Source organism: Schistocerca nitens, chromosome 6, assembly GCF_023898315.1.
Source record: "Schistocerca nitens isolate TAMUIC-IGC-003100 chromosome 6, iqSchNite1.1, whole genome shotgun sequence".
In the NCBI taxonomy this organism is placed as follows: domain Eukaryota; kingdom Metazoa; phylum Arthropoda; class Insecta; order Orthoptera; family Acrididae; genus Schistocerca; species Schistocerca nitens.
The window spans coordinates 577,183,984-577,760,699 of NC_064619.1; the positions used below are offsets into that span (position 1 = coordinate 577,183,984).

A 576,716-nucleotide genomic window follows, 5' to 3' on the forward strand; every position below is an offset into this window, starting at 1 on the left:
CGCCCCAACATCGTGCAGCCCGCCTCCAGTGGTGTCGCGACAGGCGTGAATGGAGGGGCGAATGGAGACGTGTCGTCTTCAGCGATGAGAGTCGCTTCTGCCTTGGTGCCAATGATGGTCGTATGCGTGTTTGGCGCCGTGCAGGTGAGCGCCACAATCAGGACTGCATACGACCGAGGCACACAGGGCCAACACCCGGCATCATGGTGTGGGGAGCGATCTCCTACACTGGCCGTACACCACTGGTGATCGTCGAGGGGACACTGAATAGTGCACGGTACATCCAAACCGTCATCGAACCCATCGTTCTACCATTCCTAGACCGGCAAGGGAACTTGCTGTTCCAACAGGACAATGCACGTCCGCATGTATCCCGTGCCACCCAACGTGCTCTAGAAGGTGTAAGTCAACTACCCTGGCCAGCAAGATCTCCGGATCTGTCCCCCATTGAGCATGTTTGGGACTGGATGAAGCGTCGTCTCACGCGGTCTGCACGTCCAGCACGAACGCTGGTCCAACTGAGGCGCCAGGTGGAAATGGCATGGCAAGCCGTTCCACAGGACTACATCCAGCATCTCTACGATCGTCTCCATGGGAGAATAGCAGCCTGCATTGCTGCGAAAGGTGGATATACACTGTACTAGTGCCGACATTGTGCATGCTCTGTTGCCTGTGTCTATGTGCCTGTGGTTCTGTCAGTGTGATCATGTGATGTATCTGACCCCAGGAATGTGTCAATAAAGTTTCCCCTTCCTGGGACAATGAATTCACGGTGTTCTTATTTCAATTTCCAGGAGTGTAGTATACAGGTAAATACAAATGATTTATTAGTGTCGTTTTTTTAGTATTTACATATATTTCACAAGCAGTAAAGTAATAAATACAACAAAATAAACAGTCTTCCTCTCTCAGCTTATTTACATAAATATTTATAAATTACATAATACTGTTTCGATTCGGTTAAGCTGAATTGGGCTACGTCCTGTTACTGAGTCGAAGTTGTATGCCACTAATGGGCATCATGACAAAGGAGAAAGGATTGAACTCCATGGGCACCACAGTTTGGTCACAGCGCTGGACCTCATACTTCGACATCAGGTAGGCCAGCCCGATCTTGGTCTGCAGTAAGCCCAGCCGCATGCCTGAAACACCCAACCAACAGTTCTGTTTATGAAAGTCAGTGCAGCACTGTTGTGAGTGTAAAGCGTGCTTGATCGGACTTCATTCGTAAATATCCATGGCACAAGTACCTGAGGTCGTTTCATAGGGCACGACCAGGCAGAGTTTCAAATGACGACGAATAATTGTGCAGGCAACATCGTATTATTAATGTGTTAACTTGTAGACATTATATGGAGAATGGAAATGCGTTTAAATATAAGGGGGTGGTGTTGATTGATTTGGGGAAGGGGACCAAACAGCAAAGTCATCGGTCCCATAAGATTATGGAAAGAGGGGGAAGGAAGTCGACCGAGCCCTTACAAAGGAACCATCCCGAAATTTGTCTGAAGTGATTTAGGGAAATCACGAAAAACTAATTCAAGATGGCCGGACGTGGGTTTGAACTGTCGTCCTCCAGAATGCGAGTTCAGTGTGAAACTCTTTATTATTCAAAAAGAAATCGCCGTAAACAGTTAATATATTTTGTCCACTGCAAAACAAGACGGTCTGCGCCTTCAGGGAAAAATTTTTCCAGTTGCCTACGGAGCCATGATTGTACCCAAGTATGCACCTCTTCATCAGAAGCAAAATGTCGGCCCCGAACTTCTTTCTTCTTCAGGCCTCGTGATGACTGGGTGTTATGTGATGTCATTAGGTTAGTTAGGTTTAAGTAGTTCTAAGTTCTAGGGGACTGATGACCATAGATGTTAAGTCCCATAGTGCTCAGAGCCATTTGAACCATTTCTTCTTCAGGGCCACTTGTGCCAAGATTGTTTCGACTGCGCTGCAGATGTTTGACTGGGAAGTCCTTACAAATCCTCCATACAGTTACGATCTCTTGCTACTCGATTTTCGTCCTTCTGGAGCCCTGAAGAAAGACATTCGTGGCCGTCGGTTTGCTTCGGAGGAAGAGGTGCACGTGTTGGGTATTATCTTGTTTCCGAAGGCCACCACAAACATTCTTCCATGAAGACGTTGACAGCCCTGCCTCACAGTGGGATGAATGTACGTATTAATAGTTATGACGAAAGCTTTCGAAATAATAAACAGCTTACTTGCTTTTCTTCCATCTCTCCCGTGTTCACTTGACTGTCCCTTATACGAATAGTACCACGGAGGATTAGTTCCTGGTGAAAAACCAGAGAAAGAAAAGCTATAAACAGTTTTAATATCAAGTCCCAACTTCGCAACCATTCACATGGAAATGAGGGACATGTGTTACTTCTTTGCCTTAATAATACTCTCCGAGATAAAATTTATTGAGTTACTCTAGCAGAAAAAAAGGTCACGGCCCAAATGTAATACTATATTTTTCTATCTCGACAAAGTGCATCACTTTGATACGATAACAAAGAATTTCCGAACTATGGCTTCTCTTCTTTGTAGCTACAGAGTACTCCCTTCTATTTGCAGGTAGATAGTGTTTGGCCCTTACTGCGTGATTAGATTCCTACTGCAAGAACATGATGAAATGGAAATATTCTTCACCCAGGTTCTAGAATACCACTAGTAAAGACGGTCATAAAGAGTACACTGAGGTGACAAAAGTCATGGGATATCTTCTAATTGCCCGGCGTAGTGCAGCAACTCGACGCGGGACGGACTCAACAAGTCGTTGGAAGTTTCCCACAAAAATATTGAGCCATGCTGCCTCTATAGCTGCCCATAACTGCGAAAATGCTGCCGGTGCAGGATTTTCGGAACGGACTGACCTCTCCCATAAATGTTCTGTGGGATTCATGTCGGGAGATGTGTGTGGCCAAATCAGTTGCTCGAACTATCAAGAATATTCTTCAGACCAATCGGAAGCAGTTGTGGCCCGGTTCATTGTCACACATAAAAATTCCTTCACTGTTTCGGAACGAAGCAAATGTAGCCGAAAATCCAGAGAACCGATTCCATTCTTTGTCAACACAGTCCACACCATTATGAAGCCACCACGAGCTTGCACGGTGCCTTGTCGATAACTTAGATCCGTGGCTTCGTGGGGTCAGTGCTGCACTCGAACCCTACCATCAGCTCTTTCCAACTGAAATCGGGACTCATCTGACCAGGCCTCGGGTTTCCAGTCGTCTAGGGTCCAGCCGATGTGGATACGAGCCCAAGAGAGGCCGCTGCAGGCGATGTCGTGCTGTTAGCGAAGGCACTCGCGTCGTCTGTCTGCTGCCATAGCCCATTAACACCACATTTCGCTGCACTCTCCTAACGGAAACGTTCGTCGTACGTTCAGCATCGATCTCTGCGGTTGTTTCAGGCACTCTTGCTTGTATCTTAGGAGTGACAACTCTACTCAAAACTCCGCTGATCTCGTTAAGTGAAGGCCGTCGGCCATTGCGTTCCCCATTGTGACAGGTAATGCCTTAATTGGTATTGTCGGTACAGTCATGAAACTGTGAATCGCCGAATATTGAATTGCTTAACGATTTACGAAACGGAATGTCCCATGCCTCTAGCAGCAATTACCATTCCACGTTCAAAGTATGTTAGTTCCCGGCGTGCGCCAAACCTTTTCACATGAATCTCTTGAGCACAAATGACAGCTCCACCAATGCACTGCCCTTTTATATCTTGTGTACGCAATATTACAGCCATCTGAATCTCGTGACTTCTGTCAACTCAGTGTATATACCGATACGACAGTGTTCCGACTTACCTATGCAGTTTCGTGGTCCTTCTCCGAAAGGAAGGTATACGTAGGGATGCCTCTCCGCCTTCTCTTCCTCTGAGAACCTCTCAGGACTGAAACGTTGGGGTTCTGGGAAATACTGGGGATCGTTGTGAAGACCGTAGACTGGGACGAAAACAGTCGCTCCCTCTTCAAGCTCAGGCCCGCCATCGGGGAACTTGTAGCGACGCGTGCACTTCCGTGCCAGAATCGCTCCCGGTGGATACATTCTCAGCGTTTCTGCAAGATAAGAGACGTGTAACTAATTAGTAATCATATTTTGACTCATTATGCCACCTGCAGGTAACAGTCGACTAATGCCCACGGGAGACTCTAGTAATGTGCAAAAAACTTAATATTGACTACTAATGATATCAGCAACGCACCGGACGCGTGGTCATGGCATTAGGTATGAAATTTGAAATCGAGTTATGTGTCAAATATGTTACAGTAGTTAGTGACTGAGTGTGGTACCACTGCTTCGGTTAGGAGTTGGGAAGGGGAAATTGCAATGAAAGTGGTTTCGACTCTAGAAACGTTCCAGTACAAGCATCATATGAACTCCGATTGGAATTAGTACATCCACTCTAACACATTGTTATGATTCTTAATTTTTTACTCAAGGAAGGCACATGTTCCTATATATTACGTAGGACGATGGCAGTGTACATAGACAAGAGTGTCAAATTATACTTTAGACAATGAACACTGCAGAACGAAAACAGAAGCATATATTACGTTAGTACGAATATATGAAATCCAAAGAAAGACCAATCACAGAAAACTGCGTTAGTCCTACACAAAATGTAGAAGAACTATAAAAAATAGTACGTAAGGTATACCAGTAGGAGGAAGAGTACAACACACACAATATCAATTTTCTTTAAATTAGCCGTGGGACAAAGTGTCTCATTACAACATCGCACATGAGTTCCCTTCCAGTATATCTGAGACAAATCTCTCTCGAGTACGTAATTATTCAAAAACTTTTCGTGGGCTAAAACACGCAACCCGAAACGAATAGAATTTCAGAGCCTCACCTGATACTACTTTGTCGAGGTACGACATCTCGGAAATGGCCTCGTACGTCAGCTGTCCGTTGTTCTTCAGCAACGTGGCGTCCACCTCCTCCTGTAGTCTCTTCTGCACGTCCGGGTTGAGGGCCAGCTCGTATAGCGCGAAGCTCATCGTCGTCGACGACGTCTCGAAGCCCGCCAGGAAGAACACGAACGCCTGGGCGGCCACCTCGTCTATCGACAACTCTGTAAGCGAGAGAAAGTGCCCTGTTAGGAAAGTGTCATGCAACCAAAGCAAGTTTGTCGATCATACTCCGAATGCAGCAGAAAATTAACTTTTCTTTTCCCTTTAGTGCGCTAGAAATCACTCCCCTCTGTACTGAGCAAGTAAAAGTTTGTGATTCTACATGTCAATCGCCTGAATTTCTTTAACAGTATGTTAGACAACGGGTGGAGAACATCAGCGATTACAGCACGTACGTAATTGTGGAAATAATCAACAACAACAAGAGCAGAAGCCTATGTAGATGGAAAGGAATGATTACCTGGGGAAAATGATTGAAACAGCAACTTAACTGTCACCAGTCACACTTTATCACATTTTAATTTCGCTTCTAAGGGATTTAAACCTCCACCATCAGGTGGATTCATGTAAATTAATGCTACAATTACGTGTTGGGTTAACAACTCTGGAGTAAATTGTGGCAGTCTCCAGTGGTCAAAGACTCCTCTTCCTCTCGTGTACGTGATACTGCATGCGATGCAGCACGACAAAAACAACAGGCTGTGACAACTGGAGACAGTAACACAAGTTACCCCAAAGTCGTAAACACAACACATTCGCGTCGTATAAGGGGCGATCAATAAGTTTCAGTTCGAAGACCGTACAATCCAGAATCGGAATGATAGTGAGGCAAAATCGCCGTGAGTACTGAGGCAATCATCCCAGCTACACATCAGCTTGAAGATATCCGTTTGGTAAGACACCAAGTCCTGCTGCGGGAAGAAGTACGTAACTGCCTGTTGCACGTCCTCGTCCCACATGAGTCGTCAACTCTTCAAGACTATTTTTAAGGAACCGAAGGCGTGATAATCGTGGTTCAGTATTCTGGAGGAGTGGTAACCTGGGTATCTTCATTTCGGGTCTTTCTTTGTTAGGTAAGGTCAATGTTTGGCTCATTACTTCTATCCGGCTAAGGCAAGTATTCTGTCTCTGACGACTTCGGAGACACCTAAATTTCAGGTGTTAACTTCTTCTCCATCCTACCGAAGTACGAAAAGAGTCACCATCGGAGTACTATATATCCTAGTTACAGCTTTTCTTGAATGGAATATTGAAGTAAATGTCCTAAACGATACTGACTGAAACTGGCGAAATTGCCAAGCAAACTTTAGAAACAGCCCAATCGTAGTCGACATTATATCTGATAAAAACATGGAAGAGAACAGTGACTTGGGCCTAAAAGAAAAAAAAAGAAAGTTACCTAACTGAAGTATACTGCTTCTGCGCCATCGAAAAAAATGCCTGCCTGAGACATGTAAAAGATGAAGTCATGATTTCGTACATTTAACCCAGCAGCACAAGTGAATAGAATTTGGAAGACATTAAGTATGTTCGTTAACTCTGCAAGTAGGACAGAAGGGCTTTCAGTATCGTAACCAAACATACTGTAATAATGTGACAAGTAATTGCATGTCGAATGAAAATGTTTACAGTGTTAATTATACAGTCTGGCTGAGTAGACGTAATAAATATTCCATCTTGTTTCAAATATTCCAATGGCGTGGTCTGATTACACTCATCATAGTTGAGGAATTTGTTCATTAATGAGAATGAGAAAAATGATTTACTGCAAACACAATCCTTAAACGAAAACTTTGTTTACAAGATAAAACAAGGAAACAAGAAAACAAAGGAAGTAGGTTACAGTACGCTTGTTCATCCACTGCTTGAATACTGCTCAGCAGTGTGGAATCCGTACCAGATAGGGTTGATAGAAGAGATACAGAAGACCCAACGGAGAGCAGCGCGCTTCGTTACAGGAACATTTAGTAATCGCGAAAGTGTTACGGAGATGATAGATAAATTCCAGTGGAAGACTCTGCAGGAGACACGCTCAGTAGCTCGGTACGGGCTTTTGTTGAAGTTTCGAGAATATACCTTCACCGAGGAGTCAAGCAGTATATTGCTCCCTCCTACGTATATCTCGCGAAGAGACCATGAGGATAAATTCAGAGAGATTAGAGCCCACACAGAGGCATATCGACAATCCTTCTTTCCACGAACAATACGAGACTGGAATAGAAGGGAGAACCGATAGAGGTACTCAAAGTACCCTCCGCCGCACACCGTCAGGTGGCTTGCGGAGTATGGATGTAGATGTAGATGTAGAAAATGTACTTTCTCCCGTAACAATCTACACGGGTAAACTGAGTAGTCAAGGATTTATCAACAATTACTTCTGAAATATGTTCCCTGATTAGTTACTGTCCTTCTTCGGTGTCACACCATACGTCAGTTACATTAAGGTACCATAACTTACTCCAGTTGTCGATGTCCTTGGCGCTGTCCTTGATTGCCTTCGCCTTTTCGTCATCGATGAAGCCCTTGTTCTTCAGCTGTACCAGCAGGTGCATGAAGTCGTTTCGCGTTACGTTGTACTTCTCTCGGTACTCCACTGTCTCTTTCACCATGTTTCGGAAGAATGCGGATACTTCTTCAGTTCCGGCACCAACTCTGTGGGAAATACAAGTTCACTGTAACTGAGAGCTACACAGTCGAAACACAGAATGTGCTATGGAGCAATGGTGGACAGAATGGAGAGATGCTTTACCTGAGTGCCCTGGCGACAGTCGGAACGAAGGAGTGCATGAACTGGGCGATCCTGAATTTGAGCGAAGGTTCGAACGCCTTGCGCCCCCACTGTCGGAACTCGGCCTCCGGATTCCTCTGGCAGTTGCACTCCACGCCGAAAGCGACGGATGCGATGATGTCCGTGGCATACCTGGCGGACACCTCCCGCATCTCCACTACCTCTCCACGGCTCGCTGGATCTCTCAACACCTCCACCATCTCACGGCCGCAGTCTTGCATCGTCTAGAGAGATAATCACATATCAATAAGGTGAGTTTTAAAGAAACGAAGTCCTGGTGCAAATTGCAGTTTTCCCCATTTAATTTTCTGTTCCACCAAATGAGTGATAGCGTGTAAACATCTACATATACGTGATTACTCTGATATTCACAATAAAGTGCCTGGCAGAGGGTTCAATGAACCACCTTCATGCTGTCTCTCTACCGTTCCACTCTTGAACAGTATGCGGGAAAAACGAGCACTTAAATTTTTCTGTGCGAGCCTTGATTTCTCTTATTTTACCGTGACGATCATTTCTCCCTATGTAGGTGTTGTGTACATAGTTCTGCGTAGTCAGCGTGTACACAACTTCCCCACTAGAGCGCGCCCCGCTAAGCACAACAGTGCAGGCGCAGGGCTCGTTCGTCTCCGCACTACGAGATGGCGCTGCCATAGAGACGGACCAAATTCTGCTTACGTCGATCCGCGTATTAATATGTAACGCAGCCAATGAGATTGCTGCTAACGTAGAAACTTTTCTCCTCACGGATCACACTCGCGTAGTGATACATGAATGCGCGATGTATTATAATGAGTGTACAGACCTCCGATTAGTCAGCCTGCATTTGTCTGCACCAGTCTGTACCAGTCTACATTTGTCTGTACCAGTCTATAGTCAAGTTTCAATCTGCGCCTAATAAGATTACCATATTCCTGTACATAGCCATGAAGATAAATGTATAGACACTTTTGTCAAGTATCAGAGATATATGTGCGAATAAGATTAACGTACCAATACCAAAGGAACTTCAGATTGTCAATTGTAAATAGTATCCAGAACCAAATTAAGTAATTTTTATACTTGTTATTATTTTAATAAATGTGTGTGAAAATTAATCAAGTTCTGTTTAAAGTTGGTCACCGTCAATCTACTACTCTTAAGTGTGCAAGTGGCATTTCTATCGTCTGACCTAACGGCAGAAGATAAACACGCCACGAAAAGACCACAAGACATATTGCTGACACTCGCCTACTTCGTTAGAGCGACAAGTCAAATAATCTGATGGTGTGTGTACTGAAGGTCTTACAGTACGCACACCACAGTAGGTGGGTGCCAACAGAATGTTTTCGAAATCGGCGGAGAAAACTGGTGATTGAAATTTCATGAGAAGACCTCGTCGCAATTGAAAACGCCTTTGTTTTAATAATTGCCACTCCAATTCACGTATCGTGTCTGTGACACTATCTCGCATATTTCGCGATCATACAAAACGAGCTGCCCTTCTTTGTACTTTTTCGATGTCATCCGTCAGTCCCACCTGATGCGGATCCCACACCGCACAGCAATACTCCAGAATAGGGCGGACAAGCGTGGTGTAAGCAGTCTCTTTGGTAGACCTGTTGCACCTTCTATGTTTTCTGCCAAAGAATCGCAGTCTTTGGTTTGCTCTACCCACAATATTATCTATGTGATCGTCCCAATTTAGGTTATTTGTAATTGTAATCCCTAAGTATTTAGTTGAATTTACAGCCCTCAGATTTGTGTGACTTATCACGTAATCGAAATTTAGCTGATTTCTTTTAGTACTCATGTAAATAACTTCACACTTTTCTTTATTCAGATATTTTATCTAAATCATTTTGCAAATCGTTTTGATCATCTGATGACTTTACAAGACGGTAAATATCATCATCTGCAAACAGTCTAAGACGGATACTCAGATTGTCTCCTATGTCGTTAATATAGATCAGGAGCAATAGAGGGCCTATAACACTTCCTTGGGCATCGCCGCATATTACTTCTGTTTTACCTGATGACTTTCCGTCAGTTACTACGAACTGTGACCGTTCTGACAGGAAATCACGAATCCAGTCCCGGTTCATAATGTGTAGAAACAAGGAATCGGAGTGAGATCTTTTCAAGTATTCGGGTACTTCATTTTCCTACACTCGAAATGCACCCGATAGTACTCCCAAGGTTCCAGTCACTGATGTTTGCGAATATTGCGGCATAAAACCGCAATTGCTATTACTGTGTTTACAGCCACTTCAAGTAGCTCGGTCTTCTGGCACTTATTCGATAATCAGGATATGCAGATGTTACAGTATCTTAGTTGCAACATTTGCAGTCTAACTGTCCAATTCATAATCTGTGCTTGATACTCCGATATTTATCGCTGTCTACAGAATCTCCCCATGCATTTGGTGAGTGGCTAACACCATTTCTGATATGTAGCATTTGTGTTTCCAGATCGTCAAGGAGTAGTTCTTTGCTGCGGATGTTGAAAATCACAGGAAACACGAGGTCGCTCACGGCAAGAAACTGCCATCTGACATTCGGTGGATGCTATATACAGCATATAAAACGAATGTATAATCATTAGTGACCCTTTCTTCTGGAGCCAGAGTCTTTCACTACAATTAATTCGTACCACCAATTGCACTTACTTGACTCATAAGAAGGTAAATTACACTACTGGCTCTTTGCTGTAATTCTACCAATGTCTCTCAATGTTGACTAGTATCAGGTTTTAAATCTTTAGGTGATGCATTAAATGCGTGCCTGTCAGTTTTGTGTGAACTTTTCGCGATACTAACGCAAGGAATGACTACTAATTGTTATTGGTAATAGGTGTAAGGTGTACGTTATACATATTGCTCAGCAGCTACTGACCTGGCACATCATTTTCAGCTTTCCCGACGTAAACGTGGGCGTCATCTTGGTCCGCATCCGCTTCCATTTGGCGCCATTCATGAAGAACAGGTTGTGATTCAGCGGCTCTTGTTCGTTGTGAGGGACTCCTCTGTCGCGGAACGAATCGAAGTCCTTGACCAGCAGCAGCCGGATGAAGTCCGGATCCCTCAGGACCAGTGTTGGCACACCGAATTGGTACATTCCGACGTACCTCTCACCTGAAGTAAAGGGAAAACAGGTCAGTTAATGTCCCAGCTACAGAAACAGGCAGTCTGTGCCTACGATACATGTGTAATGTAAAGAAGGGATTAAAAAGGTACCGCGCAGAATACTGATCTGAAAATTTCAAGCTGTTCTAACAGATCCGACATTATCTCTGACCACCTCCGCAACTCTGTCAGTGGAGGCAATGTTCCACCTGTATATGCTACTGCGGCTCTGTCACTGCAATTGAAAATGACGGGGCAACCATCATCACTTCCAAATGAAAAGAAACAGAGCCTGTAAATTTCACCTCAGTTTATGATTATCAGCGAGATTATATTATATTAGATATACTTTTAGTTCCAACAGATACACAGTGACGAGAAAATCCAGAAAGCAAAATGTGTCAGGAAACAAGAACACTCAATGAATATCTACAACGAAAAGAGATACACTAATATCCCTTTTAGATATCCCTAGTTAAATGATCCTTATGGATGTGAAATAAGTCAAAAAATCCTAAATATAATTTCATTTAAAAGGTAATAACGAACTTGTCACAAAACATGTAAATGTATATGATAAATCTTAGGCTGTTGGGATTTGTATCAACGAACAGAAAAGTCATTTTATAACACTTATTTATAGTGATTGCATTACTGCACTGAAGTTGTACGGAAGATAGATTGTACGCAGTACTCGCATTATTTGATATTGTTAGTAACGTACACACATCGTTCGGCTCTGCTAAAAAATTCATCAGTGGACTAAAAGGAGTTGGACACCAGCAAATCTCTTAGGCTCCTGTTAAACTGAGCTTTATCAGCAATTAAACTTTTTATGGCTACCGACAAGTTATTAAAATGTGTGATTCTGAATAATAGACACCTTTCTGGACCAAAGTAAGAGATTGTAACCCTATGTAGAGATTATTCTTATTTACTGTAGCAGAAGTTAGTAACCCAAGTTACATAAAAGGGCTTCATCAGTACTTTGTTGAATTCACAGCACAATAATTATTATTACACGTTTTTTTGGTGTTGTAAAGGTTTAGCTTGACTTGATGAGTTATCGGAAAAATAACTCGGCAGGACGTTACAGAGAATAAGTAAACAAAAGTGTGCTAGCTTTTTTACTTTTATTCATTTACGTCTGACAACGTTCGCATTGCAAATGGAGATTTGTTTAGGTGTTTAAGCCGTTGTGTAACATTCTCCTCCAGCTGAAATTATCATCGATCTGCAATCCCAAGAATTGAAGACTGGTTTAATATTTTAGGCATATACGGGCGGGAAACATCTTACAAGTTCTCAATTGCTTGCAGTGTCTTTTCAAAGTATAATGACAAATAACTTTGTAGTAACCAATTATTAATGTCCCTGAAAATTTCATTAACCAGTACTTCTAAGACTATACTTGAATGTCTACGAATCACAACATTACTGATGAAACGTCATTGATATACACAAGAAAAAGAATGGTTCGTAATGTAGAAGCTTCTGGGATGTCACAGGTGAATGACAGCTTAATATAGGCCACGTCCCTACTGACACCCTTTGTGTGTTGTCAAAGATGCAGGGTTTGAAGCACTTACAGCGTTTTCTGTTGCACAGTAATATTCTAATTTACTTAGGAGGATAAAGCGTTTTAAACAAATAACTTTTACAAACTAAAAAAATACCAGTAGCCTGTTTGGTATTTCGAAGGCCGCTCTGATTTATCCCGTATCGTGAGCGACTGCATGTCAAAAGCACGTGGTTGTTTCAATTGTGTGGAGCTATAACATTTGTCATTATTTTCGACCCCCGAAAATTTAGCATGTTGACCAAGCTGTGTACTGCAATCGTCCTCCACTATGAGTGTGGATAAGACTTCCACCTCGCCAATATTGACCAGCTTACTATCATCACCATTATTTATTTACTTATTTATTTAACCTGATCAGATTAGGGCCATCACGCCCTCTCTTACATCGGACCAGTGTTCCACACATGCATCATTTCACACATCAGAGTTACATCATGACAATAGTTTAAATAAGAAAATTAGATTATTCTAGTGTCAATATCAATAAAGAATAATGACTAAGACCTAATAAAGTAAATACTGGCAGTATTTTGTACAACAGGTGCTATACATACAAATTATGATAAAAGCAATAATAATAACAGTAAAATAAAAAAATCAAATAATAATGATAAACATGAGAAAAATTGGCAATGGTAATGAAGATTTGAGCAGATGTACATTAATACCTTGGTGTGTAAAGTAGATGTTTACTAGTATAGCGAGTTTTGGGGAAGGGCGATTTAAGGAGGGGGAAAGAGGGAAGTAATGAGGTGAAGTGCTTTCATGTACAGAGGAAGGCATTACTGTTGCTTAAGTACATACGTCATTGACTGTGTTTTGAAACCGGACATGTTTTTAAGTTTTCTAACATAACGGAGGGGGGGGGGGGGGGGGTATTCCAGAGTCCGGTTCCCGCTGCTGTAAAGGACGTGGAGAAGGTGACTGAGCGATGCAGTGGAACAGAGAGGATTTTATTATGATGGGAACGTGTGTTTCTGTCATGTTGTTCCGACATAAGCGTTAAGGACGAGGAGAGATATGAGGGACAGTGTACATTTATAAGGCAGTAGATGAGACAGAGTGTATGGAAATCTCTGCGTTTGTCTGCACGCAGCCAGGACAATTTTGCATATGCTGGAGAAATGTGATCAAAAAGTCGAACGTCACAGATATATCGGACGCAGGCATTCATGACCAGTTCCAGACGTCGCGAATTTTCCTGAGAGAGGCCTTGTAGGATAATATCGCTGTAGTCAATGATTGGGAGTATAAGCGTTTGTACTAATTTCTTTTTCAGATCGAAAGGGAAGAGTCTTTTATATTTTTGTAGGACATGAACGGATGCTGATGCTTTTTTGCTCACTGCAGTTACGTGCTCTGTCCAATTTAGATTTTCATCTATTATTACTCCCAAACTCTTTGCTGAGGGACAGAAGTTAATATTTGTTCCATTTAGGATAAGAGATGGTACGGCTCTGAGCACTATGGGACTCAACTGCTGAGGTCATTAGTCCCCTAGAACTTAGAACTAGTTAAACCTAACTAACCTAAGGACATCACAAACATCCATGCCCGAGGCAGGATTCGAACCTGCGACCGTAGCGGTCTTGCGGTTCCAGACTGCAGCGCCTTTAAAGATGGTACGGATTCACCATGTTTTGGCCTACTGAGCTTAGATTGACCAACAAGTACCGGTTGGGTTTTAGATGGGTTTAGTTTTAGTCCTATGTCCTGTGCCCATTTTGATAGTGCATCGGTGGTTTCGCACTTAGATACAAACTGAAGGTCATCAGCATACATATGATACACTCCTGGAAATGGAAAAAAGAACACATTGACACCGGTGTGTCAGACCCACCATACTTGCTCCGGACACTGCGAGAGGGCTGTACAAGCAATGATCACACGCACGGCACAGCGGACACACCAGGAACCGCGGTGTTGGCCGTCGAATGGCGCTAGCTGCGCAGCATTTGTGCACCGCCGCCGTCAGTGTCAGCCAGTTTGCCGTGGCATACGGAGCTCCATCGCAGTCTTTAACACTGGTAGCATGCCGCGACAGCGTGGACGTGAACCGTATGTGCAGTTGACGGACTTTGAGCGAGGGCGTATAGTGGGCATGCGGGAGGCCGGGTGGACGAACCGCCGAATTGCTCAACACGTGGGGCGTGAGGTCTCCACAGTACATCGATGTTGTCGCCAGTGGTCGGCGGAAGGTGCACGTGCCCGTCGACCTGGGACCGGACCGCAGCGACGCACGGATGCACGCCAAGACCGTAGGATCCTACGCAGTGCCGTAGGGGACCGCACCGCCACTTCCCAGCAAATTAGGGACACTGTTGCTCCTGGGGTATCGGCGAGGACCATTCGCAACCGTCTCCATGAAGCTGCGCTACGGTCCCGCACTCCGTTAGGCCGTCTTCCGCTCACGCCCCAACATCGTGCAGCCCGCCTCCAGTGGTGTCGCGACAGGCGTGAATGGAGGGACGAATGGAGACGTGTCGTCTTCAGCGATGAGAGTCGCTTCTGCCTTGGTGCCAATGATGGTCGTATGCGTGTTTGGCGCCGTGCAGGTGAGCGCCACAATCAGGACTGCATACGACCGAGGCACACAGGGCCAACACCCGGCATCATGGTGTGGGGAGCGACCTCCTACACTGGCCGTACACCACTGGTGATCGTCGAGGGGACACTGAATAGTGCACGGTACATCCAAACCGTCATCGAACCCATCGTTCTACCATTCCTAGACCGGCAAGGGAACTTGCTGTTCCAACAGGACAATGCACGTCCGCATGTATCCCGTGCCACCCAACGTGCTCTAGAAGGTGTAAGTCAACTACCCTGGCCAGCAAGATCTCCGGATCTGTCCCCCATTGAGCATGTTTGGGACTGGATGAAGTGTCGTCTCGCGCGGTCTGCACGTCCAGCACGAACGCTGGTCCAACTGAGGCGCCAGGTGGAAATGGCATGGCAAGCCGTTCCATAGGACTACATCCAGCATCTCTACGATCGTCTCCATGGGAGAATAGCAGCCTGCATTGCTGCGAAAGGTGGATATACACTGTACTAGTGCCGACATTGTGCATGCTCTGTTGCCTGTGTCTATGTGCCTGTGGTTCTGTCAGTGTGATCATGTGATGTATCTGACCCCAGGAATGTGTCAATAAAGTTTCCCCTTCCTGGGACAATGAATTCACGGTGTTCTTATTTCAATTTCAAGGAGTGTATTTACAATAGTTCAGTGAGCCGTGGCGGCTCATATCGATAGTGCCACTCTGGTGGTTTATCTTTCCTGCCACGGTCAGGGTGGTAAGCAGCGCCCTCTGGGGACTACGCTAGGAGTAACGAGGCGTGGTCCTGGTGGGGGGGGGGGGGGGGTTCTCCGGGACGTGGTGGACGCGCAGCGAGTGTGGGACCGGACCTGTCGCATGGAGATATACAAGTTGGCTCTGAACGGTAGGCGCCGTAGCAAGCAGGAGCGGGCGTCCTGTAATTTGTGTGAAGGAGTAACGATTTTTGCATTGGATGTCCCAGTGGTTCCCGAGAGTTGCGGTGGCTGGTGGCTGTTTTCGGAGAAGAGAATTGGTAAGAGCTTGTGTCTACGCTCTTTTCCGTGCGATGTGATTGATCTCACTTGTACTGTGCTAATTTAGAGGCGAAAACTGTGGTGGTTTCATTAGGTCTGGTTCTTTGCTGTGCAACTAAGGGAGTCAGTTATCTGGGGTAACTGAGGGAGCACCATTATGTTGATCTAAGTGATACGTTCTCCACGTTTTGTTTATGGCTTTGCGAATCGAAATCGTGGGGGGGGGGGGGGTTTACACGTGTGAGTAATTTGCTATTGTATTGCTGGTTATGTTGTAAAGATGGTTCTCTGGTGTGTTAAATCACGCTCTGATTTGTAGCCAATCTAAGCAGAAGTTACCATTGCTACTTGCCTATGTGCTACTGTCCTTATGATTGGCGTGGTTTCTCTTTTGATTGTGGGTGTGCTCACGTTTAAAAAAAATTACGGCTACTATTCATAAGGGTTGTCTAGTAAGGAAATTGCTTAAGCTTTTATCATATGCTGGTCTGTTTCCCCATCATGACATTGGCTTTCTATGCAGTAACTGAAGGAATGTGTTTGGAGGTTCAAGACTGTAGGCTGACTAGTATTTGAACTGGTGTTGAGGTTAAGGGCGAGATCAGCATCCCGCAAACCCGCACGCTGCGCGTGGTTAAATGTTCCGCTATTGGGGAGCCGGCTCTCTGTTCTTGGATTTTGTAAGGATACGTGATGAGTGCATCGCGTGCTAAATTGCGGGGTGTCGGTGCCGTCCAAGGGCTAGACTTGTGATGTATGTTATGTTGAAAGGGAATTAACTGTACCAAATTTAAGAGAGATTTTAGTTTGTTTTAGGTCTGTACATGGAATGATGTTGATATTTTGTCGATTGCGGCCATAACTGCCTCTGTGGGGAGATCCACTGAGGGACTTGTATTATACTGTTGCAGTGCAGTCCATCTGAAACGTCCTGCTTAAAATTTGGGACTGCAGCTCTCTGATGTTATATATTACTGTTTAATCTTAAATGTCTTGGGTGTAATATGGTTGTTGAGGATTATGTAATTAATTTTGATCGCTGGTTTCTTAAAGGAAGTATTTCGTTTTAAAATATGTGCTTATTTAAATATGATTTTAACTCATCATTCAAATTTTCTAGTCTTGCTTTCTTAAAAGGCTTTCAGTTAAATGATTGCTATTTGCCTGTTTAAATGTTTGAGTGACTTAAAGGAAAAGAATATTATTTTGTAATTTGTACTGATTGTTCCTTTTAGGTAATACCTGACTTATGTGTCCAATAAATGAGTGTCTAGTCAATGGTGATGCACTGTTCTATTGCTAGCCTACCCCTTCCACTCCACAGCCTATTGAGCTGCCTTGTGTCGAAATTGTGTTCAGAACAACCCTCTGACCTGACACCTCAGTCAGAACCGATGACACATGATTGACGTACAGAGAGAAGAGTATAGGACCTAATACTGAGCCTTGGGGAACGCCTGACACTACCTGCCGCCATTGTGATTTTATATTCCCGGACAGGACGCGTTGCTGATGAGACGTCATGTATGAGCGAAACCATTGCACTGCCCTTGGTGAGAGGAATCGTGGTGTGTGAAGCTAACGTACAGTATGTTTAGACACAAGTAACCCCTTACTTTGTACGTGTGGTGAGTGTAGAGCGGGCCTCACCTTTGAACTGGTTGTAGATGTCCTGAACTACGAACTCGAGGCGGGTCTGCCCCAGGAAGCTCCGCCTGAGGTTCCCGAACGGGATCTGCGGCTCCGCCTGCGGCACGCCCCGCCTGCTCCAGTAGGTGAAGCGGCGCGAAAACCAGGCGTAGGCGGCGGCCACTCCCACCAGCAACACGGCCAGCAGGTCGTTCAGCCAACAGCCTAGCAGCGGCTCCATGCTGACGGCGATGCACAGTAGCCAATCCACCTGCTAGGTCTCACTGGAAGCGGCCAACGTGCTACAACAAAAGGGATTCGCAATGAAGGTAGCTGAGAAAGGATAATTATGGACAAAGAGCAGCATTTTACTGTCCTGCGCACTGTCAAAACTTGTGAGAAAATATGATCCGAAATAAATATGGATAAACAGTTAATTTTATGTACTCTTCTCTGAATACATCCTGGATGTGCACATGCTTTTCGTATTCTCTAGAAAAGCACTTAACATTATTATTAGAAACTGTTAGATGGTTCCAGATTTCCGATGGGATCGATTGAGGCTGCTGGGAGCAGAGGAGCGTGCGTGTGTGAAGGAAGGCACATGCACAGACTTCCGCTAGTTCGAAGGAGGAAGAAGGCACGCCACGGTAGCCATCTTGTGTAGAATGATGGTATGTCGCTTTTGGAACTTTTGAAACTTTTGGTCATTGGAAACAAGGGGACTGGTTTCGGTTTGACCCGATGAAGTTGTCCTAGAACCTCGTAACACTGTGTTGTGAAGCTGATCTAAGATAGGGAGAAGTATGGACAGTGCCGGTAACGAATAAGTTAATATGGTTTGGTGGAAATAAGGCACGATCTGTAACCTGCTGTATTGATAGAGGAGGACTTCTTGTTCTGACAGTGAGGCCTGAGAAGTTTGGTACAATTATTACAAAGACACGACCGGTTCCAGGGGTGAGTAGATGTTAAGTAATTTTAAGGACGGTTAGTCTGTACGTGCTACTTTGAAAAAAGTTATCTTTTCTGTTATTGTAACATCTCACTGTGCACGGTTATATAGTATTCTGGAATTTTTCTTGTTTGAGGACTGTGTATATTGGCAAACTGTATTAATTATCGGAAAAAGTGGAGAGCTCAGGTTAATATGTTGATAACTGTTCCTGGTAAACTGGATGTTATAAACTGCATTTCCTTTGGTTGACTAACTGCAAATGATCGCGTGAGAACTTAAGCTCATCATTTTCTGTCTGAGCATTGGTTAAGTTATTTATTAACCACTCTCAGAGAATCCGTATGAAATCCGATGGGACTTAACTGTTAAGGTTACCAGTCCCTAAGCTTACACACTACTTAACCTAAATTATTCTAAGGACAAACACACACACCCATGCTCGAGGGAGGACTCGAACCTCCGCCGGGACCAGCCGCACAGTCCATGACTGCAGCGCCCCAGGCCGCTCGGCTAATCCCGCGCGGCGACCACTCTCATAAATGCTTCTGGCAGACTGATTTTACTCGTGGAAATTTAATGGCAGGTGTCATCTGGAATTGTTAATTTATAGATTATTGTAAAAGAACTGTCTTCTAGTATTGTCTGAGCTTTTTTTCATTTCAGCTTAAGGGACTGAAAAACAACTCTGTTCAGTGGAGGTTGTTTTAGCAAATTGTATTAATATTGTTGTATAAATTTTTTGGGGTATTTTCTTTGCATAAGGACTTGTAAGTGAATGTTAGAAAACAAAACAGAAGGATTTCAGTGCTAGATGAAACTGATTAACTAATGATTGTTGGATCTTAACTAAAGGAAAAGACTAAACCTTGCATTTAGCAAAAAAAAAAAAAATGAAATGGTGGGGAACGGTGTTGACTGTGCAGCCAATATATAGAAAAGGCTGTTGAGTTACTGAAAATTACTTCCCCACTAAATCTGTGTCTTTGCTAATCACTGACACTGAAACAATTTAAAATACCAGAAAAATGAATGCAGCTTCTGAAAACGTACACAGAAATCCCTGATTTTAGAGTCATGGTATAAAAAAGTCTGTTACAAATGTTCTTCGCTATTTCTGGTGTGAAACTGGGAGATGCTACTCCCTCTTCGCTTTTCAGCGTTACAGAACACATTATCAGGAAAATAAATTCGACGCCCCTTCGAAGGAAACTAGGGAACAGCTTTAACATACTGTTGTTTGCAGATGACATAGTAATCTTAGTTGAAAATGGCCACAGAAATATTTCACACAGTGCAATATTGTACAACAGCTTACTTGCTAGAAGACTGCAAATTAATAAAGATAAAACCAAGTACTTTGACATTTCATGACAAACTAATGCTATGCGTATCTTGAAAATACGTATGCAAAAAGATGAAAAAGCAAAACATTTTACTTAGCTTGCAACCATGATAAATACAGAAAACAATAACGAATAAGGGATGAAAAATAAGAATACATAAAGCAATAATGTGTTGACTTCCAGTGTTAGACATAATAAAAAGCAATCTTAACACAAACGAATTTAGGGATACACAGACAGGGTGACTGATTTTATGCAACCCACACTACGTCTGTGTCAGGAACAGTACGCAGAAAGGCGACAGCCACGTACTCGATATAAGTTTCCACTCTGAACTTTGGGCTATTGTTAGAAAACGGAATCGTACAGTAAAAATTACAAGTGAGGATTGACCGTGAGTTAGGAGATAGTTGTTTGGTTGGTTTAAAGAGGAAGGGTGGGGGGGGGGGTGAATGGACCAGACTGCTTGGTCATCTGTCCCTCGTTCCTGTGAAAAAACTCCACGAGAGAAAAAATAAAACAAATAAAACTTACCTTACAAAACCTGAAGAAAAGAAAAACCACAAGGACTACAGAAATGCAACAAACACTACAATTGACGAGATACGACAAGAGAACCACAGAGAGTCGCAAGAAACAGGTAGAAGGGATTAAAACAAGAGAGCAGATGACCGTAAAAAAGGATAAAGCAGCCACTCTGCAACACATTAAAACGTCCAGGCTGAAAGCACTAGAGTAGAGAACAGAGACTGACAAACGACTTAGCTGGAATGATAAAACCCCCTTCCCGTACAAAACGTAAAACGAAATCAGTCGAGGCGTTGTCAGCTAAAAATAAGGATATCGAGTCCGGTAGCTGAAAATTCCGTCACAGGTCTGCTAAAGTGGGATAGTGCAACAGAATGTGGGCCACGATATTTTTAGACCAAAATATACCTCACACCTGTCATATTTATGCAAGTTTCCCCAATTTTTCTTCGTGTTATTAGCGCTGTAGTCACAAAGGTTTTGTATGTCTCTGTAAGTTTATTCCACGGTTCAGACGTTATATAGCGGAAAGTTGTTACTTACACATTTCTCATTTTGACATCTTCTGTTTATGTCGTTGTTTCCAATGGTAGAACACACTTCATAAGCCAGCGTTTGTGAATGAATTACTCAAAATTAGGTACTGTGTAGGGAATATGCATACAGAGACATTCAAAACCTGTATGACTGCACAGCTTATTACACAAAGAAAGAATGGAGATACTTGGACAAGTATTCTAGCACTTGGTCCAAAAATAGGGTGCAACTCATGGCCAGTCCTCACTGGTATTTTTACAGGATGATTCCGTTTGATAACAGTCGCCCAAAGTCCTAGAAGTAAACTTATACCGGTTATGTGCTTATTGCTTATGTGGCCATTGTTACTGATATAGGGATAAAACGAATCAGTAGGGGCAGCTGAATCACCATTCATATAGAACTCTTATCATAGCAGTGCCGTCGTGCACTTGTGATATTTGGGCATTAACAAAATCAGAATTGGTGGAATCAAAAATCTTAGAAAGGAATATCTTGAGAAATGTACCAGGCTTGGAGCTTTAATAGCGGCAACTATTTATTTACAGCTCGTACAAAATAGACACGTCTCTCAAAGTTTTACTGACCTTCAAAGCATTGTGTATAGCCTGCTGCCAGCGATGAGGAAGTCGTAGGATACGCTTAGCAGTACCAGTTGTATTGCCCGACGAATTTACATCAGTTCTGAAGTGAATGCCGTGAAGTGTTCCTTCAATTTAGAAATCGAGTTGAACTCACGAGGGCTTAAAATACGGGAGTGTAGTAGGTGGTATAGCACTTATCAGCCCCATCAGTCAAACAAATCAGTAATAGCTTACATTGTACGTGCTTGAGCATTGTCCTGCAAAATGATGGTCAGGTCCTGCAGCAAGTGTCATCACTTCTGTCTCTAAGCTGGTCGTAGGTTGTGTTCCAAAAATAAACAGCGTAGAGAGAGAAGTGATGACACTTTCTGCAGGATCTGACCATCATTTTGCGTGACAATGCTCAAGCACGTACAGTGCAAGCTGTTACTGATTTGTTTGACCGATGGGGCTGCCAAGTGCTATACCACTTACTGCACTCCCCTGATTTAAGCCCTCGTGAGTTCAATTAAATTTCTAAACTGAAGGAAACACTTCACGGCATTTGCTTCAGAACTGCTACAAATTCGTCGGGCAATAGACGGCGCCGCTCGAACTGTTAACACAACTAGCACTGCTAAGAGTATCCTACGACTTCCACATCGCTGGCAACGGGTTGTACACAATGCTTTGAAGGTCAGTAAAACTTTCAAACAAGTACCTATTTTGTATGAGCTGTAAATAAATAGTTGCCACTATTAAAGTTGTAACCCTCGTATTTGGATGAATCAATGATAAAATACAGCATAATGGAGAAGCTACCAGACATAGAAATCTATGGTTTAAATGAAAGCTAAACATCTAAAATTAAAACTATGACACGTTGTCGGCTTGACACGCACTTTGCCGTCCGGAAAAAACGAAAATTCGCCATGTGTGTTCAGAACATATTCTAGAGCGAAGACCCATCTAAAAAACTAGAGTATGTCTCTTTGATGTCAGAGTGAGTATCAAAAATCCTATTAGTGAGGAACAGGGAAATTAAAAGCCAATGAGGAACTACCATGCAAACCAGTGTGAAATCAAGAGCCATGGTTTGTGAAGTTTTTTGCTAACAATAATAATATCCTTATTTCGGACTGGCCCTACTAACTCTTATCAGTTCGCAATGCCACTCATGTCCCATCTAACACGGAAACGCCTAATATTTCACAAACACTTCAAGATACGATTACAAGACTTTCCACAACAGATACTCGTAGTATGGGCAAGGGTGGGCCTTACCTGGTACGACCCACACTTTTAACGTATCAATAAATATACTGAAAATTTATAATTTTTCTTCAAATGATACAGCGCACTGCAAAAATTACGGAAGGATGTGTACAATAATATAACTGCAGATACAGTTGCAGAATAAGCTTCCTTTAATTTACGTCTATGGTCACAAACTTTTTGTTAACACATTACCGGTTTCGGTCTTCAATGACAATCATCAGATCTGTTTCATGAAAACAAAATCCTAATGAAACAGATCTGATGATGGTCATTAAAGACCGAAACCCGTAATCTGTTAACAAAAAGTTTGTGACTATAGACGTAAATTAAAGGAAACTTATTACATATACGGGTCACTGTTTTTTCGCGACGATGTCGCAGCTTGTGAAAGATAGTTGCAGAAAATGCTCCGCTTTATTTAAAGTCATCAGTATTTAGGATAGTTTCATGCCGTCCTCGATATCTTCCTATCTTCTGCGTAAAACATATCGAGGAAATATTCTAAATGCGATGGCTATTACTCCACTTTGACCCATGTTATCTGATTTTTGGCCAGCAACAAGCATCAAAGCGCGCAAAGCGCAATAATAAGGTTTGTTTATCGGGTTTCTGAAAGTAGCTGTTTTCTTTGAGAGTAAATAAAACCATTCACTTATATTAACAATACATTAAATAACACGCTTAATCACAACCACATGTCAAAAACATTCTGACATTTAGCGCAGTTAATAATATTGGAAAATCTTCTGTCCTGTGGGGATATCTCTATAGCACTTAACACAACATGTCCAGCTTTTCTTTTCAGCGTATAATAAACTTATGCCGCGACATAAAAACACCTAGCCATGTTCTCATATTGTTTGAACAATGATATAACAGTTTTAGCCATTAAACAAAAAATCAATAATACAAATACAAAAACATACACAAATATGGACGATAACAAAAGAAGGAGATAAAGTTTACGACGGTATCGGTACGGCGCATTGTCCCACTTACTTTGCACTCGCAAGTTTTCTCGGCTACACCGTCCTGAAATGCCAGTCAACAGAGCGGTCCTGCTTGCTGTCAGTGTTTCAAGTCGTCGTCCAGTGACTGCTGAGAACGGGCAGCACGGCCGGCTGTTTTATAGCGGATGAAGGTCACACAGAGCCGGTACCACCGTGAGTCGGCGTTTTGCGCCGATTCTCCCAGCTCCAAACCAGCGGCGGACTTTAACCGCAGCATTACCACTGGTGTGACTCAGTGGTCTTATTTTGCGTCGACTCTGTACGTATCGCGTGAATCCTGAAGTACCTATATCTTGATGAAACTCGAGACGCAGCGGTTATCATAGAGATGAGTCATACTGCGTCAAACACAAGTGGGATTGCAAATATCATCGCAGACAGCTGATGCAACGTATTTGGAACTGTTAAGAGTACTGTGAAAATATGGTTGTGGTTTTCCTCTTGTAGCGTCCTTTTACCCATAGGTATTAATGATACTTTTTGCAAGTGAAATAAGACGTACAAAAACTATGAGAAAAGCTTGTGTGACTATCAAATGCACTGAAATAGTGTTTTATGCTAACAATTACAAAAATGAAAGTTTAAAGAACAAAGACAATAATGATGTATTTGAAAAATGAAAGATATTATTGTACTGATAAGTGTTCATCTGCGGTTTTCAACCGATTTATACAGTTCTCTCTCTCTCTCTCTCTCTCTGTCTCTCTCTCTCTCTCTATGGAGGAGCGCGCGCGCTCTTTCTGTCTGGTGGTCTTCTGAAGCGTAATTACGTACACTACTTACCCAGGTCTGCAATGCAATGTAATTGTCTGAGCTGTGTAAAATAGATAATAAATTAAAGTGCGAGTTGACTTTTGTTTTATATAAATGTTAGACCTGTATCAATTAATCCCAGTTTTCAGAATTATAACGCTGTTTGCAGCGGAGAGGAAAAAGCATCGCTGAAGCGCTGCAGTCCGCCCCCATTACGCGGTACATTTAAAACTGACATTATTGTTTCACAGACGCGTTAGTAACAGCGCAGATTATTTAATAAAGCAAAGCTGGGGCTCTGGACCAGGAAGTTTAATGACAAATATGCCCGTTATTTTAAGGTATTGTGTAGCACTAGGCCCTGGCCTGTACTACATTTAAAGGAGGACGACATTCATTACAAAAAGTGAGCATTATATTTGACCTAGCACGTTGGAAAGCTATAGCTAAATGAATATTTATTTTCAAGAATAATTATCAAGCTGCATTTGGTTATGTTCTAAGGTGTTTGTAAGATGTAGTTCGTATGTGGCTTACAATTCGCAAAGCGTTGTTACACTGTTTTCATTGTTTCATCAACTGTAGTAATATTGGGCCACAAACAGACAATTTCACTGCAATAATAACAGTAGTCTTTAATTGACATTAAAATACCAAACTAAAATATTAACATGGTTTTCAATAATACGTAATACATAAGGTAATCAGAGTACTGGCACATTAAACTCTGTAGTGTTTATACCTAAATAGGAAACGTAGTGTACTTCTGTACATCTGGGGATCGCCATTTGTATTGGTAGATGCTACGAAATTTGTTAGTAAATTAAGTTAACCTTTGGTAAGCGCCATTACTCTCATAGTTAAGTTATTGTTAAATAAAATGAAATACTTTACTTACAAATTCTTAATCTGTGGAAAAGTTTCATTCAATAGCAACATAGTGAGTATTATTATAGGATATAGTGCTGGCTGAAAACACGTACTTGTTGAGATATGTGCCAATCTGTTCTATGGTAATCGTTCGTTTGTACTACAGGAAGCGCTCAGTTTGCTTCCCACTCATCTTTTTAGTTCTACTTCTCAAAGAAGAAGATATAATGCAGCATTGAAGATGTTATTTGGCGTTCATTGCACTTTTCCATTGATTGGCTGTGTAGGCTAAACTACAGCAGAATACTGTGTCTGCCATTTCCCTCATGGAATTACTGGACATCATTACGCTGTTTCCGTTGCTCACATTCCATTGTACTGTTTCCAACCTTCACATCTCACGGAAATACAAATCTCGTTCCGAACCAGCACAACTTCAGATATATGTGTGCAACTGAACATGTAAACGCTAAGTCTAACAACAGCGTGACAGCCACAGGACTAAGTACTCACGTCAGACAAATACAACGAATAAGAAAGCAGCAGAGAGCGACAACAGGAAGATGCCATACGCACTGAGTGATGACCATACTGGATACAATTCACATGATCGACACCTCAACAACTATTTGATTTCAGACGTATGTTAATAGGACATGTAATAATAGTTTAAACTAGTCTTCTGTAAGAATATGGGACACTATTCTCAAAAAGGCCCTTCTGCATATGAATTTTTAGCTAGTGGAATACTGTCTAAGTGTAGGCCTATGTCATGAGCGTTGGTGTGTAGAGCGTGAGGTAGCGAGGACACATGCTCCGATCATCCAATAGTACTCTGCTATAATTTTGTGGCTTGTCTCCTGATGAAAAAATGTATGAGGATATCTCTCAAGATTGCTGTTACAGAGGTAAATCAGTTGGTTATAGGATACAACAAAAAATATCCTGGGTTGTTCCTGACTGCAACTAATGTATGGACGAACGATGAGTAACGCTCTGCATTCACATGCAGTGTTTTCACGGCAGTAGATGGATATTGGATGAACAATCAGAAACTTTGTTCAAACGATGGCTCAACATCCAGAGGATGGGAATCCTGAGGAATCTATTATTACGTGAATGTGATGTGACATTGTTTAGTTTCATTAAGCCTTATGGTGTGACATCATTTGTCCGTTACTCAGTTGTGTCCCTAGACTTCATACAAGACTCCAAGTTTTACGACTATATCGCATTTTATGAAAAAGGAATGCACGTAATCCCAAACACATATTTCTACAGATGCAATGTCCTATAATGGCAATAAGAGTCTGCTGGGTGAACAAAGCTATTACAGTACCATGACTCAAGCAAAATATAGTATTCCATTTTTATAGAATATAAAAAAAGAGCAAAAATTTATGGAGATATCTGGAAACAGTTCAAATGGTTCAAATGGCTCTGAGCACTATGGGACTCAACTGCTGTGGTCATAAGTCCCCTAGAACTTAGAACTACTTAAACCTAACTAACCTAAGGACATCACACACATCCATGCCCGAGGCAGGATTCGAACCTGCGACCGTAGCGGTCGTGCGGTTCCAGACTGTAGCGCCTTTAACCGCTCGGCCACTCCGGCCGGCTCTGGAAACAGTCTCCCCATGGAATTCCACCTTACAGTGTGGGGAGGTTTTGCGTTTCAGTGATACACTGAACTATGCTGTCAGAAGTATTGCTGCTGGTAGGGTCAATTGGTGAGATTCCGGACAAGGCGTAGTTCTCCACATTCCTTGGCCAGCTCTTGTTTCTTTCGACTCCAACAGTATTAGGTTTCGACACCGTAGAGTGTCTTTCATCTTCTTTTTCTACATCTCCAAGATTCAAATTTCGGCAAAGGGTCCAGAAGTCTTTGTAGGCTGCCGATACCTGTACAGAATCAAAGCTCTGTGAAATGTCCTCTGAAATTAGTGAATGAATCAGACTTTAAAGAATTCCAGGCAGCTTTGCCAATGAACACTATTCCCACCTCCAAGAAGACTGGATGAAAGTCGAATTTTCCGACGCCTTTAAATAAACAGAACGCAATGGCTAAAGGACATAATGCCGAAAGAAAATCCTGGTCGTGCCAGAAAGGAGGTCTAGCAGAAAGCTATTGACCAATTCATGGAAAACACACAGTACTACTAGTATCCCAAGGAGCATTGGAAAGAGAATGGTCTCAAAGATTAATGACAAAGCTATGAAAAAGGGCAAATAAAAATGGATCAGCGGATATATCAAAGTCGCAGCCTGGAATGTTAGAGAAATTTCTCATAAAGACATGGAATTAGAATTGTGCTGAAATACCTGAATATCGATGCTGTAGCAATCACAGAAACAAAACGGAAAATGGGCGGTAATAAATATGTAGGACATTACATTACGCGGTATAGTGGAGCTGATCAAAATAAAAGGGCAAGCAACTCCGTAGCATTATTCCTGTATAACAATTGGGAAAATGAGATCAAAGATTGGGCGTACATAAGCGAAAGAATACATGCAGTTAGACAAGCTGAGAAGAAGCAATGCTACCATTACGAACGTATACACACCGGAAAAAAGAAAAAAAAAGTAATGAGCCTAGAACTTTCTACGAATAACTACAGAAGAGTCTGAATAAATACAGTGCTATTGATCAGATTATTATCATGCGCAATTTCAATGTCAAAACACGAAATATCCCAGTAACTAATAATATAGGGCCTTTTCGAAAACCAGTATGTAATGAAAATGGAAAAATTTTAATAGATTTTTCGACTTAACAATAATCTCAAAATATCAAACTCACTTTTCAAGAAAAGAGATGTACGTATAATAAGTGCACTTCGGTCAGCAGAGGTCTTAGATCAATAATTCCCTACATTTTGGTAAATGATAACCAGTTGAGTCAAGTAACGGATACAAGAATAAATTTAGACGACAATATTTAAGATCAGATCATTTCTTCGTGATCTCCATGATAGATCTTTTTGCGGAACGGAAGAAAATGACAAAACGAGTACGTAATCGACAAGATCAAGGGGTTTATAATGTACACTTGCTTCAAGACAGATGTATCAAACATCTTTACCAAAGCAGATTAAATAAAGAGCTAGCAACTTACAAATTAAAGATAATATAGAAGGAGAATGACAAAATCTACATAACGTGGTATATACAGTAGCAGAAGAAGCTCTTGATGAAAAAAATAAGGAAAAGAAAAGGCGCAAAAATTTGGAATGAGGATGTAACGAAAGTTGACAAGGAAAAACGTGATGCATATATAAAATACGAGGCAAGATCGGAAAGTAAAGCATAATAAGTTAATTACCAAAGAGTTTAATCGTTAACAAAACAATAAAAATCACAAATGAACTTACATCTTTTCTCTACTATTCTACATAGTAACCAACATCCTGAACACATTTTTTCCATCGTGGTACCAGTTCAGATTTCGATTTACATAACCGAGTAGTGTTTTGTGAATGGGCACGTCAACAAATGCTCGTTATTTGCCGAGGTGCTACTTTCCAATGAATCTACATTCACAAACCATGGTAGCGCTAAGTAGCATAACGTGCAGTACTGGAATGTACACAACCCCAACTGGTTACGGAAAGTTGACCGTCAATGTCTTTGGTTGGTTAACGCATTGGGTGGCATCGTGGAGAACAAACTCATTGGCCCGTGTTTTATCGAGAGTACGTTGTTTTTGGAACAGGAACTACTGGTATTACTGCAGGATGCTGGCCTGGACTTTCGACAACATATGTGGTTTCAGTGTGATGGCTGCCCAGTGCATTACGCAACTGAAGCAGAGGAAGTATTAGACCGTATTTGCACTGGTCGATGGATTCTCAGAAATGGCCGTATTAATTGACCCACTAGGCCTCCGGATTTGACGTCGCGATATTTCTTTCTGTGAGGATATTTAAAAGATAAGGTATACCAGCAAGTGCAAACAGGCCGTGAGGACGTGTTCGACCGCATCAGAAACGCCTGTGCTGTCATTCCTGCAGATATGCTTCTGTCCTGTGTACGGTCATTTGAAATGCGGATCACTACGTGTATTGAAGTTGGCGGTGCTACCTGTGAGCACTTACTCTAATTGGAAAGTAGAGTAGCATTCGCCTCGAGCCACGGCTACGGTGGTGCGTCGAGTAGCCCCTGTCCGATATGTCGGAAGAACATAACATTGCAAATGGGGTTCCCACTTAGAAGTTATGATATACCGGCCCATCTTACCCTCGCAGCATGGAGGTGGAATCCCACGTGCCATTGGATATTCAAGGGCAATTTAGTAGCATGTCGTAAATTACGATTGTGCATCAATTTCTATTCCTCCAATTACGGGGCCATCTCTGGCGAAGCGAAGAAAATGCGTCAAACAAAACGTATGCAGCTTTTGAGGTAGAATGGTAATCTGCAATAAAAAAGGGGATGCCCACTGAAGATTTCAAAGTTTCCCCCACCACCCACGCACTGGGCTGGTGAGGGGTCAAGCGCGGTATCATTGGATGTCCCCCTCCGAGGCAAACACATTGGAATTATAATTCTTTTTGATCCGATGAGCAGTTTTCGAGACATTTCAATATCTGCAGTTAAAATGGACACCCTATATGTCTTGAGTGCTGAAACGCAACGAATGTCATTTGAGTTCCGTTGACATTATAAACCACCGTCGTCTCCACAGATAAAAAGTAAATTGGCTGATCACTTACGTGTTTCTCTCATCCGGCAGAAACAGTGCGCTGAGTCACCGTGAAACTGCAGCACTGATAATGTAGCGGAGATTTATAGCTGTGTCAGAATGAGGTATAACATTTTCGAAGTAAGTTCTCTTGTTTTCTGTAGTAAACAAGTTCAAGGTTTTGTAGGACGCCATTACTAGTCACATTAGTGTGACATCAATCAGATATTACGCCGTTCTGAGCTACTACCTTAAACAAATCTTACAAATCTGAAGAGTTGAAGAATTTTTGCTTTGCTGCGCCTAAAACACGTTGCAGACAACCTCGACCGTTCATTTTGTCATTACGTAATATAACTTTACACACAATCGCAAACATGTTGTTTACTGTTGTTTATGGAATTATATGCACTGTGTATTCTCCGTTTCGATCATTACCTCATGATTACTTGCAACTGCGTTTAATAGATAACAATTCACGGCTGAGCCAATGTTATGACCACCGGCTTAACAGCGTGTCTGTCCCCCTTTGGGACGCAATACAGCAGAGATCCCGCTTTGCATGAAAGTACTAACTAGATTTCCAGAGGTTTTTGGCTCCCGATGATACATCGGTTAATAGACTGTACCATCGATCATCCTCCGCCACAGAATACAAGCACGTTAAGTAGTAAGTTTCATAACATTAATGAAAAAGGAAAGATTTTGTATTGTGATGTAATATTGTAAAAAATGTTGGGCATAGCAGTGATGGAAGGAACAGTCTTCCTGGCATGACGCAGCTATCATCTCTCGTCTACACTGGTGTTGACTGGAAGGCCGTTTTCCAAAGGATACATCCTGAAACAATTCGCCTGAACCTACTTTAATAATAATGACATAAGAAACAGTGTGCTTTCAATAGTAATGGATCAAAATGTGTATTCAGTACTCGTTCAGATACGACCACGATCAGCTGCGGTCCGTTAACATAAGTCGTTAATTTTTAATACGTTGCTTTGTTAACAATATTTGTAATACATATGAAATAAAGTTTTAATGAGTGAATGTAAATAAATCTGAAGATTTTGCAATTCTATTGGAAAAAGTATTTTATGAATCATTGATCTGGAAAACAGAATAAGTGAAGTATTTTTGGAAGTGAAGTGTCATTTAAAGTGTTTCATTGTGTTTCATTGTGAATATAATATTCAGATCGAGTTGAATTTATTTGTGATAGTTTAGTAAAAGTGATTTTTCTAAATCCAAACGAACTTTATATCACTTCTGGAACGAAGAAATATAAATTTAATAAAGAAATAAACATAATCTTTGCGAATGAAGCGATGCTTAAGCACATACAGGTAAAAATAAGGGACGTTATTATGACGTCAAAGACTTGAAGCTGACGACGGTTATCTTACAGGGTAACTGTCTAATCCGTCATGTATAAACCTGTCCTGAATTTTTTTATACAAGAAGTATACACTGAAAGAAACACAATGCGAAAATGTTAGCTTGTAAGATTCACTGGAAAATGTTTTTAAAAATGTTGAAAATTGCCAAGTACTTACATCGTCTGGTGGCTGAAGGAATGTACAACCCTTCCATAGATGAGGTAGACAGCGCATGCGCAAGATGGCGGATGCACAGCCTTTATTGATGGCAGTCCATGAAGAAATAACACGGGACATGGAGATTGTAATTTGCAAAGTAAGTTTCCGTTTCCATTGACAGTTTCTGTGACACGATTTTTCGCATTTAGTATTCACTTGAATCTGCAAATCTTTGAGTACCCACAATAATTAGCAGTTGCCTTTGCTTTATCGCTAAGTGTTAACAATGCAGAGCAAACTGAATTGATTTTGTTGGTGTTTTTCGGCATATGGTTTGCTAATAGCATCTGTATTTTTGCAGGTTACAGAGTTTCACAGTAATGTGAATCCAATTAATGCTTTCAATCCTCCAAAGATGAAATAAAAAGGAAGTCGTATGGGATCGAAAAGCTTACTTCTCCTGAAGAGGTACATGTGTGTTATTTATTAGTTAATTTTTGCTACTTTTCGTTAGAAATTTTGGTAACATTAGAATATGCAAGAAATAACTCTGGGAATTCCGTGAATTATGGTTTGAACAATGATTGTTGTGTTAATTAAAATCCAGATCAAAAACACAGTACTTTCTTTCCTGAAGAAAACAAGTACGGTAATAGCTTTCGGTGTCAAAGAAAAGACTATAATTTTTGATTAAACTAAGGAAAGAAAATTTTTAAAGTTAAGCAGTGTGCAAAGCTGGTTCCGTTTTGTAAAATCTTTATGTCGATTATATAGAAGTAACAACGTTTAGTATGAAGCACGAAATACATGGCAAAATGAACTTGCGCAAGTGTGAAAGAAAAACTGTTCGAAAGGGCTACAACTGCTTATGAGAGTCAGTGTACCATTACCAAAGTAGACCTGTGAGACTGAGAGCTCTGAATTGCATGTTTCTTCAACCTCACTAACACATTAACGAAATTAAACAGAAAAGATACTTTGAAAATTACGTCCTTCATAGACCGGTAAGTCAACTGGCAAATTTTTTGCTGTATAAAGCTTCGCATATACCCATTAGTTACCTTAAATTACCAGCAACAATTTCGCTACTGTACTGAAACTACATATTTACAAACTGTCATGTTTAGATGTTAGATGTCGCCTTTGTGTCAACAAATCACATCGAAGTTCATCTCCTCAGCTAGGTCCCTGATTTCACTTGTAGCTGGTGTGTGGCATGACATTGATCAGTGTTATGTGCATCCTATTTAACTGATTTAATACGTTCAACACGTTTCCTGTGGACGTAGTGCTCTGCCAATTATTTCTGTTTAATTCTACTACAAGGAGCTGTATATTGGCTGTAAGTGATTCCATTGTCGAAAGATTTATGTCTGTTACCAAATACCTGAAAAACTAGATCAATTAACTAATCTTTCCTGGTAAGGAAATTTCCAACTTTCGGCTGAATTTTGGTCACAGTTTCCAGAGAAGGAAAAGTGATTTCGACTTTACTGTAATGTTCAGTTCGTATTAGGCAGCGAAATGACGTTGTTAATGCTACGACCCTTTCGAAGCTCGTGTGCTGAAGAGTCCTCTCGAAACTCTCTTAAATTTCTTTATCGTTGATTTCTCTATGTTGTCTGGAAAAAGTCAAGAACGCTTGTATGAGGACTAAAATTTGATGCGTTATGACATTAGCGGATCAGTTGTGTATTTAGCTGTAGGGTGATGAGAACCGCTTCTCAGCCTCTGTTAGCCATTTTTAATATATCTGCCGGGCATAAATACTCTTCATCTGGTTTCTCAGGACGTATTCCAGTAGGGACTTCTTGATTTCAAAAACACTGTGACTGGACTGTGTCACTTCCACAACATCAGCTGAACTTTCAGATCCTGATGTCTGTACGGTCTGAACAGTCACATTGCATGCAATGTTACTATGGCACCGAATCAGCAGTTTTGTGAGCCTCATTCAATTACGTACCTGTTTCGCACGGGATGTTTGTTTCCTCTTTCTGCAAGAGATTTCCAAAGCTATGCTACAGGGCGTATTACCAGTCATAGTTAGTGCTCTACATCTGCGTTTGCACTTGAAGCTTATACCTACCACATTTAGCCCTGAGTATAGCACTTCTTCACCCAATGTTTAACTGTTTTCCATACAAGCCCGTAGTTTCTGTTTCAGTGCTTTCATTTTACACTTTTTTGTAGGGACAGGTGTTATAAGTAGAGGATAGTGCACCTAGGAATACAAAATGTCTTTTTGTCTTTGCTTTAATCTAGTGGCTGATAATAGAACCACGTGAAGGAATGCACACTAAAAACGGCCATAGGCAGTTTTCTACTGTTTTTGATGTTGCTAGACATGAGGTTGTTTTTTATCCACTGTTTGTATTTATTTAGAGTTCTATACATTTAAGTGTCATATGATATATTAAAGGTATTTGGAATATATTGTTAATTCTACAGTTACAGAATTTTATGGCAAGTAAAATCACACATATTTTTAAAATCATTTATACAATTTGTGGACGGTTAAGCCATTTTCGCCCGTCGTACACCATTTTGCGCCTTCAAATTGTGCATGGAACATGTGATACTTGCAAATTAACTGACTTTTGTTAAAGTCTTAACAGTTCTATCTGTCTTGAAACCGGAATTTTGCATTCTTTTTCAATGGCTTCAGTTTCAAAAGACATTTAGCTTTTAATAGGCTTTTGTTACTACTGCTTATTTGATCTCAGTTACTGATTAGCGGTGTCTAGTAGTACAATAAAGTATCAGATAGACAATTAATTAATCAAATTTTTCTCCATGCAGAACTTTTTTATTTCAATAGAATATTTGTTCCTAGGTACATGAGCCTGTTGCACTTTGAAACATGTTTTCAAATTTGGTGAAACTTTAATTCTGTAGGCTCATTTCTAAAAAACGCTGAGCCACATAAAACATGAATGCAGCTACTTGAAAATGGAATAAGGAAGTATTAAAGGGTTCAGTTGAAGAAGCAGGAGAATTTATTAAAACTATTGTCCCAGAAAACTGTAAGCAACTAGTAGTAGCTCCAACACACTTCACTGAAATTAATAGAATTCTAAAAACTCAGAAAAATAAGAGCTCGTGTGGTGTTGATGGACAGAATTCTGAAAAGTTGTTCCAACTTAGTAATATATGCAATGCGTTACTGACACAGTGAATATTTGGAGACAGTTTAAAATAAGTTATTGTTGTACCTCTTCTTAAGAAAGATGGTTAGACAGACTTAAACAATTATCATCAATTTTCTTTGCTTACATGAGAGTGCCGGGTTTCTCAGCGAATCTTGATGATAAAACCTTCTCGGGTTGACAGCAGTGTCAATGTGTTGTTCTCCGGAAATGTTTCTGCAAGTTTCTTACTTGCCATCTTTGCCTGAAGATGGCAACTAAGAAACTTGCTGAAATGTTGCAGGAGAACAACGCATTGACTCGGCTGTCAAGCTGAGAAGATTTTATCATCTTTAATCATCTTTACTTACATCTTTTTTCAAGATATTCGAAATACTAATGTGTACAATACTAGTCTCAGAATTAAGTGGAAACAATTTATTTAGCATATTGTGGTTTCGATTCTGGAAAGATTGCTCAACTTAGAATGCTCTTTATTCACCCACTCATCTAATAGCTCTAGCCTCAAATAATAAAATATTGCCAATCTGTATTTTTTGTGATCTTTGCAAGGCGTTTGATCGCGTAAATGAAGCTGTCCTCTTAGAAAAAAAATTCAAGTTATATGGTCTTGATGGCTTTATGCACAGCTTGTTTGAGCCTACTTAGCAAACACACTGCAGACTGCTGATTTCAAATAATGTCAGAAAGGAAGTAAAATTGTAATATATGGAGAGAAAATACAAAGGAAGTCGCACATTGTTCAATTTTTTCCCTCCTTCCCTCCCCCCATCTCTCTCTCTCTCTCTCTCTCTCTCTCTCTCTCTCTCTCTCTCCCTCACACACACACACACACACACACACACACACACACACACACACACTGCAACCTACGTCCTGAGTTATTTGCTGGATGTATTGAAATCTTGTGATCCTCTACGGTTTTCACCCTCTACATCTACCTTTAGTATCATGGAAGTTATTCCATGATGTCTTGAAAAATGTCTTATCATCCCGTCCCCTCTTTTCCAAGTGAACCTCCTCATACCTTACCTGATCAGACCACCTAATTTTCAACTTTCGTCTGTAGCAGCACATCTCAAATGCTTCGATTATCACCTTTCCGGTTTTCCCACACTCCATGTTCCAATAGCATACAATGCTGTGCTCCAAACGTATATTCTCAGAACTTTCTTCCTCGAATTAGGACCTTTATTTGATACTAGTATACTTCTCTTGGCCAGAAATGCCCTTTTTGCCAGTGCAAGTCTGCTTTTGATGTCTTCCTTTCCCCGTCCGTCACGGTTATTTTACTGCTAGGTAGCAGAATTCCGCAACTTCATCTACTTCATAGTTCCCAATTCTGACGTTAAGTTTCTTACTGTTCTAGTTTCTCCTACTTCTAATTACTTTAGTCTTTCTTTGATTTACTCTCAATCCATATCCTGTACTCATTAGACTGTTCGTCCCTTTCAGATCATGTAATTTTTCTTCACTTTCACTTAGAATAGCAATGTCATCAGCGAATCTTCTCACTGATATCCTTTCACCTTGAATTTTAATCCCACTCCTGAACCTTTTTTTTATTTCCGTCATTGCTTCTTCGATGTATAGATTGAACAGGAGAGACGAAAGGCATCCAGTCTTGCACTCTTTTTGATCCAAGCACATCGTTCTTCGTCTTCCACTCTTATCATTCCCTCTTAGTTCTTTTACATGTTGTATATTACCTGTCTCTCTCTTTTTAACTTACCCCTACTTTTCTCATAATTTTCAACGTCTTCTACCATTTGACATTGCGGAAGGCTTTTTCCAGGTCGCCAAATCCGATGAACGTGTCTTGACTTTTCTTTAGTCTTGCTTCCAATATCAACCGCAACGTAAGAACTGCCTCCCAGGTATCTTCACCTTTCCTGAATCCAAACTGATCGTCATCTAAAACATCCTCAATTTTATTTTCCATTCTGTATATTATACTTGTCTGCAACTTGGATGCGTGAGCTGTCAAGCTGATTGTGTGGTAGATCTCGCACTTGTTAGCTGATGCAGTCTTTGGAATAGTGTGGATGATATATTTCTGGAAGTTAGATGGTATATCGCCAAAGTCATTTATTTTACACACCAACATGAATAGTCGTTTTTTGCCACATCCCCCAATGATTTTAGAAATTCTGATGGAATGTTGTCTACCTCATCTGCCTTATTTGATCTTAAGTCTTCGAACGCTCTTTTAAATTTTGGTTTTAGTACTGGTTCCCCTATCTCTTCCATACCGACTTCTGCTTCTTCTTCTATCACATCAGACAGATCTTCCCCCTCATAGAGGCCTTCGGTGTACTCTTTCCTCCTATCCGCTCTCTCTTCGGCATTTAACAGTGGAGTTCCCATTATACAGTATATGTTACCATCCTTATCTTTATACAGTATATGTTACCATCCTTATCTTTAATTTTGAATTTTCTATTCGCTCAGTCAGTCTTTCCGATAATTATTTCTTTTTCTGTACCTTCCCAATTTTCATACTGCTTCCATCTTAGCTTCCTGCACTTCCTGTTTATTTCATTCCTAAGTGAGCTGTGTTTTTGTGTCCTGTATTTCCCTGAATATTTCTATGCTTCCTCCTTTCATAGGTCAACTGAAGTATTTCTTCTGTTACCCATGATTTCCTCGCAGTTGCCTTCTTCTTACTTATGTTTTTCTATCAAAGTCCTATGACTAACCGTTTTAGAGGTGTCCATTCCTCTTCAACTGAACTACTTACTGATCTATTCCTTACTGCATTATCTACATCCATAGAGAACTGCAAGTGTATCTCTTTATTCCTTAGTATTTCCGTATCCCACTTCTTTGCGTATTGATTCTTCCTGACTAATCTCTTATACTTCAGCCTACTCTTCATCACTACTAAATTGTGATCTGAGTCTGTATCTGCTCCTCGATGCGCCTTACAATCCAGTATCTGATATGGGGGATCTCTGTCTGACCATGATGTAATCTAACTGAAATCTTCCTGTATCTCCAGCCTTTTCCAAGTATGACTCTTCCTCTTGTGATTCTCGAACAGAGTATTACTTGCTGAGATTTATTGCAGAACTCAGTTAATCTTTCTCCTATCTCACTCCTAGTACCAAGCTCATGGTCTCCTTTAACCATCTTTACATACTGAGTTACCTGTTCAATATGCTCATACACTCTCTCTGTCTCTTCATCTTCAGCTCCGACGTCGGCATGTACACTTCTCGGTGTTGGTTTGCTGTCGATTCTGATGAGAAAAACCTTGTCACACCCTCTCCCCTACCTTCCCATTCATAACGAATCCTACTCCCAGTACACTTTTTTCTAGTGCTGTTGATGTTACCCTGTACTAATTTGACCAGAAATACTTGTCTTCTTCCCATCTCACTTCACGACGCTTGCCATGTCTAGATTGAGCTTTAATATCTTCCTTTTCAGATTTTATGGCTTCCTTCCACGTTCAAACCTCTGACATTCCACGCCCCGACTCGTAGAACGTTATGCTTTTGTTGGTTATTTAATATTTTTCTCATAGTCAGCTCCCATTTGTCACTCACTTTCCAGGTATCCGAATGTCGCACTATTTCGGAATCTTTTGCCAGTTTTTCAATTACAGGCCGCATGTCCTGTAGACACACAATATGTGTCCTTGATGCAGTGGTTACTATTGCCTTATGCATCCTCATGCTGTTGGTCGTTGCTGAAGCTTCCAAATTTTGGACGAGTTTCCCACCCCATGGGCAAGAAAGTTCCCTGAAGCTCTGTCCGCTCCTCCACCCTCTTTGACAAACCCATTGGCAGAATGAGGGTGACTTCTTATGCTGTAAGTCTTCGGCCCTTAATGCTGATAGATTTTGTTCCAAATTTAAGCGGTGCTGGGGTTCGAATCCAGCACCAAAGACGTTTTGAATACTAATCAAAGAAGCTACTCCATTTAGTTTTCTTTCAGAGGAATCTTTCTGGTGCCAAAAGAGATGTTTGGGGGCAAAGTGAGCAGGGTTCGCAACCTGAGGCCTGGTCAACATGTTCTACTCCCTCTCCATGAGGAACAAAGGAAATAGTAGAGAAGGTGGTGCAGAGGTACAAAGAACATCACTGATCTATTTATTTATTTATTTATGTCTCTTTCTTTTTTAATTATTACACTCCTGGAAATGGAAAAAAGAACACATTGACACCGGTGTGTCAGACCCACCATACTTGCTCCGGACACTGCGAGAGGGCTGTACAAGCAATGATCACACGCACGGCACAGCGGACACACCAGGAACCGCGGTGTTGGCCGTCGAATGGCGCTAGCTGCGCAGCATTTGTGCACCGCCGCCGTCAGTGTCAGCCAGTTTGCCGTGGCATACGGAGCTCCATCGCAGTCTTTAACACTGGTAGCATGCCGCGACAGTGTGGACGTGAACCGTATGTGCAGTTGACGGACTTTGAGCGAGGGCGTATAGTGGGCATGCGGGAGGCCGGGTGGACGTACCGCCGAATTGCTCAACACGTGGGGCGTGAGGTCTCCACAGTACATCGATGTTGTCGCCAGTGGTCGGCGGAAGGTGCACGTGCCCGTCGACCTGGGACCGGACCGCAGCGACGCACGGATGCACGCCAAGACCGTAGGATCCTACGCAGTGCCGTAGGGGACCGCACCGCCACTTCCCAGCAAATTAGGGACACTGTTGCTCCTGGGGTATCGGCGAGGACCATTCGCAACCGTCTCCATGAAGCTGGGCTACGGTCCCGCACACCGTTAGGCCGTCTTCCGCTCACGCCCCAACATCGTGCAGCCCGCCTCCAGTGGTGTCGCGACAGGCGTGAATGGAGGGACGAATGGAGACGTGTCGTCTTCAGCGATGAGAGTCGCTTCTGCCTTGGTGCCAATGATGGTCGTATGCGTGTTTGGCGCCGTGCAGGTGAGCGCCACAATCAGGACTGCATACGACCGAGGCACACAGGGCCAACACCCGGCATCATGGTGTGGGGAGCGATCCCCTACACTGGTCGTACACCACTGGTGATCGTCGAGGGGACACTGAATAGTGCACGGTACATCCAAACCGTCATCGAACCCATCGTTCTACCATTCCTAGACCGGCAAGGGAACTTGCTGTTCCAACAGGACAATGCACGTCCGCATGTATCCCGTGCCACCCAACGTGCTCTAGAAGGTGTAAGTCAACTACCCTGGCCAGCAAGATCTCCGGATCTGTCCCCCATTGAGCATGTTTGGGACTGGATGTAGCGTCGTCTCACGCGGTCTGCACGTCCAGCACGAACGCTGGTCCAACTGAGGCGCCAGGTGGAAATGGCATGGCAAGCCGTTCCACAGGACTACATCCAGCATCTCTACGATCGTCTCCATGGGAGAATAGCAGCCTGCATTGCTGCGAAAGGTGGATATACACTGTACTAGTGCCGACATTGTGCATGCTCTGTTGCCTGTGTCTATGTGCCTGTGGTTCTGTCAGTGTGATCATGTGATGTATCTGACCCCAGGAATGTGTCAATAAAGTTTCCCCTTCCTGGGACAATGAATTCACGGTGTTCTTATTTCAATTTCCAGGAGTGTATTAATACCAGCGAGAACAGGAGGAAACTCATGTTGCAAGGGAGGAGACATCGGTGAGTAGCCAGACTCAGTGAGACAGTGGATGCACAGTTTTACAGAGAACAACATTCCGATAGCCAGAGAATAACTGGTTGTAAGAGTAGAAAAGATGTCGAACAACTTGTCATTGCAGTAACAAACTCAAAGCTGGGGAGCGTTAAGATAGACTTTACAAAGGAAACTGGAGACAAATTGTCTGTACTCGTATTTGGCATTTGTTAAGGAAATGCCAAAAATCAAGGACATCTTTTTCGCCGAAAGCTAACAAGTAGGGAGCTTGAGAGATTGCAGGGCACTCTCACTTCTAATTCGGTGTTATGCCGCTTCGTGTTCTTAGGGAATATGATCTTTATTGCGATTTAGACTTCATATATCATGGTGAAATGGTGGGCAGTAATTAATGCTTTTGCTTGCTTGCTCTAAGGAAGGAATAAGGATACGCTTTATCTGCGTTCAAAGGAATAGGGTACCGATTTAAATGACTGCAGTAAAAGAGCACGGCGACGATGGTCCGAGGGATGCACGTTTTTTCTGTGGAAACTGGGTGGAAACATTTATGGGTTCACGAGTTCCATGGTCTCATTGTGCAGGCACATTGGTTGGCGCCATTCTGGAGGCACCCGCGTCCAGGTAGACTAGCACCGAGAAGTCGCCGCTGCAATGGCCAGCATATTGTAGACCGGCAATAAAGCAGAACCGACAAAAGAACTGAGAATGAGAAAGGTAGAGTTTGAATGAATAGATTGCCAATCCAAAAAAGCAAATTTATATACATTTGCACACAAATAATTTATCTAAAAATAGACGGTTGCTTAACACTAGAGATAATTTCAAATGTGCAGTTATGTTGTTGAACAACTCAAAGGCTAAGGAAGTTAAAAAATATTACAATGAACTAGGTGTAAGACAATCACTTACACCTTGTAATATACAACCAAATACTATTTTCATTATAGATGTTCAGTAACAAATTTTTTTTTGCAAAACTAATAAAAATTATTTCGAATAAGTGGCAGCTGTTGCAACTACATCTAATTCAGTTGTCGCTAATTATGAATCAGCTATGTTGAATATATTTGATTTTATTCAGGAAAAGAATTATCAATTAATTTTTTTTTGTAGTTGGTTCAAAGATATATGGATTCCTTTGTTCAACCAAGAAGATATTTTGATTACAAACAACATTTTATGCTTTATTTATTATTGAATTTCAAAGGATCTGAGCAGATCCTATGACGATATTAAAACTATTAAAAACAACTTGGTTGAATCTTTAAAAAATTACAATCTAGAATATACTGAAATAAAACATTAAAGCCCATTGGCATTAAAATACGAATATATTCAAAATGAAATAAAATCTTTAACAGCTTATAAATTAAGTTAAAAAGAACATGGATTTCATTACATATTAAAAACTTTAAGAATTTTGTAACAAGTTTAAGAACTAAAGTATCTATAGAAATTAGGGATTATTACATCACTCTTGAGGAAATATTTCTTGAGTATTTAAAACAGGCAAAGGAATATGAAAAAAATCAAGCTCAACAACTAGCAATTGAATTTTAACAACAAAATAAACACCTAAGACAACAAATTGATGAGAAAGATAAATTAATTCGAGAAATACGTCCACATGTAGTTACTACAACTGAAAATACTAATTTAAGACATATATTTGTTCTTTTAAAGCTATTCAATGATGAATGTGAATATGATTATTGTGTCATCAGAATAAAAAGAAGAAAGTTACAAAGACAGTTATGTGGAATTGTAGACAGTGAAGTAGAGCTCTCGGGTTCGTCACTGCCACGCAGCAACCTCTGTTCTGTAACTGATCATGGCCTTGTGGAGCACAGGCTTTGTGAATACGTCCTACCATGACAAGGCAGACTGAATGCATTACGACGTTGACGACAAGTTAACCACATGGTCCCCATGAGATGCCAGCAGCTGGATGAGGTAAGATGCATTGTGTTCAGTTTCTATGGTCCACGGACGCGCTACACCATTTGGTAGCAGAGACTGATGACACAGCTTTATGCATCATGGTTAGAGCACATATTGGGCCACACTTCAGCAGCCTGCACTCCACCAACAGCATCGTGGGGGATAGATGACTGGAAGAGTGGCTAGTGAAATGCATAAACCCCAGATGAACAACATAAGGATGCTCCCAGGAGTCCACAAAGTTGAGGTTCTCGAGAATTGCCTCTAGTTCCACGCTTGGAGAGTGACGTGGTAGCTGGTCTCTCTTTTGGCGCCTGGGTGGAATTTAAGTCGCCTCCCATGATCAGTGGATACTGCTGACCCAGGAAGATAGGCATGACTGCCTCTGAGAAGAATGCAGATCGTTCATGGTGGCTGCCCGAACAAGATGACGCATACACATTGATGATCCAGACGCTACTAAACTTGAGAGACATACCTGTGGCATAAGGGAGATAAGCAACTCTATCAGCGAGGATACAGTCATGTAAGAGGATCGCCACCTCACTACTAGTAGGGCAAGCATAGGAGACGTGCTGTTTGAAAAGCTACCATCGTCAGGACGATGGGCGATGCTAACACAGAGGAAGCACAGGAAGCTCACTGTTAAATTCCCGTGGAAGAGCACATCACTGTGATAAGGAAGGGACCGCCCCATCATGGGGTTCCTTTGCTCTGTACATCTCCAGAACGTCCATCCTCAGTATCGACGTCGTTTACTGAGGAGACAGACGACTCACTGGGCCAGTCCAATGGAAGAGTATCTGAGGTGCTCCCACAAGTAGCGTCAGAGTCAGAAACTAATGGAAGGCAAGCGCATCAGAGGTAGGCAGGGGAAGTCGCTGTCCATAGATGGATGCTGACTGCAGACGGTCCAGGGGAGACGTCGCGTCGTCCAGTGTCAGGACGTCAGAGGACAGTGTGTCATCGGTTGGAGGGTCATCATCCTGTGCACACATCCGATAGAAGCAGTCACGGGAAGGGGTACAGCATTATCTTTTCCGTTTCCTCGGCTACCGTCGCTTCCTAAGATGTTGTTCCGTGTCAGATTGTGGGCAGCTGTCATCCGATCTGTGGCCAGAGGGCAGAATACATACAGCTCCATGATCAACAATCATGGGCATAGGACCGACTGGTTTCGTCTGCTGAAGGCCATCGTCCTTTGGTACTGCCTCCAGAGGCACTGTAGGAGATACAGTCAAAACGTCCATCGCATCGTCGAGAGGAGTCGATGATTCAGAGTGGGCGCTCAGCGGTCAGCCCCACCGCGGTCGCGTAAGCTAGTGCTAACACAGTGGGCGCCGCAGGGAGAGTGACATCTCCGATCGGTGTCTGCATCAGTCTACATAAGAGACATTCAGAACGGACATGCCCTTCCTAGCCACAACCTGAACAAGCGCACGACTGGTCATCGTACACGAGGACAGCCCTGCAGCTGGCAATGACCAAGTAAGAAGGCACGTCTTTCCACAGTTCAGTTTTATCTGATGGATACCATTAAGGACACGGTATGTTTAGAAAGTCTTTCACGTTTCAGCAGGGTGGACGACGTTGCAGTAAGGTTTAAAGGCGGCCACCACAACGTCCAACGGCATCTCAAACGGGAGTTCGAAAAGCCTCAACATTAGAAGGCCAAAAGCAATTGATCAACCACTGCACTACCTATAAGGCCGTCAGAGTATCTGAACTTGAGATCATTATCGTGGAGCCGCACAACACTGGCAAACAGCTCTCCATTCGCCAGCTTTATGTATACAGTAGTACTGATGATAGAAAAATAAATTCTGAGAACATCTTGTGGTAGGAGATGCAGTTCGTTCCGTATAAACCGATCTACTTCATACGCCTTCAGTCGTTCACGATCCAAAGGAAACGTTAGTTTAATTGTGGCTTGGCAGTAGGAAAACACCGTGATGGTCGATGAAGTCGCACTCTAAGAAAAGCCATTACGCGGAAGTAAATAAATATATGCTCAGAATGAGATTTTCACTCTGCAGCGGAGTGTGCACTGATATGAAACTTCCTGGCAGATTAAAACTGGGTGTCGGACCGACACTCGAACTCGGGAACTTCGCCTTTCGCGGTCAAGTGCTCTACCATCTGAGCTATCCAAGCTTGACTCACGCCCCGTCCTCACAGCCTTACTTCCGCCAGTACCTTGTCTCCCACTTTGCAAACTTCACAGAAGCTCTCCTACGAACCTAGCAGAACTAGCACTCCTGGAAGATAGGATATTGCGCAGACATAGCTTAGCCACAGCCTGGGGAATGTTTACAGAATGAGATTTGCACTCGGCAGCGGGGTGTGTGCTGATATGGAACTTCGGTCTGGCACACAGTTTTAATCTGCCAGGAAGTTTCATATCAGCGCACGCTACGCGGCAGAGTGAAAATCTCATTCTGGAAACATCACCCAGGCTGTGGCTAAGCCATGTCTCCGCAATATACAGGGTGATTCAAAAAGAATACCACAACTTTAGGAATTTAAAACTCTGCAACGACAAAAGGCAGAGCTAAGCACTATCTGTCGGCGAATTAAGGGAGCTATAAAGTTTGATTTAGTTGTACATTTGTTCGCTTGAGGCGCTGTTGACTAGGCGTCAGCGTCAGTTGATGCTAAGATGGCGACCGCTCAACAGAAAGCTTTTTGTGTTATTGAGTACGGCAGAAGTTAATCGACGACAGTTGTTCAGCGTGCATTTCGAACGAAGTATGGTGTTAAACCTCCTGATAGGTGGTGTATTAAACGTTGGTATAAATAGTTTACAGAGAATGGGTGTTTGTGCAAAGGGAAAAGTTCTGGACGGCCGAGAACGAGTGATGAAAATGTAGCACGCATCCAGCAAGCATTTGTTCGCAGCCCAGGAAAATCGACTCGCAGAGCTAGCAGAGAGCTGCAAATTCCACAATCAACTGTATGGAGAGTCCTACGAAAAAGGTTAGTTATGAAACCTGAACGTCAACTACCCGAGGCGATGGATCGGCCGCCAGGCAGCCCGTGACAGAGCACTTCATCACTGGCCTCCAAGAAGCCCTGATCTTACCCCCTGCGATTTTTTCTTATGGGGGTATGTTAAGGATATGGTGTTTCGGCCACCTCTCCCAGCCACCATTGGTGATTTGAAACGAGAAATAACAGCAGCTATCCAAACTGTTACGCCTGATATGCTACAGAGAGTGTGGAACGAGTTGGAGTATCGGGTTGATATTGCTCGTGTGTCTGGAGGGGGCCATATTGAACATCTCTGAACTTGTTTTTGAGTGAAAAAAAACCTTTTTAAATACTCTTTGTAATGATGCATAACAGAAGGTTATCTTATGTTTCTTTCATTAAATACACATTTTTAAAGTTGTGGTATTCTTTTTGAATCACCCTGTACTTTTATCCAGTAGTGCTAGTTCTGCTAGGTTCGCAGGAGAGCTTCTGTGAAGTTTGAAAGTAAGAGACGAGGTACTGGCGGAAGTAAAGCTGTGAGGACGGGGCGTGAGTCATGCTTGGGTAGCTCAGATGGTAGAGCACTTGCCCCGAGTTGGAGTTTCGGTCCGGCACACAATTTTAATCTGCCAGGAGGTTTGCAATACCTACTCGCTCGCAAGCGGGCAGCAGGCGAGACGCAAACAAGGCGGCTCGCCTCACCATTGCTGAAGGCAGACTGAAAATATTTCCTTACACCACGGGTTCTGCTCCTGTTAATTATATACATGTGAATGACGTACGATCATAATAAATCACATCGGTGAGAAAGGAACAAGAGAAAGGAAAAATTATATTTTCCAAAGAACTATGAAGTGGTTCTCAGAAAATAGGTTCTACCTACGTTTTGAAGAAACACGGTATCCTCAGTTCTGTACAAGAAATAGTGTGACACCAACAACTAACGCATAATATGATTAACAATCAGTAAATAAGGTAGAACTCTCCAAATTCATGGGTTCGCATCTGGATGAAAACTTGTTCTCGAAGAAACATATTACTGAGCTTCTCACACACATAAATTCAGCTTCTTTTGCTCTTCATAGTACTGCTGACCTTGGAAAAAAACTAATCAACCTCCAGACATTTTTTCATATTTTCTCTCGGGAATGTCTTATGGAATGTTTTATGGGTAGTTAATCACTTAGAAAGAAAGTATTGACTGCATAAAAGCGAGTAATAAGAATAATATGTCGTGTTCACCCACTGACGTCATGTAGGTACCTCTTCAAGGAAGTAGGCGTTTTAATTGCCCCTCACAATAAATATATTCCCTAATGAAATTCGTCATAAATAATCCACCACAATTTAAGAAGAACAGTGATGCCCACAGCTACAACACTAGAGGAAAAAATGAGCTTCGTAGCTCATTATTAAAGCTCTCACTGGCTCAGAAAGCAATTCAGTAAAATAATAATGCATTGCAGTAAAATATCAATGTATTCATTAACGTTAACACTAACGACGTATGTACATCCTGTAAATTTATTCGTTCTGCATCATTTCGATAAAAGAATCATTCAGATGATGTATGTAACATGTAACTAACAATTCTCCTGTACTATTGCCAACTTGGGTATCGTTTCCTGCAGTTTTTCATTTAGATTATGATTGCGTTATTACAAGTCGCCAGATCGTTGTTCACATACATTAATAATTGGCCGACGTGTTGGCGGAGCTCGTCACCCTCTTTCAGTGGTGTCTATGAGGAATTATCCTCTTTACCCACCTCCGTGAAGTCCGGATGAGTCCAGACTCTTAACTACTGGCACACAGCGCTAGGCAACGTGAAGCTCATAGCTGCCTTTAAAGTTAAACGTAACTCTATCGCCAGGTGTGGCACTTGAGATCAAGAGATACTAGCACGTTGTCGGCAGCTCAATGCAGGAGTGGTTTGTCTGGTGTTGCAGTTAGCTCTTCTGTCCTCCTCCAGCTGAGGTAGAGCTTTGTCTCTAACGGCTTCACCATAAACGAGACAGTGAACTGTAAACTTTCTTACTTTCATGAACATGGAGACTACGGAGACGTTCTTTTGGCCAGTCATTATTGCCAGGACCTAACACGTCCGAGGATCTGTAATTACGGGGGTGAGTCAAATGAAAACCTTAAACTTGTAATAACAATCGAAATTTCACACTGTTATCCTGTAAGTTGGTAAGCGTGTTACAAACAGCGTGCGGAATGGCCTGTAGGTGGCAGCATAGTGCAGATGCACACATACCATCGCAGTATCAGTATAAAGATGGCCGCCCCACTTGCGACTTGCACCAGGGGAGAACAGTGTTCTGTCACTCGGTTTTTTCGTAGTGAAGGTGTGAAACCTTCATCGACGAATGAAGGTTCAGTACGGTGATGCATGTTTGTCACAGCAACAAGTTTACGAATGGAGTAGGAAGTTCGCAAATGGTGTGACTTCAGTGGAAGATACTCCTCGTCCAGTTAGGCACAACGAGTTGTGACTCCACAGAACATTGCAGCAGTTGAAGCCATAGTGAAGGAAAACCGCCGAGTGACACTGAATGACATTGCAGCATGTTTACAGATTAGTCATGGGTCAGCACACCACATTGTGCATGATGTGCTCCAGTTTCACAAAGTGTCTGCAAGACGGGTGCCACAGCAGCTGACTCCTGAAATGAGAGAACGACGTGTTGATGCTTGTGAAGAACTTCTTCGGCGCATTGAACGAGAAGGTGATGGCTTCCTTGCAAGAATCGTTACTGAGGACGAAACCTGGGTTCACTTCCACCAACCGGAAACGAAGAGAGCGAGCAAGGAATGGCGCCATTCCTCGTCACAAAAACCAAAGAAGTTTCGAACAGAACCATCAGCAGGGACGGTTATGCTGACTCTCTTTTGCGATGAAAAAGGCGTCATTTTGGAGCATTACATGCCTAGGGGGACCACTGTCACCAGTGCATCATACACAGATCTCCAAAAAAATCATCTGCGGCCTGCAATTGAATCAAAGCGACGTGGATTGCTGTCACCAGGTGTCCTTTCGTAACATGACAATGCAAGGCCCCACATGCCCGTACAACAGTTGCAACAATCACAGACCTGCATTTTGAGTGTCTCCCTCATCAACCATACCCATCAGACCTTGCCCCAAGTGATTTCCATATGTTTGGACCACTCAAAGACGCAATGGGAGGAAAGAAGTTCCGTTCTGATGAAGAGGTACGCCATCCGGTGCATGAGTGGTAGCGCAGACTACCAAAAAATTTTTTTTCTAAAGGAATTTATGCACTTTGTAAGAGCTGGAGGACTTGAATTGAGCGTGATGGTGATTATGTTGAAAAGTGATACAGATTTGTACCACTTCTGCACAATAAATAATATTTCAAAAAATATTTAAGCTTTTCATTTGACTCACCCTCGTACATAAGACTGTACTTACCAGTTACAACCTTACAAATACCGGTACCTTATTCCATGCAAAGATGTTTTGCTCTGTTATAACATTATTTTCATACATCTTCACTGTAACAAGAACGAAATTAGACAAATATCATAGGTCTCCTCAAAATAATACGTTTTTCCTACCCCTTTTTTTAACCTTTCAAATACCATTACAATATTCATGATCCTTTCGTCAATCGAGTGAGGTTAATAGAAGGGGAAAGATAAGAATGGATTTACCTATGGGAAAGACTGCTTAGGACTGTGGTCAAATTTGCCTGAATAGCTAAGAGGCATTGACGGAATTGAGGGAATAATTTACAAAAGAAATGAAAGTGGAATATGAATAGTCACTCGCAGTAACGTCAATAGATTGTTGTACCCTTTAGGCTAAACACGTGAATTGTAATAATACCGTACCAAGAGCCGCTATTTTGATATTGTTTCATTTGACAATCAGTTTCGATTTTCCAACCGCGACATTTTCAGGCCTGTCGCACGAATGACACCAAGTACCACTCTTGAATGTATGAAACGAGGCACTAATATTCGTATCTGGTTTCGTAGATAGCCTAACTTCATCAGCATGTGTGATCTTCAGACATATGACAGCAAAGGTCCAGTCTGGCAGGCAGTCTGTAATGCAGAGAAAAGGTTTGTGGAAGTGTCTTGTTGGACCTTACAACTCTAGGGAAATGATATATAGACTACAGGGAAACTAAAGAAGAAATTAAGAACATTGTAAATGTAGTTGTATACAGGGGTATTAGATATAAAATGGACAGATAAAATACAATATGAACAGATAACAGATATACTAAAAATGCATAAGCAATTAGCGTTATTGTATTATCGAAGAAGAAGCTGATTGTACATACTAATATGTACGTAGCTACTTAACTAAGCTACGGAAGGTGTGAGAAAAGTGACAAATTGTGAAGTACAGCAAAAAGTGAACTGTAGCTCAAACAGGTATTGCTCATAAAACAAATAGAAAACAGAGGGAAGTGAGTTGAACAACTTATCATAGAGAGACAGCTACCATCTCTTTCATTCCCTCTTCCCATAACTGTCGATCCTCATTTCGAAATGAGGTTTCCCTCACGCACAAATGTGCATATGTGACTCTTCCTCTCTCTCTCTCTCTCTCTCTCTCTCTCTCTCTCTCTCTCTCTCTCTCTCCCGTGTGTGTGTGTGTGTGTGTGTATGTGTGAATGTGTGTGTGAGTGTGTGTGTGAGTGTGTGTGTGAGTGTGTGTGGGTGTTTTTTAGTATCATATCCTAATTTCTCAACTATTCACACGGGAACAAGTGACATGTGTTCTACATTTCTTCTTTGCATTAATAATATTCTTTGTGTCAGTCTCGTAGAAAACAATTTTGTCTTTTATGATTAGGTAAATGAAGAACTGTTGAAAAATCAAATAATGGTGTACAGAGCAAATACAAATAATTTTTTACTGTCATTTTCTCGGCATTTACAGTAAAGTAATAAATATAAATAATAAACAGTCTTCCTCTCTCAGCTTATTTACATAAATATTTATAAGTTACATAATACTGTTGCAATTCGATTAAGCTGAATTAGGCTACGTCCTGTTACTGAGTCGAAGTTGTATGCCACTAATGGGCATCATGACGAAGGAGAAAGGATTGAACTCCATGGGCACCACAGTTTGGTCACAGCGCTGGACCTCATACTTGTACATCAGGTAGGCCAGTCCGATCTTGGTCTGCAGCAAACCCAGCCGCATGCCTGAAACACCCAACCACCAGTTCAGTTTATGAAAGTCAGTGAAGCACTGTTGTGACTGTAAAGTGTGCTTGATAGAACTTCATTCATAAATATCCATGGCGCAAGTGCCTGAGGTCGTTTCATAGGGCACAATCAGGCAGAGTTTCAAACGACTACAAATAATTGTGCAGGCAACACCGTATTATTAATGTGTTCACTTGTTGACATTATATGGAGAATGAAAATGGGTTTAAATATAAGGGGTGGTCAAATGAAAACACGACAGATGGAAAAAACTAAGTAAATTCTTTATTGGTCGGTTGATTTGGGGCAGGGGACCAAACGGCGAGGTCATCGGTCCCATAGGATTATGGAAGGGGGGGGAAGGTCGTCGGTCGTGTCCTTTCAAAGGAACCGTCCCGAAATTTGCCTGAAGCGATTTAGGAAAATCACGAAAACCTAATTCAGGATGGCTGGACGCGGATTTGAACCGTCGTCCTCCCGAATGTGAGTCCAATGTGAAACTCTTTATTGTTTAAAAAGTAACTGCCGTAAACACTTAATACATTTTATACACTACAAAAAAAGACGGTTCGCGCCTTCATGGAAAAATATATCCGGTTACGTACGGAGCCATGATTGTACCCAGGGATGCACCTCTTCAGCAGAAGAAAATTGTCGTCCATGAACGTCTTTCTTCTTCATGGCCACATATGCCAAGACTGATTCGACTGCGCTGCAGAAGTTTCGCTGGGATATCCGTGCACATCCTCCATGCAGTCCCGACTCTTCCTACGGGATTTTCGTACTTCTCTGAAGAAAGATAGTCCAGGCCGTCGGTTTGCTTCGGAGGAAGGGGTGCTCTTCTGGGTATTATCGTGTTTCCGAAGGCCACAACATACATTTTTCCATGAAGGCGTTGATAGCCCTGTCTCACAGTGGGATAAATGTAGGTATTAACAGTTACGGCGATTGCTTTCGAAATAATAAACAGCTTACTTTTTTTTCTTCAATCCATCCCGTAGTCATTTGACAGTCCCTTATACGAATAGTACCACGGAGGCTTAGCTCCTGGTGAAAAACGTGAATAACTGTGCTGAAAGAAAAACTATAAATTGTTTTAGTATCAATCCCAATTTCATAACTATTCACATGGAAATGAGGGACATATGCTCTACATTTGTTCTTTGCATTAATAATATTCTCCATGTCAGAATTTATTCAGTTACTCTAGCGGAAAGAAGGTCACGGGCAAAATTCCAAATCTAATGTAATACAATCACTTTGATACAATAAGTAAGAATTTCACAACTACGATTTTTTGTAGCTTCACAATACTGCCTTCTATTTGCAGGTGGATGGTTTTTGGCTATTAATGCTTGATTACATACCTACAGTATGGACGTAATGAAATGGTGATATGCTTCACCCAGGTTCTAGAATACCACTTGTAAACATAGTCAGAAAGAATACACTGAGATGACAAAAGTCATGGTACACCTCTTAATTTCATGTCGGACCTCCTTTTGCCCGACGCTGTGCAGAAGCTCGACGTTGCATGGACTCAACAAGTCGTTGCAAGTCCCCTGCAGAAATACTGAGCCATGCTGCCCCTATAGCCGTCCATAATTGCAAAAGTGCCGCTGGTGCAGGATTTATCGGACGAACTGACCTCCAGATTACTCCAATAAATTTTCGGTGGGATTCGTGTCGGGTGCTATGTGTGGCCAAATCGTTTGCTGCAACTGTCCTGAATATTCTTGAAACCAGTCGCGAATAATTGTGACCCGGTGGCATGGCAGACTGCCACCCACAAAAATTACGTCGATGTTTGAGAATATGACGTCCATGAAATGATGCAGATGGTCTCCAAGTAGCGGAAGATCCAGAGGACCCAGTCCACTCCACATCAACACAGCCCTCACAATTATGGAGACATCATCAGCCTACCTTACTGCCAACTTAGATCCATGGCTTCGTGGGGTCTGTGCTTCACTCGAACCTTAAACTGAAGCTGAAATCTGGACTCATCTGACAAGGCCACGGTTTTGCAGTCGTCTAGGGTCTATGCCATTTGGGTACGAGCCCAGAAGAGGCGCTGCAGGCGATGTCGTGCCGTTAGCATAACCATTCGTGTCGGTCGTCTGCTCCCAAAGACCATTAACGGCAAATTTCTGTATTGTCTTAACGGACACTTTCTGTGTACGCCCAACATTCATTTCTGCTATTATTTCAAGCACTGTTGCTTTTCTGTTAGCACTGACAACGACGCTGCTCTCGATCGTTAAGTGAAGGCCGTCGACCACTGCGTTGTCCGTGGTGAGAGGTACTGCCTGAAATTTGATACTCTCAGTACATTCTTGACACTATGAATCGCGGAATACTGAATCCCTTAAAAATTTCCGTAATGGAATGTGCACTGCATCTAGCTGCAACTACCATTCCGCGTTCAAAATCTGTTAATTCCCGACGCGCGGCCATAGTCACGCCAGAAACCTTTTCACGTGAATCTCCTGAATAAAACTGACAACTCCGCCACATGCACTGCCCTTTTATTGTGCAACGGATGTTACAGCCATCTGCATATCTCCATATCGCTGACGTTTGTTACCTCAGTATATATGGTGATACGACAGTGTTCCGACTTACCTATGCAGTTTCGTGGCCCTTCTCCAAAAGGAAGGTATACGTAGGGATGCCTCTCTGCCTTCTCTTCCTCAGAGAACCTCTCAGGATTGAAGCGTTGGGGTTCTGGGAAATACTGGGGATCGTTGTGAAGACCGTAGACCGGGACGAAAACAGTCGCTCCCTCTTCAAGCTCAGGCCCGCCATCGGGGAACTTGTAGCGCCGCGTGCACTTCCGTGCCAGAATCGCTCCCGGTGGATACAATCTCAGCGTTTCTGTAAGATAAAAGGCGTGTAACTGGTTAACAACCATGTTTTGTTTCGGCGGCACGAGTGGCTGGCATTGTCAAAGCTTCACCCTCCATTGCCGGTGGTGAATGTCAGTAAAATCATTAGATGAATGTCGGCCGAAGAACCCGCGACAGAAGCCAATAGGCAGTTTGTCAACAAGTGGCCACGAAAGCTTTAACAGTTTTGAATCATGTTTTGATTTATTATGCTACCTGCAGGTAATAAGTGACTAGCGCCCAAGAGAAACTCTAGTATGCATGAAACTTAACATTGACTACTAACTACATCAGCAACGCACAGGACATATGGTCATGACATTAGGTACCAAATTTCAAATCGAGTTATGTGTCAAATATGTTACAGTATGGAAGTGGAACGTGGACGATAAATGGTTTGGACAAAAAGAGAATAGAAGCTTTCGAAATGTGGTGCTACAGAAGAATGCTGAAGATTAGATGGGCAGATCACATAACTAATGAGGAGGTATTGACTAGAATTGGGGAGAAGAGAAGTTTGTGGCACAACTTGACTAGAAGAAGCAATCAGTTGGTTGGACATATTCTGAGGCACCAAGGGGTCACCAGTTTTATACTGGAGGGCAGCGCGGAGGGTAAAAATCGTAGAGGGAGACCAAGAGATGAATACACTAAACAGATTCAGAAGGATGTAGGTTGCAGTAGGTACGGGGAGATGATGAAGCTTGCACAGGATAGAGTAGCATGGAGAGCTGCATCAAACCAGTCTCTGGACTGAAGACCACAACAACAATATGTTACAGTAGTTAGTGACTTAGTGTAGTACTACTGAATGGGTGAGGAGTTGAGAATGGGTAAATTGCAATGAAAATATTTAGCCTCTACCAGACATACCAGCACAAAAATCAGATGTGCTCTGATTGCAATTAGCACGTCCGAACTACCACGGAGTTATGATTCTTAACTTTTCACTCAAGGAAGGCACATGTTCCTATATATTATGTAGGACGATCATAAGCTGATGACTATGTAAATAGACAGGAGTGTCAAATTTCAGTTCACGCAATGAACAGTACAGAACGAATACAGAACCATAGATTACGTTAGTAAGACTGCATGAAACTACGAACAAAGACTAATGGCAGCATAATGGATTAGTCCTACACAGATTGTATAGGAGCTACAAGAAATGGTGTGCTAAGTATAGGCATACGTCTAGGAGGAAGAGCACGGTAGACACAATACCAAACTTTCTTTAAATCAGGGGTGTGACAAAGTGACTCGTTGCAACATCGCACATGAGTTTCTTTCCATTATATCTCAGACAAAGCTCTCTCGTGGAAGTAACGATTCAAAAATTTTTTCGTGAGCCAAAATACACAACATGGAATTAATAGAATTTCAGAGCCTCACCTGATACTACTTTGTCGAGGTACGACATCTCGGAAATGGCCTCGTACGTCAGCTGTCCGTTGTTCTTCAGCAACGTGGCGTCCACCTCCTCCTGTAGTCTCTTCTGCACGTCCGGGTTGAGGGCCAGCTCGTACAGCGCGAAGCTCATCGTCGTCGATGACGTCTCGAAGCCCGCCAGGAAGAACACGAACGCCTGGGTGGCCACCTCGTCTATCGACAACTCTGTAAGCGAGAGAAAGTGCCCTGTTAACACAGTCCCATGTAACCGAAATTAGTCTGCTAGTCATACTACAAATTCTGCAGGACATTATGTTTGCTTTTCCCGTTACTAGGTCAGAACTCACTCCCCTCTGTACTGAGCAAGTGAAGGATTGTGATTCTGCATGTGAAACGAGTGAAGTTCTTTAAGAGTATGTTAGACAACGGGAAGAGAACATCAAAGATTAGGGCACATACGTAATTGTGGAAAGAATCAACAACAACAAGGGCAGAAACTTACGTAGACGGAAAATAATGTGTACTTGGGAGTAATGATTGAAACGAGAACTTAGCTTTCACCAGTCAGACTTTATTACATTTTCCGTTCGCGTTTAAGAGGTTTAAGCCTCCACCATCAAGTGAATTCATCTGAATTAATGCTGCAATTATGTGTTGTGTTTACAACTTCGGAGGAACTTGTGGCAGTCTCCAGTGGTCACAGACTCGTTTTCCTCTCTTGTATGTGATACTGCATGTGATGCAGCACGACGAAAACAGCAGGTTGTAACCACTGGAAACAGTAACACAAGTTACCCGAACGTCATATACACAACATATTCGCTTCGTATAAGCGGCACTCAAAAAGGTTTCTTGCGAAGGTCGTACAATCCAGAATCGGCATGATGGTTAGGCAAAATCGCGGTGAGTACTTAGGCAATGATCCCAGCTATATATTAGGTTTTTTTTCCTTTATTGAATTTCGATTCAATGCTTAGTACGCTGCTCTTCAGCCTACAGAATTTTTAAAACATAAGTAGATAAGAAACAATAAAAGCAGGCGATCAAACGGTGACTTAAATTGTAAAACGGCGGAAAATTGTGGAAAGTTAAAACATAAGACAAAGGGTGGGCGATGCTAATAAAGTACACAGGAAGCAGACAGATAAAACAGTGGACAGAAAATTAAAAACACACGGCGACAGTCTGGTTTCTGTTCGCGAGAGACAGCCAGAGCGAGAGCACTGCAGCAGCGAGTACTGTTTGTATAAAGCGTTTATTTTGCATTTTGTTTACGACCTTCCACTAAGGAAGGGATTCTATTAGTGTTTATCTGCTCTGCATAGTAACTAACAGTTCTTGATAAAACTTTACGTAGTTTTCGTGTTAGATTACTTAGTGTTTTCTTGATCGTTTAGAACAGAAAGCGCCCTAAAACCGTCTTTTGTTTGTTTCGCGGCCGTTAGCCACTAGTCACTTGAATCAGCAGTTGTCTTGCGACAGCCAGAGCGAGAGCACTGCAGCAGCGAGTACTGTTTGTATAAAGCGTTTATTTTGCATTTTGTTTACGACCTTCCACTAAGGAAGGGATTCTATTAGTGTTTATCTGCTCTGCATAGTAACTAACAGTTCTTGATAAAACTTTACGTAGTTTTCGTGTTAGATTACTTAGTGTTTTCTTGATCGTTTAGAACAGAAAGCGCCCTAAAACCGTCTTTTGTTTGTTTCGCGGCCGTTAGCCACTAGTCACTTGAATCAGCAGTTGTCTTGTGACAGCCAGAGCGAGAGCACTGCAGCAGCGAGTACTGTTTGTATAAAGCGTTTTTGTACTTATTTGCTGCGCTTAGCTTTTAAATAGTTTTTCTGGGAAAACCTAGCGTAGTTTTCGCGTCTCGTATTTCAGTGAGTGTTTCTTGATTATCAGAGTAGCTCATCAGAAGATTATCTTGGGAATTTGTCACCGTATAGAGTAGGGTAAACATAGTCATGTGTAGGGACTGTGGTTGTTGTGAGCGGACGCAAGGAGAATTGGCCACTCTCCGGGGACAGGTGGAGGCTTTGTCTGTTAGGCTCATCGAGCTCGAGGCGCAGGCGTCGGCTCGTAGTGGCGTTGGGGCAACTGTGGTGAGACCTATGCCTACTTCGGTGGCCTTGGAATCACATGGAACCCCTGATGTCGCTGCGTCTTCCGGCAGTGAGCATCTTACCGGTCAGCCATCACTCCAGGGTGAATGGCGGACAGTGGTGGGCTCGCGCGTGCCTGGCCGAAAGGCGAAGGTGGGATCTGGCCGCGTGGCAGCTGCCTTACCCCTTTCCAACAGGTACGGGGTGCTTCCTAGTGGTGATGTCATCGTTTCCGAGCCACCACAGGATGCCTCGCCTGTTGGGCCAGTGGCCGATTCTCCGGCAAGGTCCCGACAGTCACAGAGGGCGGGCCTATTAGTTATAGGGAGCTCCAACGTTAGGCGGGTTATGGAGCCCCTCAGGAAAATAGCGGGTAGGTCGGGGAAGAATGCCAGTGTGCACTCGGTGTGCTTGCCGGGGGGTCTCGTCCGTAATGTGGAGGAGGCCCTTCCGGCAGCTATTGAACGCACTGGGTGTGACCGGCTGCAGATAGTAGCACATGTCGGAACGAATGACGCCTGCCGCTTGGGTTCTGAGGCCATCCTTGGTTCCTTCCGGCGGCTGGCTGATTTGGTGAAGACAACCAGCATCGCACGCGGAGTGCAAGCTGAGCTTAATATCTGCAGCATAGTGCCCAGAGTCGATCGCGGTCCTCTGGTTTGGAGCCGTGTGGAGGGTCTAAACCAGAGGCTCAGACGACTCTGCGACTATAATGGTTGCAAATTCATCGACCTCCGTTATTGGGTGGAGAACTGTAGGGCCCCCCTAGACAGGTCAGGCGTGCACTACACACCGGAAGCAGCTACTAGGGTAGCAGAGTACGTGTGGCGTGCACACGGGGGTTTTTTAGGTTAGAGGGACCCCCCCTTGGGCGAAACGATAAAATACCTGACGGCTTACCAGAGAGAACATTATCATCGTTGATAAAGAACGTCCGTCCTCAGAGACCAAAAACAGGAAAAGTTAACGTAATATTGGTAAACTGCAGGAGTATCCAGGGCAAGGTTCCTGAATTAGTATCTCTTATTGAAGGAAATAGTGCGCATATAGTATTAGGAACGGAAAGTTGGTTAAAACCGGAAGTGAACAGTAACGAAATCCTAGACACAGAATGGAATATATACCGCAAGGATAGGATAAACGCCAATGGTGGAGGAGTATTTATAACAGTAAAGAATTCAATAATATCCAGTGAAGTTATTAGCGAATGCGAATGTGAAATAATCTGGGTTAAGTTAAGTATCAAAGGTGGGTCAGATATGATAGTCGGATGCTTCTATAGACCACCTGCATCAGCAACCGTAGTAGTTGAGCGCCTCAGAGAGAACCTGCAGAACGTCGTGAAGAAGTTTCGTGATCATACTATTGTAATAGGGGGAGACTTCAATCTACCAGGTATAGAATGGGATAGTCACACAATCAGAACTGGAGCCAGGGACAGAGACTCTTGTGACATTATCCTGACTGCCTTGTCCGAGAATTACTTCGAGCAGATAGTTAGAGAACCAACTCGTGAAGCTAACGTTTTAGACCTCATAGCAACAAATAGACCGGAACTTTTCGACTCCGTGAATGTAGAAGAGGGTATCAGTGATCATAAGTCAGTGGTTGCATCAATGACTACAAGTGTAATAAGAAATGCCAAGAAAGGAAGGAAAATATATTTGCTTAACAAGAGTGATAGGGCACAAATCGCAGAATATCTGAGTGACCACCATCAAACGTTCATTTCTGAGGAAGAGGATGTGGAACAAAAATGGAAAAAATTCAGAAACATCGTCCAGTACGCCTTAGATAAGTTCGTACCGACTAAGGTCCAAAGCGAGGGGAAAGATCCACCGTGGTATAACAATCATGTACGAAAGGTACTACGGAAACAAAGAAAGCTTCACCATAGGTTTAAGAGTAGTCGAATCATAGCTGATAAGGAAAAGCTGAACGAAGCGAAAAAGAGCGTAAAGAGAGCAATGAGAGAAGCATTCAACGAATTCGAACATAAAACATTGGCAAACAATCTAAACAAGAACCCTAAAAAGTTTTGGTCATATGTGAAATCGGTAAGCGGATCTAAATCCCCTATTCAGTCACTCGTTGACCACGATGGCACCGAAACAGAGGACGACCGAAGAAAGGCAGAAATACTGAATTCAGTGTTCCGAAACTGTTTCACTGCGGAAAATCGTAACACGGTCCCTGACTTCAGCCGTCGCACGGACGCCAAAATGGAAAATATTGAAATAAACGATATCGGAATTGAAAAACAACTGCTATCACTTAGTAGCGGAAAAGCATCCGGACCAGACGAGATACCCTTAAGATTTTACAGTGATTATGCTAAAGAACTTGCCCCCTTTCTATCAGCAATTTATCGTAGATCTCTGGAAGAACGTAAAGTACCTAGCGACTGGAAGAAAGCGCAGGTCGTTCCCATTTTCAAGAAGGGTCATAAATCAGATGCGAATAATTATAGGCCTATTTCACTTACGTCAATCTGTTGTAGAATAATGGAACATGTTTTGTGTTCTCGTATTATGACGTTCTTAGATAATACAAATCTCCTTCATCATAACCAACATGGATTCCGCAAACAGAGATCATGTGAAACTCAGCTCGCCCTATTTGCCCAAGAAATTCACAGTGCCGTAGACACTGGCGAGCAGATTGATGCCGTATTCCTGGACTTCAGGAAGGCATTTGATACGGTTCCGCACTTACGTTTAGTGAAAAAAATACGTGCTTACGGAATATCGGACCAGGTTTGTGATTGGATTCAGGATTTCCTAGAAGAAAGAACACAACATGTCATTCTTAACGGTTCAAAATCTGCAGATGTAGAGGTAATTTCGGGAGTACCGCAAGGAAGCGTGATAGGACCTTTATTGTTTACAATATACATTAATGACTTAGTTGACAACATCGGTAGCTCCGTGAGGCTATTTGCAGATGACACGGTTGTCTACAAGAAAGTAGCAACATCAGAAGACTCGTACGTACTCCAGGAAGACCTGCAGAGGATTAATGAATGGTGCGACAGCTGGCAGCTTTCCCTAAACGTAGATAAATGTAATATAATGCGCATACATAGGGGCAGAAATCCATTCCAGTACGATTATGCCATAGGTGGTAAATCATTGGAAGCGGTAACGACCGTAAAATACTTAGGAGTTACTATCCGGAGCGATCTGAAGTGGAATGATCACATAAAACAAATAGTGGGAAAAGCAGGCGCCAGGTTGAGATTCATAGGAAGAATTCTAAGAAAATGTGACTCATCGACGAAAGAAGTAGCTTACAAAACGCTTGTTCGTCCGATTCTTGAGTATTGCTCATCAGTATGGGACCCTTACCAGGTTGGATTAATAGAAGAGATAGACATGATCCAGCGAAAAGCAGCGCGATTCGTCATGGGGACATTTAGTCAGCGCGAGAGCGTTACGGAGATGCTGAACAAGCTCCAGTGGCGGACACTTCAAGAAAGGCGTTACGCAATACGGAGAGGTTTATTATCGAAATTACGAGAGAGCACATTCCGGGAAGAGATGGGCAACATATTACTACCGCCCACATATATCTCGCGTAATGATCACAACGAAAAGATCCGAGAAATTAGAGCAAATACGGAGACTTACAAGCAGTCGTTCTTCCCACGCACAATTCGTGAATGGAACAGGGAAGGGGGGATCAGATAGTGGTACAATAAGTACCCTCCGCCACACACCGTAAGGTGGCTCGCGGAGTATAGATGTAGATGTAGATAAAAATCACACCCAGCGACAGTATGATGTCCGTTCGCATCATTTCGGAAAAGACACGCAACACTTAATCACTGGAAACACTGCACTAAAAAGTCGGCACGAAGATGACACACCACAGCCAAGGGCAGATGGGGGGTGACCCGGACAGATGAGGGGAAAAAAGAGGGGAGGAAAGGAAAAACGAAAGGGGAGGACTCATAAGGGGGGGGGGGCGCAGGGCAGACGCGAGAGGGAATGGGGAAAGGCAGAGGAGGGAAATGCAAAAGGACTCGGGGGTGAGAAGGGAAGCAGAGAGAGGCTAGGCAGGGAAAAAACAGAGTGGAAGGGGGGGAGAGGGAGCACAGAAAAACGACAGAGGATGGGAGGGAGAAGTGAGGATCAGAGTTGATAGGAGGGATAAATGAAGGGAGAGATGGTATCATCCGGGAGGGGGAGTTGATGGAAGCCACCTTGGGAAAGGAGATGAAGGATGTAGAGATGGAGGGTCAGGGGACACAACAGTGAAGGCATGGCAGAGGGCAGGGGTTGGAGAGGAGAGGAGCAACCAGGGGATGAGGGGTATCAAGGCAGTGGGAGGTGTAGAGTGCGTGGATATATTCGAGGAATAGGAGCAGATGAGTGAAAGGAATCAGGTCGTAGAGGATCTCAGTGGGGGACAGGAGGCGTATACGGAAGGTGAGGTGGGGTACATGGTGCTCAAGGGGGGGGGGATGGATATCCAGGCAGAACTGGCATAACAGAGGATGGGATGGATTAAGGATTTGTAGGTGTGGAGGATGGTAGAGGTGTTCAACCCCCATGCCTGGCCAGAGAGGAGTTTGAAGAGTCGGAGGTGGTTATGGGCTTTGGATTGGATAGAACGGAGATGAGGGATCCAGGTGAGGTGATGATCAATGGTGAGGCCAAGGTAGGTGACGGTGGGGGAACGCATCAGGTTGCAGATTGCCGATTTATGTTTGGTAAGACACTATGTCCTGCTACAGGAAGAAGTAGGAAAGTGCCTGTAGCAGATCTTCGTCCCACAATAATCGTCGACCCTTCATGGTTCTTTTTAAGGCACTGAAGGTTGATAATCACATTGGGATAGATCAGGACTAGGGGCGGTTGCTCTAGTGTCTCCCACTTGTCCGTAACAGATGAGACCGACCTCCCAGAATGACTTCTGTCATGTGGCGAACTGCGACCAGCACGGATCTTGGCGCACCATTCCACATCGGCGGTTTTCGAAAGACATGCTGCCCCACACACATTTTTCTTTCTTCGATGCATGTGTACCGATGTTTTTACTTCAGCAGCCAAGAAAGGAATAACAGCATGTTGGTTCTATTTGGAAGCATTTGGTAATAAAGTTGCCATAGTTTAAATTCCCGCATTTATCGCATGCATGTGGGAAAGACAAAAGTCTCCACACTAATCCCTTGCCTACATGTCGGCGCTTTTACACCCACACTGGAGTCGCGCCACGTTGCATACCCTGCAGCAACCCCCCGAAACGGTTGGTTGGTTGACTTGGGAGAAGGGACCAAACAGCGAAGTCATCGATCCACTTGTATTAGCGAAGGATAGTAAAGGGACTCGGCCGTGCCCTTGCAAAGGAACCATCCCGGTATTTGCCTGAGGCGATATAGAGGAATCACAGAAAACCTAAATGCGGGTGGCCGGACGCGGGTTTGAAACGTCGTCCTTCCGAATGCGACTCCAGTGTGATAACCACTGCGCCACCTCATTTTGATCGCCTTTTATGTTATCCACACATATCCATGTGATGATGGAGAATTAATCCCCGGAAACTAGTAGTATAAATAAAATAAAAGGCGACTGCTAAGAGTAAACCTGTTATTTCAGTCCTTATGTATATCAGTCACGGTAAAACCAAACCTGAATTGTACCCATTTAAAGCTAATCTGCAGGTAAATTATTCAGTTTTCTTCGAGCAATATGGTGCAGCGAGGGCAGGTAGTTCACTTTTCTGGAGGAATCGTAACCGGTTTTCTTCATTTCAGATCTTACTATGTTAGGTAAGGTCAATGTTTGGTTGGTTACTTATATCCGGCTATGCAAGTGCCCTGTCTCTGGCTGCTTCTGCGGCACATGAACGTCGAGTGTTAACAACCTATCCTTTCTTCTGAAGGACGAAATGAGTCACCATCGGAGAACTATATACCCTAGTTATAAGTTCTCTTGAATGGAACATTAAAGTTAGTGTCCTAAAATATATCCACTGAAACTGGAGAAATCGCCAAGCAAACTTTAGAAACAACCGAATCATAGTCGACATTACATCTGATAAAAAGAAACATGGAATAGAACAGAGACTTTGGTTTAAAATTAAAAAAAAAAACATTTACCTAACGGGAAAGTACTGCTTTAGCGCCACCGAAAAAAAGGATGCCTGAGACGTGTAAAAGATGAAGCCCGAGGTTCGTCCATTTCGCCCAGTACCACATGTGAATAGAGATTAGAAGACATTAGATATATTGGTTAACTCTGAAAACAGGGCCGGCCGGAGTGGCCGTGCGGTTCTAGGCGCTACAGTCTGGAACCGAGCGACCGCTACGGTCGCAGGTTCGAATCCTGCGTCGGGCATGGATGTGTGTGATGTCCTTAGGTTAGTTAGGTTTAATTAGTTGTAAGTTCTAGGCGACTGATGACCTCAGAAGTTAAGTCGCATAGTGCTCAGAGCCATTCTGAAAATAGGGCAGAAGAGCGTTGAGTATCGTAACAAAACATAATAATGTGACAAGCAATTGAATGTCAAATTAAAATGATTACAGTGTTGACGATCTGGCTGAGTAGACGTAATAAATATTCCCTCTCGTTCCAAACTTCCGATAGCGTGGTCTAATTACAATCATCATAGTTGAGGAATTTGTTCACCAATGAGAATGAGAAAAATGGTGTACAGCAGACGCAACCCTTAAACGGAAACTTTGCTACAAGATAAAACGTACTTTCTCACGTAATAATCTACACAGGTAAACCAAGAAGTCAAGGATTTGTCAACAGTTACTTCAGAAATATGTTTCCTGGTTAGTTATTGCCCTTGTTCAGTGTCACACCGTGCGTCAGTTACGTTGAGGTGCCCTGACTTACTCCAGTTGTCGACGTCCTTGGCGCCGTCCTTGATTGCCTTCGCCTTTTCGTCATCGATGAAGCCCTTGTTCTTCAGCTGTACCAGCAGGTGCATGAAGTCGTTTCGCGTTACGTTGTACTTCTCTCTGTACTCCACTGTCTCTCTGACCATGTTTCGGAAGAATGCGGATACTTCTTCGGTTCCGGCTCCAACTCTGTGGGCAAACTGAGAGTTACACAGACGAAATATAGAATTTGCTGTGGAGTAACGGCTGACAGAATGGGAAGATCCTTCACCTGAGTGCCCTGGCGACAGTCGGAACGAAGGCGTGCATGAACCGGGCGATCCTGAACTTGAGCGAGGGCTCGAACGCCTTACGCCCCCACTGTCGGAACTCGGCCTCCGGATTCCTCTGGCAGTTGCACTCCACGCCGAAAGCGACGGATGCAATGATGTCCGTGGCGTACCTGGCGGACACCTCCCGCATCTCCACCACCTCTCCACGGCTCGCTGGATCTCCTAGCACCTCCACCATCTCGCGACCACAGTCCTGCATCGTCTAGAGAGATAATCACAGAATCAACAAGCTGAGTATTAAAGATCAGGAGCAAAGTATAGTTCCGCGCAATAAGGAATAACAGCGTGTGAAATATATAATGAAACAAAGGCAAGTGTAAATAATGGTGCAACTGTACGAAACTATACGACATTAGCATGTTGTTGGGACGGCAGAGAATACTTTGCCACATAAACTGCACCAGCGTTAACTCAAGAGACAGGAGAGATTTAGGAACATCATTGTTGTTGTTGTGGTCTTTAGTCCAGAGACTGGTTTGATGCAGCTCTCCATGCTACTCTATCCTGTGCGAGCTTCTTCATCTCCCAGTACTTACTGCAACCTACATCCTTCTGAATCTGTTTAGTGTATTCACCCCTAGCCGGCCGGAGTGGCCGTGCGGTTCTAGGCGCTACAGTCTGGAACCGCGAGACCGCTACGGTAGCAGGTTCGAATCCTGCCTCAGGCACGGATGTTTGTGATGTCCTTAGGTTAGTTAGGTTTAAGTAGTTCTAAGTTATAGGGGACTGATGACCTCAGAAGCCATTTGAGCTCAGAGCCATTTGAACCATTTATTCACCCCTTGGTCTCCCTCTACGATTTTTACCCTCCACGCTGCCCTCCAATACTAAATTGGTGATCCCTTGATGTCTGAGAATATGCCCTACAAACCGATCCCTTCTTCTAGTCAAGTTGTGCCACAAATTTCTCTTCTCTCCAATTCTATTCAGCACTTCCTCATTAGTTACGTGATCTACCCATCTAATCTTCAGCATTCTTCTATAGCACCACATTTCGAAAGCTTCTATTCTCTCCTTGTCTAAACTATTTATTGTCCACGTTTCACTTCCATATATTGCTACATTCCATACAAATACTTTCAGAAACGACTTCCTGACACTTAAATCTATATTCGATGTTAACAACTTTCTCTTCTTCAGAAACGCTTTCCTTGCTATTGCCAGTCTACATTTTATATCTTCTCTACTTCGACCATCATCAGTTATTTTGCTCCCCAAATAGCAAAACTCCTTTACTACTTTAAGTCTCTCATTTCCTAATCTAATTCCCTCAGCATCACCCGATTTAATTCGACTACATTCCATTATCCTATATCCTCTTCGAGCAAAACTCATTTACTGAACCATTCGAGCAGTCACAGAATGGGATCGTATGCAATAGTGTTAATAGATGATGATATTGATTATGATGACTATTTCAGGAAAGTTTTTGTTAAAAGGCCGATACTGTCTTTTAGACGAGAACAGTCTTCCCTGCTTTAGCCAGACTTTCGATCTCTACTGAATGTTCCGATGCAAGTGAAAGAAGTGGTCTTTAGGCTCCAGCTGATAGGACGAATGAAGAGCTGAAGTCTTATTCAGTCGTATCCTGGGTACAGTATTAATCTTTCATTTCGTTGCCTTCTATGGTAATCTGTATTTGCAGCTTCCGTTTAGTATTCCAAGATATTTCTCCCTCAGTTCACCACCTGTAGAAATAATAATAATACAGGAAGCGGAGTGTGATCTTTTCGTACACTCGAAATGCGCTAGATTACACCCCCAAAAGGTTCCTGTCACTGATGTTTGCCAATATTGCCGTATAAAACCGAATATAGCAATTCCTATTACTGTATTTTCTGCCATTTCAAGTAACTTGCTCTTCTAGCCGAATTCAATGATCAGGATATGCACATGATATAGTATCTTAGTTGAAACATTTACAGACTTACCGTCCAAGTCATAATCTGCGCTGGATACTCCGATATTTATCGCTCTCTACAAAATCTCGTCATGCATTCAGTGAGTGGCTGATACCACTTCTTATACGTAGCGTTTGTGTTTCCAGATCGTCAGAGAGTACATCTTTGCTGCGATGTCGAAGACGACAAGAAACGCCAGATCCCTTATGGCAACGAAGTGCCATCTGACGTCCAGTGGTATGGTGTGTACCGTATAGAAAACGAAAGTGTTATCATTAGTGAGCCTTTCTTCTGGATCCAGAGTTTTTCACTACAATTAATTCGCACCACCATTTGCAGTGATTTTACTCACAAGAAGGTACATTACACCACTGGATCTTTGCTGCAATTCTACCAATGTCTCTTGACGTTGACTAGTATCAGGTTTTATAAGGTTAGATGACGCAACAAGACGTGTGCATGTCAGTTTTGTGTGAACTTTTCGTGATACTAACGCAAGAAATGGCTACTAATTGTTATTGGGAATAGGTGTAAGGTGTACGTTATATACAGTGACCAGCAACTACTGACCTGACACATCATTTTCAGCTTTCCCGATGTGAACGTGGGCGTCATCTTGGCCCGCATCCTCTTCCATTTGGCGCCATTCATGAAGAACAGGTTGTGATTCAGCGGTTCTTGCTCGTTGTGAGGGACGCCTAAGTCGCGGAACGAATCAAAATCCTTGACCAGCAGCAGCCGGATAAAGTCCGGATCTCTCAGGACCAGTGTTGGTACACCGAACTGGTACATTCCCACGTACCTCTCATCTGCAGTACAGGAAAGAGAGCAATCAGCAATTACGATATACATGGAACGTAAGAAAGTGATAAAAAGTGACCGCGCAGAATAATGATTGGAAAATTTCAAACTGTTCTGATAAATCCGACATTATCCCTGAAAAACCTCAGAAACTTTGTCGATGGAGCCTAAATTCACCCTGCACGTGCTACTGCGTCTCTGAAACTGCAATTGAAACTGACTGGGTAACCATCATCACTTTCAATTGGAAAGGAACAGAGCCTGTAAATCTCATCGTCGTTTATGTTCCCCCCGATCAGCGAAATTATATTATAGTAGATATACTTTTTGCTCCTATAGATGCACGCTGAGAAGAAATTCCAGAATGTAGAACATGCCAGGAAACACAAACAGCTAATAAATATTTACAGCGAAAAACATTCACTAATATCCCTAGTGAAATTCTCCTTATGGAGTTGAAATAAGTCAAAAAATCCTAAATATTATTTCACTTAAAATATAATAACGAACTTTGAAACGTCCCCTTTTAAAATTTATACACGACTGTGCTTAAACTGACACACAATATTTTTTAGCGCAACGCAATCTGACTTTCAAAAATCCATACAAAAGAATGGCCCTGACTAACATTAACCTGTACTTTTCACAAATCACTTACCTCACAAAAATCTTGGTTACTCCCACTACTCAAATACAGCAAGCGCCACTACTGCCAGCTAAATAAAAGATTCAAACTATGGAAGGCACTAACTACTGATAGGGATAGTTAGCAAATGAAAGATATTAATAGAGAACAAACAATGTATTTACCTTGATATCATATATATATATATATATATATATATATATATATATATATATATATATATATATATATATAGAGCAGTTCATGACAAATTTCAAAACTCCGCCATGTCTCTCCCCACATCCACCACTGCTGGCGGCTCACCTCCAACTGCCCAACGCTACGCGCTGTTCACAGCCAGCTGCCTAACACTACAATGGCGAGTATTACAACAATGAAAAGCAGCCACAGACTGCACACAGCACAGCCAGTGATTTTCATACAGAGGTGGCGTTACCAATAAAAAAACCTAAACAGCCTACTTACATAGCCCCCATGCTCCCCACAAAAAATTTTACAAATTGGTTTGGGCAGTGGCCAATACAGATTTGAAAATATTTTTCATAATTACAATAACAAAGAAATCAAATGCACACACTTATTGATACAATGTTGGTCAAAAGCTAAAATTTTCTCACAGTCCATAAAGACAGTCCTGATCATTCATCACATTGCAGTGTTTTTCTCAAAGTCTGAGCAGTAAAAGAAAATGCACACGGAAGTAGTGGATTTCTATGCAGTCTTGAAGAAGTAGCGTTGTCCTTCCAATGGAAAGACAGTGCTGACTCTTGACATGCTGACAGGTAATGGGCCACAACAGAGCAAACCCACAGCGGAGTCAGTCGAAGTTTTGAAGAGTATTGGTGGGTAGGTCATCACAGAGCAGACCCACTGTAGTCCTGGTAGAGATTACAGTATTGGTGGGCCACCAGAGGTGCAGACCCACTGCAGTCCTTGTAGAAATAATGGTATTGATGGATCATCAAAGATGCAGACCCACTGTAGTCCTTGTAGAGATGGCCAGCAGCCATCCGTTGTGACTGTGCAGGTGCACAATCACCATTGAAGAGTCTTGCGGATAATATAGCAAGTCCAAAACCACCACTTGTGCACTCACAAAGTTTTTGGAATTGTCCTCAGAACCAGCAATGCTGTTATCCAGTCCCTTGCTGAATTATTAACACACGTGCAAACACTAACAGTCCCTACTTCTCACATATTATCCATATACTATGACCAACAGAAACGTGTGCAGTGAAATGTAACTTACAAGTTAATAATATGATGAACTGGTGTCAATTACAATTTTATAACATAAGAATACAATTACAAAGGTACAAAATACATCATTAAAGAACATAACAGTACAGATAACATTTGTAGTAATATGGGCTTTACAAAAGAATCGAAATAACATATACGTCAGTGTTACAAAAATAATGACATAAGTACATACATAAAGATCAGAATAACTTTTGAAATATCAACTTTACACATGAGCATTAAAACAAAACAGAACAAATAATGTTTAAACATCTTTACAAAGTAAGTAACTTATTATTAATGCAAATTATATTTGAGGATAACAGTATTCCTCATCATAGTGAATGTAGCTTAGTATTAGAAAAATTCTACAACATAAGTCTTATCAGATAAACATATAAATACAGGAAAAACATAAATACCCAAGGGTACACAAACACATAGTGGGATAGCACAAGGAAAGGACAGGGTTTATTTTACTGCAGTATTTTGCAAACAAAACTTTCTTTACTTCTCGGAGATCTCCCATTGTTCTTCATTATTTCCAAAAGTCCTATCTATAACTGCTTTCTGTACTTTTCTCGTATAGCTTCTCAATGCATTTTTTCCAATTAATCGCTACTCATTCTCTTATAGGCTACCCCCTCTTAAGCTAACTTAAATCTACTGAGCTCAGATGCTAAACTAAGGGACGAGGCAATGCAGCAGCACATAAAACAATTAACGCAAACAGCAATGATCAAAAATACAAATGGCGAAGCAAGCAGCATAAATTACAACTAACATAAGGCCGGCCGCGGTGGTCTAGCGGTTCTGGCGCTGCAGTCCGGAACCGCGGGACTGCTACGGTCGCAGGTTCGAATCCTGCCTCGGGCATGGGTGTGTGTGATGTCCTTAGGTTAGTTAGGTTTAAGTAGTTCTAAGTTCTAGGGGACTTATGACCTAAGATGTTGAGTCCCATAGTGCTCAGAGCCAACTAACATAAGGCAATGAGCAGCAAACAAGAAAAATAAATCAGTAGTAAAACTGGCTTAACAGAGTAACACAAATTAAAATTCAGTAGCACTATGCCTGGCAAACAGCAGCAAAAAAAAAATGAAATAAGGTATGCCTAAACATGACAAAGTTCAAGCAGAAAAAATATTACACTAAAAATAGCCATGTCTAATACCTATGTCACATCTTAACACTAGAGTGATGCATCACGATAATTTACTCTACCAAAAAAATTACCAAGTAGTTGAAAAGAAAATTATGTATACAGTTCCTGTTACTAGTCCCTTCTTATTGTTCTTTCCATTCCAAGAGCTCCTTTTTCGAAGTTCGAAATTTATACATGACTGTGCTTAAACTGACACACAATATTTTTTAGCGCAACGCAATCTGACTTTCAAAAATCCATACAAAAGAATGGCCCTGACTAACATTAACCTGTACTTTTCACAAATCACTTACCTCACAAAAATCTTGGTTACTCCCACTACTCCAATACAGCAAGCGCCACTACTGCCAGCTAAATAAAAGATTCAAACTATGGAAGGCACTAACTACTGATAGGGATAGTTAGCAAATGAAAGATATTAACAGAGAACAAACAATGTATTTACCTTGATATCATCATATATATATATATATATATATATATATATATATATATATATATATATATATAGAGAGAGAGAGAGAGAGAGAGAGAGAGAGAGAGAGAGAGAGAGCAGTTCATGACAAATTTCAAAACTCCGCCATCTCTCTCCCCACATCCACCACTGCTGGCGGCTCACCTCCAACTGCCCAACGCTACGCGCTGTTCACAGCCAGCTGCCTAACACTGCAATGGCGAGTATTACAACAATGAAAAGCAGCCACAGACTGCACACAGCACAGCCAGTGATTTTCATACAGAGGTGGCGTTACCAATAAAAAAACCTAAACAGCCTACTTACAACTTGTCACAAAACATGTAAATGTATATGATAATTCTTAGGCTATTGGGATTTGTATCAACGAACAGAAAAATAATTTTGTAACACTTATTTACAATGGTCGTTTACTGCACTGAATTTGTACGGAAGTTAGATTCTACGTAGTACTCGACTTATTTGATATTATTAGTAACATATACACGTCATTCGGTTCTGCTAAAAAGTTCATCATTGGACTAGAAGGAGTTGGTCACCAGTAAATCCTGTAGGCTCCTGTTAAACTGAACTTTATCAACAATTAAACTTCTTATGGCTACTCGTAAGTTATTGAAAATGTGTGATTCTGAATAACGGGCACCTTTCTGGACCAAATTAACAGACTGTAACTCTTTGTAGAGATTGTTCTTATTTACTGTAGCGGAAGTTAGTACCCCAGTTTCCCTAAACAGGCCCCCGCAATACTATGTTGAGTTCACAGCACAAAAATTCTTATCACACGTTTTTTGTGTTGTAAAGCTTTAGTATGACTTGATGAGTTACCGCAAAAAATAACCACGCATGACATCATAGAGTGACAGTAAGCAAAGTATGCTAGCTTTTTTATTTTTATTCACTTACGCCTGACAATGTTCAAACTGAAAATAGAGATTTGTTTAGGCGTTTCCGCGGTTGTGTAATATTCTCCTCCAGTTGAAATTATTATCGAGCTGTAATCCCAAGAATTTAACACTGTTGCAATATTTTGGGCATATACCGCCCGGAAACATCTTAAAAGTTCTGAATTGCATGTGATGTGCCGGCCTGAGTGTCCGAGCGGTTCTAGGTGCTACAGTCTGGAAACGCGCGACCGCAACAGTCGGAGGTTCGAATCCTGCCTCGGGCATGGATGTGTGTGTGTTGTCCTTAGGTTAGTTAAGTTTAAGTAGTTCTAAGTTCCAGGGACTGATGACCTCAGCAGTTAAGTCCCATAGTGCTCAGAGCCATTTGAACCATGCGGTGTCTTTTCGAAGTTTAATGACAAATAACCGGCTAGAAAAAATTATTTAAGTCCGTGAAAATTTCATTAACCAATATTTCTAAGACTATACTTGATTTTCTGCATATCACAATGTTTGTACTCGTATCATTCCCAAATGAAACAAACTTCGTATTTCATAAGGTTAGTGATCAAACGTCATTGATATACACAACATAAAGTAAGGGCCCTAATATAGAAGCTTCTGGGATGCCGCACGTCACTAGTTCCCAGGTGAATGATAGCTTAATACAGGTCTCTTTCCAATTGACACCCTTTAGCTGTAGTCAAAGATGTAGACTTTGAAGCACTTAGCAGCATTTTCTGTTGCACCGTAATATTCTAATTTACTTAGGAGGATAAAGTGACTTATACAGTCAAATAACTTTTTCAAATCAAAAAGCATGACAGTACCAGGTTCGGTATACGACAGCCAATCTGATTTATTTCGTATTGGTGGACGGCTGCCTGTCAAAAACACGTGGTTGTTTAGATTCTGTGGAGCTATCACGTTTGTCGTTATTTTCGACCCCTGAAAATTTAGTAAGTTGACCAAGCTGTGTACACCACTCGTCCTCCACTATGAGTGTCGACAAGGCGTTCGATCTCTACAATACAATCACAATTAAGCTGGTAGAATCGTGGTGAGTGAAGCTTACCTACAGCGTGTTCAGTGAGACACAAGTAACCTCTTACTTTGTAATTGTCGCGAGTGTAGAGCGGGGCTCACCTTTGAACTGGTTGTAGATGTCCTGTACTACGAATTCGAGGCGGGTCTGCCCCAGGAAGCTCCGCCTGAGGTTCCCGAACGGGATCTGCGGCTCCGCCTGCGGCACGCCCCTCCTGCTACAGTAGGTGAAGCGGCGCGAAAACCAGGCATAGGCAGCGGCCGCTCCCACCAGCAGCACGGCCAGCAGGTCGTTCAGCCAACAGCCCAGCATCAGCTCCATGGTGACGGCGATGCACAGTAGCCAATCCACCTGCTAGCTCTCACTGGAAGCGGCCAACGTGATGCAACAAAAGGCACCCGCAGTGAAGGTAGCTGAGAAAGGATAATTATGGGCAAAGAGCTGCATTTTACTGTCCTGCGCAGTGTCAAAACTTGTCAGAAAATATAATCCGAAATAAATATAGATAAACAGATAATTTTATGGATCCATCTTTGAATACGTCCTGGATGTGCACATGCTTCTCGTATTGTCTAGAAAAGCATATAACACTACCCTACTGGCCATTAAAATTGTTACACCAAGAAGAAATGCAGATGATAAACGGGTATTCATTGGACAAATATATTATACTAGAACTGACATATGATTACATTTTCACGCAATTTGGGTGCTTAGATCCTGAGAAAACAGTACCCAGAACAACCACCACTGGCCATAATAACGGCCTTCATACGCCTGGATACTGAGTCAAACAGAGCTTGGATGGTGTGTACAGGTACAGCTGCCCATGCAGCTTCAACACGATGCCATAGTTCATCAAGAGTAGTAACTGGCGTATTGTGACGAGCCAGTTGCTCGGCCACCATTGACCAGACGTTTTCAATTGGTGAGAGATCTGGAGAATGTGCTGGCCAGGGCAGCAGTCGAACATTTTCTGTATCCAGAATGGCCCGTACAGGACCTGCAACATGCGGTCGTGCATTATCCTGCTGAAATGTAGGGTTTCACAGGAATCGAATGAAGGGTAGAGCCACGGGTCGTAACACAAATGAAATGTAACGTCCACTGTTCAAAGTGCCGTCAATGCGAACAAGAGGTGACCGAGACGTGTAACCAATGGCACCCCATACCATCACGCCGGGTGATACGCCGGGCGATGACGAATACACGCTTCCAATATGCGTTCACCGCGATGTCGCCAAACACGGATGCGACCCTCTTGATGCTGTAAACAGAACTTGGATTCATCAGAAAAAATGACGTTCTGCCATTCGTGCACCCAGGTTCGTCGCTGAGTACACCATCGCAGGCGCTCCTGTCCGTGATGCAGCGTCAAGGGTAACCGCAGCCATGGTCTCCGAGCTGACACTCCATGCTGCTGCAAACGTCGTCGAACTGTTCGTGCAGATGGTTGTAGTCTTGCAAACGTCCCCATCTATTGACTCAGGGATCGAGACGTGGCTGCACGATCCGTTACAGCCATGCGGATAAGATGCCTGTCATCTCGACTGCTAGTGATACGAGGCCGTTGGGATCCACCACGGCGTTCCGTATTACCCTGCTGAACCCACCGATTCCATATTCTGCTATCAGTCATTGGATCTCGACCAACGCGAGAAACAATGTCGCGATACTATAAACCGCAATCGCGATAGACTACAATCCGACCTTTATCAAAGTCGGAAACGTGATGGTACGCATTTCTCCTCCTTACACGAGGCATCACAACGTTTCACCAGGCAACGCCGGTCAACAGCTGTTTGCGTATGAGAAGTCGGTTGGAAACTCCCCACATGTCAGCACATTGTAGTTGTCACCGCCGGCGCCAACCTTGTGTGAATGCTCTGAAAAGCTAATGATTTGCATATCACGGCATCTTCTTCCGTGTCGGTTAAATTTCGGGTCTGTAGCACGTCATGTTCGCGGTGTAGCAATTTTAATGGCCAGTTGTGAATTATCATAAACTGCCATGGCTGACTGAATCATGTACGATGATTCGAGGTTACCGCTGGGATCAGTTGACTGGTTTGTCTTCCTAGAATGTCTTTGGTGGTATGGAGGAAACATGAGAGGTCATTGAGAGAGTGAACACTCGTGGGCAAGCAACTCTGCGTGCGCAGGAGGAGTTTGCGAGCGTAACGGCTATCGAGAGGACGTGCTTAGCTGAGGCTGCTGGGAGCAAAGGACCGTGCATGTATGAAGGAAGGCACATGCACAGACTTTCGCTAGTTCGGGGGGGGGGGGGGGGGGGAGACGGCACGCCATGGTAGCCATCTTGTAAAGAATGATGATGGAGTCTCGCTTTTGGAACTTTTGGTCATTGAAAACGAGATGACTGATGATTTGATGTTGTCTAGAACCTTGATGAACTGTGTTGTGAATGTGATCTTCTAAGAGATGGAGAAACACGGACAACGCCATTAGCGATTAGATTTAGTTTGGTGGAAATAAGGCGCGAAGGACTTGTTCTGGTAGTGAGGTCTGAGAAGTGTGGTACGAGTATTACAAAGACACGACCGGTCAAAGGGGTGGGTAAATGCTAAGTAATTTTAAGGAAGGTTAGTCTGTACATGCTACTTTCAGAAAATGTTCTATTTTCTGGTATTGTAACATCTCACTGTGTACGGCTGTATAGTATACTGGAATTTTTCTTATTTAGGACGGTATGTTTTGGCACAGTGCAGTAATTACCAGAAATAGTGGACAGCTCTCAGGTTATTGTGTCAGTAACTGTTCTTGGTAAATTGAATTTTGTGAGTTGCATTTCCTTTGGTTAACTAACTGTGAGTAATCTACCGAGAACTTAAACTGGTCATTTTCTGTGCGAGCTTTGGTTAAATTATTTATCAATCACTCTCATAAATGCTTTTGGCAGACTAATTTAACTAGTGGAAATTTAATGGCAATTGTCATCTGGAATTGTTAGTTTATAGATTATTGTAAAAGAACTGTCTTCTCGTATTGTCAAAAAAAGGTTCGAATGTGTGTGAAAACTTATGAGACTTAACTGCTAAGGTCATCAGTCCCTAAGCTTACACACTACTTAACCTAAATTATCCTAAGGACAAACACACACAACCATGCCCGAGGGAGGACTCGAACCTCCGCCGGGACCAGTCCCACAGTCCATGACTGCAGCGCCTGAGACCGCTCGGCTAATCCCGCACGGCTTGGTATTGTCTGACCTTTTTTTAATTTGAACTTAAGGGATTGAAATACTATTTTGTTCAATGGAAGTTCCTTCAGAATATTGTTTTAATATTGTCGTTTAAATTTTTTTTTTGGGTATTTTCTTTGCATAAGCTTTTGTAAGTGAATGTTGGAAAACCAAACAAAAAGGTTTCACTGCTAGATGAAACTGATAAACTAATGATTGTTGGATCTTAACTAAAGGAAGAGACTAACAACTGCCTTCAGCAAAGTAAATTAAGTGGTAGGGCATGGTGTTGACTGTTCAGCCAATGTGTAAAAAAGGTTGTTGGGCTACTGAAAATCAGTAAACCTCTGTAGTAAGGACAGTTTGACCTTCAGTGTACAACCAGTCCACTCTACTTCCCCACTAAATCTGAGTCTTTGTATATCCCAGAAAAAATATTGCAGCTTGTGATAACGTCCACAGGAAATCCTGATTTTAGAGTCGTGGAATAAAAAAGTATATTACAAATGTTCTTTGCTATTTCTGGATTCAGACAGGGAGATGCTACTCCATCTTCGCTTTTCAACTTTGCAGAACACATCAACGCCTCTGGGAAAGAAACTGGAGCACAGCTTAAAAATATTGTCATTTGCAGATGAAACTGTAATCTTAGTAAAAATGTCTAACGAAACATTTCATCCAATGCAATGTTGTACAATAGTTTACTTTCTAGACGATTGCAAACTAATACAGATAAAACCAAGTACTTTGCCATCACATGGCAAACTAACGCAACACATGCCTAAAACTGCCTTCACAAAAGGACGAAAAACTAAAACACTTTACTTACAAAAAAAAAATGGTTCAAATGGCTCTGAGCACTATGGGACTCAACTGCTGAGGTCATTAGTCCCCTAGAACTTAGAACTAGTTAAACCTAACTAACCTAAGGACATCACAAACATCCATGCCCGACGCAGGATTCGAACCTGCGACCGTAGCGGTCTTGTGGTTCCAGACTGCAGCGCCTTTAACCGCACGGCCACTTCGGCCGGCACACTTTACTTACCTTGTAACCATGATAACTACCGGCAGTAGTATCAAATAAGACATATACATCTGAATACAGAAAGCAATTATGTGTTTCTTTCCAGTGTTGTTCATAATAAAAAGCAGTCTTACCAAAAACAAATTTAGAGATACACATTCAACGTGATTCAGCTGCCCCTTCCGATTCATTTTATGTAACCTCCATTATGTCTGTTGTCAGGAACAGTATCCACACAGACGACAGCCATGTCATCGATATAAGTGTCCTCACAGAGCTTTGGCCGAGTGTTAGCATACGGAATTGTAATGTAAAAAATATAAGTGACGATTGGCCATGGATTACACGATATTTTTGGACCAAGATATATCTTACATCTGCCGTACTTATCCAGGTGTCTTCAATCTTTCTTCGTGTAATTATCGATGTAGTCATAAAGGCTTTGGATATCTCTGTAAGCTTATTCCACGCATCGGACATTATACGGGGTGGTCCATTGATCGTGACCGACCCAAATATCTCACGAAATAAGCGTCAAACGAAAAAACTACAAAGAACGGAACTTGTCTAGCTTGAAGGGGGAAACCAGATGGCGCTATTGTTGGCCCGCTAGATGGCGCTGCCATAGGTCAAACGTATATCAACTGAATTCTTTTTAAAAATAGGAACCCCCATTTTTTTATTCGTGTAGTACGTAAAGAAATATGAATGTTTTAGTTGGACCACTTTTTTTCGCTTTGTGAAAGATGGCGCTGTAATGGTCACAAACATATGGCTCACAATTTTAGACGAACAGTTGGTAACAGGTAGGTTTTTTAAATTAAAATACAGAACGTAGGTACGTTTGAACATTCTATTTCGGTTGCTCCAATGTTATACATGTACCTTTGTGAACTTATCATTTCTGAGAACGCATGCTGTTACAGCGCGATTACCTGTAATTACCACATTAATGCAATAAATGCTCAAAATGATGTCCGTCAACCTCAATGCATTTAGCAATACGTGTAACAACATTCCTGTCAACAACGAGTAGTTCGCCTTCCGTAATGTTCACACATGCATTGACAATGCGCTGACGCATGTTGTCAGCCGTTGTCGGTGGATCAGGTAGCAAATATCCTTCAACTTTCCCCACAGAAAGAAATCCGGGGACGTCAGATCCGGTGAACGTGTGTGCCATGGTATGGTGCTTCGACTACAAATCCACCTTTCATGAAATATGCTATTCAATACCGCTTCAACCGCACGCGATCTATGTGCCGGACATGCATCATGTTGGAAGTACATCGCCATTCTGTCATGCAGTGAAACATCTTGTAGTAACATCGGTGGAACATTACGTAGGAAATCAGCATACATTGCACCATTTAGATTGCCATCGATAAAATGGGGGCCAATTATCCTCCCTCCCATAATGCCGCACCATACATTAACCCGCCAAGGTCACTGATCTACCGAGAACTTAAACTGGTCATTTTCTGTGCGAGCTTTGGTTAAATTATTTATCAATCACTCTCATAAATGCTTTTGGCAGACTAATTTAACTAGTGGAAATTTAATGGCAATTGTCATCTGGAATTGTTAGTTTATAGATTATTGTAAAAGAACTGTCTTCTCGTATTGTCAAAAAAAGGTTCGAATGTGTGTGAAAACTTATGAGACTTAACTGCTAAGGTCATCAGTCCCTAAGCTTACACACTACTTAACCTAAATTATCCTAAGGACAAACACACACAACCATGCCCGAGGGAGGACTCGAACCTCCGCCGGGACCAGTCCCACAGTCCATGACTGCAGCGCCTGAGACCGCTCGGCTAATCCCGCACGGCTTGGTATTGTCTGACCTTTTTTTAATTTGAACTTAAGGGATTGAAATACTATTTTGTTCAATGGAAGTTCCTTCAGAATATTGTTTTAATATTGTCGTTTAAATTTTTTTTTTGGGTATTTTCTTTGCATAAGCTTTTGTAAGTGAATGTTGGAAAACCAAACAAAAAGGTTTCACTGCTAGATGAAACTGATAAACTAATGATTGTTGGATCTTAACTAAAGGAAGAGACTAACAACTGCCTTCAGCAAAGTAAATTAAGTGGTAGGGCATGGTGTTGACTGTTCAGCCAATGTGTAAAAAAGGTTGTTGGGCTACTGAAAATCAGTAAACCTCTGTAGTAAGGACAGTTTGACCTTCAGTGTACAACCAGTCCACTCTACTTCCCCACTAAATCTGAGTCTTTGTATATCCCAGAAAAAATATTGCAGCTTGTGATAACGTCCACAGGAAATCCTGATTTTAGAGTCGTGGAATAAAAAAGTATATTACAAATGTTCTTTGCTATTTCTGGATTCAGACAGGGAGATGCTACTCCATCTTCGCTTTTCAACTTTGCAGAACACATCAACGCCTCTGGGAAAGAAACTGGAGCACAGCTTAAAAATATTGTCATTTGCAGATGAAACTGTAATCTTAGTAAAAATGTCTAACGAAACATTTCATCCAATGCAATGTTGTACAATAGTTTACTTTCTAGACGATTGCAAACTAATACAGATAAAACCAAGTACTTTGCCATCACATGGCAAACTAACGCAACACATGCCTAAAACTGCCTTCACAAAAGGACGAAAAACTAAAACACTTTACTTACAAAAAAAAAATGGTTCAAATGGCTCTGAGCACTATGGGACTCAACTGCTGAGGTCATTAGTCCCCTAGAACTTAGAACTAGTTAAACCTAACTAACCTAAGGACATCACAAACATCCATGCCCGACGCAGGATTCGAACCTGCGACCGTAGCGGTCTTGTGGTTCCAGACTGCAGCGCCTTTAACCGCACGGCCACTTCGGCCGGCACACTTTACTTACCTTGTAACCATGATAACTACCGGCAGTAGTATCAAATAAGACATATACATCTGAATACAGAAAGCAATTATGTGTTTCTTTCCAGTGTTGTTCATAATAAAAAGCAGTCTTACCAAAAACAAATTTAGAGATACACATTCAACGTGATTCAGCTGCCCCTTCCGATTCATTTTATGTAACCTCCATTATGTCTGTTGTCAGGAACAGTATCCACACAGACGACAGCCATGTCATCGATATAAGTGTCCTCACAGAGCTTTGGCCGAGTGTTAGCATACGGAATTGTAATGTAAAAAATATAAGTGACGATTGGCCATGGATTACACGATATTTTTGGACCAAGATATATCTTACATCTGCCGTACTTATCCAGGTGTCTTCAATCTTTCTTCGTGTAATTATCGATGTAGTCATAAAGGCTTTGGATATCTCTGTAAGCTTATTCCACGCATCGGACATTATACGGGGTGGTCCATTGATCGTGACCGACCCAAATATCTCACGAAATAAGCGTCAAACGAAAAAACTACAAAGAACGGAACTTGTCTAGCTTGAAGGGGGAAACCAGATGGCGCTATTGTTGGCCCGCTAGATGGCGCTGCCATAGGTCAAACGTATATCAACTGAATTCTTTTTAAAAATAGGAACCCCCATTTTTTTATTCGTGTAGTACGTAAAGAAATATGAATGTTTTAGTTGGACCACTTTTTTTCGCTTTGTGAAAGATGGCGCTGTAATGGTCACAAACATATGGCTCACAATTTTAGACGAACAGTTGGTAACAGGTAGGTTTTTTAAATTAAAATACAGAACGTAGGTACGTTTGAACATTCTATTTCGGTTGCTCCAATGTTATACATGTACCTTTGTGAACTTATCATTTCTGAGAACGCATGCTGTTACAGCGCGATTACCTGTAAATACCACATTAATGCAATAAATGCTCAAAATGATGTCCGTCAACCTCAATGCATTTAGCAATACGTGTAACAACATTCCTGTCAACAACGAGTAGTTCGCCTTCCGTAATGTTCACACATGCATTGACAATGCGCTGACGCATGTTGTCAGCCGTTGTCGGTGGATCAGGTAGCAAATATCCTTCAACTTTCCCCACAGAAAGAAATCCGGGGACGTCAGATCCGGTGAACGTGTGTGCCATGGTATGGTGCTTCGACTACAAATCCACCTTTCATGAAATATGCTATTCAATACCGCTTCAACCGCACGCGATCTATGTGCCGGACATGCATCATGTTGGAAGTACATCGCCATTCTGTCATGCAGTGAAACATCTTGTAGTAACATCGGTGGAACATTACGTAGGAAATCAGCATACATTGCACCATTTAGATTGCCATCGATAAAATGGGGGCCAATTATCCTCCCTCCCATAATGCCGCACCATACATTAACCCGCCAAGGTCACTGATGTTCCACTTGTCGCAGCCATCGTGGATTTTCCGTTGCCCAATAGTGCATATTATGCCGGTTTACGTTACCGCGCCGGCCGGTGTGGCCGTGCGGTTCTAGGCGCTTCAGTCTGGAACCGCGTGATCGCTACGGTCGCAGGTTCGAATCCTGCCTCGGGCATGGATGTGTGTGATGTCCTTAGGTTAGTTAGGTTTAATTAGTTCTAAGTTCTAGGCGACTGATGACTTCAGAAGTTAAGTCGCATAGTGCTCAGAGCCATACGTTACCGCTGTTGGTGAATGACGCTTCGTCGCTAAATAGAACGCGGGAAAACAGTGTATCATCGACCCGTAATTTTTCTTGTGCCCAGTGGCAGGACTGTACACGACGTTCAAAGTCGTTGCCATGCAATTCTAGGTGCATAGAAATATGGTACGGGTGCAATCAATGTTGATGTAGCATTCTCAACACCGGAGTTCTTGAGATTCCCGATTCTCGCGCAATTTGTCTGGTGCGGATTAGCCGCGGCAGCAGCTAAAACACCTACTTGGGCATCACCATTTGTTGCGGGTCGTGGTTGACGTTTCACAAGTGGCTGAACACTTCCTGTTTCCTTAAATAAAGTAACTATCCGGCGAACGGTCCGGACACTTGGATGATGTCGTGCAGGATACCGAGCAGCATACACAGCACACGTCCGTTGCGCATTTTGATCACAATAGCCATACATCAACACGATATCGACCTTTTCCGCAATTGGTAAACGGTCCATTTTAACACGGGTAATGTATCATGAAGCAAATACCGCCCGCACTGGCGGAATGTTACGTGATACCACGTACTTATACGTTTGTGACTATTGCAGCGTCATCTATCACAAAGCGAAAAAAGTGGTCCAACTAAAACATTCGTATTTCTTTACGTACTACACGAATATGTAATAAAAAATGGGGGTTCTTATTTTAAAAAACGTAGTTGATATCCGTTTGACTTTCGGCAGCGCCATCTAGCGGACCAACCATAGCGCCATCTGGTTACCCCCTTCAAGCTAGACAAGTTTCGTTCTTTGTAGTTTTTCCGTTTGACGCTTACTTCGTGACATATTTGGCCCGGTCACTAAGAATGCACCACCCTGTATAGCGGAAAACTGTTACTTCCACACTTCCCCATTTTGGCTTCTCCTATTTATGTCGTTATTTGCAATGGTGAAACACACGTTATAAGGCAATGTTTCTGAACGACTTACGAAACGTTAAGGACTGTAAACGGAATAAACTTACAGAGACACCCAAAATCTGTATGAATATACCGCAAATTATACAATGAAAGAATGGAGACACTTAAATAAGTATCATAGCAGTAAGGTATGTCTTAGTCCAAAAATAATGTTAACTTGTAGCCAGTCCTCACTTGTATTTTTAAAAGATAATTCCATTCTATAACAGTCGCTCAGAGTTCTAGGAGGGAGGGAACATCGATTACGTGGCTGTCGCCTATATGGACACCACCCCTGATACAGACGTAGTGCAGCGTGCCCAAAACGAATGGCAAAGGCAGCTAAATCTCCCTGTGTATAAAACTCTTATCGTAGTTGTATTATCGTTCACGTGTGGTATTTGGGCATTAACAAATCAGCATTGGTTGAATTAAAAATCTTAGAAAGAAAAATCTTAGAAATGTATGTGGAATAATCAGTGATAAAATACAGCAGAATGGAGAAAACTAACAGGCACAGAAATCTATGGTTTAATTGAAAGCCAAACATCTGACATTGAAACTGCGGCATGTTTTTGTCTTGGACATTCACCTCGCAGTCAGGGAAAAAAAATCGTCCATGTGCGTACAGAACATATTCTAGAACGAAGACCCATCGAAAGACCTAGACCATCTCTCTTTGATATCAGGGAAAGTATGAAAATGCTGTTTGTGAGGAACAGGAAATTAAATGTTAATTAAGTAGGGCCTACTACTGTCAAACTACTGTGAAATCAAGAACCATGGTTTGTGAAGTTTGTTGCAAACAATAACAAGATCTTTATTTGAGATTCCCTTTCTTTTATTAGCTCGTAATGCCACTCATGTTACATCTAATATGGAATCGCCTAATATTTCACAAACACTTCAGAATACGATTGCTTGATTTTCCAGAAGAGATACTCGCAGTATGCATGAGGGTGGGCCTTACCTTCTAACTTATTTTATAAATAAATAAAGAGGAAAAATTATTATTTTTCTTCAAATGTTACATAGCATTGAAAAAAATTATGGAAAGATGTGTAAAATAGTGTAACTGTAGTTATTGTTGCAGAAAATCCTTCGTTAAAACATTTTCTGCTATTGTTTTAACAATGAAATTTCAGTTTTAGCTCTGAAACGTCTAGATCAACAATACAAATACAAAAACATACACAAATACGGTCGATAACGAAAGAAGGAGATAAAGATTACGACGGTATCGGTACGGGGCTTCGATCCACTTAAATTTGCACGCAGTGAGTTTTCTCGGCGATATTGTCCTGAAATGCCAGTCAACAGAACGGTCCTGCTTGCTGCCTGTGTTTTCAGTCGTCGTCCAGTGAATACTGAGAACCGGCAGCGCGGGCGGCTGTTATACAGCGGATGTAGGTCACACAAAGCCGGTACCACCGTGAGTCGGCGTTTTGCGCCGATTCCCTGTTCCAAGCCTGTGGCGGACTTTAACCTCAGAGTTACCACAGCTGTGAGTCACTGGTGTCATTTTGCGTGGACTCTGCAACTATTGCGTGAATCCTGAAGCACCTATATCTTGATTGGACTAGAGACACAGCGGTTATCACACAGATGAATCACATTCAAACACAAGTGAGATTGTAAATATCATTGCAGACAGTTGATGCACATGTTTCGAACTCTTAGAGCAGAGTAAATTATGGTTAATGTTTTCCTCTTATAGCGTCCCTTTACCAATATGTAATGCAATAATATTTTTTGCAAGTGAAATGAGACGCAGAAAAACTGTGAGAAAAACTCGTGTGAGCATCAAATGCATAAAGACTTTATGCTAAAAATTACAAACATAATAGTTTAAAAAACAAAGACAATAATGATGTATTTGAAAAATGAAAGCTATCTTTGTACTGATAAGTGTTCATCTGCGGTCTTCAATCGATTTATGTGTGTAAAGGTTCTCTCTCCCTCTCTCTCTCTCTCTCTCTCTCTCTCTCTCTAGGTACTTTGGAGTTTTATTGTGGATAAGCCATGTGGTCTCGAATTTTATTCTGAGCTCCCTCTTAGCCGCTTTATTGTTTAGGTGAAAACATGATACTTCTGTTTTGTTGGCGTTAGGTTGCAGGTGCCATTTTCGGAAATATTCTCCCATCTTCTCCAAGTCAGCTGTTAGGGTCTCCTCTGCCCCTTCAAATGACTGACTTCTCGTTGCAAGGACCCAGTCATCGGCGTAGCCAAACTTCTTTGATCTTGTTTCCGGTATGTCTGCAATGTAGAGATTGAAGAGGAGTGGTGCAAGCACCGATCCTTGAGGTAGGCCATTTTTTAATTTCCTCGGTGAACTAATATCTGAACCCAAGAACACTCTCTTTCAAAGATCACCTAATGAAAACAGCAGAGAAACTAAAAACAAGGAATAACATTATACAGAAGCTCTGTGGAACGACATGGGGAGCGGCAGCTACTACGTTACGGACATCAGCCTTAAGTCTCGTCTTCTCAGCTGCCGAATATTGTGCGCCGGTATGGCTAAACAGCCCCCACACCCATAGAATCGATGCACAGCTCAATAACACAATGAGAATGATCGCTGGTGTAATAAAGACTACACCCGTGGAATGGCTCCCAGTACTAAGCCACATACCACCCCCTAACCTACGCCGCACAAACGCTCTTATAAGAGAGTACAAAAAGATAATGAGCAATCGGAATCTACCCATCCATGAGAATATTGAAGATGCCACCCAAAGCCGCCTCCGCTCCAGAAGGTCACCCATCAGAACCGCAATAGCCACATCTGCAACAGAGGAAGAATTCAACATAACCAGCGCCTGGCACCAAGAATGGTCCTTAAAGAACATCAGCAAACTTCCATGTATCTCCCAGAAGCCTTCAGGTTTTGACTTACCACGCAAAACCTGGGCAACTTTAAACAGAATTAGAACTAAACATGGCAGATGCGCCTATTCCCTCTACCAGTGGGGCATGACAGAATCGCCGCTATGTCAATGTGGAGAAAATCAAACTATCCAGCACATAATAGAAGACTGCCCCAGGACAGCCTATGATGGGACCCCAGAAGATTTCCTGATGGCGATTCCAGAATCAATAGCATATATTAACTCATTAGATGTTTGTTTGTAATTACTTCCAAACTACTATAACTTTGTATAACTACTGTAACATGTGTATTATGTGTAATTTTGTATAATTTTGTATAATTCTGTATAACTATTGTAATAACTGTAAGAATATCTAATGCCAAATTATTACAATTTTGCATATTGATTGTAATAACAATTGTGTCTAAATGCCATACGCTAAATAAATAAATCTCTCTCTCTCTCTCTCTCTCTCTCTCTGTGTGTGTGTGTGTGTGTGTGTGTGTGTGTGTGAGTGTGTGTGTATGTGAGTGTGTGGCTGTCTCCTGAAGCGTTATTACGTACGCTGCTTATTCACGTCTGTAGTGTAATTTAATATAATTTACTGAGCTGATGTCTTATATGTAGTGACTTGGCAAGACAGCCAAGCCACTCGGAGGTAGCCGAAAGGCACGCGTTAAGCTCACGCAGACTGGCGTGAGGTCTGGAACAGGTCAGAGAAATAAGACTAGCAAAACAGGAGGTACTGGTAGAATACTTAACTTTAATCCACAATCGGTGTACATAATTTCCATTTCAATATACACTGGTAATGGCGCCTTGCTAGGTCGTAGCAAATGACGTAGCTGAAGGCTATGTTATCGTCTCGGCAAATGAGAATGTATGTAGTCAGTGAACCATCGCTAGCAAAGTCGGTTGTAGAACTGGGGCGAGTGCTAGGAAGTCTCACTAGACCTGCCGTGTGGTGGCGCTCGGTCTGCAATCGCTGACAGTGGCGACACGCGGGTCCGACGTATACTACCGGACCGCGGCCGATTTAAAAGCTACCACCTAGCAAGTGTGGTGTCTGGCGGTGACACCACAATATAGATAATAAATTAAAGTGTGAGCTGAGTGTTATTTGTAGAAGTGTTAAACCTGAGTCGAATAATCCCAATTTCCAGAATTATGGCATTGTCTGCAGTGGAATGCTGCAGTCAGCAGCCATTACGTGGCACATTTAAAATTCACATTATTGTTTTGCAGGCGCGTTACTGTCAGCGCAGATTATTTAATAATTTTTCTTCTAGGAAAGATGGATTCCTGGACCGGGCAGTTCAATAATGAATTTGCTAGTCATTTTAAGGTATTGTGTGGAATTAGGCTGTGTTCTGTACTAAGTTTAAAGGAGAACGACTTTCATTACAAAAAGTGATCGTTATACTTAACCCAGCAATTTGAAAAGCTGCAGCTAAAGGGCCATCTAAAAGCATATTTATTTTCACAAATAATTTATCAAGGTGCATTTGGTTGTGTTTTAATATGTTTTCAAGATATCGATCGTATGTGGCTTAGAATTCGCATAGCGTTGTTACATCGTTTTTACTGCTTTCGCTATTACGCCACATATAGACAATTTCACTGCAATAACAAACAAAGTTTTAATTAACAAAAAATAACAAACTGAAATATTAACACATTTTCCAAGAATGAATAAGTTAATCAGAGTACAGGCGCATTAAACTCTATAATGTTCATACCTGAATAAGAAGCATAGTGTACTTCTGTACGTTTAGGGTTCGTCATTTGTACTGCTAGATGCTACGAAAGTTATTAGAGTTGGCTGCTCTCGCTATCAACATATAAGTTTACCGTTGTAAGCACCATTACTATCGTAGTTAAGTTATTGCTAAATAAAATGAATTACTCTTGTTAGAAATTCTTGATCTGCGGTAACTTTTAATTAAATAACGACAGAATGGGTATTATTATGGGACACAGCGCTGGGCTGTTCGTTTGTTTTCCACTTTTCTTCTTAGCTCTTCTTTTCAATGAATAATATGCACTGCGATATTGAAAATGTTATTTGGGCTTCATTATGCGTTTCTGTTGATTTACTCTGTAGCCTAAATCATAGCAGAATACCGCACCTGCCATGTCCCTCATGGAATCATTGGACTTCATTGCTCTGTTTATGTTGTACGCATTCCACTGTACTATCTGCAACGTTCACATTTCACGGAAATGCAAATCTCGTTCTGAGCCAGCACAACTTCAAAATTATACGTGTGGAACTGCACAAGTAAATGCTATGTCTAACAACATCATTACAGTCAGAGTACTAGGTACTCACGTCAAACAGATGCAACCAATAAGAAATGAGCAGAGAACGTCAACAGCTAGATAGCATATGCCACTGAGTGATCACCATACTGGACATAGCTCACATGAGGCATACATCAACAACTATTTAATTTCGGACATACAGGGTGTTTCAAAACTGACCGGTATATTTGAAACGGCAATAAAAACTAAACGAGCAGCGATAGAAATACACCGTTTGTTGCAATATGCTTGGGACAACAGTACATTTTCAGGCGGACAAACTTTCGAAATTACAGTAGTCACAATTTTCAACAACAGATGGCGCTGCAAGTGATGTGAAAGATATAGAAGACAACGCAGTCTGTGGGTGCGCTATTCTGTACGTCGTCTTTCTGCTGTATGCGTGTGCTGTTCACAACGTGCAAGTGTGCTGTAGACAACATGGTTTATTCCTTAGAACAGAGGATTTTTCTGGTGTTGGAATTCCACCGCCTAGAACACAGTGTTGTTGCAACAAGATGAAGTTTTCAACGGAGGTTTAATGTAACCAAAGGACCGAAAAGCGATACAATAAAGGATCTGTTTGACAAATTTCAACGGACTGGGAACGTGACGGATGAACGTGCTGGAAAGGTAGGGCGACCGCGTACGGCAACCACAGGGGGCAACGCGCAGCTAGTGCAGCAGGTGATCCAACAGCGGCCTCGGGTTTCCGTTCGCCGTGTTGCAGCTGCGGTCCAAATTACGCCAACGTCCACGTATCGTCTCATGCGCCAGAGTTTACACCTCTATCCATACAAAATTCAAACGCGGCAACCCCTCAGCGCCGCTACCATTGCTGCACGAGAGACATTCGCTAACGATATAGTGCACAGGATTGATGACGGCGATATGCATGTGGGCAGCATTTGGTTTACTGACGAAGCTTATTTTTACCTGGACGGCTTCGTCAATAAACAGAACTGGCGCATATGGGGAACCGAAAAGCCCCATGTTGCAGTCCCATCGTCCCTGCATCCTCAAAAAGTACTGGTCTGGGCCGCCATTTCTTCCAAAGGAATCATTGGCCCATTTTTCAGATCCGAAACGATTACTGCATCACGCTATCTGGACATTCTTCGTGAATTTGTGGCGGTACAAACTGCCTTAGACGACACTGCGAACACCTCGTGGTTTATGCAAGATGGTGCCCGGCCACATCGCACGGCCGACGTCTTTAATTTCCTGAATGAATATTTCGATGATCGTGTGATTGCTTTGGGCTATCCGAAACATACAGGAGGTGGCGTGGATTGGCCTCCCTATTCGCCAGACATGAACCCCTGTGACTTCTTTCTGTGGGGACACTTGAAAGACCAGGTGTACCGCCATACCGCCAGAATCCAGAAACAATTGAACAGCTGAAGCAGTACATCTCATCTGCATGTGAAGCCATTCCGCCAGACACGTTGTCAAAGGTTTCGGGTAATTTCATTCAGAGACTACGCCATATTATTGCTACGCATGGTGGATATGTGGAAAATATCGTACTATAGAGTTTCCCAGACCGCAGCGCCATCTGTTGTTGACAATTGTAACTACTGTAATTTCGAAAGTTTGTCTGCCTGAAAATGTACTGTTGTCCCAAGCATATTGCAACAAACGGTGTATTTCTATCGCTGCTCGTTTAGTTTTTATTGCCGTTTCAAATATACCGGTCATTTTTGAAACACCCTGTATATTAGTAGGTTCAAATGGCTCTAAGCACAATGGACGTAACATCTGAGGCCATCAGTCCCCTAGACTTAGAACTACTGAAACCTAACTAACCTAAGGACAACACACACATCCATGGCCGAGGCAGGATTCGAACCTGCGACCGTAGCAGCAGCGCTGCTGCGGACTGAAGCGCCTAGAACTGCTCGGCGACAACAGCCAGGCTATATTAGTCGGAAATGTAATTCTAGTTTTAACTAGTCTTCTGTAAGAATATGGTACACTGCTCTCAATAAAGCCCTTCTACATGTGTATGTTTATTTAGCGGAATATGGTATAATGCAGACCTGTGCCATGACTGTTCCTATACAGTGTGTGACGTGGCGAGGATACATGCAACGATCACCGAATAGTACTCGCCGACAATGTTGTGGTTTGTCGCTTTATGAAAAAATGTATGAAGATATTTCTGATTGGTTATAGGCTACAGCAAAATAATTTCCTGAGGTATTCCTGACTGCAACTAATGTATGGAAGAACGACGAGCAATCCTCTGGATGTAGTATTTTCGCAGCAGTACGTGGATGTTGGTTGAACAATCAAAGACTTTGTTGAATAGATTCCTCGTCATCCTGAGGAGAGGAATACTGATGATACAATGGTTAAGTGAATCTCGTGTGAGACTGTTCAGTCTCCTGCGAAATTATTTGTCCGTTATTCAGCTGTGTTGCTAGACTTCATATAATATTTCAAGTTACCCGAATTTACCGCATTGCATGAACGAGGACTGGGCATAATCTCAAGCGCATTGTTCTAGAGATACAATGTCCTATAACGTGAACAGGAAACTGACGGCTCGACAGAGCCATTACAATATCATGATCCACGCATCTTATAGTATCCCATTTTTAAAGTACATACAAAAAGACCAAACATTAATGGAGGTAACTGGAAGCGATCTCTAAAAGTGTGGAGAGGATTTGCGTTCCAATGATACACTGAGTTGTGCTGGCCGGACCAATTCTGCTGGTAAGGTCACTTCGTGAGATTCCAGACTGGGTGTAGCCCCAGCAGGGAGCTCCCTTCTTGCTAGTATGTGGTTGACAACCACATGGGACCTTATTTTCAACTAACATTACTTTCATTTATTTGTGTAAGATTTCTTCTGACTTTTTTTTCTGTCTGCGTCCCTTGGCTAGCCCTGTTTTCTCGGCCCCAACTATATTAGGTTTCGAGACCCTAGGGTGTCTTTCATTTACCTTTTTTATATATCCAACAGCCAAAATTTGGCAAAGGAATCAGGAGTCTTTTAGGCTGCCGCTGCCTGTTCAGAATCAAAACTCTCAAAACTCTGAGAAACGTCCGCTGAAATTTGAGAAGTGAATCATGAAGGAATTCAAGGCAGCTTTCCCAACAAACCAACGTTCAAGAAGACACGCGTCGCGTGACTGCTGGACAGTTAATGGCGTACACTGGCTGCACGTTTGGTAGGCAAAGAGAGAGGACGAAACTAGAATTTTCCGATGCTTTTAAATAAACAGAACTCACTGGCTAAGAGAGATAACCCTGAAAGAAAGGAGATTGAGCAGAAAGCTGGTAACCAGTTCACGGAAAACACACGCTACTACTAGTATCCCAAGGAGCATCGGAAACAGAATGGTTTCAAAGGTAAATGACAAAAACTTTGTGTTCTGCCTTACGGCAAGTCTTAGGATGCGGGAAGCCTCGTCAGAGAGGTCCACCGCATGAGCGTCTAGGGAAATGATTCCAGTGGTGGTTTCCCGTTGCCTTCCACTGATAATGATCAAATGATAATGAGGACAACACAACACCCACTCCCTGAGCTGAGAAAATCTCCCATCCAGCCGAGAATAGAACCCGGGCCCCTTGACGTGACAGATCGCCGCGCTGACCACTCAGCTATAGGGGCCTTCGGCAAACAACAATGCTATAAAGAAAAGGGCAAATAAAAATGGCTCAACGGATACTTCAAAGTTGCAACCTGTAATGTTAGAACAATGTCTCACAAAGATATGGAACTAGAAATGTACTGAAATACCTTAATGTCGATGCTCTAGCAATAACAGGAACAAAAATGAAACCGAGCGTTAGTAAATCCGTGGGAAATTGCATTACGCTTCGTAGTGGAGCTGAACAAAATAAAAGAGCAAGCAAAGGCCTAGCATTACACCTGCATAGAAATTTGGGAAACGAGATCAAAGATTGGACATACATACGCGAGAGAGTACTTATAGGTAGAGTGAAACTGGGAAGAGGGAATATTTCCACTACGAGCTTATAAGCACCAGAAAAATGAAAAAAGGATAAGCCTAGAACCTGCTACGAGTACCTACGGAAGAGTCTCAATAAATACAGTGCTACTGATCAGATTATTATTATGTGCGATTTCAACGTCAGAATATGAAATATCGCAGTAACCAATAATACAGGGCCATATGGAGAATTATTATGTAATGAAAATGGAAAAATAATTATAGATCTTTCCACATACAATAATCTAAAAATATCAAATTCACTTTGCAAGCAAAGAGATACACTTAAATGTACTTGGGCCAGCAAAGGTCTTAGATCAATAACTGACTACATTTTCGTAAATGATAAGCTGGTGGGTCAAGTAACGGATACAAGAATTAATTTAGCGGACAAGTTTTAGGATCAAATTATTTCTATAGAGTAGATCTTTTTGCGAAATGAAAGCAAATTACAAAATAAATACACTATGTGATCAAAAGTATTCGGACACCCCCGAAAATATACGTTTTTCATATTAGATGCATTGTGCTATCACCTACTACCAGGTACTCCATATCAGCGACATCAGTAGTCATTAGACATCGAGAGAGGGCAGAATTGGGCGCTCCGCGGAACTCAAGGACTTCGAACCTGGTCAGATGATCGGGTGTCGCTTGTGTCATACGTCTGTACGCTATATTTTCACACTCCTAAGCATCCCTAGGTCCACTGTTTCCGATGTGATAGTGAAGTGGAAACGTGAAGGGGCACGTGCAGCACAAAAGCGTACAGGCCGACCTCGTCTCTTGACTGACAGAGACCGCCGACAGTTGAAGAGGGTCGTAATGTGCAATAGGCAGACATATATCTACACCATCACACAGGAATTCCAAACTGCATCAGGATCCATTGCAAGTACTATGAGAGTTAGGCGGGAGGTGAGAAAACTTGGATTTCAAGGTAGAGCGGCGGCTCATAAGCCACGCATCACACCGATAAATGCCCAACGACGCCTCGCTTGGTGTAAGGAACGTAAACATTGGTCGATTGAACAGTGGAAAAACGTTGTGTGGAGTGACGAATCAAGGTACATTGTAAGTAGGCTGTTTAGGTTTTTTTATTGGTAACGCCACCTCTGTATGAAAATCACTGGCTGTGCGGTGTGCAGTCTGTGGCTGCTTTGCATTGTTGTAATACTCGCCATTGTAGTGTTGGGCAGCTGGGCTGTTAGCAGCGCGTAGCGTGCGCAGTTGGAGGTGAGCCGCCAGCAGTGGTGGATGTGGGGAGAGAGATGGCGGAGTTTTGAAATTTGTCATGAAGTGCTATATATATTATGACTATTGAGGTAAATACATTGGTTGTTCTCTATCAAAATCTTTCATTTGCTAACCATGCCTATCAGTAGTTAGTGCCTTCAGTACTTTGAATCTTTTATTTAGCTGGCAGTAGTGGCGCTCGCTGTATTGCAGTAGCTTGAGTAGCGAAGATTTTTGTGAGGTAAGTGATTTGTGAAAGGTATAGTTTAATGTTAGTCAGGGCCCATTCTTTTGTAGGGATTTTTGAAAGTCAGATTGCGTTGCGCTAACAAAATATTGTGTGTCAGTTTAAGCACAGTCATGTATAATTGTTCAAAAATGGTTCAAATGGCTCTGAGCACTATGGGACTCAACTTCTGAGGTCATTAGTCCCCTAGAACTTAGAACTAGTTAAACCTAACTAACCTAAGGACATCACAAACATCCACGCCCGAGGCAGGATTCGAACCTGCGACCGTAGCGGTCTTGCGGTTCCAGACTGCAGCGCCTTTAACCGCACGGCCACTTCGGCCGGCGTTCAAAAGGGGACGTTTCATAACATAATGCGGCGATCGGATGATAGGGTGTGGGTATAGCGAATGCCCGGTGAACGTCATCTGCCAGCGTGTGTAGTGCCAACAGTAAAATTCGGAGGCGGTGGTGTTATGGTGTGGTCGTGTTTTTCATGGAGGGGCTTGCACCCCTTGTTGTTTTGCGTGGCACCATCCCAGCCCAGTTCTACATTGATGTTTTATGCACTTTCTTGCTTCCCACTGTTGAAGAGGAATTCTGGGATGACGACTACATCTTGCAACACGATCGAGCACCTGTTCATAATGCACGGCGTGTGGCGGAGTGGTTACACGACAATAACATCCCTTTAATGGACTGGCCTGTACAGAATCCTAACCTGAATCCTATAGAACATCTTTGGGATGTTTTGGAACGCCGACTTCATGCCAAACCTCACCGACCGACATCGATACCTCTTCTCAGTGTAGCACTCGATGAAGAATGGGCTGCCATTCCTCAAGAAACCTTCCAGCATCTGACTGAACATTTGCCTGCGAGATTGGAAGCTGTCATCAAGGCAAAGTGTGGGCCAAAACCATATTGAATTCCAGAATTACCGATGGAGGGCGCTACGAAGTTGTAAGTCATTTTAGCTAGGTGTCCGGATCCTTTTGATCACATAGTGTACGTAACCGAGAAAAACGAGGTGTTTATAGTGTACACCTGTTTGAATACTGCTGCATCGAACATCTTTAATAAAAGCAGATTAAAGAAAGAGCAAACTTACAAACTAAACATAATACAGAAGGAGAATGACAAAATCTATGGAATGTGGTATTTGTATACGGGGTGTTACAAAAAGGTACGGCCAAACTTTCAGCAAACATTCCTCACACACAAAGAAAGAAAATATGTTATGTGGACATGTGTCCGGAAACGCTTACTTTCCATGTTAGAGCTCATTTTATTACTTCTCTTCAAATCACATTAATCATGGAATGGAAACACACAGCAACAGAACGTACCAGCGTGACGTCAAACACTTTGTTACAGGAAAAGTTCAAAATGTCCTCCGTTAGCGAGGATACATGCATCCACCCTCCGTCGCATGGAATCCCTGATGCGCTGATGCGTCCTTGGAGAATGGCGTATTGTATCAGAGCACGAATACACAATACGAGCACGAAGATTCTCTACATTTGGTACCGGGACTGCGTAGACAAGAGCTTTCAAATGCCCCCATAAATGAAAGTCAAGAGGGTTGAGGTCAGGAGAGCGTGGAGGCCATTGAACTGGTCCGCCTCTACCAATCCATCGGTCACCGAATCTGTTGTGGAGAAGCGTACGAATACTTCGACTGAAATGTGCAGGAGCTCCATCGTCCATGAACCACATGTTGTGTCGTACTTGTAAAGGCACATGTTCTAGCAGCACAGGTAGAGTATCCCGTATGAAATCGGGCCCAATCAAGACATCACCAACAATGCCTGCCCAAACGTTCACAGAAAATCTGTGTTGATGACGTGATTGCACAATTGCGTGCGGATTCTCGTCAGCCCACACATGTTGATTGTGAAAATTTACAATTTGATCACGTTGGAATGAAGCCTCATCCGTAAAGAGAACATTTGCACTGAAGTGAGGATTGACACATTGTTGGATGAACCATTCGCAGAAGTGTACCCGTGGAGGCCAATCAGCTGCTGATAGTGTCTGCACACGCTGTACATGGTACGGAAACAACTGGTTCTCCCGTAGCACTCTCCATTCAGTGACGTGGTCAACGTTACCTTGTGCAGCAGCAATTTCTCTGACGCTGACATTAGGGTTATCGTCAACTGCACGAAGAATTGCCTCGTCCATTGCAGGTGTCCTCGTCGTTCTAGGCCTTCCCCACTCGCGAGTCATAGGCTGGAATGTTCCGTGCTCCCTAACACGTCGAATCAATTGCTTCGAACGTCTTCCTGTCGGGACACCTTCGTTCTGGAAATCTGTCTCGATACAAACGTACCGCGCCACGGCTATTGCCCCGTGCTAATCCATACATCAAATGGGCATCTGCCAACTCCGCATTTGTAAACATTGCACTGACTGCAAAACCACGTTCATGATGAACACTAACCTGTTGATGCTACGTACTGATGTGCTTGAAGCTAGTACTGTGGAACAATGAGTCGCATGTCAACACAAGCACCGAAGTCAACATTACCTTCCTTCAAATGGGCCAACTGGCGGTGAATCGAGGAAGTACAGTACATACTGACGAAACTAAAATGAGCTCTAACATGGAAATTAAGCGTTTCCGGACACATGTCCACATAACATCTTTTCTTTATTTGTGTGTGAGGAATGTTTCCTGGAAGTTTGGCCGTACCTTTTTGTAGCACCCTGTATACAACAGCAGAAGAGGCTTTCGGTAGAAAGAAAAACAAAGGAAAATAAAGGCGAAAAAATTTGGAATGAGGATATAGTGAATGCTATTTAGGAAAAACAGGATGCATATATAAAATACGAGGAGAGGTTGGAAAGGAAAGTATAATAATTTTATTACCAAAAAGTATAATAGGTAACAACACAATAAAACTCAGAAATAAACTTACATCTTGTACCTACTTTTCTATATAGTCAGCAATATGCTCAACGCATTTCTCCCAAACCTGGTGTCAGTTTCAATGCGCCCTGTTCGTAGAAGTCCGTTTGGTTTGAGTATAGCCGTCTACGGACAGCTGATTTCACTTCCCCGTCTGTCGCAAAGCCTTGGCTGGCTAGAAGTTTCTTCATGGGACCAAATAGATGAAAGTCCAGTGGTGCAAGATCCGAACTGTACAGCGGATTCTGGAATACCCTCCAACCAAATTTGACGATTTCCTCACGAACAGGAGCTGCGACATGGTGGCAACCATTGTCATGAATAAGGTTGACACCGTCAGCATTAACGTTCTGCCGTTTGTCACGAAGGACGCTGCGCTATTTAACAAAAGATTTAATGTAAGCTACAGCATTCGCAATGGTCCTGTGTTTACCAAAGTCCACCAATAGCACATCACGCATATCCCAGAATACTGTCAAAGACATTTTCCTGGCTAGTCTTAATTTTTTCGTACTGGGAAACCAGTATGTTTCCACTCCGTAGAGGCCTGCTCGGTTTCGTCCGTGTAGTGATACGCCCACAACTCGTCGCCAGCAACGATGCCTTTCAGAAAGTCATGACGTTCTCCGGCGTAACGCGTAAAGTGATTCAAGCTTGTCATCGTTCGCTGGGCTTGTCGTTGCCTGTCAGGTTCTTAGACACCCAGCAAGCACTAATGTTACAATATTTCAACGTGTCATGAACAAAGTCGTACACCACACCATAGGAAATGCTGAACTGCTGATACGGTTAGCAGTTACACACGCCAGTTGTTCAAAATTGCTGCCCAATGGTTCCGGTATTTGTGTTGCAGCTGTTACCGGCCGCTCGGATGGTGGGAAATCACTGAGGTTCACGCTGCTATCATGGAAGAATGCACACCACCTGGGAACATTGCTACGGGCCATACACGCCACGCATATACCTGCGAATAACCAATTCACAAAATCAATATTCCAACACATCCAAAAATCACATACAATGAATTTGATGGCGTAACTTGAAATTTTTGTAGGGTACACCACAAAAAGCAAGCAGAAAAAATTCTCGGCGATAAACTAGATAGCGAATAAGTATACCTTTTCAGATGTTTCTCCTCCGTGTTATGAGTACTGCAATTTTCACAAATATGTACATTTCCTCATAAATAAAAAATGTAATCAATAATACAGCAGTCAACAGTGTCAAAATTAAATTTTATAATTGACAACTTTACATATGTAACGTAATCCAGAAACACTATAAAACCTCTGTGTGCAATCTCTTTGTGAAACCATAGTGTTGTAATATCTTTGTAGCATGTTTTGGTTACAAAAACAAACAGTGTAAGAGATGGTTTTGGTGTGAGTGACTTCCTGTGTAATGGAGCAGACACAATACATGTAAGTATACATACAAAAATGCCATTTCCAACATTTGCGCATTTTGTCCGATTTTCGTATTGCAGTATAACCTCGAAAAGGTATCTACAATGCAAGAGAGGCAGAAAACCACACATTCAGACATCATCAAAAACATTCATGTAAACAAATGCACTTGAAAATCAGAATAAATTCACGAAACTCGTTGTGATAAGCATTAAAAAATAAATAACTTCTGCTGTTTTCCTTTATTTAAATAATATAAACTCGTTGTGTTTCACGGGGTGAAGCGTAAGGAACTCCAGGGACGACATAATCCTTCCATCTTTGTGCCCAGGTGACAGTGATTGCCGAACTCAGCGGGAAAGTTCCCCCCACTGCAGGCTATGCGGGATGGTGGAATGAGAACTGCCTACTGAGGTGCACAACTGCCAACCAATGTCTGCGATAGTTGCATTACATTACATTAATACTTGTTCCATAGGTCATGAATACGACATTTCGTAATGGTGAGGAGCCTGTCAGCTTAACATAATTTTCTTTACACAATATATTTTTTCCTCCTTCATACCTAATTTTTTTTTTTTTTTTTTTTTTTGCAATGACTACCTCATGTCTAGAAACTCGTCTATTGACTAGAAGAAGTTGTTATTCATAAATTCTTTTTCTTTTAAATGCTGGTTGGTTATCTGTCAGACTTAACATGCTATTTGATAGATGACAAAATATTTTTATGGGAGAATACTTCACCCTTTTCTGTGCCAAAATCATATTTAACCCAGGATAGTGAAGATCATCATTTCTTCTGGTATTGCAGCTGTGCACCTCACAATTGCTTTTGTATTGGGATGCGTTATTAATAACAAATTTCATAGGTGAATATATGTACTGCGAAGGGACTGTTCCTTAAATACATGTCTGCAAGGTGATCTTGGGTGGGCTCCTGCTATTATTCTGATCACACAATTTTGTGCAATAAATACGTTTTCTCTTAATGATGAATTACCCCCAACATACCACGCCATATGAGAGCAGTAAGAGAAAATAGGCACAGTAGGCTTATTTACTGATTTGTTTATCACGAAAATTTGCAATAACTCTAACAGCATAAGTAGCAGGACCTAAACGCTTCGGCATATCATCAATGTGTTTCTATCAATTCATTTTCTCATCAAAGCACAAACACAGAAATTTTGAACATTCTGCCTTAGCAATAGACTTCTTTTCGAAGTCTATATTTATCGTTGGCGTTACGCCGTTTACAGTACAGAACTGCATATGCTGTGTTTTCTCAAAATTTAGTGAAAGTCCATTTGTAGAGATCCACTAAATATTTTTCTAAAATACATTATTTACCATTTCCTCAGCTATTTCTTGTTTGTTGGGTGTGATTACTATACTTTTATCACGATCAAAAAGAACTAGCTTTCCATCTTCATGAATACAGAGTGGCAAGCCACTAATATATTAAGACCAATACGGGAAACATGACTGAACCCTGTGGGACGTCATTCTTGATACCTCCCCAGTTAGAGGACTCTGCTTATTTTTGCAGACTACCTCTATTGTTAATTTCAACCATCTGCATTATTTCACTTAAATATGAATTAAACCATTTATGTACTGTCTACAGGAGTTTCATGTTTCACGCAGTCAAAAGCCTTTGAGAGATCACAAACCACCCCAATGGTTGATATTCGGCTATTCCGGGTATTTAATATTTGATCAGTGAAAGCACATACAGCATTTTCAGTTGAAAAGCCTTTCTGAAAACCAAACTGATATTTTGTTAGTATTTAATTTTTACAAACAGCAGCACCCATGTCTGTGTGGCCCTGGTCAAATTGTTGGCACCGTTTCACTACGGTTGAATGCGACATTGCGTTTGGTCCATATACTGGCAGAATTTCACGATGCGTCTGTGTCCTGTTGTGAAGTTTTGCCCACAATAATCATACTACCTGGCGTACTTCAACAGTGGAATACAACTGCAGTTGCCGCACACACAGTGATTTACTTGTCATCCGTACGGCAACAGAACTGTCTCTGCAGAAGCCGGAAACATGTAAGCTCTTTGAGAATGTGCCGTTCTTCTTGTCCTGAGGTCTGAACGTGGAACGACAGGTGTAGTTGGTTCTGAAGTTCCTAACTATCATACATTCGAAAATGGCCGCATAGGCGAAACAATGCAGAAGTGGTTAATCCACATATTTCGCAAACAGTATCCATATATCCCGCTGAATGTATCTACACAGATACAATATACACTATGTGATCAAAAGTAAAAAGTATCCGCACACCTGGCTGAAAGTTCGTGGTGCCCTCCATCGGTAATGCTGGAATTCAGTATGGTGTTCGCCCACCCTTAGCCTCGATGACAGCTTCCACTCTCACAGGCATACGTTCAATCAGGTGCTGGAAGGTTTCTTGTGGAATGGCACCCCATTCTTCACGGAGTGCTGCACAGAGGAGAGGTATCGATGTCGGTCGGTGAGGCCTGGCACGAAGTCGGCGTTCCAAAACATCCCAAAGGTGTTCTATAGGATTCAGGTCAGGACTCTGTGCAGGCCAGTTCATTACAGGGATGTTATTGTCGTGTGACCACTCCGCCACAGGCCGTACATTATGAACAGGTGCTCAATGGTATTGAAAGATGCAGTCGTCATCCCCGAATTGCTCTTCAACAATAGGAGCCAAGAAAGTGCATAAAACATCAATGTAGACCTGTGATGTGATAGTGCCACGCAAAACAACAAGGGGTGCAAATCTCCTCCATGAAAAACACAACACCGTAACACCAGCGCCTCCGAGTTTTACTGTTGCCACTGCATACGCTGGCAGATGAAGTCCACCGGGCATTCGCCATACCCACACCCTGCCATAGGATCGCCACATCGTGCACTGTGATTCGTCACTCAACACAACATTTTTCCACGGTTCAATCGTCCAATGTTTACGTTCCTTGCACCAAGCGAAGCGTCGTTCGTCATTTACCGGCATGGCGTGCAACTTTCGAGCAGCCGCTCGACCATGAAATCCAAGTTTTCTCACCTCCCGCCAAGCTGTCATAGTACTTGCAACGGATCCTGATGCAGTTTGGAATTCATGTCTGATGGTCTGGATAGATGTCTGCCTATCGCACGTTGCGACCCTCTTCAGCAGTCGGCGGTCTCTGTCTCTTTTATGCTGTAAGTGTCCCTTCACATTTCCACTGCACTATCATATCGGAAACAGTGGTCCTAGGGATGTTTAGGAGTATGGAAATCTCACGTACAGACGTATGACACAAGTGACACCCGATCACCTGACCACGTTCGAAGTCCGTGAGTTCCGCGGAGCGCCCCATTCTGCTCTCTCACGGTGTCCAATGACTACTGAGTCGCTGATATGGAGTACCTGGCAGTAGGTGGCAACACAATGCTCCTAATATGAAAAACGTATGTTTTTGGAGGTGTACGGATACTTTGAATCACATAGTGTATGATTGCACTAAAAATAGTTCAAGAGATACGATGTCACAAACACATTGATGTATGAAAATATGCCGCATAAAACATGAAATTTTAATACGTTCGTTATTTACCGCGCAGACACTCCTACAGTCCAGTCAACTTACGGAAACCCATAACACGCGGCAGTACTTTTGACAGCTTTCAACTGCAAAGCGCAAACGGCTATAAGCGACAACGATAGCCGTCTATAGGACTATGAAGCGGTGTTACCATAGAGACGTTTACAAAATTGCGTTATAGATACGCGAAGAAGCTGAATCCCAAGTACAGTAATACGATGTTTCTTAATTTGGATACTACATTTATACATTTGTACATTACACATATTTCTTGATACGACTAATTTAAAAGTTTCATCACGAATACATGGAAATAAATTTGTTTGGTATTACGCATATACACAGTTTTTAATAGAAAATTGGCAGAATGAGTAACGGACATTGGTCGAGAATGAGATTTTCACACTGCAGCGGAGTGTGCGCTGATATGAAACTTCCTGGCAGATTAAAACCGTGTGCCGGACCGAGACTCGAACTCGGGACCTTTGCCTTTCGCGGGCAAGTGCTCTGCCAACTGAACCACCCAAGCACGACTCACGCTCCGTCCTCTCAGCTTTACTTCTGCCAGTAACTCGTCTCCTACCTTCCAAACTTAACAGAAGCTCTCCTGCGAACCTTGCAGAAATACCACTCCTGAAAGAAAGGATATTGTGGAGACATGGCTTAGCCATAGCTTGGGGGATGTTTCCAGAATGAGATTTTCACTCTGCAGCGGAGTGTGCGCTGATATGAAACTTCCTGGCAGATTAAAACTGAAGTAAAGCTGTGAGGACGTGCCGTGAGTCGTGTTTGGGTAGCTCAGTTGGCAGAGCACTTGCCCGCGAAAGGCAAAGGTCCCGAGTTCGAGTGTCGGTCCGGCACACAGTTTTAATCTACCAGGAAGTTTCATATCAGCGCACACTCCGCTGCAGAGTGAGAATCTCATTCTGGAAACATCCCCCAAGCTGTGACTAAGCCATGTCTCCACAATATCCTTTCTTTCAGGAATGCTATTTCTGCAAGGTTCGCAGGAGAGCTTCTGTTAAGTTTGGAAGGTAGGAGACGAGGTACTGGCAGAAGTAAAGCTGTGAGGACGGGGCGTGAGTCGTGCTTCGGTAGCTCAGTTGGCAGAGCACTTGCCCGCGAAAGGCGAAGGTCCCGAGTTCGAGTCTCGGTCCGGCACACAGTTTTAATCTGCCAGGAAGTTTCATAAGACACCTCGGTGAGGTTTGGAACTGAATCTAGGATATGTCGTGTAAAGACATGTGATTAAAGACTGGACTCCACCACCACCTCTTCCGTCCCCTCTACAGCAAAGGGGAAAATGTCAACAGCACGCCGCATATCCATACGGTCACCCATAGAAGTACTGGCCGCGCCAGACAGGGCAAACGGTACAGTCGGGTCGCCACGGCCATTGACAGAATTACTCAGAAATTTTTATCGATGCGCCTTTGACAGTGATGACGATGCAATGGAGTTCACTATGTCGCGCTCACTCATTCCCCCTTTCATTCTGTTCCATTTTTCTCATCAAGAAGAAGTGTCTACGGGGACGTGGAATGAGTCACTCCGGTTGGCGTAAGTATAGAACACTGCCGCAACCGTACATCTTCGTCTCTAAGATTTCGAGTGACAGCGACAGTGAGATCGATTAAGTCATTCATATCCCATCTAGAGAGATTTCCGATAGAGATAAGAGTTACCTTCAGAAAGACGTTCAAAGTCTGTTCGCTTAGAGGCTTTTGTTACGGTGCATCTCAGTTTCACCAAGTACTGACTGGAGATTTGTTTTATCCTTTCCTATCGTGTACATCTCATCGCTCTGATTTATCACTATAGGCCAGAGTTCGGCCAGCCGCGGCCAGCGCCCTTCTCCTTGCGACGCACATTTGCTTTATAAACAAAGCTGCTATCATTAAGAATTATTTTAATTTCGTACTAAAACTGAAATCCGAGTAACAATGGCGACCGCCACGAGTGCCGGCCGATGTAGCTGAACGCATTATTATGCAACCACGGCGCAAGACGAAAATAACAATTGTTCTGTGCTGAATTTTGATAAGCCTGACAGATTTTTTTTTATTTCACACCCTTGACTTCACAAAACGATATAGCGTGTAAGCAACACTATAATATTTCTGTTGTTACAGAGTTTACTCCGTGTTGCGAGCTTAATAGCTTTCATTGATAGCGTCAAAGAAAGGAAGGCACAGAAAGAAAATAGTGTAACGATGCATCAACAGATTTATACTTTTTTTACCGATTATAAAGAAAAGCCTCTGCGCTTAGCATGGCAAAAAACTATTGCATTCAAAAATAATTTAATCTCAAACGCCATTACGGTAGCGAGCGTAAGGCAAAACTTGAATCTCTTGTGGGGGATTTACGGAAAAATAAAAGTAACGCACTGGAATCGTTAGTAAAGAACCAATAAAACCTTTTTAAAAATCCGGATCAAAATAACGATTCGAGTTTATATCCGATTTTAAGGGTAGCTTGCGGATTCTGCCCGACCGTTTACTGTCAGCGAACTACTAAAACAAAGTGCTTTAGTTACGACTGAGGAGGTGCGACAAAGAAAACTGAAGATATTTTCCTATCTAAAAGAACTCGCCCTCGGCATACCGCAGATTTGGGCAACACTTCATACGAGGTGCTTCAGGAAAAGGAATAATTATCTAGATGGTACTCTTTAGCTGTCATTGAAAGTGGTGACGCTTCAGATACTGCACAACTACTGGTATTTGTTCGCAGAATTCTTTATTGTTTTTGAGGAGCTTTTACAGTTATGCCGATGAAAAAGCATGTCTACAAGATGGGATTTGTTTCGTCACTTAGAACAAGAGTTAGTACCAGTGCAACTATCGAGGCTAAAATTGTTAAGCGTTGCAACTAATAGAGTTAGAAACATGAGTGGACGAAACAAATATCTGATGGGTAGAATTAAAACTAAAGTAACAGCGGTAGACTGCAAAATCTCATTATTTCCTGATTATCCACCAAGAAGCGTTATGCTGAAAAATTCTTGGATGAAAAGAAATAATAGACTTCGTGATATTCACTTTCAGCTTCACCGGGAGAAATAGGTTGATACATCGCCAGTTTCAACAGTTTCTGTTAGATAAGGAAACACATCACTGAAGTTTCCTGCATTATTCTAAAGTGAGGTACAATACTGAAAATAGTTGTAAGGTGGTCATGTCATTTTCGAATTTTGTATGTCATCTATGTGCAATTCGGAGAGAGAGAGAGGCAGAGAGCAAGTTATGTTACTGTTAAACAATCTTTAGTCTTGTCGTGGAACACTCTTTGTCTCTAAGCAGTCTAATAAAGTCTTAATTAAATCGTGGCAGGTGGTGGACGTGTTTAGTAATGCTGTGTGGATTTGTGATTGTACCTGTTAGATGAAGAAAGGACAGTAAGGATGAATATCAAGTACACAGTGAAAGATGAAAGAAATACAAAGTTTGAATAATGTTATCTTTTTTTTTTTAAGAGAAGAAGTTTGAGGTAAGACTGCAGCACTACCGGCCGGTGTGGCCAAGCGGTTCTAGGCGCTTCAGTCTGGAACCGCGCGACCGCTACAGTCGCAGGTTCGAATCCTGCCTCGGACATGGATGTGTGTGATGTCGTTAGGTTTAAGTAGTTCTAAGTTAGGGTGACCAAATTATTTCCGCTGAAAACCGCGACACATTCACCCGGGTGCCAATGGACACCTCATTCCACATGTACCCAGGTTTCTTAATTTTAAATATTAATGTTTTGTTGATACATTTTGTTAACCCGATTATTATAACTAATAAGAAGATACAAAAGATTGATACAATCTAGATTATCTGTATAATTAATGACATTTAATAAACGTATACAGTAATAAAGAAATGTATTACGATTTTACAACATTTTACAGCTATTCAACTTTTAATCAATTAATATTAACATCACTGACCACTTGTAGATGGAATTGACTGTCCTTGGAGAAAAGGGTATTTTTCACTGCCTCCAGCCTTCTTGATCATGTCTTTGTTCTTTGAGACACGGTGATAAAACTCGGCACAATCCATTTTGTAGTTTTACAGGATCTGCAGGATTGCTTCAAGAGAGTCCACCTCCATTCTGTTTCTTTCATCGGTCCACTGGATATTCATGAGCGAAAATATTCTTTCCAGATTGGCATTACGGGCTGGGATTACAAATAAATACCTTGCAATTATTACCAACTCAGAGTAATGCTGAAGACAGTCACAGCTTTTAAAAAAACTCACCCACTTCTCATGACATTCCAATGGTGTTCTTTTTTTCATCATTCCACTTGTGAAGACTTTCTTCAACAAAATTTGTCAGTATGCCGAACTGATCAAAGAGAATGGAATCATCGGTTTCAATCTCTTTACTCTTCAAATGAGAAACTGTCTCTTCAACACATTCCCATTTTGGCACTCTCTTCAGTAACATCCAATCAAACACCGGCGATGAGGGTAAATACACTCCTGGAAATGGAAAAAAGAACACATTGACACCGGTGTGTCAGACCCACCATACTTGCTCCGGACACTGCGAGAGGGCTGTACAAGCAATGATCACACGCACGGCACAGCGGACACACCAGGAACCGCGGTGTTGGCCGTCGAATGGCGCTAGCTGCGCAGCATTTGTGCACCGCCGCCGTCAGTGTCAGCCAGTTTGCCGTGGCATACGGAGCTCCATCGCAGTCTTTAACACTGGTAGCATGCCGCGACAGCGTGGACGTGAACCGTATGTGCAGTTGACGGACTTTGAGCGAGGGCGTATAGTGGGCATGCGGGAGGCCGGGTGGACGTACCGCCGAATTGCTCAACACGTGGGGCGTGAGGTCTCCACAGTACATCGATGTTGTCGCCAGTGGTCGGCGGAAGGTGCACGTGCCCGTCGACCTGGGACCGGACCGCAGCGACGCACGGATGCACGCCAAGACCGTAGGATCCTACGCAGTGCCGTAGGGGACCGCACCGTCACTTCCCAGCAAATTAGGGACACTGTTGCTCCTGGGGTATCGGCGAGGACCATTCGCAACCGTCTCCATGAAGCTGGGCTACGGTCCCGCACACCGTTAGGCCGTCTTCCGCTCACGCCCCAACATCGTGCAGCCCGCCTCCAGTGGTGTCGCGACAGGCGTGAATGGAGGGACGAATGGAGACGTGTCGTCTTCAGCGATGAGAGTCGCTTCTGCCTTGGTGCCAATGATGGTCGTATGCGTGTTTGGCGCCGTGCAGGTGAGCGCCACAATCAGGACTGCATACGACCGAGGCACACAGGGCCAACACCCGGCATCATGGTGTGGGGAGCGATCTCCTACACTGGCCGTACACCACTGGTGATCGTCGAGGGGACACTGAATAGTGCACGGTACATCCAAACCGTCATCGAACCCATCGTTCTACCATTCCTATACCGGCAAGGGACCTTGCTGTTCCAACAGGACAATGCACGTCCGCATGTATCCCGTGCCACCCAACGTGCTCTAGAAGGTGTAAGTCAACTACCCTGGCCAGCAAGATCTCCGGATCTGTCCCCCATTGAGCATGTTTGGGACTGGATGAAGCGTCGTCTCACGCGGTCTGCACGTCCAGCCCGAACGCTGGTCCAACTGAGGCGCCAGGTGGAAATGGCATGGCAAGCCGTTCCACAGGACTACATCCAGCATCTCTACGATCGTCTCCATGGGAGAATAGCAGCCTGCATTGCTGCGAAAGGTGGATATACACTGTACTAGTGCCGACATTGTGCATGCTCTGTTGCCTGTGTCTATGTGCCTGTGGTTCTGTCAGTGTGATCATGTGATGTATCTGACCCCAGGAATGTGTCAATAAAGTTTCCCCTTCCTGGGACAATGAATTCACGGTGTTCTTATTTCAATTTCCAGGAGTGTAGATAGTTGTACGTTCCTTCGAAGACCATACTTACTTTTACTGGCCACGAAAACCGCTGCCAGTACTTGGCCTCACTCAGTCCAGCCTTCACACTTTCCTGTCATCTGCATCTTCGTCTCCCAGACCCAGTATCTGGTTGTCTCCCACGGTATTATCCTCCCATCTCATTCTCGGCCGTCCCAGTGCTCTCTTCCCTTCAGATTCTCCATTTATTACAGCCTTTATTATCATGTTCTCGATTCTCCTCCTCACATGTCCATACCATCTTAGTCTCTTAATTTTCACACTCGCTACGACATCAGTTAGTTCTCTGTTTTTCCTTATTCTCCTTCACTGGTTCATATATTTTTCTCAGTACTTTACTTTCAAAAGTGAGGAGTTTTTTCTCTACTTTCTTTGTCAGGGTCCATGTCTCACTTCCACAGCATACTGTTGGCTTGACAGTGGTCTGATATATTCTTATTTTTGCCTACCTAAATTGTAACTTCGATCTTATGATGTTGTGCATAGCTCCTAGACATCTTCCCTCGCCTTGAATTCTTGTTACTATCTCTTGTTCTATAAGGTTTTGTTGGTTGATGTTGACACCGAGGTACGTGAATGTGTCTGTCTTCTGTGTTGTTAGATTTCCGATTTTTAACTGATTTGGTCCTAAATGAGCTCTTCTTCCTACTGCCACGGACTTTGTTTTAATTTAATTTATACTTTGACCTACTTTCTTAGCTTTTTTCGTTAGCATTTTCTCCAGGTCTTCCATGTTCTTTCCTATCAGCACGATATCATCCACAAAATCCAGGATATTTATCTTTTTCCCATGTTACTCTCCTCAGGGTGTTGTTGAAGGCCAAATTGAGCAGGGTCGGCGCTATAATATCTCCATGCCTCACTCCTGTTTTTACTTCAAATGCTTCTGAGAACTTCCCCTGTACTTTCACCCTACACTTTCAGTCCATCACACACATTTTAGTTAGCTTTATCCGCTTTTCAGGTATCCCATACTCTGCCATTATCCTCCACATTTCCTCTCTTACTATGCTGTCATATGCTTTGTTGAAATCTATAAACTGGCAAAAGGTATCATGATTGTGCTCCCAGTTCTTATCTAATATTTGTCGCAGTGTGAATATTTGGTCGATTGTTGATTTACCTTTTCTGAAACCTGCTTGTGCTGTGTCTAATGTTTCCTCAGTGTATGGGTTGAGCCTGTTCAGTATAATTCTTGATATTCTTTATAGCATGTACGTAGGAGAGACATCCCTCTGTAGTTTTGTGTCAGCATTTTGTCTCCTTTCTTGTATATGGGACACACAGCAGCAGTTTTCCATTCCCCTGGCATTACTTCCATTCTCCATACCTCTTTTATCAGTTTGGCTAACCATTCATGTACCTTCTTTTCCCCTTTTTGATGAGATCTGCTGATATCATGTCTATGCCAGGGGCCTTAACATTTTTTAGTCTTTTTATTGCCTCCCTCACCTCCATCGAAGTTGGTCCATCGACTAATGGTTGTACTTTGTTTTCTGCCTTGTTTTCATTGTTGGAGGTATCTACCGGATGCTTCAGCAATTCTTTGAAGTGTTTCTTACACTTCTCTAAATTTCCTTCATTCTTAGTGATCAGTTTTCCATTCTCGTCCTTCCTTATCACAGGCTTAGCTCTGTACTCTTTTCTATAGCTATTCATTGTCCTGTAAAACTGTTTACAATTGTTCTGGTTATAGTCCTCCTCAGCCTTCTCTATCTGTTTGTATATGAAGGCTCTTTCCTCTCGCCTTACAATACTCTTCATTTCTCTCGTGATTGTTATTGTTCAACATTGCCTGTCTGGCTCTCTACCTGTCCTGCACTGCTTTTCTACGTGTCTCACTAACCATGACTTGCGCTTTATATTGCTATCATTATTATCTCCTAGTAGATCATGCGCTGTCTATCATGAGATATTTCTGTATTTTCCTTTGATTCTGATGTAGCATATCCTTTCATTGACATTTTATAGTGTCATCATATTGGTCATTATTTTATTATGAAACGCAAATCCCAAATATATAATGACCATGCTAGTTTCCGCTGTATATGATCGTGTAGTTTTTCTCTCTTTGCATACCTTATCTAGGCCATCTCATCTCCTGCAGAGCTGTAATATCCATTTTTTACTCTGTTAGTTCTTCATCAAGTATATTTGTCTGTCCTGCAGCGTACAGTGTTTTTACGTTCCATGTACCTATTCATAGTCCTTTATTCATAAGCTTGGGTCGTTTTCCGTTAGATCCATTCCAATCCGAGGCTCGGTGTAAGTGTATGAGAACCCATCAGTTTTTTTTTTTTTTACAATGTTGGATGGTTAGCCCAACGATTAACCCTCGCACTTTATCCGGGCTTAGGACCGGCTGGAAGGCTAGTTCTCTTCCAGGCGTGGTTCGAACACCATCTGTCTTCAAATTAATAAAATTTGGAGTAAATATATTTGTGCTAGGGCATGAAAACACCTACCCATATTCTGTTCTTTTGACTACGAGATTCACTTTTAATCATGACGCGGTAAGATGGTGAATATAAATACAAAAACAACTCAAATATGGTCAAAAGGTAAGAAGTAGGTGAAGACTGCAACAGTATCGTTATGAGTCTCCCGTCTATTTATCTTGTTCAATATATTGCTATTTTATTGTACTTTATAGTTTTATATACGAGATTAATATGTATTATTGGTTTTCAAATGATGTATTGAAATGTCCATTGAAACTAAACTCGCCTTGTGTGTGTTTTGTCGTATGGTAATACGTTGCTAAAGAGCTGAGGCAGATTTCTTGTTGCTTGCCCTTGAGTGTATATTCGCAGGTTCGTGCGCCAATCTGCCCAGCGTCTCTCCAGCTCCACGTCGACGTTGTGTAGCTGCAAATTCCTGTAGGAATTAGAATAACTAGAAAGAATAATATTTACGTTCGAGTCTCACCTAACTATTCATCACAGATAAGCACACCGTTATTTCTTCCTTGAATACAACTTTCACTCCGACTTAAGTTCTAGTAAATAATATTCACAATGATGAGTTCCCTTCGTCTTTATTACAGTAAGAACACAATCGAAGTCGTTAACATTACATTCAATAACACAGATAATAACAATCAGAGATAATGCAAAGATAATGTTCGATTTTCTTACGCAAGGAGTAACGTCTTTGGTTCCTACCATAGAGTAAATATCTCTGGAGTGAGCATTGTGTTCTGCGCATGTTGTCAACATTAAACCAGGACTGTCACGTGTTTTCGGGACTTCGCTGTGCGTGTGTGCTTTCTGCAGCGTTTGAAGTTTAAAATATCAAGAGTTTTTGTTCTGTTACACCGTTTGTTGATAGTGTAATAGCGATGGTGAATTACTGTTGTTGCTACGGATGCAAACATAAATATGTGAATGGAGGGATAGTAACTTTTCATGGGTACATACCATGCACCTCTAATTATAGTTATCATATTAGTAAGAGACACTGTATACGTTTAAAAATTTCGAGAAGCATTATAATTAAGGCTTGATTCTGTAGACCTATTTTTCTACGATTTTATGATTATATAGTAGATGTTACGGCTCGTACAAAAGCTTACGAACAATCGCTTCCTCTCGTAAATTTGCTAGTGGAACAGGAAAGGGAATGGTTAGTTGCTTCAGCAAATACTATCCTCCATGCATTTATCAGTGACTTGTCGATTATGTATACAGATTACTCAGTTTTTATTTAACAAACTGGGAGCAAGTACGTAAAATACGTTAAATAAATACTTCAAAGTGTCACCAGTAAGAAAAATTGTGCTTTAGGTCGCAAAAACGAGAAAATGAATACGCAGAAATAGCAGAAAAATGACGAATTAGCAGGGATATAATCGCTAATGTGTGGAAAATTCGGTGTTTTTCGGACACTTGCGAAAGTACTAGCGTACTGTCAAGTCGTTTTGCAAGACTATCACTGCAAAAATGTACGTCAGGATCTGTAATACTATAAAGTGCCGTATCGCACCAAATACTACCAAAAATCGAGTGCATCTGAATTGTGACAACCATCGCAAAGAAGCAGGATGTAATATCACTTGCCCTTAAAAGTTACGTAGCTGGTTTATTCCCGGTATCAAATGGATACTGTTAAAATGTCTGCGCAACATTTATAAATAATCCACGACACGTACGAAAAGAATCCGTCTATACTAGGTATGTAGTGACATGCTAAGTATACAGGGCGCTTTACGGACAAACACACGACGTCCCGAGATCACGTGACCAGGCCGGTACTGTATGTTGACAACACAAAATCTGTTCTTCGCATGTGAATGCTCACTCCAGAGATATTTACTCTATGGTTCCTACACACAGCATAGTGATGGCCGTTATTTCCGAAAATAAAATGTGATATTAGAACACGATGAGCTTTCTCCCAGAGGTTGTCCTGAAATTCCAGTCAATTGGGCGGACGCGCTTGCTGTCCATCTGTGTTTGCAGTCATCTTACTGGAGTACGACAACTGGCAGCGCGAACGGCTGTTTTATAACGGATGAAGGTGACGCAGGGCTGGTACCTCCGAGAGTCGGTGTTTTGCGCGGGCACCCAGCCCCAGACCAGCGACGGACTTCAACCTCTGCGCTACCACAGCCATGACTCAGTTGTCTGATTTTTCATGGACTCTGTACCTTTCGCGTAACTGAATAATCCACTCTTAAATAGCATCGTAAGTTACCTGTATCATGCTTGACACTCGAGATACAGCGGTCCCGAAAGGGATGAATCAGACTATATCAAACACAAGTGAGAATGCAAAATCTCATCACAAACAGGTGATGTAACACATTTCGCACTCTGAACAGTATTGTGGAAATGTGGTTACTGTTCTACTCTGTGCTGGTCGTACTCGAATTTGAAACATTGCGTATTCCTGTATATTAAGGGATCGTCATTTATATTGCTAGAAGCTATGAGAGATGATTAGATTGATTGCTCTCCCTATCAGAAAGTAAGTCACCCGTCGGTGACTGTTATTACTCTCAATTGTCTTTAATTTATTGTTAAGTTAAATGAATCACTGATGATCTAAAAATTTCATCTGTTTTAAATTTTTATTAAGTAACGCCGTAGAGAGTATCACATATTTTGAGTGGATATCGTGCTGGAGAAAACTGGGAAAAAATATATTTAAACCAATATTTGTTGAGAAATGGGCTTTCTTGCCCTATATTAGCGGCTTTTTGATACTGCTGGAAGTGCTCAGTGTAGTTTCCAGTCATTCTGACACATTATTTAAAATATGGTTCAAATGGCTCGAAGCACTATGGGACTTAAAATCTGACGTCATCAGACCCCTAGACTTAGATCTACTTAAACCTGACTAACCTAAGGACGTCACACACATCCATGCCCGAGGCAGGATTCGAGCCTGCGACCGTAGCAGCAGCGCGCTTCCGGACTGAAGCGCCTAGAACCGTTCGGCTACAGCGGCCGGCACACATTCTTTACCTCCCTTTCTCAATGAATCGGAAATTCGTGGGAGAACTTTTGGTCACATCTTAGTCAGTCATCCAAGGTTCAGGCGAACAGGTAGTTCACATCACTGGACTTCTTCGATCAATCCATCGCATGCTATATCATAATAATGAATGCCCACTTTGTGACTGAAAAACAATGTGTGTGAAATCTTATGGGACTTAACTGCTAAGGTCATCAGTCCCTGAGCTTACACACTACTTAACCTAAATTATCCTAAGGACAAACACACACACCCCTGCCCGAGGGAGGACTCGAACCTCCGCCGGGACCAGCCACACAGTCCATGACTGCAGCGCCCTAGACCGCTCAGCTATTCCCGCGCGGCTTTGTGACTGAATGTCTGCTCTTGAAAACAACTGGGGGAGGGAGGCGGGGAGGACGTTCTTGAGTCCAATATGGTGGCTTTGCCGTGTGACAATTTCTTCCTCCCATCTGCAGCCCATCACACCACAGTACTAAAATGAAGCAAGCAATTACAATATGGGTGCAAGCCTCTGTCTTTAAGTTCAAAGACACGCATTATTTCCGAAAGCTTCTCCGGGTCGGACATATAATGCAGTCGGTAGCGTAATAGAATGTAAACCAAATGCGATTATTCGAGCATTGGTTCAAATCTCCCCGGTATCATTTTTTTTTTCTCGTTTAATCTGAAATACCTACATCTCGTAATTATAAAACTCGTTATCATTTTTTGTGAATAATGCAATTATTCTTCTTTCTAATTACATATTGGACGCTAAATTCCTGTTTCCATTTCAAATACAAATTCCTAATCACCGATATTTTGTGAACTACTGTTCATAAAAGTTGATTAAATTAAGAAAACATAAAAATTTAATTTTTAAGGCAAAAATGAAAAACCAAATCGTCTTCATTTGGACTACGTCCGTCGTTTTATACCACAGAGGTAGGTAAATATCGTAGAACCGAAAAACAATCATTTTCACAGCATCGAGCACATCATACAATTGCTGCATTTTTATGAGGGTTGTAACTTAAATAGTGGTAACTATTTATTCACAACCGATACAAAAGAGTTACATGTTTGTACCTGTTACTATCTTTCAAAGTATTCACCAGCGTTGTGTAGAACCCGTTACCAGCGATGTGGAAGGCGTAGTATACCGTTAGCAGAGCCTGTTCGGTTGATGGTGCGAATGGAGCGGTCTAAAATTATGGTGATTCTCGTGTACGACTGTGATGGTGTTATGCTAACGCATTATCTTCCTCCATGGAGACCGTCAGTGCACAGTATTACTGTTCGTTTTTTGAGCATCACCTGCGACCAGCTTTGCGAAAGAAGCGGCGACACTTTCTGCGCAACCCACCCATTATTTTGCACGACAATGCGCGGGCGCATACAGCGCAAGGTGTGGCTGCTCTGTTCGGTCGATGGGACTGGGAAGTCCTGTACCATCCACCATACTCCCCGAACTTAAGTCCTTGTGACTGATCTGATTTCGAATATGAAGGAACCACTTCGTGGCATTCGCTTCAGAACTGTTCCAGAGATTCGACAGGCAGTAGTCCGCTCCATTCGCACCATCAACAGAACAGGCTCTGCTAACGGTATACTACGCCTTCCACATCGCTGGCAACGGGTCCTACACAACGCTGGTGACTACTTTGAAGGACAAAAAAATGGGTCAAATGGCTCTGAGCACTATGGGACTTAACATCTATGGTCATCAGTCCCCTAGAACTTAGAACTACTTAAACCTAACTAACCTAGGGACAGCACACAACACCCAGTCATCACGAGGCAGAGAAAATCCCTCACTCCGCCGGGAATCGAACCCGGGAACCCGGGCGTGGGAATTTGAAGGGCAGTAACATGTACAAACATGTAACTCTTTTGTATCGGTTGTGAATAAATAGTTGCCACTATTTAAGTTCCAACCCTTGTACATTTGCTACTCAACTATTACAATATGAACCCAACAGAACAGATCTGGAGCCAATCTGCGGGATTTGGCCCGAGAAGTAACAAGACTGTTAAGGTGCCAGACGTAATGGAACTAACGCACGCAGATTTTTCACACGTCACTGCCGAACGCTGGCGGGATATAGAACGGCTCGCCATAAAAGAAGAAGAGAAAATGCTGTGCCTGGTTTGCTTCGTGGATGCTGTTGTTGATAGATTCGTTACCAACGTAGCAGGTGACACTTCAGGACCTGAAATGTATTTCTCGGATTCGGATAAGGAAGGAGCTAAGAGATTACCAGACGACTGACTGCAAGTAATACCTTCAGTGGGTTCAATGTTTAACTATACGGTGAAATCCTTCAATACTCTCTTACGTTGCCGGCCAGAGTGGCCGAGCGGTTCTAGGTGTTATAGTCTGGAACCGCGCGACCGCTACTGTCGCAGGTGCGAATACTGCCTCGGGCATGGATGTGTGTGATGTCCTTAGGTTAGTTAGGTTTAAGTAGTTCTAAGTTCTAGGGGACTGATGACCTCAGATGTTAAGTCTCATTGTGCTCAGAGCCATCTGAACCATTTTTCTTCTCTTACGATACACACAGCTTGTTGTTGTTGTTGTGGTCTTCAGTCCTGAGACTGGTTTGATGCAGCTCTCCATGCTACTCTATCCTGTGCAAGCTTCTTCATCTCCCAGTACCTACTGCAACCTACATCCTTCTGAATCTGCTTAGTGTATTCATCTCTTGGTCTCCCTCTACGATTTTTACCCTCCACGCTGCCCTCCAATGCTAAATTTGTGATCCCTTGATGCCTCAAAACATGTCCTACCAACCGATCCCTTCTTCTAGTCAAGTTGTGCCACAAACTTCTCTTCTTCCCAATCCTATTCAATACCTCCTCATTAGTTACGTGATCTACCCACCTTATCTTCAGCATTCTTCTGTAACACCACATTTCGAAAGCTTCTATTCTCTTCTTGTCCAAACTGGTTATCGTCCATGTTTCACTTCCATACATGGCTACACTCCATACAAATACTTTCAGAAACGACTTCCTGACACTTAAATCTATACTCGATGTTAACAAATTTCTCTTCTTCAGAAACGATTTCCTTGCCATTGCCAGTCTACATTTTATATCCTCTCTACTTCGACCATCATCAGTTATTTTACTCCCTAAATAGCAAAACTCATCTACTACTTTAAGTCTCTCATTTCCTAATCTAATCCCCTCAGCATCACCCGATTTAATTTGACTACATTCCATTATCCTCGTTTTGCTTTTGTTGATGTTCATCTTATATCCTCCTTTCAAGACACTGTCCATTCCGTTCAACTGCTCTTCCAAGTCCTTTGCTGTCTCTGACAGAATTACAATGTCATCGGCGAACCTCAAAGTTTTTACTTCTTCTGCATGAATTTTAATACCTACTCCGAATTTTTCTTTTGTTTCCTTTACTGCTTGCTCAATATACAGATTGAATAACATCGGGGAGAGGCTACAACCCTGTTTCACTCCTTTCCCAACCACTGCTTCCCTTTCATGCCCCTCGACTCTTATAACTGCCATCTGGTTTCTGTACAAATTGTAAATAGCCTTTCGCTCCCTGTATTTTACCCCTGCCACGTTTAGAATTTGAAAGAGAGTATTCCAGTTAACGTTGTCAAAAGCTTTCTCTAAGTCTGCAAATGCTAGAAACGTAGGTTTGCCTTTCCTTAATCCTTCTTCTAAGATAAGTCGTAAGGTTAGTATTGCCTCACGTGTTCCAACATTTCTATGGAATCCAAACTGATCTTCCCCGAGGTCCGCTTCTACCAGTTTATGCAGCTTATGCAGAAAAATTGCCCTGTGGTTAAGTCAGGAATTTTCATCATTCTTGTTTTTAATTACAATAGTACGTTAGCTAAAAACGATAGCGTGTTCAAAAAATGGTTCAAATGGCTCTGAGCACTATGCGACTTAACTTCTTAGGTTTACAGTCGCCTAGAACTTAGAACTAATTAAACCTAACTAACCTAAGGACATCACAGACATCCATGCCCAAGGCAGGATTCGAACCTGCGACCGGAGCGGTCGCCCGGTTCCAGACTGTAGCGCCTAGAACCGCACGGCCTCTCCGGCCGTCCGATAGCGTGTTTCGGTTTTCGTCTAGTCGTCTAAGGACCGTATTGTGGGAGATTTGCAGTGTATATTTCATTCTGCTTAAAAATTAAATGACATTCGAAGCTGTATTGCTCCTCTACTCGTCTCTTTTTACGTGTCAACTGCAGCTGGCCACACCACTGCAAGGTAGCTGTGCCAGGTGACCGGCCACTGCTGTCCAAGTTAAATGGGCTGTAAAGCTGTAGTCCGTATTATCGTCAAGTCGATGTGCGCGTAACGCACAGCACAAAACCTACCCTTATTATCGTATTTGACAGTACTCGAGATAGCTTGGCTGCAGTCCCGTCAAACGGATATCCAATGAGGTTCCAGCAAACGCGGAGGAATACATAGTGCAATGTTTACATCAGGTTTATTCTTATGATGAACGGATTGTAGTCGTCCATTCTGAGCCGTGTCTCGTAGCGACGGAATTTGAATTAGGCGTCATGTCGTAACATATTGTTACTCCAAGCTCCACTGCTGTTACTGCTACAACGGTCAACGGGACACCTACTGCGACTCATAAATTATGTACGAAACAGATGGTGACCCGCCGTACATAGCGAATGTAGCTACTGCTAGATACAGCGTGTCGTAACAGTCTGCCGCTCCTTTTGACACTGAGTTCCCACAGAGAACTTTGGTGCCTTATCTGTTTAACATCTGAAGCCGCACCTGTCGCCGTTATCACTGCGATATTTTACGAGTTACTGCAGTTCCAGTAACCGCTGTTTTGTTACAGGAACTGCTGTTTCATCGCTACAGTAGCAGTTTTCTCCAAAAGGAAGAATCGCTCTTAGTATTCCATGAGTCAGTCGAATTCCACTTAGCACTGATTTGTATTTCTTGTCGCGTAGTACGAATTGCTGTTTCATAGTTTCCGTGCCATTTATCTTCTAAGTTGATCCTCAGGTATTAGGCAACTTTCTGCACAGCAAATAACAAAAGAAACTACCTCTTGAAATCTACATGAAACGATTGGATCACTGCATACGTCTACACCTCCATCTGCATCTGCGTGACTCCTCTGCAATACACACGTAGGTGCCTGGCAAAGTGTTCTTCAAAGCACCATGAGGCTATTTCTCTACCGTTCCGCTCTCTAACAGCACATGGGAAAAGTGAACATCTTTCTGTTCGAGCTCTACTTTATGTTATTTTAAATGACGATAATTTCTTCCTTTGTAGATCGGCGAAAATAAAATATTTTCACATTCAGAGAAGAAAGTTGCTGACAGGAATTTCGTGATAGCATCTCGCCGCAACGGAAAACGCTTTCGTTTTAATGATTGACATACCAACTGGCTTATCATATCCGTTCACTCTCTCCCCCGTTTCCCGATAGCGCAAAACGAGCTGATGATTTTAGTAGGCGGTACATGAAAGCATCATCTCCAAACAATCTTAGAGAGCTGCTCAGATCGCCTCCTGAATCGTTTATTTGGATCAGGGACAGCAGAGGGCCTATAACAATTCCCTGGGAACGCCGAATATTACTTCTGTTTTACCCCATGATTTTCCATCTATTACTACGAACCTGTGACCTCTCTGACAGGAAATCACGGACCAGTCGCACAACTGAAGCGATACTCCATGGACATGCAACTTGTTTACAAGCGTATTGTTAGGGAAAAAAAAATGGTTCAAATGGCTCTGAGCACTAGGGGACTTAACATCTGAGGTCATCAGTCCCCTAGAACTTAGAACTACTTAAACCTAACTAACCTAAGGACATCACACACATCCATGCCCGAGGCAGATTCGAACCTGCGACCGTAGCAGTCGCGTGGTTTCAGACTGAAGCGCCTAGAACCGCTCGGCCACCAAGACCGGCTATTGTTAGGAACCGTGTCAAAAGCCTTCTGTAAGTCTAGAAATAGGAGATCAATTTGAGATCCCGTACCGATAGCACTGATCACTTCGTGCGAATAACGAGCTAGTTGTGTTTCAAAAGAACGATATTTTCCGAATCTGTGTTACTGTGTGTCAATAGACCGTTTACTTCGAGGTAATTCATAATGTTCTAACACAGTGTACGTTCCAAAATCCTGCTGCGTATCGACGTTAATGGTAGGGGAATGTAATTTAGTGGATTACTACTATTGCATCTCTTGAGTGTAGGTGTGATATGTGCAACTTTCCAGTCTTTTGATACGTATCTTTCGTCGAGAGAACGGTTGCATATGATTACTAAGTATGGGACTATTGCATCAGCCTTTTCTGAAAGGAACCTTATTGGTATGCTATGTGGAAAGGAAGACTTGCCGTTATTAAGTGCTTCAAATTGCTTCGCTACCCAGAGGATGTCTACTTCTAAGGTGCTCATGTTGGTTGCTGTTCTCGATTCGAATTCTGGAATATTTACTTTGACTTCTCTGGTGGAGAAATTTCTGAAAACTGTGTTTAGTAACTCGTACTTAGTGGCGATGTCAATGGTAATACTACTCTTTTAGTCATGCAGTGAAGACACTGACTGTGTCTTGCAGCTGATGTACTTTACATACGAACAGAATCACTGAATTTTCATTTAGAGACGTGAGAAAGAAGTACTTTACTGGTCAGTACCAAGAAAGTTTCTATATATTAAATTACAGTGGCGACGAACAGCTGACATCGACAAATAATCTTAGGAGAAGTGTTCAGCTACTATCGAACCTTTTGTTAGCAAACATATGTTTATTGATTTCGTGGTACGGAACGCTATTCGCCTTCAAAGTAGTGTCTTTGGTAACGCATACTTTTCTCCCGTCATTGTTAGAAGCACTTCTGAAATGTGTCTTCTGGGATTGTAACTGGCTAGGCCGTCCAGTCCACATGATATCTTCCCTTGATTCGAATAGTGTTCCTTTCACAGGTATTTTCAGGTCGGCAACCAGCCAAAAGCCACACGGAACCATGTCGTGGGAGTAGGGAGCCCGACTAAACAGAGAAATGATTCATTTGGCGAGGAAAGTCTGGATCAGATGAGCAGAATGGGGGGCTCCATTATCATTATGGACCTACCGGGTTTTCTTGCTTGCAGCATCACGAAGGCGACGGAGGACAGCCATTGTGATGGTTTGGCCTTATGGTGTGTACTCATGATGCACTACCCTATAGGAATAGAAGGATAGTCAACATGATCTTGCAGACCGATCGTGCTATTTTTGGCCTCGGGGATGTCGGATGTTCCCAACGTGACGACTGCATCTTGGTTTCTGAGTCATACCCATAAACTCACGTCACTCTGTCTGCGTTCAGAACTTTGGGGTTGCTGTCTGCATTGTCCAGTATGTCCTGTGCGATTTCCGGCGACGTTGCTTCGGGTGCATTGTCAGCAGTTTCGATCTGAATTTCGAGGAATCTCTCTTCACGCGCAAATCGACGGTAAAAACTGAATGTACAGATCCAGTGCTTACCCCTATCTCGTTCACAATTTCTCCTGCTACTGATGCGTCCGTCAGGGCTAGAAATACACAGTTTTTGCGTAGACAGTGTAATAGGGATAGCGTGGACACTGATGACAGTAATTATTTTATTGTTTTGAAACATAACATTTAAATGGGCAACAAACGTAATTCCAAATGATTTTGAGAGATATTATTGCGATTTGATGAATTTTGCACATTTTGTAATGCGAGACAGTTTGCATCTGAGGTTACATCACGGGATACAACGGCATTTGCATTGTGTTGTCATAAGCTATGACCAAAGACAGCAATTGCTGAGTAACATTGTCATTTAGCCTTGTTGAGTATCTGCCTGAATGCAGTCCACTGTCCACTGATGTGAGTCCATCTTTGGATTGGACGCACCAGTCCTTTACCGCAAGTTGCAGTAAAATCCTGTTGAATCTTGCGAATGGTGTCAACTTAGGTAACTTTAGGCTTTTGGTGCAATTGACGCAATTTTGATGCTTCGTTTGTTCCGTCATTTTACGACTTTCTAGAACCAAGTGGGCACACGTCCTTACTCAGAGGGCAACTGCCTGTGACTGACCCTTTCTGGTAGCTGGAAAAATTCACGACTGCGCATAAATATAACCCACATCTCAACAGCAGAAAGTCTCTCACGCTTCATTGGTTTATGCGAAATCGAAGAAGGTTACGTACTTTTTCGATGCACTACATATTGCTACAGATTATTATCTGACATTAATTTACCGCAATTTGTTATGTCTCAAGTGTTAACCAATGGCCTGAGCTGTTCGAAAGTCAGTCCTACCAATCGGATGCCGCTCCTAATAAATATTTGTTAATGACGACCACAAATGAAAAATTTTTACGAGCTATCCAGCCACGTATTGCAGTGATTAAGAGAAGCACTCGTATTTAGTAATATAATGGTTTAAATCTCTGTCTAGCCATGTATATTTACATTCTTCGTGGTTTTGGTAAATTGTTTAAAGGAAATTCTTGAATGATTCCTTTTTAAAGGACTCGGTTCTTTTGCTTCCCAGGTCTCCCACCAGTCCAAGTTTGTGCACCCTCCCTAGTGCCGCGACGTCGTTGAGACGGTAAACCTTCCTCTTGCTTGCTTACTTCCTTCCTTCTTAATCACTTGTGTCAATATCATAATAACATTAATACGTGAACATCGAAAATCGAAGTACCGATTTTTAATATTAATTATTCAAGGAGGCCAATGAAACTTATATATTTTGCCATCAATGTTGTTGTTGTGGTCTTCAGTCCAGAGTCTGGTTTGATACAGCTCTCCATGCTACTCTATCCTGTGCAAGCTTCTTCATTTCCAAGTAACTACTGCACCCTACATCCTTCTGAATATACTTAGTGATTTCATCCCTTGGTCTTCCTCTACGATTTTTACCCTCCACACCTCCCTCCAATACTAAATTGGTGATCCCTTGAAGCCTCAGAACATGTCCTACCAACCGATCCCTTCCTCTAGACAAGTTGTGCCACAAACTCTTCTCCCTAATGCTATTCAGTACCTCCTCATTAGTCACGTGATCAACCCATCTGATGCTCACCATTCTTCTGCAGCACCACATTTCGAAAGCTTATATTCTCTTCTTGTATAAACTATTTATCGTCCGTACTTCACTTCCGTACAGGGCTATACTCCATACAAATACTTTCAGAAAAGACTGCCTGGCACTTAAATCTACACTCGATGTTAACAAATTTCTCTTCTTCAGAAACGCTTTCCTTGCCATTGCCAGTCTACATTTTACATCCTCTCCACTTCGACCAACGTCAGTTGTTTTGCTCCCCAAATAGCAAAACTCATCTACTACTTTAAGTCTCTCATTTCCTGATCTAATTCCCTCAGCATCATCTGATTTAATTCGTCTACATTCCATTATCCTCGTTTTGCTTTTGTTGACGTTCATCTTATATCCTCCTTTCAAGACAGTGTCCATTCCGTTCATCTGCTCTCCCAGGTCCTTTGCTGTCTCTGACAGAACTAAAATGGCATCGGCAAACCTCAAAGTTTTTATTTCTTCTCCATGAATTTTAATTCCTACCCCAAATTTTCCTTTTGTTTCCTTACTTGCTTGCTCAGTGTATAGATTGAATAACATCAGGGATAGGCTACAACCCTGTCTCACTCCCTTCCCAACCACTGATTCCCTTTCCTGCCCCTCGACTCTTATAACTGCCATCTGGTTTCTGTACAAATTGTAAACAGCCTTTCGCTCACTGTATTTGACCCCTGCCACCTTCAGAATTTGAGAGAGAGTATTCCAGTCAACATTGTCAAAAGCTTTCTCTAAGTCTACAAATGCTAGAAACTTTACATCGATATGAAAAAAAATCATGTGTGTACGTATTTGTTATCAGAATTAAAAGAAAATAGACATAGACACACTAAAGAAGTTTTTTCTCTACGTCCCACACTGCTACTAACTCCTGCACTGTGTACAAACCAGGTGCTATGGTAAAAATGGCAAGCGAAAGTGTCCGCGTTTAGTGGAATCGCGTTCTGGAGACGTTAATGATTAATTGCTGCAAATATTTCAGTTTCAGTAACATACATATGCCGGACAGCTACAATACCACAACTGCAAGGTCATTGGTCTTGCCAGCAGGGGAAAACAAATCAGCGTAGTAACGAAGCCTTCGGGGACAACACATACTGCAAATGCCGTTGTTTATTGACTTCGTTTTATCGCTTATTTTTGGCCAAGAGTAAACGGAACTGTGCTCATTTGCCACTGTTACCACAACATCTGAAGAAATTGATGACAGTAATTCTTTTTTTGTTTTGAAACATAACATTTAAATGTGCAGAAAACGTAATTCCAAATGATTTTGAGAGATATAACTGCGATTTGATGAATTTTGCACGTTCTGTAATGCGAGACAGTTTGCATCTGAGGTTACATCACGGGATACAACGGCATTCGCATTGTGTTGTCATAAGCGAAAAGCTAATTTGCCACCGTTAACACAAAACTTGTTTTTCACCGCACTGTATAAGGGACTCACTTCAGATGATCGAACAACTCAAGAAAAATAAACTATAGTGGTGGCTAAAATACAGAATTTGCTAAAAATCTGCGTAGTGTTCAGCCAAGAACTAAGAATCTGCCTTCGAAGGAATTACAGTTAATTATAAAAAAAATTTGACTTTACTTCATAAACAGAAACCACCGCCAAGCCTCTACGTCAGCGGCAGCTAGGGACAGCAGAGGTAGGTGTGTTTCCTTCACTGAGGATTCACTTGTCGTGTACTGGAACTGCCTGCCACCACCACCCGCCTGAGTACAGCTGTACTCTACAGAGTGGTGTCCGAACGGTCATCACCAATCTTCAATCGAGTCAGTTGTACGTGATGGCATGTGTCCCCGATGTGATAATGGTGCGATGTGTCAATCACTTCTCACTATTTGTGTGAGTGCCTAGCCACCAGTTTCATCTTCCATGTTCTGAGGTTTTTATGTGATGCCCAGGGTGACTTAACTCCTTCCTCCTTCTTCTCCACTTCTGCCCCAACCCTTCTGGTATACTGTGGCCCAGAGACCGATTTGGTGTTATTGTATTTGCATTCGGTGACTATTGTGCGTGATACTAGAAGTGAATAGAAAGGGAAATGAATAAGTCGCAATGTGACGATAGGCATCGGAATGAATGCAAGCATATGACGCAAAGTCTGAAAACTGAGTAGATAATTGGTTGAAATGGCTCTTGAAACCGACGCTAGAGAGCCTTCAGCAAATAAGTATGAAAAATCACATCTTCTTATACATCTTTAACTCCTCCTCTCACTTATCGATCCCTCATTGCCCACTTCGTTCTACAGGGAACTGAATTTCTTGTTGTATCGTCGTAGTCATTAGCAGGCTCAACTTGCAGCGTCAGCCAATGAACGATAAACACCACATAAACATACCTCCCAATCTTTGCACAGTGTGTCTTGCAGCATCTGGCGTTTAACCTGGGAACTCCCACGTCATTCTCATTTTGGCAAGTGTTATATTACCTCTCAGCATTAGTTTCTGGCTCCCTAGAGGATTGTGCTCCACTAGGAGTTACTTTTAAGTATTTTTCTGCATTGCTGAGTTATCAAGAAGGCAACAACTAAACAACAAGCCCATTTGTTTGTAATGCGAATGCCTCTGCTTGGCTCAAGTGTCCTCAGGCATTTGAGACACTGTGGCGTCCCTCTACTGTCATTCAGACTTTAAATGGGGCAATCCTTTTAGGGGGAAGGTAATAATTCACTTAAAATGCACCTGTCTGGCCTTTGGGAACGTCTCACATACAAGTGCGGCTTAAGTGGATCCCTCTTACTGTGAGCACCTGGTTGAGAAGTACTGCAATTAATAGACAATAAATGCGATTCATCGTTTTAACTGGATCACTAACTATAAGTTTGAATTCAACAATCCATATTATACTGTAGAATTAATGGTAATGTGGTGATCATTGTTTAAATGAATATCGTATAAACAGTTTGAATGACTTATTGGTTCATTAGAAAACTAAAACAGAACAGAACACAGTTAATGTTTATCGAGTTCTGCTAGTTTTCAGGTACTAAATGTCTAACTGACTTACGTTTTGCTGTCGTCTTCTATCAAGAGTCATTAGATAAGCTGGCATCACAATTACCTTCACATCACAGGACTGTAAATACAGGGTGATTCAAAAAGAATACCACAACTTTAGGAATTTAAAACTCTGCAACGACAAAAGGCAGAGCTAAGCACTATCTGTCGGCGAATTAAGGGAGCTATAAAGTTTCATTTAGTTGTACATTTGTTCGCTTGAGGCGCTGTTGACTAGGCGTCAGCGTCAGTTGATGCTAAGATGGCGACCGCTCAACAGAAAGCTTTTTGTGTTATTGAGTACGGCAGAAGTGAATCGACGACAGTTGTTCAGCGTGCATTTCGAACGAAGTATGGTGTTAAACCTCCTGATAGGTGGTGTATTAAACGTTGGTATAAACAGTTTACAGAGAATGGGTGTTTGTGCAAAGGGAAAAGTTCTGGACGGCCGAGAACGAGTGATGAAAATGTAGCACGCATCCAGCAAGCATTTGTTTGCAGCCCAGGAAAATCGACTCGCAGAGCTAGCAGAGAGCTGCAAATTCCACAATCAACTGTATGGAGAGTCCTACGAAAAAGGTTAGTTATGAAACCTTATCGTCTGAAATTGGTTCAAGCACTGTCTGCAGCTGATAAGATTAAAAGAATCGATTTCTGTGATTTTATCCTTGCTCAAATGGAAACAGATGAATCTTTCGTTTCAAAAATTGTGTTTAGTGATGAAGCAACTTTCCACACTAACGGGAAAGTCAACCGTCACAATGTCTGTACATGGGGCACTGAGAATCCGCGGGAAACAACTCAGTATGAACGTGACTCGCCTAAGGTGAATCTTTTCTGTGCCATTTCAGCCAATAAGGTTTTTGGTCCCTTTTTCTTCGAAGGTGCTACTGTAACTGGACTACAGTATCTGGAGATGTTAGAGAATTGGCTGTTCCCTCAGCTCGAACAAGAAGCACAACAATTCATATTTCAGCAGGATGGAGCGCCACCACATTGGCACTTATATGTCCGTAACTACCTGAACGTTAACCACCCGAGGCGATGGATCGACCGCCTGGCAGCCCGTGACAGAGCACTTCATCACTGGCCTCCAAGAAGCCCTGATCTTACCCCCTGCGATTTTTTCTTATGGGGGTATGTTAAGGATATGGTGTTTCGGCCACCTCTCCCAGCCACCATTGATGATTTGAAACGAGAAATAACAGCATCTATCCAAACTGTTACGCCTGATATGCTACAGAGAGTGTGGAACGAGTTGGAGTATCGGGTTGATATTGCTCGAGTGTCTGGAGGGGGCCATATTGAACATCTCTGAACTTGTTTTTGAGTGAAAAAAAACCTTTTTAAATACTCTTTGTAATGATGTATAACAGAAGGTTATATTATGTTTCTTTCATTAAATACACATTTTTAAAGTTGTGGTATTCTTTTTGAATCGCCCTGTATTTTCGTTGCCTATCCAGCAAAATGTAGTCAGTTATTTTCTGTACCGTCTCGACTTTTTCCTTCTTCATGAACATCTAAGCGCAATATACGAGGGCTACTCGGGAAGTAAGGTCCGATCATGCGCGAAATGTAAACCACAGTGAAACTCGAATGAAGCTTTGCACAGATGTGTTGGGTAGTGTCTCTAATATGCCCATCGAGCGCGTCACGTCGCTCTTTTCTATTCTGAGCTCACAGTGAGCACGTAAAGAGTCATAGGTAAACAGTGTCACCTGCTAAGTTTGAGAGCCTGGTAAGGGTGTTCGCCTGATGTCATGCAACCACATAACATAACTGCCATGCGCTTCTTTTTTCATGACAATTCTCGGCCGCACTCTACAAGGGCAATGAAGATCCTCTTGCAGCGTTTTCGATGGGAAGTGATCACCCTCCACACAGCCCTTAATTGTCTCTCCCTGAGTTTCAGCTCTATTCACATGAACCACTGGCTATGAAGACAATATTTTGACACAGACAAAGAGCTTCAGACTAGCGTACAAAATTGGCGGAAAGCACAAGCGGCTGCCTTTTATGACGACGGCACTGGAAAGCTGGTACAACGCTACGACAGAGGTCTAAGTCGGAACTGCAACTGTGGAAAAGTAGCTGGAAGATGCAGCTACCTGTTGCAAACAAATATTTTTGATTTTTCACAGTGGTTTCCGAGTAGCTTTCATATATTATATTACCACTCTTTATTTATCTGTTACTTTAAAGCTGTGGCTTGTTATTTGACTAACTTATTGCGTAGTATGACAGAGAGACAGTGAATGCTGTGTTTATACAAGCTGGACTTACATCTGACACACAGGAAGCATATAGAGCATTCTGGTAGAAACACTATTTAAAGACGACAACGGCTTTTCTGACAGCCGCTAATTTACTATTCTGTTATCCAAGAACAGAATAATTGAGTAGGTTTATATCAGTTACAATAACAAACTAGATAGTATAGCAAGTACATTCACAGACGATATGTAATGTCTGTGCTGCAGTCCCTTTTTATACCGCACCATAGTATTATGCACAAATATGATCAAGATGTTCACCACATATCTTGTAATGGGATTCTATGGGGTTCTTTCTCTTTATTATTGGCATTACCTTGAATTTATCCACTTTTGTCTGGTATGAAGCGGAGACCTGAACAGCTAATTAGAGACATATAAACAAGCTGAAACTGTTAAAGATGAATTTCTGGAGAGGATCAGCAATAATTTCCTGGAAAGACCATGTAAGAAACATGGTAGTGATAAAGAAGTGGAACAAGAAATATGTGATACGATAGATCGCAGAAATTATAGTAGTATTGACAAGTTTGAAGGTGACAAGAACACAAAAGTCTGATACTGGGATGAGAAGTTGTTAGAAGAACAAGAAGCCGACGCCTGATGACTACGTGGCCCCAAAATGAGCAGAGGAAATGAGAACATTTGAAGTGGAAGAAGAAAATTTGTGGTAAGATCTTATAGGACCAATATGCTGAGGTCATCTGTCCTTAAACTTACTCATTACTTAATCTAACTTAAACTAAGTTACACTAGGGACAACACAGCCATGCCCGAGGGAGACTCGAACCTCCAACGGGAGGAGCCGCGCGAACCGTGGCAGGACGCCCCAGACCACGTGGCTACCCCGCCCGGTGAAGAAGAGAATACACAAGTTCTGAATGCCTAGGGGAACATCTTGAAGTGAAAGTGTAGAATACTTGTGTAATACTGTTTGTAATGAGTTCCGAGTATACTGTTATTTTGGAATGACAGCTCGGTATTAAGGAAAGATTCAGTATAATTAATATAAAAAGAGAGCTGCCATTTATTACATCAAAATGAAATTTTGTCCAGATCTTTTGTCCAGGTCTTTCTGCATTTTCCTATGATCGCAGTACAGTTGTACTTCCCCAGCGACCACAACATAGTAAACCATCTTATAATGCTGCTGTTCCTATTTGACTAATTGTTTATGTAGTCTGAGAGTATCAGAAGTAATATTACACATTCTTGAAGCACGTTCGATTTTTCTTTCTTTTCTGTTGGGGACTTGTCTTCCACTATAGAGTACTGCATACTAATTCTCAAACATTCATAAAGTCAGTGACAATATTAGTCGACGATGTTGTACAGACCCGAACGCCTCAGAGAATTCCAGGAAGTTGGAATTACATGTTCAGTTTCACCTACGGTTTGCAAGATCTCATGTGTGGATAAAGCAATCAGTGTTTCACTCGAATGTTTTTTGCTCAATACGTCTGTCATTTTTGTCACATCAGTACCAAACTTATTGGAAGTGCCACGATATCATAATTATTTATGAACTCATTTACTTTTCATACATACTGTTGTTTACTTACGATAATAATAGTGTTACCTTCATCGGCTCTTATAACTATGGAAAGCTTTTTTCATCATTTAACATTAACATTGTTTCTTTGTGTTCTTATGCATCTTTGTCTGCACCCACACAAGCAATATTTCGACGTGAATTGCTTTCACTCTTCATTTTTCGGGTGACTCGAATGAGAAACATGAAGTTTCTATTATGTTTTTAATATCAGTAAAAAGCTCTTACAGAGGTCTCTCTTACATCTAGTGTATTATTATTACTGGTCTATAATAATAATTTTTCTTTGATGGTTTTTGGATGCAGTACTGACCGAGGTTATGATAGGAGTGGAGAGAGAACAATGTTTTGCTGGTAGAGTTTACGGTATGAATAGGATTTCCCGTCAGAAGATCAACTGTACCTCTATAGCATAGCAAATAACTCTGCACTCCTGATTTTTTCTCCATTTTCTCAAGCTATCAAGACACTAAGATCCATGTTTGCTCTCCACCCACACTTTACGGCCAACCTACAATTTATAAAGAAGGTCTATCGTTATGGCCAATAATAAGCAATATTGCTGTGCATACATATTATTGAAGTAAACATCTTGCTTCCTTATTGAGACCAATTCTAGTAAAATGTTCATACCACATTCAAAACTCTGTGGATTTCTTAAGTGGACCTGGTGTGCTTCGTGTAAGTAACTCAGGTAGCCGTGGTTTCATTCTTTTATAATGGTTCTAGTCATACAGTTCCTAGCACTGATTGGCTATAAATGGCGGAGAGGGGGGAGGGGAGGAGCATCTCAGAACTGATTTGACATTCTTCTTCCTCAACTACTTTATATTTAGGGTAAGGTTGCCATCAAAGGACCAGTTAACTTTAGTCTCGAATTGAAATGTTTAAAATTTGAAACTGAAGTCAAGTAACCTTCATTCCAGTGTATAGTGTTTATTTCTGAAGTACCGCCAGCAAGAAATTCTGAATTACTTTCGGTAAAGATCCGTTCATGGATACCCATTTACATCAATTGAACAGTTAAATTCCATGAATGGGCCATTAGATGCAAATCCGAAATTTCGTGATTAAATACCTCTTATTCTAGTATACAACGTCTGGATGGATCTGAATACGTCCACACAGCATGATTAAGAAAATAGAAGGATGCTTAAATGAAAATTAATTTTGATATGAACGAAGAATGTTGAACGTAAATTGAACTTAATTAGACCAATACTGAAGTGCAGTAAAATCTAAAATGACATTATTATGAAATTAAGTGAACTTTAGACAACTTTATAATATAATTGAATTGCCATTGCATCCGTAACGCAGGGGTACAGTCTGTCTGCAATTAAATCAAAAGTATGTTTTAGTATTCTTCCTAAATCCAGTCGAATTTTCATGAACCCCACATCCTACGTGTCATGCACTGACTCGTATCTTGCACTGATCGAATTTAACATAGTTCACAAAAGCAGTCATTGGTGTCTGCGCTTTTCACTTGTTTCGTTTGACTCGCTATTGGCAGACCTGGAATAATCGACGTTAATACCACACACTATTCAATCTGAACCTGACGCTGCATCAAATAACGCAGTTTCCTTCATTCATGTACATCAGGTCTTCACTGTAAACTACTACTATCGAACTAAGATGGTGGCGGGTTCCTCAACTGGAAAGTCGGTTTAGCATAGCTAGATGACAGTAACTATCATGCAAACAGAAATATAGCGATGGTCCATCCATGGAACCGGTCGGTTGATAACAACCTTAACCCTAACAAGGATTTTTTTTAACACGCTGCGAAGTACTCTTCCTTCCTTGATCGGCATTTCTGTGAAGGATTTTGTGAAGAGAGCTCTGGAATCAGCTGTCGCAAAACTAATTGGCCCTTAGAAGAGGACAAACCGAAGACGTTTTGGCATCATCTCAACTCCATTCATACGTACGTTTACCATGGAAACAGATAAATACGTTTTTTTGCTGTTTTTCGATGTTCTGTGCGATATTGACGTCACCTTCGTTGATCACACCCAGCGCCCCACGGGCCACTCACAGCTACGTGGGAGATTGCACTTTTAAATCTCCCGACAGCATGGCGACAAAATACTGGACAAACATGTCACACAAGATCAGAGCCACAACGTGCATTTGATCTCCTGCAAAGAGAACACATACTCAGAATACCTATGGCGAGCAGAACGTTCTACCTAGGCCAAATCCTACCGGTCTCAAATCACCTAGCAAATAGTTCAAATGGCTCTGAGCACAATAGGACTTAACATCTGAGGTCATCAGTCCCCTAGATTTAGAATTACTTAAACCTAACTAACCTAAGGACATCACACACATACATGCCCGAGGCACAATTCGAACCTGCGACCGTAGCAGCAGCGCGGTTCCAGACTGAAGCGCCTAGAACCGTTCGACCACAGCGGCCGGCTCACCTAGCAGACAGCATACAGAAAGCGTTCTGTTGGTACGTCCTCAGAGGCCACATTTTCAAAGTAAGCTTTCCAAGATTGACCTCGCCAACCTCACGAGAAACGATTGGTCTCATCACTGACAGCCATAACTGTCGCACCTTACTAATTAACCGTACGCATAATCTATAACAATAACACACCGAGCTTAATTAAGAATTAATGCTAAATTGGAAGCCATGCAGTATTATGCCATCCATTAACGGAGCATTGATACCAATAACCTTTCGCCATATTAGACTCTACTACTGCGAGTTCAATTACATACGATAAGCTGACAACATCCAATCACATTATACGAACGCGAAAATCTATAGTAATCTCACACCAGATGGTAGATAAAACACAGTCATTGAAAATTACCGGAAAGCAAAGTGGAATACCACTGGTGAAATATCCATAGCTCTGTATTTCCGTCACGCGTCCGGTATAGGTGGTATCTAAGCATCAACGACACAGTTCCAACCAATGAGAAACTCCACAAAATCCACCTGAGCAGCACACCCACCGGTCCGAGATGTGGTAGCGTGAACACCTTAAAGCGTAGGTTAACAAGTGGTGCAGGTGGATTGATCAGGACACACATGCGAAGCACACTAGCCATAACTGACAGCACGGTTCGGCACGACGTCGACATCATGGAATTAACCAGATCAGTAAAAATACGATACCCTCGTAGGAAGCAATATGCCACCATTTCGATTTTCGGTCGCACCACTGCACGGAACACTTGAAGAATACTGTGCATATATGGAAAATGAACGTGCAAAAATAAGAGGGCAAAGAGATTACGATGACACGTATGTTAACATGTTGAAAATTCTGGTGCAGATGTAAATCAATCTATTTAAGTGCATATTTAGCACAAAACAACGTATCACAAGAACATGGAAAAAGCAGTAAAACTTACAGAACTATCTTATTTCAATATAATTATTATTTCTTATTTTTCCTTATTTGGCAAGAAGCCAATTTTAGTTTGTACAAGAAGATATTTTAAATTATCAGAAGATTACCTGTCACGTACCTGAAGACAGATATCACTTGTCATACAAACGTGGCATTATTCTTTTAGTTACGGAAACGGCTGACAAAAATACAGTAAGACAAAAAAGAAAATTTCTGTTTCACAACTATCCAGGAGAAGACTATTTTCTGAACAATGGTAGGGTATTGCTTGAAATTTAACAGCTCCAGTCTCTACCACTACAGATACCAACATCCTATATTTACAGCAAGACTAATACAACTTTCAAGAAGAATATTTCGAGATCTGAAAAGTAACATGCCCATTGAGGTTTAGTGCATCGTTATGATGAATATTAAAGATTCTAAAAGGCTAATTCTTAAGATCCATGTGTTTCCATCTGTATACAAGTGATTAGTTTATCCTGTGGTTCATTGAGGGAAATGGAATAGTTTACTACAAGAACACTTGGCTATGGTGCAAAAATAATTTTGGTGAATATGGCTTTGACACCGATGATCCGCCTCTTATTGGACGATGTCGACCATCAGATACCATTACTCGATCAGCATTTCGGCTTGGGGATGACGCATGACGACTTGGTACTCACTCGTCAATCTGTCGTTACTGGTCTGCCTGGTTAGTACAGTCCATGGCGTCATTTGGCAGCTCGTAACTTCCGCGTATCTCCCATCCAGAACAACAAAAATGGGCTGGATGTTTATCTACACTACTGGCCAATTAAAATTGCTACACCACGAAGATGACGTGCTACAGACGCGAAATTTAACCGGCAGGAAGAAGATACTGTGATATACTAATGATTAACTTTTCAGATCATTCACGCAAGATTGGCGCCGGTGGCGACACCTACAACGTGCTGATATGAGGAAAGTTTCCAACCGATTTCTCATACACAAACAGCTGTTGACTGGCGTTTCCTGGTGAAACTTTGTTGTGATGCCTCGTGTAAGGAGGAGAAATGTGTACCATCACGTTTCCGACTTTGATAAAGGTCGGATTGTAGCCTATCGCGATTGCGGTTTATCGTGTCGCGACATTGCTGCTCGCATTGGTCGAGATCCAATGACTGTTAGCAGAATATGGGATCGGTGGGTTCAGGAGGGTAATACGGAACGCCGTGCTGGATCCCAACGGCCTCGTATCACTAGCAGTCGAGATGACAGGCATCTTATCCGCATGGCTGTAACGGATCGTGCAGCCACGTCTCGAGTCCTGAGTCAACAGATGGGGACGTTTGCAAGACAACAACTGTTGTGGCGTAACAAGCTAGCTACGCCACACTGAGAAGTAGCCGAAAGGGCACGCGTAAACTCACGCCGTCTTGCGTTAAGTCTGAAACAGGATACTTTATGAATGCTACAAAGAAAAGAACGGAGCTTCTCGTATACTTAACTTTAATTAATTATGGTACATTTCTCTTGATAATACAAGTGAGACTCTCTCCAGATATGGTTAATGGCGCCTTGCTAGGTCGTAGCCATGGACTTAGCTGAAGGCTATTCCAACTGTCTCTCGGCAAATGAGAGAAAGGCTTCGTACGTGTAGTCGCTAGCAATGTCGTCCGTACAACTGGGGCGAGTGCTAGTCAGTCTCTCGAGACCTGCCGTGTGGTGGCGCTCGGTCTGCGATCACTGCCAGTGGCGACACGCGGGTCCGACATGTACTAATGGACCGCGGCCGATTTAAGCTACCACCTAGCAAGTGTGGTGTCTGGCGGTGACACCACAACAACCATCTGCACGAACAGTTCGACGACGTTTGCAGCAGCATAGACTATCAGCTCGGAGACCCTTGACGCTGTATCGCAGATAGGAGCGCCGGCGATGGTGTACTCTGTTTACAGCATCATGCCCAGTGGTACGGACAGCTGAATCTCACTGTGTAACTAAGCATCTTATGAAGACCTACAGCATTTCAGTTTTATGTACACTACTGGCCATTAAATTGCTACACCAAGAAGAAATGCAGATGATAAACGGGTATTCATTGGACAAATATATTATACTAGAACTGACAGGTGATTACATTTTCACGCAATTTGGGTGCATAGATCCTGAGAAATCAGTACCCAGAACAACCACCTCTGGCCGTAATAACGGCCTTGATACCACTGGGCATTGAGTCAAACAGAGCTTGGATGGCGTGTAGAGGTACAGCTGCCCATGCAGCTTCAACACGATACCACAGTTCATCAAGAGTAGTGATTGGCGTATTGTGACGAGCCAGTTGCTCGGCCACCAGTGACCAGACCTTTTCAATTGGTGAGAGATCTGGAGAATGTGCTGGCCGGGGCAGCTGTCGAACATTTTCTGTATCCAGAAAGGCCCGTACAAGACCTGCAACATGCGATCGTGCATTATCCTGCTGAAATGTTGGGTTTCGCACGGATCGAATGAAGGGTAGAGCCACGGGTCGTAACACATATGATATGTAACGTCCACTGTTCAAAGTGCCGTCAATGCGAACAAGAGGTGACCGAGAAGTGTAACCAATGGCACCCCATACCATCACGCCGGGCGATACGCCAGTATGGCGATGACGAATACACGCTTCCAATGTGCGTTCACCACGATGTAGCCAAACACGAATGCGACCATCATGATGCTGTAAACAGAACCTGGATTCATCCGAAAAAAGAACGTTTTGCCATTCGTGCTCCCAGGGTCGTCGTCTGTCTGTGATGCAGCGTCAAGGATAACCGCAGCCATGGTCTCCGAGCTGATAGCCCATGCTGCTGCAAACGTCGTCGAACTGTTCGTGCAGATGGTTGTTGTCTTGCAAACGTCCCCATCTGTTGACTCAGGAATCGAGACGTGGCTGCACGATCCGTTACAGCCATGCGGATAAGATGCCTGTCATCTCGACTGCTAGTGATACGAGGCCGTTGGGATCCAGCACGGCGTTCCGTATTACCCTCCTGAACCCACCGATCCCATATTCTGCTAACAGTCATTGGATCTCGACCAATGCGAGCAGAAGTGTCGCGACACGATAAACCGCAATCGCTATAGGCTACAATCCGACCATTATCAAAGTCGGAAACGTGATGTTACGCATTTCTCGTCCTTACACCACGCATCACAACAACGGTTCACCAGGCAATGCTGATCAACTGCTGTTTGTGTATGAAAAATCGGTTGGAATCTTTCCTCATATCAGCATGTTGTAGGTGTCGCCACCGGCGCCAACGTTGTGTGAATGCTCTGAGAAGCTAATCATTTGCATATCTCAGCGTCTTCTTCCTGTCGGTTAAATTTCGCGTCTGTAGCACGTCATCTTCGTGATGTAGCAATTTTAATGGCCAGTAATGTACTTCTCAATTGATAAGGGTAAATATTGTAAATAAACTTATTAATGTGTTACCTTTTTGTAGATGTATGGTTGTCTTTCTTGGGCACCTCAGCCACACATCAGATAACCAGCGGCGACGAGTCTGATGGGTAACTGTGACACTTGTAGGAAATCTGTGAAGCGTTTCATAATTTTTTGTGAGTATATATTACATTGTCTTTAAGTGGGAACTTCTGAAGAACAATCACTCACTGCACTGGTTAAGTCTGAGAGCCAGCAAATTATCTCACTGCTCACTGCTGTCAACAGTTCGATGGACGCACAACAAACCCAGAAATCAACAACAACTGAAGCATAAAAATGCAATCGGCGAGGTGTCTCCTCGTCCCTTCCGTTCTTTTGACGCAAAACAAGCGGAATGGAGTGAGTACTGACTACAGGTCAAGCTGAATCTTCAAGCACACAAATATCAGGTGAATTAAGACGTTCATTTTTTAATGTGGGTAAGAGTACGTGTTTTTAGGCTGTATAGGAAGTTGTTCGCTTAGTTAGAGCCCAGAACGCTACCCTATGACTATTTTTATAGATACCATCGATTCCCTTCCAATTTTTGATCTCTCTCTTCTCTTGTGTATAGCTACAACGCTGCATACCTGTGACGGTATGTACACTCCTGGAAATTGAAATAAGAACACCGTGAATTCATTGTCCCAGGAAGGGGAAACTTTATTGACACATTCCTGGGGTCAGATACATCACATGATCACACTGACAGAACCACAAGCACATAGACACAGGCAACAGAGCATGCACAATGTCGGCACTAGTACAGTGTATATCCACCTTTCGCAGCAATGCAGGCTGCTATTCTCCCATGGAGACGATCGTAGAGATGCTGGATGTAGTCCTGTGGAACGGCTTGCCATGCCATTTCCACCTGGCGCCTCAGTTGGACCAGCGTTCGTGCTGGACGTGCAGACCGCGTGAGACGACGCTTCATCCAGTCCCAAACATGCTCAATGGGGGACAGATCCGGAGATCTTGCTGGCCAGGGTAGTTGACTTACACCTTCTAGAGCACGTTGGGTGGCACGGGATACATGCGGACGTGCATTGTACTGTTGGAACAGCAAGTTCCCTTGCCGGTCTAGGAATGGTAGAACGATGGGTTCGATGACGGTTTGGATGTACCGTGCACTATTCAGTGTCCCCTCGACGATCACCAGTGGTGTACGGCCAGTGTAGGAGATCGCTCCCCACACCATGATGCCGGGTGTTGGCCCTGTGTGCCTCGGTCGTATGCAGTCCTGATTGTGGCGCTCACCTGCACGGCGCCAAACACGCATACGACAATCATTGGCACCAAGGCAGAAGCGACTCTCATCGCTGAAGACGACACGTCTCCATTCGTCCCTCCATTCACGCCTGTCGCGACACCACTGGAGGCGGGCTGCACGATGTTGGGGCGTGAGCGGAAGACGGCCTAACGGTGTGCGGGACCGTAGCCCAGATTCATGGAGACGGTTGCGAATGGTCTTCGCCGATACCCCAGGAGCAACAGTGTCCCTAATTTGCTGGGAAGTGGCGGTGCGGTCCCCTACGGCACTGCGTAGGATCCTACGGTCTTGGCGTGCATCCGTGCGTCGCTGCGGTCCGGTCCCAGGTCGACGGGCACGTGCACCTTCCGCCGACCACTGGCGACAACATCGATGTACTGTGGAGACCTCACGCCCCACGTGTTGAGCAATTCGGCGGTACGTCCACCCGGCCTCCCGCATGCCCACTATACGCCCTCGCTCAAAGTCCGTCAACTGCACATACGGTTCACGTCCACGCTGTCGCGGCATGCTACCAGTGTTAAAGACTGCGATGGAGCTCCGTATGCCACGGCAAACTGGCTGACACTGACGGCGGCGGTGCACAAATGCTGCGCAGCTAGCGCCATTCGACGGCCAACACCGCGGTTCCTGGTGTGTCCGCTGTGCCGTGCGTGTGATCATTTCTTGTACAGCCCTCTCGCAGTGTCCGGAGCAAGTATGGTGGGTCTGACACACCGGTGTCAATGTGTTCTTTTTTCCATTTCCAGGAGTGTATAACAGCGAGTGAAGGTATCATACACGGTAGTGAGAAACAATGTGAAAAACTTGTAAGTGTGGTCCAGGGTAGTTTGTAATGAGAAGTAATAGTTAGGAAAAAAAGTTCGATACATTGCGCCTTTTCCGAGTTGATTAGCCTTGAAGTTAGCCAACCAGAAGTTTGCGCTCGTTATTCAAGCCGTTCGCCAGAGACGGTGTCGCCAAACGCGTTCTTCGTTTCGTTTCCTAAAATCCAACAAGGGAGCGCTACGTAAACTGTACATGAGACGGCAGTAAAGATTGAACCAGAGACAAAGACTCAGCAGCATCTTGCGTCATCATCTATGCTGTGAGAACAACTGCCACAAATTTTGTCTGGCTGTCCACTTGAATTCGTGCACACAACGACCTGATTGGCTGACTTCAATGCTACCGTAATTACATCGGAAAAGGCGCAAATTACAGAATTTTTTGCTTAGCGATTATTCCTCGGCACAACCCACCCTGCAAGTTTCTAACAAGCTTTTGAGACTGTTTCTGACAACCCTGTATACGCTTACGTGTATGTTGGTGTGTGTGTGTGTGTGTGTGTGTGTGTGTGTGTGTGTGTGTGTTTTTGTATGTGTGTGTGTGTGTGTGTGTGTGTGTGTGTTTCTGTGTATCCTTTGCTGTAATTTTATGTTAAATGCCTACGTACGTTGCTTCTTCTATCCAGTATTCTGACCAGTAGTTCATCTCACTCGGGTGATAAATTACCTGGACTACTGGAATGAGGCAACATACGCTTTCCTTCATCTGCTGATGATACGATATACGGTCATGTATACACCTGACTCAGTCCTGCAAATAAACAGAGCCAGCTTTTTGGTGTTGCTTCGCAGTGCATTAATGTAATTTAATTTTTCAAGTCAGACTACTATCAATAAAACTTTATGAAATTTCTGGTGCTACTCATACACGAAGGGGGTGGAAGTGACAATCCTCATCGAACTTAACACAAAACGACAATACAAATAAATATTTCGTAATAAATAATAACAAATAGTTTATTAAGTAAGCATTAGGATACATACAAATATTTAAATGCAGCAGAGATGGCACAGATCAACAGAAGAGCTGTATATTTCGATTGCATTTTCTGATGACAATTGTTACACTTTTCTCACACATTACAGCTAAGGCCTGCAGCATCTATTTCCTCATAGCCAAACGCAATTGCACCCCACTGACGGGCATTATGACCTGAGACACAGTGCTGAACTTCATTGGCACTATGGTTTGCTCACAGCGTTGCACCTCAAACTTGGACATGAGGTACGCCAGTCCGATCTTGGTCTGCAACAGACCGAGCCGCATTCCTGAAAAATATACACCCATTTAGTTCAAAAACTCTCACTTTAAAATTTTACCACCAATGTCAGTTACAAATTAAAAGTCTGAGACCTCTCTGCGTAAAGAAATAGTTCTATGTGCCTAACTCATAATGCTTGGTTAAAATTGATTCAATAGATTTCCAAAGATTTATTGTCAGGTGTCCAGAATAGTGTCAGCGACCGTGCGCCTTCGACGCCTAAGATAGGATGCTAAACTGAACTCCGTCAGAACAGGTCTCGGAAGACCGTAGCGGTACTAACCGACCGCCGTGTCTTCCTGACCCTATAGGCGTCACTGGATGCGAGTATGGAGGAGCACGTGGTTAGTACACCGGTCTCCCGGCCGGTGTCAGTTTTCGTGAGCGGGGTTGCTACTTCTCAGTCGAGTAGCTCCTCAATTTGCCTCACAAGGGCTGAGTGCACTCCGTTGGCCAGGCGGTCACCCATCCAAATGCTAGCCAAGTCCGACAATGCTTAGCTTCGGCGATCTGATGGGGAACCGGTGCTGGCGAGGATTTGGTAGTAAGATAGTATACAGACAAGAAATTTATTATCTCGAGCTTGGAATGTCTTTTCCTCGTGCTTCTTTAGCAGCACAAACATGTGAAACAATGGAGCCATGGAGCCACGTATACACGGCAGTGAAGCTGCGAGAACGCCGTTAGGACACGGGGGGAAAATTTTGTTCGCCCATCCATTGTTGCCTCGCAGTGATCTGAATTGGGCAGCGCGAGTGTGTTCTCAACCCTAGCATCCGCTGCAGTAGACTCGCTATCGATGCAACCGGTTCGGGTTTGCAACTGTTCACTGAAGAGGTGAAGACATCTCGTTAGGAGTACTGTGATAAAATTAAGAAGAAAGCCGCACGGTTTCAAGTGCATGAAAATATTTGCGAGAGCTTTACTGCGAAATTTTACTGTCACCTTCCCTCAGATCTAAAAACACAATCAGAATATTCCTTTCAGCATTCGTGAACTGAGCAGTGGGTGAGGCCAAAATTTTCTGTTGCATTTATTAACTCCAGATGACTAAAACGACGTAAAACGTACAATTGCAGCTGGCACCAATTCGCGATTCCCGCCAATCTGGTAGTGTCAGTATAGTGTGTAAAACAGGGACATTTTGTACTTATTTTGTGTGAGACGTACCATTGGAGGACTTGTAATTGTAATGAAATTGTCCATAAAGTATACATTATGATTTCTTTTGTATAAACTATGGAGTAGTAAAATTTACGACTATTTGATAACAATGTAAACATGTTCCTCTCTTTAGTGTTCTAGGGTTAATGGATTGATAAACGAGATTATCAAATACTGTACTGCTTTCCTCTCATAAACGTAAACTCCGTCCACAGACGTTGCCGTGGCCATCGGTACCGACACACCGCCGCCTCATCCTCCCACCATGAAGTCACTGGGTGTGGAATGGAGAGGCGTCGGGATGAGACACAGCTCTTCTGGACGTCATCAGTTTACGTGAACAGGAGCCGTTACTACTCGTTGAAGTAGCTTCTCACTTCGTTTCCTGTCCTATAGCAAGGAAAAGAAATCGCTGGCAGTACTGGGAATCGAAGCCAGCTCCTCTGCAAAGCAGAGCTACAAACGCGGCCCTGATTTTCGTTACCTACGTCATCATTCGTTGCCTTCAAATTTCGTACTGCTGTGTGATTATCGCTGCAACGCCGTCGTCATCGTCATCGTGTGTTTGTGTGTGAGTGCTGAAATGATTTTTGTCACTGCGAGTCTCTACTTTTACTCACTCATGTGCATCGACCGTCAAGGCCGACTGATACTCGACGTCAACGGAACATAAGGGAACATCACGCTAAATGCACCGCTTCCTGGACTCGGGTATGCGCTCCGGTCCCGGATTTTCCGCCAGGCGGATTAATTACGATGGCCGGTGTGCCGGCCAGCCTGGATTTGTTTTTAGGCGGTTTTCCACATCCCACTAGGTGAATACCGGGCTGGTTCCCACGCCCCGCCTCAGTTACACGTCTCGCAGACATCTGAACACATTCACACTTTTCCATGGATTACACAAGTCGCAGACAGTTGGGATACACTCATTCTGTCCCAGAGGGTACGGGGTGGGGGCAGGAGGGGCATCCGTCCACCCCTTAAACTAACCAATGCAAATCCGATTAACCATGCCGACCCTGCGTAATCGTGGGACAAGGCAGAAGCGATAGACATTGAAATGGCGCAGTGTTTACTCTAGATGGGGCGTCAACATAACGACGCGTCACTTAGTCCAGTATTGAATGGTGAAAGTGACTTTCTGAGGTATCACCCTCCTACAAACAGTCAGAATGTACAGAACTAGGAAAATGATGAGGAACGTAACGGAGATTACCAAGGAACTAGCAGTCAACGCGGAGTCTATTAAAGGCCAAATTCACAACGTGTTCCTGACAGAAAGGTTTTATAATAAATTTTCCACAGTGCTGTAAACTGAAAAAATAGGGAAACTGTCGCCCAAACGTTTCAAAACATCAACACATACGAGGTGACTTCACAAAGTAAGTTACACATTCTTATAGCAGATCAAGTAACTTACGAGGGTGAGTCAAATGAAAACCTTAAATTTGTAATAAAAAATAGAAATTTCGCGCCTATATCCTGTAAGTTGGTAAGCGTGCTACAAACAGTGTGTAGAATGACCTGTAGGTGGCAGCATAGTGCAGATGCACACATACCGTCGCAGTATAAGTATAAAGATGGTCGCCCCACTTGTGACTTGCACCAGGGAAGAACAGCGTTCTGTTATTCGGTTTTTGCGTAGTGAAGGCGTGAAACCTATTGAAATTCATTGGCGAATGAAGGTTCAGTACGGTGTTGCATGTCTGTCACAGCAGCAAGTCTACGAATGGAGTAGGAAGTTCGCAAATGATGTGACTTCAGTGGAAGATGCTCCTCGTCCAGGTCAGGCACAACGAGTTGTGACTACACAGAGCACTGCAGCAGTTGAAACCATAGTGAAGGAAAACTGCCCACTGACACTGAAAGACATTGCAACATGTTTACAGATTAGTCATGGGTCAGCACACCACATTTTGCATGATGTGCTCCAGTTTCACAAAGTGTCTGCAAGATTGGTGCCATGGCAGCTGACTCCTGAAATGAGAGAGCGACGTGTTGATGCTTGTGAAGAACTTCGACGCTTTGAACGATAAGGTGATGGCTTCCTTGCAGGAATCGTTATTGGGGACGAAACCTGGGTTCACTTCCACCGATCGGAAACGAAGAGAGCGAGCAAGGGATGGCGCCATTACTCATCACCAAAACCAAAGAAGTTTCGAACAGAACCATCAGCAGGGAAGGTTATGCTGACTCTTTTTTGGGACGAAAAAGGCGTCATTTTGGAGCATTACATGCCTAGAGGGACCACTGTCACCAGTGCATCATACACAGATCTCCTAAAAGTCATCTGCGGCCTGCAATCAAATCAAAGTGACGTGGATTGCTGTCAGCAGGTGTCCTTTTGCAACATGACAATGCAAGGCCCCACACTGCCCGTACAACAGTTGCAACAGACTTTCATTTTGAGTGTCTTCCTCATCCACCGTATTCACCAGACCTTGCCCCAGGTGATTTACATATGTTTGGACCACTCAAAGACGCAATGGGAGGAAACAAGTTCCGTCCTGATGAAGAGGTACGCCGCGCGGTACATGAGTGGTTGCGCGGACTACCAAAATATTTTTTTTCTAAAGGAATTTATGCACTTTGTAAGCGCTGGAGGACTTGCATTGAGCGTGGGGGAGATTATGTTGAAAAGTGATACAGCTCTGTACCACTTCTGCACAATAAATAATATTTAAAAAAATATTGACTGCTGCACTACACAACAAAGTGACACAGACAAACTCTACTATTATCCATCATAGTCACAAAATCTCTGTAAACAACGGTTCGAATGTTCTACCAGTCTTTCAACTGCTGGATGACAGAAGTCCGCTTCTTGGTCACGGAGATATTCGAGACCCACTCTGTGAACGTCCCCATCTTTTGAAAATCTCTCTCCTGCCAGACGTTATTTCCCCTTGGCGAAATGATTGAAATAGTATAGTGCAACGTCTGGGTTTCCCGATCAGCATCGGTAACATCGGTGCAGCCTTGATCAAATATATAGCACCGTTTCACAACAGCTGGATGCGACATTGCATTTGGTCGATATACTACCAGAATTTCGCGATTAATCTGCGTACAATTTAACCGTTTCGCCCGACAATAATCTTACCGTCCCACGAACTTTGTCTTTGGAGTACGTTTCCAGTTACTACCCCATGTCGGTCGCCTGCGTGATGCACTTGACATTCGTACCGCAGCAGAGAAGTGTCTGAGGGAAACCAGGAGCGCGTACTCTCTTATGACAATGCGCCACTCCTGTAGTGGAATAACTTTAACGTGGGACGACATGCAACTCACTTTCCACAGCCCCTACGTATTTGCTCAAGAAAATATGTAACTACAAAGACATCACTTAATATTCAGAGAGCAATGCATAGCGCCTTTTTCCTTTATACATTTTTTTTTTCCTTCCAAGTACAAATAATGTCAAAAACTACTTTTCTGGTGACATTTTAATGAAAATTATTTCATTTATTTAAGTTTTCAAATATTTGGCCCAATCTGCGAATGAACAATCATAGAACAAATTTCAAAGTCCTCATGCAACTATCGAAATATGTTTCGAGAACAAAGAAACTAATAAATATTAAGATTAAGAAGACACAAAAGCACAAAATCCACTACTATTAGACAAATGATCTCTGTGACGTTAACATTCTGTGTTACCAGACGGCACCACTGTCCCATCCCACTCGTTACTCATTCATCCCCCACTAATGTCAACTTCAAACCCTCTTCCCAATATTCTTTAACGTTGACGTTTTGTCCCGTCCCGTTCCATTGACAGCTGTGCAAATGCCGGCATTTGGAATGCGTATTTCGATGTTCTGTTCACTCTAGTGACACCTTGTTTGAATTTTCTTCAAAAACACCTTGCAACAACACTATAGTTCTATGTGTCAAAACAAACTGTAAAATACGAGTCGGTCATTTACACAGTTGAGAAAACCAGCATAGACTGAAGTTCTACTGTGTTATGATTTTGGATTTTTGCTTTTTTACTGGGTTTGACTGTGCTCGGTTGCTGGTTACCTTAGTCCATTCCACAACGATGAGTCAAAAATAACTGCTTTGTGATTTCATTTCAGAAGTTGTATTAATACTGAGCTGCACACACTGCCTATATAAGTAACTCGACGAAAAGGCTCAGCGCCGCGAATGGGTGCTTCGACACTGTTGTGCCGGAGATTTGGCAACATCATGTTGAGACAACCACGCACAAAAAAGTCCCTCGTTAGTGGCTACATTGGAAGCAACGATTTAGTTTGAAAATTGCGCCTAAAAACTAAAACAAAGATTGACACTCAAATTTAATAAACACCCTGTTTTAACCTGTTGCCGGTTGCTGTTATTTTCAGAGACCTTTGAATTTTTGTTACGTCTTATGCAGGGTGTAACGGGTAAAAGAACAGATATTTTTGTATGTTGTACCTTAATTTTTACATACATCAGTGTGTTGTTTGTTTTTTCTCTGTGTCGAACAGTCTTTCCAGAAACACGTCACAAACTTTAGGACCTGATGTTTTCTGCGTTGGCGCACTGCACCACTGAAAAGACTACGCCTGTCAGTATAGATTGACTGTTTTGCGTCTACACGTCCTCACTTCAACACCTGACCTGGTGCCCCGGGGGTTAAGCATTAATGGCTTGCTTTTGCCTCATGTACTTAGAGGTACTAACCATCCTAAAAACACAAGACTTGTAATGGCTATAATTATTCGTCAGCATATGAAGTAAATATTGATGTAATGTTATTCAGAACACAGTCCTACAGAAAAATCTCCACTTACGTCGGTAACACCCTGAATATACGGCTTATTTGCCCAAAACAAACAACGGGCAATTCTAGGCAAATTTTCACAGGATGTTTCTTATCTAAGGTATGATTTTGTCAGGTATTACTATAATTACGTTCTTATTGCAGTCCTTACTCACGTTTCTACACATGCAAAGAGAGTGGAAACTGATTTCTCCAGTCCAAGATTTAGCAGTGAATGACAAAGTAAACACGCATTCATGTCCACTTAGTGACCTTAACATGAACTTACCTATGCAGTTGCGCGGTCCTTCACCAAACGGCAGATACACGTAAGGGTGCCTCGTGGCTTTCTTCTCCTCCGAGAAGTGCTCGGGGTTGAAGCGTTCTGGCTCCGGAAAGTATTTTGGATCCATGTGAAGTGCGTAAACTGGGATGAAAACAATTGTACCCTCTTCGAGCTTTGGCCCATCCGGAATCTGGTAACGCCGGGTAGTTTTCCGTTGAAGAACTGCGCCTGGAGGGTACATTCTCAGCGTTTCTGGAAAAAAAATGAGCAACGAAGTCACAGTCATGGTGGTAGTCATAAAATCAGTTCATGAATTGTGCTGTTAATGGCAGTAGAAAACAATATATAGGCAGCAACAGAAATGAAGAGCAGAGAAAACACAAGTTTGAGTGCTTTAGCTAAGCTCGTTAATATTCTTTCGTTACTATCTCTTCTAGGAAAGTTTGAATCCAGATACAATGTTGATCCGATATTTCGTAAGCTCGTATCCTGTTCACTACGGGACGATGCGATCGTGTAAGCCTTCCATAAATCAAGGGATGGGGCATCGAACTATCATTGCGAGTATGGTTATGTTGGGTTCAGTGGATCCTATTTACAAATAGAGCTGTATAAGCTGTACAAAATGTTGCGAAACAATGTTGATTTTTCTGATTGAGATTCTTGTTCTCCAACAATCTCATACGTGAGCGTAAAAAATGTTTCACAATTCTGCGACAAATCGTCTGGAGCGGATGAGGCCTTTGGGGCTCTGCCCGATGCATGGAGACATAATAAGGTTAGATGATGTCACACTTACGTTTTGAAGCCGCCGATACCATTTTAGATGCCCAAGAAGATTAGCAGACAGAAGCTGTGTAAAACAGAAAATGTTACAGTGCATTCGTGAATAATACAGCGTCAGGAAGGCGTTTTCAGATTTTTTTCTAATCTTTTAATTCATATTTGAACCAGTAATACGACGCATGTCCTTTGTGTTACACATTTCGAATAACCAAGAAGACAACAACAAAAAATGGTTCAAATGGCTCTGAGCACTATGGGACTCAACATCTTAGGTCATAAGTCCCCTAGAACTTAGAACTACTTAAACCTAACTAACCTAAGGACATCACACACACCCATGCCCGAGGCAGGATTCGAACCTGCGACCGTAGCGAAGACAGCAACAGGTATATGACATGAAAAGGCTGATTTCGTAATCCAGCACTTTCGGTAAAGTGGAATGACGAAGCTGATGCCTGTCTGTATCAACATTCCGAAAATTATGAGAAAATTTTTTGCTACGTTAGGCCAGTTTTCAATTTTTCCGGCTCCTATCGTTCAGCCAGAGAGAACTGATTGGTAATCTAAGGTCAAATGACGGAAGTAAAATCTTCACTGAGGTGACAAAAGTCGTGGGATAGCGATACGCATATGTACAGATGGGGTAGCATCGCACACACTAGTTATAAAACAGCAGTGCATTTGCGAAGCTATCATTTGTACTCAGGTTAGTCATATTAAAGGGTTTTCCGACGTGATTATGGCCACCCGAATGGGAATTAACAGACTTTGAACGTCGAATGGTAGTTGGAGCTAGACGCATAGGACATCCTATTTGGAAAATCGTCAGGAAATTCAATAGTCTCAGATCCACAGTGTCAAGGGTGTATATGAATATCACGTTTCAGACATTATCCCTTATCACAGAAAATAATGTGGCCGATGGCCTTCACTTAACGACCGAGAGCGGCGATGATTGTGTACGGTCGTCAGTGCTAACAAACAAGCACCACTGGATGAAATAACCGCAGAAATCAATATGGGACGTACGACGAACGTATCCGTTATGAGAGTGCGGCGAAATCTGGCGTTAATGAGCAATGGTAGAAGTCGAGCAACACGACTGCCTTTTCTAACAGCACGACGTCGCCAGCAGCGCCTCTCCTTGGGTCGTGGCCATATCGGTTGGACCCCAGACGACTGGAAAACCGCGACCTGGTTCTGGTCGTATGTCCCCCGATAATATCTGATGGTAGGGCTCGGGTGTGGCGGAGACCCCACGGAGTCATGAACCCAAGTTGTCAGGAAGGCCCTGTGCAAGTTGGTGGTGGCTCCATAATGCAATGCACTGTGTTTACACGGAATGAACTGAGTCCTCTGGTCCAACTGAACCGATCATTGGTTGGAAATGGTTCTGTTCTGCTACTTGGTGATCATTTGCTCCCAGAAAACGATGGATTTTTTTTTATGGATGATAATGCGCCATTTTCCGGACCACAATATTTCGCGATTAGCTTGAAGAGTATTCTGGATAATTCCAGCCAATCATTTGGCCACCCAGATCTCCCGACATGTATTCCATAGAAAATTTATGGGGCATAGTCGAGAGGTCAATTCGTCTACAAAATTCTGCACCGGCAGCACTTTCACCATTGTGGACTCAATATTTCTGCAGGGAACTTGAGTCCATGCCACGTCGAGATGCTGCACTATGCAGGGCAAAAGGCGAGCCGATATGATAGTAGGAGGTATCCTACGGCTTTTGTCATCTCAGGGCATAGTAAAAGTATATAGCTCTACTAAAATTCATGTGCATAAAGAAAAATCTCACTTAAGGCATCTTACGAATCAAATGTGATACCTTTACACTTTAGACAATGATCAAAATGATTATTACACCACCGGCCGGAGTGGCCGAGCGGTTCTAGGCGCTACAGTCTGAAACCGCGCGACCGCTACAGTGGCAGGTTCGAATCCTGCCTCGGGCATGGATGTGTGTGATGTCCTTAGGTTAGTTAGGTTTAAGTAGTTCTAAGTTCTAGGGGACTGATGACCTCAGAAGTTAAGTCCCATAGTGCTCAGAGCCATTTGAACCATTTGATTATTACACCCGTAAGTAACGCAAACCGGTGCTTCTGATCAAAACACTTCCACCAGAAGCTAATGTTTAGGGCAATTACCATGGAGGACGTCAGCTTCAAGTTTGTGACGTCATGACAGCTACCCTTACCATTCGTCAATCACTTGGAATCCTTCGCTGCTATAGGGAAATACGATAAACAGCTACTAAAAAAGATAGCAATTTGTTAAGCGTAGTTAGCATAGAATCAAAACCTTGTAATGTGTTACGTAGGTTGAATAGAGATGGCGAAGTGGTTACCGTAAAGCCTTGCCAAAACAAATAAACTAAATGGGTGGCGCACCTGAAACGACTTTGTCGAGGTACGGCATCTCGGCAATGGCCTCGTACGTCAGCTGTCCGTTGTTCTTCTGCATCGTGGCGTCAACCTCCTCCTGTAGTCTCTTCTGCACGTCCGGGTTGAGGGCCAGCTCGTACAGCGCGAAGCTCATCGTCGTCGACGACGTCTCGAAGCCCGCCAGGAAGAACACGAACGCCTGCGCGGCAACCTCATCCAGGGACAACTCTGGACGGAACAGAAACAGAGGGCGCCGTCAGATTCTCTGCGAAAACTTACACACGGGTAAACAGTGAAATTTCTCCGACCTGGCACACAAAGACTATTGAAAACACACGAGTTGTGGTTTGATAAATTGTTCCGTGTAGTGTAGTGTCTTCTACTCAAAGATATAAACTGATTTAAGATCATAAAATTTTCTGCTTTTTGACGATTTATCGCAGTCGTAGATTCATCCAGAGATGGTAAATCCATCTATTAGTTAAGCAATTATCGGCTGAATGCAAAGCGGTCGAACTTCACTTAAAAATCGGCAATTACGGTAGAAAAATAAACAAATAAAATTTTTAAAAAAACCGTCAAAGGTTTTGTTTAATAATTTCTCTGAAAATAAGAAATAAAATAGACAAGAGAAACTTTGACATGACTCTGAATGATACTCGAATTCATGCACGACAGAGTTACATCATGCAGTTCTCTAATCGTTTTTATTTCTTACTTTTACATAAATCATTTCACAAAAGATTTCACAGATTTCTTTTTAAATTTTTTATTTTCATATTTTGTTAAGAAAGCAGGAAATTTAATACACTTTAAGAGAAAAGAATGTCGCAACACGAACGAATTATGCGAATGGGACGGAAATCGGTAGATATGTTGAACACGTATACAGAAAAACAAATGATCACAATTTCAGAAAAATTCGATGATTTATTCAAGAGAATGAATGTCACAAATTAAGCAACTCAATAACGCCTTGGTCCACCTCTGGCCCTTATAAAAGAAGTTATTCACCTTGGCATTGATTGATAGAGTTTTTGGATGTTCTCCTGAGAGATATCTCGTCAGATTCTGTCCACTTGCATCCTTATAATTATCTATTTTGGGTATTTCACCTTTTTTTATTAATAACGATTGTCATATGTGCTGCTGCATATTATGCAATCAGTCAACATGATTCTGTCAGGTTCCATTATCTTATAATGAGTGGTATCGCCGAACAAAATCATCAGATGTACTACTTACGTAATTTTCTGGCTACACGTTACGTCAACTATATGAGAATAAAATATAAAAAACCATTGTAACTCAAAAAACCGAAACTACTGTAAAACCGATACGCCTTCAGAAAACAATAACAACGAAAATAAAATGTTGAGATGGTGTAAATGTTAGTGTCAGTGAAGAACATTTATGTGAAAACGCATAAGGAAATAATTCTTTGCGGCTAGTGTAGAATGTATTAAGGTTGCAGAACCCGCGTTCACTAATTTTTAACGACGCAACACCAACAATTCTTTTTTTGCTGCTAATTCCGTTACACGGCTTTCTTCCTGTCTTATAACACCTTCATACGTCTGCACTTACTCCAGTTGTCGATGTTTTCTCCCTTGACGTCGCCTATCTTCTCTCCGTCGATGAAACCTTTGTTCTTCAGCTGTACGAGTAGGTTCATGAAATCGTTTCGCGTTACGTTGTGCTTCTCTCGGTACTCCACTGTCTGTCTGACCATGTTTCGGAAGAATGCGGACACCTCTTGCGTTCCAGAATCAACTCTGTAAACAAGGGAAAGGGATATTTTAGTTACAATAGAATCCACAGTCACCACAATTTTTTTGAATTATATAAACTTACCACAGACGCTGCTATTGTTAGGATTAAACCCTCATTTTATTTTATATTGTTTTGACCACTGCTACGTAGTTTCCGCTCTCTATCCATTTTCAAGTGTAGAGAATAACCCATTGAACGTTGATAATCAGCGTACTTGTCCACGTCTTCTGAAATTGTGCGACTCGAGGAAGTACGCTGAGAGTATTAATTTTCTTTCAGCAACTATTTCTTAGCAGCAACACAAAGGAACTGTAAACTGTAAATGAAAATCAAGGTGGTTTCCCCAGCCATGATTTCAATCTAAAGAAGATTAAACACAGATCGCACAGCTCAACGTAACCAACGCTCTCACGTATTATACTGTGCAATCACTTATCACACTGATAAGATAGGGATCGAGCTGACGACAAATACAGCGGAGATGGGAGTTTCATTGAAGCATTTGCTACATTAAGTTCTGTGTCACCAGCTTTTATTCTGCGGCGGTCCATGAGCATGGAGAACAAAAATAGTAACTGTTTTACCTTCACCTCATTTAGTATGTCAGTGTACTGATACGTCGCTTAGGATGTGTTTGCGGCCGAATTTAGACTTACAGTCTCCACCGCATCTGTTTCCACGATTAACATATTGGATCTTTTCAGGTGATTCACTTTACAGACTTATTTCTAAATACCGTGGAGTCATATTTTGGAGATACTCATTTGATATACAATCTTTTATACATCTTTTTCCTATGACTTTCATTAGAGCAATACATAGTTTTCAGCCCTGAAGCCGCGCGGGATTAGCCGAGCGGTCTAGGGCGCTGCAGTCAAGGCCTGTGCGGCTGATCCCGGCGGAGTTTCGAGTCCTCCCTCGGGCATGAGTGTGTGTGTTTGTCCTTAGGATAATTTAGGTTAAGTAGTGTGTAAGCTTAGTGACTGATGACCTTAGCAGTTAAGTCCCATAAGATTTCACACATTTTCAACCCTGAACCAACGTAGGCTATTATTTAAGAATCTGTAGTCCTTATCTCGACATGACAGTACATCTACACAGTTATGAGATTTGTGTTGACAGTATTAATCTGTTTAAGAGGAACAGCGGCAATCATTCACTCAGCGAAAGGCAAACAATCTGTGTGTTGGACATTTGCCACACTCTGCCGTTCCGAAAAGTGTGCTTTATTGATCAACATACTTTCGCAGCAAATTAAGGCGATCTGTGTCTTTTTTCACGGCAGGTTACAGGCTTACCTCTTGGAATGCTTATTTTTTTGGTTCGTGCAATTAAGATCCAGGTAAGAGTAATTATTGCTATTGTGAAATACTTAAACCTACCTACTTACGAAGTATTACTGCTGTACTGTCTCTGGACAGTTAAATGATACAACTATACTGATTTGGCTTTTTCAACATTTTCTCAAACATTCCCAGGTGAAAACATTGATGGTTGCTATCAATACGCTATATCATGCTCATTTGGAATTTGAACTAAACATTACATAGGCCGATTATTATATTAATACAAAACATAGGCCTTGCGATGCTGCGCCTCGGTGATACATGTAGCCATCACAGGGGTTTCCCCTCAGTGCAGATACACTGCAAACTCGAACTCTTATAGCAGTCGCTAAGTGGTGGTGGTGGTGGTTAGTGTTTAACGTCCCGTCGACAACGAGGTCATTAGAGACGGAGCGCAAGCTCGGGTTAGGGAAGGGTTGGGAAGGAAATCGGCCGTGCCCTTTCAAAGGAACCATCCCGGCATTTGCCTGAAACGATTTAGGCAAATCACGGAAAACCTAAATCAGGATGGCTGGAGACGGGATTGAACCGTCGTCCTCCCGAATGCGAGTCCAGTGTGCTAACCACTGCGCCACCTCGCTCGGTAGTCGCTAAGTAGCAGCGAGTAATGAAACTAATGAGAAGCGGCACTACATCAGTAGTGTGTCGTATAATTTGAGAATTTGGGCCAAGCAGGTGGCGTGGTAGGGGACATAAATCAGTCTTATGACTGGTTTGATTGCGACCCGCCGGTGCCAACCTCTTCATCTCAGAGTAGCACTTGCAGCCTATGTCCTCAATTACACTACTGGCCATTAAAATTGTTACACCACGAAGATGACGTGCTACAGACGCGAAATTTAACCGACAGGAAGAAGATGCTGTGATACACAAATGATTAGCTTTTCAGAGCATTCACACAAGGTTGGCACCGGTGGTGATACATACAACAGGCTACCACGAGGAAAGTTTCCAACCGATTTCTCATACACAAACAGCAGTTGACCGGCATTGCCTGGTGAAACGTTGTTGTGATGCCTCGTGTAAGGAGGAGAAATGCGTACCATCACGTTTCCGACTTTGATAAAGGTCGGATTGTACCCTATCGCGATTGCGGTTTATTGTATCACGACATTGCTGCTCGCATTGGTCGAGATCCAATGACTTATCAGAATATAGAATCGGTGGGTTCAGGAGGGTAATACGGAACGCCGTGCTGGATGCCTACGGCCTCGTATCACTAGCAGTCGAGATGACAGGCATCTTATCATCATGGCTGTAACGGATCGTGCAGCCACGTCTCCTTTGCAAGACAACAACCATCTGCAGGAGCAGTTCGACGACGTTTGCAGCAGCATGGACTATCAGCCCGGAGACCATGGCTGCGGTTACCCTTGACGCTGCATCACAGACAGGAGCGCCTGCGATGGTGTACTCAACACGAACCTGGGTGCACGACTGGCAAAACGTAATTTTTTCGGATGAATCCAGGTTCTGTTTACAGCATCATGATGGTCGCATCCGTGTTTTGGCGACATCACAGTGAACGCACATTGGAAGCGTGTATTCGTCATCGCCATACTGGCGTATCACCCGGCGTGATGGTATGGGGTGCCATTGGTTACACGTCTCGGCCACCTCTTGTTCGCATTGACGGCACTTTGAACAGTGGACGTTACATTTCAGATGTGTTACGACCCATGGATCTACCCTTCATTCGATCACTTCGAAACCCTACATTTCAGCAGGATAATGCACGATCGCATGTTGCAGGTCCTGTACGGGCCTTTCTGGATACAGAAAATGTTTGACTGCTGCCCTGGTCAGGACATTCTCCAGGTCTCTCACCAACTGAAAACGTCTGGTCAATGGTGGCCGAGCAACTGGCTCGTCACAATACGCCAGTCACTACTCTTCATTAACTGTTGTATCGTGTTGAAGCTGCATGGGCAGCTGTACCTGTACATACCACCCAAGCTCTGTTTTACTGAATGCCCAGTCGTATCGAGGTCGTTATTACGGCGAGAGGTGGTTGTTCTGGGTACTGATTTCTCAGGATCTATGCACCTTAATTGAGTGCAAATGTAATCGCATGTCAGTTCTAGTATAATATATTTGTCCAATGAATACCCGTTTATCATCTGCATTTCTTCTTGGTGCAGCAATTTTAATGGCCAGTAGTGTATTTGCTTGATGTATTGCAACCTCTGTCCTCCTCTAGAGTTTTTCCCACAGCCCATGTTTCACTACCACACAGTGTTGTGCTCCAAACAAATGTTCTCAGAATTTTTTTCCTCGTATTAAAGCCTATGCTTGATACTATTAGGCTCCTCCTGGCCAAAAATGCCCTTCTTGACAGTGCTGGTCTACTTTTGATGTCCTCCTTCCTCTGTCCGTCATTGGTTATTTTGCTGCCTAGGTAGACTTATCTTAGAAGAAAGATTAAGGAAAGGCAAACCTACGTTTCTAGCATTTGTAGACTTAGAGAAAGCTTTTGACAATGTTGACTGGAATACTCTCTTTCAAATTCTAAAGGTGGCAGGGGTAAAATACAGGGAGCAAAAGGCTATTTACAATTTGTACAGAAACCAGATGGCAGTTATAAGAGTCGAGGGACACGAAAGGGAAGCAGTGGTTGGGAAGGGAGTAAGACAGGGTTGTAGCCTCTCCCCGATGTTATTCAATCTGTATATTGAGCAAGCAGTGAAGGAAACAAAAGAAAAATTCGGAGTAGGTATTAAAATCCATGGAGAAGAAATAAAAACTTTGAGGTTCGCCGATGACATTGTAATTCTGTCAGAGACAGCAAAGGACTTGGAAGAGCAGTTGAACGGAATGGATGGGGTCTTGAAGGGAGGATATAAGATGAACATCAACAAAAGCAAAAGTATTTGTATGTAGCCATGTATGGAAGTGAAACATGGACGATAAATAGTTTGGACAAGAAGAGAATAGAAGCTTTCGAAATGTGGTGCTACAGAAGAATGCTGAAGATTAGATGGGTAGATCACATAACTAATGAGGAGGTACTGAATCGGATTGGGGAGAAGAGGAGTTTGTGGCACAACTTGACCAGAAGAAGGGATCGGTTGGTAGGACATATTCTGAGGCATCAAGGGATCACCAATTTAGTATTGGAGGGCAGCGTGGAGGGTAAAAATCGTAGGGGGAGACCAAGAGATGCATACACTAAGCAGATTCAGAAGGATGTAGGTTGCAGTAGGTACTGGGAGATGAAGAAGCTTGCACAGGATAGAGTAGCATGGAGAGCTGCATCAAACCAGTCTCAGGACTGAAGACCACAACAACAACAACAACAGGTAGACGAATTCCTTAACAACATCTACTTCCTGGCCATCAATCCTAATATGAAGTTTCTCGCTGTTCCCATTTCTGCTGCTTCTCATTACTTTCCTCTTTCTTCGATTTAGTCTCAATATGTATTCTGTACTCTGCAGACTCTTCATTCTATTTAGTAGCTCATGTAATTCTCCACTTTCACTCAGAATAGCAATGTCATCGACGAATCGTATCATTGTTATCCTCTCACTTTGAGTTTTAATTCCACTCCTGAAACTTTCTTTTACTTCCATCATTGCTTATTCGTTGTACAGATTGGACAGTAGTGGTGAAAGGCTTCATCCCTGTATTACACCCTGTTTAGTCCCAGCATTTCGTTCTTGGTCGTTCAGTCTCACTTTTCCCTCATGGCTCTTGTACATATTGTATATTATCCTTCTCTCCCTATAGCTCACCGCTATTCTTCTCAGGACTTCGAACATCTTGCATCATTTGCGTTGTCTAACGCCTTTCCCGCGTCTACAAATCCTATAAACATGTCTTGATTTTTCTTTAGTCTTGCTTCCATTATCAACCGCAAGGCCAGAATTTCCTCTCTGGCGCCTTTACCTTTCCTAAAGCCAAACCGATCGTCATCTAACACATCCTCAATTTTTAGATTCCATTCTTCTGTGTATTATTCTTGTCAGCAATTTGGATGCATGAGTTGTTAAGCTGATTGTGCGATAATTCTCGCACTTGCAGACAAATCTTCCCCGTCATAGAGGCCTTCGATGTACTCTTTCCTCCTATCTGCTCTTTCCTCTGCATTTAACAATGGAATTCTCGTTGCACTCTGAATGTTACCACTCTTGCTTTTAATTTCACTGAAGGCTGTTTTGACTCTCCTATACGCCGAGTCACTCCTTCCGACAATCATTTATTTTTCGATTTCGTTACATTTTTCATGCAGCCATTTCGTCTTAGCTTTCCGGAACTTCCTATTTAATTAATTCCTCAGCCACGTGTATTTCTGTACTCCTGAATTTCCCTGAACATTTTTGAGCTTCCTTCTTCTAGCCAACAACTGAACTATTTCTTCTGTTACCCATGGTTTCTTCGCAGTTACCTCCTTTGTCCCTATGTTTTTCGTACCAACTGTTATTGGGCTATTCCTTATTTTTGTATCTATACCCTTAGAAAAATTCAAGCGTGTCTCGTCATTCCTTAGTGCTTCCGTATCCCAAGTCTTTGCACGCTGATTCTTCCTGATTAATCTCTTAAACTTCAGCCTACCCTTTATTACCACTACATTGTGGTCTGATTCTATATCTGCTCCTGCGTACGCCTCACAAACCAGTATTTGATTTCGGAATCTCTGTCTACTATGTGTAATCTAAATGAAATTTTCCCGTACCCCCCCCCCCCCCCCCGGCCTTTCCCAAATACATCTCCTGCTCTTGTGATTATTGAACAGAGTATTCACTATTGCTAGCTGAAACCTACTGCAAAACTCAATTAGTCTTTCTCCTCTTTCATTTCTAGTACCAACCGCACATTCTCACGTAATCCTTTCTTCTACTCCTTCCCCTACAACCGCATTCCAATTCCCCATGACTATTAGATGCTCATCACCCCTTACGTACTGAATTATCCGTCCTATGTCCTCATATATTTTTTCTCTCTTCATCATCTGCTCGCGGTGGCGTCATATACGAGGTGTGTTTTTTAGTAAGTACCGTTTTGAAATTAAAAAAAGACGTGCTAAGATATCTCAATAATTTTTACATGAAAGCCTGTATCTTAATCTACTTTTCTACATAATTTCCGTCAATATTGAGACACTTGTCATAACGTTGTACCAGTTTTTGAATACCCTCCTCACAGAAGTCTGCCGCCTGACTTGTTAACCACTGCATCACCACTGTTTTGACTTCGTCATCGTCTTGAAGACGCTGACCGCCCAGGTGTTTCTTCAAGTGCAGGAACAGATGGTATTCACTGGGCGCAAGATCGGGGCTGTACGGAGGATGATCTAGAGTTTCCCACCGGAAAGATGTGATGAGATCTTTGGTCTGATTCGCCAGATGCGGACGGGTATTGTCTGGCAGCAAAACGATGCCCTTGCTCAACTTCCATGGACTGTTGCTTTGATTCTGGTGTGACGTAGGCCACCCATGTTTCATCAAGTGGTTCAAATGGTTCTGAGCACTATGGGACTCAACATCTGAGGTCATCAGTCCCCTAGACTTAGAACTACTTAAACCTAAGGACATCACACACAGGCAAGATTCGAACCTGTGACCGTAGCAGCAGCGCGGGTCCGGACTGGAGGGCCTAGAACCGCTCGGCTACCACCATGTTTCATCGCCCGTAACAATTTGGCTTAAGAATTCGTCACCGTCGTGGTGGTACCGCTCAAGGAAGTCAATCCACTGTCGAAACGTTTCGTTTTGTGCACATCCGTCAACATTTTCGGCACCCAACGAGCGCACAATTTTCGGTAATTCAAGTGCACGGTCACAATGCCATAGAAAACACTACGAGAAACATTAGGAAAGTCATCCCGCTAGGAGGAAATCGTAAAGCGTCTGTTTTCCCTCACCTTATTGTCCTCTTCCTGCACCAAACTTTCAATAACGACCTAAGGACGCCCTCTCCGTTGTTCATCATGCACATTTGTGCCGCCATCTTTAAATGCTCTCACCCAATTTCTCACCATTCCATCACTCAATATTTTCTCCGTAAACTGCACAGATCTCACCGTGAATATCGATCGATTTTAGGCCTTTAGCACTAAGAAATCTTATAACAGCCCGTACTTCACACTTGGCGGGACTCACGATTATCGGAGGCATCTTAAACACCCAGTACACAACGTAAACAAGGAAAATCAGTCTGTAATGGCGTCAGTGCGTAGATTAAGGTACAGGCTTTCATGTAAAAATAAAATTATTGAGATATCTTAGCACGTCTTTTTTTTAATTTTTTTTTTTAATTTCCAAACGGTACTTACTTAAAAAGCACGCCTCGTATATCTGAACAATCGTTGTCGGTGTTGGTTTACTATCGTTTCTGCTATAAAACAACCCTCTCACTGAACTGTTCACAGTAACACACTCTCTGTCCTACCTTCCTATTCATAATGAATCCTACTCCCGTTGTACCGTTCTCTGTTGCTGTTGATATTACCCTGTACTCATATGAGCAGAAATCCTTGTCTTCTTTCCATTTCACTTCACTGTCCCCTATTATATGTAGACTGAGCCTTTGTATTTCCCTATTCAGATTTTCTAGCTTCCCTACCACTCCCCGACTCGAAGGACTTTATTTTTTCGTTGGTTATTTAATTTTTCTCTCATGGTCACCTCCCCCTTGGCAGTACCCTCCCCGAGATCCGAATGGGGAACTATTCCGGAATCTTATGCCAATGGAGAGATCATCGTGACACTTCTTCAGTTACAGGCCACATGTCCTGTGGATACACGTTACGTGTCTTTAATGCAGTGGTTTCCATTGCCTGCTGCATTCTCATACCGTTGATTATTGCTGATTCTTCCCCTTTAGGGGCAGATTCCCACCGCAAGGACAAGAGAGTGTCCCGAACTTCTGTTGTTCCTCCGCCCTACTTCACAAGACCTATGACATAGTCAGGGTGACTTCTTATGCCGGAAGTCTTCGGCCGCCAATGTTGATTATTACTCAAAATTTAAGCGGTGGCAAGTTTCTTTCTTTTATCGATTTTGTTCGTTATTGTTTGTTGCATTTGTTCGGGGTAGACGTCCCATGACACCCGCTCATGTCCATCATTGAACTATTTACTCAGTTGTTTTATTACAAAAGGCTGCTAACCCTCCGACTGATAAGAATTCGGGACCGAGGAAGTTCTGATTACTAATGAAAGACGATACCCCTAGACCATAGGTGGGGTGGCAAATAATGTCTCTAATTCCTTTGTGACTTGAGACTAATGTATGGTTCAGAAGAGGCGTTTCAACCTGTTCGAAAGTGACTTAAGCAACAGTCTGTTGACTGACGGAACTATCCTTGCAACATTAACCATCAGAGATCTGCTATGTTGATGGTGCAGCAGAACTCAAAGCAAAGGAAAACTGTCCCCGTTATATTTCCCGAGGGCACGCAGCGGCACTGTATGTTAAATGACTACGGAGTCTTCTTGGATAAAATATTTCAGAGGTTAATTAGACCCCCACTCGGATATCAGAGATTTAGAGATCAGTTATGAAACTGAAAACATTTCCACACGTACACGCGGAGTCTGACCACAGTTTATTAGTTATTAAATGTAGGTTAAATCTGGAGAAACTTCAGAAAAGTATGAAACTGAGGAGATGGAACATGGATAACGTGAAATAACAAGAGGTTGTAATGAATTTCGAAGAAAGCATTAACCAACGACTGACTGAAATACGCTAAAGAAACACGATGGAAGGTGGATGAGTATCTTTGAGTTAGAGTAGAGAAGGCAGCCGGGGAATAACTAGGCAAAAAGATAATGCCCAGTAGAAGTACATGGACAACACACGAGATATAAAATTTAATTGCTGAACAATGAAATGATGAAGCAAGGAAAAAGGGAATACAGACCTCTAAAATTGAATTTGGCAGACAGTGCAAAAGGACAAAGCAGGAATGGCAAGAGAACATATGCAAAGCTGCAGAAGCGTAGGGGACTGTAGGAAAGATAGATACCACCTATAGGAAAATTAAAGAAACCTTTGGAAAAAAAGAAGCAGCTGTGTGGACAGACTTATGCCATTTGTATTTTTTGAATTGACTTCTGATAATGTTGTCTGGAATAAACTCTTTGAAATTTTACAATTAGGTTTCAGTAATAACATACGATGGATATGAAAGGACCGCAGTAATAACAAAGTGTTTCACAGGTTTGTAGCAAGGAGACCAAGAAGAAATTTTGAAAGAGGGTTAAAGTCCAGGAGGAAGAGCTAAAATGTTTAAGGTCTGCCGATATTTTTGTCAGAGACAGCAAAGGATTTGGAAGATCGGTTGAATGGAATATGCACTGAGATGAGAAAAGCCATGGGATAGCAACATGCACGTGTACAAATGGCATAGGGTCGCGTAAACATGGCGTAAGAGGGCAGTGCATTGGTGGAGCTGTCATCTGTACTCGGATGATTCATGTGAAAATGTTTCCGAAATGATTATTGCCGCACGACGGGAACTAACAGACTTTGAACGCGTAATGGTATTTGGAGCTAGAATTGTGGGACATTCCATTTCGTAAATTTATGGAATTCAGTATTCCGAGATCCATGGCTCTGAGCACTATGGGACTTAACATCTATGGTCATCAGTCCCCTAGAACTTAGAACTACTTAAACCTAACTAACCTATGGACAGCACACAACACCCAGCCATCACGAGGCAGAGAAAATCCCTGACCCCGCCGGGAATCGAACCCGGGAACCCGGGCGTGGGAAGCGAGAACGCTACCGCACGACCACGAGATGCGCCGAGATCCATAACGTCGAGAGAGTGTCGAGAACACCAAATTTCAGGTATTACCTCTCACCAGGGACAGCTCAGTGACCAATGGCCTTCACTTAACGACCGAGAGCAGCGGCGTTTACCTGAGTTAGTGCTAACAGAAAGGCAATACTGCGTGGAATAACCGCAGAAATCAGTCTGGGATGTACGACTAACGTGTCCGTTAGGACAGTGCGGTGAAATCTGGCGTTAATGGGCTACGGCAGCAGACGACTGAGTACCTTTGCTGACAGAACGACTCGCCTGAAGTGCCTCTCCTGGGCCCGTCACCATATAGGTTGGAGCCTAGATGACAGGAAAAGCGTGGCCGGTCAGATGAGTACAGATTTCAGTTGGTAAGATCTGATGGTGGGATTCGAGTGTGACGCAGATCCCACAGAGCCATACCCCAAGTTGTCAACAAGGCACTGTGCAAGATGGGAGGCTCCATAATGGTGCTGGGGTGTGTTTACATGGAATGGAGTGGGTCCACTGGAAGTTCAGCTGCTTTCGAGACCATTTGCATCCATTCGCGGACGTCAAGTTCCCAAACAACGATGGAATTTTGATGGGCCACAACTGTTCGAGACTGGTTTGTAGAACATTGGGACAGTTCTAGCGAATGGTTTGGCCACCCAGATCGCTCAACATGAATCCCATCGAACATATGTGGGACTTATCATGACTCAGTATTTCTCCAGGGTACTTCCAGCGACTTGATGAGTCCAGGCCACGTCGAGTTGCTGCACTACACAGGGCAAAAGGAGAAACGATACGACATTGTTAAGTATCCAATAACCTCAGTCTATAGGTATCCAATAACCTCAGTCTACAGTATTTTCAAAAAAAGCCGTAAGTTAAATAAAAGTGAAACGGTGATTATAGAATGTAGCTGAATTCAATAAGTTAATGTTGAGCGACTCTGATTTGGAAATGAGGCGCTAAAAGTAGCAGATGATTTTTCTTATTCACAGAGCAAAATCACTGATCAGCGTCGATGAAAGAGGATATAAAATGCTGATTGACAACATCAAGAAAAGAGTTTCTGAAAAGAAAAAAAATTTAATGTTGATTGTGAATTTAACCTTATTATTAAAAGCAAAATGGTCGAAGTAGAGAGGATATAAAATGTAGACTGGCAATGGCAAGGAAAGCGTTTCTGAAGAAGAGAAATTTGTTAACATCAAGTATAGATTTAAGCGTCAGGAAGTCGTTTCTGAAAGTATTTCTATGGAGCGTAGTCATGTATGGAGGTGAAACATGGACGATAACTACTTTGGACAAGAAGAGAATAGAAGCTTTCGAAATGTGGTGCTACAGAAGAATGCTGAATATTAGATGGGTAGATCATATAACTAATGACGAGGTATTGAATAGGATTGGGGAGAAGTTTGTGGCACAACTTGACTAGAAAAAGGGATCGGTTGGTAGGACATGTTCTGAGGCATCGAGGGATCACCAATTTAGTATTGGAGGGCAGCGTGGGGGGTAAAAATCGTAGAGGGAGACCAAGAGATGAATACAATAAACAGATTCAGAAGGATGTAGGTTGCAGTAGGTACTGGGAGATGAAGAAGCTTGCACAGGATAGAGTAGCATGGAGAGCTGCATCAAACCAGTCTCAGGACGGAAGACCACAACAACAACAAGTAAAAGCACTGTGTCTGAAAAAGACAAATTTTCTAAAATCGAATATGCATCTACATCTACGTGATTACTCTGCTATTCACAATAAAGTGCCTGGCAGAGGGTTAAATGAACCACCTTCATGCTGTCTCTCTACCGTTCCACTCTCGAACGGCACGCGGGAGAAACGAGCAGTGATTTCTCTTATTTTATAGTGATGATCATTTCTCCCTATGTAGGTGGGTGCCAACAGAATGTTTTCGCAATCGGAGGAGGAAACTGGTGATTGAAATTTCATGAGAAGATCCCGTCGGAACGAAAAACGCCTTTGTTTTAATGATTGCCACTCCAATTCACGTATCATCTCTGTGACACTATCTCCCCTATTTCGCGATAATACAAAACGAGCTGCCCTTCTTCGTACTTTTTCGATGTCATCCGTCAGTCCCACCTGATGCGGATCCCACACCGCACAGCAGTACTCCAGAATAAGGTGGACAAGAGTAATGTAAGCAGTCTCTTTAGTAGACCTGTTGCACCTTCTAAGTGCTCTGCCAATGAATCGCAGTCTTTGGTTTGCTCTTCCCACAATATTATCTATGTGATCGTTCCAGTTTAGGTTATTTGTAATTGTAATCCCCAAGTATTTAGTTGAATTTACAGCCCTCAGATTTGAGTGACTTATAGCGTAGTCGAAATTTAGCTGATTTCTTTTAGTATTCATGTGAATAAGTTCGCACTTTTCTTTATTCAGGGTCAATTGCGACTTTTCGCACCATACAGATGTCTTATCTAAATCATTTTGCAAGTCGTTTTGATCATCTGATGACTTTACAAGACGGTAAATGACAACATCATCTGCAAACAATCTAAGACGGCTACTCAGATTGTCTCCTATGCCGTTAATATATCCTTGGGTAACGCCGGATATTACTTCCGTTTTACTCGACGACTTTCCGTCTATTACTACGAACTGTGACCTTTCTGACAGGAAATCACGAATCCAGTCGCACGCAGTTTGATTAGAAGACGCTTGTGAGGAACGGTGTCGAAAGCCTTATGGAAAGCTAAAAATATGAAATCAATTTGACATCCCCTGTCGATAGCACTTATTACTTCATGAGTATAAAGAGCTAGTTGTGTTTCACAAGAATCCGTGCTAACTATATGTCAATAAATCGTTTTCTTCGATGTACTTCATAATGTTCGAATATAGAATATGTTCTAAAACCCTACTTCAAATCGACGTTATGGATATAGGCCCGTAATTCAGCGGATTACTCCTACTTCCCCTTTTGGGTATTGGTGTGACTTGAGCAATTTTCCAGTCTTTAGGTACGTATCTTTCTGTGAGCGAGTGGTTGTATATAATTACTAAATATGGAGCTATTTTATCAGCATACTCTGGGAGGAACCTGACTGGTATACAATCTGGACCGGAGGCCTTGCCTTTATTAAGTGATTTAAGCTGCTTTGTTACACCGATGATATCTACTTCTATGTTTCTCATCTTGGCAGTTGTTCCTGATTGGAATTCAGTGTCTTCGTCTTCTTTGGTGAAGGAGTTTCGGAAAACCGTGTTTAATAACTCTGCTTTAGTGGCACTGTTATCTGTGACTTCACCGTTGTTATCGCGCAGTGAAGGTATTGATTGTGTCTTGCCACTGGTGTGCTTTATGTACAACCAGAATGTCTTTAGGTTTTCTGCCAGATTTCGAGACAGAATTTCGTTGTGGAAATTATTAAAAGCATTCGCATTGAAGTATGCGCCATATTTCGAACTTCTGTAAAACTTTGCCAATCTTGGGGATTTTGAGTTCTTTTAAATTTGCCATGCTTTTTTCGTTGCTTCTGCAACAACGATCTAACCCATTTTGTGTACCATGGGGATCAGTACCATCACATATTAATTGATGTGGTATATACCTCTCAATTGCTGTTGATACTATCTCTTTGAAAGCATTCCAGAACTTTTCTACAGTTACATGTTCAGATCGGAAGAAGTGAAGACTGTCTCTTAAAAAGGCGTTAGGAGCATTTTTATCAGCTTTTTTAAATAGATATACTTTGCGTTTCTTTTTGATGGTTGTAGCTGTTACGATATTCAGCCTAGCAGCAATTGCCTTGTAGTCGCTCATCCCTGTATTCGTCACAACACTCACTATTTGTCCAGGATTATTTGTTGCTAAAAGGTCAAGTATGCTTTCGCAGCCATTTACGCTTCGAGTGTGCTCATGAACTAATTGTTCAAAATAATTTTCTGAGAAAGCATTCAGTACAATTTCGGATGATGTTTTATGCCTGCCGCCGGCTTTAAACGTATAATTTTTCCAGTATATCGAGGGTAGATTGAAGTCACCATCGCCGGCCGAAGTGGCCGTGTGGTTAAAGGCGCTACAGTCTGGAACCGCAAGACCGCTACGGTCGCCGGTTCGAATCCTGCCTCGGGCATGGATGTTTGTGATGTCCTTAGGTTAGTTAGGTTTAACTAGTTCTAAGTTCTAGGGGACTAATGACCTCAGCAGTTGAGTCCCATAGTGCTCAGAGCCATTTGAACCATTTTTTTGAAGTCACCATCGACTAAAATTGTATGAGCGGGGTACTTATTTGAAATGAGACTCAAGTTTTCTTTGAACTGTTCAGCAGCTATGTCTTCTGAGTCGGGGGTCGGTAAAACGATCCAATTAATAGTTTAGTCCGATATTCAGGTATAACCTCAACCCATACTATTTCACACGAACTCTCTACTTCAATTTCGCTACAAGACAAAATTCAAATGGCTCTGAGCACTATGGGACTCAACTGCTGTGGTCATAAGTCCCCTAGAACTTAGAACTACTTAAACCTAACTAACCTAAGGACAGCACACAACACCCAGCCATCACGAGGCAGAGAAAATCCCTGACCCCGCCGGGAATCGAACCCGGCGCTACAAGACAAACTACCTCTGACAGCAATAAATACTCCACCACCAACTGTATTTAATCTATCCTTTCTGAACACTGTTAGATCGTTTGAAAAAATTTCGGCTGAGCTTATTTCCGGCTTTAGCCAGATCTCTGTACCTACAACTATTTGAGCTTCAGTGCTTTCTATTAGGGCTTGAAGCTCTGGTCCTTTAAGAATCAGGTAGTCTCCTGCGAAAGTATTTATGTGTAGTGCAGTCTTATATGGATTTGAAACGTGAACGGTAGACAGTACAGAGAGAGAAATAAAAGCATTTGAAATGTTGGGGTATAGTAGAATGTTGAAGAGCAGATGGGCAGATCGAGTAGTGACTGAACAGGTTCTGTATCGAATTGTGGAGAAAAGAGCTTTGTGGTAAGACATGATTAAAACAAGGGATAAACTTTGAAAAGGTATCTGGAATCTAATAAGACGGCAGTTTAAAAGTATTTGGGGCAGCTCTTGTGTGCTATTTTCACTGACGTCTGCTTGGTTGCCATTCTACGTCGTTCTGATTTTCTCTGTGAATATTTTGTCTGTCTGCTGTTATTACTACCGCATGTCCTTGAGATTAAATTTTTTAGCAGAAAAGGTAAGTAATTATTTTCAGTTAATCAGTTAGTGATAAGTGCGGTCTTTGAATAAGTAAGGATGTCAAGGTTGTGGGCACCTAGTAACATTTCCTAGGTGACAAAGCTGGATCCAAATGAGGTGCAGAGGAAGCGACACGAGAGTGGGATGTGGGATACTTTTCGCGAAGGCTGAAGAAACAGGTTGTTGGTGTTAGGGCAGAAGTAGATTACGCCCTAGCAGTTAGGAAGCGAAACCGTTGCCTTTTGTAATGAAAGAGGCAGGGTGGTCTATAGTTGAGAGGGTGGTTAGATGAGTGGGAGTAAGAATGATGAGTGGGAGTAATGGCAGTCGACCAGGTCCTCAAGGATGAGGGGTACACTGGGATGTTGCGAGACGGTTTTGTGATAGACGTAGGACTGGCGAAGACATTTCAGGTGTTTGGGAAGATGCGGTAGAGGGTAAATGGATATCGAAAGCGAGCCGGTGTTCACGGCCTTCAAGGAGGAGGTGAGCGAAATTGTCAGCAGGTCTTACCTTAGTAACCTGGCGATGAGCGGAAAGAACTCGTACATGAGCACAGCAACCTTGTTCTTGAGCGATGGTTCGAACACCTTGCGTCCCCACTGTCGGAATTCGGCCTCTGGGTTGCGCTGGCAATTGACCTCCACACCGAAGGCGACAGATGCGATGATGTCCGTGGCGTACCTGGCGGACACTTCCCTCATTTCCAGCACCTCGCCACGGCGCGCTGAGTCCTCCAGGACCTCGACCATCTCACGACCGCAGTCCTGCATCGTCTGCGGAGGAGAAGCGACTATCAAATAGTATTTAAAACATCATGTAGGCAATGGTGTTTTCCTTGTGCCACAGTGCCATGTATGTCTTGCGAGCACCACACTATGTAGAAAACCGCGCCCGCCAAAAACAGATCCAATGGGCAACATTGTATTGCTGATCACTTTGGAGTAACGAGAAGTGTAACAGCTCACAGACCACAATACATCACATGACCATCCAGATCAGTGCTGGGCAGCAACTAGTGATCAGCTACAACACCCAGAACCTTCTTCCCACTGTGGGGTACAGAATACCGCAGCCCAAGCATATAGGGCGATGTGAATCAGCGGTAAAACACGAGAGGGGCATTCGGGAGGACGGCGGTTCGAATCCCCTTACGGATATCTATACTTAGGTTTTCCATGTTTTCCCTAAACCTCTGATACGGAGTCTTCAAGGAGGACATGACCGCTTTCACCTGTCTTCCCAAATCAGAGCTACTTTAAGTAGTCGAGAGAACATTAAAGACGAATCTTCCTTCCTTCTTCCTTTGCTTCACTTACGTATCTCTATTCACAGTGCATCACAAGGCACAAACATTAGTACAGACGTGGATAGACCGTCCTTCGCCGCTAGAATCACGGATAGGCTTCCCTGGTAAGATAACGTGCAGATACATGTCTTGGAATGGATTTGCTAATGGTGGCGCCCAGTCCCAGGTGGAACTGACAGATCAGTAAAAAAAATGGCCAGGTACGCATAGGGATCGCGATCCGAGAGTTTCGTACAAACTTATTTATATAGTACATAGACAGTTCATTCATCCCTGGAATCGAGAATCCCGACGATTTTGTCTGTTATGTATACTGAATTACAAGACTTTCATTAATGTTTTAATTTTAATTTCAAAGTCGGACAACAAATGAAAAAAGAAATTTTTTGTGTGCTTAAACACAAATTAACAATTTACGGATTTTTTCCTTTATTTCTACTGTGAACCCTTGCACTTCCGCACTATTAAGACAAAAAAGAAAAGGAAGAAAAACGACATGCCAGAAAAAAATTCAGAATGGTTCAAATGGATCGAAGCACTATGGGACTTAACATCTTAGGTCATCAGTCCCCTAGACTTAGAACTACTTAAACCTAACTAACCTAAGGACAACAGACACGTCTATGCCCGAGGTAGGATTCGAACCTGCGACCGTAGCAGCAGCGCGGTTCCGGACTGAAGCTACGACAAGTAGTTCTACTAATTTCTTCTACTGTAGCCCTCATTACAGACCGAATTCTCCTCGAAATACTTGGTTTTCTGGTACTACTGTTCACCTCTTGTATCTTCCAGTTGCCTGGTGGCAGTATACCATCCAGATTACTCCTTAACGTAATTGTCCATTGTCTAAGTGGTTTGTCTTGTACAACAGATGCATCTCGAGGCATCTCTGCATTCACAACAGCTTTCTGTCGCTGAAGGTTAACTTTGGCACGATGTTCAGTCAGAACACTTACTTTCAGGTTCACGTTACATCCTTCACTAATTTCATACTCGTCGCATACATCAGACTTTGGCTGCCTGTAAACAGCTCATCCAGCACGTCAGATGCTTGTCCTGCGAGTCTGTGACCCAGTACTTGCGTTCGCGCTGCATTCTGAACCACTGGCGTACACTCGACAACAGATTCGGCTCTGTCGACTTGATCATCCACTCTATCAACTCGTCTCCTCTTAATTTCTCCCGTTCGCCGTGCATCTGAGGAAATGTGTATGCATCTACCGTTTCAGCCACAACATCTGCAACACAGTTACCAGCAACCTCGTCTGCATTCCCTGTAGTATATAAAAAACAACAAACTAATCCGTAGTTCCACTCTGCACGATGCGAAAATCACCAGCAAATGCACTTTCTTGCGCATCCGACCCATGCTCTCCAGCCTCAATATAACGCTCATTATCACCCAACGGGGCAGATACTACCGCCCTTAAATCACCCACGTTCCTATCCACACACTGTATCACTTCGGTACAGCCCACACTCATTCCCGCTACCACAGACTCCACAATTCCACTGGATATCAGAGCTGGTACCCCTATATTACTCTCCTTCACTTCAACAACTCTGGCTTCGCTCAAATTCCCAGAACTGGTATTATGACAACATCTACACCTAATTTAATCTTCCCGCTAAAAATCCATTTGCGACATTCTGTCCTACTCTTCACAGGATCGACAGCGTTGACTATATCATTGGTAGTTGGCTGTCCCCCAGGAACATGTAAACTATCCACAAGCCCGTTCCACTCCGTTTCAGCTTCTTCCTTTTCCCTCCTCTCTGCTTCCTCTCCTTTCCTCCTTTCCCTCATCTCCATAATCAACATATTCCTCACATTCCGAGGCCCGTTTTCCATTATCTATTCCTCTGGCACTCTTTGCAAATTTTCCCTATACTCCGGAGATCTGTAATAAGTCATTTCCTTAAACTCAGTATCATATGCTTCTAATCTCTCATCCCACTCCATTTTTGCTACTTGCAACTTATTAACTTAGTCTCTCAAAATTCTCAATACCTTCTCTCAACTAGCTCCTTGCGGCATTAACAGCCGTGCTACCTGCGATCTGACCGCAACATGATTAGTTCCTAATGAGCACACAAATGAAAAAAAAAAAGACTTAACCATAGCACAACCCTAACTTTCCCACCACTTTACATGGTTCAACTCCGAGCCATATTCCTTGTTCTGCACGAAATAAATACAAATCATGAGAACATCTAACTGTAATACTACCATATTATTTCTTACTATAACTTACTTACTCTCGACGCAGTGGCTACTGATGATTACTACTGTAAATCGTAACAGTGACTAAGCTTGCCCCTCTAAATCACTACTCATGATTCATAGCTTATACACTACGTAACACTCGCCGAAACCCGAAAACTCAAATAAGAATGTCATGATAATTTAAAGTAGGGAACAGTGTTATCCTGACAGGTACGACGACTTTCACAATAATATAACACCTTAAAGTTTTGATGAACACCAATTTCAATAATTATTGAGTATGTCATGATATAAAGGTAGAAAGAAAGAAAGAAAGGTTATTTTTAATTAGCTATTAAACATCTCAGTAATAACTGCAAATCAGTACGACGAAAGTTAAGTCCAAAGTAATATGTCGGTCAGAGATAACATTTATTGTGAAGGAGAGTTTTAAACGCGGCGAAAAGGAAATTCAATGCGTCTACAATGCTCGATCATGGAAATGTTAGTCACTTGCTAGCTTGTTTGCTATCAAGTCGTGAGAGAGCACCGTTTGTTATAGTACTACAAACGGAACGCTACGAGATTGTTTCTATTTAAAAAGGTACTATTGCGTGACAGAGATGCGCGGACTTTGTTCTCAGTTATTCTGACTTGAGAACTTGAACTGAAGTGATATTCTGATAGTATACGACGAGTTAATGAACTTTAATTATTGGATATATTATTGTTGGACTCAACCTTCAGCAAAGTGAACAGTTACAACGAAGAATGGACATAGTATCGAAGACTGCAATACCTGATTAGCCTTGAGTAGGAAACATTAATACGATCACACGAAGATAATACAAATACGCCGACTGTAAAAGTTGTCGTAATTGTCACGATCACCGAAGTGAAAAGAATCTTAATTGATCTGATCCATCGGTGTGCGTGTGGAGTGATGATTATAAACTAACTGCTAAGAAGGAACAATAAAAATTGTTCGTCAGTAATGGAAATCTCACGTGTTAGCTCCGTCATAAATTAAACTGTGTGATAGTTGATGATCAAAATTAATTAACTGTGAACATTTTAATTGAAAGAGTGACTTTATGAACACTGAGCATTGAAAGGAGTGTTTTGCCGAAATAATATTACGACGCACGAAATCAAGATAGCATTATAGATTATCTCTGGATTTGCGTCGTGCCGTAGTCAACAATTCTGCCTAGCAACGTAACAACAACTACTGATACTGAACCGCAAAGGAATTTTCCCTCGCTTCAGTGGTGTGAAACGACGCCGGTGACGAATGGTTCACTCAATACTGCAATAACTAACTAACCGGGCATATCAAAGCATCATAAAACCATAACAGACAATTAAAATCAGCAGTTCGTATCGCTGAGAAGACTGTGCGGACTCGCAAACGGACTTTCATACATTACGCGAGGAACAATTTTGTTTACAGATTTTCAGGTGCTCTTCGACGTTATCCGACGGGGACAGCCATCACTGCGCATTCGCGTCTCCATTCCACCGACGGAGCTGTAGCAGTAGCGGCTCAACATCAACACCGACAACAAAAGGGGAGAGGGGACGTCACAACTACTAGTTTATACACTAACAGACAATAAGCCACACCTCTTGCTTCTGACACCTATATTGCCAATAACAAGCAGGTGAAAATTAACTCTCGCATTTACGCCTCCTTCAATTATTGTCTGCATTTACTTATCAGCAGCTGAACTGACAAGTGTTAAACTCTGAAAAAACTCACTGCATTGGTATGAGACTCGCAGTCAAACAAAAAGCCTATATTCGCCCCACAATGAAGATAATGTAGGTGTTGTTACTTCTTCTGTTGTCACCAAACGGCCTTGAAGATCCAACTTCTGACACTAATCTGAAGAGCGCTTGTTGGTGACGACCACTCAGACACCATCATGGAGATAGTAGTTGCACTCAGGGAATTGAGAAGGCGGTGGTGACAGGCCAGCAGGACCAGTGGAAACACTAATGACAGTAAAGAATGCCTTTACTCTATTCCAATACATGATGTGTCATGGCTCAAAGAGGCAAACGTGAATCACTCCGTTGTCCCTGTCCAGCGCTGACGTATGGACAACAGCTTCCACCCTGGATGCTGACTAGGCGCCCTGCGGTGCTGCGGTCGCAGGTTCGAATCCTGCCTCGGGCATGGATGTGTGTGATGTCCTTAGGTTAGTTAGGTTTAAGTAGTTCTAAGTTCTAGGGGACTGATAACCACAGCAGTTGAGTCCCATAGTGCTCAGAGCCATTTTTAGCCTGCGGTGCTGACACTAGGCCCGTCGCAGGCCTACTTCCTTCAGTGGCGTGGAGGTCTTTCGGCCACTTGGCTCAACATGTACCTTCCGTGACGGCGTGTTGAGACAGCTGTCCATGGAATTCGACTTAACCACCTGCCGGCAGTAGTTGGACAGCGAGTGGTGCTGAGAACACGAAGTCCCAGTAGGAACTCAGTGCTGGTGGCAGCAGGCACAGACAGTAGGTTGGTGTGGCTGTGGCACCGGGTTCCATGAGAAACTTACTGGTGGTGGCAACAGCCACAGCACGGTTTCGAACTCATGGCTGCTGCTGGCAATGCCCGGTCGTCTCGCTGGCTGGCGTGGCTCCTGACGTCGTGGTGATGCTGCTCGACTCCGACAATGAGCAAATGCAAGAACAAGAGTACTTCTTCCTCAAAATTCAGCCATATTTATACCACTTCAATGCACATTCGTTTCACTGAATGCTGGTCCCTTCTCATGTCGCCCATAACAAGGGACTTGCCCTGGTTTTGTGTCACTGACCAGCCCCCTATGGTCATTGTGACATTTCGCGAGGTCCTTAGGTGCACACCATTCTCACCAACATGTCGCCACACTTGTGGCTACCAGCCTGCAGCTGCTTTCTCACTACTTCTTGTCAATTTTGATGAAAGCCATATTACTTTTGCTAAACGTCTGGGTAGGGACGCTACACAACCGTGTGGTGAGATGGAATGATTCATACCCCCCCCCCCCCCCTCTGTACCCAATAATTGAGTCATGCCTACAACCAGTAAAATCGACTGTGAGAACATTTTTGTACACTACTGGCCGTTAAAATTGCTACACCACAAAGATGACGTGCTACAGACGCGAAATTTAAACGATAGGAAGAAGATGCTGTGATATGAAAAAGATTAGCTTTTCAGAGCATTCACACAAGGTTGGTGCCGGTGGCGACACCTACAACGTACTGACATGAGGAAAGTTTCCAACCGATTTCTCATACACAAACAGCAGTTGACCGGCGTTGCCTGGTGAAACGTTGTTGTGATGCCTCGTGTAAGGAGGAAAAATGCGTACCATCACGTTTCCAACTTTGATAAAGGTCGGAATGTAGTCTATCGCGATTGCGGTTTATCGTATCGCGACATTGTTGCTCGCGTTGATCGAGAGCCAATGACTGTTAGCAGAATACGGAATCGGTGGGTTCAGGAGGGTAATACGGAACGCCGTGCTGGATCCCAACGGCCTCGCATCACTATCAGTCAAGATGACAGGCATCTTATCCACATGGCTGTAACGGATCGTGCAGCCACGTCTCGATCCCTGAGTCAACATATGGGGACGTTTGCAAGACAACAACCATCTGCACGAGCAGTTCGACGACGTTTTCAGCAGCATGGACTATCAGCTCCGAGACCATGGCTGCGGTTACCCCTGACGCTACATCACAGACAGGAGCGCCTGCGATGGTGTACTCAACTACGAACGTGGGTGCACGAATGGCAAAACGTCATTTTTTCGGATGAATCCAGGTTCTGTTTACAGCATCATGATGGTCGCATCCGTGTTTGGCGACATCGCGGTGAACGCACATTAGAAGCGTGTATTCGTCATCGCCATACTGGCGTATCACCCGGCGTGATGGTATGGGGTGCCATTGGTTACACGTCTCGGTCACCTCTTCTTCGCATTGAAGCACTTTCAACAGGGGACGTTACATTTCAGATGTGTTACGACCCGTGGCTCTACCCTTCATTCGATTCCTGCGAAACCCTACATTTCAGCAGGATAATGGACGAACGCATGTTGTAGGTCTTGTACGGGCCTTTCTGGATACAGAAAATGTTCGACTGATGCCCTGGCCAGTACATTCTCCAGATCTCTCACCAATTGAAAACGCCTGGTCAACGGTGGCCGAGCAACTGGCTCGTCACAGTACGCCAGTCTCTACTCTTGATGAACTGTGGTATCGTGTTGAAGCTGCATGGGCAGCTGTACCTGTACACGCCATCCAAGCTCTGTTTGACTCAGTGCCCAGTCGTATCAAGGCCGTTATTATGGCCAGAGGTGGTTGTTCTGGGTACTGATTTCTCAGGAACTATGCACCCAAATTGTGTGAAAATGTAATCACATATCAGTTCCAGTATAATATATTTGTCCAATGAATAGCCGTTTATCATCTGCATTTCTTCTTCGTGTAGCAATTTCAGTGGCCAGTTGTGTATTATTGTTCTAATTGTGCTGGCGTACTCTGGCGCCAGCAGCTCATGTGACATAGATGTTACAAGAGTATAGATAGAGGCGAATGACAAGACTTGCTGGAAACGCGCCGCCAACGCTCTCTCAGCCGCGAGTATTTAGGATCGCCACTGTGGACTGGAGGGCTAGTTTAGTCGGTTAGTTTGGACAGTCCGTTTGAGTTAGCAAGGCAGTTATTCAGTTAGTTCGAGTCTGCACGCCGTGTAGTTCCAGCGCGTCACCGTGACTGAGCAGTAGACTTAGCCTCTAGCACAGAGACAGGCAGCATATAGGAACCTTACAGTAAACATAGCGGACTTGTACTTCAACAGCATTGTGGCTACTTGGACTATACAGAAGAGAGCTTGTACCACTGCACATGGAAACTTAAATGAAGTAGCTCTTTGTTTATGAATAAGGAACCCAGTTATTAATAACAAGGATACCGGCCACCAACCAACCCTCCTCGCCTAGCTTCCCAATGTACAGCTTTACAGAGACAACGAGATGACAAAAGGGGCTAAAGAGAATACAGTACCAACAACAAACATAAATGTTTCCATGTATTAATATTTCAATCAATTTGTCTTTACTGTGATCTGATTTGCATGCAATAATTTAGTGACTCGATTCCAATTCATTACATGTTGATGCCCAGTTTGGAGCTATTTTCACATTAAATTTTACTATGTATTTTGGTACCCAGCATGGCATAACCTTATTTGACATTTCTCATTACAGTTCACTATAGTTTGGCATCCAAAGTGGGACGACATCAATTTCAATTAATCAGAACAATTTCAGTTTATTACATAAGATGAAAAATTATTTCTTAAGATCATGTGATAGTCAGATGTAACAGACGGATTGCTAATTCCTGATTTTCTTTCGATTTTCATCTTTTCTGTCGTATTTTAGCTTTCATTTAATAAATTACTGATGTAGGCTGCTTTGGAAAGTAGGAAATTAGGTAAGAAACTGTGGCACTTTCCCTTGGCGTTTGAATAGGCAATCTTTTTGCCCTATATGATTAGCGTATTACACTATGCCATTCAGCTATTGTCAAAAATAGTGAATTTTTTATTTGTACTTTACTATCTATAGCCCTGAAAACCAGAAAAGCATTAGCATCTAAAGTGTCTTTTTCAATATGATTAATGTTCTTTGCCATAGAAATGTTGACTGTTGTTCTCAGATGAATCTACATCATAACTTACAGAATTCTCGCTTGACTGAAACCCGGATCATTTTGCTATACTTTTGCATAATAAGGCATGTACGAACTGTATCATTGTAGCAAAGCGACGCAACTAAAAACGTGTTTATAGCACGTCATTGCACTTAATGTATACTCACCTGGGACATCATTTTGAGCTTTCCTGACGTGAAAGTAGGAGTCATCTTCGTTCGCATTCGCTTCCATTTCGGCCCATCCATGAAGAATAGGTTGTGATTCAATGGCTCTTGTTCGTTGTACTTGATTCCTCTGTCGCGGAACGTGTCAAAATCCTTGACCAGTACCAGACGGATGAGATCTGGATCATTCAGCATGAGGAATGGTCTGTTGAACGCATACATTCCCACAAATCTCTCACCTGCCGTACGGAGAAAGAACAGTAAAATTGCGACAGTTACTGATAAAATAATGGGGAATCTATATGATATCAAAATGAATACAGCAACAAATCGAATGATACACTTTGGATTAACTTACATATTTCAAAACCTAGCCATGTCACGAGCTTTCTGAGCTCTTGATTTGAGGATGGACAAAAAATGAAAAGATGATTCCAGAGGCAGAGTGTGACACATCATACAGAATTAAAAGTCTGCTTCGCTTATGACGCTAATAAAGTAAAGTCGTATAACGCCTTTTCATCAAAAAGTGTGAGTTCTGGGGCTTAAGTGTATCTGTGCAGGATAGGTGGTTTCACGAGTGCGAGTAGAGTTCAGTGCCCTGTTTATGTTATCGATATCAGGAAGGGCGTGAAGGACAAGGTGAAACACAGCGGCGGCACATAAGCTGCTGTAACCGAAAGTGCCAAGTCGGCCTTTGAGACCTGGTAATTAAGGAAGGCAGGATTGGGTTACGATTGTAGACGGGGCCCGAATGAATTACTATTGGTTTGCTTTGCAGTTTCACTCATTTATTTTAGTAAATAATTTTTGAAATAAGCCAATGAGGTTGCAATCAGGCTTTTAAGGCACGTAATCACAGTCACGGCTGAAGGCCTTTAACGCGAAAAACGGCAATTATTTAAAATTTAACAAATACAGACAGCCAATAATTTTGAAGACAAGCAAATGTGGTCGCAGTCAGTATTTTAAGTCAAGTAGCCACAATCACGGCTGAAGGCCTTTAACTCCCAAAATGGCAATTATTAAAAAAATTTAGCAAACGTACATAAAACACAGACAGCAAATAATTTTTGAAAACAACCCAATGTGGTCCCAATCAGAATTTTAAAGCAAGTAACCACAATCATGGTGGAAGGCCTTTAACGCCCAAAACGGCAATTATTAAAAATATTTAACAATTATACATAAAATACAGACAGCAAATAATTTTTGAAAACAATCCAATGTGTTCGCAATCAGAATTTTAAGGCAAGTAACCACAATCATGGCTGAAGGCCTTTAACGACCAAACTGGACATTATTAAAAAAATTTAACAAACATACATGAAATACAGGCAGTAAATAATTTTTTGAAAACAACCCAAAGTGATCCCAATCAGAATTTTAAAGCAAGTAACCACAATCACCGCTGAAGGCCTTTAACACCAAAATGGAAATTATAAAAAATTTAACAAAAATACTTTCAAACGGCGAAGGGCATCGCAAAAGTTAGTTAAAAAAACAACAGATCACCAAACAGGTGAGACAAATGATGGTAACTTAATAATACAATAAGAAAATAAAACACAAGGACGAGTGACAGACGGTGCTCCAGGAATCGACCTCTGAGTAGGTCACACCAAAAACTCTTTCGCGAGCGAAGAGAAAGGAAGCCAAGAGTTGCATTCAGATCACAAGATGGTAACTGGGGCTAGTGGCTGTCTAACGAGCGACTAATTATAATCTTGGTGAGGCTACCTGACAACCAACAAACCAAAAGCAATATGTAAAATTACGCCAAAGCCGGAACCGGCGGTCTGGGCTCCGCCCGCAGAATACTGTGCTTAGTGTGCCCGGAACAAGAAGGAATGACTCCCACTTAGGTAGAAGAACGCCACCCAACCTACAATCAAGAAGCTGTCAAATTTACACGCCTCACCGGACAGCGGCGGCAAGGTGAGGGAATTTACACTGCCGTTACATACACTAACCCCCAGGGCAAGTAACTGGGGCGTTAGCGGCCACAACACAGAAAAATACCGCTGGTTGAACTTAACAATTTAAGAAGCTGAAAATAGTAAATAGAAGCTCAGGAAGGCTAATCAGATCCGCCTTCCCCAGGTACTCCACTCGCTGCTTCTCGCCTCGGTGACACTACGAGCAGCAGCGCAAACCCAAGCCACTGGAGAATAGCGAGATTTCACAAGGGTTGAGGTTTCTCTACGCAAATTGCAATGTACTCAACTTAAACACGCAGGATCCGGTTTCGACGAGGTCGTGCACCCTCGTGACCACTGCCTTTCGATCCAGCAGTCCATACACGCCGCCAGCGGTCCCGGCGTGTTGCCGCTCTGCGCGGACCTCGCTGTTCCTGCATCTCCAATCGGAATCCACACTCATACCAAAGATAGGGCAGCAGAACTACATATCGATAAGCGCCGCTGCTGCCACTAGCGGACAGGCAACGCTTACGAAACCGAGTGGTGCCAGTGAACACGAGAAGACGAAAAACAACGCAACCATGCCAACTAAACATTACGGTCTGGCAGAAACCTACACACGGCACCAACACGAGCCGCAGCACGGCTCAGCCATTAAGCTTCTACATCTACAACTTCATCTATATCTACATCTACATCTACATCTACATGATTACTCTGCAATTCACATTTAAGTGCTTGGCAGAGGGTTCATCGAACCACAATCATACTATCTCTCTACCATTCCACTCCCGAACAGCGCGCGGGAAAAACGAACACCTAAACCTTTCTGTTCGAGCTCTGATTTCTCTTACTTTATTTTGATGATCATTCCTACCTATGTAGGTTGGGCTCAACAAAATATTTTCGCATTCGGAAGAGAAAGTTGGTGACTGAAATTTCGTAAATAGATCTCGCCGCGACGAAAAACGTCTTTGCTGTAATGACTTCCATCCCAACTCGCGTATCATATCTGCCACACTCTCTCCCCTATTACGTGATAATACAAAACGAGCTGCCCTTTTTTGCACGCTTTCGATGTCCTCCGTCAATCCCACCTGGTAAGGATCCCACACCGCGCAGCAATATTCTAACAGAGGACGAACGAGTGTAGTGTAAGCTGTCTCTTTAGTGGACTTGTTGTATCTTCTAAGTGTCCTGCCAACGAAACGCAACCTTTGGCTCGCCTTCCCCACAATATTATCTATGTGGTCTTTCCAACTGAAGTTGTTCGTAATTTTAACGCCCAGGTACTTAGTTGAATTGACAGCCTCGAGAATTGTACTATTTATCGAGTAATCGAATTCCAACGGATTTCTTTTGGAACTCATGTGGACTACCTCACACTTTTCGTTATTTAGCGTCAACCGCCACCTGGCACGCCATACAGCAATCTTTTCTAAATCGCTTTGCAACTGATACTGGTCTTCGGATGACCTTATTGGCCGGTAAATTACAGCATCATCTGCGAACAACCTAAGAGAACTGCTCAGATTTTCACCCAGGTCATTTATATAGATCAGGAAGAGCAGAGGTCCCAGGACGCTTCCCTGGGGAACACCTGATATCACTTCAGTTTTACTCGATGATTTGCCGTCTATTACTACGAACTGCGACCTTCCTGACAGGAAATCACGAATCCAGTCGCACAACTGAGACGATACCCCGTAGGCCCGCAGCTTGATTAGAAGTCGCTTGTGAGGAACGGTGTCAAAAGCTTTCCGGAAATCTAGAAATACGGAATCAACTTGAGATCCATTACTTCGTGGCCATAGCGCCCATTACTTCGTGCGAATAAAGAGCTAGCTGCGTTGCACAAGAACGATGTTTTCTGAAACCATGCTGATTACGTATCAACATACAAATTCCGCAAGCCACAGTATGTTGTGTGGTTGAGAGTACTCTGTACCACTACTAGTCGTTTTCTTTCCTCTAAGTCTGCAGGCTTTCCTGGACGTTATCACTGAAGCTACGATTTTAACATCAGTTTCCCTTTCTGTTCCACTCGCAAATAGAACTAGGAAAAGCGACTGTCTATATGCCTCCGTATTAGCCTTAACTCCTCTTACGTTGTCTTCGCGGTCCTTATGCCAAATGAACGTTGGCAGCAGGAGAATCATTCTGCTGTCAGCTTCAAGTGCTGGTTCTCTAAATTTTCTCAATAATGTTACTCGAAAAAACGTCGCCTTCCCTTAGGAGATTCCCGTTAGAGTTGCTGAAGTATCTCCGTAACACTTTCGTATAGTTCTAACCTACCAGTAACAAATCTAGCAGCCTGTCTTTGAGTTGTTTTAATGTCTTGCTTTAATGCGAGCTGGTGCGACTACCAAACACTCGATCAGTACTCAAGAATAGGTTGGACTAGCGTCTTATATGCGATCTCCTTTACAGACGAACCACACTACCTTAAAATTCTCCCAGTAAAGCGAAGTCGACCAGTTTCCTTCCTGACCACAATCCTCGCATACTCCTTCCATTTCATATTGCTTTGCAGCGTTACGCTCAGATACTTAAAAAACTTGATTGTGTCAAGCAGGGCATTACCAATGCGCTATCTGAACATTAAGCATTTGTTTTTTCCTTGTCATCCGCATTAACTTCCTTTTGTTTCTACCTTCATCACACTAACTAGAAATTTTGTCTAAGTCATCATTTATCCTCCTATAGTACCTCAACTTCGATAACATCCCGTACAGAACAGCATCATCAGCAAATAACCGTACACTGCTGTGCACCTTGCCCGCCAGATCATTTAAGTACACAGATAATAACAGCGGTCCTACCACCCTACTTTGGGGCATTCCTGACGATACCCTTGTCTCTGATGAACATTCGCCGTCGAGGACAACATACTGGGTTCTATTTCTCAAGAAGTCTTCCAGCCACACACATATCTGGGAACCTATTCCACACACTCGTACCTTCGTTAACAGTCTGCAGTGGGACACCGTGTCAAATAATTTCCGGAAATCTAGAGATATGAAATCCAACTATTGCCCTTCTTCCATAGTTCGCAGTACATCATGTGAGAAAAGGGCAATCTAAGTTTCACACGAGTAATGCTTTCTAAAACAGTGCTGATTCGTGAACTAAGCTTCTCGGTCTCAAGAAAATTTAATATATTCGAACTCAGGGTATGTCAAATTATCCTGCAGCAAACCGATGTTAGATATTGGTCTGTAATTTTGGGAGTCCGTTCTTCTTACCTCACCAAAGCTTAACGCCTACCACTACTACATGAGGTCCTACGTAGAGGTTTGGAATATAACACAGGACATTGGTCCAAAATCCGGTGAACCACAACATTACGCATTCCCGTTGCTCCCCCACCCCTTCTTGTTTTCTTTTTTTATAATCATCATGAGTCACTGGTTTGATGCAACCTGCCACGTCTTCCTTTCTTGCGCCAACCTCAGAGCAGTACTTGCACACATCGGCTTCCATTATTGTATATAGAATAAAAACCAAACAACAGCCGTATTTAACTCAGTTTTTATTTATTTTTCTTTAAGCCACCAGGTTCGTCCCTTCACTGGTGCTATCCTCAGGCCCCTGTACATTAGGATATCAACAAGTATATTACTGTATGGTGTGTAGCACAAGATAATAATACAGATACACTATGTGACAGAAAGTATCTGGACACCTGGCTCAGAATGACTTACAAGTTCGTGGCGCACTCCATTGGTAATGCTGGAATTCAATATGGTGTTCGCACACTGTTAGCCTTGATGACAGCTTCCACTCTGGCAGGCATTCGTTCAATCAAGTGCTGGAAGGTTTCTTGGGGATTGGCAGCCCATTCTTCACGGAGTGCTGCACTGAGGAGAGGTATCGGTGTCGGTCGGTGAGGCTGCATGACGTCGGCGTTCCAAAACATCCCAAAGGTGTTCTATAGGACTCAGGTCAGGACTCTGTGCAGGCCAGTCCATTACAGGGATGTTATTGTCGTGTAACCACTCAGCCACAGGCCGTGCATTATGAACAGGTGCTCGATCATGTTGAAAGACGCAATCGCCAACGTCGAATTGCTCTTCAACAGTGGGAAGCAAGAAGTTGCTTAAAATGTCAATGTAGGCCTTGCTGTGATAGTGCCACGCAAAACAACAAGGCGTGAAAGCCCCCTCCATGAAAAATACGACCACACCACTACACTACCGCCTCCGAATTTTACCGTTGGCACTGCACATGCTGGCACATGACGTAAACCGTGCATTCGCCATACCCACACTCTGTCATTGGATTGCCACATTGTGTACCGTGATTCGTCACTCCAAACAGATGAGTCACGTTTCAAATCGTATCAAGCGGATGGACGTGTGCGTATATGGAGACAATCTCATGAATCCATGGACCCTGCATGTCAGCAGCGGACTGTTCTAGCTGGAGGAGGAGGAGACTAGGGTTTAACGTCCCGTCGAGAACGAGGTCATTAGCGACGGAGCACGAGCTCGGCTTAGGGAAGGATGGAGAAGGAAATCGGCTGTGCCCTCCGAAAGGAACCATCCCGGCATGTTAAAGCTGGTGGAGGCTCTGTAATAGTGTGGGGCGTGTGCAGTTAGAATGATCTTGGCCCTGTGATGCGTCTATATACGGCTCTGACCGGTGACACGTACGTAAGCATCCTGTCTGATCACCTGCATCCATTCATGTCCGTTGTGCATTGCGACGGACTTGGGCAATTCTAGAACTGGTTCACAGTGGCTCCAGGAACACTCTTCTGAGATCAAACACTTCCCGCTGGCCACCAACTCCTCAGACATAAGCATTATGGAGTGTATCTGGCATACCTTGCAACCTGCTGTTCAGAAGAGATCTCCACCTCCTTGTAATCTTGCGGATTTATGGACAGCCCTGCAGGATTCATGGTGTCAGTTCCCTCCAGCAGTACTTCAGACATTAGTCGAGTCCATTCCACGACGTATTGCGGAACTTCTGCATGCTCGTGGTGGCCCTACACGATATTAGGCAGGTGTACCAGTTTCTTTCGCTCTTCAGTCTATCGCCCTTTGAATTATGTGCCATTCATGAAAATAACTGAAATAGCAGCCATACTAACAAAGAAAGCGTACTCAGCGACAAACATAATAGTCCCCTTGTTGTTATGCGACGGACGGTATATGATGAACTAGCTTGGAGCCACTCGTAAAACTGAACGCCATATAACTTTGTACCAGACGAACAGTGATACGCTACGCATACTTTTAACATCGAGCAATCTGAACGAACCGGAAAACATATATTAAGGCCTTCCTAACGGGAAGCTTCAGACATCATACCAGCCAGAGAGAAAAATTACTTAAAACACATTGTTACAGTGTTGTAAGATGATTTCTCTTGGCAAATACAAAATGACATACAAGTTACATGGTTTGTAGAAACAAAGATGAAAATGAATCCAGGCAGAAACTTCATCTACGAAATTTACACTTGAAAGAACGGAGGTTTGGGGAAGGAAAAGGATAAAGGAACATGGGGTGGGGGATGGGTAGATAAGAACCAATGAAAGTATACGAAGCATATACATACCGTTACAGAGCCATGATGGTACAAAAAGGAACGAAGTCTGTGAGTATAAAAGGGCAAATTAGTGAATGCGAAAAAATGCTTTGTCAGAGTAAATACTAAATCTGAACAAGCGAGAGCTATTTTTTACATAAACAGACCCAGGTGGTGAAGCAAGATCAAATAAAAAAGAAGCGTCATACAGCATGAAACCTAACCTAAAAATCATAGGATCTTCTGAATAATAAAAGGGATAAAGCAAGTGGATTAAGAGCAAAGGTTAGGAATGAAGAAGCACTGGACTGTATATGCCACGTGTCTCTGTTATCAAGTAACACTACCTAACAGTTCTCTCTATAAAAATAACCACAGAAAACTTCCTGACCATCATCAATTTAAACCTCTATAAGTCATAACACTAGCAATATGGTAAGTATAAGCCTTCCACATTGTGTATGGAGAGATAAAAATCATCCATCCACGAAATATACCGTATATGGAAATTAAATCTATACAGACATCATAAACCTGCATTTGATTGCTCACGTCTCAGCTCATTTTTTTTGTAGTTGTCATCATTATATGTCTTTTATGTGTAATGTGTTAGTTTATTGATGTCAACCAGTATGTGAACGTGTTCTGTTACAGTGTGGTTTGTGTTCGCAATTAACTTTTTATATTCCTTTATGTTACAATTTGTATGGTGTAGCGACCTTTGCCTGCCTTGATTGGTATCTGTGTTATTATCTTGTATCATACACCAGATACAAACTACACTGTATACTTGTTAATTTTCTAATGTACAGGGGCCTGAAGATGGCCCTAGCGAAATGCCGAACCTGATAACCTAAGGAAATATAAATAATAACTGACTGAAATAAGGCTGTTGTTTTGTTTTTGTTCTACAAAGTGTCTGATCAGCCGTTGTCCCAGATCCATGGTGCATCCAAGGAGATCTTTAATTATTTATTGGTTATATCCGAATCTTTGACTTCTCCCACAGTTTTAACCCTGTACAGTTCCTTTCACTGTAATGTACTATTCGAAAACAAGAGAACATCCTTCTCCAGTCGGTTTTCTCACTGATTTCCTCATATTTCTTTCCTTGACGATTCAGAGAGAACATCCTCTTTCCGTATGAGTCCACCTGATTTTCAACCTCCTTCTGTAGTATCATTTCTCGAACACTTCGCTTCTCTTATTTCCGCTTTTCCCACAGTCCATAACAATTTCATAAAACGCTTCGCTCCAAATGTACGTTCTCAGCAATTTCTTCGCGAAACTAAAGCTGATGTTTGATACTAGTAGACTATTTTTGACCGTGAGAGTCCTATTTGCATGTGCTAGTCTTATTTTTATGTCCTCCTTGGGCCGTCCGTCATGAGTTATTTTGCCCTCTTAACTTCGTCTACTTTGTGGTCCCCAACTTCCATGTTAAGTTTATCGCTAATCTAATTCCATCGCTCCTCATTACTTTCGTCTTACTTAGATTTACTCTTCCGAAGCTCTGCCAAAGTCTGACGCTGACGTTGGATTCATTATTTTTTCGAAATCGTCTCTCATTTCTACATTTATCACTTCAGCAGAATGTTTTTTCCTCCTCGTCTTCCGTTTTCGTCTTCGATGTACTCGTTCCCCCTAACTGCCTTCTCTTCTGCGTGTAACAGTTTTATATCTTTTGCAGTCTTAATGTTCATGCCTTTGCTTTTATTTGTAATTTCAACAAACGTTTTGACTACATGCTAAACCTGTCATACCGCAACAATTTCCTTCTCGATTTACACACCTTTTAAATTGTTCACGAGGTATAATTTGATGAGATGGCGGTAGGTAGTGTGGGACAAGATTAACTAGAAACACCCGCCAGCTAGCTCGTTACGTGCACATATAACAGAAGGCAGTTTATTGGTGGATTATCAATTACACTCCTACTAAAAGCAATATGTGCAAGTAATGCAGCCAAACGATTTCGATTAGTATTTCATTCTGAAAGACATAATTTAGAACGAGTGCCTTTCCACGTTCATCTCAAAACCACTTGCTTTTTTACAGACTTTCAGTTACGCTTTGCTCTTTCTGCTAGCACAAGATATCGTTCAGGACTCTCTTAAGGCCCCCATGTATAATCAAACTTCGTCAAGCTTTACTATGTTTGTCAAATTTTTGACGGTGTACGGTGTTGTTTGGCGTGTTGGACGTGTCTGGGAGATGTCATGACTGACGGCGGATTTGCCAAGTGGCGGACGCTGTTTGTGTTGATATTTCGCAGCGCTTGTTTAGCGAAAATGAGTTTCATTACAGTTTATTTCACTGCATTGTGAGATTCCGGAAGTGAGGAAACTATGAAATGGGTTAGAAACAAAACAGCACTAGCAGTTACCGAAATGGTAGAGGTAGTGCGTCTTTCCCTGTCATATATTGCTCATGAAGAGGTTATTGTATGTATTGTATTGTATGTTAACCGGGGACCTAGAAACGACGGAGAGGCTGCGTTAGACCGCTCGGCCAACCGGGTGGGCTATGAAGAGGTTAAGAAGAAAATCAATGCTCTACGCTCGACAACATACAAGCGTGAGCGCAACAAAACAAAACAAAAAATCTAAACTTAGGTGTTCTGCGACGGACGATGTATATTTTACCACGTTGCGGTATTTTAATGAACTCTCATTAGAGGACCAAATAGAAAATAAATTTTCACATACTTGCGTATTCTTTTTGAATGTGACTAAATAACTCAGTTATAAAGTCTGACTGTCAATTCGGAGGTTCTGAGTGTAATATTTACATGGGCTTATTTCTCTTTCAATTTCAACGATTCCCTTGACTGGTGTCTTGTTTTCCTTTTCTTCCTTATACACAATGTTAAATCAATGCTTTGTCTGCATTGGTAGCTATTCCCATGGTGTCCTCGTACTTTGCGCCACGAATAGCGTCTGCTTCAAAAGTGCGGTTAAATTAACAGACTTTGTGTACAAACATGAGTGACAAACCCATGGATAGAGAAGGGCGAATTTGACAAACAAGATTCATTGTTTACCGAGACATTTTGGGCGAAATAAGGGATTTGACAGGTTTTTAGCAAATGCGATGGAACGCAGCAAAATACGTTTCCGTCTCCATCATATTTCGCTGAACAAGTTTGCTTGTTCTTCTCCATCGTGCGTGTTCGTCAACCGGGATAGATGCTCCTCCGTAGCGTCCGTCGCGCTGAGCTGGATGACACCCCAAGTGGTATTGCAGTAATGTTGACTTGGGAGAGAGTGGGAGTATTTGACCACAATCACTCGCACACTGGAAGATTGCAGTATTTAGATAGGCCTTGCATTCGCGTTCATTTAATTGGCAACCAAAATATGTCGCACCGCGTTCCTGAGCTATTATGTGAAAATCTCATATACAGAATGTCATGAGATTATCAAAATTCTGTTTTATTCAGAACACATGGTGTTCTGTCATCATATTAGACATCTGAAAATTCAGATGACATACGAGTAACATTTCGTACTCATTTCCAAGTCTTTAGAAGAGTTAGAATATTATTGCTTTGCAGAACTGAGATGTTGTAACGGAGGGAGTGTTAACTGTGCTTACTCGATATTCATCCATCGCCATTCTGGCAAAAACGTATAACTTTCCCAATGGTAAATTATTATTCCTTCCTTGCATTTAAATCTCGTGAATCATCAACTTGTTCCTGAAATCATCCATTTCAACCACGTGTTTCTGCGTCCATGTCGGAACTTATACATACAATCATATTCACAAAAAAAACACCTCGAACGACCAGAGATAATACGTTCATGTTCACAGGTCATGTAAATTAGTATGTTCTGCAGAAATTTCAACTCGGTTCAGCATGTATCCTGTTGCCTAGAAGGCACAGGTTCCGCAATGGATCCTGATAACTTTTTGCATGTGTGAAGGCATCGACATGTATAAGGCACAAACGGCGTCCTGCGGTATAGCCATCCATACTGCATTCACCTGGGTTCAAAGTTCATCTGTGGTGGTTCGCATTGCGTGACAGCGCTGCAAGTGTGGTTTCACCATATCTCACACATTTTCGATTGGCGACAAGTCTGGTGATCTGGCGGGACAGGGCGAAAGGCTGACATCCTCTGACAACAAGAAGGCACGTGTTCTTGCTGCAACATACGGGTGTGCGTTGTCTTGCTGAAGAATGGCACCTGGGGTGTCGTGCAGGAAGGGTTTGGCTACGGGTCGCAGGTCAGATTGGTCATAGTGCCCTGGATATGCACCAGCTGTGATTTGTGGCTGCACCCAATAACACTCCACACCATAAGGCCTCGAGTTGGTGTTGTATGTCTTCTGCGATTGCAGTCACTGTGATGCCGCTCCCCCTGTATGCGGCGAACCACATTGCAGCCATCATTTTCAAAGAATCAGAATCTGGATTCGTCTGAAAACGCTATCTGATGCCATGCCTGCCCCCCCCCCCCCCCCCCAAGCGACGTCCTTCCATACACCATTGCCGTGTAACATGTTTCTGCACATTCGTCAAAGTTAGGCGGAGAAATGGACGACGCGCACATAACATATGCCGTAATAAGCAGCGACAGATTGTCGCCCCTTATCCCATTCGGATGAGGCGTCTGTGGTGTCACCGCCAGACACCACACTTGCTAGGTGGTAGCCTTTAAATCGGCCGCGGTCCGTTAGTATACGTCGGACCCGCGTGTCGCCACTGTCAGTGATTGCAGACCGAGCGCCACCACACGGCAGGTCTAGAGAAACGTTCTAGCACTCGCCCCAGTTGTACAGCCGACTTAGACAGAGATGGATCACTGACAACTACGCTCTCATTTGCCGAGACGATAGTTAGCATAGCCTTCAGCTACGTCATTTGCTACGACCTAGCAAGGCGCCATAGCATTTGATATTGAGCTTATAACATGTACCGTCAAGAGCGATGTACACCAATTGTGGATTAAAGTTAGGTATTATATCAACTACGTACTTTATTTGCTACTATTAATTCCCTTAACTGTTTCAGACCTCGCGCCAGCCTGCGTGAGCTTAAGCGCGTGCTTTTCGGCTTTCTCTCATTGTGACTTGGCTGTCTTGCCAAGTCACAACAGCGTCAGTTCTACCGATGGTGGTCTGGGTGCTGCGTCCTGACCCATCTCTTCGTGTTCTACGGCCTTCTGTGAGCCATTCTGCACACACCGATTGCACTGCCGAAACACTTCGACCCACGCGAGCAGCATTTTCCCGGACGGATGCATCACATTCTCTCATGCCAATAAATCGCCATCTTTCAAGCTCATTGATTTGACGGTACCGTTTGCGCATACGTCTGCGAGGCATCCTGCACGTCCGCTCAAGTCACACTGATCCATTTACCTTCGGTTCATAGCGACAACGAGAGCCGCTGGCATACTTTACCGATAGGTGGCGTTGCTCCGCGATATCGATGTTGACCTTGAAGCCGTGGGCCGACATGAATCAAATGCTAATCGTTTTTGCAGAACATAGTAATTTACATGTCCTATGAATATGAACGTCCTATTTCTGGTCTTTCAAGGTTTTTTTTATTTTTTGTGAACATGAATGTACTTTCAAGGAATGGTGTGATTCTTACTTTTGCTTGTATTCATTGTTACACTGCACATGCATTCTCTACTTTTCTTTTATGTTATAAAAAACTTTCAGCAGAAAAAGGTGAGTCATAGCATATGCTGGTACCACGAGCTCTTCGAATGCTGAAACTACCTGACTGCTGACTATTGCATTCTCCATGCAGGCTAAAGGTTATACGTTATAAGTGTAGTAAGTAACAGCTGGCAAAGACATTTTCCCATGCAGTAATCGTACCTATAACGAGCGATTCAAATACTTGTGGGATGTTTCGTAGGTTATTGTGTCTTCCTCGCTGCTTCCGAGTAACCTCCCACTTCTTGTTGGTCCTTGCATGGAATCTCTTCCGTCTATCGTTAATTTAAAGATCAGATCGTTTTTTCCATGGGTCAGGTTCACTTTCTGGGGGTGAAGTTTAGGTCATATAATGTGTTCAACACTTTGCACGAACAGCTGCAATTTTGAAGATAAGTGAGCGCGCCCTTCAAGTTCTATCAGTGTATTACCCACCTCAGTATGGGGTGACGAACATCCTGTTGTTAGTACCAGCAAACTACCGATTCTTTAAAGAATCGAACTCACTTGTGTAAAACAGCTTCAAACGACCAAGTACTTTATAAATGAGCTAATGTGTTAAATAGTTCCCAATAAACATATAAGTCAAAAAGCTTAGAAGAGGCTCGAAATTATGCTTAAAGGTTATTGGGAGTCGCTAAGTGCTCTCATTATGAAACACTGGATGAATATAGTCTGAGTAATTTGCGCCCCATTTTCAGCAAGATCAAATTTTCTCAATCATGTTTCAGTCATGTTTATGACGTCGTACCTCCTGAACTGTCTCTTGTATAACGATAAAAAGTTGCGAGCACATTCAGTGATAGTGCCTATATGTTATAACTGCCAATTCTGCCAAGTTACGGGGTGACTCCCGATTTTGCGCTTTTTCTCCTGCCTCCACGTTATTCCATTATTTCTCTCGATTTTAAGCTAATTATCGTCAATCCTAATACATTCGTTGTGAAAAATCGCCGATTTTTTCCCCTAATTTTCAAATGGTTCAAATGCCTCTGAGCACTATGGGACTTAACATCTGAGGTCATCAGTCGCCTAGAACTTAGAACTACTTTAACCTAAACTAACTTAAGGACATCACAAACATCCATGCCCGTGGCAGGATTCGAATCTGCGACCGTAGCGGTCGCTCGGTTCCAGACTGTAGCGCCTAGAACCGTACGGCCACCCCGGTCAGCCCCCTAATGTTCGAAAGTCTTTCGCTCATTGGTCGATTTTTAATCGATATACGTGTCTGTAAGAAAATCGCCTGCGATGATTGTTTTTCCTCAATCCCGTGTATTTTGTATAATGTATACTCGTATCGTTCAGCATTGAGCTCTGTGTGGCCTAGAGTTTGTTTGTTGTCATTAAACTTAAGTGAAGTGGCTTACTGATCAATGCTTTTATAATCGGTATAAATCTTTAGAATGGATAGGTCAATGTTATTTTGTTACGAGAATCCCTGAAAGGCTTTTGTGTATGGGCTTATTTCACGTGTATCTTAATCGTCATATTCATAGTATACGTAATATTAAAAAAGTTGAAAGTAAGAAGATTAAAACTTTTGGTCGATCTCTTATTAGGTAAGTAAATGGTAGGTTAACTGTCTTCTATTGCGTGTTTGTGTGCATCACACTTCAGTCCGCTATATGTAAGTGGTTGGCTTTCCCTTAGTTTATGACTCGACGTTTTGGGTAGTTCTGGTATCTCCATTTACGATTTTATAGCCGTTAATACAGGCTTGCGACGTCGTAGGGAAAGACACGCATCAGCTGTCTCGAGATTCCTTGATTTTTTAAAAATGAATCTCCCGATTTTTTGTTTTTGAAAGTTGGCAGGTATTGAGATACGGTCTGCAAAGTGTGTTGCGCAATACAGTTGGTAGTAAAGAAGTAAGAAATGAAAATGCTACACCTGAAGTTTTACTGCCCCCCTTTTTAAGCAGAAGCTGGTTTTTCACATATCTAAATGTCTCTGACGCCATGGCTCCTGAACTATATGTCTATAACGACATAATTTTGCAGATACATTCGGCGGTATATGTGGGTATGTCTGATGTAGAAGTTTTACTGCATGAACAGCGAAAATGTAGTAAGCGATAAACTTTTTTGCTCAAGTGCGGATATTTGCACGCAGTCCGTTACTCTGCCTCGATGAAAACACACCGTTTCTTAACAGTAATACTTTTTCATTATGTATACTTTTAGTTTAAGATTATACCTCTTACTGAGTGGTTTATGACAGCATTTTAAATTTTTAAATTTGCTCAATAATTACGCGAGATATTGAAAATCAGATTTCTGTTGCCCCGAAAGCCGTTAGATGGGTTCCCTGCAACTGGAATTGGGTATTGTGGCAGTCACTTAGTACTTAATTCACACTGTTCAAGGACGAAGCCCCTTTTTCCAGTCGTGATGGTCTTTACAATTGCTGCAAAAGTAATAATGAGGCAATTCCACTTTCCATGCTCATCACAGATCACCAGTAAAGATGTTCCATCGTGTGGGCTATAATTGTACAAGGTCATGAAGTAGCACCTTATTTGTCGCCAATCCGTTTGAATGGTGCCAGTTACTTGGTATTAAATTAGGATATAGTGCCACAGCCGCTGGAGACGGAATCGCTTGTTCTCGGCGAGCGGACACGGTTTCGACACGGTGGTGAAACACCTTGCTTCTGTATTGATGTCCGTGAACAGCTGAGCGACACAAACCAACATCGTTAGTTTGGAAAGGGTGTCTTGTCCCTTGGCCAGCAAGACCGCCCCATCTGACACGTATGGATTGTTTTTCCGTCAAGTTGGTGCATGAAACATTAGTAGAAACTGAGGAGAACTGCCTGTCTCTTGTACGTCTAGACTCATCAGAGAGGGTGGTGCTGTGGCAGGATAGTTCTTCCGGCCTCTGTTGGAACAGCGACTTTACCCATAAATGTGAGTGAAAGCCGGCGCTCAATGCTAAATGAATTAACCAACACCCTAACGGAAGCAACATCGCTATTAATGTTTACCCATCACAAACTTCTATTCAATCTCTGGTAGCATACGTACTAGTTGGTTGGTTGGTTGTTTTGGGGAAGGTGACCAGACAGCGAGGTCATCGGTCTCATCGGATTAGGGAAGGACGGGGAAGGAAGTCGGCCGTGCCCTTTGAAAGGAACCATCCCGGCATTTGCCTGGAGAGATTTAGGGAAATCACGGAAAACCTAAATCAGGATGGCCGGACGCGGGATTGAACCGTCGTCCTCCCGAATGCGAGTCCAGTGTCTAACCACTGCGCCACCTCGCTCGGTTCAAAAATGGCTCTGAGCACTATGGGACTTAACATCTTAGGTCATCAGTCCCCTAGAACTTAGAACTACTTAAACCTAACTAACCTAAGCACATCACACACATCCATGCCCGAGGCAGGATTCGAACCTGCGACCGTAGCAGTCGCGCGGTTCCGGACTGAGCGCCTAGAACCGCGAGACCACCGCGGCCGGCACCTCGCTCGGTCATACGTACTACGGACGTTCAGTAAGTAATGAGTAATGCAAATCATTTTTTTTTCTGAATTCGGAGTGGTTTTATTCAGGATTCCAATAGACAGTGCTATTTGCCATTCTTTTGGCTACAAAACCCTATTTTTCAACAATCTCTTTCCGTTAGGACGTTCAAACTGCACGGTTGGCAGCGGAGCATGAAGGAAATTAGTATGCGCATTGTGTTTGGTTTAGCGACGAAGTCAATTTTCATTTGGATGGGTTCAAATGGTTGAACAATGGATCTGAGCACAATGGGACTTAACTTCTGAGGTCATCAGTCCCCTAGAACTTAGAACTACTTAAACCTAACTAACCTAAGGACATCACACACGTCCATGGCCGAGGTAGGCTTCGAACCTGCGACCGTATCGGTCACGCAGTTCCAGACTGTAGCGCCTAGAACCGCTCGGTCACCCCAGCCGGCTGGATGGGTTCGTCAATAAGCAAAATTAGCGTATTTTGGGTATTGCGAATCCGCATTTCACGGTGGAGAAGTCTCTTCACCCGGGTAAATGTGAGGTTTGGAATGTCCAGTCACGGAATAGTTGGTCCGATATTCCTTGCTGGCGCGGTGGCTACCGAACGGTACGAGACGGTTTTGAGGATGATTTTATCCACATTATTCAAAGCTACCCTGCTTTCGACAAGATGTGGTTCATGCAAGACGGAGCTCGACCCCATCGAAGTAGGAGAGTGTTCGATGTCCTGGAGCAGCACTTTGGAGACGGCATTCTGGCTCTGCGATATCCAGAGGCCACTGGCATGGGCCTCGAATGGCCGCCATTTTCTTCGGATATGGACACATGCGACTCCTTTTTGTGGGCCTATATTAAAGGCAAGATGTACAGCAATAATCCCAAAACCATTGTTGTGCTGGAAACAGCCATTCAGGAGATCATCGACAGCATCAGTGTTCCGACACTTCAGCGGGTCATGCAGAATTTCGCTATTCGTCTGCGCCACGTCATCGCCACCGATGGCAGGCATATTGAACATGCCATAACCGTAGTGACGTTTGCATGTTGAACAAAATGGGTGCACGCCGTAGTTTGTAACTAATTTAAGTTTTTTTCATATTGTACAATAATTGTCCGCATGGTACCACTCTAGTGGACGATGTCGGAGCCAACGTCTTGCTGCATCAATAACCCCCACATCATCCATGTACTGCTTCACGTGGAGTTCACCCTTCATGCTAGTCGTAAGGTGCGAGGCCCGGACTGTAGAGTAGACGAGGACGAACAGTCCAATCAACATTTGTGATCTCCTCACGGGTGCGCAGACACGTGTGAGGGCCGGCTGGTGTGGCCGTGCGGTTCTAGGCGCGTCAGTCTGGAACCGCGAGACCGCTACGGTCGCAGGTTCGAATCCTGCCTCGGGCATGGATGTGTGTGATGTCCTTAGGTTAGTTAGGTTTAAGTAGTTCTAAGTTCTAGGGGATTGATGACCTCAGATGTTAAGTCCCATAGTGCTTAGAGCCATTAAGAAAAACAAAAAGAGTTTATCGTTGCGCCATGAGGGAGGTCATGAAATAGAGTAACCCCTACAGAGTCCCAGAGACCGTCACCCTGACTTTATCGGCTGAGGGGCAGCTTTGAACTTTTTCTTCGGAGGAGAGGTCGTGTTGCTCCACTCCATCGATTGTAATTTTGCTTCCGCTTCGAAGTCATGAACCGATGTTTCATCACCTGTGATGATGTTCGACAAAAAATTGTTACGATCAGGCTCGAACCTGGCAAGCAATTGCGCACAGATGATTCTGTGTCGCTCTTTATGTCCTCACATTAGGTAGTGAGGAACCTAGCGGTCACACACCTTTGAGTATCCCAACTGGTAGGCGAGTGCGTCAGCACATCCTGTTGTGCAGCGAGGTGTTTCATTGTGATTCATCGATCACCTCGAATGAGTGTGTCAACACGTTCTATCATTGCACGACTCACAGGTGTGTGCGGCCGGCCAGCACGCGGGAGATTGACAGATTTGAGCGACTTTGTTGCGATAATGACAGACGCCTCGTCCAGAGGTTTCCCGTGCTTTTGTTCACTGACAATTTTCCGTAGTTATCATTCTAGCGCCTATGAATATCTGCTATGCTGTGGTTTTCCGCTTAAAGAAACACAGTGACAGCTCTCTCTGCCGCTACGTCCCATAACATACTCCGCATTTTTTTACCGAAATGGGCCGAGAAAAAATGTGTTACATTACGAATCCTGTCAGTTAACCAAAGTCTTTTGAAGAAACCAGGGTATCACGTTCTCTCGTAGTCCCGTTTTGTATGGTTTTGATACCTGATTTGAAGTAAGTTCTCACTTCATGTTCTATCACAAATTTACAAAAATATTGGTTTATCTTACTTAATTGAGTTGAAAGGGCGGTTAATGGCTCTGAGCACTATGGGACTTAACATCTATGGTCATCAGTCCCCTAGAACTTACAACTACTTAAACCTAACTAACCTAAGGACATCACACAACACCCAGCCATCACGAGGAAAGGGCGGTTACTTAGCAAATATTACCACGTCGAGTAATGCTTCCGCGGAGGGTGTCTCCAGGAATGGCGTATAGGCGGCCACAATGGTCAGCCAGGGGCCAATACAACCGCCGAGAACTAAAAGTTATCTGTTCCACTTTTACTGTTATTCATGCCAACAAATATTGAACGTAACTATAACAAACGACGATTCATTGTAATCAATAATAATATTCCTAATTAACAATAAAGGTAATAATTACCCAACATTAATAAATAATAATTTTTATTAAGTAACAGAACAGTTAATTTTTCCACACATCAATGGTGTACACATATAAGGGCAAAGAGGCAGTCGGTCATATGTTCCCTGTGACATGGAGAGACCAACACAGTCAGCGAAGAACGACATACACTCCTGGAAATGGAAAAAAGAACACATTGACACCGGTGTGTCAGACCCACCATACTTGCTCCGGACACTGCGAGAGGGCTGTACAAGCAATGATCACACGCACGGCACAGCGGACACACCAGGAACCGCGGTGTTGGCTGTCGAATGGCGCTAGCTGCGCAGCATTTGTGCACCGCCGCCGTCAGTGTCAGCCAGTTTGCCGTGGCATACGGAGCTCCATCGCAGACTTTAACACTGGTAGCATGCCGTGACAGCGTGGACGTGAACCGTATGTGCAGTTGACGGACTTTGAGCGAGGGCGTATAGTGGGCATGCGGGAGGCCGGGTGGACGTACCCCCGAATTGCTCAACACGTGGGGCGTGAGGTCTCCACAGTACATCGATGTTGTCGCCAGTGGTCGGCGGAAGGTGCACGTGCCTGTCGACCTGGGACCGGACCGCAGCGACGCACGGATGCACGCCAAGACCGTAGGATACTACGCAGTGCCGTAGGGGACCGCACCGCCACTTCCCAGCAAATTAGGGACACTGTTGCTCCTGGGGTATCGGCGAGGACCATTCGCAACCGTCTCCATGAAGCTGGGCTACGGTCCCGCACACCGTTAGGCCGTCTTCCGCTCACGCCCCAACATCGTGCAGCCCGCCTCCAGTGGTGTCGCGACAGGCGTGAATGGAGGGACGAATGGAGACGTGTCGTCTTCAGCGATGAGAGTCGCTTCTGCCTTGGTGCCAATGATGGTCGTATGCGTGTTTGGCGCCGTGCAGGTGAGCGCCACAATCAGGACTGCATACGACCGAGGCACACAGGGCCAACACCCGGCATCATGGTGTGGGGAGCGATCTCCTACACTGGCCGTACACCACTGGTGATCGTCGAGGGGACACTGAATAGTGCACGGTACATCCAAACCGTCATCGAACCCATCGTTCTACCATTCCTAGACCGGCAAGGGAACTTGCTGTTCCAACAGGACAATGCACGTCCGCATGTATCCCGTGCCACCCAACGTGCTCTAGAAGGTCAACTACCCTGGCCAGCAAGATCTCCGGATCTGTCCCCCATTGAGCATGTTTGGGACTGGATGAAGCGTCGTCTCACGCGGTCTGCACGTCCAGCACGAACGCTGGTCCAACTGAGGCGCCAGGTGGAAATGGCATGGCAAGCCGTTCCACAGGACTACATCCAGCATCTCTACGATCGTCTCCATGGGAGAATAGCAGCCTGCATTGCTGCGAAAGGTGGATATACACTGTACTAGTGCCGACATTGTGCATGCTCTGTTGCCTGTGTCTATGTGCCTGTGGTTCTGTCAGTGTGATCATGTGATGTATCTGACCCCAGGAATGTGTCAATAAAGTTTCCCCTTCCTGGGACAATGAATTCACGGTGTTCTTATTTCAATTGCCAGGAGTGTAGCTTTCAAAACTGCTGCGACCTCCTATCGACTTCTAAGGTATAGATTGAGGAGATGACTTTAGAAGGAAAATCCACGTGATGCTGACAACAAGAAGGTATTTGGAGTTTTTCAGTGTGTGTGTTTACCTCAAAAAGAGAGAAGGGAATTTATGACCGTCTCCTGTTGTTGGAGAGAAGATTTATCGGCATGACTGTTAACGAACTATGATGCGCAGCATTTGAACTGGCCGAGAGAAATAATCTTTCGCTTAATTTCAATAAGGAGAGTAGAATGGCTGGGAAGCGATGGACTGGTGGTTTGCGGAAAAAGTTTCCAAGACTGAGGTTGAGGTCTACTGACTAGGATGTGCAATGTGGTTCCACAAACAATATGTGGCTATTGATGAGAACGAAGACGATTATTTGTGAGATAACTCTGCTAAAAAAATTTCGAATCACTTTACTTTTTATCGGTAGTAATAATGAATTTGTTCTTGAAAACATCATTATTTTGTGTAATTTTTTTCCTCTCAACACGTAATTTGCGCTGTAATACTATCTTTTGCTCTCAGTGCGGTGTTTCAAAGCTGAAAATGGTTTTCTCAATTCATTTAGCCTTTCTTACTTGTGGTCAATGTGTTTGTCCCGTGGGGCAAACTGGCCTTTTACGTATTTTTTGGGTTATTGATTATTTAGGAACTTTCGTTCTTCCAACGAGAATGAAAAAAAATCGAGCAGATGGGAGAATAGTTTGATTGTACACCCCGAGATTTTAGTGGTCTTAGATCGACTGCATCTTGCTAAAAAAGGAAAAAGACGCACCAAACGTAGGATCACCGTCATGTGCGCTCTTTCCCTGCCTAAGATAACACCTGAATATAATGACAGAGGATGTCGATGAAAATTCAGTTTACGTACAAATCTGATACAAGGAATCCGCAAACATTTATCCACGAATTTCACTGGGGAAAACTGTGTTTCCTCCTCTACCCTTTGTTTAACTGGGACCCTAAACCTTTTGGACACCCTGCATACATTAAGTTTAATGACGATATCACGATAAGGAGCACTGAAAGACCTAAGTCGAAACAAGGCCCCGACAGTAGACATTCCATTAGAACTACTGATAGCCTTGGGAGAGCCAGCCCTGACAAAACACTACAATCTGGTGAGCAAGATGTATGAGACTGGCGAAATACCCTCAGACTTCAAGAAGAATATAATAATTACAAACCCAAAGAAAGCAGGTGCTGACAGATGTGAAAATTACCGAACTAATAGTTTAAGAAGCCACGGCTGCAAAATACTAACACGAATTCTTTACAGACGAATGGAAAAATTGGTAGAAGTAGACCTCTGGGAAGATCAGTTAGGATTCCGTAGAAATGTTGGAACACGTGAGGCAATACTGACCCTACGACTTATCTTAGAGAATAGATTAAGGAAAGGGAAGCCTGCGTTTCTAGCATTTGTAGACGTAGAGAAAGCTTTTGACAATGTTGACTGTAATACTCTGTTTCAAATTCTGAAGGTTGCAGGGGTAAAATACAGGAAGAGAAAGGCTATTTACAATTTGTACAGAAACCACATGGCAGTTATAAGAGTCGAGGGACATGAAAGGGAAGCAGTGGTTGGGAAGGGAGTGAGGCAGGGTTGTAGCCTCTCCCCGATGCTATTCAATCTGTATATTGAACACGCAGTAAAGGAAACAAAAGAAAAATTTGGAGTAGGAATTAAAATCCATGGACAAGAAATAAAAATTTTGAGGTTCGCCGATGACACTGTAATTCTGTCAGAGACATCAAAGGACATGGAAGAGGAACTGAACGGAATGGACAGTGTCTTGAAAGGAGGATATAGGATGAACACCAACAAAAGTAAAAGGAGGATAATGGAATGTAGTCGAATTAAGTCGGGTGATGCTGAGGGAATTAGATTAGGAAATGAGACACTTAAAGTAGTAAACGAGTTTTGCTATTTGGGGATCAAAATAACTGATGATGGTCGAAGTAGAGAGTATATAAACTGTAGAATGGCAATGGCAAGGAAAGCGTTTCTGAAGAAGAGAAATTTGCTAACATCGAGTATAGATTTAAGTGTCAGGAAGTCGTTTCTGAAAGTATTTGTATGGAGTGTAGCCATGTATGGAAGTGAAACATGGACGATAAATAGTTTGGACAAGAAGAGAATAGAAGCTTCCTGGCAAATTAAAACTGTGTGCCGGACCGAGACTCGAACTCGGGACCTTTGCCTTTCACGGGCAAGTGCTCTACCAACTGAGCTACCCAAGCACGACTCACGACCCGTCCCCACAGCTTTACTTCTACCAGTACCTCGTCTCCTACCTTCCAAACTTAACAGAAGCTCTCTTGCGAACCTTGCAGAACTAGAACTCCTGAAAGAAAGGATATTGCGGAGAGATGGCTTAGCCACAGCCTGGGGGAAGGTAGGAGACAAGGTACTGGTAGAAGTAAAGCTGTGAGGACGGGTCGTGAGTCGTACTTGGGTAGCTCAGTTGGTACAGCATTTGCCCGCGAAAGGCAAAGGTCCCGAGTTCGAGTCTAGGTCCGGCATACAGTTTTAATCATCCAGGAAGTTTCATATCAGCGCACACTCCGCTGCAGAGTGAAAATCTCATTCTGGAAACATCCCCCAGGTTGTGGCTAAGCCATGTCTCCGCAATATCATTTCTTTCAGGAGTTCTAGTTCTGCAAGGTTCGCAAGAGAGCTTCTGTTAAGTTTGGAAGGTAGGAGACGAGGTACTGGTAGAAGTAAAGCTGTGAGGACGGGTCGTGAGTCGTGCTTGGGTAGCTCAGTTGGTAGAGCACTTGCCCGCGAAAGGCAAAGGTCCCGAGTTCGAGTCTCGGTCCGGCACACAGTTTTAATCATCCAGGAAGTTTCTATGAGAGCACACTCAGCTGCAGAGTGAAAATCTCATTCAAGAGAATAGAAGCTTTCGAAATGTGGTGCTACAGTAGAATGCTGAAGATTAGATGGGTAGATCACATAACTAATGAAGAGGTATTGAACAGAATTGGGGAGAAGAGGAGTTTGTGGCACAACTTGATCAGAAGAAGGGACTGGTTGGTAGGACATGTTCTGAGGCATCAAGGGATCACAAATTTAGCATTGGAGGGCAGCGTGGAGGGTAAAAATTGTAGAGGGAGACCAAGAGATGAATACACTAAACAGATTCAGAAGGATGTAGGTTGCAGTAGGTACTGGGAGACGAAGAAGCTTGCACAGGATAGAGTAGCATGGAGAGCTGCATCAAACCAGTCTCTGGACTGAAGATAACAACATCAACAATCACGATGAGGCCATCACAATGCGACTGGTCTACACGTATAAAATTATGGGTTACGCAATGAAAGTGAAATGTAAAGACAATGTAGCCGCTGTAATGGAATACAGTACCTTTGTGTAGATCGTAGACTTCCTTCATTGTCAGCTCCAGACGACTTTGGGCCAGGAAGGTCCTTCGAATGTTCCCGAAAGGGAACTGGGGCTCTTCCTGGAAGACGCCCTTGCGGGTCCAGTACTTGAACCTGTTGGCGAACCACAGGTAGGTAGCCGTGAGCGCCACCAGCGCCACAGCCACCAGCTCGGCCAACCACGACTCCAGGAAGACGGCCATTGCGGCGCTACCCACCCGCTGCCAGCAGTACTGAAACACACAATGCGTGCAACGTACAGACTCTATCGGTTTTCATAACGCATGTAAACAAAGCAAATTGCGGAACAAGATTTTTTTATCAATACATAGTATTGCAAACACGATGTTTGTTAGTTATTTACACGTCCCTTAGAGCATGTTGCTGTTGTGGTCTTCCATCCGAAGACTAGTTTGATGCAGCTCTGCGTTCTACTCTATCCTGTGCAAGCCTCTAGATCCCCGAACAACTAATGCAACTTACATCCTTCTGAATCTGCTAACTTCTCTCCAGTATTAACTTGGTGACCCTTTGGTGTCTCAGAGTGTGTCCTATCAACTGAAACCTTCTTCAAATCTGGATGCGTCACGAATTTATTTCCTCCTGTTGTGTACGTAGTTCCGTGTAGTCAGCGCGTACACAACTTTCCCACTAGAGCACGCCCCGCTAAGCACAACAGCGCAGGCGCAGCACTCGTCCGTCTCCGCACTATGAGATGGCGCTGTGTTAGAGGCGGACCAAATTCTGCTTCTGCCGATCCGCGTATTAATATGTAATGCAGCCAATGAGATTGCTGCTAACGTATAACCTTTTCTCCTCGCGGATCACACTCGCGCAGTGATACCTGAACGCGCAAGGTATTATAATGAGTGTACAGACCTCCGATTAGTCAGTCTGCATTAGTCTGCACCAGTCTGTACCAGTCTTCATTAGTCTGCATTAGTCTATAGTCAGGTTTCAGTCTGCGCCTAATAAGATTATCATATTCCAGTACATAGCCATGAAGATAAATGAATAGACACTTTGTCAAGTATCAGAGATATGTGAGAATAAGATTAACGAATCAAGACCGAAGGAACTTCAGATTGTCAATTGTAAATAGCATCCAGAACCAAGTTATTTTTATGCTTGTTATTATTTTAATAAATGTGTGTGAAAATTAATCAAGTTCTGTTTAAAGTTGGTCACCGTCAATCTGCTACTCTAAGCGTGCAAGTAGCATTTCTATCGTCTGACCTAACGGCAGAAGATAAACACGCCACGATATGACCACGAGACACATTGCTGACACTCGCCTACTTCGTTAGAGCGACAAGTCAAATAATCTGATGGTGTGTGTACCGAAGTACGCACACCACACCTCCCCAGTTCTGTTCAGTACCTCCTCGTTAGTTACGTGATCTATCTATCTAACCTTCAACATTCTTCTGTAGCACCACATTTCAAAAGCCTCTATTTTCTTCTTTCCTAAAATGTTTCACTTTTATACATGGGCTGGCCGCGGTGGTCTCGCGTTTCTAGGCGCTCAGTCCGGAACCGCGGGACTGCTACGGTCGCAGGTTCGAATCCTGCCTCGGGCATGGATGTGTGTGATGTCCTTAGGTTAGTTAGGTTTAAGTAGTTCTAAGTTCTAGTTCTAAGTTCTAGGGGACTTATAACACTCCTGTCCGCTGTTACTACTGCACCCTAACCTCAATGCCAGAAACAGGTTGTAACATAAAACTATTTTGTAAAAGCAATTATGGTACAAAGCAGCAGAGCAGTGTTACCCTCTGGGAGGAATTTTGTTAAGTTGACCGTGTTGTACCTAACGAAAGTGGCTTATCGGAAATGAAAGTCAGGATTACGTAAATATCTGAACAGTACCAAACAAAATTTTGCCTACCTGCACTGTTCAACGGATAAAGACAACGGCCGCCAGCCTAACTAGGCAAGAGAATGATTAACATTCTCGTTTAAGAAAGTAGGTATAAGTAAATATAACGGACAAACGCAACCTAGACTTGGCCACACGCGAGTGCAATGAACTCTGACACACATATGTTTTAAGATTGAAGCTAACAACTGGACAGCACAACTATTTGCAAAATTATAAGAGATACCGAAACACCCTATTACTTTCAGGCTTACATAAAGTGAATGGTCTTTATAATATTACTATTAACTTGCACTTCTAATATACAAGATACACAAACACATAGCAAACATGAATATATAAAGTTTCACAACTGCAGCTTTCTCACTTTTACTACAGCGAAACACAATAATGACCAAATTGCAAGAAACTGACTCACCTTTTTAGGATTTATTCCAGACAATAATGTGATTATTTGCCTTATAAGCCTCAGTCTTAAGAACTTTTAATATTGAAGTTAGCAACAGCACTTTAAATAGCAGTTTTAATAGGAAAGTTATTTTGAGCAAATAATATTTACTTTAACTGCACTATATTGCCACATTAACTTTAACTTTACTTTGTCCAATAGGCATTAACTAGCAAACTGAGTTTTAACGTACTTTCAGTAAGGATACTCGGTAATCACTTTAGTTCAAACGGAAAGGACCCTGATAGGTGTTATGATGAGGAGAAAAGTCAAGGTAGCTACATAAATTCAGATATGAATTTACCTTATATTTCAGCACAATAACACATCCATTACGCTGATCCTTCACTGTACATCATTATAGTGTTATGTTGCAATGATTGCGCAATGTGGTGGCCACAGCATGTTAGTAGGTGGAATTGCAGGCAGAATTGCTGGACTCTGTCATTTCTTGGTGGCGAAGATAGATACAAATTCCAGAATAGCCCAGCTATTTATCCATCCATCCGAGGCATTGGGAAATAACAGAAAAGCCTCTCTCGAAACCAGCACTATGCAACTTTTACACAGCAGTGCACGGACTCGTAGCTCATCTCTGACTGCTGGCTCGTCCCCGACTGACTACCAGTTCCACCTTTTCCACCTAGGCCAACCACAATTTGCGCGCGCTACACAGTTCCGTTCCCGAGGGGAACCACTTCACCGTTTACATACAGAATAACTAAGAGCCCTAAGTGAGGATCAGCAGTTTACATAACAGCAAACAAACACATTAAATAAAACAGAACATTTGCACATATTAACATGTCTACAAAAAATTATTCACACAAAATAACAATTATATATATTAAGTTTTGTTCCCTCCAAATGGGACAAAGAATATACATGACAGTTATGCTACACAGCATACAATCAAAACATGACATCAAATTTTGTACAAAGAAAGGAGTATACAATTTTATGTTATCGATTCAAACAAATACATTTACAGAAGCTCAATGATGAAACATTAAATGAAACAGAGACAAAAATAGATCAGTAGAGCATTAGAGCCATGGTGTTACAGACTGATGACCACAGATGTTAAGTCCCATAGTGCTCAGAGCTATTTGAACCATTTTTTTATACATGGCTACACTCCATACAAATACTTCCAAAAAAGATTTACCAACACTTGAATCTATAATCTATGTTAACAAATTTCTCTTTCTCAGAAACTCTTTTCTTGCCATTGTCATTTGCATTTTATATTCCCTTTATTTCGGCTGTTATCAGTTATTGCATGCCCAAGGAGCAAAACTCATCTACTTCTTTGTCTCATTTCCTAATCTAATTCCCTCCGCATCACCTAACTTAATTCGACTACATTTATTTATCCTTTTTTTGCTTTTGTTGATGATCGTCACATATTCATCTTTCAACACACTGTCCACTCCATCCAACTGCTCCAGCAAGTCCTTAGCTGCCTCCGACAGAATTATGTCATCAGCAAACCTCAAAGTTTTTATTTCTTCTCCCTTTAATGCATTCTTCAAATTTTGCTTTCATTCCCTTTACTTCTTGCTCAATGTACAGACTGATTAACATCGGGGGAAGGTTACAATCCTGTATCACTTCCTTCTCAACCACTGCTTCCTTTTCGTGCCCCTCGCCTCGTATCACTACTATCTGTTTTCCGTATCGGTTGTAAATAGTATTTCGCTCCTTGTATGTTACCCTTGCTACCTTCACTATTTTTAAGAATGTATTCCACTAAACGTCATCAAGAATCTTCTGTAAGTCTACAAATGCAATAAACGTAGGCTTGCCTTTTCTTAACCAATCTTCCAAAAGAAGTCGCAGGGTCAGTACTGCCTCCTGTGTGCCTTCATTGCTCTGGAATCCAACCAGAGCTAGGCTTCTACGACTTTTCCATTTTTCTGTAAAGAATCCGTGTCAGTATTTTGCAACAATGACTTATTAAACTGATAGTTCGGTAACATTCACACTTATCAGCACCTACGGTTCTTTGCTGTTAAATCGTTATATTCTTATTGAATTCTAAGGGTATATCAACAGTCTCTTATATCTTGCACTCTAGACGGAAGAGTGTTGTCATGCCTGGCTCTCCCATAGCTATCAGTAGTTCTGGCGGAGTGCCATCTACTCCTGGGGTCGTATTTCGACCTAGGTCTATGCTCCGTCAAATTCTTCTCGCAGTATCATATCTCCCATCTCATCTTCATCTATTCCATTTTTATGGTATTGCCTTCCGAGTTCATCTCCCTTGTTAGGACGTATAAACGATTTTTTCATTGAAATTATGTGAAACTGTCAGTTTATAGGATATGCATACATGATTCATAACATTAATGAAAACATCATTTTTTTAGTCGTACTCGTGCTAATACACTTAAAAACTAAGCTTTTTATTCTTTTTTACATACTTTATTTTATTTTATTTTTACAGGCTACCAGTTTTTAAATAGAAATTCTTCCTTGGAACTGAAGGAGTTGTCCAGGAGAAATGATTTTATGTTAAATTTAAAACTTGCCTTGCTGCCTGTCAGAAATTATATGTTATTGGGCAAATGGTGAAAATTTTTGTTGCTGTATATTGAACTCCTTTCTGTGCCACTGACAGCATTAGTAATGGGTAATGAAGAACATTTTTTTCCTCTAGTGTTGTAGATACAGATGTCACTGCTCTTCTCAACTTGTGGTGTATTATTTACGACAGTGCATTTTAAAATGTCTGAACTCTTTAAAGAGATATCTAAATGACGCCCGCGGATGAACAACACATATTAGTCTTTCTGCTTGCTTTTGCGCAATTAATACTTTCTTTTTAAGTAGTGAGTTAACTCAGTGAATGATTCCATGAGACATTATTGAGTAGAAACACGCAAAATACGTCACGAGGTTGATTCGTTTGTTTCCAAGACTAGCAATTATACCAAGAGCAAAAGTAGCTGAATTTAACTGCCTGAGAAGCTCAGTAACACGCTTCTTCAAATTCAAGCGTCCATAAACATGTAAATCCAAAATTTCGAAACGTTCTATCCTATTTTCTGACGTCTATTCATATGCTACACCAGTTGTTGGTATGGCTCTATTTTCTGTGCAGAACTGAATATAGAGCGTTTTCTCAAAATTTAGGGAGGTATATTTTCAGAGAATCACTCAATAATTCTTTTTAAATGTGACTGATAATCTCTTCTCTGGGTCTATCCCTAATGTAATTTATTGTAACACTAGTAACATCTCCAAAAGGTACCAATTCTGTGTCTTGAAGACAAATAAAATATAAAGAAAGAAACAATTTAGCAGAAGGAATAACGAGCAATCAATGAACGAATAAATACAATAAAATTTTTGGAAATTAAATATTAATGATCGCAAGATATAAGGTAAGGACAACATTACTAATTTTTCTTTACGATGCAATCATATTTGTCGACAGTCGAATTAATCGATCACAGCCCATTTTGTTCCAAATTTTCTTATTTTAAATTTTTGGCAATGCTCTGTAATTATTACGAAATGGAGTTGCATAAAGTGGGTGGTTTTGTGTTGCATGTGCGCAGAATAATGCAGTCCACAGCGGGCAGTATTAACTAGCGCGGCCTCGGGCGCGAATATGTCTCTTTTCTTAGCTCACCATGGAGCCTTTCGATACGACCGTAATCAGCCGGTGTTAGGATGTCAGACACAGTGATGATGGGTGCGCGTAGCGTTCGTGTTTTATAATCAGCTTTGTTAATAAAACTGTTTAAACTCACTTCTCGTGTTCGTGTATTGCGGTACCTCAAGGACCCACTGCTAACAAATCCTGACAAAATATTCGTGTAATCATCATCCGGGTGACAACACAAACAACCCCCCTATAGCTGTTACTTATTTACGAGTAGAAATGTCTGCAGTGTGAAAGTTCTTTTAAGCACTGACGTACACGTATTTGAACTAGAAAATTTAGAATGTTAATGCAACAGATGCTAGTAAGTCTCGATTCATAACATTTTATGTCTGAGGAACAGGAGCATATTCCCTACACAGATAATTCTCACCTCTTTGGAATGACCTACTTGGGTATCTGTAAATAAACTAATATCCTTTATGGGATTTGTTAGACTCAATGGAGCATATTTAAAATACCCACTGGTTGCTTGTGTGCCGAACTCGTCAAAGAGCTTCTTCATGTAAACTGTGGACGGTGGAAGCGGTTTGTTTATACAACAAGCTACCATTAGTAAGTCAGTAGGGTTCGCTTGCGAAATCTGAAGTGCCTCAAGGAACACACGGTGTCAATGCAGGTTTTGCACTATTACTAATGTGCAAAGCCGCTTCTAACTTCATACGTCCATGCTGAATGTGGCCACCAACACGTCACACAAGCTGCTGAAAGTGATTGTGCCTGTCGTGGATAATTGAAAAACGGAAATCTTCTGTCACATACGTTATGCCGTTGCGATGCTGCAATGATAAACACTCGAAGTTTCGCTATTGCACTGAACAACAGCTCATTGCGTACCGTGTTAGATTATTTCTAATTTCTATCAGGAATAGCAATTGTAATATAATTTGCCAAACAAAATGAAAGAGGTGACTAAAGTACATTTATTGGAAAAGGTTGTTGTACACTGGTGTCCAAACCTCAAAGAGGATAGTCGCTTTCGCATGATGTCACTGCCAAACAACATAGATCGAAGAAACTTTAACTACTCAGGATAGTCCATTGATAGTGACTGGGCCAAATATCTCACGAAATAAGCATCAAACGAAAAAACTACAAAGAATGAAACTCGTCTAGCTTGAAGGAGGAAACCAGATGTCGCTATGGTTGGCCCGCTAGATGGCGCTGCCACAGGTCAAACGGATATCAACTGCGTTTTTTTTATATAGGAACCCCCATTTTTATTACATATTCGTGTAGTACGTAAAGAGATATGAATGTTTTAGTTGGCCCACTTTTTTCGCTTTGTGATAGATGGCGCTGTAATAGTCACAAACGTATAAGTACATGGTATCACGTAACATTCCGCCTGTGCGGACGGTATTTGCTTCGTGATACATTACCCGTGTTAAAATGGACCGTTTACCAATTGCGGAGGAGGTCGATATCGTCATGATGTATGGCTATTGTGATCAAAATGCCCAACGGGCGTGTGCTGTGTATGCTGCTCGGTATCCTGGACGACATCATCCAAGTGTCCGGACCGTTCGCCGGATAGTTACGTTATTTAAGGAAACAGGAAGTGTTCAGCCACATGTGAAACTTCAACCACGACCTGCAACAAATGATGATGCCCAAGTAGGTGTTTTAGCTGCTGTCGCGGCTAATCCGTACATCAGCAGCAGACGAATTGCGTGCGAATCGGGAATCTCAAAAACGTCGGTGTTGAGAATACTACATCATCATCGATTGCACCCGTACCATATTTCTATGCACCAGGAATTGCATGGCGACGACTTTGAATGTCGTGTACAGTTCTGCCACTGGGCACAAGAGAGATTATCGGACGATGACAGATTTTTTGCATGCGTTCTATTTAGCGACGAAGCGTCATTCACCAACGGCGGTAACGTAAACCGGCATAATATGCACTATTGGGCAACGGAAAATCCACGATGGCTGTGACAAGTGGAACATTAGCGACCTTGGCGGGTTAATGTATGGTGCGGCATTATGGGAGGAAGGATAATTGGCCCCCATTTTATCGATGGCAATCTAAATAGTGCAAAAAATGGCTCTGAGCACTATGGGACTTAACGTCTGAGGTCATCAGTCCCCTAGAACTTAGAACTACTTAAACCTAACTAACCTAAGGACATCACACACATCCATGCCCGAGGCAGGATTCGAACCTGCGACCGTAGCGGTCTCGCGGCTCCAGACTGTAGCGCCTAGAACCGCACGGCCACTCTGGCCGGCTCTAAATAGTGCAATGTATGTTGTTTTCCTACGTAATGTTTTGCCGATATTACTAGAAGATGTTTCACTGCATGACAGAATGACGATGTACTTCCGACATGATGGATGTCCGGCACATAGCTCGCGTGCGGTTGAAGCGGTATTGAATAGCATGGCCCGCACGTTCACCGGATCTGACGTCCCCGGATTTCTTTCTGTGGTGAAATTTGAAGGATATTTGCTATCGTGATCCACCGACAACCCCTGACAACATGCGTCAGCGCGTTGTCAATGCATTTGCGAACATTACGAAAGGCGAACTACTCGCTGTTGACAGGAATATCGTTACACGTATTGCCAAATGCATTGAGGTTGACGGACATCATTTTGAGCATTTATTTCATTAATGTGGTATTTACAGATAATCACGCTGTAACAGCATGCGGTCTCAGAAATGATAAGTTCACAAAGGTACATCTATCACATTGGAACAACCGAAATAAAATGTTCAAAGGTACCTACGTTCTGTATTTTAATTTTAAAAATCTACCGGTTACCATGTTTGTCTAAAATTGTGAGCCATATGTTTGTGACTATTACAGCGCCATCTATTGCAAAGCAAAAAAAGTGCTCCAACAAAATCATTCATATTTCTTTACGTACTAAACAAATATGCAAAAAAATGGGGGTTTCTATTTAAAAGAAAACGCAGTTGATATCCGTTTGACCTATGGCAGCGCCATCTAGCGAGCCAAACATAGCGCCATCTGGTTTCCCCCTTCAAGCTAGACAAGTTTCGTTCTTTGTAGTTTCTTCGTTTGATTCTTATTTCGTGAGATATTTGGCCCCTGTCGTGATCAATGGACCACCCTGTATATAAAAACATCTGCTACACTATAGCATAGAAGATAACTGAAAGAAATATGTAGTGAGACGAACAGAAATGAGAATTTTATTCGCCGACAATAACTGTACTGAAGACATTGCCTAATTTGACGGTCCCCTGGACTTTACAAAAGATTGAATGTGGTTCTTCATAAAGTGCGTGACCACCACTGACGGAAATGCATGCTCGGCGACATGTCACATGCTGGCCACAAGACTGGTAACGAGTTGTTCTGGCACGGCGCCCCATTCCTCCACCAGGAATATTGACAACTACTGGATGGTCGTTGGCGCGTGTGGACCTGCTGCAACACGCCTCTCCAACGCACTCCAAACGTTCCCGATGGGATTTAAGTCGGAGGGGACGGGCAGAGTAATCTATTCGCCGAATACCCTCCCGTTCCAAGAGGTCCTCCACCTGCGCAATATGACGTTGACTGGTGAGTGTATCGTGGTCAAAGATTTGGACGTTCGTACGCCCAGACAACATAATGCCTCGCACAACATAAGACGTGGAGCACCGAAACGATCATTTTCGACAATGTTGACATTCATGCGGCGAGAGTACACTCACATGGCGAATGGTGGGAGCACGTAAGGCACCCAGAAACGTTGTTGAACATGATCGTTTTGGTGTTCCAGGTGTTATGACGTGCGGAGGCATAATGTGGTATAGGTACACGGACCAAATCTTTCAACACGATATACTCACCAGGCAATGTTATTGCGGTCCTGCCCCATGTGCGATCCTTCAAGTGTGCATTCGGCCCTACGCGAATGTAGTGCAGGTGGAGGAACTCCTGGAACGAGAGGATATTCGGCGAATGGACTGGCTTCCCCATTCTCCCAACTTATATCCCATCCGCCACGTTTGGGGTGACTTGGGGAAACGTATTGCAGTGTGTCCACATGCACCATCCAGCAGTGTTCAACCGCACAGGTGGAGGAATGAAGCGCCATGCCACAAGAACTCGTTATGAACCTTGTGGCTAGCGCAGGAGCTCGCTGCAGGGCACGCATTGTCGTCCGTGCTGATCACACACTGTACTGACAAGGGAACCTCCCCATCGCACCCCCCTCAGATTTAGTTATAAGTTGGCACAGTGGATAGGCCTTGATAAACTGAACACAGATCAAATGAGAAAACAGGAAGAAGTTGTGTGGAACTGTGAAAAAGGAAGCAAAATATACAAACTGAGTAGTCCATGGGTCACATAAGCCACATAATGGACAAAGTGAGCGTAGGAGCGCCGTGGTCCCGTGGTAGCGTGAGCAGCTGCTGAATGAAAGGTCCTTGGTTCAAGTCTACCCTCGATTGAAAATTTTACTTTCTTTATTCTTGCATAGTTATTATCTGTCCGTTCGTTCATTGACGTCTCTGTTCACTGTAATAAGTTTAGTGTCTGTGTTTTGCGACCGCATCGCAAAACCGTGCGATTAGTAGACGAAAGGACGTGCCTCTCCAATGGGAACAGAAAACCTTTGTTCGCAAGGTCATAGGTCAACCGATTCCTCCACAGGAAAACACATCTGATATATTCTATACGACACTGGTGACGGCATGTGCGTCACATGACAGGAATATGTTGTCGACCCACCTAACTTGTACACTTGGCGAATGGGTAAAAAGATTCTTCTACCTTGCCCGATTTCGGTTTTCTTGTGGATGTGATAATCACTCCCAAAAAAGTGATGAAAACATAAGAGTTTGTCACATAAACTGAATGTAAAAAATTAAACTTTTCACTCAATGGAAGATTTGAACCAAGGACCTTCCGTTCCGCAGCTACTCACGTTACCACGAGACCACGGCGCTCCTGCGTTCCCATTGTCCTTCATGTTGCTTATCTTTCCTTGAACTACTCAGTTTGTATATTTTGCTTATTTTTTCACAGTTATACACAACTTCTTCCTGTTTTCTCAATTGATCTGTGTTCAGTTTTTCAAGGCCTATCCACTGTGCCAACTTATAACTAAATCTCAGGGGGGGTGCGATGGGGAGGTTCCCTTGTGAGAACCACGTCCCATCTTTCGTAATGTCCTGGGGACCATCTTGTATCGCGATCACACCAGTATAATTATTGTCTTTGAATGAAAGTGTCATTTCTGTTCATCTCACTGTGCATTTATATCAGATACGTTTTGTACTGTACTGTAGGAGTTCTTTCTACGTATGGTTCAAGCTCATCGAGCTATGTTACTTGGCAATGGCACATCACACTTTCGTATGGGGATCCCCGCCAGTTTAGTGCACATCGGATCGTGTCCACGGCTTTACCCTCGTGACAACCAGATCCAAGATATGTAAGTTTCGTGTATTGTTGTATTTATGTTGGGTGATTTATTAATCTGGTCTCTTGCATTATTGCTATTATAAACCGGGTCTCCTTCTGTCTGATATGTTCCTTCTCGATTCTCACTAGTTTGTTATTGGTGAGTGTCTAAAATAAGACTTATAACCTTGTAAAGCTTTCTAGAACCTTTCGTCCTTCATCTGTCTTCATGCATGAACATGGATGCACACTTAGACCGAACAGCTTAATCATCTTCTCGCTTACCGATTTTTAATCTTGCATAACTCTTTGCTTCTGGGGCTTTCACCTTTGTAGTAATGGGGCTAGTTTATGGGTAACGTTTCCCAGCTAGACGTTCTACTGATGGAACCTTATTTTATACTTCTTCTATTAGATTTTAGCCACATTTATTACGCTACCTACTGTTCTTTTTGACATAGTGCCTCAAGCCATGCATTGCCCTCTACATGGGGTTGGATTCTGTGACTATGAACGATGATGCCGTCTCCGTCTGCTAATCTGTGTGACACAACGTATATTGGATATCCTTAACTTCTTCCTTTCCACAGTATTTAGTATCACCTAATGATCCTGCTGTAATGGAACGAAACCGGTCGTGAGAATAAATCGTGAATTAACATCAGTTTGAGATTTATTTTTTTATTACCATTTCGTCCTTAAGATTTGTACACCTGTGTAGTGTACCATGTAAATAAGGCATACTAGATTATTAAAAACTACTTAGAGAACTGCATGGGAGTAAATTATAATAATGATAATAATAACATGGCAGATGAGGGGATGCTGACTTAGTTTTTGAGAGAGATGGAACTGTAATGTGTATGGCATGTGCAATATGTATACAGTAAATAAACAGTATGTTATTATTTTTAGTTAACCTATCCTTTGTATGTACAGATATAAGAGAATTGAGCTTTAGGTACAACCAAATAGGGTGGTGCACTTGTTAAGAGATTGGTGCCAGATTCCGAAAGATGGAGACTCGCACTCTGTCCAGCCATTCTGATTGAGGTTTTCCGTGGTTTTCGTAACTCATTTCTGTCAAATGCTGGAATGGTTCCTCTAAGAAGGCCACCTCCTCCCCTTATCAAAACATCTGTGTATACTGATATGTCTGCCTCTATGACTCGCATTTTCCTTATAACAAGCTAACACATCGTACATAATTGTAAAATTTTCCATGGACGAATAAGTAACTACTACAACTAAATAATGTCTGGATTACAACTTTTTGCTAACGATTATCGGTTTCAGCCTGCAGTATATAACATATTTAGGTTTCTGGGCGCAAAGTTCAGTTTATTTACAAATCGGTAATCAGTAATAACAAGTTGTGATCCAAACTATGTTGTTTATTTGTTGTAATAATAGAGATCACGTTTCCTAAGGCGTGGCGTTAGTTACGCACTACTACTACTAGAACAACCACCACTACACTTAGTATAGCGCCAGATGTTGATGTCTTAACTCACCAAGAATATGACTGTAGTACACAACAGCAGACGTAATTTAAAGAAAAACATGTGGATTCACTATTAAATTTTTTCTGCCGAAAGTAACGCAAATAATTTCATAATACCTTACATAACCGTCGCCCTGTAGTTTTTAATTATTGAAAGAGCCAGATTTCCCTAAAATATTGTGACGTCTGCTATGTACAGCATCCTAAAATCCTAAAGAGTACATCAGCCACAAATATTCCATTGTGTTTGCGACTGATTGCTGTACTCTTTACTTTTTCAAATAAATACAGTTCTTGGGCACATCTGCTTCCACATGAAATCAAACCTAATATATAAACAGTTACATACAGTGACCTTGGTCGGTACTTATGGAAAGTTTCGTAGTAGCTGGTATTTATCATAACGTGAATATAAATTACGTATACGAAAAAGTATCTGACAATAAAGTCATAATACGGGTGGAATTGTTATGTTTGTTTAAACGAAACGGTTTTCTCGTGGATTTTCTAATAGGTTATTGGATGTCATAGACATAAACCCTTAAACCAGAATGGAGGAAATCAAGCTGTAATTTTCACGCGATAAGAACAAAATCACAAGCATCACTTCCGCATCCATTCATAATAAACAAACAACATTGATACGAAGCACAGAGCAGATGGAGATGTGACTCACCTCAGTCGCCAGACGCCAACCGGTTTAGCACGAGAGCTCCCGTGTTTGCAGGCAGGAGTCCGCTGGCAATGAATCGCACGCTGAGGTAAGTGCCAGTTATATAGCAGCGGAGATAACTGCGTTCGAGACTGACTCATCTGTTTTCTCGTGTAATTATCTGTAAAGGAAGTGGAAAGAGGGGGAGGGAGGTGGTAGAGGGGACAATGACTGCTCCGTCCCGTACTTCACCTGTGGCGGACATGCTGCTGGACCGAAAGCTCGACAGCCTAACATCGGGTCTGGAAACCTCTCTTGGTAAGCATATCCAGCATTACTGTCAGAGCCGCGTATTTCGTACGTGAGGCGTATTATATGGTTCCGTACAGTTCTGCACCAATTTAATTCATGTCATGGATACGCAAAAGTCTCATCTGCATACTAATATAGCTGGAAAAAGAAAGTATAAAATGAAATAAGTCATGCATCAAAAGGCGAGTTTACACTAAGTTTGACACAAAAGAGGTGTCCCAAGTGTCGCTAGAGATCAAAGGATCATTGTTTCTGGTCTGCTACCACTAAACGCCGTTATAGAGCGCTAGTATTTATGCTTTGTCTTACTTCGTGTGGCGTTCCGTGTTGACTTGCAGTGCGTTGTGCGTTACTTTTCGAAAATGGAGTGGAGAACACATGAGATGTACGAACTTGTTACCGTCTGTGAGACAGAAGAGTACCTCTGGAAAATTCAGAGAGACAGTTCTAAAATGAAGCAGGTATTTCTAAAAAGATAAAAAGAGAAAGAGGGGGAAAAACTGACATCTGTCATGGCTCAGTTCAACCATGAGAAAACAGAGATTAAGGAGTGCAAAAAATGTACTCACATCACATACGAAACTCAGCTGATTTTATCAATAGATTGGGGGGCTCTTCGTCTTAGCAGTGTAGACCTACTAGTAAGTTTTGATTTGGTCTCACTTTTTAGAAAAAATCCTCTTGCAGGTTCTTTGACACTGATTGGTAACATGTTTCCTGTTGATATCACTGCTTTGTTCAGGCACGCTCTTTCCTCAACTATTTTGAACAGACTGACGGTGTCGCCGTGGGTAGCCCCCTGTCTTCTATGTTGGCCGACCTTTTTATGGAGAATTTTGAGGAGAGAGCGCTTGAATCAGCTGCCCTGAAACCAACAGTTTTTTGGAGGTGTGTGGATGACACTTTCATAGTGTGGCCCCATGGAGAAGATTAATTAATGGAGTTTCTACATCACCTCAAGTCCATTCATAGCAACATTCGGTTCACCATGGAAATAGAGAAAGATGGTTGTTTGCCTTTCTTGGATGTCCTGGTTCGAAGGAAGAATGATGGTTCTCTAGGGCATTCAGTTTACCGGAAACGCACTCATACTGATTTGTACCTGCAAGCATCGAGTTGCCATCACTCATCGCAAACCATGAGTTTGCTTAAAACACTTATTCATAGAGTTCATACTGTCTCATATCTAGATAGCTTACCTCAAGAACTCGCCCATCTAAAGACAGTGTTCAGCGAAAATGGGTATTCCATCCGGCAGATTAACAGGGCACTAACAGTTAAAACTAAGAAGCAGGAAGTGAATAAAGAGGAGAACATGACGGAACAATCTTTAGCTTTTCTTCCTTTCGTTGGCAACGCTTCGTTTAAAATAGCAATAATCCTCCGAAAATTTCAGGTAAAAGTTGTTTTCCGCCCACCATAGAAGATTGCGGACCTTGTGGGATCAGTTAAGGACAATCTGTTACTACGAAAGGCCTGAATTTACAAGATACCGTGCCAATGTGGTATGGCCTACATAGGTCAAACCACACGCACCGTGAAAGAACGCTGCACTGAACATCAACGTTACACCCGCCTTTTGCAGCCAAGCAAGTCCGTGTGGTGTCACTGCCAGACATCACACTTGCTAGGTGGTAGCTTAAATCGGCCGCGGTCCATTAGTACATGTCGGACCCGCGTGTCGCCACTGTGTGATCGTAGACCGAGCGCCACCACACGGCAGGTCTCGAGAGACGTACGAGAACTCGCCCCAGTTGTACGACGACGTTGCTAGCGACTATACGGACGAAGCCATTTCTCTCATTTGCCGAGAGACAGTTAGAATAGCCTTCAGCTAAGTTAATGGCTACGACTTAGCAAGGCGCCAATTGTATCAGTGCATGTATCTTACGAGTCTCATTTGTATAGTCAAGAGAGATGTACCAAAGGAAGCATTAAAAGTTAAGTATATACCAAAGCTACGTATTGTCTTTATAGCAGTCATAACTTATCCTGTTCCAGACTTGACGCCAGTCGGCGTGTGTGTACGCGTGCCTTTTGGCTTCCTCCTAAGTGTGGCGTGACTAGCTTGTTACGCCACAACAGATTGACGACGAGGATTAAAGGATTGTGTTCTTTCTACTTGCTTTGCTCTGAATTATTTGTGTCATGGCTTCGCCACATTCTCCAGATGTACTGTCCGAATTTTATCGCTTGCAGAATCAGCAGACGCAGGCGTTATTGGATGCCCTTGGACAGCTTGTCCAGGGTCAACGTGCGCTGCAAAACGATGCGGCCGCCGCCGCTTCATCGCTACCGCAGCCACGACCCGCCGTTGCACCTCCGTTTCGTAGCTTCGACGCAGCCCACGAGTCTTGGACTGAGTGGTCCCGACAATTCGGCTTCCATCTAGCCGCCTACAGAATTCAAGGTAATGAGCGGCAGCCGTTTTTGCTTTCTTGTGTCGGTGTGTCCACCTACCGTGTGATAGTGAAATTGTTTCCCCGACGCGACGTAGCAACTCTGTCCTATGAAGAAATTTTGTCTGCTTTAGATGCCTATTTCAAAGAAACAGTTAATGTAGTTGCAAAAAGGTATACGTTCTTTCGTACAAAACGTACAGCCGGTCAGACTAATAGGGAGTGGGTTGCAAAATTGCAAGGACTTACAAGGGATTGTGATTTTGCATGTGAATGTGGACTTCCGTATTCAGATACTATGGTGCGTGATGCAATTGCACAGAACGTTTCTGATGTTCGCATACGGGAACAGATTTTGAAACTAGTAAATCCCTCCCTTCAACAAGTGATAGACATTTTAGATAGGCAAGACACACTTGACTTTGCTCAGGAATCATTTGAAACTTCGCCAGCAGTGTGTCACATTAACCGGCCCGCCGGGCGCGCAGCACGGGACGTTAAACGGCCCTCGCGCACGTCCGAGCAGCTGCAGCCTAGCTCGCAAACACGTGTGCCACGTAAGCAGGGCAATGCCGTGCTCAAATCATGCCCGCGGTGTGCAACTAGACATTCGCGTGACAATTGCCCGTCACGCCAAGCTATTTGCTTTTACTGTCATAAGAAAGGGCATGTTCAAAGTGTTTGCCAGAAAAAGCTAAGATCAGACAATCAAAACCATTCCAGGCCCTTTGCTTCGCGCCGGAATCGAACCAGGGACAATCAGGCTCGTGGACCTTCGCCCATGGACATTCATGTCGTTAATTCCACCCCGTCCAGTGCCACTTTATCTCACAGTGACTGTGTTCGTCCCGCAAAAAGTGTGCGTCGACGTCGCCAGAACTCCCGTAAAGTCGCAAGTGCTTCTGTACCTGTATCAGTTCGACTTGCACGTGACAGTCGCTCTTGTCGTCAGCAGGACAATAAACTTTTTGTAGACTTAGACTTTAGAGGCAAAGTGATACCATTCCAGCTCGATACCGGAGCTGCAGTTTCATTGCTCAATCAAGACACGTACAAACAGCTGGGCAAGCCTCCATTGCGTGCCGTGCATGTTCAGCTCAATAGTTATTTAGGACAGCAGATACCTGTGTTAGGACAGTGCAGCCTTCTTGCCACATACAAGGGACAAACAAAACTTGTGTCATTTTACGTTCTTCGTTCTTCTAATGCAGTGAACTTGTTTGGTTTAGATTTATTTCAGTTGTTTAACATGTCTATAGTAAATCAGGTCCTATCAGTGAATCAGACTGTGCCTTCCGCCAGTGTTTCTCGTCTTTGTGAAGAATTTGCAGACATTTTTGCACCGGGCCTTGGTTGCGCTAAGAACTATGAAGCGCATTTGAAACTGAAAGTGAACGCGCAACCGAAATTTTTCAGAGGTCGCAAGAACATTACACGGTTTAGAATCTCAAGGTGTAATTGAACGTGTGCAGGCTTCTCTCTGGGCCTCACCCTTAGTAATTTTGCCAAAACCTTCCGGAAAATTGAGACTTTGTGTGGACTTCAAGGCAACTGTGAATCCACAACTTGTGACTGCAACTTTTCCTTTGCCCCGCCTGGAAGATCTTTTTGATACACTGTGCCCGGGTACATACTTTTCGAAAAAGGGACCTAGCAGATGCGTACTTGCAAATACCGGTGGACGAAGAATCCCAGCGCGTATTGGTGGTTAACACGCATCTTGGATTGTACCGATTCAAAAGACAGCCATTCGGGTGTGCCTCCGCCCCTGCATTGTTTCAGCGATATTTACAAACTGTTTGTGCGTCGGTCCCTACTGCTGCGAACTATCTGGACGATATTGTGATCTCCGGAAAGACAGAAGCCGAACATTTAGCCAACCTACGAACATTATTTCAGGTCTTGCGACAAAATGGTCTTCGCTTGAGGAAGGACAAATGTGTGTTTTTTGCTCGTGACTTACCATATCTGGGCCATGTCATAAATGCCCAAGGCATACATCCGAGTCCAGAGCACCTCCGTGCCATACAGGAGTTGCCTTCGCCACAGAACTTGAAACAGCTACAGAGTGTGTTGGGAAAAATTAACTACTATGCCAGGTTTGTGCCGCGCGCTTCTTCCATTTCAGCTCCGCTTCATCGCTTACGCCATAAAGGTGTTCCGTTCGTCTGGACGACGGAATACGAACGCGCCTTTCGCCGGTTGAAATCGGCGCTGCTTTCAAATACTTGCCTTACGCCATTCGATCCCCGGAAACCCCTTTTGTTGATGGTCGATGCATCGGAATTCGGGATCGGTGCTGTGCTTGCGCACAAAGATGGATCGCATGATCGTCCTATTGCCTTTGCTTCAAAATTGCTCTCGTCTGCGCAACGCAATTATTCCCAGATAGAAAAAGAAGCTTTAGCTCTCGTGTTTGGTGTTACTAAGTTCCCTGATTTCTTGTATGGTCGTCACTTTACCATCATCACAGACCACAAACCTTTGACATCGCTTTTTCATCCGAACAAGCCTGTACCTCCACGTACAGCGCAGCAATTCATTCACTGGTCTCTTTTCCTCTCGCAGTACCGCTACGATCTCTTGTATCGGTCCACTGCTAAGCATGGAAATGCTGATGCGTTGTCCCGTTTGCCTGTTGCTGAGGATAAAGCATTCGATTCTTCTGAACTTGCTTGCATGTTCATTGATTCGGAAACCGATGATGTGGTCGAATCGTTTCCGATTGATTTTCGTCGTGTAGCTACAGCCACAGCTGCTGACCCTGTCCTTGCTACTGTTTTGCGTTTTGTTGCTACGCAATGGCCCTTGTCAAAGTCGCGGATCGAGGATCCGTTGGTTCGCCGATTTTTTGCTCACAAGGAGAGACTTTTTGTCCGACGTGGTGTTTTGTTGTTGCGTTCGGATAATGATCAATCCAGAGTCGTGGTCCCACGTTCGTTGCAGTCCTCTGTCTTACGGCTTCTTCACCAAGGACATTGGGGTATAGTGCGTACGAAACAACTTGCTCGTCAGCACTGTACTTGGTTCGGAATCGATGCTGCGATTGCGAATATGTGCTCCTCTTGCGTGGCGTGTGCCGAACAACAATCCGCCCCGCCGCGGAAATTCTTTGCATGGCCGACAGCCACTTCCCCTTGGCAACGCTTGCACATCGATTTTGCTGGTCCATTCTGGAATGCTCGATGGTTGGTTGTGGTGGATTCCTTCAGTAATTTTCCTTTTGTTGTCCGGATGTCTTCCACGACGTCATCTGCCACCGTCCAAGCGTTGTCCGCTATTTTTTGCATTGAAGGTCTTCCCCAGACTATTGTTTCCGACAATGGCCCACAATTCATGTCCACAGAATTTCAGTCATTCTGCAGGGCCAATGATATTCAACATCTGACATCCGCGCCGTTTTCGCCTCAGTCAAACGGTGCTGCTGAACGGTTGGTCCGGACTTTCAAGTCACAGATGTTGAAGTTGAAAGAGTCGCATTCTAGGGAGGACGCATTGTTGCTCTTTTTGTCTTCGTATCGCTCTCAGCCCCGCGATGGTCGCTCGCCGGCTGAGTTGCTCCATGGTCGTCCTCATCGAACCTTGATGTCTTTGCTGCATCCGCCGCATCAGGTTCCAGTGCAGCGGCAGACTACTGCTTTTGCTCCTGGCGACGTTGTTTTCTATCGCAACTATCGCAGTTCACGGCGTTGGCTCGCAGGGCGCATTCTTCGCTGCCTCGGCCGCGCGATGTATTTGGTTTTGGGGGCCTCTGGTGAGGTGCGTCGGCATCTCAATCAGCTGCGCCTCTGTCGTCGCCTGGGTTCTGCCGCTCCCCGTCTGCTTTCAGCGACGGTGCCGTCCGGTCAGCGCCCTGGGGCCCCATCTACTGGCTCGCCTCATCCCCAGGTGTTACCGACGCTGCCTTCCATTTTGCCTCATGGCGACGCGCCGCCGCCGCCACCTGTTCTCCCGCCGGCGCCGCCCGCAGTGGACGCGTCGCTGCAACCGCGTGGCGCCTCCCTGGGTCACGCGCCGCCGATCGCTTCCCGTGACCAGATGTCCTCCGTCATGGAACTCTTGCCCGCTCCGGACCAGATGTCGTCTTCGCCTGTCGGGTGCCCCGACCATATGGAGGTCGACCCTTCGGCCCCTCCTGTCTCATTACGGGCGCATACACCGCATGTTGACGTGCACCCTGGACTAGGTTTTCAGGCGTTTCCTAGCTCCCCTCGGACCGAATGGCCGGGTGCGGGTGGCACAGCCTCGCCTGTTGTTAGGCTCCCCAGCTCATCGCATACGTCAACGTGGGGTCCTCCCCACGGCGGGCGGAAGCCTTATAACACGACCGTTCGCCGATTTGCGGGGGAGGAATGTGGTGTCACTGCCAGACACCACACTTGCTAGGTGGTAGCTTAAATCGGCCGCGGTCCATTAGTACATGTCGGACCCGCGTGTCGCCACTGTGTGATCGTAGACCGAGCGCCACCACACGGCAGGTCTCGAGAGACGTACGAGAACTCGCCCCAGTTGTACGACGACGTTGCTAGCGACTATACGGACGAAGCCATTTCTCTCATTTGCCGAGAGACAGTTAGAATAGCCTTCAGCTAAGTTAATGGCTACGACTTAGCAAGGCGCCAATTGTATCAGTGCATGTATCTTACGAGTCTCATTTGTATAGTCAAGAGAGATGTACCAAAGGAAGCATTAAAAGTTAAGTATATACCAAAGCTACGTATTGTCTTTATAGCAGTCATAACTTATCCTGTTCCAGACTTGACACCAGTCGGCGTGTGTGTACGCGTGCCTTTTGGCTTCCTCCTCAGTGTGGCGTGACTAGCTTGTTACGCCACAACAGTCCGCTAATGCTGAACATTGTATTTCTACTGGACATTTAATGGAGTATGTGAAAACAATGATTTTGTCCACAGCAAAGTCTTTCTGGGACTCCATTATTAAAGAATCCGTAGAAATACGGCTGACGGAAAATCCGTTAAACCGTGACAGCGACTACCAGCTGGACAGTGCATGGAATCCCATCATCTCCACGATTTGCTCAAATCGAAGACGACAGAGTGCGTCGACGGCCGCGGCAAACAGCAACGCAGCGGCCGACTGAGTTCTGCTATTCCACCAGTGAGGGCGCTGCCGGAGGGCAGTGTGGTTCATCTATCAAGTTTTCGACGCATGCGCAGAATAGTTACAGTACGCTATATATTGTGGAACAGAGGACGTTTTCGCTCCCCCTCACCCCCTGGTGTCTCCCTTCCTCTCCACTCCCAACCAGTTGCTGCGCCTTTACCGTTGTGTCCCTCCCTCTCTCCATCTCCACACCCTCCATCTCCTTTCCCAACACAACTTCCACCATCTACCCCTCCCGGATGATGAGCTTCGCCCTGACATCTACCCTTCCTACCAACTCTAACCCCCTCTTCCTGCCTCCTCCTCAGGGCTCCCTCTCCTCCCCCTCCCTCCTCCTGAGCGGCTTTCCCCTCCTACTCCCCCTCCATCTCTTGTGCCTCCTTTCAGTGTCTCTGCGCTCCCTCCTGCCCTGTCTTCCCTTTTCCTCTCCCGCCCCACGTGTCTCCTGCCTCTTCGTGAACCCACAGTTGCCCCGTCCTCTCTTCATCCCGCCGCTTCCTCAGCTGCCCCATGCTCTCCCCTCCTTTTCCATCCTGTCTGACCTTTCCCTCGGCAGGTCCCACCTGGTAGTTTTACTCTTCGTCGTGTGTGCTCGAAGTGGGTTTTAAGTGTGTTGTTTCGGAGTGTTTTTAATACTGTGACCAACTTTTCACCTGTGCATTCGCATTCAGTGTCTTCTCTGTGTTTCAAGAATCGCCACTGTGTTTTTTAACTTTCTGGTGACTTTTTTTTAACTGTCCCCCATGAACGTCTACATGTCCATGTCTTTTTACCTCCATTTTCTCCCCTTCTTCTGTTTTATGTTCCCCTCTTTATCTCCTTATGTATGTATCATTTTATTCTTGTTTTAGTTGTCGTGTCTCTCGGCTGAAGAGCGGCGGATTGTGCCGCTGACAGCCCTCCCCTGCCCAAATGGGGCAGGGGAATGAAATCACAATAAAGAAAAAAAAACGTTTTCGCCAGTCTGCGACGGCTTTCCTGATTGGTTGGTTGGTTGGTTGGTTTGTTGGGGGAAGGAGACCAGACAGCGAGGTCATCGGTCTCATCAGATTAGGGAAGGATGGGGAAGGAAGTCGGCCGTGCCCTTTGAAAGGAACCATCCCGGCATTTGCCTGGAGCGATTTAGGGAAATCACGGAAAACCTAAATCAGGATGGCCGGACGCGGGATTGAACCGTCGTCCTCCCGAATGCGAGTCCAGTGTCTAACCACTGCGCCACCTCGCTCGGTTGGCTTTCCTGAAGATGACTGGCAGGTGCCCAGTTGAATTATCGTGCGAAGTATTGAACGACGACCAGCTGCAAGCCCGAAATTTGTTTGAACAGTCAATTCGTCGGGAAAATTTTAATATTCACATTGTGGAAGTAGTATAAAATCTTTGTATAAACCAAAGGCGTTTGGTTTCATTTGTTTCCTGTTCCTGCATGATATTCAGGAACCAACAAGAGACGCAATCGAAACAGGTATATAAGGTTATGATTGCTTATGTTTGCCAACGGCCTCCCCGCAGTGGTAACGCGGTTCCCGTCATATTACCGACGTTAAGCGCTGTCGGGCTGTGGTAGCACTTGGATGAGTGACCAGCGCTGTTGGCAAGTGGGGTGCACTCAGCCCTTGTGGGGCAAACTGAGGCTACTTGATTGAGAAGTAGCGGCTCAGGTCTGGTAAACTGACATGCAGCAGGGAGAGCGGTGTACTGACCACATGCCCCTCCCCCCCCCCCCCCCCCATATCCGCATCCAGTGACGCCTGTGGGTTGAGGATGATACGGCGGCCGGTCGGTACCGGTGGGCCTTCCAAGGCCTGCTCAGACGGAGTGTTGCTTATGTTTGTTAGTATTTTGTACTGAACAACAATTCACTATCGACACCGCCCTTCTACGCAGATCCACCTCTGCCTCAAAGAGTGTCAATTTTTTGCCATGATACAGCTCGTTCTGTGCTTGAAAATAATTGCATATTCATCACAAATTTTTTTGCGTTCTCTGTGGTATATTTGGGAGTGCAGATATCACGATGCATCAGCACCTCGTCTCTGTGCCCCTGAGATCACTTCACCCGTGTGTGGACAATCAGAATCGGAGTTTCCTTGTGGTTTGTAACAGCTCACTGACTCCACATTTCCCCTTAAGAAATTATGGAACATCAGGGTTGTCATAGTGACAGTTCGTGACTTCTCAGGTTTGCAGCAATATCGGTTTTATCACAGCCAGGCTGTGGCTAAGCCATGTCTCCGCTATATCCTTTCTTTCAGGAGTGCTAGTTCTGCAAGGTTCGCAGGAGAGCTTCTGTAAAGTTTGGAAGGTAGGAGACGAGGTACTGGCAGAAGTAAAGCTGTGAGTAGCGGGCGTGAGTCGTGCTTTGGTAGCTCAGATGGTAGAGCACTTGCCCGCAAAAGGCAAAGGTCCCGAGTTCGAGTCTCGGTCGGGCACACAATTTTAATCGACCAGGAAGTTTCGGGTTCCATATGATTTACATCAAGCGAATTTTGTCACCGAGACATTAACGTGAGTTCACTATAGTAGCACGGCAAATCTCATTCTGAGATAGTTTGTTAGTATTGGTTCCACTCATTCAGGGTCAAGCTTAAATGTAAGTGCAAACTTAATTGATTTATGACCTTAACTTATTGTTCAGTTAAGTGGTTTCTGACCCCCTGAGGATTTATTTACGACGACCTAGGGATAATCCACCCCTCTAAAGATCTCCCCCTCCCTTCCCGCTCCCTGACCCTCTGGGAAATCTCCAAATCCTCTGCCTTCTCCCTAGCTGATACTAGCACATGTTTAATATCAAATTAATTGACTATTTAATTAAATCTATCAATTAATTAACCTCCCTCTGGGAAACCCTCCAGTTCTCCTCTCCTATCCCCCACTACCCCTCCACTTTCCAATCGGGAAATTGGTGGGAAAAGACTTAGTCTGTGCTGGAGAGAAAGGATTTCATGATACTAAATAGAAGCCAGTGTCAGCTACATAGCAGAGTATACACTATTTATATATAAAACTGACTTTCAGGGATTGACTCTCTTTATATGGCGGGAAAGCTCATGTACAGCAACTATATGTCCTAATTACATAATTGTACTGCTGTAAATAGGAGGTGTTGTCTTATTGGAAAAATGTTGTGTGTATGCTCACCTTGATATGCAAGGATTGTGTGAGTTAGTACACAATGTCACCACCAGAGGACTTCCCACCCCCACCCATCACCTCCTCCCTCCCTGCCTCACCCAGAAAAAAGTGGTGGCAAAACGACTCAACTCTGTGCTGGAGAGGGACGATCTGACAATACGAAATTCAAATGAATGTCGATAACATATTTATGCATAGTTTTTATTTAATAAGATTGCAGAAGGCAATGCTCCCCCACATCTGTAGAGTTCAAGTCTGCACCCAACATCCCCAATTCACATGATGTAAGAGCTGTAAGCACTGAGGAACGATCTGCAGTATAGTAGTCATTGTTTGGGGCCTCCTGAGCATGAGTCTGTCGTCCGTGCAACACCATGAAGGTCAAAAACCACCCAATGTCCTAATTACAGATCACGATACTAAATAGCACTGACCACGGATAGAATGTCAACCTCCTTTGATCTCACGACCTCAAACAAAGCATCAGATGGCGACAACTTTTCGGTGCTGATACCTGGGAAATTCCGCTCGAAACACATGCTCTCTGTCTCTCTCTCTCTCTCTCTCTCTCTCTCTCTCTCCCTCCCTCCCTCGTGGCTGCTTCTGGCCCAGCAGGTATCTGTCGTGTGCCACACGAACCATTATTTGGTCCTGTACAAAGCAGTGGATACCTTACAAATCACAGTTGCAAATGTCTTGGAAATATTCCCCCTCTCTATCAGATTTATTGACTAATTAGTTGTATCAATACCCTCTGTGTGGGATGGTTTTTAGTTGCATACTATTGATGGATAGTAGAACTGAAATATTTGTTGGGAACACGTCCTGCAATTGCCTATTTTCCAAACCCTTCTGGATTTTTTCCCCTTGCTCCCTATTGGTGGACACTGGCATAGTTACATCGTTTGGTGGGAAGTCCATTATGTTGGTGGTAGGTGATAATTTCAAATTTCAGCTCAGTTCCTGTCTATGACCTTAAACAATCTGCAGAGGGATTGGATTGATGTATGTGTTCAAAGTACCTGTATCGGAAACAATAAATTTATCAGTCGGCGATTTGACAGCGTAACTAAAAGTGGTGTTGTATAAAATGATAGTTGGAATTTCAAATTTCAGCGTGAATTTATACCATACAGTTATTGGAATTCTGAACCACTACAGGTCTGATAAGATTATTTTGTAAAGCACTATAGAATTCGTAACTTAAATATATGGAATTATAACAGCCACCAATTATGGAAGGTAGTAGTCAAAATCTCCTAAGATTTGATGTTATTCCACATATTACATTTGCACAGTTGCTGCTAACAGCAATGCTTAAGATCTAAAATTCCTAAGTTTCTCAGCTACACAAGAACAAAGATGGAGGTGGTAAGGAACTTCCATGTGAAAGGATAGTAACAACATCAAATACCACTACAAGACAGAATGCATCTGCAATGCATGGAGCAGCACTAAACCACGATGCTAGTAGTTGTTATGGCTACATGCCTGAGACTGCTCAAAACTCTCATACATACAGCCCATCCACTTTGTGGATTCACATGTCTGCCAGAGTGCATCAACATGGACGGCACCCAGGAACGATTGGAATGGTAGGAAATTGGATGTTGTCAATACCTCCAGAGCAAACAGTTGGCAGTGATCGATATTGAATATCTCTAATTTCTATGGAGAATACATGCATATGCAATACACATGATCGTGGAGACATCCTAATGCATGCTGAGTATTAGCTGTGTGGGCCGCCACTGGGACTTGTCCTTGCAGCTGTGGGCAAGAACCGACTAATCGGCTGGCCGGCGCTTTGTACCTGCCACTTGCGACAGCCTTATCAGGAAATGTCAATCCGTTCTGGACACCGGCCACTTCCATCATGTACCCGGATGGCCGAAAAAGTCGTTCTAGGAAACCAGCCGCATATTAATCAATGTAATTACAAATAAATATTACGACTGCAGCCCCAATCTGGTGACATTCGACAATGAGCAAAGTATCGGAAATACGTCCTTCTGATGGTTGTGGCTGTGGGAAGAATCTCATGTTAAAATATTAATATCCATATTCTCCTTATGACTGGACATAATTTTCCGTGTAAACTCTTTTATCCCCCATATGGTTGTAAACGCTTTGAAATCACAGTCAAATCCACACCTCTCTTATGACCAGACATATACATTTTCTTTGTACACGTCCAACACTGACAACAGAACTTTACACGTCAATGCATATTTTAAAAGCCTGTTGATCACAGCGAATCTATCACACATCCCCTACTAAGTATAATACTTCGTCAATAACTGATGCTGGTGGTACCAAACAATACTGAGTGAAAGTCTACAATGCATGAACATTCTCCATTTGTTTTCCTTGCGAGTGGTACCAGTCTCTTAGGAAGAGACACACAATTGTCCCATAAGCGACCAGCTATCAAAAATATGATCGCAACGACTATGTTATTGTCACCCTGCATAAAAAGCGGTCTTGGTTCTACAGGTACAGACAAGTATCGCTAACGATGTCCATGCTAAAAACAATATATGCCTTATAAATCGAGATATGGTATTTCTTCCAAGTGAAGTGGTCTTCCGCACTAATACCACAGTGTTGATCAAGTGAATGTGTATTAACAGACTGAAAGCGGAGGTACACATGCTCAGCGGTGTAAGCTCGTTATAAAATCACCTTCCTCGCCGAATTTAGAAAGTGATTCATCTAAGATATGTGGTATTAAGCCAATATTTCCAACTCCCTCATGCCACTGCTAGATAGTTCCCACTCCAACAGACAGTATTTGTAACGCATTCTATCTCAATTCCATGTAGACAGTGTTACAGAAGTTCTGTGTCCAGTGGAGAGACAGGATGAGCTGGGTTAATGTGACAAGACCATGTTTAGACCATTCAGTGGAAATGGGAACATGTTGTCACAGCTCCACCAGCTATGAACAATGTGTAAGGGCTGCGCCAAATGAAGCTTTCTCCTGCAACACGAGATAGTAGAAAAGACGGTATGAACAGTTACAGTGCTTCCAGAATCAGATTTCAGTTACAGTGCTGTTTCTTATCAAGAAAATTAGGAAGACTTCACATCACACTGGAACTGGAAGAATTATGAGAATTTTGCTAGTGCACCGCGGTGCATTACCAAACTACAAACAGGTACAGCAGCTCAAAAAACCTCCCTAATGTCACCTGGTGGAGAACTCGGTATGATATTGCTTCATCCCTGTCTTCTTAATCAAAACCAAAAATCGTCTGCATGTTGACAACGAGCATATGTGGTGATCCTATTAAATATACAGGTATTGTTCCACTGGGGCAGGTGTGCAGTGATCAAAGTCGCTTGCACAGACCAGTATCCAGTTTCATCGCCTGTACTGTAGGAGGACCATATGTCACAGACTGTCAACCACAATAGAGGGTTTCTGTGTTGTTTGTTTCATAATCAGTTTGATACATTGTCTTTCTGCAGTAGCAACATCCAAGCAGTGTATGACTACAGCCTTGTCCACTGCCAAACATTTTGTTTTTCCACCACGAATTAGAGGTCTGTGTCAGGTGCTAAACTGACATTAACACATTTTGATCCATTGGCTTTCACAGAAAGCTGGACGTGTTGTAAATGATGCTGCTCCCACAACTAAAAGACAGAGGTAGTGTTTCTTATTGACAAAAAAGTGGAGGACATCGAAACATCTGGAAACTGGAAGAGTTCGCAGCATTGTGGAGCATTTCCGAACAGCTCTCCAAAGGTGATGATCTCTACATTATTCTCATCTTCCACAGTGATGGGGTAGCAGATTTCTTTCTGTTTCATTTTTCGAAGAGACCCTGAACATTGATTCCTCATAGTCGTGCTGCATATTTCACCCAGATATGATCGCTGTTTCGGTGTCCTAGATGGTAGTCATCCTGTCCTCCAAATCTTTGGACACTGTGTCTTTCAGTTTTATGACTTACAGTGCATAATCACACGTAGAAGAAGGGGATATTCTGCAGGCCTTAAACACCTAGATCAAATATAGTATGCATCATCGGTTGTCAATGCCACTGGTAGGAGAATGGAATGATTTTCCATACATGAAGGTGAAGTACCTCCTCATCTCACCACATCTTTTGCCACATTTTCATCAATTTTACGTATTTGCCACCAATTCTCTTAATTTTTCCATGTTTTCTGTAATTTCAATCCATTTTTGTCAATTATTCGATGTCCAAACCACCACACTCAATGAGTTGTCACATCAACGAAATGTATATTGCGTCGATCTCGAGAGCTATCAGCCAGTTACATTGCAGTATGGTTCTAAGTTTCTGTATCATCGCTAAATCATTCCCTCAGTTACTTTGGGAGGATCATTTACATGTGGACATATCGCAAATCCTGTTACACAGCCTACATCAAATGGCACAAATACTGTATCTTAGTGTAGGAAATAGCCAACAGCAGAGAGGAGGTGAAAAACTATGTTCCTTAGCCGAAACACTTTATAAATTCAGTAAGATTTTATTACGAACTGCCATGTCCCCCATTTGGGTGGAGTCACAAAGTATCTAAGCATTCGTAGCATAAAGTCAGAGATTCAAAATTCTAGCACTGGGCTCCCCTACTTCGAAACGAGCTACCCCTTCGTTGACCTACAGACTAAGGACTCTGAGCAAACCTCTATCCAGCCTCTCTCTCGCCTCTCGTAACTCATCCTCTGTCTTTAAGCATCTCCCCCTGCAGCACTGCCTCCTATTTAATTTGAAACTAACCAGAAGTGGGAGGGTGCTATACTCTCTGCATTCAGTTCTCGTGAAGGATCGGAACAAGCTGAGCTTCATGTAATCAATATTCTTCGATATTTTGCTTTATCAAAGAGTATAACACCTGTTAAAATGTTATACAGACCGGCGCTAGTGATATAGAGTGGTTTTCTCATTCCAATACTGTATCTGCTGTTCTGCGAAGAGTTTTCCATGTCCCAATCTTTCTCATGTCTCCATCCAATTTCACACAACATGTCTAGATTCTTGCATGCTGAGGAGTTTAGCATTCATTGGTGTATGGCAGATACGAGCCTGATACATTTGCGAGCGTTGCGGTGATGTAGCAGACGATCAAGAAGAAGAAGAAGGAGAAGAAATGTTTTAGTTATGCGTGATGGAGCTCCAGACAGAAGGAGTTTGAAACATTTTACATAAATCATTTGTGCTGTCAATTCTGTAGTATTCTTGTAGTGTCTGGATTCCATGCCAAGAAGATGCTGGGACGAAAGAAGTGACTGTAGAACACAAACACAAATGCGTAGCAGCAGTGTTTGATGTGTGAAATTACACACCATGCTGCACTAACTCCGTGAACAGAACACACTCTCTTCCACACACACACACACACACACACACACACACACACACACACACACACACACACACACACACACGATATTTATCAAACAAACGTATGCACAGGGATTGCAGCACCTCAAAAACTCCTGTCACTAACTTAGAACCACTGCAGTTATGGAACTGAAGACTCGATTTATGGCCAAGATGTGGCAGAGAAATGGAGTACTTCGCAAACCTCTTCTTCACCTAGAGGATGGTGCTGAAATAAGTTTTCCATTGATGGATATGATTCATCACATATGCATTGGAAGTCCTGTGTTGTAGTATGGAGAGATTTGTTGTTAACGACTGCAGGTAGACGGCACTCTAAGTCACACACAGAACACGTAGTTGTACACAAGTCAACTGCAAGTTGTATCACACAACCGATACGACCCGAGAGAAAAACGAACAAAATGGTTAAATGCATCAAAAATGACCTTCCACAATATGTCCCTCTCTCTTGAATGCATCATCCATCTACCGTTAAATCATACTTCGTTCCATTCCCTCTCAACCGATCACACAATTTGCTGTCTATCATAATTTAACGCAGATCAATATCGGCTTAGAGTCAGATGGTTCTCTTTTCCAGGAAGGCATCAAAAACAGCAGTCAACGTGCATGTATTCCTATTACCCAATAGACATACAGCAGAATGTTGTTAAAAACAATGCAGCAACTATTCTGTAAAGTATTTGTCATCTGATACCGCATGGTAGTGATTGGTAGAGAGTACAGGGAGCACACTGTAATTACTGTTTGTCAGGGTTTAAAACTCCTAAACAGTCTTGCGCAGGGCCAAATACGCGATCCATTCAGTAGTTGAATATTTCAGTCCCCCAGCAGGTAATCCAGTGTTCTTTAGCTAAGGACACTTAATAAAAATCTATAAACAGATTGCCAATAATGTTGGGGTCATACCTGGGATTGTGATCCGACATATATAAATTTATCACTCCACATTTGGTCGTCATCCACGTTAGGACATCTATTCCAGCTGTCTTACCGTTCTCCACGAAACATAATCGTTCCCTTGTTACTAGTGCATCCATGTCAACGTTTTCTCGTATTCCTCCTACTGTCACGTGCTCGTTCCCATGTACAAGAATTTTCTGTTGGCTCTCAGCACTATGGAACTTAACATCTGAGGTCATCACTCCCCAATAATTTTCCTGCACCAAGCAGAAGACATGCAAGTACCCCCTCATTCCAACTCAACTTCGCATCATTTTGGCGTGTTTTCGCTCATTTTTACATATTTTCTGTCGATTTTTGTAACTTTTTCGATTTCATATCATTTCTGCCCATGTGATCATGACATCACTTCTCGCCATGTATTCTAAAATTTCTTGTAAATGTAGTACAGTTGTCAGTACCTAGCGCCACTGTGCTGTTTTTCTGATGTGTGTGTGTCTGTATTGGTTTCACTTGGGAGCCCCCAGACCACACACCAAACCTACTGCTGGTAAATCCATCTTCAGACACAGCCCTGCACATACAGCAAGTAGATTCATCTTGGGACCCTATCCCAGCTCCAACGTGTGTAGATACACCTCCGAACCGCATCCTAGTCATAATGCCTGGTGGATCCGCTTTTGAACCATATACCAGGCATAAAGGGAATTTATAAAGTGTTTCAGCTAACGAACATACTTTTTCCACCTCCTCTCTGTTGATGGCTATTTCCTACACTAAGAATCAGTATTTGTGTCATGTGATGTAGGCTGTGTAACAGGGTTCACGATATGTCCACATGTGTATAATCCTCGCAAAGTAACGGAGCTAGTGGCTTAGCAACGATACAGAAACTAAGAACCACGCTGCAATGTCATTGGCTGATTGTATTACAAGATCACCGCGATCAGATGTTTTGTTGACATGACAACTCGTCGAGGGTGGTGGTTTGGACCTCGAGTAATTAAATGCGTTGAAATCAAGCAAAACCTGGTAAAATTACGAAAATTGATATAAAATACGTGAAATTGATGAAAATATGACAAAAATTGCGGAGGGATGAAGGTATTGTGTTGTAATGAATTGGGGACCTAGAAATGATGGAGAGGCATAGTCCCCACTGTAGCCCTCAGTGGTTCACAACCCCACAACAGTCTACAGCAGTCCACTCACCCCACCACCGCACCACACCGAACCCAGGGTTATTGTGCAGTTCAGCCCACAGTGGACATCCCCCCCCCCCCCTCCCACGAACATCTCACAGCAGACTAGTGTAGTCCCAATGTTCGCGTGGTAGAGTAATTATGGCGTACGCGTATGTGGAGAAAGTGTTTGGCCAGCAATCGCCGACATAGTGTAACAGGCGGAATAACGGGAACCAGCCCGCATTTGCCGACGCAGATGCAAAACTGCCTTCAAAACCATCCATAGACTGGCTGGCACACTGGACCTCAACACTAATCCACAGGGCAGATTCTTTCTGAGGACTGGCATGCCTTCCCGCCCGAGAAAGCAGTGAGTTAGACTGAACGGCTAACTGGGCGGGCAGGGATGAAGGTACTTACATGATCGCATGGGTGTATGAATATCATTCCATTCCTCCACTGGCGACATTGACAACTGATGGTTTATACTAACTGTACTCTCTGGGTCATGCACCATTAGCTTATTTGGTCGTAAGGGTGGTGTGGATTTGACTTGGAAAACTGCGATTTCAACTCATCATTAGCTGTAAGGGGGCTGAAAGATTTCACATGGAAAATTATTTCCAGTCATAAGGAGGATATAGCAATTGGTATTTTAACGTGAGATTCGTCCTGGAGCCACAGCCGTCGGGAGGAGGTATTTCCGATACTTCACTCAATGTCGAATGTCACCAAATTGGGGCTGTAATCGCAATATTTAATTGTAATTACTATGATAAATACGTGGCTGATTTTCTAGGATGACCCTACCGGCCATCCGGATGCGTGGCGGAGGTAGCCAGTGACCGGAGCGAAGTAACGTTTTATGCTTAAGGCTGTCGCATGTGGCGAGTACTAAGAAAAGTTCCAGCTAGCCCAGCTGGTCGGTTTTTGCCCACAGCCGCTGGGACAAGCCCTGGCGGTGGTCCACGCGGTGCTCTATGGATAGCTGAATAGTGAACTAATACTCAGGATGTATTGGAATGTCTCTACGGAAAATTAAGTGATTCAATATCAATGTCGGTAAAGTGTTGGCCCAAGACATATTGATAACATCCCATTTTCAACCACTCCAACCATTCCCAAATGTCCTCCATGGACAGGGTGGTGCACTCTGGCAGACACATGCATCCACGACTGCAGCTGCAGTCATGGTGGCAGTTTTCTCCAGCCTCTGAGCATTGGCACTGATGGTGTACAAGAAGACAGGTGTGCTACGTGTGGACATCTGGGATGTAAGTGGACTGTATGTATGAATGTTTTCAGTGATATTAGGCATCTAGCAGTGACAGATACTATGATTGTGGGTTAGTGCATTTGAAAACACTGCAGTGCACTCTGTCTTGTAGTGATATTTGTTGTTCTTACTATCATATCATGTGGTAGACCCTTTCCTCCACACTCTTTGTCCTGGTATAGCTGAGAGGACAAACTTAGGAATTCTGCAGTGCTTTATAAAATACACTTAGCAGTCCTGCAGTGGTCGGGAATTCCACAACTGTGATGGTATAATTTCACGCCAAAATTTAAAATTGCAACAAATTTAAAATTGCAACTATTATCTCATCGAGATGTAAAATCCTTGGTTGGTCAATTTATTGTTTCAAATAGTGGTACTGCGAGCACATACATCATTCCAACCCCTCTGTAGATTGTTTAAGGGCATTAACATGAAACTGAGGAGAAATTTGAAATTCTCAACCACCTAGAATATTTTGGACTCCCCACCAAACGATGAAATTGTGCCAATATCCACCAATAGCAGGCAATGGGAAAAAATCAAGAAGGGTTTGGAAAATGGGCAGTTGCAGGGACTTTATCACACCAAATATACCAGTCCTAGTATCCACCAATAGCATGCAAGGAAAAACCGTCGCACACAGAGGGTATTGATTTAATTAATTAGTCAGTCAATCTGATAGAGTGAGGGATATTTCCAAGACATCGAAAGCTGGCGAATTATCAGGTATCCACTACTTTGTACGCAACAAAATACGGGTTTATGTGGCACACAAGATACGCTTGCTTAGTAGGAAGTAGCCACTTGAGGGAGAGAAAGTGAGAGGGGGAGAGAGAGAGAGAGAGAGAGAGAGAGAGAGAGAGAGAGAGAGAGACAGAGAGAGAGAGCATGTGTTTTGATAGGAAATTCTCAGGTATTAATATCAGAGATACCGTTACCTGATGCTTTGTTTAAGATTGAAGATGACAAACTGGTGCACATGAGATGCTGAATGGCGGTTACTATACCACACTTTATCCCATTTCTCAGTACTTACAGTTATTACATCATGGGAAGCAGCGGCGGTGTTGCATATGTGAGCTCTACCCAAGTGGGGGAACCCTGTCTCCCACAAATCGATTAAATAAAGAATATGCGCCAACACATTATTGTCATTGATTTGAAGATCATATCGTCAGTGCCTTCCTTTCACCACAGAGTGAGTCCTTTCCCTGCCAATTTTTTCTGGGTGGGAGGAGGAAGAAGGGGCGACAGGTGGGGTGGGACATCGTCTGGTGGTGGCACTATGCAGTATCACAATCGATCCTTGCATGCCAAGGCGAACACACAAACGAAAATTTTCCAACAAGAAAACACTTCCAGTCTGCAGAAGTGTAGTTACATAAGTAGAACATATGGTCAGTGGATGTGAGCTTTTCCCACCAAATAAAGAGATGAATTTTATAAATAAACAGTATATCCTCTGGTAAATAATTGACATTGGCTTTAATATCATACCATAAGACCCTTCTTCTCCAGCGCACTTTCCCTGCCAATTCCCGAATAGGGGAGGGGAGGAGCATTGAAAGAAGGGAGGGGAGGGCTGGGGGATTTCGCAGAGGGGGGTTAATTAATTAATCGATATTATTAATTAGTCAGTTAATTAGATATCAAAAGTGTCCTTGTATCAGTGAGGGGGAGGGCAGAGGGGTTAGAGATTTCCCAGAGGCTGGGGAGGGGGAGGTGTGGAGGGTTGCTGTGAAAGACAGGTTATAAAGAGGTGGTTATAAATCAACCCTCATAGAGTCATAAAAAACTTAGCTGAACAATAGGTTAAGGTCATAAATCAATCAAATTTGCACCTGAATGCATGCTTGCCCCTGAATGTATGTAACCCATACTAACAAACTGTCTTAGAAACGGTTTCACCCTGCTACTCATTAAATGCTTCTCAAACCATTGTAGCAAGGTTCTGGCTCTGAGATAGAGACATTTATACTGCTGAAAGATGACATCCCTGTTGGGGAAGACATGAAGCACGAAGGATGCAAAGGGTTTGCAGCTGTCTCCATGTCTTGAATTACTAGCACAGGTCCTATGGAAGCACAGGAGAATGTCTCCCATAGCATAATGCTGCTCCCATCAGCCTATGTCCTTGGGACACTGCACATTTAGACCCACTGTTCACCTCGATGACGGCGTTTGTGAAGACTCCATCCACCTAGTGCAGCAAAAACGTGAATCACAACAAAATCTGACACGTTTCCGTTGATCGACGGTCGAAATTCTATGGTCCTGTGCCTGCTGTGGTCATAATGGACGATGTCGTTATACCAATATGTGAACACGTAGGGGTAGTCTGTTGCAGAGCTCCACGTTCAACAATCTGCTCCGAAACACTTGTGCATGCTCTTTCAGTGGAGATACCACAGATCACCATCAATGCTACTTTACAGAGCAGGTAAGTCTCTGAACCCCACATTCTCTGAAGAGTCGTGGATGTCCAACCATTTAGCCCATAGTGATAGTTTCACTGTTCTACCTCTTTCTGTGGATGCTCACTGTTCTGGCGTAACCACAAGTGCCAAAACGAAGATGAAGAACGCAAGAGAAGAGAAGGCGGTGACACGACGTCGGCCAATGGTGCGCTGATTAGGACTGCACCACGACAGAAGCGACACCTGCAAGAGGAGAATATAAGCGACGCACCTGCCAGCCTCGGCCGCTCAGTATCGGCTCACTATTGGGACAGTATTAGCACTGCCTAGCAGAAAGTGCAACGATAGCAGTTATTAGTGATCCACAAACTGTGTGTCAAACTTGCATCAACATTATATATAGCAAAGGACACGGACTTATGTTGCATGTCGCCCATCGCTTGCGACATTATTGTTATTTAAAAGTTAAGTATTGTCAGTTTGCTTTACTAAAATAAAACTACTGATGTTGCTTGAATTGTTGTTTAGCATTCCGAGAACGCAGCATTCCTTAGGCACCCTAAACGAGACGAGTGGGCAAGACCCCACACTCACGACAGCTGCACGTGAACATTCGACCAGCTTCGCCGTTTTCAAGATACTCGTTCACAGGCTCTGTGAAATATAAACTGTCCTTTGTCAAAGTCAGTTATCTCATTGGATTTCCCCATTTGAAGCCCATATCTTCGCCGTGGTGTTCCCACGTCCGTGGCTGGTTCGCTTACATGCTTTTGTTACCACGTCACGTGCCCGCAACGCCACCAGACTGTATCCAACGTCGTGGCGGGCAGTGGTTTTGGCTGATCGTTGTGGCTTTCGAACTATGACACCGATATTGTAATTAAACTGTATACTTTTTACGTAGTGTTGGAGCGCCTTCAACAGCGAAACATATGTGAAAGTTGACGCAGTTGTAACAAATTAAAATCAATGTAAATCACTGTCACACCGACAGGGCACACACTAAATATGGCTGCATATCGTATAACGTCCAACTACTTCAACAAAACATGTACCTCGTGTACGAATCGTGTGCTTACTATTATGTCCGTCAAATCAAGTGGATAAGAAGTTGATCTTCAGCGCTGATATACGTCATAAGGTGATTCCGGAAAAACAATACTACACGTTGAGTTTCGTCTAGATCTGTATTGCAGAAAAAATCCATGGCATATGGCATTTCTTGTCCTCGGGAGTCGTCAGTATTATCATGTTATCCACCTGTTTTAATTTTCCCCAGAGGAAAAAGCCCAGCGACGTTATACCTGGTGAGCACGCAGGCCATTTTGAGTGTACAAGCTACCGGCAAATTTAAGAATGTAGAATTTCTGGTAGCTACTGTACTTCAGTAGCCAGTTGCAATAATGACTGTGTGGATGATGTGGCCTATTCTACACCTTATTTTAGATCTATGTGACGATGCTGTGCTGATTATATTTATATGTTTTGCCAATGCCAATATGGCCTTATCACTTTAGGACATGGTGTAGAAAATGGTACGTTTTGCCGTATTTTATCTGCACATTTCCCTGGTTGTATGATAGTATATTGTGATACGTATTGCTGAATTGTGTTGAAAGACACACTTCTCACTAGGTGTATACAGGGTATTACAAAAAGGTACGGCCAAACTTTCAGGAAACATTCCTCACACACAAAGAAAGAAAAGATGTTATGTGGACATGTGTCCGGAAACGCTTACTTTCCATGTTAGAGCTCATTTTATTACTTCTCTTCAAATCACATTAATCATGGAATGGAAACACACAGCAACAGAACGTACCAGCGTGACTTCAAACACTTTGTTACAGGAAATGTTCAAAATGTCCTCCGTTAGCAAGGATACATGCATCCACCCTCCGTCGCATGGAATCCCTGATGCGCTGATGCAGCACTGGAGAATGGCGTATTCTATCACAGCCGTCCACAATACGAGCACGAAGAGTCTCTACATTTGGTACCGGGGTTGCGTAGACAAGAGCTTTCAAATGCCCCCATAAATGAAAGTCAAGAGGATTGAGGTCAGGAGAGCGTGAAGGCCATGGAATTGGTCCGCCTCTACCAATCCATCGGTCACCGAATCTATTGTTGAGAAGCGTACGAACACTTCGACTGAAATGTGCAGGAGCTCCATCGTGCATGAACCACATGTTGTGTCGTTCTTGTAAAGGCACATGTTCTAGCAGCACAGGTAGAGTATCCCGTATGAAATCATGATAACGTGCTCCATTGAGCGTAGGTGGAAGAACGGGGCCCAATCAAGACATCACCAACAATGCCTGCCCAAATGTTCACAGAAAATCTGTGTTGATGACTTGATTGCACAATTGCGTGCGGATTCTCGTCAGCCCACACATGTTGATTGTGAAAATTTACAATTTGAACACGTTGGAATGAAGCCTCATCGTTCTGGAAATCTGTCTTGATAGAAACGTACCGCGCCATGGCTATTGCCCCATGCTAATCCATACATCAAATGGGCGTCTGCCAACTCCGCATTTGTAAACATTGCACTGACTGCAAAACCACGTTCGTGATGAACACTAACCTGTTGATGCTACGTACTGATGTGCTTGATGCTAGTACTGTAAAGCAATGAGTCGCATGTCAACACAAGCACCGAAGTCAACATTACCTTCCTTCAATTGGGCCAACTGGCGGTGAATCGAGGAAGTACAGTACATACTGACGAAACTGAAATGAGCTCTAACATGGAAATTAACCGTTTCCGGACACTTGTCCACATAACATCATTTCTTAATTTGTGTGTGAGGAATGTTTCCTGAAAGTTTGGCCGTGCCTTTTTGTAACACCCTGTATATTGTATATTGTAGATGTGAGGATGGTCATTACGGACTGAAACCGATTGTCGTCAAAAGAATTGATGTTGTGAGCAAATACTGGAATAAAAAACATTTGATGTCTGTAAAAGTCTGAGCAGAATGGGCGGGACATTTCACATGTTGGCCCAAATGGACGGTCCAGAGCAGTGGTCCTCAAACTTTTTAGCTTAAGAGCCAATACTGACGTTACAAGACGGCTCTTCGGGCCGCTTAGGAAGGGTGTCGAGGGATGGAAGTAAAGTGGCCGTTGAGAGAGAAATTCAGTTTTCAGCAAACCATGGTGACTGATAGAAACTTACCACTTACGCACTATGAATTTTCTTATTATAAGGTATCATACCAATTATTTCAACTGAAAAAGAAAATAATCTGCTGGAACTGCTTGCATGTTTCTGGAGGCTTACATTGTTACCAATTATCCGTACCTAAGCAGGTACCGTGGCCACTGGCATCGCAACGGGACTCTGTGTTTGTTTTTCTGATTTCAGGGCACTTTTTTTAGGTGTCTCCACTCCCTACTATCTGAAAGAATACCAAGCGGTTGCAGCAGACTGCTTTCAGTCGGACTAGGCCAAATATAACAACACAGAGAATGGATTACGTAATACTACTTAATTAATTCAAAATTGTCATAAAGGGATAGAACGATGGATGATAGTTTTGTACATAAAAAGGTTTAGAAGTCAATTTTATCTGTTGTATCATGCGAGTTTTTTCTGTAAGCAACTAACTCTTACTGGGGTGAACAGTTTTACCCGACGACTAGCGTGGGCACTTTTCTCGTTCCGACACCATATCTGTATTAGTGATCCACACAAGAAACTATCAGAGTGAAATAAGAAACAAGGAACTGCATTTGCAGGCCAAAAGACGTTTTTAGATATTGATATTGTAAAAACTTATTGCTCTCCATACACGTGAAGTAACAAATACAATATAAATGACTTACCTTATGCCATATCACTAAAAAACGATTTTACTAAAAAATAACGGAGAAAGCTTACTTTATTAATTTCACTGACGACAATGGCGATGTGTATTACAACTAGTCTGACCACTTATCGGCAGGCAGCAGCGATGTTCTGGGCAAAAAAATATGCAGTGACTGCTTTTCTTGTCCTGCTCTCTTTACCACAACTTCCCTAATTGATCTTGTTATTAACTGGTACCCTACATAAATTACTTATTTATATTCATTAATAACAATAATTAATATGTGTGACATGATCACAAATGTTTAACAAATTTTTTGAATATCATTTTTCTTTCACTCATTACATTGTACTACAACAGCCTTAATCTGAATTCATACTGCTTACTACAAACATCTACCATATTTGAAGACAACAGCCCTATAATGCGCATTCCACAAATCTTTGTTAGTTCCGTTTGGCATCAGTACCACAGGCGGTGATCGTTGCTAGTTTCGCACGGTCGTGAATCGTCAAAATGGCCGAGAAGCAATAAAACATCCCCACTTTCACTTCTATAAATCCCGCAGTGGCAGCGCTACGTATCTTTCTGCCTTTGACGTAAGCGGCAAATTTTACTTTGCTCACAGCCGAATTCAACAAAGTCAGATAAAATTAAGCGCATCTTAAAATGTTGCTGTCTCTGTAATTACATTCATGTGTCTCTGTAATTACATTCATAAGAATTTCCCAATATTAGCTGATGTTTTCGGATTCTGCTGTTAGTTGCTAAAAGCATATTATTATAAAATACGGCTGAGACGCGCGGGCCGCATGAACACTTGGTTCGGACCACAGTTTGACGGCCACTTGCCCAGAGAGATGTCTTTCGATAACTATGGTAGCAAATCTATTAGGAACTGTAGAGACTTCTATTTACAGTCCCTTCGATGAAACATACACCATTAATGTGAGTCTTGAATAGCCTGCGCCACACGTTGACATAGGGAGGTCATTGTAATCCACTTCTCTCAAGTAACATGGGTTTTCTACTGACTAGAATTGCTTACTTCGAAGATTTATTTGTCCACGGTTTGTAAACGCTGCATCATCTGTAAACAAAATCTGGCACAAAAATGTCTCATCACTTTGCAATTTCGTAGACACCATTGCGAAACGGCCGGCCGAAGTGGCCGTGCGGTTAAAGGCGCTGCAGTCTGGAACCGCAAGACCGCTACGGTCGCACGTTCGAATCCTGCCTCGGGCATGGATGTTTGTGATGTCCTTAGGTTAGTTAGGTTTAACTAGTTCTAAGTTCTAGGGGACTAATGACCTCAGAAGTTGAGTCCCATAGTGCTCAGAGCCATTGCGAAACCTTGTAACCAAACCGCTCATTGCAACTTTCACTAATATCCTACGTGAACTCGTGTCTGAAGGGTTATAAATTAAAATCCACGGAGGTGCCGAACACTATATATTTTCTATTATTCTAATTTGCGTTATAGTACAAAAAAAGTAGCTTATGTTCCTGTGCGCTTATTGCCAAATTCATTGATGGGATTGTACTAGGTTAAAAATTTTTCTCTTCCTTGGAGGAAGTTAATAAAATCTACACCGATATACTGAAAACTTTGCCACCGCGCCTGGCTGTTTTTGCTACTGAGGCTACACGTTCAGCTACATTTCGCCATTAAATTGCGTCTCTACGTATTTCCACACTTAACAAAACGAAATTTTGTGTGCTTCTTGTGTTAGAAATTATTTAGTGAACTTTTGAGTAGTGTTCCTAATGCACACAGAGGTGACAAAAGTCGTGGGATAGCAAGATGGACATATACAGATAGTGGTAGTATCTCGTACACAAGGTGTAAAAGGGTAGTCTATCGGCAGAGTTATCCCTTCCACAGAGGTAATTCGTGTGAAAAGGACTCCGACGTGATCATGGCCGCACGACGCGAATTAACGACTTTGAACGCGGAATGGTAGTTGGAACTAGACGCATGGAACATTCCATTTCGAAAATCGTTAGCGAATTCAGTATTCCGATATCCACAGTGTCAGAGAGGTGCTGAGAGTACCTAATTTCAGGCATTCCCTATCACTATGGACAACGCAGTGCTCGACGGCCATCACTTAAAGACCGACAGAAGCGGCGTTTGCGTAGAGTTGTCAGTGCTGACAGATGGTTCAAATGGCTCTGAGCATTATGGGACTTAACATCTGTGGTCATCAGTCCCCTAGAACTTAGAACTACTTAAACCTAACTAACCTAAGGACATCACACACATCCACGCCCGAGGCAGGATTCGAACCTGCGACCGTAGCAGTCGCGCGGTTCCGGACTGAGCGCCTAGAACCGCTAGACCACCGCGGCCGGCGTCAGTGCTGACAGACAAGCAGCACTGCGTGAAATAACCGTAAAAATCAATGTGGGACCCACGACGAATGTTTCCGTTACGACAGTGCGTTGATGGACCGTGGTAGCTGACGACCAACGCGACTGCCTTTGCTGACAGCACGACATCGCTTGCAACGCCTTTCCTGGGCTCGAGAGCATATACACTACTGGCCATTAAAATTGTTACACCACGAAGATGACGTGCTACAGACGCGAAATTTAGCCGAGAAGAAGAAGATGCTCTGATATGCAAATGATTAGCTTTTCAGAGCATTCACACAAGGTTGGCGCCGGTGGTGACACCTACAACGTGCTGACATGACGAAAGTTTCCAACCGATTTCTCATACACAAACAGCAGTTGACCGGCGTTGCCTGGTGAAACGTTTTTGCGATGCCTCGTGTAAGGAAGAGAAATGCGCACCATCACGTTCCCGACTTTGATAAAGGTCGGATTGTAGCCTATCACGATTGCGGTTTATCTTATCGCGACATTGCTGCTCGCGTTGGTCGAGATCCAATGACTGTTAGCAGAATATGGAATCGGTGGGTTCAGCAGGGTAATACGGGACGCCGTGCTGGATCCCAACGGCCTCGTATAACTAGCAGTCGAGATGACAGGTACCTTATCCGCATGGCTGTAACGGATCGTGCAGCCACTTCTCGATCCCTGAGTCAACAGATGGGGACGTTTGCAAGACAACAACCATCTGCACGAACAGTTCGACGACGTTTGCAGCAGCATGGACTATCAGCTCGGAGACCATGGCTGCGTTTACCCTTGACGCTGCATCAGAGACAGGAGCGCCTGCGATGGTGTACTCAACGACGGACCTGGGTGCACGAATGGCAAAACGTCATTTTTTCGGATGAATCTAGTTTCTGTTTACAGCATCATGATGGTCGCATCCGTGTTTGGTGACATCGCGGTGAACGCACATTGGAAGCGTGTATTTCGTCATCGCCATACTGGCCTATCACCCGGCGTGATGGTATGGGGTGCCATTGGTTACACGTCGCTGTCACCTCTTGTTCGCATTGTCGGCACTTTGAACAGTGGACGTTACATTTCAGATGCGTTACGACTTGTGGCTCTACCCTTCATTCGATCCGTGCGAAACCCAACATTTCAGCAGGATAATGCACGACCGCATGTTGCAGATCCTGTACGGGCCTTTCTGGATACAGAAAATGTTTGACTGCTGCCCTGGCCAGCACATTTTCCAGATCTCTCACCAACGGAAAACATCTGGTCAATGGTGGCCGAGCAACTGGCTCGTCACAATACGCCAGTAACTAGTCTTGATGAACTGTGGTATCGTGTTGAAGCTGCATGGGCAGCTGTACCTGTACACGCCATCCAAACTCTGTTTGACTCAATGCCCAGGTGTATCAAGGCCGTTATTACGGCCAGAGGTGGTTGTTCTGGGTACTGATTTCTCAGGATCTATGCACCCAAATTGCGTGAAAATGTAATCACATGTCAGTTCTAGTATAATATATTTGTCCAATGAATACCCGTTTATCATCTGCATTTCTTCTTGGTGTAGCAGTTTTAATGGCCAGTAGTGTAAGTTGGACCCTAGACGACTGTAAAGCCGTGGCCTGGTCACATGAGTTCCGACTTCACTTGGTAAGAGCTCATGGTAGATTTAGAGTGTGGCGCAGACCCCACGAAACCATTGACCCAAGTTCACAACAAGACACTGTGCAACCTCGTTGTAGCCCAATAATGGTCCTCTGATCCCACTGAACGGATCATTGACTGGAAATGTTTGTGTTCGGCTGCTTGGAGATCATTTTCAGCAATTCATGTTCCCAAACAACGATGGAATTTTTATGGATGACAGTGTGCAATGACACCGATATGTTCGCAGTTGCTTTGAACAACATTACGAATTGTTCGAACGAATGATTTCGTTTGCCAGAACACCCAGCATGAATCCCATCGAACATGTATGGGATGTAATAGAGAGGTCAGTACGTGCACAACATCCTGCGCCGGCAACACTTTCGTAATTGCGGACGGCTATAGAGACTACTTGGCTTAGTATTTCTGCAGCGACTTCCAACGACTTGTTAAGTCCATACCAGGTCGAGTTGCTGTACTACGCCAGGCAAAAGAAGGTCCGACACGATATTAGGAGGTATCTCACGACTTTTGTCACCTCAGCACACGTTCGAGCATGCATTCATCACGGTGTTCCCAGATTTTTGTTCAACCCTTGCATGTCTGTCGTTGGACGGATACTCAAATTGCGTATCGCACCTGTACCTTGCTCGCTAAACCATCCGATGTTAAGCATATAGAAAATGTCTGGGCTTATGAGCAACAACGGGTGAAACGTGGCAACGAACATCGCCCCAGTTTAGTGACTCTGCGGGATTCAAATCATCAGCGAGTGGCCTTAGCCGGATGAGATGTATCTGAAACAGTTGTGGACTCTCTTCCTTGTCTAATAATCGAGGCTAGAGGTTCTGTTACTCTACATTAGATAAAATCCCTGACCCCGTCGGGAATCGAACCTGGGAACCCGGGCGTGGGAAGCGAGACCACGAGCTGCGGACCGAAGCAATTTCACTCGTATAAATCTACGACCGCCAGTGACTGATGTCGAACACAATGAAATACTTACAGCGTCATCTTGGCAAATATTTAAAACACTAAATTAACCGAAATTTAGGCAGTGCTGCAGCCGACTTCTTCAGTGTCAATTTTGTTGTTTGTCTCTACAGCAGTCATAATATACTCAAGAGCCAAAGAAACTGCTACACCTGCCTAATATGGTGTAGGGCCCCCGAGAGCACACGGAAGTGCCGCAACACGAAGTGGCAGGGACTCGACTAATGTCTAAAGTAACGTTGGAGGTAAGGCTGTACATAAATCCGTAAGAGTACGAGGCGTTGGAGTCTTCTGAACAGCACGTTGCAAGGCATCCCACATATGCTCAATAATGTTCTTATCGGGGGAGTTTGGTGGCTAGTGAAAGTCTTTAAACTCAGAAGAGTGTTCCTGGAGCCACTCTGTAGAAATCCTGGAGGTGTGCGGTGTCGCATTGTCCTGCTCGAAGTCCATCGGAATGCACAATGGACATGAATGGATGCAAGTGTGATCAGATAGGACGCTTTCGTGCGTGTTACCTGTCAGAGTCGTACTAGACGAATCAGGGGTCCCATATCACTCCAACTGCACACGTCCCATACCATTACAGAGCTCCACCAGTTTGAATAATCTCCTGCTGTGATGCAGGGTCCATGGATTCCTGAGGCTCTCTCCATACCCGAGCACCTCCACCCGCCCAATACAACTTGAAACGCAACATATTTCCAGTCATTAACAGTTCAATGCCCAGGCACGGCCTAAAACTTTGTCTCGTGCAGTCCTCAAGGGCTTCCGTTGAATCGTTCGCACACTGACACTTGTTGATGGCCCAGCATTGAAATCTGCAGCAATTTGCGGAAGGGTTGCGCTTCTGTCACGTTAAATATTCTCTTCAGTCGTCGTCGGGCCGTTCTATCAGGATTCTTTCCGGCTGCACCGATGTCGGAGATTTGATGTTTTACCGGATTCCTGATATTCACGGTACACTCGTGAATTGGTCGTACGGGTAAATCCCCACTTCATCGCTACTTCGGAGATGCTGTGTCCCATCGTTCGTGCGCCGACTATAGCACCACGTTCAGACTCACTTACATCTTGACAACCCTCCATTTTAGCAGCAGTAACCGATCTAACAACTGTTTCAGAGACTTGTTGCCTTATATAGACGCTGCCGACCGTAGCACCGTATTCTGCCTGTTTACATATCTCTGTATATGAATATGCATGCATATACCGGTTTCTTTGGCGCTTCAGTGTAAGATGGCTGCGTAGATTGCCTTCTAAATAGTTCATATAGCCTACATTATAAACAGTAAAATCCCTTTAACACTTCCATGGGGAACGCCAGATATCCTTTTAGTTTTACTGGATCTGCTTACCTTAGTTACTACAAACTGTGACCTTTCTAAAAGGAAACTACGAATCGAGTCCCACAACTGAGACGATATTGATGTTACAGTAACGGCGACCATGAATACCTCGAGAAAATTAAGCAGCGTAACGATGAAAATGGTGAGGACGGCCACAGCGTCTCGACATCCCAGTTGCCAGCATCCACAGAACAGCGAGCCTCTAATGATCCCTTCCTACTGATGTCATCAGAATTTGCCAAGACAGTGTGTTCAGAGTGCACGGGTGGAAATGACGTCGTTTCCTCGTAACTACCAGCAGAATAAAAATTCATCCACCAGCTTCTCACCATTTTACAGTGGTCTATCAATTACCAGCAAGCCTTGCAGTCCAATTGTCCGTCCTGCGTAACACTCTCTCTGTTGTACAGCAGACCAGTGGTTATTTGGGCCCAATAAAAACTAACGAATTTAACGTCGGCAATACACTGAAGCGCCAAAGAAACTAGTATAGGCATGAGTATTGAAATACAGAGATAGGCAGAATACGGCGCTGCGGTTGGCAACTCCTCTATAAGACAACAAGTGTCTGGTGCAGTTGTTAGATCGGCTACCACTGCTACAATGGCAGGTTATCAAGATTTAAGTGAGTTTGAATGTGGAGTTATAATTTGCTATTATTTGTCTGTTGTATGATATACTCAAATCAGACGGGAAAAGCCGATAAATCAAAGACTGAAGCAAAAAGTCGATTATTTTAATATTTTAAGTATTTTGTATGATGACGTGGCAGCACAACCATAAGAGCTGTAATAACTAAGTTGGGTCCGATGACCGTATCAGTCTGGTCCACAAACCAACCAACCAATAACGAAGTTACCTGATGTCTTGGAGCAATTCAGTTACACGATTACCTATCATTACAGAATGAAATTGTGATAAGCAATCTGACTGATTTTCACAACTGTTTGATAGAAAAATAACTCCAATGTGCGTCACGTCTAAATATGATTCATATAAATATAACGTCCACACCTCTGGAGCACAAGGAACGTGGCCGCTGCTTTGAGTGATGGACAGAGACCGTTGACACTTCCCATTAGCGCATCATCATCATCATCGTCGTCATCATCATCATCTCTCGACTATTTCGCGATAATACAAAACGAGCTGCCGATCTTTGAACTTTTACGACGTCCTCCGTCACCCTCTCTGTTGCGGGTCACACACCGCACAAAAGTACTCCAGAAGATGGCGGGCTAGGGTAGTGTAAGCAGTCTCTGTAGTAGACCTGGTGCATTTTCTAAATGTTCAGCCAAACAAATCGCATTCTTTGGTTTGCTTTCCCCATACTGTTTTTAAGGGATCGTCCCAATTTAAGTTATTCGTAATGCCTAAGTATTTAACAGAATTTCCAGCCTTAAATTTGTGTGTTTTATCCTGTAACTGAAATTTGGCCGATTCCTTTTAGTATTCATGTGGATGACTTCACACTTGTCATTATTTAGTCAAATGCCACTTTTCTCACCATACAGGTATCTTTTCTAAATCATTTTGCTATTTCTTTGGATCATCTGATGACTTTACAAGGCGGTAAATAACGGCAACGTCTGCAAACAATCCAAGTGGGCAGCTCAGTTTGTCTCCTAAATCGTTTATGTAGGTCAGCAAACGGTCTATAACACTTTCTTCGTGAACTCCAGATATTACTACTGTTTTACTCGATGACTTTCCGTCAGTTACTAGAAACTGCAACCTTTCTGACAGCAAACCACGAATCCAGTCGCACAACTGAGACGATACTCCAAAGGCACAAATTTTATTGGAAGTCGCTCGTGAGGAAGTATCAAAATCCTTCTGGAAATCTAAAAATATGCAATCAGTTTGACATCCTCAGTCGACAGCACTCATTACCTCGTGAGAATAAAGAGCTACTTGAGTTGAGCTGAAACAAACAAGTAACATACTGACAGACAGAAGCAGACACTGCAGGTTACTTCTGCGCAGTATAATAAACAGAATATATGAGTAGTGCTTTTTCATTAACTCTGATAATTAAGGGTATAACTTCTGAAACGACACGAGTGCAGTGATTGTGGGCATGAGATCGGCTGTAGTGCTGACACGAAGAATGATATTTGCATTTATTTTATAAAATATTCACCATGTATGCATTTTTTTTCCAACGGTACGACACTCTTGTAGGAGTATAAGCAATGAGCAATGGAGGGGTAGAGGGGGATGGGGGGGGGGGTTGCTCCATATGATAGTGTTGTTGAATTTCTAAACATTCTGGACGATTGGCTAGTTTAGCAGGTCAGAGACGAAAAGAGAGCAAATTGACATTAATGGTTAAGGCACTCGTCAAACTCAACGACTTTAGAACCTGAAATCGCTAGAAGAAGATGTAATTGTACGAAACAGCTAACTCGACAAATATTAAAGTGCATACCATTCGTAATTTTGTACGCGTTTTTGTTATAAAATACGTATTACGATCTGAAACAACAACTAAATAACGAAAATGCTTACTGACCGAAGTGAGTAGCGCTCATCTGAAGGTTCAAGTCCTAAATGATGAGCAGAGACTACCTTTTGCAGCTTTCTTACGCCATACGAAGTTCACACACCAACGACGAAAAACCTTTATTTCATGCTGTTGCCTTATTTTCTATTTTTACTATACTGATCCTAATCTGTTCATTCTCCATTTATTTTTTCCAATTAACAATCAACATTTAAGAAATACACTTTTAACTATTTTAATTAAATATATTTCAGGTACTATTTCAATTCAAATAATATGAGGTTGAAATTCACTGGCAGTCAATTCATCGGAGAAATGACTGTAATATAGGCATTAAGGGGAAGAGAGAAATAAGATACTTTGTGTAAGCTAATGAACAAATAATTCCTGTGTAACAAAGAGGTTCATACTGCAATAAAACTTTCGTTCATATTGAAGTAATAAATCACTTTTCATTGTGAATACAAGTACTTTGCTAATTTTCTACTTCTGGCAAGTCCGACCTCGGGATGGACAACTTTGGGTTCCGGAGAAAGGTAGGAAAACAGGAGGCAGTACCGACTCTACGACATATATTAGAAGATTAAAAAAAGACAAACCTGCATTTGTAACTTTTTAGATCTAGTGAAAGCTTTTGAATTGGTTGACTGGACTACACACTCTGAAATGCTGAAGGCACCAGAGGTAAAATTCAGAAAGCGACACATTACCTACAGCTTGTACAGCAGCTATACTACACTTGAATGTGTTCCACGTAATGAAATTGTTTGGTTGAGAAGGGAGTGAGACACCTTTGTGGCCGATGCCATGTTATTGAGCCTTATTTCAGTAGTGGTACAAGTCCATTACCTCCACTTTTCTGTCCATAATGCTTCTGAAATTGATGGTCGAAACAAACAGAAAGAAAGGTTTGAAACGTCCCCTTTTTGAACAATTATACACGTGACTGGGCTTAAACTGACACACAATATTTTGTTAGCGCAACGCAATCTGACTTTCAATAATCCCTACAAAAGAATGGGCACTGACTAACATTAAACTATACCTTTCACAAATCACTTACCTCACAAAAATCTTCGCTACTCAAGCTACTGTAATACAGCAAGCGCCACTACTGCCAGCTAAATAAAAGATTCAAACTATGGAAGGCACTAACTACTGATAGGGATAGTTAGCAAATGAAAGATATTAATAGAGAACAAATACTGTATTTACCTTAATAGTCATAATATATATAGCAGTTCATGACATATTACAAAACTCCGCCATCTCTCTCCCCACATCCACCACTGCTGGCGGCTCACCTCCAACTGCCCAACGCTACGCGCTGTTCACAGCCAGCTGCCTAACACTACAATGGCGAGTATTACAACAATGCAAAGCAGCCACAGACTGCACACAGCACAGCCAGTGATTTTTATACAGAGGTGGCATTACCAATAAAAAAACCTAAACAGCCCCACAAAAAATTTTACAAATTGTTTTGGGCACTGGGCAATACATATTTGTTAAAATTTTTCATAATCGTAATTACAATAACAAAGAAATCAAATGCACACACTTATTGATACAATGTTGGTCAAAAGCTAAAATTTTCTCACAGTCCATAAAGATAGTCCTGATCATTCATCATAATAGTAATTACAGTTTTTTTCACACAGTCTCATTAGTAAAAGAAATTGCACATAGAAGTAGTGGATTTCCATGCAGTCTTGAAGAAGTAGTGTTGTCCTTCCAATGGAAAGACAGTGCTGACTCTTGACATGCTGACAGGTAATGGGCCACAACAGAGCAAACCCACAGCGGAGTCAATCGAAGTTTTGAAGAATATGGTTTGGTAGGTCATCACAGAGCAGACCCACTGTAGTCCTGGTAGAGATTACGGTACTGGTGGGCCACCAGATGTGCAGACCCACTGCAGTCCTTGTAGAGATGGCCAGCAGCCATCTGTTGTGACTGTGCAGGTGCACAATCACCATTGAAGAGTCTTGCGGATAATATAGCAAGTCCATAACCACCACTTGTGCACTCACAAAGTTTTTGGAATTGTCCTTAGAACCAGCAATGCTGTTATCCAGTCCCTTGCTGAATTATTAACACATGTGCAAACACTAACAGTCCCTACTTCTCACATATTGTCCATATACTATGACCAACATAAATGTGTGCAGTGAAATGTAACTTACAAGTTAATAATATGATGAACTGGTGTCAATTATAATTTTATAACATGAGAATACAATTACAAAGATACAGAAAACATCATTAAAGAACATAACAATACAGATAACATTTGTAGTAAAACAGGCTTTACAAAAGAATAGAAATAACATATACATCAGTGTTACAGGAATTATGAGATAAGTAAATACATAAAAGATCAGAGTAATTATTGAAACATCAACTTCACACATGAGCATTAAAACAAAACAGAATAAATAATGTCTAAACATCTTTCCAAATTAAATAACATATTATATTTGAGGATAACAGTATTCCTCATCATAGTGAATGTAGCTTAGTATTAGAAGAAGAAAAAGTTCTATGAAACTACACAGAGACAGGAAGAAAACAAATACACAAGGGTACACAAACATATAGTGGGATAACACAAAAGGAAAGGACAGGGTTTGTTTTACTGCAGTATTTTGCAAACAAAACTTTCTTTACTTCTTGGAGATCTCCCTTCAGTCATCATTATTCCCAAAAAGTCCTATCTATACCTGCTGTATGTATTCTATTCATATTTCTTTCAAAATAATGATTTCTTAGTGCACAATACTCATTTTTGCCAAATCTGTTTCTTATAGCTTCTCAATGCATTTCTTCCAATTCATCATAGTTAGTTTCTTATATAGTCTACCCCCTCTTAAGCTAACTTAAATCTACTGAGCTCAGATATATATACCAAGGGACGAGGCAATGCAGCAGCACATAAAACAATTAATACAAACATCAATGACAAAAAAAATACAAATTGGCAAAGTAAGCAACAATATTACAACTAATATAAGGCAATGAGCAGCAAACAAGAAAAATAAATCAGTAGTAAACTGGCTTAGCAGAGTAACACAAAGTCAAATTCAGTAACACTATGCCTGGCAAACAGCAGCTTATATGTAAACATGACAAAGCTCAAGCAAAAAAAAAAAATATATTACACTAAAGATGGCCATGTCTAATACCTATGTCACATCTTAACACTAGAGTGATGCATCACGAGAACTTACACTAGCAGATAAGTTACCAAATCGTAAAGAAATTATATATGCAATTCCTGTGAAGGGAAGTGTCTATTCACATCTTAATGTCTACGTAATTAAAGTGGTGCACCACAAAAACTAATTCTACAAAAAATTACCAAGTACTTGAAAAGAAAATTATATATGCAGTTATTGTTATCAGTCCCTTCTTATTGTTCTTTCCATTCCAAGAGCTCCTTTTTCGAAGAATGTGGATCATAAAATAATTTAATAGATCTGTTGACAGAAAGTGTTCACATTAGCAAATGCATTTTATTTTATAAAAGCAATGCTGCAGCACAGCTGGAAACTAGATATCAAATGAAATAAGCAACTATGAAAAACAAAGCATAAAAATATCATTCAATAGTCATGTGACATTTCATAAGTTAGTAGAAATTCTCTCAACTCACGTAGAACGACACTTGTCCTAATCAGGTGTGCAGTTGTACGAATATTTCCCATCAATTCATAAGCATTTCAGTAAGTAGCACAAAATACGAGTAATCATATGTTTCCAAGTAATGAGCGTGTCGTATTTGCGATGCTTTCTACAAAGGAATGTCAATAGCGAGGTTAATGGCCTCTTTTTTTTTCACCTAATGGCTGTTTCTCCAGGTGGCTGGCACAGGTGGCCGCTCAAGACGCATTACGTCAAGGTCACTTACCTTTCTTACCGAAATATTTACGACAACAGTTTCCGCTACAGTGGCAGTCTTGTATAAAAATATTTCACAGGTCAAGAATTTGCGTTACCAATCTGTAGAAACAAAATCCTATTGATATAACAGTGTCCAAAAAGTTTTCGTCGGCATTGTAATACATTCACGCATCTACATACATTTCATAACTCTTAAAGTACGATTCTTGGTTTCCAACATCCTTTTTCACAAGTCAGAGTCCCTAACCACTACTCATTATTCCTTACCTTATTATACATATACATATTCGTCGACACTTCTTCAATATTTCATCATAAGAAATACGTAGCATAATCAAATTCCTCATATACGGTAGCATCATCTTATTGATCATAAACATACCTCAATAGCATAATACACATCGTCGTCATAATAATAACATCATAACACCTCAGTCAAATCTTGAAAACGTCGTAGCTTTCTGCAATAATTTCAAAACCTAAAAAATTCTCTGCTCATTTCAATAGTGTCATCTACCTCAAACATACTTTAAAAATCATGCTCCCTTACCAAATACATCATTCAAAGCTCTCATAGTATCACAATGGTACCGAAAAAAAAATATGAACAGTTCACACAGTACAAACAACATACAATTTCGTAAGTGTGAAGTTATCCAACGGTGTAATTACGTAAACGTCTGTCACTGATGTAGTAAAATAAATGTTTGTCTCTCTCAGGTAAATAATCAGATACCTGTGTATTTTGTGTTGGAGAAATATGGTACCGATGTGTAAAGTTGTATAAGCAAATACCATATTGGCTAGGTCCCCTTTTTGAACAATTATACACGTGACTGGGCTTAAACTGACACACAATATTTTGTTAGCGCAACGCAATCTGACTTTCAATAATCCCTACAAAAGAATGGGCACTGACTAACATTAAACTATACCTTTCACAAATCACTTACCTCACAAAAATCTTCGCTACTCAAGCTACTGTAATACAGCAAGCGCCACTACTGCCAGCTAAATAAAAGATTCAAACTATGGAAGGCACTAACTACTGATAGGGATAGTTAGCAAATGAAAGATATTAATAGAGAACAAATACTGTATTTACCTTAATAGTCATAATATATATAGCAGTTCATGACATATTACAAAACTCCGCCATCTCTCTCCCCACATCCACCACTGCTGGCGGCTCACCTCCAACTGCCCAACGCTACGCGCTGTTCACAGCCAGCTGCCTAACACTACAATGGCGAGTATTACAACAATGCAAAGCAGCCACAGACTGCACACAGCACAGCCAGTGATTTTAATACAGAGGTGGCGTTACCAATAAAAAAACCTAAACAGCCTACTTACAGGTTCATCTCTAGCTAGAAGCCATATGCTTGAATATTTCTGGTATATTTTTCAGCGCTCATTTAACATTAGCACTCTGTATCTCAGAATGAACAAAAATGGACTTTTTCCACTATTGAAATAAGCCCTTCAATTCTAATTTTGTCAGCGACGGCGAAGGACATACCAATATTCAAGAAAGGTAGTACGATTAATCCACTAAATGACAGGATCATATCATTAACGTCGATATGCAGCAGGATTTTGGAACATATATTGTGTTCGAACAATATGAATTACATGGAAGAAAACGGTCTATTGACACACAGTCAACACGGATTCACAAAACATCGTCCTTGTGAAACACAACTAGCTCTTTATTCGCATAAAGTGTTGAGTGCTATCGACAAGGGATTTCAAATCGACCCCGTATTTCTGAATTTACGGAAGGCTTTTGACACTGTACCACACAAGCGGCTTGTAGTGAAATTGCATGCCCATGACATATCGTTTCAGTTATGTGACTGGATTCGTGATTTCCTGTCAGAGAGGTCACAGTTCGTAGTGATCGATGTAAAGTCATCGAGTGAAACAGAAGTCATTTCTGGCGTTCCCCAGGTAGCGTTATAGGCTCTTTGCTTTTCCTTACCTATAAAAACGATTTGGGAGACAATTTGAGCAGCTGTCTTAGGCTTTTTGCAGATGATGCTGTCGTTTATCGACTAGTAAAGTCATCAGAAGATTAAAACAAATTGTAAAACGATTTAGAAAGGATATATGTATGGTACGAAAATTGGCAATTGACCCTAAATAACGAAAAGTGTGAGGTCATCAACATGAGTGCTAAAAGGAAACTGTTAAACTTCGGTTAAACGATAAATCAATCAAACCCAACGAAATACCAAGGAATTACAGTTACGAACAACTTAAATTGGAAGGAACACATACAAAATGTTATGGGGAAGGCTAGCCAAAGACTGACTTTTTTTGCCAGGACACTAAGGAGACTGCCTAAACTATGCCTGTCCGTCCTCTTTTAGAATACTGCTGCATGGTATGGGATCCTTACCAGATAGGATTGACAAAGTGCACCGAAAAAGTTCAAAGGAGGCCAGCACGTTTTATATTATCGCAAAATAGAGAGAGAGTGTCACTGAAATGATACAGGATTTGGGGTGGACATCTTTAAATGAAAGGCGTTTTTCGTTGTGGAGAAACTTTCTCACGAAATTTCCATCACCAAATTTCTCCTCCGAATGCGAAAATATTTTGTTGACGATGGCCTACATAGGAAGAAGAGATCAACATGATAAAATAAGGGAAATCAGAGCTCGTACGGAAAGACATAGGTGTTCGTTCTTTCCGCGTGCTATACGAGATTGGAATAAGAGAAAATTGTGAAGGTGGTTCGATGAACCCTCTGCCAGGCACTTAAATGTGATTTACAGGGTATTGATATACATGTAGATGTAGATCCGTTCAACAGAATGGATTTGCGTAGAAATTAGACTTGAAGATGGACAGTGGCAAATGTAATGTAGTCGTACCAAATCAGGCGATGCAGACGGAAGTAGATTAGGAAATGAGACGCTAAAAGTAGTTTATCAGTGCACCTAAATAACAGAAGATGGCCGGAGTAGAAAGGATGTAAAATCCAGCAAAAAAAAAATTATGCCTGAAAAATAGAAATTTGCTAACATACAACATCAGTTTATGAGTTGAGAAATCTGTTATGAATGTTTGTGCCTGAAGCGTTGCCTTGTACAGAAGTAAAACGTGAACGATAAACAGTTCTGCCAAGAAGAGAAAAGTATTCAAAGGTTTTAAATGAAGTTAGCCGCATTTGGCCAATGAAAGGAGTCAAAGGTGAAAGGTGTAAATTTGTGGTGGAGCGGAACACGAACCCGCATCTCTACTTTATGTAAGCGATATATATATATATATATATATATATATATATATATATATATATATTATTATTATTATTATTGGTGTTTTGCCCTTAAAGAGCGCATTTGGACTAAACTACATGGCCAGTTCCTTTTGCTGCCTTCCTTGCTGCCCAAACTTCCCTCATTCGCTCGCTGTGTTTCTGTTTCCGGTCCTCTGTCCATGCTTCTTGTCGGCTTTGTGTCTTCGGCTTCATCTTGATTGCCTTTTTGGTTGCCCATATTTCTTTCATCTTCTGGCTGTGATCTTGCTTGCGTTCTTCGGTCCATTTTATGCCTGTTCGTTTGTCGCATTGTATCCCATGTAGTTTACTTTTCTTAATGATGTTTCTGAACTTTATTCTGTCGTTTATTGTGTCTGCTGTTATGTTGAGCTGGTTCAGGTCGTTTTCTACCTCTGCCACCCATTTGTTGTTTCTAGTGGTTACCCAGTCAAAGATCTGTTTGGTCAGCCTGTGTGATGGCATTCTGTATAGGTGTCCATAGAATTGTAGTCTGCGTTTTCTAATCTTTTCTGTGATTGTCTCCGTATGTTTGTACAGTTCCTTTGTAGGTTTCTTGATCCATATTCCATTGTTGTTAGTTGCGCCAAATATTTTCCTAAGTATTTTCCGTTCTACTTTTTCTAATTGTCTGATACGTGTATGCCCTAGGATTAGTGTGGTCTCTGCTGCATATAGTGCCTCGGGGAGCACCACCGTGTCGTAATGGCGTAATTTGGCTTTTTGTGAGATAGACTTCTTGTTGTAATGATTCCACACTACTTTGTATGCCTTGTCCAGTTTAGTCTTTCTTTCTTCGTTTGAGTCTCTGTTATGTCCACTCATTTGTAGTGTTTCACCGAGGTATTTGAAGTTTGCCGTTTTGTAAATCGTGCCATACTTTGTGTTCAGAGATGAGAGTTTCTTTGTGCTCATAAACTGTGTCTTTTCGTAAGAGATCTGTAGTCCAGTTTTGGCAGCGATTTCGTGCAGTTTTTCAATAGCGTCTTTTGTTTCCTTTATACCTTTCGTGACAATCGCCAAATCGTCTGCAAAAGCCAGGCATTTAATCTGTAGGTTTCCTAAGGTTATCCCCTGTTGTGATGTTTCCCATTCTTTTATGACCTTATCTAACACCAGATTGAAAAGGAGAGGTGAGAGGCCATCGCCTTGTCGGACACCTGTGCGAATTTCAAAGGGCTCTGATAGTTCCCCACAGAACTTTACTTTGGAGGTCGTGTTGGTTAAAGTTTGCTCTATGATAGCCCGTGTTTTGTTGTCTACTTTGTATTCTGCTAGAATTTTGAAGAGAGTTTTCCGGTCGATAGAGTCGTACGCCTTTTTGAAGTCAACAAAGGTAATGATCAGGTTCTGTTTGTGTTGTAAAATCATTTTCAGGTTCCAAATTTGTTCCGCACAAGACCGCCCTTTACGGAAGCCTGCTTGATATTCCCCAATCAAGTGGTCGGTTTGGCATTCTAGTCTGTTCAGTAAAGCTTTAGAGAGGATCTTGTATGTGACCGGTAATAGGGATATTCCTCTGTAATTGTTCGGGTTAGTCTTGTCACCTTTTTTGTGTAGTGGGTGTATCAGGGCAGTTTTCCAGTCGTCAGGAATTTTCATGGTCTTCCAGATGTCTTCCAAGATCCTGTGGATGTCTTTGGTGAGTTCTGGGTCTTGTAACTTCCAGATTTCCGCGATGATGCCATCTTCTCCTGGTGCTCTACGATTCTTGAGTGACTTTATTATTTCTTTAACTTCTTCTAGAGTTGGAGGTTCACTATCTGGATTGTATGTGCTCGTTTCTGTCATTATTTCTTCCATGGGGGGGTCCGTGTTGAGCAGTTTTTCAAAGTACTTTGCCAGAATGTCACAATTGTTTTTGGTATTGGTTTCTAGGGTTCCATCCGGTCTTCTGAAGCACAAGTTGGGTGGTTGATATCCAGTCATATTTTCTCTGAACGTTCTGTAGAAGTTTCTTGTATTGTTCTTCATGAAGTCCGATTCGATCTCTGTCAGTCGCCGTTTGTCATACTGTCGTTTTTCACTGCGAATGATTTTGCTTGATTGCTTCTGTGTTTTCAAGAAGTTCATCCAATTCTCTTGGGATTTATGGCAACTAAATTTTTTCCATGCACTGATTCGTTGGTCAATAGCTTGGTCACATGTGTGGTTCCACCAACGGTGTTTCCGTGTTCGTGGTGCTTGTGCTAGTTTCATGGCCTCTCGGATTCTTCGTGAAAGTTGTGTCCAGTCTGTCGTTTTCTCCATTTTAATTTTGTGTAATATTTGTGTCTGGTTTAAAGTAACGTATTCTGGATCTGGTCGAACAATTTTGTTCTTCTGGAGCTTTTTCTTGGGCAAAAGACGAATCCTGATCTGTAGTAGGTGGTGGTCTGAGTCGAAGTAGCCTTTACGGGTGTCTATGTTCAAAATTTCTTTTTGTGAGTCTTTCTGCACTATTACGTGGTCGATTTGTAGTTCTTGCTGTCCGCTGGGGAATTTCCATGTGGTAAGTTTTCGTGTTGGTTTCTTGAATTTTGTTGACATAATGGCGAGGTCGTGGCTTTTGCAGAAGTCTATCAGATGTTTTCCGTTTTTGTTGGTGTCCTTGTGTGGAGTATGTTTTCCTGTGATATGTCTGTATATCTTTTCTTTTCCGAGTTTGGCGTTCAAGTCTCCCAGTATTATTTTGACTCTATGTGCAGGAATTTTTCTGATAGTTTCTTCCATTGTCGTCCAGAAGTCATCAATTTCGTCCGGATTTTTCCTGTTGTAGTCATTAGTCGGTGCATGTGCGTTGATTATTGTGTAGGATTTATTGGCTGATTTCACTGTGATGGTGCTGATTCTTTCGTTTGGTGACGAAAAGTCGATTATGCTGTCCGTGATGGAACTGTGTACTGCAAATCCTGTGCCAAAAAGCCTTAGGTTTTTCAGTTGTCTCGATGGTTTTCCTTTGTATATTCTGAAATTCTCCGTGTTGAAATGGTCTTCGTCTGTGAATCGTGTTTCTTGCAGTGCACATATTTTGATTTGAAATTTTTCGAGAGTGTCTGTCAGTTGTTTCATCTTTCCTGTCTTCATCAGTGTGTTCACGTTGAGTGTGCCGATGTAGTGTTTGCGTTTGGTCTTGAGGGAGTTTGAGAAGCTCCGATTCTTCTCATGATGTCCGTGAGCCCCCGGAATCCGATGCTCACGACGATCCCAGTCTATTGACTGGGGCCCGGGGTAGTGAGATTTTTCTCGTTGTACCATCATGATGTTTAGTAGTTGGATGTATGGCATGCTGCCGACTACAACCTGACTTTCCAGATCAGGAGGTTGGTTGAGGCCGCCACTGACATGTGGAGCAGACGCCTTTTGTAGCCGCCCACTGTGGGAACAGACGCTACTAGTAGTTTTGGTCCGCCCCGAGTATTTCATTTCCTCGGTACCACCTATATCTAGGAGGCATTCCCCTATCCGCCACCTGGGGAGGCGCTCGGTTGCGGGTCTACTAACCGCCCCGAGATATATATATATATATATATATATATATATATATATATATATATATATATATATATATACGGATAAAAAATTAGCAACAGCAAAAAATAATTTAGAGTAATGAAATTTCAGGAATGCATTTGGCTAGGTAACATATTTAAGTGAACAACGTTGCAAGATCACAGATTAAGCCATTGTAAATTTGAAATGATGTTACGTTAATAATATGTGTAACCGCCAGAATGTTGAATGCAAGCACGCAAACGTATATGCATTGTGTTGTATAGTTACCGGAAGCCAGGGTTGGGCTGGAGTTCCATGCCTGTTGTACTTCGTCGGTCAATACAGGGATGGTTAATGCTGTTTGTGGACGACTATCGAGCTGTCATTCGATGATGTTCAATGTGATCGATTGGAGACTGAGCTGGTGATCGAGCAGGCGAAGCAACATGTCGACACTCCGTTGAGCATGTCAGCTTACAACAGCGGTATGAGGGCGAGCGTTATCCTGTTGGGAAACACCCCGTGGAATGATGTTCATGAATGGCAGCACATCAAGTCGGATCACCAGATTAATGTGCTAACTTGCAGTCATGTAGCGTGCGATAACCACGGCTGTCATAAATCGTAGCCCAAGCCATAACTCCAGGTAGACCCAGTTTGTCTAGAACGCAGACAGGTTGGTTGCAGACCCTCAACTGACCGTCTTCAAACCAACACACGTGCATCACTGGCACCAGAACAGAAGCAGCTTTCGTCTGAAAACACAACAGACCTCTAACATGCGCTCCAATGAGCTCTCGCATGACACCAATCAAATCGCAAATAGCGGTGGTTTGGGGTCAGCGGAACGCACGCTACAGGACGTTCTCGAAGTAACCGATTCGTAACGGTTCATTGTGTCACTATTTGTGCCATCTGCTGCTCAAATTCCTGCTGCAGATGCAGTACGATGGGCCAGATTCATACCCCAACCACAATGGTTCCCTCTCTCAGTAGTGCTACGTGGCCGTCTGGAGCACTGTCTTCTTGCCACTGTACATTCCTCTGACCACCACTGTCAGGAATCATCTACAGTGGCTACATTCCTGCCCAGTCTTTCTGAAATGTCGCAGAAAGAACACCCAGCTTGTCGTTTCCCAATTATACGACTTCATTCAACCACAGTAAATTGCTGTCAGCGGTGGTCACAGGAATGTACGGTCGCAAGAAGACCGGTCCCAGACGGCCACGTAGCACTACCGAGAAGAGAGACTATCGTGTTCGGCGTATGTCTGTGGCGCGTCACACTGCATCTGCAGCAGCAATTTGAGCAGCAGTTGGCACCATCAGTGACACAACGAACTGTTACAAATCGGTTACTTCCAGGATAGCTCCGAGTCAGACGCCGTATAGCGTGCATGCAACTGACACCAAACCTCCATCAATTGCGACTTCAGTCTTGTCAAGCGAGAGCTGATTGCAGAACAGGGTGGAAGCCAGATGTGTTTTCTGACGAAGGCTACTTTTGTTTCGGTGCAAGTGATGACCGTGTGTTGGTTGGAAGCCAGTTGAGGATGTGAAACCAAACTGGCCCCGTGCTAGACACATTGGATCTACACCTTGAGTTATGTTCAGAGGCGCCATTTCGTATGACAGCAGGAACACTCTCGTGGTTATCCCACGCACCCTGATTACAAATTTGTACGTCAATCTGGTGATTCGACTTGTTGTGCTGCATCCATGAACCGCATTCCAGGAGGTGTTTTCCAACAGCATAACGCAGCCCACATAGCGCTGTTGTAACCCAACATTACCTGTAATAATCGACATATCGCCTTGGCCCAGTTGATCATCAGATCTGCCTCCAATCAGGCACATATGGGATATCATCGGACAACAACTCCAGCGTCATTCACAAACAGCATTAACCGTTCCTGTATTGACCGACCAACTGTACAGGCACAGAACTCAATCCTACAAACTGACATCCGGCACCTGTTCAACACGACGTACATACATTTGTTTCCTTGCATTCAACATTTTGGTGGCTACACTTGTTATTAATGTATCATCATTTCACATTTGCAGTGGCTTATCTCGCGCTTGCATTAACCTGTGATCTTTCAATGTTGATCACTTAAATACACACTAGTGGCCATTAATATTACTAAACCAAGAAGAAATGAAGATGATAAACGGGTATTCATTGGACAAATATATTATACTAGAACTGACATGAGATTACATTTTCACGCAGTTTGGGCGCATGGATCCTGAGAAATCAGTACCCAGAACAACCACCTCTGGCCGTAATAACGACCTTGATACGCCTGGGCATTGAGCCAAACAGAGCTTGGATGGCGTGTACTGGCACAGCTGCCCATGCAGCTTCAGCACGATACAACAGTTCATCAAGAGTAGTGACTGGCGCATTGTAACGAGCCAGTTGCTCGGCCACCGTTGACCAGACGTTTTCAATTGGTGACAGATCTGGAGAATGTGCAAGCCAGGGCAGCAGTCTAACATTTCTGTATCCAGAAAGGCCCGTACAGGACCTGCAACATGCGGTCGCGCATTATCCTGCTGAAATGTAAGGTTTCGCAGGGATCGAATGAAAGGGTACGGTCACGGGTCGTAACATATCTGAAATGTAACGTCTACTGTTCAAAGTGCCGTCAATGCGAACAAGAGATGACCGTGACGTGTAACCAATGGCACCTCATACCATCACGCCAGGTGATACGCCAATATGGCGATGACGAATACACACTTCCAATGTGCGTTCACCGCGATGTCGCCAAACACGGATGCGACCATCATGACGCTGTAAACAGAAACTAGATTCATCCGAAAAAATGACGTTTTGCCATTCGTGCACCCAGGTCGTCGTTCAGAACACCGTCGCAGGAGCACCTGTCTGTGATGCAGCGTGAAGGCCCAATGGTAACCGCAGCCATGGTCTCCGAGCTGACAGTCCATGCTGCTGCAAACGTCATCGAACTGTTCGTGCAGATGGTTCTAGTCTTGCAAACATCCCCATCTGTTGACTCAAGGATCGAGACGTGGCTGCACGACCCGTTACAGCCATGCGGACAAGGTGCCTGTCATCTCGACTGCTAGTGATACGAGGCCGTTGGGATCCAGTATGGCGCTCCGTATTACCCTCCTGAACCCACCGAATCCATATCCTGCTAACAGTCATTGGATCTCGACAAACGCGAGCAGCAATGTCGCGATACGATAAACCGCAATCGCGATACGCTACAATCCGACCTTTATCAAAGTCGGAAACGTGATGGTACGCATTTCTCCTTCTTACACGAGGCATCACAACAACCTTTCACCAGGCAACGCCGGTCAACTGCTGTTTGTACATGAGAAATCGGTTGCAAACTTTCCTCATGTCAGCACGTTGTAGGTGTTGCCAACGGCGCCAACCTTGTGTGAATGCTCTGAAAAGCTAATCATTTGCATATCATAGCATCTTCTTCTTGTCGGTTTAATTTCGCGTCTGTAGCACGTCATCTTCGTGGTGTAGCAATTTTAATGGCCAGTAATGTATTATTGAGAGAAATGTATTCCCGAAATTTCATTACTGTACATTAATTATCTTTTGCTCCTGCGAATTTTTTTCCACTAATGTATAAGAGAAGAGTATAGCTTTTGAAATGTTGCGCTACACAAGGTCGCTAAAGACTAGGTGGGTAGTTCTGGTAACCAATGAAGAGCAAATGAATTGAGTTGGGCAGAAAACAAATTTATGGTACAACGTGACTAAAAGAAGGGGATCTTGATAGGACACGTCCTGCGGGATCAAGGAATCGACTATTTGTTAATGAATGGAAGAATGTGCTGTAAACATTGTCGAGTGAGACAAAGGCTTGCACACAGGAAGTAGATGCAAATTGACGTAGAGTGCAACAGTTATGTAGAAACGAAGAGGTTTGCATGGGATAGTTGGGCACAGAGAACTGCATCGAACCATCTTCTGTCCAATAACAACAATAAAACATGGCTGAAGATGTGTTTATATATTGCAAAGTTATATGCGCAGTTACTGTGATCAAATTCTCAGTTAGAAATTTCACTCGATATTTGAGAAATAAATTTTAACAAGTGCCATTTGTTTTTCATTTCTCGCCAGACAACGATCACAGTAGAGCAAGCTAAGCATGAGCTGTTAACTTTGGTTGACTTGCGTCACTGCCTTTACATTTTATCAGAATTTGTTGAGTGGATTCGCGATCAGTGAGTCACATCAGATCAGATTACAGATAGGTGGGTAATAATACGTCAGTGACAAAGACTCATTAAACGATGTTAGGGAACAGCACAGAAAGCGCCGACTCATATCCGGATTAAATGAAGTTGGACTGAACATTTAGATTATTAGCACCCACTTACTGCATATCGCAATGTTCCATCTTTCTCCCATTACTAATCTAAACGTAGAATCATTTTCTGTGCTAACTTCACCACTTTCCAATCTAGACTGGTAGTTTTCAAGCAACTCGTCAATTTTTCGTTCCATTCTACTGTGCATTGCTACACTCGACTGCGCAAATCACGCGAAGTCAAACTCGTTGTATGACAAGTCCCATTAATTTTCTTTTTTTCTCAGGAGAATCAGAATACTGTTCTTTTTCTGGAAACGCGGCAATGCATCTCACAGACACCAGTGTTTTGTACTGCTGCCCCCTACTGTTAGTCTTCAACAATTCATTCAGTGATAAAACGTATTGTTATCAGTCTGGCAAAACTCCGAAACGAATATATTACTTAGGAGCTTCATATTTCTTATTAATCAAAGATTCACATGGTTTTGTACAGTCGAACAAAATATTCAACCTGAAAATTAATTGATCAAGGAAAAATGTAGTACCTTTCTGAATACAGAAAAAATTTAAATAGTGTGCTTCATATTTTCTCTATTGCTTAAAACCTTCAAAAATTATTTTGTAACAACAGTAACCATTCCTGAAGATCTTACTTTGGTTATTGTATAGGAACATGCTCATTAATACTTAAATAAACAGACATTTTGGTTATTAAATGTTTATAATGTACTAATCTACTCTTGTGATTATTATTAGTTACTGTGAATAACTCTTTTATTTGTCAAATTTTCATTTGAAACTATGTTTAATTTTTTGTTGTTTCTTAAAATATTTCAACCTGCTTTATTTATAATTATCAAGCCACGCTCCTTAAGGTTATATTATAAAATATACAAACTCATTTACTAACATGAGCACTGTCACCATTGTGTTCTGGATGGCTATCCAAATATTCAGCTTCAAAATTTATTTATTTTTTAAAAAAACAAATGTCTTCGTCAGATAATATCTGTTACAAAAAGAAGACTTATGCTAGATTCATTACAAATAGGTTTCATTGTCCTAAACTTTTACCAAATTCCTCGATACTATTTTATTCTTTATATTTTGTGTGAGAATTACAGTCCCAGTAGCAAAAACATAATTGAATCTTTAAACATTATGGTATTGTTTAACTCTTTCATTATTATACTTCTTGCCATAAGTCTTTATTTTCTCCAAATTTTATTACAGTGCTCTCCATTCACGTGCCTATACAAACCGCAATTTTTGACCGTCTTAGTCCATACAGGAAAAAATGTTTAATCCATGAATCTGAACATTGTTTAACTTCATACGGCGAAAAATGAAAGTATCATACGTACTAGGCATAATGCTTAAAGGAAAAACAGTGACAATCTTGAAACTTTCGTGGTAGATTAAAACTGTGTGCCGGACCGAGACTCGAACTCGGAACCTTTCCTTTCCGCGGGCAAATGCTCTACCAGCTGAGCTACCCAAGTACGACTCACGGCCCGTCCTCACAGCTTCACTTCCGCCAGTACCTCATCCCCTACTTTCCAAACTTCACAGAAGCTCTTCTGTTGGTAGAGCACTTGCCCGCGAAAGGCAAAGGTTCCGAGTCTCGGTCCAGCACACAGTTTTAATCTGCCAGGAAAGTTTCATAACAGCGCACACTCCGCTGCAGAGTGAAAATCTCATTCTAGTGACAATCTTGTAAATAACATTTTTTATTGCAATTTTTCCAGCCTCAGGCCACATAAATAGCAGCAGGGTTGGTTTTAACGCGACTGCCTTTCCAGTTGGAGTCTGTAACCTTCGGGTAAGTGAGGAGGAAGCTGTCACTGCATTTCTCGACCAGAAGCTGAAAGTGGTCGAGGTGAGATGACTGAAGGCTCTGGCCTGCACTAAAGCGAGTTTGGTTGCCACATGACTAGACTCACTGCCTACTGCCGAGGTGGGAACATACATTCAGGTGACAAAAGTCGTGGGGTATCTCCTAATACCGTGTCGGGCCTCATTTTTCCCGGTGTAGTACAGCAACTCGACGTGACATGGACTCAACAAGTTGGAAGATTTCTGCTGAAATATTCAGCCATGCTGTCTCTATAGCGGTCCATAATTGCGAAAATGTTGCCGGTGTCGGATTTTGTGCACGAACTGGCCTCTTGATTATGTACCATAAACTTTCAATAAGGTTCATGTCGGGCGAACTGGTTACCTGAATCATTCGTTCGAATTGCCCAGAACGTTCTTCGAACCAATCGCAAAAAATTGTGGCCTGGTGAGATGGCGCATTGTCATCCATAAGAGTTGCATCGTTGTCTAGGAATCGTTGTTTGAGAACATGAAGGCCATGAATGGCAGAAATGGTGTCGATTGGTACAGCTCGACCAGATGACCGAGCCGAGCCGAGACTTTGGCAACACCACTTTGGAGTCACCACCAAATTGCTCTGTACTTTGTTGACGACAAGTCCGTGGCTTGGTGCGGTTGCGCCACACTCGAACCCTACCATTAGCTCTTACTAACTGAAATCCGGACTCATCTAACCTTGGACGGTTTTTCGGTCGTCTAGAGTCCAACCGACATGGTCACAAGCCCAGGAGAGGCGCTGCAGGCGATGTCGTGCTGTTAACAAAGGCACTGTTCTAACATTGCCCATTAACAAATGGTTCAAATGGCTCTGGGCACTATGGGACTTAACATCTGAGGTCGTCAGTCCCCTAGAACTTAGAACTACTTAAACCTTACTAATCTAAGGACATCAGGCACAACCATGCTCGTGGCAGGAATCGAACCTGCGACCGTAGAGGTCGCGCTGTTCCAGACTGAAACACCTAGAACCGCTCGGCCACACCGTCCGGCAGCCCATTAACATCATATTTCTCCGCACTGTCCTAAAGGATACGCTATTCGTACGTCCCACATATCTGCAGTTATTTCATGCAGTGTTGCTTGTCTGTTAGCACTGACAACTCTACGTAAACGCCGCTACTTCCGTCATTAAGTGAAGGCCATTAGCCACTGCGTTGTCCGTGGTGAGAGGTAATATCTGAAATTTGGTATTTTAGGCTTCCTCTTGACACTGTCGATCTCGGAATATTGAATTCCCTAACGAGTTTCGAAATGGAATGGCCCGTGCATCTAGTTCCAATTACCATTTCCGCGTTCAAAGTCTGTTAATTCCTGTCGTGAGGCCACAGTCACGTTGGTAGCCTGCCATTGTATACCTGTGAAGCTGTACTATCGCCATCTGTGTAAGTGCACATCGTTATCCCATTACTTAAGCGACCTCACTGTAATCGAGACGTCATAGTAGGAGGACGAAATGGTGATCTAGATTACATAATGTCCGAGCCTAGCACTCTGCTGCTTCGGTGGTCTACACGATAGCACATGATGTCCCGTCGAAAAACGTAATGTCAAGCGATCACAAATACTGTCCGCTCTAGTAATGCAGTTTGTGTTATTGTCCGCAGCGAGCTCTGAGAAGCACTCCACGCCAGTCGTCTACGTGGCGTGGGCCATCCTGCCCGACTACTGCAGGACGCTGCATCCGCCATCTGCATATATGTGGGTTGTGCCTAATCCTAATGCCTCTGGGAGCTGAACACATGCATTCGAGGTCGGGACCGAATGCTGGCTGACTTCAGGCCACCTACCTGGGGGTACTTGGTTCCAAGCCATGCCCAGATGCCACCCACAGTCTTTGGGTCCTTCCTACACTGGCCACACCCCAAGTACACTCATGCTCATAAATTAAGGACAATTGCAGAATGTGGTGCCACACAGTGTGGCACTACATAAAACTGGCGCTGATAGCATAGGCACATAGGGAACACACACGACACTGATCTGTAAGTCCATGGTATTGGTGATACGTTGAGAAAACCGTCCCGAAACACATGTGCTACAAAACGCCACTGTTTCCTGTGCATGTACACCGACATCAGCATGGGATATGGTCACCATGCACATGTACACAGGCCGCACAACGGGTTGGCATACTCTGGATCAGGTGGTCGAGCAGCTGCTGGGGTACAGCCTCTCATTCTTGCACCAGTGCCTATCGGAGCTCCTGAAGTGTCGTAGGGGTTCGAAGACGTGCTGCGATATGTCGACCGAGAGCATCCCAGACGTGCTCGATGGGGTTTAGGTCCGGAGGACAGGCAGGCCACTCCATTCGCCTGATATCTTCTGTTTCAAGGTACTCCTCCACGATGGCAGTTCGGTGGGGCCGTGCGTTATCATCCATCAGGAGGAAGGTGGGACCCACTGCACCCCTGAAAAGGTGGACATATTGGTGCAAAATGACGTCCCCATACACCTGACCTATTACAGTTCCTCAATCAAACACATGCAGGGGTGTACGTGCACCAATCAAAATCGCACCCCACACTATCAAACCACGACTTCCATACAAGTCCCTTTCAAGGACATTAAGGGGTTGTTATCTGGTTCACGCCAGATGAAAACCAGGCGAGATCACTGTTCAGACTATACCTGGACACGTCCATGAACATAACTTGGGACCACTGTTCCAATGACGATGTACTGTGTTCTTGACATCAGGTTTTACAGGCTCTCCTGTGACCAGGGGTCAGTTGAATGCACCTTGCAGGTCTCCGGGCGAATAAACCATGTCTGTTCAGTTGTCTGTAGAGTGTGTGTCTGGAGACAACTGTTCCAGTGGCTGCGGTAAGGTAACGAACAAGGCTACCTGCAGTACTCCGTGGCCTTCTCCGGGCACAGATGGTAAGATATCGGTCTTCTTGTGGTGTTGTACACTGTGGACGTCCCGTACTGTAGCGCCTGGACACGTTTCCTGTCTGCTGGACTCATTGCCATAATCTTGAGATCACACTTTGTGGCACACGGTGGGCCCGTGCTACAACCTGCTGTGTTTGACCAGCTTCCAGTCACACTAGAATTCTACCCTTCATAACGTCATCAATATGTGTTCTATGAGCCATTTTCAACACACAGTCACAATTAGCACGTCTGAAAAGGTCTGCACACTTACCCGCTGCACCGTACTCTGACATGCAGCAACACACCTCTGCGTATGTAGGGTGCTGCCAGCGCCACCGTGCGACGACCGCAGGTCAAATGCACCGCAGCGGGAGCGTTGTTTCACCGTGTATCAGCATTATCGTTAATTTATGAGCATGAGTGTAGATAGCTGCTTGCGCATTTGCTTTAAGGGGCTCCGGAACGCCCTATACTTGCAACGTTAAAATAACGCTTATAAATTACATCTTTCCTCACAAAGTATTTGAGGTAGGAAGTTGAACTTTTTACAGATTATTTATTGGAATATGGGCTACAACTTAACACAGGGATTTTACAAAATTTTAGTTCAGTTATTAAAGATGATTTTTTTTCAATTGTAATGAAAATTCACAAAATTTTTTTGCAATTTTATATTTATATATTCAAAAATATAAAATTTTTTGGAAAAAGGCTGTGTTAAATTATGCAGAAGGTAATGTATAACATTTACTGAAAGTGTGAAACAAATATGTTTGGAAGATCCTTAGAAAACATGTAATTAGTATGAGAAAATAAAAGTTTTGGGAATCGAGCGACAAAGATTGGATTAACTTTTTAGTGCATTCCAGGTCCATAGGATGGATTATCTTCATCCTCTGCAAACTCCTCCTCAAGCTTCCTCTTGTTCCTCCTCCTGTTTACTCTTGCTAGTATTTCTAGACTCTTTACAGCCCTGTCTGCAGCCCGAAGGCGTTCCTTGTCTAAAGCAAGCATCGCTCGTACCATGTTAGGACCTATCTTCATTCCCATATTTCTAAATACCTTTGGCTTTCCAACATTTCTCCTTTTCTTAAAAGCCTTCAGAGGATTTCTAATAACTTTACTTTTACTCATTATTATACTTCAACAAAACAGAGACTCAAGAAACAGAATTAATTACGAATATTTTCGAGATAACGACAGAGTAAATAAACATGAAACAATCGACAATCACACCAGCGATATATATTGAACCATCACAGGTTAGCCACAACACATACTTTATCTCACATCACTAAAATGTACCTGATGAACACGGACGTTAATAATAACACCATTTGACAGCAGTTTAACAGCGCCACAGTGGGTCACGCCCATGTAGAACACATTTCAAAAAAATTTAAAAATAGTTGTAGTCTTCGGAATTGAATAAATTATATATCTATTAAAAGGTAATAGTCTGCAGATTCAGAAAACGCAAAAAAGTAAAAATTGAACTTTTCATGATACTGAGCCTTTCCGGAGCCCCTTAAACGGTGCGACCCGCTTACGTCGGAGTTTGCTGCCAAGCCGTGCCAGCCGGCACCCAGGTATGACGCTGCCCTACCCTCGCCGAGGTGGTGACGTCTTTTCATTATAGCAATATTGCTGCCCGAGGCAAATCTCCGCACGCTGAGCATAAACCGCAAAAGACAACGCTTTTGTTTGCTGTATTTATTGTGACAAATTTATCTAATACTCCTCTCGCACAACTTCTATGAGTGTGTGATGGGCGACCACCTGGTCCTACATGCGTGCTGCACCAATTTACGTACTCGAGCCTATTTCTGAACACACCAAAAAATAATCAGTGTAGAGTATTGAAATTTCGAGAATACATTTGCCTAGTTAACATAAATAAGTGATTAACATCACAGGCTAATGCAAATGCGAGATAAGCTATTGCAGATGTGAAATGCTGTGACATTAATAAGTGGTGTTACAACCAGAATGTTGTATGTAAGCATGAAAATGTGCATGCATTGTGTAGTACAGGTACCAGAAGCCTGTTTGTGGGATACCTGTTGCACTTACTCGGTGAATAGAGGAACGGTTAATGATGGTGTGGTGTCACCGCCAGACACCACACTTGCTAGGTGGTAGCTTAAATCGGCCGCGGTCCATTAGTACATGTCGGACCCGCGTGTCGCCACTGTGTGATCGCAGACCGAGCGCCACCACACGGCAGGTCTCGAGAGACGGACTAGCACTCGCCCCAGTTGTACGACGACTTTGCTAGCGACTACACTGACGAAGCCTTTCTCTCATTTGCCGAGAGACAGTTAGAATAGCCTTCAGCTAAGTCCATGGCTACGACCTAGCAAGGCGCCATTTGTACCATTGCATGTATCTCAAGATAGTCTCACTTGTATAATCAAGAATGCTGTATACCAAAGGACGATATAAAAGTTAAGTGTTCTAGTAGCTACGTTCTTTTCTTATCACATTCATTACGAATCCTGTTCCAGACTTTGCGCCTGTCGGCGTGTGTGTACGTGTGCCCTTTCGGCTACTTCACTGTGGACTGGCTGCCTTAACAGTCCACAACAGATGGTTGTGGATGACGCCCGATGACGTCTCATTTGTGCTCGATTGGAGACAGATTTGGTGGTCGACTAGGCCAAGGCAAAACGTCGATCCCTGTATAGCATGTTGAATTACAACAGAGGTATGAGGGCGAGTGTTATGCTGTTGGAAACCCCCCCCCCCCCCACCCATTTGCGTAGCATTCATGAATGACAAGACTGACGTACACAATGGTCTTTCCTCTCGGTAGTGCTACGTAGACATATCTAAAAAGCGCAGTCACAGAAGTTGGAAAGAAAACCGTAGGCACAAAGAGGGCAACTGCGAAGAAACCATGGATAACAGAAGAAATACTTCAGACGATCGATGAAAGAAGGAAGTACAAAAATGTTTATGGAAATTCAGGAATACAGAACTATAAGTCACTTAGGAATGAAATAAATCGGAAGTGCAGGCAAGATAAGGCAAAATGGCTGAATGAAAAATGTGGAGAAATCTAAGAACAAAAATTGTCGGAAGAACTGATTCAGCATATAGAAATGTCAAAACAACCTACGGTGATATCAAAAGCAAGGGTGGCAACATTAAGACTGTAATGGGAATTCCACTTTCAAATGCAGAGGAGAGGGCAGATAGGCGGAAAGAGTACATTGAAGATTTCTATGAAGGGGGAGACTTGTCTGATGTGATAGGAGAAAAAGAGGAGTCGGTATAGAAGAGATAGGGGATCTAGTATTACAATTAGAATTTAAAAGAGTTTTTGAAGACTTAAGGCAGAAGGGATAGATAACATTCGATTAGATTTCTAAAATCGTTAGGGGAGTGGCAGCAAAACGACTATTAAAGTTGGTGTGTGGAACATATCAGACTGGCGATATGCCGTTTAAAAACATTAATTATAAATTCCGAAGACTGTAAGAGCTGACAAGTGCGACAGTTATTGCACTTGACAGTTCATGCATCCAGGTTGCTAAGAAGGATAAGACACAGATGAATGGAAAAGAAAATTAAGGATTTGTTAGACGACTATTAGTTTCGCTTTAGGAAAAGTAAATCAGGATAAGATTGAAGAAAAATTGGTTGGTTCGCTGGACTGGAGGGAAAGGGACCTAACTACAAGGTCGTCAGTCCCCTGAAGATAAATAAGACACGTTCATAGGATTTGACTACCTGAAAAAAAGGCATCAATGCAGAATGATGCAAAATGTCTGGAATTCTAGAAAAATATGGATGATCTATAGGGAAAGACGGGTAATACACAGTATGTACAAGAAATAAGAGAGAATAATAAGACTGGGAAACATTATACGAAGAGTTCAGATTAAAAAGTTTGTAAAAAAGGGACATGGCCTTTCGCCTCTACAGTTCAATTTATACATCGAAGAAGCAATGACAGAAATTTTAAAAAAATGGTTTAAAAATGGGATTAAAATTCATGGTGAAAGGATGTCAATGATAAGATTCGTTAATGACATGACTGTTTACAGTGAAAATGAAGAAGAATTACAGGATCTATCGAATGGAACGGACAGGCTAATCAATACAGCATACGGACTGATAGTAAATCGAAGAAAGACGAAAGTAATGAGAAGCAGCATAAATGAGAAAGGCAAGAAACTTAACTTCAGAATTGAGGATCATCAAGCAGACGAAGCTAAGGAATTCTACTACCTAGGCAGCCAGCAAAATAACATATGAGGGACAAGCAAGGAGGACACAAAAAGCAGACTGGCACAGGAAAGTAGGGTTTTCCTGGCCAAGGGAAATAGAACTAGCGCCTCAATTTGAGGAAGGAATATCTGAGAATGTACGTTTTGAGAAAGCATTATATGGTAGTGAAACATGGTCTGTGGAAAACCGGAACAAATGAGAATCGAAGCGTTTGAGATGTGGTACTACGGAAAAATGCAATGATTAGGTCCAGTGATAAGAGAAGAAATAAAAAGGTTCGCAGAATTCACAAGGAAAGGAATACACTTCTAGCCATTAAAATTGCTACACCACGAAGATGACGTGCTACAGACGCGAAATTTAACCGACAGCAAGGAGATGCAGTGATATGCAAATGATTAGCTTTTCAGAGCATTCACACGAAGTTGGCGCCGTTGGCGACACCTACAACGTGCTGACATGAGGAACGTTTCCAACCGATTTCTCATACACAAACAGCAGTTGACCGGCGTTGCTGGTGAAACGTTGTTGTGATGCCACGTGTAAGGAGGAGAAATGCGTACCATGACGTTTCCGACTTTGATAAAGGTCGGATTGTAGCGTATCGCGATTGCGGTTTATCGCATCGCGACATTGCTGCTCGCGTTGGTCGAGATCCAATGACTGTTAGCAGAATATGGAATCGGTGAGTTCAGGAGCGTAATACGAAACGCCGCGCTGGATCCCAACGGCCTCGTATCACTAGCAGTCGAGATGACAGGCATCTTATCCGCATGGCTGTAACGGATCGTGCAGCCACGTCTCGATCCCTGAGTCAACAGATGGGGACGTTTGCAAGACAACAACCATGTGCACGAACAGTTCGACGGCGTTTGCAGCAGCATTGAGTATCAGCTCGGAGATCATGGCTGCAGTTACCCTTAACGCTGCATCACAGACAGGATCACCTGCGATGGTGTCCTCAACGATGAACCTGGGTGCACCAATGGCAATACGTCATTTTTTCGGATGAATCCAGGTTCTGTTTACAACATCATGATGGTCGCATCCGTGTTTGGCGACATCGCGGTGAACGCACATTGGAAGCGTGTATTCGTCATCGCAATACTGGCGTATCACCCGGCGTGATGGTATGGGGTGTCACTGGTTACACGTCTCTGTCACCTCTTGTTCGCACTGACGGCACTTTGAACAGTGGACGTTACATTTTAAATGTATTACGACCCGTGGCTCTACCCTTCATTCGATGCCTGCGAAACCCTACGTTTCAGCAGGATAATGCACGACTGCATGTTGCAGGTCCTGTACGGGTCTTTCTGGATACAGAAAATGTTCGATTGCTGCCCTGGCCAGCACATTCTCCAGATCTCTCACCAATTGAAAACGTCTGGTTAATGGTGGCCGAGCAACTGGCTCGTCACAATACGCCAGTCACTACTCTTGATGAACTGTGGTATCGTGTTGAAGCTGCATGGGCAGCTGTACCTGTACACGCCATCCAAGCTCTGTTTGACTCAATGCTCAGGCGTATCAAGGCTGTTATTACGGCCAGAGGTGGTTGCTCTGGGTACTGATTTCTCAGGATCTATGCACCCAAATTGCGTGAAAATGTAGTCACGTGTCAGTTCTAGTATAATATATTTGTCCAATGGACACCGTTTATCTTCTGCATTTCTTCTTGGTGTAGCAATTTTAATGGCCAATAGTGTACATCTACTGTCCCAGTGGTGAAAAACAGTCAATAGCGTCAATGCGCGGTAGCGATGGAAATGTTACCGATAACGATTCCACTAAAGCGGAGTTACTAAATAAAGTTTTCCGTAATTCATTCACCGAAGAAGACGAAGTAAATATTCCAGAATTCGAAACCAGGACAGCTGTTAGCATGAGTGACATGAAAGTAGATATCTTAGGTGTTGCGAAACAACTCAAATCACTTAAGAAAGACAAATCTTCCGATCAAGATGGTATACCAATCAGGTTCCTTTCAGAGTATGCAGACGCAATAGTGCCTTTCTTAGCAGTCATACACAACCGCTCACTTGACGAAAGTTCTGTTCCTAAAGACTGGAAAGTAGCACAGGTCACACAAATATTCATGAAAGGAAATAGGAGTGACCCTTTGAATTACAGACCCTTATCACTGACTTCATACTGCAGTGCGATTTTGGAGCATATACTGCACTCGAGCATTATGAATCACCTCGAAGAAAATAACTTACATAACGAACACGGATTCAGAAAATATCGTTCTTGTGCAACGCAGATAGCTCTTTATTACCATGAAGTAATGAGTGCTGTCGACAAGGGATCGCATATCGATTCCACATTCGTAGATTTCCAGAAGGCTTTTCATACCGTTCCTCACAAGCGACTATTAATGAAATTGCGTGCATATGGAGTATCGTCTCAGTTGTGTGACTGGATTCGTGATTTCCCCTCAGAGAGGTCATAGTTCGTAGTGATAGATGGTAAGCCATCGAGTAATACAGAAGTGATATCCGTCGTTCCAGAAGGTAGTGTCATAGGCCCACTACTGCCCTGATTTACATAAATGATCAAGTGGTAATCTGAGCAGCCCCCTTAGATTTTCTGCAGATGACGCTGTAATTTACCGTCTAGTAAAATCATCAGATGATCAATTCCAATTACAAAATGATCTAGAGAGAATTTCTGTATGGTGCGATAAGTGGCAATTGGCACTAAAAGAAAAGTGCGAGGTCATCGACGTGGGTAATAAACGAAAACCGATAAATTTTGGGTATACGATAAATCGCACAAATCTAAGGGCTGTCAGTTCGACTAAATACCTAGGAATTACAATTACTAGCAACTTAAATTGGAAAGACCACATAGACAATATTGTGGGGTAGGCGAAACAAAGACTGCGCTTTGTTGGCAGAACACTTAGAAGATGCGACACACCCACTAAAGAGACAGCCTAAATTGCACTTGTCCGTCCTCTGGTAGAATACTACTGGGCGGTATGGGATCCTTACCATGTAGGATTGACAGAGGAGATCGAAAAAGAGCAACGAAGGGCAGCCCGTTTCGTGTTATCGCACAATAGGGGTGAGAGTGTTACTGATATGATACGCGAGTTGGGGTGGCAGTCACTGAAACAAAGTCAGTCTTCTATGCGACGAGATCTATTTTCGAAATTTCAATCACCAACTTTCTCTTCTGAATGCGAAAATATTTTGTTTGACACCCACTAACGTAGGGAGAAATGATCATCATAATAAAATAAGAGAAATCAGAGGTCTAACGGAAAGATTTAGGTGTTCCTTTTTCCCACGCGCCATTCGAGAGTGCAATGGTAGAGAAGTAGTATGAAAATGGTTCGATGAGCCTTCTGCCAGGCACTTAAGTTTTGAATTACGGAGTAACCATGTAGACCTATATGTAGATGTAGATACCCCTGGTGGCATATGCTGTTATCGGATCGAAATCGACGTCGTCTTTCCAGATGCACTAAATTTTTCCAGCAGTATATTTAGATGACGCCGTTGTATCCAGATAAACACCGGAACAGCAAGTCAAAATCTTGGAATCTGTTTTTCAAATTTCAACTGACACAGGACTCAGGTGTAATTTTCTAAAACGTTCATTTATCAACACTGAATCTGAATGTCTTTGATGCTCACCGCTCTCGTTCCCCGACTAAGTATTTCGAGGCTGTACCGAAACTGACTTCTCCTACAAATGTACGACAACTCAAATCTGTTCTTGACAAACTCTCATACTACACAAGATTCATTCCGAGCTCAGTGCAAATAGACACTCCATTGTATCGTTCCAGGTAGTAACATGTTCCTTTTAAATGTACTGGAGAATGGGAACAAACCTTTCAGAAACGAATCAGGCGTTACTTAGTTACCCATGTGTTATGCAGTGCTATCCGCAAAAACCAGTACTGTATATAATTGAAGCATCATCATAGAGAAAATCGATAGTTCTTTCTCACGAAGTTATCACTACATAACTCCCAGTTGCATTCGCGTCTAAGACGTTTGAACAACGCCCATGTCGACTGCAGTCACCTGGAAAAGGAATCTTTTGTCATAATCTACGGTGTCACAGAATTTATTCATTATCTACTTCGATAGAAAACTTTTCTTGTCACGAGTCATGTTGTCAGTAGTACTACTGTTTAAAACAACATGCATAAAAATGCAGTAAATGAAGCAGGCAAAACGGAATACAAACGTCTCAAAAATAAAACTGACAGGAAGTGGAAAATGGCTAAGCAGGGATGGCTAGAGGACAAATGTAAGGATGTAGAGGCTTATCTCACTAGGGGTAAGATAGATACTGCCTGCAGGAAAATTAAAGAGACCTTTGGAGAAAGGAGAACCACTTGCATGAATATCAAGAGCTTTGATGGAAACCCAGTTCTAAGCAAAGAGCCGGCCGCTTGTGGCCGAGCGGTTCTGGCGCTACAGTCTGGAACCGCGCGACCGCTACGGCCGCAGGATCGAATCCTGCCTCGGGCATGGATGTGTGTGATGTCCTTAGGTTAGTTAGGTTTAAGTAGTTCTAAGTTCTAGGGGACTTATGACCTCAGAAGTTAAGTCCCATAGTGCTCAGAGCCATTTGAACCTGCGCTAAGGTGACACGAAGTGCACATCGATGCCGGAGCAGGATTCGAACCTGCGACCGTAGCAGCAGTGCGTACTGGACTGAAGCGCCTAGAACCGCTCGGCCACATTGGCCGGCTCCTGTCATTTCATTCGGACATAGCAACCGTACTGTAGCAGAACTGTATCTGCAGCAAACCCAGAAAATGTACTCTTCTGACAAAAAGCGACTCTTGCTGTGCAAAAGTTTTAGCGTGGGACACCATGTGTAACTTACCCTCTGAATCCGCCGCAGCACTAGTAGAAGATGCAGAACCGCTAGTGTTAAACCTATTGATTCTTATTCAGAACTTAAGTTCATATTGCCACGAAATACACTCAGTTCCCCTTTCGATCACTTAATTATTTTAACACCATTTTATTGCTATTTATCATACACTGAGATGACAAAAGTCATGGGATACGTTCCAATATCGCTTCAGACCTCCTTTTGCCCGGCCTAATGTTGCAACTCGACGTGGTATGAAGTCGATGGAAGTCCCCTGCAGAAATCTTGAGCCATGCTGTCTCTGTAGCCGTCCACATTTGCGAAAGTGTTGCCGGTGCATGATTTTGGGCATGAAATGACTTCTCGATCATGTCCCATAAGTGTTTGATGGGATGCACGTCGGGCGGTCTGGGTGGCCAGATGATTCGCCCGATGTGTCCAGAATGTTCTTCAAACCAAATAATGAACATAGCGCATTGTCATCCATAACAATTCAATCGTTAATGTGAATGTATGCTTTCCCGGCGTATACAGCTGGCGAAGAGTTCTCGGGCTTCCAGCCGGGTGGCGGTGTCTTCAAACTGCGACGTTTCGACGAGTGACATACTCATCATCTTCTGGCGAAGTGCCGAGACTTTGCGGATGCCGGTCCCTTTATACCTGCGGTGTGCCCCCCACCACCTGGCCGCGGGAGGCTGGGTCCAGAGGAGCCGGTGGGCGGGGTGGAGGGGGAAGCGGGTGCGCCGTTCGTGTCTCCGTCAGAGCATTCTGATTGCGTCTCGTGAGCTGGACGGTTCTTGTTGCGTTCCTGGCGTATTGCGGCTAATGCTGGATTCCAGGCCGCGCTCAGTTGATAGCCTTCGTCCCTGTTCACGAGATTCTCGTGGACCCGTATATGGAACACTTTGAGGAGGTGGCACTACAAACCGCTCACGGTAAACCCAGGCACTTCTTCCGCTATGTGGATGACACTTTCGTGATTTGGCAGCATGGCAGGCAGGCACTGGAGGAGTTTATGGACCACCTAAATGGCATACATGAGAATATCACCTTCACGATGGAAGTAGAAAATGGCTGTATTCCATTCCTGGACATACTGATCAGGAAGAAAGCGGATGGCACGCTGGGCCATTCAGTATATAGAAAAAAGACGCACACAGACCAGTACCTCCATGCAACCAGCTGCCACCATCCGGCGCAACGCCAGTCAGTACTGACCACCTTGGTACACAGGGCGCACGTCATTTGTGACAAAGAAAGCCTCTCAGACGAATTACATCATCTAAGAGAGGTATTTCGGAAAAACGGGTACAGTGAAACACAGATTGGCAGGGCCTTCAAGAGGAGACAGGCTGACAAATTTCAGGAAGAGGAAGACGAAGTTAACAAGAGACTCGCCTTTCTTCCATATTTCGGGCCCACATCAGCCAAAATCGGGAGGCTATTAAGAAAATCAAACATAAATACCGTCTTCCGACCACCGCCGAAGACGAAAGAGCTGCTGGGCTCAGCTAAAGACCCACTCAAACTAAACACACCTGGTATATACAACATTGCCTGCGAATGTGGTGTGCAGTACATTGGTCAAACGCAGCGCTGCATCTCTAAAAGGTGCGAGGAACACATCAGGCATGTTCGACTTAGACAGATAGAGAAATCTGCTATAGCTGAACATAGCATCAAAGAAAACCACACCTTTGATTTCGAAAACACCAGGGTGCTGTGCCGAGCCGAGAGTTATTGGGATAGCGTCATTAAAGAATCAATAGAAATACGGGTCCACGAGAATCTTGTGAACAGGGACGAAGGCTATCAACTGAGCGCGGCCTGGAATCCAGCATTAGCCGCAATACGCCAGGAACGCAACAAGAACCGTCCAGCTCACGAGACGCAATCAGAATGCTCTGACGGAGACACGAACGGCGCACCCGCTTCCCCCTCCACCCCGCCCGCCGGCTCCTCTGGACCCAGCCTCCCGCGGCCAGGTGGTGGGGGGCACACCGGAGGTATAAAGGGACCGGCATCCGCAAAGTCTCAGCACTTCGCCAGAAGATGATGAGTATGTCACTCGTCGAAACGTCGCAGTTTGAAGACACCAACACCCGGCTGGAAGCCCGAGAACTCTTCGCCAATTGCATCGTTGTTTGGGAACATGGAATCGATACATGGCTGCAAATGGTCTCCAAGTAACGAAACATAACCATTCTCGTCAATGATCGGTTCATTTGGTCCAGAGGACCCAGTCAATTCCATGCAAATTCCATTATCGAGTCATCACCAGTTCGCACAGTGACTAGCTGACACCTTGGATCCATGACTTCGTGGGATCTGCGCCACATTCTAACTCTACTACCGGCTCTTACCAACAGAAATCGGGACTCATCGGTCCAGCCACCGGTTTTCCAGTCGTATAGCGTCCACCCTACATGGTCACGATACCAACACAGCACTATCGTGCTGTCAGCAGAGCCACTTGCATCAGTCGTCAGCTGTATAACCAACTAACGTCAAATTTTGCCGCATTGCCTTAACGGATAAGTTCGTCGTACGTCGCAGATTGATTTCTGCAGCTATTTCAGACTTTGTTGTTTGTCTGTTAGCACTCACAACTCTATGCAAATACTGCTGCTCTCGGTCGTTAAGTGAATGCCATCGGCCACTCTGCTGTCCGTGGTGAGAGGTAATGCTTGAAATTCGGTATTTTCGGCACACTATTGACACTGTGCATCTCGGAATACTGAATTCCCTAACGATTTCCGAAATGGAATGTCCAATGCGTCTAGCTTACGTCTGTACTGGGCACTACACATTGAAGTTTGAATAGTTTGGCTCGAGCCCCCACGTGCTATATATATATATTACACTCAGCTTAATTGAGTGGCCCAGAGATGGGGCTGGTCTCAATGTCGGGCTACGTTTTTCGTCATAGCGTGCCGGCTCACACTTGCCATAAACTCAGTTTTTAACCTGAAATAAAACATAACGAAACATTACAGGCACGTATTGCGGTGACATTTAAAATATTGAGTCACTCACGTTGATTTATAATTTGAACAAGTAGTTTATTTTTCTTCAATATATTCACTAACCACTTAAAATGCAGTCTGAGGGGCTCTTACGTAAGAGCGGCCGCTAACAACCGATGTTACAACACTTCGCTATAAAATTCAAATGTCGCGATCACGGCACTCGACAGTCTGTTCACAATTCACAAAATACAGTCTTGTCCGCTGTCCTGAACCACTACATTGCGCTACATTTGATCGCTATCGAACGTCGCTACATACATACTTCTCCCCGAACATGGTTACTAACCCACTTCCACCCCAGATGAGCAGCACGTCCGGCTCTTAGCGTCGCTCAGCACCAACTGCCCTCAAAGATGGCCGCCCTATCCACCCTCGAAACGACTGCGTGACTCAAAACAATGTTTGACAAAAATTAAGAATATTCTGAAACTAAACACAAAAACATATATGATATATTGAAAAATATGGAAATTTTCCAGGCAATAACAATTTAAAAAATGGCTCCAAGCACAATGGGACTTAACAGTTGAGGTCTGATCAGAATGAATCTGAACAAATCAATAAGCCGCCACGGTAGCTCAGCCTGTTCGGTCAGAGGGTTAGCTGCCCTCTGTAATAAAATGAGTGAATAGATCAATAACGAACTTCAACGGGCGTCAGGGGACGTCCGCCACGAACAATTGCAACGAACTATAACGAAAAAATGAGGCCGACACGGTAACTCAGCGTGTTCGGTTAGAGGGTTAGCAGCCCTCTGTAATAAACAAACAAACAAAAAAAAAAAAAAAACTGAGTTAATGGATCAACGCCGAACTGAAACGGGTGTCTTGCGACGTCCGCCCCGAGCAGATACAAATAACGAAGACGAACAAAATGAGATTTTAAAAAAAAACGGTTCTAGGCGCTTCAGTGTAGAACAGCGCGACCGCTACGGTCCCAGGTTCGAATCCTGCCTAGGGCATGGATGTAAGTTAGGTTTAAGTAGTTTTAAGTTCTAGGGGACTTTATGACCTCAGATGTCAAGTCCCATAGTGCTCAGAGCCATTTGAACCATTTTTAGTTATGGAAAAACCTACTTATCACAGGGAAAAGGCTCATAATTTTCAGGTCAGGGTAATTAAGTTTTAAAAGCGTTTCACATTTTATTGCAATACCCTAACAACATCCTGGGTGATAGCAACTCGGAACGTTACTGAAAAAAGTTCGCTTACGGCACCTACTAAGCAAAAATCACAAACAACAGCCGGCTTTTATAAATTACATGACATACCGTATTGGATGGCCCTCACGTTATCAGTGGAACTAGCTTCACTGATGTATACTGGACGATCGATTTCTCTACGATGGTTTCCCATTGCCTTTGTGACTTTCCCCGCCTTCTCACTGATTAAGGAAGCCACAATTTAGAAGAATAAATGTAATTTTCTTGAGAAATCTCGACGTCCCAATACGTTTTTACCACTTAAACAGAGATCACATGGTAAGAGGTTCTGGCTAGTCTGAACACTTTTAACGATACGTCGCACCAAAAACTTTTTCCTCGTGGTAAATTTCTGAGATATATTTCCCTCGTAACTGTTTCGTTTACGAATCATTCTTACTTATTTCTCCTCTTAAAATTGAACAATAATACAAAATAAAGTTGCTCAGTTATACACATATTTTTCTACTCATTTTTTCACGTCAAATTCCATATTTTACAATCAAAAATTTACCTTATAGACATACTAAGAAGCCTTCACATTCTGAATTAACATGTTCTCTCCTCTGATTGTTCGATCGTACGCAATCTGTTGGCTAACTAGTTGACTACCAGCTTCTATATCTCTCCGCCAAATGACATACGCGTGCCAAGTCTAAACGGCCCTCTTCGTGCCGGCAGTCTGTGTCAGGGTGAATCTTTGTGCATTCTAGTCAGTTTACCCATTGTTCCGCGTACTTCACCTGTGGAGTACATTTCCGGTTACCCTGTCATTTCATTCGCACTTTTTTTTTTCCCCAAGAGGGAGAAACAATGAAGTCACTTCTTACTAAGTTCAAGGAACATTTATACATCGCCACAAGGAACTTCATTCAGAGGCCCTAAATAATAATTGATGTAAAATTAATCTTATTTATTTTCTCCATAGTACCTACTGTTGGAGCCATGGCTGATTTACATTCGTAATTTGCAGAGGAGAAAACATCAATGTTCAGTTACAAACATGACTTGTGAATGAAGCATAAGTCTTCAACTATGCCCATGTCATAATAGAAGCAGTAAGTTTCTGGAATTGCTTATTTTGGTCACGTCTACTTCGTCATCCGACTAAATTATATTTATTTCATAGCGGCTGTGAGAAATATCGTGTAAAAGGAATAACCAAATTATGTCAAGCATCTGAAGATGGGTCTTCAGTTAGTTATTTTTTCGTGCAGACTAAAATAAATTTGTGTAACAGGACTGGTTGGTGCTTCCAAGTAAATAAAATAATAATGTAATTTTGAGCACCTGATAATGAGTCTTCTTGTGTCAAAATCCATCGTGCATTAAATGGAAAACAAGTCTGTGACTCATGTCCTCTCCATTAATTATTCTTCCAAGTAGGCTACGCGCTCTGAGATGCACAGGAAAATGTTTTAATGTCTTTATTTGAATAAAAGTGGAAATTAATTACGTATTTTTTGGTTAAGTGGCTTGGGTTACCTATTAGCCACTGTTTCTTAGTGTGAATTGTAGCCGGCCGGTATGGCCGTGCGGTTCTGGGCGCTACAGTCTGAAACCGCGAGACCGCTACGGTCGCAGGTTCGAATCCTGCCTCGGGCATGGATGTGTGTGATGTCCTTAGGTTAGTTAGGTTTAAGTAGTTCTAAGTTCTAGGGGACTGATGACCTCAGCAGTTGAGTCCCATAATGCTCAGAACCATTTGAACCTTTTTTCGTGAATTGTATGCAACTACTTAAATTTGATCATCAAAGGTCAACCTTCTCTCATCTGATACACGATCATTGACAAAAACTGCTCACTGAACAGGAGAACTTCTATCCAATTGTCTCTTAGTGTAGAGCTAAGAATAAGTAATAGTACAGTATTGTGTATTTTACTGTATTGTACGGTAACGGCGATGTTGCATTCGTCCTTGTTTATAAGTTTTCGTTATCCGTTCATGTCAATTTCGTATTGATCCGCTACAATGAAAACTCAACGGGAATGAAGCGGCAAAGGGGCATATAACTATGTTGTCAACAGCAACAACGCCGAATCAATGGAAACATTTTTCTTTGCAACCATGGAGTACATTCCGCTTTACATGCGGTTACGCTAGTACACACATTAAAAAAACGTTTTGCATCAACCCGGTTCCCAAAACTCCTGAACATCGATGTTGACTGTGGATATTCTATCACAGACATAGTTCCTTTGACTGTTCAGAGACGTCACTAAACCCGCCCAAAGATGTAAATATGCATAAGCAGCGCCTATTAGACTGATGGGGGTCCGATGGGGTACTGGTGTGTACACCAGGAAGTAGGTACACGGCTCGTGATGACTGTAGTTCAACCATGCCTAGGTGGGTCAATACTGCGGTTAGATCGCGTGCGCATTGTTACTTTGTGCCAGGAAGGGCTCTGAACAAGGGAAGTGTCCAGGCGTCTCGGAGTGAACCAAAGCGACGTTGTTTGGACATGGAGGAAATACAGAGAGACAGTAACTGTCGATGACATGCCTCGCCCAGGCCGCCCAAGGGCTACTTCTGCAGTGGATGACCGCTAACTACGGATTATGGCTCGGAGGAACCCTGACAGTAACGCCACCATGTTGGATAATGCTTTTTGTGCAGCCACAGTACGTCGTGTTACGACTCAAACTGTGCGCAATAGGCTGCATGATGCGCAACATCACTCCCGACGTCCATGGCGAGGTCCATCTTTGCATCCACGACACCACGCAGCGCGGTACAGATGAGCCCAAAGACATGCCGAATTGACCGCTCAGGATTGGCATCACGTTCTCTTCACCGATTACACCGATGAGTGTCGCACATGCCTTCAAGCATGAACGCCTTAGACACACTGTCCAGCGGGTGCAGCAAGGTGGAGGTTCACTGCTGTTTTGGGGTGGCATTATGTGGGGCCGGCGTACAAGGCTCTTGGTCATGGAAGGCGCTGTAACGGCTGTACGATACGTGAATGCCATCCTCCGATCGATAGTGTAACCATATCGGCAGCATATTGGCGAGGCATTCGCCTTCATGGACGACAATTCGCACCCCTATCGCGCACATATTGTGAATGACTTCTTTCACGATAACGACATCGCTCGACTAGAGTGGTCAGCATGTTCTCCAGACCTGTACCCTATTGAATATGCCTGGGATACATGAAAATGGCTGTTTATGGACGACGTGACCCACCAACCACTCTGAGGGATCTATGTCGAATCGCCGTTGAGGAGTGGGTCAACCTGCACCAACAGTGCATTGTTGAACTTGTGGGTAGTATGCCACAACCGATACAGGTATGCATCAATGCAAAATGACGTGCTACTGGGTATTAGAGGTACTGGTGTGTACAGCAATCCGGACTACCATCTCTGCAGGTTTCGTTGCTGGTACAACATCCAATGTGTGGTTTTCATGAGCAGTACGAAGGGTGGATATGATGTTTATATTGATCCTTATTCCAATTTTCTGTACAGGTTGCGGAACTCTCAAAACCGAGGTGATGCAAAACTTTTTTGATGTATGTATTTAAATCGTCTTAGCGCAACATAGCCATAAAGGAGCGTATTACTCTGTAGCGAGTCGCTGTTGTGAAGGGTTTTTGAAACAAAAGACGCATCAGTCGTCTTTGTTCAACCTCTAACAAGCTGTCGGCAGACCTCTGACTCGCTCTGTAAAGCAGAGCAGTTGCCACAATCGAAACCCTGTGATAGACGTTGTTGTTGTTGTGGTATTCAGTCCAGAGACTGGTTTGATGCAGCTCTCCATGCTACTCTATCCTGTGCAAGCTTCTTCAACTCCCAATACCTACTGCAGCTTACATCCTTCTGAATCTGCATGGTTTATTCATCCCTTGGTCTCCCTCTACGATTTTTACCCTCCACGCTGCCCTACAATACTAAATTTGTGATCCCTTGATACCTCGGATCATGTCCTACCAACTGATCCCTTCTTCTAGTCAAGTTGTTGCCACAAACTCCTCTTCTCCCCAATTCTGTAGCACAACATCTCGAAAGATTCTATTCTCTTCTTGTCCAAACCATTTATCGTCCATGTTTCACTTCCATACATGGCTACACTCCATACAAATACTTTCAGAAACGACTTCCTGACACTAAAATCTATACTCGATGTTAACAAATTTCTCTTCTTCAGAAACGCTTTCCTTGCCATTGCCAGTCTACATTTTATATCCTCTCTACTTCGACCATCATCAGTTATTTTGCTCCCCAAATAGCAAAACACCTTTACTACTTTAAGTGTCTCATTTCCTAATCTAATTCCCTCAGCACCACCCGACTTAATTCGACTACATTCCATTATCCTTGCTTTGCTTTTCTTGATGTTCATCTTATATCCTCCTTTCAAGGCACTGTCCATTCCGTTCAACTGCTCTTCCAAGTCCTTTGCTGTCTCTGACAGAATTACAATGTCATCGGCTAACCTCAAAGTTTTTATTTCTTCTCCATGGATTTTAATACCTACTCCGAATTTTTCTTTTGTTTCCTTCACTGCTTGCTCAATATACAGATTGAATAACATTGGGGAGAGGCTACAACCCTGTCTCACTCCTTTCCCAACCACTGCTTCCCTTTCATGCCCCTCAATTCTTATAACTGCCATTTGGTTTTTATACAAATTGTAAATAGCCTTTCGCTCCCTACATTTTACCCCTGCCATCTTCAGAATTTGAAAGAGAGTATTCCAGTCAACATTGTCAAAAGCTTTCTCTCAGTCTACAAATGCTAGAAACGTAGGTTTGCCTTTCCTTAATCTAGCTTCTAAGATAAGTCGTAGGGTCAGTCAGTATTGCCTCACGTGTTCCTATATTTCCACGAAATCCAAACTGATCTTCCCCTAGGTCGGCTTCTACTAGTTTTTCCATTCGTCTGTAAAGACTTCGCGTTAGTATTTTGCAGCCGTGACTTATTAAGCTGATAGTTCGGTAATTATCACATCTGTCAACACCTGCTTTCTTTGGGATTGGAATTATTATATTCTTCTTGAAGTCTGTGGGTATTTCGCCTGTCTCATACATCTTGCTCACCAGATGGTAGAGTTTTGTCAGGACTGGCTCTCCCAAGGCCGTCAGTAGTTCTAATGGAATGTTGTCTACTCCCGGGGCCTTGTTTCGACTCAGGTCTTTCAGTGCTCAGTCAAACTCTTCACGCAGTATCCTACCTCCCATTTCATCTTCATCTACATCCTCTTCCATTTCCATAATATTGTCCTCAAGTACATCGCCCTTGTATAGACCCTCTATATACTCCTTCCACCTTTCTGCTTTCCCTTATTTGTTTAGAACTGGGTCTCCATCTGAGCTCTTAATATTCATACAAGTGGTTCTCTTTTCTCCAAAGGTCTCTTTAATTTTCCTGTAGGCAGTATCTATCTTACCCCTAGTGAGATAAACCTCTACATCCTTACATTTATCCTCTAGCCATTCCTGATTAGCCATTTTGCACTTCCTGTCAATCTCATTTTTGAGACGTTTGTATTCCTTTTTGCCTGCTTCATTTACTGCATTTTTATATTTTCTCCTTTCATCAATTAAATTTAATATTTCTTCTGTTACCCAAGGATTTCTACTAGCCCTCGTCGTTTTACCTACTTGATCCTCTGCTGCTTTCACTACTTCATCCCTCAAAGCTAATCATTCTTCTTCTACTGTATTTCTTCCCCCCATTCCTGCCATTTGTTCCCTTACGCTCTCCCTGAAACTCTGTACAACCTCTGCATTAGTCAGTTTATCCAGGTCCCATCTCCTTAAATTCCCACCTTTTTCCAATTTCTTCAGTTTTAATCTACAGTTCATAACCAATAGATTGTGGTCAGAGTCCACATTTGCCCCTGGAAATGTCCTACAATTTAAAACCTGGTTCCTAAATCTCTGTCTTACCATTACATAATCTATCTGATACCTTTTAGTATCTCCAGGATTCTTCCATGTATACAATCTTCTTTTATGATTCTTGAACCAAGTGTTAGCTATGATCGAGTTGTGCTCTGTGCAAAATTCTACCAGGCGGCTTCCTCTGTCATTTCTTACGCCCAATCCATATTCACCTACTACGTTTCCTTCTCTCCCTTTTCCTACTACTGAATTCCAGTCACCCATGACTGTTAAATTTTCTTCTCCCCTCACTATCTGAATAATTTCGTTTATTTCGTCATACATTTCTTCAATTTCTTCGTCATCTGCAGAGCTAGTTGGCATATAAACTTGTACTACTGTAGTAGGCGTGGGCTTCGTGTCTATCTTGGCCACAATAATGCGTTCACTATGCTGTTTGTAGTAGCTTACCCGCATTCCTATTTTTTTATTCATTATTAAACCTACTCCTGCATTACGCCTATTTGACTTTGCATTTATAACACTGTAATCACCTGACCAAAAGTCTTGTTCCTCCTGCCACCGAACTTCACTAATTCCCACTATATCTAACTTTAACCTATCCATTTCCCTTTTGAAATTTTCTAACCTACCTGCCCGATTAAGGGATCTGACATTCCACGCTCCGATCCGTAGAATGCCAGTTTACTTTCTCCTGATAACGACGTCCTCGGAGATCCGAATGGGGGAATATTTTACCTCCGGAATATTTTACCCAAGTGGACGCCATAATCATTTAATCATACAGTAAAGCTGCATGTCCTCGGGAAAATTTACAGCTGTAGTTTCCCCTTGCTTTCAGCCGTTCGCAGTACCAGCACAGCAAGGCCGTTTTGGATAATGTTACAAGGCCAGATCAGTCAATCATCCAGACTGTTGCCCCTGCAACTACTTAAACGGCTGCTGCCCCTCTTCAGGAACCACATGTTTGTCTGGCCTCTCAACAGACACCCCTCCGTTGTGGTTGCACCTACGGTACGGCCATCTGTATCGCTGAGGCACGCAAGCCTCCCCACCAACGGAAAGGTCCATTGTTCATGGGGCGATTCCTCATATAACATCAGCTTATTGATCATAAACATACCTCAACAGCATAATACACATCGTCGTCGTAAAAATAACATCATAACACCTCAGTCAAATCTCAAAAACGTCGTAGCTTACTCCAATAATTTCAAAACCTAAAAAAATTCTCTGCTCATTCAATAGTGTCATCTAACTCAAACGTACTTTAAAATCATGCTCCCTTACCAAATACATCATTCAACGCTCTCATAGTATCACAATGGTTCCGAAAAAATATGAACAGCTCACAAAGTACAGACAAAATACAATTTCATAAGTGTGAAGTTATCCAACTGTGTAATTGTGTAAACATGTGTCACTGATGTAGTAAAAAAAGTTTATCTCTCAGTTACATGATCAGATAGCTGTGTAATTTATGTGTTAGAGGAATATGGTACCTATGTGTAAAGTTGTATAAGCAAATACCATATTAGCTAGGGCTCCTTGTGCTTGCCAAACACATAGTACACGATGTAGGCGTGTACCTCCTGAGGATTAATGAATAATACCCTCAGGTGTTACAGATTACAGCAATGGAATGAAATGTATCACAGAAAACCTTTGTATCAGTTTACTTCAAATATCTTTAAAAATAAAAGTTTTAAGTGCAAAATTAATCAAACAAATACGTGTACTGTAGCGCTAAACTGTGCGTCTTGTTGTAAGATAATCTTTGTGGAAGTGTCGTAGTTATCGTCCTCTGAAAGCTAAGTTCTGCAGAAGTCAATGTACTTACCTCATGATAAACAAAAGTGAAATGCTTTGCGTATAGATATCTTAGTTATTACGCTTATTGCCATGATGAAGAAAGTACTGTGCTGTAACGTATTGTTGTGCTATGGAAAAGGCAGTCTCATTGTAGCTATACCACAAAAGTTACTACTAAAACATGTTTTGCTTTCCAGAATAACTCAGAAAAACTGTGCAGATATAAAACAGATACAGCGCAAAAGCAATAATATAAATTGTGTCACTCATTAGTAGCGTCGTGATATAATAGTGTAGCTGTCAAATAAACTAACCACTGTGTCATCTGGTATCTCACAGAAAGTACTTTAAATCCAGAATGTATTTTCAAGTAAACCAAAATGTTGCATTAAAATCTCATTAGCAGTACTGGTAAATGTTCTAAGTATGTGAACCTTATAGTCGTTACGTAATCGTGCAACTAACAAGCAAGAATGTACACACACAATAACACTGTGTCGTCTGTTCACAATAAGAATGCATTCGTAATTTCTGTTTAAATAAGTTCTCTTGGTTCTTGACTGGATATTTAACTTCAAACATTGTTGCATGTTAACTGATTCTAAGTCTGACAAAGAATACTAGTAATGTAAAGTGAAAAGTTATATGGCAAAGACAAAGTTAAAAAGCAGATTATCTTTCAATAAACGGTTTTACATGTGAAATGTGGTTTAAAACTTTACTCTTCCTAGTACGCAGAATTTCAACCTGAACGCAATTATCATGCAGTATACGTCGATAAAGAATACTGGAATTTTTTTCAAGGTTACCGTCTATGTTATTTTTCTCTGAGCCAACCGGCGCACGCGACTGCCTGCGGTGCGAGTCATTGTCTGTCTCTTGTTGGCGCACATCGTTATTAGGATTTGGAGACCTAGCTTCTACAAATTCACCTTGTCGAGAGGGCCCTGCTCTGTTTGAATCCCGCCAGTTCTGATGCAATTCAGCTCTGTCGTTACGATAATATCGTCTGTCGTCTTGTCGGTAGATTCCATAGTTTCTTTCTTGTCGGTCACGTGGTGGAGAATTTCTCCCTGAATCGTAACTGCGCGCTGGACCGTTGCGTGTAAAGTTATTCTGTCTCCCTTGATAATAATTATTTTGGCTCCTAAATTGTCTGTTTCTATGGTAATCTCTGTCATATTCATTACTGCGGAAATGCGATCTTTCTCTGTAACTACACTCCTGGAAATGGAAAAAAGAACACATTGACACCGGTGTGTCAGACCCACCATACTTGCTCCGGACACTGCGAGAGGGCTGTACAAGCAATGATCACACGTACGGCACAGCGGACACACCAGGAACCGCGGTGTTGGCCGTCGAATGGCGCTAGCTGCGCAGCATTTGTGCACCGCCGCCGTCAGTGTCAGCCAGTTTGCCGTGGCATACGGAGCTCCATCGCAGTCTTTAACACTGGTAGCATGCCGCGACAGCGTGGACGTGAACCGTATGTGCAGTTGACGGACTTTGAGCGAGGGCGTATAGTGGGCATGCGGGAGGCCGGGTGGACGTACCGCCGAATTGCTCAACACGTGGGGCGGGAGGTCTCCACAGTACATCGATGTTGTCGCCAGTGGTCGGCGGAAGGTGCACGTGCCCGTCGACCTGGGACCGGACCGCAGCGACGCACGGATGCACGCCAAGACCGTAGGATCCTACGCAGTGCCGTAGGGGACCGCACCGCCACTTCCCAGCAAATTAGGGACACTGTTGCTCCTGGGGTATCGGCGAGGACCATTCGCAACCGTCTCCATGAAGTTGGGCTACGGTCCCGCACACCGTTAGGCCGTCTTCCGCTCACGCCCCAACATCGTGCAGCCCGCCTCCAGTGGTGTCGCGACAGGCGTGAATGGAGGGACGAATGGAGACGTGTCGTCTTCAGCGATGAGAGTCGCTTCTGCCTTGGTGCCAATGATGGTCGTATGCGTGTTTGGCGCCGTGCAGGTGAGCGCCACAATCAGGACTGCATACGAACGAGGCACACAGGGCCAACACCCGGCATCATGGTGTGGGGAGCGATCTCCTACACTGGCCGTACACCACTGGTGATCGTCGAGGGGACACTGAATAGTGCACGGTACATCCAAACCGTCATCGGACCCATCGTTCTACCATTCCTAGACCGGCAAGGGAACTTGCTGTTCCAACAGGACAATGCACGTCCGCATGTATCCCGTGCCACCCAACGTGCTCTAGAAGGTGTAAGTCAACTACCCTGGCCAGCAAGTTCTCCGGATCTGTCCCCCATCAAGCATGTTTGGGACTGGATGAAGCGTCGTCTCACGCGGTCTGCACGTCCAGCACGAACGCTGGTCCAACTGAGGCGCCAGGTGGAAATGGCATGGCAAGCCGTTCCACAGGACTACATCCAGCATCTCTACGATCGTCTCCATGGGAGAATAGCAGCCTGCATTGCTGCGAAAGGTGGATATACACTGTACTAGTGCCGACATTGTGCATGCTCTGTTGCCTGTGTCTATGTGCCTGTGGTTCTGTCAGTGTGATCATGTGATGTATCTGACCCCAGGAATGTGTCAATAAAGTTTCCCCTTCCTGGGACAATGAATTCACGGTGTTCTTATTTCAATTTCCAGGAGTGTATTATTACTCTGCCAGTGGTTGTCATATGGGTGGTGTCTGTTGTGGTCACGATTTGCGTTGTAAGAATAGACTTGTGTCCAGTTATTGTTTCTGTTGTCACGGAATTGTGACGGATGTGACCTATAGTGATTGTTTTCCTGTTTTCGCATCCCGCGACTGTCTGTGTCAATTTCTAATTCTTGTAAGAGTCCCTGAAAAGCTTCGATGTCGTCTTTGCAACGTCCTGCCAAAATAATATGTCATAAATGTTCAGGTAATTTGATTAAGCAAATGCGGATGAGTTCTGAGGGGCTGTATGGGTTTGAAAGATACTGATTCTTATGCAACATGTCTTCAAAGTATTTCATAAGACTGGAAAATTCAGATTGTTCGAAGCGTTTCATCATTATGATGCTATGTTTTACTCGGTCTTGTGTAGCTTGAGACCAATACGCTGAGAGGAAGGCATGATAAAATTCTCCTTCACTGTGACAATCGTGAATAACCGATCGCATTCTTACAGCTGGTTCATTCTCTAAGTAGCCACACATAAATTCTAATCTGTGCTGCAATGAACAGTTGGGAGGAAAACCATGAGAGAATTGATGAAGCCATGATTGTGGATGAATGTCGTTGTCAGAATTCTTAAATGTTTTGAATTTACGTGTAGTAATGAACAGCTTATAGTCAAAATCATTGTGTCAGCGAGTCGCACATCGCTCATTGTTACTTCGTTTCGGCGGTTCCATCTCAAAATCCAATGCGCCTTGCCAATTTCTTTCATAATTTCCGAAGTGTCCTGTGTTATTATTTTGTGGTTGTTCCGTATTTCTATGTCCCTCTTCCCGTACTGGAGCGCGAGTGTCCTCTGAAATATGTAATTCTTGTATTACCTGTGTCAACTGATCTTGTACTTCCCGGATTTCTCTTTTGTACTGTGTATTGATTTGATTTTGATTTTGTTTGAATTTTCTTATTTGTTCATACTCTTCTGTGTCATTGAAGGCTACGAGTCTTGTGTCATTCAGATCGTCATCTACCTTTGTAGATCAGTTAGTGAACTGATCCGAAAGTTCGGCTACTTTCTCTGATAGTGAACACATTCCCTCAGTGTGTTTTTCTGAACCAAGTTTCAGAGTGTCCATTTGTGTTGAAATCGAATCTACTGTGTCCTTTAAGTTTTCCTGAGTTTTTGCAAGTTGCGTAACCGAATCGGTAAATGCAACTGAGTCAATTTTAGCCCACAAGGTCTGATGAGTTGCATGAACAATGGTTTGCAGTTCTTTTATGGTTGCTTCGTGATTCTGTAATGCATTTTCATACGCGAAAAAATAGGTTGAAAATGCTCACAAATTTGTGTTTTTACGTCATTACAGACTTTTTGACATTTCGATTCAATGTTATGTAACTCAGTAGTTAAATCTTCACGTGTTTGTTCAAGTGTGGTGTCTAACTTCCGAAGATTTCGTTCCATTGCGTCTAACTTTTGAAGCTTTTGCTGTTTGTCTCTGATTTTGTTCCATCGTGTCTAACTTTTGAAGATTTTGTTCCATTGTATCTAACTTTTCAAGATTTTGTCCCATTTGTTTCTGATTTTGTTCAAGCATTGTGTCTAACTTTTGTAGCCTTCGTCCCATTTGGTGCATTAACTGTAATAACAGTGCACTGGTGTCCGAAACATGTTGCTCAGTGCTATTGGGCAGTGCATTTGAACCGGCAATATTCGCATTTTGAAAAGCAGAAAATGTGTCTTGATTTATTTGAGAAAACGGTGAGGACGCAAAACCTGAATCTACAGTATTTGCAAGATTGTGTCCTGTCATTTCGGAATCCTGAGGCGAGCTGTTGCCGACCGATCGATTGATAATGCTTCCCTGTTCACTAATTGTTTCACTGTCTACGCCATTGTTTGCCGCCCGCTCCAATTCCCTATGCACAATTACCAAATTACTATGTTGAACATTAGTTAATTCATTACATGGTGGCGCTAACACACTGCTTTCGTCTTCACTGTCATTTCTCAGTTTACTTTGGAGCCTAGTATTACGCTTTTCACACGCCATAATTGTCACAATATTTCACACGATAACACAGAAAAGCACAATTTGAAGAGCAAAAATAAGAAAACACATTAACATAGCACTGAAAATAATATCTAGTTAATCGCAAGCGCAGCTGCGAAATACTTGGTGCAAATCTACATGCATACCACAACTGTTTTACTGTACAACAATGAAAGACTGCAACTACGAAGGAGATTGTCTCTACAATTACACGCTAGCAATAAACAAAATCTACACTAATTACACAAACTACAAAAAAAAATCAGAAGATTCCAGTGAGGTATCCTGGCAGGGTCGCCATATGAAACGTCCCCTTAGAAAAATTATGCATGACTGTGCTTAAACTGACACACAATACTTTTAGCGCAACGCAATCTGACTTTCAAAAATCCCTACAAAAGAATGGCCCTGACTAACATTAAACTATACCTTTCACAAATCACTTACCTCACCAAAAATCTTCGTTACTCGAACTACTGCAATACAGCGAGTGCCACTACTGCCAGCTAAATAAAAGATTCAAACTACTGAAGGCACTAACTACTGATAGGTATAGTTAGCAAATGAAAGATTTTGATAGAGAACAAACAATGTATTTACCTTAATAGTGTTGAAAAGTCATAATATACATAGCAGTTCATGACATCCAGTCTTACAAATTTCAAAACTCCGCCATCTCTCTCCCCACATCCACCACTGCTGGCGGCTCACCTCCAACTGCGCAACGCTACAATGGCAGACAACAATGCAAATTAACCACAGACTGCACACAGCACAGCCATTGATTTTCATTCAGAGCGCTACAAGGCGTTACCAATATAAAAATCTAAACAGCCTACTCACAGTGTTAAACAAATACTTTTGAAAAATGTGACAGTGTCAAACCTTAGTTCCTTCTGTCAGATTTAGTAAATCTGTTTTGGTGCCTAGGCGAATGAAATACGTACAACCTTTGGTAAAAAACAGAAAGATTAGGGATTAACTTCACGTCAACGATCATTGGAGACGGAGCATAAGCTCAGATTGGCGAAGAGCAGGGAAAGAAAGAGGACGTTCTCTTTCAAAGGAACCATCCCGGCATTCTCGATTTAGAAAATCACGAAGACATAAATCTGGATGTCTGGATCATTCTCCCGAATCGGAGTCTAATGTCTTACCAATGAGCACCATCATTAGGTCAGAGTGCTCTGCACTCACATGGTGCACCGAAGGACTGCCCATGATCATATGCATTGACATCTAGCTTACTGTACATAATTATCCCGCAGATGGGCAGTATACGATCTGATGATATATGGATATAGTGATACTCTATTAAGTTCAACTGTCCCATTTGGAAAGGCAGAAGGAATGTCATCTCTCCATTGCGACCGCTACCGAAAGAAAAACTGGAAGATAAGGATTTAACATCCCGTCGACGACGATGTCGTTAGGATTTTAGCACAAGCTGGAAATGACTTACTTGTCCGGTTCTCCATTGTTGCCTCTTCTGCTCCCATTCGGCGATCTGCTGTTGGTGGCCCAAGACCAGACGGTTCAGCCTCACTGGGATCCTCTCGAGTCGTTGCCGCCGTTCAGTCAAGTCTCGATCTCAAAAATTATGTTACACATGTGATCGAGAGACGACACAATGGTATTTTCATCCATCTTATTAATTCGTTTGAAATATTATTAAGGATGAAATCTGTCGCATAGATCATCCATGACCGATGAATTTTAGTAATAGCTCAAAAGAGCGGATTTTTTTATTTTGTTCATTTAATTCCCCGACATTGGAGTGGAATGAGTGTGCAGTAGCAACAGCCATATTCTTGATACTTATTAAAAAGTCATATAGTTGTATAAAATTGTTAAGGCTTTTACTGCCACTTGTTGACAAATTTCCTGCTGACTTCTGTCTCGTGTTCTTCAGCTATCGTCTCTTTGGTAATTTTTCTGACTTTTCGCTAGCACGAGTGGCTGGCATTGTCGAAGCTTCACCCTCCATTGGTGGTGGTGGATTGGAGTCGAGCTCGTGACCGCAGATTATATGTACAATCATGCTCAAAAGTATCCGAACGCCCTGAATTGCATTTCGCCTGATTCGCGTACAACCCTCATAACGCAGGTGTCTAGCAGGTCCTCTAACCGCTCCTCTGTACAGTCGTTTGACTACTGAAAATGGTTCCAACAAATCACCACTAGAAAACACTGCTCTGTATCGCAATAACTCAAGATGTAAAGTAATACCAAGGTACTGCAAATATCAGGGAACATCTTATCACAGATAAGACGGTTCTTCAGGCTTGTTAGCTCACATTTATTGAAATAAATGACATACATGAAATGTTACCACTCACATTATTATGTCAGATAGGTAATTCACGTAGTACGTTCGTCGTATTCATGATTTTCTCTTCAAAATAACATACCGTACTTATTATTTAACACAAAATGACATTAAAAATTTAAGTTATTCACGAGCAGCTACTTGAGAATATGTATGAACTTCAAATGACACGACGAACCGTCTCGTTCTGCATATGGATTCAAACCCAGGTCATGCAGTCTAAGCAAAGACTTCGTGACTGACGGAAACTAACAGTTATTCCTGACTAGGCATACAGAGAGTGATATACCTCGATTTTAGACAGTATCAGTTAGCAAATATCAGCTTTAAAATACATAACGTAAACATTGTTGACGGACGCGAATTCCTACCCAGCATCAACTGTCCTTGTTAACGAACTACGAGAGATGTTAAATATTGCTTCTTCACAAGTAACTTACTGGAAATGACGTGAGGTAAAGCTCTGTGTTGGACAGGGATTCGAACCCAGAACCTAATTGGATTGTCGTCGAAGCACAATCAACTGTGACATATCGGATTTTCTCAGCAGTAGCTAGATGTTTTAACTGAAATGACGAGACGAAACATTAACTTTTTTTTTTCCAGGACTCCAACCTGGCACCTATCGCTGTTATATTCAAGAGAAAATGAACGTTAAAAATGGGTTTGCTACACCAGCAGCGACATGTGAGAATGTTTGAACTAGAAATAATATGACGAAGAGTTCAGTGCTGACTGTAAATCAAGCCCCACACATATCGTTGTTGACTGCACACAAAGAGACGTCAGCTACCGAATTTTTCTCCACCAGCAGCTCGGCATAACATCCTTGAATTTACAATGATTTCGCAAACAGTTCTGTGTCTCACTAGGACTCAAAAACGTCAGATACCGTTAGTGTTGACAACGAATTAAAATACATTAAAAATCAAAATTATTACCAACCAGCAGATAGGTGTTCTCATGCTAGAGCTTGATAATACATAATGAAAACTTTAGTGCCAGGCCAGGATTCAAACCCATTCACGTGCAATATGTGGAGATGTTGAGGAATTTGCAGTTCTGAACAAATAACAAATTTTACTCGAGCTGTATTGTCACGAAGGGATCAAATTCCGTGTTAAGGGTGGTCTGAGTTGCATTTCCAGTTCAGAACCAATTTTATCGACATACAGAAGCTCAAATAAAAGGTGGAATAAGCGTCCTCTGACCCAACATAGCGTTTGTTTCGTCACTAGAAATAAATAACTAGTATAAGAAAGGTTACTGTTGACAGAGTTTCTACATGTCGCGACTCCTGACTTTATTGTGGTTCAACCTAATGTCTACTTGGTAGAGAAGGAATATCATGTTTAATATGAATGTCAGACCATAATGCCATTATGCCTTCTTCACTTGGCGTAGCCAGAAGAGAACAGAATCTGTCTCCCCTTATCAAAAACCATCAGCAGAAGTTGCAATCGAACCCAGACCATAAGTATATGAACCTGGCATCAATCCAAGAGACCACTAACTTCTCTATCACTCATTTTTCTATCGTAACAATGTTGCGCCACACTGAATGAGAATTCTGACACACAGACTCACTGTAGTGGTTTGTAGCATGTTCAGTACATTCATTTACTTGGTTGACCGAATCGCCATTAACTAGCTGCCTCGGCTTTCCCGTGCATACATTCGACTCTATTTTGTAATTACCGAAATAAAATCACGTAACTGACACCGACACAGAACTGCCAACAGTGTAGGATGCAGAAATTTAAACAGGAAGTGTTCCTTTCGGCTTGATCTACTCTATTGCGCTATCTGTTTGTTAAAAACGCCGTGCAGTGCAAAAGAAAAGCTGTAACTGTCTGTCTCTCAGAAGTCTAGATCCGGCCATATGCATTATCTCACAGCACTGTGCAATGCGCAAGTTCTGGAGGAATTGTTGTTGAGTTCTGGAGGTGTTGTAGCTATGTGTCAGCTAGTAGCGTAACGGTAAGCGTCACGCACTGTTGATATGACGTCGCGAGTTTGAGTACATTCACTGCTACATTTTTTAAAACGTCATACTGCTGTCTGCTGAAGTTATCGATCTAATGGAACTTTGAACATAATTCCCTTCACTTCTCAACCCAAAATAGTCGCATGTGGAAAAGGGGCTAACTTCAGCGACATTTTGTTCTTTTCAGGTTTAATACACTCCTGGAAATGGAAAAAAGAACACATTGACACCGGTGTGTCAGACCCACCATACTTGCTCCGGACACTGCGAGAGGGCTGTACAAGCAATGATCACACGCACGGCACAGCGGACACACCAGGAACCGCGGTGTTGGCCGTCGAATGGCGCTAGCTGCGCAGCATTTGTGCACCGCCGCCGTCAGTGTCAGCCAGTTTGCCGTGGCATACGGAGCTCCATCGCAGTCTTTAACACTGGTAGCATGCCGCGACAGCGTGGACGTGAACCGTATGTGCAGTTGACGGACTTTGAGCGAGGGCGAATAGTGGGCACGCGGGAGGCCGGGTGGACGTACCGCCGAATTGCTCAACACGTGGGGCGTGAGGTCTCCACAGTACATCGATGTTGTCGCCAGTGGTCGGCGGAAGGTGCACGTGCCCGTCGACCTGGGACCGGACCGCAGCGACGCACGGATGCACGCCAAGACCGTAGGATCCTACGCAGTGCCGTAGGGGACCGCACCGCCACTTCCCAGCAAATTAGGGACACTGTTGCTCCTGGGGTATCGGCGAGGACCATTCGCAACCGTCTCCATGAAGCTGGGCTACGGTCCCGCACACCGTTAGGCCGTCTTCCGCTCACGCCCCAACATCGTGCAGCCCGCCTCCAGTGGTGTCGCGACAGGCGCGAATGGAGGGACGAATGGAGACGTGTCGTCTTCAGCGATGAGAGTCGCTTCTGCCTTTGTGCCAATGATGGTCGTATGCGTGTTTGGCGCCGTGCAGGTGAGCGCCACAATCAGGACTGCATACGACCGAGGCACACAGGGCCAACACCCGGCATCATGGTGTGGGGAGCGATCTCCTACATTGGCCGTACACCACTGGTGATCGTCGAGGGGACACTGAATAGTGCACGGTACATCCAAACCGTCATCGAACCCATCGTTCTACCATTCCTAGACCGGCAAGGGAACTTGCTGTTCCAACAGGACAATGCACGTCCGCATGTATCCCGTGCCACCCAACGTGCTCTAGAAGGTGTAAGTCAACTACCCTGGCCCGAAAGATCTCCGGATCTGTCCCCCATTGAGCATGTTTGGGACTGGATGAAGCGTCGTCTCACGCGGTCTGCACGTCCAGCACGAACGCTGGTCCAACTGAGGCGCCAGGTGGAAATGGCATGGCAAGCCGTTCCACAGGACTACATCCAGCATCTCTACGATCGTCTCCATGGGAGAATAGCAGCCTGCATTGCTGCGAAAGGTGGATATACACTGTACTAGTGCCGACATTGTGCATGCTCTGTTGCCTGTGTCTATGTGCCTGTGGTTCTGTCAGTGTGATCATGTGATGTATCTGACCCCAGGAATGTGTCAATAAAGTTTCCCCTTCCTGGGACAGTGAATTCACGGTGTTCTTATTTCAATTTCCAGGAGTGTAGATGGCCAGGCTGCAGATGCATCTCGAAACTTTTGTATTATGTATGGGGAGAGCGCATCGTGCCAAAATGCGCCAGAAAAGTATTTTCTACATTATCTGTCGTGTGGCAGTGGCATTTTATTCTTCATAAAACCTTGTTTGACATCTTTAACTCAGAACAAGTTTTCTACATGCATGTAATCAATAAACTGCATGTGCATTGTTAGACTGTTATAGATAACATCAGAGAATTCGCATATATTGTTGATGATTAATTTCTCTCTCATGTTAACTAATGTTTTAATAACACTAAAAGATACCGTACGAAAATTGTGCACTGTATTATAAGAAATGAAATATAACTTCCCACGATAATGTTACGACGAAAGTCTGTTTCAATAAAACTGAGTATCTGTACACAAGCGTGCCTCTATCGGCACGAATTCGTATAATACTAATCACTTAGATTTCGATTGGGTCTGTGTTTGATTGGTATGCTGTGTCATACTCAAGTAGTATGCAAATGTGGCATTTCATAAATAGAGTTATGTATTCCTAGAAAACCAAAATTTGTTTGTCAGCAGCGGAACGAGGCGTTACCCGTTGTGCAGCATTGTAAGTTTTTCACCATTGCACTATGAGCCGAAAGTATTTTCTTGCGATTTTCTTATCGATGTGTGATCTGACTGCTTGTAGCCCTTTCACAGAAGGGATAAAACTGTTACAGTCAGCAAGACTGGAACCGCAAACCACAGACGCTTTCTCTCAGGTTAGCACGTTTCCATAGAGCTAGGGAAGAGGCATGCGTCTAGGTCTGCTCTTACGAGAGCAGTAGTGGCTAGAACTCGTAAACCGCTATTTAAACGACGAGATTAGATGCGATTTTCACGTGCAACGACTTTCCTGGGCTGAGAACCGTAAATTTACAATCTTTTGTCACAGCTCAAGCGTTAATAATAACCGAGATTATTATTCAATGGAAATGACAGGAAAAATCAAGTGAACTTTGAGGCTTAATTCCGTGCACGCCAGGAAGTAACTCGTCCATCACAGAGTTGCCAAATATACCTTGCCTTGTTGCCAAATCTCAGTTACATTACCAGCAGGAAGAAGACGAACCGATGTGATCCCACAGTGGGCTGGGAAGTGACCATATCTGACGTCTCAAAGACGCGGCTGCTACGGCCTGGAATACGTAACCCGACTGATACACATTTCTGTAACTGGGTTTGGGGACTGGAGCGTAGTTACTAATAATACTCAGAACTGACTGCAAACTAAACTTCATAAATCAGTAACTCTCATAGTTGTTTTTATATATCTTTCGTAAGTGTACTCAAAACTAAGAAAATCATTGACGAACGTTTTCGTGCCTCGCCGATAGTCGAGCACAACAAACAAACAAAAAAATAAAAAAGACTGTGTGCGTGTGTGTGTGTGTGAGAGAGAGAGAGAGACAGAGAGAGAGAGAAAAGAGAGAGAGAGTGAGGGAGAGAGATAAAAATAAAAAAGAATGAGAGAGAAAGAGAGTAAAAAATTGTTGCAAAGAAACTGAATCATGGTATGTAAAGAAATCTTTCATTAAAATGACACGTTCTCCATCATTACGAAATGTCGTATTCGTGATGTATGGAACAAGTATTAATCTAATCTAATCTAGTCATTTTGCTGACTAGTCATGAAGAGGCACGAATTACAGAAATTTTCGCCAATATCAGTAACCAAATCTAAACTTTTATTTTAAAAAAAGACGACAGTCATTGTAATAAACCGGGACTCCTTTAAAGACTCTTTCGTCCCTGTTAACTAACCACGAAAGACGTGTGTTATACCTCCATTCAGAAGGAACAAAGTGTTCATGCATTTAAAGATGAAGCGCATGATGCGAAGTTCTGTGATGGAGATACGAACCCAGCACGCAATCGGATTGTTAACTAAGTAAAATCATATGTTACGTATCGGATTTTCTTACCAGCTGCTAGATGTTTGAATCTAAAATAAGGATACAAATTTTTGTGCCTGAGTGACAGTCGAACCGCACACCTACCGTCCTTCTTTATCATCTACGAACATAGCTTCTTTTTTTTTTGTCATCAGTCTACTGACTGGTTTGATGCGGACCGCCACAAATTCCTTTCCTGTGCTAACCTCTTCATCTCAGAGTAGCACTTGCAACCTACGTCCTCAATTACTTGCTTGACGTATTCCAATCTCTGTCTTCCTCTACAGTTTTTGCCCTCTACAGCTCCCTCTAGTACCATGGAAGTCATTCCCTCATGTCTTAGCAGATGTCCTATCCTCCTGTCCCTTATCCTTATCAGTGTTTTCCACATATTCCTTTCCTCTCCAATTCTGCGTAGAACCTCCTCATTCCTTACCTTATCAGTCCACCTAATTTTCAACATTCGTCTATAGCACCACATCTCAAATGCTCCGATTCTCTTCTGTTCCGGTTTTCCCACAGTCCATGTTTCACTATCATACAATGCTGTACTCCAGACGTACATCCTCAGAAATTTCTTCCTCAAATTAAGGCCGGTATTTGATATTAGTAGACTTCTCTTGGCCAGAAATGCCTTTTTTGCCATAGCGAGTCTGCTTTTGATGTCCTCCTTGCTCCGTCCGTCATTGGTTATATTACTGCCTAGGTAGCAGAATTCCTTAACTTCATTGACTTCGTGACCATCAATCCTGATGTTAAGTTTCTCGCTGTTCTCATTTCTACTACTTCTCATTACCTTTGTCTTTCTCCGATTTACTCTCAAATCATACTGTGCACTCATTAGACTGTTCATTCCGTTCAGCAGATCATTTAATTCTTCTTCACTTTCACTCAGGATAGCAATGTCATCAGCGAATCGTATCATTGATATCCTTTCACCTTGTATTTTAATTCCACTCCTGAACCTTTCTTTTATTTCCATCATTGCTTCCTCGATGTACAGATTGAAGAGTAGGGGCGAAAGGGTACAGCCTTGTATTACACCCTTCTTAATACGAGCACTTCGTTCTTGATCGTCCACTCTTATTATTCCCTCTTGGTTGTTGTACATATTGTATATGACCCGTCTCTCCCTATAGTTTACCCCTACTTTTTTCAGAATCTCGAACAGCTTGCACCATTTTATATTGTCGAACCCTTTTTCCAGGTCGACAAATCCTATGAAAGTGTCTTGATTTTTCTATAGCCTTGCTTCCATTAGTAGCCGTAACGTCAGAATTGCCTCTCTCGTCCCTTTACTTTTCCTAAAGCCAAACTGATCGTCACCTAGCGCATTCTCAATTTTCTTTTCCATCCTTCTGTATATTATTCTTGTAAGCAGCTTCGATGCATGAACTGTTAAGCTGATTGTGCGATAATTCTCGCACTTGTCAGCTCTTGCCGTCTTCGGAATTGTGTGGATGATGCTTTTCCGAAAGTCAGATGTTATATCGCCAGACTAGTCTTTTTGTTGCCACTTCCCCCAATGATTTTAGAAATTCTGATGGAATGTTATCTATCCCTTTTGCCTTATTTGACCGTAAGTCCTCCAAAGCTCTTTTAAATTCCGATTCTAATACTGGATCCCCTATCTCTTCTAAATCGACTCCTGTTTCTTCTTCTATCACATCAGACAAATCTCCCCCCCCCCCCCCCACTTATAGAGGCTTTCAATGTAATCTTTCCACCTATCTGCTCTCTCCTCTGCATTTAACCGTGGAATTCCCATTGCACTCTTAATGTTACCACCATTGCTTTTAATGTCACCAAAGGTTGTTTTGACTTTCCTGTATGATGAGTCTGTCCTTCCGACAATCATATCTTTTTCGATGTCTTCACATTTTTCCTGCAGCCATTTCTTCTTAGCTTCCCTACACTTCCAATTTATTTCATTCCTCAGCGACTTGTATTTCTGTATTCCTGATTTTCCCAGAACATGTTTGTACTTCCTCCTTTCATCAATCAACTGAAGTATTTCTGCTGTTACCCATGGTTTCTTCGCAGCTACCTTCTTTGTACCTATGTTTTCCTTCCCAACTTCTGCGATGGCCCTTTTTAGAGATGTCCATTCCTCTTCAACTGTACTGCCTACTGCGCTATTCCTTATTGCTGTATCTATAGCATTAGAGAACTTCAAACGTATCTCGTCATTCCTTAGTACTTGCCGGCCGAAGTGGCCGTGCGGTTAAAGGCGCTGCAGTCTGGAACCGCAAGACCGCTACGGTCACAGGTTCGAATCCTGCCTCGGGCATGGATGTTTGTGATGTCCTTAGGTTAGTTAGGTTTAACTAGTTCTAAGTTCTAGGGGACTAATGACCTCAGCAGTTGAGTCCCATAGTGCTCAGAGCCATTTGAGCCCTTAGTACTTCCGTATCCCACTTCTTTGCGTATTGATTCTTCCTGACTAATGTCTTGAACTTCAGACTACTCTTCATCACTACTATATTGTGATCTGAGTCTATATCTGCTCCTGGGTACGCCTTACAATCCAGTATCTGATTTCGGAATCTCTGTCTGACCATGATGTAATCTAATTGAAATCTTCCCGTATCTCCCGGCCTTTTCCAAGTATACCTCCTCCTCTTGTGATTCTTGAACAGGGTATTCGCTATTACTAGCTGAAACTTGTTACAGAACTCAATTAGTTTTTCTCCTCTTTCATTCCTTGTCCCAAGCCCATATTCTCCTGTAACCTTTTCTTCTACTCCTTCCCCTACAACTGCATTCCAGTCGCCCATGGTTCAAATGGCTCTGAGCACTATGGGACTTAACATCTATGGTCATCAGTCCCCTAGAACTTAGAACTACTTAAACCTAACTAACCTAAGGACATCACACAACACCCAGCCATCACGAGGCAGAGAAAATCCCTGACCCCGCCGGGAATCGAACCCGGGAACCCGGGCGTGGGAAGCGAGAACGCTACCGCACGACCACGAGATGCGGGCCCAGTCGCCCATGACTATTAGATTTTCGTCCCCCTTTATATACTGCATTACCCTTTCAATATCCTCATACACTTTCTCTATCCGTTCATCTTCAGCTTGCGACGTCGGCATGTATACCCGAACTATCGTTGTCGATGTTGGTCTGCTGTCGATTCTGATTAGAACAACCCGGTCACTGAACTGTTCACAGTAACACACCCTCTGCCCTACCTTCCTATTCATAACGAATCCTACACCTGTTATACCATTTTCTGATGCTGTTGATATTACCCGATACTCATCTGACCAGAAATCCTTGTCTTCCTTCCACTTCACTTCACTGACCTCTACTATATCTAGCTTAAGTAACACGTGCTTACTCACCAACAGTAAGATGTGTGCGTGTTTGACCAGAAATAACGACACCTATTGCGATTGTTGGCAACACATGAACAGACATTAAAAACGCACGTTAATTTTCACTAGCGGACTGGTACGCGCGTAATAGGGCTTGAAATGAAAGTATGAATATTTTTGTACTGGATCAGGATTCGGACCCACATACTTACCTTTGGAAGAGACCTAGAGAAGATTGCAGACTTGGGAAAAGGAACGAAATGATTGAACTATACTGTTCCGAGAGATTCACATCCTCGAAAGATGAGATACGAATCCGAATCACAGTCCAGCACCAAATTTTTTCAACGTCTCTAGTTCAATCAAGCACAAGAAAAATAAGAGCCCTGTTCCTTTAAATGGCTATCGTTTCATCAAATAAAATAAAATTTTCTAATGTAAGTAAGTTTACTGGAGACAGTATTTCTGTTTACCATGACTTCCGTCTATGTCATTTCCCAACGTAGACCGGCTCTGCCCAATTGGTAATGAAGGAACGTGATGTTTAATGCGGATTCTCGATTATAACGTCTTTCCCTTGAGGTTACCAGAGGTAAAGTAAATCTTATTGTGCCTCTTAAAAGCAAATGCCTGAACCCAAGCGTTGCACCTGTGATAGTTTGTTCCACCAGATCATTGTGGCCACATTTCCCAGCCCCAGGAGTGTGCTGTAACGGATGATGTGCTTAGCTTACAAAATGAGTCACCGTGGAAAAAATGCGAGTATATTAAATGGTTAAGTAGAAGCAATCTTCTGACGTGGAGATTATGCTATTCTCATGTCAGCAGGATGTAAAGACCCTTCTAGGCATCATAGCCACGATGTAAAGCCATTTTGAAATATTCACTAATTCAGCAACTTTCTTAGTTCGAGAAAATCCACTGTGAAGTGTGAAGTTACCGGATAATTCGATTATTACCGTCATTGTTACTATCATTTTCTTCATACCGTTGCTGGAACACACGTGCTTGAAGATCATTTAATGCTTTTTGGTCATTATAGAAGTAGTTGCCCAAGAAGAGGTTCTTTCCCTGTCTACGGAGTCCTTTTCATGTTAATATCAAACATCAGCAATTACTCGCAGTTTACATTAAAACTAAAGTAATTGATGAAGACGTTACTTGATAACAAAAACGCGCTACCTCTCTTAATTTACTTGCGCCTACAAATGGCTGTCGAACACTGCCAAACCAAAAGCCAGGGATCTTACTGCCATCCGTTATACGTCGCTGTCAGTTCTTCCACAAGATTTGGTCGACGTGACCTGTTTCAAGTTATGTATGGCAGAGAATGTTTTAGAAAATCAATTGTTTTCCTTTGCAACAAACAGAAAGATTTTCATTGTAAGCTATACAAGTTCAAAATTTTCGCATTATTAGTTCAGATTTAATATTCACTTCTATAATGTAGGAAAGTATTTCACAGTTGCAAAACCCGCATCCGACTCATTGACCTTATACTTAGTCACTGACCAAAAATTCTAGCTCAGACACCAGTTTAAGTAACCTAATGTAGCGAAGACTGTTTTCCAGTGCTCTTTTTCACCGGAAAATTTGCAATTCACTCATTGTGCTCCAATAGTACACTGTAACAGTAATTTCTGTGTGTATGCAATGCAGGGGGATTGTGGAATTTAGTGGTGCTCTCTCTTCCACTTCTGTATACAATATGCCTGACCTAAATGGGCCGCCCGGGTTCCCGGGTTCGATTCCCGGCGGGGTCAGGGATTTTCTCTGCCTCGTGATGGCTGGGTGTTGTGTGCTGTCCTTAGGTTAGTTAGGTTTAAGTAGTTCTAAGTTCTAGGGGACTTATGACCACAGCAGTTGAGTCCCATAGTGCTCAGAGCCATTTGAACCAACCTAAATGGGCCCTTTATCATTACAGGCCCTGGGCAGTGCAACATCATTCTGACAACAGTAATGTGCTTATACTGACAGCCTCACTGTTCGTTTTAGCTGATTTTGTAATCATTTAAGTAAAACAACATGACCTTCCTGTGGGAGACATTTCGTCCCACTTTTCCTTGTGTGAAATTTGTCAGTAAGCTTTTTGCCTTCCAACCAGCGAAATGCGGCAGAGTACAGCCAGTAAACGATTCACATAACACGGTTCAGTGCCGTTAAGACGATTTCTTTAAACATTGTCGTAGCTGAAGGAATTTAGTTTCTTCTTACATCGTCTTATGCGGCAACTTTCACAGATATCTCAGATAGGAAAAGCTCTTTATCCAGGTACGAAAGTTGCAAAACAAACTTCCCACAGTTTGAGTCAGGTCGATCTTTTCGTCTTATAGCACTGCATAAGTATTTTGTCTAAGAGGTATCACAAGTAGTGCTCCTGTAGCTGTGGGAATCATTGGTTGAAAACGAGTTTAACGCCAATGGGTACAGTACTGCCAAATATTCAAAACTATTATCAACCTGTCTGAGTTCATCCACAAACTGAGGCGTAGCTAGACTGTGTATCCTTGTCTTCCTTGAGTGGGCATTACACACACGTATACAATACTATGAATACTTCTAACGCTGTAGCTAACGTTGCTCTCATAAAATAATTTTGTTTTGTTAATTTTTCTGGTTGTTCAGCGTGCAATATATGTTGTAAATACAGTCTTAAACAAAAAAATTGTCCGTACGGTGGACAATACAATCGTGCTGTCATCAGAATTCTATGTCCGGCAATATGCTCGATCTGACTACATTGTAGACTGCGTCACTTCCTGGAGGAAGTTTTGAGTGCAGTCTGTGTTCATCATTTTCCACTGCGACTGTAGTCTTGAGGTAAAACGCAGGACTAGCTATTACGACATCTGGCAACCGAGAGCACACGTCGACTTAATGTATGTCACCCCTTTCCTCTCGGTGCTGAAGCTATGAGTGTATTTCAAACGAATCTACAAAGTATTTCGCTTTCTTTCACATAGTTAATAACAGTTTGGTTCAACAATATTTTAGCGAGAGATTTCTTGGCCGACCATCTGCCTCTGAACACCGCATGCGTCTGAATTCTCTGCGACCCGTTTGCTGCCTACCAGCGGGGGCAGAGGCACTGCGCTGCCTTCTGCCGGCAACGTCTGCTCCACTCCTTACTCTCTACGATGTGAAATGCTTTAATGTTGTTGATGGTGACCCATAAAATCTGGCTACAATTTGTGTTTCACACTCTATTGCAACGGAGGCACAAAACCGTTTTTATTTGGTGAGTATTTTATTACACTAGTATGCAATACATCAATGTGGCACAGATTTAATTTCATTGTGCTCCAGTGCGCTATAATTAAAGTGTCATATCCTGTTCTTTTTCCTTTCACAGGAGATTCTTCAAATAATTTATTTTTTTCATGGCTTCATATGTGTTAGTCAAGGCACAGAGAGTAAATGCAGTGTAATGTGTTTGGTTCCTTTCTTTGATTCCCTATGGTAAATGGATGCAAAACATTGTGTCAATACCTTTCAAACCTGCTACATAGCTACTCAGGCATATTGCTTGTTTTGAGATCTATACATTAATTAATGGAGAAGTGAACGCTGTTCAGAAGTGATATTTAAAATATTCAATTGGATTTAAGGCGACAAAATTACCCATATTTGAAGCTACCTAGAGAAAAAGTAAGTCGCTAGAGCCGCTGTTAGTAAATGTCTGCAGAGACTTCCTAGCTGCTAATGTGGAAATTTAGCATAGAGGCCCTACAGTAATCAAGAGGTTCATTCCCTTCATACTTATCACCCTGGCATGTGAGTCTTATGTGAAGAACAAGATTCAAATTCGTATCGTTGACGGTCGATTCGATTGTCTTCAGAGACGCTTGTATTGTGAAGCAGCTTGACAGTCAGAAAGCCAAGATTTATGACCATTAACACAACTTACTGGGTCGAGCTACCAAGAGGACTCGAAGTGTAAAGGTTTTTCTTCCGATTTCGTTACAGAATTTTTTCTGGAAATACGTAGCTCCATAAAATAAATCAGAAAAAAAAGCTCGCACACGCTGGCTCCTACCACGGTTAGAACTGACGATTCATTGAGCCGTTGCGACACGAGACACGGGCTGTACCACGGGGCTACGGACACACTGCTGCGAGCGCTCCACTCTCATCATGGTATTGGTCGCTCAGCCTCATAACACATCGTGAAAGATAATAAAAGTTGTCACTTATGTGAAGAACAGCATTTCTTTAGCCAAAAAATTGAATTTTCAGTCTCAGTGCCTTAGTTTACATGAGGGTTATATAGAACGAGTCATTCAAATGGAAAGGGAATTTCAAGCGAATTTAGCGAGTCAGTTCAGTACCATACGTGGAAGTGGCTACGAAGTCTTTCGCGACGTATTTCTTGAGTAAAAATCTCTCGGTGTACATGCCGCGTCAATTCAGGATAAAACTCCAAGCTTTCGACCACTACCTCCATGGTCATCGTCAGGGCAAAAACTGACTATCGTGAACTAGCGAGGTTCCCACTTTTATATGCAAAGGACGGCTTCTGATTGGCTGGAATACGTCAGCGATATGGCGCGTAGTGAAGTGGTGCCCTCTACTTCCATAGATGTAGTTGCTATCTAACGTTGCTTGCAGCGCCATCCCTTGAATCAGGAGGTAAGGTGCGAGAAGTTTTTCTCTGCGATTTTTCTTTATCCAGAAAAATCCAGAAAAATCGCAGAGAAAAACTTCTCGCACCTTACCTCCTGATTCAAGGGATCGCGCTGCAAGCAATGTGGGATAGCAACTACATCTATGGAAGTAGAGGGCACCACTTCACTACGCGCCATATCGCTGACGTATTCCAGCCAAACAGAAGCCGTCCTTTGCATATAAAAGTGGGAACCTCGCTAGTTCACGATAGTCAGTTTTAGCCCTGACGACGACCATGGAGGTAGTGGTCGAAAGCTTGGAGTTTTATCCTGAATTGACGCGATACGTGGAAGTGATTGCACTGTAACAGTGTTGCCAAATGTTTGTGACGGTGTTGCCAATTCTCAGCTGTGCTAGGAACAGCTCTGTAGCGGTATGTGAGGAGAATCCCATGCTCATGTCATAGCAGGATACGGAGAGGAGGCGTGTGGTTTGGTTAATATGCAGCGTTTTCTCATAACAGTTGTGTCAAACATTCAGGTTTATAATCTTCTATAACGATTACAGTTTCCCAAAAAATATGTACAAATAAAACACTTACCTTGTTACTTTGTGACAAAAGATTACTTTAGTAGAATAAAAAGTTTTTGGAAATAAATTTTGCCCACCTGTCACAAAAAGTAAGGTAACAAAGACTATGCAGCTCGAAATCGATTGCATCTATATGCAGTCTTGTGATCATACAGGTAGAATTTCATGAATTGAACGAGAATGTAGAAAAATGTTGGTGCGAATGGAAGCTGTAAGAAACACAGTTAACTAATTATTCTGTGCCATGTAATAATCAATTCATTTGAAAATTCAGAAGAGAAGAAACTAAAAATCATGCCCATTAAGACAGGAAGTAAAGTGCAGATCTGCGCTTTTTCATCTTCCGATCTAAACGTATAATGTGTACTAATCAGCGTATTCATTGCTTTCGTAATGTTTCCCTCTTGTTTAGTCTTCTAATGATGAACTGGATCCACACCCATGAGTCTGATTGTTTCTTTGTATCCTTCCATCTACTATCTTTGTGTGTTACTGCTCGGTGTTCAAAAAGCAAAATATTATGCCCGCTCCCACGAGGTATTAGAACGAGGTCACAAGAAGGCTAACGAATTATTGTATACATTATTTGTATGGATCGGAAGAAGAAAAAGCGCAGATCTGCAAAGTGCCAGCATCTGCCCTTTGGTTTCTGTCTACACCCATGGGTCTGATTGTTTCTTTGTATCCTCCGATCTACTAAAATTAGATTTGAGAGCAACGATAGCTACAGCGTTCGAAGTATTCATAGTATTGTATACGTGTGTGTAAATGTCTTCCAATGCCCACTCAAAGAAGACAAGGATACACAGTCTAGCTACAGTATTATAAATACGCCTCAGTTTGTGGATGAACTCAGACTTAGGTTGATAATCATTTTGAATACTTGGCAGTACTGTACCCACTGGTGTTAAACTCGTTTTCAACCAATGATTCCCACAGCTACAGACCGTGTCAGAAACATTCGAGCACTAACGCGACTCTTATGAATCTGTCATTATTGGTGGGAAAGGAATGGGCAGCTGGAAGCAGTGGTATCTGCATGGCTGGGGGACATAGCACGACCATATCGTCGATTATGACTATGATGATGATGATGTTTGGTTTGTGGGCCGTTCAACTATGCGGTCATCAGCACCCGTACAAAGTCCCAATTTTTACACAGTCCAATTATTTATAAACTCTAGCCACTGTCACGAATGACGATTATGAAATGATGAGGCCAACCCAAACACCCAGTTCCCGGGCAGGGAAAAAAATCCCCAATCCGGTCGGGAATCTAACCCGAGACTCCGTGATCCAGAGGCAGCAACGCTAACCACTAGACCACGAGCTGTGGACTCCATATCGTCGAGGAGCTACTGTCGGTGGTCTTAAGCATATAACGTTATCAGTTCCACATTGAATACAGGGAAAAAATATTACATAAAATATGGCGCTTCAATCTTCGATCGCTATTCTTCTAGTCAAGTAGTGGCGCAAAGTTCTCGTCTCCCCAATTCTATTCAATACCTCCACATTAGTTATGTGATCCACCCATCTAATTTTCAACATTCTTCGGTAGCACCACATTTCAAAAGCTTATAGTCTCTTCTTGTCCAAACTATTTATTGTCCATGTTTCACTTCCATACATGGCTACACTTCATACAAATACTTTCAGAAACGACTTCCTGACACTTAAATCTATACTCGATCTTAACAAATTTCTCTTCTTCAGAAACGCTTTCCTTGCCATTACCAGTCTACATATTATATCAAGACCTCAGATGGAAACCCAGTTTTAAGCAAAGAAGGGAAAGCAGAAAGGTGGAAGGAGTATATAGAGGGTCTATACAAGGGCGATGTACTTGAGGACAATATTATAGAAATGGAAGAGGATGTAGATGAAGATGAAATGGGAGATACGATACTGCGTGAAGAGTTTGACAGAGCGCTGAAAGACCTGAGTCGAAACAAGGCCCCGGGAGTAGACAACATTCCATTAGAACTACTGTAACCTCCCCACAGAAATTTAAATGACAATATTTATTAGAAATGGAGCCAAGTGTAGCCTTCCCGTAAAAATATTAAAGACAAAGACAATTAAATGAAAATAGCAATCTGACCCAACTATAAGTTCCCATTAAATAATGAAAGATAATCCCATGACAATGAAACTGTAGTGATAATCAAAACTCAATTAAACCGAAATGTCGGTCTTTGGCCCTGTGCAAAATCAGAATTAATTTCTTACCTTAGTATAACTGCATGTGAAATATCTGCTCTTATTCTGCGCCACAGCTTGGAGGAAGTGCATCGCAATAATTATTTTTTTTTTTTTGTAATTTAACTGACAATTTTCTTTAAGGAAAAGCAAGGGAATCAAATGTTTTTTTTTTGTTTGTTAAAAAAATTGCTTTGAAATCAAAATTATTATTGTGGCGATTCTTGAAAGTTAATTACAATGAATATACATTAGATTATCTGTTGAGCGCAATGCTGCATGAATACTTATCTAATAAAAATATACCTCATCCTGTATCTTGACCAGTGGCATGTTGACGCCCGCCGACCGCTCACACACAACTGCACTCTCTCGTAACTAAACCGCGACTACGTCATCTCCGACGCGCTACTCGCAACCGCTAGCTCGCAACTGCTAGCTCGCAACTGTACTCGGTTACTACTGTCGACAGACTGACTGCTCGCTACTGCGAGTGGAGCGCAACTGCACCAACTACATGCTCTCTGGTCAGAGATTCTACAATGCCTCGCCATCGCCGCCGCACAACATACGTGTTTCATAACCCTCCACTGGGGGGGCAAAAATTTGGCAGCGATGGTGAGTCATTTGGACTTGCCAATCGCGGCAAAATTTTTCTGTAATTAATTAACTTTTACATTTTACAAAAAAAAATTCAGATGTAGTACATGAATTAAATGTTGTGCACATGCACCTAGTACAAAACACTTCAGACAAGACAAAATATAAGTACAAAACATATTAGTAAATCAGAAAAATGTATATACAAATTATTTGACAGATAACAAAGTGCACACGCACTGTAAGATTCTGTAGCATTTTTTTTTAACAAAATCATGTTGATAAAGGACATGAGTGCACATGCACTGCAGTGGAGAATATATCAGCAAAAGACGAAATGTATATACAATGAGGAACAAATGACATAAATCATAAAAGGTATGCAGAATGAACACAAATCATATTGAAAATTGAGAAGAGTGCACAGGCACTGGAGTTCAGTAGAAAACATATTCACATAAGTGCACATGCACTGAAAACTTTTGAACAGTTTTATAACAAATAAACGCAAGGGTAGAAAAATCATCAAATCACAAAAAGTATATACAATATAAATGACAAGAGTGCACACATACTGCACTTCAGAACAAATCGAAAAATGTCTTTAGTATTTTCACAATAAATAAACAATGGCAGAAAATCATGTCGACAAGTGACACAAGTGTACTCGCACTGGAGTTCAACAAATCGAGAAAAATGTATAGGCCATTAACATAAATGATGTTAGTTAAAATGATTTTCACTATTAGGATAGGAAAGGAAAGGATTGCAGCATGGTTGTAGCACTTTAGTTTGCACACAGCTGCACTGAAAGTCCATATCTTTCCACAGAATCACAACACTAAGTGATACAATCTGCAGTTCCGTTCCCAGAAGTATTTATCAGCGTATCAAGACACTGAAACGTCGTAGTAATATTCCATGCTATCATTTGGCAGTATACCAGGTACTCCAAACAGTGGGACCATAATAACGTCTTCATCGCTTACGGTGGTGGACAGCATGTTGTGTCAACACCACACTCTTAAGAGGCACACCAACGTAGAATTAGTGCAAAAACCAAATATAGTGCTCCATGATAATGAGGATGGACAAGACAAATGGATGTTACAATATTTTCAGGTAGTTAGGTCAGAAGGTGAAGGACATTAACTAACACACAAGTCTTGAGTAGTGATTACATAAGTAGTTTGCGGCATCCATACTCTAGTTATTGAACATTTCTGTACCAAGTATTTTAGTATTACAGAATAATGTTCATAAAATTAAATTATTGCCATCATGGGTATTCGTATTACAATAAACAGCGGCAATCTTTGTTCAGTTACACAATTACAATCATAGCATTAATAATCATGGGCATAATAAGTAGTCTCATTACAATAGACAGTGGCAATTACTAGCCAGTTATAAAATTACAATCATAGCATTAATAATCATGGGCATAATAAGTAGTCTCATTACAATAAACAGTGGCAGTTATTAGCCAGTTACAAAATTACAATCAGAGCATTAATAATCATGGGCATTATAAGTAATCTCATTACAATAGACAGTGGTAATTCTTAGCCAGTTACACAATTACAATCATAGCATTAATAATCATGGGCATAATAAGTAGTCTCATTACAATAAACAGTGGCAGTTATTAGCCAGTTACAAAATTACAATCAGAGCATTAATAATCATGGGCATTATAAGTAGTCTCATTACAATAAACAGTGGCAGTTATTAACCGGTTACAAAGCATTATTATTCAGATAATTAAGAAGTCATTATTAAAGTGACATACTATTCAGAGCTGATCAGTATTAATCAGAATTATCATAAACTAGTGACATTATATGAGACTGGTAATACATTTTGTTTTTTTTTTGTGCTAGCAATGCATTGCTTTGGGTAATTATAAGGGAAAGCAAGAAGAAATAAGAGAAAAAATTGCTTCTAGGTTGTTCCTATAAATGAAAAATGTGTAACGTCATTCGTCATGAGTCAGCTGTAGCAAGGTTATCACTTTATAAATGATAGACACAAATGGGTAAAAAAAATGCAAGTACTAGAACAGGTATAATAAGTAACAAGTTTAGTAAGTATCATGAAAAGCTTCTCCTGGAAAAAATACAAAATGGATTATTGAGCTGAAAGAAGAAACGCAGACTATGCTGAAAAGTAGTGAACTTCGAATTAACAGGTGGTGAAATGTGTATAAAAAATGTGTTCCATAGCTGTCCTTTCCAAAACTTTCAGTCATCCTACTATGCAATATAACACCTGCTGTCAAAGCAAACTGCAACAAATACTTAAATAACTACATAGCATAAATACATAACTTCAACATTATCCTCATCTGTAAAGAAAAAAACTTCATTATCCATATTATCATAACTTCATTATCATCATCACCTGTAAAGAAAAAACTTCATTATTCATAGTAGCATATTCTTCATCATTACTCTTCATCAGCATTAATTATCATCTGCAAAAATCACTTCATTATTCATCACACAACTATTCCTTATCTCTAGCATATTTCATCACTTAAAACTAAGATGTGTAGTTCTGTCTGACAGCTTGCATCAATCGCTTCGTATTCTGAAAGAAAAAATTAGTTAAGACTACTATTCTGCGATGTGTATAGTATATTCTTGTTAATGCTTGTTAATCCTAATCCATTTACTCTTCTTCATAAAGTTATTGCATCTTCTTTCGTTTATTCCGTAGGTGAAATTCCCATTTCTGTTTAATTTATTTCCTTTACGCATCATTCCTTTCTGAAATTGATGAACAAAGATTAATGTCTTGCATTTAAATCATATACCCTTTAAATAATGACTGGTTAATGGTGACACAATTAAGCATACAGCATAACATGACAGCAAACGTAATATGTCAAAAGCATAGACAGTGTTCAAAGGCAAAAATGTACAGAAAATATTACAATGCAGCCGCAAAAAAAAGGAAAATGTAAAACAGTCACGATGTTGAGATATCATAGGGCAAAAAATGTCAAAGTGAACTGGTGTGTGTTATACCTTAACTAGTTTCATAATGTATACAAACAAAACAGGAAAACAATTATACACACAAGAAAGACAAAATGTGTAGTTAATAGAGGCGATAATTAAAGACTTCAATGGAGAGAGAATTTGATAAAATTAATGCGTCACTACAGAGAATTGCATAATTATTCATAAAATGCGTAAGTTCATCTGGAAAATATGCACGGTCTAATGTGTAACGACAAGAAGAGCGACCTGCTAACCTTACCTTGCCGGGCACTTGCCAGGAAAAAATACGATAATCATCAATAAGGAGTCATATGAATATAATTGCAGAAATGTTCATAAAAATTAGCAAATAGCATTACGGCGTGATAAATCATAAAGTATGTTCACTCAATAAAGGGTTTTATGTTTGACCAATGGTGGTTGCCTTTCGATTTCCTGGTTCTCAGAGTTTCGACGTGTACAACATTGGGGTAAGGAATGCTGCGAATCCGATATGGACCTGCGTACAGAAGTTCAAATTTACTGCACTTACCTTTTAATTTGCTGGATAAATAGTGTGTACGTACTAATATCTTCTGTCCAACGTGAAAGTCTCGGCGTCTACAAACCTGTTTTTGCTGTCTTCTCCGGCGGTCTGCGGCACGTTTGATGTTGTTCAGCGCAATGTCAATTATTTCGTGGTGTCGTAATCGACGAGATGTAGGAAATGTTACTAATTCTTTAATTTTGTTTAGTGGTTCAACGTTTTTCAGTATTACAGACGGAGATAGCATAGTGGATTCATTTGGAATGGAATTAATTACATCTTGGAATGAGTGTATGTGTGTGTCCCAATTAACATGTCTTTTGTGGCAGTATATTCTACACAGTTTACCAATTTCTTTCATTAATCGTTCACAAGGGTTCGAAGAAGCGTGGTACTTGGATATATAAATCGGAGAAATGTTTCTAGCTCGTAACATGCGTGTCCATATAGCAGAACGAAATTGTGATCCATTGTCAGAAATTACTTTCATCACATGCCCTACATGAAATAGAAAATGTTTTACAAATGCTTTCGAAACAGTTTTAGCAGTAGCTTTGCGTAACGGAGTGAAAGTAACAAATTTTGAAGTGAGTTCAACAGCGACAAAGATGTAGCAAAAACCTCTATTAGTTCTCGGAATTGGACCAAAAAGTCTACTGCGGCCATATGTCTTAATTTAACTGGTATAATGGGATATAATGGAGGAATGTGTGAAGTCGTGTCTGACTTAGCTTTCTGGCAAATTTTACATGACGCTAAAACTCGTCGTATACGTTTTTCCATGTTTGTAAAATAACAGTTCTGTCTCAGTATAAGAAAACATTTTCTGGCTCCGTAATGTGCGTAGCTTAAATGAGTGTACCAGATTAATTTGTTAACAAGTTCGTCAGGAATGCATAATAATCAATTGTTGCTGTCTGGATGAGAGCGGCGAAACAGAATGTCATTGCGTACAGTGTAGTGGTTCCTAACCGTAACATTATTCTTATCTTGCCAAAGGTGTTTAATTTCTTTCCACACATTGTCTTTACTTTGCTCTTTTGCTATATCCTGTAATGACGATGAAATAAAATTTTCAAATGCTACTTGCTGAATGTACATAACGCTAAAATTTGCTTTGCAGAAGTTGGTTGCGACGTCTTGCTGATTGTTGCTGAGAGAACGAGAAAGTGCGTCTGCTATAACATTTTGTGTGCCGGGAATGTGAACAATCGTAAAATTAAATTCCTGCAAATAAAGTTTCCATCTACTTAACCTGTCGTGAGTGAATTTAGCCGAAAGTAAGAATTGAATAGCTCTGTGATCTGTGTAAACGGTCGTGTGTCTGCCATAAAGAAAGTGCCGAAATCTCGTAAAAGCCCATACAACACATAATGTTTCTAGTTCAGTAACGGAATAATTTCGTTCAGCAGGTGACAAAATGCGGCTTGCAAATGCGATGTTTTTAATTACTGTTGAGCCATCTTCTTCAATTTCCTGAAAAATGTGTACGCCTAAAGCTGTGTTAGAACTGTCGGTGGCAATAGAAAAATTTCGAGTAAGATCTGGGTGCGATAAAAGTGGAGCATTCAACAAAGCATGTTTCAGGTTCACGAATTCAGAATGTGCTTGCTTATCCCATGACCAAATAGTATTTTTACCTGTTAATTGGCATAATCTAGGTGTGTCTAAAGCAGAGTGATGAATAAATTTGCGAAAAAAGTTAATTAAGCCCAAAAAACTGCGTAATTGTTTCTTTGTCGTAGGAACAGTAATGTCACGTAGAGCTTGAAGTTTTTCTGGATCAGGCGCAATGCCTTCTGCTGAAATTACGTGTCCAAGAAATTTTATAGAAGTTTTGCCAAAGTGCGATTTACTAAGATTAACTGTAAGTCCTTGTGCATGGAAAGTTTGCAACAGTCGTTCTAAAATCATATTGTGTTCAGACCAGTTAGCTTCTGCGATAAGAATGTCATCTACGTACGTCGTAATTCTGTCTTTAAGTTCTGTCGGAAGTATTGTGTTCAAACCGCGAATAAAAGCTGCAGAGGAAATTGTTAAGCCGAACGGTAATTTGCAAAATTGATAACAGTCGCCAAAACAGAGAAAAGCTGTATACTTTCTGCAATTCGGATGAAGTTGAATTTGCCAAAATCCCGATTTCAGATCTAATGTGGAATAAATAGCAGTACCGTGAAATTTCTGTAGAAGTTCCTCTAAAGTCTGTGGTCGATCTGTTTCATTAATAATAATGTCATTAATGTGACGTGAATCAAGTACAAGGCGAAGTGAGCCATCTTTTTTCTTAACAATATGTAGCGGGTTTATGTACGGACTAACCGCCGGTTCTATAATTCCTTGGTCGAGCATATCCTGCAACTCTTTTTTAACTTGTTCTCTGTGGATATATGGAATGGGATAATGCTTTGCTTTAAATGTGTCGTGCTGTTTGACTTGAAATTCATACATAAAGCCGGACATAGTACCAGGAATGTTGTCAAAAACTGGAGCTTGTTGTAAAAGAATTTTGTGTAATTGCGTTCGCTCGTCGTCTGTATTTGCACAGCTCTCTTTAACCTTATCAGTAATCATCTGCATTACGTCGTAGTCATCTTCGTCTGGAGTATTATAGTTATGTACGTACGTGTCTGTGAACAATGCGGGCTTACAGTCTATGTTACGTGTTGCGGAAATGACCTCTGTGCAGTTAATTGTTTGTTCTTCCGCAGATAATGAATGCTGAAACTCTAAAGCCAATTGCACATTTTCATCTTTTAACATTAAATAGGAATTCTGAAAATCAACCACTGCATCGTGTTGTACGAGAAAATTAGTACCTAAAATTACGTCTGTTGTCAATAAGGGAACAATCCAAAAATTTGAATGAAAAGTATGGCCTCCAATACAAAATGATAAATGCGTCTGTAATTTTACATCCACTCCTTTACTCGATACTGCTCCTTTTACTTTCGTTTTGCCTAATGGTAATGTGGGATAGGTGTTCTCTTTGTTACACTCGTTAAAAGTTTCCTCATTTATTACTGACATAGGTGATCCGGAATCGATTACTGCTGAAAATTTCGATGAACCAATTTTAATTTCGATGACAGGATGTGAAATGGTTTTCTGAACAACTGGTCTTTCCTGTAAAAGAGTGTCTCGAATGTCGTCGAAAGTAATAACATTTTCGTGAACAACATTTTGCGTGTCAAAAGTAGTGCTTGTGTTATTGGAAGATGCGTCCTGTACAGTATCTAGTCAGATTCTATCTGACGTGTTATTATTATCAGGAGGATGTTGTGGCATTTGTACAATTTGAACAGTTCTATTACTTCTTCCAGACGCATTACGCTCTGGATGATACCTACTGTCGGGTTCATTCATGAGAATAGGTTCTTGTGGACAATTTTGCTGTTGGTATGACCGACTGTTATTAAACGTATGCTGATAATTGTGCTCATCATTTTTACGTCTGTCGTGATACTCATTCCTATACGGTGCATTGCGATAGGAATTGAAATACTGTCTTCTCTGTACGTAGTTATTTCCTTGCTGCCGTGCGTTACTATTTGTTGTATCAGGGACTACACGTGCACGCGGCGAAACATTAAAGCCTGGTTGACCTTGTGCATTCCATTGTTGGTTAGGTATGCTAACCGGCTGACTTTCATGTTGTTGTGGCGGAAAACGTCTATTGTTACCAAAGGGTGGTTCCTGTTGCTCATAATTTTGACGATACCGATAATTAAAATTTTGTCTGTTACCAAAGTTCTGGTGGTTGTCAGTCCTAAAGCGTCTATCACTTCTACCATTGAAATTACGTGTCTGATCATAATTGCTGTACGTTTGTTGGCCTTGGTTGTTATACAAAAAATTTTTGTTTACAAAGGAATAATCAGATTGCTGCACTTCTAAATGCTGCAACAGATCCCTGAATGCCGAAATATTTTCTTTTTGTTGACCTGTTAAAAGTGACACTCTTAATGACCGCGGTAATTTAGAGATACATAATTGTATAAGTGCAGATTCACTGTACGGTTCACTTAAATACTGATTTTGCTGGACCATGTGCTCAAAAAATTGCGTCACACTGGGAAAATTTGTGTTTTCATAATTTGGCAAACTAATTAGCTGATCTTTAACTCCGCGCTGTGTCGTCTTCGACCAGTACGCTGACAGAAAAGCATTCTGAAATTCCTCTACTGAATAACATTGTCTCGCGATCGGCCTCATACGAGTTGCCGGTTCGCCTTCCAAAAAGCTGCAAATAAATTCCAGTTTGTGCGTTACAGGCCAAGTCGGTGGAAAAGCAAAGCTAAATTGTTGGATCCAATCTAGCGGGTGAATCTGTGTTTTGTCGTTTTTAAACACTTTAAACTTTCTCACTGACAGAAAATGTTTGTAATCGAAATTATCGTCTCTGTGTGATGGAACAGGTTCAGGATTGTAAGAGAATCTATTGAACTGTGGTTGTTCGGACTCTTAAGTCCCGTACTCTCTGTAGATTACCCAAATTATACGCGCTGCGCGAGTCTGACAAGTGTTCGCAAAGTGGCGCCTGCTGTGATGTGTTATTAACTGAAATGCTTTTCATCTCTGTTACTTCTTGTTGTAAACTTGACAACTTTCTACGCAACGTGTTATTAGACGAATCGATCTCATTAATTGTCTGCTGTAAATTTTGAAATTCAGGTGTTTGATTAAATGAAACCGGTGAAGTATCGTCTGATTTGCTATCATTATTAGTTTCAATAACGTCAATACGACTGGCCAATTCAACACAATTTTCAGTCAGTATTTTTACCTGATCATCGGTTTTAGTGTCAGTGGCATTAATCTGGTTTTGCAATTTACGTGTAGTTTCGTTCAGTTTTCTAACGTCAGCTTTGACGACATCGGAATCCTGTGTTAGTTCTAATTGTTCGAATCTGTCTGTCACTGTCTGAATATCTGCTGTGTGTGTATCAGTTTTTGATTTAAGGTCAGAAATCTCATCACGTAATTCCGCGTTCAACTGTTCAATGGTATTAATTTTGTCCGATACTGTAGCAATATTGTTGTCCACGTATGTTTTTGCTTTCGCAAACATCTTACGTTTGTCTTCTTGTCTCTGTGCGGTGATTGTTTCCATGACTTGACGTTTGACTTTATTTTGATCCTCAATAAATTTGCGGAAACGCGTATCACTGTTTTGTATGTGAAGACTAAGACGTTCGTTAATCTGTGTGTTCTGTTGGTCGAATTTCGCATCTATCTTAGCATCCATTGTCCGCGAAAGTTCTGCAGTCATTGCTTTAAACTCGTCGCGCAATTGTGTAGCCTTTTCAGAGCATTGTTTAGCGACTCCGCTAATTTCGTCTGTGAGTGTTTCTGTTGCAGCTGTTTGCAATTCTCTTAATTCCTGAGCAACAGACTTAATTTCTTCGCTACTTTTTCTTGAACAAGCCTCTATTGCCTCGCGTAACTGTTCCTTAGTGTCATGACACTGCGTGGCAACGGCTCTAATCTGTTCACTAAGCTGCCTGGAATTGTTGTCTAATTTTTCATTTAGCTTGTCTTGTTTTTCGTTCTGTTGTTTGACCTGTTCACTAAGTTGTTTGAGATTTACATCATTGTTGTCTAATTTTTCACTAAGTTTGTCTTGTTTTTCACTCTGTTGTTTGGAAATTACGCTAAATTCATTCTCAAACTGTAGCATTACTGCCATGAATTGCTCCAAACCAAAAGTAGCTGCTGCATTCTCAGTGCTCTGTGATGGGGTACATGCAATTGTCACGTTCTGTGTGACCATTTGGTCATTCTGTACTTTACAAAAAGGTTTATCAGTCGGATGTACACTGTCAGACATTATTTCGGAATTAAATAAATCCGTCGTACTTTGTGTATCTTGCTCATTTTCATTAGAGAAATTTGTCTGTACGTTATTTGAATTTTCCAAACCGGGTGTGTTAAGCTGGGCAGCGCTCATTCCAACACAACGCCCCGCGTCATCAATTGTCGTCAAATTAACAGAGGAGACAATTGAGTTCTCTTGTTCATCATTAAGGTAAAAGTCGTCATTCGCGGTTGGAACGCACTGACTGTTAGTGAACACAGCATTGTCATCACTACTCTGCGCGTCACAATTGCTATCGGTCATGTTGTTTAAGTCGGAAATTTCATTCAAAATACCTCGCGATACACTATTCACAGTCTTTCGCGGCATTTTGCTACAGTCACAATTATTCACAAAAGAAATAAGCACAATGCAAAAGCAACAAACAAAATACAACAGAGCAACGAATTGCCGATGATCTAAGGAAAGAAAGTCACAAGATTAGTAAAAGCGTTGCGCCAAACCCTAATTATATTAAATAAATAAGAGCAGATATCTGACTGTTTTTCAAAAGATTCTCACGAAATACGATCCTGGACTGGGTGTCGCCAAGTGTAACCTCCCCACAGAAATTTAAATGACAATATTTATTAGAAATGGAGCCAAGTGTAGCCTTCCCGTAAAAAATATTAAAGACAAAGGCAATTAAATGAAAATAGCAATCTGACCCAACTATAAGTTCCCATTAAATAATGAAAGATAATCCCATGACAATGAAACTGTAGTGATAATCAAAACTCAATTAAACCGAAATGTCGGTCTTTGGCCCTGTGCAAAATCAGAATTAATTTCTTACCTTAGTATAACTGCATGTGAAATATCTGCTCTTATTCTGCGCCACAGCTTGGAGGAAGTGCATCGCAATAATTATTTTTTTTTGTAATTTAACTGACAATTTTCTTTAAGGAAAAGCAAGGGAATCAAATGATTTTTTTTTGTTTGTTAAAAAAATTGCTTTGAAATCAAAATTATTATTGTGGCGATTCTTGAAAGTTAATTACAATGAATATACATTAGATTATCTGTTGAGCGCAATGCTGCATGAATACTTATTTAATAAAAATATACCTCATCCTGTATCTTGACCAGTGGCATGTTGACGCCCGCCGACCGCTCACACACAACTGCACTCTCTCGTAACTAAACCGCGACTACGTCATCTCCGACGCGCTACTCGCAACTGCTAGCTCGCAACTGTACTCGGCTACTACTGTCGACAGACTGACTGCTCGCTACTGCGAGTGGAGCGCAACTGCACCAACTACATGCTCTCTGGTCAGAGATTCTACAATGCCTCGCCATCGCCGCCGCACAACATACGTGTTTCACTACTGACGGCCTTGGGAGAGCCAGCCCTAACAAAACTCTACCATCTGGTGAGCAAGATGTAAGAGACAGGCGAGATACCCTCTGACTTCAAGAAGAATATAATAATTCCAATCCCAAAGAAAGCAGGTGTTGACAGATGCGAAAATTACCGAACTATCAGTTTAATAAGTCTCAGCTGCAAAATACTAACGCGACATCTTTACAGAAGAATGGAAAAATTGGTAGAAGCCGTCGTCGGGGAAGATCAGTTTGGATTGCGCAGAAGTGTTGGAACACGTGAGGCAATACTGACCTTACGACTTATCTTAGAAGAAAGATTAAGGAGAGGCAAACCTACGTTTCTAGCATTTGTAGACTTAGAGAAAGCTTTTGACAATGTTGACTGGAATACTCTCTTTCACATTCTAAAGGTGGCAGGGGTAAAATACAGGGAGCGAAAGGCTATTTACAATTTGTACAGAAACCAGATGGCAGTTATAAGAGTCGAGGGGCATGAAAGGGAAGCAGTGGTTGGGAAGGGAGTGAGACAGGTCTTTAGCCTCTCCCCGATGTTATTCAATCTGTATATTGAGCGAGCAGTAAAGGAAACAAAAGAAAAGTTCGGAGTATGCATTAAAATGCGTGGAGAAGAAATAAAAACTTTGAGCTTCGCCGATGACATTGTAATTCTGTCAGACACACCAAAGGACTTGGAAGAGCAGTTGAACGGAATGGACAGTGTCTTGAAAGGAGGATATAAGATGAACATCAACAAAATCAAAACGAGGAAAATGGAATGTAGTCTAATTAAATCAGGTGATGCTGAGGGAATTAGATTAGGAAATGAGACAAAGTGTCTATATATATATATATATATATTATGTTAACATTTCCTTTATTAAGTGTAGTAGGGAGCCTGTGTTGATGTGTGTTTGTTCATTTATCACATGTTTGTTTTCTGCTATGGCTTTCTGGATGTGGAAGTTTTCTTGCATTTGTATAAGATGTTTGTCACGGTTGCTTATTCTCATTATTTTCATTTCTTGTTCCATGTTTGTAGGATGATGGTTGTAGTGTTTTAAATGCTCTGCAAATGTGGAATGGTTTGTTTCATACTTCCAACATCTGATATGTTCTTTGTATCTTGTTTCAAAATTCCTGCATGTCATGCCTATGTATACTGCATCACAACTTTGACATTCAAGTTTATATATTCCTGATTGTTGGAATTTGTCCCTTTTGGTAGCTGGCTGGCTTAGGTGTGATTGAAGGGTTTGCCCAGGCTTATATGCTATTTTGAAGCCCTGTCTCTTTAGGATGTTTGCAACTCTGTGTGTTAGTTTATGTGTGTAGGTCATGGTGTACCATCTACCATCTAGACGGTCCATAAGTGAAAATTATCAATATACCGTATAAAACGCACAGGTTTATCAATAAAGAAATTAGTAGATTGATCAGTCCTCGTGGAAGTCAACGATTGATTTATCATAAAGTTGCAATAAGCGATTACATCCCGAGGTGGAAAGTTCTCCAGACTGGTTGAAAGTCATCGTAAAGCTGAATCAATACGAACAATGGCGACGGTTAGCCGTGCTTGGCCGACTTCGACAGCGACGTCAATAAGTGGGAAATCTGCACGTCCCCCACGGAAGGCTGCCGAACCTTGGAGAAATCGATTGTTTTGGCTGGATCAACATTCATACTATAATCAGTCTTAAGGTCGATAGTAGTTTTTTAGATCGTAGTACGCCATCGATAAACACGATGCGTGGACGGCGTGGCATCTTGCCGACTGACTGAGGTCGTACCGGAATCATCAGTTATATAGCGGTACGCAAACAGGATGACATCAGAGCATGATAATGAACTTAGAGAATTCTTGCGGTAGCCGTGAGACCTTATCCCGTACGCTTAATCGACGCACAACCTTTCGCGCTCACTGCTTAAACGACTACAGTGTGCGTACGGGATAAGCAACTTTCGATGAAAATCAAAGTCATCAAAACGAAAAACTGAGACCGGCGTGTCCCCACGGCATCACACGAATAACACATATACCAAATATGAACACTATATGATCAACCATGTGGTCAATAATAGCACTGGCCTACATTCACTTGAGACGTCATGATGTACGCCTGGATTACATCGAGAACCGGGGACTCAAGGATCAACAGCATGATTAAGCAAGAAAGAACACGCCTGGTCAACATTATTCCATGACTACTAACAACATAAAATTTAGGGCGGGGGGGGGGGGGGGGGGCGCGGGGTGGTCCCCTAACAAGGAGACTTTCCGCTAGACCAATTCCTTCTCTTATTGAAATGTCAAACGCTAGCGATGACGGTATAAAGAGATAAATCTGTATGCACCGGCACTTCAAATTGATGAAAGGTAGAGAGTAACGTCGACGGCACTCTACGAATTAACAGTACTGGAGTATGGTGAATATTTGTAGCACTTCACAAGCATGCAACCATGTTCTATACTGAGGACTTTCTGCTTGTGATTCATTTGTCACTTATCACACCATTGCCACAGAAATCACAAAGGATTTTAAAAATCTCTCACCAGCGTCCTACTTGAGATGCTCTGGCAGAATTAAAATAGGAAGTAATTAAGGATGTAGGGACATTCGACTTTAAGGATCTATTTCGTGATCTAGTTTTGTATAGGGGACTTTGTGAGCGAGGTGGAGCAGCGGTTAGTACACTGGACTCGCATTCCGGAGCATGAGAGTTCAAACCTGCGTCCGACCATAATTATTTAGGTTCTCCTGATTTCCTCAAATAGCTCAAATGGCTCTGAGCACTATGGGACTTAATATCTGAGGTCATCAGTCCCCTAGAACTTAGAACTACTTAAACCTAACTAACCTAAGGACATCACACACATCAGTGCGGGAGACAGGATTCGAACCTGCGACCGTAGCGGTTGCGCGGTTCCAGACTGAAGCGCGTAGAACCGCTCGGCCACCCCGGCCGGCTCCTGATTTCTCTAAATCGCTCCAGGCATATGGCAGAACGGTCCCTTTGAAGGGACACGGCCGATTTCCCCCCCTGTCCTTGAAGAAATCGTAGCTTGTGCTCCGTCTCTAATGACCTCGACGTCTACGGGACGATAAACCATAATCTTCCTTTACATGAACGCTTGGTGTCTGCTCTTTTGGACACCACGCATTAATACAATTGGTCCGCCTCGATGGGCAATGAATCCACCACTTTCAGCGTGGATGCAGTGTTACGTCAGATCTCCTGTGGGAACCTCAAAGTAGCGACCATGGAGGATACTGTCTGGGACTGCGAATGGGTGGCGCTGGATGGGAATGTGGGTCGGCCGACATGCGTGCCGATATAGTCCGCGCAGTTATGCTGAACACTGTGTCCGAGTGGCGCAGTGGTTAATGCATTAGCTTGCTAAGCAGGAGATTCCGGGTTCTAATCCCGCTCTGTAACACATTTTCACCTGACGCCGCTGATTCGGCATAAAGTCTCGATGCAGCCGACATCAATAGTCCCTTTTCCTTCCTTCCTCCCCCCCCCCCTACCTTCACCATCAATTTACACAACATACCCTTCCTTCCTGCTATACGCTGCTTAATAAACTAATACCTATTTCTTAAGAGCCAATATATTTCAGTCGCTAAGATTTGTCAATTAATAATTATCTTAGGGTTGCTGTGGATGAAATTGAGAGAAGTGGAACACTGAGGGTGGAGTATTATTAGAGAGCATTAGTGTAGTTCAGTACCATGCAACAATGGGTTAATCGACAGCTTTTTGGGAAGTAAAGCATTTAGGCTGCCTATGTGAGAAGGCAGCGTAAGAACGTGGGAGGTGTTGCACCCATACAGACTGCAGCCAGACGAGGCACCAAACAGCTGTGTCTGTCTGATAGGCACAGTATACATTAGCGACCACACTCTTAAGCGACGTTGCAGCAGTAGTGTCACACATTCCAAGTGTATTTAGGTCTCCATTGTCCCATGGCGTTCTCCAAGTGTTCCTGTTGGGTGCTTCTTGCTTTTCATCAGCCAGTTCTTTTTTTTTTTTTTTCATCATACTGAAGCTTATGTAATTACACACCTCAAAAAAAGTTTTGTATCAACTCGGTTCCGAGAGTCCCGGAACCTGTACAGAAAATTGGAATAGAGATCAACATAAACATCATTTCCGCCCTTTTTATTGCTCATGAAAACCACACATTGCATGTTGTACCACCATACAGAGAGACTTTCAGATTGCTGTACACCCCGGTACCTTCAATACCCAGTAGCACGTCCTCTTGCATTGATTCATGCCTGTATTCGTCGTGGTCTACTATCCACAAGTTCATCAAGGCACTGTTGGTCCAGATTGTCCCACTCATCAACTGCGATTCGGTGTAGATGCCTCAGAGTGGTTGGTGGCTCACGTCGTCGATAAAGAGCCCTTTTCAGTATATCGCAGCCATGTTCGATAGGGGTTCATTGCTTGAGAACATGCTGGCCACTGTAGTCGAGCGATGTCGTTATCCTGAAGGAAATCATTCACAAGATGTGCACGATGGGGATACGAATTGTCGTCCACGAAGACGAATGTCTCGCCAATATGCTGCCAATACGGTTGCACTATCGGTCAGAGGATGGCATTCACATAACGTACAGCCGTTACGGCGCCTTCCATGACCACCAGAGGCGTACGTCGGTCCAGCACAATGTCATCCCAAAACAGTATGGAACCTCCACCTTGCTGCACTCGCTGGACAGTGTGTCTAAGGCATTCAGCCTGACCGGATTGCCTCCAAACACGTCTCCGATTGTCTGGTTGAAGGCATATGTGACACTCATCGGTGAAGAGAATGTGATGCCAATCGTGAGCGGTCCATTCGGCATGTTGTTGGGCTCATCTGTACCGCGCTGCATGGTGTTGTGGTTGCAAAGATGGACCTCGTCATGGACGTCGGGAGTCAAGTTGGGTATCACGCAGCCTATTGCGCACAGTTTTAGACGTAACAAGACGTCCTGTGGCTGCACGAAAAGCATTATTCAACATGGTGGCGTTGCTGTCAGGTTTCCTCCGATCCATAATCCGTAGGTAGCGGTAATCCACTGCAGTAGTAGCCCTTGGACGGCCTGAGCAAGGCATGTCATCGACAGTTCCTGTCTCTCTGTATCTCCTCCATTTCGGAACAACATCGCTTTGGTACACTACGAGACGCCTGGACACTTCCCTTGTTGAGAACCCTTCCTACCACAAAGTAACAATACGGACACAATCGAACCGCAGTATTGACCGTCTAGGCATGGTTGAACTACAGACAACACGAGCCGTGTACCTCCTTCCTGATTCATTGACTGGAAACGATCAGCTCTTGGACTCCCTCCGTCTAATAGGCGCTGCTCATGCATGGTTGTTTACATCTTTGGGCGGGTTTAGTGACATCTCTGAACAGTCAAAGGGACTGTGTCTGTGATACAATATCCACAGTCAACGTCTATCTTCAGGAGTTCTGGGAAAGGGGTGATGCAAAACTTTTTTTTGATGTTGTTGTTGTGGTCTTCAGTCCTGAGACTGGTTTGATGCAGCTGTCCATGATACTCTATCCTGTGCAAGCTTCTTCATCTACCAGTACCTACTGCAACCTACATCCTTCTGAATCTGCTTAGTGTATTCATCTCTTGGTCTCCCTCTACGATTTTTATCCTCCACGCTGCCCTCCAATGCTAGATTTGTGATCCCTTGATGCCTCAAAACATGTCCTACCAACCGATCCCTTCTTCTAGTCAAGTTGTGCCACAAACTTCTCTTCTCCCCAATCCTATTCAATACCTCCTCATTAGTTACGTGATCTACCCACCTTATCTTCAGCATTCTTCTGTAGCACCACATTTCGAAATCTTCTATTCTCTTCTTGTCCAAACTAGTTATCGTCCATGTTTCACTTCGATACATGGCTACACTCCATACAAATACTTTCAGAAACGACTTCCTGACACTTAAATCTATACTCGATGTTAACAAATTTCTCTTCTTCAGAAACGCTTTCCTTGCCATTGCCAGTCTACATTTTATATCTTCTCTACTTCGACCATCATCAGTTATTTTACTCCCTAAATAGCAAAACTCCTTTACTACTTTAAGTGTCTCATTTCCTAATCTAATTCCCTCAGCATCACCCGATTTAATTTGACTACATTCCATTTTCCTCGTTTTGCTTTTCTTGATGTTCATCTTATATCCTCCTTTCAAGACACTGTCCATTCCGTTCAACTGCACTTGCAAGCCGTTTGCTGTGTCTGACAGAATTACAATGTGATCGGCGAACCTCAAAGTTTTTACTTCTTCTCCATGAATTTTAATACCTACTCCGAATTTTTCTTTTGTTTCCTTTACTGCTTGCTCAATATACAGATTGAATAACATCGGGGAGAGGCTACAACCCTGTCTCACTCCCTTCCCAACCACTGCTTCCCTTTCATGCCCCTCGACTCTTATAAGTGCCATCTGGTTCCTGTACAAATTGTAAGTAGCCTTTCGCTCCCTGTATTTTACCCCTGCCACCTTTAGAATGTGAAAGAGAGTATTCCAGTCAACATTGTCAAAAGCTTTCTCTAAGTCTACAAATGCTAGAAACGTAGGTTTGCCTTTTCTTAATCTTTCTTCTAAGATAAGTCGTAAGGTTAGTATTGCCTCACGTGTTCCAACATTTCTACGGAATCCAAACTGATCTTCCCCGAGGTCGGCTTCTACCAGTTTTTCCATTCGTCTGTAAAGAATTCGCGTTAGTATTTTGCAGCTGTGACTTATTAAACTGATAGTTCGGTAATTTTCACATCTGTCAACACCTGCTCTCTTTGGGATTGGAATTATTATATTCTTCTTGAAGTCTGAGGGTATTTCACCTGTCTCATACATCTTGCTCACCAGATGGTAGAGTTTTGTCAGGACTGGCTCTCCCAAGGCCGTCAGTAGTTCTAATGGAATGTTGTCTACTCCCGGGGCCTCGTTTCGACTCAGGTCTTTCAGTGCTCTGTCAAACTCTTCACGCAGTATCGTATCTCCCATTTCATCTTGATCTACATTCTCTTCCATTTCCATAATATTGTCCTCAAGTACATCGCCCTTGTATAAACCCTCTATATACTCCTTCCACCTTTCTGCCTTCCCTTCTGTGCTTAGAACTGGGTTTTTGATGTATGTAATTTAAAAGTGTAATAGCAACAGTCTCCAATTACTGTGACAACGTCACAATTTACATGTTATACAATCATAGTATTTCTCCTAGAACCATGACTGTGAACACAGGTCCGCAATCTGTGACTTTGCGAACGTGCAAATTCTGGTAAGAGAGAGGGCGGGAGTGGGGCGGGAAGAATACTGTTTCCTTCGATTGTTTCGGTGCACTTCCGGACAAGGTCAGTGCGTCTGTTATTTTCCTCTCAGAAGGGAGTTTTTCCAATTCTGTCGCGCCTCTCTCATCTTGCTCTACTTTGCCAGTTCTGCCAATGGGCTCACGAATCTTGTCTCGTTTGTTGTTGGCAGTAGGTACACTCAGGCTCCGAGCGAGTAACTTGACTTGGTTGGTCAGGCCTCTAGCGCATCAGGCGGGTTAACCCTAAGGAAAACTTTTCAAAGCTATCCTTTTTGAAAGCTAGCTTGTAACTTTCTTTCCTGCCAATTCAGAGACGTTAGTTTTGATACTCTGTCTTTTTTGAAAGCTTGATAAAAAATTTGGCACTTTGACACATCTATATACGGTCAGTACGCGATTCCTACTCCGCCCAAGGCCCATCATCCATGTATCATTTCCTTTATTGTCTTCTGTCACTTCTCCAATAAAACATGGTGTTTGTGATTCAGTTTTCCGGATGTTTTTTGCTTTTACATTTCCACTACAGTTTTAGGAGCAGACAATACAACTCAGTCCATCAGAGCGCTACATGATGGAGTCTAGCCAGATAGCGCTATATTGAACCGTTTAGTCACAAACGTCCAGCAATTAAGAATCCTTCCTACTATTAATTTCAAACTACGTTACTACTTCGTCAATACGCGTATTTTCATACTGCTGCTGACGATGTTCGACTCTTCACTGTACGTTTCATGTTGCGATAACGATTCTGTCCCTGTGTACAAAGCATCAAAAACATCTTCCCTGTGTTAATAAATGAGAAAAAAATAAATATGGCTCATATGGCTTTTGCTAAATGGTTTACCACAACAGATTTATTTTCCAACTAAACGAATCCGTACACACCTGGACCACAGTATCAACCCAACTTTCCATTTTATTGTTCTCGATAGACAATACCCAACCAGAAGGCGCAGTAATAAGGTACCAAACTCACCCTCGGGAATCCCCGGAACTATGATTTATCTTTCTCGTGATTTCCCAGATAACGAAAGATAAACAGTGGGATTCTCTCCACGAAAGCACGTAGCTAGTTTCCTTCCCCCATCGGCTTGTGCTCTGTCTTCAATAACATCATGTCGAAGGGAGATTAAAGACTTCTCTTCCTTTATTACTTCCATATTTAAAATATGTTTTTATCCTTCTAAACGCTGACGCTGTCAGCAGTCTCAATCCAGAAACATCTGATGACTCTCTGGATTTGTAGAAAGAACTTTTTGCTCTCCGTTCCCTCTAATTCTACATGTTGAGTTAGAAAATAAATATCTCTCTATTATTTGGTGGCATGACTGAAGACGAAGACTATTTCGACCAAAGAGTTTTGAGTTCGGTTGCTGAGCAGGAAACATAGCTGTCCAATTATCTTCAATGTATGTTTAATGTTGGGCTACAATCAAACTCTACACAAGTAATTTACAAAGCTGAACTCTGATAGTCACTAGGTGAAGAAAAGACAGTCTATTCATTTCAAAACCGGTTCATATCCAAGAGTCCTCAAGACCGCAATCACCAGACAGAGACTGTGAGCGCAGTCCGAGAAGCGTGTTTGCGTCCGACATCGTAACCGCAGCCCGGCAGATGTCGTAGGTAGGGAGCTTGGAGGCGTAGTACCACAGGACTGGCAATACCGTGGTGTCCTCTTTTATACGTGGTGCGAGGCGACTGATAGCATCCATGTGAAGGGTCGTATACTGTGAAATCTTCATCTTGTTCCGCTGTGCCAGCATTTTGCCTCTTGGTTAGCGACAGCCTCCAACCGTGGTGTAGTATCGACGAACAAAGGAAAATTTCGAAATTAGACACGTGATCACCAGAATGGAAATCCATGGTTTCCACCACCTTATTTGCAATAACACGTCATATCATGTATCCAACGCAATGTGTGAGTGTAAATTGTGTCATTAGATATGCAAACGCTACCATATAGAACTCTGTACCAATAAGTGGCTACGCAAACCACAATACGTAAAATTTCTAATTTCGTATATTATTATCATTGTACTTTGAACTTGTGTGGCTATTTGACTGCAATAAAATTATTATTAAAACTCAACACACCACTCCGGGGGTGACACTTCCAAACCACTGAGAAGGCTTCTGATGCAGTGACCCGAGTAGTCAGACGGATCAACAAAACTGGCGGCTCAAAGAGAATATAAGACTTGCCGAAACACTTGGCTGTTGTTACTGACATGGGAACCTCCCCATCGCACCCCCCTCAGATTTAGTTATAAGTTGGCACAATGGATAGGCCTTGAAAAACTGAACACAGATCAATCGAGAAAACAGGAAGAAGTTGCGTGAAACTATGAAAAAAATAAGCAAAATATACAAACTGAGTAGTCCATGCGTCAGATAGGGACCATCAAGGAGAGTCAGCGCTGAGGAGCGCCGTGGTCCCGTGTTTAGCATGAGCAGTTACGGAGCAAGAGGTCCTTGGTTCAAATCTTCCGTTGGTTGAAAAGTTTAATTTTTTATTTTCAACCAATTATCAAAGTTCAGGCACTCACACATAATCAACTTCGCTCTCCAAAATTCCAGGACATGTTCAGAGTTGCTTGGATATATGCAGGATTTAACGGTCTACACACGGAAAAATTTGAAAACGTTAAAAGGGAAAACTGTGCGACTGTGAAACTGTTGCATTCATTTGTTGCAGTTTATGTGACAAACTCTTATGTTTTCATCACTTTGTTGGGAGTGATTATCACATCCACAAGGAAACCTAAATCGGGCAAGGTAGAAGAATCTTTCTACCCATTCGCCAAGTGTACATGTTAGGTGGGTCGACAACATATTCGCCGGCCGCGGTGGCTAAGCGGTTCTAGGTACTGCAGTCCGGAACCGCGCTGCTGCTACGGTCGCAGGTTCGAATCCTACCTCGGGCATGGATGTGGGTGATGTCCTTAGGTTTAAGTAGTTCTAAGTCTAGGGGACTGATGACCTAAGATGTTGAGTCCCATAGTGCTCAGAGCCATTTGAACCATTTTTGACAACATATTCCTGTCATGTGACGCACATGCCGTCACCAGTGTCGTATAGAATATATCAGACGTGTTTTCCTGTGGAGGAATCGGTTGACCTATGACCTTGCGATCAAATGTTTTCGGTTCCCATTGGAGAAGCACGTCCTTTCGTCTACTAATCGCACGGTTTTGCGGTGCGGTCGCAAAACACAGACACTAAACTTATTACAGTGAACAGAGACGTCAATGAACGGACGGACAGATCACAACTTTGCGAAAATAAAGAAAGTAAACTCTTCACTCGAGGGAAGACTTGAACCAAGGACCTCTCACTCCGCAGCTGCCCACGCTAACCACGGGACCACGACACTCCTGAGCTCAATGTCTCCATGATGTTGCATATCTTGCGCATGGACTACTCTGTTTGTATATTTTGCTTATTTTTTTGCTAGTTCCACACAACGTCTTCCTGTTTTCTCGATTGATCTGTTTTCAGTTTTTCAAGGCCTATTCACTGTGACAACTTATAACTAAATCTGAGGGGGTTGCGATGGGGAGGTTCACTTGTGAGAAGAATGGACATTACGTTGAAGACCTGTAAAGTCATCTTGTGAAATAAAAAAAAAAATTAACCGTAATTTTGCTGTGAGCAGAATTTTTTGAATGACCCTCCTAGTGCAGGGTGGACTAAAGAAAACTGTCCCAGAAATTATTCACAATAACACTGACGCGATGTTGCCCCTTGTTAATGAACATCACGGGAGACGCTGGAAATGGTCACCGTTGACGTTGATGAAGCATTGTGCACTATTTATCAAACTGTGAAACACACGTAATAGCTCTGTACAAGTGATAAGAGCAAATAATGTTTTAGACGTTCTGCTGTAGCTCTTTCAGTGCGCTAGGATTATTTGAGCACAACACAACCCTCAATGCCGGCCGGAGTGGCCGTGCGGTTCTAGGCGCTACAGTCTGGAACCGAGCGACCGCTACGGTCGCAGGTTCGAATCCTGCCTCGGGCATGGATGTGTGTGAAGTCCTTACGTTAGTTAGGTTTAAGTAGTTCTAAGTCTATGGGATTGATGACCTCATATGTTAAGTCCCATAGTGCTCAGAGCCATTTGAACCATTTGAATCGCAAAGGTGCGAGCTGGTACGACTTATAATGAGCTCTTAGAAGTGAACACACAGTTGTAAATTTGATTTGCTGTGTACTGTGAATTTCACCTACGATTATTTGCACTTAGCCATTGAGAGCCTTTTTTGTGTTCTATTACAACCAGTGTTGCAGACTTCATTATTCGACAAGTCACGAAGATAAGTAAACCTGTTTAACCCATTTGTGTGACTTTGTTCCCAATTTGTTGGAGTGTTGTGGAACCTTCGTTCTCCTCTTCTGTTACCTGACCCTGGGGCACAGTTGTGTAAAAGTGGCAGAGAGAAATTGTCTTAGCGGTGTACTGCACCCGAAGCTTTTTTACGAATTCACAAACTCGGCCTACCGTAACAGCAGTAGCAATTCAGCCTCCACAGTAGTAGCGACGAGGCCTTTACAAAACCGATGACAAGGGTTTACAAAAGTCGTCGCTTGGGGCTCCAAGCTGAGAGATGCGCCCAAATGCAAGATTTGTATTCACTGTATATCACAATTAATAGCGAAAACTGGCACAGGTGAAATGAAAATGTAAGAGGGAAAAGGGGGAGAGGGGATGACAAGTGGGCCGGCCGCGGTGGTCTAACGGTTCTAGGCGCGCAGTACGGAACTGCGCGACTGCTACGGTCGCAGGTTCGAATCCTGCCTCGGGCATGGATGTGTGTGATGTCCTTAGGTTAGTTAGGTTTAAGTAGTTCTAAGTTCTAGGGGACTGATGACCACAGTAGTTAAGTCCCATAGTGCTCAGAGCCATTTGAACCATTTGATGACAAGTGGCTTATGAAGAGAAATGTTCGTGAACCGGCCCTGGCAAATACAATGCCTCTTCATATCTTCCGCAACGCATCGAACACGTCATGCACTCATAACACGGTTATCAAGCGCGCTGAAATGGTGTTACTCCGTCTTGCTGAAAATAGCAATATAGTCTTTACCTTCTGTGAGTTGATCCACGTATGGATTAAATAGTTTGTGGACATAAGGGTTAGCTTTAATAGTTTGATGAAGGAATCGTGGTATGATGCAGACACCAGACATTGCGCACCGAACACCAATCTCGAGATTATGCAACGGCTATTCAAAGTTCTGATGGAGATATTCTGATGCATAATTGCCCATGTTCCAAGCTCAAACACATTGATAGGCTGAATCAAGCCTTATCCGAAGAAATGAAAAAGCGAGGATCGAAAAGACCTGATACCACTTCTCTCGAAAACCACTGGTAGAACTCAACACGCAAAAGATCATCTGGGCACTGTAACTCATGCGCGACAGTAAATTTGTAAAGACACAGGTGCCGGTCCTTTCGTAACAATACAGAGTAATACTTCAGTCAGAGCATACAGTAGACGTGCACAATAATATTTCTGGCTTTGCAGTAACCAAATTCAGCTACAAAAAGGTTTTCTTAGAGCAGTTGAGAAGGCAGCTGTGCGAAGATGACGTAATGTGTTTTGAGGTACAGATAACAGATGGTTTGTTAGGTACGAATAGGGTGAGAAAGATCGCCTATATTGTGGTCCTCCTCCGCTATTGGTTGCTGTGTTCGGAAGTAGCGAGTGAAAATGATAAACTTCTGTTATTAATATTAGGAAAACTAAAGACTGAATTTACTTGCATTTCATATTAAAGCATCTCTCAATAGCAGGCTATCATACCATTATTTCGAAGGCGTTAATAATCATCAGAATAATAAACAACCGCTAAGCAAAAAGGCAGACGAAGCATTTCGGAGGTCTTCGGGTCACACCTAGCTTGAATGGTGGACGAAGTGGCTCGATTGTAAGATCAGAGGTGGTTCGGCAGTCTCGGAGGACAGACATGTTGTCTGCCTTGATGAGTATCGGTTAAGAATTTAATTAGCAATCATTGGTTATTTGGACATGTAATTGAAAGTAATTTGATAGTAATTATGCTAATATCCAGTTCATTATTTTGTTATGTTCTATGAAAGTGTGAAGAATAGAAATTATTTGTGATTCATAAAGTGGACTACAATTGTGTAGTTTCTCGTATTCTGCTAAAAAAATAAACGCGAGGGACTTAAAGAAACCAGTTCAAAATTTAATTATTTATACAATACCAGTTCCTCAATAACAGTTTATTACAGCCTCAGGATAACGCACTCACCACCTACTGGCTGTTTACTGCGCAGGGGACAACAGCTGTAGCAGACTACTAGTTGATTAACATTATTCAGAACGCATGCACTCTACTCGGCGCAGTGGAGGCAACTAGGCACCTTGTGTGTACTACAATCTTAGTACAAATCAGATCAGTGACACATCGTCTGTGGTAACACAGAGGACGTATGAAGGGAGGAACTTTTCGAAGGAAGGGGTTTATCGTACACACGTAAATCCTTCTCGCTGCCTACATCTCTCTTACATGAATGTGTGATGTCTGTTCTTTCGGACAAAAGAACAGGAAAAGGGATAGGATACCCTATTCAGACGAAAGAGTCCACGAACTCACTTAACGCCAAGACACAAAATCAGAAACTTGCAGAAAATGACATAACCTACAGAATCAAGAAAACAATATGCAGATTATCCTACAAGTACAACCGACAAGAAAATCAAGCATGGTGAAATTTACCATAAATAAACCACATAGTTATATCCCTACATCTGTATTGAAAGTTCACTCATTTTAGAACACCAGTTCATGACACACATGATGACATATTATCAGCACATATCATAAGAAACAATTTATATAACTTAGATAACTAATATTTACAGATCAAATAGTTACACAAATCATGACATACATAAAAAATACACAGAATTATTTATAGAACATTTTTAAATCCTTATGAGAGGACACACCTTTATTTTCAATGTCTTTGGACATGCCAACAGATATGCATCTGGATGTGGCAGTTTTATAATAACGTATGGTCCATGGTATGTACATTCTTTGCCATTTCTTGGTCCTCTTCTCCAGGAGTGAAGATCTTAAATGAGATCTCAATAGTACCAAATCTCCAACCTTATGATATTGTCTTCTCTTTAATCTCTCGTCATGGCAGCAAAATAACTGATGATGGCCGAAGTAGGGAGGATATAAAATGTAGAATGGCAATGACAAGAAAAACATTTCTCAAGGAAAGGAATTTGTTAACATCTAATATAAAGTGTCAGGAAGTCTTTTCTGGAGTGTAGCCTAGTCTGAAAGTGAAACATCGACGACAAACAGTTCAGACAAGAAGGGAATAGAAATTACTGTGTTTCATGCTAACTAATGATTGTTCTGGACAGTAATAATTGTGCGAAATCGCCTTCAGCGATATAAAGACAGTGAACTTTATTCTTGTGAGTTGTTTTAGGCCTGTGTCCTGTCTGACAATAAACTTCAATGGAAGTGTGGTAGATTGACAGCGATGTTTTTGTTGTGTTAGACAGACTAGTGTTACTATGCCAAGATCGAGATCCATTCTGCTCAATAACGAGTATGCATGTGACTGTTTCCATCCTGCTCAATCACGAGTACGCATGTGACTGTTTGCACCAATCTTCTCTGAAGATTTCTAGTGTCAATTTTGATGTAACTGTGGATACTCTGGACATCGTACCTGGTGTTGCGAAGATATCTCAGTGTACATTGTTTTCACCGTGCTGTGACTCTTTTTTATTGCTGGTCGCTCTGAGTGCAAGAACAAACACGAATCGTAGTGAACTGAGTGGAAGGAGCGAGTTGAGTACAGTTGAACGCTAACCCGTTTTATTTCAGATATGCGCTGTAGTTCGCCTCTTTGTCCTTACTCATTCTTTTGTACCTTGTTGCACATCGCGAGAACTTCTATCTTGGCGCTGTGAGGCCTTAGCAGTTCCATCCCAGCCTCCAGCCCTACATTGACAGCTTCGCATCTAACCACCTGACTAGTCATCACCACCGACCACCACTCCATCCCGATGTCTTGCACCTTCTCACCATCCTGCTGTACCATCGACATCGCACCGTCGACATCGTACCATTATCACCACATCGTCGACGTAAATCTAGTGTTACATGAATAACTCTGTTTTCAAAGATTCTTAAACAGTTCGGTGTACATTTAAACGATTTTCTATATTTTCTTATTCCAAACTGAGTAACATTTTTTTCAATATTCATGCTGAAAACCAACATTTTTGATTAAAAATTCCGCTGTTTTGCTAAATATGATAATTACAACCAGTCTGGCGATGCCCATTGGGGAGCTTTGCCTGGCGGGTTTCCACCGCCAACCGCGCCCGAAGGGGTGGGCCTCATTTCCATTGTAAAATACGTTCCCGAGAATGTTAGTATGATTATTGATCTCGGGTTTCCTCCCGCAACCGCGCCAGAATGGGTGGGCCTCATTTCCACTGTAAAGCGCATTCCCAGTGCCAGTACGTTCGCATGATTGCGTTCCTGCCCTTTTAGTTTCTAAAGGTCCGGTGGGCTTTTCCAGATGCCTTCTGTGTAAGGTAGGGGAAAATACATTCCCAAGAATGTTTATATCATTATGTATGAGACAGGCGAAATACCCTCAGACTTCAAGAACAACATAATAATTCCAATCCCAAAGAAAGCAGGTGTTGACAGATGTGAAAATAACCGAATTATCAGTTTAATAAGTCACAGCTGCAAAATACTAACGCGAATTCTTTACAAACGAATGGAAAAACTGGTAGAAGCCGACCTCGGGGAAGATCAGTTTGGATTCCGCAGAAATGTGGCAACACGTGAGGCAATACTGACCTTACGACTTATCTTAGAAGAAAGATTAATGAAAGGCAAACCTACGTTTCTAGCATTTGTAGACTTAGAGAAAGCTTTTGACAGTGTTGACTGGAATACTCTCTTTCAAATTCTAAAGGTGGCAGCGGTAAAATACAGGGAGCGAAAGGCTATTTACAATTTGTACAGAAACCAGATGGCAGTTATAAGAGTCGAGGGGCATGAAAGGGAAGCAGTGGTTGGGAAGGGAGTGAGACAGGGTTGTAGCCTCTCCCCGATGTTATTCAATTTGTATATTGAGCAAGCAGTAAAGAAAACAAAAGAAAAATTTGGTGTAGGTATTAAAATCCATGGAGAAGAAATAAAAACTTTGAGGTTTGCTGATGACATCGTAATTCTGTCAGAGACAGCAAAGGACTTGGAAGAGCAGTTGAACGGAATGGACAGTGTCTTGAAAGGAGGATATAAGATGAACATCAAGAAAAGCAAAACGAGGAAAATGGAATGTAGTTGTATTAAGTCGGGTGAGGGAATTAGCTTAGGAAATGAGACACTTAAAGTAGTAAAGGAATTTTGCTATTTGGGGAGCAAAATAACTGATGATGGTCGAAGTTGAGAGGATATAAAATGTAGACTGGCAATGGCAAGGAAAGCGTTTCTGAAGAAGAGAAATTTGTTAACATCGAGTACAGATTAAGTGTCAGGAAGTCGTTTCTGAAAGTATTTGTATGGAGTGTAACCATGTATGGAAGTGAAACATGGACGATAAATAGTTTGGACAAGAAGAGAATAGAATCTTTCGAGATGTTGTGCTACAGAAGAATGCTGAAGATTAGATGGGTGCATCACATAACTAATGAGGAGGTATTGAATAGATTTGGGGAGAAGAGGAGTTTGTGGCACAACTTGACAATAAGAGGGGCCGGTTGGCAGGATATGTTCTGAGGCATCAGGGGATCACAAATTTAGCATTGGAGGGCTGTGTGGAGGGTAAAAATCGTAGAGGGAGACCAAGCGATGAATACACTAACCAGATTCAGAAGGATGTGGGCTGCAGTAAGTACTTCCTAATTTAATATTTCGTAGTTACGTAAATCGACTTTGTAATGTCCATACCTAATGAAATATGATTGTAATATTCCGGCTGCGAGTGCCAGCGATGATGCGCTACGGTAATTTGAGATGACATCGCTCTTTGCTGTGACGACAAAGCTCTTTGCTGTGAAAAAAAAAACGAGGATAATCTATGCTGTTGGAAATAAGTAATGTCGATTGGAAATTGCGTGGTGTTTTTTTTATGTCAGATAAGTTTTCATATAGAAGTAATTTGAAGTGCAGAAGTCAACTTGTAATCGCAGATATCAAGAATGAAAAATTTAATTTGTGAAAAAGAAGGTAAATATCATTTACGAACTTTTTTTCGGTGTTGGATCCCCAGACCTTCATAAAACTATTAGTGTGCTTAGCAATACAGTGCATAGTGATTTCTTCGCGAATTTACAATACTGGGCGAATCTGCTAGTATCATGGTCCAACGACGCGCAATATTTCGCCGTCAGCTTGTATGTTCAAGACGTTCCCTAAGCGAGCAATTTGTTAGTTAGAAGGTATCATAACGCCACTGTTGTTCAACACTCTCATTCTGAAAGTGTTTTCCAGAAAATCTTACAGCGTCTGTGAGTACTTTTGTGGCCTAGACAGATAAAAATTTTTTAGAATGTATGCCTCTTGGAAAAAGAATCAAAAGAGAGTTTAAATCCAGTACCTGTCTTACCTGTGTCAAAGTCAAAGGTCAAAGTTAGCTAATTAATTAATGTTTCTTTATGAGTAGCAGTTCATTTTACACTATTGCTACAAATGCGATAGTAATCTCATCGGTCATTTGCGTGGCAACGCTCTACATATTAGAGTAAACAATCCTGTTTGATTCCCTCCTGTTTCCATTAATAAAATTCAATAACTTCGCGATCAGCCCTGGAAACCCAGCACTTCACGAGTTGTAGCAGTTTTCTCCGACTTTGCCTGATGTTCTCTGTGAACCGGAGAAGTGGAAACCTCCGAACGCCAACTAGTCCTGTACCTTACCCGTTCTCTCCTTACAGCAGCCACAAAGAAAACATATTCATCAACAGTCAAATTTTCACAGACTTTTATCCTAGACAGATAAAAAATTTTTAGAATGTATGCCTCTTGGAAAAAGAATCAAAAGAGAGTTTAAATCCAGTACCTGTCTTACCTGTGTCAAAGTCAAAGGTCAAAGTTAGCTAATTAATTAATGTTTCTTTATGAGTAGCAGTTCATTTTACACTATTGCTACAAATGCGATAGTAATCTCATCGGTCATTTGCGTGGCAACGCTCTACATATTAGAGTAAACAATCCTGTTTGATTCCCTCCTGTTTCCATTAATAAAATTCAATAACTTCGCGATCAGCCCTGGAAACCCAGCACTACTTGTTAGCCGCCAAGTTATCCACTGCCTGTGGCGCCATTGGATGCGGTATGTTGGGGTACTGTACATGATCAGGCCACCGCTCCCCCAGCTGATGCTAGCTTTCCAATCTCGGTGCCAGTAGCCTCTCAAATGGCTTCATGAGCCTAAGTGCATCTCTCCACTATCGGGAATCGAACCGAGGGTGTCCAGAAGGTTGAACACTCGGCTACCGAGACGTACGTCCATACCAATAGGTTTGCCCTTTGTTTCACTATTGTCTTCAGCGGAAAAATTTTTCCTGTGGGTTGCGTCTGCTGTCATGAACTCCATCCATTTGCTACAAGTACCCCCAAGAAAACATGCGACTGTTTGCAAGGATTCACGAAACAAACAGGCTCCGATGTATTGGCTCAGTTTGGTGATCTATAAGGCCTGACGTACAAGTACAACGTCGTAACGATCACGAATGTGATTGTGGTACGAGGGGAAAAATAAGACAATGCCAGTGAAGTGCCCAATCCTTACACCTAGCAGCAAAATGATTCCGGTTTCGCTATTTATCGCTTCACCTGTTCATTTGAACACCTGTTGTTGTTGTTGTTGTTGTCTGCAGTCCTGAGACTGGTTTGATGCAGCTCTCCACACTACTCTATCCTGTGCAAGCTTCTTCATCTCCCAGTACTTACTGCAACATACATCCTTCTGAATCAAGCTATCCATTTCCCTTTTTAAATTTTCTAACCTACCTGCCCGATTAATGGATCTGACATTCCACGCTCCGATCCGTAGAACCCTAGTTTTCTTTCTCCTGATAACGACGTCCTCTTGAGTAGTCCCCGCCCGGAGATCCGAATGGGGGACTATTTTACCTCCGGAATATTTTACCCAAGAGGACGCCATCATCATTTAACCACACAGTAAAGCTGCATGCCCTCGGGAAAAATTACGGCTGTAGTTTCCCCTTGCTTTCAGCCGTTCGCAGTACCAGCACAGCAAGGCCGTTTTGGTTATAAGAGTGGACATTATTTTCATGAGTCACTCCCACTATGTGAGCCGTGATGTTGTCAGGTAGCGCTGTACTCTGTAAATCTTATTGTCTCTCGTCCCTGTCGTAACTGCTCGCCAACGATTCACATCCTTCCAAGCATATCAATGGTCACAAACAACTAGATACAACAATTGAAAGCCGCGCGCAGTGGCCGCGTGGTTTGAGGTGCCATGTCACGGATTGCGCGGCACCTCCCGCCAGAGGTTCGAGTCCTCCCTCGGGCAAGGGTGTGTGTGTTGTTCTTAGCACAAGTTAGTTTAAGTAGTGTGTAAGTCTAGGGACCGATGACATCAACAGTTTAGTCCGTTAAGAATTCACACACATTTGAACATTTTTGAACAATTGAAAGATGAAGTATAAGCATTTAAAAATAATTTATTAAGATGTTTTAAATAAAAACAATCATTATGACAGAAATATGTGCAGTCTTAAGCTCTAAGATCAATGATATGTAGTATTTACAATGCAAATAATACTGCAGGTGTAGCAGGGTCAGGTCCGTAAGTAGTTACGTCCTTTTGGCTAGCCGTAGCTGAATACCAGTGGTGGGCATCGGAATGAAGGAGACTGCATTAAACTCGATCGGCACCTTCGTCTGCTCACAGCGATGAACTGCGAACTTGGACATGAGGTACGCCAGCCCAATCTTGGTCTGCAGGAGGCCTAGCCGCATACCTGAAAAACAAATGTTTGTTCAGTTGCACCGGTGTCGTATCGTCGCCACTGCTTGGTGTGACTAGCTGCCAGCAGCATTGGTACTAATGTTGTTATCTAATTGCTAACACACAGGTGAAAATGTGATAAGCTGATAACAGGCATGAGAATTCGAAGGAAAAAATACTTCTGTGTGATTGTGCGGTGTTGTGATATTACCGGTCACACTAGACACAATGAGCAATCAGACATCAAGTACTATAGACATTTCCATCTTGACTCGACGAACGACAAACTCCCATGTCCGATAAGGATTTAGAAAATATTTTGATGTTCCGCATTCTGGTAAACTGCCTTCGTTCTATAACATGTAGAAGAGACCGAGAATCTTGAAATGAACTTCACGGTCCTTGTTTACGACAACCTTGAAGGGTTGTTACAGTATGTGAAGTGACAGTTTTGTATGTGGCATTGGCCACAGAAAACAATTTTCCTGATTACGTGAATAAAGGGTACCACCGTCTGGATGCCGAAGTTTATTTTGCTGTCAAGTAGTCAGTGCACGTAAGAGTGCATAGTCCCGCGGCATTTCGCCTATTTCCGTAAGAGTTCGAGTGTGCTCTCCAAGCACACTGAGGTTATCAATTCCTCACCATAATTCGGACATGTCCGAAAGAACAGACTCCACTTACACGATTTCCATAGTCCGAGCAGTTGCGATGACCACTGTGTCCGGATGGCGGCCGGCCGCTGTGACCGAGCGCTTCAGTCCGGAATCGCGCTGCTGCTACGGTCGCAGGTTCGAATCCTGCATCGGGTATAGCTGTTTGTGCTGTCGTTAGTTAGATTTAAGTAGTTTCTAAGTCTAGGGGACTGATGGCCTCAGATATTAAGTCCCATAGTGCTCAGAGCCATTTGAACCATCCGGATGGCGAAATGGTCAGCGCATCTACCTAGTACAATACAGAGACCACATATATAACCTTTAAGTAGTCCTAGGTGTCTGGAGTCATACAACCCGTTGTAAGCAGGTTGTTTAAGTTTTTGTGTCGGTAATGCCACGTAGCGCTCTGTATGAAAATCACGGACTGTGCAGTCTGTGGCTGGTTTGCATTGTTGGAATATTTGCTATTGTAGAGTTGGGCACAGTTGGGTGTGAACAGCGCGTAGCGTTGTGCAGTTGGAGGTGAGCCGCCAGCAGTGGATGATGTGGGGAGAGAGACGGCAGAATTTTGAGAGCGGACGATCTGGACGTGTGTCCATCAGAAAAAGGAAATTTGCCATACTGGATGTCACAAATTATATATATAGATATATATTATGACTTTTGAACACTGCTAAGGTAAATACATTGTTTGTTCTTTATCAAAATCTGTCATTTGCTAACTATATGCCTATCAGTAGTTAGTGCCTTCAGTAGTTTGAATCTTTTATTTAGCTGGCAGTAGTGGCACTCGCTGTATTGCAGTAGTTCGAGTAACGAAGATTTTTGTGAGGTAAGTGATTCATGAAAAGTATAGGTTATTGTTAGTCAGGGCCATTCTTTTGTAGGGGTTATTGAAGTCAGATTGCGTTGCACTAAAAATATTGTGTGTCAGTTTAGTGTTGATCAGAATAAGCAAAGAGAGAGACATGTCTGAGTACGTTCAGTTCTGCTCAGCTGTTTGAAAATCAAATAACGTAAGAAGTTTAACAGCACAGCAATACATAATTTTTCTAAGGGGATGTTTCACCGTTTATACACCTCCGACTCCAGGTGGCTGTCTGCAGACTTCCAGGACTATTTCGCACGTTGTCTCTGCAATCCATGTTTAATATTATCAATAAATATGGGCGGGTGCCGCCGAGGGTCTTGCCGAACTGGTGGGCCTTACAGGGACCTTTTGGCGTTTTATTCACGCATGTGTCAACGTTGCATCCCCCTATTATCACGCCATAGGAGGGGGCGAAAGGGGAGGGATGAAAATGCCTAAGCCTGCTTTGCTGGTTCGGATAGCGTTCAGATACCGTCTAATGGCTTTCAAAGCTACCTAGTGGTTACAATCCGTACACGAAAGCATTTATTGCGGTCGCGCTGCTCTCCAAAGGGATGCGATCACGTTCACAGTGGATGCAGCGCCACACTGTCCTTAGACAAGCACAGAAACATCTGGTGGTGTCATACTGTTGCTCACCGCACTCGAAACTGTCGCTTTCAGCCGAGAAATGTGTGGGAATCAACGCCCCAAGGAAAGGGATGGTAAGGATGATTGATCATTTTATATCACATAATTTCCTATCAAATGTACAGTTCTGCTTCAGAAGTCGTTTAACGACTGAAAATGCTATAACCTCTTTATTCTGTGAGGTACTGGATGGGTTAGAGTAAAGGTTTCGAACGCTAGGCATATTTTATGATTTAACTAAGGCATTTGATTGTGTTGATCACAAAATATTGCTCCTGCAGTTGGACCATTACGGAATACGGGGAGTAGCTCACAATTGGTTCACCTCTTACTTTAGCAACAGACAGCAAAAGGTTATTATTCAGTGTTGAGAATGGCTGTGATATGGGGTCTGAGTGGGGTACGGTCAAGTCTGGGGTGACCCAGGGATGAGTGTTGGGGCCATTCCTGTTCCTTATTTATATAAATGATATGCCCTCTAGTATTATAGGTAACTCTAAAATATTTCTGTTTGCTGATGACGCTAGCTTGGTAGTAAACGATGTTGTGTGCAGCATTGGCTCGGTTTCAAACAGTGCAGTTCATGACATAAGTTCATGGCTTATAGAAAATAAACTAACGCTAAATCACAGTAAGACTCAGTTTTTACAGTTTCTAACATACAATTCAATGAAACCTGACGTTTTAATTTCACAGAATGGGCACATGATAAGTGAAGCTGAACAGTTCAAATTCCTAGGTGTTCTGATAGACAGTAAACTGTCGTGGAAAGCCCACGTTTAGAATCTTGTTCAAAGACTTAATGTTGCCATTTTTACTATTCGAACGCTATGTGAAATAAGCGATCGTTCGACACGAAAATTAGCCTACTTTGCTTATTTTAATTCGCTTGCGTCGTATCATATTATATTTTGAGGTAACTCCTCCCATTCTAAAAGGATATTTTCGGCTCAGAAACGGGCGTTTCGGGCAATAAGTGGTGTCAGCTTATTCTCAAGAATAAGCTTCTTTGCTGAAGCTTCTACACGTGATGGCAGGTAAGGTTCTCCAGGCATTCGTCACACTCAAAGCCCGTCCATCGCATTACCGCAGTATATAGCGTCATTCATCACATCAAAGCACCCGTTTCCAGTCATCCACTATCCAGTGGATGTCGCCCTTTACAGAACTCCTAGCGTCGTTTACCGTGGCTTATGAAGAATGCTGGACAATTGCATACCATTCTTTCTAACTCCCAGTGTACAGCAATTGTGTTACCTGGACTGCTGATAGCACTTTGGATGTCAGGGCTGTTTTCTTCCATTGATTTCGTGCGATTTTATACAACCACCCTCTATAAGCTCGGCGATTCCTGTCCGTCAGTAGAAGTGGTCTCCGCGGTTTAGCTTTCGCTGTGATTGTTTCTTCGCGTTTCCTTTCACAAACACATCTCCAACAGGCGACTAGGGAAGCTTTAGAAGGCTTCAAATGTCCCTGTTTAATTTTTTACTCGGGTAATACCCAAAGTATTCTACGTTCCAAGTCAATTATCTCTCCTAACTGATCCACTCTGCTGTTACAGTTTCTCTACTGACACCACAATACTCCCCCCCCCCCCCCTACCTCATTTACAGTGGCGATTTTCAACCTCTCGTGACAGGTAATGGTCAATTTCGCATTACATAGGCTTTATTCGCAAAAATCCACAATTATTGCAGACTCAATTAGGTAATTATTTCCTTTACTTATAAACAGAGGAGCCGATATGGCCGCAAAATGGATGCAAGGGAAATACTAGCATAAGTGTTTCTAATTAATGTGAATGATTCTACAAAGAACATTGACCTGCAGTAACCAAAATTTAATTTCTTAAAAAGCTAAAAATCGCATCCAGCTAGAACAACTGAACGACTAGAAAAAGAATCGACAGGGAAGTGACTTACCTATGCAGTTGCGCGGTCCTTCACCGAATGGCAGATACACATATGGGTTTCTCCCTGCTTTGTTTTGCTCCGAGAACCTTTCGGGGTCGAAACGTTCAGGCTGTGGGAAGTACTCCGCGTCGTGATGCAGGGCATAGACTGGAACGAAGATTGGCGTCCCTTCTTCCACGGTGACTTCATTGTTAGGGAACTGGTAGCGGCTTGTGCACTTGCGACCAAGCAGTGCGCCTGGTGGAAACATCCTTAGCGTTTCTGCAAAGAAAAAACATGTTTTCCAGATGCTTACTCTAGACGGGCTGTAGTATAGAAACAGTGGTCATACTTTCTTGCATCAGATGTTCTTCACATTTTTCATCCTATTATACGTATCTAGTGACTCGTCTATGGCTGATATCGTGAGCAGTTGGTCGTTTAAAACTCAGTTATGGTCTCAATACTGATATCCATTACAACTTACTGATATAAAGGTTCCATGTTCTATAATAATATTGGAGTTGCAGTTTTAAATGGCTCTGAGCACTATGGGACTCAACTGCTGTGGTCATTAGTCCCCTAGAACTTAGAACTACTTAAACCTAACTAACCTAAGGACATCACACACATCCATGCCGGAGGCAGGATTCGAACCTGCGACCGTAGCAGTCGCACGGTTCCGGACTGCGCGCCTAGAACCGCGAGACCACCGCGGCCGGCAGTAGCAGTTTTACACCAGTGTATTATGTTAGATCTAGATAGTACCTAGATGAGATGAGAGATGTGACACTGAGAGGAGAATCTGACAGAGCACTGAAAGACGTACATCTAAACAAAGCACCTGGAGTAGACGAAATTCCCTCAACTTTATTTTGCTCCTTGGGAAAGCCAGCGACAGCGAAACTATTCCACATGGTATGCTGTATATACCGGGCATATATCCTAAGATTCGCCAGGCGCAGTCTCTGGTGTTTCGGCAGATATTCGCAGTTTCGTTTTTGCTGTACGCAGCTGCGGTCAGCCAAAGAAATACTGCTCATCACGTTTTTCATGCAACGACCCAATGTCGACGGAAAGTGTAGTTTCCTTCCCGTTACGAACCAAATTATATTTAAACAGAAATTTTACGTGTCTTTCGATAGAACAGTCCCATATTCGTCTAGTGTGATATTTCTGTCATTGATATTTATTAACAGGGACAGTAAAACAAGAAGAGTAATCAGTACTCCAGCCACTGCCCTTGTCAGTAGATATCGATAAACATATCGATAAAACAAGTATTGCACTACACGAATCTGGGACCGCTCAATCGAATGAACACGTAAAATTCCGTTTCAAAATCGCTTTGTTTGTAACGGAAAACAAATCGACGCTTTCCGCCGAAACTGGGCGTCGATGAAAGGCGTGATGAGTAGTATTTGGTTGGACTGACTCCAGCTACTCACAGAAAAAAACAAATTGCAAATATCTGCCGAAACACCAGAGAAAATGCGCCTAATGGTCCTTAAGATTCCGCGAGGGTTAGCCGCGCGGTCTCGGGCGCCTTGCCACGAATCGCGCGGCTCTCCCCGTCGGAGGTTCGAGTCCTCCCTCGGGCATGGTTGTGTGTGTTGTCCTTAGCGTAAGTTAGTTTAAGTTAGATTACGTAGTGTGTAAGCCTAGGGACCGATGACCTCAGCAGTTTGGTCCTGTAGGAACTTACCACAAATTTCCAATTTACCCTTAGGAGGGACCCCCTGTACATACAGGGTGTAATGGATATAAATGCAGATGTTTTTGTGTGTGTTAACTACCCTCTACCATTTTGCGTCCATACGTCCACACTTGACCCTCCGCCCAGGGGAAAATAATCATCTTGTCACACGTGTTTGGAGATACTACACAACTTAAAACTATAAGACTCGTAACAGCTATAATTACTAGCCTGGAAATGACGTAAATACTGATGTAAGGCCGTTCAATAGACCGTTCTTAATCGCCAATAGAAATATCTGCACTTACACCGTTTCATCGCATATATGAGACAGGCAAAATACGCTCGGATTTCAAAAAGAGCTTAATAATGCCAGTTCCAAAAAAGACTGGTGCTCACACATGTGAATGCTAGCGAACTATCAGTTTACTAAGTCATTGTTGCAAAATACTAACAAGAAATACAGAAAAATGGAAAGCATGTTAAAGCCAATCTCAGATAATATCAGTCTGGGTTCTGGAGAAATCTAGGAACGCAAGGGGCAATACTGACCCAATGGTTTATCGTAGAAGATAGACTGAAGAAAAATAAACTTACTTTTATATCGCTGGCACAATCAGAGAAAGCTTTTTCACAATTTTGACCAGAATACAATATTTGAAATTCTCATGATAGCAGGGGTACAGAGAGCGAGGGACTATCTTCAACTTTTACAGAAACCAGATTGCAGTTATAATAACGAAGAACATAAAAGCCAGCAGTAACTGAGAAGGGCGTGAGGTAGGGCTGTATTCTATCCTTCATGTTATTCAATATGTAAAATGATCAAGCAATAAATGGAACTTTTCGCTGGCTCTACTATTTTCTTTGTTTTATTGTTACTCGCGTACAACTAACATATGAGATAAAATATGTTGCTACGGAAAGACCACAAAGATAGGATAAGAGAGATTAGGGCTCGTACAGAGGCATATAGGCAGCCATTTTTCCATCGTTCTGTTTGGGAGTGGAACAGGAAGAGAAGATGCTAGTTGTGGTACGAGGCACCCTCCGCCACGCACCGTATGGTGGATTGCGGAGTATGTATGTAGATGTAGATGTAGCAAGAGCACCGAAATACCTTTTAGTGATGCTGTGCTGTGACTTTCTTTGGATCATTAATTTTCAACAAAACAAAATATATTATGTTCTTATTCTTCTGGATCTGGCTTTCTATTAAAGGAACATTTTTTCGTTACTGTAACTCGCCATAAAGTTCAACATATCTTCCTTACTTTACAGTTATTGAAAAGGTTAATGAAAATTATTTCGTTATCAATACTGATGTCACAGTACGCAATGATTGTTTAACATCAAAATTTTGCAGTGGATTTTTGTTAACAGTAAGACACCAATAAGTACCACGACTAACACGAGAACATGAGACTATTGTCATAGAAAAAGATGTTTTTACTATAAGGTTTGCCAGACCAAAACTACGCACAGCAAGATTTCTTTTATGTTATGACGGTAAATTATCTTTTTGCACTGTTAATAATATATTATCAGCAGCCCGCGTCAACCTGTAAAACATCATAAAATCTACTGCTCTGCTCCGCAGTTCCGAAAGCTGAAAGAAATAATTTTAGTTCACTATTACCTGTCCGCTTCTTTGCGGTATGACTGGTTTCATTTAATGCAGTTTGAATGCGCCGCGTCAGCGGCTCGTTCGTTCGTAGCGCAGCTCTGCACCACGAATAATATTTAAATAACTGAAAATGTCTTAAAGGGATGAGATAAAATACCAGGCAAGCTTATTACAAATCATAATGCAAGTTTTCACTAAGTAACTCTATTCAGAACATTTAAACAGATTAAGTTATTACACACCTTTACAAATCAATGTCTAATGGCGTCCCTCTCTCAATCTTGACAGAAGAATGCTACGCAAGCGTACAATATAACGTCACAGACTCTTCCTACTCACGTAACTCCAAGAAGACGACAGAGAAATTAATGTTCGGTTTTTACTATTTATACTAGTCACATATTCTCATCTTTGTTTGATATTTAACAAGTATCGTCTGTGGCGGTTTCAGTACTCGACGACACAGATATTATCTTTAAAAAAATCAGTACATAATTCTATACAAGAACAAAACATGACACATAATGCTTTCACTTTATTACATAAAATTCACACAACCGTTGTCCACGCAATTACAATCATCCAGTTCAATTATTCTTTCCTCCTTTTCTTTTTTAACACGTATGTCTTTTGCTAAGAGACGTTACAAACTAAAGATAAATTTGGAAATAGTAGTAAAATTAATGGCGAAAAATGAAAACTACAAGGTTAATTGTAAGTCTGACAGAGACTACAACGACTTTAAGATCAGTTTAACGGAATGGGTAGTGTCGTGAAATGAGGTTACAAGATGAACATCTACAAAAGAAAAAAAGGGTAATTGAGTGTGGTAAAATTATGGGAGATAATGTTGAGGGAACTGAGAAATCAGACATTAAAAGTAGTACACTAGTTTTGCTATTTAGGTGGCAAGATAAGTGATGACTGTCGAAGTAAAGAACAAAAGAAAACGTAGACTGGCAATAGCTAGAAAAGCGATTCTGAGAAAGAGAAATATTTTAATAGAGAGTATAAATTTAAGTGTTAATCTCTAATGAAAGTATTTGTTTGGATTGTGCCCTTGAATGGAAATGAAACGCAGGCAGCATATATATGAAGAGAATAGAAACTTTAGTAACGTGATGCTACGGATGAAGACAGAATATTATGGGTAAATCTAACAATTAATCAAGAGGGAACCAGGGAGAAAAGATCATTATGGTACAACTTGAGTAAAAGAAGGAATCGTTCGATGAGACACATCCCGAGACATCAAGCGATTGTTATTTGCGCTATTGTGGTAACAACTGTACGGGACCAGGACTTGACTATAGAAACGAACCTAGTGGATTTGAGTTGCAGGTGTTGTGCAGAGGTGAAGAGATTTCTACAGGACAGACTAGCGCGGAGAGCAAATTCAAACGAGTCTTCGTACTGAACATAAGAACAACTATTATTCTATACTGCACTTTATTACATCAAAGGTAGGTTAAGTCTGTATTAAGTAACTGTTATCTTACTATTTCATCCTGCAAGGGGTTACTGAATTCTATAATCAGGGTGTATACGACCCGGGACAACCGGGAGATCCGGGAAAAAACCGGGATTTTTTTCATCCAGGAGAAAACCCGGAAAAACCCGGGATATTTTCAGAATTCCGGGAATTTTTCATTGTTTGAGTTTTCTGTTAAATTTTTGTAATTTTGACTGGTAAGAACAGATACTCTAACAAAGGATGTTACTGTATCTCGCTACTGCAGAATAATACCTAACAACAAAACATAAACGAGAGAAAAAGACGAAAATAACTTAAATTGCAAAGGAAATGCGCCATATACAACAACGACACAGTGCTCATGCAAGCGTCTGCCAATTTAAAATGTGTCAAAGGCTTTAGGAAGACTATGCAGTGCTTTATAACAACAAATTGCCTCCAATGAGCGTGAAGTCGCAATTGTTTACATTCGATTTGTTTTAGCAGGTACGCGCGGGCTCATGCGCATGCGCAGTTGAGTCACGTTTGAGTAGTTGGCTACAGGAATGTGGCTGTTGGCTGTGCAAGCAGTCGCAGCAAGCAGCTAGATGCTACCGGGAAAAGGGGGCGCCAAATTCATATTCTTGAGGAAAAAAAACTTGTTTCGCAAAGCGCCTAGCATCCATCGCACGTTTATCTATCGATTATTCATGTGATTTTGAAACTCTTCCCAGTTGGTTTTTGAACATTTTTGAACACATTTTAAGTTGATTTCTGAATGAATCGTAAGTTGACTTTTGAATGCATGCGTAGTGTACGTGATGTCTCTGTCAGGAGAGTCCTCGTCGCATCTAGAAATAAACTTTCCGCAGACAAAAGGAGACGGGGCTATAGGAGCTGAGGGAGTAAAGCCGAACGGATGAATGCGAATCGCTGTCTGATTATGTGATTGATTGGGTATGCGAATGATCAGCATTGTTTTAATTACTAGCGAAATCCATAGATTCAGACTACCAGAATGGAAATAAGCGACTAACAGGAATAACAGGTGAGAAAGATTAAGTATTATCTTCTCAGTGTATCCAAGAAAATGAAATTTTGACAGAAAATTTTTGGCCAGATCGCTACACTAGTAAGGACCAGTTGTACAGTCCTTGGCTAGCAGACGCGTAAGTTCTATTCTGGAAGTTAACTCGGAAAACGTGTTGTTCGAACACGTAATAACGCCTAACCGGAAAATAATCGCGTGATAACTAAACCTGTGATTCTTACAGGGTTAGTGAAGTTAATCGGCGAACAAATTTTGACAATTGCAGCAATAGCTACAAAATTGGTGATGACAAGATTGTTTGTTAGAACGAGGAAGGAGAAGAAACGGGGACATCACACAAATTATGGAAGAATAAGACGATTCCAAATTTATATAAAAATTTCGTAATACTACTTTTTGATCTCATGCTTGGGAAGCTGGTGCGTGTGAATGAAATTTGAAACTAAATTTTTTGCTCGTAGTATGCCTAATAGGCATTTGATATTGGTAATTCGTAGATTATATTCTGTCGTGTTGTAAAAATGGCCATTTGTGCCAAAACTGTCTCGTTTATTTGGTGTGTTACAAAATTGCTGCCATATTAGAAAGGCCTATTTTGTTTTATCTAGCAGACAGTGACAAAATAGACGAAATCCGATCGAGAAACCACACCAGTGTTAGGTATTTGTATTAACAGATTTTCAGTATTAGATAACGACATTCCGGTTTTTCATGTAGCAAAACGTTTGACGAACTTTGATGAGGTAATAGATACTTTCACAGAAAGGAAAGCACGCCATGTAAATCTGTAGCAAGGTTAGAGAAAAAAATGCTAGGAGCTAAGGTTTGAAGAAATGTGCAATTTCTTGCTTATCTCTTGTCAGTATTGGTTTTATATATCCTATATTTAATTTTATGTCACACAAAACAGCAAGTCAATAGCTAATAGGCAATAAAGAGTTCAGATTTTCTGAAGAGTTCTTGTTCTCTCGATTACAAATAATCCCATCCTCTATTAACTGCGAGATTTTTTTAAAGAGGGCAGGCTGTCAAACCGGCCGGCTGGGAGCAGGAGAGGCACCACAGGACATTTCAATTTCCACTCGCCTGAATATAGTTTGGATGTGCGGTAGAAAAATGCTTTATGAAGAGGCGTGGCACTGCACTTTGGCATACTTAAGACCAAATAATATGTCTTACATTTCCTTGAATACGTATGTTTTGTGTCAGACTTTTCAGAAAGATGTGCGCTACTAGATGAACATATTTTGAAAATTCGATATTTTTGGTATTGACTCGGTTCGCAAATATCGTAGATCCGGGGCTGACGCGCAGAGCATTCTGAGTTATAGTGGGTAGTCTCCACATGACCCGTGTTTACATTTAGTTATTTTGCTGTTTTCCCTTCGTTTACTCTCACGTCAAATGAAAACAAAACGGATATCTGTGGCCGGGAGCTATCAAGTGAATTAGAACACATTCACATAATTACGAAAGGCTAAAATATGTCATTAGTTTCAGATTTTATTTTATTTCCACCTTTCTGACAGTCAAGCATTAATCGCCTTGCTCAACAGTGAAGTTATTTTTGTCTGTTTGCTAAAGAAATTTGACTTTTGTTAACCTTTTCCGCAGAGGCAGTCAATGTATTTGAAACGAAATGTTTAATTCCACAGTATCGGCTAGTTCCAACTGTTCGCTACATTTGAGGTGCACGTTTTCATTTTCTAGCACCTATGGCATTATGTCATAATAAAGAACCAAACATGATATAATACAGTACTGGTGCTTCCAGAACATTTACATCCCGAAAACCATACTGAAAAGCTTAATATCAGGTCGAGGTCTACTTCATTGGGAATCCGGACGTACGAATGAGCACTTTAAGTATGGACTTTAAATGTGCACATTTTAATATTGTTTACAAAATTCCGATACTCTTGCAGTATCATCTGATGTCTTGTTTCTTTTATGACATAATGTATGATCTTTCAATGTTTTACACGTACGTACATACGGGCTTCCTACGTCATGATAGCTACCCAGTCGTGATGTCGCCTGTTATCTGCGCTTTCTGGCAACTGCTGAAACGAACCTATTTCTAATAGGTCGCGGGAAAATATTGCGAATAGTGGTTTGAAAAGCGTTACTTTAAAAGTAAATATCCTTTTACATATGTTGAACTATGCGCAAGAATGTACCATGAATTTATTAAATCACAGAGCGTTTGACTCACATTTAAAAATCAACTCTTTGATGACGCGCCATTTAGAAGAATTTCGAACCCTGAAGATCAGACATTTATGTCATTATCACAAATTTTACTGGCACATTTGTGTGATATATCTTAAAGTGTAACACGCGCAAAAAATATCAACAGTATATGCGAAAGCATTGCTTCTCTTGCAGCTTGAGAGCAATATTATAAGTGAAAACTTTGCTTTTCTTGCAGCAACACTATGTATATTAATTTAAACTATTAACTTTCCTTGTTTGTATGTTCGTGCTACTTAACAGTGATGTTGCTGTTGGCTGACTACATCACGTGTCCTATGCTCTGAATATCCGCTGTCACCGGCTGGCGAGATCACGTGACATCAGCTACGACGGCCTACAAAAGCGCATCGAAATCTCGATTTGAATGATTCTGAAAGTAACATGCGGTGTTTGGTGGAATTCCAGTGTCTACTTTCGTAATACGAAATTACGCCGTACATGTTGCTGTACATCAAAGATGTTTCCAAAACGTGTCTTTTTCTCTGAGTTTCGTTTTCTAAAGTGCCGGGAAATTGTACGCCCGTGTATAAAACCATAACCATTGAAAGGATTGATAAGGGAAAATATACTGTCACCCGGGAGAAAGTGTATTTTTAACCGGGAAATCCGGGAAACATCCGGGAATTTTTTTCCTTGTCCACGTATACACCCTGATAATACACTTTGCGGATTTGTAGTGACAACTGCGTATTACTTTCAACAGGACCTCAAGTCCGAAAACAATGTTTCATGCCAATGGAACAGATAAGTAACGCATTGCTTGAAAACTGCGACGGAACAGAGACATTGTTGGACAGAAATAATCACAGCTAATGACGAACGACATTGAAAACAGAAAATACGTAATAGAGGTGGAGTGGTATGTTTATAACTAAAAGTGGTAGAGATTTCACCACATGGAAAAGCAGCATAACAGGCATAAATAACGTTCATGTCTGATACAGACCAGGTTCCGAAGATAAAGGTCGACATTGGATTCCGAATAAGGAATAATCACCCCTCTTGCACTAATTCACATTTTGCACCTGTTATTCAAGCTGGCTAGCAAACTGTTGAGAGCTTTTAGGGGATATTATCCCATTCCTGTATCAAGGCGGTTTTCAATTCTTCCATGGTTCGGGGAGGGGGTGTTCGTTGAGAAATATCTCTGCCAAAAGCATCCCAGGAGTGCTCTATATGTCCGGTGAATACACAGGCCATTCCAAACGTTCATTATCTTCGCTTTCCAGTGAGTCCAACACCTTACCTGTCTTGTGTGGCCGGGCAGTGTCGTGCATGAACACGAATCCAGGACCTTCCGCACTCCTAAACTGACGGACGTGAACCAGAATAGTCTCCATGTAATACCGCTGTGCTGAAACGGTACCTCGCAAAAAGATATGCAGTGGAGTTCGGCCACTGTGCATAATGCCTGTCCACACAACAACGCCTAGGCCATACCGATAACGTTCATGAACATTCTGTGGTGTGTAACGTGTTCCCCTCTCTCTCCACACTAACTGGTGGCTATAATCATTTGCCACAGTGAAGCGAAGTAGCAAACAACTTTAAAAAAGCGCAGTTGACTCCCATATAAAAGAAGGATACAAGAACGGAGAGGCAAAAACACAGACCAATATCCGTAAAATAAGTTTGCTGCAGAATTCTTGAGCATATCCTAAATTCCGCTGCAGTCCGGAACCGCGGGACTGTTACGCTCGCAGGTTCGAATCCTGCCTTGGGCATGGATGTGTGTGATGTCCTTAGGTTAGTTAGGTTTAAGTAGTTCTAAGTTCTAGGGGACTGATGACCAAAGATGTTTTAAGTCTCATAGTGCTCAGAGCCAGCCATATCCTAAATTCGGATATAATAAATTTCCTTGAGAAAGAAAGACTTCTGTCCGCAAATCAGTACGAATTTATAAAGTATAGCTTGTGTGAAATTCAGCTTGCCCTTTTCTCTCACTATTTCATGCGAACCATGGATGGACGACAACACGCAGCTTTCATATCCCTAGTTTTCCGGAAGGCGTTTGACACGGTCCCACTTCAGACTGTTCAGAAATGTACGAGTATACATGAATGGCTAGAAGACTTTTTAAGAAACAGAACACAGGAAGTTGTCCCTCACGACGGGTGTTCATCAGACATAATGGCATCTTCAGGAGTGCCCCATGGAAGTGTCATAGGACAGCTCTTCCCCTATATATGTGTAAAACGATCTGACGGATGGAGTAAGCAACAATCTGTGACCATCTGCCGATAACGCTGTATTGTAAGGAAAAGTTGCAAACCTGAAAGAAATTTAACGAGCACGTAACATCGGCAGCAGGGAAACGAATTATCGACCTCGGTTTGTTGCGTGAATTTTAAGAAATGGTGGCTCATTTAAAAAGGAGAACACGTACAGAACACTAGTATGACTCGTTCTTCAGTACTGCTAGAGTGTTTGGGATCCCACCTGGTCGGAATGAAGGAAGACATCGAAGGAATTCAAAGTCTTGCTGCTAGGTTTGTTACTGGTAGGTTCGAACAACACGCATGTGTTACGAAGATGTTTCGTGAACTCAAATGGGAATCTCTGGAGGGAAGGCAAAGTTTTTTCCGCGAACCACTAATTAGAAAATTTAGGTGATCGGAATTTGTGGCCAAGTGCAGAATGATTATGCTGCATTCATTGTACATTTCGTGTAAGGGCCGCGAAGACGAGATAAAACTTGGACACTTACGGAGGCATTTAGACAGTCGTTTTGCTATCACTGCATCTGCGAGTGGAACAGCACGGGGAATCATTAGTAGTGGTACAGGGCACCCTCCGCCATGCACCATATAGTGGCTTGCGGAGTATATATGCAGATGTACATTTATTGCAAATGATGGAGTGTGAAACAGTAGCTCGTGGCTTATAGAGAAAAGATTGTTGCTCAGCTGCTACGAATCAGTGCACGCACTGCTCACGCGGAACTAGGACGTAAAATGGTTCAAATGGCTCTGAGCACTATGATACTTAACATCTATGGTCATCAGTCCCCTAGAACTTAGAACTACTTAAACCTAACTAACCTAAGGACATCACACGACACCCAGTCATCACGAGGCAGAGAAAATCCCTGACCCCGCCGGGAATCGAACCCGGGAACTAGGACGTAACACCCACTTTGTTTTGTGAATGGTTCCAGATGATCAGACGAGGTTTTCCGCAATTGATAATACGCTAAGGCACACGTAATTTTTTGTACCCGTAATGCTCGCTAAGTCTGGTATGTTGAAACAAGTGTTTCTTTTCATGGAACCGTATACTTTCATTGCTACATTGGAAGAACAATTGCAGTTGTACAGTGCTTGTTAATATTAGCGTTGAAATCTTTCTCAAAAATATCCAAGAAATGTACCAAACTAGGAAAGCAATGCGGCCAGAGTAGGTTGTTGCGGTGTGCACATCGCCATCGCCAAGCAGAGCTCCTATGCCAGGCTCCGTCGTTATATACATCAAGACAGACCTACGCTACTAATTGTATTGTATTAAATCGGGGACCTAGAAACGACGGAGAGGCTTCGTCCCGCCGTAGCCCTCAGTGGTTCACAACCCCACAATAGGGCACAGCAGTCCACCCACCCCATACATAAAAGCATATGTAAAAAATATAACCAAGGTATGGGAAGAAGTTTTATATACTACCCTTGAAGAAATGTGACACATCGTTCTAATATATGACAGGAATCGACTAATTTTCACAGAAGTCATACAATCGAAATAGTGTGTTTTTTAAGGCAAGTTGATCATTCAACAAATCTTTTGAATTTAGGTGAGAATGTTTATGTATTTGAAATAGTTCTAAAAGGTTCATTTTGTAGTCCTTTTCAACTATATAATTTCCGTTCTAAACAAGGATGCAGGAGAATGAGTGATTTTCTGTGTTTTGCAAAAACTGACTTATATGACTTCTCGCCATCTTTCTTGAGCAAGTGTTCACGTGAGCGAGTTTTAAATGCCCTCGCTGTCTGTCCAATATAAAAACTCTGACATATACTACACTGTATTTTATGTACTCCAAATTTGAGCAGTTTCTCAGTTGGAGGTTCCTCATTATGTGTGAAGAGCAACTTGGGGGGGGGGGGGGCATTATTGGTGGCAGAGCGCACAGTGATCTCATATTTTTTAAATAAATTGGCTATACGACGCGAAATGTTCTTAGAAATGGGATTGTTGTGTATTTCTTACCTTGTTGTTGTTGTTGTGGTCTTCAGTCCTAAGACTGGTTTGATGCAGCTCTCCATGCTACCCTATCCTGTGCGAGCTTCTTCATCTCCCAGTACCTACTGCAACCTACGTCCTTCTGAATCTGTTTAGTGTATTCATCTCTTGGTCTCCCTCTACGATTTTCACCCTCCACGCTGCCCTCCAGTACTAAATTGGTGATCCCTTGATGTCTCAGAACATGTCCTACCAACCGATCCCTTCTTCTAGTCAAGTTGTGCCACAAACTTCTCCCCTATCCTATTCAGTACCTCCTCATTTCTTACCTATGAGTCCATTTTGTTAAGTGTAGGGGACTTTATATTCTTGTTGGTTTTATTGTTACAAACTTTTTATACAGAGTTTCCTTCATATCCGTTTTTGACCGATATATACTACAAGTTATTAAGTTTTGTAGCAGTAGCAGAAGGGGTTAAGGGCACGGTCGATCATGGCATGAAAGAATGCCAATTTGTGCTTAAAGGGTGGACAGGAAGGGGCATAAATGATTTTATCTGTTGTGGTATGTTTCCTGTAAATATCGAAGTTAATTTTACCATATACTAAACATAGTTTCAGGTCCAGAAGACATTTCATTGTGTTGATTTTGTATTTATTAGGTAAATTTAATTTTACGATGGAAACAGGCACTGACTCTCCAAGTGATTTGACGTCCCTCACATCTGCTTTTAATAGAATGGTGGTATCATCGACATACCGTCTGCAAAGGTAACATTTCACGTCGTATAGGCAATTTATTTAAAAAATGACATCATAGTGTCCTCTACCATCAATAATGCCACCACGTTGCTCTGCATACATAATGAGAAACCTCCGACTGACCAATTTCTCAGATGGAGTAAATAAAATACGCTGTAATATATGTCAGAGTTTTTATACAGGACAGACGGGTAGGGCATTTAAGACCAAGTTTCGTGAGCACGGCCCAACAAACTCGGTGATGATTCCTGTAAGTCATTTTTTGCAGAGAATTCAAAACAGAGAAACACACACGTCCTCCTCCATCCTTGCGCAGCATGGAAATTTTAGACACAGCTGACAAGGACTACAAAATGAACCTCTTAGAAGGATTTGTAATATACATTCTCAGCAAAATACAAAAGATTTGTTGAATGATCAGCTTGCAGTAAAGAACAGACACTATTTTGGTTGTATGACTTACATGAAAATTAGCCCATTCCTATAATATATTAGAACTATACGTCATGTTTTTCTTCAAGGGCAGTATAAACAACTTCTTCACATACCTTTGTTGTTGTTGTTGTTGTGATCTTCAATCCTGAGACTGGTTTGATGCAGCTCTCCATGCTACTCTATCCTGTGCAAGCTTCTTCATCTCCCAGTACCTACTGCAACCTACATCCTTCTGAATCTGCTTAGTGTATTCATTTCTTGGTCTCCCTCTACGATTTTTACCCTCCACGCTGCCCTCCACTGCTAAATTTGTGATCCATTGATGCCTCAAAACATGTCCTACCAACCGATCCCTTCTTGTAGTCAAGTTGTGCCACAAACTTCTCTTCTCCCCAATCCTATTCAGTACCTCCTCATTAGTTATGTGATCTACCCATCTAATCTTCAGCATTCTTTTGTAGCACCACATTTCGAAAGCTTCTATTCTCTTCTTGTCTAAACTATTTATCATCCATGTTTCACATCCCTACATGGCTACACTCCATACAAATCCTTTCAGAAACGAATTCCTGACATTTAAATATATACTCGATGTTAACAAATTTCTCTTCTTCAGAAACGCTTTCCTTGCCATCGCCAGTCTACATTTTATATCCTCCCTACTTCGACCATCATCAGTTATTTTACTCCCTAAATAGCAAAACTCCTTTACTACTTTAAGTGTCTCATTTCCTAATCTAATCCCCTCAGCATCACCCGATTTAATTTGACTACATTCCATTATCCTCGTTTTGCTTTTGTTGATGTTCATCTTATATCCTCCTTTCAAGACACTATCCATTCCGTTCAACTGCTCTTCCAAGTCCTTTGCTGTCTCTGACAGAATTACAATGTCATCGGCGAACCTCAAAGTTTTTACTTCTTCTCCATGAATTTTAATACCTACTCCGAATTTTTCTTTTGTTTCCTTTACTGCTTGCTCAATATACAGATTGAGTAACATCGGGGAGAGGCTACAACCCTGTCTCACTCCTTTCCCAACCACTGCTTCCCTTTCATGCCCCTCGACTCTTATGATGGCCATCTGGTTTATGTACAAATTGTAAATAGCCTTTCACGCCCTGTATTTTACCCCTGCCACCATCAGAATTTGAAAGAGAGTATTCCAGTTAACGTTGTCAAAAGCTTTCTCTAAGTCTACAAATGCTAGAAACGTAGGTTTGCCTTTTCTTAATCTTTCTTCTAAGATAAGTCGTAAGGTTAGTATTGCCTCACGTGTTCCAACATTTCTACGGAATCCAAACTGATCTTCCCCGAGGTCCGCTTCTACCAGTTTTTCCATTCGTCCGTAAAGAATTCGCGTTAGTATTTTGCAGCTGTGACTTATTAAACTGATAGTTCGGTAATTTTCACATCTGTCAACACCTGCTTTCTTTGGGATTGGAATTATTACATTCTTCTTGAAGTCTGTGGGTATTTCGCATGTCTCATACATCTTGCTCATCAGATGGTAGAGTTTTGTCAAGACTGGCTCTCCCAAGGCCATCAGTAGTTCTAATGGAATGTTGTCTACTCCCGGGGCCTTGTTTCGACTCAGGTCTTTCAGTGCTCTGTCAAACTCTTCATGCATATCTTATCTCCCATTTCATCTTCATCTACATCCTCTTCCATTTCCATAATATTGTCCTCAAGTACATCGCCCTTGTATAAACCCTCTATATACTCCTTCCACCTTTCTGCCTTCCCTTCTTTGCTTAGAACTGGGTTGCCATCTGAGCTCTTGATATTCATACAAGTGGTTCTCTTCTCTCCAAAGGTCTCTTTAATTTTCCTGTGGGCAATATCTATCTTACCCCTAGTCCTCTAGCCATCCCTGTTTAGCCATTTTGCACTTCCTGTCGATCTCATTTTTGAGACGTTTGTATTCCTTTTTGCCTGCTTCATTTACTGCATTTTTATATTTTCTCCTTTCATCAATTAAATTCAATATTTCTTCTGTTACCCAAGGATTTCTATTAGCCCTCGTCTTTTTACCTACTTGATCCTCTGCTGCCTTCACTACTTCATCCCTCAGAGCTACCCATTCTTCTTCTACTGTATTTCTTTCCCCCATTCCTGTCAATTGTTCCCTTATGCTCTCCCTGAAACTCTCTACAACCTCTGGTTCTTTCAGTTTATCCAGGTCCCATCTCCTTAAATTCCCACCTTTTTGCAGTTTCTTCAGTTTCAATCTGCAGTTCATAACCAATAGATTGTGGTCAGAATCCACATCTGCCCCTGGAAATGTCTTACAATTTAAAACCTGGTTCCTAAATCTCTGTCTTACCATTATATAATCTATCTGATACCTTTTAGTATCTCCAGGATTCTTCCAGGTATACAACCTTCTTTTATGATTCTTGAACCAAGTGTTAGCTATGATTAAGTTGTGCTCTGTGCAAAATTCTACAAGGCGGCTTCCTCTTTCATTTCTTCCCCCCAATCCATATTCACCTACTATGTTTCCTTCTCTCCCTTTTCCTACTGACGAATTCCAGTCACCCATGACTATTAAATTTTCGTCTCCCTTCACTACCTGAATAATTTCTTTTATCTCGTCATACATTTCATCAATTTCTTCATCATCTGCAGAGCTAGTTGGCATATAAACTTGTACTACTGTAGTAGGCATGGGTTTTGTGTCTATCTTGGCCACAATAATGCGTTCACTATGCTGTTTGTAGTAGCTAAACCGCACTCCTATTTTTTTATTCATTATTAAACCTACTCCTGCATTACCCCTATTTGATTTTGTATTTATAACCCTGTAATCACCTGACCAAAAGTCTTGTTCCTCCTGCCACCGAACTTCACTAATTCCCACTATATCTAACTTTAACCTATCCATTTCCCTTTTTAAATTCTCTAACCTACCTGCCCGATTAAGGGGTCTGACATTCCACGCTCCGATCCGTAGAATGCCAGTTTTCTTTCTCCTGATAACGACGTCCTCTTGAGTAGTCCCCGCCCGGAGATCCGAATGGGGGACTATTTTACCTCCGGAATATTTTACCCAAGAGGACGCCATCATCATTTAATCATACAGTAAAGCTGCATGTCCTCGTGAAAAATTACGGCTGTAGTTTCCCCTTGCTTTCAGCCGTTCGCAGTACCAGCACAGCAAGGCAGTTTTGGTTAATGTTACAAGGCCAGATCAGTCAATCATCCAGACTGTTGCCCCTGCAACTACTGAAAAGGCTGCTGCCCCTCTTCAGGAACCACATGTTTGTCTGGCCTCTCAACAGATACCCCTCCGTTATGGTTGCACCTACGGTACGGCCATCTGTATCGCTGAGGCACGCAAGCCTCCCCACCAACGGCAAGGTCCATGGTTCATGGGGGGGGGGGGGATACCTTTGTTATATTTTTTATTTATGGTTTTATATATGTTCCTCGCTGGTAGCAAAACAGATACATATATGTCATTCCGTTACTGTAAATTGTCACTCAGTGTTTGAAACAATCACTTACAATATGTACGTACCATGACATTATGCTCCTACAAAGAAGACACTGATGTTTGCTAAACCAATACTAAGTAAGTTTGTGTACTGTAGTTTTCATATTTCACATAAATGAACAGCCAGGGTCAAAAGATTTATAATATCGCTAATTTTGTAGGCTTCCGAAGATGATGAATTAATTTGTCGAAACCAGCAAAGCATAATAAAATTTATTTGCAGCTGTGACTGAATTTTATCCTGGAAAAATAATACCACAGTTACTGAAAATGTCCCTCTCCGGTAGCTGAGTGGTCAGCGCGGCAGAATGTCAATCCTAAGGGCCTGAGTTCGATTGCCGGCTGGGTCGGAGATTTTCTCCTCTCACGGTCTGGGTGTTGTGCTGTCCTAATCATCATCATTTCATCCCTATCGACGCGCAAGTCGCCGAAGTGGCGTCAAATTGAAAGACTTGCACCGGCGTACGGTCTACCCGACGGGGGCCCTAGTCACACGACATTTACATTTAGTTACTGAGGATTACAGCCATGAATAAAATAAGAAAGGGTGTTATTAATACTTACAATGATAAACAGCGCTATTCAATGAAAATGAGAAACTGCTGTATTAACTTCCTTAGATCTGAAAAAAGTATAATACTTGTCTTTGGCTGGAGATGCTTGAATGCTTCTTAAAGTTAAAGCAATCGGACAAATGTGTCAATAGACATATAGATAGTACTCGAAACTGTAATTAGATGGAATATCCTTTAAGGGGAGCCGGAGGTGGTCAAATCCAAAAAATTACGATTTTTTTTTTTGCTACCGAAAATTAATTGGAACATTCCTCTTTAATGTAAACTTTGAATTATTGTTCTACTCGCCCTAGAAGTGGAGTTATTACCATTTTCCCCCACGCCTGCAGAGAAGATGGGCGGCCGCTGAATGCATCTAACATCCACTCGTGACTTCCTGGCGAACTGCTTGGGATTTTCTCGGCCTGTTACGCATACAGCGCCTTATGTTACGCATACAGCGAGTGTGCGAGGGTTGGCTACATTGTTTTCTGTGACAAATGAAGCGCTAAGAGGGCGGAACATCGTCTCTTTGCTGTTTACCGTTTCTTATTAGTTCAGTGTTGCGCCTGTTGTTGGTAGTATTATACTTCTTGTGTAAAGCGTTGTTCTGGTTACGATGCCACGTTTTAGTAACCGTGTATATAAGAAGAGGAAGAACGTAGGGAAAAGAAAATTAACACTAATACCAAGTTGCGATACTACAATTACTGAAACAGTGCGTTCTTCTGCTAAGCAACACATGGCTGGCCATAGCCCTGTGACATCTTCTAGCAAATACTACCTTGTGGATGGTGACTCCAAAGGTTTCAAGACTATAGAGGAACTGAAACCATATGGAAATGAATTTGTAGTTGAAAAGTTGGAATGCATTGGGCATGTGCAAAAGCGTATGGGTGCACGGCTTCGAAGGCTCAAACAAACTTTGGGTTCAAGTAAGCTCAGTGATGGAAAGACAATAGGAGGGAGAGGCAGGCTTACTGATGAGGTGATTGAACGTCTACAGAGATACTATGGGTATGCTATAAGGCAAAATACTAGTAATGTTAGTGACATGCGAAAAGCAGTGTGGGCATTGTTCCTTCATACTGCCTCTTCCAATGAATACCCTCAACACAGCCTGTGCCCAAAAGATTCCTGGTGCAAATATAATGCAAAAAAAGGACTATGATCACAAATATGGTTTGCCAGCAGCTGTGATAAATGCAATAAAACCAATTTTTCATGACTTAGCACAGCCAGAATTGTTACACAAATGTCTACACGGAAAGACGCAGAATCCTAATGAGAGCGTAAACAATTTGATTTGGAAAGTGATTCCTAAAAGGGTGTTTGTAAGCATAAAAACACTGCACTTTGGCATTTATGATGCAATAGCAACCTACAACCAAGGGAACAGTGTGAAGTGTGAAGTTCTGAAGGCATTAGGATTTACAGCTGGGGTGAACACTGTACGAGCACTAAGAAATATTGACAGAGAAAGGATAAGGGGAGCAGAAAGAAGAGAAAGGCATATGAAGTATGATGGAACAACAGGCCAGAAAAGAAGACAGAAGAGGAAGCTTTTGGAGGATGAAGAAGACCCTGATAATCCATACTATAGTGCAGGAATGTATTGAGAAACTTTGATAGCCATTTCCCGTAAATTAGAATTTTTCGAGTATAAGGAACATTTTCTCAAAATCCACTCAAGCTACAGAGGTGAAATTTTTATACAGCACTCCTAGTGGTCAAACTTACATTGTAACACAGCCATTTGGCAATATGTTCAGTAGTTTCATTTCAGTTTAATTATAAAGCAATTATTTGTAAAAAAATTTAGGTCATTAATAAAAAAAATAATTGGAAGGAAACTAGAAAAGATACTCCAAAACCTCTCTGCCATAACTGCAATACTAAACCACTCTATATGTAAAAAAAAAAATTCAAATTTTTCTATTTGGTAGTTTATTCATAAATGTTCCTCAAACTTAGTGATTTTAACATGGGCAGCATAGGCACCTCCGGCTCCCCTTAAATAAACCAACCACTTTATTCAGAATGATTGACGACATGTCACCTACAAAATAAATACTTATCTCTACGAAACTTCGTTGTACACTTACTTTAGCATGTGCTTCACTGTTTACCATCGACTGCAAGGGATATTTGCAACCGTCTTTCGAGAGACAGATGATACGCCATTGCATTCTGTAGCGATTCGACGGCGCATTGTCTGGCATCGTTGGGACTCCATGATAGACTACATCTTTCATTGCTCCCCTTAGAAAGAAGTCAAAGGAATCATGGGACCTGGCTGGCCGTAGTACTACAGCAATCTGTCCTATCCAGTAATCAGGAAACTTTTCGTTCAGTGTTTGCGTTGCAACACGGGGAGAGTGAGCTGGGCAGCTGTCGTGTTGGGACCACACAAGCTGCCGCTCACTCAGTGGTACCTCGTCTAGAAGAACGGGTAGGAATTTCGGAAAAAAATGCTTGCATACGTATATCTATTTAACACCCCTGCGATGAAGTAATATTCTGCAATGGGATTTCCCATGATGCCGTACCATACGTTTACGCTCCACGGTCGTTGGTGTTGTAACTGACGAAGCCAGCGCGTATTCTCAGCTGCCCAGTAGTGCATGTTACGTAAATTTATAATACCGTGGTTCGTAAACGTTGCTCCATCAGTAAAGAGCACACGCTGGGAAAACGTAGTGTCGTCTCCCAGGCGCTGTAGAGCGAACCGACAAAATTCAATACGACGTTGTAAATCACGTTCTCAGAGTGCCTGATGTAGTGACAGATGATAAGGATGGGGTTTACGTCGATGGAAGATGCGAATGACACTCGTCTGGCTGATCCCAGATGCCCTGGCGATACGTCTCGTACCGCCGTGCCGATTGATAAACACTGTAGCCAGAACAGCTTTTTCATGTGCTCTGTCAGCCGCAGTCTTCGTCCTCGTCCTCCGTTTGACGTTGAAGATGCCTGTTCGCACTAGTGATCTAATAATTCCTGCAAGCGCCTGGCGCGACGGACAGCGACGATTAGGATACACCTCCATTTACAGCAGTACCGTTTCGACGGCATTTCTTTGACATTCGCTGTAGGTGATTAGCACGTCTAACTTCTCATCATACGTGTACCTCTCCGCAGGGAAGCAATGCTGAAGCAAAAAATAACCTGCCTGTAGACGCAATTCCTGCTGATTCTGCAGTGCAGAGCAGTAAACTGCTGAAAGGCTTGACGCAGCGAGGTAGCCTGGCCGAGCATGTTTACAAAGCAACAACCGATTCCGGGCGACCTGCCTTCAAATTTTAGAATATTTTTCGGATTCTTTTGCGAAGAGTGTCGACGTCAAAATTAACGAGCGTTATATCACTGTACTCGTCTTCTCGTGTGCTTTCAGCTGCCGTCAAAAGAAGGAATCACTATATTTTTAAAAGATCACACTTGCTACAATATCTTGATCGATATAAGAGTGAAGACTCTGTAGCACATAACAAGACTACATGCCCCTTAGCGTACTATCATTTGCCGAAAACCTCAATTACATATCTGAAACTCTTTACGAAATGAAGGATGTGTTACTAATTCACATTGTAGAATTATTAGTACAGGATGAAAAGAATGATCGGTGAAGACGGACATTGACAATTGTTACAACTGAAGATAGATGCTATTTTGAAAGTATTACATTCAGGATCGCGTGCAGAATCTGACTGCTGCTATCTTCGGTATAATAACGGTCTCCAGAATCTCTAGCAATGAAACTTTTTCATTTTCATTCCATTATTTGCTATGGTATCATATTTTGTATAGCTCTGGGCATTCACAGTTCACTTTTTAATCGAAAAATGGCGATCAGTAGGCTCTGTCTAGTCGTATCGCGAAGGTTGTGCATGTCATTGATTGGCTGATTGGGAGTTACGGTGCTAAACAGCGAGGTCATTAGTGCCGCATGGGACAGTCCGTCTGGATTTACTGACAGCTATAAATCTGACAGGTTGTTTTTCAAGCGTCTCGGAATTCTAGCGCTCCCATTTCCACTTGCACATATACAGGAGATAGGCAAAATAATGTGAATAGTGGTAGCAATGGGATGGTTGTGTTTGATGGTCAGCAATGCAGATAAGGCACGTGTCGCGCTGAACTGTGCGTGTTTAGTACGGACTAGACATCAGTGCAGGTTGTTTACGAGTAGTGCACACTTCGTATTTGCATTCAGAGACCGAGGTAGACGTGCAATGAAAGAACTAACAGAGTTCCAAAGACGGCAGACTGTGGAGCTCAGATTAGCTGGAGCATCAGTAACAAAGACAGCCAACTTACTGAATGTTTCAAGAGCAACTGTTTCAACAGTCATGACAGCCTACACAAAATATGGAAAGACATCATCGTGTAAACGTAATAGTGGGCGCAAATCAAAACTAAATGACAGAGATCGTCGTACGCTAACACGAATTGTGTCGAAACAACACAAAACTACGGCGGCTAAAGTGACTGTAGAGCTCGATCGCCATCTTGGAGACCCCGTATCTATCGACACTGTCCGCCGAGAACTCAATAAAGCGAATACTCAACGACGACCTTCTATACCGAAACCATTAGCGATGACAACCAACGCAAAGAAGTGTAAAACATGGTGTCAGGAGCATAAATCCTAGATGGCTGACAGTGGAAACATGTCATATGGTCCGACGAGTCAACTTTTTCGTTATTTCCACATCGGGCCGGATTTACGTCTGGAGAACGCCAAAATAAGCCTACAATCCTGATTGCTTGATTCCAACTGTTAAGCATGAAGGTGGAAGTGTGATGGTGTGGGCAGCCATATCATGGTTGTCCGCTGGTCCCATCATTACTCTCAAAAGCCGTGTCACAGCCTACTGACCATTTTAGGTGATCAGGTGCACCCCATGATTCAGAAGTTGTTCCCCAACGATAATGTACCCATTCACACAGCCAGGATAGTGCAATGACGGTTTGAGGAACATGCAACTGAACTGCAGCGTCTTCCCTGGCCAGCACGGTCCCCTTATTTGAACATTATCGAATCCTTGTGGGCAGTATTGGGGCGCAGACTCCGGAGCAGATTTCCGCCTCCCTCGTCACTGCAGGAGCTAGAAGAGGTTCTGATCGAAGAGTACCGTAACAATCCACTGGAGACTATGCAATCATTATACGCCAGTATTCCAAGAAGAATCGCAGCTTTATTACGGGCAAATGGGGGTCCGATCCCTTATTAATAAACCATTCCCAAGTAATCATACAATGTAGGCTTTCACGGCCGGTGTTGTCTTCAGTTAAAACTTCCGGGCTGAGAGGCCGTGGTCGATGTATAAAATTTCCACCTGACGTTTCGTCTCCATCTGCGGGAGACATCTTCTGAGGTCGTCCGGGTACTGCCACTGAGGCTGCTGGTACTCTCGCATTTATAGAGCGCATAGATGGCACCACCATTCGTCACGTGATGCCGACGGTATGCCTATCTTTGGAAGGCGTCATCATTCTCGATTAAGAGTAATCGATTGTCATTCTGCTGGCGCAACGTCGACATCCATATTTTGTCCAAATTTTATACATCGACCACGGCCTCTCAGCCCGGAAGTTTTAACTGAAGACATTCCCAAGTAAGTACAGGTGTTCACATTATTTTGCTTATCCCCTGTACCTCTTCATGGGATTTGTGACTAATAGTGTTGTGTCGTTCAAGAGAAACTGTAGCATTCACTGAGCCAACGTTAGACTGACAACATCGTGGGTAAACATTTGTTTAAAGATTGCTCATTTCTTTGCAGTGTGCTGCAGTACTTTAGAGACTTTTGCTGAAAGTGTGTCTTTTATGTGGGTATAGTGTTGCAAATCTTTTATTTTTATGTTTTTAGGGTTCCGTACCTCAGTCGGTAAAAGAGGAATCCATATAGGAACACTTCGCTGTCCGGCTGGCTGTCACATACTAAGGTCTGCAGTTCCTTGGTGGTATGCAACATATAAGCTTCTAAGTCAGTACTGTCAAAATATGCGGCCATTCATGTCACATATTTTGATACTTGCTAACTCACTCATCAAAACCAAGGGCACTTCCCGCTGACGTAGAATCATAAAACTTGCCAAGAAGCAAGGTTTCACAGTACAAGTAAAAAAATCCGAAAATTGTTAATTTGCAATTACATCTCATAAAAATATTTTTTGACATTTGTTGTTCGTCTGTCCGTCTGTTAAACCCCTGATTCTCAGGAACGTGTATAGCTATCAAGTTGAAATTTGTGTCTAATATTAATATCTATGGTCTCCCGGCAGAGTAAAACATTTTAAGCTTTTAAGTCAATGCAGTTAAATGTATGCAGTTAAATGTATGTCCCATATTATCATACTCGTACACTCCGTCATCAAAAGATATAGCTGGACTATGTATATACATAATGGGCGTGATGGTGTATCGGTAAATCGCCTGCAAACGGAGAAGTCATGAGAGTCTTGGTCGGACCACGGATTGTTTTCAGTCTTCGTTGTAACCTAGCTATCACCACTCATCGATGTGATAAATCGCCAACAACAGCACGTGGTTCGGATTCCATGTTAAATTGTAGGTTGCCTTTTCAAAAAATGGTTCAAATGGTTCTGAGCACTATGGGACTCAACTGCTGAGGTCATTAGTCCCCTAGAACTTAGAACTAGTTAAACCTAACTAACCTAAGGACATCACAAACATCCATGCCCGAGGCAGGATTCGAACCTGCGACCGTAGCGGTCTTGCGGTTCCAGACTGCAGCGCCTTTAACCGCACGGCCACTTCGGTCGGCGTATGTTGCCTTTTCCCGATTGGATAACTGGCGTAGGTTAAACACACGCAAGTCCCCGAAGTGGCATCCAACAGTTGACTTGCGCACTAAGCCACAAGAAATTATTATTTCCTGCATACATAATTAAGTTTGTACGGAACTCTCAGGCTGCGACATGTACTCGCGCTTTTTCGTATTTTTTAAATATTTTATCAGCTATTTGTGCTTAATCTGGAGCCTCGATTCATGATGGAATAGCTTTGGCTCAAGTCGTTCCCTGGAAACAGAGAGTAATAATAATATATCATTAGGCTGTCCTTCTGAAATCAGATGAATCGTTCGGAAAAAGATCGTATTTTATAGAAAATTGGGAACTGAACTCGATGGGCGTGTCGTAACTTTAATTATGTGGTAAACATATTAGGTAGTCATATAACTGGCGCAACAAAAATTAATAACTACTGATGTATCAGGCAAGTCAGTGTCTTTCTCAAGCAGAATTTACGGATTAATACCCGCACTGATGTGCTCCTACATTTCCTTCCTAGCACGAAAATAACGGCTAATAGTAAACAGTTACCAAACTCTTTACGTGGTTGAATGTACCTGGTTTCGGAATCTCACCTGAAACTACTTTGTCGAGGTACGGCATCTCCGAGATGGCCTCGTATGTCAGCTGCCCATCGTTCTTCTTCATCGTGGCGTCCACCTCCTCTTGTAGACGTTTCTGCACGTCTGGGTTGAGGGCCAGCTCGTACAGCGCGAAGCTCATCGTGGTCGACGATGTCTCGAAGCCCGCCAGGAAGAACACGAACGCTTGGGCTGCCACGTCATCCATCGACAACTCTGGGGGGAAAGAAAAGAAAATGGTTCGTCAGTCAGAACACAACAGTTGTTCAGCAGCGCGAGGGCAGCTAAAGGGGGTGAACCGCATTTCCACCGATAAAATATATGAGGTTGTCCTGGTATATTTTTTAAGTGTTTTGGTGTTGTCCGTTGTTTCATTAGAATGTAGCTGCATTTCGTTTAATTATTACCCCCCCCCCCCACACACACACACACACCACCTATTTATTTTTGCAAGTAATAGGTGCCTGTAAAGTAACAAGTTATTATATAAGGGCTGTAGAAGTTATCGATGGAATCGTAATGGAAATAGTGTTTACATATAGGTCTGGATTTCTGTAGTCACGGCACGGGTACGCGCCAGCTGGCACCAAGGTCATATTGCCATACTTGCAAAAATACAGCTGCAGACAACTGGCTGTAATGCCTGACTTGCGCTCCACGCTCGGCATTTGTTCCATTTACCTCGCTCCCTTGTCTTCCACTTCTTCCCTTCGGCGAACGCCTGTTTCTTACATTTTCTGCAGTAGAAACGGTTGCCGCAAAAGGAGCTGCACACAGCAACTGAAAAGCTGGCGGATCGTCTGGCTGTTCAACAGCGAGCACGGATCTGCACGCTATGAAGTGTAGAATACTATCGTCCTGGTGCACAGATGGTGACGTACTGTGAGCGCAGATTGATTGCCACAGTTCGTTTACAGACAATAAACAATTGTCACATTAATAGACAATGAAGAATTGCCACAGAAAGTTAATGACCACAAGCTCGATGAAAGGTACAAGAGAAACTGGTCGTCCATCATCGTCTCGACCTGATGATAAAGTGGCGTCTGTGCAGGAAATGTATGTTAGCAGCCCTTCGAAATCAACACATCTGGCAGCACGTGAAAGTAGACTGACAAGGCACGTGGTGTGTGAGACATTGCATAAAAACTGAATTATCGGACGTGGAAACCTCATAACATTCTGCAGCTAACACCGGATGAGTGATCGCAGAAGGGACTATGGGGAGTGAATGTTGGGTTGAGTGATTAGGCCGTATTTATATCGGAGAGTTTCTCAATCAACACAAATGCCATTAGTGGGCGAAACAGCCTTGAGTTGTTACGGCGGAGAAGATGCAGTCTACCGGAAAGTGTGGAATGTACGCCACAAATCTTATTGGGTCATTATCTTGTGCGGTACAGTTACCGCAGAATGCCACCTGAAGATGATTGGAAATTATGCTTGGCCCATAATAGCTGCGTGAGATAACATGGAAGACACAGACAGTAAGACGCACTACCGCACTTTGTAAATGTAGTGTGTGCGTGGTTGGATGAGAAGTTTCCAGAACGTTGGCTGAGAAGACGCGGAAATCATGAGTGAACTGCACTAAGTCCATACTTACACCATGTGACTTCTTTTTATGGGGCTGCGCAAAATGTGAGGTGTACCGGACGAACCTCGCGCACAATAAGAACTGAAACCATGGATTCTGGATGCTCTCAGCAACACCTCACGCGACTTCCACAAAAGGAATGTGGATCCCATGCCCAACCGCTTGAGATGATTGGTCTACGTCACAGCCGCCTACATTGAATTTTAAAGTGTGCATCTACATTCTTAACAATGTAGGCATGATATTAATTTCAATAAATTAGCTAGTTAGTTAGTTACATGTCCCATAGATCACTTCAGCCATTGTGCTGTCGGAATGACGTGGAACGAGTCAGTTTACAGGATGTGTGCACATGATTGGTCTTAAAACTGATAAATACATTATTGTATTTTAGTCTTGCTCATGCAATTACACTTAATATTTTTTTACTGTTTACTAGTTTTTAATTATAAATTCATCAATGGAATATATAGAGGGACTTGTCCAGAAGAAATGATTTTAAATTAAGTTCGGAACTTGCTTCGCTAACTGTCAGACATTTCTCAAATTGTGATGGATTATTTATGACGAATTTCATTGACGAATATACAGGGTGGTCCATTGATAGTGATCGGGCCAAATATCTCATGAAATAAGCATCAAACGAAAAAATTACAAAGAACGAAACTCGTCTAGCTTGAAGTGGGAACCAGATGGCGCTATGGTCGGCCCGCTAGATGGCGCTGCCATAGGCCAGACGGATATCAACTACGTTTTTGTAAATAGGAACCCCCATTTTTATTACATATTCGTGTAGTACGTAAAGAAATATGAATGTTTTAGTTGGACCACTTTTTTCGCTTTGTGATAGATGGTGCTGTAATAAGTATAAGTACGTGGTATCACGTAACTTTCCGCCAGTGCGGACGGTATTTGCTTCATGATACATTACCCGTGTTAAAATGGACCGTTTACCACTTGCGGAAAAGGTCGATATCGTGTTAATGTATGGTTATTGTGATCAAAATGCCCAACGGCCGTATGCTATGTATGCTGCTCGGTATCCTGGACGACATCATCCAAGTGTCCGGACCGTTCAGATGGATAGTTACGTTATTTAATGAAACAGGAAGTGTTCAGCCACATGTGAAACGTCAACCAACAAATGATGATGCCCAAGTAGGTGTTTTAGCTGCTGTCGTGGCTAATCCACACAACAGTAGCAGACCAATTGCGCAAGAATCGGGAATCTCAAAAACGTCGGTGTTGAGAATGCCACAACAACATCGATTGCACTCGTACCATATTTCTATGCACAAGGAATTGCATGGCGACGACTTTAAACGTCGTGTACAGTTCTTCCACTGGGCACAAGAGAAATTATGGGACGATGACAGATTTTTTGCACGCGTTCTATTTAGCGACGAAGCGTCATTCACCAACAGCGGTAACGTAAACCGGCATAATATGCACTATTGGGCAACGGAAAATCCACGATGCCTGCGACATGTGGAACATCAGCGACCTTGGCGGGTTAATGTATGGTGCGGCATTATGGGAGGAAGGATAACTGGCTCCCATTTTATCGATGGCAATCTAAATGGTGCAATGTATGCTGATTTCCTACGAAATGTTCTACCGATGTTACTACAAGATGTTTCACTGCGTGACAGAATGGCGATGTACTTCCAACATGATGGATGTCCGGCACATAGCTCGCGTGCGGTTGAAGTGGTATTGAATAGCATATTTCATGATAGGTGGATTAGTCGTCGAAGGTCCATACCATGGCCCGCACGTTCACCGGTCTGACGTCCTCGGATTTCTTTCTGTGGGGAAAGTTGAAGGATATTTGCTATCGTGATCCACCGAGAACGCCTGACATGCGTCAGCGCATTGTCAATGCATGTTCGAACATTACGGAAGGCGAACTACTCGCTGTTGAGAGGAATGTCGTTACACGTATTGCCAAATGCATTGAGGTTGACGTATATCATTCTGGGCATTCATTGCATTAATGTGGCATTTACAGGTAATCACGCTGTAACAGCATTCGTTCTCAGAAATGATAAGTTCACAAAGGTACATGTATCACATCGGAACAACCGAAATAAAATGTTGAAACGTACCTACGTTCTGTATTTTAATTTAAAAAACCTACCTGTTACCTACTGTTCGTCTAAAATTGTGAGCCATGTGTTTGTGACCATTACAGCGCCATCTATCACAAAGTGAAAAAAGTAGTCCAACTAAAACATTCGTATTTATTTACGTACTACAGGAATATGTAATAAAAAATGGGGGTTCCCATTTAAAAAACGCAGTTGATATTCGTTTGACCTATGGCAGCGCCATGTAGCGGGCCAACCATAGCGCCATCTGGTTCCCCCTTCAAGCTAGACAAGTTTCGTTCTATGTAGATTTTTCGTTTGACGCTTATTTCGTGAGATATTTGGCCCGATCACGATCAATGGACCACCCTGTATGTACTGTGATGTAGTTAAAATGCCCAGCTCTTTGAAGACATACCCACACGACGTACGTGGGTGAACAACACTCATTATTCTTACTGCTCGTTTTTGTGCAAATTAAACTTTCTTTCTAAGTGATGCGTTACATCAGAAGATGATTACGTACGATATTATTGAGTAGAAATATGCGAAATATGTCAGGAGTTTGATATGTTTGATTGCAAGATTAGCAGTTCTAGGAAGCGTAAAAGTAGCTTAACTTAATTGTCGAGAAGCATGGGAACATACTTCTTCCAGTTCAAGTTTTCATCGATATGTACACCCAAAACTTTTGGAGCATTCTACCTTATTTAGTAACTCCTACTCATATGCTACATCATCAACTACTTGTATGGCTCTACTTGTTGCACAGAACTGAATGTAATGTGTGTGTGTGTGTGTGTGTGTGTGTGTGTGTGTGTGTGTGTGTGTGTGTGTGTGTTTTCAAAAATTAGGGAGAGTACATTTATAGAGAGCCACTTAATAATTCTTTGGGAAACATCATTTACCAACTGTTGCTTTCTGTTTAATGGGGTCTATTTTAACACTAGTATTGTCTGAAAAAAGTACCAATTACGCTTGTTGAATGTTAAGTGGAAGATCATTCACATATATGAGGAATATTGAATCCTGTGAGACTCCCTTTGTATTTTTTTTTCTACAGTCGCTACAATTTCCTACCTTTCCATCATTGTCTGAATTATTCAGCGCAACCTTCTGCATTCTGTTTGTTAATCATAATTCAAACCAGCTGTTAGCGTTGAAGTAGTGGAATTTATACGCCTTTTCTCAATATCTAATTACTTTCAGACACACCGTATATTGCACCGAGGATGTCTGAACTACAGTGCAAATTTCGACGCTCTTGTCTGTAAACAAACTTATTCCATTCACTCACAGTACTACGTTATTTTCTGTTAAAACACCAGTGTTCATTTTTCTCTTCGCCACGAAACTTTAATACTTTACTGTTCGGTTCTGTCTCAGATTTGTTTTTCCATTATCGTTATTTATTAGAGGTGATACACAGCAGCAGGGATAGGTCTGCTGACAAAGAATAGGACAATATGCACTTCACGCATGGAGCCCCTGAATGCAATGTAGAGCAGCCTGACCGCGCTATGCTGAGCTATTACCGTAGCGACAGCAACAGCATCATAGTATTGCAGTCTGCAAGAAAATCTATGGTGCGTCGCAGTACACTTCTCCGTGATCAAGGTCGTCTGTAAAGATCTGAGAAGGAACCGAATGTAAATCACTCTCCAGCTGCAACAATAAGAGAAGTTCTCAGTCTTGCACTACCGATTTCGGAAGATTGCCTTCCAGTTTCAAATAACACGCAACTCTGACAACAATGGTGCGAATGTGTTATAAAAAAAAAAAATCAGACAAAGACTGACAGCTTCCGAAATTTAAAGACGACATAATCGAATGTATATGTAGTTCAATAATATTCTGAAATATCTTTTCCGTTGTATTTTGTTTAAGAACAAATGCTGGCGCGACAGCATTTGTTCAGCTCGGTACTTCGACGATCTGACGTGACAGTTGGACAGAAAGTGGCGGGATATCTCTCAGGAGGACATCCTACAACTCTGTCAGTCAATACCAAAGGCCAGATGTGGACCAACACGTTATTGAATTGCTCAGTTCGTGAAGGTCTTGAATAAATCAAGGTCTTGAATAAATCACCAGTTTTTCTGAAATAGCTACCATAAGTTTGTCTGTACGTATACGTCACATCTAACAATTCGTCCCATTCGGATTATTCCTTCGTGGTGCGAAATTTTTCTCCCCTCAGAATGTATTACAAAAAGTTCATGTAAGAATGGGTTCGAAAATCCTTCGTTAGGGAACTATGAAAATATTTGTTATTGATGACACAAAAATCATAAATTAACTAAGCAAATTTACAGTTACAAACATTGCCCGAGGTGACCACCTCCTGTATCCATACACCCCATGAGCCTGCGTTTCATACTTTCCAGTATGTCGTGGGAAACTCCTGGTGTTTTCCGCATTCGGTCAAATCCATTTCCGATACTCTCCCTCAGAATATCGACACTGGGTGCGGGAAGTGAATGCAGCAAGGATTTTACAAGGGTCACTCCAAAAGAAATGCACACTATTTTTTTTAATCCATCTTTTATTCTACATGTTTGAAAGTTTTACAGTGTGTAGATACATCCTTTAGGAACAATATTTTCATCTCTCCACATAATTTCCATCCCTCTCAACTGCCTTACGCCATCTAGGAACCAGTACCTGTATACCCACACAGTAAAATTCTGGACCAACCTGTTGGATCCACTGTTTTTCCACGAAGAGAGTCTTTCAGTTTCCCAAAGAGATGATAGTCACATGGAGCCAGGTCAGGACTGTAAGGCGGGTGTTTCAGTGTTGTCCATCCAAGTATTGTGATCGCTTCCATGGTGTTTTGACTGACCTGTGGCCGTGCATTGTCGTGCAACAGCAAAACATCCTGCTTTTGCCGATGTGGTCGAACACGACTCAGTCGAGCTTGAAGTTTCTTCAGTGTCGTCACATATGCATCAGAATTTATGGTGGTTCCACTTGGCATGATGTCCACAAGCAAGAGTCCTTCGGAATCGGAAAACACCGTAGCCATAACTTTTCCAGCAGAAGGTGTGGTTTTTTTTTTCCTTGGGTGACTTTGCATGATGCCACTCCATTGATTGCCTCTTCGTCTCTGGTGAAAAATGATGGAGCCATGTTTCATCACCTGTCACAATTCTTCCAAGAAATTCATATCCACCGTTCTCGTACTGTTCCAAAAGTTCGCTGCATACCGTTTTTCTTGTTTCTTTGTGAGCCACTGTCAACATCCTGGGAACCCACCTGGCACAAACATTTTTTAACGCCAAGACTTTCAGTATTCTGCAAATACTTCCTTCACCTATCCCAACGTAGCGTGACAATTCGTTCACTGTGATGGGTCTGTCAGCAGTCACCGTTTCGTTAACTCTCTGCACATTGTCTGGAGTGTGTGCAGTACGAGGCCTGCCGCTGCGAGGACAATCCTCAATACTCCCGTGCCCGCTTCCATCATGTAACCTGCTTGCCCACAGACTAACTGTACTGCGATCGACAGCAGCATCTCCATATACCTTTTTCAACCTCTTGTGGATGTTTCCCACTGTCAAGCTTTCACAGCAACAGGAATCCTATGACAGCACGTTGTTTCTGACGAACGTCAAGTGTAGCAGCCATCTTGAAGACATGCTGTGACGTCGCTGTTCACGGGAACAGGTTGAACTAAGCTTGGAAACAAGCAGGAAGGATGTATCTACACACTGTAAAACTTTCACACATGCAGAATGAACACTGTATTTTTACAAAAATAGTGTGCATTTCTTTTGGAGTGACCCTCGTATATGTCCGAGAAGAGGGGAAAAAATATCCACTGGATTCAAGTCTGGCGGTCGGGCAGGCCATGCTATGAATTCACCGCGACCAGTCCAGTCGTTTGGAAACTGTTGATCGAGATGCTAGCGAACTATCCGTGTAAAGTAGAGGAAGCATCATTGTGCATAAACCATATTCGCTGGTGGCGTCTCAAGTTACATCATGTAAATGGAGCAACTCGTGCCTATTTTTGTGATGTGTTGTCACGGAGATTACTCTATACACAGAAAAACTGCAATCAGTCGAAACAAAACGAGTGCCATGACCAACTGTAAACAAGAAAGCAAGTAAAAAAGCACATTCGAGGTAAATTACACGACCAGGAGTCGCTACAGGGAATTCCTTTCACATCTCCCTTAATGAAGGATTTTCGGATCCATGTTCATATGAACATTTCGTAATCTTTTGATGTCAAGAATAAATCCATAAAGTTTCTGACACATGTTTTTATACATTCAGTATAGACGAAAGGACATAATTATGAAAGAAACACACATAAGAAAAAGCAAGTAACTTCCAAAACAAAACATTCGCAATCAGAGTATGAGGCGACAGTGAAGCGGGTAAAACAAATGAAAACTCCACGTCTAGAGGGCCTACTAGCTAAACTATAAAAGATTATGTAGAACAAATTACATGAAAGATTTTCAAAATTGTGATATTTCTTAAGCGGCTCATATAATAACCCAGCTGAAAACGCATCGTGAGAGCAGATTCCGCTTTCATCATGAAAAATTATGACATGCGAACATGTTCGCGCTCTTTTTAACACAGAACATTCTAAATCGTGTTGCACACTCTCTCTTCGTATTCAAGCCTTCGTACTCAGCATCTGCCTGTCACTGTGTCTGACTTTCTCCTTTCTCTCCCACTGAAACTATTTCCTATCAGTCTCTCTGACTGACCCTGTCTTCATCTCTCTGTCTCTCTCTCTCTCTCTCTCTCTCTCTCTGTGTGTGTGTGTCTCTCTCCTCATCACTGTCTCCTTCTCTGCCACTTTCACTCTCTGTCCCAAGGCCATTTCTTTGTTCAATTCTTTTTCTCTCCCAGTGCCATTGTCTCTGTCTTTCTCGCTTACAGTCAGCGGTCTTTCTCTTCAAACATCATTGACTCTTCTCCAAGCATGTCCTTGGGGATGGTTTGCTCGGTGTTTTGACCCCGTAAACCGGAACACATTAACACGAGGGTACAGGATATGGGGGAAACTAGACAACTTTTGTCGTGTTAAATTTCGCTGGTCTGGAGGTAGGTGTCAAGTCCCCCCATGGTCGTGCATCGTCTCCACTCATATTTCATTTTCATTTCCGCTGTCACCTCTCTCTTTTGATCCCACTGCTACTATTTTAATCCATCTCTGTTTTTAATTTACTGCCAATCTGTCTCACACCACTACTGTCACCTCTCTCTTTTTCTCCCATTGGCACACTGTCTTTCTGCTATTCTCTTTCAGCACAAAAAACTGCGCATATGTTCACATCCCAAAATTTTTGTTGAGGAAGGTGGAATGAGGATTGCGGTAGTTGGTTCCCCACTTTTCTGTTAGAGTCTTTTAAAGAGTAATATGCTGGCCTTTTTGTGCTCAACAGGAGCATTTTTCAGCTGGTTCCCTTCTTTTCCCTATTACATAAAGGTGGGCTGCCTATATAAAACTATTTCTGGAGATCAATAAAGTTTTGACAGTTTATTTATATGCTCCAATATAAATATATACTTTGACACTCAGTGCACATAAATAAGATTAACACAAAATCGCCTCCCATCCAACGCAAGCTCACTTTACACTACTTGATTAAAAATGCACATCGTTATTAGGCTACCCCTACAGTGTACCAAAAAAATGCGGTGATTTATTTTCAACAACAGGGAATTTCGTATAACAATACAATTTTTTTAAATTAAAAATACAATAATTTCTAGGTCAAGACAGCCTTACACTTCAGGTCGGACATTACACGCATATTTTATGAGCATAAGTACGGTAACTTTGAACGTCTCGACCCTGGTAAAGGATAATGACACTGAAAAAAAATTCAACGTCTCTGAGAACACCACCTAAGGAACGTACGGAAAAAATTTCGACGATTTGCTGTAAATATAAATTACAGAAGTGAACATACCCGACAACTGGTACCTTCACTATCAAAAATCACGGTTTTTCAGGTGTATCTAGACAACGGTTAAAACATTTCGAAAACGGTAAAATGACACTTCTAGATAAAAGTCTAAATCATCTACTGTTAAAATTTGAACTATTTTCTATGGTTAGTCATTTAGGTAATTGCAGCTCACAGTGAAAAACGTCTAAAACCAAATTTCGCTGTTTTCTGCGTAAGTATGGTAACTTTAAACTACTGTCTCGGTAACGGATAATGATATCGAAACAAATTTCGATGTTCCCCGACAACGTTATCCTAGGATCGTGTAGCAAAAATTTCGACGATCTGCCAAAGACAGAAATTATAAAACTGACCATCTCCACAACTGGTGCTTTTGGTACCCAAGGAATCATGATTTTTCGGGGTTTTCTCAGGAAATGCCCATAAACAAATATTGATTTTCTAAACTGTTTAAGGACCACCATAGACCATCCACACTGTATAAGAACCAACTGTTTTGCTCAACTTGACTGGGCTGGAAGAAATGTGTAATGTTTAAAAATTTTGACCCTTAACTGTATGATAGCTACACTATGTCCGACAGGCATGCAAATGTTCGTAGGCCAAGGGCTATTCAAAACACTTGACCCTCTATCTCTATGATCAATAGGACCCGAAACATTAACCCCCTGAAAAATCATATTGCTGCGTGCGCCTTTTTGGAACATATTGGTACCGATGGACCGATAAATCATAGTAGGACGTTTCTTACTTTACGTGTTAAGCAAGATTCGATCACGGCTACGTCAGTGACTGTAGGTATCGAGTTTCCTGAACTTACTCCAGTTGTCCACATCCTTGGAGCTATCCATGAGGCCGTTGAGCTTATCGTCATCGACGAAGCCCCTGTTCTTGAGCTGTATCAGCAGATGCATGAAGTCGTTGCGTGTCACGTTGTTCTTCTCCCGGTACTCCACGGTCTCTCTCACCATGTTTCGGAAGAACTGCGACACTTCTTCCGTTCCACCAGCAACCCTGTGACCAAGAACGATTTCAATGTGTACTTAAAATTTGCCTACATATTAACAGGCTTCTCTTAGATAAATATAATCTGCGACCATTATGTAGACGACTTTCATACAAATATAGCTCGCGTCTTTCTTCTTCTAACTAGCAGATCTGCAGATAAAAACTAGAGCACAGGTAAAATTACGTAAGTAACTATAGCGGTACTTCTAAACTTAGCTTTCGTTTTATCTTACATCCTATGTAATCCGTGTATGGGAACTGCAATACGACATTACTACGTACGTCTCTAGAGGTTTTTATACCACTGTAAAAAAGTGTGATGTGTCAAATATACTACCCTATAAGATCAAAAATATCCGGACACCCCCAAAAACAAACGTTTTTCATATTTGTTGCATTGAGCTGCCACCTGCTGCCCAGGTACTCCATATCAGCGACCTCAGTAGTCATTAGGACCGCGAGAGAGCAGAATGGGGGGCTCTGCGGAACTCACGGACTTCAAACATAGTAATGTGATTGAGTGTCATTTCTGCCATACGGCTGTACGCGAGATTTCCACACTCCTAAACATCCCTAGGTCCACTGTTTCCGATGTGATAGTGAAGTAGAAACGTGGAGGGACACGAACAGCCCAAAAGCGTACAGGCCGGCCTCGTCTGTTGACTGACAGAAACCGCCGACAGTTAAAGAGGGTCGTAATGTGTAATAGGCAGACATTTATCCAGACCATCATACAGGAATTACAAACTGCATCAGGATCCACTGTAAGTACTATGACAGTTAGATTTCATGGTCGAGCTGCTGCTCATAAACCACACATCACGGCGGTAAATTCCAAACAATGCCTCGCTTGGTGTAAAGAGGATAAACATTGGACGATTGACACAGTGGAAAAACGTTGTGTGGAATGACGAATCACGGTACACAATGTGGCGATCCGATGGCAGGGTGTGGGTATGTCGATTGCCCGTTGAACGTCATCTGCCAGCGAGTATAGTGCCAACAGTAAAACTTGGAGGCGGTGATGTTATGGGGTGGTCTTTTTTTTTCATGGAGGGAGCTTGCACCCTTTGTTGTTTTGCGAGGCACTATCACAGTATAGGCCTACATTGATGTTTTAAGCACCTTCTTGATTCCCACTGTTGAAGAGTAATTCGGGGATGGCGATTGCATCTTTCAACACGATCGAGCACCTGTTCATAATGCACGGCCTGTGGCGGAGTGGTTAGACTACAATAACATCCCTGTAATGGACTGGCCTGCACAGAGTCCTGATCTGAATCCTACAGGACACCTTTGGGATATTTTGGAACGCCGACTTCGTATCAGGCCTCACCGACCGACTTCGATACCTCTCCTCAGTGCAGGACTCCGTGAAGAATGGGCTGCCATTCCTCAAGAAACCTTCCAGCACCTGATTGAAAGTATGCCTGCGAGAGTGGAAGCTGTCATCAAGGCTAAGGGTGGGCCAACACCATACTGAATTCCAGTATTACCGATGGAGAGCGCCACGAACCTGTAAGTCATTTTCAGCGAAGTGTCCGGATGATTTTGATCACGTAGTGTATACCGATGCACATGAGAATTGTCTCTATTAATTTTAGAGAGACAATATTCATGTTTGCTTAAAACAACAAACATTAGAGTGAACAAGTTTGTGTTGTTTAAAATTAACAGCATAATTAATGTAAGTTCAAAATTACTTTTCACTGAAAGTACTGATGTTTGAGGGATCATACCGTTGGATACTTAAATTTCAATTACTTCATCAGTAATGTACATCAGCATTTCACATCTCAGATAGATACAACAGACAAATGACGGACACTTGTTGTTTTAACTACACTGTGGGACGGAAAACCGACGCACCACGAAGGAATTATCAGAACGGGATTAAACTCTGTAGATGTGACGTACATGTACGAAGAAACAAATGATTATAGTTTCAGAAAAATGGTATGATTAATTCAAGAAAATGAGCTTCACAAATTGAGCAAGTCAATATCGCGCCGGTGCACCTCTGGCCCTTATGCAATCAGTAATTCGGATTGGCATTGACTGATAAAGTTGTTGGATGTTCTCCAGAGGTATATCGTGCCATATTCTGTCCAACTGGCGCGTTAGATCTTCAGAACCTCGAGCTGTTGGGAAGGCCGTGTCCATAATGCTTCAAACGTTATCAGTTCGGAAGAGATGCGGTGACCTCGCTGGCCAAGGTAAAGTTTGGTTGGTTGGTTGGTTGGTTGGTTGATTTTGGGGATGGGACCAAACAGTGAGGTCGTCGGTCCTATACGATTATGGAAGGAATGGGAAACAAGTTCAAATGTGTGTGAAAACTTATGGGACTTAACTGCTAAGGTCATCAGTCCCTAAGCTTACACACTACTTAACCTAAATTATCCTACGGACAAACACACACACCCATGCCCGAGGGAGGACTCGAACCTCCACCGGGACCAGCCGCAAAGTCCATGACGGCAGCGCCTGAGACCGCTCGGCTAATCCCGCGCGGTGGGAAATAAGTCGGCCATGCCCTTTCAAAGGAACCATCCCGGCATTTGCCTGAACCGATTTAGGGAAATCACGGAAAACCTTAATCAGTATGGCCGGACACGGGTTTGAACCGCCGTCCTCCCAAATGCGAGTCCAGTGTGCTAACCACTGAGCCATCTCGCTCGGTATAGGGTTTGGGCAAGCACTCTTGCTGAAATTTAAGCCTAGGAGTGCTTCCCACGAAGGGCTTAGAATGACGTCAACGCTGAGCTATGTCTCCAGTCACGTCTTCGCTCATCGGGGACTGGAATCTCATTGACTGGAGCAGAATTGTCTCCAGTGGTGAGTTCCACTTAGAACTGAGGCTCGACTAGCAGCGAAGACTTCTCTGGAGCCGCCCTGGATAGTGGTGGGATGCCAAGCTGATTGTCACCTGCCGCACGGCCCGACAACCAGGAGTGATGGTTTGGAGTGCCATTTCATTTCACAGCAGGACCCATTTGGTTGTCATCCGCGGCACCCTAACAGCACGGCGGTAGGTCGTATGGTAAGCCATCCTGGGCTTACGTTTTAGCATGATAGTGCCGTTCCGCACACGACGTGAGTTTTAACTGCTTGTTTTCGTGCTTGCCAAATTCCACCTTGGCCAGAGATTCACTACTGGCCATTAAAATTGCTATACCACAAAGATGACGTGCAACAGACGCGAAATTTAACCGACAGGAAGAAGATGCTGTGATATGCAAATGATTAGCTTTTCAGAGCATTCACACAAGGTTGGCGCCGGTGGCGACACCTACAACGTGCTGACATGAGGAAAGTTTCCAACCGATTTCTCATACACAAACAGCAGTTGACCGGCGTTGCCTGCTGAAACGTTGTTGTGTTGCCTCGTGTAAGGAGGAAAAATGCGTACCGTCACGTTTCCGACTTTGATAAAGGTCGGATTGTAGCCTATCGTGATTGCGGTTTGTCGTATCGCGACATTGCTGCTCGCGTTGGTCGAGATCCAATGACTTTTAGCCGAATATGGAATCGGAGAGTTCAGGAGGGTAATACGGAACACCGTGCTGGATCCCAACGGCCTCGTATCACTAGCAGTCCAGATGACAGGCATCTTATCCGCATGGCTGTAACGAATCGTGCAGCCACGTCTAGATCCCTGAGTCAACAGATGGGGACGTTTGCAAGACAACAACCATCTGCACGAACAGTTCGACGACGTTTGCAGCAGCATGGACTATCAGCTCGGAGACCGTGGCTGCGGTTACCCTTGACGCTGCATCACAGACAGGAGCGCCTGCGATGGTGTACTCAGCGACGAACCTGGGTGCACGAATGGCAAAACGTCATTTTTTCGGATGAATCCAGGTTCTGTTTACAACATCATGATGGTCGCATCTGTGTTTGGCGACATCACGGTGAACGCACATTGCAAGTGTGTATTCGTCATCGCCATACTGGCGTATCACCCGGCGTGATGGTATGGGGTGACATTGGTTACACGTCTGGGTCACATCTTCTTCTCATTGACGGCACTTTGAACAGTGGACGTTACATTTCAGATGTGTTAAGACCCTTGGCTCTACCCTTCATTCGATCCCTGCGAAACCCTACATTTGAGCAGGATAATGCACGACCACATGTTCCGGGTCCTGTACGGGCCTTTCTGAATACAGAAACTGTTCGACTGCTGCCCTGGCCAGCACATTCTCCCGATCTCTCACCAACTGAAAACGTCTGGTCAATGGTGGCTGAGCAACTGGCACGTCACAATACGCCAGTCACTACTCTTGATGAACTGTGGAATCGTGTTGAAGCTGCGTGGGCAGCTGTACCTGTAAACGCCATCCAAGCTCTGTTTGACTCAATGCCCAGGCGTATCAAGGCCGTTATTACGGCCAGAGGTGGTTGTTCTGGGTACTGCTTTCTCAGGATCTACGCACCCTAATTGCGTTAAAATGTAATCACATGTCAGTTCTAGTATAATATATTTTTCCATCGAATACCCGTTTATCATCTGCATTTCTTCTTGGTGTAGCAATTTTAATGGCCAGTAGTGTAGTATCTCTCGAAGTTTACAGTTCGCACCTGTGTTTTAAACAGCTGGGAATTACTAGTCAATGGATTTAGATGCCTCACATATGGGATGCAACGTTTTAGTAATGACAATTTGTTTCAAGCTCAAAGGTCAGTCATTTTACTTGTCTAGTTCTTTAATACTCCAGGATTAACTTAACAAAACTGAGTTGACAAAATACAAATTGTAGAACATCCTGCGGAACTTCATACGGAAAACTATTAAATATTTCTGAAAAGCGAACGTTAAATATTAGTTTAACTCTCTTGAGCGCCGTCTGGAGTGTTTCTTGGCAACTATTCTCTTGCAGGCTTGTCTGTAGTAATGTAATTCGCGCTCTTCACAGAACACAAACAGAACAATGGCACTGCCGCGACAGCGCCACTGGTGCGCATGCTTACCCGAGTGCCTTGGCTAACAGGGGGACGAAATCGTACATGATCTGAGCGATCTTGGACTTGAGCGAGGGCTCAAACACCTTGCGCCCCCACTGTCGGAACTCGGCCTCCGGGTTCCTCTGGCAGTTGCACTCCACGCCGAAGGCGACGGACGCGATGATGTCCGTGGCGTACCTGGCGGACACCTCCCGCATCTCCACCACCTCCCCACGGCTCGCTGAATCTCCCAACACCTCCACCATCTCGCGGCCGCAGTCCTGCATCGTCTGGAAATGGAATACACCAATTTGTAAATAGCGTTCGGGGGATGTCGGCTCACTCGATACACACTGTAAATTAAAGTGTCCCCCTGCGTTTTTCTGCTTGTGTGGTATGGCTAATCTTACAAGGAACCCCTTGAACGTGAGGTCACAACAGGCCAATGATGTTTACGGCTTTCGACGCCCCACATATTCTCTACCACGTACCCATAATATTGACTGCTAATGGCAGCAGGGGGCGGGACTGGAGGTATCTCGTGGTGAGCACAGCAAGAGTCCACTGCGCGTAGTTGAATTGCTCAGGTGACGAGTAACTCAGAGCCAATGATCAACAAAGCAAACATTGCATTACATCTACATTGCCGAAGTTGACATTTCGTCAGAAAGGAACCCAACGAATTTTGCAGGGTGAGAGAGAAGTGGCAGATGAAAGGTGAGTCAGTGAAATGTGTGGTGTCGTATACGCTCGACTGTGCGGACAATGAAAAAGAGGAGTACAATGATGACTATACGTGCTTAACAACTGAAAGTTATACTGAAACATGTGTCGAGTCATGTGTAGGTCACCATGCCTGTCGGACAGGGAGCCACAAACCCCGTCTCCAGCGAAATGTAGTAAAGGCAATCGTTTTCCAAGGCGCGGGTACAAAACATAATCACGTGCATAGAACATCCTCTGGAGTTTTATAAAAAAAGTGCTACCCGGTTAGCCGTGCGGTCTAACGCACGGCTCTCCGGGCGGGAAGGAGCGCCTGGTCCCCGGCACGAATCCGCCACGCGGATTTGTGTCGAGGTCCGGTGAGCCGGCCAGTCTGTGGATGGCTTTTAGGCGGTTTTCCAACTGCCTCGGCAAATGCGAGCTGGTTCCCCTTATTCCGCCTCAGCTACACTATGTCGGCGATTGCTGCGCAAACAAATTCTCCACGTACGCGTACACCACCATTACTCTACCACGCAAACATAGGGGTTACACTCGTCTGGTGAGAGACGTTCCCTGGGGGGGGGGGGGGGGGGGAGGGGCACCGGGGGCCGAACTGCATAATAACCCTGGGTTCGGTGTGGGGTGGCGGAGGGGTGAAGTGGACTGCGGTAGTCGTCGTAGGGTTGCGGACCACTGCGGCTGTGGCGGGGACGGAGCCTCTCCGTCGTTTCTAGGTCCCCGGTTAACATAACATAACATTGTAAAAAAAAATATTTCGGGTAAGTCCGCAGCACTATGACAGTGTAGTGCATAAGAAAAACTATGAATATTCAAGAGAGGACAAGGAGCACTCGTTACAAGAACTGGTGTTTGAGCGTTTCGAGGATTCTCGATACAATTTACAGGATGTGCATCACAGAGACCTACTACTTGACTCACATCAAATTGCGCGTGACACAATGACAGTCATTTCAAGGGATGCAGTGGATGGTTGCATAACTTCAAACAGTGCTACAGAACTGGAAGACGTAAGACAAAGAAATGTCAAACAAAGCGTCAACTTGACGACGCGCAGCAAAGTGCGGAAACAGTCAGAAACTTTGTAGATTTGTTTTCAACTCCGATCAATCGAGATTGGAAGAGGAAATGCATACGAAAGGTATCCTGGAAATTAGAAGTACCAAGAGAGTTGTGTAGCCAACGGCCTTGCCGCAGTGGTAACACTGGTTCCCGACAGAACACCGAAGTTAAGCAATGCTGGGCTGAGCTAGCACTTGGATGGGTGACCATCCGGTCTGCCGAGCGCTGTTGGCAAGCTGGGTGCACTCAGCCCTTGTGAGGCAATGTAAGGAGCTACTTGATTGAGAAGAAGCGGCTCTGGTCTCGGAAACTGACATACGGCCGGGAGAGCGGTGTGCTGACCACATATCCCTCCATATCCGCATCCAGTGACGCCTGTGGGCTGAGGATGACACGGCGGCCGGTCGGAGCTGTTGTGCCTTCATGGCCTGTTCGGGAGGAGTTTATTTTCGTTAAAAGAGCTGCATCAAGATCTACTGACATCAATGCAATAAATAACTTTCCAACTAGTTTACCATCAATATTAACAGTCGGCATAATTGTGTACTATTGCATTAGCCCAAAATAACTTGCTTTTGCTTGATTCCTGACCTGCATATAAAAATGATACGCCTTTAGAGCAGACTTACCCTCCTGAAAAGTTTGTGACATTTTAGTTCATACCACCTGGAACCACTGGGCAAATTTAGCCTCTTTTTTTTCCGTGTCTATAAAATATATCATTGCACCATCTATAGCTACGTCTCAAAGGTTAGCAAGTTTCATGATGCGCTCCACGACACACTACTTCGCATTCGGTTGCATGCCACCACATTTCATCAGTTCCCATCATCCAGTTACAGCAACATGAGTCCATATGCATTCTTTAAAGAAGTTGATACGTAGCTGAACGTCCTGCACGATTTGTCACTCCGAAGGAAGTCACCTTCGATCTTGATGGTGCGCAGCTTTGTGATCTCCGTGGTGCGTCACTTTTCATTCGGTGTTCATGGTGCAAGTTAATGGGTTATTTTGAACAGTTTTGAATGTCGACGATGGCCATTTTGTGAAGTGTAATACACACATCCTGTAGAAGGCTGATCTCTGCAACTCCCAGGCACTCACTTTATGTCGCCCTCCTGATGCACAAGCTAAGTCATTAGCAGCTAATATTTTTCCTGTCGTAATCACTAACACAACAGTTTCATATAAACTTTTCTAAAGATTGAACTTGCGACCTCGCACTCAAGGAATTCCCTGTTAGGAACTATTGTAGTCATTTTGCGTGAATATATTTTACGTAATTTGTAGCTATGAGCACAGTCTGGTGTTTTTCAGCTAATTTATTTACTTATTACATTTATTGCTGCACAATAGCTTTTGTTGACCGCCAGAGACAATAACGTATTTTAACTGGACAATAAATTTGATTTGTAAAAAACTTAAATCACTTGTAGCTGCGTTAGTGATTTAAAATCTCCACCTGTTTTTCAACCTAGCAGTTAGTGGAATTCTGAGCAGCTTATTGTACCCATTCCACGGTTTTACTATAAATTTAAGTGACGTATTTTAGGTAAATAAATCTGCACCTTGACGAACAGAAGCAGAGGCTAATTTTATTAATAAAATTTGATTTAACTCCCGTAGAGCCGTATAATGCAGGTTTGGATGTTTGTACTATGATGCCTGAATGTTGATAATGACTTTGCCCAAATGTTTATCAATAAAACATTTATGCATCTATATAGCGTCCGTGAACATTATATCATAATATCTGGTTGAATCTGAGTACAAGAACTGCATCATAACTTCTTCATAACGGTACTTAAATAACGTGCCCGAAACACATGTCGCTTCTAGTATTTAAGTTTCCTCATTGTTATGCAGTATGTTCTTCCACTAGTACTATATGTGCACTTTATACTGGTAAATAAGTATGCAACGCGAGATTCATCTTAAAGCGGCTAATGTAACATCATATTTAAAAACTGTTATGAAATAATCGGCAAATAATTTTATACGCGTAAGTACATATAGAAATATTTTAGGTAGTTTACTCACTGTATATGCCTGCTTCTTTTCTTAAAAAACAAATTAAGACGTTGAAATCAGATGGCATTGGACATCTTTCTGCAGTTTCTGTGTGTGTTTGTCTTATGCAGCTACCGAGAAACGACGTGAAAAGATTCGAAACTGATTAAGTAAAACAGAATAAATTTGAAATTATAAGTAGGGAGTAGATAAAACGTCATAAATACTCCTGAGATTTTTTTCGATCTGAAAGCACAGGGCCACCACAGCGTCCCTAGGTCAAGATAGCTTATGGTCTTAGAAATCCAAATTTCACGTTCACTGCGTAGAGAGTACTCACCTGGCACATCATCTTGAGCTTTCCTGACGTAAAAGTCGGGGTCAACTTGGTTCGCAACCGTTTCCATTTGTTGCCTCCAATGAAGAACAGATTGTGGTTCAACGGTTCCTGCTCGTTGAAAGGGACTCCTCTATTCCGGAACGAGTCAAAATCTTTGACTAGTACCATCCGTATGAGGTCAGGGTCAATCAGGACGAGCATTGGTTTGGTGAATCCGTATATTCCCACATACCTCTCACCTGAAGAAGGAAAACACAATCAGAAAAAGTATGTTACAATGGCAAAAATACCTGGTGATTGTATTTTAATTAAGATTCTAGTTAACATCTTTCGTTTATAATTATCAGAGTAAATATTTAGGTAACATTAAAATTCATATGAAATCAAAATTATAAAGTATGTCCAAAAGACACAGCTCCGAACGCACCACTTGATGACGCATTATCCAATAACATAATGAAAGCTTAGTTAACCGATGAGACAGTATGACTTCAGTGGGTATCTCGTGAGACACCAAACTACATGAGACATCAGGAGTCAGGGACTGAGTGAAAGGCACACACACGTTTTACGACTCCACATTTAGTTTTCTTTCTTAATTAGTATTAATCCTGAGGACTTACACGCCAAGCCAGGTGCTGATTACAGCACATGCAACAGCAAGAACGGTGACCTCTGAACACTTATCTGTGCATATGTTTGACACTTATTGTTTGAATTTACAATAACTGCTCTTGAAAATTGAGGGTATCTCTTATCGTAATTGTTTACATAGTAATGAAAAAAAGTACACACATCAAAAAGTTTTGCATCACCTCGGTTCCGAGAGTTCCGAAAATTGTATAGAAAATTGGAATAGAGATCAACATAAACATCATTTCCGCCATTTTTCTTGCTCATGGAAACCACACATTGCATGTTCTACCACCATACACCGAGACCTTCAGAGGTGGTGGTCCAGATTGCTGTACACACCGGTACCTCTAATACTCGGTGGCACGTCCTGTTGCATTGATGCATGCCTGTATTCGTCGTGGCATACTATCCACAAGTTTATCAAGGCACTGTTGGTTGAGATTGTCCCACGCCTCAACGGCGATTCGGCGTAGGGCCCGGGTTCCCGGGTTCGTTCCCGGCGGGGTCAGGGATTTTCTCTGCCTCGTGATGACTGGGTGTTGTGTGCTGTCCTTAGGTTAGTTAGGTTTAAGTAGTTCTAAGTTCTAGGGGACTGATGACCATAGATGTTAAGTCTCATAGTGCTCAGAGCCATTTGAGCCATTTGATTCGGCGTAGATCCCTCAGAGTGGTTGGTGGGTCACGCCGTCCATAAACAGCCCTTTTCAATCTATCGCAGGCTTGTTCGATAGGATTCATGTCTGGAGAACATGCTGGCCACTCTAGTCGAGCGATGTCGTTATCCTGAAGGAAGTCATTTACAAGATTTGCACGATGGGGGCGCGAATTTTCGTCCATGAAGACGAATGCCTCGCCAACATGCTGCCGATATGGTTGCACTATCAGTCGGAGGATGGCTTTCACGTATCGTACAGCCGTTACTTCATCTTCCATGACCATCAGCGGCGTACATCGGCCCCACATAATGGTACCTCAAAACATCAGGGAACTTCCACCTTGCTGCACTCGCTGGACAGTGTGTCTAAGGCGTTCTGCCTGACCAGGTTGCCTCCAAACACGCCTCCGAAGACTATCTGGTTGTAGGCATATGCGACACGTATCGGTGAAGAGAACGTGATGCCAATCCTGAGCAGTCCATTCGGCATGTTGTTGGGTCCGTCTGTACCGCGCTGCAAAGTGTCGTGGATGCAAAAATGGACCTCGCCATGGACGTCGGGAGTGAAGTTGCGCATCACGCAGCCTATTGCGCACAGTTTTAGTCGTAACAAGACGTCCTGTGGCTGCACGAAAAGCATTATTCAACATGGTGGCGTTGCTGTCAGGTTTTCTCCAGTCCACAGTGACGGGTAACCGAAAGGCACGCGCTTAAACTCACGCAGGTTGGCGTGAGGTCTGAAACAGGATACGTAATGAATGCTATAAAGAAAAGTACGTAGCTGCTGGAATACTTAACTTTAATCCACAATTGTTGAACATTGGTCTTGTTACTGTACATGCTTCATTAGATACATAGCAAAGGATAAATGGCGCCTGGCTAGGTCGTAGCAATTGACTTAGCTGAAGGCTATGCTAACTATTGTCTTTGCAAATGAGAGCGTAATTCTCAGTGAACCTTTCATAGCAACGTCGGCTGTACAACTGGGGCGAGTGCCAGGACGTCTCTCTAGACCTGCCGTGTGGCGGCACTCGGTCTGCAATTACTGACAGTGGCGACATGCGGGTCCGTCGTATACTACCGGACCGCGGCCGATTTAAAAGCTACCACCTAGCAAGTGTGGTGTCTGGCGGTGACACCACACTTACATACAAAGTCAGTTTGTAGGGTAGGAGACGAGATACTGGCAGAAGTAAAGCTGTGAGGACCGGGCGTGAGTCGTGCTTCGGTAGCTCAGATGGTAGAGCACTTGCCCGCGAAAGGCAAAGGTCCCGAGTTCGAGTCTCGGTCGGGCACACAGTTTTAATCTGCCAGGAAGTTTTATATCAGCGCACACTCCGCTGCAGAGTGAAAATCTCATTCGGGTTTCGGCTGTTCGCCAATATCAGGTACAAAGATAAATGTATGTGGTTATGATATTTTTGTAGGCTCAAAGAATTTAAACTAATGCATCTACAGGGTATCTCAGTTCGTTTCCAAAGATGACAACTTTTTGTGTGTGATTTAGGACTAAGACGAGAGGAATTATTGGAGTGGACATGGGATGAAAAATTATTGAACTTAGATAACATGTGTGACACATTAAGTAACGATATTTACAACAAATTACAACAATTGTTTTGAGAAGAAATTAACTTAAAAAATAAAATCTGGAGGCATGCTCCAAGTGAGTGGCTGAACAAAGTAATCTAACGTTCAACAGTACCAATATTACAAACAAGTAACATGTAGGCCTACAAGTGAGATTAATGAGGTAAGTGGTGCAGCTGTGATTATACAAAGTAATAATTTTTAACACGGCAAGTGAAACTATAGTAGCTGAAATACTGGAGAAATGTGGCATTTGAGTAGGAAGATTTATTTACAACTCAGTCTGGCTGGGAGTATGAGTAGCATCTGCAGTCAGAAGTGGCGATAAGGGAACTGTGTCTGATCATTCCATACTAGGCTTGGGCAGATGGACCCATGTTTATTAATTTCCATTATTTCAAGATAGTTCAGTTTCCTCCCTTTATCGATCTGTCACATATTTTATGTAAGTTCAATAGTTTTTCATCACATTTTCGCTGTAATAATTCCTCTTGTCTTACTGTTTGTCTTTGGAAACAAACTGAGGTACTATGTAGAGGCTCTAATTTAAAATCGTTGATCCTATAAAGGATACTCAAAGGGAAACGAGACAGAAAGAAAAAAATAAGTAACCTGTTTCAACAGTAATCCCCATAACTATTGTCACATTTATTCTACTGTTAGACAAGACGGTCAGTGCCTTCATGGAAAAACGTTTCCGGTTGCCTCCGGAACCGTGATTGTACCCACGAGTGCATCCCTTCATCTGAAGCAAAAATATGGAAATCTCGTGGGGACAGGTAATGACTGTGCGGAGGATGTGTAAGTGCTTCTAAGTGTAACTTCTGCAGCGTAGTCGAAGAAACCTTGGGAAGATGTGGGAGGGGACAGTCCAGCAACAGAATGAAGCCGTTTCGACTACGCTCCAGAAGTTTCGCTGGGAAGAACTTACACGTGCTCTACACAGTGCCGATCTCTCCCCATAAGATTTCCGTATTTTTGGAGCCCTGTAGAAAGACATTCAAGCTCGTCGATTTGTTTCGGACGATGATGTGCACACCGGGGTACAATCATTGTTCCATAGGCAACCGCACACATTTTTCCATGAAGGCATTGGTCGTCTAGTCTCTTAGTGGGATAAAAGTATTAACATTTGAGGCGGTCACTTTTGAAATAATAAACAATGTACTCACTTATTTCCATGTCTTTTTTCATTTGACTGCTCCTTATACAAAAATTTCACAGCCACACATTTTTATCTTTGCGCCTTATGATGGTGTAACAGCTGAAAACTGGTTTGTAAAATAATAAATATTATCGAAAATTACACAAATGTCTTGCGTGTTATTATTATATTTATCTATATGCAGCGAACTGTTCCAATTACTCTGACAACATAATATTGCATTGACTACTGTTCTGTCTGTTCTTGGTAGAAAACTGGAAATCTGTGGTAAGTTCCTGTGGGACCAAACTGATGAGATCATCGTTCCCAAGGATTACACACTACTAAATCTAATTTAACCTAGCTTTCGCTAAGGACAACACACACACCCATGCCCAAGGGCGGACGCGAACCTCCGACGAGAGGAGCCACGCGAACCGTGGTAAAGTAGAATATTTTATAAATTATGAATATATATATATACACTGATGCAAACAAAAATTGCGGCACCAAAAAATAATTAATGTAATGAAATGTCGGGAATGCGTTTGTCCGGGCCAGACGTCAAGATTATTGTAAAACAGCCCCCGGAATGCTGTTCATGAATGGCAGCACAACGTGTCGAATCACCAGATTGACGTACAAATTTAGAGTCAGGGTGCGTGCGATATGCGTGGGATAACCATGAGAGTACTGTCTCTGTCATACAAAATCGCACCCTAGACCATAACTCCAGGTAGACCTACAGGTCCAGTGTATATAGCACGCAGGCAATCCTGTGCAAGCTTCTTCATCTTCCAGTACTTACTGCAACCTACATCCTTCTGAATCTGCTTAGTGTATTCGTCTCTTGGTCTCCCTCTACGATTTTTATCCTCCACGCTGCCCTCCAATGCTAAATTTGTGATCCCTTGATGCCTCAGAACATGTCCTACCAACCGGTCCCTTCTTCTTGTCAAGTTGTGCCACAGACTCCTCTTTTTCCCAATCCTATTCAATACCTCCTCATTAGTTATGCGATCTACCCATCTAATTTTCAGCATTCTTCTGTAGCACCACATTTCGAAAGCTTCTATTCTCTTCTTGTCCAAGCTATTTATCGTCCATGTTTCACTTCCATACATGGCTACACTCCATACAAATACTTTCAGAAACGACTTCCTCACACTTAAATCTATACCCGATGTTAACAAATTTCTCTTCTTCAGAAACGCTTTCCTTGCCATTGCCAGTCTACATTTTATATCCTCTCTACTTCGACCATCATCAGTTATTTTGCTCCCCAAATAGCAAAACTCCTTTACTACTTTAAGTGTCTCATTTCCTAATCTAATTCCCTCAGCATCACCTGACTTAATTCGACTACATTCCATTATCCTCGTTTTGCTTTTGTTGATGTTCATCTTATATCCTCCTTTCAAGACACTGTCCATTCCGTTCAACTGCTCTTCCAAGTCCTTTGCTGTCTCTGACAGAATTACAATGTCATCGGCGAACCTCAACGTTTTTATTTCTTCTCCATGGACTTTAATACCTACTCCGAATTTTTCTTTTGTTTCCTTTACTGCTTGTTCAATATACAGATTGAATAACATCGGTGACGGGCTACAACCCTGTCTCACTCCCTTCCCAACCGCTACTTCCCTTTCATGCCCCTCGACTCTTATAACTGCGGTGGTGGTGGTGGTGGTGGTTAGTGTTTAACGTCCCGTCGACAACGAGGTCATTAGAGACGGAGCGCAAGCTCGGGTTAGGGAAGGATTGGGAAGGAAATCGGCCGTGCCCTTTCAAAGGAACCATCCCGGCATTTGCCTGAAACGATTTAGGGAAATCACGGAAAACCTAAATCAGGATGGCTGGAGACGGGATTGAACCGTCGTCCTCCCGAATGCGAGTCCAGTGTGCTACCACTGCGCCACCCCGCTCGGTCTCTTATAACTGCCATCTGGTTTATGTACAAATTGTAAATAGCCTTTCGCGCCCTGTATTTTACCCCTGCCACCTTTAGAATTTGAAATAGAGTATTCCGGTCAACATTGTCAAAAGCTTTCTCTAAGTCTACAAATGCTAGAAATGTAGGTTTGCCTTTCTTTAATCTATTTTCTAAGGTAAGTCGTAGGGTCAGTATTGCCTCACGTGTTCCAACATTTCTGCGGAATCCAAACTGACCTTCACCGAGGTCGGCTTCTACCAGTTTTTCCATTCGTCTGTAAAGAATTCGCGTTAGTATTTTGCAGCTGTGACTTGTTAAACTGATACTTCGGTAATTTTCACATCTGTCAACACCTGCTTTCTTTGGGATTGGAATTATAATATTCTTCTTGAAGTCTGAGGGTATTTCGTCTGTCTCATACATCTTGCTCACCAGATGGTAGAGTTTTGTCAGGACTTGCTCTCCCAAGGCCGTCAGTAGTTCTAATGGAATGTTGTCTACTCCTGTCTACTCAGGTCTTTCAGTGCTCTGTCAAACTCTTCACGCAGTATCGTATCTCCCATTTCATCTTCATCTACATCCTCTTCCATTTCCATAATATTGTCCTCAAGTACATCGTCCTTGTATAGACTCCTTCCACCTTTCTGCTTTCCCTTCTTTGCTTAGAACTGGGTTTCCATCTGTGCTCTTGATATTCGTACAAGTGGTTCTCCTTTCTCCAAAGGTCTCTTTAATTTTCCTGTAGGCAGTATCTATCTTACCCCTATTGAGATAAGCTTCTACATCCTTACATTTGTCCTCTAGCACATGGCCGTCCGTAACCCGATCTTCTTGCGACCGTACATTTCCGCGACCATCACTGCCAGCAGTCATGTGTAGTGGTCACATTCCTGTCAAGACTTTCTGCAGTATCACAGAAGAATCATCCAGCTCCTCATAGCCCTGTTACACGACCTCGTTCAATGTTAGTGAGCTGTCTTTGTCACCTTAAAGGCATTCTTGATTAACATCAACTCACCACATCCAATTTCAAAGGTAACTAACGACTGCCAACAATCATGTTCAGTGGCCATATTCCCGTGAAGACTTTCTGCAGTATCGCAGAAGGAACATCCAGCTTCTCGTAGCCCTATTACACGACCTCGTTCAAAGTTAGTGAGGTGTCTTTGTAGCCTTAAAGGCATTCTTGATTAACATCAACTCACCACATCCAGTCTAAAAGGTAACTAACTCTCACGGCCGTTACAGCTTGTACCGAAAGAAAATCTGATTTGCATCACAATGACGAAGTCATTAGCGCCACTCCTATGCAACTGGAGCGAAATGGGAATAGACATCATCTTTCAGATGTAGAAACACGTTTATCAACTTTCGTTTATGTCGCACGACTCCTTCTTGGTGCTGCGACTTTTTTCCGTAATTGTGTATATAGAAATGCCACTTGGGCAACTTGTGCGTCTCTGGAATGAAGGTGAGATGAAATGATAAGAACAACATAAACTGTCAGTCTCCGAGGGAAGGTAATCTCTAACCCGGCCGGGAATCTAAACCATCGACCCCGTGATCAGGGACACAACATTGCTAACGAGCTTCTTTATTCCTGTGGATTTGAGCGAGTTGTGTTTATGAATCAATTTTCGTAACTATTGCAGTTTTATATGAAATAGATACCGTATATTCTATTAATGGTTTTGAAAAAGGTGGCAACATGGGCGAGTACACTCGTTCGATATCTGGCCATTAGCACTTCTGTCAACTCTAACAAACCCCTTTGAATGAAAACGAGAGTAAGCTCTCATTTGGAGAGGATATTTTGTGAGGACAGTTTGCAAATTTTACTCCAGAATGCTTTGTGCGACTCTTTTGTTGAAATGGTAGGGGACAACATGAACTGCAAATGTGTTCCCTTTAGTATACCATTTCACATACATGCTTGGAAGTGTTAACAGAAACTTATTGCTGACGTAAATTTCGTAATGCTTTTCCTTGCTCTTCCTCTGCGAGAGACTGAATTTTTACATTGTGAATTTTGGTGAGTGTACAGTTCATGTTATTTCCATTGCTGGTTGCTAAGAGCATCATCAGTGCCCTCAGAAATGCTTCTTGTTTAAATAAGAGAAATGTGCAAAATAATTTCGAGCTTATAAGTGACTTTCCACAGAATTGTAGTAACTTCTTGTAGCTATCCATTGCCACAGATCATCCTATACCTATATCAGCGCTTGTACATTTATGAATAATTATTGTGCAATCTCACTGTGCTACAACCTTCCACAGTAGCAAAGCGACGCTGATATTTTTATAATTTTCGGTTACGTTCAGCGAGATGTGACCACATGCAGCGGAAGCCTTTGTGAGTATCAGGACCGGAATTAATTTGAGGGCTGTGGAAACAGCAAAATATGTACTAATGCTTCAAGTTTTCTTTCGTTTCTCTACGTGGCGCCGGCCGAAGTGGCCGTGCGGTTAAAGGCGCTGCAGTCTGGAACCGCCAGACCGCTACGGTCGCAGGTTCGAATCCTGCCTCGGGCATGGATGTTTGTGATGTCCTTAGGTTAGTTAGGTTTAACTAGTTCTAAGTTCTAGGGGACTAATGACCTCAGCAGTTGAGTCCCATAGTGCTCAGAGCCATTTCTACGTGGCGATCAAAAAGTATCCGTTTCAGGACGGTGTTGCAGCGTATATGCAACGTAGCACGACTTAGATGGGAGTATATAAGCACCGACATGTAGGGAAGGGAATAGTTTGGCATTCGTGTCTTTCCAATGTGCGTGCGGTAAATGCGAAAATGTGAACTATGGCGACATTGTTACCAAATGCATCCAAACAGGACTAAGTGCTGGTATTATTTTCTTGGGTGTCGAAGGAAAAACGCCAGTAAACATTCATCGGACAGTGAAGAATGTGTATGGGACAGCATGTCTGTCGAAAACCATCGTTCCGTCCTAGCGCAAAGTTCCGTCCTAGCGGCGCTTCAACGCAAGACGCCAGTCGATCTGGAGGGCAAGCCCCATCAATCACAGACAAGTGGGAGGCAGTCGACCACCCGCCCTATCGTATTGATCCCTCCCTATGTGATTGTCACGCCCTCGGCTCCTTAAAAAAGGCCTTGAAGTGACGACGATCCATGTCGGAAGAGCATGTTCTGCAGATAGTTACAGACTACTTCACGTAGCAGAAAACGGTGTTTTACCAACCGGTTTTATCTTCAACCGGCTGTATCGGTGGAATGATTGCCATGGTGATCACAGCGCGTTTGTCTGATCGGCATACCCACTCTGAGCAGAACGGCCTTCGGACGGAAGCTTTTCTATCGCCCCTTATAGAGAAAACAGTGATGGTATTACTAAGTCAGATACGTGTACTGTTTTCCAGTTACTCGTTTATCTTGCTTTGATGAGACAAATAGAAAATGATCAGATAACTGCCACTGACGTGAAACATTAGAAATATTTTAATACAATAGAGTTCAAAAAGTCTTGTACCTCTGAACTGACGGTAGATGTCTTGCAGAATAAACTCCAAACGTTTCTGTCCTAGAAAGCTTTTCCTGAGATTCCCGAAGGGTATCTGCGGTTTCGCCTGCGGCACTCCACGCTTGCTCCAGTAGGTGTATCGGTGTGAGAACCAGGCATACAGCGCCGCCACTGTCACCAGGAGAACGGCGACCACTTCGCTCAGCCACGACTCAAGGAACACGCCCATTGCGTCCACCACTGCACTGTTTACTCTCCCCCGGAAAGATTCACCTGCTGGTAAAACTCCTGAAAAGTAAGGACAAATTTATATGTAAAACACGAAACGGTTTCTTAACAACATGGTTAAATTTCGAGTTGTGTTATACTAGCAGATCTACCAAAAAACACCGACAACACTTTGTATATTTCATGATACTGAGAACAGGTCATTTTTAAGGTTCCGTACCTCAGCCGGCAAAAACGGAAGTGTTTGTTATAGGAATACTTAGTTGTCTGTCTGTCTACTTCTCTGCCTACCTGCCTGTCTGTCTTTCTATATGTCAGACTGTTAAAACCCTTCCCCAGGAACGGGTAGGCGTATTGAGTAGGAAATTTATGTCATAAACTAAGGCCTGTAGTCCCTTGACAATGGTGTAATAAATTTGAACTACTGAGCCAATACAATCAAAAGATACGCTCATTTATGCCACATATTTTGATGCAAACTTACTCATCAAAACCTATAAACCACTTTTCGTTGACTTAGAATCATGAAATCTGGCAAGAAGCAAGGTTTCACTGTACAAGTAAAGGAAAAAATACGAAAATGGTGAATTTTTAATTATACCGCAGGAAACAAAAATTTTCGTCATTTACTATCCAATTATCTGTCAGTCCATCTGTTAAGACTCCTTATTCTCAGGAACAGGTACATGTACCAAGTTGAAGTTTACAGCACAAACTAAGGTCTCTCGTCGGCTGGTGGTGTAATAAATGTAAACTTCTAAGTCAATGGAGTCAGAAGATAGGCCATTTATGTGACATATTTTGGTCTTCGCAAACTCACTGATAAAACGTATAGGGTACTTCTCGTTGACCTAGAATCATGAATCTGGCAAGAAGCAAGGTTTCACTGTACAAGTAAAGAAAAAATAGGGAAATGGTGAATTTTTGTTGCGAAACAATTTTTTTTTGTCTTTTGTTATCCAAGTGGCTGTCTGTTCATCCCTCTGTTAAGACGCCTTCTTCTCATGACTTTTTTCTGCAGGGAATCTCTGTCCGATTATGCATAGTTTGGGTAATCTGGAGTGTCCAAATTTGAGAAAGGTGTCGCCAAAGCTTCTTCAGGTCGTGTTTGGTATCCTAATCAGTAATGCAATCCATTAAGTATCAGTATAAAGTGGACGCACGGACTGCACGCGTGTTAACGTTTACAAGGGTACCGCGCCTACTCGTCATCCCCAATTTCACCCAAATTTCTGATGTATGCAGAGTTTGGCCAGAAATGAAAGTAACAAAAGTTGGAGCTTCAGACGGCAAACCATTTAGGAAAAATAATATTTTTGGCGCGGGTCAGACGATGAACGAGCCATTTACACAGCGTGTCTCAATTCCGTTAGGACTGACGCTATGAAAAATAAAAGTAAAGAATTACGTTCATAGAATCACCTTATTAATCCAAAATAGTCTCACATGAGTCAAAAAACAGCTGAAATCATTTTAAAAGTGATTAAAATTCTTCTGGGCATTATGCCGCGTCATTGCTAAAAACTAACAACAATAATAACAAACTAAAACCGACGTTTCGGCCGAAGTGCAACGGCCTTCCTCAGGGCACGACTCGTTTTGCATGTGGATAGGTGTATCGATGTCTGACGTCACTGCTAGAAAACTTTGATTGGCCCTCTAATATGATTGGCTAGTCATGATGTAAGAGAAGATGGAAAGAAAGAGGCTATTCGTGGATGTCCATGTCGTAAACGATTGGAAGCAGTCCGCCAGTCAGCGCTCGGCTTCTGGTCGGCAAGGTTTCCTCCTGGTGTGCGCTGCGCTGAAGTGGACTGACAGTTGCTCTACAGCTGTTCGTGCGACCGGTCGCGGGGCAGAAGCTACACGGGACACTGACGTATCTTTTACTTTTTTTTTTAGTTTGACTTCCATGCAATATTGTCGATTCTGTTGCTGTCTAATTGTTTGTTGACTTATGTTTCGTTGTTATTTTTGTAGTAAACAGTTGTATGTTCCGGTATGTTCTGACACTTCATTAATAATGGTCAAAAATAAACTTAATTTCCAGGTGAAATGTCGTGACAGCAATTATGTCAGACGATCATGTGACATAATTAGAATTGAAAGATGTTTATTACGCTGCAGGCCCAGAACATTACAAATAGTTCTGAGAAGATAACAAAAATAGCGTAGGGTGGTTACAAATGATTCACCGGGTTTAGATGTCGTACAGCTTCAAATAGATAACGCCCATCTATTCAAACTAATAACCGATGATACGAGCTTATTTTAAAGTCTTGTTTATGCCATTGCATGTCTCGTTGCGGTTCACGAGGCGGCAAGGTGGCAGGAGTTTGCGAAATGATGACTAACCAACAGAAAGCATTTTGTATGTTTCAAGAAGACTGAGCCTGTCGCTACCATGCATTGCGCAGTTTGCAGACAGTACGCTTACTAACGATGATTCCGCACAGCACGGTAATGGCTGTGTTACCGTCGCTATGACCCGGCCGTTGTGGCCGAGCGGTTCTAGGCGCTTCAGTCTGGAACCGCGCGACCGCTACGGTCGCAGGTTCGAATCCTGCCTCGTGCATGGATGGTTGTGATCTCCTTAGGTTAGTTAGGTTTAAGTAGTTCTAAGTTCTAGGGAACTGGTGACCTCAGATGTTAAGTCCCATAGTGCTCAGAGCCATTTGAACCATTTTTGAACCAGAAATCGTCGTCGTAAATAAATGAATCCGAGTCTGTGTCAGTATGGGTCAAAGGTGTTGACAACTGTAAGAAAATAAAGCTAGTTGGTGATCTTACAGCATGGAGCCACCAACCCACCAAAGGATTCTACGGTGGTATTGACTGTTCAACGATACAGGCTGCCTCTGTAAAGGAAGAAGCTTTGGGCGATCAGGTGTTCCAGTTGATCGTTCGAGAGGCGTTTCATCGCCGTTCAGAAAAATCTACACGTCTCGCAAGTAGCGAACTGGGCATTCCACAGCCAACAGTATGGAATAGTCTACGCAAGCGATTACGTCAGAAACCAAATCGCATATAGCCGGTGCAACGTTTACGGCCAAGCATCATCAGACGCGAATTTTGTGATTCTTTCCAGGGAGCAGTGGAAAATAGCGAATTACTCCATGACTCGTGTCCACTCGTTCCACATAAAAGGTGAAATGAATCACCAAAACGCTCGCATATGCGACACTGCAAATCCCAATGCTACAGTGGAGATTTTAACGTCTTCTGTTTCAAGTAGCAAAGCGTTCGGGCCTTTTTTTTTTTTTACTGGGAAAATTGTAATGGATACAATGTACCTAAACATGTTGCAGGAGTGTTTGTTTCCTAAACTAATAGCTGACATCCTAAACTTCATATTCCAACAAGACGAAACTAAGCCCCATTGTAATAGAGTAGTGCGTCGCCATTTGAATGAGAAACTTGCAAACCGGTGGACTGGGAGTTAAGTCCAGGATTGGAGGAGGAGGAGGAGGAGATTAGTGTTTAACGTCCCGTCGACAACGAGGTCATTAGAGACAGAGCACAAGCTCGGGTGAGGGAAGGATGGGGAAGGAAATCGGCCGTGCCCTTTCAAAGGAACCATCCCGGCAAGTCCAGGATTGTGTGGTATTCTTCAGGTGGTCCTCAGGTCTTTTGACTTCACAGTTTGTGAGTTTTTTCTTTGAGGATATGTGAAAGACAATGCTTACGTACCACCTTTGCCGAAAACTGTGGCTGAACTCCAGGATCGCAGCACTGCTGCACTGGTGAATACATGTCCGAACGTGTATGGGTCGAACTTAACTACTACATGGATGTTTGTCGTGTAACACGAGGAGACTACATAGAACACTGCAATAATGTGCAAGAAACTTGAGAATGTGCTTTTCATTAAATATATCATTCACCATTTTTATGTGACACTTTGTGAAACACATTCATCCAAAACCCGATGAATCATTTGTAGTCACATCGTACATCGCGACATTTAAAAAAAAACGGAAATTTCCAAATTTTGTTCCCATTCAGAGAGTCGTATCTTTTGAATTTTTGTGATACGCACTTGGTCCTCAGAATGCATTGAAACACTGACAATCCTGGTCCGAACAGCACTTGTCCCATTATAGTCGGACAGCTAATTTCTGGGCTGTGAAACCGTTTAACACACGTGTCATGCGAACGAAGTTTTTCGCGACGGCACTTATATCTAAAACATTCTCGGTATTCTTGCCGCGTCAGTTCTGGATAAAATCTCGAGCTTTCGACGATTACCTCCATCGTCATCGTGAGGAGCTGAGTGTCTTCACTGCTGCTGTGGTAGCCTCTATATAACCCGAAGACGGCTTCTGATTGGTCGGCTTATGATTGGTCGGCGATTACGTACTGCTGTCGCAGACAGTGTCACTGTGTGCGCCGGTGGCGCCACCGCTTCCGTTGGAATGTAAACCTTGGAAGGAACGTCTCTGCTGCTTCTCTGCATCAAGCACTCGTTTCCATGCACAGCTCAGATGGTATCCGCTATCGTGGCTAAAGTTATTTTGGCTCATTCTTATTTCAACAGCCTCATTAATAACAGAATCCCAGTACGTGGAGGCATGGGACAGAATTTTTGTTTCATCGAACTATATTTTATGTTTGTTCGTGAGGCTGTCTCCGCAATTGCCGATTACTCCAGTTCTCTATTTTTAATATGGCGTTGGTGGTCAGCACAGCGGTCGGAAACGGTTCGAATCGTCTGACCTATATAATTGCTTCCACACTCACAGGGTACATTATAAACTCCAGGGACCCTGAGGCCGAGATTGTCCTTAACAGGGCGCATCATCTCCTTAATTTTCTTAGGAGGACGAAAAATCGGTCATATACCTCGTCTACCCAGGACTCTTCCTATTTTGCTGGAAATCGCGCCACAAAAAGGAAGAACCGCAATCGGAGTTTCATCCTGTGAGTGTGCAGCATTTTCACGTTTCCTTCCTATGGAGAACGCTGCCTTTATATCGCGTGCACCATAGCCATTCTTTCGGAACACGTTCTTCAGATGGTTAATCTCGGACCTTAAGTGGTCCTCGTCAGAAACAGTTTTGGCTCTATAATACCAACGTGTTCAAAACGGCTCTCTTCTGAGCAGGATGATGGAAACTCTGTGCATTCAGGTATAACTCGGTATGCTTCGGCTTACGGTATACAGAGTGGCCAAGACGCCCGTCCGCCTGTCGTTGTACTAAAACGTCTAAGAAAGGCAGTCTCCCTTGCTTCTCCATCTCGACAGTGAACTGGATGTTCGAATGTATGCTGTTCATGTGTTCCATTAATTGTCCGAGAGCTTCTGCACCATGTTGCCAGATCATAAATGTATCGTCAACGTAACGATAAAATAAGGATGGGCGGAGTGGAGCCGAATTTAATGCACGTTCTTCAAAATTCTCCACAAAAAAGTTAGCCAGTGATGGAGACAACGGAGAGCCCATCGCCATACGGTCCGTCATTTCATAAAATTTGTTACCATACAAGAAGCAAGTGGTCGTCATCACGTGCCGGAACAACTTTATAGTTTGAGGAGGAAAAAGATCCGCCAGCATTTTCAAAGCGTCCTCCACAGGAACTTTTGTGAACAGCGATACCACATCCAGGCTGACTAAAATGTCATTTGGACCAACTCTAATCTCTTTGATTTTCTCAATGAACATCTGGGAGTTTTTGATGTGATGTTCACACCGGCCGACTATAGGAGTCATCAACTTTGTTAGGTATTTGGCCAGCTTATAAGTAGGAGGACCAATTTCACTGACAATAGGTCTCATGGGAACATTATCCTTGTGGATCTTCGGTAGTCCGTACAACCTGGGCGGTGTAGGTGCTCGGACTCTGAGATTATACAGGTCAGACGATTCGAACCGTTTCCGACCGCTGTGCAAAACACCAACGCCATATTAAAAATAGAGAACTGGAGAAATCGGCAATTGCGGAGACAGCCTCACGAACAAACAAAATATTGTTCGATGGAACAAAAATTCTGTCCCATGCCTCCACGTACTGGGATTCTGTTATTAAGGAGGCTGTTGAAATAAGAATGAGCCAAAATAACTTTAACCGCGATAGCGGATACCATCTCAGCTGTGCGTGGAAACGAGTGCTTGATGCAGAGAAGCAGCAGAGACGTTCCTTCCAAGGTTTACGTTCAATCGGAAGCGGTGGCGCCACCGTCGCATACAGTGACACCGTCTGCGACAGCAGTACGTAATCGCCGACCATTCGGAAGCTGGCCACGGCCACGGGCTATAAAAACGCTACCACAGCAGCAGTGAAGACAGTCAGCTCCTGACGATGACGATGGAGGTAATCGTCGAAAGCTCGAGATTTTATCCAGAACTGACGCGGCAAGAATACCGAGATTGTTTTATATACACGTGTCATGTTAGTAAAGTAACAAATTTTATAAGCCACACACAATCGTAAATCAGTCGCAGTCGACACGCTAACCAACATAATATGGACAAATTTAGTTTAAACAATCCTTCCTCTTTAAAACGTGACCAAGGTGGCAACCTTTGTCTTGTATTTACTGAGTTATTGAAGAAAAAATGGTTCAAATGGCTCTGAGCACTATGGAACTTAACATCTATGGTTATCAGTCCCCTGGAACTTAGAACTACTTAAACCTAACTAACCTAAGGACATCACACAACACCCAGCCATCACGAGGCAGAGAAAATCCCTGACCCCGCCGGGAATCCAACCCGGGAACCCGGGCGTGGGAAGCGATAACGCTACCGCACGACCACGGGATGCGGGCAGTTATTGAAGAATAAATTATTTACGCAAAATTCGAGAACGATTGCCTTCTTTACGCAAAACACATATTACTTTACACATATGGGTCGCCATAACACTTGATAAAATCAGTTTTCTGGCGAAAAATTAGAAATTATTACGTGCAGTGGAAAGTTAATAAACAAGTTTTCCTGCTAAATAATATTTCATCAAAAGAACCAGTCGTCCCCGAGGTGGTTTTCTAATATCGAAACGCACAATCTTACAACTGAAACTTGCTGGCAGATTAAAACTGTGTGCCCGACCGAGACTCGAACTCGGGACCTTTGCCTTTCGCGGGCAAGTGCTCTACCATCTGAGCTACCGAAGCACGACTCACGCCCGCTACTCACAGCTTTACTTCTGCCAGTACCTCGTCTCCTACCTTCCAAACTTTACAGAAGCTCTCCTGCGAACCTTGCAGAACTAGCACTCCTGAAAGAAAGGATATTGCGGAGACCTGGCTTAGCCACAGCCTGGGGGATGTTTCCAGACAACTTACAACTATTTATATTCACAAAAAACTTAGACACGAGGTATACACAAAAAACACTTCGCGTTAAGTATGAAAATATAATAATTATGTAGCTAACAAACTTTTAATAAACACTCACTATTCCGAAGATTTAAACACCTAGTACTGTCCTCGTGAGCTATGACTGTCTTGCTGACTTCAGCGAGGTGGGTGTGTTAACTGGCTTTAAAAATTGCATCACGCTTAAAGGAGCCCAAGTCATCAGCCGCGAATGATTTATGGTCAACGACAGCAGAGAATTTCTGTCAGCATTTAATAAAGGGATAAAAGAAGTGATATTAAAGAAATGATATATATTTTATATTCAATTTTTGGAGGTAGGTCTAAATTTACAAACACTCTTCTTCTGTAGTCTATGAGCAAACGCCGTATTATCTTCCATATAGAACAGTTCATCACAAAAAGAAAGACACGAATCTCGTTGTGGCGCATACACACTGAAGAGCAATAGAAACTGGTACGCCTGCCTAATATCGCATGAGGCCCCCGCGAGAGCGCAGAAATGACGCAACACGACGTGGCAGGGACTCGACTAATGTCTGAAGTAGTGCTGGAGGGAAATGACACCATGAATCCTGCAGGGCTGTCCATAAATCCGTAAGAGTACGGGAGGGTGGATATCTCTTCTGAACAGCACAGATTTGCTCAATAGCGTTCATCACTAGGGAGTCTGGTAGCCAGCACAAATGTTTAAACTGAGAACAGTGTTCATGGAGCCACTCTGTGGCAATTCTGGACGTGTGGGATGTCGTATTGTCCTGCTGGAATAGCCCAGCAATTCCGTCGGAATGCAGAATGGGCATGAATGGATGCAGGTGATCAGACAGGATGCTTACGTACGATTCACTTCTCAGAGTCGTATCTAGACGTATCAGGGGTCCCATATCACTCCAACCGCTCACGCCCCACACCATTATAGAGCCTCTGCCAACTTGAACGGTCCCCTGCTGACATGCAGGGTCCATGCATTCATGAGGTTGTCTCCATACACGTCCATCCACTCGACACAATTTGAAACGAGACTCGTCCGACCAGGAAACTTGTTTCCAGTCATCAACAGTCCCATGGTGTTGACGGGCCCAGGCGAGGCGTGAAGCTTCTGTCGTGCAGTCATCAAGGGTACACGACTAGGCCTTCGGCTCCAAAAGCCCACATCCACGATGTTTCGTTCAATGGTTCCGCACGTTGACACTTGCTGATGGCCCAGCATTGAAATCTGCACTTCTGTCAAGTTCAACGATTCTCTTCGGTCGTCGTTGGTACCTTTCTTGCAGAATCTTTTACCGGCGGCACCGATGTCGGAGATTTGATGTTTTACCGGATTCCTGATATTCACAGTACATTCGTGAAATGGTCGTATGGGAAAATCCCCCGCTTCACCGCTACCTTGGAGATAGTGTGTCCCATCGCTCGTGCGACGACCTTAACACCACTTACAAACTTACTTAAATCTTAATAACCTGCTATTGTAACCGCAGTAACCATACACTTGTCGTTCATATAGGCGTTGCCAACCGCAGCGCCGCATTCTGCCTGTTTACATATCTCTATATTTGAAAACTCACGTCTACATCAGTTTCTTTGGCACTTCAATGTATTTTATTGTAACAGAATGTAGATGACGGACAGAAAAATGCACTAGTTAGTTTAAAAAATGGCTTCTTATTCCAAATTTACTACCAGCACAATCAGCTATCAGTTAAATTCAATTTAGCAGTTTATTCTAAGCAGAAAATTACATACGACTTATGCTTTTAGAAAGGAAGGTTTGGAGGGACCAGTGATAGAAACAGGAGAGTTGATTATTTTTGTTGAATCTCTTTATTACTGTCTTACGAGAGATGATGTCCTTCTGTATTCAGAAATATAGTAACAGTCGATTATACGTATACCCATCCCATAACGTCACACTTATCATCATACATTTGACACATTTTTTCTAGACCCATTATTTTTCTTTCATTGTACTTACACTTGGTCAAATAAAGCAACATTCCACTTTCAGTGCCTCCTTGATTTTTTTCTGGCTCTTTTCTCAGTGCGTTCTAATTTATCAGTTTTTTTTATAAAAATTCACTTTTGCTCTTGATTCTTTTTATTTTGTTCGTGCTTGGTCTTTTAAATTTAAAATTTGTTCCTAAAAGAGTTTCCCTGTGCTATATACGATTCTTCAATATTATCTGTTTCCTGTCTGACTATTTATTTCTATGAATCAAGCCTTTGTTGAGCGCTTTTCCATAAAAACGCGCCTGCCGGGGTGGCCGAGCGGTTCTAGGCGTTACAGTCTGGAACCGCGCGACCGCTACGGTCGCAGGTTCGAATCCTGCCTCGGGCATGGATGTGTGTGATGTCCTTAGGTTAGTTAGGTTTAAGTAGTTCTAAGTTCTAGGGGACTGATGACCTCAGAAGTTAAGACCCATAGTGCTCAGAGCCATTTGAGCCCATAAAAACGCAGAAAATGTTGTCATTTATTACAAAACACGTTCAAAAATAAATATCTGATGTTTCATGACCTCCGAAATAAACAGTATACTTAGGTAAGTTCCTCATCAGTTTTTTCTATGAATATTTGTCTGCATTGGACCCTCTGCTTTTCTTTAAATTCTTCTTCTAGTTTACATTTGACTGTTAAGTATTCACTGGAATATAAGCATTTTAGTGTAAGTTAGTGTCTGAGCTCTTCCTTTATTTATAGTCATTTCTTATCATTCGTGTTTTTTGTTAAATTATGTGCTCCTTCCATGCTACTGATTCTTCTGTTTATAATTTTCATAAGCCATTTTCTCGTATGATTACTGCAGGATACTAAAACTTTCCCACCTATTTATGTCGACATGTGTTTCGCTGGCAAACAGGAGAATGCCTTCCAGATATGTGGAAGTATCAGGAAAATTTTTCTCGATGGGGAGCTGTCAGGAAAATTGTACACCTTGGATGGACCCAAACCAGCAGTTCTAGGCTAAGAACCCGACCCTAATTCTGAAACACTTTAACACAATCAGTTCTGTCTCTCAAATAGACGACGTGGAAAGTGCATACGCAAGTGGAGTATAGACGTAACTCGCATTGTAGCTGCAGCCTTCTTCGTGCTGCCGAGAGCACTGAACGACCTTGGCCCTGCTCGACGGCTTGCAGCGAGTGGCCAATACACGGCCTTTTACATTCCACTTCACTGCAGCTTTCTAAACATTACACTAACTAACCATTGCTTAGCAGCTGTTAAGCACTTACTTAAGCTATATACAGTACAGTGCATCAATTTTCGTCTTAAGCGTCGCCTTACCCTACTACTCTTCTCTTGACGCATCCGTAATCTTTAGTTGCGTCACGTACACAAGCAAAAATACACAAAATGCACGACAGTGACGCTGATGCCTTTAATCAGAATAGTTGTGGATATTAATACTGCAGTCGAAAGGAAATGTAACCAGGAAGTCAACTCCCTTGAAAATTGCCTGAAAAACAGAGCCTTGCAGACAATGGGGACTCAGAAATTTGTATTACGTAACTAGTGACGCAGCAATTGCCGACATCTCTGCTAACAAAAGCTCCGCTTGTTCTGTCTTAACAGATCTAACATACACTGGCGGAAAAACTGCAAAACAAAGAAGGCGCTGTGTGACAAACGAAAGTTGGTAGGTATGTTCTTTGTCTGAAATATGATATCTATTAAAATTTCGGACCAGTCACATGAGGATGCAGATCAGGTTTGCTTTCAGTTCACGATGTAATGGTCGTGAGCGTTAGTTACCTTTGAGATTGGACTTTGTGATTTGATGTTAGTCAAGAATGCCTTTAAGGCAATGCAGACACCCTCATCAACACCTCACCGAGTTTGAGAAAGCTCCCGTAATGGGGCTACGAGATACTGGATGTTCCTTCTGAGATACTGCAGAAAGACTTGGTAGGAATGTAGCCATTGGACATAATTACTGGCAGCGTTGGTCTACATCTACATTCTATATTTATACCCTGCAAGCCACCCAACGGTGTGTGGCGGAGGGCACTTTATGTGCCACTGTCATTACCTCCCTTTCCTGTTCCAGTCGAGTATGGTTCGCGGGAAGAACGACTGCCGGAAAGCCTCCGTACGCGCTCGAATCTCTCTAATTTTACACTCGTGATCTCCTCGGAAGGTATAAGTAGGGGGAAGCAATATATTCGATACCTCATCCAGAAACGCACCCTCTCGAAACCTAGCGAGCAAGCTACACCGCGATGCGGAGCGCCTCTCTTGCAGAGTCTGCCACTTGAGTTTGCTAAACATCTCCGTAACGCTATCACGCTTACCAAATAACCCTGTGACGAAACGCGCCGCTCTTCTTTGGATATTCTCTATCTCCTCCGTCAACCCGACCTGGTACGGATCCCACACTGATGAGCAATACTCAAGTATAGGTCGAACGAGTGTTTTGTAAGCCATCTCCTTTGTTGATGGACTACATTTTCTAAGGACTCTCACAATGAATCTCAACCTGGTACCCGCCTTACCAACAATTAATTTTATATGATCATTCCACTTCAAATCGTTCCGTACGCGTACTCCCAGATATTTTACAGAAGTAACTGCTACCAATGTTTGTTCCGCTATCATATAATCATACAATAAAGGATCCTTCTTTCTATGTATTCGCAATACATTACATTTGTCTATGTTGAGGGTCAGTTTCCACTCCCTGCACCAAGTGCCTATCCGCTGCAGATCTTCCTGCATTTCGCTGCAATTTTCTAATGCTGCAACTTCTCTGTATACTACTGCATCATCCGCGAAAACCATCATGGAACTTCCGACACTATCTACTAGGTCATTTATATATATTGTGAAAAACAATGGTCCCATAACACTCCCCTGTGGCACGCCAGAGGTTACTTTAACGTCTGTAGACGTCTCTCCATTGAGAACAACATGCTGTGTTCATGGGACTATGCGACAGCAACAAGACCGGGGTCCGAGCGGCCACTTGGCATTTGGATTTGGATTGTATTGTTTGGGGGAAGACACCAAACAGCGAGGTCATCGGTCTCATCCGATTAGGGAAGGACGCGGAAGGAAGTCGGCCGTGCCCTTTCAATGGAACCATCCCGGCATTTGCCTGGAGCGATTCAGGGAAATCACGGAAAACCTAAATCAGGATGGCCGCACTTGGCATTACCGAGAGAGAAGATGGTCGTGCTCGACGTATGACTCTAGCGTATCGTACTGCATCTGCAGCAGCAATTTGAGCAGCAGTTGGCTGCACAGTGACATAACGAACTGTTACAAATCTATCACTTCAAGGACAGCTCCGAGCCAGACGCGCTGTAGCGTGCCATTCACGGACCCCAAATCACCGTCCTTTGCGACTTCAGTGGTATCAAGCAAGGGCTCTTTGGAGCGCAGGATGGAGGTCTATTCTGTTTTCTGATGAAAGTCGGTTCTGCCTCGGTGCCAGTGATGGCCGATGTTGGTTAGAAGGAAGCCAGTTTAGGGCATGCAACCAACCTGTCTGGGTGCTAGACACACTGGACTTACATCTGGAGGTATCGTCCGGGGTGCGATTTCATATAACATCAGGCGCACTCTCCTGGTTATTCCATGCATCCGGACTGCAAATTTGTACGTCAATCAGGTGATCCAACCTGATATGCTGCCATTCATGAACAGCATTTGAGGGTGTATTTCCAATAGGACAACGCTCGTCCACATACTGCTGTTGTAACGCAACATGCTCTTCAGAGTGCCTACACGTTGCCTTGGCCTGTTCGATCACCAGATTTGTCTCCATTCGAGCACATATGGGACATCATAGGACGAAAACTTCAGCGTCATCCACAACCAGCATTAACCGTCTCTGTATTGACCGACCAGGTGCAACAGGCATTGACTCCATCCCACAAACTGACATCCGACACTTCTACAACACATTGCCTGCATTCAACATTCTGGCGGTTACGCCGGTTATTAACATACCAACATTTCACATTTGCAGTGGCTTATCTCGCACTTACTTTAACCAATGGTCTTACAGTATTAATCACTTAAACATGTTACCTAGAGAAAGCATTCCCGAAATTTCATTACTCTATGTTAATTATTTTTGGAGTCGCGATTTTTGTCCGTCAGTGTATCTGACGAACGTAGAGAAATGGCTTGGAACAGTTTGCTGGACTAGATTACCAGTTATTTGGGGACAAGATGTCGCGCATACTCTGTCTCAAGATTCGCGACCTGTGTATATGAACACAGGATAAAGAATATGCAACTTAAGTATTTTTTACAGTGTTCAGAAAACAGAACTACACCGTAAAGCTTTAAACAAAGAATTGTATGTAAATTGTTAATTACTAAAATAAACATTGTTGATTTACAAACAGGAAATTTCCTAAATCGCTTCGTAAACTGATATCAGCATAGCTCCCCCTCCGCCCCCCCCCCCCCCCGCCCTCTTTCCAATAGAACGTTCTCCTTTTTCAAAATCGTCTTAATCGTACAACCTTTAATATTATTCGAACTTCGGTCTTAGAGCCGTTTACTATGTTATTAGTTGGTTGTGTTTAATGTAACACGTGTGATTTCATAGTTGAAATTACGGACAAGTTCTGAGGAACTGAACTGTTATTGGAGACAGCGGCTAAAGATAGCGAAAGATTGAAAGTAGATCAGAGTTTAACGTCCGGCCGACGAAGAGGTCATTGCAGATGGATCACAAGTTCGAAAAGTGGGAAGGGATGGAGCAGGAAGTCGGCCGGGGAAGCGATTTGGGGAAGCCACGGAAAACCTGAATCTAGATGGCCAGACATGACCTGCCGCCTGCCAGTCTGGATCCAATCATCAATGTGGATTTTCCCATCATCTTCTAGCAGGTCTTCTTAATGGTCTTTCCTTATCTTTTACACTACAGGAAAGAAGTTCGTTCAACTGTCATATATACATTCGTCGAGCTACATGTCCTGTTTACGTCTATTCCCTGCTCTATTAGCTTCTTTTTCCATCTCTCCTAGAAATTCCCATAAGGCATCTCACTTTGCAATCCCCTGTTTTTAATTGTGTTTGCATTGAAACTCAATGTCTCATTGATGTAAGTCAAAACTGGCAATACACTCTCAATGTAAACTTTCTTTTTCAGTCACAGAAGAAGGTTATGTATGGAAATCGTATTTAGATTACCAAACCAGACCAAATTATTTTACCCTTCTGTTTATTTCTTTAACTGTCCAAATGTAATCATAAATTTGCAATCAGATAAACGCACTGGTTGCACTTTTATGTTTCTTTTAATTGCCACGATCGGTGTCGGACCCAAGGCCACTTTCCATTGACTATCTGAACAATATTTTTTAAAAAAAAAAGTACAATGGAATAATTTACATGGCAAAGAAAGTAACAACAAACAATAAAAGCGAACGTCTAAAATAAATAATGTTGCAATAACATCTCGTCAACAAACATCGCCACACAGCATAGCAAAATAACTAATGTTGTATAGCAAAATGGTTCAAATGGATCTGAGCACTATGGGACTTAACATCTATGGTCATCAGTCCCCTAGAACTTAGAACTACTTAAACCGAACTAACCTAAGGACATCACACAACACCCAGCCATCACGAGGCAGAGAAAATTCCTGACCCCGCCGGGAATCGAACACGGGAACCCGGGCGTGGGAAGCGAGAACGCTACCGCACGACCACGAGATGCGGGCAATGTTGTATAGCAGCTCCTTCACAATTTAAGAAAACAATATTCACTCTAAGACCGAAGAAACGACACACGACGAAGAAATTATCCTAATACAACGGAAATCAGCAGATGTGATGTACATGCACAACAAACAAATGATTATAGTTACAGAAAAATTGGATGATTTATTCGAGAAAAAGAGTTTCACAAATTAAGCAAGTTAATAACGCGTTGGTCCACCTTTCGCCCTTATGCAAACGGTTATTGATATGCATTCATTGACAGAGCTGTCAGATGTCCTCCTGACGGATGTGCCAAATTCTGTCCAATTGACGCAATAGATCGTCAGAATACCAAGATGGTTGGAGGGCTCTGCCCGAAAGGCTCCAACTCCAATCTTTCTCAGCTGGGAAGAGAACCGGCGCCCTTACTGGCAAGGAAGGCTCTGACAAGCACGAAGACAAACAGTAGAAACCCTCGCCGTATGTATGTGTGTGTGAGGGGGGGAGGAGGGGGGGAGCATTGTCTTGCTGAAATGTGAGCCCAGGATGGCTTGCCACGAAGGATAACAAAACGGCACATAGAATATTGTCAAGTTAACGTTGCGCTCAAAGGGTAACGCGGATGACAACCAAAGAACCAAAGGGTTCCTGCTATGAAAAGAAATGGCACCCCAGACTACCACTCCAGGTTCTCGGACCGTATAACGTGCGACAGTTTGGTTTTCCAGTGCTGTCCAGGGCGTCTCCGGACACGTCTTCTCTGGTCATCGGAGTTTAGTTCGAAATGCCACTCATCACTGAAGACAAGTGTATTCTAGGCACTGAGATTCCAGGCTGAGCATTATGAACAGGGCTCGCCAACCAGTTTGGTATTCTCTTCAATAAACTATGCAATTTTTCTGAAATTATAATCATTTTCTTTCGGGTGGAGTGACAGTTTATAAGGAGGACCAGCAGACAGAGGTGAAGATGAACTGTGAGAATCAAATAAGCCTAAGGACATAGCACAGAATGGATTTTCACTCCTCGTCATAGGAGTTTGCACTGATTTCAAACTTTCTATCAGATTAAAACTGTGTGTCGGACTGGGATTCCAACGTAGCTCAGTTGGTAGAGCAGACAAAAGGTAAAAGTTTCAGGTCATGTCCCGGTCCCGCACACAGTGTTAATGTGCTAGAAAGTTTCATAAGTACAGTGCTTTGAAAGTAAAACAAAATACAGAAATACACGGAATTTAGAAGTTTTGGTTGGATGTATAAGAGAAAGAAACGAAAAAAGACAGCAGACGACACTCAGAGAACCTAAGACGAAAGCAGAGTCGAATTTGGGAAGCCAGCGGTAGCAATCAAGTGAAGACAACAAGTGCATCTCCGCACGCAAACAAGATGTTTACGCGACGTGAATGCTGTTTACTTAAGTGAGGCACACGTATTGTGTAAAGGTGAAACCTAGTCAACAGCACAGTGTCATCAGTATAATGATGGTGTTTCAAATATGTTTCTTTAACAACTATTACCTCTTCGTTTTCCCAGTGCAGACTCGCTCTAGGGCTACTGAGAATTATTAAGGCATTACGAAATCTTATTGCTCGCCTGGCTCTTTAAATTTTTAATATCTCACGAGCCTGATCAAGTCTGATGGAAGCTTCAGCACCGGCCGGGGTGCCCGAGCGGTTGTAGGCGCTCAGTCGGGAACCGCGCGACCGCTACGGTCGCAGGTTCGAATCCTGCCTCGGGCATGGATGTGTGTGATCTCCTTAGGTTAGTTAGGTTTAAGTAGTTCTAAGTTCTAGGGGACTGATGACCTCAGAAGTTAAGTCCCGTAGTGCTCAGAGCCATTTGAACATTTTTTGAAGCTTCAGTATTGGAACGGTCACTTCCGTGCAATAACACTGGCTGAATCAATATACGAGTATTTCCACTCAACGGCTGCTACGAGTAGTATAGCCTATTGCTGAAACTGTGACGAAAAATTTCTCAAAGTCTATGAATCCCAGAGAATTTGGTAAGTCTTCTCATTACTCCATTCAATAATTTTATTAAATACTTGCATGTGGCCCACCGTACTAACCTGACTTCCGAAGTCTGCTTGCCACTTTGTTTCATCAGAATCGAATGTTTTCTCAGTGCATTTGGTGAAATTTTTAGTGCTTACATCACCAAAGGACTGAAAGGACTGCAGTTTTTCATACCTTGTCCGTCTTCTTTCTCATGAAGTAGATTACCGATTTCCTCCAGTTTGGGAAGGGTCTTCTTTCTCACATATTCTGTAAACAATTTCGCATGTTCCTATTGCAGCATTTTACCTCAAGCTTTAACCATTTTTATTGGAATACCTTCACTTCCACACACATCTTCTACCTGCGGACTGCCATAATTTTCTTAATTTACAGCAGGGAAAACAGAGAAGGTGTAAAGAATTGGAAAAACGTTGGTGGTCTATTAAATTTATACAAAAATGTTCGGTGAACTTCTGAGTTAAATTTCAGACTGTAATCAGACTAAAGTAGAATGTGACATCAAAGTTGGATAACACGGAAGACAAATGATTTCTTTTTTAAGGAGCACCAAGTATGAGTTATCACATGTTTCAGGTTTTCTAGACAAGTTTTCGCTAACTTACAGCTTATTCCGAGTTTACAGATAGTCAACAAAACTAGGGTTTAGACTTGTCGATTTGTTAAGCAACTCTAACAGGTAAAATAGTGAGAATAAAAAATTTGTTTTTAAACAGAGAAGTAGATCAAAATGAATACAAAGAACCACAACTATTTTCTAAAGAGTTGAAATCGTGTTCGAATTTCGTTACAGAGATGTAGATGAACTGTGCTTCTGATATCAACACTGTATAATATTTGTGTAACTTTTATTTCTTTATTTTTCGACCGGCTACGAGCTTCCACAATGAACTTCCGTATTCGATAGTGCAAACGTGAGATTAGGCGCAAAATTATCTCTACTAGCATCGAAAATGACAACCAGTATGCTGAAAGATTGTTCAGTGAAGGCTAACTAAGTTGGTGAATTCACTTACTTTAAGCAACCGAAAAGGGAGTGCGAACGGATAATGCAAAAAATAATCAGGAAATTAGAAATGAAACAGATACCATTTGGGAAAATGAATGCCGCATTAAAAAGTAAGTATGTAATATGCCTGAAAAGTAAGGTCAGCAAGCACAGTATGATAAGGATTCTAATCTATGGTAGTCAAATATGCAGCTCAGTGGCACAAACCATCCAGAAACTGAGAACTTTCCAGTGACTAATAAGAAGCAGTCTGTCAATAATAACGCGAGAGGCAGGTAGGAATGAAGGGACGTCTCATTGACTGCTAACGAATCGAAATGCGGTAAAGTGTGCAAAGTTTACGTTCAGTGCTAAATGACATTCTTCCTTATACGTTCTGTGCGATTATGTTGTGAAAAAAAAGAAGGTTCAAATGGCTCTGAGCACTATGGGACTTAACATCTCAGGTCATCAGTCCCCTAGAACGTAGAACTACTTAAACCTAACTAACCTAAGGACATCAAAAAAATGGCTCTGAGCACTATGGGACTTAACATGTATGGTCATCAGTCCCCTAGAACTTAGAACTACTTAAACCTAACTAACCTAAGGACAGCACACAACACCCAGCCATCACGAGGCAGAGAAAATCCCTGACCCCGCCGGGAATCGAACCCGGGAACCCGGGCGTGGGAAGCGAGAACGCTACCGCACGACCACGAGATGCGGGCCTAAGGACATCACACACATCCATGCCCGAGGCAGGATTCGAACCTGCGACCGTACCGGTGGCGCGGTTCCAGACTGTAGCGCCTAGAACCGCTCGGCCACAGCGGCCGGCGCCGTCAGAGGTATCAGAACGATTTTCGCTTATAAATTTCGGCTCCGTCAGTTTCCAGACTCGGGTTTCTTACCTCAAATTGATATATTTATCCTTCTCCACCACCCGTGAAAGTTTGTAACATCACGGAATCACGCTGTATATGTAACTGTAGACGAAGACGCTCGTCCATAACAACTGTAGTCGACACATACTTGGTATTGCGTAGCACGTCAGAGAAATCCAGCGCGTCAGTTGACCTCTAATTGTTGCCCAAAGCAGTAAAGAGGTAGATTGCCACCAGAATTTAATGCCTGGATATGAACAGACATTGACTTTGACCTTGACAAGCACAGTGACGACCTCTCACAAATAAACTACTACAGCTGTGTCTTTCACTTCTTACGTAATTCATTACGGCTTCAAAAGTGAATTTGCTTAAATGATCACTGATGTGACTGAGGGCTGGTGATGTACTGCTACAACCATTAACCGTACAACTAACTTGTAAGCAAATGTGAACTTGACCGCAAGCAGTGACTCACATGAAGTGCGTTCGGCAGACAGCCGGTTTCGCAGAGCCTGCCGAGTTGTTTCGAAGGCGGCCGACGCTATAACTGCTCGCGGAGCAGCTTGCTGCGGCTATATAGCGGGACGTGACCGTGTGACGGCGGCTGACGCTACGCCATCTCTTACCGGGATTTCTCGCTACCGTGACAGTCAGTTCGCGACGCCCCCGTACTCTCTGCGTTGTGAATCATGGGCAAAAGTTCATTTTTTAACCGAGTAAACTTAGCACTGCGCAAACCAAGAGACGCATCTTTACAGCGCTCCATCTTATCAGTACCAACGACCGTGAGAGCAGCCCTTACCAGGGATGTGACGTAAACTGTTACAAATAAGACCGTGGAAACAACAAGCTAACATTACGAACGGCAAGCCACTGTTAAAGTGGTGTGATGGTTTCGGCGCTTGCCCTGCGCGGTATTTGAACGTGCTAACATAACGCGTGTTGCACTCCTAGATGTTATGGGTGCTATACCGATAATGCAGCGCCATCCGGCGTTACAACAAAGATCATGTGAAGCCAAAACAAAAAAAGAAAGAAAACAAATTTCTCCTTCCGTTCTTCGAGACAGACAGGGGAAGGAAATTTAGCGTCCAGCATTACATCGACGACGATGTCGTAAGACACAGCACATAAGCACGCACAGGAAAAGCACTGGCCTAGGAAATTGGACATGTCCTCTTTCAAAGGCACCATTCCAGCATTTGTGTAAAGTGATCTATGGAAACCAAGGATAGTCTAATCTGGATGGCTAACGGGAATCTGAACTTTGGTCCTCCCAGATGGACTCACATTTCGTGCCTAATATTTTCTGCTTTCTAATTTTTGCTCTAAAAGGCGTAGTATGAGCACATCGCCATTATACGGATACCAATGTAGATATGATGCGAAAAACGTATCCTCCAGTAAATAGCATTTTATATCGATGACTTTCGAAATGCTCAAGTGCCAATCCAATGGTCAATGTCCAGACGGACGTAGCGTAGAACCTTGGTTTACTACTGAAAGCAAAAAAATTCCAGGTAATACTAATATTCATGAAAACCTTTTTAGACTCTCCTTCCGCGGGCGGTTACCGCCAGTCATTCTTGACATCACACTATTACTATACAGCCGGTCCCAGCACGAACGGTCAATATTCGGGGATATGATTGGAATGAACATTCGAAATAAAAAGGCTAGTAAAGATGGGCTCCAAAAAGCGTACCGAAAATAACTGTGAGCATTTGTTCATCTTCGCTACCGTCAAACACATTTCTTCTGCTGAAGAAGTGATCATAGCTCTTAACATATGCATTTTACAGCCCAAGTTTAATTGACAATTTTTATTGTTTTATCAATATTACCTCCTCTTAAAATATGGAAAGTAAAGAGCTTGCAGTAGAAGAGATTTGTTTCACAGTATCGAAGATGTAGAAGTGCTCATAGCTCTTAAGGTATTCATTTTAGAGCGAATGTTTACTAGAGTTTTTTTCTGAATAGTGATCACTTCTCCTGGGACACCCTGTATTTAATCGAAGAGAAAAAAATTATACAAACATCGAACGGTGTTGATATAAGATGCAAAAGCCATTGAGATCGTTCTCGAATTCCTTACAAAATTGTTTATGTCTGTGGAATCATGTTGTACGACGCATATTTAAATTTTTTTATTCTCGTGGTAAATCTGCTCTACCTTCCTTGATAAACTGAGATGCCTCCATTCTGGTCTATTTACATAGCAGTAAACACAGAATAAATCGCGAAGTAAGCAAAACAGATCTACAAAGCTACAAATCCTAAACCATGGCCGGCCGGTGTGGCCGTACGGTTCTAGGCGCTTTAGTCTGGAAGCGCGCGACCGCTACGGTCGCAGGTTCGAATCCTGCCTCGGGCATGGATGTGTGAGATGCCCTTAGGTTAGTTACGTTTAAGTAGTTCTAAGTTCTAGGGGACTGATGACCTCAGAAGTTAAGTCCCATAGTGCTCAGAGCCATTTGAACCTAAACCATGAGGTAACTCAATAGCAGGGAAACTTTTTGCTTTCTGTTCGTGTCTCGGTAACAAGAAAGGAAGTTCGTCAAGAACAGTAACATTCAGGTAAAACATTAAAAAGTCGGAGTAAACTGTAGTAAGACGTAGTAAGTGCAACGTGCAATATAAGAGATAGACACCATTGCAATGGAACACACAAACAGCAGCAAATGGGAAACTGTGGGAGTCTCGCTAACAAAAGCCGAGGGCACGATGACAGAAGCGTAAAATCATATATACAGAAATTTGCCATCTAAGGAGAAATAATAATTTGCGGTGATCTAGGAAGAGATAGAATATTATGTCACACAAATGAAACTATAATTCTGTGTCGTTTCCTGGACACTCATTCCCACATGAAGGGTGATAGAATGGTTGTTTTAAAGGGAAATCATTGGTGAGAAGTAATATCTCGGAGCAGGACTAAGAATAAAATATTGACAGCTGGATTTAGCAGACAGTTTTCTAGCAATATAGCTTACTCATTTTACTCACTGTATGAAATGAAACTTTAGCATATTTTACTGCTAATAGGGACAGCTATGGAATTAGTCTTGCATATGCAGCAGTGTATTACACAACCAAAGGTATTTTGCCTTAAATTCACATTGACATTTAGTTGGTAGCATCTCACTTAGACAGTGAATTGACATCACTAAGCTCGAGTAATATGGACACAGAGGAATTATGATCAAAGTTTAAACAGATTGTAAATTGTGGTCTGGAGAACAATGTGCCTAGTAGAGACTAAGGACGGAAAAAAAAAAACAAAATGGTTTTACAACGAAATTCGGAAAATCCTGAGGACGTTAAGACTGTTTCACTTTGGTTCAAAAGAGAATGGCCAAATGACGATAGGCAAAGGTTATTAGAGATTCGGGCGTCTGGGAAAATATCTATGCGCGGAGCACACAACTACCACTGTCAACCTTATCAAAAGATCTGGGAGAGAACCTGACAAAATTCTAGTCCTATGGAACATCGCTAAGGGGGTCTTCGGCTTCTATCCAGTCACTCATTGACCAGTCTGGTGTGGCAGTTGAAGACAGCAAAACTAAAGCTGAAGCTTTAAATTTCGCGTTTAAGAAATCGTGACTGCAGGAGAATCTTTGTTTGACCATAGAACAGACTCCTATGTGGATGACATAGTATTAAGCTTTCCTGGCATAAATAAACAATTGAAAGAGTTGAAAACAAATAGTCACCAGATCTGGATAGAATTCCAATTCTGTTTTACAAAGTGTACTCTATGGCATTGGCATTGCATTTATCACAAATCTCTCTCCCAGCGCAAAGTCCCAAAGTGATCGGAAAAATAAATGTGTGATTCATGTATATAAGAAAGGTAAAAGAACAGACCCACAGAATTATAGACGAATAGTACGAGGGGCAAAGAGAGAAGCAGGACAATTTGGTACTGCAGGTTGCCTACTTGAGGGGCAAGTACACATTCAGAGGTAAACCTGTTGCCTTTTGATTGACAGGTCCTTAGCATATTGTTTTGCTAAGTGGATTATGACCCCCTGGGGATAATCCCTCATTTTGATTGACAGATCCTTAACCTATTGTTCGGTTAAGTGATTTTTCATGTCACACCTACCGTTCCCCCTCCTCCCTTCTCCCTCTCCTCTTCCACCTCCCCATCCTTCTTGGAACTCCCCTGGCTGATACAAGGGCACTTTTGATATCAATTTCATTGATTAATTAATTAAATCGATCAATTAATGAATACCTTCCACTCTGGGAAACCCCCACTCATCCCCCTCCCCTCTCCCACCTGGAAATTAGCGGGAAAAAGACTCAGTTGAATGACCATCGGCTGGTAAATCGATTGCAGTGTATGGATTATTGTTTAATCAGTTTCTAGTAGACAAGGTAATGTGTGAAATATTGTTTATGTGAACAATTTATAGGAAACAAGGTGGTACTTGGATAGTTTATTTATTTGGTTAAAGAATTTTTCAGGAAATTGACTGCTTCCTATGGAATACTGTTTATTTAAACAATTTGTGGGTGACAAGGCACTTTGGAATATTTAAACAATAGCGGCACTTTTTTCTTCTGATCACGCTTGGAAACGCTGGGTGGGCTTAGTTTATATTTGCTGCTGGAGTCAGGAAAGTTAAGGCTCTTATTTTTTTCTTTTCCTCACTTTTCGGAGCATAGACGGGAAAATCAGAAGAATTACATATCTAAAAGTTCATGACATATTTCGAAACACACCGCCACTTTCAGCAGACAGACAAATTACTAGAATCTCAGCGACAAATTATTTTGTACAGATCGAGAAACATACAGCAGTCCCATTGCGCTGGCACTTAAACCCTGGAAAATGGGTCTACAGATGATGAATGAAAAGAAGCGCAGAATAGTAGCCACTGTTAGGGGTCTCCCGCACGTGTGTCTACACCAGGGCGCTACCAAGAAGTTCACAGCAGCCCAATGTCCTCATTACAGATCACGTTACTATGTACCAATGACAAAGGAGGGCATCCCCTGTATCCCCAGACAAAGCGGCATTTTGTTGATCAGGAAATTCCAGACTCACTTCCTGTCTCCGTCTTTCTCAAGAGACCACTCCCTGTTTGTCTGTGTGAACCACAGCTCGCGACATGCAGAGTTTTCCGTCTCCCCTCAGAATATTGTGTTCCTATTGGATAATGCTGGAGACAAAGGGAGAGCTGAAGAAATTTCGATATCGAAAATAAAGTGCAATAATCCATTTGCGCTACCATATCAAATGAACTGCTCAAAGATTCACAGAAGTCAAATAGCTTAAAACACTCACTCCATCTTACGATGATTCTTCATAATAAAATACATTTTCAAAATTTGAGTATCACAAGCAGACATTATGCAAATCAAGTAATGAAATTTCCACCACAAATAGATCGTAGTGCTTAATATATCCGAGGTCTTGTATGTACTGACCTCCACCTCCTCCACCACAACGTTTCCACTGGACATATCTGGTGAAAACAAATTCTCGCTAATCACACAAACTAGGGATCACGAGACGCGGTGACAACTGTGTAGCCCCGTCTGCACCGGCCAGGAGGGAGACCTGTACCCATGCAGGCTATGCCTGCCCATACCAAAAGCATGTTTGTTGTTGTTGTGGTCTTCAGTCATGAGACTGGTCTGATGCAGCTCTCCATGCTACTCTATCCTGTACAAGCCTCTTCATCTTCCAGTACCTACTGCAGCCTACATCCTTCTGAATCTGTTCAGTGTATTCATCTATTGGTCTCCCTCTACGATTTTTACCCTCCACGCTGCCCTCCAGTATTAAATTGGTGATCCCTTGATGCCTCAGAACATGTCCTACCAACCGATCCCTTCTTCTAGTCAAGTTGTGCCACAAACTCCTCTTCTCCCCAATTCTATTCAATACCTCCTCATTAGTTACATGATCTACCCATCTAATCTTCAGCATTCTTCTGTAGCACCACATTTCGAAAGCTTCTATTCTCTTCTTGTCTAAACTATTTATCGTCCATGTTTCACTTCCATACATGGCTACACTCCATACAAACACTTTCAGAAACGAGTTGCTGACACTTAAATCAATACTCGATGTTAACAAATTTCTCTTCTTCAGAAACGCTTTCCTTGCCATTGCCAGTCTACATTTTATATCCTCTCTACTTCGGCCATCATCAGTTATTTTGCTCCCCAAATAGCAAAACTCCATTTACTACTTTAAGTGTCTCATTTCCTAATCTAATTCCCTCACCATCACCCAACTTAATTCGACTACATTCCATTATCCTCGTTTTGCTTTTGTTGATGTTCATCTTGTACCAAAAGCATGTGTGCTTGTAATAGAAGTATAGGAAACAATAAATTGATCAATCAGGAATTTAACATCGCGATTGGGTTTTTAAAGCACTATAGAATATCCTAAATTGGTCCTCTCCACTACATTCGGAAAGAGGAAGAGAGGTCTACCACGTGATGGTATAGGAACAATAACAAATACCTCTGCAAGACAGAGTCCACTGTGACGTATTGAGAACTACTAAACATGACACACTTATCTGCGAGCCAATCCGTAGTAATAAGTTGTAATGGCTTGATATTACAGATGGCTATCAATTGGGAATTTGACGCTGCGACTAGGTTTGTAAAGCACTATAGAATTCCTAAATTGATTTTGTCTGCACATTCGGAAGCATGAAGGGTCTACTTCGTGATAGGATAGAGTCAATAGCAAATACCACTGCAAGACAGAGTCCATGGCAGGCACTAAACACGACACACTTGAACTACGATCCAGTCTGTAGCCGTAGCTACCATGGCTAGATGTCGGAGATCGTTGTAACACTTGCATATCTCGCGCACTCCTGTCCCGATGTCCACACGAAGCGCGCCGCCGGCGCCAACTCTGAGGTTGGTGAAAACTACCGCCGCAGCGGCAGCCGCAGCCGTGGAGACAGGTGTATGCCAGAGTGCACCACTCCCAACCATGGAGGGAATCCGGGGATGACTGGAGTGGTAGTGTAAGTAGGCTGTTTTATGTTGGTAACGTCACGTAGCGCTCGGTATGAAAATCATTGGCTGTGCTGTGTGCAGTCTGTGGCTGGGTGGCATTGTTGGAATATTCGCTATTGTAGTGTTGGGCAGCTGGATGTGAACAGCGCGTAGCGTTGCGCAGTTGGAGGTGAGCCGGCAGCAGTGGTGGATGTGGGGAGAGAGGTGGCAAAATTTTGAGAGCGGACGATTTGGACGTGTGTCCATCAGAAAGAGTAAATTTGTAATACTGAATATCAGAACTGATATATATGACTTTTGAACATTATTAAGATAAATATATTGTTTGTTCTCTATCAAAATCTTTCATTTGCTAACTATACCTATCAGTAGTTAGTGGCGTCAGTAGTTTGAATCTTTTATTTAGCTGGCGGTATTGGCGCTCGCTGTCTTGCAGTAGTTCGAGTAACGAAGATTTTTGTGAGGTAAGTGATTCATGAAAGGTATAGGTGATTGTTAGTCAAAAAAATGGTTCAAATGGCTCTGAGCACTATGGGATTCAACTGCTGAGGTCATAAGTCCCCTAGAACTTAGAACTACTTAAACCTAACTAACCTAAGGACAACACACACATCCATGCCCGAGGCAGGATTCGAACCTGCGACCGTAGCGGTCGTGCGGTTCCAGACTGTAGCGCCAGAACCGCTCGGCCACCAGCGGCCGGCGATTGTTAGTCAGTGCCATTCTTTTGTAGGAATTATCGAAAGTCAGATTGCGTTGCGCTAAAAGTATTGCGTGTCAGTTTAGTGTTGATCAGAATAAGTAAAGAGTGAAATGTCTGGGTACGTTCAGTTCTGCTCAGCTGTTTGAAAATCAAAGAAATGTAGATTTCTCCCTTTTATATAAGTTATTTTCGAAGATAGAAGAAATTAGGGCGTAGAGCTTTTTCACATCGCTAAAGTATCGTTACTTGTTGTGAAAATCCTGTAACAGTGTGCCATAGGCTACATTTCCTCCACGTATTCTTTCATCAGATAGAAAAAAATCTGTTCTAATCAGCTTAATATCTGTCAGTCATAGGACTAGATTATTAGATTCATTTTTGGCTCATGACGGAGTATTGAGATCTACCTCTGTCACAGGATGCCTCCTCACTTTCGAACTTCCTTAAAGTAACAAAATGCTTCACATGAAACGAAGTCTCTTAAGGTAACAGCACAGAGATGTTGTAAATATCAGGTTTATACTACGTATCACTTTATAAATGTAATACTTCTGATTTTATTACGAAGGACGTCTCTCACAGTATAGATGAAAGACAGAAATTTCGTTAAAGGTATCACCGCAACGAAAAATTGCTTGATTACTGCTCCCGCTCCCGAATCATATCCGCAGTCACTAGCCATCGCCCCCATCAGCCAGGTGGCAATGACCTTGAGAGTCACTTTGCATGGCGAGTAATTTTTTTTTTCCAGCCGTGGGAGTACACTCACCAGAAATGGGAATCCCTGGAGGGAAGACGATGTTCTTTTCGGGGACCACTATTGAGTACCAACATTTAAAGCTGACCCCAGAAGGATCCTACCGCCAGCAACATACATTTCGCGTAAGGACCGCGTTATTGAAAACACGAACACATCTATGTTACTGTCACCCTGCATAACCCTTGGTTCTACAGGCACACACAAGAGTCCCTAATAATGTTACGCTTTCTGGTGGAAATGCTGTCTGCAGTTTGGGATCAAGTCTATCCATTCAAGCACATACTTGCATTGGACCCTGTAGAGATGTCTTTTATGATTACAGCCACTGGAGAATCACATTCATGCCACTCTCATATCTCGAAACGACTCACCATTTTATTCCAACCTGTCTGCTAAGGATCCCACGGAGCATAACACCAGTGCGGTTTTTTTAGACAGTCTTTCTTCATCTTGTAACGGTTCCTCAGCCCCTGTACCACCCTCCCTACAGCTTTGTCCATGTGATCATTCCAATTTAAGTCGGAATTGAACAGAAGTCTCGGAGAGCGCTATATCTAAGACTTTCTGCATTCCGGGGTGAAAAAGGATGAGCAGGTTTAACGCGACAGGGCCGTGTTTTGACGACACATTGCCGTAGCTGTGCCAACCCTGTGCGATGTGCAACGCCAGCGCCAAACGAAGCTCTCTCCTGCTACACGAGGTGGTAGAAAGACAGTACGAGCAGCTATGGAGTGTTTCTTATCGGGAAAATTAGGAAGACTCCACATCATACGGGAATTGTTAGGAGGACGGGTATTTTGCTACTGCATTGTAGTGCGTTTCCAAACCACACACAGGCCGGTCGGTGTGGCCGTGCGGTCTAGGCGCTTCAGTCTGGAACCGCGTGACCGCTCCGGTCGCAGGTTCGAATCCTGCCTCGGGCGTGGATGTGTGTGATGTCCTTAGGTTAGTTAGGTTTAAGTAGTTCTAAGTTCTAGGGGACTGATGACCACAGATGTTAAGTCCCATAGTGCTCAGAGCCATTTGAACCAAACCACACACAGGTACGGCAGTCCGAAGGAGATCTGCATCCCTCAGGGTGCATTTATGTCTGTCACCCAAATATTCTCTCTATCCTCGTTAGTGTGTTCCATCCAACAGAGAAAAACTACGAACTATAAAAAACTTCGCTAATGTTACCCAGTAGAGAACTCAATAGGGTTTCACCACATCTCTCTCTTCCAATATACTGAAAACAAGTACCGTCTACATGCTGACATTGACCATATGTGATCATCCCATTAAATACACTGGAGCACAGGCGACCAGTGATCCATGTCGCTTCCACAGACCAGTACAAAGTTTTGTCGCCCGTACTGTAGGAGGACCATATGCCACAGACTACCAATCGCAAGAGAGGGCCCCTGTGTTGTTCCTTCATAAGCAGTTTGATGCACTGTTTTCTTGCTGTAACACATCAGAGGAGTGTATGACTGCAGCTGTGTACACAGCCATATATTTTGTTTTCTACCATGCCTTCGAGGTCTGTGACAGGTGCAAAAATGATATTAATATGTTTCAAACCATTGACTCTCACAGAAAATTAGGCGTTGCATGGTGTAAATTATGCTGCTGCTGCTCTCACAACACACTGGATGATTGAAATAAAAGACAGAGGCTGTGTTTCTTACTGAGAAAAATGTAGAAGACATCATAACATGTGGTAACTGGAAGAGTTTGTTACATTGCGAAACGATTACGAACAGCTGCCTGAAGTGAATGATGACCTCTACATTTAATCTCATATTTCACAGTGACGGGGTTGCAGATGTCTCAGGATTCCATTTCGATTGATTCCTCATATTGCAGTCACGTACGTGATCACTGTTTCGGTGCTAGCCATCCCCAGGAAGATGTTGCTCCCACCAAGACTCCGGTTCCATCTCAAACAAGTGATGTCAGTCAGTCATTATGTGGTAATCGACAGCATACCAGTGAATGGATGGGATGAAAAAGACACCGTCCATATGAAGTATGTACTGTGAAAAGCACCACAGTTGATAGAATGATAAATTTTTGTAATTTTACCAGTTTTTCCGTAATTTCAAAGCCGACCAATTGTGCCATACAAGTGCTAATCATTTGAGAGATACAGAGATGGGCGAGTGAATCGGGACTTACCCCACTTCACTACTACTAGCGCCACTTCATCATAACGCACCTGAAGTATTGCGCCACAACCTAAGAATTAAATCAAAAATTAAAGTAGCTTTTCCAGACTTGGTCAACATATGCTTCAGTACATTGATGTAAAAGTTGTTAAATCACAGAGTAATCAGATGAATACGTTTCCTTAAATACATTGTTTTAAGAGAAATAACAAGTGGCGATAAATAATAAAGCTAGAAAGCCAAAAATTGTTCAGGATATGAAAATGTAGGTCAAAAGCAACTGTTACACGTGTCAACTTGATAGGAGCAATATTTCGGTTAAAAGCGGCGTTTTTACAAAAAACTGAAGGCGATAAATATTGAACTTAGAAATACGAAAATTGGTTGTTTGGTTGATTTGGGGGAGGAGACCAAACAGCGATGTCATCGATCCAATCGGATTAGGGAAGGATGGGGAAGGAAATCGGCCATACCCTATGAAAGGAACCATCCCGGCATTTGCCTGAAGCGATTTAGGGAAATCACGGAAAACCTGAATCAGGATGGCCGGACCCGGGTTTGAACCGTCGTCCTCCCGAATTCTAGTCCAGTATGCTAACCACTGCACCACCTCATTCGGTGAAAATTGGTATGAAGCTTTAGTTTGATATAAAAACATTAAATATGTGGCCCCCAATTTAGTTACCTCTAATAGGTTTTAAGTAAATTACTAAAAACTAAATCTGGAACAAAAACATACTTATTTGTAATAGATTAAGTACCATTTATACTAATGATAGAAATTTCTGATTACAGCACTTGATTAGATGCATTAAATAATAATATATCTATAACAAGTTTCAAGAATCTGATGTAAACACCAATCAATAGAAGGTCTCTTAAATTTCTAGTTCATAGGTCACGTTCTACTGTCTGTACCGTTCAAGAAATTCTATCCGCCGAAGTTTAAATGCAGTCGAATTAAAACTTTTTCTGTAATTAAAGCCAACTTAATTCGGATAAAATTACCAACAATGTAAACTGATACACAACAGAGTTATCAAATAATATGTGCACGGCTTCCCCCGTTGGAGGCTTGAGTCCTCCCTCGGACATGGGTGTGTGTGTTGTCCTTAGCCCAAGTTAGTTTAAGTAGTGTGTAAGCCTAGGGACCGATGACCTCAGCAGTTTGATCCCATAGGAACATACCACCAAAAATAATATGTGTCCGAGAAAACAGCCACTTGGATGCTGCTACTTGGGCATACAACAGATGACGGCAGATGTTCCCTTCGGCTGTCCGCTACGAATCTACTCTTATACAAGGTGGTCCATTGATCGTGACCGGGCCAAATATCTCACGAAATAAGCGTCAAACGAAATAACTACAAAGAACGAAACTTGTCTAGCTTGAAGGGGGAAACCAGATGGTGCTATGGTTGGCCCGCTAGATGGCGCTGCCATAGGTCAAACGAATATCAACTGCGTTTTTTTAAATAGGAACCCCCATTTTTATTACATATTCGTGTATTAGGTAAAGAAATATGAATGTTTTAGTTGGACCACTTCTTTCGCTTTATGATAGACGGCGCTGAATAGTCACAAACATATGGCTCACAATTTTAGACGAACAAGTTGGTAACAGGTAGGATTTTTAAATTAGAATACAGAACGTAGGTACGTTCGAACATTTTATTTCGGGTGTTCCAATGTGATACATGTACCTTTGTGAACTTATCATTTCTGAGAACGCATGCTGTTACAGCGTGATTAACTATAAACACCACATTAATGCAATAAATACTAGAAATGATGTCCGTCAACCTCAATGAATTTGGCAATACGTGTAACGACATTCCTCTCAACTGCGAGTAGTTCGCCTTCCGTAATGTTCGCACATCCATTGACAATCGAGAGTGATGGATGTCCACTTTTCAATTTTTCTTCAGTGCTCTAGTATCACCTAAGAAAATTTACCTGCATTTTGCATCCTCATCCGAGCAGAAATAGCTTCTTTTACATTTCGCAAGCGTTCTGATGTCCATTTCACACGCATATGAAATATAAAGGACTACAAAGTGGTTTTAGTCCATTATCTGATACAGAACGAGACTTCTTTGGTTAATATCGACTCTCTCCCATTTTGTCAGGACTGCATTCAGCTAGAGGACACTACACAGGCTGTAACTGACATCTTATTCAAGAAACCTGCAGAAATATCACGTTTTACTGTTACAAGTTCTATGCAGGCAATTATGAACACATCTGAAACACAAAATAGTGAACAAATTAATTTCTTTTCGATGAACTATACCAATGGCTTTCCCTTGCCATCTCTGTTTTACAAAGAATGACTCACCTACGAGTCTACAACTACATCTACTTCATACTCCGCAATCCACCTAATGGTGTGTGGCGGAGGGTTCTTTCGGTACCACTATCTGATCGCTCCAACCCCGTTCCAGTCGCGAATAGTGCGTGAAGAATGATTGTCGGTAAGCCTCTGTATTGGCTCTAATTTCTCGAATTTTCTCCTCGTCTTCAATACGCGAGATGTTATGTAATATGTTATCTGACTCCTCCTGAAACGTTTTGTCCCGAAATTTCAATAGTAAATCTCTCCGTGATGCACAACGTCTCTCTTGTAACGTCTGCCAGTGGAGTTTGTTTAGCATCTCCGGAACGCTCCCTCGCCAGCTCTTCGTTAGATTTTCTCTATCTCCTCTATCAGTTCTACCTGATAGGGATCCCAGATAGATGAACAACACTCAAGAGCCGGCCGGGGTGGCCGAGCGGTTCTAGGCGCTACAGTCTGGAACTGCGCAACCGCTATGGTCGCAGGTTCGAATCCTGCTTCGGGCATGGATGTGTGTGATGTCCTTAGGTTAGTTAGGTGTAAGTAGTTCTAAGTTCTAGGGGACTGATGACCTCAGAAGTTAAGTCCCATAGCGCTCAGAGCTATTTCAATCAACACTCAAGATTCAGGCGAACAAGCGCCTTATAACCCACTTCTTTCGTGGATGAGTTACATTTCCTTAAGATTCCTACGATGAATCTGAGTCTTGTGTCTGCTTTTCCCACTATCTGTTTTATATGGTCATTCCACTTAAGGTCGCTCTGGATAGTTACGCCTAGATATTTTACCGCAGACGCTGTCTCCAGCTGTTTCTCATCAATAGTGTAGCTGTACAGTAGTGGATTTCTTTCCCTATGTATGTGCAATATATTACATTTATTTACGCTCAGGGTCAACTTCCAAAGTCTGCACCATTCATCGATTCTCTGCAGGTCGTTCTGCAAATTCTTACTATCTTCTGGCGTTGCTACTTTGGTATAAACAACTGCATCATCTGCGAATAGCCTTAAAAAGCATCCGACGCTTTTTACTAGATCATTTATATGTATTGTGAACAGCAACGGTCCTGTCACACTTTATCGAACTTTTAACTGCAATAAACACGCCACCTTTACATCTGTCTATGTAGTTCCGTTACGAGAGACGTGTTGAGTTATATCTGCAAGAAAGTCTGCTCCGATACTCCGTAAGCTCGTATTTTTTCATTAAACGGCAATGCGGGAAGGTGTCAAATGCCTCACTGAAATCAAGGAACACAGCGTCAGCCTGAGCGTCGTTGTCCACTGCGCTGTGGATCTCATGGAGGAACAGAGCGAGCTGAGTTTCGCAGGATCTCTGTTTGCGGAATCCATGTTAATTTTTATAGAGGAGCTGTTCATTTTCCAACAACGTCATAATTCTTGAGCATAAAACATGTTCCATAATTTTACAACAGACTGACGTCAACGATATAGGTCTATAACTGTGTGGATCTGTCTGACAGCCTTCCTTAAAAACGGGAATGACATGCACTTTTTTCCAGTCGTTAGGTACCTTTCGTTGCTCAAGCGATCTACGATAAATTAATGCTAGAAGGGGAGCGAGTTCTTTCGCATAATCTTTATAGAATCTTATAGGTATCTCGTCTGGTCCTGAAACCTTTCCACTACTAAGCGATTGTAGCTGCTTTTCAATTCCGCGATTGGTTATCTCAGTATCTGCCATTTCCACGTTCGCACGATTCAAAGGAGGGTCAGTGTTACGATCTTCCGCGGTGAAACAAATTCGGAAGACCGAATTCAGTATTTCGTCTTTCTCTCTGTTATCTTCCGTTTCGGTGCCGGTGTGGTCGCTGAGAGAATGAATAGATGATTTTAACCAACTTACTGATTTTACATTTGACCAAAATCTCTTAGGGTTTTTACTCAGGTTGGTTGACAAAGTCTTACTTTCGAAATAATTGAACGCTTCTCCTATTGCTCTACTTACGCTCTTTTTCGCTTCGTTCAGCTTTTGTTTATCAGCTAGATTTTTACTTCTCTTGAATCTGAGATGATGTGCTCTTTGTTTACGTAGCGCTTTTCTAACACGGCTATTAAACCATGGTGGATCTTTCCCATCTCTTAAAACCTTACTCGGAACATACTTGTCTAGGGCATATTGAACGACACCTTTCAATTTTTTCCATTTGTTCTCCACATCTTCGTCCTCATCACCGAATATTTGATGCTGACAGCTGAGATATTCTGAAATTTGTATCCTATCACCCTTGCCGAGCAAATATATCTTCCTACCTTTCTTAACATTCCTTGTAAGATCTGTTGTCATGGATGATGTCACAGCCTTCCTCTACGTTAACTGATTCGATAAGTTCAGGTCTGTTTGTTGCCAGGAGGTCTACGAGGTTACCCTCACGAGTTGGTTCTCTATCTGCTCAAGGTAATTTTCGGACAAGACATCCAGAACAATGCCACACGATTCCCTATCTCTGGTACCAGTTTTGATAGCATAACACTCCCAATCCATAACTGGCAAGTTAAGCCACCCCCTATTACAACGGTATAATCAGGAAAATTACTAATGATATTCTGTAAGCTCTGTCTGGAGCACTCTACAACTATACATTATAACGATATGTTTACGTAATGTGTATACATAAACACACAGTTATAAATGTCCCCGTTCGAGTCGCTAATTATAGCAATATGTTTACTTTTGTGCTGTAACATATAGCTATAATCAGCGGTGGAAATATATTTGCGAACGCCGACCGTGTGCGGCTGTTTCTTGTTGGATCGTCTGATCAGTCGGAAGTTGCGTTGCAGAGGAGAGTAAATGCCTATTCAAAATATAATTATTTTTGGATAGCTCAACATGAATTTCCTAAGGGATCGTAGTTTATCATGCATTTACCAGTAGAATATGGCGCGGAGAAAATATTTCGCCGCATGCAACTTCCGTCCGATTTCGACGAAAGAATTCGTAACTGTGAACTCTCTATTTGGCAGAAAAATAAAGAAAATTAAATAACTTCATGAAGGAGTGAGACATAGATTCTATACTAAAAAAATAGTCCATACACCAGTTCCATTTAACTCTGAATTTATGGCAATTAATAGATGAACTTACACTGCAATGAAGGGTTTAACATGGATGCCGTTTTGACTGGCACTTCTCTTCTCGTAATGAAAATAATTCTTTTGACGTTTTCACATACACATCGGACAATAAACCTACTGCTATGCAGTATTGCACTTTCAGTATTGCACTTTTACTTTACACTAAAATAATATTATTTTTAACGATAACAATGCGGCGGCAAGACAAGCGCGTCCGACACAAGTTACAAGAGACAAGAGAAAAATGAGCAACTGAGTAACTGTTCATCGAGAATATCTCGTACATCAAAAGAATGTGTAAAAGTGTTCTTCTTCTGTCCATTTTTCGCGCCGCGGTTTTCAAAGTCAGTAACTCAGTGCATCTCTGACGCCGCTTCGACAATAAACACGTTACATCACAGGTCGTTCACCTTTTACATTCTCACGACATCATTTGCTAACTGTAGCTGTTTCCGAGCGATTGCTCGATTAGTGAATGATTTAAAATGATAAGGCAATCACATAATGTTACAACATCCTGACCCAGGTGATCTATATAAGCATCCGATCACCATTTTTGACCGTTCTTTGATACTCAATTTCACCCAGATTAATTCACATTCGGAATCCATGATAACCTCGCTAGATTTTATCGAACTTTTAACTGCAATAAACACGCCACTACCATTGGTGACTAACCTATCCTTACGATAAACATTCCAGTCTGAACTTAGAATTTCGTTGTCATTGGCGTCTGGTTTCAACCAGCTTACTGTTCCCAATACTATCTGTGTATTATAACCTTCAGTAGGGGATACCAATGCTGGGACCTTTCCCTGGATGCTCCAACAGTTTACTAAAATCATATTAATATTTTCTACTTCTCATCTGCGAGGAACAAGATTCTCTGAGGTCCCTGTGGCTGATATAACAGGCAAATCGTGTTTGCTCCCATGTGCACGCCACACGTACTCCGCGACCCTGGTAGCCGCTTCCTGCGTGTAGTGCACCCCTGACCTATTAAGGGGAACCCTATAATTCTGCATCCGATAGCGGATGTCGAGAAATTCGTATCCGATACCGTCGCAGAGTCCTCTGAGCCCTTGGTTTAGACCTTCTCTTCTGCTCCAAACCAGAGGACCGAGATCGACCCTGGGTACGATGCTACAAATAGCTTAGCCTGCACCCCCCGTGCGCTGCTGGCTGCCTTCACCAAATCAGCCAGCCGCCGAAAGGAGCCGAGGATGGCCTCAGAACATGATTATTAAAAATCCTTATCAGCTCGTTTAAATCTACATTGTCGTAGCTGTTCAACGCACTGAGCTGGTGGAGAATAAATTTACTTTTCGAGCGAATGAAAAAACTCTCATGTACTCAATGTGAGGGTAGGTTAGTACCCTAGTTTTCGATATTCAAGGGTCAAAGTGGGCGCAACTTGGAGTGAGCAACATCTAGACTCAACATTTATTGAGCCTAATGCACAATGGTACTTTACCATCTGGCATGTGCAAAGCCATTGTCTCCGTGCTGGATCTGAAACGCTAATTCCCTACTCTGGCCTTGACTGAAATCACTCAGTCGCAACTTTTCTGCGTTCCGTAGAACATTAATCTTTCCCTAGTCGAAATAATTGCTATTAACAGTCTCTATGGGTTGGAGCGATGTGCATAATTCTTTTGTTAGCAAATTAAGGAGTATCTCATACTATATCGTCCTGTCGTTATGGATAAAGCTCATGTAAGGTCCGTCAAATCCGGATGCCTTACAACATTCATGGATAAAATTAGTTTCTACAGGATAAGCATCATGACTTTGAACTACATGATATATATTTCTTGTGAACTAGGACTTACCAATAGTAATTTATCAGCTCTCAAACGATTTTCAGTCCAAAAGATAGCAGATACGTTTTCTCTTTTCGGCAAAGAGCTTGTTACCTAATATGTGACCATCTGAAATAGAAAAGATGGAAAAATTCATTTCTTTTAGGATTAGTTTCATAGAGAGGTAGTACTGATGAGCGTTATGAAACAAAGTACGGCATACCTTACAAAGTGATTGGTAGAAATGTTTAACTTCCAAAACATCGTTCTAGAACCACTAAAGAACATTTACCTTGAATGGGGGCTTAATTAAAATGCAATAATTTTTATAGCTGTGTATCCGGTTACGAAGTCTCGTAACCGGTGGGCCCTGAGTAGTATTAGTACGCAATCTGACTGCATAAAATAACAATAAAGAATGAACGGAAATTTCCGTTAACACAATTGATTAATTAAGTCCCCTGCAACTATAAAAGCTACGAAACAATAAAGCACAAGTGTAACTGAACTGTGTGTGGTAGTGTGATTCAACGTACATGTACCTGGCACGGTTATTCCTCAATACGACAAGAAATTTTAAACACCATTTACAATGAACTAATTGAAAAGCCAGAAATACTATAATTGCACATAGAAACCAGAATTACTAGTCTAATACATGAACACGAGCCAGATGCTTTGTTGACTGAACCTGTGACCAAGAGGCATTGTCATTAAGGAAATGTGAAATAATTTTTTTTTTGTTATCTCCATATATTGACGAAAAATACACTGTGATCATTGCAACATCTTCCATCTATACATTACGCCAACCGAACAGCATCTACTCTCTCGCCCAACAGAACAACAACTGCACATGACATCATCTGAACTACTACTGCTCTCGACATCCTCTCAACAAGTACTACCCACGGCAACCTCTGAACTATTACTGCACCAGTGGAGGTGGCGGAATAATAATCTTTGGCGCAATATCTGGCGCTGTGACTCAGTGTAGCTACCTTTCATATGCCCCTCCTCCACGGGCTAGAATTTGATGGTATTTTTGCCAGCATTGGTGGTGAAAATACCACCAAATTCGTCCAAAAAATACAGACAAAAATAAAAGATGATATTAATAAGTAAATATCATATAACTAAATACATTTTGGCTTTGCACTGCCCCTTCAATAACCTAATACATAAAATAAAGTAAGGAATACAAATGCTTACGTACATGTGATTTTACATAATAGTTTACACAAGTATCATTTGTCAGAGTGGTTAAACAATTCAATCAATGGCACCAGCAATGACGAATAGTTGCAGGTAAGAGTCTCATAACATTTCATAAACATTAAATACACAAAAAATCAGTTTATACAAATATTCACAAAAAATCTTTTCAATAGTTCAATAAACAAGTAGCACTTCTCAGAGTAGTTGACAGTTCGAACAGTAGCACCCAGCATTGGTCAACAGGTGCAAATAGCAGTCCCATAACATTTCATCAGCAGTATTTAAACAGCTCCAACAGTGGCACCCAACAATGGCGAGCAGGTGGAGACACCAACAAGTGACATTATCTCAGTAGCAGCAGTTCCATCAGTGGCACCCAGCAATGTTGATAGGTGCAGAGAGCAACAAGTGACATTATCTCAGTAGAAGCAGTTCCATCAGTCGCACCCAGCAATGTTGAACAGGTGCAGACAGCAACAAGTGACATCATCTCAGTAGAAGCAGTTCCATCAGTGGCACCCAGTAATGTTGACAGGTGCAGACAGCAACAAGTAACATTATCTCAGTAGAAGCAGTTCCAACAGTAGCACCCAGTAATGTTGACAGGTGCAGACAGCAACAAGTGACATAATTTCAGTAGAAGCAGTTCCAACAGTGGCACTCATCAACGTTGAACAAGTGCAGGTAACAGTCCATAATATTCACTATCAATAATTAAACCGTTCATCAGAGTTCATCAGCAGAAATTAAACATTGCCAAGTGGCACCCATCAATGTTGAACAAGTGCAGGTAACAATCCATAATATTCACTATCAATAATTAAACAGAGCATCAGAGTTCATCAGCAAAAATTAAACATTTCTAAGTGGCATCCATCAATGTTGAACAAGTGCAGGTAACAGTCCATAATATTCACTATCAATAATTAAACAGTTCATCCGAGTTCATCAGCAGAAATTAAACATTTCCAAGTGGCACCCATCAATGATGAACAAGTGCAAGCACGAACAACAGTGTGAATGCACACACAATTGCTTTTACAAAATTATTATCAATGCTCTTACACTAAACATACAAATTATAGTAAACACACAAATGATATCAGATAATTGTCATATTAACTATTACAAATACACAAATACCAGTAAACCTATAATATTTATGGGTGTCAGTGCAAGCCACAACAAACAAGTAAAATAATATTTAGGAGGTAGGTCGGTACCAATTATTTGGGATTAGGAAAGGAAAACACAGAAAACACACTCACTCATCTTTGTAATTGAATAGTGTTAACTGTGTAAATGCAATTCTGTCAAAATTTGATGTTCAACATGTGTATCAAGTAGTAGTGGCAACAGCGTATAACAGTTAATAATAGTCAATGTCATAGTCATCATCTCAAGACCAATGTTTGCCAAGCCAAATCAAAATAAACGGTTGCTGAACAACTGTCAGTGTGCCAAGATATGCAAATACTTCCTCTCCAAAAATAATATATACTGCTTATTGTTTTAACAAAGTGTGTGTGTAGACAATCGTCCTTCCACTTGAGTGTTCTAGTCTGCCATCTTCATCCTCCTTGTTCCATATAAACCAACAACAAAAAAAAAATGCTCCTCACTTACTTTACCTCTTATCCACCAAAACTCCAATAATCATCAGCATCACATAATCTTAATACATCAATAATACCTCTTACGTTGATAGATATAAACCTTATCATCAATATCATTACCTTACCTCTTGTCCACCAAAACTCCAATAATCATCAACATCACATAATATCAATACCTCAATAATACCTCTTCAATATGTCGATACATATAAACCTTATCACCAATATCATTTCACTTCCATAACAACTCTTTCCACTAGTCAGTCTCCTCAAACAAGTACAGATAAAATCCTAGTGCAAACTTCAATTCATCATCCCATACAATCCGAAGACACAATGTCGACACACAACCTCTGTGTAATCCACCTGACCCAAATCTTCTACTCATTATGAATTATAAAATACATTTTGGTTACCTTGTCTATCATTAAATAAAAGAAATGCATACATGACCTCTAACAGCCTTTAGTTTGAATAACTTTCAGTAAGTAGGTATGCATACGGAGTGTGAATTATCAAATAAGACTTTGAATGAATAAATCGTAATATTTCACAGTGTGTACACCACTTCAAGAATCATGGCAAAACAGAAGCAAACATGTGGAGTATTTTTTTTTTTTTGTGTCAAGTGTCACTTGCTATATCAATTGCTCACGAAGAATGCAGTGTAGTAACTGTCAATGGTCTAAACCTAGTGTTGGTATTTCATGTCGTCAGCTTCCTTCCTATTAGCATAAATTTATAGAGCTTGCATAAAACCTCCAGCTCATGTGACTTCAATGAAGTTTCTTGTACCAATGTCGTTTGTGGAATTATAGCAGTTCATTTTCTTATCTTAAAATATAAAGCACTGAGCGTAAGCAAAACATGCAATAGCGAGTAAATATACCAGTAGAGAACAGAATGTCAACAAGTGGCTGTAGCACAATCCCTACAACGAGGCTCTGCCAAGCGAACAATCTATAATTAATACCATAGTGTGACCTAAACTCCATGTTCGTACACAATATATCAGCATTTCTATATACCAAATTAAAGAGTAGTTATGGCAACAAAACAGAAATGTGTAAATATGCAATCCATACGCAAATCAGCAAGTATATATCTTACATTACCATTAGCATCATATCAGCATAAGCAAATAAATGTTCATATGTAATCTTAATAAGTAAACATAAAGGCGCAAGTAGATAAATCACAAAGTATAACTTACATACATAACCATATCAGCACAACTAATCAGGTGACAATTATAATTTAAATAAATAAGCACAGCAGGCACATAATTAAAAAAATATGACATCAGTGAAAAAGCAGAGCAGCCAAGCGATGTATAATATGCATAAGTAACAACCCTGTTAATTAATCAATCATTGTCAAAATCAGTTAACACAAAGTATAAATCACGTAATCACGAGCAGCAAATTAGATGTAAAGTACATACCTAAGTAGAAATATGTTACCTGAAAAATAAACTCAATTAATAGTTAGCTTTTAAGTTTATTACTTTCTTCTTCGAAATTACATTCTTCCTGAAATTTTCTCGATAGCAAGTCCTCTTAACGTCGGACACACACGTAATTTACCTGAAATTCTTAAATATTTTATACAACTGTATCCTGAAAAAAACTGAATGTTAATAACATAATTTATCAAGTTACTATAGCTTTATACAGAATTTAATCGGAGAAATTAGATTGTGTATTTGTTTACGGCTGTCACTGCATTCGCACTGAGCGCTCGATCAGCTGTAGGTACGCATGACGTAGGAAGTAATTGTTTACGGTCAACGACTGCCTTGTGCGGCGCGCAGACTTGACTGTTGCTTTGAGTATGTGCCGCCGCCAGAACACGGCGCGGTATCCTTGTATTCTCTGCGTGTTTACGTGTAACTGTTAATTTCTTAAAAGTATGCCATTCCACAAAAATTTTAACGTTCGATATATGATGTATTCCCTTAGAGCGCCGTGATTTAAGAGTTTCTACTTCGACAGTGTTATGAATAATTTTGCGAACTCTATACGGACCATTATGAAGCAGAAAAAATTTGCGACACAAGCCTTTTCCTTTGTGAGACAAACGATGCGACTTAATTAACACCTTTAGACCAACTGACAAAGTTTTTAAACGACCAGGACGTTTAGCTGATTTCTCTCTTCTAGCTGCCGCAGATGCAATATTTTGCAGAGCCAGGTTCACAACTTCAGAATGCCGCGGTTCCCATGTAGGCGGAAAAGGAACGATTTCAGATATGCGATTTGTCGGTGCTTTGTTTTTTAATATCAATATAGGCGGTAAAGAAGTTGAATCATTAGGGAGTTCACTCAGAATGTTTTGAAAAATATTAAGATGCTGATCCCACGTTCTGTGATAATGATGACAATAAAGACGACACAATTTATTGATTTTCTGCACCCATCTCTCTGAAGCGTTAGATTGAGGGTGAAAAAGTGAAATGAAAATTGGTTTAATCTTACGACGCCGTAGAGTACGAAGCCAAATTTTAGAGCGAAACTGTGATCCATTATCTGATATAACTTTATGAACATGACCCACTTCTTTAAGAAAATGCTTGATAAAAGAATTAGATACTGAACGAGCTGTTGCTTTGCGTAAAGGTGTAAAACACACATATTTTGATGTCAATTCCTCTGCTACCAAAATGCACGCAAAACCATTAGTAGAACGAACCACTGGACCGAACAAATCGACTGCAGCCATCTCCTTTAATTTCGCTGGAATGATAGGAAACAATGGTGCTCTGTGAGAAATAGTTGGCGGCTTAGCCTTTTGACATAATTTGCATTTGGCAAGAACAAGTCGAATACGTTTTTCCGTATTACTGAAGTAGCAATTTTCTCGTAATTTATGAAAGCATTTTCTGGGACCAAAGTGTGCATAACTGAAATGTGTATACCAAATCAATTTATTAACTCACTCATCAGGAATGCAAACTAACCAAACAGAGTTGTCAACCGATTTTCGTTTAAAAAGAATATCATTGCGAACTACATAATACTGTCTAATCGCTACGCTTTCCTTTCTCCTCCACTTCTCCTTAATGTCCTTCCAGATTGGATCTTTGTTTTGCTCCTTAGCGATGTCCTGGAGCGAGGACGAAATAAAATTTTCAAACGCAGCACCTTGAATATACATCAAACAATAATTGTTTTCTTTGCAGTCCTCCTCAGCACTTTGGTTCAAACCCATAGGTGCACGCTATAAAGCATCAGCAATAATATTTGAAGAACCCTGTACGTAAACAATACTAAAATCAAATTCCTGTAGATACAGCGCCCATCTTCCCCCCATGAACCATGGACCTTGCCGTTGGTGGGGAGGCTTGCGTGCCTCAGCGATACAGATGGCCGTACCGTAGGTGCAACCACAACGGAGGGGTATCTGTTGAGAGGCCAGACAAACGAGTGGTTCCTGAAGAGGGGCAGCAGCCTTTACAGTAGTTGCAGGGGCAACAGTCTGGCTGATTGACTGATCTGGCCTTGTAACAATAACCAAAACGGCCTTGCTGTGCTGGTACTGCGAACGGCTGAAAGCAAGGGGAAACTACGGCCGTAATTTTTCCCGAGGACATGCAGCTTTACTGTATGATTGAATGATGATGGCGTCCTCTTGGGTAAAATATTCCGGAGGTAAAATAGTCCCCCATTCGGATCTCCGGGCGGGGACTACTCAAGAGGATGTCGTTATCAGGAGAAAGAAAACTGGCGTTCTACGGATCGGAGCACGGAATGTCAGATCCCTTAATCGGGCAGGTAGGTTAGAAAATTTGAAAAGGGAAATGGATAGGTTAAAGTTAGATATAGTGGGAATTAGTGAAGTTCGGTGGCAGGAGGAACAAGACTTCTGGTCAGGTGACCACAGGGTTATAAACACAAAGTCAAATAGGGGTAATGCAGGAGTAGGTTTAATAATGAATAGGAAAATAGGAACGCGGGTAAGCTACTACAAACAGCTTAGTGAACGCAATATTGTGGCCAAGATAGATACGAAGCCCACACCTACTACAGTAGTACAAGTTTGTATGCCAACTAGCTCTGCAGATGACGAAGAAATTGAAGAAATGTATGATGAAATAAAAGAAATTATTCAGATAGTGAAGGGAGACGAAAATTTAATAGTCATGGGTGACTGGAATTCGAGTGTAGGAAAAGGGAGAGAAGGAAACGTAGTAGGTGAATATGGATTGGGGCTAAGAAATGAAAGAGGAAGCCGCCTGGTAGAATTTTGCACAGAGCACAACTTAATCATAGCTAACACTTGGTTTAAGAATCATGATAGAAGGTTGTATACATGGTAGAACCCTGGAGATACTAAAAGGTATCAGATAGATTATATAATGGTAAGACAGAGATTTAGGAACCAGGTTTTAAATTGTAAGACATTTTCAGGGGCAGATGTGGACTCTGACCACAATCTATTGGTTATGACCTGTAGATTAAAACTGAAGAAACTGCAAAAAGGTGGGAAAATAAGGAGATGGGACCTGGATAAACTGAAAGAACCAAAGGTTGTACAGAGTTTCATGGAGAGCATAAGGGAACAATTGACAGGAATGGGGGAAAGAAATACAGTAGAAGAAGAATGGGTAGCTCTGAGGGATGAAGTAGTGAAGGCAGCAGAGGATCAAGTAGGTAAAAAGACGAGGGCTAGTAGAAATCCTTGGGTAACAGAAGAAATATTGAATTTAATTGATGAAAGGAGAAAATATAAAAATGCAGTAAATGAAGCAGGCAAAAAGGAATACAAACGTCTCAAAAATGAGATCGACAGGAAGTGCAAAATGGCTAAACAGGGATGGCTAGAGGACAAATGTAAGGATGTAGAGGCTTGTCTCACTAGGGGTAAGATAGATACTGCCTACAGGAAAATTAAAGAGCCCTTTGGAGAGAAGAGAACCACTTGTATGAATATCAAGAGTTCAGATGGCAACCCAGTTCTAAGCAAAGAAGGGAAGGCAGAAAGGTGGAAGGAGTATATAGAGGGTCTATACAAGGGCGATGTACTTGAGGACAATATTATGGAAATGGAAGAGGATGTAGATGAAGATGATATTGGAGATATGATACTGCGTGAAGAGTTTGATAGAGCACTGAAAGACCTGAGTCGAAACAAGGCCCCCGGAGTAGACAACATTCCATTGGAACTACTGACGGCCTTGGGAGAGCCAGTCCTGACAAAACTCTACCATCTGGTGAGCAAGATGTATGAAACAGGCGAAATACCCTCAGACTTCAAGAAGAATATAATAATTCCAATCCCAAAGAAAGCAGGTGTTGACAGATGTGAGAATTACCGAACAATCAGTTTAATAAGCCACAGCTGCAAAATACTAACACGAATTCTTTACAGACGAATGGAAAAACTAGTAGAAGCCGACCTCGGGGAAGATCAGTTTGGATTCCGTAGAAATACTGGAACACGTGAGGCAATACTGACCTTACGACTTATCTTAGAAGAAAGATTAAGGAAAGGCAAACCTACGTTTCTAGCATTTGTAGACTTAGAGAAAGCTTTTGACAATGTTGACTGGAATACTCTCTTTCAAATTCTAAAGGTGGCAGGGGTAAAATACAGGGAGCAAAAGACTATTTACAATTTGTACAGAAACCGGATGGCAGTTATAAGAGTCGAGGGACATGAAAGGGAAGCAGTGGTTGGTAAGGGTGTAAGACAGGGTTGTAGCCTCTCCCCGATGTTATTCAATCTGTATATTGAGCAAGCAGTAAAGGAAACAAAAGAAAAATTCGGAGTAGGTATTAAAATCCATGGAGAAGAAATAAAAACTTTGAGGTTCGCCGATGACATTGTAATTCTGTCAGAGACAGCAAAGGACTTGGAAGAGCAGTTGAACGGAATGGATGGTGTCTTGAAGGGAGGATATAAGATGAACATCAACAAAAGCAAAACGAGGATAATGGAATGTAGTCGAATTATGTCGGGTGATGTTGAGGGTATTGGATTAGGAAATGAGACACTTAAAGTAGTAAAGGAGTTTTGCTATTTGGGGAGCAAAATAACTGATGATGGTCGAAGTAGAGAGGATATAAAATGTAGACTGTCAATGGCAAGGAAATCGTTTCTGAAAAAGAGAAATTTGTTAACATCGAGTATAGATTTAAGTGTCAGGAAGTCATTTATGAAAGTATTTGTATGGAGTGTAGCCATGTATGGAAGTGAAACATGGACGGTAAATAGTTTGGACAAGAAGAGAATAGAAGCTTTCGAAATGTGGTTGTACAGAAGAATGCTGAAGATTAGATGGGTAGATCACATACCTAATGAGGAGGTACTGAATGGGATTGGGGAGAAGAGGAGTTTGTGGCACAACTTGACCAGAAGAAGGGATCGGTTGGTAGGACATGTTCTGAGGCATCAAGGAATCACCAATTTAGTATTGGAGGGCAGCGTGGAGGGTAAAAATCGTAGGGGGAGACCAAGAGATGAATACACTAAGCAGATTCAGAAGGATGTAGGTTGCAGTAGGTACTGGGAGATGAAGAAGCTTGCACAGGATAGAGTAGCATGGAGAGCTGCATCAAACCAGTCTCAGGACTGAAGACCACAACAACAACAGCGCCCATCGTGACTATCTTTCATGTGTTAATTTTGTTGACATAAGAAACTCCAGAGCTCGGTGATCGGTGTAAACCTTAGTATGTCTGCCATACAAAAATATGCGAAATTTTGTGGTAGCCCAAACAACAGCCAAGGCTTCAAGTTCCGTAATCGAATAATTCTTTTGTGATTTAGAGAGAACACGACTTCCAAATGCAATAGTCTTCTGTACTACAACGCCATTTTCTTCTATCACTTGAAATAAGTGTGCACCTAGGCCTTTGTTTGATGAGTCCGTCGCCAAACAAAAATCTTTAGATAAATCCGGATGTGAACGAAGTGCAGCAGCAACTAAAGCCTCACGAAGTTGTTCAAATTCTGATTGAGCTTCCTCACCCCAACACCAATTAGAATTCTTTCCAGATAGTTCACATAAACGAGGTGTGGCCAAATTGTCCAATCTAACAAAGCGTCTAAGAAAATTACAGACACCAAGGAAACTACGAACATCACGTTTTGCGGTAGGAACAGCATAATTACAAATAGCGTCTAGTTTCTCTGGATCAGGAAGAATACCTTCTGTAGAAATAATATGACCAAGAAATATCACCTGAGAGCGACCAAATTCAGATTTTTCCAAGTTCACTGTAATGCCAACTCTTGCAAAAATACGTAATAATGAATCCAAAATTTTGTTATGCTCACTCCACGAACGTTTAGCAATAAGAATATCGTCAACATATGAAGTAATATTGTTACGAAGATAAACGGGTAAAATTTCATTTAAACCACGAATGAATGCTGCTGAAGTCCAAACGGTAATTTCCGAAATCACTTTGTGTAAAATAGTCATATCCGGTTATTCTTTACCGATTCCTTTTCTAGATAGATTGATAGTTGAAGAGTTGTTTTGATAGATACAAAGAATAGTAAAAGAGTAGGCAGCAGTGCAGAAAACTAAAAGGGAAATAGCACCACTACAGCTCGGGGCCCTGTGCACGCTACGGCACATATTCACTTATAAATAGTGTAGTGAATCCCCTGAGGACCTAAATAGCCACACATAAATTCCAGTTTGTGACTGAGTGGCCAATTTGGCGGAAGTGCGTACATAAATTGATCTAACCATGAACATGGGTGTATGTCATTATTAGAATCGTGAAAAATCTTAAATTTCCGAACAGTTAAAAAGTGTTTATAGTCAGTTTTCGCCTCGTGGCGACAAAGACCTACCGCGTCTGTCCCAGTCCGAATGTCGATTATTGTCAAGTTCGCGCGCCTGGCGCTCTCTTTTTGCATCTCGTAAATGAAATAAATTATTTTGTTCAAAACCCGCTGCTATCCATGATTCTAAATTTCTTCTACTGTCTTTTCCTACGATTTCGCTTTCGATTTGTTTAACTTGCTTTCGTAACGCCTCAAATTCCCTTTTAACGCGTTCATTAAATTTTCCCTGATTTTCAACATGTTTATTTCGTACATTCTGATACTCTCCTGTTTCTGCAAATGGCAATGGAGCTGTATCATTTGAATCTCGGTCCCCATTTAAACTAAGATTTGTCAATTTATCTGAAATCTCAACTTTTTCCGATAAGTCACCTATTTGTTCTCTCTGTTTATTTACGTCTTCCGTAAGTGTCGCGACTAGGGTTTCAGTATTGACACATTTAGTAGTTAACTGTTTATATTGTTGTGTTAGGTTATTTATTCCGTCATTTGTTACGGATTCCTCGATTCTTTCAAATATTTCTTCCTTATCGTGTGCACGTTAAATATTTAACTCTTTCTTCCTGTTCCCTATCCTGTTCCTTTTGTCTAATTTATATTTAAATTAATCTGTTATTTTAAGCATTCAAAATCTGTGGTACTTCTTCTCTAATTTCTTTCTTTAATTCATCTTTCATGTTTTTAAAACATGTCCCTATTCGTGAGTCTAACCGTGTTTCCATTGTTCCCATCTCTGTTTTTAATTGAGATCTTAACTGTGATCCCAAATTTAATATTGCACTCATCAGCTGCTCCATGTTAACTGGTTCGACATTCTTTTCGCCCCTAACATTTCCCGTAAAACTAACTTCCTTCGTCGTAGCTGTAAAGCTATCTGTGTTCGATACTATCCCACAATCTTCTGTCGTTAATCTCGTATTCTGTGAATTTTTTGATTGTGAAAAATTTTGAACTGGTTCCGGACTATTTTCCCGGCTTACTAAATTGTTTTCTACTTCATTATTCATCATACTGTTCTCCTGTGTTGGCGAGTTCGCCATGTTAACAATTTCGTTATTCTGACTATCCATCATTTTTGCCTTTTTCATCGATCGCGAAATCATTTACAAAACATACAAAACTCGTCACTATACGAAAATTACACACAATATAACACTTTATCACCAACAATACCATTCACACGAATGCTTCCCGACAAACACGATTAACGAACAATTAAAATCTTCATAACTGCACAAAATTGTCAAACCCGTATACGAGACATTAAAAATTAAATTCTGCAAAAATACCATTAGAACAATGACAAGACAACTACAAATGTTCAATTACCAAATCTACACATGCAATATAGACTACAATTACTACTGTCTGCTATTTTTACCATCAGAAGATTCCAAGGGACCACCCCAAGCAGCGGTCGCCACGTGCATGGGGGCTTAATTAAAATGCAATAATTTTAGTAGCTGTGTAACCGGTTACGAAGTCTCGTAACCGGTGGGCCCTGAGTAGTATTAGTACGCAATCTGACTGCATAAAATAACAATAACGAGTGAACGGAAATTTCCGTTAACACAAGTGATTAATTAAGTCCCCTGCAACTATAAAAGCTACGAAACAACAAAACACAATTGTAACTGTACTGTGTGTGGTAGTGTGATTCAACGTACATGTATCTGGCACTGTTCTTCCTCAATACGACAAGAAATTTTAAACACCATTTACAATGAACTAATTGAAAAACCAGAAATACTATAATTGCACATAGAAACCAGAATTACAAGTTTAATACATGAACACGAGCCAGATGCTTTGTTGACTGAACCTGTGACCAAGAGGCATTATCATTAAGGAAATGTGAAATAAATTTTTTTTTGTTACCTCCATATATTGACGAAAAATACGCTGTGATCATTGCAACATCTTCCATCTATACATTACACCAACCGAACAGCATCTACTCTCTCGCCCAACAGAACAACAACTGCACATAACATCCTCTGAACTAGTACTGCTCTCCACATCCTATCAACATGTACTGCCCACGGCAACCTCTGAACTACTACTGCACCAGTGGAGGCGGCGGAATAATAATATATTGCATTTCGCTAATCTCCTGATGCCCGTTTCGTCGGCACCAGAAAATTAAATAATTGATGAATTAATATCTACAGATGGAGCACAGTGCCTGGCTACAGTAAATTATCTGATAGAAAATGACACTCCCTTGGTTAATGTCGCGTTTCTCCCAATTTTTCATGATTGCAGTCAACTAGAGAGCACTTTAAAGGCCTTAACTGACATCTTTACGAACAAATCTGCAGAAATATCATATTTTCATCTTACAAATACACTCCTGGAAATTGAAATAAGAACACCGTGAATTCATTGTCCCAGGAAGGGGAAACTTTATTGACACATTCCTGGGGTCAGATACATCACATGATCACACTGACAGAACCACAGGCACATAGACACAGGCAACAGAGCATGCACAATGTCGGCACTAGTACAGTGTAAATCCACCTTTCGCAGCAATGCAGGCTGCTATTCTCCCATGGAGACGATCGTAGAGATGCTGGATGTAGTCCTGTGGAACGGCTTGCCATGCCATTTCCACCTGGCGCCTCAGTTGGACCAGCGTTCGTGCTGGACGTGCAGACCGCGTGAGACGACGCTTCATCCAGTCCCAAACATGCTCAATGGGGGACAGATCCGGAGATCTTGCTGGCCAGGGTAGTTGACTTACACCTTCTAGAGCACGTTGGGTGGCACGGGATACATGCGGACGTGCATTGTCCTGTTGGAACAGCAAGTTCCCTTGCCGGTCTAGGAATGGTAGAACGATGGGTTCGATGACGGTTTGGATGTACCGTGCACTATTCAGTGTCCCCTCGACGAACACCAGTGGTGTACGGCCAGTGTAGGAGATCGCTCCCCACACCATGATGCCGGGTGTTGGCCCTGTGTGCCTCGGTCGTATGCAGTCCTGATTGTGGCGCTCACCTGCACGGCGCCAAACACGCATACGACCATCATTGGCACCAAGGCAGAAGCGACTCTCATCGCTGAAGACGACACGTCTCCATTCGTCCCTCCATTCACGCCTGTCGCGACACCACTGGAGGCGGGCTGCACGATGTTGGGGCGTGAGCGGAAGACGGCCTAACGGTGTGCGGGACCGTAGCCCAGCTTCATGGAGACGGTTGCGAATGGTCCTCGCCGATACCCCAGGAGCAACAGTGTCCCTAATTTGCTGGGAAGTGACGGTGCGGTCCCCTACGGCACTGCGTAGGATCCTACGGTCTTGGCGTGCATCCGTGCGTCGCTGCGGTCCGGTCCCAGGTCGACGGGCACCTGCACCTTTCGCCGACCACTGGCGACAACATCGATGTACTGTGGAGACCTCACGCCCCACGTGTTGAGCAATTCGGCGGTACGTCCACCCGGCCTCCCGCATGCCCACTATACGCCCTCGCTCAAAGTCCGTCAACTGCACATACGGTTCACGTCCACGCTGTCGCGGCATGCTACCAGTGTTAAAGACTGCGATGGAGCTCCGTATGCCACGGCAAACTGGCTGACACTGACGGCGGCAGTGCACAAATGCTGCGCAGCTAGCGCCATTCGACGGCCAACACCGCGGTTCCTGGTGTGTCCGCTGTGCCGTGCGTGTGATCATTGCTTGTACAGCCCTCTCGCAGTGTCCGGAGCAAGTATGGTGGGTCTGACACACCGGTGTCAATGTGTTCTTTTTTCCATTTCCAGGAGTGTACTATGCAGACACTTGTCCACAGTTCTGAAACATAAGAAAGTGAACGAATTAATTTCTGGTCAATGAACTATACCCATGGCTTCTCCTTGGTATCTCAGTGTCACAAAGTATAACGTACCTACGAGTCCGGTTTATATACACACTTGCTTCAATAGTGCAGCATGGTATGGAGTATCTTGAAAAGCTTTATCTGACTTTTTGATCGGTTATTCGTACGTTTCAGTTTATTTTCCAATTCTACCAACTATTTCCGTTCAATTCGCCCTCCTGTAACACATTCATGAATATTATCAGATTTTACAGTATGAGCGTCAGGACTTTTAACTATATAATAGTTATTTCTTGTGAATTATTACTTACCTACGAGTCTCCTACATTGTCGAGCACTGATATGATTTACCATGTTCTGAACACTATTTTATCGGCTCTACATCTATTTTCAGTTGAAAAGATAGGAGAAAAGTTATCAAACATCGGCAAAGGGCTTTTGCCTAAGATGTGACCATCTGAAATATAAAAGATTGAAAAAATTCATTTATTTTTTTAGCATGAACTTCATAGAGAGGTAGAAATGCACAGCGTTTTGCAACGAAGTACGTCATACATCCAGAGTGACTGGTTGCCATGTTTAATTTCCTAAACAGCGCTCTAGAACCATTTAAGGACATGTAAATGCATTAGCCATCATCACACCAGGAGAAAAACGTGTCTTGCATTTCGCTCATCTCCTGATGCCCGTTTCGCCGGCACCTGAAAATTAAATAATTGATCAGTTATTATCTACTGGTTAAGCATTGCGGCTTGTTTCAGTCAGCTATCTGATAGAAAACGAGATTCACTTCGTTAAAGTCGCGTTTCTCTTATTTTTCACGATAGCAGTCAGATACGGGGCCATAACTCGTCGCATTCGACATCTTAACCAACAAATTTGCAGGAATATCCAATTTTCCTGTTACAAACACTATGCAGACACTTTTGCACAGTTCTGAAACATAAGATAGTGAACAAATTAACTTCTGGTCGATGAACTATACCAAGGCCCTCTCCTTGATATCTTAGAGCATGACTTACCTACGGTTCCGGTATAGTTACACATATGCCTCGATAGCGCTCCATGGATCGATGTATTTTGACGAGCTATAGTTGCCTTTTTTAACCACTTATTAACACGTTTTAGTTTATTATCTCATCCTTCCATATATAATCCGTTCATTTTGTCACTCCTGGAACACATTCATGGATAAGGATAGTTTTTACAGCATGGGTGTCACGACAACCAACTACATGATACATATTTCTTGCGAACTAAGACTTCATTTTGAAAGTCAGACATATTCGTTCATTCATATGCTCTCCCATGTGCTGAATCGTATTTAATCAGTTCTAAACCGAATTTCAGACAAAAACATAGCACAAACGTTTTCTCACTTCGGCAAAGAGCCTGTTGTGTGATATGTAACCATCTGAAATACAAAAGATGAATGAAATGATTTTTTTTGCGGATCAGTAAAATACAGTGGTAGTATTGAGCAGCGTTTTGTAACAAAGTACGGCATACCTTCCAAACGGATTGGTATCCATGTTTAATTTCAAAAACAGCGTTCTGGAACCACTTAAGAAAGTTCAGCTGTATTATCCATCGTCACACCAGGAGAAAAGTGTGTATCGCAATCCGATAACCTTTTGATGCCCGTTTCTCCAGCCCCTGAAAATTAAATATTTGTTCAATTAGTATCTACAGGTCGAGCGCAGCAGCTTGTTTCAGTAAATTAATGGATAGAAAAAGAGATTCCCTTGGTTAATGTCACGTGTCTCTCATTTTTGCACGATTTCAGCCAGCTACAGGACACTTTCAGTAGGTAACTGATATCCTTACCAAAAAATCTGCAGTAATATCAAATCTTCCTGCTGCAAATACTTTGCAGACATTTGCGCAGAATTCTAAAATATAAGAAAGTCAACAAATTAACTAATAGTCGATTAACTATACCAATGGCTTGTCTTGATATCTCAATGTTACAACATGTATCTTACCTACGAGTCCAGTTTATTTACACAATTTCCTCGATAGTGCAGCATGCTACGAAGTATGTTGAAGATCTTTAGATGACTTTTTGACAGCATATTAACACGTTTGTGCCTATTATCTCATCGTTCATTCTCCAATTCGTTCATGTGTCTCTCCTGGAATACAGTCATGGAAAAGAATATTTTATCAGCACGAGTGTTATGAGTTTGAACTACATGATAGTTATTTCTTGCCAGCTAGGACTCACCAGTGTACCTCATTTACTTTCGTGAATTTATATGTTATGCCAAGTGCTGAATCATATTTTATCAGCTCCAAACCGATTTTCACCCGGAAGCATGGCGCAAACCTTTTCTCACTTCGGCAAACAGCCTGTTGTGTGATATGTGATCATCTAAAATACAAAAGATGAATAAATTGATTTTTTTTAGGATGAGCAAAATAGAAAGGTAGTACTGACTAGCGTTTTGTAATAAAGTACGGCATACCTTCCAAAGTGATTGGTTTACATCTTTAATTTCAAAAACAACGTTCTAGAACCACTTCAGGACATTTAGCTGTATTATCCGCCCACACACCAGGAGGAAAGTGTCTATTGCAATCCCCTAATCTTCTGATTTGCGTTTCTCGAGCACCTGAAAATTAAATAATTGTCCAATTAGTATCTACAGGTTGAGCTCAGCGGCTGGTTTTAGTTAATTATATGATAGAAAATGGGACTCCCTTGGTTCATGTCGCGTTTCTCCCATTTTTGCACGATTGGAGGCAGGTAGAGGGCAATTTACAGGCAGGCACTGACATACTTACCAACAAATCTGCAGAAATATCAAATATTCCTGTAGCAAATACTTGCAGACACTTGTGCACAATTCTGAAACATAAGAAAGTGAACAAATTAACTACTGGTCGATGAACTATACCAATGGCTTGTCTTGATATCTCAATGTTACAACATATATCTTACTTGCGAGTATAGTTTATTTACTATTTCCTCGATAGTGCAAATAGGTACGAAGTATCTTCAACATCTTTAGATCACTTTTTGACCGCATATTAACACGTTTTTCCCTATTATCTCATCGTTCAAACTCCAATCCGTTCATGTGTCTCTCCTGGAATACAGTCATGGATAAGTATATTTTGTCTGCACGAGTGTAATGAGTTTGAACTACATGATAGTTATTTCTTGTCATTTAGGAACTTATATACGATACTCATTTACTGTCGCGAATTTATATGATTTGCCAATTGGTGAAACGTATTTTATCATCTCCAAACCGATTTGCAGCGGGAAACAAGGCGCAAACCATTTCTCACTTCGGCAAAGAGCCTGTTGTGTGACATGTGACTATTTGAAATGCAAAATATGAATAAATTGTTTTTTTTTAGGATGAGCAAAATATAGAGCTGGCACAGAACTGCGAATAGTAACAAAGTACGACATACCTTCCAAATTGATTGTTTTCAATGTTTAATTTCAAAAACAGCTTTCTAGAACCACTTAAGAACATTTAGCTGTATTATCTATCATCACACCAGGAGAAAAGTGTGTATTTCAAGTCGCTAATCTTCTGAAGCCCGTTTCGACAGCACCTGAAAATTAGATAATTGTTCAATTAGTATCTACAAGTTCAGCGGAGGGGCTTACTTCAGTCAATTATCTCATAGAAAATGAGACTCCCTTGGTTCATGTCGCGTTTCTCCCATTTTTGCACGATTTCAGTCAGCTAGAGGACACTTTACAGGCCGAAACTGACTCCCTTAAAAATAAAACTGAAGTGGTAACACATCCTGTTGCAAATACTTTGCAGACACCTGTGCACAATTCTGAAACATAACAAAGTGAAGAAATTAACTATAGTCGATGAACTATACCAATGGCTTGTCTTGATATCTCAATGTTACTACATATATCTTACCTACGAGTCCAGTTTATTTACATTTTCCTCGATAGTGCACATTGGTACGAAGTATCTTGAAGGTACTTAGATCACTTTTTGACCGCATATTAACACGTTTGTGCCTATTATCTCATCGTTCAATCTCCAATTCGTTCATGTGTCTCTCCTGGAATACAGTCATGGATAAGTATATTTTGTCAGCATGAGTTTATTGAGTTTGAAGTACATGATAGTTATTTCTTGTCGACTAGGAACTTACAAATGAAACTCATTTACTTTCGCTAATTTATATGATTTGCCAAGTGCTGAAAGGTATTTTATCATCTCCAAACCAATTTTCAGCCACAAACATGGCACAAACGTTACCTCAGTTCGGCAAAGAGCCTGTTGTGGGACATGTGATCATCTGAAATACAAAAGATGAATACATTGATTTTTTTTCGATGAGCATAATAGAGAGGTAGCACTGAACTGCCTTTTGTAACAAAGTACGGCATACCTTCCAAAGTGATTGGTTTACATGCTTAGTTTCAAAAACAGCTTTCTAGAACCGCTTAAGAACATTTAGCTGTATTATCCGCCATCACACCAGGAGATGGGTGTGTATTGCGTTCAGCTAAGCTTTTGATGTCCGTTTCTCCAGCACCTGAAAATTAAATAATTGTTCAGTTAGTATCTACATGTTGAGCGCAGCGGCTTATTTCAGTCAATTATCTGATACAAAATGAGACTCCCTTGCTTCATGTCGCGTTTCTCCCATTTTTGCACGTTTATAGTCAGCTGGAGCGCACTTTACAGCCGGAATAGACATCTTTATCAACAAATCTGCAGAAATATCAAATATTCCTGTTGTTAATACTTTGCAGACACCTGTCCACAATTCTGAAACATAACACGTGAACAAATTAACTACAGTCGATGAACTATACCAATGGCTTGTCTTGATATCTCAATGTTGCTACATATATCTTACCTACGAGTCCAGTTTATTTACATTTCCCTCGATAGTGCAGCATGGTACGAAGTATCTTGAAGGTCTTTAGATCACTTTTTGACCGCATATTAACACGTTTGTGCCTATTATCTCATCGTTCCATCTCCAATCCGTTCATGTGTCCCTCCTGGAATAGAGTCATGGATAAGGATATTTTGTCAGCACAAGTGTAATGAGCTTGAACTACATGATAGTTATTTCTTTTCAACTAGGACTTACCTATAAAACTCACTTACTTTCGTGAATTTATAAGTTATGCCAAGTGCTGAATCATATTTTAGCAGCTCCAAACCGATTTTCAGCCGGAAACATGGCACAAACGTTACCTCACTTCGGCAAAGAGCCTGTTGTGTGATATGTGATCATCTAAAATACAAAAGATGAATAAATTGATTTTTTTTAGGATGAGCAAAATAGAGAGATAGTACTGACTAGCGTTTTGTAACAAAGTACGGCATACCTTCCAAAGTGATTGGTTTACATATTTAATTTCAGAAACCGCGTTCTAGAACCAGTTCAGGACATTTAGCTGTATTATCCGACATCACACCAGGAGGAATGTGTCTATTGCAATCCGCTAATCTTCTGATTTGCGTTTCTCGAGCACCCGAAAATTAAATAATTGTCCAATTAGTATCTACAGGTTGAGCTCAGCGGCTGGTTTCAGTTAATTATATGATAGAAAATGGGACTCCCTTGGTTCATGTCGCGTTTCTCCCATTTTTGCACGATTTCAGGCAGGTAGAGGGCAATTTACAGGCAGGAACTGACATCTTTACCAACAAATCTGGAGACATATGAAATATTCCTGAAGCAAATACTTGCAGACACTTGTGCACAATTCTGAAACATAAGAAAGTGAACAAATTAACTACGGGTCGACGAACTATACCAATGGCTTGTCTAGATATCTCAATGTTACAACATATATCTTACCTACGAGTCCAATTTATTTACATTTTCCTCGATAGTGCACATTGGTACGAAGTATCTTGAAGGTCATTAGATCACTTTTTGACCGCATATTAACACGTTTGTGCCTATTATCTCATCGTTCAATCTCCAATCCGTTCATGTGTCTCTCCAGGTATACAGTCATGGATAAGTATATTTTGTCTGCACGAGTGTAATGAGTTTGAACTACATGATAGTTATTTCTTGTCATTTAGGAACTTATATACGATACTCATTTACTTTCGCGAATTTATATGATTTGCCAAGTGCTGAAACGTATTTTATCATCTCCAAACCGATTTTCAGCTACAAATATAGCACCAACGTTCCCTCACTTCGGCAAAGAGCATGTTGTGGGACATGTGATCATCTGAAATACGAAAGATGAATAAATTTGTTTTTTTTTTTTTTGGATGAGCAATATAGAGAGGTAGCACTGAACTGCGTATAGTAACAAAGCACGGCATACCTTCCAAAGTGATTGGTTTACATGCTTAGTTTCAAAAACAGCTTTCTAGAACCATTTACAACATTTGGCTGTATTATCCGTCATCACACCAGGAGATGGGTGTGTATTGCGATCCGCTAATCTTTTGATGCCAGTTTCTCCAGCACCAGAAAATTAAATAATTGTTCAGTTAGTATCTACAGGTTGAGCGCAGCGGCTTATTTCAGTCAATTATCGGATACAAAATGAGACTCCCTTGCTTCATGTCGCGTTTCTCCCATTTTTGCACGTTTATAATCAGCTAGAGGGCACTTTACAGCCGGAATTGACATCTTTATCATCAAATCTGCAGAAATATCAAATATTCCTGTTGCTAATACTTTCCAGACACCCGTGCACATTTCTGAAACATAACACAGTGAACAAATTAACTGCAGTCGATGAACTATGCCAATGGCTTGTCTTGATATCTCAATGTTACTACAGATATCTTACCTACGAGTCCAGTTTATTTACATTTTCCCCGATAGTGCAGCATGGTACGAAATATCTTGAAGGTCTTTAGATCACTTTTTGACCGCATATTAACACGTTTGTGCCTATTATCTCATCGTTCAATCTCCAATTCGTTCATGTGTCTCTCCTGGAATACAGTCACAGATAAGTATATTTTGTCAGCACGAGTGTAATGAGTTTGAAGTACATGATAGTTATTTCTTGTCGACTAGGAACTTACAAATGAAACTCATTTACTTTCGCTAATTTATATGATTTGCCAAGCACTGAAACGTATTTTATCATCTCCAAACCGATTTTCAGCCACAAACATGGCACCAACGCTCCCTCGCCTCGGCAAAGAGCATGTTGTGGGACATGTGATCATCTGAAATACAAAAGATGAATAAATTGATTTTTTTTTTGGATGAGCAAAATAGAGAGGTAGCACTGAACTGCCTCTTGTAACAAAGTACGGCATACCTTCCAAAGTGATTGGTTAAATGCTTAGTTTCAAAAACAGCTTTCTAGAACCGCTTAAGAACATTTAGCTGTATTATCCGTCATCACACCAGGAGATGGGTGTGTATTGCTTTCAGCTAATCTTTTGATGCCCGTTTCTCCAGCACCTGAAAATTAAATAATTGTTCAGTTAGTATCTACATGTTGAGCGCAGCGTCTTATTTCATTCAGTTATCTGATACAAAGTGAGACTCCCTTGCTTCATGTCGCGTTTCTCCCATTTTTGCACGTTTATAGTCAGCTAGAGCGCACTTTACAGCCGGAATTGACATCTTTACCAACAAATCTGCAGAAATATCAAATATTCCTGTTGCAAATACTTTGCAGACACCTGTGCACAATTCTGAAACATAACAAAGTGAACAAATTAACTACAGTCGATGAACTATACCAATGGCTTGTCTTGATATCTCCATGTTACTACATATATATTACCTACGAGTCCAGTTTATTTACATTTTCCTCGATAGTACAGCATGGTACGAAGTATCTTGAAGGTCTTTAGATCACTTTTTGACCGCATATTAACACGTTTGTGCCTATTATCTCATCGTTCCATCTCCAATCCGTTCATGTGTCCCTCCTGGAATACAGTCATGGATAAGTATATTTTGTCAGCAGGAGTGTAATGAGTTTGAACTACATGATAGTTATTTCTTATCAACTAGGACTTACCTATAAAACTCATTTGCTTTCGTGAATTTATGTGTTATGCCAAGTGCTGAATCATATTTTATCAGCTCCAAACCGATTTTCAGCCGGAAAAATGGCGGAAACCTTTTCTCACTTCGGCAAAGAGCCTGTTGTGTGATATGTGATCATCTAAAATACAAAGTTGAATAAATTGATTTTTTTTTAGGATGAGCAAAATAGAGAGGTAGTACTGACAAACGATTTGTAGCAAAGTACGGCATACCTTCCAAAGTGATTGGTTTACATCTTTAATTTGAGAAACAGCGTTCTAGAGCCACTTAAGAACATTTTGCTGTAATATCCATCATCACACAAGGAGAAATGGGTCTATTGCAATTCCCTTATCTTCTGATGCGCGTTTCTGCAGCACCCGAAAATTAAATAATTGTCCAATTAGTATCTACAGGTTGAGCTCAGCGGCTGGTTTTAGTTAATTATATGATAGAAAATGGGACTCCCTTGGTTCATGTCACGTTTCTCCCATTTTTGCACGATTGGAGGCAGGTAGAGGGCAATTTACAGGCAGGCACTGACATACTTACCAACAAATCTGCAGAAATATCAAATATTCCTGTAGCAAATACTTGCAGACACTTGTGCACAATTCTGAAACATAAGAAAGTGAACAAATTAACTACTGGTCGATGAACTATACCAATGGCTTGTCTTGATATCTCAATGTTACAACATATATCTTACTTGCGAGTATAGTTTATTTACTATTTCCTCGATAGTGCACATAGGTACGAAGTATCTTCAACATCTTTAGATCATTTTTTGACCGCATATTAACACGTTTTTCCCTATTATCTCATCGTTCAAACTCCAATCCGTTCATTGTCTCTCCTGGAATACAGTCATGGATAAGTATATTTTGTCTGCACGAGTGTAATGAGTTTGAACTACATGATAGTTATTTCTTGTCATTTAGGAACTTATATACGATACTCATTTACTTTCGCGAATTTGTATGATTTGCCAATTGGTGAAACGTATTTTATCATCTCCAAACCGATTTGCAGCGGGAAACATGGCGCAAACCATTTCTCACTTCGGCAAAGAGCCTTTTGTGTGACATGTGACTATTTGAAATGCAAAAGATGAATAAATTGTTTTTTTTTAGGATGAGCAAAACATAGAGCTGGCACAGAACAGCGTATAGTAACAAAGTACGACATACCTTCCAAATTGATTGTTTTCAATGTTTAATTTCAAAAACAGCTTTCTAGAACCACTTAAGAACATTTAGCTGTATTATCTATCATCACACCAGGAGAAAAGTGTGTATTTCAAGTCGCTAATCTTCTGAAGCCCGTTTCGACAGCACCTGAAAATTAGATAATTGTTCAATTAGTATCTACAAGTTCAGCGGAGGGGCTTACTTCAGTCAATTATCTCATAGAAAATGAGACTCCCTTGGTTCATGTCGCGTTTCTCCCATTTTTGCACGATTTCAGTCAGCTAGAGGACACTTTACAGGCCGAAACTGACTCCCTTAAAAATAAAACTGAAGTGGTAACACATCCTGTTGCAAATACTTTGCAGACACCTGTGCACAATTCTGAAACATAACAAAGTGAAGAAATTAACTATAGTCGATGAACTATACCAAAGGCTTGTCTTGATATCTCAATGTTACTACATATATCTTACCTACGAGTCCAGTTTATTTACATTTTCCTCGATAGTGCACATTGGTACGAAGTATCTTGAAGGTACTTAGATCACTTTTTGACCGCATATTAACACGTTTGTGCCTATTATCTCATCGTTCAATCTCCAATCCGTTCATGTGTCTCTCCAGGTATACAGTCATGGATAAGTATATTTTGTCAGCACGAGTGTAATGAGTTTGAAGTACATGATAGTTATTTCTTGTCGACTAGGAACTTAAAAACGAAACTCATTTACTTTCGCTAATTTATATGATTTGCCAAGTGCTGAAAGGTATTTTATCATCTCCAAACCAATTTTCAGCCACAAACATGGCACAAACGTTACCTCAGTTCGGCAAAGAGCCTGTTGTGGGACATGTGATCATCTGAAATACAAAAGATGAATAAATTGATTTTTTTTTCGATGAGCATAATAGAGAGGTAGCACTGAACTGCCTTTTGTAACAAAGTACGGCATACCTTCCAAAGTGATTGGTTTACATGCTTAGTTTCAAAAACAGCTTTCTAGAACCGCTTAAGAACATTTAGCTGTATTATCCGCCATCACACCAGGAGATGGGTGTGTATTGCGTTCAGCTAAGCTTTTGATGTCCGTTTCTCCAGCACCTGAAAATTAAATAATTGTTCAGTTACTATCTTCATGTTGAGCGCAGCGGCTTATTTCAGTCAATTATCTGATACAAAATGAGACTCCCTTGCTTCATGTCGCGTTTCCCCCATTTTTGCACGTTTATAGTCAGCTGGAGCGCACTTTACAGTCGGAAATGACATCTTTATCAACAAATCTGCAGAAATATCAAATATTCTTGTTGTTAATACTTTGCAGACACCTGTCCACAATTCTGAAACATAACACGTGAACAAATTAACTACAGTCGATGAACTATACCAATGGCTTGTCTTGATATCTCAATGTTGCTACATATATCTTACCTACGAGTCCAGTTTATTTACATTTCCCTCGATAGTGCAGCATGGTACGAAGTATCTTGAAGGTCTTTAGATCACTTTGTGACCGCATATTAACACGTTTGTGCCTATTATCTCATCGTTCCATCTCCAATCCATTCATGTGTCCCTCCTGGAATAGAGTCATGGATAAGGATATTTTGTCAGCACAAGTGTAATGAGCTTGAACTACATGATAGTTATTTCTTTTCAACTAGGACTTACCTATAAAACTCATTTACTTTCGTGAATTTATAAGTTATGCCAAGTGCTGAATCATATTTTAGCAGCTCCAAACCGATTTTCAGCCGGAAACATGGCACAAACGTTACCTCACTTCGGCAAAAAGCCTCTTGTGTGATATGTGATCATCTAAAATACAAAAGATGAATAAATTGATTTTTTTTTAGGATGAGCAAAATAGAGAGATAGTACTGACTAGCGTTTTGTAACAAAGTACGGCATACCTTCCAAAGTGATTGGTTTACATATTTAATTTCAGAAACCGCGTTCTAGAACCAGTTCAGGACATTTAGCTGTATTATCCGACATCACACCAGGAGGAATGTGTCTATTGCAATCCGCTAATCTTCTGATTTGCGTTTCTCGAGCACCTGAAAATTAAATAATTGTCCAATTAGTATCTACAGGTTGAGCTCAGCGGCTGGTTTCAGTTAATTATATGATAGAAAATGGGACTCCCTTGGTTCATGTCGCGTTTCTCCCATTTTTGCACGATTTCAGGCAGGTAGAGGGCAATTTACAGGCAGGAACTGACATCTTTGCCAACAAATCTGGAGACATATGAAATATTCCTGTAGCAAATACTTGCAGACACTTGTGCACAATTCTGAAACATAAGAAAGTGAACAAATTAACTACGGGTCGATGAACTATACCAATGGCTTGTCTAGATATCTCAATGTTACAACATATATCTTACCTACGAGTCCAATTTATTTACATTTTCCTCGATAGTGCACATTGGTACGAAGTATCTTGAAGGTCATTAGATCACTTTTTGACCGCATATTAACACGTTTGTGCCTATTATCTCATCGTTCAATCTCCAATCCGTTCATGTGTCTCTCCAGGTATACAGTCATGGATAAGTATATTTTGTCTGCACGAGTGTAATGAGTTTGAACTACATGATAGTTATTTCTTGTCATTTAGGAACTTATATACGATACTCATTTACTTTCGCGAATTTATATGATTTGCCAAGTGCTGAAACGTATTTTAACATCTCCAAACCGATTTCCAGCCACAAATGTAGCACCAACGTTCCCTCACTTCGGCAAAGAGCCTGTTGCGGGACATGTGATCATCTGAAATACGAAAGATGAATAAATTTTTTTTTTTTGATGAACAATATAGAGAGGTAGCACTGAACTGCGTATAGTAACAAAGCACGGCATACCTCCAAAGTGATTGGTTTACATGCTTAGTTTCAAAAACAGCTTTCTAGAACCATTTACAACATTTGGCTGTATTATCCGTCATCACACCAGGAGATGGGTGTGTATTGCGATCCCCTAATCTTTTGATGCCAGTTTCTCCAGCACCTGAAAATTAAATAATTGTTCAGTTAGTATCTACAGGTTGAGCGCAGCGGCTTATTTCAGTCAATTATCGGATACAAAATGAGACTCCCTTGCTTCATGTCGCGTTTCTCCCATTTTTGCACGTTTATAATCAGCTAGAGGGCACTTTACAGCCGGAATTGACATCTTTACCATCAAATCTGCAGAAATATCAAATATTCCTGTTGCTAATACTTTCCAGACACCCGTGCACAATTCTGAAACATAACACAGTGAACAAATTAACTGCAGTCGATGAACTATGCCAATGGCTTGTCTTGATATCTCAATGTTACTACATATATCTTACCTACGAGTCCAGTTTATTTACATTTTCCTCGATAGTGCAGCATGGTACGAAATATCTTGAAGGTCTTTAGATCACTTTTTGACCGCATATTAACACGTTTGTGCCTATTATCTCATCGTTCAATCTCCAATTCGTTCATGTGTCTCTCCTGGAATACAGTCACAGATAAGTATATTTTGTCAGCACGAGTGTAATGAGTTTGAAGTACATGATAGTTATTTCTTGTCGACTAGGAACTTACAAATGAAACTCATTTACTTTCGCTAATTTATATGATTTGCCAAGTACTGAAACGTATTTTATCATCTCCAAACCGATTTTCAGCCACAAACATGGCACCAACGCTCCCTCGCCTCGGCAAAGAGCATGTTGTGGGACATGTGATCATCTGAAATACAAAAGATGAATAAATTGATTTTTTTTTTGGATGAGCAAAATAGAGAGGTAGCACTGAACTGCCTCTTGTAACAAAGTACGGCATACCTTCCAAAGTGATTGGTTAAATGCTTAGTTTCAAAAACAGCTTTCTAGAACCGCTTAAGAACATTTAGCTGTATTATCCGTCATCACACCAGGAGATGGGTGTGTATTGCTTTCAGCTAATCTTTTGATGCCCGTTTCTCCAGCACCTGAAAATTAAATAATTGTTCAGTTAGTATCTACATGTTGAGCGCAGCGTCTTATTTCATTCAGTTATCTGATACAAAGTGAGACTCCCTTGCTTCATGTCGCGTTTCTCCCATTTTTGCACGTTTATAGTCAGCTAGAGCGCACTTTACAGCCGGAATTGACATCTTTACCAACAAATCTGCAGAAATATCAAATATTCCTGTTGCAAATACTTTGCAGACACCTGTGCACAATTCTGAAACATAACAAAGTGAACAAATTAACTACAGTCGATGAACTATACCAATGGCTTGTCTTGATATCTCCATGTTACTACATATATATTACCTACGAGTCCAGTTTATTTACATTTTCCTCGATAGTGCACATTGGTACGAAGTATCTTGAAGGTCTTTAGATCACTTTTTGACCGCATATTAACACGTTTGTGCCTATTATCTCATCGTTCCATCTCCAATCCGTTCATGTGTCCCTCCTGGAATAGAGTCATGGATAAGGATATTTTGTCAGTAGAAGTGTAATGAGCTTGAACTACATGATAGTTATTTCTTTTCAACTAGGACTTACCTATAAAGATCATTTACTTTCGTGAATTTATGTGTTATGCCAAGTGCTGAATCATATTTTAGCAGCTCCAAACCAATTTTCAGCCGGAAACATGGCGCAAACCTTTTCTCACTTCGGCAAAGAGCCTGTTGTGTGATATGTGATCATCTAAAATACAAAAGATGAATAAATTGATTTTTTTTTAGGATGAGCAAAATAGAGAGATAGTACTGACTAGCGTTTTGTAACAAAGTACGGCATACCTTCCAAAGTGATTGGTTTACATATTTAATTTCAGAAACCGCGTTCTAGAAACACTTCAGGACATTTAGCTGTATTATCCGACATCACACCAGGAGGAATGTGTCTATTGCAATCCGCTAATCTTCTGATTTGCGTTTCTCGAGTACATGAAAATTAAATAATTGTCCAATTAGTATCTACAGGTTGAGCTCAGCGGCTGGTTTCAGTTAATTATATGATAGAAAATGGGACTCCCTTGGTTCATGTCGCGTTTCTCCCATTTTTGCACGATTTCAGGCAGGTAGAGGGCAATTTACAGGCAGGAACTGACATCTTTACCAACAAATCTGGAGACATATGAAATATTCCTGTAGCAAATACTTGCAGACACTTGTGCACAATTCTGAAACATAAGAAAGTGAACAAATTAACTATGGGTCGATGAACTATACCAATGGCTTGTCTAGATATCTCAATATTACAACATATATCTTACCTACGAGTCCAGTTTATTTACATTTTCCTCGATAGTGCACATTGGTACGAAGTATCTTGAAGGTCCTTAGATCAGTTTTTGACCGCATATTAACACGTTTGTGCCTATTATCTCATCGTTCAATCTCCAATCCGTTCATGTGTCTCTCCAGGTATACAGTCATGGATAAGTATATTTTGTCTGCACGAGTGTAATGAGTTTGAACTACATGATAGTTATTTCTTGTCATTTAGGAACTTATATACGATACTCATTTACTTTCGCGAATTTATATGATTTGCCAAGTGCTGAAACGTATTTTATCATCTCCAAACCGATTTTCAGCTACAAATATGGCATCAACGTTCCCTCACTTCGGCAAAGAGCATGTTGTGGGACATGTGATCAACTGAAATACGAAAGATGAATAAATTTGTTTTTTTTTTTTGGATGAGCAATATAGAGAGGTAGCACTGAACTGCGTATAGTAACAAAGCACGGCATACCTTCCAAAGTGATTGGTTTACATGCTTAGTTTCAAAAACAGCTTTCTAGAACCATTTACAACATTTGGCTGTATTATCCGTCATCACACCAGGAGATGGGTGTGTATTGCGATCCGCTAATCTTTTGATGCCAGTTTCTCCAGCACCTGAAAATTAAATAATTGTTCAGTTAGTATCTACAGGTTGAGCGCAGCGGCTTATTTCAGTCAATTATCTGATCCAAAATGAGACTCCCTTGCTTCATGTCGCGTTTCTCCCATTTTTGCACGTTTATAGTCAGCTAGAGGGCACATTACAGCCGGAATTGACATCTTTACCAACAAATCTGCAGAAATACAAATATTCCTGTTGCTAATACTTTCCAGACACATGTGCGCAATTCTGAAACATAACAAAGTGAACAAATTAACTGCAGTCGATGAACTATGCCAATGGCTTGTCTTGATATCTCAATGTTACTACATATATCTTACCTACGAGTCCAGTTTATTTACATTTTCCTCGATAGTGCAGCATGGTACGAAATATCTTGAATGTCTTTAGATCACTTTTTGACCGCATATTAACACATTTGTGCCTATAATCTCATCGTTCAATCTCCAATTCGTTCATGTGTCTCTCCTGGAATACAGTCACAGATAAGTATATTTTGTCAGCATGAGTTTATTGAGTTTGAAGTACATGATAGTAATTTCTTGTCGACTAGGAACTTACAAATGAAACTCATTTACTTTCGCTAATTTATATGATTTGCCAAGGACTGAAACGTATTTTATCATCTCCAAACCGGTTTTCAGCCACAAACATGGCACAAACGTTACCTCACTTCGGCAAAGAGCCTGTTGTGGGACATGTGATCATCTGAAATACAAAAAATGAATAAACTGATTTTTTTTTTTGGATGAGCAAAATAGAGAGGTAGCACTTAACTGCCTCTTGTAACAAAGTACGGCATACCTTCCAAAGTGATTGGTTTACATGCTTAGTTTCAAAAACAGCTTTCTAGAACCGCTTAAGAACATTTAGCTGTATTATCCGTCATCACACCAGGAGATGGGTGTGTATTGCTTTCAGCTAATCTTTTGATGCCCGTTTCTCCAGCACCTGAAAATTAAATAATTGTTCAGTTAGTATCTACATGTTGAGCGCAGCGTCTTATTTCATTCAGTTATCTGATACAAAGTGAGACTCCCTTGCTCCATGTCGCGTTTCTCCCATTTTTGCACGTTTATAGTCAGCTAGAGCGCACTTTACAGCCGGAATTGACATCTTTACCAACAAATCTGCAGAAATATCAAATATTCCGGTTGCAAATACTTTGCAGACACCTGTGCACAATTCTGAAACATAACAAAGTGAACAAATTAACTACAGTCGATGAACTATACCAATGGCTTGTCTTGATATCTCCATGTTACTACATATATATTACCTACGAGTCCAGTTTATTTACATTTTCCTCGATAGTGCAGCATGGTACGAAGTATCTTGAAGGTCTTTAGATCACTTTTTGACCGCATATTAACACGTTTGTGCCTATTATCTCATCGTTCCATCTCCAATTCGTTTATGTGACCCTCCTGGAATACAGTCCTGGATAAGTATATTTTGTCAGCACGAGTGTAATGAGTTTGAACTACATGATAGTTATTTCTTATCAACTAGGGCTTACCTATAAAACTCATTTGCTTTCGTGAATTTATGTGTTATGCCAAGTGCTGAATCATATTTTATCAGCTCCAAACCGATTTTCAGCCGGAAAAATGGCGGAAACCTTTTCTCACTTCGGCAAAGAGCCTGTTGTCTGATATGTGATCATCTAAAATACAAAGTTGAATAAATTGATTTTTTTTAGGATGAGCAAAATAGAGAGGTAGTATTGACCAGCGATTTGTAACAAAGTACGGCATACCTTCCAAAGTGATTGGTTTACATATTTAATTTGAGAAACAGCGTTCTAGAGCCACTTAAGAACATTTTGCTGTAATATCCATCATCACACCAGGAGAAATGGGTCTATTGCAATTCGCTTATCTTCTGATGCCCGTTTCTGCAGCACCCGAAAATTAAATAATTGTCCAATTAGTATCTACAGGTTGAGCTCAGCGGCTGGTTTCAGCCAATTATCTGATAGAAAATGAGACTCCCTTGGTTCATGTCGCGTTTCTCCCATTTTTGCACGATTTCAGTCAGCTAGAGGACACTTTACTGGCAGCAACTGACTTCTTTACCAACAAGTCTACAGAAATATCAAATATTCCTGTAGCAAATACTTGCAGACACTTGTGCACAATTCTGAAACAACACAGTGAACATATTAACTACTGGTCGATGAGCTATACCAATGGCTTGTTTAGATATCTCAATCTTACAACATATATCTTACCTACGAGTCCAGTTTATTTACATTTTCCTCGATAGTGCACAGTGGTACGTAGTATCTTGAAGATCTTTAGATCACTTTTTGACCGCATATTAACGCGTTTGTGCCTATTATCTCATCGTTCAATCTCCAATCCGTTCATGTGTCTGTCCTGGAATACAGTCATGGATAAGTATATTTTGTTAGCACGAGTGTAATGAGTTTGAACTACATGATAGTTATTTCTTGTCAACTAGGAACTTACATATGAAACTCATTTACTTTCGCAAATTTATATGATTTTCCAAGTGCTGAAACGTATTTTATCATCTCCAAATATATTTTCAGCCACAAACATGGCACAAACGTTACCTCACTTCGGCAAAGAGCCTGTTGTGGGACGTGTGATCATCTGAAATACAAAAGGTGAATAAATTTGATTTTTTTTTTTTTTGGATGAGCAAAATAGAGAGGTAGCACTTAACTGCCTTTTGTAACAAAGTACGGCATACCTTCGAAACTGATTGGTTTACATGCTTAGTTTCAAAAACAGCTTTCTAGAACCACTTAAGAACATTTAGCTGTATTATCCGTCATCACACCAGGAGACGGGTGTGTAATGCGATCCGCTAATCTTTTGATGCCTGTTTCTCCAGCACCTGGAAATTAAATAATTGTTCAGTTAGTATCTACAGGTTGAGCGCAGCGGCTTATTTCAGTCAATTATCTGATACAAAATGTAACTCCCTTGGTTCGTGTCGTGTTTCTCCCATTTTTGCACGATTTAAGTCAGGTAGAGGCCAATTTACAGGCAGGAACTGAGATCTTTTCCAACAAATCTGCAGAAATATCTAATATTCCTGTTGCAAATACTTTGCAGACATCTGTGCACAATTCTGAAACATAAGAAAGTGAAAAAATTAACTACGGTCGATGAACTATACCAATGTCTTATCTTGATATCTCAATGTTACTACGTATATCTTACCTACGAGTCCAGTTTATTTACATTTTCCTCGATAGTGCAGCATGGTACAAAGTATCTTGAAGGTCCTTAGATCACTTTTTGACCGCATATTAACACGTTTGTGCCTATTATCTCATTGTTCAATCTCCAATCCGTTCATGTGTCTCTCCAGGTATACAGTCATGGATAAGTATATTTTGTCTGCACGAGTGTAATGAGTTTGAACTACATGATAGTTATTTCTTGTCATTTAGGAACTTATATACGATACTCATTTACTTTCGCGAATTTATATGATTTGCCAAGTGCTGAAACGTATTTTATCATCTCCAAACCGATTTTCAGCTACAAATATAGCACCAACGTTCCCTCACTTCGACAAAGAGCATGTTGTGGGACATGTGATCATCTGAAATACGAAAGATGAATAAATTTGTTTTTTTTTTTTTTTTTGGATGAGCAATATAGAGAGGTAGCACTGAACTGCGTATAGTAACAAAGCACGGCATACCTTCCAAAGTGATTGGTTTACATGCTTAGTTTCAAAAACAGCTTTCTAGAACCGCTTAAGAACATTTGGCTGTATTATCCGTCATCACACCAGGAGATGGGTGTGTATTGCGATCCCCTAATCTTTTGATGCCAGTTTCTCCAGCACCTGAAAATTAAATAATTGTTCAGTTAGTATCTACAGGTTGAGCGCAGCGGCTTATTTCAGTCAATTATCGGATACAAAATGAGACTCCCTTGCTTCATGTCGCGTTTCTCCCATTTTTGCACGTTTATAGTCAGCTAGAGGGCACTTTACATCCGGAATTGACATCTTTACCAACAAATCTGCAGAAATACAAATATTCCTGTTGCTAATACTTTCCAGACACATGTGCACAATTCTGAAACATAACAAAGTGAACAAATTAACTGCAGTCGATGAACTATGCCAATGGCTTGTCTTGATATCTCAATGTTACTACATATATCTTACCTACGAGTCCAGTTTATTTACATTTTCCTCGATAGTGCACATTGGTACGAAATATCTTGAATGTCTTTAGATCACTTTTTGACCGCATATTAACACATTTGTGCCTATAATCTCATCGTTCAATCTCCAATTCGTTCATGTGTCTCTCCTGGAATACAGTCACAGATAAGTATATTTTGTCAGCATGAGTTTATTGAGTTTGAAGTACATGATAGTTATTTCTTTTCGACTAGGAACTTACAAATGAAACTCATTTACTTTCGCTAATTTATATGATTTGCCAAGGACTGAAACGTATTTTATCATCTCCAAACCGGTTTTCAGCCACAAACATGGCACAAACGTTACCTCACTTCGGCAAAGAGCCTGTTGTGGGACATGTGATCATCTGAAATACAAAAAATGAATAAATTGATTTTTTTTTTGGATGAGCAAAATAGAGAGGTAGCACTTAACTGCCTCTTGTAACAAAGTACGGCATACCTTCCAAAGTGATTGGTTTACATGCTTACTTTCAAAAACAGCTTTCTAGAACCGCTTAAGAACATTTAGCTGTATTATCCGTCATCACACCTGGAGATGGGTGTGTATTGCTTTCAGCTAATCTTTTGATGCCCGTTTCTCCAGCACCTGAAAATTAAATAATTGTTCAGTTAGTATCTACATGTTGAGTGCAGCGTCTTATTTCATTCAGTTATCTGATACAAAGTGAGACTCCCTTGCTCCATGTCGCGTTTCTCCCATTTTTGCACGTTTATAGTCAGCTAGAGCGCACTTTACAGCCGGAATTGACATCTTTACCAACAAATCTGCAGAAATATCAAATATTCCTGTTGCAAATACTTTGCAGACACCTGTGCACAATTCTGAAACATAAGAAAGTGAACAAATTAACTACAGTCGATGAACTATACCAATGGCTTGTCTTGATATCTCCATGTTACTACATATATATTACCTACGAGTCCAGTTTATTTACATTTTCCTCGATAGTGCAGCATGGTACGAAGTATCTTGAAGGTCTTTAGATCACTTTTTGACCGCATATTAACACGTTTGTGCCTATTATCTCATCGTTCCATCTCCAATCCGTTCATGTGACCCTCCTGGAATACAGTCCTGGATAAGTATATTTTGTCAGCACGAGTGTAATGAGTTTGAACTACATGATAGTTATTTCTTATCAACTAGGACTTACCTATAAAACTCATTTGCTTTCGTGAATTTATGTGTTATGCCAAGTGCTGAATCATATTTTATCAGCTCCAAACCGATTTTCAGCCGGAAAAATGGCGGAAACCTTTTCTCACTTCGGCAAAGAGCCTGTTGTCTGATATGTGATCATCTAAAATACAAAGTTGAATAAATTGATTTTTTTTAGGATGAGCAAAATAGAGAGGTAGTATTGACCAGCGATTTGTAACAAAGTACGGCATACCCTCCAAAGTGATTGGTTTACATATTTAATTTGAGAAACAGCGTTCTAGAGCCACTTAAGAACATTTTGCTGTAATATCCATCATCACACCAGGAGAAATGGGTCTATTGCAATTCGCTTATCTTCTGATGCCCGTTTCTGCAGCACCCGAAAATTAAATAATTGTCCAATTAGTATCTACAGGTTGAGCTCAGCGGCTGGTTTCAGCCAATTATCTGATAGAAAATGAGACTCCCTTGGTTCATGTCGCGTTTCTCCCATTTTTGCACGATTTCAGTCAGCTAGAGGACACTTTACTGGCAGCAACTGACTTCTTTACCAACAAGTCTACAGAAATATCAAATATTCCTGTAGCAAATACTTGCAGACACTTGTGCACAATTCTGAAACATAACACAGTGAACATATTAACTACTGGTCGATGAGCTATACCAATGGCTTGTTTAGATATCTCAATCTTACAACATATATCTTACCTACGAGTCCAGTTTATTTACATTTTCCTCGATAGTGCAGCATGGTACAAAGTATCTTGAAGGTCCTTAGATCAGTTTTTGATCGCATATAAAACGTTTGTGCCTATTATCTCATTGTTCCATCTCCAATATCATGTCCTACGCGTTTCAAGATCTCTTCTTCCTTGTCCCCCATTATTTTTCGTCCTTTGCATTGCTCTTTACCGATTCATACTGCTGCACAATGGCTGAGTTGATCCTCTTGTGTTCTAATTTGAGTAATCCTACCTCCAATGGATTTTTTCTACATTTTCCGGCAGGTCGTCACAGAAAGAATGTAGTTTCGCTACTTATGATTGTACGTTGTCTAAGTTGATCTGTGTATTCTTTTGCATTGCCTGTAAATTCTCTTGGGTTTCTCTAATTCCGGATAGCTCTTGTCGATACGTGTGTGTTAGTGTTTCATATTTTTCGCCCATTATGCCTTTTAATTTTTCACCCATATCGTGAACGGAAATTTGTACTTGTTCATTAATTTTCCTGTCCACCTCCGTGGAGATTTGTGAAATCTGCTGTGTGAACTTCGTGTCCAGACTATTGAGTTCTGTGCGCAAATTTTTTACCTCGTCTGAAATGTGTGTCATGTTTGTATTAACCTTCTCGATCTCGGACTTTACTGTGGTCATGTCTGCTTTCATATTAGTCATGTCGGCTTGTATCGTTTGTAAACTTGACATTTTAATCTCTAAACCCGACATTTTTGAATTTATGTCTGCTTTCATTGCATTCATGCTTGTTTGTATGGATTCTGTTAAGGCTCGAAATAAGGCTTGCATATCTTCCGTATTCACTTCCGGGCTACGCCTGTCAGCATCTGCGTCCGTACTACGCGTACTGCTCTCATTTAAAATATTATCTTGCCTCGAGGTGCCATTAGTTACGTCTACTGTAATTAACGTATTGCTTGTAATTAAATGTTCTGTATTCACGGGCGTCGAATGCAACAATGGCATGTCGCGCCCAGCATCCAAATAATCACCGCTAAACGGTTCCAAACCACTCATTGTTGCATTTTGCAAATGAACATCCACTACATTGGCATTCTGATTTCCGAATGACATTCCCTTATTGTTTTGACCCTCCATTATAGAAATCCTTATACCACTGCAGTTATCAAAATAAAAATTTTCTTTTTTAAAATTTTACTTCCGCGCTACTTCTCGCGCGAAAAAATGCATATACAGTTGTATGTAATTGTAGTCTCAACAGTTCTTCAATCAATATATTTTCCGTACTAATAAAGAAATGTCATTATCTCTACTTGACTACAATAGCGTTAATCTCTGAAGCTTTAGGTTCTGGATTTTAGGAAATAGGTGGATGGATTTTTAATAGGTCTACTGGGAACGCATTCTCTATATGCATTGCGCGGTCCTACCTGATTGTTGTCTTGAAAATGGTACTTCCTCTATTGTGCTTTGTTGTGTGCTCTTGGTATTGTCGCCTTCTTCCTTCTAATTTATTTATTATTTCCTTTTCATAGTATTTCTTCAGTATCACATCACCGTCTCGTCACATTATCAGCGTACATGGAACATAAAGAAATTGTTAACATACATGTATATTCATTTTCCTAACAATACTAGTACCCACAGTCTTGCCCATTACGTATCGTGCCTGTCACCTGTCGCCACTTTATAATATAATAAATTAATGGAATAGATGATAATAAAATGCGTGGCTTTTTAAAATGTATTGAATTAATGAGAATAATTTTTCGTCATGAATGACAAGCACAATAAACTGAGCTACGCCTGGAAATAAGTTTGTATTAGTTCATATTATTTTGCAGGGCGAAGTAGTTTCTTTCTCCGCTGTAGATTTGTGCTTACCATTCTTTATAATGCTACGTTTGGTCGCCGTGTTCACCTTTGAAGTCTTGACCGTGTTCCCATTAAGCTTATCGGGTCTTCGTAATTTTCCAAAGTACACAGGTGGGCTTCAGTGCTTGTAATTATTGTACTATCTGAAATAACAACTCACACGACCTTTCTGTTAATAAAACAATACTGTATTTTTCAAAACGGTGCACATATGAAATACATACTCTTCACTTATTCATAGCGACACCAAAATGGCGGTCTACAAATACTCGCTAAAAATTGCGTGCTTCTGACTCGTTCACTAGCTGAGCGCGAATCCTTCCTTCCTCCTACTGGTACCAGAAAAAATCCTCTGTTTTTTTTAACAACTGAAAGTCAAAAAATACATGACGATAGGCATGTGCTACCGCTTCATCGTCTCTCTTTGCCTTTAAAGAAGACGAAAACATAAAGAAAACGCAAAAGGTTTATCACAGTACGAAGTATCTTGAATGTCTTTAGATCGCAATTTACAGGCAGGAACTGACATCTACAGCAACAAATCTACAGAAATATCAAATATTCCTGTTGCAAATACTTGCAGACACTTGAGCACAATTCTGAAACATAAGAAAGTGAACAAATTAACTACTGGTCGATGAACTCTACCAATGGTTTGTCTTGATATCTCAATGTTACAACATATATCTTACCTACGAGTCCAGGTTATTTCCATTTTCCTCGATAGTGCACAGTGGTTCGAAGTATCTTGAACGTCTTTAGATCACTTTTTGACTGCATATTAACAAATCCGTTCATGTGTCCCTCCTCGAATACAGTCATGGATAAGGATATTTTGTCTGCACGAGTGTAATGAGTTTGAACTATATAATAGTTATTTCTTGTCAAATAGGAACTTACATATGAAACGCATTTACTTTCGTGAATTTATATGATTTACCAAGTGCTGAAACGTATTTTATCATCTCCAAACCGATTTTCAGCCACAAACATGGCACAAACGTTACCTCACTTCGGCAAAGAGCCTTTTGTGGGACATGTGATCGTCTCAAATACGAAAGAATATAAATTGATTTTTTTTATTAGCAACATACAGAGGTAGCACTGAACAGCGTGTTGTAACTCAGTACAGCACACCTTTCAAACTGATTCGTTACATGCTTAGTTTCAAAAACAGCTTTCTAGAACCACTTAAGAACATTTAGCTGTATTATCCGTCTTCACACCAGGAGGTGGGTGTGTATTGCGATCCGCTAATCTTTTGATGCACGTTTCTCCAGCACCTGAAAATTAAATAATTGTTCAGTTAGTATCGACAGGTTAAACGCGGCGGGTTAGTCACTCAATCAACTGATACAAAATGAGACTCCCATGGTTCATGTCGCGTTTCTCCCATCTTTGCACGTTTATAGTCAGCTAGAGGCCACATTGCAGATGGCATTGACATCTTTACCAACAAATCTGCAGAAATACCAAATATTCCTGTTGCAAATATTTTGCAGACACCTGTGCACAATTCTGAAACACACGAAAGTGAACAAATTAACAACGGTCGATGAACTATACCAATGACTTGTCTTGATATCTCAATGTTACTACATATATCTTACCTACGAGTCCAGTTTATTTACATTTTCCTCGATAGTACACAGTGGTACGAAGTATCTTGAAGGTCTTTAGATCACTTTTTGACCGCATATTAACACGTTTGTGCCTATTATCTCAACGTTCAAACTCCAATCCGTTCATGTGTTTCTCCTGGAATACAGTCATGGATAAGTATATTTTGTCTGCACGAGTGTAATGAGTTTGAACTACATGATAGTTATTTCTTGTCAACTAGGAACTTATATACGATACTCATTTACTTTCGCGAATATATATGATTTGCCAATTGGTGAAACGTATTTTATCATCTCCAAACCGATTTTCAGCCACAAATATAGGACCAGCGTTCCCTCACTTTGGCAAAGAGCCTGTTGTGGGACATGTGATCATCTGAAATACGTAAGATGAATAATTTTTTTTTTTTTTTGGATGAGCAATATAGAGAGGTAGCACTGAACTACGTATTGTAACAAAGCACGGCATACCTTCCAAAGTGATTGGTTTACATGCATAGTTTCAAAAAAGGTTTCTAGAACCACTTAAGAGCATTTAGCTGTATTATCCATCATCACACCAAGAGATAGGTGTGCATTGTGATCCGGTAATCTTTGATGCCCGTTTCTCCAGCTCCTGAAAATTAAATAATTGTTCAATTAGTATCTACAGGTTGCGCGCAGCGGCTTATTTCAGTCAATTATCTGATACAAAAGTGACTCCCTTGCTTCATGACGCGTTTCTCACGTTTTTTCACGATTATAGTCAGCTAGATCGCACTTTACAGCCGGAATTTACATCTTTACCAACAAATCTGCAGAAATATCAAATATTCTTGTTGCAAGTACTTTGCAGACACCTGTGCACAATTCTGAAACATAAGAAAGTGAACAAATTAACTACTGGTCGATGAACTCTACCAATGGCTTGTCTTGATATCTCAATGTTACAACATATATCTTACCTACGAGTCCAGTTTATTTACATTTTCCTCGATAGTGCACATTGGTACGAAGTATCTTGAAGGTCTTTAGAACATTATTTGACCGCATATTAACACGTTTCTGCCTACTATCTCATCGTTCAATTTCCAATCCGCTCATGTGTCTCTCCTGGAATACAGTCATTGATAAGTATATCTTGTCAGCACAAGTGTAATGAGGTTGAACTACAGGATAGTTATTTCCTGTCAACTATGAACTTACATATGAAACTCATTTACTTTCGCGAATTTATATGATTTGCCAAGCGCTGAAACGTATTTTATCATCTCCAAACCGATTTTCAGCCACAAACATGGCACTAACGTTCCCTTACTTCGGCAAAGAGCCTGTTGTGGGACATGTGTTCATCTGAAATACAAAAGATGAATAAATTGATTTTTTTTTGGATGAACAATATAGAGAGGTAGCACTGAACTGCGTTTTGTAACAAAGTACGGCATACCTACCAAACTGATTGGTTTACATGCTTAGTTTCAAAAACAGCTTTCTAGAACCACTTAAGAACATTTAGCTGTATTATCCGTCATCACACCAAGAGATAGGTATGTATTGTGATTCGATAATCTTTTGATGCCCGTGTCTCCAGCACCTGAAAATTAAATAATTGTTCAATTAGTATCTACAGCTTGAGCACAGCGGCTTGTTTCAGTCAATTATCTGATACAAAATGTGATTCCCTTGCTTCAAGACGCTTATCTCCCATTTTTGCAGGTTTATAGTCAGCTAGATCGCACTTTACAGCCGGAATTGACACCTTTACCAACAAATCTGTAGAAATACCAAATATTCCTGTTGCAAATACTTTGCAGACACCTGTGCACAATGGGACTCTCTTGTTTCATGTCGCGTTTCTCCCATCTTTGCACGTTTATAGTCAGCTAGAGCGCACTATACAGCCGGAATTGCCATCTTTACCAACGTATCTGCAGAAATATCATATATTCCTGTTGCAAGTACTATGCAGACACCTGTGCACAATTCTGAAACATAAGAATGTGAACAAATTAACTACGGTCGATGAACTATACCAATGGCTTGCCTTGATATCTCAATGATGCTATATATATCTTACCTACGAGTCCAGTTTATTTACATTCTCCTCGATAGTACACAGTGGTACGAAGTATCTTGAAGGTCTTTAGATCACTTTTTGACCGCATATTAACACGTTTGGACTTGTGATCTCATCCTTCCATCATCAATCCGTTCATGTGTGTCTGCTGGAATACAGTCATGGATAAGTATATTTTGTCTGCACGAGTGTAATGAGTTTGAACTACATGATAGTTATTTATTGTCAACCACCTATGAAACACACCAGGAGAAATGAGTGTATTGCGATTCGCTAATCTTCTGATGCCCGTTTCTGCAGCACCTGAAAATTAAATAATTGTTCAATTAGTATTTACAGGTTGAGCTCAGCGGCTGATTTCAGTTAATTATATGATAGAAAATGGGACTCCCTTAGTTCATGTCGCGTTTCTCCCATGTTTCCACTTTTATAATCAGCAAGAGGGCACTTTACAGCCGGAATTGACATCCATACCAACAACTCTGCAGAAAGCTCAAATATTCCTGTTGCAAATACTTTGCAGACACCTGTGCACAATTCTGAAACATACGAAAGTGAACAAATTAACTACAGTCGATGAACTATACCAATGGCTTGTCTTGATATCTCAATGTTACTACATATATCTTACCTACGAGTCCAGTTTATTTACATTTTCCTCGATAGTGCAGCATGGTACGAAGTATCTTGAAGGTCTGTAGATCACTTTTTGACCGCATATTAACACGTTTGTGCCTATTATCTCACCGTTCCATCTCCAATCCGTTCATGTGTGTCTGCTGGAATACAGTCATGGATAAGGATATTTTGTCTGCACGGGTGTAATGAGTTTGAACTCCAAGATAGTTATTTATTCTCAACTAGGACTTACCTATAAATCTCTTTTACTTTCGTGAATTTATATGTTATGCCAAGTGCTGAATCATATTTAATCAGCTCCAAACCGGTTTTCAGCCGGAAACATGGCCCAAAACTTTTCTCACTTCGGCAAAGAGCCTGTTGTGTGATATGTGATCATCTGAAATACGAAAGATGAATAAATTGATTTTTTTAGGATGAGCAAACTAGAGAGGTAGTACTGACCAGCGTTTTGTAACAAAGTACGGCATACCTTCCAAACTGATTGGTTTCCATATTTAATTTCAGAAACAAAGTTCTAGAACCACGTAAGAACATTTTGCTGTATTATCCATGATCACACCAGGAGAAAAGGGTCTATTGCATTTCGCTAATCTTCTGATGCCCGTTTCTGCAGCACCTGAAAATTAAATAATTGCCCAATTAGTATTTACAGGTTGAGCTCAGCGGCTGGTTTCAGTTAATTATATGATAGAAAATGGGACTCCCTTGGTTCATGTGGCGTCTCTCCCATTTTTGCACGATGTGAGGCAGGTAGAGGGCAATTTACAGGCAGGAACTGACATCTTTACCAACAAATCTGCAGAAATATCAAATATTCCTGTTGCAAATACTTGCAGACACTTGTGCACAATTCTGAAATATAAGAAAGTGAATAAATTAACTGCTGCTCGATGAACTATATCAATGGCTTGTATTGATATCTCAAAGCTACAACATGTATCTTACCTACGAGTCCAGTTTATTTACATTTTCCTCGATAGTGCAGCATGTTATGAAGTATCTTGAAGATCTTTAGATGTCTTTTTGACCGCATATTAACACGTTTGAGCTTAATATCTCATCGTTCCAACTCCAATCTATTCATGTGTCTCTCCTGGAATACAGTCATGGATAAGGATATTTTGTCAGCACGAGTGTCAGGAGTTTGAACTACATGATAGTTATTTCTTGTCAGCCAGGACTTACCTAAGAAACTCATTTACTTTCGCGAATTTATATAATTTGCCAAGTACTGAAACGTATTTTATCAGCTCTAAACCAATCTTCAGCCAGAAATATGGCACAAACGTTTTCTCACATCGGGAAAGAGCCTGTTGTGTGATATGTGATAACCTGAAATACAAAAGATGAATAAGTTGATTTTTTTTAGGATGAGCAAAATAGAGAGGTAGTACTGAACAGCGCTTTTGTAACAAAGTTCGGCATACCTTACAAACTGATTTGTTTGCATATTTAATTTCAAAAACCGCGTTCTAGAACCACTTAAGAACATTTTGCTGTATTATCCATCATCACACAAGGAGAAATGGGTCTATTGCAATTCGCTAATCTTCTTTTGCCCGTTCCTGCAGCACCTGAAAATTAAATAATTGTCCAATTAGTATCTACAGGTTGAGCTCAGCGCCTGGTTTCAGTTAATTATATGTTAGAAAATGAGACTCCCTTGGTTCATGTCGGGTTTCTCCCATTTTTGCACGATTTCAGGCAGGTAGAAGGCAATTTACAGGCAGGAACTGACATCTTTACCAACAAATCTGCAGAAATATCAAATATTCCTGTTGCAAATACTAGCAGACACTTGTGCACAATTCTGAAACATAAGAAAGTGAACAAATTAACTACTGGTCGATGAAATAAACCAATGACTTGTCTTGATATCTCAATGTTACAACATATATCTTACCTACGAGTCCAGTTTATTTACATTTTCCTCGATAGTGCACATTGGTACGAAGTATCTTGAAGGTCTTTATATCACTTTTTGACAGCATATTAACACGTTTGTGCCTATTACGTCATCGTTCAATCTCCAATCCGTTCATGTGTCTCTCCTGGAATACAGTGATGGATAAGTATATTTTGTTAGCACGAGTGTAATGAGTTTGAAGTACATGATAGTTATTTCTTGTCAACTAGGAACTTACATATGAAACTCAATTGCTATCGCGAATTTATATGATTTGCCAAGTGCTGAAACGTATTTTACCATCTCCAAACCGATTTTCAGCCACAAACATGGCACAAACGTTACCTTACTTCGGCAAAGAGCCTGTTGTGTGACATGTGATCATCTGAAACACAAAAGATGAGTAAATTGATTTTTTTGGATAAGCAAAATAGTGACGTAGCACTGAACTGCGTTTAATAACAAAGTACGGCATACTTTCCAAACTGATTGGTTTACATGCTTAGTTTCCAAAACAGCTTTCTGGATCCACTTACGAACATTTAGCTATATTATCCGTTATCACAACAGGAGATGGGTGTGTATTGCGATCCGCTAATCTTTTGATTCCCGTTTCTCCAGCACCTGAAAATTAAATAATTGTTCAATTAGTATTTATAGGCTGAGCAGAGCGGCTTATTTCAGTCAATTATCTGATACAAAATGAGGCTCCCTTGCTTCATGTCGCGTTTCTCCCATTTTTGCACGTTTATAGTCAGCTAGAGCGCACTTTACAGCCGGAATTGACATCTTTACCAACAAATCTGCAGAAATATAAAATATTCCTGTAGCAAATACTTTACAGACACCTGTGCACAATTCTGAAACATAAGAAAGTGAACAAATTAACTACGGTCGATGAACTATACCAATGGCTTGTCTTGATATCTCAATGTTACTACATATATCTTACCTACGAGTCCAGTTTATTTACATTTTCCTCGATAGTGCACATTGGTACGAAGTATCTTGAAGGTCTTTATATCACTTTTTGACAGCATATTAACACGTTTGTGCCTATTATCTCATCGTTCATTCTCCAATCCGTTCATGTGTCTCTCCTGGAATACAGTCATGGATAAGTATATTTTGTTAGCACGAGTGTAATGAGTTTGAAGTACATGATAGTTATTTCTTGTCAACTAGGAACTTACATATGAAACTCAATTGCTATCGCGAATTTATATGATTTGCCAAGTGCTGAAACGTATTTTATCATCTCCAAACCGATTTTCAGCCACAAACATGGCACAAACGTTACCTTACTTCGGCAAAGAGCCTGTTGTGTGACATGTGATCATCTGAAATACAAAAGATGAGTAAATTGATTTTTTTGGATGAGCAAAATAGTGACGTAGCACTGAACTGCGTTTAGCAACAAAGTACGGAATACTTTCCAAACTGATTGGTTTACATGCTTATTTTCAAAAACAGCTTTCTGGATCCACTTACGAACATTTAGCTATATTATCCGTCATCACAACAGGAGATAGGTGTGTATTGCGATCCGCTAATCTTTTGATTCCCGTTTCTCCAGCACCTGAAAATTAAATAATTGTTCAATTAGTATTTATAGGCTGAGCAGAGCGGCTTATTTCAGTCAATTATCTGATACAAAATGAGGCTCCCTTGCTTTATGTCGCGTTTCTCCCATTTTTGCACGTTTATAGTCAGCTAGAGCTCAATTTACAGCCGGAATTGACATCTTTACCAACAAATCTGCAGAAATATAAAATATTCCTGTAGCAAATACTTTACAGACACCTGTGCACAATTCTGAAACATAAGAAAGTGAACAAATTAACTACGGTCGATGAACTATACCAATGGCTTGTCTTGATATCTCAATGTTACTACATATATCTTACCTACGAGTCCAGTTTATTTACATTTTCCTCGATAGTGCAGCATGGTACGAAGTATCTTGAAGGTCTGTAGATCACTTTTTGACCGCATATTAACACGTTTGTGCCTATTATCTCATCGTTCCATCTCCAATCCGTTCATGTGTGTCTGCTGGAATACAGTCATGGATAAGGATATTTTGTCTGCACGGGTGTAATGAGTTTGAACTCCAAGATAGTTATTTATTCTCAACTAGGACTTACCTATAAATCTCTTTTACTTTCGTGAATTTATATGTTATGCCAAGTGCTGAATCATATTTAATCAGCTCCAAACCGGTTTTCAGCCGGAAACATGGCGCAAACCTTTTCTCACTTCGGCAAAGAGCCTGTTGTGTGATATGTGATCATCTGAAATACAAAAGATGAATAAATTGATTTTTTTAGGATGAGCAAACTAGAGAGGTAGTACTGACCAGCGTTTTGTAACAAAGTACGGCATACCTTCCAAACTGATTGGTTTCCATATTTAATTTCAGAAACAGCGTTCTAGAACCACTTAAGAACATTTTGCTGTATTATCCATCATCACACCAGGAGAAAAGGGTCTATTGCATTTCGCTAATCTTCTGATGCCCGTTTCTGCAGCACCTGAAAATTAAATAATTGCCCAATTAGTATTTACAGGTTGAGCTCAGCGGCTGGTTTCAGTTAATTATATGATAGAAAATGGGACTCCCTTGGTTCATGTCGCGTCTCTCCCATTTTTGCACGATTTGAGGCAGGTAGAGGGCAATTTACAGGCAGGAACTGACATCTTTACCAACAAATCTGCAGAAATATCAAATATTCCTGTTGCAAATACTTGCAGACACTTGTGCACAATTCTGAAATATAAGAAAGTGAATAAATTAACTGCTGCTCGATGAACTATATCAACGGCGTGTATTGATATCTCAAAGCTACAACATGTATCTTACCTACGAGTCCAGTTTATTTACATTTTCCTCGATAGTGCAGCATGTTATGAAGTATCTTGAAGATCTTTAGATGTCTTTTTGACCGCATATTAACACGTTTGAGCTTAATATCTCATCGTTCCAACTCCAATCTATTCATGTGTCTCTCCTGGAATACAGTCATGGATAAGGATATTTTGTCAGCACGAGTGTCAGGAGTTTGAACTACATGATAGTTATTTCTTGTCAGCCAGGACTTACCTAAGAAACTCATTTACTTTCGCGAATTTATATGATTTGCCAAGTACTGAAACGTATTTTATCAGCTCTAAACCAATCTTCAGCCAGAAATATGGCACAAACGTTTTCTCACATCGGGAAAGAGCCTGTTGTGTGATATGTGATAACCTGAAATACAAAAGATGAATAAGTTGATTTTTTTTAGGATGAGCAAAATAGAGAGGTAGTACTGAACAGCGCTTTTGTAACAAAGTTCGGCATACCTTACAAACTGATTTGTTTGCATATTTAATTTCAAAAACCGCGTTCTAGAACCACTTAAGAACATTTTGCTGTATTATCCATCATCACACTAGGAGAAATGAGTCTATTGCAATTCGCTAATCTTCTTATGCCCGTTCCTGCAGCACCTGAAAATTAAATAATTGTCCAATTAGTATCTACAGGTTGAGCTCAGCGCCTGGTTTCAGTTAATTATATGTTAGAAAATGACACTCCCTTGGTTCATGTCGGGTTTCTCCCATTTTTGCACGACTTCAGGCAGGTAGAGGGCAATTTACAGGCAGGAACTGACATCTTTACCAACAAATCTGCAGAAATATCAAATATTCCTGTTGCAAATACTAGCAGACACTTGTGCACAATTCTGAAACATAAGAAAGTGAACAAATTAACTACGGGTCGATGAACTATACCAATGACTTGTCTTGATATCTCAATGTTACAACATATATCTTACCTACGAGTCCAGTTTATTTACATTTTCCTCGATAGTGCACATTGGTACGAAGTATCTTGAAGGTCTTTATATCACTTTTTGACAGCATATTAACACGTTTGTGCCTATTACGTCATCGTTCAATCTCCAATCCGTTCATGTGTCTCTCCTGGAATACAGTGATGGATAAGTATATTTTGTTAGCACGAGTGTAATGAGTTTGAAGTACATGATAGTTATTTCTTGTCAACTAGGAACTTACATATGAAACTCAATTGCTATCGCGAATTTATATGATTTGCCAAGTGCTGAAACGTATTTTATCATCTCCAAACCGATTTTCAGCCACAAACATGGCACAAACGTTACCTTACTTCGGCAAAGAGCCTGTTGTGTGACATGTGATCATCTGAAACACAAAAGATGAGTAAATTGATTTTTTTGGATGAGCAAAATAGTGACGTAGCACTGAACTGCGTTTAGTAACAAAGTACGGCATACATTCCAAACTGATTGGTTTACATGCTTAGTTTCAAAAACAGCTTTCTGGATCCACTTACGAACATTTAGCTATATCATCCGTCATCACAACAGGAGATGGGTGTGTATTGCGATCCGCTAATCTTTTGATTCCCGTTTCTCCAGCACCTGAAAATTAAATAATTGTTCAATTAGTATTTATAGGCTGAGCAGAGCGGCTTATTTCAGTCAATTATCTGATACAAAATGAGGCTCCCTTGCTTCATGTCGCGTTTCTCCCATTTTTGCACGTTTATAGTCAGCTAGAGCGCACTTTACAGCCGGAATTGACATCTTTACCAACAAATCTGCAGAAATATAAAATATTCCTGTAGCAAATACTTTACAGACACCTGTGCACAATTCTGAAACATAAGAAAGTGAACAAATTAACTACGGTCGATGAACTATACCAATGGCTTGTCTTGATATCTCAATGTTACTACATATATCTTACCTACGAGTCCAGTTTATTTACATTTTCCTCGATAGTGCACATTGGTACGAAGTATCTTGAAGGTCTTTATATCACTTTTTGACAGCATATTAACACGTTTGTGCCTATTACGTCATCGTTCAATCTCCAATCCGTTCATGTGTCTCTCCTGGAATACAGTGATGGATAAGTATATTTTGTTAGCACGAGTGTAATGAGTTTGAAGTACATGATAGTTATTTCTTGTCAACTAGGAACTTACATATGAAACTCAATTGCTATCGCGAATTTATATGATTTGCCAAGTGCTGAAACGTATTTTATCATCTCCAAACCGATTTTCAGCCACAAACATGGCACAAACGTTACCTTACTTCGGCAAAGAGCCTGTTGTGTGACATGTGATCATCTGAAATACAAAAGATGAGTAAATTGATTTTTTTGGATGAGCAAAATAGTGACGTAGCACTGAACTGCGTTTAGTAACAAAGTACGGCATACATTCCAAACTGATTGTTTTACATGCTTAGTTTCAAAAACAGCTTTCTAGAACCACTTAAGAACATTTAGCTGTATTATCCGTCATCACACCAGGAGATAGGTGTGTATTTCGATCCGCTAATCTTTTGATGCCCGTATTATCCGTCACCACACTAGGAAAAAACGGTCTATTGCAATTCGTTAATCTTCTGATGCCCGTTTTTCCCGCACCTGAAAACGAAATAATTGTTCAATTAGTATCTAGAGGTTGAGCGCAGCGGCTGGTTTCAGTCAATTATCTGATAGTAAATGAGACTCCCTTGGTCCATGTAGCGCTTCTCCCATTTTTGCACGTTTATAGTCAGCTAGAGGGCACTTTACAAGCCCTAACTAACATCTTCCATCTCCAAATCGTTCATGTGCCTCTCCTGGAACACAGTCATGGATAAGGATAGTTTTTGCACCATGGGTGTCACGAGTTTTAACTACATGATAGTTGTTACTTGTAAACTAGGATTTACTTATGAATCTCATAGGTTTTCGTTCATTGATATGCTTTGCCATGTGCTGAATGGTATTTTATCAGCTGTAAACCTTTTTTCATTCAAAAAGACAGCTCAAATGTTTTCTCACGTCGCAAAGAGCTTGTTGCTTGATATGTGACGAGCTTAAATATAAAAGACGTTTTTTTTTTTTTTTTTTTTTTTTTTTTTTTTTTTTTTTTTTTTTGGGTTAGCTTCTCAGTGAGGTAGTACTTCACAGCGATTTGTAACAATGTTCGGCATACTTTCCAAAGTGATTGGATTCCATGTTTAATTTCAAAAACAGCGTTCTAGAACCACTTAAGCTTTAGCTGTATTGTCCATCATCACACCATTAGAAAACGTCTGTTGCATTTCGCTAATCTTCTAATGTCCCTCTCGCCCCCATCTGGAAATTAAATAATTGAACAATTAGTATCTACCGGTTGATCACACCTGCTGGTTTCACTCAATTATCTGATAGGAAACGAGACCCCCTTGGTTAATATTCCGACGCTCCCATTTTGTCAGGTTGTTCGATTAGATAGCTAGTATTATACATGCCGTAACTGACATCTTATTTAAGAAATCTGCCGAAATATAATGTTTCCTCTTGCAAATACTAAGCAGAGTTTTCTGCACACGTTTGAAACATAAAAAAATGAACAAATTAATTTGTAGTCGATGAACTATACCAATGGTTTTACTTGTCATCTCTGTGTTACAAAGTATGACTTATGTATGAATCTGATTCATCTACAAATTTGCCTCGATCGCGCAGTACGATACGAATTATCTTAAAGAGCTTTAGATGTATTTTTGACCGGTTATCCGCTAGTCTGAGTTTATGAGTATATTTTCTTATTCTTCCATATCCCCGGGACTACTTTGTACCATCTGAAACACATTGATGAATAAGATTAGTTTTTACAGCATGCGCGTTACGACTTTGAACTGCATGACATCTATTTCTTGTGAACTTGGACTTACCTACGAGTCTGATAGATTTCCGATTATTAACATGCTTTACCATGCTGCTGGATAGTATTTTATCAGGTTTAAATCCATTTTCAGTCAAAAAGATAGCAGAAACGTGTAAAATATCAAGGATGAATTTTTTTTTTTTTTTTTTTTTTTTTTTAAGGTGAGCTCCATAAAGTGTTCCTACTGCACAGCGCTTTGCAACAATGTACTACATAGATTCGATGGCGATGTGTTTCTGTTGTTAATTGGAATATCAGTGTTCTAGTATTACTTAAGAAAATTCAGCTTTTTATCTATCATCAAACCAACTGAGATAATTTCCTTTACAATTCGCAAATCTTCTGGTATTCGTTTTGCACACATCTGAAAATTAAAAAATTGGTCAGTAAGTATCTACAGGTTGAGCACACCAAGTGGTTTCAGTCAGTTATCTCATAGAAAACGGGACTCCCATGGTTAATATCGCGTCTCTCCTATTTTGCCAAGCTTGCATTCAGCTTACAGGCGCTTTGCTGCCTGCTGGTAATCTGAAGAGTAACAGAGGACTTTTTCATTTGTTATGCTCAATACTGAGTTTATTTTCTACTTGTCCAATATCATGCAGACTACTGTGTACCATCTGAAAAACAAGCATTTATAAGATTAGTTTTTACGGTACGAGCAACAGACCGTTTTCTGCATGACAGTTACTTCTTGTGACGTAGGGCTTACCTTCGAGTAATACACATTTTTACTCGTTAATATTCTCGTAATGTGCTGGGTGATATTTTATCTGGTTTAAATCCCTTTTCCAACAGCAAGATAGTAGAAACGTGTTCTTCTGACTTTCGCAAAACATCTGCGGTCTGATATGTGACCATTAAAAATATCAAAGGTGAATAAATTTAGTTTTATTGAAGATGAACCACATAAAAATATCTATTTCTCATCTTTTGAAACAAAGTAGAACTGACCTTCGCGGGCGGTTCATTTCCATTGCTTAGTTTATCTTGGAGTGTGCTAGTGCCACATAAGAAAATTTAGCTGCATTTTCTATCATGAAACGAACTGAGATACCTCCTTTGGCGTTTAGCATAGGTTCTGGTGTCCATTTCGCATGCAACTGAAGAGTAAAGAATTGATCACTTAGTATCTACATGTTTAGCACCACCAGGTGGTTTTACTAAACTATCTGATAGACAAGACAACGAGAGTCCCTTGTATAATGTCGCGTCTCTCGACTTTTGTCAGCCTTGCATTCTGTTAGAAGGTGCTTTACAAGCTGTAACAGACACCTTATTCTAGAAATATGTAGAAATATGTTTTCCTGTTACAAATATTATGCAGTAAATTCAGTACACATCTGAAACGTAAAAAAAGTTAATTAATGTCTGACCGATGAACAATTTCAATAGTTTTTTTTTTTTTTTTTTTCTTTATTGTGATTTCATTCCCCTGCCCCATGCGGGCAGGGTAGGGCTGTCAGCAGCACAATCCGCCGCTCTTCAGCCGAGTGATATGACAATTAAAACAAGAATAAAATAATACATACAGAAGGAGGTAAAAAGGGGGAACATAAAACAGAGTAAGGGGAGAAAATGGAGGTAAAAATACACTGATATGTAGACGTTCATTGGGGACAGTTAAAAAAGTCACCAGAAAGTTAAAAAACACAATTGGTGATTCTTAAAACACATGGAAGTCACTAGATGCACAGGCACAGGTGAAAAGTCGGCCACAGTATTAAAAACACTCCGAAACAACACACTTAAAACCCACTCGGAGCACACACGACGAAGAATAAAACTACCAGGTGGGACCTGCCGAGGGAAAGGGCAGAGAGGATGGAAAAGGAGGGGAGAGCATGGGGCAGCTGGGGAAGCGGCAGGAGGAAGGGAGGAGGGGAACCGTGGGTTCACGAAGAGGCAGGAGACACATGGGGCGGGAGAGGAAAAGGGAAGACAGGGCAGGAGGGAGCGCAGAGACACTGAAAGAAGGCACAAGAGATGGAGGGGGAGGGGAAATCCGCTCAGAAGGAGGGAGGGGGAGGAGAGGGAGCCCTGAGGAGGAGGCAGGAAGAGGGGGTTAGAGTTGGTAGGAAGGGTAGATGTCAGGGCGAAGCTCATCATCCGGGAGCGGTAGACGGTGGAAGTTGTGGTGGGAAAGGTGATGGAGGGTGTGGAGATGGAGAGAGGGAGGGACACAACGGTAAAGGCGCGGCAACTGGTCGGGAGTGGAGAGGAAGGGAGACACCAGGGGGTGGGGGGGATCAAGGCGACGGACAACATAGAGTGTGCGGATGTGTTCAAGGAAAAGGAGAAGGTGGGGGAAGGGGATGAGGTCATAGAGGATGCGCGTGGGGGACGGAAGGCGGATGCGGAAGGCGAGGCGGAGCGCATGGCGTTCGAGGATTTGGAGGGCGTTATAGAACCGGGGAGGGGCGGAAATCCAAGCGATGCTGGCATAACAAAGGATGGGGCGGATCATGGATTTGTAGGTGTGGAGGATGGTAGAAGGATGCAGACCCCATGTCCGGCCGGACAGGAGTTTCAGGAGGCGGAGGCGGTTGTGAGCTTTGTTTTGGATGGTAAGGAGATGGGGAGTCCAGGTGAGGTGGCGGTCGAGGGTGAGGCCAAGGTATTTGAGGGTAGGAGTGAGGTGGATAGGACGGCCATAAATGGTGAGGTAGAAATCATGGAGGCGGAAGGAACGGGTGGTGCGGCCTATGATGATCGCCTGGGTCTTGGAGGGATTAACACGGAGGAACCACTGGTTGCACCAAGCGGTGAATTGGTCAAGGTGGGTTTGGAGAGTACGTTGGGACCGTTGAAGGGTAGGATAAAGGGCTAGGAAGGCGGTGTCATCAGCGAACTGGAGAAGATGAACAGGAGGGGGAGGTTTGGGCATATCAGCAGTGTACAGGAGATAGAGGAGAGGGGAAAGGACAGAACCTTGGGGCACGCTGGCAGAGGGGTAGAAAGTACGGGAGTTGGAATTGTGGATAGTCACATAGGAGGGACGATGGGAGAGGAAGGAAGCAACGAGACGGACGAAGTTGATGGGGAGAGCATAGGTCTGGAGTTTGAAAAGGAGCCCGGGATGCCAGACACGGTCATAGGCGTTCTGGAGGTCAAGGGAAACAAAGATAGCAGAACAATTTCAATAGGTTTTCCTTGGAGCCTACGTGATACAAAGTATGACTTACCTACGAGTCCGATTTATTTCCACATTTGCCTCGACCGCCCGGCATGCTACTATGTATCTTGAAAAACTTGATGACTTTTTACCGGCTCTTTCAAACTCACTCATTTGACGGTACGGTTCGCACATTCGTTTGGGGGCATCCTGCACGTCTGCTCCAGTTACACTGATCCATTACCTTCGGTTTATGGAGACAACGAGAGCCGTAGGCACACTTTACCGGTAGGTGGCGTTGCGTAGTGATATCGATGTTGACCTTGAACCCGCGCATCGTCATGGTTCAAATGCTAATCATTTATACCGGCCGTCTAAGGTACGTGCCTTGTGAATATGAACGTCTATCTCTACTCTTTCAAGGTGTTCTGATTTTGCTGAACATGAGTGTATTTTACACTACTGGTCATTAAAATTGCTACACCAAGAAGAAATGCAGATGATAAACGGGTATTCATTGGACAAATATATTATACTAGAACTGACATAGGTACGATAGGCAATTACATCTCTATCATTAAAACTTTCAAGACCAGGTACACTAGAAACTCCACTACCACCTCTTAGTATGGCAACGGTGAACCATCCATTTCCATGTGAGAAAGTGTCGTTTATATCCAAGCTAAAATTAAGAGAACATCCAAGAAATATACAAGGTCCATCGACGAGAGCGTGGGCTGCAACACTCTTCACTGGAATGCGATTTTTCTTGTCTCGTGATGTTGTTGTAAGTTCAATGTTTTCTATAGTTTTCTAGACTGTTGTGCGGGTAGGACGATACCTCCTGTTGGGTGCATAGGTCCTGAGAAATCAGTACCCAGAACAACCTCCTCTGGCCGTAGTAACGGCCTTGATACACCTGGGCATTGAGTCAGATAGAGCTTGGATGGCGTGTACAGGTACAGCTGCCCATGCAACTTCAGTACGATACCACAGTTCATCAAGAGTAGTGACTGGCGTATTGTGACGAGCCAGTTGCTCGGCCACCATTGACCAGACGTTTTCAGTTGGTGAGAGATTTGGAGAATATGCTGGTCAGGACAGCAGTCGAACATTTTCTGTATCCAGAAAGGCCCGTACACGACCTGCAACATGCGGTCGTGCATTATCCTGCTGAAATGTAGGGTTTCGCAGGGATCGAATGAAGGGTAGAGCCACGGGTCGTAACACATCTGAAATGTAACGTCGACTGTTCATAGTGCCGTGAATGCGTACAAGAGGTGACCGAGACGTGTAACCAATGAAACCCCATACCATCACACCGGGTGATACGCCAGTATGGCGATGACGAATGCACGCTTCAAATGTGCGTTCGCCGGCCGGTATGGCCGTGCGGTTCTAGGCGTTTCAGTCTGGCACCGCGTGACCGCTACGGTCGCAGGTTCGAATCCTGCCTCGGGCATGGATGTGTGTGATATCCTTAGGTTAGTTAGGTTTAAGTAGTTCTAAGTTCTAGGGGACTGATGACCACAGATGTTAAGTCCCATAGTGCTCAGAGCCATTTGAACCATTTTGAAATGTGCGTTCACCGTGATGTCGCCAAACACGGATGCGGCCATCATGAAGCTGTAAACAGAACCTGGATTCATCCGAAAAAAATGACGTTATGCCATTCGTGCACCCAGGTTCGTCGTTGAGTACACCATCTCAGGCGCTCCTGTCTGTGATGCAGCATCGAGGGTAACTGCAGCCATGGTCTCCGAGCTGATAGTCCATGCTGCTGCAAACGTCGTCGAACTGTTCGTGCAGATGGTTGTTGTCTTGCAAACGTCCCCATCTGTTGACTCAGGGATCGAGACGTGGCTGCACGATCCGTTACAGCCATGCGGATAAGATGCCTGTCATCTCGACTGCTAGTGATACGAGGCCGTTGGGATCCAGCACGGCGTACCATATTACCCTCCTGAACCCATCGATTCCATATTCTGCTAACAGTCATTGGATCCCGACCAACGCGAGCAGCAATGTCGCGATACGATAAAGCGCAATCGCGATAGGCTACAATGCGACGTTTATCAAAGTCGGAAACGTGATGGTACGCATTTCTCCTCCTTACACGAGGCATCAAAACAACATTTCACCAGGCAACACCGGTCAACTGCTGTTTGTGTATGAGAAATCGGTTGGAAACTTTCCTCATGTCAGCACATTGTAGGTGTCGTCACCGGCGCCAACCTTGTGTGAATGCTCTAAAAAGCTAATAATTTGCATATCACAGAATCTTCTTCCTGTCGGTTAAATTTCGCGTCTGTTGCACGTCATCTTCGTGGCGTAGCAATTTTAATGGCTAGTAGTGTAATACAGTATTATGTGAATGGTAAATATCCGACGCAGTCATGTCTGCACAAGAACCATCTCGTAGCAACGTCGTTATGCGAGAGCTGCCGTGTGCATGATACAGACAATCACCAGTCAGTTTGCGAGGCGGCAAAGGAAGTGTGGCAACCACTCTTCCGCCTATTGGCCTTCATCCAACGTACAGCGTCGCAAGCAAGTTCTTTGGAGTCCTTACTTTACCCTGACATCCCATACCCGAGAACGTAGAGAAATGCAGTACTCTGGCTAATGGGAATCACCGTATGCTACATATTAAGCACCACGTAACATGTCATTGGTGATCATAGAACATTCTTGCAAAACCAACATTCGATGCTAAAGCGAACTCCAACGACCACAAGAATTACGCTAATTTTCTTCTGCACGTGTTTGAAGACTTTCTGGTGATCCGTTGACGATGGACATCAGCTGTTTTTGAATATGCGGATGTGGATTAACAAATTAAAAGTAAACAAAAAAAGTTTATTGCAAATATTCAGAAATTTGTTCCGGAAGCGAACCATGTCTTCTAGTCCGGAAGGAGCCTTTTTTAATTTTTTTAAAACTCTTTTATGCGAAATGAAAGGATGTTAAGATTGTGTAAATGTAACTATTGTAACTTAAGAAAAGAAAAAAAACGGAAAAAAGTGACGGGCTGGGTTATTTGTAAAGCGGTGAACTTGTAATCATTTGTTATCGGGTGAAAAAAAAAAAGTGGTTAGCGTTTGCACTGTACAAGCAGGCTGTGTACGAGGCGACGGTTCAAATCCTATCAACAGTTATTTTTTAATCACTGGTCACATTATGTAATTTATATCACATGTGAGAAGTGAAAAGAAAGCCACGTGCATTGTCATGAAGTTGTAGTGAATTCCATGTGCTATTTAAGTATTTACAAATTGTAATTAAATTTCCAAGGACGAGGGACAGACTGGGAAAGCCCAAGTTAAACCTCAATAAATAACGATGCGAATGACGTTATACAAAATAAGTAATATAATAAGTCGCAATGTGCCAGACCACAAGAGTAATGTACAATTACTCTCGGATTTGCTCTCGACATCACACGTTGCAGCATGGTATTTATCATACAGACATAGAAAACATAAATTGAAAACTTATGAAAATACTTCTCGCAAATACACGTGGCTTATTCCATTATTACCTCTGAAATGTCATACAAATTAAATAATATGACTAGCGATGAAAAAAGTATAGATTAAAAAGTAGTGTCGGCGGGAACCGAACCGTCGCCTCATAAACGTTCATCTGACGTAGCTCGAATTCTAATCACTTGACCACCACGAAGTCTAAGCTCTAATACCAACGCACAAATACATAAGCCACAAAATAGACGCTTAAGACTTCTCTTGCGATTTCCTCGGAGTTGCCAGATTGGTGCACCTTACTACTTGCACATTATGTTGTTTTAATGTCCTACTAAAGATTTACAAAGTTTGAAGTAAATCTATGAATCCCTCATCTTATTTAGTGGATCACCTGAAAACTGTTGGTAGGCTCGTTGCAATATTCTTATAAGGGGCGTTCAAAAAGAAACGAGCCGGAGGCATAATTACAGAAACCAGTACCTGTATGCTAGAAGTATTAACACTGACTGTTGAGACACTTGTCCCACTGTGACAAGGCGGTGAATGGCTGTCTCATAAAATACCCGGGGCTGCGATGTTGACCAGTTTCGCACGTATAGCTGGTCGTCGTCGTCCGAGGTGAATCGTTTGCCCCTCAGAGCCTTTTTAAGGGGACCAAAAATGGCCTCCTTCTGGTTCATCTCCTGCAGCATGGGACAACAGTGAATGCCCAGCATTACTCACAGACCTTGACCACCATTAGCCAAGCGATCAAATCAAAACGACCAGGCAATCTCACCCGTGGGGTCATCAGTTTGTAACACCATAGCTCTTATGCTGTACTGATTTATTTTGCTTTTATTTCATTTAATGTTAATCGTTGAGCTTCTCTAAATGTGTTTGAATCGATAACACAAAATGGTATACTCCTTTCTTTGTTAAAACTTTGATGTCATGATTTGATTCTATGCAATGTAGTATATCTGTCATTTAAATTCTTTGTCTCAATTGGAGGGAACAAAACTTACTATACATATAATTGTAATTTCTGTGTGAATAATTTTTTGTAGAAATGTCAATATCTGCAAATGTTCGCTGTTATTTAATGCGTTTGGTTGCTGTTATGTAAATTGCTGACCTTCACTTAGGATTCTTAGTTAGTTTGTATATAAAAGGTGTAGTGGTTCCCCTCGGGAACGGAACTGTGTAGCGCGCGCAAATTGTGGTTGGCCTAGGTAGAAAAGGTGGAACGAGAGTCAGTCGGGGACGAGCTACCAAACTGTGCATTGCCATGTAAAAGCTGTATAGTGTGCTGGTTCGGAGAGAGGTTTTTTTCTGCCATTGTCCAGTGCCTCAGATGGATGGATAAATAGCTGGAACGATTCTGGAATTGATATCCGTCATCGCCACCAAGAAGGGACAGAGTCCAGCAATTCTGTCTGCAAATCCGCCTACCAACATGCAGCTGCCACCACATTGCGCAATCACTGTATCAGAATGCTATAATAATGTACAGTGAAGGATCAGCTTTTTGTATGTTTTAGTTTGCACAAATATAAGGTAACTTATAACTGAATTCATGTACCTGCCTTGATTTTTCCCTATCACAACACCTCTCAGGTTCCTCTCCATTTGAACTATGATTACCGAGTGTCCATTTTGTGGAAAAAACGAAAGCCTCAAAGTTAGACAGTTAATTACATAATGTTGTTTGATCTTTGATGAGAAGGGAACATTCAGATTTACTGTGGATTTAGTGAAATTGTGGGAGGCAGTAAATGTAGTTTTGTGAATTTTCAAAGTCACCTATTTAATCATTTACTTGAAAGTGGAAGACTGTGGTAATAAAGACAATTTGCTGTTTCTTTTATAAATTAAAGTTCTTAAAATTGAGGCTTATAAAGTTTTGCTTAGTTAATGATCACAATGCTACCTGTAGTAAATTTTAAAAGGTGAGTCAGTTTCTTACAAATTTGTCAACATTGTGTTTCACTGTAGTAAAAGTGGAAAACTGCAATAGTAGAAAATTATATGTTCATGATTGCTAAGTGTTTGTCTCTCTTGTGTATTGGAAGTGCATATTAATAGTATAACAGGATCCACAGTTTGTCAATTGTGCTAATGCTAGGTAACAAGTAACGGGAAGACCACTATTTACGAAAACCATAATTTCTTTATTCAAAAGATAGTGAGAAGCAACCTGTTAGTGAATTCCAATTAACTTTCATTTTAAATAGTAAAATATTTAACTGAGAGAGACTTAACCTATGTCCAATTTATGATCCTGCAGTGAATGTTAATAGTAATGTCATAAAGACCATTCAGTTTGAACAAGCCCTGAAAGTAATAGTGTGTTTCGGTATCTGTTATATTTTTGCAAATAGTTTGTGCTGCTCTAGCTGTTAGCTTCAATCTTACCGTAAACATATGTATGTGTCAGAGTTCATTGCACTCGCGTGGGGCAATGTATAGGTTGTATTTATCCGTTAAAGTTACTAATAACTATTTCCTTGAACAAGAATGTTAATCATTCTCTTGCCTAATTAGGCTGGCGACCGTTTTCCTTGTTCTTTGAACAGTGTAGATAGGTAAAATATTGTTTGTACTGTTCAAATATTTACGAAATTCTCACTTTCATTTCCGATAAGCCACCCCCGTTAGGTACAACATAGTCAACATAGCAAAATTCCTCTCAGAGGGTAACACTGCCCTGTTGCTTTATACCATCATTGCTTTAACTACATAGTTTTATTTCACGACCTGCCTCCTACTTTAAGGTTATGGTATAGCATTAGCATACAGTAGTGTTATACGTGGCTTTCCCGTGACGGAACTATTTGTTCTGTTCGGGCATAGTACGTAAGAGACCAAATTTGGTATTTGATTACACAAGCTACGTAAATACTGTTGCAGTGTTATAAGTTGCCCACATAGCTTTACTTCCGCCATCACTTACCTGCAAAAAAGCAAAGGTCCTGAGTTCGAGTCTCAGTCCGACACACCGTTTTTATCTGCCAGGAAGTTTCAGTACTGTGTAATCATTAACGTTGGTGGCGAGAAGAATCAAAACACGAAATGCAGTGACACACAGACGATGAAGCTGGTTCGCCTTGTTTAATTATACGCCAACAGAAGCAACAGTTTCAGATCGCAACAATGTCAAACTACATTTCATTCCGTTAATCTCTACAGTTTTTAAGACAGACTGAAATGGAAAATTAGTTTTCTGGCACAAAAATGAGCTTAACGTATGAAATCTATCTACAGAGCAAAGTTAACACGACATAGTAAGACAACCAAAGAGAAAGTAATATCTCTGGAGTGAGCATTCAGATGCGAAGAATTGATTGTGTGTGGCGGCGTACGTTTGTCAGTAATGTCTCTTACAAATTTTGAATATCATTATGTTTCTAGCACAAACAGATTCGCTTCGTAGGTGCTGTGGATTTGGTACATGCGTTTTGTGACCACCGTAACCATATGCATTTGATATCTGGAATAAATTGCTCCCTTAAATTTGAAGAGCAAAATGAACGCGCATCATGTCACTGTACCGTCACGTCTTTTGGGCTCTGAGCACTATGGGACTTTACTTCTGAGGTCATCAGTCCCCTAGAACTTAGAACTACTTAAACCTAACTATCCTAAGGACATCACACACATCCATGCCCGAGGCAGGATTCGAACCTGCGACCGTAGCGGTCGCGCGGTTCCAGACTGAAGCGCCTAGAACCGCTCAGCCACTCGGCCGGCTGTACCGTCACGTCAGGGTGTATTCACACTGCCGGGCGAGTCACTTCACGCCAGTTCGCTTAGCCCAGTATCGAAAGGCGAAAGCGAGGCTATGAGTCACCATTCGTGATACAAAAAGTCAGTTAATATAGTTTCGGAACTGAGGAACTAACAAAGACAAAGTTAATTAAAGATCAAAGCAAACTTCGTAAACGTATGTTGATGAATTTCATTTGCTAATGTGCTGAGAGGTGAAAAGTAATTTCGAAACATTGACATTTATCTAGGCGCTTCAGTCCGGAACCGCGCCGCTGTTACGGTCGCAGGTTCGAATCCTGCCTCAGGCATGGATGTCTGTGATGTCCTTAGGTTAGTTAGGTTTAAGTAGTTCTAAGTTTAGGGGACTGATGACCTCAGATGTTACGTCCCATCGTACTTAGAGCCATTTGAACCATTTGACATTTACTTGCTAACGAAAATATACAAAATACAAATACGTCTAACAATAGCTGTAACTAATTAAAAGGGGCCTCTTTACCTTATCAATTTTGGTCTCTTTTTTCTTATGTCGGTAATTACTTCATAAACAACTTTTTTCGCCTTCATTAAAGCTGACCTTTTCACTTAAAATATTATGTAATAGAAATTGCTTCGTCAGATTAGTTCTTATTTACATAAATTGTGGACGTCAGCTACGTTCTGTTAGAGTAAAATCTAAATAATTTTTCGCTTTGAGATATCTGCCCTCGCTTTTGTACGAATACTCAGAAGAAAAAACATTCAACTTACCGTGGAACATTTGAAATTTGCCATGAATACAAAGCATAATAATGATAAAATAAAGATTACAAAGACACAAGCGTAAAATCCACGAATGTAATACACGAAAGGTCGACGAAAATAGTTTAACTTACAACGTTGGCAGATGACGGTAAAATCAAAACGTTCTTCACGAGGAGCTTTAATGTGCCGTGACATGACATTACGCTCCGTTGACGACCTCTGTGAATGCCACCTTTTGATATGCACTGTGGAATGTTTTGATGTGAAGTGACGTAACGTGATGTGACTGCCAATATGAACTGAACTTAAACAAACAGCGTCGGCGTGTGTTGAAAACATTCGCAAATGCTCACTCCAGAGACATATCTACCCTATGAAGACAACCAGAGATGATGTTTAATAACCGACCGATTACGTCCCTCAAAATAGCTAGCACAAAATAGACCATTACGGTTAAAAAAATTTTAATAAAAAACACGTCGAATATTTCAAGCAGCTAATGAAATGAAAGTAACGGAACAGCTGCGGGAATCAGAGAGTTTTGGGAGGGGACACAAACTAAAGAAACAACAATAAAGATTATTTCAAAGAAGCCAAAAATGCATTAACCTCACGTACACGAATTCCTCCAGTAAAAACGAAAGGAAAAAATACATAGAACAATACAGAAACTCTCTCCTCCCCCCCCCCCCCCCCCGTACGCAATGGAATGGAGCCACATAATCAAATATAACACATAGAACTGCCTCCAGGATAAACGGAACATAAAATTAAAAAAAATACATAACTGCGGTCAAATATTTCACTTGACCTAACACAAATTTGAAAAGCTTCATTTCTGTGAGATTTCCGTCCACTGACTAACTACAGTCTGACAGTAAATGGTAAAGCTCATAAAACATCCTTATGAGCCAAAGACGACTAGAAATTAATCAAGGCATGCCACAAAAGACAAACAGCCATACACACACACACACTCACACACACAGTCACTCACAAAACGTACTACAAACAACAAAATATTCCAACACTATTCCAAAGCATATCACAAACACAAACATTCAGTCTAAAAAACTAACTGCAAAGAGAACCAACAGCTCAAAAAGTAGAACCAAATAAATAACCAATAACTAGCAAAGACTCGATCCCATTCAACTGAACCATTACTACAAACCATAATATAAACACAAATATTCATCATAATGAGTGATCCACCGGTAACAACAACACGACCCCTATAAAAACAAGTAATTTTAAATAAACAGCGTGTCCACGACGTCACTTTCGAAAAATGTTCTTGGAAGTTATCTTCGTTTCACTCGCAGACATTTGAGCTATGTACCCAGTTTCCTGCCTAACTTCACCATTAACAAATGTGCCACATTAAGAAATCAGCCAAATAATAAGAAAGAGCACTGTAATTATAATCACCTATCGCTTCACTTCCAACAATTTGTGTTCCTAAGTTCAAGCCCAAACGTAGCTCGGAAATCCCGCCAAATACGAAAAGAAACATTCAAATATTTGTGAGAAACAATCATAAATAAAATCACTACTAGTTTCTCTAGCACCAAAAAGCCGTGCTCTCAGGTACCATCCTAAACAAACCCTCGTACATCACGACATATTTAGAATAAACAGTATCGTTTATAAACATCATAGTTTACACCAGTTACTGAGACAACCACAGATAGCATACAATAACCTCCTTCAAATCGTAAACACCTAAGGAAGAAAGACGGAAGGAAGATAGGGTTTAACGTCCCGTCGACATCGAAGTCATTAGAAACGGAGCGCAAGCTCGGATTGTGTCAAGGATGGGGGAGGAAATCGGTTGCGCCCTTTCATAGGAGCCATCCCGGTATTTACCTGGAGCGATTTAGGGAAATCACGGGAAAGCTAAATATGGATGGCCGAACGTGGGTTTGAACCGTCGTCCTCCTGAATGCGAGTCCAGTGGCTAACCACTGCCTCGTAAAGTCATGTCGATACACAGGACAAGTATGGATCAAAGTAGGAGAGTGGAATCGGATGACCCATGATTTGCTTTGGTCTGTTTACAGAAAACGTGTGTTTGAAAACGCTTTGCTGATGCAGTCGGCTTACTCTGCATTACCAATGTGAGTGTTTGCAGAAGTGCCCTTGCACAGAAAATGCGTAGGAGAGAGTATAATTTGCAGAACTTCGATTTTTCTGTAATTATAAGATTAAAAAACATTTAGGCTTCTCCAACACAAACTGCTCCAGACAAGCAGTGATGCACATTTCGGATGAGCGATCTGCAAAATTAAATTACTCTCAATATAACTGCCGCGTCGAAGATCGCCATATTCATTACACAAACATGCTTCTAAGAATTTATATTGTCCGTCCGTTGAAAGGTACGATGGATTCGTGTTTTGGGTGCCACGAATTGGCTGAACTCAGATGTTTGATGACGCCTTACCTTCTAACTGCTGTCGCAGCTCCGTGCTCTTACTTCACCATACGGTTTTCTTACGGTCTTTGTGACTGGATCCCGATACATTCATGTTGCTCGCCTGTCTTCTCGTCTCGAACTGTTGCTACGCAACGCCGTGGGCCGCTTCAGGGACTGTTCTATTGTTAAGAATGGCGGCACGACGCGATTCGTTGTTTACTCTTAGAGGATATGCGGAAAATTATCACAGCTTCTTAAGGTAATCATTCAGCGAGAATAGCAGTGCATAACTAGGTTGGGGCACCTCATGCAAATCCCCGGGAACCCCGACGAAAAAGAGACCGAAGAAGAAAAAAAAAGAAAAAATTAAAGTGGAAAGGAAAAATGCAAAATTAGTGAAACCGATCAGTAAAGTGAACTCTTTCATTACGTTCAAGTAATAAAAGATGCGGATTCAGAGGTAAATATACGCAAACATGTGCCTCCTACGCCCAGGACAAAAAATCATTATACAGTGGGACACGAACATTATTTAATTCTGTCACTAGAAGAATTTCACCCCTGTTGCAAGCGTATTTACATACTCAGGATATTTCAAGGAAGATCATCAGAGCAACTAGACCAGGGGCGTCCAAGATTTCGGCTCCCAGGCCGATCTCTTGGTATATACGAGTACCATAATACTCAGCCTCGCTGCACATTTACCCCACTACCACGCCATGCTGTCTGGGCGCTTGGAGGGGGAAAAGGGGCAAATTGTGAATGTACAGCATTCAAATGGTAGTGCAGTCACATTGAATGTGGCTTGGCTTAATATTTCGTATTTCTCAACAACATGGATCACAAACAAAACTAATTTACAGTGTTACTGGGTTACTTTTGGCGCACTGAAGACATTATATAATATTTATCTGATACAAACCGTCAGCAAACGAGCAGATGCAGACAATTTCACTGATTTTCATACTGAAATTGCCACCTAATCGTGGTTTATTTAGTTCCGTAATCGAAAAAGGTCTTTCTCACAAATATCTCTATCGAAATATGATAACACTTTCGCAACGTCATTGTGGAGACGTGGAAAGGAAAGCAGTTTAGTCGTCCTGACCAGTTATAACGCAAAAGAATTTGTCAACAAAATAAAATGGCCTTGCAGGCCAGTCAGTTATATCGGCACATGCACAGAAGTGCTTTCAACTGCAGTAGCAAACGGTCTTGAAAACAGATGTAAACCCCCTACACTCAGGAATAGTAGAGGCGGCCAATACTGACGGCCAGTAGTGGCAGCAGTGGACTGGTTGGGACAGTAGGCTTACACAAGGATAGCAATAGCTTCCTGTGAAACTGTTCAAGTGACGGCCAGTAGCCAGTTTGCATGTGCACGTGATGAGTGTAACATTGCCCGAGGATGTGTGAGAACACGGAGGAGATTGATGAAGAGAATGAGGAAGCTGTTGATGAGGCTGTGAGTGAAACTGTACATGGTTTAAGTGAAGAGCTTTAAGAATATTATCCAAAAATAGATCGTGCTGGCTAAAGGATTTAATGTGTCGTAGAGATCACTTGGGAGTTCCGTCTACAATACTTTTGGAACTTACCAAGGAGGGTATTCCAGAGTACAAGGGAACTATGAGAATGAGTGTGGAGTAGTTTAACGAACTGTACAGGGCTATTACAAATGATTGAAGCGATTTCATAAATTCACTGTAGCTCCATTCATTGACATATGGTCTCGGCACACTGCAGATACGTAGAAAAACTCATAAAGTTTTATTCGGCTGAAGCCGCACTTCAGGTTTCTGCCGCCAGAGCGCTCGAGAGCGCAGTGAGACAAAATGGCGACAGGAGCCGAGAAAGCGTATGTCGTGCTTGAAATGCACTCACATCAGTCAGTCATAACAGTGCAACGACACTTCAGGGCGAAGTTCAACGAAGATCCACCAACTTCTAACTCCATTCGGCGATGGTATGCGCAGTTTAAAGCTTCTGGATGCCTCTGTAAGGGGAAATCAACGGGTCGGCCTGCAGTGAGCGAAGAAACGGTTGAACGCGTGCGGGCAAGTTCACGCGTAGCCCGCGGAAGTCGACCAATAAAGCAAGCAGGGAGCTAAACGTACCACAGCCGACGGTTTGGAAAATCTTACGGAAAAGGCTAAAGCAGAAGCCTTACCGTTTACAATTGCTACAAGCCCTGACACCCGATGACAAAGTCAAACGCTTTGAATTTTCGGCGCGGTTGCAACAGCTCATGGAAGAGGATGCGTTCAGTGCGAAACTTGTTTTCAGTGATGAAGCAACATTTTTTCTTAATGGTGAAGTGAACAGACACAATGTGCGAATCTGGGCTGTAGAGAATCCTCACGCATTCGTGCAGCAAATTCGCAATTCACCAAAAGTTAACGTGTTTTGTGCAATCTCACGGTTTAAAGTTTACGGCCCCTTCTGCGAAAAAAAACGTTACAGGACACGTGTATCTGGACATGCTGGAAAATTCGCTCATGCCACAACTGGAGACCGACAGCGCCGACTTCATCTTTCAACAGGATGGTGCTTCACCGCACTTCCATCATGATGTTCGGTATTTCTTAAACAGGAGATTGGAAAACCGATGGATCGGTCGTGGTGGAGATCATGATCAGCAATTCATGTCATGGCCTCCACGCTCTCCCGACTTAACCCCATGGGATTTCTTTCTGTGGGGTTATGTGAAAGATTCAGTGTTTAAACCTCCTCTACCAAGAAACGTGCCAGAACTGCGAGCTCGCATCAACGATGCTTTCGAACTCATTGATGGGGACATGCTGCGCCGAGTGTGGGAGGAACTTGATTATCGGCTTGATGTCTGCCGAATCACTAAAGGGGCACATATCGAACATTTGTGAATGCCTAAAAAAACTTTTTGAGTTTTTGTATGTGTGTGCAAAGCATTGTGAAAATATCTCAAATAATAAAGTTATTGTAGAGCTGTGAAATCGCTTCAATCATTTGTAATAACCCTGTATAATTTAATTGAACATAAAATACCAAAAATAGATTCGTGAATTGGTAACGCAGTTCCTACCTGTCCAGAATTAGAGGCTGCCTTACGATATTTATGGAGTGGTGTCATTCACCAAATTCTAGCCAACGTGTTTCCAATACCGGCCAAAACCACTTGAAGTTTTATGCCAGAAGTACTTGCAGTAATAACAACAGCATTACAAGAATACATCAAGATGGCGCAATTTATTGCTTGCTAACTAGTTAATTTATAGTTTATGGCACAAGAAAAACTAATAACGGGCCTGTGTTTTGTATCATGTAATAAACATTTCTGAAAACAGGAGCCATTCTTAGCAATGCCGATGCGTTAAAAGTGAATAACTGCAGAAATGTGCATATACAGGGCGAGTCACCTAACGTTACCGCTGGATATATTTCGTAAACCACATCAAATACTGACGAATCGATTCCACAGACCGAACATGAGGAGAGGGGCTAGTGTAATTGGTTAATAAAAACCATAAAAAAATACACGGAAGTATGTTTTTTAACACAAACCTACGTTTTTTTAAATGGAGCCCCGTTAGTTTTGTTATCACATCTGAACATATAAACAAATACGTAATCAGTGCCGTTTGTTGATTGTAAAATGTTAATTACATCCGGAGATATTGTAACCTAAAGTTGACGCTTGAGTACCACTCCTCCGCTGTTCGATCGTGTGTATCGGAGAGCACCGAATTACATAGGGATCCAAAGGGAACGGTGATGGACCTTAGGTACAGAAGAGACTGGAACAGCACATTACGTCCACATGCTAACACCTTTTTATTGGTCTTTTTCACTGACGCACATGTACATTACCATGAGGGGTGAGGTACACGTACACACGTGGTTTCCGTTTTCAATTACGGAGTGGAATAGAGTGTGTCCCGACATGTCAGGCCAATAGATGTTCAATGTGGTGGCCATCATTTGCTGCACACAATTGCAATCTCTGGCGCAATGAATGTCGTACACGCCGCAGTACATCTGGTGTAATGTCGCCGCAGGCTGCCACAATACGTTGTTTCATATCCTCTGGGGTTGTAGGCACATCACGGTACACATTCCCCTTTAACGTACCCCACAGAAAGAAGTCCAGAGGTGTAAGATCAGGAGAACGGGCTGACCAATTTATGCGTCCTCCACGTCCTATGAAACGCCCGTCGAACGCGTACCTCACCCCTCATGGTAATGTACACTCTTTGACATAAAACTTGACCGGCGGCCGGCCGCTTCAGAGGCTAAGTCCGCGCCGATCGCGACATGGGACAAAAAAACTGGCCAACTCGCTAATTCTCTAAGTCCGGTTATCTGCACAATCTGGCAACACTGTAGACTGCGGCACTTCCTGGAGGAAAACTTGTCCCATGATAGAGAAACTCTAGGCTGATTACGCCTGTGGTCTAGCGGTAGCGTGCGTTGTTTCTGTTCATAATGTCAGTGGATCGAGAGCAGCTGGCATAAAATATTTTTATAGCCTCTTCTGTCTGAATGCTGAAGACGTGAATGTAATGGTAGCGCAGATTCAATCTATTTCGCTTTGTGACACACCGATATCAAAATTTTATCCAGTAACGATTTTGCGGCAGATTTCCTGCAGACTGTCCTCCTCTGGACGCCGTATGCGGCAAAGCTCCGGGATCCATTTGCTGGCTACTGGCAGCGGCCGTGGCGACAGCAGCGGCGCTGCACTCCCCCGTTCTTTATCGAAAGCGCCTGCTACCGCTCATCGCTTTTGATGATTTAAAACGCTTTATTATTAAATGTTGCTCCACAGAAAATTTCTACAATTTCCATTCACGCTCAAAAGCAACGGAGACAGACGCCCTGATTAGTAGGCGGGTATTATATTACATTAATCGGCAAGAGCTGAGTATGGCCCGAAATTAATTTTATAGACTGGGACGAAATTAAACCACCTCACTACATTCGATGAATTTATAGATGCTTCATACCTCGTTTCTTTTCCTTTCAAACTCAATTATTTGTGCAACTTTTGGTCAATGTTTGGATGTTTTCGTCAAGCCAGAGTGAGCGTCTGTGGTGTAAAGTGTATTACAGTTCCTGTTTCATTCCTTATGGTAAGTCTATGCGATAAACTGTGTGAATACCTTGCAATGCATGCTCTGTAGCACTGCAGGAACACTGCACATTTGGTGTTCCATGTATGGGTTCATGAAGTATTTATTGTTGATCGGAAGTGATAGTTAAGGTCATCAGATTTAAACCAGAAAAATTTGTCGTTTTGAAGGTTTCAGAGAACGGAAAGGAATTGCTAACGCCGGTGTTAGAAAACGTCTACAGTTAAATGCTATTGCAAAAATTTAGAAGAAGGGAACTATATTAATGAACATGTGCACTTCATAAACAACCTTCTGACATGTTAGACCTATATGACGAACAAAGCTCAAATTTATATCGTTGACAGTCGGTTTGAATCTTTTCAGGGTCTATTTTACAGTGAAGCACCTTGGAATTTGCAAAGCAGAAATCCATGATATTAACTTAATTTACTAAGTCGAAATCGGACGAAGATTGATGTTTAAAGGCATTCTTCGGATTTCGCATAAGAAATTTTTACTAGCAGTTTGCAACTCCATTAATTAAAATGGAAAATAAAAGGTTGTAGTCAGCGGCTTCTACCGTGATTCGAACTGCTATGTCTTATAGTACAAGCACTGCAACGCACAAGGGAACCTCTGAGCTAACGACACACTGGCGGCCAGAGGCGGAATATAGTCACTGCGATGTTGCCTGAGCCTCAAAACGCAACCTTAAACACACGAACAGAGGAGGTGGAGATTACTGTTTTAACGTCCCGTCGACAACGATGTCATTAGAGACGGAGCACAAGCTCGGATTAGGGAAGGATGGGGAAGGAAATCGGCCGTGCCCTTGCTAAGAAACCATCCCGGCATTTGCCTGAAGCGATTTAGGGAAATCATTGAAAACCTAAATCAGGATGGCCGGGCGCGGGATTGCACCGTCGTCCTCCCGAATGCACACACAAACAGGTGTTACTTATGTGAAGAACGCCGTTCTTGGAGTCCAGAAATTAAATATACTTTCTAATTATGTCATCTTGCAGTGGATTATATCGTACGAGTCTTCGATGTGGAAAACGAATGTCAAGTGAATTTAGCGAGGTAACGCCGACCTACACCCGGAAGTAAATGCACTATCAGAGTGTTGACAAATACTTGCTACGACGCTGCCATTTCTAGGCTCTCTGACGAGGCAGCTCTTCAGCGAAATGCTTGCCGTGATTCTCCGATACGGTTCTTCAGAGTGGAAACGCGCGCGCACGTTTGGTTTTTATGCGGCTTTCTCCCCTGATGGTTTCTGACGTCGCCTTGTGGGCTATGTATACATATGAGACATTCAATTATCATTAATCCAGAATCATACAAGTTTCAGCTTCCGGCGTGGAAGAAGGCTGTTGACGCCGACATTATATCATTTCAACGTAGGGAAAGCAAAACGGATCATTCAATGTTTCTCATTCAACATAAAGCATGTGAGATAATTTTCCGTAACGTTCATAATCATTTAAAAATACAAACGAAGTAAAAATACACCGGAAGCTTATTCGAATTGAATATAACGTTTTGCACCTCGATGTCGAATTTGTCCACTTGCAAATCTTTTGCAGCATACACATAGAATGTCATGATTACCACGAGAATGAAGAAATATGTTGGTAAGGATGGAAGCAAGAAGAGACGCAGTCAACAAATATTCTATTCCTCATGGCATTCATTTCATTTGACACGTAAGAAGAGGTAAAGCGGGAATTTACTTTCGTTAACACGAAAGATATGCCGCACATATTGATAGCGAGGAAGTCTGCGTCTTCATACGTTTCCTCCTTGAAATCTGTATGCTCTATTATATACTAAGTAGCCCGATCATTGTTTCAGTAATGTTACCCTCTTGTTTGACCCCGTAACGATGAACAGATTCCAAATGCATGTCTCCCTTCCTGGGTTGTTTTTTGTGTTTTATTGCTTGGAATTCCTGAAGCAGACCACTGTGCCTTCCCTCCTCGTGGGTTAGGTCTCAAAACTAAACCGCTTTGTATACAATGGCATAATTTATTCAGACAGCATCAGCATAAGACTATCAAACAAAGCCTTCCATTTACAGTTGCAGCACTCTAACCAGCACTGACCAAAGTGTAATCCACGGTCATGGTCCTAAATTACCAGCTGTCTGCTACTGTGGCAAAGTCCTTACTACACTTTCGATTCCGCAGCACCATTTTATCTGGTAACAGTGTGTAGTTGCACAGTTGTGCTACCAGGTCTGTCCTCACACTGTCAACTTTATGTATCTCACTTCTCCTGTAGCGTAGATCACGAGGAGCCGAAGTAAATGAGTGTATTCTGCATGACGTAACATTCAGTATTCCCTTCTTTCATAGCCACTCTTCATGTGCATCGATACCAAATAGGAATGCGAAAACTCTTGCGAGTGAGAGAATGACAATAACAATCGTAACAAGAACAAGCAAATAATGAATGATGTTTATTCCAATGCAGAACGAGAATGGCTTTAAATATAAAAATCTGTATCTATATCTATATCCATATCTATTGATCTTTGAGTTGGCACAATGCAAATATATTCTTAGCATTTAGTTACTGAATTTAGTTCTGGATGTTTGCAGAGAAAAGGAAAAGTCGGTACTTCTCGTTAGTGTAATATAATGTGAACCAGCAACTACCCTTTCCTTAGAACACGACTCAAGCAGGTCCTCAAGTAGGTAGCAAGGCACTGCTGCATTCTGTTCCCTGACATTGCTCTGATGACGGTTAATGCAGATAGTTCCGATTATGAAATACAAAACGTATTGCAGGTTAGTTCCTAGGATAGTAACATTAAATTTGCGTTGTAGACGGCACATGAACGTGACGACTATCCATATTACTCATCAATATAAAAAGACAATATTTTGGGAATTTAGCAGGATTACTCAAAATGAATTCTGAAATTGGGTAACTGACTGCACAGGTGCTAAACGTCGTCAAGAGTATACGATGTCCTAATCGCATTAGGAATATGAAGATCGTCTTTGACAGCTCGCAACTTTCACATTGCTATCTCCACCCTACTCCAGACAGCCCTCGGTGGAGTTGCACTACGTTGCCGATGTTATGGGAGGCCTTCAAACCGACAACAGACCACATATTGAAAAATACAAGCGAATTCTCTTGCAGCGTAAGCTTATTGTAACTAATCTAAAAATTATTGGAGAGGAACATTGTCCTATTCAAAAAAAGTAAAATGTTACACACTGTTGACGTCAAACGGACATTATCTATGTTCTGTCTTGTGTCCTACTCATCTATAATATCAAGTGTACTATGAAAATGATTATATATAATGGATGATAGGGTAATGCATTGATACCAGATGGTGGGGGCCGGCCGGTGTGGCCGTGCGGTTCTAGGCGCTTCAGTCTGGAACCGCGTGACCGCTACGGTCGCAGGTTCGAATCCTGCCTCGGGCATGGATGTGAGTGATGTCCTTAGGTTACTTAGGTTTAAGTAGTTCTAAGTTCTAGGGGACTGATGACCTTAGAAGTTAAGTCCCATAGTGCTCAGAGCCATTTGAACCATTTGAACTATTTAACACAAAATGACATTAAAAATTAAAGTTATTCACGAGCAGCTAGTTGAGAATATGTATGAACATTAAATGACACGACGAACTGAAATAATATGACGAAGAGTTCAGCGCTCACTGGGAATAGAGCCCCACACATATCGTTGTTGACTACACACAAAGAGACGTCAGCTACCGAATTTTTATCCACCAGCTGCTCAGAATAGCATCTTGAACTTACAGTCATCTCGCAAATAGTTCTGTGTCTCACTGGGAGTTAAAAACGTCAGATATCGTTAGTGTTGACAACGGATGAAAATACATTAAAAATCAAAATTATTATCCACCAGCAGATAGGTGTTCTCATGATAGAGCTTGATAATACATAATTAAATCTTTAGTGCCGGGCCAGGATTCGATCCCATTCACGCGTAATATGTGAAGGTGTTGAGGAATCTGCAGTTTTGAACAAACAACAAATTGTAGCCGAGCTGTATTGCCACGAAGGGATCAAATTCCGCGTTAAGGGCGGTCTGAGTTGCATTCCCAGTTTAGAACCAATTTTATCGACATACAGAAGCTCAAATAAAAGATGGAATAAGTGTCCTGTGACCATACATAGCGTTTGTGTCGTCACTTGAAATAAATAACTAGTATAAGAAAGGTTACTGGTGATAGAGTTTCTACATGTCGCCACTCCAGACTTTATTGTGGTTCAACCTACCGTCTACTTGGTAAAGAAGGAATATCATCTTTAATGTGAATTTTCAGACCACGCAGCCATTATATCTCCTTCACTTGGTGTAGCCAGGAGAGAATGGAATCTGTCTCTCCCTATCTAAAATCATTGACGGGAGTGGGAATCGAACCCAGACCATAGGTATAACAACCTACCATCCGTCCAACAGACCACGAAATCCTCTTCTCTGCGAGTCATTTTTCTATCGTAACGCAGTTGCGCCACACTGGATGAGAATTCTGACACACAGGCTCCCTGTAGTAATTTGCAGCATGTTCAGTAAATTCATTTACTTGGTTGACCGAATCACCATGAACTAGCTGCCTCGGCTACCCAGTGCATACAGTCGACTATTTTGTAATCACAGAAATAAAATCACGTAACTGCCACCTACACACAACTGCCAACAGTGTAGGATGCAGAAGTTTAAATAGGAAGTGTTCCTTTCCACTTGAGCTATTCTATTGCGCTATCTGTTACTAGAAAACGTCGTTCAGTCCAACAGAAAAGCTGTAACTGTTTGTCTCTCAGAAGTCAAGACCTGGCCATATGCATAATCTCACAGTGCTGTGGAATCCAAAAGTTCTGGAGGAATAGTTGCCGAGCTCTGGAGCTGCCGTAGCTACGTGTCAGCTTGTAGCATAGATAAGATGTCGCGAGTTCGAATACATTCAGTGCTACATTTTTTAAAACGCAATTCTGCTCTCTGCTGAAGGTATCAATCTAATGGAACTTTGAACATAATTCCCTTCACTTCTCAACCCAAAGTAGTCGCATGTGGAAAAAGGGCTAACTACTGTGACATTTTGTTCTATTCAGGTTTAATAGACAGCAGGCAGCAGATGCATCTCGAAGATGTGCAGGGAGAGCGCATCGTGCCATAATATGTCAGAAAAGTATTTTCTACATTAGCCGTCGTGTGGTAGTGATATTTTATTCTTCTTCAAACTTTGTTTGACAGCTTTAACTCAGAACAAGTTTTCTACATGCATGTAATCAATAAACTGCATGTGCATTGTCAGACTGTCATAGGTAACATCAGAGAATTCGCATATATCGTTGATGATTAATTTCTCTCTCATGTTGACTATTGTTTTAACAACACTAAAGGAAACCTTACGAAAATTGTGCACTGTATTATAAGAAATGAAATAAAACTAACCATGATAACCTTACGACGAAAGTATCTGTACACAAGCATGCCTCTATCGACACGAATTAGTAAAATACTACTCACTTAGATTTTGATTGGGTCTGTGTTTAATTGGTATGCTGTGTCATACTCAAGAGGTATGCAAATGTGGCATTTCATAAATATAGTTACGTATTCCTAGAAACCCAAAATTCGCTTGGCAGCAGCGGAAAGAGGCCTTACCTGTTGTGCAGCATTGTAAGTTTTTCAACATTGCACTATGAGCTGAAAGCATTTTCTTGCGATTTCCTTATTGATGTTTGATCTGACTGCTTGTAGCTCTTTCACAGAAGGGATAAAAACATTACAGTCAGTGAGACTGGAACTGCGAACCGTAACAGACGGTTTTTCACAGGTCAGCACGTTACCACAGAGCTGGCGAGGAGGTATGTGTCTTAGCTTCCTATTACGATGGCAATAGTAACTAGAACTCGTAAACCGCTATTTGAAGGTCGAGATTAGTTGCGGTTTCCACCTGCAACGACTTTCCTGGGCTGAAAACCGTAAAATTTCAATCTTTTGTTACCCTTCAAGCGATAATAACTCAGATTATTCAATGGAAATGACAGGTAAAATCAAGTGAACTTTGAGGCTTAATTCCGGGCACACCAGGAAGTAACTCGTCGATCACAGAGTTGCCAAACATACGTTGCCTTGTTGCCAAATCTCAGTTACAGTACCAGCAGGAAGAAGACGAACCGATGTGATCCTACAGCGGTCTGGGAAGTGACCATAGCTGGTGTCTCCAAGTCGCGGCTGCTACGGCCTGGAATACGTAATGCGTCTGATTCGCTTTCTGTAACTAGGTTTAGGGACTGGAGCGTAGTTACTAATAATACTCAGAACTGACTGCAAACTGAGCATCATAAATCAGTAACTCTCATTGTTGTTTTTATATTTCTTTCGTAAGTGTACTCAAAACTAAGAAAGTCATTCACAGGCGTTTTCGTGCCTCGCCGATAGTCGAGCACAACATACAAATAAAAACAAAAAAGAATGTGTGTGTGTGTGTGTGTGTGTGTGAGAGAGAGAGAGAGAGAGAGAGAGAGAGATAAATAAAAAGCAATGAGAGAGAGTGTAAAAAATTGTTGTAAAGAAATGGAATCATGGTGTTTAAAGAAATCTTTCATTAAAATGACACGTTCCACATCATTACGAAATGTATTCATGATCTATGGAACAAGAGTTAATCTAATGTAATCTAATCTAATCTAATCACATCATATTGATGATTAGCCATGAAGAGTCATGAATTACCGAAATTTTGGCCAATACCAGTAACCAAATCTAAACTTGAAAATAAAAGACGACAATTTTTGTAATAAACCGTGACTCCTATCAAGACCCTTTCGTCCCTGTTATCTAACCACGAAAGATGTCTGATATACCTCCATTCTGAAGTAACAAAGTGTGCATGCATTTAAAGATGAAGTGCATGATGTGAAGTTCTGTGACGGAGATACGAACCCAACACGTAATCCGATTGTTAACTAAGAAAAATCAAATGTTACGTATCGGTTTTTCTTACGAGCCGCTAGGTGTCTGAATCTAAAATAAGGATACAAACTTTTGTGCCTAAGCGACAATCGAACTGCACACCTACCGTGCATCCACGAATATAGCTTAAGTATCAGTTGCTTACTCATGAACAGTAAGATGTGTCCGTGTTTGACCAGAAATAACGACACCTGTTGCGATTGTTGGAAACACATGATCAGACTTTGAAATTGCGCGTTAATTTTCACTAGCAGGTGGGTGTGCACTTGATAAAGCTAGAAACGAAATTATGAATACTTTTGTACTGGATCAGGTTTCAGACCCACATACTTACCTTTGGAGGAGACCTAGAGAAGATTGCAGTCTTGGGAAAAGGAACGAAATGACTGAACTATACTGTTCCGAGAGATTCAGATCCTCGAAAGAGGAGATACGAATTCGAATCACAGTCCAGTACCAAATTTTTAAACGTCTCTAGTTCAATCAAGTACAAGTAAAATAAGAGCCCTGTCCCTTTAAATGGCTATCGGTTCATCAAATAAAATAAAATTTCCTAATGTAAGTAAGCTTACTGGCGACTGTATTTCTGTTTACCATGACTTCCGCTGTGTCATTTCCCAACGTAAACCGGCTCTGCCCAGTTGGTAATGAAGGAACGTGATGTTTAATGCGGATTCTGGATTATAACGTCTTTCTCTTGAGGTTACCAGAGGTAAAATAAATCTGTTTGTGCCTCTTAAAAGTAAATGCCTGAACCCACGCATTGCACCTGTGATAGCTCGTTCCACCATACCACTGTGGCCACATTACCCAGCCCCAAGAGTGTGCTGTAACGGATGATGTGCTTAGCTTACAAAATTAGTCACGGTGGAAAAAATGCGAGTCTATTAAATGGTCAAGTAGAAGCAAGCTTCTGACGCAGAGATTATGCTATTCTCATGTCAGCAGGATGTAAAGACTCTTCTAGGCATCATAGGCTGGATGTGAAGCCATTTTGATTTTTCACAAATTCAGCAAATTTCTTAGTTCGAGAAAATCCACTGTGAAGTGTGAAGTTGCCGAATAATTCGATTATTACTGTTATTATTAATATCATTCTACTCATACCGCTGCTGTAACACAAGTGCTTGAACATCATTTAATGCCTTTTGGTCACTATAGATGTAGTTTCCCAAGAACAGGTTCTTTCCTTGTCTACGGAATCCTTTTCATGTTAATATCAAACACCAGCAATTACTCGTAGATTACTTTAAAACTAAAGTAATTGACGAAGACGTTACTTGGTAACAAAAACGCACTGCCTTTCTTCATTTACTTTCGCCTAGAAATGGCTATCGAGTACTGACAAACCAAAAGGCAAGAGATCTTACTGCCTTCCGATATACGTTGCTGTTAGTTCTTCCACATTATTTGGTCGACATGACCTGTTTCAAGTTGTGTATGACAGACAGTGTTTTAGAAAATCTATTGTTTCCCTTTGAAATAAACAGAAGTATTTTCATTCTAAGCTGTCCAAGTACAAAATTTTCGCAATATTAGTTCAAATTTAATATTCGCTTCTATAATGTAGGAAAGTATTTCATAGTCGCAAAACTCGCATCCGAAACGTTGACCTTACACTTGGTCGCTGACCATACATTCTAGCTCAGAGTGACACCAGTTTAAATAACCTAATGTAGCGAAGAGTGTTTGCCAGTGCTCTTTCTCACCGGAAAATACGCAATTCACTCATTTGGCTCCATAAGTACACTGTAACAGTAATGTCTGTGTGACATTTGTCAGTAAGCTTTTGCCTTCCAACCGGCAAAATACGGCAGAGTACGGCCGGTAAACAATTCACAAACCACGATTTAGTGCCAATAAGACGATTTCTTTAAACATTATCGAAGCTGAGGGAATTTAGTTTCTGCTTAAATCGTCTTAAGCAGCAACGTTCACAGATATCTCAAATAGGAAAAAGCTGAATATCCAGGTACGAAGGTTGTAAAACAAACTTCCCACAGCTTGTGTCAGGTTGATCTTTTCGTCTGATAACACTGCTTAAGTATTTTGTCTAAGAGGTATCACAAGTAGTATCCCTGTAGCTGTGGGAATCATTGGTTGAAAACGAGTTTAACACCAATGGGTACAGTGCTGCTAAATTTTCACAATTATTATCAACCTAGGTCTGAGTTCATCCACAAACTGAGGCGTATTTATAATATTGGAGCTAGACTGTGTATCCTTGTCTTTCTTGAGTGGTCTTTGGAAGGCGTTTACACACGCGTATACAATACTATGAATACTTCGAACGCTATGGTTAACGTTGCTCTCATAAACTACTTTTTTTTTTAAATTCTTCTGGGTCTTCAGCGTGCAATATGTGTTGTAGATACAGTCTCAGACCAAAAAATTGACTGCCGAGTCGTTCACGTAAGGTGGACAATACAGTCGTGCTCCTCTCAGAATTCTATGTCTCGCAATATGCCCGATCTAGCAACATGTAGACTGCGGCACTTCCCAGAGGAAGTCTTGACTCCAGTCTTAGTACATTACTCTTGACTACGACCATAGTCTTGAGGTAAAACGCGAGACCAGCTAATATGATATTGTAGATTCGCTTGAATTACACTCATAGCTTCAGCACCGAGAGGAAAGGGGCGAGAAAAATTTTGTCGATATGTGCTTTCGGTCGCCAGACGTCATATTAACTGGTCTCGCGTTTTACCTGAAGACTACGGTCGTGTTCCAGCAGCGGTATGAATAAAATGATAGTAATAATAACCCACACACGGCGAGAATTTCTACTGGTTGTTTTCGTGGTTGAAAAACCCTACCTTAGCCGCCAAGGTCGCTTCGATCTCCCCTTCTGACGTTTTTAACTCCCAGTGAGACACAGAACTATTTGCGAGATGACTGTAAGTTCAAGATGCTATTCTGAGCAGCTGGTGGATAAAAATTCGGTAGCTGACGTCTCTTTGTGTGTAGTCAACAACGATATGTGTGGGGCTCTATTCCCAGTGAGCGCTGAACTCTTCGTCATATTATTTCAGTTCGTCGTGTCATTTAATGTTCATACATATTCTCAACTAGCTGCTCGTGAATAACTTTAATTTTTAATGTCATTTTGTGTTAAATAGTTCAAATGGTTCAAATGGCTCTGAGCACTATGGGACTTAACTTCTAAGGTCATCAGTCCCCTAGAACTTAGAACTACTTAAACCTAAGTAACCTAAGGACATCACTCACATCCATGCCCGAGGCAGGATTCGAACCTGCGACCGTAGCGGTCACGCGGTTCCAGACTGAAGCGCCTAGAACCGCACGGCCACACCGGCCGGCCCCCACCATCTGGTATCAATGCATTACCCTATCATCCATTATATATAATCATTTTCATAGTACACTTGATATTATAGATGAGTAGGACACAAGACAGAACATAGATAATGTCCGTTTGACGTCAACAGTGTGTAACATTTTACTTTTTTTGAATAGGACAATGTTCCTCTCCAATAATTTTTAGATTAGTTACAATAAGCTTACGCTGCAAGAGAATTCGCTTGTATTTTTCAATATGTGGTCTGTTGTCGGTTTGAAGGCCTCCCATAACATCGGCAACGTAGTGCAACTCCACCGAGGGCTGTCTGGAGTAGGGTGGAGATAGCAATGTGAAAGTTGCGAGCTGTCAAAGACGATCTTCATATTCCTAATGCGATTAGGACATCGTATACTCTTGACGACGTTTAGCACCTGTGCAGTCAGTTACCCAATTTCAGAATTCATTTTGAGTAATCCTGCTAAATTCCCAAAATATTGTCTTTTTATATTGATGAGTAATATGGATAGTCGTCACGTTCATGTGCCGTCTACAACGCAAATTTAATGTTACTATCCTAGGAACTAACCTGCAATACGTTTTGTATTTCATAATCGGAACTATCTGCATTAACCGTCATCAGAGCAATGTCAGGGAACAGAATGCAGCAGTGCCTTGCTACCTACTTGAGGACCTGCTTGAGTCGTGTTCTAAGGAAAGGGTAGTTGCTGGTTCACATTATATTACACTAGCGAGAAGTACCGACTTTTCCTTTTCTCTGCAAACATCCAGAACTAAATTCAGTAACTAAATGCTAAGAATATATTTGCATTGTGCCAACTCAAAGATCAATAGATATGGATATAGATATAGATACAGATTTTTATATTTAAAGCCATTCTCGTTCTGCATTGGAATAAACATCATTCATTATTTGCTTGTTCTTGTTACGATTGTTATTGTCATTCTCTCACTCGCAAGAGTTTTCGCATTCCTATTTGGTATCGATGCACATGAAGAGTGGCTATGAAAGAAGGGAATACTGAATGTTACGTCATGCAGAATACACTCATTTACTTCGGCTCCTCGTGATCTACGCTACAGGAGAAGTGAGATACATAAAGTTGACAGTGTGAGGACAGACCTGGTAGCACAACTGTGCAACTACACAATGTTACCAGATAAAATGGTGCTGCGGAATCGAAAGTGTAGTACGGACTTTGCCACAGTAGCAGACAGCTGGTAATTTAGGACCATGACCGTGGATTACACTTTGGTCAGTGCTGGTTAGAGTGCTGCAACTGTAAATGGAAGGCTTTGTTTGATAGTCTTATGCTGATGCTGTCTGAATAAATTATGCCATTGTATACAAAGCGGTTTAGTTTTGAGACCTAACCCACGAGGAGGGAAGGCACAGTGGTCTGCTTCAGGAATTCCAAGCAATAAAACACAAAAAACAACCCAGGAATGGAGACATGCAACTGTAAATGGAAGGCTTTGTTTGATAGTCTTATGCTGATGCTGTCTGAATAAATTATGCCATTGTATACAAAGCGGTTTAGTTTTGAGACCTAACCCACGAGGAGGGAAGGCACAGTGGTCTGCTTCAGGAATTCCAAGCAATAAAACACAAAAAACAACCCAGGAAGGGAGACATGCATTTGGAATCTGTTCATCGTTACGGGGTCAAACAAGAGGGTAACATTACTGAAACAATGATCGGGCTACTTAGTATATAATAGAGCATACAGTAATCTCCACCTCCTCTGTTCGTGTGTTTAAGGTTGCGTTTTGAGGCTCAGGCAACATCGCAGTGACTATATTCCGCCTCTGGCCGCCAGTGTGTCGTTAGCTCAGAGGTTCCCTTGTGCGTTGCAGTGCTTGTACTATAAGACATAGCAGTTCGAATCACGGTAGAAGCCGCTGACTACAACCTTTTATTTTCCATTTTAATTAATGGAGTTGCAAACTGCTAGTAAAAATTTCTTATGCGAAATCCGAAGAATGCCTTTAAACATCAATCTTCGTCCGATTTCGACTTAGTAAATTAAGTTAATATCATGGATTTCTGCTTTGCAAATTCCAAGGTGCTTCACTGTAAAATAGACCCTGAAAAGATTCAAACCGACTGTCAACGATATAAATTTGAGCTTTGTTCGTCATATAGGTCTAACATGTCAGAAGGTTGTTTATGAAGTGCACATGTTCATTAATATAGTTCCCTTCTTCTAAATTTTTGCAATAGCATTTAACTGTAGACGTTTTCTAACACCGGCGTTAGCAATTCCTTTCCGTTCTCTGAAACCTTCAAAACGACAAATTTTTCTGGTTTAAATCTGATGACCTTAACTATCACTTCCGATCAACAATAAATACTTCATGAACCCATACATGGAACACCAAATGTGCAGTGTTCCTGCAGTGCTACAGAGCATGCATTGCAAGGTATTCACACAGTTTATCGCATAGACTTACCATAAGGAATGAAACAGGAACTGTAATACACTTTACACCACAGACGCTCACTCTGGCTTGACGAAAACATCCAAACATTGACCAAAAGTTGCACAAATAATTGAGTTTGAAAGGAAAAGAAACGAGGTATGAAGCATTTATAAATTCATCGAATGTAGTGAGGTGGTTTAATTTCGTCCCAGTCTATAAAATTAATTTCGGGCCATACTCAGCTCTTGCCGATTAATGTAATATAATACCCGCCTACTAATCAGGGCGTCTGTCTCCGTTGCTTTTGAGCGTGAATGGAAATTGTAGAAATTTTCTGTGGAGCAACATTTAATAATAAAGCGTTTTAAATCATCAAAAGCGATGAGCGGTAGCAGGCGCTTTCGATAAAGAACGGGGGGGTGCAGCGCCGCTGCTGTCGCCACGGCCGCTGCCAGTAGCCAGCAAATGGATCCCGGAGCTTTGCCGCATACGGCGTCCAGAGGAGGACAGTCTGCAGGAAATCTGCCGCAAAATCGTTACTGGATAAAATTTTGATATCGGTGTGTCACAAAGCGAAATAGATTGAATCTGCGCTACCATTACATACACGTCTTCAGCATTCAGACAGAAGAGGCTATAAAAATATTTTATGCCAGCTGCTCTCGATCCACTGACATTATGAACAGAAACAACGCACGCTACCGCTAGACCACAGGCGTAATCAGCCTAGAGTTTCTCTATCATGGGACAAGTTTTCCTCCAGGAAGTGCCGCAGTCTACAGTGTTGCCAGATTGTGCAGATAACCGGACTTAGAGAATTAGCGAGTTGGCCAGTTTTTTTGTCCCATGTCGCGATCGGCGCGGACTTAGCCTCTGAAGCGGCCGGCCGCCGGTCAAGTTTTATGTCAAAGAGTGTACATGTGCGTCAGTGAAAAAGACCAATAAGAAGGTGTTAGCATGTGGACGTAATGTGCTGTTCCAGTCTCTTCTGTACCTAAGGTCCATCACCGTTCCCTTTGGATCCCAACGTAATTCGGTGCTCTCCGATACACACGATCGAACAGCGGAGGAGTGGTACTCAAGCGTCAACTTTAGGTTACAATGTCTCCGGATGTAATTAAAATTTTACAATGCAACAAACGGCACTGATTACGTATTTGTTTATATGTTCAGATGTGCTAACAAAACTAACGGGGTTCCATTTAAAAAAACGTAGGTTTGTGTTAAAAAACATACTTCCGTGTATTTTTTTATGGTTTTTATTAACCAATTACACTGGCCCCTCTCCTCACGTTCGGCCTGTGGAAGCGATTCGTCAGTATTTGATGTGGTTTACGAAATATATCCAGCGGTAATGTTAGGTGATCACCCTGTATATTTTGGAGTTATCATTTCCAACTACTGTTCTAACCATACAAAAGGTGATTAAATAAAATATATAAATTTCATTTAGTACAGTTTATTGTTAAATATTGAACATAGAACAAAACTTATTTATCAGGCAGTGACATATTTCTGTAAATATCTATAAAGATATCGCCTTCAGTTATAAATTCGTCATCTGAATCACCAGCATTGGATGAGGCTCCAGATAACATCGGAGTAGTAGGTGGTTGTGGGGCTTCCAACACGTTGTCGCCATTGATTTAATATGGTCTTGGCACATAAGCCTATTTTATAAGGGAAGGTCCCTCAACTGAGCTGTGACAAATTTCCCACATACAGCTAAGTCAATCTCGTCGGGCTGAAGTCTATCGGAGGTTAACAGGCGACTGTTGGACATTTTCCGTAACATCTCAATGACACTCTCAACTTTTGCAAACTTATTAACATGCCTTTTTTGTATTGGATGTTGGAAAAGTAGGCACAAGTGGGAGTTGTGAGCCATCGACATTCTGTACCACGTCAGTTGTCTGAGCATCAGTTGCGCCAGTTTCGTTATACGTCCCATTATCTGTAGCACTGGCACTTGTAACATGAAATTAAAAGTGTACCAAGAACTAACCGCACTCACAAATCTCAATGTTTGTGTTAATGTGTTTGTACCCACTTGCAAATTGTAGTTTGTAACTAATATTTCTTTTTTAAGTTCTGCTAACATTGGAAGAATGGATGGAAACTAATTGAAACAAAATGGAACTTTCCTTATGTGGTGTCACCGCCAGACACCACACTTGCTAGGTGGTAGCCTTTAAATCGGCCGCGGTCCATTAGTATACGTCGGACCCGCGTGTCGCCACTGTCAGCGATTGCAGACCGAGCGCCGCCACACGGCAGGTCTAGAGAGACGTCCTAGCACTCGCCCCAGTTGTACAGACGACTTTGCTGGCGATGTTATACTGACAAACTACGCTCTCATGTGCCGAGACGATAGTTAAAATAGCCTTCAGCTACGTCATTTGCTACGACCTAGCAAGGCGCCATTACCAGTTTATATTGAGATTGTACTTCATGTATAAACAAGAGCGATGTTCTCCAATTATGAATTAAAGTTAAGTATTCCAGCATTTACGTTCTTTTCTTGATAGAATAACTCCTTTAACTATACCAGACCTCACGCCAGTCTGCGTGAGCTTAAACGCGTGCATTTCGGCCTCCTCTAGCAACACGGTGTTGGCTCTTCTGCCAACACATCACCTTTATGTTGTGGTGTCATCGTCGGAAAGGATGTTGCCATAAATGTTCCATTTGGGAATTCTCAGAGCTTTGCAACCACAAAGGAGGTTACAGCGTAATGTTTTTGGCATTGGTAGACGCTGATTGTGCCGGCCGGAGTGGCCGAGCGGTTCTAGGCGCTACAGTCTGGAACCGCGCGACCGCTACGGTCGCAGGTTCGAATCCTGCCTCGGGCATGGATGTGTGTGATGTCCTTAGGTTAGTTAGGTTTAAGTAGTTCTAAGTTCTAGGGGACTGATAACCTCAGAAGTTAAGTTCCATAGTGCTCAGAGCCATTTGAACCATTTGATGCTGATTGTAAGCTCCAGTACACCGATCTGGGAACTAATGGAAGAGGCAATGACGCAAGTGTATGTCTGTTAAGTCAGCCTTAGTCAATAGTACACTGAATTTTCCTAAGGAACACTTTATTTCGGGTGATGACGCATTCCCTTTGTCACCGAACTTAATAAAAGCCCTTTTCGAAATGAAATTTGACTCTAAGGGGGCAAAAAGCGACGCATCCAGAAGAAATTATTAGAATGGTACGTAAATCGGTAAATGCGATATACACATAAAAAAATAATTACAGTTTCAGACAAAGTTATAATGTATTCAAGAGAATGAGCTTCATAAATTGAGCAAGTCAATAATGCGTTGGTCCTCCTTTGGCCCTTATGCAAGCAATTATTCGGCTTGGCATTGATCGAGAGAGTTGTCAGATGCCCTCCTGAGAGATATCAGTGCCAAATATTGTCTAATTGGAGCATTAGTTGATCAGATTCCCGAGATGGTTGAAGGACTCCAAACGTTCTCAATTAAGGGGAGATCGAAGCGACCTTGGCGGCTAAGGTAGGGTTTGGCAACCACGAAAACAACCAGTAGAAATTCTCGCCGTGTGTGGGTATTTCTGTGTTGTAAGTGAATCCAGGATGGCGTATCATGGAGGGCAACAATTTGGGTTCAAATGGCTCTCAGCACTATGGGATTTAACATCTGAGGTCATCTGTCCCATAGACTTAGAACTACTTAAACCTAACTAACCTAAGGACATCACACACATCCATGCCCGAGCCAGGATTCGAACCTCCGACCGTAGCAGCAGCGCGGCTCCGGACTGAAGCGCCTAGAACCTCTCGGCCACAACGGTCGGCTAACAAAATGGGTCGTAGAATATCGTCCGCGTAGCACTGTGCTGTAAGAGTGCCGCGGATGACAATTAAAGAGGTCCTGCTATGAAAAGCAGTTGTACGCCAGAACATCACTCCTGGTTGTCGGACAGTACAGCAGGCAACAGTTGGGTTGGTATCCCATCACTGTCCAGGATTTTGGTAAACATTTCTGGAATACAGTGATCAATTAATTGTTATATTTAGATTAAAGTTCAGTCTTGATCACGTTATGTCTGTTTTAATGAGTAACTGGTTTCGGTTTTTTCTATAAAACCATCTTCAGACCCATTGGCTCCTTTGGGCTGGTAGGTGGAGCTCTCCTTGCTGCTGTGCAGTCAACTGATATGCAGTTGACTGCACAGCAGCAAGGAGAGCTCCACCTACCAGCCCAAAGGAGCCAATGGGTCTGAAGATGGTTTTATAGAAAAAACCGAAACCAGTTACTCAGTAAAACAGACATAACGTGATCAAGACTGAACTTTAATCTAAATATAACTGTCCAGGATGTCTCCAGAGGCGCCTCCGGCCTGGAATCTCCTTGACGGGAGTAGAATTGTCTTCAGTGATGAGTCTTGCTTCGAACTGAGCGTCTATGACCAGCGAAGACGTGTCTGAAGACGCCCTGGACAATAGTGAGATACCAACCTGAATGTCGCTCGCCATACGGCCCGACAATCAGGAGTGATGGTCGGTAGTGCCATTTCTGTCCATAGTAGGACCCCTTTGGTTGTCATTCATGGCACCCTTAAAGCACGACGAGACCTTGACGATACTCTCCAACCCGTGTTGTTGCTCTTCTTGCCAATTCATCCTGGGCTTACATTTCACGAAAATAATGTACACCTGCAAACAGCAAGAGTATACAGGGTGTTACAAAAAGGTACGGCCAAACTTCCAGGAAACATTCCTCACACACAAAGAAAGAAAATATGTTATGTGGACATGTGTCCGGAAACGCTTACTTTCCATGTTAGAGCTCATTTTATTACTTCTCTTCAAATCACATTAATCATGGAATGGAAACACACAGCACCAGAACGTACCAGCGTGACTTCAAACACTTTGTTACAGGAAACGTTCAAAATGTCCTCCGTTAGCGAGGATACATGCATCCACCCTCCGTCGCATGGAATCCCTGATGCGCTGATGTAGCCCTGGAGAATGGCGTATTTTATCACAGCCATCCACAATACGAGCACGAAGAGTCTCTACATTTGATACCGGGGTTGCGTAGACAAGAGCTTTCAAATGCCCCCTTAAATGAAAGTCAAGAGGGTTGGGGTCAGGAGAGCGTGGAGGCCATGGTATTGGTCCGCCTCTACCAATCCATCGGTCACCGAATCTGTTGTTGAGAAGCGTACGAACACTTCGACTGAAATGTGCAGGAGCTCCATCGTGCATGAACCACATGTTGTGTAGTACTTGTAAAGGCACATGTTCTAGCAGCACAGGTAGAGTATCCCGTATGAAATCATGATAACGCGCTCCATTGAGCGTAGGTGAAAGAACATGGGGCCCAATCAAGACATCACCAACAATGCCTGCCCAAACGTTCACAGAAAATCTGTGTTGATGACGTGATTGCGCAATTGCGTGCGGATTCTCGTCAGCCCACATATGTTGATTGTGAAAATTTACAATTTGATCACGTTGGAATGAAGCCTCATCCGTAAAGAGAGCATTTGCACTGAAATGAGGATTGACACATTGTTGGATGAACCATTCGCAGAAGTGTACCGTGGAGGCCAATCAGCTGCTGATAGTGCCTGCACACGCTGTACATGGTACGGAAACAACTGGTTCTCCCGTAGCACTCTCCATACAGTGACGTGGTCAACGTTACCTTGTACAGCAGCAACTTCTCTGACGCTGACATTAGGGTTATCGTCAACTGCACGAAGAATTGCCTCGTCCATTGCAGGTGTCCTCGTCGTTCTAGGTCTTCCCCAGTCGCGAGTCATAGGCTGGAATGTTCCGTGCTCCCTAAGACGCCGATCAATTGCTTCGAACGTCTTCCTGTCGGGAGACCTTCGTTCTGGAAATCTGTCTCGATACAAACGTATCGCGCCACGGCTATTGCCCCGTGCTAATCCATACATCAAATGGGCATCTGCCAACTCCGCATTTGTAAACATTGCACTGACTGCAAAACCACGTTCGTGATGAACACTAACCTGTTGATGCTACGTACTGATGTGCTTGATGCTAGTACTGTAGAGCAATGAGTCGCATGTCAACGCAAGCACCTAAGTCAACATTACCTTCCTTCAATTGGGCCAACTGGCGGTGAATCGAGGAAGTACAGTACATACTGACGAAACTAAAATGAGCTCTAACATGGAAATTAAGCGTTTCCAGACACATGTCCACATAACATCTTTTCTTTATTTGTGTGTGAGGAATGTTTCCTGAAAGTTTGGCCGTACCTTTTTGTAACACCCTGTATACTGCTTGTCTTCGTGGTTGGCAAACCGTACCTTAGTCAGCAAGGTCGTCGGGTCTCTTCCCAATTGACACTCTTTGGAGCATTATGAGCAGAGCTGTCGAACCTGCTCGTTATTTTAGCGATATAAAGCGCCAATTGGATAGAGTTTGGCACAATATCTCTTAGGAAAACATCCAAAAACTCTGTTAGTCAATGCCAAGCCGAATAACTGCTTGCATAAGGACCAAAGGTGGACCAACGCTTTATTGATTTGCTCAATTTTTGAAAATCTTTCCGTCGAATAAATCATTCGAACAGAACTCGAAGTTGATTTGGAAACGGTAGATTTGGTTGTTCTATGTACATATACTCTCCACAACTGGTTGTGAGCTATGTCACGAGGAATGCTCTTTGAACCACGATGGGTTGACCATGTGGACGCTGGCATTGGGGTTTTTCTCCCTGGTCAGTGACGTTCCACCACAACAGAACTGCTGTCATCGAGACGCGCTTGCTCGACAGATACATATTTGAAAAAGGCTTTGGAAACAGAGAAGAAACTGGCTGAGTACTTCAGTGTCAAAGGACGAGTGTCTCGGCAGATGAGAGGTAATGGCATGTAATAAATGGCACAGCAAATGTACTTGGGGCCTACTTAGCTACCGATGAACTCTGTTGCATAAGTTGTTCTGAACATCTTAATAGTTTCATTTTACAGTGAATCACAAAGTTTGTTTACATGTTAATAAAAATCAAATGGCTCTGAGCACTATGGGACTTAACTTCTGAGGTCATCAGTCCCCTAGAACTTAGAACTACTTAAACCTAACTAACCTAAGGACATCATACACATCCATGCCTGAGGCTGGATTCGAACCTGCGACCGTAGCGGTCGCACGGTTCCCGACTGTAGTGCCTAGAACCGTTCGGCCACTCCGGCCGGCACATGTTAATAGTTAATAATATTAGCGACGTTGGTAATTGCTTTAAAACACAGTGGGCTCGTAATCGTTTGGTATAGCCTACTATCTTATTAAATCATAGACTCTCCAAAGGGTGTTTTTTTTTTAAATAATTGTCATTATCCTTTACTGATTATGGTTTGATTTTTTTGTAAGGAATACAAATTATATCTAATGTTTAGGAAGGTGACAATTATTTGAATACCTTTTTGCTGGTTTATCTGAGCTCACGGTTCTCATTTAACTCACTAATTCGATGTTGACATCCTCGTGATGAATACATCTCTCAAGAAACTGTCGGCTGCAGTGAACCTTGGTAGGTTCGGTACACAGATGCCATCAGTACCCGTTCTGCTTGTCTTTGATGAACTCACTTTCAAGAGTTCACCTCTGTACATGATCTTTATAACCTTTACATGGGCTCTCAAAGACACACGTCAGGAACTGAAACCTCTAAGTCCACACTGTTCAACTTCGTCAAAAGATCTCTCCCTCTTCGCCCTTTTGCATAAGCACAATGACGTATGTCTCATAATAATTCACAGTTTACTTATCTCTCTAAAAATATACCTATATTGTCTGCACTCCAATTTACACTAGCAGTTGGTTTTGACTGTGATTGTTTAGATACTGAAGACCTACCGTATTGGAAGTGTAACACGCACAACAGCATTCCTCCCTCGACAGCGCCTAGCACTCTGTTGTTATTGTGGTCTTCAGTCCACATACTGGTTTGAAGTAGCTCTCCATGCTACTTTATCCTGTGCAACCTTCTTCATTTCCCAGTACCTACTGCAACCTACATCCTTCTGAATCTGTTTAGTGTATTCATCTCTTGGACTCCTTCTACGATTTTTACACTCCACGCCACCCTCCAATACTAAATTTGTGATCCCTTGATGCCTTAGAATATGCCCTACCAACCGATCCCTACTTCTAGTCAAGTTGTGCCACAAATTTCTCTTCTCTACAATTCTGTTTAATACTTCCTCATTAGTTATTTGATCTACCCATCTAATCTTCAGCATTCTTCTGTGGCACCACATTTCGAAAGCTTCTATTCTTTTCTTGTCCAAACTATTTATCGTCCATGTTTCACTTCCATACATGGCTACACTCCATACAAATACTTTCAGAAACGACTTCCTGACACTTAAATCTATACTCGATGTTAACAAATTTCTCTTCTTCAGAGATGCTTTCGTTGCCATTGCCAGTCTACATTTTATATCCTTTCTACTTCGACCATCATCAGTTATTTTGCTCCCCAAATAGCAATACTCATTTACCACTTTAATCGTCTCATTTCCTAATCCAATTCCCGCGGCATCACCCACTTTAATTCGACTACATTCCATTATTCTCGTTCTGCTTTTCTTGATGTTTATCTTATATCCTCCTTTCAAGACGATGTCCATTCTGTTCAGCTGCTCTTCCAGGTCCTTTGCTGTCTCTGACAGAATTACAATGTCATCGGCGAACCTCAAAGTTTCTATTTCTTCTCCATGGATTTTAATTCCTACTCCAAATTTTTCTTTTGTTTCCTTTACTGCTTGCTCAATATACAGATTGAATAACATCGGGGAGAGGTTACAACCCTGTCTCACTCCTTTCCCAACCATTGCTTCCCTTTCATGCCCCTCGACTCTTATAACTGCCATCTGGTTTCTGTACAAATTGTAAATGGCCTTTCGCTCCCTGTATTTTAACCCTGCCATCTTCATAATTTGAAAGAAAGTATTCCAGTCAACATCGTCAAAAGCTTTCTCTAAGTCTACAAATGCTAGAATCGTAGGTTTGCCTTTCCTTAATCTATTTTCTAAGATAAGTCGTAGAGTCCGTATTGCCTCACGTGTTCCAACATTTGTACGCAATCCAAACTGATCTTCCCCGAGGACGGCTTCTACCAGTTTTTTCATTCGTCTGGAAAGAATTCGTGTTAGTATTTTGCAGCAGTGGCTTATTAAACTGACAGTTTGGTAATTTTCACATCTGTCAACACCTGCTTTCTTTGGGATTGGAATTATTATATTCTTCTTGAAGTCTGAGGGTATTTCGCCTATCTCATACATCTTGCTCACCAGATGGTAGAGTTTTGTCAGGAATGGCTCTCCCAAGGTTGTCAGTAGCTCTAATGGAATGTTGTCTACTCCCGGGGTCTTGTTTTGACTTAGGTCTTTCAGTACTCTGTCAAACTCTTCGCGCAGTATCATATGTCAGATTTCATCTTCATCTACATTCTCTTCCATTTCTATAATATTGTCCTTAAGAACGTCGCCCTCGTACAGACCCTCTATATACGCCTTCCACCTTTCTGCTTTCCCTTCTTTGCTTAGAACTGGGTTTCCATCTGAGCTCTTGATATTCATGCAAGTGGTTCTCTTTTCTCCAAAGGTCTCTTTAATTTTCCTGTAGGCAGTATCTATCTTATCCCTAGCGACATAAGCCTCTACATCCTCTAGCCAATCCTGCTTAGCCATTTTGCACTTCTTGTCGATCTCATTTTTGAGACGTTTGTATTGCTTTTTGCCTGCTTCATTTACTGCATTTTTATATTTCCTCCTTTCATCAATTAAATCCAGTATCTCTTCTGTTACCCAAGGATTTCTATTAGCCCTCGTCTTTTTACCTATTTGATCCTCTGCTACCTTCACTATTTCGTCTCTCAAAGCTACCCGTTCTTCTTCTACTGTATTCTTTTCCCCCATTCTTGTCAATCGTTCCCTAATGCTCTCCCTGAAGCTCTCTACAACCTCTGGTTCTTTCAGTTTACCCAGGTCCCATCTCCTCAAATTCCCACCTTTTTGCAGTTTCTTCAGTTTTAATCTACAGTTCATAACCAATAGATTGTGGTCAGAGCCCACTCTACTGGTGGCTATTACCTCTTAAGACGTGCCCAGTAATGACTGCTACTAGATAATGTGACCGTGTCCACTAAACTCAAACTTTCTTGAGTCTGCTGAGCGTCGTTAGCCTACTAGACGGTAATGCGGAATTACCCCTACACACGGAGACAGTGGAGGGTAATCACTTGCGGCCAGTACTGGCTAACACTACTGTCCCCACGTGCAGGGGCTTTAAGATTGGCAGTGTACTCAAAACGTTTAGGAATTTGTCCTTGTAATTCATTCAAGGCCACAATGAATTCTGAAACGTCGCGCTGCCGTTTAATGGCAATGTGCTTAGCGAACTGGGTTATGTTTGTCCGAATTTGTGCCTTATATGACGCGATTTTCTATTTAAATGGTTCCCCGTCAAATCAGAAAGAAGTTGTTTCTCACCTTTCAATGTCTTAATGTGGGCAGCGGGCAGTAAAGTTCAATCCATTCTGGATGTTCTAATTTTTGTTCCTGCACTCCTTTTTCCTTCGTAAATTCCACAGTAGCCAGTTTTAAGTCGGAAAAAGGTTCCAGGCGTTCCGCTTGACATAACCGACGTACTTTGCAGTAATATATTAAGTCTCCATACTTTTCTTGCAAATCCATAGAGAACTGTTCCATCTGACAGTGGAATAATTCGTGCGACTTCAGAGATTGTACTTGTCATTGCACCAATTTCTTCACGTACTGCATGCCTGCAAATTAAGCACAAATTGTTTCTTGAGGTACTGAACAGTGAATCAATCTGTCGATCGTTGTAATTTTTTACCATTTCTTTGTGAACTATATCTTGCAGTTCTTTCTGCGTGGTATTGTAATAGCGTTTCATAGCAAATTCGCTGAACCCGTCGCTTATGCAACTGCATAACAGATGAGAATTCTCATCCCTCTCTTTCATCATTCCCATTCATTTTTGAAGGCTTGTGACGATAGATCTCTAACGTCCTATTTTTGTGTAAATAGCCACTGGATCTGTGAATGCACCTGTGAACGTCCGTCATAGACTGAAGCGCCAAAGAAATGGTATAGGTATGCGCATTCAAATACAGAGATATGTAAACAGGCAGAATACGGTGCTGCGGTCGGTAACGCCTATATAAGACAACAAGTGTCTGGACGCAGTTGTTAGGTCGGTTACTGCTGCTACAATGGCGGGTTATCAAGATCTAAGTTAATTTGAACGTGGTGTTACAGACGGCGCACGAGCGATGGGACACAGCATCTCCGAGGTAGCGATGAAGAGGGGATTTTCTCGTACGACTGTTGATGACTGGAAACATGTTGCCTGGTCGGACGAGTCTTGTTCCAAATTGTATCGAGCGGATGGACGTGTACGGGTATGGAGACAACCTCATGAATTCATGGACCCTGGATGTCAGTAGGGGTCTGTTCAAGCTGGTGGAGGCTCTGTAATCGCGTGGGGCGTGTGCAGTTGGAGTAATGTGGGACTCCTGATACGTCTAGATACGACTCTGACAGGCGGTACGTACGTAAACATGACCATGGATATCAGGAATCCGGTAAAACGTTAAATCTCCGACATCTCTGCGGCTGGAAAAAAATCCTGCAAGAACGAGACCAACGCCGACTGAAGAGAATCGTTGAGTGGGACGGAAGTGCAACCTTTGCGCAAATTACTACAGATTTCAATGCTGGGTCATCAACGAGTGTCAGCGTGCGAACCATTCAGCGATACATCATCGATATGGGCTTTCGGAGCCGAGGGCCTACTGGTGTATCCTTGATGACTGTACGGCACAGAGCTTTACGTCAAGACCGACATTGGACTGCTGATGACTGGAAACATGTTGCCTGGTCGGACGAGTCTTGTTCCAAATTGTATCGAGCGGATGGACGTGAACGGGTATGGAGACAACCTCATGAATTCATGGACCCTGGATGTCAGTAGGGGTCTGTTCAAGCTGGTGGAGGCTCTGTAATCGCGTGGGGCGTGTGCAGTTGGAGTAATGTGGGACTCCTGATACGTCTAGATACGACTCTGACAGGCGATACGTACGTAAGCATGACCATGGATATCAGGAATCCGGTAAAACGTTAAATCTCCGACATCGCTGCGGCTGGAAAAAAATCCTGCAAGAACGAGACCAACGCCGACTGAAGAGAATCGTTGAGTGGGACGGAAGTGCAACCCTTGCGCAAATTACTACAGATTTCAATGCTGGGTCATCAACGAGTGTCAGCGTGCGAACCATTCAGCGATACATCATCGATATGGGCTTTCGGAGCCGAGGGCCTACTGGTGTATCCTTGATGACTGCACGGCACAGAGCTTTACGTCAAGACCGACATTGGACTGCTGATGACTGGAAACATGTTGCCTGGTCGGACGAGTCTTGTTCCGAATTGTATCGAGCGGATGGACGTGAACGGGTATGGAGACAACCTCATGAATTCATGGACCCTGGATGTCAGTAGGGGTCTGTTCAAGCTGGTGGAGGCTCTGTAATCGCGTGGGGCGTGTGCAGTTGGAGTAATGTGGGACTCCTGATACGTCTAGATACGACTCTGACAGGCGATACGTACGTAAGCATGTTGTATGATCACCTGCATCCATTCATGTATATTGTGCATTTCGACGGACTTGAGCTATTCCAGCAGGACATTGCGACATCCCACACGTCCAGAATTACTACAAAGTGGCTCCAGGAAGGCTCTTCTGAGAGTAAACACTTCCGCTGGCCACCAAACTCCTCAGACATGAACATTATTGAGCATATCTGGGATGCCTTGCAACGTGCTCTTCAGAAGAGCTCCACCCCGTCGTACTCTTACGGATTTATGGACAACCCTGCAGAATTGATGTTGTCAGTTCCCTCCAGCACTACTTTAGACATTAGTTGAGTCCATGCCACGTCGTGTTGCGACACTTCTGCCTGCTCGCGGAGGCACTACACGATATTAAGCGGGTGTACCACTTTCTTTGGCTCTTCAGTACGACTTGCCAGTTCGATTTATTTCCACATTTCAGTCGATCGCGGAGCATGGTACTAGGCATTACAAAGAATTTTAGATGACTTTTGGCCGATAATCCTCAGGAATGAATTTACTTTCTCTTTCGCACATCTCATGCGGACTATTTTCAATCCGCCTGAAACTTAAGCATGGATAAGATTAGTTTTTACAACTTGAGCATCCTAACTTTGTTCTACATGACAGTTATTACTTAGATCTACATCTACATAGATACTCTGCAAACCACCGTACCGTGCGTGTCGGAGGGTAGCCGTACCACTATGTGTCACTTCCCTTCCTATTGCACTCGCAAATAGGGCGAAGGGAAAGACGACTGTCTACATGCCTTCGTATGAGCCCTAATTTCTCGTATCTTATCTTCGTAGTTCTTATGCTGTGACCGAGCGGTTCTAGGCGCTTCTATCTGGAACAACGCGACCGCTACGGTCGCAGTTTCGAATCCTGCCTCGGGCATGGATGTGTGTGATTTCCTTAGATTAGTTAGGATTAAGTGGCTCTAAGTTCTAGGGGACTGATAACCTCAGATGTTAAATCCCATAGTGCTCAGAGCGATTTGAACCATTTCTTACGCGCATTGTATGTTGGCGGCAGTAGTATCGTTCGGAATTCAGCTTCAAATGCCGGCTCTCTAAATTACTTGGGAAGTCGACTGCAATTTTGACTGTCTGATGGTTCTATAATGCCCCAATTAAGCATTTGCTGTATTTCTCGTTCGGTGGCTTACCTTAGCGCCTGTGGATTGGATTAATACCTGTGACAGTACGTTTTATGCGGTTTCACATTTAGATGACATAGATATCCTTTTATTATGCCTAGCTTTTCATCAAACACCATAGCATATTCTTGTAGCAATTGTCTTAATTCTACCTTTTGTTGTGGCATCAGGGCGTTAGATTCAGTTACCTTTTGAGTAATTTGTTGTGATATTGTTAAACTAGAAAAATTGGTCAGTGGTTTGGTGATCCATCTGCCTGTAGTTTTAATGATATTCTAAATTTTGAATTTTTACCCTCTATTTATTTTATTGGTTGTCGAAGTAAATCTTTATCTTTGATATAGTTTCCCCCTTTTTGCAATATTTATCTTCAGTTCTCATGAGCGTTGTATGGTCACATGAAAAGGAAATAAACAGTAATTGAATGTAGATGCTTTTGATAAAATTTCATGTACAATATAGTAACTTGTTCCACATTTCTAGTGTCGATCGCCAGTGTAACGTCCATTACATGTGATATGAGCCGAGAAGGATGTGCGAAAAATCTTTCACATTAAGTAATGTTCGAAGTCAAAAATGGCCCTGAGCACTATGGGACTTAACATCTATGGTCATCAGTCCCCTATAACTTAGAACTACTTAAACCTAACTAACCTAAGGACATCACACAACACCCAGTCATCACGAGGCAGAGAAAATCCCTGACCCCGCCGGGAATCGAATCCGGGCGCGGGAAGCGAGAACGCTACCGCACGACCACGAGCTGCGGACTGTTCGAAATCGGACTGATTCATTAGCGAATCGTGGTTTCAGATCACATAGAACGTTCGCCACATCATTGAGAGAGAAAACTATATTGACTTTTTCATTATACATGTTTTGCGATAGAATATCTTTCTCACGCTGTAACTAACAAGGAAAACTCCCCATCGCACCCCCCCTTACCCCCTCCCCTTTCAGATTTTGTAGCAAGAGCGCCCAGTGGACAGCCCGTCAAGAACTGAACACAGATCGAGGATGAAAATGGAAAGAAGGTGTACTGGAATGTGAAAAAAATGTAAAATTCAAACAGTGAACGGTCTAAGAACAACAAGTGTAATGTAGAGTACCCATGAACAGAAACAGCGTCGTGATGTTGAGGTTACGGTGTTCGGCTGCCACCTGGGCGAGCCGTGTTCAAATCTCCGTTGTGTCTTTTATTTACTTTTTTCCAGCTGTTCGCAGTGTACAAATTTGTGTCTGCGTCGTGGTGTAACATCCGTTTGCAACAGCAAGGTGTAAGGTGGGAAGGTAGGAGCTTATAATGCCAGCAGATTCTGCTCAACTACTCTATTAGCAGCGGAAAGGAATGAATGAAAGGTTCAGGATTAGAATTAAAATTCAAGGTGAAAAGATATCAATGTTGATGTTATTGCTATCCTCAGTGAAAGTGAAGAAGAATTACGGGATCTATTGAATGGAATGGACGGGCCAATGCTACAGAATATGGACTGAGAGTAAATCGAAGAAAGACCAAAGTGAAAGACGAAAGTAATGAGAAGTAGCAGAAACGACAATAGATTGATGGTCATGAAGTAGATCAAGTAAACAAATTCTACTGCCTAGGCAATAAAATAACCAATGATGGACGGAGCAAGGAGGACATCAAAAGTACAGTAGCACTGGCAAAAAGGGCGTTCCAAGCCAAGAGAAGTCTCCTAGTATTAAACGCAGGCCCCAATTTGAGACCGAGCGAGGTGGCACAGTGGCTAGCACACTGGACTCGCATTCGAGAGGACGACGGTTCAAACGTGCGTCCGGCCGTCCTGATTTAGGTTTTCCGTGATTTCCCTAAATCGCTCCAGGTAAATGCCAGGATGGTTCCTTTGAAAGGGCACGGCCGACTTCCTTCCCCGTCCTTCTCTAATCCGATGAGAGCGATGACCTCGCTGTCTGATCTTCTCCCCCACAACAGCCCAACCCTAATTTGAGAAAGAAATTTCTGCGAATGTCCGTTTGTATTACAGCACTGCGTGGTAGCGAAACATGCACTGTGGGAAAACCAGAACATAAGAGAATCGAAGCATTTGAGATGTCGTTCTATGGATGAATGTTAAAAATTGGGTGGACTAACAAGGTTAAGGAATGAGGATGTTCTGCACAGAACCAGAAAGGGAAGGAATATGGGAAAACCATGACATGAAGGAAAGACAGGATGATAGGAGATCTATTAAGACATCATGGAATAACTTCCATGGCACCACAGGATGCTGAAGAGGGTAAAAACTGTAGAGGAAAACAGAGACTGGGTTACATACAGCAAATAACTGAGGATGTAGGTTGCAAGTGCTACCCTGAGATGAAGAGGTCGGCACAGGAGAGGAATTCATGGTGGGCCGCATCAGAGTAGACAGAAGACTAATGACTCACAAAAAGAAGAAAAAAAGATACATTTCCGATTCCTTTACCGACCACCCGTGCATGGTGTCCCAGTCAGAAACGATCCCTTTACGATCCGTTGGCTGAACCTACTGCACGAAGTCTCCCAATCAGTAACGATTCTTTTTCGATTCATCAGCTGAACCTAGTGCACGGGTTCTTCCAGTCAGTAATGATCCCTTTCCAATTCGTCAGCTGAACCAACAGTATGAGGTCTCCCAGTCAATAATTATCCCTTTTCGCTTCATCCACTGAACCTACTTCACGGGTTCCCCCAGTCAATAACGATCCCTACCAAATTCGTTGGGTAAACCTCCTGTGCAGAGTCTCCCACTCAATAATTATCCCTTTCCAATTCGTCGACTGAACCTGACATGTGATTACATTTTCACCCACTTTGGGTGCATAGATCCTGAGAAATCAGTACCCAGAACAACCACCTCTGGCCGTAATAACGGCCTTGATACACCTGGGCATTGAGTCAAACAGAGCTTGGATGGCGTGTACAGGTACAGCTGCCCTTGCAGCTTCAACACGATACCACAGTTCATCAAGAGCTTTTTTTTTTTTTTCATCAGTCTACTGACTCGTTTGACGCGGCCCGCCACGAATTCCTTTCCTGTACTAACCTCTTCTTCTCAGAGTAGCACTTTCAACCTACGTCCTCAATTACTTGCTTAACGTATTCCAATCTCTGTCTTCCCCTACAGTTTTTGCCCTCTACAGCTCCCTCTAGTACCATGGAAATCATTCCCTCATGTCTTAGCAGAGGTCCTATCATCCTGTCCCTTCTCCTTATCAGTGTTTTCCACATATTCCTTTCCTCTCCGATTCTGCGTAGAACCTCCTCATTCCTTACCTTATCAGTCCACCTAATTTTTAACATTCGTCTATAGCACCACATCTCAAATGCTTCGATTCTCTTTTGTTGCGTTTTTCCCACAGTCCATGTTTCACTACCATACAATGCTGTACTCCAGACGTACATCCTCAGAAATTTCTTCCTCAAATTAAGGCCGGTATTTGATATTAGTAGACTTCTCTTGGCCAGAAATGCCTTTTTTGCCATAGCGAGTCTGCTTTTGATGTCCTCCTTGCTCCGTTCGTCATTGGTTATTTTACTGCCTAGGTAGCAGAATTCCTTAACTTCATTGACTTCGTGACCATCAATCCTGATGTTAAGTTTCTCGCTATTCTCATTTCTACTACTTCTCATTACCTTCGTCTTTCTCCGATTTACTCTCAAACCATACTGTGTACTCATCAGATTGTTCATTCCGTTCAGCAGATCATTTAATTCTTCTTCACTTTCACTCAGGATAGCAATGTCATCAGCGAATCGTATCATTGATATCCTTTCACCTTGTATTTTAATTCCACTCCTGAACCTTTCTTTTATTTCCATCATTGCTTCCTCGATGTACAGATTGAAGAGTAGAGGCGAAAGTCTACAGCCTTGTCTTACACCCTTCTTAATACGAGCACTTCGTTCTTGATCGTCCACTCTTATTATTCCCTCTTGGTTGTTGTACATATTGTATATGACCCGTCTCTCCCTATAGCTTACCCCTACTTTTTTCAGAATCTCGAACAGCTTGCACCATTTTATATTGTCGAACGCTTTTTCCAGGTCGACAAATCCTATGAAAGTGTCTTGATTTTTCTGTAGCCTTGCTTCCATTATTAGCCGTAACGTCAGAATTGCCTCTCTCGTCCCTTTATTTTTCCTAAAGCCAAACTGATCGTCACCTAGCGCATTCTCAATTTTCTTTTCCATTCTTCTGTATATTATTCTTGTAAGCAGCTTCGATGCATGAGCTGTTAAGCTGATTGTGCGATAATTCTCGCACTTGTCAGCTCTTGCCGTCTTCGGAATTGTGTGGATGATGCTTTTCCGAAAGTCAGATGGTATATCGCCAGACTCATATATTCTACACACCAACGTGAATAGTCGTTTTGTTTCCACTTCCCCCAATGATTTTAGAAATTCTGATGGAATGTTATCTATCCCTTCTGCCTTATTTGACCATAAGTCCTCCAAAGCTCTTTTAAATTCCGATTCTAATACTGGATACCCTATCTCTTCTAAATCGACTCCTGTTTCTTCTTCTATCACATCAGACAAATCTTCACCCTCATAGAGGATTTCAATGTATTCTTTCCACCTATCTGGTCTCTCCTCTGCATTTAACAGTGGAATTCCCGTTGCACTATTAATGTTACCGCCGTTGCTTTTAATGTCACCAAAGGTTGTTTTGACTTTCCTGTATGCTGAGTCTGTCCTTCCGACAATCATATCTTTTTCGATGTCTTCACATTTTTCCTGCAGCCATTTCGTCTTAGCTTCTCTGCACTTCCTATTTATTTCATTCCTCAGCGACTTGTATTTCTGTATTCCTGATTTTCCCGGAACATGTTTGTACTTCCTCCTTTCATCAATCAACTGAAGTATTTCTTCTGTTACCCATGGTTTCTTCGCAGCTACCTTCTTTGTACCTATGTTTTCTTTCCCAACTTCTGTGATGACCCTGTCCATTCCTCTTCAACTGTACTGCCTACTGCGCTATTCCTTATTGCTGTATCTATAGCGTTAGAGAACTTCAAACGTATCTCGTCATTCCTTAGTACTTCCGTATCCCACTTCTTTGCGTATTGATTCTTCCTGACTAATGTCTTGAACTTCAGCCTACTCTTCATCACTACTATATTGTGATCTGAGTCTATATCTGCTCCTGGGTACGCCTTACAATCCAGTATCTGATTTCGGAATCTCTGTCTGACCATGATGTAATCTAATTGAAATCTTCCCGTATCTCCCGGCCTTTTCCAAGTATACCTCCTCCTCTTGTGATTCTTGAACAGGGTATTCGCTATTACTAGCTGAAACTCAATTAGTCTTTCTCCTCTTTCATTCCTTGTCCGAAGCCCATATTCTCCTGTAACCTTTTCTTCTACTCCTTCCCCTACAACTGCATTCCAGTCGCCCATGGCTATTAGATTTTCGCCCCCCTTTACATACTGCATTACCCTTTCAATATCCTCATACACTTTCTCTATCTGTTCATCTTCAGCTTGCGACGTCGGCATGTATACCTGAACTATCGTTGTCGGTGTTGGTCTGCTGTCGATTCTGATTAGAACAACCCGGTCACTTAACTGTTCACAGTAACACACCCTCTGCCCTACTTTCCTATTCATAACGAATCTTACACCTGTTATACCATTTTCTGCTGCTGTTGATATTAGCCGATACTCATCTGACCAGAAATCCTTGTCTTCCTTCCACTTCACTTCACTGACCCCTACTATACCTAGATTGAGCCTTTGCATTTCCCTTTTCAGATTTTCTAGTTTCCCTACCACGTTCAAGCTTCTGACATTCCATGCCCCGACTCGTAGAACTTTATCGTTTCGTAGATTATTCAATCTTTTTCTCATGGTAACCTCCCCCTTGGCAGTCCCCTCCCGGAATCTTTTGCCAATGGAGAGATCATCATGACACTTCTTCAATTACAGGCCACATGTCCTGTGGATACACGTTACGTGTCTTTAATGCAGTAGTTTCCATTGCCTTCTGCATCCTCATGTCGTTGATCATTGCTGATTCTTCCACCTTTAGGGGCAATTTCCCACCCCTAGGACAAGAGAGTGCCCTGAACCTCTATCCGCTCCTCCGCCCTCTTTGACAAGGCCGTTGGCAGAATGAGGCTGACTTCTTATGCCGGAAGTTTTCGGCCGCCAATGCCAATTATTTATCAAAATTTAGGCTGTGACGGGGATCGAACCGGGGACCGAAGACGTTTTGATTACGAATCAAAGACGCTACCCCTAAACCACGGGTAGTGACTGGATTATTGTGACGAGCCAGTTGCTCGACCACCATTGACCAGACGTTTTCAGTTGGTGAGAGATCTGGAGAATGTGCTGGCCAGGGCAGCAGTCGAACATTTTCTGTATGCAGAAAGGCCCGTACAGGACCTGCAACATGCGGACGTGCATTATTCTGCTGAAATGAAGGGTTTCGCAGGGATCGAATGAAGGTTGGAGCCACGGGCCGTAACACATCTGAAATGTAACAGCCACTGTTCAAAGCGCCGTCAATGCGAAGAAGAGGTGACCGAGACATGTAACCAATGGCACCCCATACCATCACGCTGGGTGATACGCCAGTATGGCGATGACGAATACACGCTTCCCCAAACACGGATGCGACCATCATGATGCTGTAAACAGCGCTCACTACTTCACCTCACGCGCATTTACACAAAATGTGGCGAAATGTGATCTGAGCAGACACTTCTGACAACGCACTCAGTGTGAGGTGAAGTAAAGAGCGGAAATTTGTGAAAAGCCGAGTGAAAACAATGCACTAAATTGCAGTTGATTGAGACACCAACCAGGGCCACGAAACAGGACGAAAAATTTTGCAGATGACATGCTGTCAAAAAAACGGCGAAAGCGATCACTAAAATCGATGTATAATAATACAGTTCAGTTAGCGATGTAATTTTAAGAAATAAAAATTTGACCCACAGAAGATAATACATTGGTGTCGAAACATATCTGGGTAAATACAAAAATTAACTAATAGTGTTTGCATAAGGCTGATTTCCAAAACAACCCAACATAGTGGCATTTGACCAGTCAGATATGAGCGGCCAGCGTTAAGTAGTAGACATGCAGCGGTAGTGTGTTGTAATGTCACAAATCACTTCCCTTCAAGTATTCAAGACATTCTCCAGAATGTTTTGAAGAAGAAAAAAGTGTATGCAAAGTTTGTGCCGCACACATTGACTCAGGAAAAAAAAAACAACAACTACATGAGGATGCTTAACCACGACTGAACTGAAATGGAAAACGCGTAGAGTTCTTTTCTGGAAAAATCATCACCGTTGATGAGACTTGGTGTTATCAATACGAATCTATCACAAAACGCCAGAGCGAAAAATGGGTCTTTGATGGTTCGCCAAAACGGAAGAAGATGCGAATGTGACGTCCGAATTGAAATAACATTCCAAAGAAGTTTCACATGGTCGCAGAGAAGTTCTGTGTGTTGTATTCAGGTGGGCGTAGACTATGTTGAGCGCCTCAGGTGTTAAACCCACCGTCGTAACTTTTCTCATTTTTTTTATTAATCAACTCTCGAAAGTTTTTGCACTGTCGGGATACTTGGGATATTTTGCTAACTCTGAAGACAGACATTCTTCAGTACCCCATCTAGTTATCCAAAGATCACCATCATTCTCGTCAGATGTGTATTTTAACAAATCAGTTATTAGTTTTTTCCCCAACTCAGTCTAAGAATTATGTAGAAGTAATCAAGATACCGTTTCCGAGAATTTTTACAAAAAATTAAAAGCCGTGAACAGTCACTATTATTACTAATCCTGTTTATTAAGAGCGAATACCAGATTCGAAACGATATGTTCCTCGCTATACAGTTGTTCAAATGTTTTTATTTTTTGCTAGGATTAACCTGTATGTTTACAGGTACATGGACACAAACTCAAAAAAATGGTTCAAACGGCTCTGGGCACTATGGGATTTAACTTCTGAGGTCATCAGTCCCCTAGAACTTAGAACTGCTTAAACCTAACTAACCTAAGGACATCACACACATCCATGCCCGAAGCAGGATTCGAACCTGCGACCATAGCGGTCGCGCGGTTCCAGACTGCAGCGCCTAGAACCCCTCTTTTTCTTTTTTTTTTCTTTTTTTACGGTTACCAGGGTTTTTTTTTTTTTATTGGTATACAAATGGATAAAAGGAAGGCCGTTCTTCTTCGGCTACATAAACAGAATAATAGGAAGTCGTCCCGTTACGACAAAGGATGCTCCATACTATAGCCCGCTGCGAATTTTTCGATGACTGTCTTCTCGTTGCTGTGTTGTTTCCGTTGTTTGTTCAATCTCATAAAAAAAAGGAACTGGGAAGAGGTGCTATGGTTATCTTCTCATGTCATCGATAATCCAGCTGCGAGGCGGATTATGGAATGCGTTCCAAAGAAAATTAGAAAAATATTGCCTATATTTAGGGTTCTTGACGATCGCACAATGTCGTTCGTTGAGGTAATACCAAAAATCGGGTACGGTCTTTTCGCCATTACCGAAGAGGTAGTGAACAGCGTGGCCGCTGATCCACGTCACAGAGTTCTTTTTTGCTCTTGGGAAATAAATCTGATCGGGGAAAAGAAGTGATCGGGTAGTTATCCTGTCGGGAGTCGTGCGTGTGAGAAAAGCCAATATCTGACGTACCAAATACCAAACGTCCTTTGCAGACCCGCATTCGAAACGATGTTCATCCGTGTCAATCACTTGGCATGTGGCACACAAGGGCGAATCAGCTAGGTGGATGTGATGTAGGCGGGACTGGCACAACTGTTTCCCATTAACAGTTACGTACCATGCAGATTGCACGTTAGTATCGAGGGTGGTGGCATTCACTGCCTGCCACACAGCGCGCCACTTTCTGTTGGGGTGTTTGCTTTCAATCACATTCGGCGTCCTGTTCATTTACATGGCAGCATATACCGCCCTCGTCATCATCAAGCGTGTGGGTAGTAGTGCGGTGCGGATGTAGCTTAATTCAAGGAAGAACTGGCTAATGTAGAAGAAAGGTGCTGGGATGTCCGATATCATCACAGGGGGTGCGAGTGAGATTGGTCGTAAGGCTTCCAGTAAGAGACTTGTGAGGCACGTCGGACTTCGTCGCTACAGTTGCAGGTGACAGCTGACGAACAGGGCCTTCGCTCTGTTCTGAACATGACAAAGGCCTAAACCCCCTCTGCTCCTCGGGAGGGTTAGGGACTCGTAACGAATCTTAAATAACATGCCCGTATTAACAAAGGATCCCAAAACCGCCAACATGCGGTGAGCCAGGGTAGGTGGTACGGGGAGTATCTGTGCAAAATGGGGGATACGTGACGCCAAATAGACGTTAGCATATCGTGTCCGTTGCAGGAGGTCTAGATGTCGCAGACGGTGGTCACTTATTCCTGCTCTCATCTGATTCAATAAACGCCTGTAGTTAAGGGCTGTTGAACGCTTCATGTCAGATGTGAAATCAACGCCAAGACAGCGGATTGTGTCACTGATTCTTAGCGGGGCGACACTCTCGTCGGGTAGGCCTCTGCCTATAGACAGGGCGTGTGATTTGTGGAGATTGAGATGGCTCCCCGATGCCGCGCCGTAGGTCGCCACCCACGCCAGTGCTGCACGAACTTCGTCATTATTGCGAAGAAGGAGTACCAGATCATCCGCATAGGCAGTGCAGCAAAAAGTGTGTCCACCAAGGGATATTCCAGTCAGGCGTTGTCGGAGGCCGCAGAGGAGTGGTTCCAAGACGAGGGCGTACAATATCGCCGAAAGAGGGCAGCCTTGTCGCACCGATCGCTGGATCTGTATCGGCGGCGTAAGACGGCCATTATATAACACCTTGGACGTCACGCCGCGTAGGAGACGCATCAGTACATTAACTATGACGTCCGGATATCCCATGTGTCGCAGTACCTCCATCAAAAATGTGTTGTCGACTCTGTCAAAGGCCTGGCTAAAGTCGAGTGAGGCCAAAACTCCTGGCAGTTGGCGAGCTGTGGCTAGCGCGATCATATCTCTATATCGGCACAATGCAGAGCGAATATTATGGTCACCACCTAACGATGCCTGGTCCTGCGACACAACACATCGTACTGATCGCTTTAGGCGTGCCGCCAGAAGCCGGGTAAAAATCTTCAAGTCACTGTTGAGTAAGGTCAAGGGCCGATAGTCACTGATCCTGGATCCGCTTCGTGGTTTGTGTATCGGCACAATCAGTCCTTCTAGGAAGGCCCCAGGTATCTGCGTCGTGGGAGACATAAGATCGCGGCAAATATCAGTCCATGCTGGTGCCAGCAATTGTTGATACGTCCGGTAAAATTCCAGAGGAAGGCCATCAGGTCCCGGGGACTTATGAGCAGCCCCAGCCTGTATTGCTTCAATGATTTCCTCTTCCGTTACATCTGCAGTCAAATCCGCCGCCGCTGTCGGAGAGATCGAGCCATAAGTGAGTTGAGAGACTTCGGCGATCACCTCTGGGGGATGTCGATGTTCCGAGTACAGCCTAGTGTAGTGAGCATGAAGGGCGTTTCCTATGTCGCGCTGGGTATCAAGGCGTCGTCCGTCTTCCGTCGTGATAGCTTGGATCAGTGTCCTGCGTCGGCGCCGTCGTTCTGCAATGACGTGGTACATAGTCGGTTCCTCCTGGGCCACTCTGTCTTGAGTGCGCGCTCTGACGATCGCACCCTCAAGGTGGAAACGTGTTAATCTGATGATCTGTGCCTTGGCACGGTTCACCGTCACCTGCCGTGCAGGTGAGTACGGCAGTGTTGTACATTCCCTTAAGATGCTGTAGTAAAAGTCCATGGTATGTCTCTTCCATGCTGCAACATCTCGGCCGTAGCCTATCAAGGTCTTCCGGAGGGCTGGTTTGGCGCAGAGTAACCACCACGACAGTGTAGACCGGTAGGTACCACGCCGGCGGCTACAAGAGTCCCACGTGGTCTCTATAAGGCGGCGGCATTCCTGAGAAGCGAGGTGGGCGACGTTCAACTTCCAAAGACCACGGCTGTGCCATACCTTCTGGCGGCCGAGGGTAATAGCGCAGATGTAGGCCTCGTGGTCAGAAAAAGCTGTGGGCCAAACTTCGGCAGCTCTTGTCCCCACAGCTATGGAGCGCGAGATGTAAATCCGGTCGATGCGGCTGGAGGAATGGCTGGTGTAATGAGTAAATCCGGGCCGATCGCCACAAACATGTTCCCATGAGTCCACCAATTGAAGATTATTTATAATTGTCGTAAGTTCTGCGCAGGGAGAATGATGTGGTAACTGATCCTTGGGTGCTTGGCTACAGTTAAAGTCCCCTCCCATTATCAAGGCGTCCTGACGGCCCATAAAGAGGGGCGTGATTGTATGAGCGAAAAAGGTGGATCGTTCGCGACGCCGACCAGATCCTGACGGTGCATAGATGTTAATAAGTTTGACTCCTTGGATAGTAAGAGCCATGCCTCTGGCGTCAGGGAGATATTCGACGTCTTCTGCGGATATACCTTCGCGGAGGAGGATCGCCACACCACTGCCATTGGCAGACACATGTGAGACCCAAGTCGTGTAGCCATAGGGTCCCTTGAAGTCTGTGACATACACCTCTTGAAGGAGCGCAATGTCGATGTCTGCTGCGTTGAGCAGGTCCTGTAGCATCTTTAGTTTATGTCGGGCACGTATGTTGTTGATGTTAATCGTCGCTATACGGTACGTTTGGTCAGCCAGGTCGGCAACTGGGTTGTGTAGGAGGCCAGGTGTGGGCGGCAGGGGCAGCCCCACAGAGGCTGACGATACAGCCGTAGTCACTGTTGTTGGTCGGTGCTGGGTACAGCCGCGGGAGCATCTCTGCCTTCAGCATCCTCCTGGTGCTGTGGCTCATCCTCGACATCATCCGCCCAAGAATCAGATGCAGCAATTGGTAACTGTTGATGAGTGCTGTCAGTAGAGCGCTCTCGCGCATGTTCAGTAGCAGAAGTGATGATGTCAGACTGAGGCTCAGAAATTGTATCAGCCGTAGTAGCATCGTGACGGGAAGGGTGAGTTGTGGTGGTAGAGTCCTGATTGTCGTCCGACGCCGGATGTTCGTCCGGGTCACACATCCGAAGCAGGCAATCATCGGATGGCGTATGGCGCCGTTTCTTGCGTTTTCGAGGGGACCGTTGTTTCCGGACATGTTGTTCTGAGTCAGAATGCGGGCGACAATCATCTGATGCGGTCTCCATTGGTAGGAAGGCAGAGGTCGGGACAATTTCCGTTTCTACTTCCATCTTCTCTTTAGGCTCGTCGTGGTGGCACAATTGATCACCGTCTTGAGGCAAGTCTGCCGATGACGTCGTAGAGGGGGATATGCTGTCCCCCACACTGTCATCGACCACTGACTGCAATAAGGTGTTTCGATCCTGGGCAGGAACAGCTGTTGCGGTTGCAGCCGCTGCATACGTGATGGGGAGTGAAGTAGGCGTCGCCGGGGATGGAACTTCACCAACCGGTGTCTGAGTCAGTCGGCGTTGAATGCAGGCCGATCGGACATGTCCTTCCTGGCCACAGCCGGCGCAAGTACGCGGTTGTCCGTCGTACATGACAATGGCTCTGCAGCCGCCAATTACTAAATAGGATGGCACATGCTTCGCCAGTTCAATCTTAATTTGTCGCACTCCATTTAAGACGGGGTACGTTTCAAACGTTTGCCATTTTCCAGCCAAGTGGCTTAGCACGTTGCCGTACGGTTTGAAAGCTGTCATCACATCTGGCGGGACTTCGAATGGCAGCTCGAAGACCCTCAGAGTGCGAAGGCCTAATCCAGCGTGGTCGATCGTGACAGTTCCTATGTGACCATCAGAATGCTTGAATTTAAGTCCATGAGCGTGTCGACACACAACATCAGTGCACGCCTTTTCATTGATCATTTTTATGTAGACGACACTTTGTGTTATAGAAAAGTGGATCCCAATGATGTCTTGAGGTGCAATATGAAGTTCTTCCCGGATGAAACGTTCAATGTCAAGTGCTCGAGGTCTTGCATAGTCCGCTTGAAATGTGATCTTAATGGTGGACTTGGGATACGAGTGCGCCATGGCACTACCGAGACACGGACGCGTGACACTCGCCGCAGCGGAAGGTAAACAGTAAACACTCGCGCGCGCGGTGCGGTAACAGGGGGACACAGGCACGACGACCTTGCCCCACCGCTGCTAACAGCGGACTTAAACCTAACTAACCTAAGGACATCACACACATCCATACCCGAAGCAGGATTCGAACCTGCGACCATAGCGGTCGCGCGGTTCCAGACTGCAGCGCCTAGAACCCCTCGGCCACTCCGGCCGGCGGCAGAAACTCACCATGTCAGTTTGCGACAAGCAGCATTAAGACATCGCATGTTCTGAGGGACTCGTGTTTCCCCTGCAGACACCAAGAAATTATACGATTGATCAGAAACCGACTTGTATGACGTAGCGCTACAGTTTTCACCGCGTGGCGTTGAAGAACACATATAAACGCTAACGGAACTCCGCCGATTAAGTTTCAGAAGTTGTTCAAATACATTGAAAGGTGGCTACACTGAGCCACAGCGCCAGAGATCGCGCTAGAAAATATTGTTCCGCCGCCTCCACTGGCAGTGATTATTGAGATGTCGTAGTGGGCAGTGCTTGGGGAGAGCTCGTGGTAGTCAGTGCTGAGATGTCGTAGTGAGGAGTGTTTGTTGAGATGAGCTAGTAGGCAGTGCTTGCTGAGATGTGATACTGAAAAGTTCTTGTTGAGATGTGATAGTAGCGAGTCGGTGTGGAGAGATTGTAATGTCTAGAGTGCTTTTCATCAATATAAATTAAGGTAACAAACTACTTTTCTTTTCTTTCTCATTATTTCAATGTCCTGAATAATGCGTCATTACAGGTTCAGTCAACAAAGCATCTGGCTTGTGTTCTTGTATTAGAGTGTAATTCTGGTTTTCTTGAGTAATTATGGTATTTCTATTTTCTTTAATTAATTCAGTATAAATGATATTTAAAATTTCTTGTGTTGTTGAAGAAGGACCGTGCCAGATGCGTACGTTGAGTCATACTTCCACACACAGAACAGTTACACTTGTGCTTTGGTTTCGTAGGTTTTATAGTTGCTGGGGACTTAATTAATTAATTGTGTTAATGAAAATTTCCATATCATTCTTTGTTGTTGTTCTATGCAGTCAGATTGCGTAATAATACTAGTCAGGGCCAACCGTTTACGAGACTTCGTAATCGGACAGACAGCTACTGAAGCAAAAAATTAAAATTATTTCATTTTTTTTTATATAGAAATAAGCCCCCATGCACGTGGCGACCGCTGCTTCGGATCGTCCCTTGGAATTCTTCTGATTGTAAAAATAGTAGACAGTAGTATTGTTGTAGTAATTTGTAGTTTAGTAATTGTAGTCTATTTTGCATGTGTAAGTGTGGTAATTGGCATTCTTGTAATGGTATTTTTTCAAAATTTATTTTTTTTTTGTTGTCTTGTCTACGGGTTTGACAATTTAGTGCAATTTTTTCAATTGTTCGATTAATCGTGTTTGAGGGAAACATTTCGTGTGAATGGTATTGTTGGAGATATAGTGTCATTGTGTGTAATTTTCATATAGTGACGAGTTTTGTACGTTTTGTAAATGATTACGCGATCGATAAAAAAGGCAAAAATGATGGATAGTGAGAATGACGAAATTGTTAACATGGCGAACTCGCCAACAGAGGAAAACAGTATCATGAATAATGAAGTTGAAAACAGTTTAATAAGTCGGGAAAATAGTCCGGAACCAATTCAAAACTTTTCACAATTAGAAAATTTTCAGAATTCGAGATTAACGACAGAATATTCTGGAACAGTATCGAACACAGATAGCTTTACAGCGATGACGAAGGAACCTGGTTTTGCGGGAAATGTTAGGGGCGAAAAGAATTTCGAACAAGTTAATATGGAGCAGTTGATGAGTGCAATATTAAATTTTCGATCTAAATTTAAAACAGATAGGAACAATTAAAACTGAGATGGGAACAATTAAAACTGAGATGGGAACAATGGAAACACGGTTAGACTCACAAATAGGAACAATTAAAACTGAGATGGGAACAATGGAAACACGGTTAGACTCACGAATAGGGACATGTTTCAAAAATATGAAAGATGAGTTAAAGAAAGAAATCAGAGAAGAAGTACAACCGATTTTGAATTCTCACAATAATAGATTAATTGCAGTAGAGATTAGACAAAGGGAACAGGATAGAGAACAGGAAGAAAGAGATCGCGTGATAGTACAGAAATTTTCAGAGTTAAATTTACAACGTGCACACGATAAGAAAGAAATATTTGAGAGAATCGAGGAATCAGTACCAAATGACAGAATAAATAACCTAACACAACAATATGAACAGTTAACTACCAAATGTGTCAACACTGAAAGCCGAGTCGCGACACTTACGGAAGACGTAGGTAAACAGAAAGAAAAAATAGGTGACTTATCGGAAAGAGTTGAGGAGATTTCAGATAAATTGACAAGTCTTAGTTTAAATGGGGATAGAGATTCAGATGATACAGCTCCATTACCATTTGCAGAAACCGAAGAGTACCAGAACATAAATAAGCATGTTGAAAATCAGGGAAAATTTAATGAACGTGTTAAAAGGGAAGTTGAGGCATTACGAAAGCAAGTCAAACAAATTGAAGGGAAAATTGTAGGAAACGACAGCAAAAGAAATTTGGAATCACAGATAGCAGAGGGGTTTGAAGAAAATAATTTGTTTCATTTACGGGATGCAACAAGAGAGCGCCAGGCGCGCGAACTTGACAATAATCGACATTCAAACTGGGACAGACGCGGTAGGTCTTTGTCGCCACGAGGCGAAAACTTTGACTATAAACACTTTTTGACTGTTCGGAAATTTAAGATCTTCCGCAATTCTAAGAATGACATACATCCATGTGCATGGTTAGATCAATTTATGTATGCACTCCCACCAAATTGGCCACTAAGTCACAAACTGGAATTTATGTGTGGATATTTAGAAAACGAACCGGCGACGCGGATGCGCGCACTCATTAGAGATTGTAATAATCTGAATGATTTTTATCATGCATTTCTATCGGCATATTGGTCCGAACACACACAAGACAGAGTCAAACATAGTCTGATTATGCAGCGTAATTTTAAACAGTCTTGAGTTCCGCACACCAGCAGAATACTTTGAAGACATGATTCGAAAGAATCAGTTCCTGTCCAACCCTTATAGCCCGACTGAATTAATTCGCATTTGTTTAACTAAGCTGCCACAATCCATACGACAAATTGCTTTAGCCGGAAGATGTAAAGACGACATTGAGACTTTTAAGACTTTGTTACAAGAACTTGAGTATGACAACGACGACGGGACTTCTTGTAACTTTTTCAGTAACAGTAATTACGATAGATTTTCAGAGAAAAGGGATAGTGATCGGAACGGGCGTTATATGGGTAATTTTGAGAATGACAGACGTAACAGACAGGACAATAGATACCAGCCTTATGACAATAACAGACGTTCTAACAGAAATTACACTGACAATTATAATAACGGTAATTCGTACCGGAATGATCAATCATACGGAAACAGTAATCGGTATCATCAAGACAGAAATTATCCATACAGTAATAGAAATTCTTACTACAGAAATAACCAGGGTAGTAGGTCTAACAATAATTTCAGAAGTGACAGTCGAAATTATACAAGAAGTAGTTATGCAGACAGACAGGAAAACAGAAATTTTAATAACAGACACAACCAAGAATTTGCATCTAACAGACAGGAAGGACCTAATTGGCATCCTCCGCGTGACAGAAATTCAGAGAGACAAGTGGAAATAGTAGAAATTGATCCGCGAAATGACGGGAATAATCAAAGACGTGACGCAAACAATCGACCATGACTTGCAGCTTCGGCTTCTGGCAGCAATATAGACGGTTCAGAAAGTAATGACACTACAACTTTACACTACGTACGCCTGGAAGATATGAGAGACATTTTGCTAGGCGAAAAGGAAAATAATGTAGACGCATTTTTACATCCTGTTATTGAAGTATGTGTGGGTAAGAATAAGTTCACTGCAGTTTTAGATTCTGGGAGCCCATTGAACGTCGTTAGTGAATCAGTTTTTCGTATATGTGAAAGAACTATTGCCTGTCCTGTGTTACCTATTTCTAAAACTACAATTCGAGGAGCGATTTCTGGAAAAGGTGTGGAAGTTAAACAACAGACCAACCTAAATTTCATTTGTCAAGGATACGAATTGTCTGCTAATTTTATTATTGTTCCATTACTCAGTACACAGATTATATTAGGTATGGAGTTTCTTAACACACATAAGGCAATTTTGAACTTTAAGGAAGGAAGTGTGAATTTGACTGTTGCCGGAATGCCGAAATGTTTGAAATTTTTCGAGTGTTTAGCAAGATCTGAATCAGATACAAAATGTTTAAGGTTTCTTACTTCTGATGTTTTCGTTGAGCATTATGACGACAGTGTGTTTATTCATGGCAATGACAATAGATACAGAGACGCGATGGAGGATATAATTAGTAGCGAAGAATTAATTAATTAAAAGGTTAAAAAAGCTGAAGTGCCAGATGACGTTGCAAGAGAAGAGCTGCACCATATTTTGACTTCACATGCTACAGTGTTTAGTCATCACACAGGAACTATACAAGGCTTACAATATTTATTTAAAGTAAAAGAACACACACCATTTCGCGGGAAAACGTACGCTATTCCTTTGGCTTACAGAGACAAGGTTAAGAATGAACTTCAATACATGTTAGATCAGGGCATTATTGAGCCAGCAGTCAGCCCTTATACCAGCCCATTACACGTTGTTCTTAAAAAGGATGGGTCAATTCGTTTGGTTCTGGATTCCAGACAGATAAATAATATTATTATTCCTGAAACTGACCGTCCACAAAATTTAGATGAACTTCTTCAACATTTCCATGGAATTAAAGTTTTATCCACGATTTATATGCGCGCAAGTTTTTGGCAAATAGAACTCCACCCTGATTGTAGAAAATATACTGCCTTTTTAGCCTTTGGTAACTGTTACCAGTTTCGGAAATTACCGTTTGGACTTACTGTATCTTCAGCAGCATTCATTCGTAGCTTAAATGAAATTTTACCTGTTTATCTTCGTGACAATATTACTTCATATGTTGACGATATTCTTATTGCTAAACGTTCTTGGAGTGAGCATAACAAAATTTTGGATTCATTATTACGTATTTTTGCACGAGTTGGCATGACAGTGAACTTGGAAAAATCTGAATTTGGTCGTTCTCAGGTGAAATTTCTCGGTCACCTTATTTCTACAGAAGGTATTCTCCCTGATCCAGAGAAACTAGACGCTATTCGTAATTATGCTGTTCCTACCACAAAACGTGATGTTCGTAGTTTCCTTGGTGTCTGTAATTTTCTTAGACGCTTTGTTAGATTGGACAATTTGGCCACACCTCGTTTATGTGAATTATCTGGAAAAAATTTTAATTTATATTGATGAAAAGCACTCTAGACATTACAATCTCTCCACACCGACTCGCTACTATCACATCTCAACAAGAACTTTTCAGTATCACATCTCAGCAAGCACTGCCTACTAGCTCATCTCAACAAACACTCCTCACTACGACATCTCAGCACTGACTACCACGAGCTCTCCCCAAGCACTGCCCACTACGACATCTCAATAATCACTGCCAGTGGAGGCGGCGGAACAATACTCTCTAGCGCGATCTCTGGCGCTGTGGCTCAGTGTAGCCACCTTTCATATGCCCTTCCTCCACGGGCTAGAATTTGATGGTATTTTTTCCAGCATTGGTGGTGAAAATACCACCAAATTAGTCCAAAAAATACAGACAAAAATAAAAGATAATATTAATGCGTAAATATCATATAACTAGATAAAATTTTGGCTTTGCACTGACCTTTCAATAACCTAATATATAAAATACAGTAAGCAATACAAATTCTTTCATACATGTGACTTTACATAATAGTTTACACAAGTATTATGTGGTTAAACAGTTCAATCAATAACGTCAGCAATGACGAATATGTGCAGGTAAGAGTCTCGTAACTTTTCACAAACAGTAATACACAAAAAATCAGTTTATACAAATATTCACATAAACGCTTAAATGATATTTAAAATTTCTTGTGTTGTTGAAGAAGAACCGTGCCAGATGCGTACGTTGAGTCATACTTCCACACGCAGAACAGTTACACTTGTGCTTTGGTTTCGTAGGTTTTATAGTTGCTGGGGACTTAATTAATTAATTGTGTTAATGAAAATTTCCATTTCATTCTTTGTTGTTGTTCTATGCAGTCAGATTGCGTAATAATACTAGTCAGGGCCAACCGTTTACGAGACTTCGTAATCGGACAGACAGCTACTGTAGCAAAAAATTAAAATTATTTCATTTTTTTTTTTTATATAGAAATAAGCCCCCATGCAACATTTCCTGAGAATTTTGATATGAGGGACGCTTGGCCTCCGGTGGCGCATTACGGAGAAGTAATGTATATTCAGTTTGTTATATTAATTACCTTAGTTGGTATGAAAATACCTCAACAGTAAAATGGCAACCATTAACAAGTACAGTACAAAACGGTTTGTAATGCGAAAACCCTCAGACGAAACCGCACAATAATGTCGTCGTGCGTTTAGTAAACACATCCATGAGGATCATGGTGAACCCGTTCGTGACTTACAACTAACTGCTTTATCTCTTACAGCCGACACAAGGTCAGACTTCTCGAACTGTGCTGTGCTGTGACGCCGGCCGAAGTGGCCGTGCGGTTAAAGGCGCTGCAGTCTGGAACCGCAAGACCGCTACGGTCGCAGGTTCGAATCCTGCCTCGGGCATGGATGTTTGTGATGTCCTTAGGTTAGTTAGGTTTAACTAGTTCTAAGTTATAGGGGGTCTAATGACCTCAGCAGTTGAGTCCCATAGTGCTCAGAGCCATTTGAACCATTTTTGTGCTGTGCTAAAGGCTTTATCTTTCTTACACGGTTCTTTCCTGGCCTGGCTGCTTACTAGATTTCAACTAGACTACATTTTTGATTGCTTTTTCTACGGATTATTGAGAGAGCCTGGAGCATAATTTGCGATGACCCATTGCAGACTGAAATTGTGGACTATCAAGTGACTAAAGTACACCGATGTTTTCTGTGTAACAAACTGTGTGTTACACTGTAGCGGGGGTTATACTAGCAATGCTGAAAAACGAAACCCAAGACAGAACCGAGTTATACTGAATGCAAGCTTGAGGGCGAAGTGTGAATTGGGCATTACAGTTATCAACAGCAACTACCGTGAGTGAGTGGGACAACTTTGTTTCCAAAAAACTTCCCGTCGACATTTGCACTGTTGTTCAAATATTTTCGGTGCAATGCAGATACAAAGACAAACGGTGGTAAGAAATCAAACCTAATTGAATTACTCTTTATCGAGCTGCCAGAGACCACAGGTACTTTACACCAGAATAGAAGATATTCTCCAACAGTCTTCGAAATTCTATCGGTGGAATTCGTGTGCACCCTATATGTTTACACACGGGAACGTGGTACAAGAAGACGGTCACGTGATCGTCATGTGGACTTCCTTCTAGCCGGGAACTGAATTCATCTGGATACCGGCAAGGCAGAAAGTAACAATCGAATGAATTTATATCTGGTGAACTGACTATTCGCTAACGCTCGCGGTACGTGAAATACACTGACGGACAAAAATCACGACACCAAAAATAATTAATGTAATAGAGTAATGAAATTTCGGGAATACTTTTCTCTTGGTAACGTATTTAAGGAAATAGCGTTTCAAGATAACAGATTAAAGTAATCGCGAGAAAAGCCATTGCAGATGTGAAATGCTGGAATATTAATAACTGTTGTAACCACCAGAATGTTGAATGCGTTTGTGTGATGGAGTTCCATGCCTGCTGGACTCGGTCGATCAATACATGCCTTAAACCACCACGCTGTCTAGATTCTCGGACGAAAGGAATTCTCGGGGAAACGACAAAGGTGCAAGTCACGCTGACGAGGCGTGCGAAACCACAAACCGGTTGTGCCTGTAACGATGACTCGACACTGCAGCTGCGATGTGCCTGTAACCTGCACTGCAGCTATGATGCGGCACATAAACTGCCAGCTCCATGTTTATAGATTGCAAAGTGTTTGCCCTCGTGCCTATGTACGAACCTTGAGAGTGGAGTTTCCACACTATACAAAATAATCTCTGTATAAGGAAAGTGTGGTCAGCATGCCGGTTACCGCCATTTTCTGCACATCGCCCTGTTACTCATAAATTGGCCGCTACAATATAGTCACTTCCATTAAAATAACGGGCTTAACTATCTCTTGTTTTACTAACGCGGAGGATTAGCTTCAAACTGAACGTGTCGAATATTCAGCAACAAAAATCTTAGCAAAACTTGTCGAAAAATATCTTTCGTGACAAGAACAAATGCAGTTTCGTGTTGTTGTCATTTATTAGCAGCAACAGCAATGGATAAGCAGTTCCTGCTAAGGTACCGAAACCAAGTAAGTAGTGTTCTCATACGTAGCTTTAAAACGGTTGTAACGCCGGAAATGCATATCCTCCTATTTCCATCTATTGTACTGTAAGTTTTTTCCTTATTTTGTTACCTGAATATATGACATTTCTGTGCCTTTATATATTGTAATTGTTTTACTATTTGTATATATATATATATATATATATATATATATATATATATATATATATATGCATTTATGTCGATGTATAATTGGTTTGTTTCGTAAATATTATTTGTATTTTTACGCTGGGTCTTGCCTAGGGAAAACTGCTATCGAACGATTACATCGATAGGTCGTGTGAAGAATCAAAGTGTGTAGGATCTTTGGTAGTGTTAACTCTGTCGCGTGGAGCGCGGGCGGAGGGGAGTCTGGCTGGAGTAGCGAGTGGAGCAGGTGTGTGGTGTGACGCTCCCGCGAGTTGCCGCGCTTTCGGGGTTTAGCAGCATGTAATTGCGCTCGACTTGCGATGATAGTTTCTGACATGGTGTCGCGGACTGGAAGCCTTAGCTGGCGCACATCAAGAGCCCGTTTCGTCTGGTGACCGTGTTGAGAAGAAGGCGCGCCAACATCCAGCTTCTGCAACAGCGACGGCCGACAATGAGTGACTGTCGCCACCTCCTCGATCGACGGCTTCAAACCTTCAATCAACTAACAAGGAAGACTAAAAGCACGTAAAGTTTCAGAACTGTATGGCAGACCTCAGCTTTTCAAATTGTTCCATTTGCCTCGCAAAATTACAGCAACTTAGCATGAACCTTTGTTGCTCATTGTCCCAATTGCATTACCAAGCAGGGTCCCTTCCTTTTCCGAAAAGAACCCGAGTGTCGTTGAAATTCAGACGCCAGCATTCAAGTACTATCATTGCATTTCATTACTTTAGTTTCAAAGTGCAGTTAAAGCATTCATAGCTGGCTACAATAGTTAGATTACACAAGCACAAATTAAGAGTGCGAGTTTTGTTAGCATATTTTAGCTTACCTGTGACTGCAGCTCAGCTTGGTACGTACTAAATTTTACTATTGTTAATCATTCAGAATCATTTAATTCAAGTTCAAAGTTAAATCTCTTGTTTCTAAATTGCGTAGAGTTAAGTTGCTTTAGAAATGATTGTTGAGGTAGTCCAAGACTAACCGTATTTTACTGGATTTCGATGTGCTTCAGAAAGAAAGCTCACTATTAACTTCAGTCACTAAATTAACTTTCGATTTTCCGGTTTTATTAATTCTTTTGCTAAATTAAGTCAGAGTGTAGCGAAATTTATTACTTCTGACAAACTTTCAGTTTTCACACTACACGTGTCAACCTTCAGTTGCCACGCTTCTAGTGCTAATTATATGTGTAATAACCTTTCTTTTTCAGTTACTATAGTAATTGTCCTTAGGACTGGCGACCGTGATTTCCCCCAAATCTCAAATATCTAATTACCGCTAGTTAATTGTTGACGTAACGGCCGCACATTTACTTTCTTTATTAACTTTACCCCTTTTCAAAATTAATTTCCACCAGTTTCATTTGCATTTTTCGTTTCATTTAGATGTAACCCTTTCCTCCCTCTTTAGCGACAAATTAACTTCGGTGACGATTGCTTTCCCAAATTTCCATTAGGTACACGCGGTTTAATTTTTCACTGTCATTAAGGTCGATAAGTGAGGGGGAGGTTACACGTGGCGACCTGGTGACAGGACAATCTTCAAATTTGAGGTTGTTCTGGACACGAATTTTGCATTGTGCAAATCTCGTAACAAAGTACTGGTTACGAAATGGTCGATACGTCAGCGAGAATATTAGTCTGAGGAATCCTAATTAGATTTGAGATTTGTTATTTATATTGAAAATTATTAAAATGAGTGAAGGCAACAATTACCAAAATTTGGTAGACTTGGGTACGGAACAATCGGTCGAACAGTGGGAAACGCGCACCGCGGTACCCATTGTTCAGGGGCAGGCGGCTAGCATGAAAGACGCGACCGCCGATACGCAACAAAGAGCAGAAATGGAATTCCAAACATTAGAAAATGTTTCGGAATCGGAAGTGAAAATCAAATCGGAATCCCTTGATGACGAATACGGGGGGACAATTAAAGAGGAAGCCGCTACGGAAGTAAAACCGGTAGTTTCCGGGAATTTAACTGATTTATTGAATGTTTTGATTAACGAAATCAAGGCTCAGTCTAGCAAGATAGAAACTCAATCGGCAGAAATTAAAGCTCAGGCTGCCAAGCAAGAAGCTCAGTCTCAAAAAATTGACAGGAAGCTAGACAATCAGAACAAAGCTATTAATGTTGTTAACAACAATGTTGGAGTTGTTAACACAAAAGTTGATAAAATCAAAGAAGATATTGTTGTGATTAATACCGAAATCGGTAATCTTAAACAGGAAATGATAGGCGTTCAGGCGGAAATTGCGAGCATAAATACGCGTTTTAATTCCGAAATTAGCAGAATCGAGAAAAGTGTAGGAGACGCAGTTGCTCCGATCATCGAGAATAAGGTGACGGAACAAATTCAATTAGTGAGAAAAGACGATCAACAGAAGGTGGAAACTTTAAAGGTTTTAGTATCCAAAGTAGATACCAAAGTGAGGAAGCAGGCTAATACCTGCGAAGAGAAAAAGAGGGAAGTGGAAACGCTTGCGACAACCACTTGCCAAGTGATTACGAGAGTGTCGGAATTAGAAAAGAAACTTGAAGAAAAACAGAGCTATGTGCCAATCTGTGCACATAGTTCGGAATTGTTGACGAAAGAGGAGCGGTTCGACCCCTTGAAAAAAGGCGGTATACACGCGACGGATTTCATTAAAAACTGTGAAAGAGTTTTACCCAGATCATGGACTAATGAGAAAAAAATTAATGCGGTTATTGATGTGTTGGCTGGTGATGCCAAGCGTTGGGGCTTAAACCTCAACATTACGAACCTGACCTTTGACGAGTTTAAAAATTTGTTTCTGGCTGAATACTGGTCAGAGCAAAAACAGCAAAGTGTCTGGCGCGAATTTGTCGTATCGAGGCCTTTCGATGCGAATTCGCGCGGCTCGATGAAGGAGTTTTGTGAGGGCTGGATCCGCAAGTTGGAATATTTGCGTGATCTCCGCACGGAAACCGAAATAGTTTGGGAACTCTACAAGAAGCTTCCAGATGATACAAAACGCTACGTAGGAAGCAATTACAGGACAATCAATGATTTCCTGGAAAGAGTTGAGGACGAGGACAATTGGCGCAATAATCGCGACAGTGGCAGAGGCCGTGGTAACAACAACGGGTACCACAGCAACGATAACCATGGGAATAATGCATACCGCAACCATGGCAGCAATAACAATAATGGTTCGGACCGTAATAACAATCGGTACAATGCAAATAATAACAGGAATGACGGAAACCAGTATCGTACTAACGTGATACGGGCTTCACAGAATAGTAATAACGCCAGAGGGTGTGATCAGCCGCCTCAGCAGCATCCGGGGACCGTATCTGCTGGGACGAGACAGGGAAACCATTAGCCGCGCCGGTGAGGGGCCGACCGGGCTTGGAGAAATTTTGGCGGCCCAGTAGCAGGAGAAAACCCAGGTGTCGTCGTTATGAAAATTCCGTGTGGAATAATCAACGGCGGGAGAGTGTGCCAGTGTTAAGAGAAAGGAGTGCGCCCACAAGTAGTAGATCAGCTGTAGACACGGCGGTAGGAAGTACATTCACTGTCAGTGAGAACAATTTAAGTAGTGTTCCGGAAATCGATTATAAAGTGGCAGCTGTAATACCCACAGCGAAACTGGAGATTGAGTTTAAGAATGATTCGCAAGTGTTGAGAGAAGATCAGATGTCGGATAAAACGTCCGTCATCGAGCGAGGGGATGCAGAGAGGGATGAGGTCTGGTTAAGGCAGTTCGGTCGCTTATACGACGAACTAAGAGATTATAGGGGCCTGTATGGGAGAAGTGTTTATGGGGAGCGCGGGCAGGATTTGCCGCGTTTCGTCCCACAGGAAGATAGTATTTGTGAAGTGATAGAAAGTTCTGGCCCTAACCGGCAGACTTTACCGAAAGTCGTAGTGGTAGAAGTAGCCGACCCATCCGACGCAAGCCTCCAGTTTAAACATTGCGGGAGTATTAAGGAGAAAGATTACGAAAATTTTAGTGATAGCCGGACACGATTGGTAGAAAAGCACGTAGATTACAGCGTGTATGAGGTTAGAGCTGACATTATACGGTCAGAAGATAACAGTGTGGGTTGCGCAGATCTAGAGGAAGTAATTGCAGATACTACTGGGCACATTTCTCCAGGTAGATTGGCAGATGAGATCAATCTGATTAAAGAGGAATCAACGAAGGTGACAATTAGTGAATTGATAGCAAAGCAACACTCACTAGTTGACGAGTTACAGGATAAGGTTTCGGTATTGGAGGCGAAGCTACAGACTAAGCCTCAGGACAAACGTGTTGAAATTAAAACTGTATGTGAACAGAGACTGAAAAAGCCGCCAGATAAACCGGATTTAGGATCAAAGCCGGATGGTTTTTTCTGGAATGACCTGGATATAGACGAGGATTTACTGTGGGAAAATAAAGAAACAGTCGAGGACAAGTGTAGACAGATAGTAGTGTCTGTTAATATGCACGACCTACAACTAAACGTGTTGATTGACACTGGTGCAGAATTGAGTGCTGTATCTGGGAAAATATTTGAGTTACTGAAAGACAGACCTGGCATCGTAGTTATGCCAGTAGCAGGAGTGAAAATTATCGGTGCAACTGGGAAGGCCAGTAAACCGGTCACAAAACAGATTTTTATCCACTTCGAGATATGTGGGGCACGATTTGAACAAGAGTTTGTCGTCGTGCCAGATTTAACTACGGAAGTAATTATCGGGTTAGATTGGCTATTAAAGTACCGTGCAGTGATTAATTGCGAAAGCAAAACTTTGACATGTATGTCACTAGATAAAACAATGGTAGTTGGTTTTGACGAGGCAGGAGACGGTGTGCATAGGCAATACAAGCCTATACACATTGTTAACTGGCCGGATAACATTGACGTAGGAATGAGTTTGAACTGCCGTAACGTGAGGAATTTCGGCATTGACAAAAGTGTAGAAAGTGAATTGGAAGAGATAATCAAATTCCCTCCACGGATTGACATTAGTATTGGTGTGAAAAAAGATCGTTTGCGGGAAGTAATGAAGCTAAAAGCTGATGCTCGCATACGTCGTCATGACGCTAAAGCGCGTTTTGCTAAGTTTGCAATCGGAGACTTAGTGCTTGTAAAAGCTCATGAGAAATCGAGCGAGATAGACAATGAAATCTCTAAATTTAAGTTTGTTTATAATGGACCATATAAAGTCATTGGTATACCTCACACAAATGCTTATTGCTTAGAGTATCCAAGCTCTGGAAAACGATTAGGTATACGGAATATTGTAGACTTGAAATTGTACCAACCTAGGATTGATTAATACCACAGAATGGGTAATTTGTACAGTATGTAATATAGAGTGTAAGATTTAAGGATGTGCCATGTTGCGATGCTTTTGCCTGACCCAGAGGTCATTAAAGAACTTGTAATTAACAAGTAATTAATTTTTGATTAGACGTTTTAACCAATTGAAAAATCCAAGCTGCTAGTTTAAGTTTTCAGCTGAGTCACAGTAGATTAAGGAATGTAAATATGCTTTTGTAACTAGCTGTCAGATTTCATGAATGCATGAATGTGTGTTTTACTAGTCATTGCCGATGTACTTAGACGCTGTTTTAAGTTTCAGGCTAGTACATGCGTGTGATGATGGACAGTGTTGAGTTATCCACTGTGATAGTATTAAGGGACTCCTTGAGATTACTCGGGAGTGAGTTTTCCTAAAGAATTCAGTGAAACGGACGTTCTGGAAATGCCGCTACACAGACGAGTGAGATCAAGCGTGCCGCACAGGCGGGCGCAACAATACTGGCAAGGTGGAGCCGCTGTCGGCTCTTGGGTCGCTGTCGGCTCTTGTGCCGCTGTCGGCATTCTTTGTACTTGCGAGTACGGAAGGCAGCTGATGTGAAAGAATTCTGCTGTCAATATTTATGTTTTTGTCGATCTACTGTATATTATTTTCTTGTTTAGCGTTAAGTGGACTCTCATGACGAGATAATAATTATGAAAAGGTTATATAAAATGTGTATTCTATGTAATTAATAATTAATTTGCGTATTTTGATCTACCTGTTTTTATGACCATGTACTCTAATTAATTTTGCAAATAGTATTCCATTTATTATAGTATTACGAATTTTAATGATTTTGGAATAGCTAAACCATTTTCTATGCTTTCTATGAATTTTAATATGTTGTCAACCTGTTTTATTTTGTGCAAGATGACAGAGTGGAATAAGATTAGGACTGTCTCCACTCAATTTTTATGGTCTAAAAAATTGATTTATGCTTAATTAGACGAATGCTAAATTTTGATGATGTTTTGAGCATATGCATTTCCGCTGTTTATTTTTTGGGACATTTTCTGAGTCTGTTTAGGTTACACGAACATCCTCAGACAATGTGGGGCACGTGTAACGCCGGAAATGCATATCCTCCTATTTCCATCTATTGTACTGTAAGTTTTTTCCTTATTTTGTTACCTGAATATATGACATTTCTGTGCCTTTATATATTGTAATTGTTTTACTATTTGTATATATATATATATATATATATATATATATATATATATATATATATATATGCATTTATGTCGATGTATAATTGGTTTGTTTCGTAAATATTATTTGTATTTTTACGCTGGGTCTTGCCTAGGGAAAACTGCTATCGAACGATTACATCGATAGGTCGTGTGAAGAATCAAAGTGTGTAGGATCTTTGGTAGTGTTAACTCTGCCGCGTGGAGCGCGGGCAGGGCAGTTGGAGTCTGGCTGGAGTAGCGAGTGGAGCAGGTGTGTGGTGTGACGCTCCCGCGAGTTGCCGCGCTTTCGGGGTTTAGCAGCATGTAATTGCGCTCGACTTGCGATGATAGTTTCTGACATGGTGTCGCGGACTGGAAGCCTTAGCTGGCGCACATCAAGAGCCCGTTTCGTCTGGTGACCGTGTTGAGAAGAAGGCGCGCCAACATCCAGCTTCTGCAACAGCGACGGCCGACAATGAGTGACTGTCGCCACCTCCTCGATCGACGGCTTCAAACCTTCAATCAACTAACAAGGAAGACTAAAAGCACGTAAAGTTTCAGAACTGTATGGCAGACCTCAGCTTTTCAAATTGTTCCATTTGCCTCGCAAAATTACAGCAACTTAGCATGAACCTTTGTTGCTCATTGTCCCAATTGCATTACCAAGCAGGGTCCCTTCCTTTTCCGAAAAGAACCCGAGTGTCGTTGAAATTCAGACGCCAGCATTCAAGTACTATCATTGCATTTCATTACTTTAGTTTCAAAGTGCAGTTAAAGCATTCATAGCTGGCTACAATAGTTAGATTACACAAGCACAAATTAAGAGTGCGAGTTTTGTTAGCATATTTTAGCTTACCTGTGACTGCAGCTCAGCTTGGTACGTACTAAATTTTACTATTGTTAATTATTCAGAATCATTTAATTCAAGTTCAAAGTTAAATCTCTTGTTTCTAAATTGCGTAGAGTCAAGTTGCTTTAGAAATGATTGTTGAGGTAGTCCAAGACTAACCGTATTTTACTGGATTTCGATGTGCTTCAGAAAGAAAGCTCACTATTAACTTCAGTCACTAAATTAACTTTCGATTTTCCGGTTTTATTAATTCTTTTGCTAAATTAAGTCAGTGTGTAGCGAAATTTATTACTTCTGACAAACTTTCAGTTTTCACACTACACGTGTCAACCTTCAGTTGCCACGCTTCTAGTGCTAATTATATGTGTAATAACCTTTCTTTTTCAGTTACTATAGTGATTGTCCTTAGGACTGGCGACTGTGATTTCCCCCAAATCTCAAATATCTAATTACCGCTAGTTAATTGTTAACGTAACGGCCGCACATTTACTTTCTTTATTAACTTTACCCCTTTTCAAAATTAATTTCCACCAGTTTCATTTGCATTTTTCCTTTCATTTAGATGTAACCCTTTCCTCCCTCTTTACCGACAGATTAACTTCGGTGACGATTGCTTTCCCAAATTTCCCATTAGATACACGCGGTTTAATTTTTCACTGTCATTAAGGTCGATAAGTGAGGGGGAGGTTACACGGTCATCTCGAATCCTCATCAGTTGAAAAAGGTAATCAATATTAGGTCCGAAAACTTCGTTTTTACAAGGGAAGGACAAAATTACAAGACAAACATCAGAATTCAGGATCAGTTTTCGTTCAAAAAATTGAAAAGAAATTACCTAAACAAAACATATACTAACTCTCATTAACAAACAATCTCTCCAGCATATTAAAATTGTTTCACATGCAGGGTTTCTTATTCATAAGCTCGCATTTTTTTTTTATCGTGTCAGAATCAATGTATCTTATATACTACGGATGCAGGAAAAATTGTTTCATTTTTGTCGAGGAATTTTTACTGAAGCGAAGTATGTGTAACACACAAACTCCTCAGGGATAATGAGCCTGAAATTAACTGTATCATCCGTGCAAATTTATCACCCAAGCATGAAGAACACACAGAATTCTTGTTTGATAAATAACAGCCCTCACGTGCATGCCTCGACTATACTTTGATTATCATAACAAGAAACGAGATGTAAAAAAACATTAACACCATGATTGGTCAGCAGTCGTAGATTAGATTGCAATAGGTTAGATTCAGTTTTCGCTCCATAGACCCAAAAAATGAGATGATTCTCGTGGGTGTGGAACATGTCAGGAAGTATAATATAAAACATTTGAATATACAGGGTGGTCCATTGATAGTGACCGGGCCAAAAATCTCACGAAATAAGCATTAAACGAAAAAACTACAAAGAACGAAACTCGTCTAGCTTGAAGGGGGAAACCAGATGGCGCTATGGTTGGCCCGCTAGATGGCGCTGCCATAGGTCACAAGGATATCAACTGCGTTTTTTTTAAATAGGAACCCCCTTTTTTATCACATATTCGTGTAGTACGTAAAGAAATATGAATGTTTTAGTTGGACCACTTTTTTCTCTCTGTGACAGGTGGCGCTGCAATAGTCACAAACGTATAAGTACGTGGTATCACGTAACATTCCGCCAGTGCGGACGGTATTTGATTCGTGATACATTACCCGTGTTAAAATGGACCGTTTACCAATTGCGGAAAAGGTCGATATCGTGTTGATGTATGGCTATTGTGATCAAAATGCCCAACGGGCGTGTGCTGTGTATGCTGCTCGGTATCCTGACGACATCATCCAAGCGTCCGGACCGTTCGCCGGATAGTTACGTTATTTAAGGAAACAGGAAGTGTTCAGCCACGTGTGAAACGTCAACCACGACCTGCAACAAATGATGATGCCCAAGTAGGTGTTTTAGCTGCTGTCGCGCCTAATCCGCACATCAGTAGCAGACAAATTGCGCGAGAATCGGGAATCTCAAAAACGTCGGTGTTGAGAATGCTACATCAACATCGATTGCACCCGTACCATATTTCTATGCACCAGGAATTGCAGGGCGACGACTTTGAACGTCGTGTACAGTTCTGCCACTGGGCACAAGAGAAATTACGGGACGATGACAGATTTTTTGCACGCGTTCTATTTAGCGACGAAGCGTAAATGGTGCAATGTATGCTGATTTCCTACGTGATGTTACTACAAGATGTTTCACTGCATGACAGAATGGCAATGTACTTCCAACATGATGGATGTCCGGCACATAGTTCGCGTGCGGTTGAAACGGAATTGAATAGCATATTTCATGACAGGTGGCTTGGTCGTCGAAGCACGTTCACCTGATCTAACGTCCCCGGATTTCTTTTTGTGGGGAAAGTTGAAGGAAGGATATTTGCTGTAGTGATCCACCGACATCCCCTAATAACATGCGTCAGCGCATTGTTAATGCATGTGCGAACATTACAGAAGGCGAACTACTCGCTGTTGAGAAGAATGTCGTTACACGTACTGCCAAATGCATTGAGGGGACATCATTTTGAGCATTTATTGCATTAATGTGCTATTTACAGGTAATCACGCTGTAACAGCATGCGTTCTCAGAAATGATAAGTTGACAAACGAACATGTATCACATTGGAACAACCGAAATAAAATGTTCAAACGTACCTATGTTAATTTAAAAAACCTATCAGATCTGTTACCAACTGTTCGTCTAAAATTGTGAGCCATATGTTGTGACTATTACAGCGCCATCTATCACAAAGCGAAAAAAGTGGTCCAACTAAAACATTCATATTTCTTTACGTACTACACGAATATGTAATAAAAAATGGGGGTTCCTATTTTTAAAAAAACGCAGTTGATATCCGTTTGACCTATGGCAGCGCCATCTAGCGGGCCAACCATAGCGCCAAGTTTCGTTCTTTGTAGTTTTATCGTTTGACGTTTATTTCGTGAGATAATGGACCACCCTGTATATACTGGTGGTGTTACTCACGTGTAAGTAAGTTCAACTTTGAGTATGAGATATCTTGTTACTATGTCACTGTAAGTGAAACTTCATGGTATTGTAATGTATTAACAGCCATCAATGTTTTTCTTAATATTATTTTAGCTACGTAGCTTTTATTTCAAAAACCATGTACAGTTGCAATATCTGTACATGCTACTCGTGCTCCAATTGTCGTGCTGTTCATTCGTACTATGAAAATGGCTGACCCTGCTCTCCGTTAAAAAAATAGCGAGAAACAAGTTGTTGGGTTGGGTTGTTTTGGGGAAAAAGACCAAACTGCGAGGTCATCGGTATCATCGGATTAGGGAAGGACGGGGAAGGAAGTCGGTCGTGCCCTTTCAAAGGAACCATCCCGGCATTTTCCTGGAGCGATTTAGGGAAATCACGGAAAACCTAAATCAGGATGGCCGGGTGCGGGATTGAACCGTCGTCTTCCCGAATGCGAGTCCAGTGTGCTAACCACTGCGCCACCTCGCTCGGTAAACACGTTTTCCTTAATGTTTTTCACAAGATTACAGAGAAAATCGGCTTTGAAGTTTCTTGAGAAACAGTATTTACTAAATATAAGGCATTGTTTGCAATGCAATGCGCGGCGCAATCGGTAGCGTAGACTAGTAATTTCAGAATCAACTATTCTGTGAACTATTAGTTTGAATCTCGTTATGGCCTTTTTTCCCTTTCAGTTTGCCTCACTGTGGCCTTCCTTTCTTTCTGTTTGAATACTTACATAATTTAAATATGAAATTCATTAAATACGTACGAATTAACACGTACTTAATCAAAAGTTTTATGAAAAATACGTGTCTTCTTCTTACGAGATACGTATCACACTCAGAATTCCAGTTTTCATTAGCAAGATAAATTCTTAACTGTCCATATTTTATAGAATTGTGTTAAAGATTGTTTAAGTTAAAAAACATTACACGTCTAAATTTTTGGGGCAAAAATGAAATATCAAATACCCTTCATTTGGATATGTCCATTATTTTACGTCACACATGTGGTCTCACACGAGCCAGGGTGATAAGTCGTAGAAATATGGAAAACAATTTTCTTGGCATGGGGCACACGGTCAAATGTTGCATTTTTACAGTTGTTGTCGTACCACTGCAGTCTGAACCCAATAGAACTGATTTGAAGTCAAGTTATGGGATTTGTCGCGAGAAATAACAAGACATTTAAGCTGCCAGGCGTACTGGAATTAATGCACGAAGCTTTGTCACATGTCACTGCTGAACGCCGGCGAAATGAAGAACGGCACCTCGTAAAAGAAAAGGAGAAACGATTTTTTTGGGTGGCCTCGGGGAGGCTATTGTTGATCGCTACGTGATCAACGTAACAGATGACAGTTCCAGTACTGAAATGTATTCCTGGAAGTCGGATATGGAAGGAATTCAAACAATAACAAAGGGCTGGCTGTAATACCTTCTGCGGCATCCATATTTAATCATATGGTGAAATCCTTATATGCTTTTAAGTCACATGTAGCACTCGCAGATAAATTACCCTGTATTTAAGTTAGGAATTTTCATGACTCTTGTTTTTAATTACTGTACCATGTTAGCTAAAATCGACAGCATGTTAGGTTTGCGCCTAGTCACATAAGAAGAGTATATTGCCGAATTTTGTCATATGTTACTTCATTCTGTTTAAAAAGTAAATGTCATTTGAAGCTACATTGTTTCACTGCTCGTCTCTTTTTACGTATTTTTTTACTGCAACTGTTCACATCACTGCAGGTTAGATGGACCATTTGGTTAATCAGCGCTGTCCAAGATCAATGCGCCGGTAAAACCGTTGCCCTATATCATCGCTTAGTCGATGTGTGCGTAATGAACAACGTAAAACGTTTCCTTACTATCGTACTCGAATGTGCTCGTGACAGCTTGGCTTCCGCTCCAAGTGAAGGGAAATTCGATGAGGTTCCCTCAAACGCGGAATAATCCAGAGTACAATGTTCACAACACGTTTATTTTTATGATGAACGCAGTATACAGTGTAATTTATACGTAACTCATGTACCGATAATCGTATTTAGATTTTCAAAAATGGTTCAAATGGCTCAGAGCACTATGGGACGTAACATCTATGGTCATCAGTCCCCTAGAACTTAGAACTACTTAAACCTAACTAACCTAAGGACAGCACACAACACCCAGCCATCACGAGGCAGAGAAAATCCCTGACCCCGCCGGGAATCGAACCCGGGAACCCGGGCGTGGGAAGCGAGAACGCTACCGCACGACCACGAGATGCGGGCATTTAGATTTTGACCTTTATGTAAACGCATGTAACAAACTCGGTTTATCACACAAATTGTAGACTGCCTAATATTTGCATTTGAAACCGTTCAGTCCAGCGTAGAAACAGTTGTAAAAACCGAGCATAAGAAAAGGTACTACTCCAATTATAATAGCATGTGTTTCATGGTTTCCTTATCTTCTTTTATTTCTTGCTTTGTTGTAAAGATACAGTAAGCTCAAGTAAACGAACGAGAGAAGCGTGCACAGTCTTCAAGAATTTAAAATCAACTAGAAAACGAAATGAAACAATAATCAGTTATGTTGCTCAGTCCGAAGCCTGGTTCCGTGCAGCTCTTCAAGCTAGTCCAAGCCTCTTTATCTCTACTTAACTACTGCAAGCTTTTCACAGTAGCCAGGCCTTGGTGTCCTACAGTTTTTACTCCTCTCACACTTTCCTCCATCAGCAGATTGACGATTCCTTGATGCATCATAGTGAGTCACATTAATGGATACCTTATTTAAGTTAAGATGTGCGTAATTTTCGCTTCTCCCCAATACTATCCTGTGTCTCATTAGTTATCCGAACTCCGCATCGAATCTATAACATTGTTCTGTAGTACCATATTTCAAAAAGTTCCATTCTCTTCCTCTCTGTGATCTTTATTTCCATGCTTCTCCCCCCCCCCCCAAAAAAAAAAAGGCGTTACCTTCATAAAAGATTTTCAACCACTTCATTTTAGACTAGCAACATGCCCCCGCTTCTCATGGGCATCACTAAGTATTTGCGATCGGACGAAATCTCTGGTATAGCCATAATACTACCTCTACAAAGCCTTCTTTGTGAATCAGCATGTATGTTAGTAAAAACAATATAGAAACCTTTACAGTAGTTCCTGAGGTTAGCCTTCACTTATCGAAGAAAAACGCGGTGGGAGTCTTTAATTTAAAATATGTATGTATGTTAACTTCCTCATTTTCAGAAATGCTTTTCTTGCTGTTGAATGCCTACATTTCATGGTCTCTGTATTTCGGCCATCACCAGTTATTTTACTGCCAGATAGCAACCTTCAGGTACTACCTTCAGCATCGCATTTTCTAATCTAATTTTCTTCACCTGATTTAGCTCCACTACATTGCATTACCCTAGTTTTACATCTGTTGATGTTCACCCTGTAACAGCTTTTCAATGCATTATCAATTTCTTTCATGTGCTCGTCCAAGTCTTTTGCCGTTTCTGATAGATTCACGATATCTTCGGCAAACATGAAAGTTTATAATTCCTTTCCCTCAACTTTTATGCCATTTCCAATTTTGTTTCATTTACTGCTTGGTCAACGTACAGATTGAATAACATCGGGGATAGACTACAACCCCATCTCATGTCCTTCTCAACTACTGTTTCCTTTTCGTATCCTTAGACTCTTAAATCTTCAGTTTGATTTCTGTATGAGTTGTGGATAACTTGTCCCTCTTTAGATACTTCTGCCATCTTCAGAATTTCGGAGTGTGTGTTCAACATACCACTGCCAAAAGCCTTCTCTAAATCTACAAATGCCATTAACGTAAGTTTGTTTTTCTTGAACCGATCTTCTAGAATAAGTCGTAGGGTCATTACAGCCTCGCGTATTCATACTTTTATCTGGAACGCATACTGAGTTTGCCCGAAGTCTGCTTCCACCAGATGTATTAGTTCAGTTAAATGTCACGATTTCTTGGGTGTTTCAAACAGATTCAGACAAATAAAAGGATAGATATGTAAAAGAGTTTGATGTTACGTAACAACGCAAGAACTTTTGTCATGCAATTGACCAAGTTAAAAGTACTGTAGCTGTTTGTTACATGATATATTCGTTGGCGAGATCTAAATCTTAAGATGATTTACATTAACGCGTAACAAATGTTCTTGTTGCATCCGTCCGTAACGCGTAACAAATGTTCTTGTTGCATCCGTCGATATACCAAGACTCCTGTAAAATTTCCCTCCCTTTTCCCCTGGGAAAATACAGCGGATAGGAATGCATAGTGAAATTACACTGCCTGACAAGAAGTTGAAGCACCCAGAATACATAGTCTGATGTCAATGTCGATTCACACACATACACATAGACACCATCGTCGTATATATAAATGATTAGAACTGCAATTTCCTGTGACAGATAGAACAGCCACCATAGTTCATTAATGTTATTCATGTTAAGTGATGTTATCAGTCCTAATATGATACGAGGGTTGTCCAGGAAGTAAGTTCCGATCGGTCGCGAAATGGAAGCCACAGTGAAAACTAGAAACGTTTTATTTGCAACAGTTAGGTACACCTTCCACTTGCTTCTCTACATAGTCGCCGCTCCAACTTCGAGTTTTGTCGTAGCATTGTATCAACTTTCCAATATCCTCGTCACAGAAAGCAGCCGCCTGTGCTTTCGGCCAGTTATCTGCACTGGTCTGCAGCTCTTTGTCTGTTGAAAAACTTTGTCTCCATAGCCAGAGGTTCTTTTGAACAGAGATGAGACTCAGGGGGAGCCAATTACGGACTGTATTGTGGGTGATCAAACACTTCTCATCGGAAACGCTGCAGGAGCGTCTTCATTGCCCCTGCAATGTGCGGTCGAGAATTGGCATGAAGAAGGAACTGCTCGACAGTTGTGTTACGTGGGCTGCATGACACAGGCGAAATCTCTAACCAGGCCCTCACACTTGGCGGCAGACGCTCTTCCCGACGCATCTTTAACGTGCTGACTGTTCACTCAAAACAAAAGTGTGGTGTCACCGCTAGACACCACACTGGCTAGGTGGTAACTTAAATCGGCCGCGGTCCTGTAGTACATGTCGGACCCGCGTGTCGCCACTGTGTAATCGCAATCCTAGCGCCACCACATGGCAGGTCGCAAGACACGGACATGACCTCGCCCCAGTTGTACGGACGACATAGCTTGCGACCAGACCTACCAAGTCTTCCTCTCATTTGCCGAGAGACTGATAGAATAGCCTTCAGCTTATTCCATAGCTACTACCTAGCAAGGCGCCATTTGTATCAGTGCTTATAGCTTACTACTATTCAAGAGATGTATTCCAACAAGAGAATAAAGTTAAGTATATTATTCCCGCTACGTACTTTTCTTCTTATTCATTAATAAGTCTCATGTTCCAGTACTTCACGCCCGTCTGCGTTAGTTTAGCGTGCACTTTCAGCCACTTCGATCTACAAGGTGTTGGCCCAGCTGCCGACACATCACATGGCGACGAGAGAAAGTGTTTTTTCTGCTTTGGACTGATTTGTTCTTTTTCCCTTTTTGTGCTCTGATTTGCTTGTGTCATGGCTTCGCCGCAATCTCCAGAGGTACTGTCCGAATTTTTTCGCTTGCAGAATCAGCAGACGCAGGCGTTATTGGAAGCCCTAGGACAGCTCGTCCAGGGTCAACGTGCGCTGCAAACCGATGCGGCAGCCGCCGCTTCATCGCTACCGCAGCCACACACCGCTGTCGCACCGCCATTTAGGCCCTTTGAGGCCACGTGCGAAACCTGGACTGAGTGGGCCAGCCAGTTCCAGTTTCATCTCGCAGCATACAGAATTCAAGGTAAAGAGCGGCAGCCGTTTTTGCTTTCTTGTGTCGGTGTGTCTACCTACCGTGTGATAGTGAAATTGTTTCCCCGACGCGACGTAGCAACTCTGACCTACGAGGAAATTTTGTCGGCTTTAGATGCCTATTTCAAAGAAACAGTAAATGTAGTTGCAAAACGGTATACGTTCTTTCGTACAAAACGTACGGCCGGTCAGACTAATAGGGAGTGGGTTGCAACTTTGCAAGGCCTTACTAGAGACTGCGCGTTTGCCTGTGAATGTGGCCTCCCATATTCCGATACAATGGTGCGTGATGCAATAGCACAGAACGTTTCTGATGTTCGCATACGGGAACAGATTTTGAAACTCGTAAATCCCTCCCTTCAACAAGTGATAGACATATTGGATAGGCAAGACACACTTGACTTTGCTCAGGACTCATTTGAAACTTCGCCAGCAGTGTGTTATATTAATCAGCCCGCCGGGCCCGCTGCACGGGACGCTAAGCGGCCCTCGCGCCCGTCGCAGCCTCGCTCGCAAACACGTGCGCCGCGTAAGCAAGCAACTGCAGTGAAATCATGCCCGCGGTGTGCAACTAGACATTCGCGTGAAAATTGCCCGTCACGCCAAGCTATTTGCTTTTACTGTCAAAAGAAGGGACATGTTCAAAGTGTTTGCCAGAAAAAGCTTAGATCAGACAATCGCAATAATTCCAGGCCTTTTGCTTCGCGCCGGAATCGCACCCAGGACAATCAGGCTCGTGGACCTTCGCCCATGGACATTAATGTAGTTCATTCCCACCCGTCCGGTGACACTTTAGCTAACAGTGACTGTGTTCGTCCCACCCAAAGTGTGTGTCGACGTCGCAGGAAATCCCGTAAAGTCGCAAGTGCTTCTGTACCTGTATCAGTTCAAATTGCACGTGACAGTCGCTCTTGTCGTCAGCAGGACAATAAACTTTTTGTGGACTTAGACTTTGACGGCGATACCGGAGCTGCAGTTTCATTGCTTAATCACGACACGTACAAACAACTGGGCCAACCGCCATTGCGTGCCGCAAATGTTAAGTTACATAGTTACTCAGGACAGCAGATCCCTGTGTTAGGACAGTGCAGCCTTCTTGCAACATACAAGGGACAAACAAAACTTGTATCATTTTACGAAAAAAATGGCTCTGAGCACTATGGGACTCAACTGCTGAGGTCATTAGTCCCCTAGAACTTAGAACTAGTTAAACCTAACTAACCTAAGGACATCACAAACATCCATGCCCTAGGCAGGATTCGAACCTGCGACCGTAGCGGTCTTGCGGTTCCAGACTGCAGCGCCTTTAACCGCACGGCCACTTCGGCCGGCTGTATCATTTTACGTTCTTCGTTCTTCTAGTGCAGTGAACTTGTTTGGTTTAGATTTGTTTCAATTGTTTAATTTGTCTATAGTAAATCAGGTCCTATCAGTGAATCAGACTGTGCCTTCCGCCAGTGTTTCTAGTCTTTGTGAAGAATTTGCAGACATTTTTGCACCGGGCCTTGGTTGCGCTAAGAACTATGCTGCACATTTGGAATTGAAAGACAACGCGCAACCGACATTTTTCAGAGCGCGCAATGTTCCCCACGCATTGCGTGATGAGGTCGCAAGAACATTGCACGAATTAGAATCTCAAGGTGTAATTGAACGTGTGCAGGCTTCTCTCTGGGCCTCACCCTTAGTAATTTTGCCAAAACCTTCCGGAAAACTGAGACTTTGTGTGGACTTCAAGGCCACTGTGAATCCACAACTTGTGACTGCTACTTTTCCTTTGCCCCGCCCGGAAGATCTTTTTGACAAACTGTGCCCGGGAAAATATTTTTCCAAATTGGACCTCGCAGATGCGTACTTGCAGATACCTGTGGACGAAGAATCCCAGCGCGTCTTGGTGGTAAACACGCATCTTGGCTTGTATCGCTTCAAAAGACTGCCATTCGGGTGTGCATCCGCCCCTGCTTTGTTTCAGCAATATTTACAAACTGTGTGTGCGTCGGTCCCTACTGCTGCGAACTATCTGGACGATATTGTGATCTCAGGAAAGACAGAAGCCGAACTTTTGCAAAATCTCCGAACATTATTTCAGGTATTGCGTCAGAATGGTCTTCGCTTGAGAAAGGACAAATGTGTGTTCTTTGCTCGGGACTTACCCTACCTGGGGCATGTCATAAATGCCCAAGGTATACATCCGAGTCCAGAGCACCTCCGTGCCATACAGGACTTACCTGCTCCGCAAGATTTGAAACAGCTACAGAGTGTGTTGGGTAAAATAAATTATTATCATAAATTTTTGCGCAATGCTTCTTCCATTTCAGCTCCGCTTCATCGCTTACGCCGTAAAGGTGTTCCGTTCGTCTGGACGACGGAATGCGAACGCGCCTTTCGCCAGTTGAAATCGGCGTTACTTTCAAATACTTGCCTTACGCCATTCGATCCCCGAAAACCCCTTTTGTTGATGGTAGATGCATCGGATTTCGGGATCGGTGCTGTGCTTGCGCACAAGGATGGCTCGCATGATCGCCCTATTGCCTTTGCGTCCAAATTGCTCTCCTCTGCGCCAAGAAATTCTTCACAAATAGAGAAAGAAGCTTTAGCTCTCGCGTTTGGTATTACCAAGTTCCATGACTTCTTGTATGGTCGTCACTTTACCATCATCACAGACCACAAACCGTTGACATCGCTTTTTCATCCGCACAAGCCTGTACCTCCACGTACAGCGCAGAAATTCATTCGCTGGTCACTTTTTCTCTCGCAGTACCGCTACGATATTTTGTATCGGTCCACTGCTAAGCACGGAAGCGCTGATGCGTTGTCCCGTTTGCCTGTTGCTGAGGATAAAGCATTCGATTCTTCCGAACTTGCTTGCATGTTCATTGATTCGGAAGCCGATGACGTGGTCGCATCGTTTCCGATTGATTTTCGTCGTGTAGCTACAGCCACAGCTGCTGACCCTGTCCTTGCTACTGTTTTGCGTTTTGTTGCTACGCAATGGCCCTTGTCAAAGTCACGGATCGAGGATCCTTTGGTTCGCCGTTTTTTTGCTCACAAGGAGAGACTTTTTGTACGACGTGGTGTTTTGTTGTTGCGTTCCGATAATGATCAGTCCAGAGTCGTGGTCCCACGTTCGTTGCAGTCCTCTGTCTTAAAGCTTCTTCACCAAGGACATTGGGGTATAGTGCGTACGAAACAACTTGCTCGTCAGCACTGTACTTGGTTCGGAATCGATGCTGCGATTACGAATAGGTGCTCCTCTTGCGTGGCGTGTGCCGAACACCAATCCGCACCGCCGCGTAAATTCTTTGCATGGCCGAACGCCACTTCCCCTTGGCAACGCTTGCACATCGATTTTGCTGGTCCATTCTGGAATGCTCGATGGTTGGTTGTGGTCGATGCTTTCAGTAATTTTCCTTTTGTTGTCCGGATGTCTTCCACGACGTCTTCTGCCACAATCCAAGCCTTGTCTGCTATCTTTTGCATTGAAGGTCTTCCGCAGACTCTTGTTTCCGACAAGGGCCCACAATTCATGTCCGCAGAATTTCAGTCATTCTGCAAGGCCAATGGTATTCAACATCTGACGTCCGCGCCGTTTTCGCCTCAGTCAAACGGTGCCGCTGAACGATTGGTCCGGACTTTCAAGTCCCAGATGTTGAAATTGAAAGAGTCGCATTCTCGGGAGGACGCTTTGTTACTCTTTTTGTCATCGTATCGCTCTCAGCCCCGCGATGGTCGCTCGCCGGCTGAATTGCTCCATGGTCGATCTCATCGCACCCTGATGTCTTTGTTGCATCCGCCACATCAGGTTCCTGTGCAGCGGCAGACTCCTGCTTTTGCTCCTGGCGACGTTGTCTATTATCGCAACTATCGCGGTTCACAGCGTTGGCTCGCAGGGCGCATTCTTCGCTGCCTCGGCCGCGCGATGTATGTGGTTTTGGGGGCCTCTGGTGAGGTGCGTCGGCATCTCAATCAGCTGCGCCTCTGTCGTCGCCTGGGTTCTGCCGCTCCCCGTCTGCTTTCAGCGACGGAGCCGTCAGGTCAGCGCCTTGGGGACCCATCTACTGGCTCGCCTCATCCCCAGGTGTTGCCGACGCTACCTTCCATTTTGCCCCATGGCGTCGCGCCGCCGCCGCAGCCGCCGCCGGCGCCGCCCGCAGTGGACGCTTCGCTGCAGCCGCCTGGCGCCTCCCTGGGTCACGCGCCGCCGTTCGCTTCCCGTGACCAGCCGTCATCCGCCATGGACCTCTTGTCCGCTCCGGACCAGATGTCGTCATCGCGCGTCGGATTCCCCGACGCAATGGAGGTCGACCCTTCGGCCCCTCCGGTGTCATTACGTGCGCATCCACCGCATGTTGACGTGCACCCTGGACTAGGTTTTCAGGCGTTTCCTGGCTCCCCTCGGACCGAATGGCCGGGTGCGGGTGGCACAGCCTCGCCTGTTGTTAGGCTCCCCACCTCATCGCATACGTCAACATGGGGTCCTCCCCACGGCGGGCGGAAGCCTTATCTCACGACCGTTCGCCGATTTGCGGGGGAGGAATGTGGTGTCACCGCTAGACACCACACTGGCTAGGTGGTAACTTAAATCGGCCGCGGTCCTGTAGTACATGTCGGACCCGCGTGTCGCCACTGTGTAATCGCAATCCTAGCGCCACCACATGGCAGGTCGCAAGACACGGACATGACCTCGCCCCAGTTGTACGGACGACATAGCTTGCGACCAGACCTACCAAGTCTTCCTCTCATTTGCCGAGAGACTGATAGAATAGCCTTCAGCTTATTCCATAGCTACTACCTAGCAAGGCGCCATTTGTATCAGTGCTTATAGCTTACTACTATTCAAGAGATGTATTCCAACAAGAGAATAAAGTTAAGTATATTATTCCCGCTACGTACTTTTCTTCTTATTCATTAATAAGTCTCATGTTCCAGTACTTCACGCCCGTCTGCGTTAGTTTAGCGTGCACTTTCAGCCACTTCGATCTACAAGGTGTTGGCCCAGCTGCCGACACATCAAAAAGAGCGACGCTACACGATCGACGGGCATACTAGAGACGCTGCCCAACACATCTGTGCAAAGCTTTACCGGATTTTCCCTGTGGTTTCCATTTCGCAACCGATCGGAACTTACTTTCTGAACAACCCTCGTATATAAGAGGCGTTAACAGCGTCAAATTTTGAGTGACCACTGTGAAGAACACGGACATGCGCACTCGTGTGGAACTGCGTGATGAGCAACAGACAGAATTTGAAAGAGGTCTCATTGTAGATCTCCATTTGGTCGGCTTGTCTAATCGTGGAACATCCAAATTGCTGGGTGTTTGTTCACCAAAGGTGCCAACGGCCTTGCCGCAGTGGTCACACCGGTTCCCGTCAGATCACCGAAGTTAAGCGCTGTCGGGCTAGGCTACCACTTGGATGGGTGACCATCCGGTCTGCCGAGCGCTGTTGACAAGCGGGGTGCACTCAGCCCTTGCGAGGCAAACTGAGGAGCTACTTGACTGAGAATTAGATGCTCAGGTCTCGGAAACTGACATACGGCCGGGAGAGCGGTGTGCTGATCACATGCCCCTCCATATCTGCATCCAGTGACGCCTGTGGGCTGAGGATGACACGGCGGCCGGTCAGTACCGTTGGGCCTTCATGACCTGTTCGGGAGGAGTTTTTAGTTTTGTTTTGTTCACCAAAGATAGGACCACAACACAAAGGTAGCAAAATCGAACCCCCTGCTACAGATATCCGAAGCTAAATAGAAGAGGGCTGCCTGCAAACTCTTCACAAGGCAATATCTAAAAGAGAATCATTAGGCAATACATGAGAAACAATAACAATACTTACTGAAAAAACGTTTATCATAAATATACTTAGCTTTGGTTTCCAGAGAAGGCGTAGTACTAATTTAAAGTTCTTCACTTAAACTGCCCAAACATAGTAAATGATTACTAATTAATGTAATTGAAGGTCAGTATGGAGAAAGTTAAAGTTCATTGTCTCAATAGGGACACACTTAACTATCACTCTGGTATACATTCGACAGTCGGCG

General features: G+C 42.3%; 3 protein-coding genes, 1 non-coding gene and 2 pseudogenes across 8 annotated transcripts; 2 read left to right on the top strand and 4 right to left on the bottom strand.

Annotated features, from left to right (window-relative positions):
• Positions 1 to 804: 804 nt before the first annotated feature.
• On the bottom strand, positions 805 to 72,636 carry LOC126262240 (probable cytochrome P450 6a13). 3 transcript variants are annotated; one of them, XM_049958711.1, is made up of 9 exons: positions 23,808 to 23,908; positions 18,993 to 19,149; positions 17,623 to 17,903; positions 10,590 to 10,828; positions 7,677 to 7,939; positions 7,386 to 7,579; positions 4,867 to 5,088; positions 3,815 to 4,066; positions 805 to 1,142 (listed from the first exon to the last, which is right to left on the bottom strand). In XM_049958711.1, exons 3-9 carry the CDS (start codon positions 17,840 to 17,842, stop codon positions 976 to 978), a joined length of 1,557 nt encoding a protein of 518 aa, XP_049814668.1. In that variant the 5' UTR covers positions 17,843 to 17,903; positions 18,993 to 19,149; positions 23,808 to 23,908; the 3' UTR covers positions 805 to 975. The 3 variants fall into 3 exon arrangements, with proteins under 3 accessions (XP_049814668.1, XP_049814670.1, XP_049814667.1); XM_049958713.1 differs by lacking the exons at positions 18,993 to 19,149; positions 23,808 to 23,908 and adding an exon at positions 72,606 to 72,636 and having other exon boundaries at positions 17,623 to 17,872; XM_049958710.1 differs by lacking the exon at positions 18,993 to 19,149 and having other exon boundaries at positions 23,808 to 23,918.
• On the bottom strand, positions 50,288 to 72,575 carry LOC126263485 (probable cytochrome P450 6a13). Its single transcript, XM_049960578.1, has 7 exons — positions 72,356 to 72,575; positions 66,570 to 66,808; positions 64,038 to 64,300; positions 63,762 to 63,955; positions 54,814 to 55,035; positions 53,159 to 53,410; positions 50,288 to 50,530 (listed from the first exon to the last, which is right to left on the bottom strand). Exons 1-7 carry the CDS (start codon positions 72,573 to 72,575, stop codon positions 50,364 to 50,366), a joined length of 1,557 nt encoding a protein of 518 aa, XP_049816535.1. The 3' UTR covers positions 50,288 to 50,363.
• Positions 72,637 to 137,630: 64,994 nt separating the features above from the next.
• Positions 137,631 to 419,864, bottom strand: LOC126262241 (probable cytochrome P450 6a13). 3 transcript variants are annotated; one of them, XM_049958715.1, is made up of 8 exons: positions 419,799 to 419,864; positions 400,227 to 400,505; positions 390,784 to 391,022; positions 386,676 to 386,938; positions 381,514 to 381,707; positions 371,059 to 371,280; positions 346,189 to 346,440; positions 137,631 to 137,960 (listed from the first exon to the last, which is right to left on the bottom strand). In XM_049958715.1, the coding sequence occupies exons 2-8, from the start codon at positions 400,444 to 400,446 to the stop codon at positions 137,794 to 137,796; spliced, it is 1,557 nt and encodes a 518-aa protein (XP_049814672.1). In that variant the 5' UTR covers positions 400,447 to 400,505; positions 419,799 to 419,864; the 3' UTR covers positions 137,631 to 137,793. The 3 variants fall into 3 exon arrangements, with proteins under 3 accessions (XP_049814672.1, XP_049814673.1, XP_049814671.1); XM_049958716.1 differs by lacking the exons at positions 346,189 to 346,440; positions 371,059 to 371,280; positions 381,514 to 381,707; ... (2 more) ...; positions 400,227 to 400,505; positions 419,799 to 419,864 and adding exons at positions 144,160 to 144,408; positions 147,345 to 147,566; positions 148,926 to 149,113; ... (2 more) ...; positions 198,121 to 198,370; positions 211,690 to 211,810; XM_049958714.1 differs by lacking the exon at positions 137,631 to 137,960 and adding an exon at positions 341,805 to 342,122.
• Positions 196,921 to 196,995, bottom strand: Trnas-uga (transfer RNA serine (anticodon UGA)). The gene has a single exon. It is a non-coding gene; the product is annotated as a tRNA-Ser (tRNA).
• LOC126191817 (5S ribosomal RNA) lies at positions 388,550 to 388,667 on the top strand (annotated as a pseudogene).
• Positions 419,865 to 576,009: 156,145 nt separating the features above from the next.
• On the top strand, positions 576,010 to 576,127 carry LOC126263955 (5S ribosomal RNA; annotated as a pseudogene).
• Positions 576,128 to 576,716: the final 589 nt, after the last annotated feature.

Coding starts and splice junctions, on each gene's coding strand:
- LOC126262240 (XM_049958713.1), bottom strand. CDS start 17,842: ATGGAGCCGCTGCTAGGCTGTTGGCTGAACGACCTGCTGGCCGTGTTG. Junction 5,089..7,385: donor CAAGGACATCGACAACTGGA/GTAAGTTATGGT, acceptor TCTCGCTTACAG/AGTTGTCGATAGACGAGGTG. Junction 1,143..3,814: donor AGGACCACGAAACTGCATAG/GTAAGTCGGAAC, acceptor TGGGTGTTTCAG/GCATGCGGCTGGGCTTACTG.
- LOC126263485 (XM_049960578.1), bottom strand. CDS start 72,575: ATGGAGCTGATGCTGGGCTGTTGGCTGAACGACCTGCTGGCCGTGCTG. Junction 66,809..72,355: donor CATCTACAACCAGTTCAAAG/GTGAGCCCCGCT, acceptor CCTGTACTGCAG/ATGAGAGGTACGTGGGAATG. Junction 64,301..66,569: donor AGCTGAAAATGATGTGTCAG/GTCAGTAGTTGC, acceptor TTATCTCTCTAG/ACGATGCAGGACTGTGGTCG.
- LOC126262241 (XM_049958715.1), bottom strand. CDS start 400,446: ATGGGCGTGTTCCTTGAGTCGTGGCTGAGCGAAGTGGTCGCCGTTCTC. Junction 391,023..400,226: donor CATCTACCGTCAGTTCAGAG/GTACAAGACTTT, acceptor TTCCTTCTTCAG/GTGAGAGGTATGTGGGAATA. Junction 386,939..390,783: donor AGCTCAAGATGATGTGCCAG/GTGAGTACTCTC, acceptor TTCCATTTCCAG/ACGATGCAGGACTGCGGCCG.